General features: G+C 44.2%; 2 long non-coding RNA genes across 2 annotated transcripts; one reads left to right on the top strand and one right to left on the bottom strand.

The window, feature by feature from the left end:
* Positions 1–88,512: 88,512 nt before the first annotated feature.
* LOC149872674 (uncharacterized) lies at positions 88,513–428,389 on the bottom strand. The gene is made up of 4 exons (XR_016440235.1): positions 427,930–428,389; positions 427,200–427,317; positions 94,036–94,193; positions 88,513–91,936 (listed from the first exon to the last, which is right to left on the bottom strand). It is a non-coding gene; the product is annotated as an uncharacterized LOC149872674 (long non-coding RNA).
* LOC149872675 (uncharacterized) lies at positions 406,023–422,703 on the top strand. Its single transcript, XR_016440236.1, has 3 exons — positions 406,023–406,335; positions 421,028–421,196; positions 421,797–422,703. It is a non-coding gene; the product is annotated as an uncharacterized LOC149872675 (long non-coding RNA).
* Positions 428,390–534,086: the final 105,697 nt, after the last annotated feature.

Raw genomic sequence — 534,086 nt, 5'->3', positions numbered from 1 at the left:
CTTCCTTTGCCTCATAATTTTATAACCAGAAGGGCCACTTATACTTTGTATTCTTTCCATTGTGCATTCTCTTGTACTTGACCATACTGCATATGTCAGTCACTACCACACCATACTCCTATGACCCCTGGGTACTTCCTGTATTGGCTGCATGTTGCTCTGCTACACTAAGAGATATGGGGTTTAATTCATCCTTAGTTAACTCTATTTCTGTCAATAAAATTACATCAAATTAATTTGGTGCATATTGTACTTATCAACTGGTATAAAGTGTTACATAGAAAACATATGCCCCTTGAGAAAGGGAACAGCATCAAAACATAATGTATTCTAGAAGAATTAAACCATCTGAAGGTGAAGAGAGAGAAGTGCAACAAAGTGGGAAGAACTGAAGAATCTACACTGGCCAACAGTTATTCCAGGCATACAATATTCAAAGCTTAGGGGAAATCTGTGGTATTTTCAGATTGATAAATGCTGAAAATTTTAATTATTGCTACTACAGATATGTTTCCTAATGAATTATAATTAGTGGATACAAATAAAGAGAATATAGAGAACTATTTAATTTCATGGACTATATCTCAGCCAACTGGAAATGGATACCCAGATAAGTTTAGCTGTTTCTGATGAAAAATTGCAAGGAGAGAGACCATTATAACAATGGGTAGGGTGTATAGATGGGATGTGGGAAGAGTCAAGCCAAAGTCCCTGCCCTGATACATATTAATTGTACAAGTGGAACATCTCTAACAGGAAATACGCAAGCTAGCTCAGACAGACCTGCTGCACTGTGAAGCAGGGTAAATGAGCCTAGGCAGACTACTAGAACAATGCAACCATCCCTCTTTCAGTACCTGGCACCCGAGATGGTATTGCATATTGTGCAGTGTATACATACCCATTAAATGATCCATCCAGTCTGGTGGTTAAGATACTCTCCTGAGATGGTTCAAATCCCTCCTCCAAATCCAGTAGAGTGAAAATAGGACTCTTTTCTGAGGTGAGTTCCTTACCAACTGGGATACTGAGTATTGTGGAGGATTGTGGCAGGGCACTGTTTGTGCCTGCCATTTTTCCTGCCCTGCCAAGCAGCCAGCAGGTGCCTGATTGTGGCAGCCATTTTAGATTCAGGGCTACTTATATAAGCAGTTCATTTTGCTGCTGGCAGGCCAGACAGCAACATTGCCTGGTTGTAAGGCTGCTAATATTGTCCTGGAGGTAAGGGAGGAGCTGTAGAGGATGGATCAGAGGCTCCTGGTCCTGGGCATGACCTAAAACTGCACCCTGCTGGGATTGGGTGGCCCAGTGGGGCTCCCAGTGGGGCAGGAGCCCCCAGGAAATGCCAGGCCAGTTACCACCACGGTGAAAGGCCTTAACTCCAGCTCCCACAACTGGGTGGGTCACCCACTAGTAGGGCCAAGAGGGCAGACCCCAGGAGATAAAGTGGGGCTAGAGACTCAGAGACCTCATAGAGAGAGTATCCTTGACTGGTCAATGCTGGGGCCAGGACCAGGATGGTCAAAATGGCTAGGGGCCCACTGTGAAGGATGCCCAGAGCTAAGAGGGCCTGGGGTTTCTGACTGGCATTGGAGGTGAGGCCAGGGCCTGTATGGCCAAAGGTCCCAGGGGGGACCACACCTGAGAGGGAAAAATAGTTTCAGGGAGCTAGATAGCCTGAATGAAGGTGGGGTAGGCCACTGGAATGGAAGGATCTTGGAGGGGTCCTGATTGGAGGAGTCTGGGGTCCAGTGTGGGGCTGGCAAGATTAACATCAGTGGATGCCATCTGTGAGGCATGGGCTGTGGTGTAGGGGAGGTATGGAGCTGCAGATAGTGCCTCCTGGCATCAGGGCAAGAAAAGGGTAGCCTCCTGCCTAATTAAGATTGTTATTAATTAATAGCAAGGAATGGCCGGCGAGAAGGCAGATGGTTGTCCCAGAAACAGCTGGGTGAGCCAAAAGTAAATCGACCTTGAGAAGGCCCTCCTGTTACAGCGATGAATAGCTAAATGCTTTATTCTCAGCTATCTTGTACATGCAGTCTAATCTGGTAGGTCTACTTTGAAAACACCTACCAGTTTGAATCACTTCCAGATGAGCAAACGCACATTTTGGGCATGGACAGACATACAATGCTCCCCATTCTGACTTGTTGTGTGAATTACAGCGATCACCCAGGCCCAACAGACTTTTGTTGATGAGGGCTCAGATTGCAGATAGTTTTAAAAGGGCCCAATTCCATGACAGTCATGCACTTCTGTTAGGACATGGCTGTAGACCACTTCAGGGGGCTGATAGCACAACAAAATGTGACTTGGGTCAGCGCCCTTTAAGGATCTTGTCAGAACTTCCATGCTAAACTGCTCAGCACCAACTGGAGTTGTATGATTGTACATATCACTGGCAGAAACCTAGATGCCTGAGGACTTTAGGTGCCTTCAGGTTTAGACAACAGCTGACCAGAGATGTTGAGCACATTTAGTAGTGTTGGATATAGTCTCTTTGTGGATTTCACTGTAAGTGACCGGCTCAAAGTCATACGGAAAGGTTGTGGTACAGCAGGGAACTGAACCCACATTTACTCAAGGTCTCACCTAGTGCCCTATCCATTAGACATCCAGCCTCTCTAACCTTGGCAAATCAGATAAGTAAATTCTATGGATAGAATCATCACTAGGTTAAGATAACCTACTCCCACCTGAAATTTAGTGGGCAGTACAATTCTTCCTTCCAATTCATTTCAGGTATTTTCAGCTCAGCTCTAGGCTTTTATCTAATAGATAGTTAAAAATCAACTCTAAATATAGTGTAGTGTAACTGTGTAATGATATGTTTATGTTCAGCTAGGGGGAAAAAAGTAAGTGAAAAGAGTAACAGTTAACAGTGTCACCTCCTGTTGTGCCCAAACTGTGAGATGCAGAAACTAGAGACAGCCTGCATAAAATTAACAAATAGCTGATCCATGGAACCATATATTCAAACCTGCCTGCAAAAGATTTCATCCTCCCCCACCTCTAGTGAGCTGCATTTGAATTTCATATTATAAAAATATTTCCACAACACACAATAAATATATGAAATGATTAAAAACAGGTAATTGTTTAGGAATCATTCCCATTATAAATCATGTGCATTTTAACTACAATCATGGCATTAAAGAATAGCAACACGAGGATGAATAAAGCAGCTTGGGTGCAGCTGTGTTGGAAAAATCAGATACTCCATAGGGGTTAGCAATTGATTTTCCTCCAATCACACAGAAGGATTTTTATTTTCATGGGCTTATTATCATACATGTGCAGGTTTAATAACATGTTTTTTCCTCATTAGAAATTTCCCAGAACTGTGCATGGAACCAATTGAAAATCCAAAATAGGTTCAAACCATAACATTTTGGCCCTGGTTTTCAAGCACCCAAAGTTGAGAGCTGAGATTCTGGATTAACTTAAGGTACATAACAAGAAATTTCTAAATGGTTTCTATAATCATGGTTTAAACATGAAGCCCCACAATTCAGGAGTATTCAGATGATTTGACTTCATTGCAATGCTTAATGAGACAAGTCGGGTTAGTAGTTGGATATTAGAACTCTCTGTCACCATGGCAGGTAATATGACTCAGCAAGTGCCACTCCTGGAACTTCACAGGTGTCTCTGCAGGGCACTGTGTGATGTCACAAAAGATGCCAGGGAAGGTGATATTACAAAAGATATAAATAAAAATATCCCTCTGAACTCTTGTGGCTCTTTTCACAAAAGCCAAAGTATCTCCCAAGCAAGTGGTGCCATCCTTTTTGACAAGCATGCCACAAAGTGAGCTCTGCACCCTTCCTGAGTACCACTGTGATCATTTTCCCCTGCCCAATGCTCCCTGCCTAATCTCTTGCTCTGCTTTTTGCTCCCTGTCTGCCACTGTTTCCTGTTCCCTCACCAATCTGCAGCAAGTCACACAGTGGCTCCCCATGCCACTTGTGGCACATGTGTCACAGGTTGGTCATCCCTGTCCCAAGCTATCCTCAAGATATCATTATCCAGGTTACATTTTCCCTGCCTGCATCCCCCTGTGACATTAACTGGATACAGAATCCTCTACTCCTCTTGTGCAGCTTGCTATTGCTGTTGTGTGGCAGCCATATTTCACATCTGAGATAGACAGGTGGCTTCACTGTGTGAGGAAAAAGAAAATTAAGTGAGCATACTATACTCATATAAACATACTGGATTCATCTGTAAAGGATTATGAGTCAAAAGAACATCAAGAGAAAGCAATACTCTTAAAAACATACCTGCCTAAATCTGAGTTCCTGCACCAAGATTAATAATTAAGATTTAACTTTTTGACTAAATTAAAAAGCCTTGATGTGATAGGTTTGATGCAAGAGACTGCCTAGAATTAAAACCACCCAAATTCAATAAAAGACATCTTAAATTCACAGAAAAAGATCTGGTGAAAAAGAAAACCTTTGCAGCAAAACCAGATGGTAAAAAGACACTGACTCTAGCAGAACAATAGGAGAAGTGAACATAAATCTCTGTTCAGTGAGTTTTGTATCAAACCAGAGAGCTTTTATATTCAGATTCACTGTGGATCTCAGTTTCACAGGTGTTAAAATTTAGGATAGGTAAACTTAGAATTAGCCCAAATCAAAACTATTTGGAAAGTTACAAATACCTAAATCTTGAACTGCTAAATCAGGTACCTTGATATCTGTTTGATTGCATTTCCATGCACAGTTAAGTGACTCTTTCTTCCTAGAAGCAGCAGCTGGTCAGCACAGTAAAATAGAGAGCCTCCTTGTGGTGCTTCTTTCATGGTTAGGGAGCACATTGAAAGGAGTTGAATAGCTGGCTGAACCAGGTCAGAAAATAAGACTAGCCAAGCCTGTCAATCTGTTTTCAAAGTAAGGATAAGGTAAGGATTTTTAAATATTCACATTTTTCATTTTTACTCAGCTCTGACCAGAATCCAGGGCCAAATACCATGTGAAATAAGCTGTTCTTGGTGATACATTGTTTCTGGCTCAGACTGTAAGTGGAAATGAGAAATTCTATTCTCATGAGATTCCCAGTTAAGTTTTGCAGACATAAGGGCTTCAAGTGCTGTAGTTGATTTCCTAATAGCATCTGTACTCTTGGATGCCTAACTGGACAAAATTCCAGCACCACATTTTCAAATGGTCTGAGCCTTTACAACACCAGATACCTTGAACTTGGGAAGTCTGGATAAAGCAATTGCAGCGCTGGCCCCTCAGTGCTAATGATAAACAAGAGGCATAGTACTATCCTTACACAATACAAACTCCTGTATCATGTAGCTTAAATAAAACACCTCCTCTGGATAAAGATCAAATTCAGAGTGGCTACATTGCCTTCAAGAACAGGACTCATAGAAGGGAGAACTGGAGAATGAACTCCATGTGCCTTATGAATCATGACATGAAGATCCATGGTGGGTTACCAGAGGGAGGTTTGTGTGGGTGAGGAAGGCAATGTCTATTTGGCAAACTCAGAGTGTGGATAAACAAAAAGAGTTTTAACTGGGGTGAGCAGTTAGCTGCCTCTGCAATTACCCCCATATCCTGCAGTAGCAGCTGCAACCTGACTGCATGTTAGCTACTGAATGCTGCAGCTGAGGATTCCAGCAATCAATTCCTCTGCCTTTTCTATGCATTTTCCTGTCACTCAGTCCAATCCTAATTTTTAGGATTCAGCCACCCATTTTGAAGGGCAATAATAATATTTCAAAGCTGCAGTTTAAAAAAAGGCACAAGTCTACAGTTAGAACAGACTGATAAATAGCCTGGGATAATTGTGGCAAAAGCCTTGCCTGTTGTAGTATAGTTAGTTCAGTCACTGTCCTCGCTATGTTTTTACACTATATTTTAGCTAATAGAGTTCTTGACCTTGCAGCTATGATTTTTAATTAAGTAAAGTTAGTGAATGAGCTCCTCTCTTTCTAATGTTGAATTTCCTGTGTGTGGTGGCTGCTCAACTTGCTGCCCAGCCAACTTTGATATTTTAACTAAAAACTTGCTTTTAACATACTGTGGCACCTATAACAAGAAGGATATACACTGTATATTCATCATTTCCATCTAGATGAGGAGAAAACAAAGGGATAATTATAAACTGCTTCCCATATTGTTACTCTTACATTCGACATGTGCATCTATTTTTTTTTCCACAGTAAAGTGATTCTGCTGTGGAGATAGCACCAGGTGCATGAGGGTGACCTCACACACACACCAAATCGGGAGCTGACATCCATCACACTTTGAAATTTTGGATTTCATCATTTCCTGATCTTTCTAAAGGGATCACAGCACCTGGCCCTCACAGCTGTAGTTCATTTAGAAAGCAATTTAAAAACCGAGAAAAAAGCAAATGACATCTTGCTGCCTCAGCCTTGTCATTAAGTATAGCAGAATGGCCTTCATTTATGAGACACATGGCTAAGAATTAATATCTTTCAGTGCTTTTTCGAGTACAGATTACAAAAGGTTTGAAAGACCACTAAATAATTAGTAGTATGACTGAGGCAAGCAAAAAAAAAAATCCCTTTTCTTCATTATGAAGAATATTGAGAAGCACACTGACTTCAACATGTTCCAAATGCTGTGGGCTTTAAGTATTGTGTCTCCACTGCTGAGTAAACCTTCAGCTTGATTTTCCCCTTATTTTATCCTCTTTAGGATTTGAAAATGTGTACATATATATTACGTGATACGGCTCTGAATTGTGCAAAGCAGCTATACGCACAGACATTGTTTCTTTGCTTCTGCACAGCCTGGACCCAGACAATGAAGATGAAGCATTCGGAAGTTTTACAAATATTTCCTCTTTCCCCTTGCTGCTTGAGTCTAAAGTGATACATAGTTCTACTATATCATTTCTTTGTATTCTCATTTATAATTTTATGGGTCATTTTAGTACTTATGAAAATGAGTGGCTAATGGCACTGGCTGGAGACAGATGTAGTGTGGGCAGGTGTTTCACATGCTTTGCTCATGCAGGTCTGCCAATGTATCTCGTATCCCTGCCACTTTGATCCTATACCCCACAACCTTAGAGCTGAGATTGTCAATCAAATCAATTTCTGCCAAACCTTTTGGTGGCTTTTGAAGGGCAGTTCAAAAGTGCAAAGAAGAATCTGGACTTTCTGTTATAAAACCAAAGCAAATAGATGCTTCAGACTCTGGAAGTGTGCTCATCACTGCTGTGTGCACCACTCTAACCCGTACGCATCTAAGAAATTCTGCTGCAAATCCTAACATTTCAAATGACTCCTAATTGAAGGTTTCTCTCCCTCCTCTCTTTGTGGTAACCCCTTATTTTCTGTAAATGGTTATAAACATGGAACCATAGATCCCCTGCAACTGGGTGCCCATTAGCTGAATCTTTTAACCCTTTAAGGCAGAGAATTTGGACCCATTCATGTTTTGTGCATCATTGAGTGCACAGGTCACATTTTTCCTATGTGTCTGTCTATCATAGAGGAGGATGGAAAAGCTTCAGAGTCTCTTTGCCCTGGATTATGAATTTTTCCTTGTAGGCTCACTCTACTTATCTATTTCAAAAATTCCTGACACATCATTAGTACAACTGCAATCCAAATTATAATCTTTCCTCTTCTCTCATATTAACTCAGTGTCCCAGTATCTGCTATGAATAGTCCTGTTAGGGCTCAGTCATGTGCAGGTGGCATCTTGATTTTCTAAACAACTCTAAAAATCCTTTGCATTGTCTGAAATGATGTCATAGGACCTTCTTGGTCCTTGTATGAAAGACTGGGCCATGTTGTACAGACCTAAAGGATTCATCTGGCTAAAGAGAAAGAGAAACCTTGTTTGTACTTGGGTAGTGTATGCTGAAACAGATCTTTCTGAGACTTGTGGCTTGGGGAGTTGTAGTAGTTCACTGCTAAACTGCAGCCCCTTTAGTTATGATGTCTTAAATGAACTCATAGTCTACTGTCATAGTCACAGATAGTCTATTGATAATATCACCAGAGACCCAGTTCAGCTTTTTAACTTACTCTACACTAATACCAGATTAAACAAGTTCAGCTATACACTTAAAATTACTCCCACCATGAAGTATTTTAGCCTCTATCTAAAGCCCACTGAAATGAGAAGTTTTCTATTGACTTCAGTGTGATTTGGATCATTTGCTTTGTTGCCTCTTCCCCCATTTCTGCATTGTCAAGGAAAATCCTATGTACAGAAAAGGTTGTTCTGTAATTCTATTATCTTGAGACTTTTTCAAATAGAAATCCTATTTCTTCAGAGCCCGCCTGAGCTGCCCTTCCTTACTACCTAACCTTCTGACATAGTCAGGACATGAAAATCCCTCCCTTCAATGGTCACACATGTCATTTCAAGATGTATTTTCTCCTCACCTACCTTGGTTCCAAAAATGCCTTATCCATACCCTTTCAATCTATGCCCTTTCTTATGTAGCCATATCAAGCCAAGTCTGCTCATGTAAAGTTTTCACGAGTGAATGAGCTCAGGGAGTCTACTGATGTGTTCAGTTGGGGGTAGGGCTCTCTGAGGCTATTGGCAGCAATTCAGTTGACAACCAGCTGCAGAAAGCTTTAAAGGACAGTGCTGCACAGAAAAATGAAAATTGTTGATTGAGGACATATTGCCCTTGATTGAATAGTGAGGAACCTGCTGGCAGGAAAACAGAGATTTGAGAAATAAAAAAGGTTTTTCCACTTTCCCAGCTGTAGATCAGCCCCTAAATTGTCAGTCCTCAGTCACTGAAGACAGTCAGTGGTGTATGTGCTTGATTAGCCATGGGCTCACAAAAAACTACTGGCTTGTAGAGACATTTTTCACCATAAGGAAATGTTTGCCTTTGGCTCAATGAGTACAAAATGTCATGAGAAGAGTAACCTGGAAGCTCCCTCTGAAAGGCCAATTGCAGGAATCTCCATGAAAGGCTCTGTGGACTGACATATTTAGTACCTAGACTATGGAAGCCACATCCATGAGCTTGCTCAGATTGAGCCACCACTGAGATGATATCCATCCCCCCCATGCATTCAAAAATAGGAGCCTTGACTTTAATTTTTGTAGGACAAAATAGTCATGTGTGATTGTGCCACAGTGTGAGCTATTAGGAAGGCAGCTTCTACAAGACTATCATTTCTGCTTTCATTCAGCTCACTGACAGAAGTAGTATGGGGAATTCAAACATGCAAACCCTGAAAATGGCTGAAAATTTATGAGACGGAATGGACCCTTGACTCTGTCCCCAGTGCATGGGTTTATACAACTAAGCCAATGCAGAAAGCATATGAACTCCAGTTGCCATGGGCTAATCGTAGATTATTACCATCTCTGGGGAAAACTCGCAGAGCTACAAAATTGTTTTATAAGGTGAGCTTTAGAAGAGAAATAGAAATAAGAAATCATAAATAACGTAGAGAATGAAGTTGAATGTTATTTCCTGCTTTATGTTATTTACAATACAAGGGACTAAAGACTGGCTGATTTCTGATTTTGCTACTGGACATATGAAATATGTCATTGTTATGCTCTAAACTCCCATCCATGCTATTCAGGTAGTGAGAGAAAATTGTTCCTGTCAGGGCACACAATTATGTTAGTTTGTTTAGCACCTAGCTGAATATGGCCCCATCTCAGCTAGGATATATAGTCACACTATAATATAAATAACAACCCCACCATAACACATCACTACAGTTGTTGTGTGGATCCCCCTCACCCCCTTGCTGGCAGTGTGATGGGCCGAGGAAAAGGTCTTGAAGCCTGAGTCCCACCCGAAGACGAGATACGTTGACAAAGGAATTAAGATATCTTGTATGGAGGAAATGCTGAATTTCAGCACAGGCCCCAACTGTCAATCTGTCAACTTCCCTGAGCACTACAATTTGTTATTTTTAAATAGCTGTTAGTAACATATTGACATTTTGAATACTTCAGCCACACCGTGAAGTGTGTGCATTGTTTTTTTGCCTAATGCTGAACTGTTTTGAATTCTGAAATGCAAACCTTTCCCCTAAAAATCTTGCTCTGCAAGCTAGCTAAGTTCCCGTCAAAAAAGGAGAGTTTATTGTTGAGTAGGAATATAACACAGATATACATATACTCGTGAAATATCACATGCATTGTTTCTGCCTACCTATTAGAGAAAGCAGGGGTTTACATGTTTGAATCCCAATACTTTTTCTTTCACTGAACTGCAGATTACAGTGTTCTTAGAGTTCAATTCTACAATAGTTAAAAGATTTTTTTTTCCTGCCTCAAGAAAAAGAAGAAAAAACCCCCCCAACCAACAGAAAAAGGAATTTAACCTCACATCCTCACTCTGAAATTAGCTCTATTGTCAAAAGATGACAGCTGTATCCTGATTTCAAGAATTTCATGTTGGAATAAAACAGCATTTTTGAAACCATTGTGTTACTTCAAACAGATCCATAATGGTCCCTCAGCAAACCATTTTCAGAAGACTTGTGTAAGTAAGATAAAAAGACACCATTTCTGAAGAGATGCATTCATGTGCTAGGTCAGAGTGCTCTTTCCATGTTGTTCATTCCCAGTCGAATTTCCTAATAGCCTATCTCCTCAGCTAACAGATGCCCAGCCTCATGTCGGAACCAGATCGAGCCACCACTGAGATGATATCCAGCTCCTTTCTTATTGAGCCGTTTCCCTAGCAGATGGTGCAATGCTGCAGGCACACTCCTTCCTGTTAATTACCAGCCTTAGCTACAGATGGAAATGTCAGTCAGCCTCACAGGTCCTGGTTCCTGCCATTGCCTCAGTCCATAGCCCTCTACCTAGGCAAGATGCTGCCAACACACACCATGTGTTTTGTGACTGCTGACTAGGCAGGCAACAAAAAACAACTCACTTCATGAATATTCATGGAGGAATGTTTAGAGTTCTGTTCATCTGCAAAGCTTATAGATCTGCTTAAAGGAGATTGCACCTTCCTAAGAGCCCCATGCCCCTTGTTTTACTATAGTGTGGATATGTGAGTTATCAAAGTATGTTGCTATGGTAACATATAAAGGACCATTAAACGCCTGCCATTTGGAGACTTCTATAGGCGCATCAATTTCTGACTGACATTCTTCCTCTACCTTAAGTGCTGTTTAATTATTCTTGTCCTGCAATAACAGACCAATAGTCACCAAGCTGAACTGATTAGCTAATAACTGTTGATTTTCATTAAACCCTGATTATCTCATTAGCCTATAAGTAACAAATATGAATTCCTCAATCTTTCCTGGTATTTCAACATACTGCATCCAGATAAATACGTTTCAGCGTAACCATTTTATATTCATTAAGCTACTTTAGTTCCATGACTGTGGAAAGACTGTTAATAATCTAAACTGCAGGTTTTTTATTAGTATTTATGGATGCAAGTTTGAGCTGGAAGATTAGGGGGGAAACCCCACCATGCATTTTCACTGAAGGTAATTCATTCCCTATGTAAGCATACATATGCAATTATTAAAAATAGCAGTATGGTTCAGTGCATGACACTAATATTAATCATATCTTTTGACTCAAGGCCAATCATAGAGCTCCTGAGTTTAATGTGCTCTAAAACAGAAAATTAGAAATACAGTTCAGGCTAGGACCGTTTTCCTTAAAAAAAAAAACAAAAAAAAACTTCTGAGGAGTTTATTATATTTACAGAAGGCAAAACAAGCATGTGTACAATGTGCATAAAGTGGAGGATTTTTTTACAAAAAATATTTTTAATCCACGCTCAGCTGAGTGTTGACAATGTTGCTGTCACCACTGTGGTACTGTACCGTGACAAACACCTTAAAAATACCTGAGAAAATGAGTTCTAACTAGTGCTTCAAAACAATTGCGTGTGAAAAAGAAAAAAAGGTCATTTTCTTTTCCTTTGAAATAAAGCCTGTTTTAAGGGCATTGATTCGTTTCTGAAAAATCACTAGTTTTCTTTCTCTGTGGAGGACAGATTGTGGGCTAAATCTCATTTCACCTTTACATGTTTAAGTGACACTTCCGTAGCGGCTTAACTACTATTTGTGGCACCTTCTGGGCCATGTCCAGACGAACGCTGCTATGAGGTTTGTGGTGCCGCAAACACGACTGCAGTGCTACACACAGCACATTTAGATGTTCTCTGCATTGCAAGGGCACACTGCCCATTCGTGGACTGCTCTGCTTTTTTCCCCATGGGTTTTTTTGACCTCTGGATACCCAGGACACTTCCAGGATCCCAGGTAGCTGCTGGGGGGCAGCCCAGTACTGGCTCCAGCCTCCCTTATCCCTCCCAGGGTAACTTGCCACCCACCAAAGCATCTGCGGCACAAGCATTCCCTGGGGACAAGTAACAGCAGCTCAAGGTGTGCTGCCACTACTTGTCCCCAGGGAATCAAATATCTGCTGTCATCTGGATGCGGCTTTAGATTTTGTTTTCACCTGTGGTAGAATAGGTTAGCCCGGGTGCATGCATACCAGCTGGAAACAGAACAGAAGTGAATGAGAAGGAGTGTCTCCCCCCACCCGACTTTAGGCCAATACTTCGTGCTTTAGACCACCGTTACTCAGAGGAGGTTTTGACCTGTGTCTCCTGCCTGCAAAGTGCTCTAAACACCAGGCCCTGGGTAAATCATTATCCAAAGCAGGACTACACAACTTCTAAGTGGCCAGGGGCTGCACTCCACCCAGGGCAGTGCTAGCTGGGTCTCTGCACTTTTGGGCTACACATTATGCAGACTTCTACCCCACTGCACTCTAGGCCTACAGCAGTTTCCCCCTCCTCTTCCCTGCCCCCATCCCTTTTCCTGCACTGAGTGCCTACCCAATCCCAGGCTCACACTCAACTCCTCACGCCATCCCACTGGAGTGGGCACAGACAGGAGAAGCCAAAGAAGGGAGGTAGAGCAATAGCAGGCAGAGAAATATAGGGAGCAGCACATGGCTGGAAGCTTGGGTGCTGCAGCTTAATATCTTGCAGGCTGCATGCAGTCCATGGGAAGATAATTGGACAGCCCTGAACCAGATTATGCTTTAGCTCTACTCTTCCAGCTGGCCAAGTGCAGAGGGGACATACGTGGAACACAGAGTAGAACTCACCCAGGGTGTTTCAGCTCCTGTGCTGCAGGGAGGGTCCTTGGGTTTGGTCCCTGCTCACAGTTTGCAGTTGTGCAGAAGCTTTCCCATTCCCAGTTATCCAAAGAGTATTAAATGCAAAGTGCAGAAAAGCCATTGGGGAGCCAGGAACATGCTGTTTGTTTTCAACCATTTATTTTAATCCTAGAATCCTACAAAATCTAAACAAAATCACCCATAATATATCATCCAATAAACCATAACTTTGCATCTTATTTATTTTAATAAGGCATGTACTTATATCAGTACAAAGTTATCTAACATATATGATTCCCAAAAAACCGCAATCAGCAAAACTGGAACATTAGAACTGGATGACACTAAATGATTCCATTTTTGAGGTTCCTAAAATTACATCCCCTTGGCTGAACAACAGTCACAGAACAATGCACTGGTGTACTGAAATACTGTCTGACTTAATGGAAGCTGCCACACTGCCATTGTTTGAAATTGTTTATGTTGCAAACAAGTGAGACTGTGCCTTTGAGAACATCACAACGTGCTGCAGTCATATACCCTTTCAAAGCTTACACATTTATAAGAAACTGTGTGATGTGATCTCTTACAAAAATGTGGTAAAATTCTACTTGTACTGTTTAGTGTCTCTCTGGGCAGAACACTACAAAGACTTTGCAATGAGAGTTAGGGAACTTTAATATAGAATATGGCTATAATATTTAATATTATAATATTTAATTATCATAATGAGCTGTTCTCCATATGAGTATATTTAATAGTAAGTGTGAGAGCTTATACTGTTATTATGTCTTATAGACACTTCACTTGAACATCAACACCTGAAAAATCATGAAAGGAAGAGAAGTTAACAAGAAATTTACTAGTCAAATAAGGTATAGATTTTCCATCCATCCCGTATTTCTCAGGAGTGTCCTATATTCAGTAGCAAGTTATACTTAAAAAGTATTTATAGGACTATTGAGCCTAGCAACGTCAAAGATATGCTGCATGGGTTGGATATGACCCATGGAGCCCACCCATCTGACCTGTGGTGCTGCCTGTTGCTCTTGGACTGGCTGTCCACCCTGATTACGGCATGAACTAGCTCAGCTCTGTGAGGTGCATGAGGCTGGACATATCACATGTGCTTCATGTCACATGGGGCCAGTCCTGGATGTATTCTGCACATGGTGCTCATGCCAGGCTGGCCCTGTGTACTGGATGATCCAGTCCATAGACCATGAACCAGTGTGTGGGGCTAATCCAGTGTGGGTGCCACATGCAATATGTGCCCTGAACCAGTCCTGCAGCCCTCATACAATGCATATCCTGAGCCAGCCCCACAAGACTGGGACTGGCACATACTGCATGCAGTATGTGTAGTGCAGCCAGTACATGTGCTGCACACAACATACAAGACTTGCTCCCCCCCGTCTCCATTTAATACCCTTGCTTTATCAAAGTGCCATGCTTCTTCTGTGATATAACAAAATATCATATTCCAATATTGTCACATGGCATGAGAACATTCTGAGTTATCCTAAATCATGATGCTTTGTAATAGTAAAATGCTTTTTCTAAAATAACTCTTTTCTAATGCATAAGAAACATATCCTCTTGAGGGAATCAAAATACAACTTTGTATAATATGCCACTGTAGCATGGTATGCTAGTAGGAACTGCTGTATGAATCAGTTATTTGTACTGTTGATTATTTGATAGGGATAGACAGTGAAATATGACAAATCGCTGTCACAGTATCAATATAGCACACATACTGCAACACTTTACTATTTTAACTCAAATTGACCAATTAACACTGTTACAGAGTGACCCAAGTAAAAATGCTGAAAAATAATGAATGCACAAGAATAGGAGCACCCCCCAAGATGTCTCCAAGTCTCGCTCACATTTCATTTACTCACCTGACTAGTCCTTCGGAGTAAATGGACTACCTGCATGAATGAGTAATCACCAACACAGTCCGACTTCCTCCATGTTATGCTTTCTATTGCAACAATACAATAGAATTGGTGTAGTGCCTGAAGACTGGAAGAAGGCCAATGTGGTGCCTATCTTCAAGAAAGGGAGGAAAGTGGATCCCGCAAACTACAGGCCCATCAGCCTGACCTCTATCCCAGGGAAGGTCTTAGAAAAAATCATCAAAGAGGCCATCCTCAATGGACTGGCCAATGGCAACATCTTGAGGGATAGCCAGCATGGGTTTGTTGTGGGTAGGTCTTGCTTGACCAATCTCATTTCCTCTTACAAGCAGATGACCTATCACCTGGACAAGGGAGAGGAGATTAATGTTGTATATCTTGACTTCAACAAAGCCCTTGATCTGTTATCCCATGATCACCTCTTGGCAAAACTGGCCAACTGTGGCCTTGGGTCCACCATGATCTACTGGCTGGGGAATTGGTTCCGTGGTCAGACCCAGAGGGTGGTGGTTGACAGAAGTCAATCATCATGGTGCACTGTGACCAGTGGGGTCCCTCAAGGCTCTGTCCTTGGACCCATATTGTTCAACATCTTCATTAGTGATGTGGACATTGGAGTCAGAAGTGGACTGGCCAAGTTCGCCGATGACACCAACCTTTGGGTTAAAGCATCCACACCTGAGGACAGGAAGGTGATCCAGGCAGATCTTGACAGGCTCAGGAAATGGGCAGATGAGAACCTGATGGTGTTTAACACTGAAAAATGCAAGGTTCTCCACCTTGGGAGGAAAAACCTGCAGCATGCTTATAGGCTCGGCAGTGCTATGCTGTCTAGCACTACAGATGAAAGGGACTTGGGGGCAATAATGGACCATAAGATGAACATGAGCCTTTAATGTGATGCTGAGGCTAGTAAAGTGAGCAAAATGCTGGCTTGCATCCATAGATGCTTCTCAAGCAAATCCCGGGACATTATTCTCCCATTATACTTGGTCTCAGTGAGGCTGTAGCTGGAGTACAGTGTCCAGGTTTGGGCTCCACAATTCAAAAAAGGATGTGGAGAAGCTTGAGAGAGTTCAGAGGAGAGCCACGTGCATGATCAGGGGTCAGGAAAACAGACTTTATGATGACAGACTAAGAACCATGGGACTCCTCAGCCTGGAAAAGCGCAGGCTCGGGGTGATCTGGTGGCCACCTATAAGTTTATCAGGGGTGCTCATCAGGATCTGTGGGAATGTCTGTTCACCAGAGCACCGCAAGGGATGACAAGATCAAATGGTCACAAACTCTGCCATGACCAATTCAGGCTGGACATAAGGAAGAATTTCTTTACTGTCTGAACCCCCAAGGTCTGGAACAGTCTGCCGTCAGAGGTGGTTCAAGCACCTACTCTGAATGCCTTCATGAAAACATTAGATGTTAATCTTGCTGGGATCCTGTGACCAGCTGACTTCCTGCCCCTGAGCAGAGGGCTGAACTGAATGATCTTCTGAGGTCCCTTTCAGCTCTAATGTCTGTGCAATCTGTGAAATACCAGTTTGCATTTCTCAGTCTGTGTGTGTCTTTGTGTAACTTGACTTCATACTCCCTGGCATCCTGATGAGAATGAAGCTAGGATAACACTGCAAGGTCAGGGAAAATCAGACAAAGATACATACATGCTTAAGTATATGTGGGTGGTGATGACATCCTGGCCATTAAGATTGCTGTATTTTGCTCAAATCTGAGATAATCACCCCAATTACCATGGTGGGAATGGGGGAAGCCTCATCCTAGATTTGATTACCAGCCAGGGCAGGGAGTATCTCAATTCTGGTTTCAGCTCTAAACTTGAGGCTGAAGCCAGAATAGAGTCTCCTTCTGCCCCAGGAAGAAGTGACTGGTGCAGTGGGGGACAGGGCATTTAGTAGGGTGAGCATGCGGGAGACTACACAGCCTCCTCCCCTGATGCCTGCTTCCTCCTCTCCCTGGTCATTTGCCCCTCCTCCCCCCTGCCCTTCTGTTTGTCTTCAGTTTTGACCCAACTGTCCCAGAGCTGCCACTGCTGCATCTCCCTGGCTGGGCCAGGGCATGGGCTGCTGCCCCTGCTGCCTGTTCTGGATCCAGAGCCAGGGCTGCCCAGAAGGTAAGTTATGGGGAGGAGCAATGGGTGAGGAAGTAGGTGTAGGCAGTGGGAGAAGGGAGGGGTGGGGAGGTGAGGCGGGTGAGGGGTAGGGGCAGATACCAGTCACAGGTACAGGGGGCAAGGTGCAGGCAGGGGAGGCAAGGGGCAGGGGAGCAATAAAGAAATGTAGAATTTTCCATATATAGAATCTAAGTATTGGAGGTTATCTTAAATTCAAAGTCATTTTTGGGTTCAGATAAATGTGGTAGATTTCTTGAAACAGGTGGTGAAAACCTTCAAATGCCAGATCACTCACTCGGCTGCTCAGGAAAAGATCTCTATTTAGCTATTAAGATATGCATATGTTAACTTTTATTTTGTAATAATGAACTTGTCTCAGGCATTGTTTTGAGTCTTAATCTCTTCATATCTTTTACTGTTTCTTTGACTCTGCTCCATGACAAAGGACATGCTTGGTTGTTAGTGTTGATTAGATTGGGTTTTCGCTTGAATAAGAAATCAGGCTTCAGTCTACCACCATAGAGACCTCTGCGGGAAAACAAGAAGAGTTAATCATAACTGAAGAAGCCTGTTTGTTTGGTAGTTTATATATGTATATATTACAAATAAGAAGCAGAGAATGGAATCTACGATGGAAACTATGAATAACCTTTTTCTCCGTCTGGGTTTTTGCCAACATGGTTCAACCGACTCCTTTGTACAAAAGTAGAATAGAAACACCTTATTTCTATGTTCAATGTGATTCAGTGTGCATACAGGAGTATTCAGGTCAGACAGATTATTCTGAAACCATGAATGATTGTTAACCTGCAGTGGTCACTTTCTGCACCAATGATTTATGTAAGGCTGTACTGATCTTGTATTATTCAAGGAGTAACATGAAAGTCACTGCTAGTATCTTGTAGCATTGAATAATGCCCAGGATGAAAGAAAGCATGCTAAAGAAGGAAGATATTCAGTAGGTCATGTAAGTGAGTTGCGTTAAATTTATTATGAATAATCTCATGGTTAAAAACCTATTACCACCGATGCTGCACTGATAATTTTGGTTTTAATAGTTTCTTAACCAAGGTTCCTAGGTATTAGAATGATGGCTTAACCTCACTTACCCAACTGCAATTAAAAGGAGGCCTAGCTCTCTACAACTTGATATTTTTGTCTGTCTTTTACCACCTTTTCCACTAATGCCTTTTTCTTTCTAACTGCTGCCATGGCAACATACAACCTTCCTTGCTCCCAGCTGGAATGGCTAATACTAGATTTTTCTAATGTCAGTTAAGAGTTATTCCATGGGTCAACAGGCAGGAAAGCTGTACTCTCCTAAGAAATTATCAGTTTTTAGAATTGGTCCAAGACTGCTGTTTTGGGGGTAGTTTTTTGTTGGCTTGTACATTATGGATGATACCCCAACCAGAGCATTGGAATGTCCCATGTAATATGTCGGCTTGCCATGTCTTTCTCTTTTGACTATACTTATGTGGTACCCTAGCATTAGAGAGAAGCAAGAGACTGACACAATTGATTGGCATAGGATATATTCGACCAAAAAGTAACCAGAATCCCAAGACTTTTGCACAGATGGAAGGTCAAGTATTTGAAAGTTAGGAAAGGCCAAAAGTATGGTTGCCTGTGCAACTCTAATTCTGTCCTTTGTGTGTCCATTCTATGCATTTAATGAGACTAGGATCATGTTGAAAATACCTGTTATAGGACTATGAAAATAAAGAGTGTATATAATAATGTGCACAGAAGAGGGCCATATAAAGGTGGTGCAAACAACAGTAAATTTGGCAGTGCCTAAATTGTTCAATCTAATTGACATTCTTTTAAATGTATGCAAGAAGTAACGTTGTTTAGCGATCAAAATAAATAAAATTGAATTGACTTCAGCAATTTTCCTTTACTCTCCAAGTCCTTTCCAGGAGATGTCTTCCATGCTTTCAATTTCTTAAACAATACACCTTTCTTTTCTCTCTGATTTACATCCTTTTCTCAATGTCCCCCTTCTGCTTCACCCTATTACCAGAAAACTGAGACTCCATTCTATCATCTTTTCATGTATCTCCACTCAGCCTGCCTGCCCTTAATGACTGTGAACCCACTTTTTAAATCTGTTCCACCTTTAGCACTTCGTTATTTCATTCCACAGTGCTGCAAGCAGCAATACCTTGCAGTTTCACTTAGTTGCTACCTTAATAAAATGAGTCCAGTCCCTGGACTCTCTTTCCCTTTCTCCCTTTCTGCAGCTTCCTTAGAAACACAAAATTTGTTAGCTTAGTTACATTTCCCCTTCCTTCAGAGTATCAACAAGATGAGATTCAACATAATGTTCAACAGAACATTTTAAATAGCTCTACAAGCTTCACATCTATTTTACTCAAATTATAAGTAAATTGCAAAAAGGACTTATCTGACATTTACAAGGTCCCTAATACACATGCAGGAAACAGCAATTCTTCAAGACCTCTATCTGCAGAACCAGAGGGATGGGTTAGTCTTGCAGTCAGAATACCGGACTATGACTCAGGAGACAACGGTCTAATTTCAGCTTTGCTATTGACTTTGTTGATTTGGGCAAGAAGTATATCCCTGTGTACTTTTCTTGCCCCTCTGTAGAGTGGGACAAATACTGCCTTTCTTCCAGCCTTCATCTGTTTTGCTTCCTTAAAACATGAGCTCTTTGGGGGAAAGGATTCAACTTTTACCTGTTTGTATAGCACCAAGCCCATTGGGAGGCTATAGACAGCTTAGGACTGATTCCTTTTCTACATGGGCACATAAGCAGCCTTTAAACTGAGTTGAGATTGAATAATAAAGTTTCCTCAACAGAATGATTCATGAAAACATCTTGACACAAAAGAAAAATTTAAAAAAGAAAGAAAACAGAAAGAGAGAAAATGACTTACTGTGGCTGTTAAAATGCTTTTTCTGCTTGTGGTTAATTAGCAGGTGTCTTTTCCCTTAAGTAGTGTAAATTATTCCACTGTGGGGGCAAAACCTGAAAATAATGAAGTTATTCTACTTGTTTACATTCAGTGACAGACAAACTGACTTTGGCTAATCTGATTCTTGTCTATCAGAATAGGATTCTGTTCAGCCTTAAAATTTGCAGTCTTTCTGTCCTATTTAAGAGAGAACTGTGGAGCAGCAAAAAGGTTGATTGGAGGGGGATAGCTAAAGAGAAAAAAAGGGAGAAGAGAAGAAGCATAGAAATTAGAAGAGAAAGAAGGAGGACAAGAAAATATATGGAAAAAGCCCACAGAATGACTTCAGGCCTAGCTTGCTTTTGAGTGCTGTTCTAAATAAATCAATGTCCATTATTTTTTATTCTATTTGATTAAGTTAGTCTTTGTGCTAGTAGGTTCATAGGACCATTGGAAAGTCAGACTGGAAAGGACCTCACAAGGTCATTTATTTTGGCTCGCTGCTCGAGACAGGATCAACCCTGACTAAATCACCCAAGCCAAGTGTCTATGCAACCTGCTCTTGAAAAAGTCCAAGGATGGAGATTCCACAACTTCTTTTGGCAGCCTGTTCCAGTGGTTGATCACTCACATAGTCAGAACGTTCTTCTTAATTTCTAGCTTAAATTTCCTCTGATGAAGCTTGAAGCTATTGCTCCTAGTCCTGTCTTTTATGGCCCTAGAGAAAAGCCCATCTCCATCCAGAATTCCTTCTAGCTAGAATATCCTCCATGTAGAGGATGAGAGAATAATTCAGAAACCTACAAAGATTTTCCCTATTCAAGAGGTTTGGGAACACTCAAGTTCCATGCAGTTTACCCATTTTCCCCACTGGTTTCTCCTTACCTGCTGCATCATAACTATGTCTTCCTCTTGGCCTCACTGCCTTGCCTCCTCCATTGCCTACATCTCAGATTTTATTCTATGGATTACTCCAATCTAGCCCAGTTGCCCTCTTTGTATGGTATGGCCTCCTTCAACATTACATTAGCAGAAAAAATACTCTGTGTTCTAGGTCTGAGTTCAACTTATGATGAGGCTTACTTTATTAATATTTTAAAGTCTTTGTGGTCCTTAGAAGTCACATAGACTGATCACATTCCAAGTCTGTGATTATGAATAAATGCTAACATTGTTCTTTATTTCCTTAGAAGTTTTCTACAAACATTGGTTTGGCATGGTATGACCCTGAAGCCAAAGCTGAGACTGGGATTGCATTGTTCACAATCATTTACAGTGCAAGGGGACCCTGCCCTTAAGAGATCACTCTAAAAAGACAACACAGAGAAAGCGATTTGTCTGATGCAGTGGTTTTCAACCTTTTTAGACTTGAGGCACTCCTTGGAAAAAGCCAGCTCTTGCCCATTCTTTAACTACGGAGACATAATACAGCAACTCTTCTGTTGCAAAGAACTTAGAACCAGAGGGAGGGAATAGTCTTACAGTTAGAAAACTGGGCTATGACACCAGAGACCACAACTGGTCAGAATGTTTTTGAAACAATGGATCCCTATTTGATATCTCTGGATTTATCTTGTGAATCATTCTTCCTCAAGTGGAAGAATGTCTTGCATTTAAAATTTTGATTGACTTTATTCCAATGGCATAGTTGGTCCAATAGAAGATATCACCCTAAAAAGCCTCTCTCACAATTTCTGGGCCATCTTAGCTACAACATTACTCTTACACTACCATAGTTTGAAAGTATGCATCTATTTACTTCTAAACTATATGTCAAAGTAGTCACTCTATGAATTTAAATAGCATCCATTCCTGCAGTGCTATCTCAAGGCATGCACCACTTCCATGGAGGGGTAAACCACTTTGTATTTACCATAGTATGACACTCAATAACCATGGTATAACTGATGCACAGTAAATCCCCACTGCAGCTTACCTTGCTATAGCTTGCTTGTGTGTCCACACGTTCACTCAGGCAAATCTCATACTGAACTCACTGAAGCCAAACAGATCAAGTCAAAATCTCATGGACTCCACAAAGATCATTACTTCTCCCATTGCCTGCTCTTCCTTTAACAGACAGGAATGAAAAGCATGTTGGCCATATAAACAAAAAAACCTCCTCTTCATAGAACATTAGCTCCTTTTTGTACATTTTAAAAAAATGATAAGACCTTTGCATTAAAAAAAATTAGAGGAAAATTAGGAAGAGAATCCTCTTTATAGGGAAAAATCATTTGGAAACTACTCCTTAATAAAATAAACACCAAATTAATTTTGCAAGAGGCCCTTTCTGTGTAAAGCTGCCTCTTTCACTGTGGTGCTGGTGATAAGTATTCTTTTAACATGGAAATTACCACTGTGGAACTGCCAGTATGCGATCTCAGATCACTCTTTTGGCTTTGAAATTCAAACCTAATAGAAATCCTGCCAAGTTATTCAATGCTAGACTCCAAGAAAACTTAGCCCCACGTTAAGCTATTGCTAATCAGGAGTTGTCCCTCAATACCTGAATGGGTGGATTCTACAAAGGAAAGAAAGGAGAGGTGCCTTTGCTACTTTGCTCATTTTGCTGTCCAGCTGCAGCAATTTTGTGCTATAAGCAGTCCAAAAGAATAAAGTAGTGAAAGCAGCTGTATGGGAATATAGGCACATTTGCAAGATGCTCCATGTGAGGGTTTTTTTTATTCCTAAATGCAGTGTGAGTGCAGTGTGACTAATTATACCAGAGAGGAAAGAAGAAGCTCTCTAGTTAAAGTATTTGGGTAATCATGTTTACTGCAGGGAAAGTACGTCTGCATTAAATAAGTCAAAACACAGTGCGTAAAATTTGGAATGACTTCGTAAGCACTGCAAGAGAGAATAAGATGTAGAAATGATATAAGTATCATTTGTCCAACTAGAAGCACTACCAGAAAAGATAAACCATCTGCTTCAACTAACTCAGCTCCACTTGAAAATGCTAATTGTACGGGAAGAGAATGATTAAACTTTTTTTTTTACTTTGTCAGCTAGACTGTTGCTAAGTGGCTCCACATTGATGACACTACCTCCCAACTTGAAGAAAGGTGATAAGGAATAGATTTAGCCTCTCCATTTTTCTATCCTCATTTGTTTAAATGGGCTTCAGGTAGAAGCCCTGGGAGCTGAAATCCTGGCCAGAAACTGCTCAACCAGAATAGAAAATTAATTCAGCTCCTTCATTGTCCTCCTGCAAATCCCCTCTTAAAATTATCCTTTGCCATGATGTCTACAAAAAAAACCTTACAATGGTTAGGCAGCTGGTAAGCTGAGATCACAGTGTAGTGTACTAACCCGCATTGTCTCATTGTTTTTGTGTGTTATCCCTCTCTGTCTGTACTCACCTGTTGTTTCTTGCCTTACTCTTAGACTGTAACTTGTCTGGGACAGTGACCATCAATTTTGTACCATGTTTGTATAGCACCTGCCATATGGTGTCACCTCTGGGACAGGGACTTCTATGCACCAATGAAGTTCAACTAAAATGGAGTGGAACGTAGGGATGGAGGCGACATACTATGCTAGTGAGTTTCAGTCCTCTGCATTCACATACAAGCATACTATTCCCATTTATTACGTCACTGATCTAACAGATGCAGTTTAAAGTTGGCCAGTAGTTGTCTGAACCTACCCTTTGCTGCTTACTACTTGGATTACTACATGGTAGGCAGATGCCATGGCACTACTGGGCATCAAGGGGTTTTAATTGGGAAGAAGAATTCCAGAGGTGCTACCCTACACACCCAGACTGATACAGAACACTCTCATTCTGAGAGGTAGCACAGCACATCCCAATGGCCTTCATGCAAATAGTTATGACTGCAGAAGCACCTCCAGGTGGTCTCCAAACTTTTAATGGGATGGTGGGACCAAAACTCAAACTGTACAATAATCACAGAACCAGCGCATCTTCTAACAATGGATAACTGGACACTTCATGGGCTGAAACCAAAACAATTCTCCCCTTTTCATGAAATAGTCTGACAGAATACAATAGAAATAGGTATCTTACTATAGCTTGCTATGAAATAGAACAGCAAATTACATCTCTGCCATAGGATGATATGGGTGCAGGCTGCCCTGCTTAAGTACAGTTTATGAATTCTGTTTGGCACTAGGAACTGTCCATACATCTTAGGGCTGTTGTAAGATGCCACCATACAGTCTCCATACAGGGTCACCTTCCCTCTCTTCTTAAGACAGGTTCCCCATATAGTCTCTTTCTGGGGCACAGTTTCTTCTGGGAGTTTTTTCCCTTCTTTCAAGATGAGAGCAGAAAGCTTTCTTTCAGTATGTTGCCTAACTACTCTTCCTATGCGCTACACTTCTCTTTTATGCTCCCCCCCTCCATATGTAGCATTGATTGAAGGAATTACAGGGTGGACCCAGCTTGAGACAAAGATTTTCATCAATCCCTCCTTTACTAAGAAACATCCATTCTGCCACATTAGGCTGAAATGAAGGAGACTAATGTATGGGTGTCTGTTTCTGAATAAGCCTAATTCTAGCAGAAAAATGGGGTGGTGCAAGGGATACAAGGACATCAGAACGGTTTTCCTAAACTTCAGATATAGGTCAGAGCTCCATGACTCGAGATGCAGAAGTTGGCTGATAAAACTCCACTGGAATCAACATAGCATTGCATGGGATTACAGAGATTCTTGAATAATGAAGGCATCTTGGGAGACAGCTGAAGAAGAATATTCAGTAAATATTCTTGAATATCCTTCCAGTACTTAATTTAAAAGAAGGAAGTAAATACTGGGAATAATCACCAATTATAAAACTGGTGTGAACTGGTGTGAAGATTTTTTTTTTTAAGGTTAGACCACAATCTAATGGAAAATGTGGCTGCATGAACAGGATAGTTTGTTTCTCTCAAAATCTAAGGAGTCAGCATCAATTAGCAACTAACTGGAGCACCTGGATGAGAGTCAAATGAATGAGGCAAGGACCTGCTGCTATGGGGGCAGATGTGGTACAAGTTCAAGCTCAATATATCATGACCAAAATTGGACTGAGGTAACAATGAATGTAGAGAGGAAACACATTTCCGCTGCTTCTGCATGAATGCCAGGAGTCTACAGAATAAGCAAGAAGAAATGGGAATTTTAATTGATAAGAATAAATTTTGCATAGCTAGTATTATGAAACCCTGGTAGGATGATTTGTATGATTAAAATGTTAAACTCACTATTTATAATATACTTTGGAATAACAGAATGGGTAGAAGAAGCATGGGGGTGGGGCAGAGTAAAACTATACATTAAAGCTTCTGTAATCTATTACCAAGTAACAGAAATAGTATCATAGGCCTGCTGGATATTGAATACATGTGCAACAATGTGCTAGCTGAGAAAGCCAAGGAGGAGGTACTGGTCAGGGTCTGTTACAGACCACCAAATCAAAGTGGACAATAGAATGAGTAAAGACTCCTTAAACCTTTGCCTTAAAGCGTGCAAGGAAAAAATCTACTCTTATGGCAGACCACAGTTTGGAAGATATGCCCTGGAGGTGTCTTGCAGAAAATGTCATTAGAAGCCCTAGCATGCATAAACAATACTTTTATAACACAAAAGATATAGCACCCAAAGTGAAGTAAATCTATTTTGGACCCCACAATGGTGAAAAATAGATGAACTAGTCACTGAACTGAAAGTAGATGATCACATAGAGAACAGTGACTATGACCTGATAACATTTAGTATGGGTGAACAGAGGAAAATTCAAACCAATACTTTACACACTTTATCCTGATACTGACCAAGAGAAAAATTTTAAACAGAAAATAGTGAAAATGAATACTGGGCATCTTTAAGAAGTATTTCTTAGATAGCCAAAAGCCATGACATTACTTTCAAAAGATCATTCTGTTCAATGGAAAGGTAAAGGCAGCAATTGCAAATAAACTTGTCCCCAAGAGTTCAAAAAGTGTTGGCCAAGGAGATCTCTAAGCCAGTGCTGCTAATGTCTTTTAAATCTTGGAATACTAAGGACATTCCTGAAAACCAAAAAAATTCTAATGTTTTGTTAATATTCCAAAAAGGCAAATGAGATGCTCCAGGTAATTTTAAGCTGATCAGCCTACTATCAGTTGTGGGCAGTTAATGGAAAGCTGATATGTGAGTCCCCTGATAAAGAATTAAAGGGTGGGGATGAAATTGGTGGCAGTAAACATGACTTCATGGAAAAAATATCCTTTTAAACAATCTGAAATACGTTATTTGATGAGTTAGCTATACTGTTGGGCAATTATTTGGGCTAGCGGGCCACTTAGGGAGTTTGGATGAGTGGTCACAAGCTGTGTCAGCACCAACCCCTGCCACAAAACTCCCTAAGTAGCCATCTGGCACAAATAATTGCCCACGCCTGATCTAAAGACAGAAAGAGCAAAGGTTAGGACAAGGGCTCCCCGATCTTGTCCCTGCATCCCCTCTCCCACAATGAGTCCCCAGCATGCAGCCAGGCCAGTGCCACACTGTATTGCCACACACTGCCTCAGTCCACATGCATGCAGCTGGCATGGCTTTTGCCTGACCTGGCTGCATGCCAGGGACTCAGGGGTACAAGGAGAAGGGGGAAAACAGACTGCAGCATCAGCCTGGCTAGGCCCAGATGACCCACAGCACGCCCCTTCATTCTGAGTCCCCAGCATGCTGGGCAAAGCTGGAGTGACTCCTGTCTTACCCAGGTCCAGCTGTGCCCATTTGGTGCAGCCTGAAGTGTCACACAGGAATACAGTGTAGTACCATGTTAGTGGTGCCCACACCCATATCAGGCTTCAGCTCAGCAAAGCCCGAATAAGCCACCACTCCTGGCCTTTTTTCCCCTGCAACTCCTCCCCTGCCAGCAGAGAGAGCCTTACATGAGCTGCGACTTGGCAGGGACCAGGCTGTCTGGTCTGAAAATGGTTGTAGGGTCAGAGTGGTGCACAGACAGCCTTGATGGGCAGGAACCTGGCCAGGAACTCAGTGCCTCCTGCCTTGGAGGTACACTGGGGGTTGGGGGGTGGGACAGGGCAGACGGGCTTGGGAGGGGAGTGGCTGCTGCTACTACTGCCAGCTGGCATAGGGAAGGGAGAAGGGTGAGAGGCACTGAAATCCAGGGCAGCCATGGGCCAGATACAATTCTCCTCTAGGGGAGCAGCCGCAGGCCAGATAAAATCATTTGGCAGGCCAGACCTGGCACACAGAACATATTTTGCCTACCCCTGGTTTACAAGATAACTGTATACATTTAACAGACCTCTATTACCCATTGTACAAGTGTTAAATTTATTAAGAACTGACTAACTGATCTCAAACAGATCAACTGAACTCAACGATAAAATCATGAAATGGTTTTATTTTTGTGAAGTTTATCAGATATCAGTCTTAGATACCTTACTATTAGATTTTTTTTTTTAATCAATTTTCTGTTCATTAATTTTTCAGTTGCCACGGGGATTAGCAAAGCAGTGAATCTTAACAAGGATAGGGAAATCATACAGATCAATTCAGATACCTTGGAAAGCTCAAACAAAATATGCTCTAATATTGCAAAATGAAAGCTCTTACATCTAGGTTGAAAGAATTGAGTCATACCTACAGAGAGGGACACAGAATTTTGGAAAGCTGTGTTACTGAAAAGGAAAAAATGCAACATGCACTCCCACTGTGATGTTGTGGCAAAATAAGGCCAGTCCTTAAAAGTGTGCAAGGGGCTGAGTGAGTAAAATGAGGAAGCTTATTTTATTTCTGGATACAGCACTACTGAGACCAATGGGTACCCTAGTTCTGGTATCACTGGGTGCTTGTAGATGTGTTGGGAGACTGCTCTGACATGCTGTGATTACAGTGTATGAGAACAGACTCAGTTAATCGAATCTGGTGGAGTGTGCTAGTTTGCACACTCCAGCCAACCTCTGTGTCTCATGTATTAGCATTCCTGCACTTCAAAATGAATGGCAGAGGTGCTTTAACTAAAGCTCATTTGATAAGCTTTAGTTCAAGCACCCCTGCTGCCAGTTTTGAGGTGTGGAGATGCTGATACATGAGATTCTGTGTCACTTTAATTACAGCAGCTCTGGGAGCTGCTCTAATCAAAGTCCCCCCACCCCAGAGGATATGTAAAAATGCTCTGTTTTTAAATGTAAGTGGAAAACCTAGTGAGGGGGCACAGATGAATCAAAATGTACTGAGGTCCAGAGAAATGCACTGAAAATTACAAACTATTACCTGCACAAAAAGAAAACTAGGGTCACTTCTACATGCACAGGTAAATTTGCGATGGGATCTAGTGTGCAATTTACACACCACACCTCCTGCCGTGCTACATGTACATGACAAGAGGTACTATTGCAGGATTGGGCATTAGATCCTATTGTGCCTTACTGCTGGTGCAGGGGGAGCCTGATCCTGGGCTCCCCCTGCACTGGCAAGAAGCAAGTGTGTGTGGCTGGGAGCCTGATGCACCCCAGCTGAGGGGCTCCCAGCCACAGGGGCACCTCATGCAGCCCAGGGCTGAAGGATCCCTGCCACAGTGATCTCCATGCTCTGGGGGTGCAGGAAACCCCCAGGGCTGAAAGATTGCTGCAAGGTTTTCTGCACTCCTGTGGTGGGGGATCACCCTGCAGTGATCCTCCAGCCCCAGGAGTTTCCCTGCACCCAAGGTGGAGGAATTGCCCCTGCAGTGCTCTTCTGGACCCAAGGGTTTCTCTACAACTTGGAGTCCTGGCACAACTGTGATCCCCAGGGTCCAGGGACTTTCCTGCAATCTGCAGCTCTAGGTATTGTGGCAGCTGCAGTACCCAGAATCTGAAGGTTTCACATACCACTGGACCCTGGGGATTGCAGCTGCCATGATCTCTAGGGCTTGGGGGGGTTTCAATGAGCCTGGTGCATCCCTGCTGCGGGCAGCCCCATCAGCTGACAGGACTCCCAGCAGCAGGGGAGACCCTACTCCACATGAAAATAAAAGCTCAATAACAACCAACTATAAAGTTAGTACGCATTTTTGAGGTTCATTTCTATAGCTGGTTGGAGCTTTTTATTGTGTAATAGCAAGTTTGTATGTGTAGTTGGTCTCCAGGTAATTGTGCAATTAACCAGCTAATTGTGCAATACCTGTACATTTGTTACAGTGCCTGAGTATGCATGTGGGGAAAATACTGGATACTTAAGGATACTTCAACCTAGCAAAGAAATAATGAGAACCAATAGTTGGAAATTAAAACCAGGGAAAATCAATTAGAAATAAAGTATAACTTTTTAACATTGAAGATGTTGGAATAAGCTGCCAATTGAAATGTTAGATTTTCCATTTTTTAAGTCTTTAAATGAAAATTAGATGGAAGGTATTTTTTAGTCAAACACAATTTAGTAGGCTTAAAAGTTCCAAGCTTTACCCAAATTAGGCACAGCAATTCTTGTAACCAATGATACAAAATGAAGTGGTGTGATTAGTATCACATCTTTGACTCCCCAGCCAAACCAACCAAGCAGTCTCTTATATCTGGACTCACTACTTTTCACTAGTGGCCAGTAGTTCAGTGCAGAGGTAGCTAGATGAAATTCCATGGTCTGTTTATGTAGGAGGACAGATTGAGTTAACTAAATGGTGCCCAGTGGCATTAAAATCTACCAATCACTTCATATTTGTCCTTCACTGGAAAGAAAGATTTCATTTGAAAGCACCAAAACTACAAGGTGCAGGTATCTAGCCATTTAATTAATTTTATAGCAGGATTTCAAACAATTTCTATCAAACAGCCATTAATTTGGCAGCAGAGAGGAGAGTAGGGGGAGGGAGGGAGGAGTGAATCCTCCTTGGAAAAATAATATGCATGAAACTATTTTCTATAATGATATCCTGCAATAGTGAGTTCCAGAAAAAGGAAAGAGAAGGAATTCAGAGTAATAGGACAGTAATTTCAATTAGTAAAATAAAGCCAATATTATTAAAGCTGATGGTTTCCCAACCTGGATAGACTTCATCTATTTTATTAACAAAGGCTTTGCCCAGGTTTTCACAGGTATTTTGCTATATAAACGTATTGGCAAATCAGTAGAACTTTGTTTTAAACAACCTACATTTGAATAGCCTTGCAAGTACACAACCCTGTACATTTTACTTGAGATCAAGCTATTTCAGGCTTGAACTCTGTTACAATTCCCTTACAAAAAAAGAAAAACCTCCGTAATGGTTTTCACAGATTCCAAAAGAATCTGACCAGAATCCACAATCCTGACCAGCTGGACAAGGGACAATAAATAACCTATGTATGATCTTTAGAGGGTGGGGAAAGCACTGACAATCTGTCAGTCAAACACAATTAATCAATCCTAGTCATTGGTATGAAGCAGGTTGTATTTTTGAAGCTGTCTTTATGAGAAAAATAAACTTTTATAAGTAACTTAGAAAAAGTTAACCTATTGAAAACCTAGCTTCTAGGTATATATGGTTCATTAATATACTGCATCACTGTGTCACTTACATGCTGAAATTTAGCAGAATGCACACTCTTGTCTCCGGTGACTTATTTGCTTAAATGTGTCTTACAAAAACTTTAAAAAACCCAAGAAAGCCCTACCAATGCTGGCTCTATTCTCAACAAAAGCAGTTGGGCTTCACTTTTGCAGCAGGTTCACTGGAAGAGTTGTGAAGATCCACCCACTGAGTCCCTTTATAGTCTGGAATATTTTCTAAAAGAACCATTGATTAAATGGTTCACTGACCCTATTCATTGTGATATGATTATAGTGTAAAGAGGTCATTTAAGTTTTGAATGGAGCAGCACAAACTTATTTCACAGGGAAAAATGCTACAGTAGGCTTTGTGGATAAGTCACACAACACCATAATCATACATTACTGTTGCACTGTCATAATGGCATAACAGTAGAACTGGGGCATACTGCACAGCTGGAAAAGACACTATCATACTACATCTGGCACATGGATATTCATGAAAAGACATGGCCAAAAGGCATGCCAAGATTCTTAACAATACTGTCTACCTCCAAATGAGAAAGCAAGAATATATTCATTCTTGGATTGGCTTCCTTATAATCTCAAACACCACCAACAGTTTCCAATTCAATTCTCTAGAGGTTGGGGATGAAGTAACCCTCAGTTGGGAACATAAATCATAGAAAATTCCTCCTGAGTACAAACAGAACTTGCAAGGTCTGTGGGGTAAAAATTATATGCTGAAAACTGGAACTACATTCTGCAGCAAAGGTCTGGCTTCCTGAAGTGTGTGTTTTTGAATTCTGAGGCACAACAGAAATTCTGCGCTCATTTCAGGCAAATGAAATTGTTGAAGTTTTTTACTGAATTGTATATAAGCATAAACAACACAAGAAGCAGTCCACTCATATGCTGTCTCTTCTGAAATTAAATTATATTTATTTTATGCCATCTCTATTTTAAAAAATCACTCTAATCTAGATTATTTCACTGGCAAAATTTAGTTTCATAGTAGAAACAGTTGGCCAAAATTTGGGGTGCCTGTAGGTGTGCTGAAAGGCTACTCAATGGAACACACTGTGATTAACCAAGTCCACTGGAGTGTAACTGCCCTGCTCCAGCCAGCCTCTGAGTCTCATGTATCAGCATACCCACACTTCAAAGTGGTGGTGGCGGGGGATGTTAGACAAGCTTTAGTTATGTAGCAGGCTTACCTTTCAGAGCTGGGGTTGAGTCCCAGGCTTGAGATCCTGCTGTTTTGATTGGTGGAGCCCATCCACCAGTCAGGAGGCAGCAAGAGAAATAAGGGGAGGGGAGGGGGAGAAGAGCTCCCCCGGACCTGATTGAAGACTGTAAACTGTCAGGTCCGGAAGACTTCAGGGGCGGAGCCCTGGAGCATATAAAAGGAGCTGCATGCCCAGCACGAGGGGCAGATGTGGCGAGGACTGAGAAGAGAGAAGAGTGGGGCTTAGAAGAGCTGCTCAGCAGGGTGACGTAGGAGCCCAGGAAGAGCCCCTGAAGACTTCTGTCAGAGAGGAGTGGGGGACAGCTCCAGCAGTTAGGCTCTTGCTGTGCAGGACGGTGTACAGCGTCCAGACCCTGGAAACTGCGTGAGGCAGCTTGGGTCTGCTACCTCTGGTGTGCAGCCAGAGACATGGTACACAGGTGGGTGCATGGAGCAGGATCTTTGGAACCCCTGGGGTGGCTCAGGTACTCAACCCCTGGAACAAGGCTGGGAGCTCGATGCAGGAGGTGCTGCACAGAGGGACCCTGGGAGCCGCTTGAGATGGCTCGGGTCTATAGCTGCTGACATGAGGGTCCAGGAACAGACCGAGCCCTGGTGCTGCACAAGGCTGTCCAGGCCTCCAACCCCCAGCACAAGGCAAAGTGCCCACTACACACAGCGGTGCATGTGACCCTAAGCCAGGACAGTGCAGCAGAGTCAGGCAGCACAAAAACCCAGCGGGGACAGAGCTTGACCTGGAGAACATGAGGCAACCCTCCAGGACTGTGGAGTAGTAAGTTATCCTGGAGAGAGGGTCCCCACAGGGGAGGGGCTCCCCCTGCCCCCCAAGGGTTGCAAAGAGGCACCGCATGGGCCACTCCTGGGTGATAGCAGGGGAGCTTAGGAATCTTTGGGGTCTTCCTCTCCTTTTTCTTTTCCCCCACCTCCTTTCTTTTAGTGGTACCTTGGGAGTGGGGTCCATACTCTAGAGGGCACTCAGGCAGTCTAAGGACTGCTGATTATATTTGTGGACTGTGCCTTACAGTTTATGTGAATAATTTGAAGTAATAGTTTGTATATGAATAGAGTTATAGGGTTACTGAATCAATATCCTTTGATCTAGTTTGTTCTATTGTTCAGCTGTATTTTAAATGATAACTCTGTGTGTGTGTGTGTGTGTGTGTGTGTGTGTGTGTGTGTGTGTGTCCTTGCCCAATGGTTTTGGTGTAATAATAAATCTGTATATAGTTAAGTAATTGATTGACTGGACCTGACTCTAGGAAGGCGGAGGCGGCAGCTTTGCTGTTGTGTCCCTCTGCAGCACACTGTCAATAATTCCCTCACCTGGAGAGGGAAGTACAAACCTGTGTATATCCAGGCTACAGTTAAAACACCCCACTACCATTTTGAAATTGGGGATGCAGATACATAAGCTGCTGAGGTGGTTTAATTGGAGCAGCTCTTGGAGACACTCTAATTAAAGTCTACCCCTCCTCCACCCCCCTGCCCGCACTCCCAGAGCATGTGTAAAATTGCCCATAGAAATTAGTAGGGGAAACATGAGGGTACTTGGTGCCCAGGAAAACTGAATAATATTTGCTAAGGGTTTTGATCAAGAAATTCTTTCTTCTGGTGCAGCAGACCACAGAGCTGTATGTATGATGTTGGTCAAAAGCATAAGTTCATGAAAATACATTGATAGCACCTGTAAGGATAGTGACAAAACCTGAATTCCTATGTATAAAAATACTCTTAGGTTTTTAAACATGCTTTTACTCATTTTCTGGACAAAAGTAAGGGATTTTGAAATTATTTGTGAAAGAACATAAACAGGAAAAACATAATAGCCATAGTTTTGATAGATTTTTAGCTAGTCACATTTGAGTCTTTGTTTCATTAAAAGCAGGGACTTGAACCCATATTTTCTGGGCCACAGAACCAGTACTACTCTCTTGAGGTACATGTTTGTACAGACATGCATTTGTATGTGTGCAAACATGCATCTATATGTGCATATCCACAAATGCACAAACACACGACAGCACTCCTGAGCCATGAGGTGGTGCAGACATGTCTAATTGCCTGTCTCATACATTACATACCATTTAATTTTACTAATAAAAGAATCAGGGACATATAGATACCTGCTAAGGCCCAAGGTTTGGGTCTTCCCACAGAGGAGCGTGTGGAGCTATGAGGCTTTGGAGATGTTTTGACCTTGTGACAGCCGGGCAGCAGAATCAGGTGGTGACGGTGGCACTGTGGGGGAGATGACAAAGGCAGCTGTGGCTGTAGTGGCAGCAGCAGTGTGGCTGGTTTGGAAGAAGTCTGTGCTCAGAGCTAAAGTTGCTCCCCATTCCTAAATGTTGCCAGCATCTGCAACAAACTACACAACAACCTTTTGACTACAGTTTAATTTCCAGAGCAGACGTATCCTCCGCACTGAAGGAAGCGAGGTTCTAGGGAAAAAAAAAATTACTATCATGAAATTATGGCCATCTCAATAGGTGTGCACAAGGGAGAGAAGGGCAGGTACAATGGGGGCAACCTCAATTCTGATTTTTCCGAAATTTGGAGTGTTTGACTTTGCAACTGTAATAGCCTTATTTTAACATCATTTATACATGTAATAACTTAGGTTTTTAAAAAAAGGAAGCAAACAAAAAAAGAAACTTCATCATGTGACACATGATCACATAGATTTCATAGACACTAGGGCTGGAAGGGACCCCAGAGGATCATCGAGTCCAGCCCCCTGTCCCAGGGGCAGGATCATAGGATCCCAGCAAGATAAACATCCAAATGTCTCTTGAATGTCTACTTTGAATGGCATTCAAAGTAGGTTCTTGAACAACCTCCAGCAGCAGTCTATTCCAAACCTTGGGACTCAGACAATAAAGAAGTTCTTCTTTATGTCCAGCCTGAAACGGTCATGGAGGAGTTTGTGACCGTTCGGCCTTGTCATCCCTTGGGGTGCTCTCATGAACAAATGTTCTCCCAGATCCTGGTGAACACCCTTGATAAACTTGTAGATGGCCACCAGATCACCCCTGAGCCTGCGCTTTTCTAGGCTGAAGAGTCCCATCGTTCTCAGCCTCTCACCATAAGATCTGTTTTCGTGACGTCTGATCATGCACGTGGCTCTCCTCTGCACTCTCCCAAGTGTCTCCACATCCTTTTTTGAATTGTGGAGCCCAAAACTGGATGCAGTACTCCAGCTGTGGCCTCACCAAGGCCGAGTACAGTGGGAGAATGACGTCCTGGGATTGGCTTGAGAAGCATCTGTGGATGCAAACCAGCATTTTGCTCACTTTACTAGACACAGCATCACATTGAAGACTCATGTTCATGTTATGATCGATCATGACCCCCAAGTCCCTTTCGACTGTAGTGCTAATCAGCATAGCACTGCTGAGCCTATAAGCATGCTGCAAGTTTTTCCTCCCAAGTAGGAGAATCTTGCATTTTTTAGCGTTAAACATCAGGTTCTTGTCCGCCCATTTCCTGAGCCTGTCAAGATCTGCCTGGATTGCCTTCCTGGCCTCAGGTGTGGACCCAGAGTTTGGTGTCGTCAGTGAACTTGGCCAGTCTGCTTCTGAGACCAATGTCTACATCATTAATGACGATGTTAAATAGTACGGGCCCTAGGACAGAGCCTTGAGGGACCCCACTGGTCACAGTATACCATGACAATTGACTTCCATCAACCACCACCCTCTGGGTCCTAGAGAGCCAATTTCCCAGCCAACGGATCGTGGCGAGGCCAAGGCTGCTGTTAGCCAGTTTTGCCAAGAGGTGATCATGGGATACCAGATCGAAGGCTTTTTTTAAAGTCAAGACATACGACATCAATCTCTTCTCCCTTTTCCAGGTGATAGGTCACCTGGTTGTAAAAGGAAATGAGATTGGTCAAGCAAGACCTACCCGCAACAAACCCATGCTGGCTATCCCTCAGGATGTTGCCATCAGCCAGTCTGTTAAGGATGGCCTCTTTGATAATCTTTCCCAAGACCTTCCCCAGGATAGAGGTCAGGCTGAAGGGCCTGTAATTTGCTGGGTCCACTTTCCTCCCTTTCTTGACGATAGGCATCATATTGGCCTTCTTCCAGTCCTTGGGCACTTCACCAGAGCGCCAGGAGTTCTCAAAGATACGTGTCAGGGGCTGGGCTATGATGCTTGCCAGTTCCTTGAGTACCCTTGGGTGTAAACCATCAGGGCCAGCTGACTTGAAGGTATGTAGATTGTCAAGGTGTCCTTTCACGAGGTCAGCTTTGATGGAGGATAAGGAATCTCCCTCACTCAGGCCTCCCCGAGTGAGCAGTGGGCAGGGGCATCCCATGGGACTGGTGAAAAACTGACACAAAGTACCCATTTAGCAAGTTTGCTTTTTCCTGGGCATTGGTTGTCAGTTGTCCCATCTGGTTTAGCCCCACATGATTTAGTGTCCCACATGGTTGGAAGCTTTAGATCTGTTGAGCAGACCCCTGCCTTTGAACCCCCGGAGTATCTGATAGCTCTTGTGGGGTGTTATTCACTTGGTGAATCAACACTAGATGGGCTCAGACACAAATTTTCCCAATCTGTTCAATACATCTTTGTTGGCTGCAGAGAAATAGTGAGTTCACCAAATATTGGGATCCATTCTAGGTTTTTCAGGGAAAAGTTGCACTAGTCATCCTAGTGTGTTCCCTCCAATGTGTCACTGTCACAAACCTACATCTTCTACCTGGTCATTTCCTCCCCCTAGTCCTATCCTCATCACCTAGCCATGCCCAGTCTCCAGTCCACAGGCTTTTAAATTCCAGACACAGTTTAAGTATCCAATCATCGTTTTACTCATGAATGTACAGTCCCCTTCACAACACAATGCAAAAAACTTTGCCCAAATATTTGCACTTTCTCCCCCCTTACCCAAGCTCTCAGTCTCAGAATTCCAGTCTTCTCTCCACCCATGCCCTTTCTCCCAAACTACAGCTTCTCCTCTCCTTCAGTCTCCTTTACATCCCAGTGCCAACAGTTTTGCTCAACCATTCCCACACTCCCCCATCCCAAACCTAAGCCCCCCTTCCCCGTCCCAGAATTCCAGTCTTCTGCCACATATGCTCTTTCTCCCAATCTACTCCTCCTCCTTCAGTTCCTGTACACTTTGCTTTCCAGTAAGGCACTTTTTTCTACTGTATTTCTTAGGTGCCAGAAATTACAGGGAAAATTCTTCTGAGCTCTGGCAGCCCTGGGGTATACTCAGTCACTGGCCATGTCTACATGAGACACTGACTGCGCAGTTGTTACTGTACATTTATTTAGTACTTGCATACCCAAATAGTAAATGACTGCTCAGTAACCACTGTTACTGCATGGTAGCATCTCCACAGGGTTTCCTAGTAATGCTGACTGCACAGTAGCTCATTACTACTGCATGTGCCCTGTGACTGTACTGCACATTAGTAACACATGTTCTACAGGGTTTGTGTCCCATGAGGCTGCTGTGCAGTAGTAACAAGCTACTGTGCAGTAAGTGTCTCGTGTAGATGCGGCCTCTGTGAAGATGATGCATTGCATGCACAATTTGGTGAGCACACAAGTAAGGAGAGGTTAGAGCACATTAACTGTATATAGCAGGGGTTGGCAGTACTTTTCTGGCTAGAATAACAGCCAGAATAACTTAGTTCATGTCTGAGGTGGGCCAGAGCTCAAATCTAGCTGTTGTCACTACCACCGCTGCTTGTCCCCACCATCAGGGCCCACCACATCTGTGAGACCTAGGATATGAAATCTACAGAAGCTTTAGCTTTGGTGTAACAAACCTAGCACTGAGCATATATATCCTGAAAATTTTCAAAGACTTATAGCTTGGCAATACAGAGATCTGCATGACTTCAGAAAAAGGTACAACCCTGACAAAAAAGTCAGCTTCTCCTGCTAAATTTCAAGCCTCTGCTCTAAAACATGGCAACACCAGAGCTTCTCAATGAAACAGTTATAAGTATCTTTCTCCTTTTAAATTAGGAGAAGCAATTTACTTTTCCCCTTAACCTGCCCTCCTAAGTAGGTAATTATTTTGTCTGAAACTCCCCATAATGCATACACAGCCTGGGGTGGAGACACCCAGCATGGGAAATTTTAGCCCAAACGTCTGGAAAACATCAGGCAATTTTAATAGACAACATTGCCAGCTTTGCTCATAACAATATAACATGGGCTCTTCCATTTGAGGCTTACCCAGAAAACAACAACGTGCTGAATAATCAAGGCTGAGAGGAGAAAAACAAAAAAAAAAGTTTCCTTTTTAAAACAGAACTATTTTTATAATTTATTCTGTCTCTAGCACTGCATCCAGGGACATCAACTTTCTATTTGCCTCACACACCGCAGTTTGGCAAAATGCTGTGTTAAGTGAATCTAATTCAAATCCAAATGGCAAGACCAGGTGTTCAACTTAAGAGCAATGGGTTTAGAATTCTAGATTTTTTTTTGTGCGTCTGTGATGGCCTCTCATAACCATCTAATTATTAGTAGTATGGTTATTATTATCCAACAACATCTTCAGAGAAAAAACTTTAAATAAAGAGTGAAGCAAGGGGGAGGGAAGGGGGAATTGCTAAGCCTCCCACCCCCTTACATAACCCAAATCCCAGATGGCCTTGTGCTAAGTGGAGGAAGATACCATAATAGCATTCACTATTATCAATTGTGTTCAGTGACAGATGTTAAAATTATGAAAGTGCCAGTGCTCAGTCACAAAACTTCAGTAAATCTTTTAGTCTTATTCTGCACAAAATAAAAGCATAAGTGAAAAAGGTCATGTGCAATCAAACACTAATCTTTCTAGCATGTGTATAATTCATATATGCTAGTGCCTAGGGAAGAAGCATAATAGTCATTGTATTTGCAATACAGCCCCCTAGTCAAAGTAAATTACAAAAACAGTGGTACTGTCCCACAGATTTCTGTTCTATCGCCCACTGTAACTCTACATAATATAAATAAAAATGCAATGTTTATTATCAGCTGTTGCTGGAACTGAGTCCATCGCTTGCTGAATCTCAGATTTCTGGGACTACATTCATTTTTATGCATTTATTTTTACTCATTTTTATTCTGTCATCATGTCAACAGCTCTCTCCCTTCTGCAAATACAAGCTTCCTGCAAGGTGCAGCAGGCATTGGTAAGAATCTTGTTTGGGTGACAAACTGAATTCCTTAAGTCATCCTCCAGAGATTTTTTTTTCCATTTAAATAATGTGGTTCAAATGTCCATCAATTAGCACTCACTGAAAAATTCCCCCCAGAAAAATAAAACCAGTAAAAAGAACCTGGATTTCTGAACTGATTCATCCTAGTTCAGGATGTACGTTGAATCAGGCTGATCAAGATCAAGAAGCATCACCTGTTAGAATTAATTCATTTAAAATCAAGAAAAACTAGGGAATAAATAATATAGGCAACTTCTGATCAGTAAGTGATATTATTCACGCACAAATGTGAGGGAATATTCTGGTTGGACCAGGCACCCTTCTAGTTCCCTATATATCTAGGGATCTCAGCTCACCTTCAACACCCAGCTGTCAGAGCGTCTCTGGCTCTTTCCTTTCCACAGTTCACAGAGACTGCTATAATTTCAGTCCTTGCCATTACCAAGGTATAAGGGCTGCTAAAAATAGTTCCTTTTAGCTCTGCTAATCTCTCCAGGAGAGTCAAAGAGGAGGTATGGACATACCTTGTCAGAGGGTATTGTACACTGCGCCAAAGGGAATATTGAAGAAGATGTGCTTATTCAGGGAAGACCTGGGGTGAAGTTGGTGCTCCTGAAATCTTCCCTTGAGGAGTATCCCTTACATAGTAGGCTGTTCCTGTGCCTTATCACTCTGTCCCTCCAGGCAAGTTAAAATTAGGGCTGTAAGACCCTTGACCACACAAGTACAAATGAGATCATCTGTCCCATATTAGAGACCAAATTCCACATGGTAGCCACAGAACTGTAGCAATGTAAGTCTCCTGGTTACTTGCAGAGGCAGGACCATTGTCATTCATCCTCAGAACAAAGCAGTCCTTTGATGGCCCAGCTTTCCCCGGTTGGGTTTCCTCAACCAGTCTTTCACTAGGGGTGTGCGGAATGGGTCATATTTGATTAGGATTCAGCCTGAATTGGGGACAGTGATTCGATTTGTTGATTCAGATCACTGTCCCTGATTCGATTCGGCCGAATCTGAAAATTTGATGCTAATTCGGAGAATCAGCGATTCAGCCATAGACACAGTTTTAAATGTTTTTTCTCCATATCTTGAGGTACCAGGTGCGGCTCATGAATGCTGCAATGGTGGGACAGATGGAGCATCCCACAGGAGGGCGGTGGGGGCGGGGGTATGTGCTCAGCAGTGAACCTGAAAATGGACCGGAAGTACTTCTGATTCACTTCCAGGTCCACCGCTGAGCACGCGGGGGAGCCCTCCCATGCCGCCCCCCACCACTCAACAATTGGCCACAGGGGGATCCTGGGTGCCCCCCCAGACTCAGGCAGCACCAGTGGTTATGCTGGGGGGCCCCCTCTATATGCTCCCCAGTGAACCCGAAAGTGGACCCAGAAGTGCTTCTGGTCCACTTCTGGGTTTGCTGCCGAGGGTGCTGGGAAGCCTCCCACACTTCTGTGGGACACTCCATCCACCCCACCATCGCAGCATTCATGAGCTGCCTGGTACCTTGAGGTATGTAGAAAAAACATTTAAAGCTGTGTCTATGTCCAAATCATCAAATCTCTCGGAATCCATTCAGAGGATTCGATTCAGAGAGATTAAAGGGTTTCTTTATTCAATTTGGTTTTGGAGATTTGGCCACCAAATCAGACTGAATCTCTCCCAAATCGATTCAGGACCAAAGCTTCACACAGCCCTATCTTTTACTTGTGAGGAGCTCCCTGTAAGAGCTCTTCTCTAGCTCCTTTCATAGGACTGTCTGGCTGCCAAACCCCATATTGTCTGCTAGTCTGGTCTTTATTCTTCTCTTTCCATATCTGGCATTAGTTTTAGGTATCATGTGGCAGAGCTAGCCTGGCCCAAAGAATCTTTTCACTCTCTTCTTCACCAGGGGAAAGCTTCTGCTGCATCATAGGGAGAAACAGTAAGAAAGTACCAGGCCCAGTTCTCCTCAATTGATTTTAAACTGTGACACATATAACTAGATCAATTGAGTCCTTAGAGAGAAAAAGAATTTGGTAATCAACCAGCATCCAGCCACCCATGACCAGTAGGGACTACACTGTAGCAGTGAGGACAAAACTCATGTCCTACTGTTGCCAAAGGCACAGGCTACAATAACTTGAGTGGAAGAACTGCTTCAGTTTTGTCACTGTCAGAACAGAGAAGTCTAGGCTGAGCAATGTGGAGTCCATCCAATTCAAGGTGTATAAGCAGGCACATGTAAAACACCCAGAACATTATCTAGTATTATTTAATTTCTAACCAGTGAGTACCTGAAACAATGCATGAAACAAAGGCACCAATGCCACAGGATCCGTACAGCATAATGATTTCATCCAGAATTAATGGTGTTTTCTTGAAAGAGCTTTCTTTCTTGTACAACTCATTTCAAATGAGTTTAGTTCATAGGAATAAGAGCAGTAAGTTGCAATAACCTCAATGCTAGGAACAGCAGTTCAAAAGACTTGGTAACTTGATTTTGGTGACTCCAAAAGTCTTGATTTTTTCAAGAATGTATTTTCAGTGTAAGAAGAATAAGCCAGCTGCCCATGTGCTATATCCAAAATACATATTTCACATCACAGGTAAAAGTGGTAATTATCATGGAGTTATCTGTTGGTTAAGCACTTACATTGCCACCACCATTCTCTTGTCCAAGCTCCTCCCAATCTTTAATGCATTTATCCACACAACAGCCCTCTGAGGTAAGAATTATCCCCATTTGACAGATGGTAAACTGAGGCACAGAAAGACTTGCTCGCAGTTACACAGGAAATCTCTGGGGGAACTGTATCTGGCTCTCTCAGTTCCTAGGGGAGGACTCTAGACATCAATATACAAGAAAGGGAAAAATAAATCTGGGGAATAGTTTTAATTTTAATCTCATTTTATTGGATCCCATATATATAAAGACAAGAAGAGATCACACAGACTGTTTCTTTCATTATAATACTGTACACAGTATAAGGCAAGATTCAGCAAAGACAAAATTGCCATCCCAGCTGCAGCCAATGCACTTATATCTATGAGATTATCTTTGAGAAGCAGGGTGCTAGTTGGTATAAAATTGCTCAGCCACTCTCTTTTTGTTACAATCCCATCAAACTGTTTTCTGCTTAGCCACACTGCAAATTCTATTTGAGAGCAGGGATGATTGAACATTCAAATCAAATTTTAACTCTCTCCTCAAAGAGTTAACATATTATGAGAGATCATAAAAGAAAATGCCCATTTGTACTCAAATTATAGAGAAGTCTCTTGTCTTTATCAAGTCTCAAGTGTATTTGCACTTAAAAGCTTTTCCCCCCACTAGAAACAATAGTGCAGGTGCATTGCCCTTCAGTGTACAATGTATTTATCCTGGGAGGCAGGAAGTTGGTTTCACACCTGTTTCTTCTTTTTATTTGCTCTTGGCCTGGCTAATTCACTGAATGTCATGATTGGTACAGCTGAGGCTGTCAGGAAGAATTACCACTTTGTAACGTGACGGACTAATTCTGGCAGTTCAGATCTTACAACGATTTGCCTTTTGTTCTTGCTTTCAGTAACGGTCTGTTTTCTATATTGTATACAAAGTGAATCTGATCAGTAATAACAAAAAATGTAAATATGGGATAAGCTCAAACAGAAGGAAATTCTATTTTTCAGACAACTGAGAAACATTTTAATATTGTGCTGTAAAGGATGTAGAAAAGATGATATTAAGCCTTTGAAATGACAAATAACAGAATTGCTAAAGGCTAAACTAAGTATAATGTTTCATGAAAACATGATCCAGTCTTTCTTAATTTTTGTCATAACTTAATAATACATAAAACAGAGATGGAAAGAATGGCTCGGGAATTTAAAGATAAGAGACATATAATGTGTATTTGGATTTGCTGTTGTAAGCATATCATTCCCTCAGAGTTTCAACCTTATCACTTCCAAAATAAATATTCAGGAATGCTATTGACCAATGTTGACTATAGCTGGCTATTCCAAAAAGGATGGCAAACTCAGTCACAGAGTGCTAATACATTTGATTACATTTTATAATTGATTTTGGAAAGGAAAAAAAGAATTTTTTGACAGCATTTCAAGGAAAAGATAAACAAAAACAACAAATCTTTTTGGTCAGTATTGGAAGGTGGTAAAATATGTACATATTATTTGACAAACTTTCAGTATTTGCAAAAAGAGAAAAACATTATTAAACATGTCCTCAGTTTTAAACCTCCTCTACTGAGGTCACATACAGGCATTACATTTCTCCTGGGAGACTTGTAGCTCTCCCAGAAGAAAATGTAAGTGTACAGGCACTCATACACTTTCATCAAGAACAAAACTGGTAGGCGTAGGAGGAAAATAACCTATCTTCATCGTGGTGAAGGTCTTTACCAGGAGCTTTTCCCAGGAGAATGATCACCTGTAACATTCTCTACTACACGACTCCTCCCAGGGACCAGGAGGATTTGAGCAGTCCTAGAAAAAATCAACTGGAGGCAAAGTCTCGTGTGCCTTCCTGAGACTGGGGCCACCACTGACAAGGAGAGACGAGGAGGAACGTCAAGTGTGAGGACTTCCCAGTGTGAGGAGTGCTCAGGAAGTTTTGTCCCACTGCACCCCATGCTTTCCCCTGCCTGGAATCACCCTGGTCTGAGGAAAGAATGAGGACCGGGGGCAGTTGCAGGCTGAATGCCTATACTGGTCCCTCTCCCAGTAACATTTCTAGTGATGGAAATTTTTGTCTGTTCATGGCTTAAGTCATGCCCACTCTAGTGCAGATAAAAAGGGTTACAATATAGTCTTCAGAATGGGCCAGTGATTTTATAGTTTTGTCACTTTTAATGAAGATAAGTCTCAGAAGAAATAATAGGAATAGTTGCAATTTTCAGAGCTGTACTTTGTAAATATTTTGGGTTATATAACTTGTTAAGAGCTTTTTTAAATGGTTAATGCAATGATGTTTAAAATTGTTAACATACATTATTCTCATAACCGTTATTTATAAGTAATCACCTGCAATAATATTTTATTTGAATGTTAAATACCTAATTCTTTTGATAGAAACTTCCATCCCCAAACTACAAATATTTGCATACTGTATACCCCATGTATAAAATAAATTGTAGTCTTTAAGCATGTAAATCACGTACTACTACTAATACCTAATCCAAATGAACTGTATATGGATGTAAATAAATGCAACTAAGTATGATGTCAATCTTAATGATAACACTCAGCAGTCTTGAAAATTTTGTGTATCAAGCAAAATACAAGTATGTTACTTGTATTTATTACATTCTCCTTGGATTGTCTGGTGGTCTATGGTGCTCATATAGTTAATACATTTTACAAAGGACATTAGTAAGTTCCCCTTTCCTTGAGATTCTTTCTTTGGGTTGAGAATGAAACATAACAGATGAAAATTAAGGTTCAATAGCTATGCCTACCTAGAATGTACCCCTTGGTGGGACAAGGACTGTCTTTTTTATGTCCTGCACTGCACCTAGTGCAATGGGAATCTTTGTCCAGGATTGGAGTTGTCAAGTACCCCTGCAATACCTCAACAACAAGCATTTATATAGACTATGTAAGAAATATAACATTCGATTTTGGAGTAACTTCATTGAAAATCCAGAAAATTCTGCAATTCAAAGACGAAACTCATTATTTTGGGGGTGTGCAATCATCCATGTAGTGAATGTGCAAAATGGTTGGAATATGCATTTTATGGCTTGTAGTTACCAAGATGAGATGAGGCTTATAAAAAGTTGTGGTAATATATTATGGTGACCACTGCACATATATATCAGATTGTAAATTCTGTAGGATAGAAACTGTATTTACATGTCAAGCATAATGGGATCCCAAACCTAATTAAAGCTTTTGGACGTTACCACCATTCAAACAAGATGACAAGTCTTGTCCCTAACTGCAGCCATATACTGGGAAAGAACTGAGTCTGCGAGGCCTGGGCCAGATGAAATAGAGAGAGAAAGTATACTGATGACGCATCGTATCCCTGCGTGATTTTGCCCAGTGGCCTCACATACATGTTGAACTGGGTGGGTGACAGAACCCCATGGGAAAGGTTTCAGGGAGAAAAAAATATCACTCATCACCATTTTCTAGGAGCTGCCTCTCTCTTAAGAAAGAGTGGAATGAATGAAGAGTGGTCCTGTGAAACTGTAAAGAATTTATTAGCACCTGTTGGTCAATTTTATCAAAGGCTGCTGATCCAGTAAGATCAGTAGGGTCTCCCAGCCAAGATTGTCAACCAAAGTCATGAGCACCATTTCCATATAACCAGGACTGGTCCAGGACTGTGATAATATCCAGTTGTGCTTAGAGAACCAGGGATCCTTTTTTTTTCTGATTAAAAATCCCAACCTCTCTAATAAAAAAAATCCCAAAATCTCTGATAACCCCCCCATAATCCATTTTTTCCACAATTAAAATGAAATGTCACTATATATATAGAGAGAGAGAGAGAGAGAGAGAGAGCGGGAGAGCGAGAGGTATCAATTGAACATAAAGTGTTATTGATATGATATTTTAAAGCTATTTGGAAACCTGCCAGGGCCTAAATCATTATAATAAAATAATTTCTAAATACCTATATATTTGGCTTTTTATTTTGGTTTATATCATCTTGGAAAATCAGAGCTCCCTTTGCTCACCAGGACGTGGGGCCAGCTGCAGCTGTCTCCCCTGCTGCTTTATGGTGCTGAGTAGCCCTGATATACCAGTGCCCTTCCCCTCCTCATGCCATTGCCCCTAACTCACAAGCCACAAACCCCATAGCCCTGCCAGTGTCCCTCACTTTGGACCCACAGTCCCTTGCCCTCCTCAGCCATACTAGTGCCCCTCACTCCCAGCCCACAGCCCTCCATCCCCGCTGCTTTCCCGTGCTCCCAACACACAACCCCCTGTCCTTGCCAGTGGCCCTCACTGCTGACCCGCAGTCCCCTGCCCCTTATGTTCCTCACTCCCAACCCACAGCCCGCACAGTCCCTGCCGGTGGTCAGTGGAGACATGGCAGGGACAGCCTCCAGCATGAGCTGCAAGAAGCACACCTCATGGGGAAGCACAGGCAGTGGCTGGGGAACCACACGCTGGCCCACACCACCAGCTAAAGCTTGGGCTAGGGCTGCGGTGTGATGCAGCACAGTGGGGAGACCAGTGCTGCGGTCCCCAGCATCATCATGAAGCTGAGCGTGGCTCTGCCCCGGGCCATGCTGCAGACAACAAAAGGACGGCAAGGGACTCAGGTGGTATCCATCCCTCCCAGTCTGCAGCATGGCAGCTGTAGCTATGATAGCTATGGCTTGTGTGGTCAGCAGCAGAGCTAGTCCAGTCTTGGTATGGGCTGCAGAGAGGAGGAGGGGATGCCTGTGGCACTCCTCACCCTTGTCTTGGTCTCCCATACTGCATCAGGAGGCCTGGCCATGGCCTCCCCCACAGCAGCACCTCCTGGCCTCTTTACCCCTGTCCCTGAGAGCATGGGCACCAGTCCCTAGCACCGCTGGCCTGGCCATGCAGCTCCCTGACACCCCTGAAGGACCCCCCCACTCTTTTCCCCACTCTGCCACAGGAGGGGCAGGCAGCTCCAGATGGGCCCCACTGATAACAGCACAGAGCTGGGCTCACTGGTGGCACCAAGCATTGCCTCTGACCCCACTGCCATGCCACAGCCCTGGTACCCAGATACCTTCCCCCAGCACCGAAAAAGCACCCGCCCCATCCTCACCTCCTCCACAAACACATCCCCCCTCTACACATCCCTCACACACACACACACACACACACACACACTCCACACAGCCCCCTGCACAGTCCCCAAGTTCTGAACTTCTAACCCACCCCCAAAGACTTACCTGTATCCAGCAACTGGGGTTGCTCCCACCACCTGTCCTGACTATATGCTGGGGGGGGAGGGGGGGCACATGCATGCGGTACCACCTGCCTCTAATTGTCCACCTCTGCCCACCCATCCCCGAGCAGCTCCTTGCCAGCTGAACAGCTGCCAGTCTGCAAGGGGAAGCCTGCAGTTTCCCACATTTTTCTCCTTTAAAGGGAAAATCTGCATTTTTCCATGGGAAATAGAAAAAACCCTGATCCCTGGTGATCACCCATTCAGTGACCTTCCCTGAAACAGATTGAGTGAAGTTAGAGAAGGGGCAACTGGCTGAGGAGTCAACATCAAACAATGGTTTCTCGAGAAGGGGTCAATCACAGACTTAAAAATGTCTGGCACCCTGATTTCCCAGAGGGAGAAATCAACAAAGCCCACCAACAATTGCTCGCATCTTCTGTACAAGCCAGGATGGACACAGGTCACAACTAGTTGCTCACATCTCCCCCAAGCACTGGTTTCAACAGTACAATATAGTTGAAACCAATCCATGTGAACTGAGATGAGACAAGCCCAAATCTGACTCAAAAATGGAGGGATGTAGGATAATAATAGGAGTGCTGAATAATGTAGGAGTGCTGAAGAATGTACAGCAGGAAGTAGAAAAGAGCCCAGGCAATTGGCAGATAATTTCATAGGATTTTTTGAGCTCCTTGGTGGGCAACTTCCAACTGAAGGTGCAAAGAAACTCTGAGAGAAATACAAAAGGGAAGCTCTGAGCACTCAAAACTACTAGCTTTTCAAGGAAGCATTCCAAGCCATTCCCAGATTGCCAGAAGCTGTCAAGATAAACTGTCAAGCAGAATAGCCCTAAGCAAGCCAGATGTTAGCTGATTGAGGAAAAAGCACTGGCATTTTGGGAATGGAGTTCCTGCGAAAAGTATAAGAAGGCTGAGTCCGTGATTAGATGTGACCAATGAAGAAACTCAAGGAGTATGAAGTAGTGCTGATATCCTGGCAACCATCTCTGGCAACCATCCATTGACTTTTGCTGTTGGGGTGATCATCCAGTGCTGATGTCCTGGCAACCATCCATTGACTTTTGCTGTTGAGGTGATCATTTTGAAACAAATAAAATAGATTGATATTGAGGTTCAGATTGGGATGCCAGGGAAGAATCAGGAGGTAAAAAGTTGGCATAGCTTAGTCTATGCATTTTATATAAAATATAATTCTATTTTTCAGATGATCTTTGATTGAATCAACTCTAGCAGTGGACTGCACAGCAAAATAACTGTTTAAATTAATGATTGACACTTTTCTTACATTGTTTTCAAATTACCTTAAACTTAAGTCATTGCACAAAACTAAGGCAAAGACAAATGATGGATATCAAGGTCTTTATTTTCAGGAGAGAATTCTTCTTCGGATTAGATTTTCAGATGAGCAGAAACACCTGAAAAGTCAGTGTACATAATTATAAAAGGACAGTGATTCAAAGTCCGATTATTTGGAGATAACAAAGGAGGTTTCCTATTAATTTGGAAGAGTGAGCAAATTGCAAATTGCAGTCACCTTTCTGGAAATAACTGGAGTTTGTTAAATAAAATCTTGTGAGAGTGAAACAATTTAACTAATTGTAAATTATTAAAATATAAGGATTAGTTTAGGCTTTTTTTCTTGTATTATATGTAGTAGTGTTGAGGACAGCACAGATGGTAAATACTTAATATTTGTTTAATATAAAGGGCATTTGCAAATGATTGCAAAAAAAATCATAGAAATTAGGCCAGACGAGGACCATGGTGTTATTCTAGTGTAACTTGCATAACACAGGTCAGGGACTTTCACATTCTAGCTCCTTATAGTACCTGGTGGCTCAAAAGTGTTAATCTTGTGAGAGATTTCCTCCTTTCTGAAGAATTTTCAACTCACATAGTGTCCATGTATTTAAGTGCTTAGATCTATGTGGTAAGTAATAATTTAAACTGCACATATTTTCCATTAACTCAGCTCTAGCAAGTTTAGTAAGGACCCAACCCTGAAAGGTATTGAGCAACCTCTAACTTAAAACAAATTAAAAGGCACTCAGTAATATAATGCAGGATTAGATCCTAAAATCTGGACGTCTCTGTGCATAGTTACTTTCTGCTCAAAATAGGAAAAGATTTCAAAATTTCTGGGGTAATGAGCAGACATTTAGCTCCCCGGGGACAACTAGATGTGGGACACCTTGTATCACTGCTAGTTGTCCCAAAGGAACATCTGTGGCACATGCCCTGTGGCATGTGGCAGGTTATCCTGGGTAGGATAAGAGAGGCTAGGGCCAGCACAGCCTTACCTGAAGTCCTTGGGGCTGCGGAAGCTGCCCGTCACACCTGAGTGTGGAGCCTGGCTGGCAGCTGAAGTGTGGCTCTGGCTGGCCAAGCTCTGTTTCTGAGTACCTCATGCTGTCCCTGTGTATGCCGCTCTGCTTTTCTTCTGAGCGGATTTTTTTGACCCCTGGATCTCCAGGGATCCAAAAAACCCACTGCATGGCAAGGTAGCAGCGCAAGAAACACCTGAATGTGCAGTATGTGGCACTGCAGAGAGTTCTGGTCTGTCTGCAGAGCCACATACCACACAGCTGTGCTTGTCTGGATGTGGTCTGGGGGGCCAATCACAAGCACTATTAGGTTGAGCTGCTTTCTTCCCGAAATGCCAGCTAGCAAGGAAGGGTGACAATTTTTATTGTGTCAGATGTATTTTTCCACCTTCATTTACTATGAAATGTCAGCCATGCTGAAAGCAACAGTACTCAGGATGGGTTTTCTCCCATGGCCATCAGTTGGGTATGTTTCCTTTCCTTTCCAAATCTGGCAAACCTATTGGGCAGCGACTGCCTCAGCCTCTGGGCTAATGTGAAGGATGCAAAAAGTAGAAGTCAGGGAAATCAGTTGTGGTTTGCTGCCTGCTGCCTGTTACAGTTGTTTCACTGCCTATTCTATCACCTACATAAGCACTCCTGTAGAGTGATACAGGGGTTGCCAATGACTCATTTTTGGTTTGGTATCTCAGAGCAGTACATACCCTGTAAGGAAGCTCTGTTCCTAGCTAGCCATGCCTTAACTTCCTGTTCTTCTGATTAATTTCCTTTCTGAAAACTGGTTACAATGCTTAGGTTTAAGGCTGCATCTGCTATTATACTCTGACAAGTGACTGTTAACATGACATTCTAGGGGTTCGTATTTATTACCTAACAATGAATTTCTTATCAAATGTGCCCAGGTTACACTAGGTTACACATCTGCTTAGTATGATGCCCTGCCTGTGTTTTGTTGTCTAAACTGGATTTTATCAGTCTTTAACCTTATCACTACAGAGAAAGGCTCTACAGGTCACATAAGGCCCTTTGGGCTCCTATAGATGTGCAGGGAGCCCACTCCAACACGCTGGAAATCCAGCTGAAAATTAACTCACTCCAGCAGAATCTAGTGCCATGTGTATCAGTGTCTCTGTGCTGAAAAATAGGGGTGGGGCACTTTGAACTAAAGCTTGTTTGATGAGCCACCATTTTTCAGCACAGGGATGCTGATGCACATGACACTAGGGCACTTTTAATTAGCACGGCTCACTAATTAAAGTGCCCCTACACTTGTACGATATATTCTTTTAGGTGAAACCATGAAGGACTCCATTATTTCCATGGGTTTACCTAGAAATAACACGGAACTTTGTAACCAATTCTGTTGGTACTACTGCATGGGAATCTAGCTCTATTCTGCTTAGCTTTATTGGATTTCCAGGGTTAAGAGAGGTAAATACCTCTATTAAATTGCACTTATAACTAAAAACTGTGGGCCTGCTGCTGTAAATGGTGTAGCTTCATTGAAAGCCATGAGAGGATATTAATTTATGCTATCTGAAGATAGTATGTCCATCTGCACCAATACACAGGTAAAATACACACACATATGCCTCTAGGTAACAGGGGCTCATGAGTGCTGTGATGCTGGGGTACAGGGAGTCTCCCACAGAAGTGTGGGGGGCTCCCCAGCAGGCTCGGTAGCAAACCTGGAAGTGGATCAGAAGCACTTCTGGTCCACTTCCGGGTCCCCCCCCCATACCACGCCCGCTTGGTGACTGGTGCTTCTTGAGTCTGGGAGGGGGGTACCTGGGGTCCCCTGAGGCCGATAACCAAACCAGGGAGGTGCAGGGGGGGCCCTGAGTGAACTGCCTGGCAGACCTAGAAGTGGACTGGAAGTACCTCCAGTCCACTTCTGTGTTCGCCGCCAAGCACATGACAGGCCCCCTGCTCTCCTGTGTGATGCTCCATGCACCCCAGCATCACAGCAATCATGAGCTGCACCTGCTACCTCAAGGTATGTAGAAAAAACTTTTAAAGCTGTGTCTTTGTCCAAATCTCTGATTCTCCAAATCAGCATCGAATCTTCGGATTTGGCCAAATCGGATCAGGGACAGTGATCCTAACCAATTAACCAAATCAGTGTCCCTGGTTCAGGGCAAATCTGACTTGAATAGTGCCTGCTTCACACACCCCTAGTTATTAGTATCTTTGTTGGTATATATTGATCCTTATGGTCTTTTTTACCTCCCCTTTTCTCCCTATGTAAATAAGTTGTATATAGTTAAGTACTGAGTGTTGTCTGATCAAAGGTTTTGAGGCTTCGGGTGTCCTTCTGTAGGGAGACCCCCCCACACACACTCTAGGAAGTGGGGCTCCAAGGCAAAGACCCCAAGGAGTCATATTTAGCTGCATCTGGCAGGTAGCTCCGCCACCCGGGTTACACTAAATTGTTGGAATTAAGCCTTATTTCAGTAACATTTTAAGAAAGCTATATCTTGACTCAATGCAATTTTGGTCATTATGGTGGTAAGTGAAAAGCAGACCTTTTGTTGGAGTACAGAAGGTACTTGTATTTCACAGTGGAAACAACAATTAAAGATGCAAATGTAAACTATATTCAACATTTTGTTTAGTCTTTTGTGTGCTAAATGTTACCCACAAGATCATCATTTTCCAATTTTTTGAAAAACAGACTTAGTTTATAATGAAATAACCAATTATTTTCACTGACTCTAAGCCTGATCCAATTTATATCACTCTATAAAAGAATATTAAAGAAAATGAGCTAGTAACCAGGGTTTAAAAGACACTTCTTATTTAATTCTGGGTTTTGGGGATATGAAGCCAGAGAAGTAACACAGTGTTTCATACTGAGATAACCATCTAAATAGTACAGCGCAGTACTGAGAGAGGTAAACAATCTGAAAGCAGACAGGTGGTAAAAAACCATAGCAACAGAAGGACTGGGCAACGTAGTACAGACGCAAACTGAGCTCTCCATATGAATTGTTTTGCCCTCAGTCTAATGTAAAATTCTGTCTTACTTCCAACATACTTTAGATTTAAAAGTCCATTTCCCCACCCTCCCTTGCTCAGCTTTTCTTTTTTTTGTAACCTCTTTCCTTGTTTTCTTCAATTTTCAATCAACGTTAGGTACCCAAACCCCAGCAGGAAGTGTTCAGGCTCTCATGGCCTGACCAAAGCTGACCGTGTTTCTCTTTTGCTACCACATTATAAGTACATCTCTATCTTATTTTGTTCTCGTCACACTTCTCCACTCCCTCCAGTATTTTGTGGGTGTTTCTACATATGAAATTCATGCAAATGAATAAACTCCAGCACATATTGCACCAGAAATGATTGCTCCTGGGTGCTGTGTCTTTATGTGCACCTGGGACCATAGCACATTGAGCTGGGTAGGAGCAGCCCCGGCTGGCAAGAATGCTGTTGCGGGATAATATTTGTACTTACAAGTACTAACCTATAGTGGAGTTAATTAGTTTCCTGCAACCTAACAGAGCTGCACATGTAGATGCTTAGACATTATTATGGGGCTAATTGCCACACCAAGTTCCTGCTGCCTCACCCAGACTTTTTCCTGGGATGTCACACTTGCTGGACACAATGTTTTTCAGGAGAATTTGCTCTGTTTCATACAGTCAGCACTGACTCTGGAAATACCTGTCTTTCTACATTCTGCCCTCCAAAAATAAAATGCATGCCTTTATTTATTTATTTATTTGGGGGATGGGGGTAGAAGGGGGGCATGTGGTATGCAAGGAAAATTCAATACTTTTCTCCTTCCTATTCCACTTTATATTTTAGTTATTGTATCTCTAATCTCTATTTTTTCCGAATACATTTCCAGCTTGCTAACCAAATCCACTAATAATTAGCCCACACATCTTTGATCACTGGTACTTAAGAGTCATAGAGAAGTAAGGCTGGAAAGGGCCTCCAGAGGTCATCTAGTCCAACCCCCTGCCTGAGGCAGGATCATCACTTTCCAAACCATCTCATACAACCATAATCTAAACTCTGCGTGAGACTACCCTCGACCCTGATACGACACAGGCCTAACAACCTAACCTGCCACAGGCAAAGCAAGGGATCCATGGTAGCCAATATCCTACTTCTATAAAATGTTTTCAGTATTCACTCAAGGGGCCCTGGGTAAAGGGCCACACCCCCTGCGACAGAAGAAGGCAAAAACCCTCACAGTCTGTGCCAATCTGACCATTGAGTAAAATTCCTTTCTGAACCCAAATATGGTGATCAGACTGACCCTGAGTAGAGAGGAAGGACCCTGACCCGCTAACCAGGAACCTCCAGCTTTGATCCTAGCAGGAGCATTGGCAAACCTCAGTAAAAATCCCCAACCTTTGCTGTAGCCAACCCCCAATGCATCTGGGATGGCTTAAAAACACCCTGACACATATAGCAGATAAAAGAAGGTAGAGGGTGGCAGAAACCAGTGCAGCTCAGAAGCATAGAAAATACCCGTGGTAGGAAATAGGCATAGCTACACCTAGATTATCTCTGACCAGCGGCTGTCATACCTCTTCTTGAGGACCTCCAGTAATGGTGAGTTCACAACTCTAGTCTCAAGTCTAATTCCAATGCCTCACCATTTGCAGTGAAGAAGTTTTTTCTAGCTATTCAATCTAAATTTACTTCGTTGCAATTTCAAGCCATTCGTCCTCATTGCAGCAAGAGGGAAAAGGTGCTTTCTCTCTTCAAGTATTTGAAGACTGCTATCCTGTCCCCTCTTAAGCACTTTTTCCACAAGCTGAACATTCCTAGCTCCTTCAGCCTCTCCCTGTATGACTTGCTTTCAAAGCCCTTGATCATCTTTGTGTTAGACTCTCTGTGATTTCATCATGTCTTTTTTAAAATGTGGAGCCCAGAACCACATACAGTACTCCACATGAGGCCTAACCAGTGGCAAGTAGAAAGGCACTATCACTTCCTACTTAATGATTATATTAATGCAGTCTAAAATCACATTCGCCTGTTGTGCAGCTGCACCACACTGCAGACTCTCATTGAGTCTGTGGTCTAGCAAGATTTCCAAGTCCTTTTCCATAGAGATGCCATCCAGGCAGGTGTTTTCCATTTTCTAGCTGTGTTTTTGATTATTCTTCCTGAGCTGTAGCCCCTTGCATTTGTTCACATTGAACTTCATCCTGTTAGCTGTAGCCCAACATTTCAGTTTGTTGAGGTCCTTCTGAATTGTTCTCCAATATGTTCATAATCCTTCCCACTTTTGTGCTTTCCACAAAGCTTAAGAAGCTTTCTATGCCAGCATCCAAATCATGAATAAGCATATTGAACAGCATTGGGCCCAGGAAAGACCCCTGTGTGACTACACTCAAAACTTCCTGCCATTCTGACATGGACCCATTAATAATTACCCTTTGCTTGTGGCTACTGAGCAAGTTATCTATCCACCTAGTAGTAGTTTTATCTAGCTCACATTTCCTCATTTTGTTTGTGAGAAGGTCATGAGGGACCTTGTCAAAAGCCTTGCTGAAGCCCAGATACACTATATTCACTTCTCCTCTCACCTGTGTCTTTTATAATGTACATCGTGTTTCTAATTAGCACTTGAGCAACATTGGGGATGTTTAGAGTCAGAAAGAAAATAAATAAATCATTAGCCTCCAGAGAGCATCTTCCTGTATAACCCCACTAGTATGCTTGAACAGTGTTGTCTAAGACACAAAACAGACTCAATAACAAGTCAGTCTTTAGTCTGTCTTCTGAGGCTGTCTATAAGGCTGCTGACAGACATTCAGTTCAAAGTGTGATGGGATCTTATCCACAATCCCAGCAATCACGCCTCCTGCCATGCTGCATGTGTATGGCAGGACACATGAGTGTGGGATCAAGGATCAGATCCCAGTTGTGCCACATCACAAACATGGGCTCCTCTTGCATCAGCAAGTGGAGGTCTCATGGCTAGGAGCACCTGTCAGCTGACAGGTCCCATAGCCTCTCCTCATAAGGCCTTCCCTGCTGCTCCCTGATCATGTGAGTGGCCCTCCTCTGGACCCTCTCCATGTTGTCCACATCCCTCTTGACGTGTGGCACCCAGAACTGGACACAGTACTCCAGCTGCGGCCTGACCCATGCCACATAGGAGGAGAGTATCACCTCCTTGGATTTGCTTCAGGTGCATCTGTGCATGCATGACAAGGTAAGGTTGGTCTTCCTGATGCATCTCCACACTGCCAGCCCATGTTCATCTTGGCAACAATGATGACTCCAAGATCCTTTTCTGCCTCTGTACTGACAAGAAGGGAGTTCCCCAGCCTGTAGGTATGGTGCTGGTTCTTCCTCCCCAAGTGCATCACCTTCCACTTGTCTGTGTTGAATCCCATCCTATTCTCATCTGCCCACCCTTGTAACCTGTCTAGGTCTAATTGTATCCTATTCCTTCCTCCTAGCATGCCCACATACCCCTACATCTTAGTGTCATCAGCAAATTTGAACAGGGTGCTTTTTACCCCCTCATCCAAGTCACTGATGAAGATGTTGAACAGTGCGGGCCCGAGAACCGAGCCTTGCGGAACCCCATTGCCCACATCCCTCCAGGTCAAAAATGACCCATCCACCACCTCTCTCTGGGTGTGGCCCTCCAGCCAGTTGGCTACCCATTTGACTGTGTAGGTGTCGACACCACAGTCCCCCAGTTTCTTAATGAGAACGGGGTGAGGCACAGTGTCGAAGGCCTTCCGGAAGTCCAGAAGACTATGTCCACTGCTACCCCTGCATCTAATGATTTGGTGACCTGGTCATAGAAGACCACCAGGTTGGTCTGACAGGACCTGCCACTAATGAACCCGTGTTGGTTGCCCCTAAGCATAATCTCCTCTGCTGGTCCCTCATGGACATGTGCCAGAATAATTCTCTCAAAACGCTTGCCCAAGATTGAGGTAAGACTAACTAGCCTATAGTTTCCCGGGTCCTCCTTCCTCCCCTTTTTGAAGATGGGAACCACATTGGCCCTCTTCCAGTCCTCTGGCACCACACCAGAGCACCACGAGTGCTCGTAAAGCCATGCCAAGGGTCCCGCAATGACCTCAGCCAATTACCTCAGTACTCTAAGGTGGAGATCATCTGGACCAGCTGATTTGAATACATCCAGTCCTTCCAGAAGTTCCCTAAGTAGTTCCTCACTAACCCTTGGCCTAGGTGCGCCTCCCCTGGGGCCTAAGGGGGGCCCAGAGGGGGGTGGCTGTTCTGGTCCCTGCTCAGAAAGATGGAGGCAAAGAAATTGTTAAATAGGTTTGCTTTGTTGTCTGGTGTGACGATCAAATTTCCTAGCGTGTTTTGCAGGGGCCCCACATTACCCAGAACCTTCTATTTGCCCCCTATGTATTTAAAAAAGGATTTCTTGTTGTCCTTGATCCAGGAAGCTAGTCCCAGTTCCATCTCCGCCTTGGCCTTCCTGACTGCCCCCTGCATCCCCGAGCAACCACAATATAATCCTCCCTGGTGATGGCCCCTCCCTTCCATTGGGTGTGCGCCTCCCTTTTAGCTAGGAGACATTCCAGGATGCTTTTAGTGAGCCATGGGGGCTTTTGTGCCCCTTTGATCCGTGTTAAATTTACTTCCCTTTGGGCTTGGAGGATTGTCTCCTTAAGGAGCAACCACTCTTCTTGGACACCTGGCTCCCCTCCCCTCTGGAACCTCAGTGTTTCCCCAACTATTCTCCTTAGCTCATTAAAGTCCACCCTCCTGAAATCTAGAGCTGCTGCCTTGCTGTAGGCCTTTGCCACCTTGAGCTGGATGGTGAATTCCAGCAGGCGATGATCGCTGTTGCCCAGGTGGTCGAGTACCTGCAGCCCCCTCACCAGGTCGTCACTGGTGACCAACACCAGGTCCAACAAGACATCTCCCCAGGTGGGGCTGTGCACCTCCTGGGTTAGATGGAGGTCCTGCATTCTGGATAGGAACCTATGTGAGCGGTCAGACCTGGCTGACTGCTCTTCCTAGCAGATGTCTGGAAAGTTCAGGTCACTCATGATGACCACATCCTTTGACCTAACTACCTCCGTAAACTGACTTGAGAATTCCTGGTCTAGCTCTTCCCCTTGGTTGGGTGGTCTTTAGTAGACCCCCACCGTTAAATCTCTTTCCCCTCAACTGCCTTGTATTCTAACCCAGAGCACTTCAGCCCCTCCTCTGACTCTTTGCTAATTGATAAGGATGTGTATTCCTCCTTAATGTAGAGCACCACACCCCCACCTTTCCTCCCTGTCCTATCCCTCCTGTACAGCCTACAGTCCTTGATATTCACCACCCAGTCATGCGTTGGGTCCCACCACATTTCAGCGATCCCCACTATATCTGGGTTGGTGTCAGCTAGCAGGAGGGTAAGTTCCTCTTGCTTGTTTCCCATACTATGAATGTTTGTGTAGAGGCATTTGAGGCCTCCTGAGGATGTGTGCACTGGCCCCCTACTTTCAGCATTGCTCTGGCCCCTGTTGCTAACCTGTGTATATATTCCGCTCATCGGTCTAGGCTGGGCTGTACTTGTAGGTGTTGCTTGGTTTGGCAGTCCAAGGCTTCCCCTGCCCTGGTCTTCCCCTTCCCCCAATGAGCCTAGTTAAAAGCCCGCTGGAGGAGGTCCACCAACCTAGAAGAAAACACACGCTTACCTTTAGGGGAAATGTGGAGCCCATCCCATCCAAGCATGTCTCTTGTCGTGATGTTGTTGTTGTTGAGGAAGCCAAAGCCCGCCTTGAGACACCATTCCTGAAGACGCCAGTTGGTCTCTGCAATGCACGTTGCATGCCGTCTTCCACATCCACTCACTGGTAGGACAGGAGAGAAAACCACCTGTGCACCTACCTCCTTCAGCACACTCCCCAGAGCATGGTAGTCTGCCATCAGGTGTTCAGGGCTTCTCCTGGCTGCATCATTAGTACCCACATGGATTAGGACCATGGGGTAGTAATCGGTGGGCTGGATCATGGCCTGGATCATCTCCTTCACATCCTGAATCTTTGCTCTGGGTAGGCAGTAGACCTTCCATGTCAAGGGGTCCTGGCAACAGATGGGGCCCTCTGTACCTCTCAGGATGGAGTTGCCTATGACAATCACTCGATGCTTTCTCCTCCAGGACTGCTTAGCTCCTTCAGCCTGCTCGGATTGTGGACAGTGTGGAATTGCCTCCTTTCCGGTTGTCTCCTCTCCCTCCTTCTCCTCCAGAGTTGTCAGGGCCTCATACCTGTTCTCCAGCTGGACTGGAGGAAGTGGTACTGTTGTGTTGCGAGCATCCCTGGTTCTGGAGGTGACCGTCTGCCACTTTGCAGAGGACGGCACTTCCTGAGGTGTTTCTTCCTTGGGTGTGTGGCCCTACAGGGAAAGAAAATAGCTGTCAATTTCATCCTCCTCCTCCCTGATTCCCTAGCCTGCTAACCTCCTCCTAGACCTCCCTCACCTGCACCTCCAGGGCCCTAAGGTGGGCACCTACAGGACAGGTGTGGGGGTCCCCAATCCCTGCCCCCCAGGCCTTGCTGGGCAACTCACGCAGGCCAGGGGGTGGGGGGATGCCAGCCCCCCCATGAGCTCTGTCTGGGTGAAGGGCCGGGTAGGCTGCGTCCCCCCTGGCAGGGGCCCTCGCAGGACTCCATGTCGACACCATCGTAGGAGTTGCTGATTGTTTATGGCTTAGTGCAGCTCCTTAGCCCTGCCCTAGCAGGAGTCTTCCTCCATGGCCCTTCCTGCTCGCCCACTGGTGTGAATGACAATGCAAATGCTGGCATGATCTTACAGAGCACGCCTGTTTGCATGCTCTGTTCATGTGGCACGGCTCGGGAGTGTGGCTCCCTACTGGCTCAGCTAAGAGGGATCTGGGGGGCTTCCCCTCCAGATCTGGCTCAGCTGCGTCCGGTCCCTCTGCCCACTTAACTTAGGGGGATCAGCAGCTGCTGCCCCCGCTGCTGGCTTCGCTGCTGCTGCGTCTGCCTCCACCTCAGGTCAGGTAAGAGGGCACATGTGTGTGTGGGACACACGTGTGCCTGGATACCTCCTCTGCTCCCAGGTCCCAAGAGTTCAATGGTTCAATGGAATCTAGCCACAAAATTATTATACATTTTTGTGTAATAGCTTTGTGGATTATACCGTGCTTTATCATGCCATTAATTGATTGACTGTGTGACCAGGATACTACCTAAGGCATTATTAACTAGTTAATCACATCTTAAGCTGAACATGTGCCAGGGCCTTAATGCCACAGTTCGATGGTGGGTCATGCTGTATCCCAAAATATGGGCTGCCAACTAATATTTATGTGGAGCCTTGACTGGATATCAAATAAGAATGTCTTTGAACCATGAACAAGAGAACGCATAATCGGATTTAATTTAACCATTTCCATGCTGTGGTATTTGATTTCCTAATGGCCTGAGCCAACACAGACTTGTTGCATCTTCATTCATTAAGAGATAAATTCTGTATATGCTGACTCTGATGAAAATGGAATGATTCCAGATTCACCCTGAGGTAACTGCATGAAGATTTTGATTATAACTACTGTAGGTCCCTGTTCTATATTAAATATGTAACCATGGGGGGAAGAAAGGGCCTAATATATCTGCTATGTATTCACAAGACTTGTCAAGTACATAATGGCAGATTCATTCAATAGTTAATGCCCAGTAAAATGAGATTCCATTGCAAATATCAACCCCTTTGACATTAAAAGCAAATAATGTGATTATAAACAGTGTAACCATAATGATTAACTGATTAAATCCATGCTCCTCTCTGTGTCATACCTGCTTTAGAAGATGCCTTCTACAATTTGAAAAAAACAGGCTTGTACACAATGCTGCCTAGATAAGCCTGCTGAGCTTAAGTAAAATTTTTAATTAAAAATGTATGTTTCAAGATAAAACAGCTTCCTCTCATGTAGGATAATGAAGGGATAATATTCCAGATAGAGATGCACAGCTCACAATAAATGGCTTTTTGGGGTGAGTAAATGCAAAAGCAAAGCTGAAGCATTCAAAAATCACAAAAGACATTGACTGTAAATCTGTTCCAGTTCTGTAGACATCATTTTTGTCACACTACAAAACAAAAGAAATTCCACTAACTAGATTTTTAAATAAAATAAATAAATAAATAGGGCAGAAGTGCTAGATTTCAGAAAGGTTAACTTCACTGTGCTCAGGAGATTAGTTAGTGAGGCACTGAAGAACAGGAGCATTGGTGAGATGGGAGTCCAGGAAGGGTGGTCCCTAAAGGGAGCAATCCTTTGGGCACAGGAGACAATCCCATTGCACAGGAAAGGGGGCAAAGGGGCCAAGAAACCCTCTTGGCTGAACAGGGAAATCCAGGAAAGCCTAAGGTCAAAAACAGAGGCATATAGGCTGTGGAAGCAGGAGGTAGCTACCAAGGCAGAGTATAGCTACTTGGCCCACATTTGAAGGGAGGCAGTTAGAAAGGCCAAAGCAGAAATGGAACTTAGGCTGGCAACAAAAATAAAGACAACCAAAAGTCTTTTTCAGGTATACAGGGAGTAAAAAGAAGGTGCAGGGTAGCATCGGATCCCTACAGGACAAAGTAGGGCAATTAGTGACAGGTAGTAGGAACAAGACTGAGTTCTTCAATGAGTTTTTTGCTTCTCATTATTCCTGAAGACGAATCAAGACAAATCTCCCAATTGAATCATAGGCACAAAAGGGACACCAGCTCAACAACTGCTAATGCCAACTTGGTGAAGAGGCACTTGGACTGGAAAAATTTAAGTCAGCAGGCCTGGATGATCTTCATTCAAGGGTGCTCAAAGAATTGCCCAGTGTCATAGCAGAGTCACTGGCATGGCTGTTTGAGCACTCATGGTGCTCAGGTCAGGTCCCAGAGGACTGAAAAAGGGCCAACGTGGTCCTTTTTTCAAGAATGGGAGGAAGGAAGATCCAAGTAACTTTAGACTGCTTAGTCTCGCCTCTATCCTTGGGAAAACCTTTGAAAAAAATTATGTGATCCTGTAAGGATCATATTTGTGGGAGTCCAGAGGGAAAAATAATGTGAAGGGCAACCAGCACAGATTCATAGCCGGTAGATCCTGCCTGACTAACCTTGTTTCTTTTTATGACCGGGTCACAAAATACCTGGATGCAGGAGTCAAGGTAGATGTCACTTACTTGGATTTTAATAAGGCCTTCAATATGGTATCTCATCCTATTCTCATAAATAAACTGAGTGACTGTGATGTAGATAAGTACACATTTAGGTGAGTGTCAAATTGGCTTAGGGATCATACCCTGAGTGGTGGTGGATGGGTCAGTTATTGACATGGAAAGATGTAGGCAGTGGAGTCCCACAAGGCTTGGTCCTTGGACTTGTGCTATTCAATGTCTTTATCAGTGACTTGGATAAGGGTGTGGAAAGCACAATGTTCAAATTCACAGATGATACCAAATTATGGGGTAAAGTTAACACACTAGAGGGTAGGGAAAGGATCCAGGTGGATCTGGACAAGTTGGGAAAGTGGGCAGAACAGAATAGGATCCAATTCAACAAAGACAAGTAAAAAGTGCTGCACCTAGGGAGAAGGAATCATCAACACACTTACAGTCTAGGGAGGGACCTTCTCAGCAGCACAGCAGTGGAAAGGGATCTTGAAATCATTGTTGACACCAAGATGAACATGAGTTGTCTATATGACAAAGTGATCAGTAAAGCTAACCGCACTTTATCATGCATTAGCAAGTGCATGATGAACAGGTCCAAGGAAGTGATACTTCCCCTCTATGCAGCATTGGTCAGGCCACTGTTGGAATACTGTGTCCAGTTTTGAGTGCTGTACTTCAAGAAGGAACGTGGACAACCTCAAGAGGGTTCAGAGGAGGGCCACTCGTATGGTTAGGGGCCTGTAAGCAAAAACCTATGAGGCGAGATTGAGAGACCTGGATCTCTTCAACCTTCACATGAGAAGGCTGAGTGGTGATATTGTGGTAGCCTACAAATTCATCTGGGGGTGAGAAGGGGGAGGGAAGCAAGCAATAGGAGATGCACTGTTTACCAGGGCACCTCTTGGAGTAACTAGGAACAACAGCCACAAACTGACGGAGAGCAGAATTAGGTTAGACATCAGAAAGAACTTCTTTATAGTAAGAGTTGCCAGAATCTGGAATGGGCTTTCAAGGGAGGTGATGCACTCCCCTACCTTGGGGATCTTTAAGAGGAGGCTAGACATGCATCTGGCTGGGGTCATCTAATACCAGTGCTCTTTCTTTCCCAGGGCAGGGGGCTGGACTCAATGATCTACTGAGGTCCCTTCAGACCCAGACATCTATGAATCTAAATAAATATGACAAAAAGAACTATACGTTTTTGCTCCCCAGGAATTTGGAAGTTCTATGTTGGTCTTTCCTTTTTAGGTTTTTGACTCATGCCCTATTTGATATATTTGAAAGCCATGTGTTGGGAGGACCATTCAGCCAACTCCAGCAGGTCAGCCAACTTCTTGGCAACTATACAGGACCTGTTCTTGACTCAGGCAGTGGAAGGACCAATTAGGGGGGAAAACCACTCTGGACTTGGTGTTGACCAAAGGGCAAGGTACGGTAGGTGACCTGATGATTGGAGGTACTCTGGGTGACAGTGATCATGATCTTATCAGATTCACCATCCACCAAAAGGCTGGGAATTTCGCCAGCAGAACAGAAGTTCGGGATTTCAGATGGGCAGACTTTGGTAAACTCAGGAGTCTAGTTACAAGGCCCTTTGCAACCAACGATTGGATGATCTGGGAGTTCAGGAATGGTGGGGTTTTCTTAAGGAGGTAATTCTCACTGCTCAGAAAGAGGCCATCCCCATGTGGTCAAAAAGAGGGAAAGGGGCCAAGACACCTGCTTGGCTCAGCAGGGACATTAAGGAACTTCTCAAAAAGATCCAGAGAACTACTGGCCTATCAGCCTGACCTCTATCCAGGGGAAGATCTTGAAAAAAATTATCGAAGAGACCATTCTTGACAAACTGGCTGATGGCAACATCCTGAGGGATAGCCAGCACTGGTGTGTTGCTGATAGGTCTTGCCTGACCAATCTCATTTCCTTCTATGACCAGGTGACATATCACCTGGACAAGGGAGAAGGGATTGACATCATATATTTTGACTTTAAAAAAGCCTTCGATCTGGTGTTCCATGATCTCCTCATGAAAACATGTGGCCTCGGCTACATCAAGGCCACATGTCTGAGGAATTGGCTGAGGAATTGTCTCTGAGGTCAGACCCAGAGAATGGTAATAAATGGAAGTAAATCATTGTGGTGCACTGTGACCATTTGGGTCCCCAAGGCTCTGTCCTTGGGCCTATACTCTTTAACATCTTTATTAATGATGTAGACATTGATATCAGAAGTGGATTGGCCAACTTTGCTGATGGCAACAAACTTTGGGGGAAAACGTCCATACCTGAGGATAGGCTGATGATCCAGGCCAACCTCGATAGGCTCAGAAAATGGGCGGATGAAAATCTGGTGGTGTTCAACACTAAAAAATGCAAGGAACTCCACCTCGGGGAAAAAAGCCGGCAGCATGCTTATAGGCTCAGCAGTGCTACACTTGCTAGCAGCATGGCTGAAATGGACTTGGTAGTCATGATTGACCACAAGATGAATATAAACCACCAATGTGATGTTGCAGCTGGTAAAGTGAGGAAAACTCTGGCTTGCAACCATAGATGCTTCTCAAGCAAATCCCAGGATACCATCCTCCTGCTGTACTTGGCCTTAGTGAGGCCACAGCTGGAGTACTGCATCCAATTCTGGGCTCCACAATTTAAAAAGGATGTGGAAAATCTTGAGATAATCCAGAGGAGAGCCACACATAGGATCAGAAGGCAGGAGATCAGGCCCTATAATGAGATGCTGAGAGCCATAGGACACTTCAGCCTGGAAGAGCGCAGGCTTAGGGGAGGCCTGGTGGCTGCCTATAAGTATAGAAGGGGTGTACATCAGGATCTGAGGGAATGCCTGTTCATCAGAGCCCCCAAGGGATGACAAGGTCAAATGGTCACAAACTCCACTAAGTGTGCTTCAGACTGGACATAAGGAAAAACTTCTTTACTGCCTGAGCCCCCAAGGCCTGGAAAAGACTGCCTCCAGAGGTGGTGCAAGCACCTTCTCTGGATGCTTTTAAGAAACATTTGGACATCTATCTTGCTGGGATTCTTTGACCTTAGATGACTTCCTGCCCCTGGGGCTGGGGGCTGGACTTGATGACCTTCCAAGGTCTCTTCCAGCCCTAATGTCTGTGAAATCTATGAAAAAGGAAAAAAGCATACATGCAATGGAAAAATGGCTCAACATCCAGAAAGGAGTACACTCATATGGCCGGGATCTACAGGCATGAGACAGGGAAAGCAAAGGCATACATAGAGATCAAGATGGCTTCTGAAATAAAAGACAGCAAAAAGTTCTTCTATAGGTACATTGGGAACAAAAAGAAATCAAGCTCCACTGTAGGACCTCTACTGAACACAGAGGGGAAGCCCACAGTTGATCCCTGCAAAAAGGCTCAACTCCTAAATTCTTACTTTGTATTAGGATTCTTGAATCCATATGGGAACTCATCACCTGTCCAGAGGCCCAGAGAATACAGCAGCAACAGCAGTCCACATAAAATCAGTCCCAAATAGGTGAAGGCACTCTTAGATCATCTGGACGTTTTCAAGTTCGCTGGACCAAAGGACCTGCATCTGAGAGTCTTGAAAGAACTGGATGAACTCATAGTGGTGCCTCTGGCAAGGATGTTTGAAGAGTCATGGAACTCAGAAGTGGTCCTAAATGACTGGAAGAAGGCTAGTGTGGTGCGCATCTTTAAGAAAGGGAAAAGGGAGGACCCTGCTAAATACTGACAGGTCAGTCTGACTTCAATCCTGGGAAAATGTTTGAAAAAATTGTCAAGGAAGCTATCAACCGCAAGCTCATAACAGGTGGGGTATTGAGAAACAACCAACATGCCTTTGTCAAGGGGAGGTCATGCTTAATAAACCTCGTGTCTTTTTATGACCAGGTAACTAACCAGCTGGACATGAGGTTGATATCATCTACCTGGACTTCAGCAAGGCTTTTGATACTGTATCCCATGAGATCCTCTCAATTAAGTTGGAGGGTACTGGCCTGGACCAGTCAACAGTGAGATGGGTTAGCAACTGGCTCAGAGGCTGATCCCAGCAAGTAGTAGTAAATGGGGTGGCGTCATCCTGGAGGGCTGTCCCCAGTGGTGTCCCCCAGGGATCAGTGCTTGGGCCCATACTCTTTAACATCTTTATCAGTGACCTGAATGAGGGAGTGGAAAGCACAGTGATTAAGTTTGAGGATGACACCAAGTTGTGGGGAAATGTGGGACTGCTAGGACAAGGCAAGGTTCCAGGATGACCTTGACAAGCTGGTCCTACGGGCTGAACACAATCAGATGAGTTTCAATAGGGATAAATGCCAGGTCCTTCATCTGGGTAGGAAGAACCTTCATGACACCTATACGACGGGTGGTGGTTCACTGGCTGACACCACATCTGAAAGGGATCTGGGGGTGATAATCGACCAGAGGATGAATATAGGCCAACAGTATGATGAAGTCGCCAACAGGGCAAATAGAACTCTGTTGTGCATCAGCTGATATGCTGCCAATAAATCCAGAGAGTTGCTCCTCCCCCTTTACTCAGAGTTGGTAAGACCCCAGCTGAAGTACTGTGTCCAGTTCTGGGCACTGCACTTCAAGAAGGACATGGATAAGCTCAAAGGGTACAAAGAAGGCCCACCCACATGATCAAGGGCCTGGGGGATAGGCCCTACAAAGAGAGACTCCGGGAACTGGGTTTGTTCAGCCTGAGTAAGAGAAGACCAAGAGGTGACCTGATAGATGCCTGATAGAACACCAACATCTAAAGCAGAAACTCTTCAGAATGGCACCCCTTGGGAGGCTGAGGTCCAATGCTAGTTAGGGAAAAATTTAGGCTGGACATAAGGAAAAACTTTTTTTCTGTAAGGGTACCAAGAATCTGGAACACTCCCAGCAGAGGTGGTGCAGTCACCAGGCCTGGAGGTGTTCAAAAGGAAGCTGGACAAACACCTCATTGAGCCCATGATCACTGTCACCCATGGCAGGGGACTGGACTCGATGATCTTATAGATCCCTTCCAGTCCTTCTATTCTATGATTCTATGAAACTCTCTCTTGAGTAAGAAGTCAAAAAAGGTCTATGGTTAAATAGTGACAAAGGAGCCATATTCAACTAAAATGAAAGCAAGAGCTGGATGGACACACAAATGACACAGTCTTACAGTCCTTAGTGTTGCTGAAACCAATGATGTTTTTGGCTCTGTAGTATAGTAGTTAATTTCAAGACCCATAAAATAAAATTTCTATCTAATTTGAAAAAGGATAAATTTTTATCTTCCACATTTGTGAACAACTGAAATACGCAGGTCTAATAACACTATGAAATGCAATATGTAGCAGGGCTGTGTGAAACACCATTGTTTCATTTTGACATCTGTTCTGCCATTTTGAAGGGACAGTGTTTCATTTCATCATTTCATTTCATTTTGAAGCACTGTCCCATTTTGTTTCATTGTAACTGTTTAGCTGTTTTGACATTTTGCCCATAGGCTATCCTGGAGAATCATGAAAATACCTAAAATTTTGTCATGTCTTGCCTGATTCAGATGAAAACTGCAGGGAAGGGAGCCCCATCTGAGGGTGTGAAGCTTGCCAAGTTTCAAGGAGATAGGTGCAGAGATTGCTCAGAAACTGCACCTCAAATTGGAAGAAGCAAAACTTGTGACATTTACTGACAGCCATCTGGCGCACAGATTCAGGGGCCTGCACCCCTAGGAGAGCTGTGAAGCTGTGCTGGACTCCTCCTGGGGATGCGGACCCCCTGGATTTATGTGCCGGATGACAGCAGACTGCTGCTGCCACTTAGAACCAGCGCTGGGCACAGCCCACACTCAGTGCTGGGGAAGACTGATGCTGCTGCTGGCCCGCTAGGCTGAGCTCTGTGGGGGTGATGGAGCCAATCGGAGCACAACCCTGGGTCTCCCCACCAACCACTGTTGGGCTGCACTCCATAGGGCTGATGGAGCTGATTGGAGCACAGCCTGGCAGCAAGAGGTGGAGTGCTGCCCTGGCTCTGCCCACCTCCCACCACCGGGATGTGCTTTGTGGGACTGCGGAGCCCCATGGAGCTCAGCCTGGTGGCAAGAGGTAGAGCACAGCCCTGGCTCTGCCTGCCTCCCACCACTGGGATGCACTCCATGGAGCTGGTGGAGCCAATTGGAGTGCAGCCTGGTGGCAGGAGGTAGAGTGCAGCTCTGGTTCTGCCTGCCTCCCACCACTGGGCTGCACCTTGTGGGGCTGGGAAGCAGATCATAGTGCAGCCCAGAAGCAGGAGGTGGGCATGGACAGGGCTGCGCTTCACCTCCCATTGCCGGACTGTGCTCCTATTGGCTCTGCCAGTCCCATGGAGTGCAGCCTGGTGGCGGGAGGCAGGCAGAGTCAGGACTGCACTCCACCTCCTGCCACTGGGCTGACCTCCATGGGGCTCCACAGCCCCATGGACCACAGTCCAGTGGGAGATGGGTAGAGCCAAGGCAGCGCTCCACCTCTTGCCACCAGGCTGTGCTCCAATTGGCCACACCAGCCCCATGGAACGTAGCCCGGCAGTGGGAGATGGGCAGACCCAGGGTTGCGCTCCTCCTCTCACCACCAAGCTGCACACCGATTGGCTTCGCCAGCCCCATGGAGCACAGCCTGGTGGTAGGAGGCAGGCAGATCCAGGGCTGCCTCTGCTTTCCACCACCGAGCTGAGCTATGTGGAGCTGCAGAGCTGTTCAAAGCACAGCCTGGTGGTGGGAGGTGGGGAGAGCCAGGACTATGCTCTGATCAGCTCCACCAGCCCCACAGAGCTTAGCTCAGCTGTGGGAGGTGGGTAGAGTCTCTCCCCATCTCTTGCCACTGGGCTGCACTCTGATTGGCTCCAGCAGCCCCACCAAGCAGAACCTGGTGGTGGGAGGAGGGCAGAGCCAGGGCTGCGATCTTCCTCTCACCACCAGGCTGAGCTTTACAGAGCTGCAGAACTGTTGGGAGTGCAGCCTGACGGCGGGAGGTGGGGAGAACCAGAGCTGCACTCCAATCAGCTCTTCCAGCTGCACAGTGCTCAGTCCAGTCCCACCGCTGGGCTGATCGCCATGGGAGCTGCTTGGAGTGCAGCCCTGGCTCTCCTCTGCCTCCCACCACTGAGCTATTTCGAAATTCAAAATGTTTTGAAACTTTCAATCGCCCTCATTTTGTTTTGAAGCTGTTTCGAAGCTTTTTGTTTCATTTTAATTTCGCTGTTTCAAGCTCTAAATGCATTGAAACAGCTTTGAAACCAAACACAGTGAAATTTCACACAACCCTAATATGTAGTAGACAACCATCAATCCTCTGGATTATGGTATATGCATAAAAGGTCTAGTCAGGTGCCTGATGAATTGTTGTATGAAAACATGGAAATCAATTTGCAACACTTAAAGGTCATGATGTCCCACTTTCCAAGAATTCTGCTTATTGCTTACATTTTCCCAACACAATTTATGTGAGCAATCAAAAGATTTAGACCTGGTAATATAGAATATTGACTGTATACATATATATCACATTCACACTTTATCACGTCTTTACTTTTTTAATCTTTAAAGAACATGTTAGTTCAATGGTAAATGCAGACAATGGATATAACAGAAAACTCCAAAATGCTTTCTGAGTTAATACATAGGACTAAGAAACTAAGCAGCACATAGCTAACGAAGGATTGAGGCAGATACTGTACAGTGAATCAGAGGGCACATCTACACGTGAATTTAAGCAGGATTAAATTTAATGTGCATTAAGTTTGCACATTAAACATTTTTTTGGCAGGCATCTACACATGGTTTCTACACGTGGCAGCCATCTTGAAAGCACACTTTCCACATTGTGACCTCTGGGCTGATGCTTCTAGTGTCAGAGCAGCAGTATGGTAGAGACACAAGCAGCACATGCCTGCTCTGCTCCTGCTGCAGCTGTGCTTCCCAGCCCTGCCTGCCCTAGCTCCTGGCCCTGGCATCTAGGTACAGGGCCCCTTGCTCCTCAGGACTGCTGCAGTGGTCCTGCTTGCCTGCCGCCGTTCCAAGCACCTGCCACTCAGCGATCTTGCACTGCCTAACTCCCCCACCCATTCTGGCTGCCTGCTGGACAACTGGTAAATGGCCTTTCAGGGCCCCCGCTGTTGTGCTGCTACTACCACCAGCCACAGCAACCACAGCTCCAAGATACCTCCACCAGGACTGGTGCCTCTGGGCCCACCATATCAGCCAGCACTGGTGGCAGCACATTGTGCTGCAAGAATGGGACAACAATCAGTGTGCCAACATGTTCTGGTTGACCTGGGCCACCTCTGAAGACCTGCTCTACCAGCTCCATCCCCACATGGAGCACCAGGATATAGGGAAGCATCTGGTTGTCCCCACCAACACCCACATTCCTTGCCTCCCACAAACCCCCTACTTCCTCCCCATCCCCCAGCACCACTCCAGGACACACACATGTTTGCAATGAAAACCTTTATTCACCTCACAAGCCCCTCCCCCACTTCCCTTTCCCCGCTCAAGTAACACAGCTCCCTCCTCCTCCCTCCCCAACACAATTGAGAATGTGTAGAGGGTGCACACATGTGCATGTGCACTATCTGAGATTTGCGATGCAACCCTATGAAAAACACAGCCGACAATGCCTGTGGGCAGTTCCCACTCACCACCTCTCACCCTCAATGCCAGCAGCATATATGGGCAGTCCCTGATTGCCACTGGCCACCACCAATGCTGCTGGTGGCATCTGCGGGTGATCACTGACCACTGGTCAGTGACTGCCACCCACCGGTTGGCACGTGACACCCCCACCACGATCCCCTCCCCTGTCACTGACACCACTGCGGCTGCCTGAGGGATCTCCCTGCTTGCCACTGCCACACCTTCACGACTGACACCACTGCCTGCAAGTGGTCACTGTGCCCTCCCAGCCTCCAGGGGCACACAGCATTCATGCCCAACACTCAGAGACCCTCTACCACTCTCCCTACCTGGCAACAATAAAAAAACCCTCCTCCAAAACTGAAAACTATATACATCATTCTTTGTCTGAGTCCTAGAGTTGGGGGCTGTGGGGTGGGGGTGCCCAGGGTGCAGAGCCCAGTGGCAGGAAGGCAGGACCCTGGCTGCAGTTGTCCCATGGGTCTGGGGGCTACAGCAAATGCCAAGGGCTCCTGCAGACAGATGGCAGTGGAGGCCCTCCTCCAAGGCTCATGTTGGGGCCTGTTGCAGGTGGTGGGTGGGACCCAGAGGCCTGCATGGCCAGGTGCTAATGGAGCACCTCCATACGGTGCTGTTCCAGGGCCTCCAGCTAGGCCCAGTGCACCTGCTGTGCCTGATCCTGTGCCTCCTCCTGGGCAGTCTCCTGGGTGATGTCCTCTTCTCACCAGGCCAGCTCCCATGCCTCCTGCCACACCTGATCTTGTACTGCCCAGTTCTCAACTTCTGCCACTAGCCACTGGAGCAGAAAGATCCAGTTCCTGCTGCACTGCTGGCACAGCTGGCATGTCTGGGTAGCTTCAGCAGTAGGTGGCAGGAACCCTGAGGCAGCACTCCTGCAAGGTCCTGCAGCCTCTCCCCCATGTCCAGATGTTGGTCCTGCAAAGGCAAGGACGGACGGCTTTTGTGTGCATTTGGAACATTGCAGAGATAAGATGCTCTGCACCAGATGCCCTAAGCTGCCTGACTTGCCTCCTCTGCCCCCTTCCCAGGGTGAGCCAGGCCAAGCTGTTGCCAACACTTGCTGTCACAGATACAGACCTTGCCACCCATCTCCTTGCAGGCCAACTGCTCTACTGCACTGCTGGCCAGTCAATGGTGCCTGGGCTAAGGGCTTCCATAAAACTGGGGTGAGGGGATGGCCATGCCCCCATCCTCCCCACAGAGGTCCTTTCTGGGGACCCACCCCCGGGACAGACCACCCAGCACTACCACTGCACCCCAAGTGTGCCCCTGCTTTGTGTTCCCTGGGCAGTGTGCAATGAGCTGTTTGTGCAGGTAGAGGGCTGTCTGAGCCACTATGCCCTGCTGCTGATGATCCTGCTGGTGTCCCAAGCACACCTATGCTCCTGGTTCAGAACCCTGACCTATGACAGTATGGGGGACAATCCTGGACTGCCCCACAACCTCCACCACTTCCTGGATGGCTACCTGTTGCAGCACTACACATCCCTGCCCCCTACTACCAAGGAGGACATCACCACCAACATGATGCCTTCCTTAGCATGTGAGAGGCCTGTTTCTGCCCAGCTGTGGGGACATGGGGTGGTCAATAAAGTTTTGAACTCTGTATACTGTGGTGGGGGGGAACCTGGAGCCAGGGGAATGCAGGTGGGATGGGCTGGGAGAGGGGGCAGAGGCTGGGGGCAAAGACAGGGCTGGGAAGGCCCTCCCTGGTACAGGATTTACTACGTCTGGCAATGCTGGCAGCTCTGCACAGGGTTCCCCATCAGTGACAGCATCCACCTGTGCCCAGTGTCCACAGCCTGCAGTAAGCAGCAGACTGGTGCCCAGTCATGGGCTCCCTCCAGGGAGGAGTTGGCACTTCTTGCAACTGGCAGTGGTGTGGCTGTCTGCTTCTCAGGACAGGGTGTGGGGCTGGGCTGAAGGTGAGGCAGTCACTGGACAAGGCTCCCCAAGCTGCCAGTGGATACAGCAGTCAGGGAAATGGGAAGAGCACTGAGGGCCCAGGTCCTTCTCTCTGCTGATGCATTACCAGAAGCATCAGGGCAGGTTGCAGGCAAGGGCAGGCCACCCCTGCTGGTGGCATTTTCAGGGGTACAGCTTGGCTTCTGGGGCACCAAAATGTGGGTCAGCTCCCACATGAAGGGCATGGTCTTCTGGGCATGACCAGACTGACAACTGAAGTTGGCCACAGCCACCCATTGTGACTACAAGACATTGGCCTTCACACAGCACTGCTGTGCTGTCTGATAGTGGCTTCATGCAAGCATCCTAGCTGAAATTACCTCATAAATGTTGGCATTTGAGCACCCACCCAGAGCAAAATCATCCCCACCCCAAAGCGCCTTAATGTCATGCACCTCCTCCTGGGTCCAGATGGGGCCCCAGACACTCTGTGTGGGCATTGGCACATGGGCAGGGGCAGGGCTTGGTGAGGAGGATGTGCTGGACATGTTCCCTGCCCTGGCTGTCTGAGCCCCCAAATGGTTGTCCCTGCGATGCCAGCCCTTGATGGCTTCCAGAAGCACCTAGCACAGAGGCACAGAGAGAGACTGGGAGCTTCATGGCAGAGGTGCTTCACCAAAATGTCTGCAAAAGGTAGAGCTGGGAGTAAGCAGGACCAGGGAGCAGGTGCCGGCCCTGCTGCCACTGAGAGCAGAGCCAGCAGCTCTGGGAGAAATCTGAGGGTTGGGCAAGGGACACAGCAGGTTGCAGCTCTTTGCAACACTCACCTGTGGCCAAGGGGCAGCTCTGGCTAGGGAACAGGACAAGCAGAAGCTGCCTAGGTCCTGTCCCGGAGGGCACTCGGGACCTGGTGGCCTCCTGCACTCTGGAACAGGCTCCTTCAGGTGTGTGTGTGTCCCAAGGCACAAAATGGCTGGAGGCTTATATAGCCTGCAGCTTGGGGCTACCAGGGAGCAGCCCAGCCCTGGAGGAGGGGAGGGGAGGGGAGGTGACCAGCCTGGAGCCCTGGGGTGCTAGCCCCACTGAAGGCCCTGCATTAATGAGCATTAATGTGTGTTAATGCACTTTAACTAACTATGCCTAAATTTGGTACTTGCTTTATGTAGGCACATTTAACCTAACATTGCCATTTTTAAGGCGCATTAAGAGTGCGCACGTGTAGATTCACATCTTTAATGTGCCTTAAATCTGCTAATTTGCATTAAATGCCCACATGTAGACACACCCGGAGAGTGAAAAACTAGCTTTAGAGATCATGCTGTTTTTCAAGTGTGATAGTGTCCCCTTAAAAGAAAGTGACTTCTGTGATTGTGATCTATGGGGAATAGTGAAAGTGAGTATAGATACTGTATATTAAGGAATCGCTTATTCTAAAGATGAAAGAGCTGTTAAATTATCAAATCCATTTTCCTGACAATATAGGATTTTTACTGACATATTTTTCATTGGTTTCATCCACTCTGTTTTTGATGTTCCAAGCAGTTTTTCTTAAGGTTACCTCAGCTTGTAATACTAGACAATTAAAGTTAATAGCAAATTGTTTGAGAGGTCAGAAAAAAATAACAGGACATGTCAAATCTTATTAACTGATAAGTGTGGAAATCAGGTCCCAGTTCCTGCAAGGTGCAATAAATGGATTTTCAGAGTGGTGCCAAAGGAATGAATATACGTTGTGAAATGGGAAAGATTTAGCAAATTTCAGCTGAAGAGCTGTTAGTGTTATTTTCTGATAAGCTGTCTGAAAACAGCCTTAAATTTTGAGCCTGGATAGACCTAGTACTTTATTTACCAAGTCAAGCATCAGAAAACTTTGTTCTGTCAGCAACAGACTTACAGCGTGTCACTAAATTTTAAAATAAAGAGTTGGTGTGAACTCTGTTAACCATAACCTCAGGCTCTTCCTGGAACTGTGATACACCCACGCCATGCAGCCTTCACTGAATATCATGTTAACACTCCTCCCCCGTGCGTGGCTGCTATACTGTATGTGAACAGTAACCATCAAATATAAGACCAAGAACCAGCTGCATTCGAGTACTATAATAATTTGCTGAGCATCCCCTCAGCAAGAAATTAATAATAATAATAATGACGATGATGATGTTTGTTTTAAGATAAGACAGCTTTCTCTAATGCAGGATAATGAAGGGCTAGTATCCTGATGAATGAACACAGCTCACTACAACAGCAGCAGCAGTTGTGGTTCTTGCTGATATTTAAAGCAATATCATTTAGACACTTTAAAAGTAACACTTGTAGGAATTTTTTAATGAAAGAAGTTTTCCGTGAAAAATATTTACTGATTGAAAATGAAGTGATTCATAGATACTTCTTAGTTTCAGTTGTGATGGGCTGGCTGGCAGTGACCTGGCCCAGGGGTTTTGAAAGGGCAAAAGATGATTGGAGGACTTGGAATTCCCTTTCTGCACCAATCAGGCCCCAGAGACTCACCCCGTGTCCCCTGATTGGCCCCTTCGGTCATCTGGAGGGGGCTAAAAGGGGCAGCATGGGCTAATTTAGGAGAGACCAACAAGGGACAACAAGAAAGGAGCTTCACAGAGCTGGCAAGAGCTGAGCCAGTGGGGTAGGAGCAGTGCCCCAGAAGAGCTTGAAAGAGCAGGACCTGCAGGCAGCAGTGGGACCCTCAGCAGCGCGGAGTGCAGCTGGCAAGAGAGGCTCCCAGCTGGGATCCCCTGGGAGAGGCTGCAGCCAGCAGGAGAGGCTCCCCTCTGCTCCAGCAAGGATCTGAGCAGTGACCTGAGAGGTTCCCAGCTCTGATTCCAGCTCCTCCCATCAGAGGCCAGGAACCTCAACGTGAGGCCAGAGCGCTGAGAAGGTCAAGCCCCACTAGCAGGCTGGAGCAGTGCCACCAGTGGTGGCTGTGTGGCAGCATTCCACCCTACCACATGGGAGATCTGGCTTCAAGTGCCAGCTGAGGTGACTTGGGGTGAGGGAGCAGTGGAAAGGGGCCGTTGTGTTTTCTCCTCCTCCAGGTACCAAGGCCCTATATTTCCTTGTCATTTGACATTTTGCATTTTGTGCCTTTTTTATATTTCACCAACCTGTATGGTTTGTTCTGCTGTTTGTGTTTTATATTTTGTTAACCCTGTTTTTTTGTCAATGACTGTAAGTGTCTAACCTTTGTTGAATCCTTCCCTCTTGGGGCATTGTAGTATCCACGATACCCTCTGATTTGTGCCTGTTATGTTCCCAGTATTAAAAGGTATATGGTTAAGTTACCATTGGTGGTCTGGCTTTGCTCTATAGGGGGAGGAGAGTCCCTACACCTCCCACAGTGCTTGTGCACCTGCTTTGAGCCCTTCATTTGGAGAGGGGGTACCTCTTGGAGTACTGCCCGGGTTACACAATAAATTTGCACCAAAACATAGGGAAGTCCTTTCTGGTTTCATGCCAGCTCATCTGGCAGGCTGCTGGGAAGCCTCAGATTTTGGGCTCAAATCCATGTAGACTGACTTAGAGGTTGGGCACCAAGGCTTCCATGAAAGACGTAGTGTCACACACACCAAGTCTTTAAGCTCCCTCCTTCACAGCAAAGAATTTAGCAGCCCTGGAAGCCTTGTGGGACCCATTGCTACCCAGGCATCTTAAAGTCTTCTGCTTCTGAAGCAGAGCACCAGAGAGCCCTGAAAACCCCAGTTCATGGTGAAACTTTAAGAGGAATTTTCCAGTCCATGGGTTATTAAAACAAATCTACTTCTAATTCCAATATGGAAAAATGGAACTTTTTTTAAAAAGAATTTTGAGCTAACTGCAGCAGGAAAATTTTGATTTGTGACAAGCTGTTTTTCCAGAAAATAAAACATATAAGGTATCTTCCCTAACAGATTTACAATCTAAAAGGAAATTCTTGCTAAAATCCCTCAAAAAATGGTCCCCTGACATCTCTAATATTTCATTATAGCTTAATGCGCTTCCATCAAATTATTACTGTTTGCTAAATCTTAACTCCACTCGCTTGCAGTAACTGCCAGCTCCTATTCAAAATGAGGGCCTGCCCCACTAATGTCTACCCTCACTGTTAAGTGGGGAGAAAAATCTTGTCTTGTAATACAGTAAATATGGTAGGCTTGTAATTATAGCTCATGATTTTGCAAAGGCCGGCTCTAAGAAATTAAGGAAGCTGATTAATGAGGCTTAGTGAACTGAATAGTTTGAAGATTTGGAGAATGTGGAGAAAGCTTAGTGTTACTTAAAACTCAAACTATTTGGAACTTGGATCACAAGGACAAAGTAGAGGAAACTACTGGACATGACTAGATGAATAACTATGCTGAAAAGCATTTATCTGGGTGATATCATGGTTAAGATAGACTTAGACAAGCTTTCAGAAGAAGCAGAGCTCCTATATCAAAAAAAGTTTGATCTGAAAAAATGCTACATCTTGGATGTAGCTGTGAAGATAAAATTAGAATCACCAAGAATCAGATGAGTTAAAGATTAAAGATAATCTAGGTATGTCCAAAAATTAAGTGAATAATTTATCTGTCTCAAGAAATATAACAATGAAGGCAGGCAAAGGGAATAGGAATAAAGGTACAGAAATGCCAGATGAAGCAAATCCCAGATAAAGCAGAACTGAAAGAGATCAAATCAGGAAGGCAGATATTAAGCTCCATCCCATAATACTAGAAAAATTGTCACATGCAATTTCAAATCCAGTAGCAAACTCAAAATAGGAGTGGTATCAAATGACTGGAGAACAGCTTATACTGTACTTCTATTTAAGAAAGAGAAAAAAAAACTAAGCAAGTACAGGGCTATGAATCTGATATTAAAAGTATGCAAAATTATATAACAAATTTTGAGGGGAAAAAAGACATGGAGGTAAATGGAAAATAAGATAAAATGTAACATGTTTATCAAAAGGGAAAGTTTCACAGATTAATATTATATCTTTCTTTGATCTCTGATTTGTACACTCAGAAAATGTAGCTGGACTTCAAGTAAATATTTAACATAGGACCTCATGGGAAATTATTTCTTAACATGGAGGAGATGGGAATTTCTATGAGAATTACAAGCAGGGTATGGAACCAGGTAAAGATGAAATGATAAATGAAAGGCTGAAAGAGACATCCTTGGGCTGGAGTCCCTAAGGATTGGTTTTGGGACTGAGCTTATTCATTAGTGATTATGACACAAAAATTAGGAGTTTGCAGATGAAACACAGAGGAAGACTGGATTATCATACAGGAAGAACTGGTTGATCCTAGAAAGGAACAGATGGATAATTAGCTCCACATCCTTCCTCCTAGTTTTCTTTTTCTTCTCCACTTTTCTTCTTTATTCCTTTTTCATATTCTTTTTTCCTCTGTCCTTCTCTCTGTTTGGTCTGGCTGCAATTCAACCCATGCTAAAAATTATGCACATGTTAAGTGCCTGCAAATGCACTCACAAACATGCAGATGCACATGAACACACATATGCATGCACACACACACAAAGCTCCTCCACCAATCTGATAGCTATAGAAATCACTCAAGGATTCATTCTGGAGTTTGAATCAGAATTCAGGAATGCCATACACTTGGCATATGTAAAGAACAGCAGTCTGGGATTTGCCTGTGACTGTTGGGGACAAGCTTTCACTAATGAAGTCTGAAGTCGTGTCAGAGAGGGAGCTGGCTCCCCTAGTTTGTTTATCACCTCATTAGCAAAATTAATTAGCAAAAACACTTCACCTGTGACAATCACAAATGAATCTGCAGGATATCTACCTGCAGATTTTGAGCTTGAACCTTTTAAGAAAGATTGTTTCCCAGAGCAGTCTGGTTAATTCAAGTGCAATCTCTATTCAGGGTTTTCTTTTTCTATGTAGGCACATTCAAGGAAATAAATTAGTCCTGAATATAATTAGAAGAGAATTCATCCTCTGTGTAATGATTTTCCAAGTGTCCTTTGAAATGTATGGATTGTGCATAGGTATAACATTCAGCAATGTAAAATCCCCAGGAACAATCAACTGCTGCTTTTCCACTTCAGAAAATATTTATATTCCTCTGCTACACCAATAATAATATGATGCTTAAAAAACATATATTATGCTCTTCCTGACCAGCATTACAGAGCACAGCACAATTACATTAATACAACTAAAAGTAATCCTAAAAGTAAAGTCATGACTACCAAAGTAAAACAAAACAAGAGTGCTCTAATTAAATGGCAGATCAAACTGCTGCATTTTTAACAAGATTTTAGGTCTTGCAATGATTTGCTTATTCTCCTAGACAAAAGGGAAGGAGTTCTCACAGCGTGGGAGCAAAGAAGAGAAACACCCTAAAACCCACATCATCTATTTAACAAACCAAGCTGGGGAAAGAATTGTTATTCAGCTAATAAATAGGTATTGTTTTCTTTAACTGCTGGGAAACGTGCACCAAAAAGAAATCTAAAATATTCAGTGCCACTGTTTTATTCCCAGCCCCTTGCCATTCTGTTCTGTTCCAAACATGTTGGCAGCTGTTAAACAGCCAGAAAATGCAAGTGAGCGACGTTCCAGAGAACTGGATGACCTTGCCACCAGTAAATCCATGTGGACAGGTTGGAAGAAAGCTTGTGTCTACAGGGCAAGACAGACAGATGACAGTTTTTTCCCAGGGTAAGACAACTCACTTGGTGGACACAACAGACAATCTGGCTACTGCATCTGTAATCCAGATGGTCATTAGTAGTTTGAGAATGGCTCACTATTCCTGAGCCCAGTTTAGTTCATTTAATGTAGATGACCTTCTCTGCATCACCTCCAAGCCAGACAGTCACTTCTTACCAAAGGACTTCTGCTTTCAACACGATGAGCATTAAAAAATGCTACTGCATACAGACCCAGACATTCAATTTATGCCAGCATTTGTGCACAGTTTAAATAAACATATCAGTCATAGGCTATATAGAATCATAATGTACTGTGTGAGATATTCCTCATGTACATAATTTCCATACAATATCTAAGCCAGCTGATGTAAAAAAGTTATCAAATCACCAGTTTAGGATTTGTATCTCTGCATTCTATTTCCAAACAAGGTGCAAATAAAGGAGATATCAGTGAACTTAAAAAAAAAAAAGACTACAAGGCTGGATATGCATTATATAACTCAAAATATGTTCTGGACTTTGGATAATTATCATTTGCCATAAGCACCCATGGGAAGTTTTTTGTTAAAAAGTTTTTCTTTTTTTTCCCCAACCAGAATTCACATATGCTTGAGTTTGCTAAAGAACTTATGCCAGGGGTGGACAAAATGCAGCCTGTGGGCTCGATCCGATCCATCAGGCCATTCTTTCTGGCCCATGGGGGCCACCAAAATGTAGAAAACATTTATCTGCTCCTGGTGCATGTCAAAGATGACAGGAGCCAGGGGCAGTAGGATCCAGGGGAAGCTGTCAGCAGCCCATCCCACCCCACTGCCAGCCGTTTCCCTGTCTTCCTGCCTCCGCACTGCTCCAGTACCACATGGTTCCCGGATGCATTGCTAGATGAGGGAGCATGGGACCACGCCAGTACGGGGGGGGGGGGCGGTGTGTGAAGGGACTGTGTGAATGCAAGAAGGGACTCTATGCATGTGTGTGTGTGTTCGTAAGGTGAGTCCCACATGCACACCCTACCATACACATGCACCCACACACTCCTTTGTACTGCCATACACACAGACCCCCCACACCCATATTCCCTCATACACTCCAGCCACCCTCACCCCCCACACCACATACCCACATGCTCCCTTACCCCATACCCACACCCTTATCTATCCACCCCCACACACCCACACCCTCCCTCACACCCCACATACCCACACACCCACAGCCCCCCACAAATGTATACCTACCCCCCCACAATATACAAGAGTAAGACTTCATTTAAGCTATTATATACAATCACCTCTGTGTACACTACACAAACACATGTAAACCAGGACAAAAATAATTTTTGAAATCAAATGAATGAATGTTTTAGATCAGTGCTCCCAACCTTTTTTTTCTGCAGCCCTAAATCCGGGTCACGACCCCTGCCTCTGCCGCCACCCCTGCCACCAATTTACTCATGCTCAGCAGCACCAGCAGAGCCCGGGCCAGGCTGAGATCACAAGAGGCAGCAGTAGCAAGAGCTGTGTGGACTGTGTGCCAGCAGAGCCCTGCAGGTGGGAGGGGCAGAGCGAGGGGGCAGACCCCCTGTGACCGTGATTTGGGTCACAACCCAAGGTTGGGAGCCACTTTTTTAGATGTTCACTTTTTAGAATGTAATGTGTTATTTTTCTGGTTCCAAGATGGCAAAAGCCCTTACCGAAAGGAATATTTCCAGGGGCAAAGTTCAAGGGTTAGGGGGCAGGACATCTGTCAAAGAGTGGGGATACCCATTTGGCCCTCAACAGCTTGCCAAAACTTGGTAAGTGGCCCTCCACCCACCTTGGTAATTGCCCTCCCCTTACTTATACTATTTGTATATGATATAACTGCCCTAGGCACAAGTCCATTGTACAGAATAAAACAGTTTAATCTGTTCTGTAATTAGGTCTTCAAACTTTTTTATCCTTTATCCCAGGAGATATGAATGCCCAGAATGTTTCTCATGCATGTGTTTTTATCTATAATTGTAAATGGGGTACCCAAGATTTGTCAAAAGGACAAGTCATCTGGATTGATTCCATGTTCATGTAATCAATTAAAAAAATTGTAAGGGGCTGGAGGTATTTGCCAAATGTACTAAGCACCAGTTCCTGAAAATCATGCTTTCTCCAAGGTGCCTCCTTTGGATGTCCAAAATGACAGCATTTACACCCACTTGCCATTTTTTAAAACCTTGCTCAGCAAACATAAAACAGGAATGGTCTGTGGCTAAGACCATGCAGGATATCTGTTTTTCTATTCCTAGCTCTGCAAAGTTTCCCTGACTTAAATGCAGGCTTCCGGCAACTATCACCCATTGATTCCAATGGGATCTAGGTACCTAAACAACTTGAAAAAATGTGGCCCTAATCTCTTTGTGCCTCAGTTACTCAGCTAAACCAATACCATCTCCCATTCTTTGTCTGTCTTATCTATTTACAGTGGAAGTTCTTCAGCAAAGGGACTGTGCCTATTCTCAACTGAAAAACATCTTGGTAAAGCCACATAGCCATGGTTTTCAACATTTTATCAACAAATAATAATTAAACATACCCAGTGGAGGGCACTGTACATCTGAGAATACAATCTACTTCAAACCCTGATTTCTGCTTTGTCACAACCCAGACACTTCTGACCAGAACTATCCATCACTTGTATAGGCCCCATTTCTGAAAACAACCTACATATGTGTAACTTCAGATATCTGATTAGCGGTCCTATTAAGAATGTTATACTTATATTGACTTTGTGGACTGTCAGGGTAAAATCCTCTTTGACCTACCAAACAACCAAAGTGCAGTTAATTCAGTTACCTGACAGAAGTGTGGAAGTGATTCTATTACCCTTTCTGGACATGTAAGTGCCCTCATCATAGTAATAAGAATGTCTGAGGATTTCTGGAGGGTGATCCTTTTCCTATAATGGGGGGCACATATTCACTCAGACAGAGCAAGAGAACTCATACACAATAGTTGGTAACTCAGAGTTAATTTTAAGTCACACTTTGATCATCCACTGTGTCAAATAGATTTCTGCCCTCAGTGTTATACACCTAATGAAGTACCTAAAGTTACTTGAAAATTCAAAGGTAAATGAGACTATGGCTGCTGAATTCATTGTCCCACAGATACATTTTATTCCCAGGAGGTGCAGATGGTGTTTCTACCTCTCTACAGTTGGACAGATGTCCAATGGAGTCATAGAATCACAGAAAAATAGGACTCAGAAGGAGCCTTTGAAGGTCATCTAATCCAGGAGTGTCAAACGTAGGCATGGGCTGAATCTGGCCCACAAAACCCCATCATCCAGCTTCTGGTGCTGCCTCTGGGTCTGATCAGGCCCACGTGGGGCATGGCACATGCCCATGATATGGTGACTAGTCTGTAGGCCAGATTTGACCCAAGGACCCCTTCTTCTTCTCCTTCTCCTTCTTCTCCCCCAGCATACCTGATCTGACAGTTCTGGGCCTGGTACAGATCACAGAATGGCCAGAACAGGTGCTTCATGTGGCATATTTTGGTCAGAGCATGCTGCATACACTGGCTGCCTGGCTAGACTAAACCATATGCAGCACCAGCTTTAGGATGCACACATGTGGCACCCACTCCAGCTGGTCCAGGGCCTACACTGCATGTGGTGCTTGCAGACACCACATGCGACACAGGACCCAGACCAGCTAGAGCAGGCATTGCCTGCAGTGGAGTCCTGCAGTTGCTGGGGTGGATGTCAAGTGTGGCATAGTCCAGTTGGGGAAGACAGCACGTGAAGCACACTACAAGCAGACTGCGGCATATGTAGAACACAATTCAGTTGCTCCAGGATCTATGCAGGACTCAGACCAGCTTTAGTGGTCACCATATCAAGTCTTCTGGGGGAAGGGGAGGGGGTCAATGCACCCAATCAAGCTTGTGGACTGGCCCCATGCCACCAATCCAGCCAGATGAGTTTGACACCCTGATCTAGTCCAGTCCCCATCCCATACAAATCCTGGTCTAAACTACTACCAAAATTACAGTCAACCTGTCATGAGCATAGCACCATAACCTGTCACAGGTAAAGCAGGAGGACAATGGCACCCGCAAGTGTTGTTGAAATGCAAACTAGAGATCCAAGGAAGAGTGCCCCATACAATCCATGCCAATTTGACAATGGGGTAAAATTCCTTCCTGATCTATCCAGCCAGTTGTCCCCATTTTGATTATTCTTTCTGAGGTGCAGCACCTTGTATTTATCAGCACTGAAATTCATCCTGTTAGCTCCAGCCCAGCTTTCCAGTCTGACAAATCCCTGTGAATTGTGCTCCTGTCCTCCACTGCGTTTGCAATGCTTCTCCATTTTGTGTCATCCAGATATTTGCTCAAGAAGCTCTCTCTTCCAGCATCCAGATAATTAACTGAATAGCACTAGGCCCAGGACAGAACCCTGTGGGACTCCATTCAAACCCTCTTACCATTCTAACAAGGCTCTATGAATCTATCAGTACAGGCCTATAGTCCTATAGGGAAGTACTGGACCTGTCGCCCTTGCTCTGCTCTCTTCCTGTCCAGCGTCACACATTCTGAGGGCTTTGATGGGTCACTCTAACTCCCTTACTGAATGAAGGAAATTCTGCTGTGATCACATAGCCATGCCTGGCCTTCATCAGACATTAAAAAACCTTATACTTCTTAAATTTCCTCCTAAGGAGTTAGTTCAACAGTCAACATCATTATCAGCAAAAAGCTAAATCCCCAGCACTCAGTGTGCTTCACAAATGTTAAATGCAATGAAAAATGCAAGTATTACTTAAAATCACAGAACAAAATACTACAGTTAGCTTGATTTCCTCTCACCTCTCACTACAACTTATTATACAGTTTTATGTCAGCTTTTTTGAAGTTTCAAGAGGGGGAGCTAGTTAGCTGATAGATTTAAGTTGTTTCTAAAAACTTCTCTCCCAGTAACCCATAGCTTTAAGATTTTAGGTGAAGCAGAAGGAAATCAGAGTTCACAGCTACAAAGTCATCTCTGAGAATGCTTTTTATGGCATTTTTACTCCTGCCTTCCTCATAAACCTGACTATTCGAAGCTATCACATAGACACAGCATGAAAAATAATTATGTCTTGACTAGCAAAAACACACAAACAGAATTTTTAATCATGAAATTCTCACAAATGAGCTTGTGAAAACCTTGCGAATGAGTACAGTTAAGTCAGACATTTCGTCAAAACTGCAGGAATATAAGCTCACGTGCAGAATATCCATGTATCCCACTGATTAAAGTCCTTGCCCTAAAGACATCAAGTAGCAAAGGGTTACTTCATTGGAGCACCAGGAAAGTTAGGCTGCATGTATCTTTGTATGTGAGAAATCTTGTTTGTGGTTAAAAAGGTGAAATTTACACAATAGTGTTTAAGAAATTACTCTAGGATTAGGTGAAAAGCTGGACTGATTCTGTTTTAAATGGAACAGCAAGTAATTTTTCACAGCTCTTGCTCTCATTGAATTCTAGAACAAAGATCAAACCACCTTTGTGTGGTTTATCTGTTCATTCTCTATTCTTCCTTGATTATAAACTCCCCACCCACACACACACCTGTGTGCATGTCTGCCCTGGAGGTGTATGTAACAGTCATGACTCTGCTCCTCCCTAAGCAAACATTTGCTGAACTGTAGAGCAGTCTAAAAAGAAATTTTGTAACTCCAGTAAAAAATATCTTATGAAATGGTGCCAAAGGTTTCAGGTAAGATCATTGCTGCACTATGTAAATACAATATCTGCTATTTTATAGAATACTAAATAAAATGGCAATTTATTTGACAAAACCAACAGTTACTTCAGCAACTGGAGATATTTGGTGGGCTACAGCCATTGGGATTCTTTTGTACCATCTGGCTGTATCCAGTGAGGTAATACAAATTATTTCCACAAGCCCCGCTTCCCGCAAAACTCTCACCACAACAAATATGGCAAAATTGGAACTATTATATACCAAGCAATTTCCTATAGTACACATATGTGTCTCGTGCTCAAGATGCCTAAAATCAATCTGATTTTTCATTCTAAAGGTAAAGTGGATAAATTAGGTACCAGTACATGGTACCTGTTGCTAAATGCAGACTCAGCTCCCTGCTTTTTTCTTTTTGTTACCCTCTTCTATGTACCAAATAATTCTTAATGGAGAGCAGAACCTGTTAATCTGAAGCAAGCACCACATCACAGTACTATTGTAAATATCCCTCCGCTCTTCCATAGGTCAAATTTCTAGTCAATGGTTGAAAAGAGTAGGCATCACTTTAGGTGGTATTGATACTCACCAAGTTCCCAAACCATCTGTTAAAAGCCATACAATTTACAGGTTTTCTTTGAAGTAGATGAAATCTTGGTTCTACTGAAGTCAGTGGGATTTTCTCATTCAGGATATGCCTACTGTGATATTTAAAGGAAGCCTATACGATCCTTCTTAACCTGGCACACTCCTCCATGAGACCTAATGTACCATTTATGCCTTTTCATATACACCAAAGCCATCCACATTATAGTTCTTATTTCTGGAGTATAACACTAAGAAGTATCTCAAGTTCCCTTGTGAGCGCTACTAGGGATGAGTCTCTCACTCCTGCAGCCTTGTCTCTACTAAGGCAAGGAAAGCAGAAGTGGAGTGAAGAAGCACCAGAAGTCAACAACAGAAAATTATGGGATTGCTGCTAGTGGACTTCTGCTTCAGGCCTGCAATGTGAGGGTGAATTCCAGGAACATTTGAAAAAAGGAAGAAGTAGAAAGTCAACCTCAACTCGTAAGTTCAACAGAACTTCCAGGGTTAGGCTGGGGGTTGATTTCAGGAGACACAATTCATCCAGCTACTTCTTGACTCCAGTGTGAGTCATTGGGTTTTTCAGGGATTAGGACCATGCAAAATAGGAAAAGCCATCAAGTTTCAGGAGTTCCTGCTTCTATTATAAAACACTGCTGCATTTAGAGATTCGATACTTTGGAATGTAATTTGGAATGTTTTAAGAAAGATAGATATGCAGTTATCATGGTGTTGGTGTTGGGTAAATTAGACAAATGTAGATAAACTACTCAAATTAAGAAAGGAATCACTGAACCAACCTTCCACTGTAATTTGAGCTAATTCAGTTGTCTTTAACAACCATATATTTAAGCTATTCGATTTCATTAATATGCATTTAGGGTATTCTATTTAATATTTCAGAGATTTCATAGACATTAGGGCTGGAAGGGACCTCGGGAGATCATCGAGTCCAGCCCCCTGCCCAAAAGGCAGGAAGTCAGCTGAGGTCATAGGATCCCAGCAAGATAAGCATCCAATTTACTCTTGAAGGTGTTCAATGTAGGTGCTTGAACCACCTCCGCTGGCAGGCTGTTCCAGACCTTGGGGGCTCGAACAGTAAAGAAATTCTTCCTTATGTCCAGCCTGAAACGGTCTTGCAGGAGTTTGTGACCGTTCGACCTCGTCATCCCTTGGGGCGCTCTGGTGAACAAACGTTCCCCCAAATCCTGGTGGTCACCCTTCATAAACTTATAGGTGGCCATCAGATCACCCCTGAGCCTACGCTTTTCCAGGGTAAAGAGTCCCATGTCTCTCACCCTGTCATCGTAAGATCTGTTTTCCTGACCTCTGATCATGCACGTGGCTCTCCTCTGGACTCTCTCAAGCTTCTCCACATCCCTTTTGAATTGTGGAGCCCAAAACTGGATGCAGTACTCCAGCTGCAGCCTCACCAAGGCCGAGTACAAGGGGAGAATGACGTCCCGGGATTTGCTCGAGAAGCATCTATGGATGCACGCCAGCATTTTGGTCGCTTTACTAGCCGCAGCATTGCATTGGAGGCTCATGTTCATCTTGTGGTCAATGATGACCCCCAAGTCTTTTTCTTCTGTAGTGCTAACCAACGTAGCACTGCCGAGCCTATAAGGGTGCTGCAGGTTTTTCCTCCCAAGGTGGAGAACCTTGCATTTTTCGGTGTTAAACACCATCAGGTTCTTGTCTGCCCATTTGCTGAGCTTGTCCAGGTCAGCCTGGATCACCCACCTATCTTCTGGCGTGGATGCTTTGCCCCAAAGTTTGGTGTCATCGATGAACTTGGCCAGTCCACTCCTGACTTCCATGTCCACATCGTTAATGAAGATGTTGAACAGTATGGGTCCCAGGACAGAGCCTTGAGGGACCCCACTGGTCAAAGGGCACCACGATGAGTGAATGCCATCAATCACAACCCTCTGGGTCCGACCACGAAGCCAATTTCCCAGTCAGCGGATCGTGGTGGAGCCAAGGCCACAACTGGGCAGTTTGGCAAAGAGGTGATCATGGGATACCAGATCAAAAGCTTTTTTGAAGTCAAGATATATGACATCAATCTCTTCTCCCTTGTCCAGATGATAGGTCACCTGGTCATAGAAGGAAATGAGATTGGTCAAACAAGACCTACCCGCAACAAACCTGTGCTGGCTATCCCTTAGGATGTTAGCCTGGGCCAGTCCCTCAAGGATGGCCTCCTTAATAAACTTTTCTAAGATAATCCCCAGGATAGAAGTCGGGCTAATGGGCCTGTAGTTAGCCGGATCCACTCTCCTCCCTTTCTTGAAGATCGGCACCACATTGGCCTTCTTCCAGTCTTCGGGCACTACACCAGAGCGCCAGGAGTTTTCAAAGATCCGTGCCAGGGACTGGGCTATGACGCTCGCCAGCTCCTTGAGTACCCTGGGGTGCAGATTGTCAGGGCCAGCTGACTTGAAGGTATCCAGCTTCTCAAGGTGTTCCTTCACGAGGTCAGCATTGATGGAGGGTAGGGGATCCCCCTCACCCAGATTTCCCTGTCCCATAGCAGGCATGGGCATCCCGTGTGACTGATGAAAGACTGACGCAAAGTACCTATTTAATAGGTTGGCTTTTTCCTGGGCGTCAGTTGCCAGTTGCCCCATCGGGTTTAGCAGGGGTCCAATGTTGCCCTTGCTTTTCCTCCGGCTCCCCACATATCTGAAAAAGGACTTTTTGTTGTCCTTGATCCCTGAAGCTAGTTGGTGTTCAGTTGCAGCCTTGGCTTTCCTGGTTTGCTCCCTGCAGGACCGGACCAGCACGGAGTAATCCTCCTTGGAGGTGAATCCCGTCCTCCATCCTTTGTAGGCTTTCCTTTTAAGCCACAGGAGGTCCGCTAGGTCCCTGGAGAGCCAGGAGGGCTGCTGTGCCTTCTTGCTGCCTTTCCTCCGTGTTGGAATAGATTTAGCTTGTGCATTGAGGATCGCTTCCTTGAGGAGGAACCACTCTTCTTGAACTCCCATCACCCTGGGGTCATGGTCCCTGAGTACCTGACCGACTAGCCTCTTGAGTTTGTCAAAGCTGGCTTTTCTGAAGTCAAGGACTTCTGTGTTGCTGACTGACTTGCCAGCTTTACAGCGGATGGTGAAGGTGATCAGCTCGTGGTCGCCGTCACCCAGCTTCCCATCGATCACTAGGTTGCCGATTAGGTTGTCCCCCGTAGCCAGTACTAGGTCAAGCAGCGCTTTGCCTCTCGTTGGCCCATAGACTTCTTGAGTCAGGTAGAGGTCATCCACGCACGAGAGAAAGCTTTGCGACCGCTCAGATTTTGCTGAGTGATCTTCCCATGAGATGTCCGGGTAATTGAAGTCACCCATGACAACCAAGGTCCTGGAGCTAGCGGCCTCAGTCAATTCCCAGGCGAACTCCTGGTCAAGCTCAGGACTTTGAGTGGGAGGTCTGTAGTAGACTCGCACCATTGTGTCCCCTGTACTGTATTCCCCACGAATTTTATCCAGAGGGTCTCTAGCTGTCCATGCTGGTTGCCAACATCAGCTTGCAGGGACATGTAGCTTTCCTTGACATAGAGAGCTACACCCCCGCCCCTTTTGTCAACATGATCCCTCCTGTACAGGGTATAGCCCTCTATACCCGTGGTCCAGTAATGGGTGGAGTCCCACCAGGTCTCTGTTATCCCAATGACATCATATTTCTTTGCACTGAGCAGGAGGACGAGCTTGTCCTGCTTGTTGCCAGACTCCTGGCATTAGTGTACAGGCAGGCAAGTGTGCCCTTGGGGGCTCTTGCCTTGCCCACAGATTGTGCCAGGGCTGAGCCAGGGGTGGTGCCTTGGTCCGCTGGCTTTGCAAGGGTTGCTCCGTGGGCCAGCAGTGGCAGTAGTCCCCCCATCCCCCAGCGGGCTTAGTTTAAAGCCCGGTGGAGCAGGTCAGCCAGGCTGGCCGAGAAGAGCCTCCTCCCCAGGGGAGAGAGGTGGAGGTCATCTCTTCCCAGCAGCTCACTGCCTCTCTCGCCAAAGAGCGGGCGTGGTCATGGAAGCCAAAGCCTTCCTGATGACACCAGCTCCGCAGTCTTTGGTTCACTGCGTGGATCCTCCTCTCCCTCCTCAGCCCATAGCCGGAGACTGGGAGGATCGACGAAAACACCACCTGAGCTGCCAGATCCCTAAGCCCTGCTCCCAACTCCCTATAGCACCTCATGACCTGGCTGGGGGTGCTCTGAGCTGTGTCATTGGTGCCCACGCGAATAAGGAGCATGGGGTAGTGGTCTGTGGGCCGGAGGAGCTGTGGGATCCTCTCCGCAATGTCTCGGATGCGGGCCCCCGGGAAGCAGCAGACTTCCCAGGCTAAGGGATCGGGGCGGCAGATTGCCCCCTCAGTGCCCCGCAGGATGGAGTCTCCCACAACAAACACTTTTGCTTTGTCTTGGGGAAAGTGGGGGCGGTAGCTGTGGTTGAGCCTGGGTTGCCTGCAGGAGCTGGCAACTGAGTAGGCTCTGATGGGGCTTTAAGAGGTGTGAACCTGTTACTAAGCTCCGGTGAGGGAGGGGCCTTGGTGCAGCAAGCTTTCGGGCCCTTGACCACCTTGGTCCATGCCCCTGACTGAGCAGAGCAGGAGGTCCCAGAGTCCTCCTTAGTCCTGGAGGGAGACGGAGCTGTCCCCTGTGGCTCCTGGGGGAGAAGGGCCTGGCAGTTGGAGTCTATCTCCTGCTTGCAGTCCCTGATGGCACGCAGTCTCTGGACTGTGGCCTGGAGCTCCTCCAGCTGGTGCACCAGAGACCCCAGTAGGGAGCAGACCCCGCAAGGGCAGGTGGCCATGCTCCCAGGCCCCAGAGCCTGAAAAAGGGACAGGCAGCCCCCGCAGCCAAGAGCCAGGGGCTCCGTCTGCGTGGAGCCCGGAACCATGGGCTCCGTCTGGGTGGCTGTCTCTGAGGTGCCCAATGGGGGCGCCGCAGAGCCCAAGGGGACCCTCGGGGTGCGGCGCGTGCCCATGCGTGTCATGCCTCTGGTAGGCTGGCTACGGTTGGGGCTGGCTATGGCTGCGGGGGTCGCAGGCAGGGTCTCGTGCCCTCCCGCGCCCTCCCCCGTGCGAACTCTGCGCTAACTCGAGCACCTGTTTGTGCAGCCTGTTCACACGGCTCCGGTCGCGTGGCTCCCTGGAGGCTGGGCCAAGTAGGGGCCTGGGCGGGGGCTTGACCCGGCCCGGCACCAGGCAGTGGCCTCCTCCCAGCAAGCGAGGAGTTAACCCCTTCCCACCACGATCAGACAATATGGTCTAATCTTGTTATTAGAGGTCCAGTGGAGGTGCATATTTATCTGTTTAAATTATTTAAAATGTTCTACTTCAAAAATAAGCATATAAATATTGTTTATTACATTGCAGGAGCTGTGGCTCTTTGAGACGTGGTAAAAATGGATCCCATTCTTGGTGTATGTGTTCCTCACATGAACAAGATGAGATTATTTTGGCCACTAATGTTTATAAAAGTTCCTCAGTAACAAAGGTCATGAAGGGAAGAACCAATCAACTGTCATTCAGTTACTTCACCAAGACAAGCTCCTGGAGGAGAAGGATTCACTGGTAGTGGGAAAGATGAGTGGGCTGTGGAAACCACGTGGATAACACATTTTGGAGAACCACAGTTACTATAAGTAATTTTTCCTTTGTCTTTCAATTATTATCCACACACATTCCACTTTTGGATCTCATTTCTGATATTAGGAGTTCTGTTAAACAGGCAGATCATGTGTCACCATAGATATGCTGTTATAATTGCTAAACCCTTGATGAATATTCTTGAGGCTGAGAAAGACTGTTATCTCAAACCAGTAATGAGGTGCTCCTACAGGAATCTGGGATCTTTGATGTGGGCTGCAAGAAGAGCTTTGTGGAAATGTATGTTTTGCAAGTCAAGAATCACAAACCACTCTTGATGAGCATCTGATAAAGAAATTAAGGAAGGATAGAGTCACCATTCTGACTTCAGAATAGTAGAAGGTCCAAAACTCTTTCCTTTTTGGGAGAATAAAATTAAGAAAAAACTAATAGGAAAAACTCCCCCTGCTCCTATTCTCAAAAAAATAGAAGCGTTGAGTTGGGAGGAACCTCAACAGATCATCTAGTTAATCCACTACTCGAAGGTAGGATAATCCCTATCTAACCCATCCTATACAAGTGCTTGCCTAACCAAATCTTTAAAAACTCTGGGAATGACCCACACATACAATGATGAGGCAAAATGTCTAAAACATTAAACTATCCTTTTAGTTGCCATAGATGGGGGGAGGGAGGGAGAAGAGGGCATGAGGAAATTATCTATGTCCTGCTACTACAGGACATAGTAATTCGTCAATATACACTCAAGAGATTGAAGGAAGAGGACTGTGCTGTCTCCAGCTTCCTCTTCCCTGCTCTTCCTCTCCCAAATCATGATCAAAAAACTCCCCAAAAAACCTACAGCCCATACTAATCTGATTGTGGGGTAAAACTCTGTCCTGATCTCAAAAGTGTAAGCAGTCTAACCCTAAGGTGTACTAGCCGGGAACATCTAGGTTTTAAGTCCTATTAATGGCACCTCCATTCCTGATTCTAGTTGTGGAATGGAATCTACTTCTTGCTTTAAAAATATTTCATGAGAATGGTCCCCAGAAAGGAAAAATGAGGGAAAGAAATGAGAAAAATGTCCTGAAGCTTTGTTCAGAATCCACAGAACTCCTCTCGTATGAGGCAATCGCAGTCCATCCTCTCAAAAATTAAAGAGGTAAACTCTAAAGGAGCAGTGTGTAAAAAGGAAAAGATTCTTAGAGGATTCTGTCTTGACACTGGCTCTTTGAAATTCCAGATTAGAAAGCAGCAGATGAAGAGGTAGAGGGTTATGTCTGGAGGAATCTTTTTCTTCCTTAGAAGCTTTGAAGTCCTTTGAAGCTGCAGTCCTTCTGCCAACATCAGGCCTGCATCCTTCTCACCACTGGACAAGACAGGTAAATCCAAGGAATACAGAGCCCTTTAAGAAGCTGTGCATCTCATCTGTCTCACTGATGGGAGTTAGGCCATTCCATAGTCATTACTTTTTTCTGACGCATTTGGTACTGGTGACCTGCAGAGAGAAAGAAAGTAAAATGGTAGATGGATCACTATCTGGACATCTGATCCACAGTGCAATTCTCAAGTTCTTACTCAAGAATACATCCACTGGGGTTAAATATAAATCATATTAACCTTTTATCATTGTATTATTGTTTGTGTGATAAAAATATGTAAACTGTCTGTAGCATTTAAGTCTCTCTGACTGTATCTTTATTTCTCAATGTGAAGATATTTCAGTAGCATTTTGTACCGTTTTCTTTTTTTCCCATTTAGGTTCTGTGGCTCTTACAATTATATCAGAGTGAGGCCATCAGCTGAACAGCAGTAAGCTTGCTAACTAAAACCCACAAGCTTTATAGGACTTGTTTACCAGACTCGTGAATTCTGGCAAAAAGGCAGCTGTAGATTTTCGATTAAATTATCAGAATTGCACAAAGCCTTAATACCTGACCTGAACTCCAAGTTAGCAGGAAAATTACCATGTTCTGTTTTAATTACTTACCTCTCAGCTATTAGTACAATCAGGTAAGAGTAATTGCCCAAAATTCCTATGGGCCTTATTCCCTCCTTCTGTGGTAAAACTTTCACAAACAGGTTCAAAGTTTTCCCCCTTTCATTATATGATAGATAGGATTTGCCTACTCAAAGAAAAAGCCATGAGGCCTATCTAGAAAACCTTATAGATCTCCAGTTCTTGACACAGATCCCAGGAAATTATAAAGAACCAATACCTCTGGCACAGATCTGTGCCCCTGGCAGCCTCCTCCTGCTCCCTGGATCTGTCCCTGAGAGGGACTCTCTGGGCCACGGTCCTGGGGATCTTCCCATATAAAGGAAACACTAATCTGGAAATGGCTCTATATGTCTCAGGCATATTTTCTTTTCTTTATATTCTACATAGGTCCAGAGCAGGCATGATACTTGCCTTTGCCTATTCCCATACCTCTTCTTCTCCTATCTAGTTACCATACCAAGCCATCCCTTGACCTACAAGTAGGTCATTGAGGCTCCGAGGGACTGGTTATTGAAGAAGCATACTAGTTCATTTTCATGTTGAGATCCTCCCTAGTGGGAACATAGTACCTCTCTGTGTTATATTTATGATTCAAACTTGGTGACCTGGAAGAGCTAAGTGGAAAAGCAAGCCCTTGAATATACACCAGGCAATGCTGACATGGCTCTAACAGCCCTGAAAAGCAGTCATAAAATAACTTTTGTACACAAGAGTTTTAAAGGCAACTGGCAGTGCCTCCAAAATCATATTCTCAGGTACTGTACTAAAATTTCCAACTGCTTGGGTGGCATTGCTTTAATTGCCAGCTGGCATTAGAACTACATACACAAAATGTGTCTTATGATTGCCTGTCAGTGATGTCATAGCTATGTCAATAATGCCCAGTAAATACACAAGGTCTGACTTTTATCCTTATTCCTTTATAATTTCCATTATATAATAGCCAATAGAATCTCCAGGCCTTGCATTTCTAAGGGAATTAATGAACTTCTTGAGCAGCTAAAGTCAATCGGCTCCTGGCTTCATGCCCCGCAACACTCTGAGTCCTTTCATCCTCTGATAGGTGGAAACAGCTTCCACCCAAATTGCGCAGGTTGTTGTGTCTGTTGCCTAATTAAAGTTCAAGCTAAATGCCCTAAGTTAAATCCCCTTAGAGCAGCTCTACATTCAAGGAAATATTACAGAAAAGTAAAGCAAGGATTTTCCCCCTCTGAGTTTCCAATAAGGAAAATAGGAAATGTCCTTGAGAAAGTTAGTTTGTTGGAATCTTCGCATTTAAAATTTTAAGTGACCTCACTGTGACAAAAACCCACTTATTTTCATCAGTGAAGTGTGGGATTAAAACAGTCATGTTCACAATGCCTCCTTACAGACAGTATAACACAGACTAGAATCTGGAAAGGCAATAATAAAACCCCAGAATGAAATAATGCACTCACTAAATGAAGTGTTGAATGACTCTCTATGGTAGCAGAAAGCAACATATTCCGTTTCTTTTACTGCCAAAAATATGTACATAAAAGCAATGGGACTGGCATGCTGCTTCAGCACAGTTAAGGGGAAAAGATCTGTAATCCCTTCATTGTCAAGATTACCTTTTGTCCTGCGTCTCACGGCTTCAGGTAGAATCAGGAAGTGTTGTAGGTTCCCATACCAATACCATGGTGAGCTTATGGGGGTGAGAGGTTCAAGCTTGAAATTCACTCTGACTTACTTTTTAGGATGTAGAAAATCCCGTTGTCACTGGCAGCAACTGTAAAGCAGAGGAAAACATGAAGCATCATAACACCACAGGTCTTTCAGAAGCAGACTGAATGTATTATAATGCAAAAAGGCAGCTGGGAAATGTATTAACCATTATATCAGAAAACTGAGAATGCCAATTTTGGAAGGGGAGGGGTTGTTTGTTGGGTTGGGGGCTGATTGTTGTTTTGGGGTTTTTTTACAGAAAAGAAAGTTTGAAGCTAAGTGCTCACTGGCCGAATCTTTAGGAGGAATTAGCAGTGCTGTTCCACACGTTGAGAGATTTTGTTTATTTCCCTCCCAAACTCCTTCAAGCTCCTAAGAAATATAAAACTAGAGAATGCATGTATTTTAGATATGGTAATTCATTTCCACTGTGGAGCACTGGGCCAAGTAAGTAAGTACTAATACTGAAATAGATTCTTCTGCATTGTATGGTGTCTATTAAGTATGCTCCTTTTCCTATGTGGTCAATTTTCTAGTTCTGTAATTGGGATGATCTTTTATACTCTTTGTGGTTTATGTAGGTATTTAATGACCAGAATCTTGCTTTTAGTGTGCTAAAGCTTTACATTCTGCTATTAGCGGAAGCAGCTGCCATTTTGTGAGGCAGAAGTGAAGACAGCATGCATCCCCCTGTCTCAGGGAAATGTTATGTTAGTTCATTAAGAACATAAGCATTGCCATTAATTGGGTCAGACCATGGGTCCATGTTGCCCAGTATCCTGTGTCACATACTGGCAGAGGGTGGACGCTGAACAGGAGAGTGAACAGGGTATGAAGAGGGCAGGTTTCCTGTTCCTCTCTCATGTGCAGCCTTCAGGATTTAAGGTCTAGGATCTTGCTTCTCAGTTTTTAGTTTCTCTCAAAAATAAAAGTAATTGAGAGGGAAAGTATATGGTTGCTTTTAGCTTATAAGAAAAAAGAACATTTTCCAGAACTATACTTTCAGGGCTTGATTCAGCAAGCACCTACAGCTAAACACCATCGCGCCCTTTACTCCAGGGAATATTACTACCTTCAATGTATCCATGCATGGTAATAAGCTCAATACCAGTGGTGGCCAACTTTTGGGCAGGTGTGCCACAGGTTAAGCCCTACCCCCTTCCCAAGTATCCCCACCCTCCAGAAGCTGATGGAGTCTGTACCCCGGCATGCCAGAATGGCAGTGGGGAGGCTGGCTGCATGGAGTACATGCCACTGAAGGAGGTGTCATCACCAAGAGTCAGGTTAATCCTCCTCTGGCTCCATGACTGTTGCAGTTTTGTATGAGGAAGTAGAATCCGAAGTCCTGAATTCAGGCATGGCTGTGGGACCTGGGAGTGTTGAACCTGGCTCTTGGCAGTGGCAGACACATGCACCTTCTTGTCCCTGCAGCACTCTGTCCCAGCTCCGTGCCATATAGCTGCAGACTTGTGCCCCACTCCACCCATCCTTCCGCCTACATTTCTGAACCTCTGTTTACTGAGCACACGGGGCTCAGACACCACCCACAGAAGCTGCTCACTCCATTTGTGGCAGGCATGCTGTAAGCTGGCCGCCTTGCTCTATACCAAGTAGCAAAAGCACATAGGAGTTCAGATTTCAGTAGTCTAATGTACATCTTTGGGGATAATGGCGTCTGGTCAATCACAGTATAACAAATGTTCATTTATTTATTCTAGAATAAGCTAATTTAAGGTAATGAGAGTATATCTTCCTTTTGTTTAGCTCAACTTAATATATTCCACACATTTCTCTGACAGGTAGAATGCAATGCTGTAGGATGACAGCCGTTAACTTACAAAAGAAACTTGTGATTGTAAGAATCACAAGCACTTGCAGCAAAAATAGACTTGCTTTTCTAGCATTGCTAACATATTGTTCTGCTCATGCCCAGGCCTCTCCTTGAGATCTTTACCAGTGACATACAACCTGGAACGTATATGATGAATATTAAGATACACTGGTGAGTTTTTAACATTGTTGTTGCTCTCTGCTGAGTGTTGGGTTTTTTTGGTATGCTGCTGTCTTACCTGACACTTTACATTTCTGAGCAGATGTGGCATAACAATCACAGAGATATAATGACCTACCTGGTATGTTGACAAGCACATGAGAAAATATATCCATAAGCAAGTATGATAAACTTATTCTGCATACTAGGTAAACACGGGTATTTTTTTCAGGCTAATAAAAAAAGATGATTCCAATTTTATTGTAAACTACACCTGGACAGAAAAAAAATCTGATAAAGTTTTTTTCATCACAATTTACTAGTTTTCCAAAATTGAAATGTTTCATGGAAATGATTCAAAATGAATCTATTTGCCAGGCAGGTTTCAAACTCTACCTGAAACCTTCCTGATTTCCTGCCAAATTGCAGGCCCAGATCTTCCACAGACCATCTGGTGAGCTGTTGAGGAGCCCAGGCTTCCACAGATGATGGGGCTTATTACACATTAATTGTAGGTGGCTCCTGGAGATCTTAACCCCCAGATTGTTCATACATTAAAGCCTGAAATTAGTTTCAAGCACACCTGAGGCTGCTTAAAGTTACACCATTCCAAGGTAGGTTTATTTCTGATCTGTTTTACCCAGATTGTGTTCAGTCAGTGTGTGGCCCCTCCCTACAGATGAACTGCCAACTTGCAGTCCTCCAATAGCCCAGGATTCAGTGTCTCCTACTCTACCCTACTGTTCTGTGTCGACAAACTTTCTACTCCCTGAACTCTACTGCCCAGGGGGCAGCTTGAACACCAAGCCAACTCCCCCTCCTGCCCTTGGGGATGTGACCTTCCCACCCCTCAGGGGTGGAATCCCATACAACAATTTGCAGATCATATGCCAGCTAGCCAGGTCACAGAGTGCAGACAGGTCCAGGACTGGGGATAAGGAGTAAGGATAGGGAACACGGTAGAGGGCCAGACTGGGTCCCCATAAGCTGGGGTTTCCTTCCTGAGGCAGGGGCACTAGCTCCCCCAAATGCACCTTCTCTCACTACTCCCACCTCTCAGCCACTCCAGGAAGCAAGACCAGCATCCCCCACATCCCACCCCCAAATCCCAAATTATTAAAACTTGAGACCTTCTTTAATTTCACCAGTCCCATGGGACACCCCTGCCCATTATGGACAGGGAGGCCCAGGTGAGGGAGATTCCTTGCCCTCCATCAAAGCTGACCTTGTGAAGGAACACCTTGATAGCCTGGACACCTTCAAGTCAGCTGGCCCTGATAGTTTACTCCCCAGGGTACTCAAGAAGCTGGCAAGCATCATAGCTCAGCCCCTGGCATGGATCTTTGAGAACTCCCGGAGCTCTGGTGAAGTCCCTGAAGACTGGGAAAAGGCCAGTGTGGTGCCTATCTTCAAGAAAGGGAGGAAAGTAGATCCAGCAAACTACAGGCCTATCAGCTTGACCTCTATCCCAGGGAAGGTCTTAGAAAAGATTATCAAAGGGGCCATCCTTAATGGACTGGCTGATAGCAACATCCTAAGGGATAGCCAGCATGGGTTTGCTGTGGGTAGGTCTTGCTTGACCAATCTCATTTCCCTTTACGACCAGGTGACCTATCACCTTGACAAGTGGGAACATATTGACGTTGTATATCTTGCCTTTAAAAAAGTCTTCGATCTGGTATCCCATGGTCATCTCTTGGCAAAACTGGCTAACTATGGCCTCGGGTCCACCACGACCCACTGGCTGGGGAATTGGCTCCATGGTCAGACCCAGAGGGTGGTGGTTGATGGAAGTCAATTGTCGTGGTGCCCTGTGACCAGTGGGGTCCCTCAATGCTCTGTCCTTGGACCTATTCTGTTCAACATCTTTATTAACGATGTAGACACTGGTATTAGTAGCGGACTGGCCAAGTTCGCCGATGATACCAAACTTTGGGGTAAAGTGTCTACACCTGAGAACAGGAGGGTGATCCTGGCAGACCTTGACAGGCTCATGAAATGGGAGAACGAGAACCTGATGGTGTTTAACACCGAAAAAAGCAAGGTTCTCCAACTTGGGAGGAAAAACCTGCAGCATCCTTATAGGCTCGGCTGTGCTACGCTGACTAGCACTCTGGATGAAAGGGACTTTGGGGTCATATTTGACCACAAGATGAACATGAGCCTTCAAAGTGATGCTGCTATTAGTAAAGTGAGTAAAACACTGGCTTGCATCCACAGATGCTTCTCAAGCAAATCCGAGGATATCATTCTCCCGTTGTACTCGGCCTTGGTGAGGCCACACCTCGAGTACTGTGTCCAGTTTTGGCCTCCACAATTCAAAAAGGATGCAGAGAAGCTTGAGAGAGTGCAGAGGAGAGACACGCACATGATCAGAGGTCAGGAAAACAGACCTTATGATAAGAGGCTGAGAGCTATGGGACTCTTCAGCCTGGAAAAGCACAGACTCAGGGGTGATCTGGTGGCCACCTACAAGTTTATAAGGGTTGTTCACCAGGATCTGGTGGAACATTTGTTCACCAGAGCACCCCAAGGGATGACAAGATAAACTCCTCCAGGACCATTTTAGGCTGGACATAAGGAAGAACTTCTTTACTGTCCAAGCCCCCGAGGTCTGGAATAGCCTGCCATTGGAGATGGTTCAAGCACCTACATTGAACACCGTCAAGAGAAATTTGGATGTTCATCTTGCTAGGATCCTAGGACCCCTGATGACTTCCTGCCCCTGGGGTAGGGGGCTGGCCTTGATGATCTTCTGAGGTCCCTTCCAGCCCTAATGTCTATGAAATCTATTAAATTTGCTACTTATTTCTTTTTTTAAATTCTTTTTTTTTTTTACTTCTTTTTATTTTATCCTTCAGTGGCTGGCTGACTTCATTTCACCACCCTTCCCCCACCGCCATTTCCTTTCCACCTCCCATTTCATTACCTACCCCCTTCCCATTAACTCTCTGCCTCCCAGCTTCATATTACCCTCCTCCCTCACCACTAACCCATGTCTCATATACCTTCACCTAAAGTACGGATAAAAGCCTGTCCTGGATCACCAGCCCTGTAGTGGCAACTTACAGCTACAGATCCTAGCTAGGCTCTGACTCTCCAGCCCTATAGCAGCATCACAGCTGTGCAGATGGAACACAGTATGAGATGGTTTTTAGCCTTTAGATGTGCCTGCTCCAAACCTGAGCTAGCACTAACACCAATTAACATTTGAGCAGCTCAAAGCGCAACATGTAACAAGGCCTTGCATTCCCAGGAATGTAGATTTCTACCACTGTTAGAACTTCACATCCTGCAGCTCCAAGGTAAGAAGATAGGCAGACTACCTCAGATTTGCCTGAGAACTTCCAGACTCCTAAGTTAGCTAGTTACCTGTCTGACTCCTGCAGTACTGCAAACCCCACTGTGACAAAAATCATGAGACAAACTCTTAAAAATCAAGAGATTGGCATATAAATCATAAGATACTATTTTTGAAGTGTTTGTGTGTGGGAGGGGGCATTATTTGTGAAGGTGTTGGGGGCTGTGGATGTGTGTGGGGGGTTTGGAGCCCAGAGAAGGGGGTCCCTACGCACCTTGACAGGATGCAGGGTACTGTGGGTCAAGAAACAGCAGCAGACTTGGGCAGGCTGTTGGGGGCAGGCAGACACAGACACTGTGAGACAGGCAGGCTGTGGCATGGGAGACACTGAGACACACAGGCAGTTCTTATCAGTTGCTTGCCACTGACTTGTAACTGTAAAACTGACTGTGCTTGTTAATTTGATATAGGATAGAAGTTAGCCACAATGTTTAATGCACTATAGAAAAGTGCTTAGAAACAACAATCATGAGCATAGTATAAGAAGCTATAAAGAAGGGTCGGCAGGAGTTAAATTGACAAAAATCAAGCCCATTTCAGTCAGCTGCTGTTGCTGCTGCCAAGGTCTAGGCTCCTCTGCAGCTGCTAGGTGGGCAACAATATACGATCATGAGGCACATATTTCATTTTTTCGTAAGGAAATATGAGCTTTCAGTATTTCCAAAATATTGCAGTAGTTCAGTTACATGAATATTTTGGGTTTTTGCCTTTAACAATGACAGAATTAATTTTTCAAGGCTAAATGTTAACTTCTGCTGACATACCCTAAATTGAAAAGAATAGAGATGGAAGTGTGACACATATATGAAATGACTCTGGAAGAAACTGGTGGCCTGATTGTCATGAAAACATTCTCTATTATTAATTCAAAGATTTCACAGCAGTTTCTGATGGAACCTAAACTAATTCTATCTTTTAGACAATTTGTCATTCAGAAAAAAATTTACTTTCAGAATTTGACACACGTTTCCTGTTTGGAAATATATTATCTTAAAAGAGACCTTATAAAACTGCTCCAATAATAACTATGTGTACACTAAATGATTCATAGATAATAAGGGCTGGAAGGGACCTCACAAGATCATCAGGTCCAGACCCCCTGCCCTTGGGCAAGAAAGACTGCTGGGGTCAGATGACCCCAAGACTTATTTTATCATCAAGACTTTTTTAAAGATCTCCAGGATAGATGATTTTACCACCTCTGGAGGGGAACCTGTTCTAGACCCTAAGCACTTGAATCGTTACTCAGAATAACTTTTAAAAAGTTAACAAGAGGGGTGTCTACACATGCAATTAATGTAAAGCAATAAGCCCCAGCATTTATTGCTCCAAAGTTTATTGCTCCCAGGTGTGCTGTTTGAATGTGCGCCCAGGACCACAAGACATTGAATTGGGTCTGAGCACCCCCAGCTGGTAGGGGGCCTAGGGGATCAGCGTGCCAGCCTAGGGCTGCTCTGACCTGGCTCAGCATGCTGCAGAGGGGCTGGGCGGGGCATGAGAGTGCTCCATTGTGGGGCCAGCCAGCAGGTAGCCCCCCACACTGAAGCACCCTCATGCCTCACCCAGTCATGGCAACATCTATACTCTGTAGCAGGACAGTACTTGTAAAAAACTCTGCAGCAGGACAGTACTTGTATTTACATATACCATCCTCTTACAGAGTTAATTGATTTACTACAGCCTAATAGGAGTGCACATGTAGATGCTCAGTGTTTATTCTGGAGATAATTAATCTACTCTGTTAGTAAACGGTTTGTGTAGATGTGCCCAAGAAGTCTTTCCCATTTTTTAGCATCTCTACAGCTTTTAAAATATCTATGTTGTATTTATCCTTTGTAAAGTGATACATAGCCAGAATAATTTTATTTTCATGCACCAAGATTGCTTTTATGCTTTATCAATATGTATCTTAAAACCTTTAAAAATCCTCTGCATGCTAAAATTTGCTCTACAGTATTGACTACTGTAAATCACTCCCAAAACAAGTGGTGATAAAAGTTGGTCCACATAACTTTTGCCATGGTAATGAGATTTGGGTCTTGATCAGAACATCTAGCTTTGGGGTGAAAAAGAGCCACACTGGACTTGCAACATGAATGAATTATCAATTTCAGGTATATGGTCAAACCGTGAATGATTGCTAATGTCTTTTCAAAGTTACAAGTAAAGGAAATTTTAACAAATATTTGCTCCTGTGGGTTTTCTCCTTTTTAGGTAATAATTTAGATTGGAAGAGAAAATATAGAGAAGGAACACACTAGCAAACTTACTATTCTACAAGGGAGTTTTGATGGGTACTGTAAGACTTTCAGGCTTGATGGTGCTCAATCCACCACCACTTCCCACCACTCTAGATCACCTCTCCTGTTGCTCACCTGGCACACCTTGATGTTCAAAAAAAGGAGAACCAGTCTCAAGTTGCAGCAAGGGCAGTTTAGGTTAGAATATTCTCACTAGGAGGGTAGTCAAACACTGGAACAGGTTACCCAGAGATGTGGTGGAATCTCCATCCTTGGAGGTTTTCAAGACCTGGCCAGACAAAGCTTTGGCTGGGATGATTTATTTGGGGATGGTCCTGCTTTGGGCAGAGGGTTGGACTAGATGACCTCCCCAGATCCCTTCCAACCCCCATTTTCTATGATTCTATGATTCTGAGGAGGAGAATAAAAAGAGGTGAGATGTTTACCACTATGACTGAGTAAGGTGGTTTGTAAACTTCCTACACAGAACTCCTCCACCCCTACACCCTGTCCTTACCATGCCTGTATAGGCATGGGCCTTTGACCACCTCTCAGGAGTCCTCTATCAGTAATCTTTTGCCAGTAGGTCCAGGATGACCTTTAATACTGTGCAATCAATTTTCAACAATATAGCTAACTGTCTCATGTCCCTTATCAATTGAACTGTCTCGTCCTTATTTTGTTCCTTCAGTAATTTATATATCTTATGAGTACCCAAGTGATCATTTTCTCACTCACATCACGTGAAATAATCTGTCCCTCATTCATTCCATCCATCTATGTACTTCATCAAATTTCTTTTCTTTTCTTTTCTTTTTTTTGATGGAGAGATATCAAGTCTATTGAGGTCCAATTAATCCATTTTTAAATTGACCAATCCATTGACAGTCCTAGCTTTATTCAATTAATTTAGTCTTCTCAATCCACAATTCATTAAGCCCAGCTGAAGCAATATCTGGTTTAAGTCCACTGGGGGAAAACCCCCATTTCTTGTCAGCTTCCTTCCACCTAACCAGTCACAATATCCCTCTAAAGGAACCCTTTACAATTTCTCTTTTCAGTTTCTGGAGATCCTTCCTTTTCATCATACCTTTATAGTAATCCTGCCTGTGGGAAAACTCTGGCCTTTCTACCCCAGTACAACCTACCAGCTCAGCTTCTAACATCAGTTCTACACCTCTGAATAGCTTGATGAGCTCTCTCTCACTCATGTTCCCCTCTCCAGGTAAACTTTCCTAGAGCCAGCACAGCCTTATCTTCAAGCCACATCCCCTTTCAGCAATAGGAGCTGGCTCCAGGGTCCCATGACCCTGCTCCTCCAGGCAGCAGATGTGGAGGCTGCTCTGTCTGTCCTGGATGTTACCATCTTCACTTGATGCCCAGCTGCTGGTCTTTCACCTCCTGGTAGGTCCCCTGGCAGATTTAGGTCCAGTAAGGTTCTGTGGACTGTGACAAGGCCCAGGATTGGACATTAAACAATTGTCCTTTAAAGACTTAACATGCAAAACCTTACCAATATGAGTGTAGCTCAGTTGGGACTGCTCAGCAAGTTAAAATTACTTTCATGAGCAGCAAGGGCTGCCTCCTGATATCTAACCTAAACCTACGCTCTGCCAGCTTGCGACCGTTATTCCTGGTCACTCCTGGTGGTGCTTGGGAGAACAGGGACTCCCCCAGTGCCTGCTGATCCCCCCTGACTAGTTTATAACAGGCCACTAGATCCCCCCTCAGCCTTCTCTTTTGGAGGCTGAACAGGTTCAGGTCCCATAGCCTGTCCTCGTAGGGCCTGCCCTGCTGTCCCCTGATCATGCGAGTGGCCCTCCTCTGGACCCTCTCCATGCTGTTGACATCCCTCTTGAAGTGTGGTACCCAGAACTGGACGCAGTACTCCAACTGCGGCCTGACCAGTGCCGCATAGAGGGGGAGGATCACCTCTTTGGACCTGTTCATGAGGCATCTGCGGATGCATGACAAGGTGCGGTTGGCCTTCCTGACTGCTTCCCCACACTGCTGGCCCATGTTCACCTTGGAGTCAATGATGACCGCCAGATCCTTTTCCACCTCTGTGCTGACAAGAGGGGAGTTCCCTAACCTGTAGGTATGGTGCCAGTTGTTCCTCCCGAGGTGCATCACCTTGTACTTGTCTGTGTTGAAACCCATCCTATTCTCATCCGCCCACCCTTGTAACCTGTCTAGCTCTGATTGTAGCCTGTTGCATCCTTCCAGTGTGCCCACATCCTCCCACATCTTAGTGTCATCAGCAAATTTGAACAGGGTGCTTTTTACCCCCTTGTCCAAATCACTGATGAAGATATTGAACAGTGCGGGCCCGAAGACCAAGCCCTGCGGAACCCTGCTGCCCACGTCCTTCCAGGCTGAGAAGGACCCATCCACTACCACCCTCTGGATATGGCCCTCCTGCCAGTTCGTGACCCACTTGACTGCGTGGGTGTCTACACCACAGCCCCCCAGTTTCTTAATGAGAACGGGGTGAGAGACAGTGTCAAAAGCCTTCCGGAAGTCCAGGAAGACTATATCCACTGCTACCCCTGCATCTAATGATCTGGTGATCTGATCATAAAAGGCCACCAAGTTGGTCTGACAGGACCTGCCACTGATAAACCCGTGTTGGTTGCCCCTAAGCATGCAGTCCCCTGCTGGCCCCTCCTGGATGTGTGCCAGCATAATTTTCTCGAACAGCTTGCCAGGATCAAGGTAAGACTAACCGGCCTATAGTTTCCCGGGTCCTCCTTCCTGCCTTTTTTGAAGATAGGGACCACGCTGGCCCTCTTCCAGTCCTCCGGTACCTCACCACAGCACCACGAGTGCTCGTAAAGCTGTGCCAGGGGACTTGCAATGACCTCGGCCAGTTCCTTTAGAACGCTAGGGGGAGATCATCTGGACCGGCTGACTTGAATATGTCCAACCCCTCCAGAAGCTCCCTAACTAAATCCTCGCTAACCCGTGGCCCAGGTGTGCCTCCCCTGGGGCCCGAGGGGGGCCCAGCAGGGAGGTGGCTGTTCTGGTCCCTACTTAGGAAGACGGAGGCAAAGAAATCGTTGAACATGTTAGCTTTGCCATCTGGTGTGACGACCAAGTTTCCCATCGCGTCCTGCAAGGGCCCCACATTACCCAGGACCTTCTTTTTACCCCCTACGTATTTAAAAAAGGACTTCTTATTGTCCTTAATCTGGGAAGCTAGTTCCAGTTCCATCTCTGCCTTGGCCTTCCTAACTACCCTCCTACATCCCCGAGCAACTACAGAATAGTCCTCCCTGGTGATGACCCCTTCTTTCCATTGGGTGTAAGCCTCCTTTTTAGCAAGGAGACATTCCTGGATGCTTCTGATGAGCCACGGAGGCTTGTGTGCTCTCCTGCTCCCTTTGATCCTCATTGGGACTACCTTCCTTTGGGCTTGGTGGATCGTCTCCTTAAGGAGCGACCACTCTCCTTGGACACCTGGCTCCCCTCCCCTTCGGGACCTCAGTGCTTCTCCAACTATCCTCCTTAGCTCGTTGAAGTTTGCCCTCCTAAAATCTAGGGCCGCTGCCTTACTGCATGCCTTTGCCACCTTGCGCTGGATGATGAATTCCAGCAGGTGATGATCGCTGTCGCCCAGGTGGTCAAGCACCCGCAGCCCCCTCACCAGGTCATCAGCCATCTATAAAACCTCCCTACCACCTATCAATTATATCTTAATTGATATAAGAAGCCATTGAGTCTTAGGCTCATGAATCTCTAAAGCATTTTTGAAAATGGTACCCAAGAAAGATAAACCAAGAATTATTATCCTCAGTAACTAGAAGTGAATCAAAGAAAGATCAGTTCACTGTTCCAAGTTCATAAAGAATGCTTCTGGTGGAGCTGGGATTTCAACCCAAATTTCTTGGATCTTGGTCCTGGTCTCATGCAGAAAATCATCACTCCACTGTGTTTTAGTGATTTAAGGTATGAAAAGCTTCTTTGAAACAAAAGGTTTTGTTTGCTTTTAATTATATGACAGCACATTTAAGCTTTCTGCAAACATTAGTTAAATATTTAGAGTGGATAATTCTTTCACAGAACATAGGAAGTAATGTGATTTTTTTAGAAATGTAAAAGCTTTCATTCTGATAGTTACAGGCAATGTTTATTTCAAGATGTTTACATTAATGACTTGTCTAATACATATTATTGTGGTTCTGTATTAATATGTGTTCTACCATGTATGACGTAATGTCTAAAGATGGGCCAACCCACAAGCCAAAATGTGACAGTTTATTCCAAAGTTTGTTCTGTGGGTATGGGGAGAAAATGTGGCCTCATACACTACCATGTCTCCTAAATAAGCACACTCTGAACACTAAAATCACAGTAACACAATGGGGCTAGTATTGCCATATCTATGAAACTCTAATATTTCAGCAAAATAACAGGAAAAGGCCCAAATCCACAGATTAAGATTTGATTCATGTATGGAAATGTGTTGGGAATTTCCCATAATAGAACAAAAGACTAATTTCTTTTCTAGCCAGAACATTTTAACTAGTTGTTAAAAACTTTCAGATAATTTCAAGACTACCACAGATTTAACTCTTGAACAAAAAGGTAAATAATTCCCAGTTTATTGTCTCATATCTTTCTCACATAGATTTTATTTAGAAGTGAGCAAGAAGCACACACTGTACGCCTAAATCCCAGCTGTAAACTTAACACCCTTACACACACTTGGGTTGTATAGTGTGTGTGTATGGGGGCATGTTATGCGGGTAAGATGGCCCCTGTGTTTTGGCCATGTGCTGAGCACATGGCAAACTGGGGCCTGAATCTGGGAAAAATATATAAAACCCTCTGGTCTCGCTGGCCAGGGGAAGCAGAGGATTCTTCAGGCCAATTGGTTAGGAGAGGAACTGGAGTGTGGCACTCCTTTGACTGGACAAGACCAGGGTAATGTCATGCAGGAGGACATAAGGGGAGCTAGGCTGGTTTGGGGGAGAAGCTGCTAGGGGCTGCTAAAGAATAACATTTCCTTCAAGACAGAAAGAGTTGCAGATAGTGAAAAGGGAAGCGCAGGTAGAGCGGAGAGAGAGGAAGAATTGTCCCAGTGTCCTCTCTCCTCTTTTTCTTCCCCTTTTTTCTTTTGATGTTTTAAGGAATTAATACTGGGGAAAGAGTACTGGTTCTTGGTTTTGCTGGCCAGAAGTTAGGCCTGGCAGTTTTAAACAGGGTTGAAACCTAGGAGTTTCTAATCCTGCCAGTTTGGGCCAGGGTTGAGGTTTGTAATTTCCTACTCCCAGTGGAGCTGAGACCCAAACAACCTGCAGCCCAGGTCTAGGGGGTAGGTCTGGTCTTTCCTCTTTTCTGTTTTAATGGTCCTTTGCTCTGGTCAAGCTGTGTGATTAGGTCAGCTGTAGCCATTAATCAACCTGGCTCCTTTTTTGAGTGTTTTTCCCATAGTTTCATTTTAGCAGGCCATATAACCCAGCAGAGAAGTTTTGGGGGTGCATGCCTGCTGTATGGAGCCACAATCACCACCACCCCCCAACACACACAGACAGCCTCTCCAGGGGAGCAAAGTTTGGCACCCTACCATTCCTCCAAGAGCAACAAGGGGCCCCTTGCACTGCAGAAGGACCTATACTCTCTTGCAGCTTCCCCGCCGTACAGCATAACCTATAGACTATCTCTTGCAGTTAGTAGCGTTTTAAGTTGCATTTGGTGTTTTTCTGTTTTCTGTATTCTGGCTAGTGTTTATACTGCTTGCAAAAAGGAGGGCTTTTTTATGTAGAACACCCTAATAATTCCCTTAGTGTTTTCCTGGTTGTCTGGACAGGGGCTTGAGCCAAGGTAAAATATCTTTACTACCCCAAAATAGAACCTGGCCCTTATTGCTGCTGACTCGTGCCCAGCTGAAGAGTTTCATAAAGGTCAAACGCCAAATTTAAATTTATCTGTGCCTTTTAGAAGCAAATTTCTACCTCTTTTTAAACCAAGAACTGATGGATTCTTACAAAAATTGAACTGGCAGCATAACTAGGGTGGGACAACAGGGGTGGAAAAAAAATGTTTGCCACAGTCACTGTTGGCCCTGTGATGCCCTAAGTGCTCTGCCATGTTGTTATGCTGTTGACCTGAATATGCCACTGGATTTAAGTTTCGTATGTTCCTGTATTCCCCCCAAAATCAAATCATTACACTAAATACCTGTATACATTCCCACTATCTGGAGAATACATTCTCCACCTGAAAAGGATTTATTATATACAGTAGGACAAAGAGGTTGGAAGCGATAGCGATGCACAAAAATTTGGGCACCACATCTCTTTACAAATGGTGAGGCATATGGGTCTAATAAAAATGAATTCCAAATACTCATGACAACCAGCTCACAAACAAGCTGTATCAAAGTCAAAAGTCCACCTGAACCAAACAGCTGAGTGAGGCACACAAGGAAGTGATGTGGCTAGCATCACACATTGACTTTCTTTGATGGCTCAGCCTGAATGCCCAGATACTAAGAAATTTACATCTGGCTGAATTGGGCATGGCCTTTGGCATGATGCCAGAATAAGGCCCAAATTCAAACCTCAGAACCATACATTTTGACAGTTCTGCCATCACTGACACTGGGCAGTTTAACAAAGGTGAGAACCTGCCTGTATTGAATACAATGGTTGAGCCTCCATTGCTGACTAGTGTCAGCATTTCCTCCTTTAGGCTACTTACATTTTGTCAGTAAAGAATTTGAATTTATTTATTGTAATTTATTTCATATTCTTATCGCTACACCTTGAGCCAAGAGAAAAGCCAAAACATACACAAAACGCTTTTGACAAAGGGCCTAAAAAATAAGCCAGACACCTGAGAATCAAAGAACAACAGATCTCAGGGCATTTCTATTTATTAGAATTTGTCAGTAAATAGGAATATTTTCTGTAGAAAATGTCAAAGAAAGTGAAAAAAAATCAATGTGGGGATACTTGTCTTTTCAATGATAAACTGAAAATAGGCACTTAAAAATTGCTTAGTCAAAAAAACAAATTTTCTGATAAAAGCTATTTTGACAGAAAGTTTCTGACCAGCCCTGCTAGTCATAATACATGTCTAAACAACTTATTCATTTTCCTAAAAATAAATTAAAATTCCAAGTACCTTGTTTAAAAATACCAATACTACATAAGTTTGAAAAAAGATAGCATTAGACAGTATTTACCTTTCAGATACGTTATACATGTTAAAAATTGCATGCCTTATACATGTTATACTATGCAAATAAATAATCATCATCTAAGGCAGTGGTCTCCAAACTTTTTTGATCGCGCACCCCTATCAGTAAAAAATTTTTGAGCACACACCCCCAATATATGTATATTTATATAAATAGAAATAGAAGTTCTAATATTTTCTTCCCGCACCCTAGTGGATTGTCTTGCGCACCCTCTGGGGTGCATGCACCCCACTTCGGAGACCACTGATCTAAGGTAAAGAGCCTTACAGTTCATCAGAAACTTGATTCAAACCTGGGGAATGGTGGTAAATAGTTTTACTTATTATTTCTGTTTCAGTATGTAATATTTTCTTTTAAGGAAGACTGTTAATGGATGTTTCTTCAGAATAATTCTGCATAAGATAGTTGTTAATTAGACAATAAAAAAGTTTGAAAGAAAAGAAAATTGTTTGCTTTTCAGTAATAAGGATTATGATCACCTTTGTAATTAGAGAATATGCTTGCAATCTTGACTATGTAGCGTTTTTCCTCTCCCCCGCCCCCTGGCCCCGATAACAGCTGGGCCACTTAAAACAACATTAGAAATGCAGTGTTTTGATACTAAATCAGACCCCTACCTACTCTATAGAGAAGGATTGGAGAGTTGTCACCTCTACAGTGATCATTACAGAGGGCAGTTAGCCATGTTAGTCTGAAGTTAGGCAGAAGTCAAGGCAGGGTTGCTCCTAGAAAATAACTGGTTCAGAAAGGTGTAGGCAATGGCATCTTCATCAGATGCTCTTAGGTTATACCTAAGCTGCAACAAGGCAACAGAGGACAATATGCTCCCATGTAAAGGATGACATTCTGGTCCTCTTGAGCTCAATGCAAGTTTTTAAGCTGATTTTAATGGTGTTGGAATTTCACCTCCGGTGCTTAATTCTGTTTTTGCTGAGTGTCAGCCACACCCTCAGTGACGACCCTATTAGGTTCTAAATGAGCCACAACAAAAACATCCTATTTTCCTTAATTGCAGTAGGTGCCTGAGTTTTCAAGGAGACTTGGTCTATGTGGAAAGTCTGCAGTGCCAATAACAATCAATGCCTTGGCTGGTGCTCAGAGAATAACAATTTTGGATTAGCAAAAATGATCAAAGCATGAAAACCAGGCCTTGTTGATCTTCATGGAAAAACTCACATGGATTTTACCCAAAATTTCAAGTCAAAGTCATTTTTAATGATCTGTAACACAAGAACACTTTGCTGAATTTTTTTCAAACTTTTCAAAAATGTTCACCTTTGCCTGCAGAGGAAAACTGGCTACTGTAAGATTAAACATATTTTCCAAATCCAGATGAGGGGTGCGGGGATAATATGAATTTTTATAATGGGACTATACCATAACCTTAACTTTGAAGAGACTCCTGAATCTCTTTAATCATCTACACCAAAACCTCTACCAGACTGCTGTGAATTTGCATTGTCATATAACTCTGGTGTCATATAACCAGTATGATTTTGCTTTATAGGAAATGAACCTTACAATTCCATCCTTTGGATGCTGCTGCTATGTCACGTTCATTTTCAACGCAGCCTTTTCCAGAGGAGACAACCAGTAGGCTCTTTCTTAGGGACTTCTCTTTTACTGTTTCTTATTTTGTCATTTTTCAGTAAGACTTTTAGAGAGTATACAATTGTTTTTTTGCATCTGGAAGACATAAAATTACTGCTATTGACAACTAAAAAGTTATAAATCACAATCTACTAAAATAAGTTAGTTTCAATACCACAGTGAGCAGTGTAGTCCCATCATGTGCAGGAAGCACTGAAATTACTTTTCCCTTCAAATATCTAGTGTTCCCTCCATTCCCTCCCATTTGAACTAATTCATTATCACAGTCTTGGAATATAAAACAGTGTTTGTATAAGTAACAGGAACAGAAAATAAAATAAGAAGAAATATCTTGAATTGTTCCCTGCAAAATTCTGTACCGCTGTCTCTTTCCATGTCTTTGTGTTTCATAGGCCGCTCGCTCACTGTTTGCAGTCCAATCAAATAGGCAGAGGGGAAAACGTTCCACAGGTACAACACCTCAGGGCTCTTCTGCTCCCTCAAAGCCCATATGTTATCCTTGTAATGAGTTCACACAGTCATATTGATAGGAACATTTTAAACTCTGGTAGCTGTTGCTAGGCCCCACTACTGAGGATACCAAGCACCTGCAGTTCCCACTGGCTTCAGTGAGATGTGAAGCTCAGCAATCCTAAAAATCAGGCCAACTTACATTTATGCAGCAAGATATAGATTTAGGGGCCTAATTTTCAACACCTGGATGTGGAAAGTTGCCTTAGGACAAATATTATGGAAGTAGTACAAGGAAAGAAAGACATATGACTAAGGTATCATAATGCTAAGACATAGCAAACATGGAGCCATGCAGATTTTCTGCAACAAATTCTGATATACAAGCCCACAGTGAGTTATGGCCATTAAAGTGTTTACTGTGTCATCCTTTTCATCACTCCTCTCATACATTATTATAGGAGATGGACAAATACTGTGGAATCACAATTAAGCCAGCAGAAACAAGTTTTAGTGTTACAGAAATATCCCTTTGATAAATGTAACAAATCCAACATGGGCAGCAATTTACTTAAGGAATATTTGAGTTGAATACAATTTTCAGATTAAAACTTTTGGTTGCAAATTGCCTTTTTTTCCATTAACAAGGCATTTCATTAACATTTAGCAGCATTATCCACATTTTCCCTTGTTCACAATAGTTTTCTGCAGTATTTTTACTGAAATATTTCTCCCTGTGTAAAATAAATGATGTTTCAAAAGTGATAACGATTTTGATAGAAACAAGTTTTAAACATTGTGGGAAATAAAATAGCAATAACTGAAATGTCTCTTCATAATAGTTTTCCTAGTTTTTGATTAGCTGTAATGAAAATACTGCTAAAAGTTCTGCATGAAAAAAGATAATCAGTTTAAGATCCAATAGACTTTAGGCTTCAGCCTAGGCAGCATCTTAAAAGGTAGAATTACCTTGGCAAGAGAGGTTACCAAGAAGGTGTGATGATATTTGTTTTGTCTGCATGCCATTTGCAGGCCTGTACAGTGGAAACAGTTGTTCTGGTAACTCTCTGCCATCAATGGGCTTGACTGGTATTCCCATGGCAGTCTCAGAGACTGATTAGGGAAATGGTTAAAGGCTAAAACTAGGTATTCTGTTCTGAACATGGTGAATGATTCCAGCTGAATGTTTTAACAGAGAGTTACTGAGTGCTAAGCACTTTGTTTGTTTTGGCAATAAGTCAGTGGCTGAAAGTAAAATTGCACATACACACCCTTCTATTGTTCTGCTTGGAAATCTTCCATTGCTTAAGAATATTTTTCCACAAGAGGGGGAAAATGATGAAAACAGTAGCCCAATTTGAAGATGCGATAATCTTCACCATTTTAAGAAAAAACTCAGAAACATCCATCTACTTGCACAGACCTAGGTCAATATTTTGTATGCAAGATTCCTAATTTCGAGATCATCATCAGAATAGCAACAGATCACCTACCTGGGCTCCCAACATTTTGTAGCTCAAGTACCTTTCCTTGACACGATTATAACTTACATGTTAATGACCTAATTTGATAGAATTCTTCCATTCAGTAAGTCATTCTAAGGCTAACAGGCATATCAAAAGGGCAAACTTTCCTGTCTTTCATTATTCTGCAAAATCCTTAATCTCTTCCTGACAGGTTCACTGCAATTTTGCTTCTCCAGGGAAACCTTTATCTCCTGTACAAGTTCAGACTCCCCATTTTCATTATCTGTACAATGTGTTGACACACGATATAACTAGCAACCACACAGAATAGTAACACTTAATGGAGGGAAGAGTATCTCCCTGTTTATACTACATGAAGGTTGATTTGATGGGCTGCAGCAATTGCCTCTGAGAGCTGACATAAGAGCAGCCTGACTCTTTCAAGTTGACACTTTGCAAATACCATGCAAGGTCTGCCTTAGCTGCATGCTTTGCATCAACTGTGCCAGGAGATACAGTAAATGTCACTCTTTAATGCTGCACATTACCAAATTAGTCCTAGTGTCAATTGTTATCTGGCAGTGGTCAGTTGCCAAGCCAGAACTGTCTTTTCAAGGGCTTGTTGTTTTACAATGAAAAAGTACAGGCCTAGGTAAGAAGGTTGAAGAACTACAGACTCCAGAGGCTGGAATAAGTGAAGACTACTAAGCAGTACCCTTTCCTTTTGTTCTACCAAATAAGGCAACCTGTGTCGTTCCACTAGGACTTGCTTACAAACAAGGGGCCAAATTCTGCTTTGAGATCTAACCCTGGCTAAGCCCATTTGACTATAAATAATAGCAAAATCTGGTCCAGAGCATAAAAAATATGTGTAATCATACTATGCCATACCAAGCAGCCACAAAGCCAATTCTACAAAGCTCTATGCCCCTCTATTCAGTTCTTTGAAGGATAAGATTTATGAAGAGTAGGTGAACTTTATTTTTCTATTGCTGTAGAGCTAAAATATTTAAGAAAATAACATAGCCAGCAGAAAGGCTTGTGCGAAGCAAAATTTCATCCTATTTTGCAAATGTGACATTATTTTGAGAATCTCACTCTCACTTTTGTTCAATTTCACCCACAGTTTTGGCATATTGCTGTCCTTTTTATTAACATTTCTCTTTGGGCAGCCAGAATAATAAGGGGGAAAAAACCACTTGGAACAGTTTTTACTGGTAAAGAATATATGTTTTTTTTTTATATTTCAAAATAAATTAGAAGATATATTTTAACCATTTTTCATACACCAGAACATTTTTTGCACAACTTAACTCTTCCAGTATTTTTTCTACAGAATTTTCTATTCTTCCACAATATGGACAACCTAGAGACTTAACCTAGTTTAAATGGCTGAAGTTGAACAACTGGCTAACAGAGTACAAGCTTAGAGAGTACTTCAAGGAACAAAAGAATTGTCACATTGGTTTGGACCCACCTACTCCTCCAGTATCTCCTTCATTGACAGTAACCAGCACTAGATTTCTAAGGAAGGTGTAATAAACCTGCAGTAGGCAGATGTGCCTTCAACATCGGGCCTTATCCTAGTCTGTCATACTTAGAAATTAAAGCGCAAGGTGTATTTTCACATGTAACGTATATCATTAATTACAATAGCTTAGAATTTTTTTGCTTCCCATATTTATGTCCAATCTATTCCTGAATCTTGTCAAATGTCTCTTAGATAAGCCACTCAGCCAAAATAATCCCCCAAGATCTCAGAGTAGCAAACTCACACCTTGATTTAATGAGTAAATAATGGGTGTTTGAAATGGAGGCCTCTGTGCCAATACTGGAGCTCTTCCATTTCTTTTTTCCACTCATTTATGTCCCTAATGTCTGTTTATAGAGTAGAAATGTTATTAGGAACGTGCACAGATCTTGACATTCAGATTTGGCTTGTGTTCTGTTGTGGACATTTGATGGTGGGATGGAGCTGGGCTAATTCACATTCATTTTCTTATTAACAACCCCCAAAAAACAATTCTTAATTCCTGGAAGGCAAAAGCTAATACAAGCTAGAACACTTCTGATATATATCCTTCTAAGGACATAGCTGTGTGCTTGGCCATTCACAGATGCAAAAAGAATGAGGATATAGGGATCTCTTTACTCCACTGCCTGGGCAATATTGCAGTAGAATATTGCTACAATCTTGTTATCTGCACACATAGAGACTGGGAAGCTCATCTTGCTTCATGCTCCCTTCTCTCCTCAGTGACCAGGCAATCCAGAAAGAACATTAAGCTGAGCTATAGAGTTAATGCAGCACACTTCCTCATGGTGCAAAAGGGGAGTAAAGTCTGAACCAAAACCTTCAGAAATCACAGTTCGGTCTCGGCCCTAGCTCAGCCTCTCGTTCATGCTGGATCTCAGTGTTACATATCAACCCTAATTAAATATATGCATTGATGAAAGTCTTGCTCTCTTATTCATATAGTAAGTACATGCTTTGAAAGGTGCAGTAACCAGGTGTCTTGGTATGGCTCAAATCAACCTTCTTAAAAGATAGCTGTAGCCCTGTTGTGCTCAGCATTTTGGCTCAGCAGATCAGATAAGTGGCATGGCGTCAGTCTGTGACCTGGAGCCTGTGTGTGAGGTCAATTCCTGGGTCTGATCCAGCACAGAGTCAGCATGTGCCATTGGTCCAATGGTGTGATCCAGCTCACCAGCCTGGCTGTCCATGTCAGCCTCATCTTGCATAAGGCCTGATCATATACACCAAATCCAGTTATACACTGACCCGCCCCCACACAATGAATCTGGCTGGGGAGTGACCCTATGCACCAGCCTCACAACATTTCATAGATTTCATAGACGTTAGGGTTGGAAGGGACCTCGGAAGATCATCGAGTCCAGCCCCCTGCCCAAAGGGCAGGAAGGCAGCTGGGGTCATAGGATCCCAGCAAGATAAGCATCCAATTTACTCTTGAAGGTGTTCAATGTCGGTGCTTGAACCACCTCCCATAGCAGGATGTTCCAGACCTTGGGGGCTCGGACAGTAAAGAAATTCTTCCTTATGTACAGCCTGAAACGGTCTTGAAGTAGTTTATGACCATTCAACCTCATCATCCCTTGGGGCACCCTGGTGAACAAATGTTCCCCCAGATCCTGGTGGTCACCCCGATAAACTTATAGGTGGCCATCAGATCACCACTGAGCCTGCGCTCTTCCAGGCTAAAGAGCCCCATAGCGCTCAGTCTGTCATCATAAGGTCTGTTTTCCTGACCTCTGATAATGCGTGTGGCTCTTCTCTGGCCTCTTTTAAGCTTCTCCACATCCTTTTTGAATTGTGGAGCCCCAAACAGTACTCTAGCTGTGGCCTCATCAAGGCTGAGTACAAGAAGAGAATGATGTCCTGGGATCTGCTTGAGAAGCATCTATGGATGCAAACCAGCGTTTTGATCACTTTACTAGCCACACCATTGCATTGCAGGCTTATGTTCACCTTGTGGTCAATGATAACCCCCAAGTCTCTTTCTTCTGTAGTGCTAGCCAGTGTAGCACTGCCGAGCCTATAAGGATGCTGCAGGTTTTTCTTCCCAAGGTGGAGAACCTTGTATTTTTCAGTGTTAAACACCATCAGGTTCTCATCCGCTCATTTGCTGAGCCTGTCCAGGTCAGCCTGGATCACCCTCCTGTCTTCTGGTGTGGCTTTGCCCCAAAGTTTGATGTCATCAGCAAACTTGGCCAGTCTGCTTCTCACTCCAACGTCCACATCATTTATGAAGACGTTGAACAAAATGGGTCCAAGGACAGAGCTTTGGGGGACCCCACTGGTCACAGGACACCATGATGAGTGACTGCCATCAATTACTACCCTCTGGGTGCGACCACAGAGCCAATTTCCCAGCCAGTGGATCATGGTAGACCCAAGGCCACAACTGGCCAGTTTCACCAAGAGGTGATCATGGGACAGATCGAAGGCTTTTTTGAAGTCAAGATATATGACATCAATCTCCTCTCCCTTGTCCAGGTGATAGGTCACCTGATTGTAGAAGGAAATGAGATTGGTCAAGCAAGACCTACCCACAACAAACCCGTGCTGGCTATCCCTTAGGATGTTGGTGTTGGCCAGTCCATTAAGGATGGCCTCTTTAATAAACTTTTCTGATATCTTGCCCAGGATAGAAGTCAGGCTGATGAGCCTATAGTTAGCCGGATCCAGTTTCCTCCCTTTCTTGAAGATAGGCACCACATTGGCCTTCTTCCAGTCTTTGGGCAGTACACCAGAGTGCCAGGAGTTTTCAAAGATCTGTGCCAGAGGCTGGGCTATGATGCTTGCCAGCTCCCTGGGGTATAGATCTCCCTCACCCAGAACTCCCTGTCCTGTAGTGGGCATGGGCGTCCCATGGGACTGATGAAAGACTGATGCAAAGTACCCATTTAATAGGTTGGCTTTTTCCTGGCTGTCAGTTGTCAGTTGCCCCATCTTGTTCAGCAGGGGTCCAATGTTGCTCTCCCTTTTCCTCCAGCTCCCCACATATCTGAAAAAGGACTTTTTATTGTTCTTGATGCTCAAAGCTAGTTGGAGTTCAGTTGCAGCCTTGGCTTTCCTTCTTTGCCCCTGCAGGACCAGACCAGTGCAGAATAATCCCCCTTGGAGGTGAATAATCCTCCTTGGAGATGAATACAGAGCATTACCATGCTCACAGGGTCATATCATCGAGCCCATGGGGCTCCCCATGAGCCCAGAAATTTAGAAGAAGAGGTGTATCAATTAACACTGCTGCTGCTCCCTCACTGTCAAATTTCCAGACCCATGGGGAGACCCACAAGTTAGATGACATGGCCTCACAAGCCAGATCTGGCCTGCAGGCTGGAGGTTGTGCTTCACTGCTTTGATTGATCGAGTTATAAATGGACTTCAGTCATCTGTGTTGGGGAGTCAAAGGTGGCCAGAAACAATGATAATCACATTGCTCCTGTGTATGCTGCTAGCTCCAGAAACTAGTATAAGTACAGCAGGCTTGGGCAAACCTTTGACCTTTCTGAAGTGCAGGCTTTGCCGCCTTATCTTAATTTACCACCTGCTATTTCAATCTTGCCATGATGGGATTTTTTTTTCATGGCAATAGGTTATTTGGAAGTTCCATAAACAATGGCCACCAGGGAGTCGGTGAAAGCCCACTGGCTACCAACATTCCTATCCTGCCTAACCTCACTGCAAGCACCAGAATACATACCTATGAAGCTTCTAACCTCTATAATATGTTCAGCCTCCAACTAGACACTGAAGAACACTGCTCCAACTTGTAATTTTGCAGTGTAATTTTTTTGCTTTCAGTGGTGTTAATCTAACATGAAGCTGAAGTACCCTAGCAATGTATCAGTTCTGAATCTTTTTTAGCCTTTGATTTCATCATCTGACCTGGATAGGCTTGGACTGGACTGCTACTGCCACCATCACTGCTGCTAACAATCAACAAACCAAACTCACCTGTTTTGTACTTCCTGTTTCCATGAGTATAACAAGAAAGATGGGGAAGTGGCCAAAGTCCCAGACTGGCTGTCAGGAGATCTTGGTTCTTTTACCAGCTCTGCTACAAATCTTATTTCTGAGCTAATTTCATGAGTCTTTAAAACTCATTGGGTGTGTCTACACATGCAATTAATTTGAAGCAATAAACTCTAGTGTTTATTGCTCCCAGGTGCACCCAGGACCCCATACATTTAGCTAGGTTGGAGCAGTCCTAACTGGCAGGAGACCACAGGGGTCAGCCTGCCCACCTGGGGCTCTCTTGCCCAGCTCAGTGTGCTGTGGAGGAGCTAGCTGGGGCACAAGGGTACTTCTGTGTGGGGCTAGCCAGAAGGCAGCCTCATCACTGAAGCACCCTCATGCTCCTGTCAGCCCCATCAGCATTTACATATGCGTTGCTGCTCATTAAAAGCTCCACAACAAGGTAGTACTTGTAAATACTATCTGGGAGTACCTTAGGTAGATACCTGGGAGTACCTACTAAATACAAGTACTATCCTGTTGCAGAGTTTATTAGTTTACTGCAGTCTAATAGGGCTGCATGTGTAGATTCTGAGACATTTACTGGATAACTAATCAGGCATCTCTACAGTCTTATGTAGACATACCCACTAAGTCCCTTTTCTCTTCGCTGTAAAATAAGGGTGATACTATCTACCCATCTCAAAGGGATGGTGTGAATCTTGTTAATAGCTGCATACAGGTTGACCAAAGTAGGAAAAATATAAGATATCAGCTTTTATCCTATTTAGAGAAGAAGTCAACCAAAAATGTTAAGGAACTGTACAATGTTCAGTGAAATGACAGGATTTCATATGCTGTTTTCAGTCATGTCTGGGATCAGCACTGCTGAAATTCCACACCAAAGAATACTGTCATGGAATTTCATGTTGCAAGTGGAAGCAGGCATGTTGAAATCTTATAATAAAGCTTCTACTTGTGAGATTTCTAACCTAAGGTTGTAGGCTCAGGAGATTTAAATAATCTGGATAAGAGTCTAAACTGGTGATTTCTTATCCCATCTGAATTCTTGTATTGCCTTGTTTGAAGGAATCTGAGGGACTGATATGTTAAGTGATTTGCCTAATGCTATCCAGCAGCTTAATGCACCAGGAAGGAATAAAACCATAGATCCTGAATCCAATTCTATGTCCTATTAAGACAGGGGTGGACAAAGTCCACCCCACAGGTCGGACCGGCCCTGCAACACACTCCATTTCCCAGCAGCCCCTGTGGTTGCCTATCCTTCTGTCTTCTACCACTGGACCCAGCCCCACTGCCTGGGCACCCAGGGCCAGCCACCCTGCACCCACTGCTGGGGTGGGACTAAAGCAGGTAGGACACACAGCTGGGTGTCTGGGATAAGGCTGTGGCTGGGAGCTAACTGGATGAGTGGGGCCAGAGAGACCCCAGGATCTTGTGGGGGGTAAGCCCAGGGAACAGCTCTGGCCTGCTGCCTACACACCCCTGTGACAAGCATGGGTTCTGCAAACAGGGCCATGCAAGAGGTGTATCATGGCTCTGCTGTGGCCCCATGCTGTCCCCACCCAGGCCCACAGATCTCCCTGCCCATATGTGTGTCCTACCCACACGGCTCCTGCCCAGCCAGTCTCTATGGCCAGGAGCTGCATGGGCAGGGGCTGCTGGGAGATGGAGTCTGGCCATCAGCCAGATCCACCATTTTGCCTACCCCTGTATTAAGTGGAACCCCTCTCTTACAAGATTTCAGTGGGAAGGAACAGTATAGCGAATAAAATGCTTGTTAAAGCCAATAGCTAAAGCCAACTTTTCTTTTCTTAATGAGAGGCTCAGCGGTCTCTTCTACTGAGTAATGGACAAAAACGGTCTAATGCTACTAACAGTACAAAGGATCACTAAGCTGGTCTGCTGGGCAGGTGGAGGAGGTATCTGTTTCTGATACATTTCTTAAATTCAACATGGGCCGGCAATATTTGTCAAATGCTCTCAGGTAGCATATAAACTATTGTTGTACTGCTTCCTTCTCATCTGGGCCTTCGATGATATTGATGTAAATAGCTTGTTATGACTTGAACTCTTACTTGCTTTGGTACATGTTAATAGATTGTGAAAGTAACAACAGCTTTCTCAAAAAGTTAATAAACACAGAAATTTTGTCAAGGTTAAAAGACTTATTATTCATGATATGGTTCCTTTGGGTATCAGAATAATTTTGATGGTGTTAACCCTTTCAGTCCTGTACCTATTTCTCCTAAGGAAGGGATTTACAAAGTTTTGCTCCTCAAGGGCCTTTTCGAAGGGGCAGTCCTGTGTGGCAGGATGCATCAAAGGGTCTTGTGGGCTGCATTTGGCTTGTGAGCTACATTTCAGAAACCTGTGCCCTTAGTTTTGAGTAGGCTACAAGTTTTGATTTGAAAACAGCAAAAGTTCACATGCAAAAGTAAGTTTGCTTAAAATGCTGGCTTAGAAGCTTCTTTTAAGACATGCTGTTAGACAGCCAAGATTTTTTCAAATATGACTAGAGATTATGGAGGTTTCTATTTTCAGACTACTATGATTTGCCCACGTTAAAGAGTCCTTACATTAGGAAGTGCTCAAAACTGAACATGGAAATCAGGAACATTTTAAATATCTCAGGCTGGTCACTTGAGGTACTTAAAAATCACCTTCGGCCAAAATCACTACTACTTACCTTTTAAAGTCTTGTCTAGTTTCTGAAGGAGCCCGAGGAGATAAAGAAAAAGGCAAATATGCTCTAGTCTTTTTGTAGGTGCAAAGTTTATACCTACAAATTGAGAATCTTAGAATCAACCTTGGCTTGAGTTTCATTCTTTCTAAGAAATGTCTGAAGAGAGGTTAGAGACAAAATGGAAGGTATTCTAGTTTATCCCAATAGCTTGACCATCCTTGTTATCCATTCAAGCATCTCTAAATTCAACCCCCTGCTCAAAGCAGAACTGTCCCCAACTAGATTATCTCAGCCAGGGCTTTGTCTCGCCAGGTCTTTAAAACCTCCAAGGATGGCAAGTCCAAATCCTCTTTGGGTAATCTGTTCCAATGTTTTACTACCTCCTAGTGAGAAAATTCTTACTAATATCTAACCTAAACTTCCCTTGCTGCAACTTCAGTCTGTTGCTCCTTGTTCAGTCATCTGCCACCAGTATGTTCAGTATGTTTTTTTTCCCTTGCAGATTTCACAAGCATAGCCTGATTTCATGGGTAACGCCGGAGTTCACAATTTCCACAAAACCACAATATGAATAGTTCCCTAATCATATCTACTGTACCTCTGAGTTGTCTGAAACCACACTGGACTCAAGAAGAATCTCCTCCAAAATGAAAGTGAGTCCTCTCAAATTCATGTTTCTAGATAATGTTTAATGGATGAGAGAGCTTTTTACCACTTGGCTAATATATTTCAGCTGATACTCCATCAGGGCCACGTGCTTTATTGTTCTTCCTCTTCTTAATGGCTTTCAAGGTCTCTCGATAAGTTGTTGGATTTGCAGGCAGTCCTTAATGAGGTATTGTGGAATAGCTTCAATGTTATTGTCTTTGACATTAGAATTGCAGTTCAGAAGCTCTTGTGTGCTTCTTCCACCATGCGCTGATGGTGGAGCTGTCCTTAAAGACTTTTTTTCCACCCTTGGACCTTAAAGGAAAATCTTGGTATGCTGGCCCATAGATAGTTTTGTCTGCACTGAAGATACTACACATGTTGTGGTTATCATCAGATACCTGCATGTGTCTTCTTTTAAGATGGAGATGCCTTTGTGTATTTGCAATCATTTGATACCTTGTGGGAAGGAAACAATCTGATGGTAAGGAAAACCTAGATGACTGGAGGTTTCTATTCTGCTGCAAACTTTATCTGCCTTTGCAGCCAGTGTGAAGTATTCTTTCATCTGCCTGCTCCACCACTGAGAACTTTTACTTTTACTTTTGGACTGCTATTAGTCTGGAAAACCTCACTGTCAATCTTGCTGCTACGGGTGACCCTACCTGTAGTACAAAAGTCCAGACCACTTCTTTCAAGGTCACTGGTAGCATATAAGCCTCTCCACCATGTCAAGGCTATGATCATTGGGAGGAATTTGCTGATATAACAGTTTTTAAATGCATAAGGTTCTTTAATCTAGACACTCATATGCTAATGATAAAAAAGGAAAGGAACAGGAAAAAGGAAAAGGAAGGGAAGGAAAGGATTCTTTTTAAGTATTTGCTGTTGGGCTCTGACAGAGGGAGCATGTATGTTTCCCAAGTCCCACTGCTGGTCAAAACCAATTCTAACTCTTCCTTCTTGATGTTATGACATAGAAAAGCCCTCCTTATGGTTCAGGGAAGAGTGAGAGTGGTACACAGACACCCAAGATCCTCTTCCCAGTGAAGGAAAGGACAGCTACCTCTAGGAAAGTCTTACACATATGGATATAAAGGATTATGATCAGAGCCAATGCACTTGCATGAGTTACAGAACAGAAGTACAACATACCCTTACAACAGAGCTATCATCTCAGTAATATCAAGTAAAGCTTAAGTGAGCTCCAAAATCAGAAAAAAAGATTAGTTTCTTAGTGAAGATGGCAGGGTTAAAACTATACTTAGTGAGCCAGAAACTGTCTCATACCAGCTTGGACTGAGCCCTAACTTACCAGAGGGTAGCTGAGAACAGAATCAGGTTGGTACGTGTGAGAATGCTTTGGGTGGTCTTTTAAGAGACTCTTCATTAGCCAACCAGCTACCTTTAGTACAGACTGCCAGTGCATCATAGACAGTGGACTGAGGAAGATACGTTTCACTTTTGTTTTTGGCAAAACTTTAGACTTTGTTTTGTTTTTTCAGTGACACAACTTAAAACAACACCTGTTTTGGATTCCCAGATGATATATACTGTATAGTGATATAGAGCACTCTATGCTTTCCCAGTTTTCCTGCTGACTTGTGATATTATTAAGCTAACAAAATAATGTCTCTTTTCCCCTTTAAATTGTTCTTATCCTGTCTAGTGCTATGAAAGGAACAAAAACATGCAAACCCCAGGCTCAGCATTACAAATCTACATACTGTTTAGGAGCAGGCCCTAAATCAACATGCCAAAATACACATACAGTAGGAGCAGGGAGTAAACTAGCCTCTGAGCTGCCAAAGCATACATGGGATTATGCAGTTAGTAAGTTACTCATCATTGCCAACATACATATAGAAACATGCAGGAAACTAGCCCCCAGCATTTGTAACAATGCTTTCATTTCTCTTGGTTTTCTCAATGCACTGTTGGCAAAAATGCACAGAATGCAGGTAGAACCCTAACAGAGCAAGCTACATCCAAATTCTACAGATTGTGATACGTCCAAAGACTTGTGGTTCCACTTTTATAACCTTCCAAAAGTTTGGTTACTTATCCAAATTCTGCCAATCAATGAAATTGACAAGTGTGAAATTCAAGACTAACAAAAGGAAATACTTTTGCAAACAACACCTGGGCATCACTGAGATCAAGAATTAACAAGATACAAAGATTCCTATATTCCTATGCTCGATCTATAGAGGCTCCCAGCAGAGTACAATCTTGCTGTCTTCAACAAGCCTTTCTCCTCATTTTCTTGGAGGCCTGAATAAGAATGTAGTTAATCATGATCACATTCTATAACCTTTGTGGAAGGAGTACCTTGATCTACAAGCTTTCACACTGATATCAATGGGATGATTTGAAAAGTGAACCAGTAATCAACAGGAGCCAGTATATCAAAAATCAGTCTCAATACATGCAATCTAAATTAATTTACTATTGAAACCAAAACCCCTCAGAAAGTGACATGGGTCTGTCCACTGTCCTTGAATATTGACCACACTGAGAGAATTTGAAGGATGTGTACGCTGGATATTGCTAGACAGTTTGTAATTGACTGGGCACCAGCATAGACTGGACACCAAATTTGCAGTGTGTAGGCAAATTTTGCTACTGGGAAATCCTGGTATAGAAGTATGCACTGGCAGACACAGGGGCTTGGTCCTCCAGGGAGTCTGGCACCAGAGCACCTCCACTCTTTTAGTTGCACCATGGATCCTCTAGCACACCAGGACTCAGGAGGAGCAAGGAAAGGGCAGTTTGCTTGAAGCGGGGCAATTTGCTCCATACCAAAGCACATGTGCAAGGGCATACACTACAGCAAAGAAGTACTGGTAGAAATTTGTGCTGTTAGTATTTTTGCTGCTGCAAGCACATGTCCCTCCATGTCTTTTGGCAAGACTCCCATATATAAATAACCCCTTTGCAAAACAAGATTTTCCCACTTCTTGTGAAGTGATATTGAAGCACAAATACCTGTATATCTGACCATGCTTTTTGGAAGGCAGAAAGCTATATTTCAAGCAAAAGAATTGTTAGTTTCTCAAAATCATATTACATTATCTGGACCAATGATTCAATTTCTGACTCAAATATAATAAATACCTGTCAGTATACATGTAAGTGGATTTGGTTCTGCTCCACAAGAAAAATTTTGTTCTACAGTCTAAATTTTGCATTGTGTAAAAAATGTTATAGAAATGCCAGGGCAGTACTAATTATTTTTATTGATAACATCCTTACCAGTTGGGAAGTATCTATTCACTACTGAAATTATAGAATCTTACTTATAGATTGAAGCTCTACAAGGAAGAAGAGGAAAAACTACAGAACACTTGAGTCTGATCACCAGGGATCATGGTTTTCCATGATAAAAAAATCACAAATTCTCTGATGAAACTATGAAACTGTTTCATTCGCTCATGAAACTATGATTAAAATCCACAAATCTGAGGTTAAAATTAAATGTCCCCCACAACCCTCCCACAAACCTGTTCGTGTCCCTCACCCCCAGCCCTGCTTGTGCCCCCTGCCCGCACCCACAGCCCCTGTCCCCCAGCCCTGCTTCAGGGGGCCCTTAATGCTATGGGGCCAGGTCCACAACCTCCTGCCCTGAACAGAAGGCAGCAGCTGCTACAGCAGGAGTACGAACCGGCTCCCCCCCGCGCTGCTTCCTGCTGCAGGCTCCCAGTGGCAGTGTGCACTGCTGAGGGGCAGGGGGAACCCACGCCCCCTATATCTGTGTGGGGGGCATGGGTCCAGCCGGCATGCCAGTCACACACACTGTACACTGGAGAGCCTAATGGAGGGCAGCAGGGCAGGGAGCACAGTGTTTGCAACCCAGGGTTTGCAGCTGTCCAGGCACACCATCCAGGAGGGGGTTTACAGCCTGCCTACTCCTGGCCAGAGTGCTCACCCAGCTGCCAACCCCTGCCACACCTGGCCAAATGCAAACCCCACCCCTGGCCACAGTGCTCGGCTGGGGAGTTCCAAAACTGGCTGGGGGCTGAGGGAGTGGAGAGGTTTGCAGCCAGCCAGGCACTCCAGTTTGCAGCTGGATGGGAGTGGTGGGGGTTTGCAGCTGGCTGAGCACTCCAGCCAGAGTGCCTGGTTGCCTGCAAACCTCCCCGCTCCCTCAGTTGCTAGCTAGCTTCCCCGCAAGCCCTGCCCTGCAGCCCCCAAGTCTCACTTACCTCCAGCAAGAAGAGTGATCCTGAAACAGCCTCTGGTAAGTGTAACTGTCCGGCCCTACCCTTAGCCCTCTCCCTTTCCCTCCCAGCAGGGTTGAGGTTTCCCCACCCCTTTTGCAAACAGCTCTTGTAGGCTGGAGCTCTACCAGCCTGCAGAGCTCTTTGCAAAAAGGGGAAGTCTGCAGGTTTCTCTTCTAAAAGGGAAAATCCATGTTTTCTCTAATAAAAATGGGAAATCTGTAGGTTTTTTTGTTTTTCTGTGGGAAATGGAAAACGCAGTTCCCTGCTGATCACACTATGCTTTCTGACATTCCATTTTTAAGTATCATTTCTTATTTGGTAAACCATCCCCTCTTCCACAACATGAAGTCCCTTGCTCAAAACAAAACCAATGTTCAGAAAACTGGAAGAATTTGCTTTTCTCACAGATGTAAAATATATGAAAATCAAAAAACACTAAAGCTTGATTCTCAATTATACTTCCCATATAGTTAGAATCTATATTTTCCTATAGAATTCTATTCTTTCCTATAGGGCGTTATTTAAGGTATACCAATTTAACTAAACTCATAAAATATTTATGTGTAGACAAGGCCAAAGGACACTTTAAACTGTTGGTAGCTTTAAGGGAGTAAATATCATTTTAATCTATGTTTATTATAGATACCTTTTATATAGCAGTGTAAAAGGGCCTGAGTGTGTATATCAATGTCTGGATTCCTTAATTTCTGACTGCTTTAGCAAAATTGTTTGTTCTGTATGAAGTCAGATAATGTAAGTTTGCTGTTGCTTCAAAGGTCAGTCTGGGATGGTCCTTTGAGTATTAAGCACAGGGCAGTTTCACTAAAGAGATAATACACTCCAGACTGACACTGGGGAAGAGGGGGTTCTGATTCTATCAGTGTCACACTCTGTGCTAGCTAGGTTGAGAAAGGCATTGACAGAGATGACCATCTCAAGTTAGCCACGGGGGACAAACTTGTCTAGGCTTACAGACAGCCATCCAGCCTCAAGCAACAGGCTACCTAATTCCCATTCTCAGTGATGCACCAAACCTTGCAAAGGAACCAAGTGTCAGATGTGCCCCTTCATTAATACACACCGCATTACCACTTGACTGAACAGGTTCATTCATCTGCACCTCTACCAACGTTGCATCAACTATCACCTGCTTACAGTGGCATCTGCTGTCTATATTGGACAAACAGTGTGATCTCTACATGAATGAATACCAACCTGATTTAAGTTCCAGAAAATATAAAGGCCTGTGGCAGAACTTTAACCTCCCTACACTTTCCATCTCAGCTCAGAGTGACTGCTTTGAGGCCGCAAACATTTAAAAACCATTTAAATGGGAAATTGCAGGGGGGAAAATTATCCACAGACTAGATTGTGATAAATATGATTTAAACATGGACTGGGGATTTTTATCCCACTACCAAGATTAGCTTTTGTGATATTTGTTCCTATGGTCTTATGATCCTGCTCCTACGTGCAGCATCTACACATGTGCCTGGGATAGCAGCACCTTTAGATGGGGCAGAGTAGGCCTGGGCTGGCAGGGACACAGGGGGGTCAGCCCTAGGCTCCAGGTGGTGGTGTCAGGCAGCAGAGGGGCTGCCTGGGTCATGAGGTTGCTGAAAGTGCAGAGCTGTGCTGCTAAGTGGCAGGCAGAAGTCTGGCCCCTCCAGCTGGCTAGGCTGACGGGGCACAATTTAGGCCAGCAGTCTCCATGGGCACTTTACTGTGCAGTAGAGCTAATTACTACACAGTAAGCCTCGGTGTAAGAAGTTTACTATGCAGTAATTAGCTCTAATAATGAGTATATTTGCTACCTGCAAAAGCAAATAGCAAATTTACTCAAAATTAGTAAACTACACTTGATCTGAGCCTTCATGAGGCTGAGAAGCAATACTGCACATGTAGACCCCTGACCAGGAGCAAATGTGCTCCTGGTCAGCTGGGCAGCAGGGAGCAGGAGATTTCTCCCTACCCCTGAGAGCTGCCTGCTGCTGGTTTGTGAGGACAATGTTCTCTTCCTTGGCACATCCAGCCCCCACTCCATGATTGTAGGGCTGGGGCTGAGAGATCCTTATCATTAAATTATGGAATATTTGAGGACATGTCTAAAAATACATGATTCTACAAAATGGTTGGAAAAAAAGTTATGTTGGTAAAAAAATCATTTTAATTAAAATGAGATATGAAGGCAGTAATAAAACATAAAAAGCAATATATGATAAATGGGAAAAAGGAGCATAGCAGTGAATATGTCAGAAGCTAAAATGGTAGATGACTGAGAAGAGAAGCTAAAGGGATTAGTGAAATATCTATAGCTAATGGGAGACAAATAATAAGGCATTTTTAAACATATTGGGTGTGTCTACACATGCCAATTTAAGGTACTTTATCCTAATTTAAGGCACATTGAGGTCACACGTCTATAGGTACATGCCCTGAATGCACCTTAAAAATGGCGATTTTAGGCTATTCATGCCTAAATTGGATACCTTCAAAAGCAGATACCAAATTTAGGCATAAATAGCTAAAGTGCATTAATGCACATATAGATGTGTTAAGGTGCATTAACACTCTGCATGGACTGACTTGGGACTAACTTAGTCCCACATCAGTCCATGCACATGGCATTAATGCACTTTAGCATGTATAGATGTGACCCTACATTGCTTTAATGTGCATTAAATGAATGCACATTAAATGCAGGCACATCTAAATGAACATGTAGACAGGCTGTGACAGGGGGCCTTCCTGGGACTAGATCTTGAGTTAGCCCACCCACCTGCCTAGGGCAGGATGCCCTGACTTGCCTGCCATGACTAGAATGTTATCATGATGTATTAAGCGGGAGGCTGGCCATTCATTGCCGCGATGCCAGGGGACACTATTCATGGCTCCATACCTCCCCTATACCATGGCCCATGCCTCGCAGTTCACCTCGTAAGTTCTTAATGGTTTTGGCTCCACACTGGGCCCCATAACATTCTAGTCTGAACCCCAATTAGATCCCTCATTTAATCAAACAGCCCAATCATTCTGGTGCCAAGCTCCCTGCACTCTTCTCCCTCTCAGCAGTGGCCTCCTCTCTGGGACCTTTGGCCACACAGGCCATGGCCTCACCTCTAGACCAGTAAGAACCCCAGGCCCCCTGGCTCTGGGCATCCCCCATGGTGGGCACTCTGGCCCTTTTGACCCTTCTGGTCCTGGCCCCAACATTGATCAGTTGAGGGTGCCCTGAGTCATGCTTCTGAGCAGCTAGCCCACTCTCTTATATGGATCCACCTTCTCAGGCCCTACTATGGGGCTACCTACCTGGTTGTGGGGACTGGGGTTTTAAGCTGATATTTTAATGCATCTCTCCTCACCTTTCACCAGGGTGGTAACTGGCCAGGCATTTCTTGGGGGCTGTCCTGCCATGAACAGCTACACCTGGCCACCCAACCCTGGCGGGGTGCCGTTTCAGGTCATGCCCAGGACCAGGAGCATCCTACTATTCCTATAACTTCTGCCCCTCCAAGATGTTCCAGGAGCAGCTCAGCCAGATGTTACCTCTTTGACTACCAGCAACAGACTGCTGCACCAACCTGTGCATCTGGGCCCTAAAATGGCCACCCTAATCAGGCACCTGCTGGCTGCCTGCTCCCATGCCTACTGAGATGGAAAAGAATGCTAGATTAAGAATATGCCCATTGCTAATTGCAGATGATAAAATCACATATAGTAATATAGAAAAAGCAGGGAAAAAATCCATAGATATTTCTTAGAAAATTTACCATCTGCCACTAATACGAAGATATAACAGCTGATAAAAGTAAATATTTTCTGATAAAAAGCCCAGATAATTTACACCTATGAGTATTAAAGGAACTAAAGTAGGAACTCTCTGAAGCAATACAAACCTTCAGAAAAAATTGAAAAATGGAATTTGAGAAGGATTAGAGTACTGTCAAAGAAATTTAAGTAATTAGAAAAGATAAAAGGGATAACCCAGAGAATTAAAGACCAGTTAGCCCTGCCAGGTAAAAGAATGGGATAGTTAATTCAGGGGTATATTAACCAGGCATTTCAGGATAAAAATATAATTAACAGCAGTTAAAATGGTTTAGGGAAAGTAGATTGTAGATCTGTCAAACTACCCTGTTACTTTTCTTGAAAAGATTACAGGTCTGATATATAGTGTGCTTCAATTTCTCCAAGATAGATGATGTAGTTCAACATAACGCTAAGATACTTGCTTTATGTAGAACCAGCAGGGCACATACATTTAAAACTCACAGCTATGTAGTTGCTAACTAGGAGATGTCATTACTAACATAGTCCTGGAAGAATTTGCCCAATGCCAGTTGATATTTTATTAATGATCTACTTGAAAATAAAAACATCTCTGCTGAGACAGTCTGCAGGTGACAAAAAGATGGATTAGGTGTTAAGTTATGAGGACAAGTTTAGTATGACAGAGGGATCTGAATTTTATGGTTAAAACTCACAGATCAAAAAAATGAATTTTAGTACTTCCAAATCTAATACAGAGCACCTGGGGACAAAGTACCCAAGGAAAAGCAGTAAGAGTGGAGAGTCTGACTTGGAAAACAATAACTTGGTAAAAGAGCTAGAAGCCACTGTCTCAGCAAGAGCTCCCAGGGCCTTGCTGTGGCTAAAAGGTCTAGTGAGATCCTTGGATATAGAAAATGATTAATAATAAGAGGGAAAGTGATCTTATACACCATCACTAGAAAACTGGGCCCAGTTCTGGAGTCCTCACTTCAGTTAAGGATGTGGAAGAGAAAGGAGGGCCACAAAAATAATACAAGAGCAGGAAAACAAGACCTACAACATAAAGCTCACGGGACATGTCTACATGTACTCTTAATGCACTGTAAGCTTACTGCACAATAAAATGTTGCATAGTACGTTTTCCGTGCATATCTACATGCACGCCCCTTGGGAGCAAATTGGGGGCTACTCCTACTCTGTTTTGCCACTGTAAGGCCAAGGGGAGCTCTAGGCTGTCAGGGGAGGGTACAGTTCTCTCACCTCCTGCTGCCTGGGCTGACCTGGACTGTCTTTGTATATAGTACTGGACAGTAGCTAATGCACAGTTAATATACTATCTGTATTTACAGGTAGTAAAAAAGCACGCATTAACCTAATTTGCTGTGCAGTAGCTGCAGCACACAGTTACATGGTGACACGTTACTGTGCCATAGATTAGTCTACTGCATAGTAAAGCATCTCGTGCAGACACACCCAAGGTGTTCCAAACTACAGTCTATTGAAGAGAATGTTGAGAAGTGACTCGATTACTCCATAGAGTTACTTATACTTGTAAAAGATATCTCAGAAGGGAGGAAGGAGCTTTTTGAGCTTGCTGACAAAGGCTTAACAAAATACAATAGGTGGAAGGTGTATCAAGACAAATTCAACCTTGAAATAAGAAGCAATTTCCTAAAAGTGAGGGTAATTAAACATTGGAACATCTTATCAGAGGGGTGGTGGTCTCACTATTTCTTGAAATCTTTAAAACAAGATTAGCTATTATAAGACATTCTTTAAACCAGGTTCCATGAACAATGGTCTGGCAGGCATATGCAAGAGGGCAGCAGTTTAAATCAAACTTTTTCTTATTGTGTACCCCCTTCCAGATTTACCAGCTGCCTATGTACCCCTACCAGCATGAGTTTTATATTTTAACCTCTGAAATGCCAATTATTATTATAATGAAAATTAAATTTGCCATTACACAATTTCTCCCATGTACCCCCCAGAGATGTTTTGCATACCCCAAGGGTACACGTACCAAAGTTTGGGAACCCCTGGAATAGATTATCATAGTGAGTCCCCTTATAACTTTAGAACAGGGATGTGAAAAGATGTGGCCTGTAGGGCTCCTGGAGGAGCTGACAATTCAGGGGTAGGTCCAGTAGAGTCAGGGCCCACTGCCAAAGTGTGAAGTAGAGAACCATACTGGGGTTCTGTTTCGGCATTGGCAGGGCTAATGACGATTGCATAAATCCCTGGTATTCTCTGACGGAACTCACTGCACTGCCACAGGTATGTCTGGATCTGGTTTTTGAGGTTCCTCACAGTCCAGATCCACTCTATGAGGAGCCCCATCATCCAGCCTGCAAAGAGCCCCACAATTTAGATCTGGCTTAGGAAGCCAAGCACGTCTGACACCCCTGTTTTAGAGAATATGAATCCATGAGCCTGACAGGGAAGTTTGCCTTTCTATAGTTGCTTGGCCAAAGGGGTGGGGGGGATAGGACTCTGCTGCTGTCTCTTAGTTAGTTGATGAATTTGGTCTGTTAACTATAGATACTCACAGTTTTGATCTAGAGGTCCTGAGTTTAATCCCTATAAACAGCCCCACTAGGGGTATTGTTATATCAGTAACCTACCTGACTGGAGGCTGGTTTCCTGAGTTATTACCCCATCAAGTGGCAATATCTGACAGATTGTTTTACTGTCCCCAGTGAGTGGATTAAGAAGATTTAGGGCTAGAAATGGCAGTTGGAGAAGAAGCACAAGAACAGAATAATGCAGCGTTATGCAAGAAACTAATCTAATATACTGGAAGCAATTTAGCAGTAACATGAAACCCCCAGTCACTGGGAGATTTTTCACTACCCAGGGCTTTGGTTAATATAATTTTGGAAGATGTTCCTTTATAGAAAGTTCAAAACATATGAAAAATGTATAAAATTGACTTAGAGGGCTGATCTTATTTCCAGGAGATGCCATTTAAAAAACTTACATATGCTCCATTTTATTGTTTTAACTTGCAGAAAAGTGGAACTTGAACCGATGGAATTATAATTGCACTGAAAAAAAAATCTATTTGGAGCCCTGTTTCCGCAATGTATTAAACTTGTTTAGACACTTCAAAGCACTGAATGTTGTACATCCAAAACTTCCCAAAGATAAATTAAGATTATTCTTATTTCTCTTTATCTTTGGCCAGAACAATCTCAAGACCCACAAATCATTTACAGGGATTTGTGGAGTTAGAAGCAGTTATACAGGCAACAGTATCTCACCTTCATATGTAATGATTTAAAAAATGCAGAATTATTATACTTAAACTGCTTTCTTTTTCCATTAAAAAAAATCTTACTGATCTCCCTGAGTTTCCAAAGTTTAAGACTACCAAGTAACAATTTTCCATTCAGTGGAGGGAAGAAAGCATTTTGAATAGGCAACAAGAAATATATTCAAATTTGCAAGTGGGCTCTGTATGGGCCACAGTGTTCATCTCATTGTAAAACTGGGGCATAACACTACAAAACCATGTCAATTATTCATATAGTAGGATATCAGTATAAAAGTCTACAAAAGATTTTACTATCTATTGATGTTTAATTCCTACTTACTTTACGTATCTAGAATATTTTTATTGTAATAGAAAATTAAAACTTTCCAAAGCATGGACAAATGTTTTTTCTAAATATGTAATTCTATGAGGCTTGAGGGTCTCAACTGAAATCTGCTACAGAGAATGGAAAGACTTGCATTGATTTTAGCAAGACTTAGATCTGGCCCCAAATTTCTTATTTTTAATTTCATTTGTAAGTAAGGAATATGTGTGTATGTGTGTGTATGCCTGCATACACATATTATTACATATTAAAAAACTGTTAAATGAGTTGTTTCCTGTGCACAGTATTGTCATAAATTTGGGTTGTGCTTCAGCCAAGGACCACAATTCAGCTTTGGAGTTAAACACCTGCTGAGCTTTATCTAGGTGCAAAAGTCTCATTGAAGTCCTGGGACTTAAAACTTATGCTCAAATGCTTCTTTGAACTGAAGCCTTTCCAATATACCTGGAAGCCCTCCAGGAAATAACTTTACCACTTATTGAAATAAAGACAATAAAACAGACACAAAATCTGCTCTTTTCCTTGAAAGCTAATAAAGTTTTACAATGCATCATAGAAGCCACTTTGCTCATGGCCATAGTCCTGCTCATTTTGCTCATGAGAAAAGTCTCACTGGTGTCCAAGGAAATAATAACAGTGCATTGACTTAACACAATATAGAGCTAACATCGTATCAAAGATGATTGCTCTGAAGAACTATAATTTTATCCTGTCACCACCATTATGGCAGGCAAACTAGATCGCAATGTGCTCACTGAGAGGTCACTCTAATGATGAGACGTATAACCTTTTAACAGAAAGGAAACTAATGTGACAGCCTTGATTTGTGAACAGCTAAACCATACAAAGTCACTTAAGATGGTCATTACTGTGGGCAGGCCTGCAGTGCTTTAAATGGCTGCCTACCAGGCCAACAGTGAAGGGAACCTAGGACCATGTATGATAGAGGCATCTAATAGCAATTGAGAAAGGCAAGAGAAAACGAGCTCAAACAATGGAATACATTTTCTTCAAAATGTGAACACGTCACTACCATTAACATTAATAGGATTTACACTAGCATATTCAAAAGAGGATATTCAGTTAAAGGACAAGCTGTAAAAGGTGCAGGGCTAATTCTTCAATGCCTTTCATTTGTATTCATTGATGCCTCTCTATCATGAGTGGAATGTCTATACTACAGTCTATGCTAAACTTTAATTTTGATCACCAATCCTTCATGAAGTTGTTTTCTTTCCACTCCCCCACCCCTCCCCCCACTTTATTCATTCTAAAAAATAGGCAGTCTTTTTGTGCTCCACCATTCCAAATAAAAATTATCTTCATGGGGAGGAGAACTGTAATCTGAAAAGTGATCATTTCAGACTGTCCTGTGTGACTGAAAATAGGAATTTAGAATGAAAACTATTAAGCAAGGTCAGTAGTATAGGAAATAAGAATACAACAAACAGAGAGAGAGCCAGGAAAGAAAATAGAAAAGGGAAATAGAAAGGCAATAAATATTAGTCTACATCAGTGGAATCTAATCCCATCCCATGCAACACCACCTCTCTTTTCATATTCCCTAATTTGACCCCATTCCTGAAGAGAGACAAGCATGCCATAAACGTATCCCCATGAGCAATACCATTGAGTTCATGGGAAACATGTGGGAATAAATTTATGCATACACTACATTATGCAATACTTGGTAAAGTATTCTAGTGTATACCATACAGCACTTTTACCTGCATGTATTGTCCAGTCTTGTGTGTATTTCAGTGGACGCATCTACACGCAATGTTTACTGCTCAGTTGACTAATTAACTGTATAGCAAATATCTCGGTTTCTACACATGCACCCCATTAGGGTGCACAAAATGAATAAGCTCCGCAGCAGGATAATATTTGTAAAATACAAGTACTGCTGTGGAATTTTTTCATTGTAATTGATGGCAGGCACTCATCGTGGTGCCCTGTGACCAGTGGGGTCCCTCAAGGCTCTGTCCTTGGACCCATACTGTTCAACATCTTCATTAATGATGTGGACACTGGAGTCAGGAGTGGACTGGCCAAGTTTGCCGATGACACCAAGCTTTGGGGCAAAGCATCCATGCCAGAAGATAGGCGGGTGATCCAGGCTGACCTGGACAGGCTCAGCAAATGATCGGACAAGAACCTGATGGTGTTTAACACCGAAAAATGCAAGGTTCTCCACCTTGGGAGGAAAAACCTGCAGCATCCTTATAGGCTCGGCAGTGCTACGTTGGTTAGCACTACAGAAGAAAGAGACTTGGGGGTCATCATTGACCACAAGATGAACATGAGCCTCCAATGCGATGCTGCGGCTAGTAAAGTGACCAAAACGCTGGCTTGCATCCATAGATGCTTCTCGAGCAAATCCCAGGACGTCATTCTCCCCTTGTACTTGGCCTTGGTGAGGCCGCAGCTGGAGTACTGCGTCCAGTTTTGGGCTCCACAATTCAAAAAGGATGTGGAGAAGCTTGAGAGAGTCCAGAGGAGAGCCACGCGCATGATCAGAGGTCAGGAAAACAGATCTTACATTGATAGGCTGAGAGACATAGGACTCTTTAGCCTGGAAAAGCGCAGGCTCAGGGGTGATCTGATGGCCACCTATAAGTTTATCAGGGGTGACCACCAGGATCTGGGGGAACGTTTGTTCACCAGAGCACCCCAAGGGATGACGAGGTCGAACGGTCACAAACTCCTGCAAGACCGTTTCAGGCTGGACATACGAAGAATTTCTTTACTGTCCGAGCCCCCAAGGTCTGGAACAGTCTGCCATTGGAGGTTTCATAGATTTCATAGACATTAGGGCTGGAAGGGACCTCGGGAGATCATCAAGTCCAGCCCCCTGCCCAAAGGGCAGGAAGGCAGCTGGGGTCATAGGATCCCAGCAAGATAAGCATCCAATTTACTCTTGAAGGTGTTCAATGTAGGTGCTTGAACCACCTCCGCTGGCAGACTGTTCCAGACCTTGGGGGCTTGGACAGTAAAGAAATTCTTCCTTATGTCCAGCCTGAAACGGTCTTGCAGGAGTTTGTGACCGTTCGACCTCGTCATCCCTTGGGGCGCTCTGGTGAACAGATGTTCCCCCAGATCCTGGTGGTCACCCCGATAAACTTATAGGTGGCCATCAGATCACCCCTGAGCCTGCGCTTTTCCAGGCTAAAGAGTCCCGTGGCTCTCAGCCTGTCATCGTAAGATCTGTTTTCCTGACCTCTGATCATGCGCGTGGCTCTCCTCTGGACTCTCTCAAGCTTCTCCACATCCTTTTTGAATTGTGGAGCCCAAAACTGGACGCAGTACTCCAGCTGCGGCCTCACCAAGGCCGAGTACAAGGGGAGAATGACGTCCCGGGATTTGCTCGAGAAGCATCTATGGATGCACGCCAGCATTTTGGTTGCTTTACTAGCCGCAGCATCGCATTGGAGGCTCATGTTCATCTTGTGGTCAATGATGACCCCCAAGTCTTTTTCTTCTGTAGTGCTAACCAACGTAGCACTGCCGAGCCTATAAGGGTGCTGCAGGTTTTTCCTCCCAAGGTGGAGAACCTTGCATTTTTCAGTGTTAAACACCATCAGGTTCTCGTCTGCCCACTTGCTGAGCTTGTCCAGGTCAGCCTGCATCACCCGCCTATCTTCTGGTGTGGATGCTTTGCCCCAAAGTCTGGTGTCATCAGCGAACTTGGCCAGTCCACTCCTAACTCCAATGTCCACATCATTAATGAAGATGTTGAACAGTATGGGTCCCAGGACAGAGCCTTGAGGGACCCCACTGGTTACAGGGCACCATGATGATTGACTGCCATCAATCACAACCCTCTGGGTCCGACCACGAAGCCAATTTCCCAGCCAGCGGATCGTGGTGGAGCCAAGGCCACAACTGGGCAGTTTGGCAAAGAGGTGATCATGGGATAGCAGATCAAAAGCTTTTTTGAAGTCAAGATATATGACATCAATCTCTTCTCCCTTGTCCAGGTGATAGGTCACCTGGTCATAGAAGGAAATGAGATTGGTCAAACAAGACCTACCCGCAACAAACCCGTGCTGGCTGTCCCTTAGAATGTTAGCCTGGGCCAGTCCCTCAAGGATGGCCTCCTTAATAAACTTTTCTAAGATCTTCCCCAGGATAGAAGTCAGGCTAATGGGCTGTAGTTAGCCGGATCCACTCTCCTCCCTTTCTTAAAGATCGGCACCACATTGGTCTTCTTCCAGTCTTCGGGCACTACACCAGAGCGTCAGGAGTTTTTAAAGACCCGTGCCAGGGGCTGGGCTATGACGCTCGCCAGCTCCTTGAGTACCCTGGGGTGCAGGTTGTCAGGGCCAGCTGACTTGAAGGTATCCAGCTTCTCAAGGTGTTCCTTCACGAGGTCAGCATTGATGGAGGGTAGGGGATCCCCCTCACCCAGATTTCCCTGTCCCATAGCAGGCATGGGCATCCCGTGTGACTGATGAAAGACTGACGTAAAGTACCTATTTAATAGGTTGGCTTTTTCCTGGGCGTCAGTTGTCAGTTGCCCCATCTGGTTTAGCAGGGGTCCAACATTGCCCTTGCTTTTCCTCTGGCTCCCCACATATCTGAAAAAGGACTTTTTGTTGTCCTTGATGCCTGAAGCTAGTTGGAGTTCAGTTGCAGCCTTGGCTTTCCTGGTTTGCTCCCTTCAGGACCGGACCAGCGCGGAGTAATCCTCCTTGGAGGTGAATCCCGTCCTCCGTCCTTTGTAGGCTTTCCTTTTTAGCCACAGTAGGTCCGCTAGGTCTCTGGAGAGCCAGGGGGGCTGCTGTGCCTTCTTGCTGCCTTTCCTCCGTGTTGGAATAGATTTAGCTTGTGCACTGAGGATCGCTTCCTTGAGAAGCAACCACTCTTCTTGAACTCCCATCTCCCTGGGGTCATGGTCCCTGAGGGCCTGACCAAGGTGGTTCAAGCACCTACATTGAACACCTTCAAGAGTAAATTGGATGTGTAGGCACTGTCCCAACTGGCTGGGGTACAGAGTGCTTCAGTAAGGGGCTAGCTGGTAGACAGCCCCCACACTAAAGCACCCTTATATTGCAGCCAGCCACTCCACAGGACATGGAGCCCAGTTGGAGCAGCCCTGGACTAGCAAGCTGACCCCCTCCTCTGAGTCCCCTACCAGCCAGGGCTGCTCTAACTGGTCTCCACATGCTGCATACAAATAAACTCCAGAGCAATATGGTATGGAGTTTTTTACTCCCAGGTACAGGTTGAAATGGCTAGCCTGAGAGAAAAAACTCTGGGGCAATAAGTTCTGGAGTTTATTCATGCACATTAATCACACGTGTAGATGCTCCCACTGTGTTTTCAGTTTTTTGTTTAGGACCATCATGTCTACCTCTGTGTTGACGAAGAAAGGGAGATGATGCAGAACAAGCTTTGCTCCATCTTAAAACCCAAACACCCTTTGCATCACCAGGCCCATTTGCAGTTCTACAAAATACAAGGGATGGTTCTTGTAACTTCGTGGCCTCATCACCTATATGCTGATGAACAGAGCTGGCTAGTATGGCTGTGCTTCATTTTGCTGTTTCAAAGCACTGTTCCATTATGTTTCGTCAAAACTGTTTTGTTTGACGCTGTTTCGACACGTTTTGACGTTTCGCTCATAGACTATAATAGGGAATCATGAAAATGCCTATAACTTTGTCATTTATGGCCTAATCTGGATGAAAATCACTGAGATGATAGCCTCTTCTTAGGGCATGAAGCCCGCCAGGTTTCAAGGAGATAGGTGCAGGGGTTTTTGTAAACCTGCACCTCAAATTGTTCAAAGCAAAACTACTATCACTTGCTGGCAGTGGCAGCCTGCTGTCATCCTACTTGCAGATCCAGGAGCCCTGGGAGGAGTCTGGCACAGCCCCAGAGCCTTCCTGGGGGACGCGGCCCCTGGATCTGCACACGGGATGACAGCAGGCTGCTGCTGCCGGCTGGGGCCAGCTCCAGCACTAGGTTTTTCCCGGTGCTCAGCATGGGCTGTATGAGGCAGATTCAGGTGGCTGGCCTCAGCCAGCAGCAGCAGCAAGCTGTCATCTACATGCTACACAGCCAGTGAGTGTGGAGTTTAAAAAAAAAAGTCCCACATTCACTGTCTCCAGCAGTGGTAACTGGGGCCTTTGGGCACTCATGGCAGAACCCCCCCGTGCAGCATGGCGCAGCGGGAATCTCCACCCAGCACCTGCTACCTGCATGGCAGCTACACCATTGTGCAGTTACAGTGCGGCTCAGGAGGACACTGCGCACTGTCTGGGATCTGGGGCAGCTGCAGCATTCAGCCAGAGCTCCCAGTTCAATCCCAGCTCTCTGATCTTTCGCCCAGCTCTTCCAGGGTGGCGCAGCCCCTGAATCCGTATGTGGGGTTTCAGTAGGCTGCTGCTGCTGGCTGGGGAAATAGCCCAGAGCTATCACCATCCCCAGCTAGCAGTAGCAGCCTGCTATCATCCCACATCGTCTCGGGGCCTGCACCAGCTGGGAAGAGCTGGAGGAAGCAATAAGGGAGATGGGGAATCAAACTGGGAACTGGGGGAGCTGAACATTCTCCCTGTTCAATTCCCCAGCTCGATTCCCCAGCTCTCTGACCATCCCCCAGCTCTTCCTGGGGGGTGCGGCCCCTGATCTGCATGCCAGGTTTTAGCAGACTGCTGCTGCAGGCTGGGGCCAGTGACTGCACTGCAGGCTTCCTGGCACTCGCTGCAGGCTGTGCCAAGCAGCTGCCACTGGTCCTAGCCTGCAGCAGCAGCCTGCTGAAACCCTACGTGCAGACTGGGGGCCCATGCCCCCCAGGAAGAGCTGGGGAAATGATCAGAGAGCTGGGAAACTGAACCAGGAGCTAGATGTCAATATCAAAGCAGTCCTTCCCCGCTCTTCCCCCTCCCGTAGTTTCTGTTTAGCTGCAAGCAAGCCCAGCTTTGAAACTCGAAACGTTTCAAAAATTTGGAAACGTTTTGAGTGCCCTCATTTCATTTCGAAGCTGTTTCAGAGCCTTTCATTTCAATTTCACTGTTTCAAGCTCCAAACATGTTGAAACAGCTTCAAAAGGAAGCACCCGTTGAAATTTCGCACAGCCCTACTGGCTAGTGGCATAGAGACAAGTATAATGAATGGCAAAACTTTTGGGATCCCCATGCATAGCTGACAGATGGGGGTAGTTTTGAAGCTCTATCTGTCAGAACACCTCTTAGAAATGCCCTGGGCCATAGCGATGCTTCACAACACCTCAATGTAGGGTTCTGTTTCTCAGACAAGCAAATCTTCAGAGTCTCAAAAACCTGTACCATCTGATCAGAGATATGCACTAAATGAACCCCTGTTTTTGTCCATTGTCAGTAACTGAATTGGATTTACTTGTTCTGGTCAGGCACTTCATCTGATCCATAAGTCCCCTCCAATGCTGAAAAAAACAATATTGTTTAGCTTAAAAAAAGCTAAAGAGTGGTTTGGAATTTGCTAAAAACAGTCGTAATATTTCCAGTATACCTCATAGCTAATTTATACACGAGTTCCTGCTCCTTTTAGCAGTATACTATCACACAGAACCATCATATGTTGCAGCTCCAATTTGCTTAGAGAAAGTGTCATCTTGCTAGCAATATACATATTCTAGTGTCCTTCAACACTATCAGTGAATTGCCAGTGGAGATGATCTTCCTGTGGAAACTGAAATAATCAAATATATAAAGGTAGACTTGCACTTTTATTCTAAAATTAAGAGATCCCATCCTAGATGGGATACTGAAGCTCTGACAGTCTTTCACAAGTCACATCTCTCCCACATCCTCCTAAGCACACTATTTTTCACACCCACACAACTACGTCACATGAACCTACACTCACATACATTATCAGCTTGCAGCCTATCTTGTTACCTCATTGTATTCTACTTTTTAAACATATTTTACATCCTTGCAGAAGGGCTCAATTTTGCAGTAGATGGAAGTATTTTAATGAGAGAATTTAATATGTGTTTTCATCAGAATTTGAACACAATGCATGGCATGTAACTCACTTCCCTGACTTAGTTACACAAAAAAATATAATCAAAACCAAAAAAAGACAAGGAACTTTGGTTATGAATGAACATTATGTAAATTGGACTGACCTTTTTCCTAAAGAAAATCTTTCTGAGTTCATGATTCCCTTTCTTTTTGTCTTTTTGCCCATTTCTTAGTGTTGGTGTTTCTTCTCCAAGAAGCCTACTTGTTGGCTCTTTAGGATTTAAAGCTTTTGGGGTATAATCTAAGGCCCATGTTAGCCTATGAAAGTCTTTTCACTGCCTTCCTTTAGATCATACCTATAACACAGAAGGGCATGGAGGTATATCTGTCCATATGTGTAGCACATCTTCCTTGTTCCTTATCTCAGTCAACATCTGTGCTCATCATCCTAGACCCTTCATCTGGAGGTTTCACATCATAGCATTCATCAGGCAGACCCAAATCCTCAAAGGTACACAAGTGCTTAAAATCCACTGAAAGCAGTGTGGGTTAGGTTCCTAAATACCTTTCATGACCCGAGATAAAGTGATCAAGCACTTGCTACAGTGATTCCCAGGATGAGCATATCTACATCAGCTTGCGCATCTTGACATCTAAAGAAGTCCTCATGACAATGTCAAAATACTTCCTTCAACCATGGTCCATACTCCCTTTTTTGAAGAATACTGTTTTACTCTTGCTTCTCGGTATTTTGTTTGGCTCTGTATTATATGGAATATAGTAATTTTAGCCAGAAATAGGTGTTATTTAGCATTTTAATTTTAGCACTACAAAACTCAAACTATTTGGTGAGAAGGGTTAGAAAATGAGCTTATGCTCTGGCAGACACATTTGTTTATGTCGCTAAAAACAGAGCTGGTGGACTTATAAAACAGTTAAAGGTACATTTAAGAAAACCAAAAGCCTCTGGTCTCCTTTCATGACAATTAGACAGAAGTTTAGCTTCACTGACTTCTGTGTAGTTTCTTCAGGTATATTATAGTATAAGAAGTACATCAGGACCTCAACAGGTTCACTTGTCTGAGAGGAACAACCTACCATATTGGTCACCCACAAAGGACTAGATTTTGATTTCCTTATACAAGTAGGTTTTTGGAGCCTAGCTATGGCACTATAAAGGTCTCAAGCATCTTGTGAAATATCACTCCTGTCAATTCATAACATCCCAACAGTTTATACAGATGCCAGATAAGTATTCTGTGTATTTAAAAGTTAGTTACTTTCTCTACTTATATATATTATTATTGACAGCTTCACTAGGATATACTGCATATTTTGCATGCAGCTCTAATGGGTACTACATGAATGATATGTTATCAGGACACATTTAAAACACTGGCACTATTTAACTACTTTTTGCATATGCTGGAATCTATTATATTAGTCAGGGTCCCATGGTTAAACAAGTTGTGTTTATAACAAAGTAAGATTTCTGGGGTGTTTTGGCATCATTTTTATTGCATATACAGGATATTAAGGATGACTGCTTTGTCTGGAGGCAGTTTTCAGTTGTTGGCAACTTTTAAACTTTATTATTAGAATTTCATATGCTATCACAATGAGCATCTTGATGACATCCTGTTCAGGAAATATGTAACTATGTCAGAGGATGAACTGTGCACAATGCTATTCTACTTTAATGAGCTTTAATGAGTTTTTGAAGCATTGTGCCAAATTTGCTAAGTATTGTACCAACAGCCACCTTCTATTAGCCAGCCCAAAAAGAGGACCAGTGAGCCGGTGGGGAGAGAAGTATTGTTATTGTATATATCACAGATTGAGAGCTCTTCCATTTCTCTCTCAATTTCTACCTTGCAATGTGATCTTTGTTCTTTCTATGATCCTTTGAAAGCTGACGGACAAAGAAAGGTCTGCAGGGAAACCAAATACTGTGGTGTTTGCATCCTAACGGTTCAAGCCCTAATCAACTTGTATCCTCATTTCCTTACGTAGGCAACATGTATTCTGGGTTACAATGCTGGGATGAAAGCACCTGCTACCAAGTCTTCCTGTCTACCTGGATAAGGGAGAGAGAGATTTCATGGCTCTGCCTAGAATAGCAGAAGAAAAGTAAAGCAGGAACTGAAATTACTTTCTGAAACATAGTTTGCCCCCTGCTCTATCCCTGAGGTAGCACATCTTACTCAGGACAACTTACTAGATGTCAGTCTATTCCTGGGAAAAAAATCTTTTGAAAATATGAGTGGAGAAAGGACAAGCATGAACTTTTTCATGAACTTTTCAAAACATTTACAAGTACATTGTAAAAGTATATCCCTCCAATATTACAATTTTATATGAAAAGCATTCATTTTACTTTTTTGTAGATTTGTAACATATTTAAAGTTGTTCTTCCTATCAAATATTACATTGATACATAGCACAGACCTGGCAGGAGAAACACCTGACAGAATGACATTCCATGGGAAGATGTGCTTTCATCAAAGTGCTTCACAAAATGGAGTCAAACTCATCAGAATTTCATTTTGAAAAACAAAGGGGAAAAAAGTTTTCATCATGCCAAAACAATGCATATCAACACTTCTGGAAATGAGAGCTTCTGCTGAGATTAAAACTCAGAGGTTCCTGGCTTGAGAGTCTTCCTCTCCAGGTCAAACCAATTATAACATTTAGGGTCAAGAAGGAATTTTATTCCAAGGCTGTAGCTGGGGGACGATGGGGAGGGGGGGAGTGGAGAGAGGAAGAGAAGGAAGTGGCTTGGCTCTCTTTCTTAGTGTATTCTAACAACCGTTACCACAGCAGGACATTAGCCACCATTGTTCTCCTGCTCTACCTGTGGCCCATTAGGATGCGATGCCATGTGGCTGTGTGGAAGGGTTGCCTGTGTAGTTTTACTAATAAGCTAGACAAGGATTTATATGGGATGGTTCTGATAGAAATGATTCTGCTTTAGGCTGGGGATTGAACTAGATGACTTCCAGAGGTCCCTTCAGCCTTACTTTTCTATGATTGTTTGGTATGATACAAAGTAAAAAAAAAATAAAAAATGACATTTTGATTTTGTCAAAACTGTATGTTTTGAATGACCTGAAATATATATTTTTTTGTTTATTTGCCTTCATGGAGAATTTTGAAATGTTTACTTTTAAGCAGAACTTCTGTCCCCATACTGGTTCGGTATAGCATTTTAGCTTCTTCTGTCAGCAGCCTTTGTTGCTACTGACTGCATCGATACACTACTAATAGACTTCCAGTGCCAAGTCCAGGGACTTGGTAGTGGGGGTCTATTACAAGACCACCTCCCCAGGAGGGTGAGTTAGACCTGGAATTCTTGAGGCAGCTCTCAGAGGCCATATGCTCAAGGGACATGGGTGTCATGGGTGACCTAAACTACCCTGACATCTTCTGGGACGAGCAATCAGCTAGATCTGCCCGTTCACATAGGTTCCTAATCATCATATAGGACCTTCACCTAATGCAGGAGGTATATGGTCCCACTAGGGGAATGCCTTACTGCTTGCTACAGGGGATGACCTGGTGGGTGATTTCGAGATACAGGGTAACCTAGGGGATAGCGACCACCAACTGTTAGAATTCACTATCCAGTGAAAGGTGTGAAAGATAACTAGTAGGTCAGAAGTGCTAAACTTCAGAAAGGTTAGCTTTGATGAGCTCAGGAGATAAGTGAGGCACAACAGATCATAAACAGATCATAAACTAATGGAGAGCACATTTAGATTAGGCATTAGGAAACACTTCTTTATGGTGAGGGTTGCCAAAATACGGAATGGCCTTCCAAGGGAGGTGGTGTTCTCCCCAACCTTGGAGGTCTAAGAGGAAACTAAACAAGCACTCTTTCCTGCCAAGGGCAGGGGGTCAGACTTGATGATCTACAGAGGTCCCTTCCAACCCTAAACTATGAAATCTATGAACATTTAAATACTTTGACCTGCAACTAGATCCTTGAAAGGAAATCCCTGAACCCATGAACCAGTCAAAAATCTGAACCAAAGGCAAAATTATCTGGCTATGATGTCTCTGTCATCTGTTTGGCACACATGCTAGAGGCAGAGTGAAGATATCAGCATCTGCATACAATATAAAAGAGCTTTCTTTAGACTGAGTTTTATTGCATTTAGGTTTTTACACCATAGAAAGGACCACACTTTTGTAGGTATTAGAATAACACCATAAGCAGTGGAATCCCAATCCTGACTGGGGCTTCAAGGGGTAACTGTCAGATAACTTTTCAATGAATAACAAAAATACACTCTTTTGTTAGGTACCACACACCTGTTGATAGTAAATTTTCAATAAAACACTTTTAAAACCTGAATAATTAGAAAATAAGTAAGAACTAGCTTTATTCATTCTTGTTTAGACTTGATCATTCATTCCTGTTTGGGCAAGAGTTGAAGAGATGGTTACATTAATAATGCTTAATATATTAAAGCACTACCCAGGCTTATGTGCCAGTGATACTCCTTTGCCTTAGGTGACAGAATAGTCAAAGATTTGAGTCAAATTCTGCCCTTTATTACCTGGGTGTGGCCCCCTTTGCAAGAAGCGGGGAGAAATTGTCTTCCAGATCCTAGCCCTTGCTGCTTATCTCCTCCTTACAAGAACATAGTTTAATGAGCACTCTGATATCTGAGGGACGTGGAAGACTCTGTAAGTACTAGCATGCACAGAAAATTAAATGTACGGTACAGCCTCCTCATTCAAGCACCAAAATAACCAATAAAGCAGGCCAATTGGGGTCAGAGTGCTATGTGAAGGCAGGCTGTGTGTCTTATCAAGATTTCTGTAGGCTAGTTAATGAGTGTGAACTTTGTCAGAATTGTAACAAGAGTTGCTGTGTACTTCCATTCACAATCACTGTGCTGCCCTAGAAGTTATTATGTGCTGATGTAGGTTATGCTCAGATATTTACCTCAAACAAAAACATGGTGCTCAAACCTCTAATAAGAAGATTTGATTAAAGTGCCATAAACGCACAACATTGTAGTAAAACAGAGAGGCAGGAGCAGCAGGGGGTATTAGAAGCAGCAGCACAACAGGAGGTTGCAAAAGTGTTCTCTGAAGGTGAGAAGAAATCACTTTTCAGTGATTCCATTTTTCCATGTGTATGGGCTGAATATGGTTACTGTCATTCTTTTTTTCAACATTTTGGTTGGATACAACATGCTACAGGCAAAATACAACAAACAAAACAGCTTATTTCAGAAACGCAAACCAGTTTCCATTAATTTAAACAATTCTCTCACTCTCAGGATTGGAATCTCTGATACCTGAGATATCTGACAGCTCTCTTCTGGGGTTTGTCAGTGCTTTCCTTTCCAGTATGAAAACTTCAGCAGCAAAACAAAAGTCTCTCACAGCAAGTTTTCACAGCAACCCAACACCCTCGGGACTGAAGCAGCCTTCCTGATAGCAATATGTGTTTGGAGGTTTTTTTTCTGATCATTATTCTCATTCCCCTTTATTCTGCCTTATTCCAGCATTTCCTCCTTCAATATGTTGGTTGCTTCCTTAGGGATAGATTGTGCCATTTAAGCACTGATGCAAAGCAGCACCACCCTAGTAGGAATTGTACAATGGGATGGGGGGGGGTGGAGCATTCCTGCCCCTAAATTCATAGCATTTGGGATAAGCATACAAGTTTCTTCTCCCTGGCCAATTACATAGAAAGCATGTCTACAGGAGATGTTTACTGCAGAGTAGACTAATTAGCTCCACCGTAAACATCTTGGTGTCTACACATCGAGTAATCATCATAGGCGACTCCATCCTGAGAGGTACAGAGGGCCACATCTGTCGCCAGGACCCCTCAACATGCGAGGTCTACTGCCTGCCCAGGGCAAAGGTTCAGGACATGACAGGGATGATCCAGGCCATGATCCAGCCCACCGATTACTACCCCATGGTCTTAATCCATGTGGGTACTAATGATGAGGCCAGGAGAAGCTCTGAGCACCTGATGGCAGACTACCACGCTCTAGGGGGTGTGCTGAAGGAGATAGGTGTACAGGTGGTATTCTCTTCTGTCCTACCAGTGACCAGACATGGAAGGCAACATGAGACCTGCATCACAGAGACCAACTGGCGGCTTCGGGAATGGTGTCTCAAGGCGGGCTTTGGCTTCCTCAACAACAACCCGCACATCACAACAAGAGACATGCTTGGGTGGGATGGGCTTCACCTTTCACCCAAAGGTAAGTGTGTGTTCTCTTCTAGGTTGGCAGATCTCCTCCAGCAGGCTCTAAACAAGGCTTGTCAAGGGAAGGGGAAGATGAGGGCGGAGGAAGACTTGGACCACTAAACCCAGTGGCACCCACAAGTACAGCCCAGACTAGACTGACGAACAGAACAAATAATCAGGTAAGCAATAGGGGCCAGGGCAATGCTGAGATTAGGGGGTCAAGGCACACATCTTCAGGAGGCCTCAAATGCCTGTACACAAACGCTTGTAGTATGGGAAACAAGCAGGAGGAACTTCCCTTCCTGCTAGCTGACACCAACCCAGACATAGTGGGGCTCACAGAAACATGCTGGGACCTAATGCATGACTGGGCAGTGAATATCAAGGACTATAGGCTGTACAGGAGGGACAGGACAGGGAGGAAAGGTGGGGGTGTAGTGCTGTACATTAAGGAGGGATACACCTCCTCATCAGGTAGCACAGGGTCAAAGGAGGGGCACAATGAAGTGCTCTGGGTTAGAATATAAGGCAGTCAAGGGGAAAGGGATTTAATGGTGGGGGTCTACTACAGACCACCCAACCAAGGGAAAGAGCTAAACCGGAAATTCTTAAGTCAGCTCACGGAGGTAGTTAGGTCAAAAGATGTGGTCATCATGGGTGACCTGAACTTTCCAGACATCTGCTGGGAAGAGCAGTCAGCCATGTCTTACCATTCATGTAGGTTCCTAGCCAAAATGCAGGACATCCATCTAACCTATGAGGTACACAGCCCCACCAGGGGAGATGCCCTGTTTGACCTGGTGCTGGCCACAGGCAGCAACCTGGTGAGGGGCCTGCGGGTGCTCAACCACCTGGGCGACAGTGATCAACACCTGCTGGAATTCACCATCCAGCACAAGGTGGCAAAGGCCTGCAGCAAGGCAGCAGCCCTAGATTTCAGGAGGGCAGATTTCAATGAGCTAAGGAGAATAGTCGGGGAGGCACTGAGGTCCCAGAGGGGAGGGGAGTCAGGTGTCCAAGAAGAGTGGTTGCTCCTTAAGCCCAAAGGGAGGTAATCCCAACACAGATCAAAGGGGGCAGGAGGGCACAAAATCCCCCATGGCTCACCAAAAGCATCCGGGAATGTCTCCTAGCTAAAAGGGAGGCATACACCCAAAGGAAGGGAGGGGCCATCACCAGGGAGGACTATACTACGGTTGCTTGGGGCTCCAGGGGGGCGGTCAGGAAGGCCAAGGCGGAGGTGGAACTGGGACTATCTACCCAGATCAAGGACAACAAAAGACACCATGCTGGACCTAGTGCTGGCCGCGGGTGATGATCTGGTGAGGGAGCTGCGGGTGCTCGACCACCTGGGCGATAATGATCATTGCCTGCTGGAATTCACCATCCAGTGCCAGGTGGCAAAGGCCTGCAGTAAGGCAGCAGCCCTAGATTTCAGGAGGGCAAACTACAATGAGCTATGGAGGATAGTTGGGGAAGCACTGAGATCCCAGAGTGGAGGGGAGCCGGTCTCCTTTTTTAAGTACAGAGGGGGCAAATTGGAAAGAAGGGAACATCACCAGGGATAACTATACTGCAGTCGCTCGAGGATGTAGGAGGGCAGTCAGGAAGGCCAAGGCAGAGATGGAATTAGGGCTAGCTTCCCAGATTAAGGATATTAAGAAGTCCTTCTTCAAATACATAGGGGGCAAATAGAAGGTTCCAGGTAATGTGGCACCCCTGCAAGACACATTAGGAAATTTAATCGTCACACCAGACAACAAAGCAAACCTATTTAACAATTTCTTTCCCTCCATCTTTCTGAGCAGGGACCAGAACAGCCACCCCCAATCTGGACCCTCCTTAGGCCCCAGGGGAGGCACACCTAGGCCAAGGGTCAGTGAGGATCTAGTCAGGGAACTTCTGGAGGGACTGGACATATTTAAATCAGCTGGTCCAGATGATCTCCACCCCAGAGTGATGAGGGAATTAGTTGAGGTCATTGCGGGACACCTAGCACGGCTTTACGAGCACTCGTGGTGCTCTGGTGTGGTGCCAGAGGACTGGAAGAAGGCCAGCGTGGTTCCCATCTTCAAAAAGGGTAGGAAGGAGGACCCGGGAAACTATAGGCCAGTTAGTCTTACCTCAATCTTGGGCAAGCGTTTTGAGAGAATTATTCTGGCACATGTCCATGAGGGGCCAGCAGAGGAGATTATGCTTAGGGGCAACCAACATGGGTTCATTGGAGGCAGATCCTGTCAGACCAAACTGGTGGCCTTCTATGACCAGATCACCAAATCCTTAGATGCAGGGGTAGCAGTGGACATAGTCTTCCTGGACTTTCGGAAGACCTTCAACACTGTCTATCACCACGTTCTCATTAAAAAACTGGAGGACTGTGGTGTTGACACCTACACAGTCAAATGGGTCGCCAACTGGCTGGAGGGCTGCACCCAGAGAATGATGGTGGATGGGTCATTTTCAACCTGGAGGGATGTGGGCAGTGGGTTCCACAGGGCTCGGTCGTCAGGCCCGCACTGTTCAACATCTCTATCAGTGACTTGGACGAGGGGTTAAAAAGCACCCTGTCCAAATTTGCTGGTGACACTATGATGTGGGGGTATGTGGGCACACTAGAAGGAAGGAATAGGCTACAATCAGACCTAGACAGGTTACAGGGGCGGGCGGACGAGAATAGGACGGGATTCAACACTGACAAGTACAAGGTGATGCATGTGGGGAGGAAGAACCAGCACCATACCTACAGGCTGGGGAACTCCCTTCTCATTAGTGCAGTGGCAGAAAAGGATCTTGGAGTCCTCATTGTTGCCAAGATGAACATGGGCCAGCAGTGTGGGGATGAAGTCAGGAAGGCCAACTGCACCTTGTCATGCATCCACAGATGCATCTCAAGCAGATTCAAGGAGGTGATGCTTCCTCTCTATGCGGCACTGGTCAGGCCGCAGCTGGAGTACTGTATCCAGTTCTGGGAGCCACGGTTCAGGAGGGATGTGGACAACATGGAGAGGGTCCAGAGGAGGCCACTCGCAAGATCTGGGGGCAGCAGGGCAGGCCCTATGAGGAGAGGCTACGGGACCTGAGCCTATTCAGCCTCCACAAGAGAAGGCTGAGGGGGAATCTAGTGGCCTGTTACAAACTAGTTGGAGGCATTGGGGGAGTCCCTGTTCCCCCGAACAATACCAGGAGTGACTAGGAATAACGGTCACAAGACGCAGAGGGTAGATTTAGGCTAGATATCAGGAGCTGCCACTTCATGGTCAGGGCGGCTAGGATCTGGAACCAACTTCCAAGAGAAGTGGTCCTGGCTCCTATCTCGGGGGTTTTTAAGAGGAGGCTAGATGAACACCTTACTGGGGTCATTTGACCCCAGTACTCTTTCCTGCCATGGCAGGGGGTCAGACTCAATGATCTGCTCAGGTCCCTTCCGACCCTACTAACTAAGAAACTATGAAGCCGTAAACTGAATGTGTGGCCGACATCGGAGACTTGAAAGACTTCAATGCTTCCTGAGGCTGGAAATACCTGTCAGCTGACAGGTGCTCCTAGCCATGAGACCTCCACTTGCTGATGCAAGGGGAGCCCATGTTTGTGATGTGGCACAACTGGGATCTGATCCTTGATCCCACACTCATGTGTCCTGCCATACACATGCAGCATGGCAGGAGGCGTGATTGCTGGGATTGTGGATAAGATCCCATCACACTTTGAACTGAATGTCTGTCAGCAGCCTTATAGACAGCCTCAGAAGACAGACTAAAGACTGACTTGTTATTGAGTCTGTTTTGTGTCTTAGACAACACTGTTCAAGCATACTAGTGGGGTTATACAGGAAGATGCTCTCTGGAGGCTAATGATTTATTTTCTTTCTGACTCTAAACATCCCCAATGTTGCTCAAGTGCTAATTAGAAACAAGATGTACATTATAGAAGACACAGGTGAGAGGAGAAATGAATATAGTGTATCTGGGCTTCAGCAAGGCTTTTGACAAGGTCCCTCATGACCTTCTCACAAACAAAATGAGGAAATGTGAGCTAGATAAAACTACTACTAGGTGGATAGATAACTTGCTCAGTAGCCACAAGCAAAGGGTAATTATTAATGGGTCCATGTCAGAATGGCAGGAAGTTTTGAGTGGAGTCACACAGGGGTCTTTCCTGGGCCCAGTGCTGTTCAATATGCTTATTCATGATTTGGATGCTGGCATAGAAAGCTTCTTAAGCTTTATGGAAAGCACAAAAGTGGGAAGGATTATGAACATATTGGAGAACAATTCAGAAGGACCTCAACAAACTGAAATGTTGGGCTACAGCTAACAGGATGAAGTTCAATGTGGACAAATGCAAGGGGCTACAGCTCAGGAAGAATAATCAAAAACACAATTACAACATGGAAAACACCTGCCTGGATGGCATCTCTATGGAAAAGGACTTGGAAATCTTGCTAGACCACAGACTCAATGAGAGTCTGCAGTGTGGTGCAGCTGCATAACAGGCAAATGTGATTTTAGACTGCATTAATATAATCATTAAGTGGGAAGTGATAGTGCCTTTCTACTTGCCACTGGTTAGGCCTCATGTGGAGTACTGTATGTTCTGGGCTCCACATTTTAAAAAAGACATGAAGAAATCACAGAGAGTCTAACACAAAGATGATCAAGGACTTTGAAAGCAAATCATACAAGAAGAGGCTGAAGAAGCTAGGTATTTTTAGCTTGTGGAAAAAGTGCTTAAGCGGGGACATGATAGCAGTCTTCAAATACTTGAAGGACTGCCATAAAGAAGAGGGAAAGCACCTTTTCTCTCTTGCTGCAACGAGGACAAATGGCTTGAAATTGCAACAAAGTAAATTTGGCCCTATGAGGAGAGGGTACAGGACCTGAACCTGTTCAGCCTCCACAAGAGAAGGCTGAGGGGGGATCTAGTGGCCTGTTACAAACTAGTCAGAGGGGACCAGCAAGCATTGGGGGAATCCCTGGTCCCCCGAGCAATACCAGGAGTGACTAGAAATAATGGTCACAAGCTGCCAGAGGGTAGATTCAGATTAGACGTCAGGAGGCACTACTTCACTGTCAGGTCGGCTAGGATCTGGAACCAACTTCCAAGCGAGTGGTGCTGGCTGCTACCCTGGGGGTCTTTAGGACAAGGCTAGACGAACACCTTGCTGGGGTCGTTTGACCCCAGTACTTTTTCCTTCCAAGGGAGGGGGTCGGAGTTGAAGATCTGCTCAGGTCCCTTCCGACCCTGCAAACTAGAAACTATGAAACTACGTGCAGGACTATTAGGCTTGAGTAAACTAATTAACTTTGCAGCACGCTAGTACTTGTAAATACATGTGCTATCCTGCTGTGGAGTTTTTTACTCCACAGCTGTTCATATGTAGATGCTTACATGGCTAGCTAGAGCATAAGGGTGCTTCACTACACAGGGGCTGCCTGCTAGCTAGGCCCACACTGGAGAACTCTTATGCCCCAGCCAGCCTATCCACAGCACATTAAGCTGGATGGGAGCAGCCCCAGGCTGGCAGGTTGACCTCCCCTCTGACCCAGCCCAACATATTCCTGTCCCAGGCACACATGTTAATGTGGCACCCAGGAACAATAAACTCCAGTGAAAACCAACTCCCTTTGGTTCATTTTCCATCCCTCAGAGAACAACAGAAGGCTTCCTAGAAGACTAAATATTGTGACATTTGCATTCTAAGGGTCTGATTACAAACTATTAATGTAGTTACTCTCTTTCACATAACTGGGTGACAGCAATTCCTGTTAGGACACTCCACCCAATCCCTGCCTTTCCAATCCAATCCCCATGCACCTGGATGGATGAGAAGTATAGTAACAGTTCAGCTTATTTCTGTCAAGATTGTGTTCTGTGAATACCTAGTGAGAAATATGTAGGTGCCTGGAATTGGGGATGAGGGCAGGAACTTCCATTATGACTGGTTCTTGCTGGGATGCAGGGTGAGGACAGCTGGGTTCCCTATACACTCAGTGTCTGTGTTTCTCTTAGAAAGATGGGTTGCTGCTAGTGAAGTACAGATGCAAGAGGCACTTCTTCTTGCTTAGATGGAGAAGCCCCTCCTCCTTCTTCCAAAACAAGCTCTTTGTTCTCAGAATTTCTGAAGAGAAAGATCAGATAGAGCTTATCTGACGCAGCAGCTAGGTTCCATTTAAGCTTTCTAGATCAGTCTATTCTCCACCCATGACAGCAACATAAAGCATTAAATTTCACAAAACATCTTTTCAACTCTTCTATTACTTTTTGCATCCGAAAAGCCCAGGCAGTGTGCTCCCTGAGCATACTTCTCCAGTTAGCTGTCATTTAGCCAATTTAAAAATGAATATCATGTTTAATGGCAGGACCAGATCACCTGGTCAGGAAGTCCACACATTTGAGAGTGTTTAGAGCTAAATGATCCTGTTTTCTTTCTTGTGTTTTAGGTTTTTTATTGATGTAGGTAGCATGGCCCCATTGAAGGACATTGAACTGAGAACTGGATTGAAAACAGAACCAAAATAAAACTAACCTGCTATATCACCTTACACAAATCACTTTTCCTGTTTCCCCCTTCCATCCAGAGTCAGACACATATTGGGCATGTCTACATGTAAAATTAATTTGACTGAATAAACTATGGTGCAGTTTGCACCAGAGTTTATTGCTCCTAGACTTTGTTTACACGTGTGCCCAGAACCACAGCATGTTGAGCCAGGTCAGAGCAGCCCCAGCAGGCAGGGAACCAGAGAGCCAGCCTGCCAGCCTGGGGCTGCTCTGACCTGGTTTAATGTGCTGAGGAGGGACTGGTGGGGGCACAAGGGTGCTCCACTGTGGAGCTAGCCAGCAAGAAGCCCCCTGAAATGAACCACCATCATGCCCCGCCAGCCCCATCATTGTCTACCCATGCATTGTGGTGCACTAAATAACACCACCATAGGATAGTACTTGTGTTGATTTGTATGTAGTAGTTTACCGTGACATAACAAGGTTGCACATGTAGATGCTGGGCACATCTACATGTTCATTAATGCCCCTTTGTAGGTACTGCACATTTAGTTTAGTACTTGCTTAATGAAGTACTAACTAAATGCACAGTACCTAGAGTTACTGTGCAGTAGCACCAGCACATGGTTATTTAGTGACACTTACTGAGAATTAGCTTAATAATACTGAGCAGTAGGCTATTAGCACTGTTTGTCCTATGACACGCTACTACGCAGTGCTGTTAGGCTAATGCACAGTAAGCATCTCATGTAGACACGCCCGCTTATAAGTACTTAAGCTCTTTGAGATAGAGGCAGTCTCTTCTCTTACTGTATGTTTCTACAGTGCTTAGAAAATCAGAGAACAATGCCTAGAATCTGCAATGGACCTTAGAAGCTAGTGATGCAAATAAAACCTTATAAGGGAACTTTGGTTTGCATGCTAGAAAATATATTGCAATTTGCCCCTTATGACCTATCTCAAAGCAAGTGCTGATCAGACTCTGGAGACAGGGAGAACAGAAGACTTAAAGCTAGGGAATTTCCAGCAGGTGGGAAAAATTGCTGGAGAGTCAATGAACATAAACCAATTTTAACTGAATCATGGCTGGTTTAGGACTGGAGACTGAACAAAACCAAGGGCTAATTTTGTTTTGAGTTAGTTTTATGTCAGACTGAAATCTTCAGCACAGATTTGGCTAAATTTTCCCCATACATCCAAAGAGCACTTTAAACATCAAAAGAGAACATTGATCAATTCAAGAATTTGGTAATTCAGTGAGAAGACTAGAATAAATGGCCAGATCCTCAGGTTTCATGGGAGCTAACAGTGGTCAGCACCTCTCAGCAAGTGCACTGCAGCATTCAGGATTGAACCCAACAAGTAGAATAGTGTAGCAAGGAAGTCTAGGAGCTTTTGGACTAGTATTAACGTGAAGCTTATGTAAATTGCACATTAAGTAGGTTACAGTGCTTCCACTTGGCAGAAAAAGAACCAACCATCTGGACTGATGTGATTAGCAAGGTTCATTCTAATATTCTTTGACTAAAAAGAGGATAGTTTGCTGGAAAAGGATATACATGCGAAAAATGGAAGGTTTCTTTAAGCCTTATTAATAGTAGAAGTTGTGCTATGTAACATCAATTCATTTGGGTAATGAGGTGTGCTAATTTTTAGACTAAGTCCAGTTTAGATACACAGCATGCATATGCCCTGTAATAGAAGTGTTTATTAATTATATTTAATTGTCATCGTTTTTCCTAATGATAATAACACTCACCCCTGTTCATTTCATTTCCGCAATGGTGATTAGTGAGAACAGAGAGCATGGCTGAATAGGCAGCTGGAACTAGGGAACCACAGGCTGCTGCTGCAGACAAATAGGCCCTCAGCAAGCCAGCCATCAGTACAGTCATCCAGGCCATCATGCTCCAATAGCTAGGAAAAGGGAAACTTGTCCAATCTATCACTGTTTTCCAATGGCCAAGCATACAAGACAAACAGAGCACTCTTTCACATGTGGATGTCCACATCACTATACATATTTAAATATAATTTTCCAATTAGCTGATCTGTGCTGTTTTATAGGGCTAACTACTGGTAACCTGCAGATCATTCACACTAGTGACACTAGATTTATAGTTTCTTATAATTGCTTTCAGCAGGGGGAGAACTGGTGACATGAATAACACATACACATACTTTTCAGGTACAACTACAGCTTGTAAAATAACATTTAGTCACCAGGGGGTGACATGGTCTCACACACACACACATACACTTGAGCAAGTCACTTGGATACACACAAACACAGAGTCTATCAAAGTTTAGCCAAATACTTTTAAATTTTGAGCAGTAAAGTTCAATTTCAAAATGCTACAAAAGTGTTAAAAAACCCTGTCCAGGCTGGTGTTAAGAGATTCTCACGTCTGTATAATTCAGGACTGTTCAACTGGCAGCCTGCAGTCTACATACAGCATGTGATGGGTTAACCCACAGTCCATAGCTCCCACCAGCCACCAGTCCCCGCAGTGCTCCTGCTGCTGCACCATCTGGGATCTCTGGGGCAGGGCAGTATAGTGAGAGGGCATCTGGGGAGGCCAGTCTTTGTGCAGTAAAGGAAAGGGCCTGTGGCATGCAGCCCGTATGGTGTAAGTATGGTGTAAGACATTCATAGATTCATAGTTGGTAGGGTCGGAAGGGACCTCAACAGATCATCGAGTCCAACCCCTGCCTAGGCAGAAAAGAGTGCTGGGGTCAGATGACCCTAGTCAAATGCCTATCCAGCCTTCTCTTCAAGACCCCCAAGGTAGGGGAGAGCACCACCTCCCTCGGAAGCCCATTCCAAATTTTGGCCACCCTTACCATGAAGAAGTTTTTTCTGATAAAATAGAGGTCTGTGACCTGGAAACTGCATGTCAAGCAGCCCCTAGTCACTCAGGGCATGTCCAGACATACATGGATGTTTGGTTCCCCAAGGACAAATAGCAATGGTGCACCTTACACCACAACTACTTGTGCCCATGTAATACCCATGCCACATGCATTTTGGTGCGTGGCAAGTTGCCCCGGGTGGGGTAGGGGAGGCTGGGGCCAGCACTGCGCTGGCCCCATCAGCCTTACCTGGGGTCCTGGGAACATCCTAAGGCTGCAGCTGTGGCAATTCTACCGCATGGAGCCTGACTGGCAGTGGAGCACAGCTGCTAGCAGCCCAGCTGAACTTTTCAGCAGCATGTGCTGGCCAAGCATGCATTGCTCTGGATTTTTTTCTGCAGTTTCTTTTTACCCCTGGATATCCAGGGGGCAAAAAAACCCACGGAAAAAAAGCCTGACACAGTGCACGTTCGGGCAGTGCACCTTTACAGCACAGAGATCACTGGGTTGTGTGGTATGTGGTTTTGCAAACATGTTTGCACTGCCATATACCGCATGACTGTCCTTGTCTGGATGCACCCTCAGAGGCTGGACAGCTCTGGCAGAATTCAATAAAAGTGGTGGGTGTTCAATTAAACAGGATAGGTATGGGAATATTTTGTGTGTGTATGTGTGTGCGCGCACATGTGTGTATAAAAAATTGTCTTATTTATTAAAAATTAGAATTTTTATCAGCTCTCCTATTGAGCACCTCACAGGCCTCAACTCTAACATTCATAAAATTTCACACCATCTAAGGCATTAGTTTACTGATCTAATTTTCCAGGTGGAAAAAATAAGTTACCACTCCCTATCTATAGGTTATACTGACCAGACAGGCATAGAGCTGGAATTAAAAATCCCAAAGGTTTGGTTTAATAATACATGCCCAGAAAAAATAACTTAGTTTAACTAAAAATCATAAAAATGAAATGCAGACTACAGTAATTAATCCAGCTCCTACCTCTGTAGGTTGAAGAGGCAGGTAAACCAGTGTGTCCCTGCTAAGAAAATGGAAACAGGAGGACAGTTAAGCATTTCATATCTTGGTCAGCGAATAGCACAGCTCTCAGCAGAAAAATGAAAGGTGGCAAGGAAGGAAGGGGTGGAGGACCTGCTAGTCGAAGAGTCTTCCTGTGTTTCCTTTATTCATCAAAAAGAAATATAGTGGGATTCTCTGTAGCTGCTTAGGAGAGACTTGTGGTACCCAGTGACTAGTGTCTCTTATGTGGCTTGGGCCTGCAAAGAGTTTCTTTGTGATTACTGGTAGGGTCAGCAGCACTACCCAGGTCCAAGAGGTTCAGGGAGGAAGGGAGGAGATTGTTCTAGAAGTTCTCAATTTCACTTTTTGACATCAGGTTAATTAATTCTGGATGCGTGTAAATATAAACAAGAGCAATCTAAGTTTATGTAGCCTTCTATGAGACATTCTTTCCTCAACACTGGTATGGAAGACTTAAAAAAAAAAGTGTGGATAATCAAAAAGTAAAGCATCATTTCAACCTGCTGCTTTCCTTCACATTGTAGGATTATTTTCAAGAATAAAATCTTACTTTTGTTTTGAGAATAGGCAGAAACAATGCTTAATAAACCAATCTTCTTTGGATCTCTTCTATTTCTGAAAGTATACCTACATTTTCAGGTATTATTTCCTTTTGCTTTGTTCAAAACAAGTTTTGTGCAATTTCTGCAAAGCAGAAAAGAAAATGTTGTCACTGTAAGTTAAATTCATTTTGAGGAAGGGTATTACTGCTTCCACATTTTTCTTTCTGTTCCCTGTCCTTTTTGTTTTTTTTCCTTTTCACAGGCTGGCTTAAACATTAGAATAGTCAGCCTGAACAGCAAATTCCAGGTCAGGACAGAAAACAGTACAGTACCTTAATATATACAATGTCCTTCTTCTGGCCTGCAGAGAATAACAATCCTCTAATTGTTTCTCAGACTGAAAAATTTGCCACTTCTGTTCTGCAAGTTTGTGATCTGGCCCCATCGATTATGCTGTAGAGACTAACTTGTCTGTCACCCAAGCATATAACTTTTGACAGTCCCTTCTCCTTTGATCCACATACTCAGGCCATAACCAGTTCTTGCCACATCCCTTTCTATAAAATGTCTAAAATGCACTAATCTTTTTTTACCCACACCAAGAAAACACTTGCCCAGGTTCTTCTTATCCTAGTAAGATAATTGAAATTGTAACTACTCCTCCTTTCTTGCCCCTCGAATCCATACCAGTCCCCTCTAGTCTATTTAAAACAAAGTTTCTGGGAGTATCTTCCTTCTCCACTATTGGATTGTCTTGGAAATACTGCATTAGCACTCATATTTTGAACCACATAAATTCAAACTGCTTGCCTTCTTCCTTTAAAATCCTTCAGAGATAGGTTCTTGCTTTCTTAAGTATACTCATTGTAATTATTTGCCTTGCATTCCGATCAGAAAACACATTATCTTTAGTAAACACTTTGCTGGAGTCTGAGAGCATATCCCTTATCACATACAATTGAGAAGCTGTCACATATATCACCAGACAAAAGTGTGGTGGTCAGGGAGGGATACACTGTGCTACCAGAAGCCTCCAGCTCACTCCTAAAAGAGCAGCTACACATTTCAGGAAGTAACACATCACAGAATGATTCTCCTATTTAGATTTATGCCTGAAATAGAGGAGCCACAACCTCGGGCGTCAGTAGAGTTTTCATCAGCTGATTAAGCATGACAGATGAAGCCAGCTCCTGACCTTTATAAAGCTGGGGGTGGGGTGGAGGAGTAGAGAGAAATGGCTTCCCTTTCACCTCCTTATTCAATGGTACACTTCCTCAAACAAATAAAAAGACAGTTTTGCAGCTGAACAAGAGGCCATGCATTTAGCTCTGAGCCCTTCAAGTTGTTCAATCAAGGAGGAACATGAGATTTGATTTGCCTGTTCTTTGCTCCTAGTGTGAGCCATCCCTCTTAAGTGAAGAATAATAGCTGTCAGTTACCCAGGCCCTGGCATTCCTGTTTGGTATTCTGTTAATAAAATGTTAACTTTCTGCTGTCTGTGTTATTACTTTAGACACACACGTACCAGACTTACTTTAAATATACACACTGAAAATGGCAATAAATCTTTTCTAATACTAGGAACTCAATTTCTGAGTACAACCAAAACCCCAAGATTGGTTCAGAACCTTTTAAAGAATTTTTCTCATTTAAGGATTCTGCTTGGATAACAACATCTGCATTGAAATTACATACAGTAAAATCTGGCCTGCTGATCTGAACCCTCCTGGAAATATGTTTGATTTCTTTTGTAAGAGACTGGTGGGGGATGCATATTCTGTTCTCTTAGAGAAATACCAGGGGTGTAACAGGCAGCTAGCTGTTCCTGTTACATCAACAGAGTACAGCAGGCTCAGCTGGTTGTGTGGAGCTTCAGTAGAACACAAGTTGGCCCTTAAGCAAAGGGGAAATTCCTGTGTGTGGCTAGAGAACCACACACCAGGAAGGGATGGGACTTCAAAGTATATAAGCCAAGAACACAAGCCAGAAGGGGCAGTCTAGCCCTGCATGCTGCAGGGATAGGAGCCTGCCAGGGAAGTTGGCCGCAGAAAGCAGGCCCACAGACACCAAAGCTACCCAGGAGAGGAAAACCGAGACAGCTAAGGGGGAATGCCTGAGTATAGTTTGTGGTTGGGTATTGACCCATGGTAGAGGGCACCTTTTGTGGGAAGCAGTTTCCTAATATTTCCGTTATGCTTAAACTTAAGACTGGAGGACCAGGTTCTGGCTACAGAGAGGTATGGAAGCCATAGGGACACTAGAGAGGCACCCAGCATAGAGCTTCCTAGCCAGGGTCAGGGACCCCAGCGGCTGAGCAATGTGCCAGCTGCCTAGCCAGGGTCCCATAGACAGTATCCCCTTTTATATATATTTAATAGCAAGTTGTGGCAGGAAAGAGATAGGAGGGAAGGAGGTCAGGAAACACAGACAGGCCAGTCTGGCCACTAGTAGAGGTGCAAGACTCTGGCGAGAAGGGAATATTTAAAATATGTTAATTCAATTTTATTGATAGCATAATTTAAAGGGGCAGGATGGTGATATATTTGTCGTGTCAGATGCATCTCAGCTAGTAATTAAGGAACTGACTTTTGTTGGTTTGCATAATACAGTCTGTATTACAGTCCTATTTACTTTTTAAATCAAGATTGGATAATTTTCTGAAACAGGTGCTGTAGTTCAAACAAAACTTAGTTCAAGTAAATGATTATAAAGCCTGAGTTAGACAGTAGGTCTCCCAGGATGCATTGCAACCATTGGATTTCCACAATATATCATAGTGCTTCAAGGCTTAAAAGCATCATGGGAAATATAGTTCATCCTAGAAGGCTGGCCTAGAAAGGAGAATGGGGGGTTAAGGCACCTCAAGCACCTGTCCTGTAGGGCACCGAGACAGGCCAGAAGAACACAAATTGTACTGATCTAAAAGTGTTTCTAGTCAGTTTGATAAACCTAAGGTTTCAGTTCAGGTTAAGTTATCTCTTAATGAAATATTTTGGCATTGGTTCTGTGTCCAGTTTGAGTCCTCATACATCAGGAAAGACGTAGACAGATTAGAAAGAGTCCAGTACAGAGTGACAAAAATGATTAGAGGCCTGGAAAGCATAATAGGCTGAAAGAACTAGGTTTATTTAATATGAAGGGTGTTTATAAAAAAGACAGATAAACTTTTCTCTGGGACTGTAGCAGAGAGGACTTCTCCCTTAAACTACATCAGAAATATTTAGGTTGGAGACTACTAAGAACTTTCTGACTATGAGAGTGGCCAAGCATTGGACCAGGCTACCTAGAGAAGCTGTGGAATCTCTATCCCCAGAAATTTCAACAGCTGGTATAGGCGACTTACAAGTGCCACTACAGTGTATCCGCCTCTGGAGGCCTACTAGTGCCTACACCCTCTGATCTGTCCCCTATTCAGTATTCTTGTCCACCATGCCTTTGATGTTAGCATTAGTAGGGGAGGTTGCACAGAGAGTAAGCCACGCTTTTAAAGAAGCAGGCCCTATCTCGTCAGAGGCTCCCCCTTTCCATCATCCTAATTTTACTCTCATTGAGCCCTCTAGTTCAGGGTCCACTGTTTAGGGCTGCAAGCTCCTGGCTCAGCTCTGGTCATGCCCCATGACCTCAGGTTCCAGGACCCACAATCTGCTACGCAGACAGCTAGGGGCCTGGAGCTCTGTTCTTCCCCTGCCACCTCCTACATTATAATGCAGGCAAGCTTGGCCTCCTGTAGTCACCAAACATACCATCTGGCTTTACAGTCTGGGCAAACCGGGCCTCATTCAGCCACAGAACACACTCCAGTTCTTATATTCTGTCCACTGCATGTCCCGAAGGATGAGGAGGCATGGCAACCACCTGCAGGTGGCAGCGGTGGTGGGGGTGTGGTGGCGGCAAGCAGGGAGCTCCCACAGGTGGCCATGGCAGTGTCGGCGTGGGCAAGGTGGGTGGAGAGTGCCGACCAGCAGTCAGCGACTACCTGTAGACACTGCCAGTGGCAGCAGCCAGTGGCAATTGGTGAGTGCCCGCAAACATCAGCAACAGTGTCAGCAGTGACAGGGGGGTGGCAAGCAGTGACTGCCCGCAGGCACCACTGGCAGCATCAGCAGCGATGAATTGTAGGGGGTGTACCACCAACCCCAGGGGGTGCACGTGCACCCACGTGCATACCCTATGCATCGCCAATGATCCACTCAGTGCAATTTCAGGTTTGGGTTATCCTTTGGTCACCCCCTGCAACCCAACCAAAATGGGGGGAGGAGGGCAAGGAACGAAAACCAAAAAATGCAAACACCAGTCCTGGTTCAAAATAATGTCCTGCATGGGGTTTGCCACACCCCTTGGTGGCAGGTTCCAAGTAACTTGGGTTTATACTGGGTCATATGACCCCTCTACTTCCTCTCTGGGTCATCATCAGCAGGGATCTGTGGTTTCCGTTCACAATGGGAAAATGCAGTAAAAACTTTAAAGGAGAAAAATGTAGGCTAAGGCAGGTTTCCCCTTGTAGGCTGGCAGAGTTCAAGCCTGCAAGGGGCTGAGGGAATGGAAGGAGGGTGGTCAGGCAGGGGGTGCCATGTGCATGTGTGTACATACACATGCACATAGCCACCAGGCACCCTGGAGAGCAGCTCTCCCAGGTAAGTTTGGGTGGAAGGGGGGGAAATGTGGACCCCATAATGATGGAGGGAAGGTATTGGGCAGTGCATGGGGCTTGGAGCTCAGGGCCATGTGCAGCCACAAAGCCTAGGTAGGGAGTGAGACGGGAATGCGGGTAATTTGTCTGAGGGACAGAGGGGGAGCTGGCTCCCTGCCACCATGCGCAGTCTTAAGGGGGCATAGGGGCATGTGCCCCACAGAATTGTATGCAAGGAAGGTGCAAGCTACCTGTTGCAGGCTTGGGCTTCCCACCCTGCTGCATTCTCCCTGGGTCCTCCATAGCAGGTGGGACCCGGTGTGGCAGGGCAGAGCAGGACGGGGTAGGAAGCCCAAAGCTGCCACCATGAGCCCTATGCTGCCATGGTGAGGCGCCCCCTGCCCACCCAGCAGCAGCAGGGGGAACAACCCATCACCACCAACCCCACTGCTGCCAGGCAGGCAAGAGGCACCTCACTGAGCAATGGTCTCAAGGTGCAGCAAGAAAAGTTTAGGTTAGATATTAGGAAAAACTCTCTCATAGGGAGGGTAGTAAAGCACTGTAACAGGTTACCTGGAGAGGTTGTGGAATCTCCATCCTTGGAGGTTTTTAAGACCCAGCTAGACAAAGCCTTAGCTGATATAATATAGTTGGGGATGGTTCTGCTTTGAGCAGGGGGTTGGACTTGTACAGGCAGCATAGATGACCTCCTGAGGTGCCTTCCAACCCTAATTTTCTATTATTCTGCAACTGTTTTCTCTTTCAGGGTTAGTAGCAGATTCCCCTTTCTTAAGCAGATCTGTCTGTTTGTAGGGGTCTCACATGTTTTCTACACTTTTGCTATTCAGGAAGGGCAGAGGTCAGAGTCACAGCTGGGGGTTCTGACTGATGACAGTGCTTCTAACAATTTACAAATGGACTGGACTTCTGAAAGGAGGGTATTATGTCTCTAGTCCTGCTCTCAGCCTCTCTTTTTCCATTGGTATCCAAGCCCTCTCATATGTGTGTGAATAGCTCTGTGAAATAAGATAATAATTAATTGTAGGTGAAAATGCTGAATGGAGGCAGACTGGATTCATGTTGCTGTTTATGGTCTGGAAATGTTCTACAGGATATAACTTTGTTCCTCCTCATAGCAGCAACACCACAAAAGGAAGGGCACCCTACTATTCTCTGCCACTAGGGAACCAAAGAACACAGCTGCTGAAGCCTGAGGAGGAATTAAAAGACTCTGTGCAGGCCCTGCTGTTTAATTTCCCTCTCTCTTTCCCTCTAGCAACAGCAGCATAATGGGAAGGATGCACTCATCACAAACAAATAATATTGCAACTGGCAGACTCTTTAAAAATGTATAAGCTTTCTCAACCTAACAGAAGTTCCAAACAAAGGAGAAGCACCCACTTCCATCCCAGCAGGAGACAGCTCCTAGCTCAATGATGTAAATTGCTGGACTTGGGAACCATAAATTCCTGACCATGGGCATAGTATCTGTTTCTCCTTCCCCGCTTGATGGGACTCAAGTAAAGTCCTTATCAGTATATGAACTACCTCCACCTCTGAAAAATAATGTAATTTCTTCCACTTACAACACATAATCACCCACATTGGAGGTAGCATTAGCAGTTCCATGTGGCAACAGCATGGGAGTGTTGCATTCACATACACCTAGATTCCTGGTTCACCCTTTGTATTTTGATCCACAACTCCTCAAGGAGTCAGTTTTCTTACCACTCCCTATTTATCTGGCACATTGACAATGATAAAATATGAGAGACCTGCTTTTCATTTCCTGTTCCAACACAAACTTCCTTTGGGTATGACTTTACCTCTATTTTGGGGCAACTCTAAGGTTTTCCATCTGCTACCATGAGCCACACAAGCCTTCCTTCCTTGTTTATACGACCTTCCTCCTCTGCATGAATAAGCACAGAAGAAGAGAAAACAGAGGGCAATCTGAATAGGAAAGCCCAAACTGCTTTATAGGAATCACACCAATTACTTGTCTCGACTTCTGTGTTTGATGCTCAGATCTTCCAGGGGAAGCTGAACTGCGTGGGGTGGGGAAGGTAAGGAATGGGTTAATATAGGTGGTCAGTCCCTTTAGTTAGGGATGGAAAGCAGACCCAGCAGTAGACTGAAGAAGCCCCTATATAATATTGAGTGAGTCTTTTTGCCTCTCTCTGCCTCATTTTCCTCTCTGCCACCTAACTTGGATAAACAGATCACAATAACTATCACAATGAGTCCGGAAACTCAGCGCCACAATAGTAAAAGGAGGAAATAAAGAAACAGAGAAGTGAGTCCAGATCCCTAGGTATTGAATTGCTTGTCAGGCTTCTAATTCTCCATGATTTCAGTAGCACATTTAATAGGAGCAAGGCTACTAAAACTTAGGTGAATCTAGGCCTCCTGGCTGGAATTAAGATTGTTAGAGAGCTACTGTCCATTTATGTGACCTCGATCCTGGGTAAGCTTTTTGAGAGAATTATTCTAGCACATGTCCACAAGGGGCCAGCAGGGGAGATTATGCTTAGGGGCAACAAACACAGGTCATTAGAGGCAGGTCCTGTCAGACCAACCTGGTGGCCTTCTATGAACAGGTCACCAAATCCTTAGATTCATGGGTAGCAGTGGACATAGTCTTCCTGGACTTTCAGAAGGCCTTTGACACTGTCTCTCACCCCGTTCTCATTAAGAAACTAGGGGACTGTGGTGTCAACACCTACACAGTCAAATGGGTCGCCAACTGGCTGGAGGGCCGCACCCAGAGCGTGGTAGTGGATGGGTCATTTTCGACCTGGAGGGATATGGGCAGTGGGGTTCTGCAGGGCTCAGTCCTCGGGCCCACACTGTTCAACATCTCCATCAGTGACCTGGACAAGTGGGTAAAAAGCACCCTGTTCAAATTTGCTGATAACACAAAGATGTGGGGGGATGTGGGCATGCTCAAAGGAAGGAATAGACTACAATCAGACCTAGACAGGTTACAGGGGTGGGCGGATGAGAATAGGATGGGATTCAACACTGACATGTGCAAGGTGCTGCACCTGGGGAGGAAGAACCAGCAGCATACTACAGGCTGGGGAACTCCCCTCTCACCAGCACAGAGGCAGGAAAGGATCTTGGAGTCATCATTGATACCAAGATGAACATGGGCCGGCAGTGTGGGGACGTGGTCAGGAAGGCCAACCGCACCTTGTCGTGCATCCACAGATGCATCTCAAGCAAGTCCAAGGAGGTGATCCTCCCCCTCTATACGGCACTGGTCAGGCCGCAGCTGGAGTACTGTATCCAGTTCTAGGTGCTGCACTTCAGAAGGGATGTGGACAGCATCAAGAGGGTCCAGAGGAGGGCCACTTGCATGATCAGGGGCAGCAGGGCAGGCCGTATGAGGAGAACCTATGGGACCTGAACTTGTTCAGCCTCCACAAGAGAAGGCTGAGGGGGGATCTAGTGGCCTGTTACAAACTAGTCAGAGGGGACCAGCAGGCACTGGGGGAATCCCTGCTCCCCTGAGCACTACCAGGAGTAACTAGAAATAATGGTCACAAGCTGGCAGAGGGTAAATTCAAATAAGACATCAGGGGGTCCTACTTCACTGTCAGAGTGGCTAGGATCTGGAACCAACTTCCAAGTGAAGTGGTGCTGGTTCCTACCCTGGGGGTCTTTAAGACAAGGCTAGAAAACCACCTTGCTGGGGTCGTTTGACCCCAGTACTATGTCCTGCCATGGCAGGGGGTCAGATTTGATGATCTGCTCAGGTCCCTTCTGACCCTACTAACTATGAAACTATGAAACTACGAAAATGAGGAAATACAAGCTAACATCAGATCCATAGCTTCATCCAAATCAATGGAAGTTATCTAATCAATATGCCCATGATCTCATCACTAATGAGCCATCCAAAGTGAGGAGAAATGAACCAACAAAACCAAAGCTAGCTGACTGCATCCTTACAGAGTACTCTACCCAACACATATTCATTCTCAGGGAAGTTAAATCTGAAGTAAATTAGCCATTATATTCTATGCCAGACACAAATACAGAAAATCTTGCTTGCAACCAAGAGTGTTTGCTATCAATTATTTCCTAACAGCTATTTACTTTTCATTGTTATTCTTTTTCAAGAAAGATTCAGTCATCCATAAGGGAGCAGAAAAAAATACTCATTAAATTTCAATGGTCAATTCTATATAATGAATAAAAATCAAATAGTCAAAAGGAGTGGTCTGAATATCACTTGTGATGGAAATTTGCAGTGAAATCTGATTTCATCAATGTCAGTAGCAAACAGGTTGGCAGAAGTATATTGGCAGAAATCAGGATTGATTCACCAGTGGTCCAGTGGCAAAGAAAAAGGGTCCTATTCAGTGAATTTACAATGAATGTCTAAACATTCAAGAATGCAGTGTAAATGGGCTTCGATTTCAACCACACATTTAAAGAAGATATGCTACAGTTAGGACTTTCTTACTTGGTACTTCAGGAATAAATTGGAATTTGTTGTGCCTGGATCCTTAGCTGTGATTTCCATTTTCCTGCTATTAACAGGAAATATTAAATACTGCTCTGATGACTGATATAAAGTGTTCAGTCAGCACAATTACCTCTAGTGTGTGTGTTTTATTGACTTATTAAGCATTCAGAAAAGACAAATATTGCATTTCATTGAATTACATGTAAAATATATAGTTGGTTACGCCTGAAACAGACACTTGGAAGAATATATTAGTTGTAAAACATGAAACTGTGTGTGGTGTCCTTTTTTTTTTTAATAGGTGTTCTGGTTCTTTTTCTTCCTCCCTTTCAACACTTTCTCAAGCTTTCTTCAGATTAAATAGTATATTTTAGTTTACCAACCTTATTTAGAATCAGTGATTTTTTTTTTTTTTTGGCTAACCCATTCTGCATCTTTTCTTTCTAATGATAAACTTCTTGGTCAAACTATTTCCTGTAAGAAATGAATTTTCTTTCTCTTCTTCCATTGTACTTGCCATATTCAGCACAATCCATTTCCTAATCACTATTGCCATTTATCTCTTCGTTTTACCTTGTCACCTACTTAATTCCACTAGAGGCATTTCTAACATCTCTGTCTAATAATCTCCGCTAACAATGCAGAACACTATTAGCATAATAAGCATTTCCCATCTGCACAAATGAGACTCCATCTCATCAGTCTGAAAACTAACTACTGTACATAAAAATAGCTGGAAATCATTAGAATTAAAGAAAGAGCACGAGCACATTCTGCTGTAAACAGGCTTCTTGGGAAAACCATTTCTTTATTCTATTTGGTGTTGTAAATATAGGTTGTGATCCAAAGTTCACCGAAGTTAATGGGAGTCTTTCTACTGAATGTTACTGGGCTTCAAAGCAGGTTACAGGGGGGGAAAAATCAAGCTTTGCTATATGTGAATAGAAGGAAATTCTGTGGGTGTGTCTATATGTGTGCTTTAATGTATGGTAACCTATTTTACTTAGGTAAAATAGGTCATGTAAAAAATGTGCAATTACACTAATGTGGAGTAAAATAGTCTACTGCGCATTAAGCATCACTTAAAAAACAAACACTTTGGTATTGTGCATTAGGGCAGACTAATATGCATTTATTTAGTACCTCATATTGGAGGCTGTGAGTGGTACTGCAGGTATGACCTGTGTCAGAACAAACAAGAGCTTAGGTCCCTGAAATGCCAGCTCTTAGGGTTCAACAGCTTGACCCTCAGCATGTCCTGCTCATGGGAATGGACCCTCTTCTCTCCTGCCATGCCTTGTTTTTCTGTATTGCTGGGAGGGTTTCTGATCATTAATAGGAGTCTTGTTCTGGTTACATGCCAAGGCACTCTATGGGGCTTCACCTCCCCTCACACCCTGTCCACATGCCAACTGGATATAATGATGTGGGCCAACCCCCTCTCTGCAAAGAGATGTAACCATGGTGCTGGCTTGCTAAATGTTATTAGTAGGGTCTCAGAATGAATGTCATCAACTCAGATTGCCATTTGGCCTATTGATGTTTTTGCTTACTTAGTCAATTACAAATAATAAGGATCAAGGAAATCAAAGTTGGACACGGTTCACTAGTAACTAAGAAACTCGATCCATCCAATTAATTCCAATAGGCAATCACATGACTATATTGAATGAAATCAGAAAACTATCTGCAATTCATCAGGCTGCAAGAAAATCAATACATCAAATTAATTCTATCAGATGATCAATTAATGATAATCCATTACATAAAAGCTATTCGTAATTCATTAATCATTAAGAAAATCAGTTCATCCAATTAATTCCACTGATTCATCAGATCATTCTAAGTTCATCACAGACTCAGTCCTTTCACCAAGTAAAGTTCTCATTTTTCCAGAGGTGCAGGCTGCACCATGTAATTCAGTCTAAATGTTCACCAGCTGCTCCCATTCACCGGTCACTCCCTACTACTCTGGCTGCAAGTCTGCCCTACTGCTTGTCTGCTTTTTCTATGGTGAACACCTGCTTACTTCTTTATGCCCCAGTTAGGAATGAGAGATCCTCCCTCTCTCAGTCCAGCTCTGCAGGGGCTTCACAGAGCCTTCTCTTCCTGCCCCTATTCCCAGGGCCTGGTTACCTATTGCCAGGCTTTCCTCTGAACACCCACATCACAGAAACTCTCCCCTTGCCAATTCCAACAGCGTCTGCCAGACTCTTGTGCCTGTGCAACTCCTCCCATCTCTCTCTCTCCTCCTTCCGCCCAAGCTGGACATCTGGTTATATAGCCAGCTCCCAGGTGTCCTCCAATACAGAGGGAGCAGGAACTTATGAATTGGGTCCCCAGCTTCCCCTGCTGATCAGCCACTGCTGCTGTCTCCACATACACTGCTTTGCCCAGGTACCAACAGGGGGTTTCTCAGGGTCCCTACTCTCAGACTTCCCTTTGGGAAGTGCCTTTTGCTTCCACAGAGCTACCAAATTTAACATGCATTAGGAAAAGTGCACTAATGCACATGTAGATGTGCCAAGAGTGTCTGCATTTTAAGCCTTAAATCTTTTTATCTAAAAAGTACTTGCAGAAATATTCCACAGTATAGAACCTATGTTTTTGTGTCCAAATACTATAATTGCACATACGTATCAGTTCGGTTATGGCACTTGTCTGTAAATATAGGCATTTAATTAGACATATTTCCTCTTTTCCTATATGCAAATAGGTTTCTACTTCTAGAAGTGTGACCCCTGAATATAAATTTGTGGCTCTAATAAGTCTCTAAAAAATGGAAAAAGGATGAAAGTGTTTGAAAACAGGGGAGTGGCAGGGGGAGAAGAGGGAGAGGAGGGAATGGCAAGGGAAAGGGGGGAGCACTGGAAGGACAGGGGGTGAAAGGCAGAGTCCAGAGTGGCAGAGGAGGGAGAGTGGGGCAGAACCCAAAGCAACAGGGGGTGGGGGGGAAGCGGAGCCAAGAATGAAGCAGCAGAGGGGGGAGAGCGGGCCTGGGCCTGGTGCAGTGGGGACAGTGGGTGCAGGCATGATACAGTGGAGACAGTGGGCCCAGGCCCAGCGCAACAGGGGCAGCAGGCACAGACCTGGTGCAGCAGAGGCAGTGGGTACAGGCCCAGCATGCTGGGGGCAGCAGGCCCAGGCCCAGCATGGCGGTGGCAGTGGGCATAGGCACAGCATGGCGGGGGCAGCGGACATGGGCCCAGGCCTGGTGCAGTAGCAGCAGAAGGCCTGGGCCTGGTGCAGCACTGCAGAGGCAGCAGGCCCAGCATGGTGGGCAAGTGGGCCCAGACCAGGAACAGCCAGGGGAGTGGGGTGCAAGGCCAGACATGGGGCAACACGCCCCTTCCCCTCTCCCCCCTCCATCATTCTTGACAGGCAGTTTGCTAGTGTGAAATAATATCTTTCAATGTGTGTGAAGCATTCTACCATATCTCAGTTATTCCTTTGTTTTATATGTACTGAAGCTTGAAAAATCTAGGGGCTCTGCTTTATCTAAGGAGAGGCAACTGGTCTCTGCCATAACTGGTGAAGTGCTAGCTCCTCCTAGGTCATCTTTTTGCCCTTCTGAATGCAACCCCTCTCAGTTAGGCTTTGTGCCTTTACATTTCCTGGAGACTGAATTTGTTGAGTCCTCCACTCTTAGCCTCTTAGATAATGTTGGTGCTTGGTTATAGTAGCCAAGAGGCCTGATGGTGATTCTGCCTTTCGCAAGTCTGTGGGCACATCTACATGTGCAGTAGCATAGTTTATTGCACAGTAAATGCACTCATCTACACGTGTGCATACTTACTGTGCTGTAAAAACCTTTAATGGCAAGTAAAATTGGTACCTGCACATGCAGGTAGCAAATTTATGTGTGATTAGTTACAGCTCGGTAACACATGTGTAGATACGACCCAGGAGCAAATCTGCTCCCACATCAGGCCTGCCCCTAGTGGACTGGCCTCAGACTTTGGGCTGCAAGCCTCACTTGCCCCAGGGCTGGGCTATCTCTATGGCAGCCTCTACCTCTGGGTTTTTAAAGCCTGTGGGCATTTTGAGCCCTGGGGCACACCAGGGACCCTGAGGCCAATCCCCTGTATACTAGCTGGGCAGGCCACAGCCCACCTGCCCCAGTCTTCCTGCACTCCAGCATTGCTGCCTGGTATCACAGTGCTGTGTACCTGCCAGACCCAAACCATCCAGGCCTGCAGGTTTCCTATCCTAGCATTGTCTTTAACAGCCTTCAGATGTTTAGTAGAAGTGGTTTATCTTGACCTACTCTTCTTCCCATTTTGCTTGTTTTCCTTACCAGCATCTGTTTCCAATAAAACAAAACTAATATATTCACAAAATAATTGGGTCAATATGTAGTGTTAGCTAATTATCACGGAACAGCTTCATTTTATCACAGGCACTTCAGTGCTCTGACACAGAGGAGAGACACCCAAACTCTGGATATACATGGCAACTTTCATTTCATTTTTGTTGTTCTATTACGAAAAATAAAGGCCATTCTGACTGAAAGTAGCCATTCTTTCTAGGACCTAATAAAGAATCATCCAAAGTGTTTATTAAATAATAGTTAACTATATTTCACAGCTTTTCCATATTTAATAACATAATGGTAAAACTTACAAAAACAAATTGGAAAAGGTAATATTATAGTAATTCCTAATGTCCAGAAAGCCTTTTTTGATGGGTCATTACACATTGCACTATGCTCATTGGAGCCTAATGGTCTCCTCCATGTAAGAACACAAAGACATAGAACTGTATCTGAAAACCTCTGTAGTTCTGCTAATAATAGACACCATTACATGCAATCTGGGACTGTCTGGGGCTGGTGACCTTGCGAAAAGGGAGAGAGTCATGGCCTCCAGCTCACCTGTTGAACAGTGATTTTTCAGGAAAAGACAATGGTAATCCATCATATTCACTGTCTTAATTAGGAATACTTAAGGCCTTGGTGCCTCTCAGCAATAGTAGCACAGTGGCAAATTGATGTGCTGTCCTAGCATTCAGTTCATGGACATATCATGTGGTCTTTCTAGAGACAGAATTCATGTCAAGTGTCTTGTTTTTAAGGTAAGGATTTTACTTTGACATCGTGAAATGTATGGAGTTTGGTTTGGGGTTCTTTGGTTTTGGTTTTTTCTTTATTTTTTTCAGAAGAGCAAATTTTGTTTTCTTGTTGTATGTACAAGGTAAGCAGGAAAAAACCCAAAATATAAGCTTCCAAAACAGACGAAATGGTCTTCAGAATTCTACAGACTACCTAATACATATCTGTGATCTTCCGCTAATGTTTCAAGGAGTAAGTTGTGGTCAGGACCCTTCGATTTCCCTCCCCCAGAATATGGCAATCAGTGCAACTGATACCACACTTCATCCCATGATGAGAAATGTCACTACGTAGCAATCCACCGACTATTAAAGCACTATAAGACTGTACTGTTGCTAGACTGAAGGATTATGTCTTCCAATTTTCAGATTGGAAGAAAAAGTATTGACTGAAGAGACTCTTCAAACAGTAGATGAAAAACACAAGGATTTAAATCAGGAATTGGATAATGTTAAGCAGCTTTCATCTACCTTAATTAGAGATAATGTTGCTCTTAATCATGAAATTGATGTTGTAGAAATCAATTTAAAAGTATATGTTTTATTCTGAATAACAAAAGATTTCATACTGCTTTGCAAGGGTACAAGAATTAAAGTCTGACCTGTGACTAAATTTAGGAATCATGTATCCTACTCCTGGCAAAATAACCATATCAATTAGTTAACAAGGATTAATAAAGGGGTTTGGTATCTAGATTGCCAATTTCTAAACCTGTCATCACCAAAGAAAAAGACTGAAGTATTTCCAGATAATAGTTTAGCTCAGTACATGCTGAAGAATCATTGTTTTTTTGCTGAAAAAATGCAAGCATTGTCAAGATGGAATTAAATATGTCAGTGTATGACCAGGATAAGAGGTTACCTAGTTTTTTAAAATATTGAAGAAAATTTTAGGATTATAGGGAAAATAATATATAAGAGCATTGTTTGCCATATTTTTATATTTGAACCTGATATTTCTGTCTGCTTGCACTCAAATCATTCTCCTCATTTTTCTTGGTCCTCTACACTGAAGCCAGCAGGGTTAAACCTCAGTAACTAGCCTCTGGTGTGGGGTCAGATTTAGGCACTTCTGAAAGATGCCCCAAAGGATCAACACACTAAGTGGCTAACAGCCTAGAGCTAGCCAAGGGAGTTATCTCCCTTGCAGCCCTGGTTCAGGCACACAACCTTCAGGGACAGGCAGGAATTCAAATGCAACCTTATGTTTAGCATAAGAAAATGGAGGCCAAAGGGCCTTTTAAGTGCTATAAATTAAATAGAAGATGCACAGAATTTGCAGAAGCCAAATTTAGAATCCATGTACTGTATTCTCTCTCAGCATTACTGTGTCCACTGCAGTTATTTACTGCAAAGGTAGAACATATTTGTCTTCTTTACATAGTGCAACCCCCACTTGCATTTATTCAAATAGACACAGTGCTGTTGGATTTCAATGGGCTTCAGATCAGATCCTCAGAGAGCAATTGGATACTCAGTGGTTTGTGCAGGAAAGTTAGCTCTTTCAATGAAAGAGGAACTAGAGAGGATATGACCTAAATATGGATTATGAGGCTATTAGAAAAGCGAAGTTTGGCGGAGGTGGATTCTACATCCATTGTCATTCGTGAACAGTGCAATCATTTACATTTTTTTATGCATTGCTTTCTCTTCTGCTGTCTGTCAGAAAAAAGAGGTTCACACATGGTTTGTGGGGTACATAAGAGCCACACCTTTAACCCCTGAAATAACTATATATCCACTTGTGAATTAATAACAACCCATATTTAGGTTTTAAACTTTTGCAAAGTCCACATTTTCTGCATTACCAAAACTCTAATTTCAGATTTCACTATTTTAATTAACTGATCACAGATACTATTTTAATTAATTATGCCATTCAAAATTAAATTGGGTAGATGTGGGTGCTCTCTTTTCTGCTGAGCTCAGTTTGGATTAAATTATCAGTACAAATGCTCATTGAAGGAGGGGACCTGTACATTCTTACAAATTACAGGGTCATTTCTCAATGTGCTGAATGGGGGTTTAGTTCACTGATTCCTTTTGAACCTTGTGCAATGGCTGGGAAATTTACCCTTTGGAATTCCCTTGCTAAGCATCTAATTCTGGATCACTGAAATCAGTAGACACCTTATCATTATCACCAGATGATGCTCTCCCTGTAAGTAAGTGTAACTTCCTTAGCTAACAAAGGAAACCATTGCTTAATTTAAAATACCAATAATTCACCACAATCAGCAATATGAAATATTGTTAAGTAGTCTTACTTAGGCAAGTTCATTTACTGTATATTTTCCCTTGACAGCCTTACTTGTATGTTGTTCATTGTCCTATCAAACATGAGGACAAACATGCAAAACACTACTATGTGCTGCAATCTACTTCACACGTCCACGTGAGATGCTACGTCACTGTAGAGATGAGCTACAGTGATGTATCTCATTGCTACGGCAATGAAACATCTGCACACACTAATCATGACATCACTGCTACTAGCACAGTAGCAACGAGCTAAAGCAAGTACTAAATGACTGCACAGTACCAACTGTGCAGTCACAGACACATGCAGGTGTTGGAATTAGATCAACCTAATCAGGATAAGATTGATCTAAATGCCCAATGGTACAGGTGTGCAGAGGGCTTAAACCACACCAAAAATTGTGTGCTGGATTTAAATGAGTCCACCTAAGTAGCTGAACTAACTTAGATCAAGATCAGATTAACCTGATCTAAGAAAGGTTTAATCCAAGCTCACACACATGTACATGTTCACAATGCAGGTCCAGAGATGGGAAAGCCCAGCCACTTGCTTCATCTCTGGGGCTGCACTATTCCCTCCCCCCCCACCCCTTCCAGGCCCCCTGTCTCCCCACAAAGGGTAACTACCCTTTTGGATCCCTCCCATACAAACCTATCAGCCCCCCAATCCCACCAAAGCTCCTCCCACCCACTACAGACCTGTCAGCCTGCCCCCCAACACCAAGTTACTTATATTAGGCTCCCTGCATCACTCCCAGGAACATGAAATGGCAGCATGTGCTCCTCCAAGCAGTGGCAAACTGCTGCACACTCCACTCCTGGTCTAGGGTTAGGTGGTTTAAATTAAGCCACCTAGCTTTAGACTGTGTGCAGCAAATGTTTGTTCACACCCAGTAACTCTCCTTTTTTGAAGCATCTTTGAAGTCAGAATTTCCTCCTTACTCATTTCAATCTTCTCTAAATGCTCATTAGCCCAAACACTATGGGTGTTTACACACGTGCTCCAGGAGGCATGGGAAGGTGCTTTAATTAGTGAAGCACTGAAAGCTGTGCTAATTAAAAGTGCCCAAAGTATCATGTGTATCAGCATCCTTACACTGAAAAATGGTGGCAGGGTGCTTTGAACTAAATCTGGTCAAATGAGCTTCAGTTTAAAGCACCCACTCCCACCACCATTTTTCAGCCCAGGGAAGCTGATACATGTGACGCTGGAGGCTGCTGGAGCATGTTAATGTCCATGCGCCAGCAGACTCAATTAATTAAGTTTGCTCCAACACACTGGAATTACAGCACATCAGAGAAGGCTCCCTGCATGTGTATAGGAGCCCTTTATATGGTAACGGTCTAAGTGAATATGTCAGCCATAAAAACCATTTGGTTTTGTGACTTTTGGCTCAGATTCAGGGCAGCTCATATGTAGTTGTATAGAAACACTTGGGCTGCCTCTCAGTTCAGAGGGAAGCTCTGAATTTGAGGACAAGCACCTAGAGTCACTTTGCAGAAAATTCAGGCACATCAATTACACATGTAGACATGCCCAGCTTTATTATGCAGTAGAATTTATGCAGTACTTTAAGTAGACAAGAAACCAATCCAAACAATAAGAATGTAATGTACAAATCAATAGGAGAGAAAATGTTACATGTGGGAAAGGGACAAAAGGAAGAAAGAGTATTTTATAAAGTAAACAGAAACTTATTTACATTCCTTATCAGCACATCCCAAGCTATTTAACCTATTGTTCAGGATTCTGGTGTTTAAAAATAAGCATGCTGGCACAGCAAACTGTTCTGAAAGATCTGCTTTATTGTAGTTTTGTGGCTGGCATATCAGAGTTGGAAGGTTTCATCTAAGGAAAGCAGAAAGCTTCACATAGCAGGAACCCAAGCACAATGGGTAGCAGAAAGCTGAGCGCTTCTTAGGCCCTTGTTATGCCTTACACTGTCAGACATACAAATGCCGACGGGTGTTAGTGCTAACTCAAGTTTGGAGGAGCAGTCACATGTCCAAGCCATCAAGGGCCTGGAGGGTTGAAAAGTAATAATCCTTCCCTTCAATTCTGGGCTTCCCTCCTGCCCCTGCTCCACAGGGCTTCCCCAGTTTCCCTCATCCCTGGGATTCCCCCTCTGCCCCTTGAGGTTTTCCCCTGCCCCCCATTCTCCGCCCACATTTGGAGTTTCTCCCTGTTTCCCTCCCCTTCCCCCTGCTTACTTATGGCTGCCCATGTTGTCTGCCCCAGGGGAGCCGACAGGGAACAGTTAACCTTCCTGCCTGACCTCTGCTTCCACCGCAGAGAGCAGCAGTGGTGGCAGTTAATTCTCCCCTGCCTGCTTCCCCAGGACAGACGGCACAGGAAGCCACAAGTAGGCAGGGCAGGAGGGTGAGGAGGCATTGAGTAGGGATCTGGGGTGCTGGGGACGGTGGGGGAGGGGTCAGTAGGCCTAATCCAGGCTAGTGGGGAAACAGGTAGGAGGTGGAGTATTCACAGTAAGGAGTAGCCTAGAGTGGCTGTCCCTTAGGGTTACGTGAGCTAGGTAATGCAGATCAGAGGCAATCCTGCCCTGGAGTGCCATAACTTTGAGCTGCCTAATGAATGCTTAAAACTATTTTCAGGTGTTAATATGCAGACAATTCACATGTTAAGTGCAACAGGACCTGCCCAAAATTACTGTGTTAGAAGGCCCTTAGTTGTAACAAGGCCCTCAGCTGCAACACTTATATCCTATGCGAATATTTCATGGCTTTTGAATTTTTATAAAATAACAGGCTGCTCCTCAAGCTGTTTGCCTTTTGTAGGTCTTCTGAGTCTAAGGGATGGACAGCAGCATATGTAATATTCAGGAAAATATTCACCATGCAAGTATGCACTGTGTGAAGGAAAGTTTAACTTACCGCCCCAAATCAGTAAACAGGACAGCTGGGTTCATTTCTACCCTGGCAAGTGCACGATTTCAGGCATGTCACTCAATCTGTACCTCAATTTCCCATCTGTAAAATGGGAAAGATGATAATTCTTCTTTTAGGACTTTATAAGGATACATGTAGTGGTGTTAATTAAGGCAGGGAGGGGGATTATGAGTATATAGGACGTACAAGGGCACACTATTTAGACCACTGAAAATGGTCAGACTTCAAATTACTTCAAGAGTTATGAGAGTGCTTGATGGCTGAGCTGTTGATCCTTTTCTTAAAGTAGGCCAGGTATAAATTCCATAGTCTATAACAATGTATCAGATTAAGGGACAGCAGGTAAACTATTTTTGTAGAGCTTTCACAATCCTTGCCTGGTTGTAGGACCCATGCGATTAAGGAAAGGGATGCAAAGGGCTTTCTTTTAGTTCCCTTTTTCTCTCTCACGTCCATTAGATGCCCCTCTGCATCCCTCACACTCTTTATCCTAGCGAGGGAAGAGGAAAGAACAATGGATTCCCTTACAGCAGACATGCTAACCTGGTACACGAGATCTGATTCCTGAGTTAAACACTACCTGTGATCATGTTATTTATAGGGACAGTATCCAGCAAAAACTGTACTAATGCGTTAATGCTCAGTAGAATATATCTAGTGCACAGTAAGCATCACAAAAAAGCATTTACCTTTTCTACTCCACATTAGCATGAGCTACTGCACCTTTATATACTACCTCATATTAGAGGTACTAAACTTAATGAGCGGTAGCAAAGGCCCATTAATGAATGTGCAGAGGCACCCAGTGAGTTGTAGGATTACATAGTAGGTGATCCCAGAAGACTACTGGAAGAGCCCAAATGAAATAACCAAAGGGATAGAGGCATAGAAGAAATATTGTCCCTAATCTGAAGTAAAGTATTTCTGATTATATTAATCCTGTATTTCCATAAATACTCCTGAGCAGGCGTCTACTGTAAAGGAATCACAATCCTGGCAAGTACACATTAATACAAAACAGTGTGCCACAGATGGCAGGATTAAATTATAAATAAGAAAGAAATATAATGAAACAACTGAAAAGCTAGGCCAGAAACAGAACAAGCCCACATAAGAACTTGTTCGAGGTTTCCACTGATTCAAAATTCGATTTAAAAGGGATAAATGCCTTATAGTATCTGGAAACAATGACAGGGCTTTATTTTTTTTTCTTTACTTAGAACAGGCACAAAAACAGTAGTGGGTGAGGGCCCCATAAGCACTGACCTCACATTATTTAAGTTCCAATTCAACACCCACTGAAGTCATTCGAAAGAATCTCATTAGTAAGACAGGCTAACAGCACTAAGGAAAGACAGTGAGACAAAATAATGAAACCATGATCCTTGCTACTTATTACGGCTTTTATAATGTTGCTAAATAAAACTCAGCACACTTATAAGTCAGGGTATTAAGTGCATTCATCATCCCATGAAAGTTCTACCACGGTAGAATATGTGTGAAGGTATTTTACACATATCCATTCAGTAATCCATAAAGGAGAACAAGATCTAGCCTTTGATTATACTTTCCATAGAAATAGTTCTCAGTGGAAATAGATGTTGAAAGCATGACTTTACAGTACTGTTGTGCTTTTTAGTTTGCATTCACAGAGTAGCTTTGTATCACTGTGCTGAGTTAAATTTTTGCTTAAATAGCAAGAATGCTACAAAAAATGCTTTCCTAAGTTCTTAACTCTACAGCCACTAAACACACAGGACCTTGGAATTATGTTAAACTGATTTCAACCAGGACTTTGTGCTCAGTATGGTTGCAGAATCAGACCTTTAATAACTACATTTATTTGAACCAAAATGCTGTGTTTTCAGTAAGATGTTTTGTTGCTTAATACAGAATGTCATCATTTGATCATTGCTTTCTGTGTAGTTTTAAGCTCAAATGAACATTCAGGCACTATAGAGCACCAGTCAAAAGCCCACTGACTACTGTAATTCTGATGATTCAAAGGAAACTTGTTAAAATATATACCACTATGGAGTAAAGTATTATTAAAGAGAATATGGGTGGCAGAATGAAACCACATATTGAAAACAACTTTAATTTTACGTATGCAACATCCTGATATCAAATATATCAAGATAAAACATGTCAAGCTTCTTTTTTCTAGGTATGCCAGTTTACCCTTCATTACTTTACATTACCTTCACCTTCTTAGTTATTGATCCAAAGTTGTAAAGTATGACATAACATAAAGGTGCATTAGAAAAAAAATGAATTCAGAAGATCTAGAAACATGAAAAGTCTTACTATTTTTCAGTTATGACTGAAAGCTCTCAGTATGACTTATCCTAAGAGCAGATGCTTCACTATAGTTTTCAAAAAAATTCTGCCTTTAAATTCTGACTCAGAATGGCATTACCCTTTACTACTACACCCCCAATGTCCTAAAACTAGCCAACATAATTAGAAATGTATTAGTTTTAATTTATGACATCAGAACATCGTCCAAAAGTCCACTGTATTCACGCTGAAATCAAACAGATCAAATTAGAATTTAGAGTGAAATCCAGCCACTTAAGATTCTCTGGTTTACACTTCAGCATACCAAAGAATTAGGCACCTGACCTCAGAAGGTGATTCAGAGAAACGACTTTGGGCATCTAGACTTCCTCTACAGTTACCAATAGGAGTTGGGTGCCTCTGAAAAGTGATCCAGAGAGCCCAGATGCTGAGTGGGAGCCACCTAGGGACAGCCAATAAGCACAGTGATTGTCAACTAGGATGCTGTTGGCACCCTGGAGTGCCTTGAGATCCTTGCAAGGGTGGTGTAATGTTACCATTGTTAGGTGTGCAACCACAATTCACAAGATAAACCCAGAGATTTGAAGTAGGAATCCAGTGTTACAAACATTCAGGCCTTCTGTGATCTTTTTGGGTTCTTTGCAACAGAAGAATTACTCTGTTATATCCCCTTTGTCAAAAAATGGGTGAAAACTAAGACTTGGAATTTTCTGAGGGGTGCCTTGGCCTATCAAAGGGTGTGCTGGATCTAACAGAGGGTGTCTTTCATCTAGAAAAGTTAAGAACTGCTGCAGCAGGACATGTGAAGCAAAGCTGTATGTCTGAACTCCTGCACCTCTCTGGGAATTGTCTTCTTTTACTTAGGTTTCAGTATCCAGGGTCCTTTTCTAAGATTAGAAGAGCCTACACAATATCGACACACTGTTAAGAGATGGTGGTGTCACACACGTTTCCTGTAAGAGCTCAATGGTTAGAGAAGTCATACAGGAAATCAGAGACCTGCCTTCTAAATGTTCCTCAACCTGAGGAGATTCCAGCTCACGTACTCTACTTGTCAGAAGAATGCCCTAAACATCTAAGGGCTAAAATGGATGTCTCCACCTACTGTGTGTCCACCTGAAGATGAGCCATTCAGCATTTACCAGGGAGACTTTAATCACTAGATCACAACTACAAGGGATCTGGGACTTCTGACAGACAACTCTGGATCCATTTCTAAACACTTGGAAGAGAAAAAGGTGATTAGGAACAGTCAGCATGGATTCACCAAGGGCAAATAATGCCTGACTGTGATGGTTCTGCCAATGGCCTAGCATTTTCTTCTAACCCCTCCTTATTGATATTGCTCAGTATGAGACTCCCTGCAGTATATTCCAGCTCTTGCCTGCCACATCTTGATTTTTCTATGATGTTATTAGTTGCTAGGTGTTACTTGCTTTCTACCAGTTGGAACCCAGCAACCTACATGAGGATTTTCTTGGGGCACAACCTCCCTGTATCCCTTCCAAGCATCACCTAAAGGTTGTCATCAATTGAAATTACAGTCTTATTTGGATTAAACTATTTTCTTTATTAGCCTTTTCTCCATTTTTTTTCTTTGCAGGATTTCTTTTTTGATCTACAATCAGTCAGAGTTTGACAGACTGCTGTTACTTCACAGCATGTCAGGTAAGTCTTAATTTTAACTTCAAGAGGATTCAGCTTGCCCCAGTCTCACTGGGTGTATAGTTTGGGGTAATCCTATTTTAACAGTCCAAACAAAAAAAGGGAATTCCCACTTTGTGCAGTCTTAAGCCTTTTCTGACAGGTCCCATTGCCTCCTGGTGGGATCCTGCCTCAACAAAGTTTGCAAGGCACTCCTGCCTCTTTAAGAGTTCAAGAGAGTTACCATTGCTCAGGCTCTCTCATTCCTGAGTCTGTCTAGAGCCCAACTGGCTCAACTCAAAGTCCAAATGAAATAAAAAACCAACAAAACCAGCTTTCACTGTAACCTGAATGACAGCTGCTTTCCTCACAGTGTGGCTGTCTCAGCTGGAGCTCCTTCGCTGCTGGGGTTACTGTATATAAAAGAATCTGCTTTGCCAGTGACTCCCATCTTAACAGGACTCAGTCGAGCTCTCCTCTGTGTAAGAAGAGGAATTAGAAGGAACTTAGGGTTATTTATACACGTGCTCCAGGGGTTGTGGGGGGAGGAGGAGCTTTAACTAAAGCGGTTCTGAGAGATGCTCTAATTAAAGTGCCTGGACCGTCTCATATACCAGTATCCTCATGCTGAAAAATGGTGGTTCTGGCACTTTAACTAAAGCTCACTGAATGAGCTTTGGTGGTGGGGGTGCTATAACTATTTTTCAGCGTGGGGATGCTAATATACAAGGTGCTGGAGTCTGCTGGAGTATGGTAATTACCGTGGTCCAGTAAACTTGATTAATCAATTAATCAAGTCTGCTCCAATGCCCTGTAATTACAGAGCACTGGAACAACCTTGCTGCACGTTTATAGGCACTGTAAGTGCCTACATCACAAAAAATGGCCCAAAATATTGCTGCTTCAGTGGCCACAAAATTTAATGAGCCTAAATTAATTAGGTGCCTATACTTTACTTTGGATTGTGAAGGTCTCTAAGAGCATGTCAGCTGCTAGGTGCCTAATTCTTGATGAAGTTCCTCTGCAATCCAGAGCTGAGGTAGAGTGAACATGAGGAGCACTGTCTTCAGCACAAATGGGCACATACATACGTGCCCAATACCTGCTCCAATGTGTGCTAATGAGCACGTGTCAGAGCAAACTTCTGCTCCCAAGAGATCTGGATCAAAGAGGAACTTCATCAAGTATTAGGCACCTAATTGTTGACATACTTTTAGAGACCTCTGCAATCCTCAGAGTAGGAACCCAATTAACGTAGGCTCATTACATTTTGTGGTCACTGAAGCAGTGATGTTTTGGACCATTTTTTGTGACGCAGGTACCTAAGTTCCTCCTAACTCCTATTTAGCTTTCTAGTTGACTGTCACTGCTAAGTGTTGTAAGGCTTCAGTCCTTTTCTGGTCAGTGCCTTGTTCCCTAGCGACGTCAGGGTGAGACCGCACCCTCGGGCCACCTAGATGGTTTCAGGCGCTGCTCCTACTCTCCTGCCATGTCTTTGAGCTTGATTGATGGGGACGCAGTTCCCTGTGGGTGGCCCCAAAAGGGGTCTTGACCCTGGTCTTTCTTCGTGGGTCTCCAAACCTCCCCTTTACCCCACCCTTACCACATCCACAGCCTGGGAAGATACTGATCCCTGCAGTCTTCCTTGGAATGATCTCTTCTCATCCACATTACCCGCCTCAACCTGGGTCAGGTCCTTCCGGACAGCAATCTTTCCTGAATCTATCCTTGGTCTCTGGATCAACTTTCTGGCAAACTAAACCTGCCCCGGCCCGGGGTAACGGTAACTTAGGCTAATTCTTAATTGAAAAAGGTGTTCGGCGTCTGCCGATCGGCGCCCAGGATTCTGACTCCCAGGATTCCTCTGACTAGGAGCTAATCACTCCTGATCCCACCATCTGGTGGTACTTGCCGTTTCCCTGTAGGGCTCCAATGCAGCTGCCATGCAATGCAATGCTGTTCCTGCCTCTTTACCAGGCTACCCGTGGGGCTTAGCCGTTGCTCGTTGCCTCTCCCCACTGTAGTACGTGAGTCCTCTGCTGTAGTTGAGGCCACTCTTGGACTGGTAATGGAGAACCGCTTCTCCCTGCTCTGGCTCTCCAGTGATCCTTGGCTCCCAGAGCCCAGATTCTGGGCATCAGGCTTTTCCGGCTGATGCTAGGGCTTCCTAACCCACACTTGGGGCTGCCACTGCCTGGCTCTGCTGCCTGTTTCTCCTGGCAAGCGTGCTGCGCCTCTCCCTCCCGCCAGCTGATTTCTCTTCCAGCTGTTCTGTGAGCAGCCCGGGCTCCTCTGAGGCCCCACCCCCAGGCCTCGCCGATTCGCAGGCTCAGGCAGCTCTGGAACTGCTGAGGCTGATCAACATTTCCCCACAGCTTCTACTTGTCTCCTTCCCTGTGGCAAGTATAGGGGCTTGGGAGAGGTATTGGAACTGGTCTGCAGCCATGTTTGGGTGGCTTTTGCCTTCCCTCTCACATTGACATACCTGGATCTTCCCTTAAATGTCCAGCTAGGTGAAGATATGATGATCTCTTAGAAGAGTTAGCTGCACTAAAGAAAGCCTGTCTGTAGTACAAAGAGCTTCCAAAGCAACTGTGAGTAAAAAGGATCATGATGTATTACTATGATGAGGACAGGAAGGACGCCCTCCATTTATACCCCCGTTTGTGGGTGTTACCGGTCTAGTAACTAACATGTTCCTTTGAATAAAAGATGTCCTGGAATTAAAAATGAACCCAATTTTCTAACTCTCAAATTAATAAAAAATGAAATATCAAATAAAGACACATTTAAAAGAATACAACTCTAAGAGCAATGGAACCAGACGGAACCATAAAGGCCATGATCAAAGCTCTCACTTTTTCTATAAACATGTTGTATACTTTACCAAATTAATTGTGTCTGAGCAAGTTGGCAGTACTGAGGTTAAGAGAATCAATGCTAAGCATGGTTTTATCTGTAAGTGTAGAAAAGGATCAAACTTGTTCAATGTCACATCAGCTAATCATGTTTAAATCCACCTTATAGTGAAATTACAGTAATACCATTTTTGTACAGTTCTAACTTAACAAATAGATGACCCTGAGTCAGAGCTAGAAGAGACATAAAAGTGGCTAAAAGCCACCTTTTTACCCTTTGACTGACCTGAACTGTGCATTTTGTGGGCAAAACAGAGAATATATGGTTTAATGACTCAGGAATTCACGTCCTTTTCTGCTCTACCAGCATTTAAATCAGTTGATGTACAGATCATGGGGTTAGATGTGCCTGTTTATCCAGACCTCTGACTAAATAAGGTTTTGGATGGAAAGTGTCCAATGTTTAGAGGACTGTGAGATATAGTTCTTCCAATTTATGATAGCACTTAGTAGTAATTAATAGAGTTATCGTCTGTTTCCTGCCAGCTGCTGGCAGTTTGTTATGAACTTTTAGTATTAATATATGCTTTAACCATTGAAAAGTCACACAATAGGTGTATGTTTGATCAATGTTTAAATATACATCCAAAGGGAATGGAAAATTCTAAATCACTGGTTGGGCAAAAGAAACATGATTGGGGCAGACAAGACTTTTATTTCATTTCTACTTTCATTTCCTCCTCTTTTACTCCTTTCCCCTCCCTTATTTTGTCTTCCATATTTCATTCCTGAGCCATATCAATAAAAGCATGCCACATATGGGTATGTATGTTAAATGTAGGATTTATCGTTATTCTAGAAAAGCAAATACTAAAATTAATATACAATTGCTTGGAAGGCTCTCTTGTAAAGTTACTTTGAAACTTGATGGATATAAGTATAAAACATCAATCTACAGGAAACAGATTATATGTATTTATTTTAAGTAAATTCACATAGTTGAATGTTGACTTATCTATATGTATTATTGATAGTTCTACATACACTGCATTGCATATCTGTAACTTAAGGAGTAATACATACCTTTATATTTTGGGCAACATTCTGCTACTGTACTCAGACTGATTTTAATAAGAACACTCACTAATTTCAGTGGGACTACACAATATGAGATAGGGTGGCAGAATCATTTCCCATGAAAAACTGAAATTGGAATTAAAGGAAATGATCTGTGCATGGAAAATATCCCTAGCATGAGACCCAGCTACTTATGATCTAGCTTTGAGTAAAAAGCAGAAGACCAACAATAAAAACCCACCCCTTCCCCACCCCCCCGCAAGCTGCATGTATGTAAATCATACTCTACTATGTTCCACAGAAGTTCACCCTTAATACTCTTGGTTTGATCATCTACTTTTCTGCTATTAAACTATAGACAAATAAAAATTAATACAGTCTATCTGCAAACAGGACTTAACTATAAGATCACTTTCATATCTGGCCCTCCAGATTGGTAAAAAAAACTATACTTTTTAAGGGGAAATTAGTTCTTGAGGAAGAATACAATCTGTAACATATGGTAAAGAAGACTTATTCTTTTGATATAAGAAAGTAAAGTTCTAGGAGCTTTATTTTTCTGTGTGAATGCAATCTATGACAGGGATTGTCAACTGGGGGTATGTGTACCCCTGGGAGTACTTGAGAAGGGCCTAGGGGGGGATGTGTAAGCAGGCGAGGATGGAGCAGTGCCATGCACCATCCTGAGCTGCCGCATGGGTGCCACCCACCTGGCCGGATTTGGGGGGTGGGGGAAAGTCACACACAGAGGTTGCCACTGCTCCACTTCCAGCTGCAAGTCACCCCCCACTTGCATCTGGCCACCAGGGGATACACTGCTTTGTGTCTGGTTGCCAGGGGTACACTGATCCAAAAAGGTTGAAAACCCATGATCTATAGAATAATTACTAATAAGAATTTGCCATCATTTTGTTTGGGGTAGTATCTAATAAGAGTTGTAGAAAAGTATGTTTTAGTTATGCTACATATTCAAATAGAGTTATTATTGAGAATCCCTGTGTGGTAGCTTGGTCCAGCAAATGAGGACTAGCACTGAGAATCAAAAGACATGAGTTCTTTTCAGTTATGCTACTGATTCATTGCACAGCATGGGACAAGACTCTATGGGCTAATTCCAAATTGTTTCCATATGTGCCTAACCTGAAGTTGGATGGAATTTAGCTACACAAGTTAAAGTTAGCTGCATAAGTTAAAGTTATTCATATTGGTACACTCCATTGTTTATATGACTCCTTTTTGGCTTGAATAGATCCAGAAGTGCTAAAATTAGGTTTGTCTGTGTGCTCATAAGTGATGCAGATGAAGCACCAAAGTCCGTAAATGCCACATCACAACAATCCAGATTAGTGCTAATCAGACATTCTGGTTCTGGTAGCTATCTCCCCTCTGGACACTCTGAGTTATTCCCCTCTGTACTGCACTCTGGATCCCAAGATGACAGAGGAATGTAACTCAGATACAGGAGCTGAGAAAAACCTCCATTCCCAGCATTTCTTATTGCCTTTTTTAGGTACCTCCTTTAGTTAGTCTGGATCATTCCTTGGATCTCTTCATTGACTGTGCAGGGATTCCAGGTGCCAAATCCTATTCTCTTCCATATATTTCAGTTTCATCCTCCAAGAAATAAGAAGGAAGATGTTTACCTTTTGTGTAAAGAATTGGAAACTTAAGGATAAAAAAGGCAACAGAAAAATTGGTATTATTACTGAAAAGGTGTTATCCTTTGGTCATCTGCTGTCATTATCATATCCTATAAAACAACTTTGTTGAGTATATTTAGTATTATTCATACATGGCTCTTAGAGACTTTCACAAAGCTACATGGGCATTATCATCTTCTATTTCACACAATGGGAAACTGAGTTATGAAGAAGGTTACACGTTATGCCAATGACAGAGTCCATCAAGGAAATCCCGATTTCCTGCCACCTAACCTCAAGCTCCAGTCCATAAGATTATATATATCCCTATAAGGATAATGCGTTTCAGAGGCATAATGCAAAATGATGCAGAAATTGAGGGTAACTTCATAGCAGCGAAGCTCTCTTTCTTTTTAATAATTCAATTAACTGGATTATCAACTGGGTGCAACTGCAATATAATACCATATACACAATATAATGCCAGTGAAAAGCTCTGGAGAGGTAATGTGCTTGCAGAAAGCCATCTACAAGTTGTAGAACACGGTGTGCTACAGATTAAAATTTTGTACCATTTATTCTGGTAAATGTGGTGCTCCTAAGCACTGAAATGCGCAAGAGACTGTCATCCATAATATCCATTTTATTCAATGCAATCAGTTGAATTCATTTGTACTTTATGCCATTTGCTGTTATGCGTGCAAAATGCTGTTATACTTGTTGTTCACAGGAGTTACCCCAGAGTGAGGTAATACAGGTCTTTTCTGCTTTTTCCCTGCAGCCCATGAGGATTTATTATAACTCTAAATCTGCCTTCCCAAAGATTAGAAAGAGAGGTAAAAATATACATTCCTTTCAGGCATCCTTTGAAATAATACAGCCTATAAAATCACTAATTTTTCAGGTTTGAGGCATTTCTTCTGCCAGCTGGTCTGCAAATTCAGCTTTGGATTCAGAGAGTAATAATACTTAATGCCAGCAATGCTGTGCTAACTTCTGTTGAAAGGGGAATAGGCCCATAGAATTTTAGCACTATCAACATAAGATGCAGCCATGACAATTGGCATCTCAGTGGGTTTCAAAAAGAAAAATCCAACAATGATCACTGTGTTTACCATATTTCTTTCTGTAAAACCCAGTGGATGGACTATAATATTTTTTGCTTTAATAATATACCACTAATTTGATAGTGAGTAATTTTCTTGTGATTAAGCTGATTCTGCATATTACCCTCATGAATAAACACAAAGACATATCTTCTGTGATTCCTGAGAGGATTATTGCAATCCAGCCTTTATGTAGCTATACTTGAACACTCTGAAGTCTCAGTTAATGCAGCTGCTCACTTTGGGTGGGATTTTCTAATGCATTGACCTAAATTTGTTCCCATTAAGGTCAATGAGAGTTTTAACTTTGATTTTAATGGGAAAAGAGTTAGGCCAATGCTGAGTGTTTTTGAAGATCCCAGTAATATCTCCACATATATGCTTTTAACCACAAGACTAGAAATTACTTTGAAAATAATAGTTACAGTTAGACTGTTGGAAATCTTGCAATGAACCTTTTTCCAGCAGGAAGTATTGATTCATCAAAAAAAAGAATGGAAGTACATCAGTTTCAACCACATTTCTTTGCAGGAGCAGGGTGTGGGGGAGGGAGGAGACCTTATATTTTAAAAAAAGTATTTACTTGAGTAGAAGACAGCCCTGGTTAAAAAATGTCCCCTCCAATAATTACATTATATTTATTATATGGAAAATGAAGCAATTTGTTATAATTTTCCAGGTATAGACTCTAGTTATTGGAGGTCTGCCTTAAATATGTCCCCCTCCTGATGCTACAGCAGGGAAAATAATTCTGGAAGGTCAAGTCGCCCTTTGCTTTCTGCTTCCCCCAAACTTTTTTCCTTGACAGCCCCTTCCCCCTCTTCTTACTGTCATACACAGCTCTCCTTGAAGTGCAGAGCAAATTTATAAACAATAACCTTGAAATTAAACATGGCTGTAGCAAGTTGCGTATGCTAGTCATTCATTTAGTTTACCCAGAATTGATGCATGTTGCCTTTTTTTGAAACTGCTTCAAGTTTTAGCACAGGTCTCCATAAACACACGTTTAAGCAGTGCTTTGACAATTACCTATATACAGTAAAAACTATGCATGATATTATAGTTTCATAGTTTCTAGGGTCGGGAGGGACCTGAGCAGATCATCTAGTCCGACTCCCTGCCATGGGAGGAAAGAATACTGGGGTCAAATGACCCCAGCAAGATGTTCATCCAACCTCCTCTTAAAAACCCCCAGGGTAGGAGCCAGCACCACTTCTCTTGGAAGCTGGTTCCAGATCCTAGCCACCCTGACTGTGAAGTAGCGCCTCCTGATATCTAACCTAAACCTACCCTCTGCCAGCTTGTGACCGTTATTCCTGGTCACTCCTGGTGGTGCTCGGGGAAACAGTGACTTCCCCAATGCCTGCTGATCCCCCCTGACTAGTTTATAAGGTTAAGGGCCTGCAGGCCAAGCCCTACGAGGAGAGATTAGAGAAACTGGACCTTTTCAGCCTCCGCAAGAGAAGGTTGAGAGGCGACCTGGTGGCTGCCTATAAGTTCGTCAGGGGGGCACAGAAGGGAATTGGTGAGTATTTATTCACCAAGGCCCCCCCGGGGGTTACAAGAAATAATGGCCACAAGCTAGAAGAGAGCAGATTTAGATTGGATATTAGGAGGAACTTCTTCACAGTTCGAGTGGCCAAGGTCTGGAACGGGCTCCCAAGGGAGGTGGTGCTCTCCCCTACCCTGGGGGTATTCAAGAGAAGGTTGGATGTGTATCTAGCTGGGGTAATGTAGGCCCAGCACTCTTTCCTGCTTATGCAGGGGGTCAGACTTGATGATCTATTGAGGTCCCTTCCGACCCTGGCATCTATGAATCTATGAATATATAACAGGCCACAAGATCCCCCCTCAGCTTTCTCTTTTGGAGGCTGAACAGGTTCAGGTCCCGCAGCCTGTCCTCATAGGGCCTGCCCTGTTGTCCCCTGATCATATGAGTGGCCCTCCTCTGGACCCTCTCCATGCTGTTGACATCCCTCTTGAAGTGTGGCGCCCAGAACTGGATGCAATACTCCAGCTGCGGCCTGACCAGTGCCGCATAGAGGGGGAGGATCACCTCCTTGGACCTGTTCCAGATGCATCTGTGGATGCATGCCAAGGTGCGGTTGGCCTTCCTTACTGCCTCTCCATGTTCATCTTGGAGTCAATGATGATCCGCAGATCCCTTTCCGCCTCCGTGCTGACAAGAGGGGAGTTCCCTAACCTGTAGGTATGGTGCCGGTTGTTCCTCCCGAGGTGCATCACCTTGCACTTGTCTGTGTTGAAACCCATCCTATTCTCGTCCGCCCACCCTTGTAACCTGTCTAGGTCTGATTGTAGCCTGTTGCATCCTTCCAATGTGCCCATGTCCCCCCACATCTTAGTGTCATCAGCAAATTTGAACAGGGTGCTTTTTACCCCCTCATCCAAATCACTGATGAAGAAGTTGAACAGTGCAGACCCGAGGACCGAGCCCTGCGGAACCCCACTGCCCACGTCCTTCCAGGTTGAGAAGGACCCATCTACTACCACCCTCTAGGTGCGGCCCTCCAGCCAATTTAGTCCAAATTTACACCATAGTTCATTGGACTGGGCTGCACCCGATTCAACAGCATTTCAAGCCACAGTAACTCCAGAGGTCAGCACTGTTCAGTATGTGTGATACTCCAGGTACCTGCCAGAAAGGATCCATGTGCTAATTAGCCCCCACTTATGACTAGAACTAAATGTTCTTAAGTCACAAGTCCTCAGGTGCTCCAAAAATGTATACACAGGTGAAGCACAGGGCTGCCTGGTCTGACTTCACCTCGTGGAGTGCAGGGTCACTTTAAACATATGTGTCAGTCCGAGAGAAGGGCAAACTGTATCTAATGTTGTGGCTCACCATGACTAGAAAGAGAATTAGCAGTGAGGGTGACTGTGCTTAATGAGCACTACCATATGTCTTATTTAGATGGTCTACAATAACCTATTCATAGTTTCATAGTTTCTAGGGTCAGAAGGGACCTAAGCAGATCATCGAGTCTGACCCCCTGCCTTGGCAGGAAAGAGTACTGGGGTCAAACGACCCCAGCAAGATGTACATCTAGTCTCCTCTTAAAGACCCCCAGGGTAGGAGCCAGCACCACCTCTCTTGGAAGCTGGTTCCAGATCCTAGCCACCCTGACCATGAAGTAGCAGCTCCTGATATCTAGCCTAAATCTACCCTCTGCCAGCTTGTGACAGTTATTCCTGGTCACTTCTGGTAATGCACAGGGGAACAGGGACGTCCCCAGTGCCTGCTGGTCCCCTCTGACTAGTTTGTAACAAGGCACTAGATCCCCCCGCAGCCTTCTCTTCTGGAGGATGAACAGGTTCAGGTCCCGTAGCCTCTCCCCGTAGGGTCTGCCCTGCTGCCCCCTGATCATACGAGTGTCCCTTCTCTGGACCCTCTCCATGTTGTTCACATCCCTCTTGAAGTGTGGCACCCAGAAATAGGATGCAGTACTCCAGCTGCGGCCTAACCAGTGCCGCACAGAGAGGGAGTATTACCTCCTTGGACCTGCTTGAGATGCATCTGTGGATGCATGACAAGGTGCGGTTGGCCTTCCTGACCGCACCCCCACACTGCCGGCCCATGTTCATCTTGGCAACAATGATGATTCCAAGATCCTTTTCTGCCTCTGTACTGACAAGAAGGGAGTTCCCCAGCCTGTAGGTATGGTGCTGGTTCTTCCTCCCCAGGTGCTCTTGTTGGTGTTGAATCCCATCCTATTTGTATCTGCCCACCCCTATAACCTGTCTAGGTCTGAATGCAGCCTATTCCTCCCTTTTAACCTGCCCATATCCCACCACATCTTAGTGCCATCAGGAAATTTGAACAGGGTGCTATTTACCCCCTCGTCCAAGTCACTGATGAAGATGTTGAACAGTGCGGGCCTGAGGACCGAGCCCTGCGGAACCCCAGTGCCCACATCCCTCCAAGTTGAAAATGACCCATCCACCACCTCGCTCTGGGTGTGGCCCTCCAGCCAGTTGGCGACCCATTTGACTGTGTGGGTGTCGACACCACAGTCCTCCAGCTTCTTAATGAGAATGGGGTGAGAGACAGTGTCAAAGGCCTTCCAAATTCCAGGAAGACTATGTCCACTGCTACCCCTGCATCTGAGGATTTGGTGATCTGGTCATAGAAGGCCACCAGGTTGGTCTGACAGGACCTGCCGCTAATGAACCCGTTTTGATTGCCCCTAAGCATAATCCCCCCTGCTGGCCCATTGTGGATATGTGCCAGAATAATTCTTGCAAAAAGCTTGCCCAGGATTGAGGTAAGATTAACTGGCCTATAGTTTCCTGGGTCCTCTTTCCTCCCCTTTTTGAAGATGGGAGCCACATTGGCCCTCTTCCAGTCCTCTGGCACCACACCAGAGCACCACGAGTGCTCGTAAAACCGTGCCGGGGTCCCGCAATGACCTCAGCCAATTCCCTCAGTACTCAAGGGTGGAGATCATCCGGATCAGCTGATTTGAATACATCCAGTCCTTCCAGAAGTTCCCTAACTAGTTCCTCACTAACCTTTGGCCTAGGTGCACCTCACCTGAGGTCTAAGGGGGGCCCAGAGGGGAGGTAACTGTTTTGGTCCCTGCTCAGGAAAATGGAGGCAAAGAAATCATTAGGTACAAGGCCCTGGCAACTCTGGAGAAGGAAGGAGAGGAGGCAACCGAAGAGGAGGCAACTCCACGCTCTCCACATTCTGAGCAGGCCGAAGGAGCTGAGCAGGCCAGGAGGAAAAAGCATCGAATGATCATCATAGGCGACTCCATCCTGAGAGGTACAGAGGGCCACATCTGTTGCCAGGACCTCTCAACATGCAAGGTCTACTGCCTACCTAGAGCAAAGAATCAGGCCGTGATCCAGCCCACCAAATACTACCCCATGGTCCTAATCCATGTGGGTACTAATGATGAGGCCAGGAGAAGCCCTGAGCACCTCATGACAGACTACCATGCTCTGGGGGGGGTGCTGAAGGAGATAGGTGTACAGGTGGTATTCTCTTCTGTCCTACCAGTGACCAGACATGGAAGATGACATGAAACCTGCATCACAGAGACCAACTGGTGGCTTTGGTAATGGTGTCTTGAGGCAGGCTTCGGCTTCCTCAACAACAACCTGCACATCACAACAAGAGACATGCTCGGGTGGGATGGGCTTCACCTTCCACCCAAAGGTAAGTGTGTGTTCTCTTCTAGGCTGGCAGATCTCCTCTGGCAGGCTTTAAACAAGGCTTGTCGGGGGAAGGGGAAGATGAGGGCGGAGGAAGCCTTGGACCACTAAACCAAGCGGCACCCACAAGTACAGCCCAGCCTAGACTCACGAACAGAACAAATAATCAGGTAAGCAACAGGGGCTAGGGCAATGCTGAGATTAGGGGGCCAGGGCACACATCTTCAGGAGGCATCAAATGACTCTACACAAATGCTCATAGTATGGGAAACAAGCAAGAGGAACTTACCCTCCTGCTAGTTGACACCAACCCAGACATAGTGGGGATCATTGAAATGTGGTGGGACCCAACACATGACTGGGAGGTGAATATCAAGGTCTATAGGCTGTACAGGAGGGATAGGACAGGGAGGAAAGGTGGGGGTGTGGCGCTCTACATTAAGGAGGAATACACATCCTTGTCAATTAGCAAAGAATCAGAGGGGGGCACTCTGAAGTGCTCTGGGTTAGAATACAAGGCAGTCACGGGGAAAGAGACTTAATGGTGGGAGTCTACTACAGACCACCCAACCAAGGGGAAGAGCTAGACCAGGAATTTGTAAGGCAGCTCACAGAAGTAGTTAGGTCAAAGGATATGGTCATCATGGGGAACCCAAACTTTCCAGACATCTGCTGGAAAGAGCAGTCAGCCAGGTCAGACTGATCACATAGGTTCCTATCCAGAATGCAGGACCTCCATCTAACCCAGGAGATGCACAGCCCCACCAGGGGAGACATTTTGCTGGACCTGGTGCTGGCTATGGGTGACGACCTGGTGAGGGGGCTGAGGGTGCTCAACCATCTGGGCGACAGTGATCATCACCTGCTGGAATTCACCATCCAGCACAAGGTAACAAAGGCAAGGCAGCAGTCCTAGATTTCAGGAGGGCGGACTTGTGGTAGGTTCCTATCAGCATATTTGCCTAATGTTGGCCATGTGTTTTATAGTTACACTCAGTGTTGGCTGCATCCTATCAAGTTACAATCAGAGAATCATAAAAATTAGGGTTGGAATGGACCTTGGGTCACCTTCCACCCCCTGCTCAAAGCAAGACCATCCCCAACTAGATCATTCAAGCCAGGCCTTAAAAACGTCCAAGAATGGAGATTCCACCTCTCTAGGTAACTTGTTCCAGTGCTTTACCACCCTCCTAATGAGAAAGTTTTTCCTATTATACAACTAAAACCTCCTTTGCTGCAACTTGAGACCATTGTTCCTTGTTCTGTCATCTGTCACCACAGAGAACAGACTAGCTCCATCCTCTTGTTTTTTTAGATATATAGGGAGTAAAAGGAAGGCCCAGGGAGGAATAGGACCCCTGCTAAATGGGCAGAAACAATTGGTGACGGACAGAGGGAACAAGGCTGAACTCCTCAACGAGTTCTTCGCCTCAGTGTTCCTAAGCGAGAGGCATGACAAGTCTCTCACTGGGAGTGTAGGGAGGCAGCAGCAAGGCACCAGACCTCCATGCGTGGACCCTGAGGTGGTGCAGGGTCACTTGGAAGAACTGGATGCCTTTAAGTCGGCAGGCCCGGATGAGCTCCATCCGAGGGTACTGAAGGCACTGGCCGACATCATTGCAGAGCCACTGGCGGGAATATTTGAACGCTCGTGGCGCACGGGTCAAGTCCCGGAGGACTGGAAAAGGGCCAATGTGGTTCCCATTTTCAAGAAGGGGAGGAAGGAGGACCCGGGTAACTATAGGCCAGTCAGTCTCACCTCCATCCTTGGCAAAATCTTTGAGAAAATCATCAAGGCTCACATTTGTGAGAGCCCGGCAGGACAAATTATGCTGAGGGGAAACCAGCACGGGTTCGTGGCAGGTAGATCGTGCCTGACCAATCTAGTCTCTTTTTATGACCAGGTCACAAAACGCCTCGACGCAGGAGGAGGGGTGGATGTCGTATACTTGGACTTCAGGAAGGCCTTTGATACGGTATCCCACCCCATACTGGTGAACAAGTTAAGGGGCTGTGACTTGGATGACTGCACAGTCCGGTGGGTGGAGAATTGGCTGGAGGGTCGCACCCAGAGAGTTGTGGTGGATGGGTCGGTTTCGACCTGGAAGAGTGTGGGCAGTGGGGTCCCGCAGGGCTCGGTGCTTGGACCGATACTCTTTAATGTCTTCATCAGCGACTTGGACGAGGGGGTGAAATGTACTCTGTCCAAGTTTGCAGATGACACTAAGCTATGGGGTGAAGTGGACACGCCGGAGGGCAGGGAGCAGCTGCAAGCAGACCTGGACAGGTTAGACAAGTGGGCAGAAAACAACAGAATGCAGTTCAACAAGGAGAAATGCAAAGTGCTGCATCTAGGGAGGAAAAATGTCCAGCACACCTACAGCCTAGGAAATGACCTGCTGGGTGGCACGGAAGTGGAAAGGGATCTTGGAGTCCTAGTGGACTCCAAGATGAACATGAGTCGGCAGTGTGACGAAACCATCAGAAAAGCCAATGGCACTTTATCGTGCATCAGCAGATGCATGACAAATAGGTCCAAGGAGGTGATACTTCCCCTCTATCGGGCGCTGGTCAGACCGCAGCTGGAGTACTGCGTGCAATTCTGGGCGCCGCACTTCAAGAAGGATGCGGATAACCTGGAGAGGGTCCAGAGAAGGGCCACTCGTATGGTTAAGGGCCTGCAGGCCAAGCCCTACGAGGAGAGATTAGAGAAACTGGACCTTTTCAGCCTCCGCAAGAGAAGGTTGAGAGGCGACCTGGTGGCTGCCTATAAGTTCGTCAGGGGGGCACAGAAGGGAATTGGTGAGTATTTATTCACCAAGGCGCCCCTGGGGGTTACAAGAAATAATGGCCACAAGCTAGAAGAGAGCAGATTTAGATTGGATAATAGGAGGAACTTCTTCACAGTTCGAGTGGCCAAGGTCTGGAACGGGCTCCCAAGGGAGGTGGTGCTCTCCCCTACCCTGGGGGTATTCAAGAGAAGGTTGGATGTGTATCTAGCTGGGGTAATGTAGGCCCAGCACTCTTTCCTGCTTATGCAGGGGGTCGGACTCGATGATCTATTGAGGTCCCTTCCGACCCTGGCATCTATGAATCTATGAATCTTTAGAACCACCCTTCAGGTGGTTAAAGGATCCTATCAAATCCCCTCCCAGTCTTCTCTTCTCCAAATTAAATAAACCCAGTTCTCTCAGCCACTCCTCATAAGTCATATGCCCCAACCCCCAAACCATTTTCTTTGCTTTCTGCTGTACTGTCTCCAAGTTGTTCACATCCTTTCTGTAGTGAGGGGCCCAAAACTGGACACAGTACTCCAGATGTGGCCTCACTCATGCAGGATAGATCAGACTAATTACTTCCCTTGATCTGCTGTCAACACACCTACTAATGCAGCCCAGTATGCCATTAGCCTTCTTGGCAACAAGGGTACACTGCTGACTCATATCCAGCTTATTGTCCACTGTAACCCCCAGGTCTTTTTCTGGCTTCCACTGCTGAGTACATGCTGCTTTTGACAGCAGTTTAATGATAGACAATATAGTTAGAAAGATCTAATTGTATGTGACTATAAGATAAGGGAGCTTTTTTTCCCCATGCCAATGGGGGGGAGGGGGAGGCAGGAGTAGCTTCATCTTGTATTCGAGTAATATGGCTTTTTCTCAGTATCTAACTTCAGAATGATTTTAAAATAAATAGTAACTTTTAATATAAATATTTTGACAGCTCAGACCTGTTTTCCAAATGTCATATACTGAGAAATTCTGATTAAGTTCAGAGCTGAAACAAGTTTAAAATTACAGAAATTCCCATGACACAGAAGTCCAGTTCCCACCCAGCTATAGCTATAGTTTAGCTTCATAACACAAGTTACACTTAAAAGTAAGTTCAGGTAACACAATTACAAGTATGGTTCCATCTAGGTTTACAGATCCCTTAAAAATATAAAATGAGAGGCCAAGGGAAAAACCCAAATGGCATAATGGGTTATTCCAGATAACACTAAACAACCCAGGCAACCCAGGCTCAACCGCAGCTACTCCCCTGCTCTCCCCAAGACAAAGTGAAAGGTGTTTGTTGTGGGAAACTCCATCCTGCGGGGCACTGAGGGGGCAATCTGCCGCCCCGACCCCTTAGCCCAGAAAGTCTGCTGGGGGATGGGGGGAATACTGCCACTGCTGGCCCGTGGAGCAACCCTTGCAAAGCCAGCAGACCAAGGCACTTAAGGGAGCCCATCCCTGCCCCAGCCCTGGCACAATCTGTGGGCAAGGCAAGAGCCCCCAAGGGGACACTTGCCTGCCTGTACACTAATGCCAGGAGCCTGGGCAAAAAGCAGGAGGAGCTCATCCTCCTGCTCAGTGCAAAGAATTATGACGTCATTGGGATAACAGAGACCTGGTGGAACTCCACCCATGACTGGACCACAGGTATAGAGGGCTATACCCTGTACAGGAGGGATCGTGTTGACAAAAGGGGAGGGGGTGTAGCTCTCTATGTCAAGGAAAGCTACATGTCCCTGCAAGCTGATGTTGGCGACTGGCATGGACAGCTAGAGACCCTCTCGGTAAAAATTCGTGGGGAATACGGCACAGGGGACACAACGGTGGGAGTCTACTACAGACCTCCCACTCAAAGTCCTGAGCTTGACCAGGAGTTCACCCGGGAACTGACTGAGGCCGCTTGCTCCAGGACCTTGGTTGTCATGGGTGACTTCAATTACCCGGACATCTCATGGGAGGATCACTCAGCAAAATCCGAGCGGTCGCAAAGCTTTCTCTCATGCGTGGATGACCTCTACCTGACTCAAGAAGTCTATGGGCCAACGAGAGCCAAAGCGCTGCTCGACCTAGTACTGGCTACAGGGGACGACCTAATCGGTGACCTAGTGATCGATGGGAAGCTGGGTGACAGCGACCACGAGCTGATCACCTTCACCATCCGCCGTAAAGCTGGCAAGTCAGTCAGCAACACAGAAGTCCTTGACTTCAGAAACGCCGACTTTGACAAGCTCAAGAGGCTTGTCAGTCAGGCCCTTAGGGACCATGACCACAGGGAGATGGGAGTACAAGAAGAGTGGTTGCTTCTCAAGGAAGCGATCCTCAATGCACAAGCTAAATCTATTCCAACACGGAGGAAAGGCAGCAAGAAGGCACAGCAGCCCTCCTGGCTCTCTAGGGACCTAGCGGACCTCCTCCGCCTAAAAAGGAAAGCCGACAAAGGATGGAGGACGGGATTCACCTCCAAGGAGAATTATTCTGCGCTGCTCCGGTCCTGCAGGGAGCAAACCAGGAAAGCCAAGGCTGCAACTGAACTCCAACTAGCTTCAGGCATCAAGGACAACAAAAAGTCCTTTTTCAGATATGTGGGGAACTGGACGAAAAGCAAGGGCAACGTTGGACCCCTGCTAAACCAGATGGGGCAACTGACAACTGATGCCCAGGAAAAAGCCAACCTATTAAATAGGTACTTTGCATCAGTCTTTCATCAGTCCCATGGGATGCCCATGCCTGCTGTGGGACAGGGAGATCCAGGTGATGGGAATCCCCTACCCTCCATAAATGCTGACCTCGTGAAGGAACACCTTGAAAAGCTGGATACCTTCAAGTCAGCCGGCCCTGACAATCTGCACCCCAGGGTACTCAAGGAGCTGGCGAGCGTCATAGCCCAGCCCCTGGCACGGACCTTTGAAAACTCCTGGTGCTCTGGTGTAGTGCCCGAAGACTGGAAGAAGGCCAATGCGGTGCTTATCTTCAAGAAAGGGAGAAGAGTGGATCCGGCTAACTACAGGCCCATTAGCCTGACTTCTATCCTGGGGAAGATCTTAGAAAAGTTTATTAAGGAGGCCATCCTTGATGGACTGGCCCAGGCTAACATTCTAAGGGACAGCCAGCACGGGTTTGTTGCGGGTAGGTCTTGTTTGACCAATCTCATTTCCTTCTATGACCAGGTGACCTATCACCTGGACGAGGGAGAAGAGATTGAGGTCATATATCTTGACTTCGAAAAAGCTTTTGATCTGGTATCCCATGATCACCTCTTTGCCAAACTGGCCAGTTGTGGCCTTGGCTCCACCATGATCTGCTGGCTGGGAAATTGGCTCCGTGTTTGGACCCAGAGGGTTGTAATTGGTGGCAGTCACTCATCATGGTGCCCTGTGACCAGTGAGGTCCCTCAGGGCTCTGTCCTGGGACCCATCCTGTTCAACATCTTCATTAATGATGTGGACATTGGAGTCAGGAGTGGACTGGCCAAGTTCGCTGATGACACCAAACTTTGGGGCAAAGCATCCACGCCAGAAGACAGTTGGGTGATCCAGGCTGACCTGGACAGGCTCAGCAAATGGGCGAACGAGAACCTGATGGTGTTTAACACCGAAAAATGCAAGGTTCTCCACCTTGGGAGGAAAAACCTGCAGCATCCTTATAGGCTCGGCAGTGCTACTTTGGATAGCACTACAGAAGAAAGAGAATTGGGGGTCATCATTGACCACAACATGAACATGAGCCTGCAATGCGACTCATTAGCTGCGGCTAATAAAGCGTCCAAAATGCTGGCTTGCATCCATAGATGCTTCTCGAGGAAATCCTGGGACATCATTCTCCCTTTGTACTCGGCCTTGGTGAGGCCGCAGCTGGAGTACTGCATCCAGTTTTGGGCTCCACAATTCAAAAAGGATGTGGAGAAGCTTGAGAGAGTCCAGAGGAGAGCCACGTGCATGATCAGAGGTCAGGAAAACAGATCTTACGATGACAGGGTGAGAGCCATGGGACTCTTTAGCCTGGAAAAGCGCAGGCTCAGGGGTGATCTGATGGCCACCTATAAGTTTATCAGGAGTGACCACCAGGATCTGGGGGAACGTTTGTTCACCAGAGCGCCCCAAGGGATGACGAGGTCAAACGGTCACAAACTCCTGCAAGACCGTTTCAGGCTGGACATAAGGAAGAATTTCTTTACTGTCCGAGTCCCCAAGGTCTGGAACAGTCTGCCATTGGAGGTGGTTCAAGCACCTACATTGAACACCTTCAAGACTAAATTGGATGCTTATCTTGCTGGGATCCTATAACCCCAGCTGACTTCCTGCCCTTTGGGCAGGGGGCTGGACTTGATGATCTCCTGACGTCCCTTCCAGCCCTGATGTCTATGAAATCTATGAAAATGGCATGTATCATACAGTTCAAATCACACAGCCTGGTGTGTGTGATGGATTCCTTCTCATGCCTTATTTACTGCCACTCCAGTAGAGTTAGATTCCCAGTGCAGTCAGAGTAGCAACACTCTGTGGTGCAACACTGTTTATATTGGATATCATAAAGGAAGACCTAGCATATAGCAGAGATTTACTGTAAATCACCTATGTCTGGGATCTACAATTCCTGCTTTGTTATGTTATCAAACACATCATGCTTCAAGCAGTTAACTGAGAACCATGCATATTTTGTCAATACCAAATTATTTAAATTTAAGATCAATGAACTTATTCAATCTACACATCAATACTAACATTATTTACATTACAAATGCACATATAGAACAAAACATCAGTTCATTATCAAAAGTATGTTTGTCTGCTCTTCAGGCTCAGAGATGTTTGTTGTGCTTTTAAATTCCATGAGAATTCTAAGAGAAATCATTGCAATACACCTACAAGGAATACAAAACATGTAATGGAACAGACCACACATGGGACAAAGTATTCAGATATATACAAAGCTAACATATTTAACAATTTCTTTGCCTCTGTCCTCCTAAGTAGGGACCAATTCAGCCACCTCCCTGCTGGGCCCCCCTCGGGCCCCAGGAGAGACACGCCTGGGCCAGGGGTTAGCGAGGAGTTAGTTAGGGTACTTCTGGAGAGGCTGGATGTGTTCAAGTCCGCTGGTCCGGACGATCTTCACCGTAGGGTTCTACAGGAACTGGCCGAGGTCATTGCGGGACCCCTGGCACGGCTCTATGAGCACTCGTGGTGCTCTGGTGAGGTGCCGGAGGACTGGAAGAGGGCCAATGTGGTCCCTATCTTCAAAAAGTGAAAAAAAGAGGACCCAGGAAATTACAGGCCAGTTAGTCTTACCTCAATCCCGGGTAAGCTCTTTGAAAAAATTATCCTGGCACACATCCAGGAGGGCCTTGCAGGGGAATGCATGCTCAGGGGCAACCAACATGGGTTCATCAGTGGCAGGTCTTGTCAGACCAACCTGGTGGCCTTTTACGATCAGGTCACCAAATCATTAGACGCAGGGGTTGCTGTGGATGTATTCTTTCTAGACTTCCGGAAGGCTTTCGACACTGTCTCTCACCCTGTCCTCATCAAAGAGCTGGGAGACTGTGGTGTCGATGCCCACACGGTCAAATGGGTCGCCAACTGGTTGGAGGGCCGCACCCAGAGGGTGGTAGTGGATGGGTTCTTCTCGACCTGGAAGGACGTGGGCAGTGGGGTTCCGCAGGGCTCGGTCCTCAGGCCCGCACTGTTCAACATCTTCATCAGTGACTTGGATGAGGGGGTAGAAAGCACCCTGTTCAAGTTTGCTGATGACACTAAGATGTGGGGGGATGTGGGTGCACTAGAAGGGTGCAATAGGCTACAAGCTGACCTTGACAGGTTGCAACGGTGGGCGGATGAGAATAGGATGGGGTTTAACACTGATAAGTGCAAGGTGTTGCACATGGGGAGGAAGAACCGGCACCACACTTACAGGTTGGGGAACTCCCCTCTTGCCAGCACGGAGACGGAAAAGGATCTTGGAGTCGTCATTGACTCCACGATGAACATGGGCCGGCAGTGTGGGGAGGCAGTCAAGAAGGCCAACTGTACCCTGTCATGCATCCACAGATGCATCTCGAGCAGGTCCAGGGAGGTGATCCTCCCCCTCTATGCGGCACTGGTCAGGCCGCAGCTGGAGTACTGCATCCAGTTCTGGGCGCCACACTTCAAGAGGGACGTGGACGATATGGAAAGAGTCCAGAGGAGGGCCACTCGTATGATCAGGAGTCAGCAGGGCAGGCCTTATAAGGAGAGGCTACGGGACCTGAACCTGTTTAGCCTCCACAAGAGAAGGTTAAGGGGGGACCTTGTGGCCTGCTACAAACTGGTCAGGGGGGATCAGCAGGTACTGGGGGAGTCCCTGTTCCCCCGTGCACTGCCAGGAGTGACCAGAAATAACGGTCACAAGCTGGCGGATGGTAGATTTAGATTAGATATTAGGAGGCGCTACTGCACAGTCAGGGTGGCTAGGGCCTGGAACCGGCTTCCAGGGGAAGTGGTGCAGGCTCCTAGCCTAGGGATTTTTAAAAGGAAGTTAGATGAGCACCTTGCCGGGGTCATCTGACCCCGGTGCTCTTTCCTGCCAAGGCAGGGGGTCGGACTAGATGATCTTCCTAGGTCCCTTCCGAATCTAGCTACTATGAAACTATGAAACTATAATTATTCTTGCTGTTCTGTGATACCACCACCATCTATAGTTCAGAGAGCAACCAGATGTTTTTGCATTGAAAATAGTTTTCTGACAGAAAGTCAGTGGTCCCTGAACAATAGCATGTATACTACATATTAGGGCTGGGTGAATCTTCGGGTGCTGATTCAATTCAGAGGAGATTCAGCCCAATTTGGCAGCCAAATCTCTGAATCTGAATCGAATCAGGAGACCATTGAAAAGGTCCAAATTGATTCGAAGTTCTCCAAATTGATTCAGAAAAGATTTGGAGAGATCTTGGGATTTGGGCATTCTCCACTCACCACCCCAGGGAGCTGGACCCAGACTCGATACCAATAAGTAGGGGGTGGGGGCTGGAGGAGGGGACCATGGGGGGACTCCCACCAGGACCCATACCCTGTCTGCTCCTCCAGCCCCCCTGAGCACCCATCGACCCCCACCCGCTCTCCCAGCCCCATCAATGGCTGGCCCACCCAACTCCAGCATCCCGGCTCTTTAAAAAAAAAGCTCCGCACTCACCAGTTGCTGTAGCAGCCATCAGGGCTTCTGGGGGCTCATGATACAGCCCCCCACCATGCAGCACAGGGAAGCAGGAGGCAGCATGATAGAGCCCCCCCCACACACCTAGCAGCAGCCAGAGAGTGCGGGGCTTTAAAAAAAAAGTGCTAGGATGCTGGGGCCAAGTGGGGCAGCCATTGACAGAGCTGGAAGAGTGGGCAAGGGATGAGAGCTCATGGCAGAGCCCCTTCACACACTGTAGGGCAGTAGGGAGCAATGGGAATTGCCCCCCCCCATACACACACACCTGGCAGCAGCTGGTGAGTGGAGGGCTTTTTTTTTAAAAAAAAGCCAGGACACTGGAACCAGGTGGGGCAGCTATTGACAGGGCTGGTAGAGCAGGTGGGGGATTGGGGCCTGTTTGATTTGGAGATTCAGCCAAATCAATTTGATCTGAATCACCAAATCGAATCACTGTCCCCTGAATCAGCCAAATCTGAATCCAAAGGAAATACTAGCCACTTCACATAGGCCTATGTACAGAAGGCAGGGCAGGGTGTCACCTTAGGGACTAACTCATTCAGAAAGGCATAAACTTTCCTAGGCAACAGCTGTCTTCATTATAGCATCTAATGACATAAGCTGTTGCTTAGGGAAGCTTATGCCTCTCTGCATGACTTAGTTTCTAAGGTGCCTCCCTGCCCTGCCTTCAGCCTGACTTCAGATTAGCAACTCACTACTTCTCTCTCTAGCTATGTATAAAAATGCACACATGCACCCTGCCATCCAGACTTTCCCATTCTTTGTGCATTTAGGCCTTAATGCACAATCAACTTATCATTGGTCACATTCAGAAGATAACATTTTATGAATATTCTGATAGGATTTTGGGTTTATTGATCATTCTCTTAATTCAGGGCTGTCCAACTTGCAGCCCATGAGGGTTAACTTGAGGCCAGCAGGCTCCAGTCCAACCACCATTTGCCCCTATATTCCTGCTGTTGTCCAGTGTGGGATCCTGCCTCCATTGTCCAGTTTCTGCTTCTTAACCCCACCCCTGGGTAGGTGCAGCCCACAGAGAACCCAGGGAGTCTGCATACCTGGATCAGTAGGATTGGGGGGGAGGGTTGTCGCTGGGCAAGTCCATATGGCATGCAGGCTGAGGAACCTGGGGCCCTTTCTCAGAGAATTGAGTTAACATTAAATAAGCTTTAAATAACATTACAGAAGAGCACAATGAATTGGTTTTTTAAAAAAAAACACAAATGAAAATAACAATTCCTTGGCTGGCAGGTTTTTGGAAAGCTTGTCTGTGGGTGTTCACATCAAACAACACCTGCTTTTTCTTAACTCACATTCTCTTCAGCTGTGCAATCCACTCCCCGTACCTGTACCTATATGGCAGCACATAACCAATTTGCATGCTGCCATGCCTTTGTTAATGTGACTGAACAATGTGCAGCTTGACACCTGCACATAGCCAAGACATAACCGATTTTAGTGCATTTGGGCATTAAAACTTTAAGTGGAAGAACAGCTTGATTTCTATTCCATTTCATTATGCACTCCCCTGTCTAAAAGTAACAGTTACTGCTGTAAAATTAAATTCGAAAAAAATATTATTAGCTCACAGTTTGTTTATTTCCTTTCACATGTTTTGCTAATACACCATTGCTGCTTCCTGCTAGAGCACAAATAATTTACAAAGAAAAATAAAACATGAGTGTTAGGAACATGTTCATTTCCTATTTATTGTGCAAATTTTTGAGGTGTTTTGGAGCAACAGCCTGAAAACTGACTTACATCATTCTGCTTTTACCAGGACTAGAACTTTTCAGGTTGTGAACCTTCTCAGGTTATCATATCTACACTGAGACAGACAACTTTCTTGAAGTTTCTGCTGCAGAATGGTGACCCTGCTCTTGGACCTCAACCCAAGACATAGCTTTAATCCTGCTACTCCCTGCATTATCACCACACTTCTCTTCTCTTTGGTGCTGTCCAGTTCTCTCTGCCACCATGCCTCTCCCCAAAATGCTATGCTTATCTGGCATAAGGTCAAAAGCAATTGCAAGATAGACAGTATTTGCAAATAAATGCATCCATTTGGGTGCTCTGAGAAAAGCATTCCTAAATGGGCCATGGCTTGTGCCTGGCAGTATGAAAATACTACCTAAGCATTTGTCTCTTTTCAACCTAATGGCTGCCATGGGGAGGACTTGTCAATCAAACTGTTTCCAAGTTGTGTTTTTTAGTTAAACACAGCTTGCAAGCAAAGTATCTGCTTTTCATGGAAAATTTTATTTTTCATTAAAAAAAACTATATGTCAAAAAACTACACTAATTAAATTTAGTAAGAAACATAACAACAGCACTATTCATTAAAATGGCTGTACACACCTTCTGAGTAGGATTCATTACTATTCATGTGGCTCAGATGTTATCGTTGTCATTTCTGATTAAATATGTTTTGAAGTAAAAAAGCACTATTGTCAAGCTTTTCAACAGCTTACAGGACTGAAAATTCTTATGAACCGTCATCCACCTATATTCAGGGAAAAAAGCTGAACAGGGATTCTTGAGAAGGTAGAGAAAATCATCCCAATAGCTCTTGGGCATGCTTGGTTGCCTCTTATAAAATACCAAAGCATTCTACGCTAATGGCTGAACATACAATAGCTTACAATATCCTCAGCAATGCATTTGGCAATTACTCCAGAATTATTTTATAAAAGGTAACTGACAGGATGACTTACAATGAATGATCAAATTTGCATCCTGGCCTAATGGACTCTCTCTCCTTTAACAAGCAGCTTCTCAGCATCTTTGCAAACAGTAGAACTCGTCTTACTAAAGACCCTCAAGCCAGGAGGGCCCACACAAAGAGGATTCATCAGGAAACTTGCCAAAATACAGTAATGGGAAGAAAAAGCCTAATTGCCTCACAGGTGAATTCCTCAAGTACTGATCTGAGCTGTAATGTCTTTAAAGAACTCAAGCAGTTGTTTTAATGTCATTTCATTTAAAACTTTAAGTGCAGACACTTAAGGAAAAGAATTCCCCAGTTCTAGCCTGTCTAATAGCTCTTTATGTTTGAATGACTGACACCTGTTAGTGTAATTAGATAATTAGTTTACTTTGCATTATTAAGGAAAAGATCTGAAATGATAAAAGCCCTAACAGAGCTGGAGGGGGTTATTTTTTCACCTTCTTCTGTGGTTTAACTGAGAGGATAAAGAGATGAGGTACAGAAACATATGTTTCTAACCTTCTCAAAGATAGGCCCATTGTGGATTTTTTTTCGCGTGTGAAGCAGGGCCCTAGTGTGGTGTTATCCATTTTCAAACATTTATTTTCCCTTCTCTGCATTTCAAATTTTCACATATCTCTGCACTTCCTAATTTTGATAAGAAGCAGAAAGTGGTTTATAGAAATACTCTAATAAAAGACCCTTTGGTATTTTCAGCTTGGCAAAACCAAAATGATAGGAGAAATCTCATAAGACCTATTCTTAAAATATTTTCAACCTGATTTACATAATAAAAAAGTTACTGATAAACTTTTCTGTGCTCCTCTGAACCAAACCTTTTGCGAGTCACCCTCCTGTAGAGGCCTTTCATTTTTAACACATTCCCTGTCACATGTATAGTGCTGCCAATCTGCATGTACCAATACAATGCATTTAGAGAACTAATAAATAACTTCCTGAGCTTTGAAACACCTGGCATAACAACAGATGTGCTGATGGATGACCTAATATGTTACACTTTGTTATGCAGAAGAGGGGTATAGCCTATCAGCATTATCCTGGTGGACTCCAAGGAGCTCATTTTAAAAGGAAAACCAATTTTAACATTAGAACAAAAGCAATAGGGTGGAGCACTGTCAGAGAGATGTATTATTGTACTAGAGCTTCTGCTTCTAGGTAGAGCCACTGCATTTGGATGAGAGCATTGACCTTTTCTTAAAGAAAAGGATTTCAAATCTGAAATGGTGAGAGAAAGAGGAAAGAAGGTTAACATTTGAGGTGGTCTTCAAAACTGAATTACTAACTGAATTATCCCAAGCAACTGGTTGGTGGAAGAGTAATGTCTAGATGACTTGCTCTGTTCCTGTCACCCAATGTTTAAGAAATTTAAAAATGCCATAAGAGAAACATCACTCTCAGCCTATACATTTATAAAGATGTACCAGTGATAATGCAGCATAAATTGAGTGGTATTAATTGTATTCATTATGTTACTCAATGTGTAATATCTATGGATACCTCAAAAATAATGCAATAAGCACTCTAGATAGAAAGGTCCTAGGAGGCCATTTCTTATTTGTCTAAACATGTTGAACAAGTAGGAGTAGAAAATAAAGAGGCCCATACAGTGGGGGAATAGGTTGTCTACTAGCTCTATTCAGCTCTGACTGCCAAATGTTTGCTATGTGATATTGAGCAAATCATGTGACCTTCTCTCTGCCTTACTTATAAAACCTGTAAAAGAGATGATAATCTCTTAACTCACCAATGTATTCAGCGCCTCCACTAGTGCTTAGAAAGTATTTCTGAAATCCTCAGGGAAAGATGCCATGGGTGTATAAAGTACGGTTGTTATTAGTCTAACTAAAATGGCCTAGACATTGCTCCACACAATCATTTGACCTGAACTGTAATTATCATGCCGACAAAGTTTGACTATATCTGCATTAAAGAGCTGGGGGTTTATTAGGAACTTTTTTTAATGGTATAAATATGAAGATGGGATATTAGAAGGAAAGGTCTGAAATACTCTTAGTAATGCGAGTGTTGTGAGGCTCATGGAGTGGGTAGATAATTACATGCCTAGGAAACACCTAACTTCTCCCGTTTTCTTAAGTAATTCACTGCTCTAATTAGAAGCAACCAAAGAGAACTTATAACAAAGAACAGTCTTTATGATGTATGACAGTCATTTCAACTTGTCTCTGAGTCTGACAAAGGCAACATTAAGCCTCTGACATCAGGTGAATAAAACTACAAAGTCCTTCCTGAAGATGGTTATGTAAGAAAGAAGTTTGTGTGAGGTGGGGGAAGGGATCTTGTGGTAGTGGTGTGCTGGATGCAGGCAATGTTGAATATGTCACTGTCTTAAAAAGTGTCATTGTATACATCTCCCTCTAATTTGCACTTGAAAGACTTAGTGAGTACAAAAGAGGTCATGTATAAAACGGGTGTAAAATTTCATTTTGGACAGCAAGTGTAAGGGAGTTGGGTAGCACCTTCTCCCTTCTCTCTCAGCCTCAAAATAATGCACATCTACTTCTTGCAGTGATAAGTATGTTAAAAATATAGAGACAAATCAAACTGAGAGATTTAAGCAATTTAATAAACAAATAATGACAGACATAACTTTCTATTTACATGATGGACAGCAGCACAGAGACCCTCGTGAACCGTCTGGCAGTTTTAAGGTCCAGGTTCTCTGTTACAACTTCATTGCACAAGTCAGGTAGTGCATGTTAAGCAAAGAGAGCTAACAGGCACATCCAGATGAGCGGTAATGTGTGCTTTGCAGAACCTCAAAAGCTTTTGAGGTCCTGGAAAATGTACACGGTGCATGTGAAAAAGTTCTCCACACTGCAGAGACAAAATTACATACCAGGAAATCCCGGTACCTAAAAAACCTGTGTCAGAAAAAAGTGGGGCAGCGTGCACCACCCAAAACCAGCGCCTGGCCTGCCTCAGCCATACCCCAGCTGCTAGCCAGCTCGGCATGCCCAGATCACTGCCTGTGCCGTCTTGGGAAGCTCCCAGGACTCCAAGTAAGTAGTCTCCCCTATCCCACCCATCCTCCCCTAGCCCACCCAGGCAACTTGCCACATGCCAAAGTATGCTTGCAGGGGCATTCCCCAGGGAAAAGTTGCAGCAGCACAACTATATGCCACTACTATTTTTCCCTTGGTAAACACGTGCACACTCATGGGGACCTGCCCAGTGAAGCTATAATCAGGGTCAATAAGGGAACGAGTCAGAATATCAGGGCTGCTCAATTTATGGTAGCTGTCAACAGCCCCAAAAAACTGAAAATTCAGCCAAAGACTTATATGGCAAAGAAACAACCTGGCCATGCTGTCTGGCAGAAAAGAGGGGGAGCTATGGATGAGAGTCATGATTACTGTGGGGTTCAGTGACCCTCCCATTGACAGATATGTTAGCCTCAGCAACAGACTGAGGGATACTGCAGCCACATTCTGTGGGAGATTGTCACTCTATGTAGGGGGACACCTGAGAAAAGGCATTTTGGGCCCCAAAACTTGCCAAACATCTTTCCCAATTATACAGTTTGTCCAACAAAAGATATTTGCAAATACATCTTGCTTCTCACATGTTCTTTGTACTATTGCATCATGCTACAACACTCCCACAAGCATAACATTTCATTATAGGAATAAGATAAGACCGCATATTGTCAGGGCAAAGCATTCATTTAAATAAAGGTAAATATTTACAGTTTAGTTTCGTAAATGCAGCACATTATTTAGTGCTGGACTTATCACTCTTACTCATACCTGCCACATCTACATGAGCTGCTGACTGCGCAGTTGTCACTGCGCAGTCATTTAGTACTTGCTTATACTAAATGACTAAATGACTGCAGAGTAACCCACATTACTGCACAGTAGCACTGACGAGTGGCTTTTTATGATGCTGACTGTGCAGGAGCCTGCGACTACTGCACAGTAGCACTGCATCATAGTTTCTGCCACAAATGTGCAGTAGTCTTACGTTACTGCACAGTCAGCATCTGCTGTAGAAGCGGCCACTGAGAACTATCATAACACTCCAATCAAAATGAATTGAAATATTCAAGAAAGAATGTGATACCCAGAATTAGTACAAGAATAAACATCTAGCCCTTACCTATTTGAAAATATGTTTTCATGCATTCCAGTCTATAAACACCCTGGGAATGTTTATATTGCTGTTGTTCTTTTCCCTTGCCATTCAACAGAGAATTTACTCGATTTTTTCACTTTCTTGATCTCCTGCACATGATCAATAATTCCAGAGATACAGTTCTGAAACCAAATGATCAGCTATTGCATCAAGACATGGAATAGTTAAAATTCCAAGCACACTGAAAGTCTTAGCAAGAAAACACATCTTTAGAAAAAGCCTAATAGTTGGCCAGGTCTTTGACTGGGGATAATTTGATGACTTTTTTGCTTAGAGCTTGATATAAATGAGTATTCATTCAGAGAAAGAGCATGAAGAAAAGATTAGCTTCAAACCACTCAGCAAGAGTTTCTATAACTTTGTGTAGTTCAGCAGCAGTTTCACATTCATTTGGAGTTCACTGTGAATTTTCAAGAAAAAAACCACTTTGGTAGAGTCTTCTCACATGCTAATGTCACCTTTTAGTTTATCATTGCTCAGAATCAATCATTTCACAGTGAATGTACAGATTTCAGGTGGTTTTGCCTTTTAATTCCTCCCACTTCTTAATTTATTATTGCTTTAAATGCTCCTTGGCCACTTAGGGTGAGATTATTGCCTACAAGAAGGCCTAGATTTTCCAAAGACATCTGTTCACATTGAGACACTAAAGTAAAAAGATCAGTAGTACACTAAGGTCTATAGGCCAGACCCAAAAAAATCACTTAAGCAGCTCAAGTGCAACTGAGGGTTTATATACCTAAGTCCAAAAGTTCAATCCACAAAACCCTGCCTAATTTAGTCACGTGAGTAACTTTACTTAAGTACATAAACTTTTGATTCTTAACATGCACAGATGTACTGCCGTTTTGGCTGAACTGAGTGCTTGGGCACCAATCTTATGCTTGAATGTGTTTGGGATTCACAAACTATGCATCCCTTTCCTTAAGTCCCCTTAAGGGCCCAATCCAGCCAGTGAACTGAGAGCTCTCTTAACATACCACTGTGCTATTATACAAAAGATGTACAGTGAGGTTCTGGGCTATGAATCCCATTGTCCCATAGATGCCTAAGTTTATGAGATGAGCAGGATTTCAGAAACATTTTTCTCTTCAGCATTTCTGTATATTTCCATTCCGTGTACTAAATGGTATGAACTTTGAATCCTAATACGTAGGGACCTACCAAAATCAAGGAGGCAGGTGGCTAATTTCTCAAGCCAGTCATTGGGTCAGCCACTATTTTCACTGGCTAATCATGGTGGGGCTCTGCATACTTCTGATTGGTTGAAAAGCCCCAGTGGCCCCACCCTTCACTGCTAATTGGCTGAGAGGAATGTCCATCATGCAGCCCCACCCTCCACTGCTGATTGGCAGACAGCAGAAAGCCCACACACTGGGCAGCCCTCTCAGTCCAGTGAGCTATGAAAACTGACATTTTATGAAACTGACAGTGAACTAAATGCAATTATAGCATCAGCAAAGGGTTGTGGGGGGGAGGACACCATTTTGGCTGCTCCCCTTCACACCTGTGTCTCCTGGGGAGCCAGCATTTTATTTTTATTAAGGTTTTCTTTTTAATTGTCCTTATTTCACAGACAATGCCCAGTTTTGCAATTTCTACAGACTCTGCAAAATCACAAATTGAGTAGGTTCTTATTAATACCCCATTACAGGGACCTTAGGCACCTAACAGTGGTTCATGAATTTCATTCCTGGAGCCAGGCATTTAAGTCTCTTTGTAGATCTGAACCTGCTTTCTCCAGAAAAAAATGGCCACAAAAGTCTCATTGGGAGCAGCTGGTAGCTGCATATTAAATGCCTGAATAAGAGTAAAACACTTGAAATTTAACCCTGAGGACTCAGCCCATCTCAAGCCATTACTTCAACGAGAGCAGAATTAGGTCTTTATTTAGATTTAGTGATACTGATGACATTTAACAGTATGCTGGTAGTAGAATAAAACTAATAAATGACTAAATTATGCTGAGTTAACCTGTTGTTGCCCTCATACTTGTCTGAAGTGCACACTCTTGTAGCGACTGAGGTAAGTGTTAGGGGAGAAGGGAATGTGTATGTACTGTATGCGCAATCATACTCGTGTATTCTGTCAAATTGCCATGTCGTTCATAAATTGTCATAATATAACCACAGAGATGCCAGTTCCCAGTATACATGTCCTGGAATGATGCAAAATGGGGTACATAATTGCAAACACAAAAAACAAATTAAAAGAAAACAAAAACCAATACATAGCTCAGATCATTAAGGTGCCTGCAAAAAATGGATGCATATCGCACTTGTTCTGTTTAAATAAAATCACTCTAATCTGACAAATTTGCAAGTTCTCAAAGAAAATACCCAATGCTATGAAACGGACAGTGAAGTAAATGCAATTATAGCATACTATATTACCACAAATACATGCTGTCTTGTCAAATGATTCTGTTACCTAACAAAATCATAAACTCTCACCTACTTCCCTGTCTAAACTGCAATCCATTCGGTAGGTTACATGCATCTTAAATTACATTATCTTACCCATTAGAACCTCCTACTCGGTCATCATGCTTCCCTGTTTTAGCCCATCTGAAATGCTGCTGCCAAGATCATTTTCCTTTCTTTATGCTCATAGCCTACCCACCCTTCTGGAATAACCTTTCGTCTTTCCCTTAGATCAAATGTCACCTCATTACTCTCAGCACTGTTGGGAACTCCATCCCATTACATCTGTCTCCATTGCCTCCTCTGCACTGTCCCACTTGCTACCTTCTACCCAAGGCTCCTTTCTAACTTGTCTTTCTGTGTGTTTCACCCACCTCTAACATCATGTCTTCTACCCTATGCCTGGATAAAATATAGTATGCACGCTGTCTCTCTCTCTTTTCCCTTTTAAATCATATTTATTTCATGACCTAGAGTGATCACACATCATTCTGTTTGTTCTTTTGGTACCATGCTGTCTTGTGCCTTTAGGCATTAGAGGACAGCTTGTTTAGCTCAGTTCAACAATTCTACCATGCCTTACAGACTTAATATGATATAGAAATTAAAACTTCACAAAAGGGATTGGTAAATTGGAACATGGAAGTGTCGGTGCTACACCCATAGATTCATAGATTCATAGCAGTAGGGTCAGAAGGGACCTTGTAGACCCCCTGCCCTGGGCAGGAGAGAAAATACGGGCTCAAATGACCCCAGCCAGGTAGATGTTAAGCCTCCTCTTAAAGACCCCCAGGGCAGAAGCCAGCACCACTTCCCTTGGAAGCTGGTTCCAGATCCTAGCTGCCCTGACTGTGAAGTAGTGCCTTCAGATCTCTAGTCTAAACCTACTCTCTAACAACTTGTGGCCATCATTCTTTTTTACCCCAGGGGGCGCTAGGGGGAACAAGGTCTGTCCCAAACCCCGCTGGTCCCCGCTAGTGTGTTTATAGATGACCATCAGGTCCCCCCTCAGCCTTCTCTTGTGAAGGCTGAACAGACTAAGGTCCTGTAGCCTCTTTTCATAGGGTCTGCCCTGCTGCCCCTGGTCATGCGAGTGGCCCTCCTCTGGACCCTCTCCATGCTGTCCACATCCCTCCTGAAATGCGGCGCCCAGAACTGAACACAGTACTCCAGCTGTGGCCAGACCAGTGTCACATAGAGGGGAAGGATCACCTCCTTGGCCCTGCTTGAGATGCATCTGTGGATGCACAACAAGGTACGGTCTCACATTGTCTGCCCATGTTCATCTTGGAGTCAGTAATGACTCCAAGATCTCTTTCTGCCACCGTGCTCTCGAGAAGGGAGTTTCCCAGCTTGTAAGTGTGCTGCTGGGTCCTACTGCCCAAGTGCATCACCATGCATTTGTCAGTATTGAAACCCAGCCTTTTACCATTATGTGATAGTCTCCAAATAAACATTGGATCTTAACCACTAGGACATTCCAATGCTCAGGCTTCACAAGTGCCAACTTCAGACACAGTATAGACATCTTAACTTTTCGTTAACATGAATGAAAATATATATGTTTGTATATATACATTTACATACAGTGGGAAGACAAATTGATTACTTTGCTGAAATCTATGTTCTGTGAGCAATTTTAGGAACAAAGCTAATACGCATTGACAATCGAATGTTACATTTCCTTTAGTTGCTGACAGTTCTCAGTGTATTTGCTAAACTGTTCCCAAGGAAAGTTCATTCTCAGTATTTTTGTAACCTAGTGAATGTCAAGCACCATTGGAGAAACATATTACCTGACACTAATAGGGTTTTAAAAAGAAGCAGACAGTGTTACTAATATCCCTATTCTGGTCCCAGAGATAAGAAGCCTTTTTAATGCTCTGCTTTGTAGAAAGTGAAATTTCTCATCCTTATTTCAGATAAAATGTCAGTGGTTACTGAAAGTACATCTGAGTCTTCAGTCTAACAATTTATTAATGGGATAGGGTGCACTATATATGGCCCAGAAGCCCACCACATACTAAGAATTATTTGTATTTTTTTTATTTTTCAGCCAACAATCATGCTACATATTGTGTTCCTTCCCAGCCCAACTTTATACATAGCAAATATACCATGGTTGCTATGTTGTTTCATAGAAATTAGGAGCCATTCATTTTATGGCAATAATGGCTGCCGTAAGGAAAGCACAAAATTAAAAATAAGCCAAGGTTACCAAAATAATATTTTCAAATTATCTTTTGATAATACAGAAGTTCTGTCATGGCAAAACCAGTCTGTGTTTAAATGAACTGAGATAGATACAAATCACAGACTCGTCCAGTTTAACTGCAAACTGTGGTCTAACTTTAAATGAACACCCATTATAAGACATTGTAAAGGATCATGACAGTTTATACCAGTCACCAAGTTTTCTGAGGAACTGCAAAATCATATGACAGAAAACAAGAATCTTCTGTTTTCCAGTTCCATTCACATGTATTTCAGCTATTTACTGGCACTCCTTTTTTTGGTAATGCAAAAAATGGCCCCTGAAAGCCATTCCATCCTGCCTAGTTACATAGAAGAGTGTTGTGCAACTCTAAAGGTTTCATCACACTTAGAATTTTTTTTTAAACGGGACCTCAAGGAGTCCTAATTAATTGACCTAGATTCACTAGATCAACTGGAGGCTTCCTTTCCTGTGCTTGATTAACCAAAGTTAAAACTCAAGTATTGCCCCTAACCTGACTCCTATCTACAGCAGAAATCTGTAGCTCAAGTGTCATTATTTAAAGTCAAGGTACCTGGCTTATTTCTTGTGGTTGGAGTGCTCCTGATACTTATGCCACTGGACACTGTGCATACCCAAAGTACACTTGAATGCAGATAGTCACACACTACCTTTCCAAAATTATCCTAAGGATGTTTCTTTGTCCTCTTAACTAAACCTAATGGGAGTGTCCACACCAACCTTCACATCTGTATAAAATTCTTTGAACTATTCAGCAATCAATTAACTCAGGGTAAAAAAAAAAACAGAAAAAAGAAAGACAGAAATTGTGAGGGCAAGCCTTAAGCATTAGGACATATCACCTGAGAATATGACCCCTTATATCCTAGGAGACTGAGGCCCAATCAACAGTACAGGTTTCACTCGCTTTATGTGGGTTCTGTATATGCAAATTCACTTTTATGTGATGACCCTTTTTATACCCAAAATTCGTTATATGCTAGGCAAATTCACTCTTATGTGACTGGCCCTTTTCCCTCCCCCCTCCCCCACGCAGGTAAGTCTGTGGGGGGAGAGGAAAGGGCCATGGGGCCACTCACCTCAGTCCCTGCTGTAGCTGCTTTGGGAGCAGCTGATGCCAGCAGCCTGAAGCCACTGGGCTGCACTGCATGCTGAACCCCCAGGGGCTTCGCTTGTCCCCATTCACCACTTGTCTGCAGCCATGGCACTCCTCCCATGGGCTGTGCCATGGCACTCCTTCCCTAGCCCCAGCCTTACCCCCTCCCTACCTCACTGCTGTGGGAACATATCCCTATTTGTTACCTTATAAACTGGGTTCCCTTTAAGCAAATTCAATTTAAGCACTCCCACTACCATTTTGAAGTGCAGGAACACTGAATACATGAGATGCAGAGGATTTTGGAACACACTGTGTAGCACGCTCCGGCAGACTCAATTAATTGAGTCTACAATGCACTGTGATTACAGCACACCAGAGCAGCATCTCAGCACATCTGCAGGCACCTTAGTTGCCTGGCAGTAGCAGAGGCAAGTAAGTGGAGTGGAGTAGGCCAAATGTAGATGTTACGTTCAAGAGTGATTTGCCAATTAAACATTAGCAATTGGGGGAAAGTTGAAAATAAGTAAGCCTAAGTAAGCCTAAATAATGGCAAAAGTGGCCACAGAAAACCTAGCTACGGCCTTTGATAGATGTAACTAACATCTGAAGTGTTTTAGAGGGTAAACAGATGTATGCACTCTTTGCAGTACTCCAAAAATGGAAACAGTGTTCACTAACCCACTAGGAAACAACTCTACTGTTTACAGCTGCTTCAAAATGAAATGCTCCTTACATTTGCACACTCTGTGGAGAGTGATAAAGGAGGGTATGACCCTGCACTATCCCGCCATGCTCCACTCTCACCCTCTCTTCAGAGGGAAGTGCAAGAACAGGGTAGACTGTCAATGAGTGCTCGCTTTTGTGCTCCACCTCCTCTCCCTTGAAGCAACCCCTACTCTCCACTCTCTACCAGATCCATGAAACTGGAGGCCCCACTCCACCAACAACTCTTCTAGTTCCAGCAGGGGTGGGTGCATTCTAGGGGAATAAGAGTTGAGCACACAGTGTTCAATCAGCTTTGCTGCAGAGTGGGGGCTACAGAGGCTCACTGTCAATCTACTTCATTCCTTCATCCCCAAGCGAAAGGAAGCAGAGCTGCAGGACACAGCAACTCCTTTTCTTCCACCTCCCCCCCACCATCGCTACCCTGGCTGGAAAGCTCACTGCTGCAAGCAGCTGCAATAATATTGAAGTGCTCAAGCTGGAGGGCATATGAGGAGCTGCACATCTGTCTGCAGCTGAAGAACTCCATTTTTTTAAAGTGCAGGGGCCATAGCCCCTGGATGCTGGCCTGGGGGGTTGCCAGCCAGGCCCTTCAGAGTTCTTATCGTGCAACATGACTTTAAGTATTGCTATGAGAAGGATGGGGGAGGAGGATGCAAATGCAAGCATTGGCCCCTGGGTGCTGGAGACCCAGAGATTCTATATATGATAGGCATCCTTAAAAATAATTCTCATTATTAGTTCTTAGATATTAGGTACTGCTTCCTAAAGTAATTGTCATCTGTTCCTCCTCTGCTCAGGATATGGCAAGGAGATGAACAAGATGATAACTGTCACTATGCCACCAGTAAAGGGATATGAAGAAATTATGAGTTTCCATTCTTGCTGCATCCACTCAGAATTGTGAAGCAGATCTGAGTTCTTCTTCCTACAGCTGCTTCCCATTGAAAATGAAGATATGGATTCCCATAAAGGCTACCATTCTTACCATTCTGCCAGTATAACTACAGGGGAATGAAGGGACTTAATGCCAACGTGATCAGGGTGAAGTAGGTCAGGCACACCCTTCCTCTGATAAGGTTTACATAATTATTTTAAAACAAATACTTTAATATCAGAAGACTTCACAGTATTTTTAAGCCAGCCCTGTAAACCTGGTAATCATGACAATCTAGTATTTTATCTATAACTATAACATTCCAGATTTACTACTTGCTTAAGTTTTTTATTTTTGCTCCTTGGTTGCAGCGAATATGATTTTTTAAATAATTCTTGAAGTGAAAGCAGGAGTAGGCTACTACCAATTATTTCACATTATTTTTCAGGGGCAGAACAGTGGTGATGCAACAGGGGTGCATGCGGGTGCACGTGCACCCCCTGAGAGCACTGGTGCATGCCCTAACAAGCCACACTCTCGGCTTAGGTGATGGGAAGGGGGGGCAGGTGAGAGTGCTGGTGCCCCCCCCGTGAGCGCCGGCCAGGGAGTGAGAGCGCCAGATGATCGGCCGCTTCCAAGTTGGCACGATCGGCTGTGGGGGACTCCCCCGCCAGTTGGCGAGATTGGCTATGGGCCCCTCCTCCCCTGGTTGCTGACTGGTCACTGGGGGGGCATATGCCCCCCCGACTAAGGTGGCACCTTTTGCCCATGGGGCAGAAAATATTCACAAAGAGGTCAGGGTCAATCAGTGGAAGTACTGCTCCTAAATCACTTATGTACATTGAAAATCCAGCATTGAAATCCTAAAGTCAGGATCTCAAGATTCAGTGATTTCATAAGACTTCTGTGATTCATTTCCCCCATACAGACTTGTAAAAACTCTTTGGAAAATAAATGGGCCACAAACTACTACAATGTCTTCCTTACTCACCTTTTGCTTTTTCCCCTGGCTTTTTTACCTCCTCCCATCCCTGTTCTATCTTTTGTTTTCCTAATTTCTACCAATTTACATTCTCACTGACATCCTTTCACACTCCTAGCTTCTCTATTTCCTTGGAGTCTCAGAACAGTAGAGACTCCCTATGCATGAAGAAGGGTGATTGCACCCGCAAGCTAGCCAAGAGTCTTTTCCCAGTTAATCAGTTGATCTAATAAAAGATATCACATCTATTCAAAGAAACTTGCCTGCCAATGTGGGGTAAAAAATTGACAGACTGTGATTTGTTTGGGTGCTGAGCTTAACTAATTCAGCAAACATTATACATGTGTTTAACAGGCATATTCTCCTACCTGCATACACGCAGAAAGCAAAGGGAGAACTTGCTGGATATTGCTTTTAATTATTTTGTGCTTTATAATGATTTACAAAATTGTAGTGCAGGATGAAAATCATCTAGAATGTAGTGGGCACAGGAATCTGATGATTTTCTGTAAATAATTTACCAGAGAAAAAGGATATTTCCCAAGATTAATTGGAAAGATAGAACAAGTTACAACAAGAGTAATACATCAATCAGTATCCCTGAAGCTAGGATTTTTAGAAATCCAACAGAGAGCATCACCACCGGGGGAAGAAATCTAAGAAGGAAGTGTGCAGAATGGGAAGTTGAGAAAATCCCAAAATAAGTGGCTTTGTTCTGTCCGGGTACCATACCCACCCCATTATATCAGTTCACCTGCTGAGTTTTATACTTTGAGACCCCAGCTACAAAGCAGAGGGGCTCAGCTCTGTGTTGAAAATAATAATAGATGACCATTTGGTTCTGATCTGGACAAAAAATAAATGCAACTCTTCATCATTTTATCAGAAGGAATTCACCCATTTCTAATACAAAGCTGGCCGCCAGGTATTGACTGCAACATTAGAATCCTATTGCATAAGCATAGTGACTAAATGATAAATCTCTCTAATGGGAATGGATTAGTGTGCATGACCTATTGTAACCAACTCAGCTGAAACTGCTACTCATCATTCTAAACACTACTAACTTTATTTTTTAGAATAATGACAACAGGAACCACTCTTCCCCCCAAGCTGAAATATTATTCAAAGGAGTGTTGTCGAAAAGAAACAATGCCATGGCTGGGGCCATATTATCAGGGTAATCTGTCAATGGCCTACATTTCTCAAGCTAACTGTACCTTTTCCAGAGTTTATTGACTCTATGCAACTCTAAAATTTCCTGTCACTGAAAGAAAAAACAGCGCTGATCTTTGATTATTCAAATATTTTTCTTTTTTATTTAATGAATTACAATTAGCTTGGAATCTAACATCTATTCATAATGATAGTAGAGGGCAATGTACAGCAGAAAAAGGGCTGCAAGCTTTCCACTTACCAATTAATTCTATTATTAAATGCTAAGAAAAAAATAAGTGCCTGCCAGCTGTGGCTTTATTATGTTTTCCCAGAACAAATAATGGGAAAGCTGTAAAAGTATTTTTTTAATTTGTTTTTTTTTTTGTATTAGCCAACAACAACAACAAAAGCTATCACAAGCTTTTGTTTCCTGCAGAAATAAAATTATTTTCAGAAGGTACAGCTAATGACAGCATCAGTACTACTGAAATTAGTAACATCATTTCCAGGCTGAAAGTAGATGTTCCTTCCTGCAAAACCCCTCCAAGATACATAAAGCTTTTATTTTCCATACATTTATATCCAGACATGGAGCGAGCAGATTTGGAAAAGTCTGTGTGCAGCATCTTCAAAAGTGGACCTCCCCATCTACCTGGTAGTCTTTTTTTCCTATCTTGGCATCAAATAATACACAATAAGTTGCATTCACTGTTTCAGGTTTTCACTGAGCTGAACATAAATGAGTTAAGCTATTGTTAAAGCTTCTATTTGCCACCACAAGCCCTCTGTAATCCCTTTATAATTTTCAAGTTGTTTGCTGCTAAGAAACTTATCAATGCCACCATTTTTTTTTTTTTGGACAGAGATAGGCAACATCACAATCCCTGATTGGAATTCCTGCAAGATGAATAAAAATTTCATAAGTTATAAAGTTTTATCCTTGTTAATATACACGCAAAGGTAACTTTAAAATGGATCTCAACTACTAATTTCTAGGACAATCCTTTTATTTTTGACACATAACTGAAATAGAATTTTAATCAATTTAAGTTCTATAATGTTCTGCACAGCATAAATTTTCCTACATCTTCTAATCTGCTAATTTAATTCCATCAGAACCCCAAATTTAATTTTAGTAGGACCCTGGTCCAACAAAGTAAATGCTACTACTCACATGCTTTGTCAGATCAGGTCTTAGACTGAGAAAAAGAAAGATGGTTTGTTTGGCTCCTTTCATTACTAAGAGTTTCTTTCACTCATAAGTCATTGGAACTCAGTCACTGGATGCCATTGAGGCCAAGATATTTGCAAAAATCAAATAAAGATTAGACAAAAATATCCAAAGTTTTAACAATAGGTTCTAACAAAAAATTGAAAGGGTTATACAAAGTTGTGCTTCAGAGCTTGGTAACCAGCTGTTTACCCCTTGTGAGTTTTCTTGCACCATCCTCTGAACCATCTGATGCTGGCTACTCTTGAAGATAGGATACAAGAGATGATGACATAGCTCTCCTCCAGTATGGCAGCTTTTATGTGAAAAGGCCCTAGTATACCAGTACTTGGCTAAGAAAATTATGGCTAAAAACTTCAGGATATACCAGATACTACTTAATTTACTTTATTATGTTTAATCAGTAATCATTATTTTAAAATTTGTAATTATTTTATTATACATTGATCTTATTTCTATTATTAAAAAGTATTACCTTTCTAAACAATTTTCATTGAATACAGAATTATTTAAATTCTAGTCTAACCAGTGCTTACTGAAGTCTTGACAAGTTTCTAAAGTTGTTTATTTCTCTTTACTTCAGGAAACAACTTGGAATGCAGTTAAAGGACCCTGAATGTCATTGCCTGAATTCCATATTGTTTCCCAAAGTAAAGAGAAATAGGAAACTTTTGAGTTCTGGGTTTTGAGGTAAAGATGGGCATACATCAAGAGTTAGCATTGAACCCATACCTGTTTGCAATCATGGGACATGTGTAGATGAAACGGGGGCCCCAAATTGAAGCAGTGGGTTTTAAATAGCACTGCTTCAATTTAGGGCTGATTAAACTCTCATGTCATGCACACACCCCGCTGACTTACCTGCCTCTCTGGTGGGGATGGGAGGGCTAGCTGCCAGCGGGTGAAGCAGTCCCTGGGTTGCAAGGGGGTGCCCCCACCTCTCCCCAGGTGGCACCCACCCACAGGCACCTGGTTCAGGCAGTCCTGGGGGGCACCACAGCCATAGAAGGAAGCACTGGGGCCCTGTGCAGCTCAGGCAGGCAGGCTCCAAGGGGTGCGGGGGAAAGATCAGGCTAACCACTTTTCTTGGGCGGAGCCTGCTTTCCTAGGCTGCTGCCAGGCTGCCTGCAGGGCTTCCTGCAGAGCGGTGGAGCTGTATGGATCCCGGTGCTTCACTCCGCGGCTGTAGGGACAGCAAACTAAAACTGTCCAAAGTCATTTAAGGTGCATTACACCACCGAATTTCCTACAGCGGCTGGAATTAATGCACAGTATGCCACTGAGGCATGCAAACACAGACACCATTGAAGTGGTGCAAAAGCATTTAGTCCACTTTAAACTGTTGTGCATGCACGCCTCTCATTTCATCTACACAAGGCCATGACGGATGTGTTTACTGAACAAATAAGAAGGAAATCACCCTGAAATATGATGTATGTGGACAACATGTCATTTGCAGTGAGAGTCTAAAGGAACTGCAAGCTGGATTGGAGCAATGGACAGAAGCACTACAGGGAAGAGGAATGAAAATTAGTTGATCCAAAATGGAATGTATGCACTGTAATTTCTCTGAGGCACCTGATGTTGGAAATGTGATAATTGATGAGAAACATGTTCAAAAAGTTGAGAAGTTCAAATATTTGGGCTCAAATGTTCAGCAGAATGCAGAGTTAGATGAAGAGTTGAACCGCCAAATAACAGCAGGGTGGACAAACTGGAAATTGACAACAGGAATATTATGCAACAGGAAAGTATCAGTGAAGTTGAAGTGGAAAGTCTCCAAGATACATGTGTCCAGCTGTATTGTATGGAGCAGAGACATGGCCCCTGAAGAAAACTCAAGAATGTGACAGAGATGAGAATGCTCTGATGGATGTGTGGAGTGATGAAGATGGATAAATTGGGGAATACTTACCTCAGAGTATCAGTGAAGGTAATGGAGAAATCCAAAAAAGTACAAGAGAGAAGAGTGGCATGGTATGGGCATGTTCAAAGGAGTCTGGAAGAATACATGGGAAAAGAAGTTACCAGAATGGTGCTACCAGGGAGAAGGGAAAGAGGAAGACCAAAGGTGAGATGGAGAGATATAATGGAAAGGGACATGAGAGAGAAGGAGTTGGAAGAAAAATATATGTATGACTGAAGTGGGTGGAGAGCCAGGATCCACAAGAGCGACCCCATTTCTACAGGACAAACTAAGGAAGAAGAAGAATGTCATTGTCTGAAGAACCAACTGGCATACCTTAAAAAGTAAATACTTACAACACAACAAAAATAAATAGTGTAAAATGAATATTAAAAACATATGAGATGAAGCAACATGCCTCCAAGTTGAAGCAGCATGGGGCTAGGAACTAAAGGAGATGTTTGGGAACCATTCTGAGGAAACCATTTGAAATCTGAATCAAGTCTAAAATTTTTATTCATTAATACAAAAAGGCATGGAAGAAATATGAAATATTTTGGTGGCATTGTACCTCCAGAACCTACAGGACACCTTCCATAGCTCTGTACTAGGAATTATAGTGGAAATTATAAGATAAAGAGTAGACAGAGTGGAATAGGGCTGTGGGGAGATTCACATAGTCTCTCATCTGATTCAACTGAGGATCTACAAAAATAATATGGTTTTCCATTGTTAGTTTCCAAAACTATAGCCAGAAGCTGTGGATCGTCATTGAAGCTGTGTTTCTGGAGTAACAGATGGTGACAGTTGGGCTGAATAGAGCTTTAGTAAAGGTACAGAACTTTTCCATGAATTCCCAGGCCTTGAGTGGGCCTGCAGCTTTTTTCACATGTAGAAGTCATGTCTACCTCTGTGACAGACTGCTGTAGGGATGTCTTGACAATGGGATCTTCACACAGCTTTCCTGCCCCAAATGCATTCTCAGGAACTGTGATGCAGAAGGACAATATGGCTAGAGTTCAGTTCTTTTACTCTGACATGAAATAAGTTGATAAAAACGACAACAAAAAACAAACTGGATTTTACAAAGCTGTGAAAACTAAAAACAAAAATGAAAAAAAAGAATACTAATTGACCAATGGTATATGAGAAGAACTGAATGTAAGAGAAGAGCTATTGGAGGTAAAAACATGCATTGCAAATACTGTCAAAGATAATTTATTGAAAAATGAGATAAAAGCTATTATGAAATGCCCTCAAAATGCCTTTCAAGGTGGAGGGGAGTTTTGGTTGTTTTTTTTTAATTCACTTCCCCAGAGGTTAAAAAGTGTCTAAATCTTCCTTTCTGGCCAAACACCTGTCAAATTCCTATTTTAGTTTGATTTTAATTAGGAGCAGGAACTAATACCCTTCTAATTAATTGAGCATCTTCCTTTCCTAATTCCTTTGCTGCTTTTTCTTCTACTAATACCAAACAGGATTACTGCATAGCCATGAAATTCTCTAAAATAAGACCATGGAGATAATAACAGTAAAGATTCAAAAAAGTAATATATTCAAATGTATTCACATACTTTTAATTAATAATATTTTTAATTTTGCTAGACTGAATATCTTGAAAAACATGCAATTGAATGGCACTTTTTCATGAGTCTGATAATATACAGTAGTTGTTATCTAACTATATCTCCGTGTGCATGAATTGCTGAGAGTGAACATAGAGAAGGAGGTTCCTTTTTTCAGTGTTGATTATCTTTTATTTATCTGTGATTGTTATGCTGGTCTAGAGGCATAATTCCTATTTGAATTACTCTAAAAATACCTGTGTACAAAGTCATTGTTGCAATTCAGCTACCAATATGATAGAAATCTGTACTGCTTTCCTTAAAATTAGCTCTAGCAACCTCAACATTTGAGACAATGCAGATACACAATTTGTATAATTCTCCAAAGCCTGTTTAAACCAATCTGTCTTTTTGAGTCATAAAACTGGTCTGGTATTCCAAAAACTACAAAGATATGTGAAAGGAAATAATGAATTTAAGACCAGTGCAGAAGCTAAGAAGAAAACCACAATTCAAATTTGTTCCTCAAAATGAGCCCTGGTTCTGTGTGAGAGAGAAAGAACATTTGTTTTATGTTATCTAAATCAGTTCTCCCATGAGGAGGGCAGCTGGAGCTTCTTCTTGAACTAGTTAGGTTCAGACTTGGAATAATACCTTTGTGTATCCATAAACCAGATGGCGTGTAACCTCAGCCCCAGAAATATCACTTGGATTTCATAAATAATATTATAGTATCACACTAGCAAGTATGTGTTTCTGGTATCACTAACAGAAACTCCTTTGTGAAGTATCTCCACTTTCTGGAGATGATGCTGAGAAATATCCAACTAGCCCCATTTATAAGTCCCCATCAATCTATGTATAAAATTGGTCACAGTCACAGCTATAGAGACTTGTGTCAAAGCACATATGCTAGTGGCAGTTTTTTACAATACCCTCATTATTTATGACATTGAGGCAGACACAACATAGAGCTTTATCAGTGTTCTCTCTACACAGAATAGCGTATCTCTATTCTGAGCTGCTGAGACTTTACCACTGATGTCAGTGGCAGTAGGATCATGTGCACAAAAATGCAGTAGATGAAATATGTGCCTAAGTCTCTACACATAATAAGGGACCTCATTTCTACCCATGACTACATACTTATAATACTTATGAGCTTTTTTTCCCCAAGAGACTCCATAACTCTCAACTTGGGTGAAGACTACGTGATGTAGTGATACTGACAGTGAACAATAGAAAGCCCAATATTACTGTGAGAGGGGAGGCAAAAGCCCCCCTAGGTCACCTCAGACCCCCTCCTGATGCCCCCCAGTACTCACCGCAGGGGCAAAGATAAGCGGGAGATGCAGAGAGATGCCGATGCAGGCTCAGCAGTTCTGGAGCTGCCTGACCCTGTGAATAGGTAGGTGCCAGAGGCGTGGCCTCAGCAAAGCATGGGCTGCTCAAAAGGCAGCTGGAACACAGCTGGGGAAGCATCGGGGAGAACGGAGAGATACACTAGCAGGGAGACACCAGCTGCAGAGCCAGGGAGCAAGAGCCCCGGATGCAGGGGTAGGATGCTGAGCATCTGACGAAGAACGGTGGCAGGTGGGACAGGGAGCTCAAGCTCTGGGAGCAGGGAGATGCTAGGGAGCTCCCTGGAGGAGAGCAGTCCCCTGGCATGCCCAGGAGAAGGGCCACGATCCTGACAGGACACCCAGGTGCCATGCCAGGGAGGGGCAGCGAGGGGCTGCTGACACCCTCAGGCAACCCGGCCAGTAGGAAGGTGTGGGAGACCACAGAGTCCAGCGTGGGAGACCCAGGCAATGCCAGCTGGTGGGACCCAAGCAGCCTAGCCACAGGTCAGGCAGGCTCAAAGGGGGAAGGGATGTGGACCCAAGAGAGGGCTGCCTGAAAGGGCCAGCAGGGTCCTGAAACAGGGCAGCTGACCCTTCCAAACATCTCTTAGGCAGAGAGGGATGGTTGAGTCATCAGTGAGATCAAAGACCCCTGGGAGACAAGATCCCAGGAGCCCATCAGCAGACGCTGACCTCTTACGTTGAGCTTTCTTTTAAGTTACAATTAACCCGAGACCAGGGTGTGTTTAGTTGTCCAGGCCACAGTCTAAAGACGAAGGACAGCCTTGGGAAGAGTGATGGCCTAGACGACCCAACCCAGGGATGCAGGTGGCATGGATGAGACAGGAACATCCCAGCATAAGACCTACAGAGAACAAAGTCCACCCCTGGCTGTGGATGTGGTGAGGGTGGGATAAAGGGGAGCTTGGAGCCCCAGGAAGAAACCCAGGGTTGAGATCTTCTCAGGCCACCTACAGGGAACTGCCTCCCAAGAAAAAGAACAATGAATATCAAAGATGTGGCAGGAAAGTATGAGCAGCACCGGAACCATCTTGGTCGTGCTGAATCCAGATCTCACCCTAATGTCGCTGGGGGGCCAGGCACCAATCAAGAAGGGCCTGAAACCCTATAACACCTACCAGTGACAATTACATTCTGACATAAAGGAAAAATAGGTACAGCTATAGAATGATTGTGGCTATTGTTTTCCTTGTTGTTCAGTGGTGATCAATTCATCTAGCCGCTGCTCCTCCATCATCAAATTTCTGTAAACCTGGGGAGCCTCACATGATGGGCCGAATTTAGCCCATGAACCATATCGTAGTCATTCATAGTTTCATAGTTTCTAGGGTCGGAAGGGACCTGAGCAGATCATCTAGTCTGACCCCCTGCCATGGCAGGAAAGGATACTGGGGTCAAATGACCCCAGCTATTCATGACAAGTTCCAAACCCAACAATTGTCAAATCTTGAAAGGACTGTCAGATCAGACCCATATTAGTCTGATATTTCCTCCAGATAATTCATTTGTCAAACCAGCAAGGATTCACAGGTTTAAGTTTATGGGTTCTAAATTTATGTTGGTACAAACACTGAAGCAGCTGTGCAATGCCTGTGTCCCTCTCTGTAAAGTGATGCTTTTCTTCCACTGCCAATCCCCAAAGTACTGATACAGAACTTTTGTAAAATGCGCTGTCACTATTACTTAATGTTTTGTAATACTTTATAGTACTTTAATGGGATCCTGGACATGGACACCTGAACAATCACACTTTGCCCAGGGGAGAAAATGGTTTCTCCTGGGAAAAATGCAATGCCTATATGAAGCCTAAAAGAGTAATGAAAGCAGTGTTATTCCTAAAGCTGCTCTGCTTCTATATATGTACTGGGGCTGTGCAAAGCTTTGGTGGCCAATTCAATTTGGAGGAGATTCGGCCCTATTTGACGGCTGAATCTCTGACTCTGAATCGAATTGGGACACCCATTAAAAGGTCCAAATCAATTCGGAAGCCTCCAAACAGATTCAGAAAAGAATTGGAGATTCAGAAGGCAGACTTGCAGGAAACAGAAACTGAGAAGAAGGAGGGGGAGAGGGGCAGGGGGGAAGTCTGCTCTGATATTGGCATCTGTAACTGCCCAGTGACTGTCATCTTTCCCTGAGTTCCTTTCCAATCACAGTGCTCAGGAGGGGGGATGTAGAAACAACAGATAAGGCGGTGTGTGAAGTGATCTGTGACTTTTGTGAGCTGTGTCCCTCTTGGACCAGCAGCATCTGAAAGGCTATGGCTTGCTATCTAGTCTCTTGGTAGCTAGTCTCTCTTCTTCTGTGTTTTCCTTGAGTGCATGTTATCACTGTGCAGGAAAACACAATCTATATTCCAGACACACATACATTTTGCAGCACACCAATCACTATGAAGCATGCTGGAAAAACAGGTGCTAGGTCTTCTAGCAGGGGAGGGAGAGGGGGCAGAGAGAGAGTGCTATAAGCCCCCCCCCACCCACCCAAACATAGATGCGCCCTGTTTCCTGAGAGTGAGAAGTCTTCTGCTGCTAGTGGGAGCAAGGAGGTGGGAGCAGTGTCTGCACCTGCACCACTTCCACTAACACCAGTAATAACCACCAGCACCAGCATGACAGTCTGCACCACAATTTATGTTCCTAGTGTGTGCCTTCCAGTGCCAAAGGAGGAGCTGGATCTGGAAGCCAGGGAGCTGAGTGCTATAGCTAAGGAAATTCTGGGAAAGGAAGGGGAATCTGAGTTTGTGGTTCACACCCCTCAAAGTTACCCTACAGGCATGTCTCTTCTGGAAGACACTTGGGAAGAGGTTGTGGGGCAGGTGGCTCAGTTCCTCCTGTTGTTGTGCCTCTGCCTGCGGAAGAGGGGGATAAGGTAGTATCCCCACCCTCAACCCAGAAGTGGGTGGGTAGTGTAGTGTGGGATCATTGTGAGTTGAAAGATGATCCCAGGTATGCTACCTGCCAGCACTGCTGAAAGAAGATCAGCCGGGGCAATGAGATGAAACACTTGACCACCACAGTAATGGTGCTACATCCCAGGAGGCAGCACCCCCTTGTCCATGTTCTTCTGCAGTCTGGCACCAGTAGGAGCATGTCCAAAAAGAAGTCCCCCTCTCACTCCAAAGCCCCCGTCCCCAAGAAGCAGAGGCAGGCCACCCTCGACCAGTGTGGGAAAGGTGGAGACAAAGTGGGGTGCATTCCAAAGGTGAGTGAGGTCACCCAGAGCATTGGGGAAATGCTTGCTCTGGATGGCCAACCCTTCTCCTTTGTTGACTGTCCAGGGGGCTCATGGTGCTTGTGGCAGAATACCATCTCTGTCTCTCTCCAAAACTCTGCTACCGGACAATGTGGTTACCATGGTCACTCCTCTGCCCCATCTCTTCATGTGACTCTGAGTTGTAACCTGATCTGGATACATTCCTGAGGGAGGGGGGTAACATGCTCCTTCTGCATACATGACTGGCATCACATTCTTGGGTGAGGGGCTTGCACTTCCTATTGTTCTACGCAATGCCAGTCTACCCAGCAACCAGTGATGCATTTCAAATTGGTTGGTTGGCAGCCAACAGCTGATGGCCTCCATTGGACAAGGTAAATGAGGTCATAAGGGCTATATAAGTGAAGGACTGCCCAGGAGTAGGGGCAGTAGCCATGATGAAAACTCAGAGAGAGAAGCTGGACCATCTGAAACTTGCTGTCTCTTGAAACTCATGATCAATGAACTGCTTGTCTGCAGAGGGAAACCCCACCTGCCTCTGGATGATACTTGTGAATAATCTACCTGACATCAAACTAGATATATAGATTGCAGTAACTCAGATGCATGATCAAAGGCTACCCAGCCATCCAGTTTGCTCTATAGGATTTCTCTGATATTGCTCAACCCTGTACCCTATTCCAAACCTACTCCTTGTAACCAATAAAGTTCTCCTTGGTACCTAGCATGAGATATTTATTGGGAGTGGGTCTAAATTATGCCTTGGGGTCCTCTTGGTTTGGCTGACTAAGGAAGACCACTACTTGTGCTTCAGACTGAGGGAAGTACCACAAGTTCTTGGAGTGGGTCATGTACCCTCAAGGACTACTAGGCCTGTGTTTCCCAGAGGCACAGGGTCAGGAACAGTTTAGACCCTGGGTGGTAATGGCATTACCCCCAGGCTAGCAGGTGTGCTCCAGGAAGGGGGTCAGCCAGACATGAGGCACCTCCGGGAAGGCACTCAGAGCCTGGAAGGTGGTTGGATGCAGTGAGGTGGGTGGCTCTGTGGAGGAGCACCCACTACTGGCCCACCACCACGCTCACGGCCCCATCCTACCAAGTGCCCGCATGTACCACCTATAGCAGGACGGTAGTGCCCTCCCTCTATGAGGCATGCAGGGAGTATGTAAGGTAGATGCTGCAGAAGGCAGGGCTGCAGGTAGCTTTGCACTTCACCTCTGACATATAGAGCACCTGGGGTGCAGATCATGCCTACCTCTTCCACACAGGGCACTGGTGCATTCAGTCAGGACATTGGTGGGCTCTCCTTCAAGTGGAGGTGATGAATGAGTCCCACACAGCAAGGGAAATCATTGCACCACAACTTCCCACCACGGCTGGGTAAGTGACAGCAGGGCATAGCCCCCCCCTTCCTTGCACTGCCACACCTACATCCCATGCCCCCCCAACCCCCATCTCCAAGTCTCACGGCCCCCCACCCCAGCTGGGCAGCTTGTCCCAGCCCAGTCCCAATCCCTCCCTCTCTATGGGGGCATTGATATGCCCCCCAGCACACCCCTTTTCTCCCCACTCCACAACACACTTACCAGTTGGAGGCAGCTCTGTCCAGCATGGTGAGGACTGCTGCCTGTTTATTCTATGGCCAAATCTCCAATTGGGCTAAATCGAATTGGGACAGTGATTCAAATCTCTGAATTGAATTACTGTGCCTTGGAATCAGCCAAATATGAATCCAAAGTGAATACTTGCTGTTTTGCACAGGCCTACTATTAATTCCATCCAGGAAGACCACACACACCAACCGCAGATGCTTCCTCAGCCCGATGAAGAGTTTTTAAACCCAAAAGCTTGCTAAGATATATTTCTCCAACTATTCAGTTGGTATAATAAAATATATCATATTGAACCAAAGAACCTTGTCTGTCTATGTCCTTAGACCAACACATCTATAACCTACACCCCTTAATACACACAAGTGTTATGAGTTTTGCTTTCAACAGTTTGAGGGGCACTTTCACAACCCCCTCTACCTGTCTCCTTGAAACTTGGCAGGCTTCATGCCACTACATCCATCCAGGTTTATCTTAAGCTGATGCCCAGCCACTTTGGCAAAAAAATGACAAAGTTATAGGTATTTTAGTGATTCCCCATTATAGTCTATGACTGAATCTCCAAATTGGCAGCAAATCTCCAAATCCAAACTGGCTGAATCGAATCGGGACAGTGACTTGAATCACCAAATTGTATCACTGTCCCTCCAAATTGGCCAAATCCAAATTGAATACTTGCTGCTTTGCACAGACCTAATATGTACATCTTTGCCTGCTCTCTTAGGCTAAGTACAGACAGTCAAAAAGCCCGAGGTGGAATCGATTCAATATACACTGGTTTTTCTAAACTGCATAGATTGAACAAATACCAAACTGAACTAACGGTCAGTCTTCCCTTGCCCAAGACAGGCAAATAAATGCCTACACTGACCACTGTCAGAAGGATGGGGGTACTCATCTCAGCTCCCACAGCCTGGAAACATAAGGGCCCCCCCCCTCACCAGCACCCACACTGTCAGCCGCAGGGAGGTGGGAATGAAGGAATGACGCATCTCCAGCCCTGGCCCTGCTCTAAGAGGGGCCAGAGATCCATTCCCCACCCCGCCATCTACCCCTTTGTGGCTGACAGGCTGGGGACTGGCAAGGGGGCAGGGCCCTCACATTCCCAGCCAGCAAAGCCAGGCTGTGAGGGGAGGGATTAGGGAAAGCCTGTGCTTGGGGGCTTCCCCCCAACCACTTGTCAGACCCTGGCTGGGGAAGTCAAGGTTTGAGCTGGGGTCAATCCCCCTCACCTGCACCCCCATGCTGCCCACAGGCTTGATTGGGAAGTAGAGGCTTTAGTGCCACAGCTCTGTTACAGCTGGGGGGGCAGGCTGCCAAGCTCACTGAAGCTAACAGCTGGGGCCACAAAGCATGCTGATATGTTGGAGGACTATGACTAAACTTTATTTGCTATAGGATCTGGGACAGAAATGGGATAGAACAGTTTACCCTAAATCAATTAATTATGATACTACATCCATCCAGGTTTATCTTAAACTTGTTTCAGCTATTTTGGTTAGGCACAGAAGTTTAAGTGATCAGAAACTGGTTTAAACCTGTAACAGAACAGAAGCTCAATGCACATAAACCAGTTTCAAAATGTCTGAAACTGGTTTAAGATGAACCTGGTTGAACGTAGCATTAGACTTAACTGATTTGGGTCAAACTTCTATCCCAGACCCCTTCCTGGTTCAAGTTAAATCACAGTCCTCCATGCCCAGTAAGAAGAATATATATTTTTATTATATATTTATCTTTTATCTTATATACCGTGTATACATATGCATATACACAGACTAGATGCATATGCAATACTATGTTTGATCAAATAGTCCTTAACCTATATTTAAATATTTTTATTTGGGGTTAAATGTATATGATGTCCGCTCAGAATTAAATACATGTATCTTCTATTCCAGCTTTTAAAGCAGAAATAGAACATTATTAACATGCTGAGAAATGCATTTGCATTGTACTCAGCAAAGTAATGTCAGTCTCTGCTAGAGTAAGAAAAATCATTTAAAAGCTACTCTTTTATAAAATAGTTTTATATTCTATTAAAGTAATTACATATCTTTATTAGAAAGACAGAATTGCTCTTATACAAAATCTGAAGTATATTATATCTGTATTTCTTAACTAGGATACTTCTTCACCTCAATTATATCCTGCTTTAATGATCTTTTGCCTAATACTTGATTTGAAGCATTTCTGACAAAGCAATTAATATTGGCCATTTAACATATAGGACATTGGCATATATATTCTGTATACAGTATATATGAAAAAATGTTTCAACCATACTACACCTTTATGCAGCATTTTAAAACCACTTAATTGCTGCCATAAATCATCTAACTGAATCCTAGGTTGAGTAATTACTTTTGATTGGTTCACTGTGCTGTTTTACTTAACACATTGTGTTTTTCTAATTGGCTAAGATTTTAATAACAAATTACAAAGGGTTGTGGGGGAGGACGGATGGTACAGCTAGCAGTTTTAATATATGTGGTGTCCTGAACTCAGTTAATTAATCTAAACAGCAGTGTTTGAAATGGCATCTGGTTGATGCAACTAGAAGTGCTTTTATAATCCTGAAATGCTCTTTAACTAATCTGCTCAGGCTCCTCAAATCTGTATTTTTTAATTACTATTATCATTTGAAATAAAAACATGCTTGCTTAAAGAAAGTTATGTTGATGGGTATCTTCAGAACAAGCCTTTCTTTGAATTCCCATTAAAAGAAATAAAAAAGTAAGTTTAGGATTATTTTTCTTTCAAGGATTTGGAGCCTGATTGTGATTTAACAATCTGTCCTGAGTTGAGAGTAGCACATAACTACATCATCCCTGGAATGGAGCAGAGACCAAACCATCAGTATCATTAGGGAAATGGACCAGTACGCCTACTCTGATGTACACTATTCTGCTACAATTTTGCCCAAATAACTTGTGTTATGGATGCTTTGTTTCAAAATAAAAATGCCTTTATTCTGAAATAATTGTTTTGCTTTTGAAGTAAAGAGCCTGTCTACATAGGAGTAACTGACTGGCAGAGTTATTCAGCAGTGATTCCCCTGAGTGGAAAATCTTTTCTGAAACAAAAGTGATTTAATTCATTGTCCCATTTACCCCCTCTCATCCATTAGTAATATCACAATCTAAAATGAATTCAAATATATACATATTTATTTAGAATCATTTAAAGGAAAAATGAAAAGCTTCAGAAGATATTTCAAACACAACAGCTATCTAATAAAAATATTTCCCATTTTCCCCCAAGTGGAAATATGGTCGTTTTCCCAGCACTGGCCTATTACTTGTGATCCTAGCCAAACAGGGCCAGGCTTTTGAAATACCTAAGTATCTTTTAGGCCTTTCCAAGGTGATGCTACCAGTAAGGAAACTAATTTCTTTTAAAATGTTAACCTTTGTCCTCTCTGTCCCTCACTTACTTCTTCCATTTCTCACAGTGCTGCTACAATGTTCAATCCACTGAAGACTAACATAGACACAAATCCTGTATGAATGAGAGCCACACAAGTTCCTGAAACACCTAAATAATATTTAGAAGCAGGCCCAGTTTTCATGAGTTTGCCAACTTGAAGACTAGAGCATAGCAGGCCACGGCAGGCTTTTTATAGTGATCATCATTTTCCAGCTCAACATTCTTTCATATTCCATATCGCACCTTCACTTTTGCTTCTGCTAACTCTAACTATAGGGCAGATGTGAGCATCTTTAACGGTTGTGAGTGTGGAAGGTCTAATGGCCTGCTGACCTGCTATGTTCTTTATTTTTAAGCACAAAAGATTAACAGACAATAATGAAAGGACTTTTCATTCCACCCATAACATTCACTGGGTCAAGTGATTTGTAAGATACTCAGAAAAAGGCTGTGTTCTCATTTAACAGTGCTATCCCAAAGAGAGACATCAATCAGACAGGGAAATCTTGGCTCAGAATTTTCTTGCTTTTCTTAGTTTAAAGTCAGATGGATATTGTTACTTCACAGAGAGAAAGCGAGCAAGCGCGCATGCTTGTGTGTTTATACCAAAATCCTTTTCCTATTTTGTTGCTTGGTACAGTATTGTATTTTGTTTGTAATAATTACAGACTAATGTTGTAATTATAGACTTCTATTTAATTTTTATTATTTTTCTGCATGGCAACAGCTCTGGTGAATTTTAAAAAAACAGATACAGATTGCAATGAAAATAATGGGTTATTTGGGATAATATATGCAAATGTAAGATTGGTGAAATGCAAAATGAGTGGCACAGTAAAAAAAGCAAACAAAAATATTGGACAACATCTCCCAAAAGATACAAGTAAAACATAATCCCCTGTTATTGCCCAATGCTTGGACCTTGCAATGAGCTTCAGGTAGACACCTCTGCAGAACACCTATGAGGCAGCCTAATACCCAGTAAGTTTAAGACCTTTACTGAAATAAATACCTGACTTGGAAAGTCACAGAAATGGTTAATATCACCTTAAAAGCTCAATTGTCCCCTCTTAGTACCCCATCAAGTATAAATGGATCCTTGGGTCTCTCAAAGATATTCTAACAACCTTTGCAGCAGCAGGACCTTAATCACTGTGGTCCCCCTGCTTTACCTGTGGGGGGTTAAGGCGTTATGTCTTGCAGTTGTTTCAGGGTTGACTGTGTAGTTCTGCTAATAGGTTAGATAGGGCATTAGACTAGGTGACCCTCTGGAGGTCCCTTCCCCCCTACTTTTCTAAGATTCTGTTAAAGCATCTGTTATCATAACTGGTTACCCCAATTCTGTATTAAAGGAGGGTTGGATCCTGCACCATTTGCGTGCCTGAGAGTTTTGCCACTGACTTCAGTGGGAATAGGATCGCATACATAAAAATGCATAAAATTAAATTATCATTAACCATGGCCTCAGTTAGAATCATAGAAAAATAGGGATGCAAGGGATCTTGAAACATATCCTAGCTCATCCTAACAAATACTTGTACACCCTTCTCCTTCCATCATCTCCCTAGATATTCTATTCCAGTGCTTAACTATGCTCACACTTAGAAAGTTCTTCTTAATGTCTAATCTAAATCTCTTTATAATTTAAGCTCATAACTACTTGTCTTTCCTTCAGTGGACACTGAGAACACTTTATAACCTTCCTCTGCAGTAACTTTTTATATAATTGAAGACTATTATCCTATCTCCTCATCAGTCTTCTCTTTTCTAGACTAAGCAATCCCAATTATTTCCATCTTTCTTCATAAATCACATTTGCTATACTCTAATACTTCCTGTTGCTCTCCTCTAGACTCTCTGATTGGTCCTCATCTTTCTTGAAGTGTGATGCCCAGAACTAGACACGGTTCTCCAGATAAGGCCTTACCAGCCATTCCAGTTAATAAGGAGTTGAGGTAACCAATTAGGACAACAGATGCATGTACATTTGATGGGCTACTTGGGAAAGGACAGCTGAGGTACTGAGTTCAAGTGAGAGGATCACTAGCACTTGAATCAAGTTACACTACCTTCAGTCTCATAAACAGGCAAGAACTTAGGAACCAATAAAAACACATGGAGTTGAACAGTAAACAGAGAATTTAGGAAAATGGAATATTAATGGAAATAAGATAAGATAAAATCCCACCTTCGAGTTTTCCCCTTGAATATACACATTAGATGGATCCCCTATAAAAACTGCAGGCCCAGATTCCTTCCTGTACCCCAACACTTGCAAAGGGAAAAATAATCCAGTGGTGTGGAGGTTGTATGCTATATTTATTTGCATACCCTCTTACCTCCCAAATAAGACATGCACCTTGTTTTGGAATAGTGAAATGAAGAAAAAAAAAGATATTTCCAGGGTCTTTCTTGCTACAGTACCAGCTAGTCAGGGTAGACCCTCCAGCCTCATGAAGCATGAGTGGAGTCCCATCATGAGCTGCCCTCTCCCTGCTGTTCTACCAGCACTACTACTGCCAATTCAGCACCAACTGTGAAAGAGTTAAACCTGTAGCTCTGTTGGCCCTGCACCAGGTTGAGAGGGAATGATACTGACTACAGGGCTCTGCCTCTGCTCCATGCAGCCAGAGCATTTAGCTTTGGCTGAGTTGTTGCCAGCCACTATTCCCTTGCCTCCCTTACAACATATGAATCTCTTTTCTCACTTAAGATACCCCTGCCCAAATTTTTGATGACTAATTTCCAAGAAAATTGGCGAGTGTGTGCACCCACCTGGCCACATGTAGGTACTTTCTTGCTGCTTTGGAGCATGCACCAAGTGCCAGACACAGGGTGTGTTCCTTTGGCGTGGATGTTGGGTCACGTTCACCCTGAAGGAGATCCCAATACTCTCCTGCCACAACTTGATTTTTTTCTTACTGGTGGGGCTCCTTCTCATAGCTCCTTGTGGACCGGGCGCTGCCCTTAGCAAGCATTCTTGGGGCTCCACCTCCCCTATACCCCAGCCATGCGCCAGCTCTCAAGACGTCCAGATGATGGATCACTGGCTCATCCTCTGATGTCTTCACCTGTCCTCTCTTCACCCTGTTTGTCTCCCAGTCTCCTTCTACATGGGATGACCACGGGATGTTGGACAGTCCTTAACAAAGCGCTGGGTCTTCCCTCACTGTGTAGCCATCTGCTCCCCCTGACCTACCAGTTTGCTCATGACCCTTCTCCCTGCTTCAGGGCCCTGGGATAACTTAAAACAAATCAAGACAAAAAAGGAAAGGTTGGGGCATGGGGCCTCAGCCCACCCCACTCACAGGTCCAGTGACTGTAGCTCTAAGGTTCCTCAGTGCCATCCTCCCTGGCCCAGTTGCCCTGCCAGGCCAGCGTAGTGCTTTCTTCAATTGGTCCTGGACCCCTCCTTTGGGTCTTTGTCTGGGTTCTCTCCAGGCTGCCAATGCAGCCTGTGCATAGGTCGGGGAGCAGCCTTACCATCTGATTCTGCTCCCCTAGTTATTTTCCCACCACTGGCTTTTAAATCAGCCGGGTGGCATTTTCTGGTGATGTCATCTGCCTGTGCCATCCCCATAAAAGCAGATGATGAACCACATGGGCGATCCATCCCTGCATGGCTCGTCCAGCTCCACTTCTCCTAAAAGAGGTAAGTATGGCCTGCCCTCAGGGCTTTTCTTTTTCTTGTCAAGTTGGGTCCACTCTGCCTCAGGTCCTGCCACAGGAGAGGGTTCTGGGCCCTCTGCTTGTGTCCTCCTAGGAGAGTGTGATATGTGAATAAGTACAGTATTTGAAATAACCCCCCTACTGATAAGCTAAATCAAACTAAAATTGCATTTCCATCCCTGCTGTTTTTATCTGAATCTGCAAAAAAATGGGGTGGAAATCAGGTTCCTAACAAAATTTCATAGCCTAAGTCCTAGAACCTAATCAGTTCTGGAACCCAGAGAAGCAATTTGATCTTCCTGATGTGATTATTGCTAGTCTATTCTATAAAGTTTCCTTTATCCCTGTCTTCAATATATCACATTAGTACCTTCCAGTAGGTCATTAAAGATGCCTATACACATGCTGCTCTGATGCACTGTAATTACAGCTTGTCAGAGCTGACTCAATCGAGTCTGCTGCAGTGTAGTAATTACTGCGTTCCACTACATTCGAGCATCACGTGTATCACTGTTCCCATCCCCATATCAGCATCCCCACGTCAGAAAATGGTAGCAGGAGCACTTTAACTAAAGCTCATTCAGTGAGCTTTAGTTAAAGCACCCCTGCCGTTATTTTCCATTGTGGGGATGCTGATACTCATAACATTCTGGGTGCTTTATTTAGAGCTAACTGTTGTCAGGCAGAAGGCAGGGTAGGTTAACACCTTATAAACTAACTAGGTCAAAACTGTATAGTATAAGCTTTCATAATCAGTGGGCTTACTTCATCAGCAGTGATTTGAATACAGAGGGTAGGAAAAGAGAGAGGAAAAGAGGGGAACTGCGGCATTGCTTTCTATTTAGCAGCTGTTTCCTACAGTCTCCTCACAACATCTGATGAGCACACTACTTACAAAAGCTATACATCTCTGATTTAGCTAGACTATAAGTTCTAACTAACTAATCTACCCTGCCTTCTTCCTCAAAATGAACATTTTAAGAAAGCATGCCTATAGAAAAGTACAGTAGTCGCTATTTTAGTACCTTGCCCCTCTCTCCCACCTCTCCCGTGCCCTGTAACTGTATAAGATAAAAATAAGTCTGGAAGCAGTTTCACAGCTGAACACCGCTTCATATATTTAAAAAGTGTCAGCATTCATTATTCTTGTACATCACTTTATTAACTAAGACAAAGAGAATGTAAATGGTGCATTGTATCCATCCACACCAAAAGCAGAACATATTTTGTTCTAAAATGATCATTGCAAGGCAAAGCCTTGGTTTGCCTTCACATTTTCAAGTAGATTCCAAGGTGATCTTTCATTTAATCAAATGATCCCAAACTCTTTGCAGAGTTAAATTGATATACAAGCTATATGCAAAGATCATTTCCTCCTCTCTAATAATGCAACCACATCTAGGGTGTAACAGAGCAGCTGTTTTACAGCACATGGCAACACTACACAGCAGTTTAGGAAGGAAAGGAAAAATTATATCCAATTGAAACTGCAAGGGGAATTTAGGTAGGCAGAATGTAATTACCCAAGCTGGAATTTGGCCAAGACACTGGGGCTAACACTCCTTTTTTTTCTTAGAAAAGTGCCAGGAGATCTTTAATGAGAACAAGTGCCAAGGGATCTTTAATGAGAATAAGGTCAGGACCTTGGTTTGATATCTCAGCTGAAACACAGCAATCTCAGCAGCACAGTACTACCTGATACAAGGCGGGGGCATAGGTTCAGATCTGACTCAGAGGGAAGAGTGCCACCTAATGGATTGACATCATCACTTCCTGTCTGATATACCCTGTCCCTTGAAGTTTTCCAATTTGGACTACCCATGCTTTTTGTGATCTCTGTCAAGTACACAGCACAAGGTAGTATGGCTATAATCTCTTTTTAATTGTATTCAGCTCAGTCCTCATTGCTCCCACTTGGTCCTTTATGCTGGGATAAATGAGCGCTAGCTGGCTACTAATGCTGAGCTAACTAAAGATACAAAGTGGAGTCTACTTCTAACCTGAAAAGTGAACATAATTGTAACCAGAAACACAATAACAAAAACTGTACCATTCCAGTAATTTTAATCACTTGCATTTGTTTGCAACAGACCTTAAAATATTTTTGCAATGACAGTTTCTGGTTGTTAGAAGAAAGTCTTTTTACTTGAGTAAAATAGCCTAAAACATATTTTATCTGTCCAAATATTGTCTTTCTGACCTTTCCAATTCTTTGGATTATAAAGATGATGCTTTTGGCTATTTTTGTTACAGTTTGCATAGCTCTGCTATGACCTCTTTTAGTTTATTTGCATATTATGATCTAATCAGTTCCAAAGCAGCCCAAAAATCAAAGGAAAGGAAAATGTGAGCTAGAGACTACTTCTTGAAATGTTGTTGAATCAAGCTCATATATGAGCCCAATTTGAAATGCAGCCTCAGTTCCCACTGATTTTAGCTGCTTCATATTGCCTGCATGGACTCAGATTCTAAATGGCCTTTACAGGATTAGGTACTAAACCCATGCAAACTAATGTAAGCCATTTCAAAAGAACCTTCAAAGACTACAGATATAACTTTGTCTTGTGTCTTCCAGTATAGTCCTTAAGTTCAGATACTTTCAATACATTCAAGAAAGATGTTAGTAGTACAAACACTAGCAATGAACTGCAGTAATAAAAATACATGGCCCTCTTGCCATGACCATCTCAAACATTAAATTCAAGGTAAACAATCATTAAAAAACCTTTATCTTATCTACTAAAGCATACCTTTTTTAACTACTTTGTTATGGCTTACTTTATGGAGTTAAAGATGACACTTACCTATGGGCAGATAATTCTATACTTGTCTGCTGCAGATTCCTTGAATTTTTAATTTTGCAGGATAATGGATTAAGTTAGGGCTCCCCAACTGCTAAGCAGGTGCTTCACCAGTGGAGTTTGTGGGCTCCTGGGTTGCACATCACATGAATATACACCCCACCCCACCACATTCCCGCAATCCTCCCCGCAACCCACTGCAGCACCTGCACTGCAAACTGCATGGCCCCGCACCATGCTGTGTCATGCCACACCAACCTATGGGACAGGTGCAGAACACAGAAGCTGAAGGAGGAAAGATAAGCCCAGGGACCTGCAGCCCAGCAGGAGTCTGGGGACCACAACTTAACCCCTTGTGGGGTGTATATGGCCCACAGGCCACCAGCTGGTTGGCCCAGGACTAGATGAACTACTATTCTGATTCAGTGTGCAATTCTTCCCTTTCTGTACATCTGAAAGAGAGAGAGAGGTAGTGTGAGGTCAGAATACATCCTCCCTATTAATAACTTTCCTTGATGTTTGTGTTATGAAATGGGGTAAAACTTTCCCGTGTTTTCTTCCACAGAATCCATAAACAACATGGAGTCCAAACTCATCCCTGCAACCAGGCTTTATGCACAAAGAAATAAACAACAGACTAACAAAAAGTCCAGCTCTGACTATTTTTCCAGGCTTCATTGCTCCTAAGGATCCTCCCTTACAACTGGTAAGCACCACACCCTAGATTTGGGGTGGCCGACATGATGCATATACAGGCAGTCTTTGTGTGGCATGTGGGTGTGAGGGCAGGGAGTACAGTGGCAGTAGAGGACCAGAAAGTAAAGCAAAAGATCAGCCAGGGGAACAGGATCAGAATTCAGGGAGGGCATGGGGCTTAATTTGTAGCACACTAGTAAAAAAGGTTGCCCCTCCCACTGCCCTAGATTATTTTCCTTTCTACTGATTTGCACACAACTCCTTCATTGTCCGGTGGGGTGATGAACTGATTGAAAGTCAGCAGATCACATGTAGCATTCCCATATAAAATCACCATCTGCTAATGAAAAGGGGTATTTTTGGACAAACACTGCAAATGTAAAATGCCAGGACAAGTAGGTCAGCTGCCTTTTTTATTTCCCTGCAAAACATCATGAGATTTGAATTAACGTTTCTTAGCAATACAAGCTAATTTGTGTGCTTCCTACTGTACTATTGTAAAATTGTTGGGTTTGACACAGAAACCTAAGGGACACAGAATAATTTGCCTTTAAGGGTTCATTTGCTATGGTAACTTTGACATAACTCATATTACCCAGTAAATTAAAGAATGCTATTTCGAAAACTAACAGAAAATTCAGAGTCGTAATGGCTGCAACACACCACATTTCCAAATTAAGGTGCTAAAATTAGGACAAATTTTGGTGGTGGGGGGGAGGAGATCCATGCCATCTTCATCATAAAACATACAACCATAATCCATAAAACTCAGTATCACCAAACCCAACTGCTCAAAAATCTTGAGTTAAAACTTCCCAAATTATGATATTTTAAGTATGATTTATTTTTCAGCCTTTGGAATTTGTGTTGTCTAAAAATAACCATAAGGTCTAAAAATAGATTTATTTTAACAACACCTAAGTCTCATGCACTCAGAGGAATCAATGGACATGTGCTTTAATAAAACCATTAAATAGAAGACTTGTGACAAAATCAAGAAAGCAGGCAATGCTGACAATATAGTTCAAAATATCTAGAGCATAATGCTGCAAACAATGGAATGTGTAAACAAAGGCTAAATACCAGAATTACTGTGTGAGATGTTCAGTAATGCCTCTTGCCAGTATAATATGCCCAAGCTGAATTTTCCATGATATGCCTCTTACATTTAATTGGTAAGATCGTAAAACCATAGAATCATTAAAATGTAGGGCTGAAAAGGACGTCCAGAGACCATCTACTCCAACCCCCTGCCTGAAGCAGGACCATCCCTATCCAAGTTATCTTATACTAATCCATTGTCCTAGCTATTAACACAACTATACAGTCAACCCTGAGACAACCAGAAGACATAACACTCTAACCTTCCAGGGATTTCCAGAGGGTTCAACACCCTGTCTAACATATTAGCAGTATTGCACAGTCAACCCTGAAGCAGATACAAGACATACCAACCTAACCTACCACAGGTAACATATAGGGACCATGGTGGTCAACATCCAACTTCTGTGAAGGTTTTTAAAATACTCTCAAAAGATCCAAGGATGAAGGCCATGCCCCTGCTACAGAGGAAGGCAAAAACCCCCATAGTCCATAACAATCCAGCCATGGGGTAAAATACATTCCTTCCTGACTCCAAATATAGTGATCAGCTTGACCTCAAGCAGAGGGGCTAGAGTCTTTCCACAAGACTCGCTAGCTAGGAACGTCCAGGTTTAAAGTCCCCGCAAAAACATTAGCATACCCCAGTCAAAATCCCCAGGCTTAGCTATAGCCAGCATCAAATGCTTCTGAGCAATGCTTTAAAAAACAAAACAAAACAAAAACTTTGACACATGTAGCAGCTGGAGGGGAAGAAATTCCATCCTAGCACATACGGCAACCAGCAAAGCCCAGAAACATGGGAAATACCCATAGCAGAACATAGGCATAGCAGTGCATAGATCATCCCTGACCAATGCCTGTCCAATCTCTTCTTTCATAGTTTCATAGTTTCTAGGGTTGGAAGGGACCTGAGTAGATCATCTAGTCCGACCCCCTGCCATGGCAGGAAAGATTACTGGGGTCAAATGACCCCAGCAGGGTGTTCATCTAACCTCCACTTAAAGACCCCCAGGGTAGGGGCCAGCACCACTTCTCTTGGAAGTTGGTGCCAAAACCTAGCCGCCCTGACCGTGAAGTAGCGCCTCCTGATATCTAGCCTAAATCTACCCTCTGCCAGCTTGTGACCGTTATTCCTGGTCACTCCTGGCGGTGCTCGGGGGAACAGGGACTTCCCCAATGCCTGCTGATCCTCCCTGACTAGTTTGTAACAGGCCACTAGATCCCCCCTCAGCCTTCTCTTGTGGAGGCTGAACAGGTTCAGGTCCCATAGCCTCTCCTCATAAGAGCCTGCCCTGCTGCCCCCTGATCATATGAGTGGCCCTCTGGACCCTCTCCATGTTGTCCACATCCCTCCTGAAGTGCAGCGCCCAGAACTGGACGCAGTACTCCAGCAGCGGCCTGACCAGTGCCGCATAGAGGGGGAGGATCACCTCCTTGGACCTGCTCGAGATGCATCTGTGGATGCATGACAAGGTGCGGTTGGCCTTCCTGACTGCTTCCCCACACTGCCGACCCATGTTCATCTTGGAGTCAATGATGACTCCAAGATCCTTTTCTGCCTCTGTACTGACAAGAAGGGACCTCCAATGATGAAGAGTCTACAAATTCCCAGTCTATGCCACTGCCTCACAGTTTTAACAGTGTAATTTTTTTCCTGATATCCAGTCTACTCCTACTTTGCTGCAACTTCAGCCCGTGAAGCTATGAGCTGGAGCTGACTTCCTGGCCACGTCCACAAAAGTGTGGATATTCGTTTCTCCAGGGACAAGAAGCAGTAGCCACTGCTTCTTGTCCTTGGGGAACACCTGTGCCACATGCCCTCTGGCACACACCACGTTACCCCAGGTGGGGTAGGGAAGGTTGGGACCAGAACTCATCTGGCCCCAGAAGCCTTACATGGGGCTGCAGTTGCAGCAATCCTGATGCTTGGAGTCTGGCCAGCAGCCAGAGTGTGGCTCTGGCTGGCCAGGCACTGATTTTGGGCAGCACATGCTACCCCCCATGTGTACCGCCCTGCTTTTTTTTTTTCACCCTGGGATTTTCTGGGGTCAGAACCCCTCCAATCCACCCCCATGCACTGCTACGTTGCAGCACGGAAAACACCTGAATGTGCAGACAGACCTGTCTGCAGTGCCTTATATTGCATGGCCATGCTTGTCTGGACACAGCCCTAAGCCTGAACCTGCAAGGGACTATGGTTCTAAATGGCAATGAAAAATGGATTTATATCAGGACTTCACCACTAACCCCATTAGCAATAAAGTAACTTCTCTCTTTGCACTACAGCATCTCATACTTGCATTTATATGGTCCATGAATTTCCGTGTCCATCTAGACAGACAGATGCTATAAACAGATTAAAGATATTTGATTCTCCACATGTATGTGACAGATAAGTCTAAGAAGTTGATAGGTTTGGTTTGAGTAAGTAATAAAAATCTTGAGTGAGTATAGCAAGAAAGGAGAGGAATGAGGGAAAGGTAAAAGTGGGTCAGGAGTGAGAATTTTTTTAAGTGAAATTTTTACAAATCTGCAAAATAGAGGGGGAAAAAAGACCTGATTGACCCAAAAGGCATACTACACCCCCTGATGCTGACCTATGCAATTATGTCCCCCCCCAAATATTTTTGGAATGTGTCATGGCATAGGAAGGTGTTTGACATTCCACTTTTCTTGGTCTAACAAGAGAAGGTTCAATATCTGAACTTTCTGAGATGTCTTCTAATTATATTTACTGTGCCAGTAGTAAGAATTCTAAACATTTCTTATACATATATAGGCTGCATAACTCAGTGCATACAGAAGGCAGAGTGAGGATAGGGATGGATTGGAATATGAGTTATACATCCGTTCACATTAGCCATTAACCAACTGTAATGGTGAGAAATGAAGTCAACTGATACTGATTCATGTCGAGTGTCTTAACCTTTGGAACAGACCAGGTGACTGAAGCTAAGAATGAAATTCCATCTTTCACTGTCACTGCTCTGTGTCATAACTTTATTATGTTTAGTAGATCAAGATTAGAGATGGCTTAACCACAACAGGGTCAGAGTTCAGGTTTGCCAGACATAATTGCCCTGTTAGCATGCTTATCAGTAGTTTACTGAAACTGCTAGTCTCTTGGGCTGCAGAACTGGGTTTCACGGAAGCCCATATCCTCCTATTGTGTAACTTCTTTGCGATTCTATGATTCTTTGAAAACAATGGAACCCCTTTTATTTACACCATTTGAGAAGTTGGCCTATGTAGTGAAATTGCTAGTCATTCTTACATCTGATTAGCTTTGAGAATAATCTCAGGACATACGATGTATGCACCTGCATGCAGTTCTTATTCTGGTCCCAGGAGGAAGTAACAAAGTTGAACTGTGTGAAGATTAACAACTACAGAGTAACCAAACATTTCCGAGCCATCTAACATTTTTAGTTATAGAAATCTGCAAGGGACTAAAGGAAAAGAGAGCTCACATTTTATGTGAACTGCCCCACCCATTCTTAGACAAGATACTGACTAAGCCTCAATAGGATAGAAAGAAACCGAAGAGGCCTTTGCTTGGCAGCGGGTTGAGAACAGCTGTGAAAATAAATGATGACTAGAAAGATAGAGAAAAAATATATGAGGTACCAGTATGCCTTACTGTACTTTTAAATTTATGTTGCAGATGGCAGTGTATTTTAGAATCTCAGCATTCAGAAATTAACTAACCTGGCAGGTGCACATCTGGTAGACTTCTAAGGGGATAGATCCAGCCATCATTTTGTGTATTATTGCAAAAGATCCAGTTGCTATTGTAGAAGAGAACTGCATGGCCAAAAAGCTTTTTATTGCATGCTAAATCTACATATCAAGCCACAGGCAGAGATTGAAGGCTGTGTAAGTGTATATGCATGCGCACATACGCCCGTACTAACACTTATACGTATACGGGTGGTTGGGCATGTTATCTATATATGGAGTTATTTGGGGAATCAGAGTTCGGGGGGGTTGTTTTTTTGTTTTGTTTTGTTTTTGTTTGGGGGGGGGTTGCAATCTCCATATTATTGCTAGAAGAAACTGATAACAGGAAGGAGTCTCTACCTCCGGTTACACACAAAAAAAATATCCCTCAGCCCACGTGATTCTTTTCAACATCTGCTTCTTTTCTTTTCTTTCATAGAAAGCATGCATGAATAATCAGACCACAGTGCTGCTGTTAATTGTAAAAATCATTAGTAAACTTCCAGGTGCTGTTTACTATATAACCATTGTAATTTTCTATCCTAAAATCAGCATCTCACCAACATCATTGTCTGCCCTGGGGCATGGGGATTGTGCAGCTTTTACATTGTCAAAGGCAGTTGCAACCCCATTTGCTAGCAATGAAAGAAATGGATCCACACCTGCAGCGTTTGAGGCAATAATTCCTAATATTAGCCAGACCTCATGAGGAGAGGGCTTTTTTGCCAATCTTTTATGATTCAACACTTTACAATCCATTTGAAATCATTTAAATATTCTTTTCTTTTGTTACTCCTACCCCATGTTTATGATTCCTTTCATTCCCCCCTCCCTGAAAAAAAGTATGAAAAACAGATATAGCAACTATATTTTACTGCACCTATGAAGCTAAAGAAATAGATTAATTAAAATTCAACTTTATTTGCAGGATATTAATTATTTGTGCCATCCAAGGAGAACACAGACAGAGATTCTATAGTATGTTGTTACTAAACACAAAATAAATCTAAATTTGTCTCACAGAAGACACCCAATTTCTACTCAAGAAAGTTATCACAGAGTCTAAATTAAATGTTTGGGCCACTCCAGTTTCATTCTGTTCATCACCCAAAATATAGATACCCAGGACCTCACCTGATTCAAAACCAACCATTTGCATTGACTACAGTCAGGGATACACCAAATTAGCCCTTGAGATTTTGGCTCTCTGTGTTGACAATGGCTTCTTAATGCATATATATAGGTATCCACCCACAGCAAAAGTGCTCCACATTATCATCCTACTTAAAATCCATTTCGTGGAAACTGCATTCATACATCATCTTCATGTTTCCAAGAGAGTCAGTTCTGAGTAACTAATTAGAAGAGGTTGAGGCATCTAATTTGTTATGGATCCTGAAGCACTTCTTTTTCTTATATACACACATAAAATGTTCTTTGAAATTTCTGGTGTAGACCAGAGATTCTCAAACTGTGGTCTGCGGACCACCAGTGATCCACAAGCTCCATCCAGGTGGTCTGCAGAAAGGTGACCTAAGGCTAAAGCTGACAAACATTACACCCAACTTCCCAGAATGTTGCTAAAAAAAACCAGGCACACCCATAGCATTAGAAAGGTAAAACTACTGATATTATAATATGAGTTGTGTACTTCGATTTGTATAACAAAAAAAGTTTATTAAGTGGTCTGCCATGACCCTCAGCAATTTTCAAGTGGTCTGTGAAAATATAAGTCTGAGAACCACTGATGTAGACAATTCACTGCGAAACTAACTCCAGGTAACAGGTGATAAATATTAATTTGTGATTCTCAACATAGACAAGGAAGAAGAGTAATATGGATATATTTAATCACATTGCATATGATCTGGAAAACCATTGCTCATCTGAGTTATTCCAGTCAAGTGTGCCTGGTCTGTCCTATAATATGGACATAGGCCAACCCTGACATATGAAATTCCCCACCAGTCTCCAAACACAGTGTGGTTTATTAGAATTTTAAAGCAAATTAACAGTATGTATCAGCTTTTCTTTAAAGACTAAGAGCCACTTCACTCAGTGGACTCAGACATGTAAATGTAATCCTATTCTACCCTACTCAGGAGCCTGAAAAACAGTGCATGCAAAGGTGGATGGGTTCTCATCCTCTTCAGTGCTTTTTGTGATTTAGAATTAAAGCTCTACCAAAGCAGGCATGTTACTATTTCCACAGGGACTTGAGCAGAGTGGACTAGGATCATACTCAGGTGCTTCAGGTGAAGCAGGGTTTGCCCCTAAGGATCCTGTCCCCTCTGGAAGACAATAGCAAAACTCATAAATAGAAGTTAAGCTCTTTTTCTTTACATTGTTACAGAATTTTAAAGTAGGCTAACCAATTTGTGTACCTGAAATTGTCTTGTGTATCTTAACCTCTTTGTGAAGGCTGAAATTTTCAAACTACCAGTCCGGTCCAAAGTCCGGTGAAGTCAATGGAAGAATCTCATTGACTTCAACGGACTTCCAATCAGACCCTAGTTTCAGAGGGTCATAGATCTTCCATACATCTCTGGGAGTTAAATAGGCATTCTGTTCTTCAGCTGAAACTCATGCTGAATTTCTTTTGTGTGACTTGAAAACTCCTTAAAATTTGCTTCCTAAGTAATCTGGTATTTACAGTTAGCAATATACTATCTATCTATCTATCTATCTATCTATATATTTTTTCCTTCAGGAAATTTTCTGTGATAATTGTTCCAGATACTTAACTGAAAGTTTTTACCAGGTTTAATTTCCATAACTCTGTGAAGTTTGTTCCAAGATTTCCAGGTGTGTCTGATCACTGAGTTATTTGTCTTTAAATCTTTCAGGGTGAATTCTTGGTAGGTGCCAGCCTTGCATGTGTCTGTTAATTGATGCTCTGTTTTCACCCATGGCAATTGCACTTCATCAGCCTGCCAGCCTCTGCAAGCTTGAGCCAAATTAAAAGCCCACTGATAGAGCTTTACATTTGGTAATTTTAAACCTCCATATTTAAGGTTGGCTAAGTGTTTTACACTTCTTATCTTCAGCCTTTTGCTTTGCAACAAGAAAATTGATATGCCCTTTCTTTCCTGTGTGAGGAACACAGATAACCTGTGCAGAAGTAATATTTGAAATGCATAACTAATTGGTGGAGCTAAGATAATTTGGAATGTGCTTACTTTGCCCCATAGGCTGAAATTCAACACATCATAGTTCCTGGGATCTCCTTTTATAAGAGCGTTATTACTTTTAAGGGTGTTTTCCTAGCCTGACTATGTGTGTATAGCTTAATATTCTTTATTTGCCTTATTCCATGTATTCAAAAAGAGCTGAAGGGGAAATACATTGCTATTAAACAAATTTCCATTTCAGACCACTCTGCTTGGTAGCTTGACACATGGCTGAAATCAAATATCACTTTCTGAGTATCTGTTGTATTCTTAAAAAGTAGCGATGTATCATTTGTCTAAGCTAAAAGAGAAGATGCAGTCATTACTTGTAGTGCATCCCTTTTGTTATACTTTACTATGAAGACCTTTGTAAAGATAAATTAATAATGGGTCAAGAGTTTATTTCTCTTGATAAAAAAATCACTAACAAAACTAACAAAAAATAGCCAAAATTAATACTAAGTAGTAAAGGCATTTGGAAATAATTGATGCTTACTGGCAACAGCTATGATATTGTCTCACCCTTTGTATTTTGCTTGTCCTGCTACATGTAAGAGCATTTTGGGAAAGTGTGCATGAACTGCTACTGGGAATTTTCCCTATGTCACAAATTCAACTTACGTGTGATCTTATATTTCTGTGAGCAAAGATGAGAATAGATTTTGCAAGACTGGGCTTTGACTGCTTTATAATAATATGCATGTATGTATGTATGTAAATACACCATATTGCTTGCAAAACTTATTTTATCTCTAGTTATTTGAGGACAGACTGAGACCACATATGAAACAAGAAAAAGAAGAACAACAAGGTTTTTTTTTCTGCAGCCCATATATCTGTTATCACAAGCTGTTTCTTCATTTAACATCTCCACTGTGTATTTCCTCATAAAGCATTATGCTTTTGCTCTGGATTAAAACTGAACTATTTGCTGTATAATGCGTTTTTTTACAGATTGTTTAAAGGCACAATTTCTGTTTATGGTCCCAGGGTAAATTCTAATCACCTTTGTTTACCTCATATTCCTTTCTTAATTAACTGACAACCTATTAGCATACATATTTTTATCCCAGGAGTATTAATTATACATAATTTATATCATAAGCATTTATTCCTTATCAGTTGGATGAATAAAACATTTACCTGTTTATAGCTACTTGAGGTTAGCACTTTTATACAAAAAACTCACCTGAGACTTCCAATCAAATTATCAGATTTTTAATTTTCTGTTACATAATGATACTGTATTAGTCATTGTAGTATTTTATTCCACTCTAGGCTAAACAATCATTTAGTGGAGCACAGTGTTGGCAGCATTAATTAACCAATGATACATGCTTAGTTGCACAATAAGCTGCAAATAATAAAAATGCAAGATGAGCTGATGTATAGGCCTTTGCATTAATTTTATTTGCATATAGTAGTGCTAGCGCCTGCCCTCAAATATACATGAAACTCAGTGCTCATTGTATGCACATAATGAGAACAGAATCTGGCCACCAGGAAGGACACTGTCATCCAAAAAGTCCTTTCTGATAGGTTTGTCTCAGCCCATTTTAACACTTGTTTATATCTGAGTGCAAAATACAAAAGAACCACATTGGAATGCACCAGGTTCCTGGTTCTGGAAAATGAAACATTAAAGTACCGGGGTGACGAACATAGAATAAATGCCAAAGCTACTTGAAAATGCCAACAGTCTACAAGTGAAATGAGTCTGATTGTCTCAGCCAAGCAATCTTTTGGACTGAAGAGCTCGTGATATTCAATGCTAAATACCCTATTCAACCCCATGTTATTTCATGTTCTCCTGTGACTTGGTTACCCCATTGTATCTGTTTTTCGTTTTTTAACCTTCTCCCCTCTATTTTTCTCCCTGTTGTTTTTCCCTTCATGTCTTATTTTTCTTTCTGCTTTAGTTTTATGGTCTTTGCCTTTAAATGTTTATCCTTATTTTTTCCTTTACCATTTTTTCTTTCCCTTGTACCTTTCTCCATTTCTCTCTTTCCTCCTGGCTGCTTTCAGCCTTTAGTTCCTATTTCCACTCCATTCTTTTTCCATTTCCTTTACTGTCTGATTTCCCGTCCCCTTCCTCTTTGCCACCTCTCAAATCATGATCTGCTCATAGATTCATAGACGATAGGGTCAGAAGGGACCTCAACAGATCATCGAGTCCAACCCCCTGCCTGGGCAAGAAAGTGCTGGGGTCAGATGATCCCAGCCAGACACCTATGCAGCCTTCTCTTAAAGACCCCCAAGGTAGGGAAGAGCATCATCTCTCCCTTCCACGCACTTCTCTCTCCATTTTTCTGTTACTCTCCTTCCCACCATTACTATTAACTGTTACCATTTATTATTATTATTATTACTGTAGTGGAAATGAACCTCCCATGTATGAAGACTCAATTTTTCTATATGCTATAGAACACTATCAAAACACAGGACAAAAAGAGGGTACACAAGAAGCAAGAGTTGGATACATATGTTGGAAGAGAAAGGAAAACTCTCCCTCCTCCAAATGAATCATATTTTAGTGTGCAGAGGGGAATATAAAGGTGCTGTTGATAAAAGGATTGGAAATGTATCTCTAGAGTTAGGGAGGAGAATAAATGAGTGACACATAAGTAAACAGTGGGGAGTCAAAAAGGTTTCTGAGGAAGTGGGTTAGAGGTAGCCCTAGTAGGAAGACAAGGTTCCCTAAAACAAAAGAGTGCGTAACAGTGCAATGAAAAGCTAGACATGGACGATAGATAAAGCGATTATTGGCACATGGTGAACAAGCAAGGAGCTAATGTCTATCTTTTTTCAGACTGATACTTCTGAGAATACCATTAAAGAACTGATAAGTACTGTGAGATTACCCAATCCACAAAGAAACTTTACTAGCACCTGGAAGAATATGATTGCCAGGAATCCTAACAGAGCATGACCAAAACACACTTCACCCTCCTTTTGAACTCCTCACAGAGATCAAGTATCATTGGCTTGCCATGCTTTTCCTGACAGATCTACAAAACTTATCCTTTAACTCAGTATCCTATTAACAACGTTTCCAAAATTTACACTTTGTCTTTGATGGCACTGATTTTTTTCAATGCCCATAATATTTTCAAGATAGTAGCTGTGGATTTGTGAAGCTTTCTGTGGGCAGCTTTTTCAGAGGGAAAAACCAGTCCATAGCAATCGTGATCAGTCACACAAGTGTAACATTCATACATCTTCCTTGTGTATGAGGCACTCAGATCATTCAGATGAGTTGGAATTGACCTTAATAGTAACCTTGTCTGTTCACTGATATGGCATTGAATACAGTCTAATTGATTAGGAATAGTTTTATGTGGTGCCTTTCTCCACTACAAGTAAGTAGACACAAGAGGCTCCTTGTCCCAACAACTTTTATTATAGTTTTGCTTCCAGAAATCACTAGAGGTAAAATTGATCAGTTGAACTCTATGCAGTAAGAAATCCTTGACCCTAAGAACTGGTGCAAAATAATAGGATTTAAAGTTTATTGGAAGGGAACAGGGAGAAAAAAAATGAAGGGACAATAATCCGAACAAATTTTAATCTGATTAAAGAGCAAATACATCAAACCAATCACCCTGAACCCTCAGAATTCCAGGCACTTCCACATGTGACTTTCTCCCTTGGATCAGCTGATTGTGATTAGTAATCTGTGCCAAAAGGAAACTTTTCTCCTCCTCTCTGCCTTCCTTGTAGGAAAAAGATGGACTCAGTTTTCCTGACTTGCTGACGAATCTTCAAGCTCTTGCAGAGCTGTGTGTGAATAAGGTTCATATGGAAAAGAGATCTGAGGACTACCTTAAAATTCTTCTCCCCCTTCTTCCCTCCCCATGTCTTTTGACTCATCTCTCCTTCTCAGGAGCCCAAACATGAGACTTAGTGTTTGAAAAATTGCCTGAAACAAATTCTCCTTTCTGTATTCCTTATTGAGATGAGGGGAAAAAATATCCATCTCAAGAAGCGAACACAAACAGTGCTGTAATGATCCGCTATGCTACTTGCTGTGCATTGAAGTGTGCTGTAGGAACAGAATGCTGAGGCCACAGAGAGACAGCAAGAAAGCCTATCACCTCCAGCAGTCTGTCAAAACAACAACATGAAGTACAGAAACATGCTTCTGAAATGCTAAAAGACTTTTTAATTACTTTCCTCCTCCTCCCATCAAGCAACTAACAAGGATGAGAGAGAAACTTTCTGATGATGCACTGCCTTTTCCTTTGCACCTTTTAACCCTTTAAAAGTAAGGAAGATACTTTCTAAACTGGTAACTTACTACTCAAAACTTCTGCTGCCTGTGTCTATTTAGAACGGTCTCTGCTTTCTCCAGTTCCTAAATGAAGTTTCTACTGTCTTTTCCTCCTTCTGGTTCTTCAGAGTCTATTGGATTATTTCTTTCAGTGAGGCATCACCAACACTGCATACTATGATCTAGTCAATCTCACTCAAATCCAGTGAATTGAATGCACAGGTAGCACTGAACGTATGTACACAGGCAACTAATGCGTATGAAGCTAATGTGTCTGGAGCTTATTGCTCTGGAGTTTATTACTCCTGGGTGCTGCATCTTCCCATGTGCCCAGGACCACAGCATGTTGAGCCAGGTCAGAGCAGCCCCAGGTGGCACAGGGCTCAGGGGGTCACCCTGGCAGCCTGGGGCTGCTCCCCCCAGTTCAACACGCTGTGGAGGGGCTGGCTAGGCAGTGCTTCAGTATGGGGCTTCAATGTGGGGCTAGCAGGCAGCCCCACACAGAAGCCCCCTCATGCCCCGGCCAGCTGGGTCAGCTACACATGCACTGCCGCAGAGTAAAACATTCCACAATGGTATAGTACTTGTATTTACAAGTACTATTCTGCAGCAGAGTAAATTAGCTTACTCTAGCCTAACAGTCTACTGCACAGTAAAGATCTCGTATAAATGCACCCACTGAGAAAAAAATTTAGTCTTTAATCCAGCTGAGGATGAACCACAGGAAAGAATGAACCCAGCTTCTTGTTTGCATAAATGAGTTTGCAAAGCTGGCAGTTAGAAAAGTATTTTTTATTTGTCAACTTGATCAATTTGATTAAGTCTAAATGTATTAAATCATTTAGAGTTAGCTAATATGGGAGCCACCCCAAGAGCTATTCTCAGAGTGACTTTGTCAGGTTAGATCTATATTTTCCCACTAATTGTTGAGGGGCACAGATAACTCCTGTGAGCAGACTATGTCTTGAAATGCACAAAAACTACACATTCAGATAACAATCAAAGTGACATCTTCCATGACTGCATTGACAGTAACAAGCCAACTTTTTCAAGCTTGGCAGAAAAAGATACCCAGACAAAGGAGACTTGATTCTTACTTAGGTAATTCACTTAAGACAACCAGTCTTGAAAACATTTGGCCTAGCTCCCAGTAGTAAAGTCAGGCACTAGCAGGCACATGTTGTTTTCATAAATAACTATAGGTCCACATAATTCTGACAGAAAACCCCCAGCCTTGCCTATTTCTCAGCAAGCTATGAGCTTTGTAACAAACTTTGGATGCATTGTGCAGGATCCTTCTTTACTTCTATTGGCCCAAAGTCTTGCTCAGAAAGCTGGACAAGCATATTCCCTGGACACTAACATATCCAAGCCCCTAACTCCAAATAAATCCTGTGTCCTGGATCTGATGCTTGCGAGTTTCCCAGTTCAGAAGTTATCAAATGATTTTTAGCATTCCTAGAGTGCTGCAATGCTTTGATGCTACTCAGCCAGCTGGGAAGCAGCTCCTCCACCCACACTACTGTGCCCCCTGCAGGTTGGCACACATCTTCAGCCAGCTGGCGTGGCAGGCACACTGCCCAAGCTCTTCCCCTTGCTGGCCAGGAACAGCTGCAGCATGCCAAGACTGGCTGACAAGGCTTCCAATAGAGCCTCTTTTTCTGCCCAGCTTTGCTCGGGTTCTTTCACTCCTCGCTCTCAGTTTTCCTGACTGTAACTTCTTTCTCACTCACCCACCTGCCAGCAGCCTCTTCTGCTTCCACTGGGAACTTCTTGTCTCCTGCCTGACATCCCTTCCCTCTGCATTCCCTGTCCCTTTAGATCCCTTTACCCTAGCTCATAACAGACTGCCATGCCTTCTCATGCCTTGCCTACCTTGCTTTTTGCCTTCCTTCCCAGTGTCCACAGGAACTGTCCTTCCTATGCTTCCTGCCCTGACTTGACTGCACAGTGCCTTCTACAACAAGGCCATTCAACTTCTTCTCTCTGTGGCTTGCGTTCACTTCCATCCTCAACCCCATTTTATTTCCTCTGGAATCATTTAAGAATGAGCAGGTTTTACTAATACTGAAGCACTTGCTTTGGGGAACTGATCATTTTTTTAAAAGTTAAAAGACTGAGAAGGAAAAATAATTTTGGGCGGTTGATTTTGGGGTTTTTTTCTCTAGATGCTAACCAATATTTTAACACCTTGGTAACTTTAGGCACCCAAATGAAGATAATGTTAAGGCTGATTTTCAGAAAGTTCTGTGCCTCTACCCCCTTCAACACTGACGGTCAGGCTGTTTTAACATCTCTCAAGTTGAGCATCCAAAATCAGTAGTTGCTTCTGAAAATTTTGGCTAGTATTTCTTTAATAATTTGGCTAGTATCTCTTTAATAATCTCTTTAATAACTTGGCTAGTATTGCCTTAATAATCTCTTTAAACTCTCAGAATTTTTAATTAATGTTCAGCTACTGTTGCTTTTTCCAGAGTCAGAAGGCAAAGTTAAAATCGTTGCAGAATGTCACATAGAAATCAAAATGAAATGGCTCCTCTAACAAGTAAAAACATTGTGTAATTGAGTCTTCTTCCATGGAAAGATTATGCTTGGGGTGAGAATTCACCCATTTTCTTTGAACACAGCATTATCTAATAACTGGCCACTGATTCTGGCTTCTCTCAATTTTCAATAGAGCAAAACTTATAAAAATGTAAGATTTCAATAACATACAGTAGAGTCAACAGTAGTTCAGATTGTCAGAATATAAAGTACAGTATTCCAATCACCTTATCATATACTGTGTTGTGGAAATACTGACTGGTGCATTAACTGCACTGTTTTCAATAAGAAGGCCTTACCTGAGCAGTTAACTCACTTTGTCATAAAGAACATGTACTTCCAGTGCAATGTTAAAGGTATAACCATACAACAAAACCTGTCTTAAGTGATCAGTTCCTTAGCTGTGATCATTATCTAATAATGGGCCAAAGCCCAAGTTTGTAGTAACAACTATGCATAACTTCTAAAGCCAAGAGGTTTCCCCATTATGAATATTTCAATATTTGGAGTTTTTCTCTGAGTGCCAGCTCTTGGAGACACGTTGGTCATATGAGAATCTCAACTTACGTTTTTTATAAAAGTAAATTTCAAGACCCTATGGCTATGGAGAATAACTTTAAAATATGAACTGAATTAACCCTAAGGTCTCCAAAACCAAAACCAAATTAAAATCATTTAGCATTCATTACTTATTAAAATGTCATCATTTATCAGGCATGGTCCATGTTTTCTGAATGCTTCATTTGGCAATATTGCATAAAGCTAGGATCTTGCACAGGTATTTCAAGTATAGGTGAGTTAGAAGCAACCAAATATACTCACATGCAGCAAATGACCTGCTTTCATGATAAATAAAGCATTAAGTATATTTCTGAAAAAAAATCTTAAATGTCCAGGACATTTAAATAAACAGGGCAGAGGCCTGGCTGGCAACTAACTGAAGTCAGTGCAAAGATTCCATTCACATATACATGATTTAGATCTGGTCTGGTCTCATTTTTCCACCTAACCTCTGACTGTTAAACATGTTACAACACTTTTACTGGGCTACTCAAACTATGTATTTTACCAGTCAAGTGGATGATCAAAAGTAAAAGATGCTTAAAACCAGTAACTTTAGAAAGTGTCTAAAGTTAAATCTGTGATAGCCAAATTAAAATATTTTCTAGACCAGCTATTCATTTTCACCTCTTCACACACTTTTTCTCCTCCTATCTTCCTTCTTTTCCTGACTTCCCCTCCTTCTTTTTATCCTCTGTTTTCTTCCATTGTATTTTGTATGATTGCCAGTCCTCAGGAGGTTTGTATTGCAATTCACATAATCACCGTGAACTTTGAATACATTTTACCAAAGGCTGCTTCTAAGCCTTGCAACTCTCATCTCTCTCTCTCTTACTATCATGCATGAGCTGGCAATGGAGGAGACTAGATGAAACAATTGCTTTTCAAATATATTGAAGGCCATTTTGGATTCTGTTCATGTAAGAAGGAAATCCCAATAGCTACTCTGGAAACTCTATGGGCATGTTCCAACTCCCATTGAAATCTATAGAGAGATTCCTAAGCCTAATCCATCAGAAATTCATGTTAGCAGCTGCTGGACCACAAACGTTTGGCTGATCTGTGGGCCACATATGGTATCTGACGCTCTGATTATGAGGGAAAGATCTTCACTCCACAACAGACATCTAGCACATAATTACATTCAACCTTGCCTTGTTTCCTAAAAATGGAGTGTCTACATGGTATATGGGCTCTGAGTACAAATGCAATCTTCCTCCACTGGCTACATCATGAGAGAAAAGTATGTATGCACTGAATAAAGTATTAGAAATGCATTGCAAAATTTATTGATATATTATTAGATCAATATTATTTCCCAGTTCTATTACAGTATGCATGCCAGGAGCATTTATTGAATAAGGTAGAGTCCATTATGAGTAAAAGTGGCACCATCAGTCCCAGGGAAAACTGGTTTCTAATCAACAATTCTCTAAATTTTATTTTCTCTCTTGAAGGAGAATGGACAAAGACACATTTTGTCCCATTCCAATTTTCTGCAAAGCTTTTTGGAAAACCCAAATATACACATGATTTAAACAGCAAATGTATTTTCATACTTCTTAAAAAGTCACCCAGTTTGTCCAGGGAGTTTCTGCCTACCCTGATTTCTGTCCCAGAAGCTCTCTAATTTTGAGCAATCTGATCACATTCCTTTGTACAAATGTATATGAAGCTAAACTGGGATATTATGAAAAACAGTTCACAAAGCAAGTGGAAAGCTATATATAAAATGATATTCTCATTTCAGATGAAGCCAGAGACAAAAGGCATATAGGTAAACACAGCTGCAACATTTTTAGGCATATAATCAAACGCACAAAAAAATATTGGAAAACTATGTTAATTATTGTAATTAAATTGTGAACAGTATTGATAGAAAAATATCTTTAAAGCATATAAAATCAAAATGAATCTTATCACATATGGGAATTTATTCTAGAGACAAGATGTGCCAGGATAAAAGTACCAGTTACCCACCTCTGCTTGCTGTTAGTAGAAATGGAAGCATACTAGAAGGACTAGAAATGGCAGAAACGTTATTCATTTCTGGTTCATTACATCTCTTCCTGCATATGAATAAATGAAAAATTAGCATCAAAACTAGAACATATTTTATTTAATATTCTACATTAATCCCAGTATTTTATGGATTGTTGGTTCTTTTTTCATCTCCCATTCTCTGAGTTTTGTCTTCTTCTTGTTCTATTTTTACCTTTCCTCTTTTTTCCTTTCTTCATCAGCTTTCAAAATATACATTCCTTTTTTTCTCCTTCTCTGTCGCCAAATCACCACCATACTTAAGCAAGTGTTTAACTTTAAGCTGAGTTTGACTCCAGTAGAAGTTAAGCACAGGCTCAGAAATGATTTTCCCACATGGGGGTAGGCAAATTTCTGTCTAAACTTAGGTATGTGTCCAAGAGCTTTGTCCAAGACCTGTTTTCACCTGGTACCCATTTATTTTATGCTGAAATAATATCTGGAATAACTCCTGCTGTCTGGTCAAGACCCCCTACCACCACCCATTCCTGTCTATACATCATAAAGTTCAAGGTTTGAGTATCCATAATAAGTCTGTATAAATCAATCACATCATACATGATACAGAAAAAGAAAACAACCAGTGGATGAATACCAGTTGGTTGCTTAAATCCCTGTCTGACTGGAAGGCATAGCAGTGGACTACAAAGACGGGATAAGCTTTCACATGGAGGAAGTACATAACAAGAAAGGTGTTAAAGGATGGCATAGATTTTGATCCCAGCATCCAGCTGATAATCAGGCAGGGCATTGGGGAGATGTTTCAAAAAGGAAGCAAGAGGTATTCTCCCCCATGGGCCATACAGACTATTAATGTATGCCCCTTATGTAGCATTTCCATCCAAAGGAGGGAATCATCTGTTCACATCTCCCTCCTTTCCCCAGGCTTGCCCATAATCAGTCCCAAAGGCTCTGGGGACACTTGTACTTCCCCTATCCTGGCAATTCTGTTCCTTTTACTTTTCCCAACCCCACAGCCAAGTCATTTCTTTCATCCAGTCTAGTCTTAAATTCCTCTAGTTTACAGTAATCCATTGTAAAGTCTAAAACACAGTTGCTTTCCACTGGCTCCCCATTCAGGGCCCAAATGATTACACAGGGAACTGGTGAATCTCACTATACCAAAACTGGTGTCTAATGCACAAAGTAAGTTCAGCTGCAGGGTAGCAGGCAATGTTATTCTTCACGATGTCCTTCAATTGTAGTAAAGTTGATTATACCAATGTTTGTAACTGTAATTTTTAAATTGATATGCCCTGATGAAATATCTTAATATGAATAAACAAACATTTTCTCCCAGCTAGAAGCTTCTGTAGAACTTCATTCTAAAATCAATTCTAGAAAATGACATATAGAAGACTGTCAGTAGAAGAGTTAACTGAACTCATGATGGCCATAGGTGTAAATGAAAGTTAGGTTTTAGATGTTAAACCGACTGTTAGGGTGAAGTTACACTTTACACATAGACTGTACTAAAGACACTTAAAATACGAGCATCCACAGCTGAAAATCATTAACTCATGCTAAGTGCCCTCTGAACATCTCAAAGTTATGCCACTTCGTGTGAAGGTTAACTCTGGTCCATGTGACCCATGTCATGTTAGGGCGACTTATGCCTGCTCCATGGAGATCAAACTAGCAATTTTCAGCCCTCTAGCATCCCAGGATGCACCGTTCCCAGCCCCTTCCTCCCGCCTAACACGCCCAGAGTGGAGATAGGCCCAGATGTCCTGGCTTCTGCTCAGCAACCCTCTCGGGGCAAGTCAGAGCCATGCAGGCAAGAGACAGTATCAACTCTCAATGTGCAATCACTCACAGAGGGAGCACCTACATGTACATATTCACTGTGTAGTAACTGAAATTACTGTGCAGTAGTTGCAAATTACTGTGTAGTACGGGCACCATCTACATGTGCATGCCTGTACTGTGCAGTAAATATGACAACTTATGCTGAGTTGGGCAGAAGTTTGATACCTGCATTATGCCCAATTAGTTACTGCCCAGTAAGTCAAATTTAGGTGCCTTACTGCACAATAACACCCTGTGTGTGGATCGTCTTGGGACTAACTTTAGTCCCAACTCGGTTCACACACAGCATTACTGCACTTTAATGCCTGCACATGTAGACACAAGCCTAAACCCATTTACTGTACAGTAAATGCACCTTTAGACATGCCCAGAATATTCGAACTTTAATACCATTTAACACTCCTTAGATTTAGTATGGTCTAAGTGTAATGTGTAACTTCACACGTAAATGTTAGGTTGGCACTTTCTGTGGGAGCAGGTTATCCCACAAATGTATGGGGTTTTGCAACTTCACCTGAAACATCAGTTCCAACTCTACAACAGAGGCAGGATGCTATACTGCATGAACCAATATGCTTGTATTTTGTAAGTCTTGAAATGACCATGCGCTCGCTCGTGAGAGGATCTCTTTTTATACCTGCCTGTATCTGGGTGCATACTTTTATATTTCTCTTTGCCACATGTTTATTCCCAAAACCTTTTATGTGTATTTGTCATCCAATTCTGCAATTTGGTAAGCTAAGAGCTCTGGAGACAGTTTATAAACATGCTTTCAGAAGGGAACCCCATTTTCATGTCTGTGGTACAGTTCACGTTGTTTTTGCTTCCTGTAGCCCGTCTGTTTAATTAGCCCTTCTACCTGAATTGCAACAAACAAAAAAACTTCTCCTTAAGCAGTACACTGAAAGGTGTAATGACCCAACATTAATTTGGAGGGTGGCACCAGGAAGCTCAATATGATTGGAGAATTTTGCAATTTCTCCAAGCACACAATGCACCTCATGGCTGCTAGCAGCTGCAGTGAGCACACAGCACTTCAAATAAACATGTAACTTGCTGCAATCCAAATGTTATTCTTGCACAGAGCACTATGCATGAAACAGAAAGGTCATTTGCCTGCACAAAGGAACAAAACCCACTATATTACTTAACCGGCTTCAGGCACACTGAGTAAACATAGCAATAGGTCTGTTCCCCCTGCTCCTGAGAATGGGTGGGTGTCTCCTTGGTCCTGCCTTGATTACTTATTCCCCAGCTGAGCAGACATATGGGTTGTCATCATGCACGGCTGGATGCACTATCCATTTTACCTCATTCTCCTCCCTCATCAAAAGCAAACAGAAAGTGAGGAGTAACTGTGTTTCACAGAGGAATCCCATTGCCTCCTGTGGTCACTGTGGATGGTGGTGCAGTATATGTTCTGCCCCTTGCTCAAGATTATGCCTGAAGTCACTGCAGCTAGGTGTAATATGTGGCTAGAGTGAGTCATGTTGTTCTGGTGAACTTGGTGAGGCCATTATAAGGTGTCAGCTCCACAATCTGACTAAGTAAAAGGGGGTGGCTTGGAACAGTGTGCCTCTTCCCCCTGCCTCTTAATTTATTGTTTGGACAAAAAATTGACATCTTCCTGCTCCAGAAAAACATTTAATTTAAAAATAATAATTTGCATGAAATACTTTGCTTTTGCACTGCTCCAAACAGAACAATTTCCCATTAAGAGAAAGCAAGGATGAGCAGACTGTGGCCACTGAAAAGAGTGTGCTGGCAGAACTGAGCAGCAGTGTAATATTAAGGCTCAGGATTTTAAACGTTCAAGAATAAATCAAATTACAAGGGAAAAAAATCTCAGTTATTGTACAACAGCCGTTCGAAGGACTTTCCCAATCACAGAACAACTGGCTTCACCTAGAGCACTTACCTACTCCAGCTGGTCATTACCTGACCGGTAAATACCTTTGAGCCACTAATGCTTAAATAATCCACATCTGGACACACTCTTTTACATCTTCCTTGGAAGACTGCAGTGCAAGTGCAACATACAATTAATTAACAGTGGGACTAAAACCAGATTCTCTAGCTTCCAAACAAATGCTCAGCCACGTAGCCAAAAGCACAACTCCAATAGCATAGGCCAATTTACTTTCTATTTTATTAAACTTCCAGTATTTAGAATTAGTACGTTACAAGGGTATGGCTATTTTTATCAGTAACTTTAGTATAGATTTTCCCCTTTAAAAATAATTAAATGATTCTCATGATATAATTTTGCTTTGGTTTGGGGCATGAGATTGTATTTCTGTTTTACTGCAAATTCCTACTGGGTACCATAACATTTGGCAATATTACACAGCAAAACCTGGACCCTATTAAAGGACATGTATGCAGGCATTGAGTCTACATGTTGCAAGGATTTAATAGATTTCATAGATTTTTAGGGTTGGAAGGAACCTCAGTAGATCATTGAGTCTGGCCCCCTGGCCTGGGCAGGAAAGAGTGCTGGGGTCAGATGACCCCAGATAGGTGCTTGTCTAGTCTCCTCTTAAAGACCTCCAAGGTAGGGGAGAGCATCATCTCCCTTGAAAGCCCATTCCCATGGCTGTACTTGAAAGAATAGTCTGCTTACAGTCTAGTTGATAGTGATAGCCAATCCAGCCTCAGTAACAACTTGTCTACATCATGAAGACACGATGTGCTTTTGGGCTTTTCTACAACCAGCCCAGTTTGGAAAAAATGGGCTTTCCTACAACCTGCAGTGTAACAAAGGGGGGTGATCAGAAAACCAGCTGCAGGTATCAACCTGGGGCCCAAAAATATCAGCAGTTGCACTACCAGCCTGGCTGCCACCACTAGCAGCCTAACCCCTGATGCTGCCCCATGCATTGCTACCACCCACGATGCTCAAGCATCCATTTATGCTTCTGTCTTCAAGCCTGGTTATAGCACCTCTCCAAATCCATTAGGTAAGCCAGTAGTAATCCTCTTCCTTGACATAACTACATCTAGCCCATGGTTTGCCAGCACAGCTGTCTGCTATAAGGTGTGATCTTCTCGCACACCAAGACAACATAGGAAAGCCAGGAAAACATCGCACAGTAGACCAGAGCTAACATGCAGTCTCCCCTTCTGAATTACATGCCTCAGCATATATTTGTTCAAAACTTGAGTTACCCTGCCTCCCATGAACAGATGCAAAGTGAAGAGACCACTGCCAATTCTTTTGAATTCATCAAACAGCTGTTATTTTAACTGAAGGAAATCATATGTTGTGATTTAATTTCTACTTAGTCTTGTTCTCCATATAAGCTTTGAGGAAAAAATACAGGTAAATATTAGAGGTAGCAAAAAGATAATGTTTTGACATTTCAATTCAAATTCTTTATAAAATTGCATTACAACCAAGCAAGTTTAAGATGAAATGACATATTAATTCCATCAGGCTAGCACAGAAGAACATAAGAATACAAAAAGTGCCACATTGAGTCAGACCAATGGGCCATCCAGATCAGCATCCTGTTTCTGACAGTGGCAGGAGCACGTGCTTTAGAAGGAGACCATATGAACATGGTATATCCAGAGGGTTGTATCTCTGGTCATATCTTCCCTGACACCTACCATCACTGGTTTAAAGCAGGGCTGTCCAACTGGCAGGCTTGTCCCTGGCCATCACTCTCCCCATTACTTCAGCTGCATCAGCAACAGGAGCCCCGCCAGCTCTACCTCCCTCTTCTGGCTGCTACTTCCTGCCTTGTCTGAGGGGGCAGGGCAATGCAGTGCAGTGAGTCTGGGCCACATGTGGGGTTGGGGCAACACAGGTTGGGGGTGATAGTACTCCCACTGGGCGGTGGTTGTCGGTGGAAGCCCAGTAGAATAGGTGCCTGCAAGGGCACATTTTTCAGCAGGAGAGAGGGGAATCCATATGGTGCAGGCAGGGTTGGGGGGAGGGAGAAGTGGACCATTCAGTAGTAGAGGGTGTGCCAGGTGCAGCAGTGGAGAAGCTGCCCATGCAAGCCCATGGAGCAGCAGGGGATGGGGGGCAGTCCTCCTGTCCCATAGCTTGCCTAGTGCAGCCCATACATTGTGCAGTCTCTGCTGGTGTGGGTCCCAGGTGCTTAGAAGTTGGACAGCCCTGCCTTAGGGATACTTTCCTAATTATTCTGTTTACTAGCTAATAATGGATCTATCATCCATGAATTTGTCTAGTCCCGTTTTGAAGCTGGGTATTCCATCTGCATCTACAACCTCCTGTGTCAGTGAGTTCCACAGATTAGCTACACATTGCATAAGAAAGTACTTTCTGTTGATCATTTAAAACCTGTTTCCTACTCATTTCCATCAGTTTCCCCTAGTTCCAGTATTCTGGGACTCAATAAATAACAGTTTCCTATTCAATTTTTCTACACCCTTCATGATGTTATAGACATTTATCATATCCACCATCAGCCTTCTTCTTTCCAGACTGAAGATCCCTGGCTTTTTAATTTTTCCTGGTATGGCAGCTTCTCCATACCCTTGTTCATCTTGGCTGCCTTTCTTTGTACCTTATACTTCATAACTTACCAGTTTCTGAAACAAGAAGCAGCTATATTGCACAGCCCTTGGGGCAGCCTGGAATGCAATCATAATCTCCTTCTTGGGCTCCCAGTACTTACGCTGGCAAAACTAAGACATAAGGCATATTAGGGGTTACCTGCCATCTTCTTTTCTCTTTTCACTTGTCAAGGGCAAAGGGACATAATGGAAGTAACAGTTCTTCAGAGTCTGTCTCCCTCCCCAGCACAGACTGTATCGATGAGGGACAATTATTCAAGACTATGCAATGTCAACATGCAGAAATTAACCAGAATAGTTTTTGCAGAATAACTTTCCATGTGGACATGCTTATTCTGGAATCCCATGTTCTAACTAAGTTTAAACTATTTAGGGTTAATTCACTTCCTAAATGGATTAAATTAAACCAGAGAAGATTACATAATCATAAAATCATAGAAAAATAGGGTTGGAAGGGACCTCAGGAGGACATCTAGTCCAACCCCCCTGCTCAAAATAGGACCAGCCCCAACTAAATCATCCCAACCATGGTTTTGTCAAGCCTTAAAAAACTCCAAGGAAGGAGCTTCCATCACCTCTCTGGGTAACGTGTTCCAGGGTTTTACTACCCTCCTAGTGAGAAAATTGTTCCCAATATCTAACCTAAACTTCTCTTGCTGCAACTTGAGACCATTTCATCTTGTTCCGTCATCTGTTATCACTGAGAACAATCTAGCTCCATTTTCTTAGGAGCGATATAAGTGCCCCAGGGGTTGGCCCTGGGGCTGGTTTTGTTCAATATCTTCATCAATGACCTGAAAGATGGGATGGATTGCACCCTCAGCAAGTTCACAGATGACACAAAGTAAGTGGGGGGGGGGGGGGCTTGGGGGTGGGGAGGGAATACCAGATATGATGGAGGGTAGGGATAGAACTCAGAGTGATCTAGAAAAATTGGAGGATTGGGCCAAAAGAAACGTCTTGAGGTTCAGCAAGAACAAGTGCAAAGTCTTGCACTTAGGATGGAAGAATCCTAAGTACTGCTATAGGCTTAAAACCAACTGGCTAAGCAGCAGCTCTGCAGAAAAGGACCTGGGCATTACAGTGGACAATAAACTGTATATAAGTCAGCAGTGTGCCCTTTGGGTAGCGGAAGGCTGCTATTATGTCCTATATCTGTCTTCTCTTCTCCAGACTAAACAAGCCCAATTTCCTCATCCACTCCTAAGTCATGTGCCCCAACCCCCAGACAATTTTTGTTGCCCTCCAATGGACTCTCTCCAACTTGCCCACATCCTTTTTGCAGCAGGGGGGCCAAAACTGGACACAGTACTCCAAATCTGGCCTTACCAATGCGGAATAAAGGGGAATAATTACTTCCCTTAATCTGCTGGTAATGCTCCTACTAATGCAGCCCAGTATGCTATTAGCCTTCTTGACAACAAGGGCACACTGCTGACTTATATCCAATTTATGGTCCACTGTAATCCCCAGGTCCTTTTCTGCAGAGCTGCTGCTTTGACCTGGCTCAACATGCTGTGGAGGGGCTGGCCAGCGGGCATCCCTTCTATTGAAGTGTCCTCATGCCCCAGCTAGCCTCTTCAGTGTCTATGCATGCATTGGGGCACACTGAATAATGCTGCTGTTGAATTGTACTTGTGTTTGCAATTATTAACATACAGCAGTGTTTATTAGTTTACTGTGGTCTAATAAGGTTGCATATGTAGTTGCTCAGACTTTACTATGGACAGCTGCAATGCGTAGAGTGTGCATGGGGGTGCACATGCACCCCCTGATTGGCTGCACTTGCTGCTTAGGCCCCAGAAGCAGCCCAGAAGTGGCTGCACCCACTCCCAGAAGCAGCTGCAGGATTGTCCACAGGGGAACCCCCCACAACAGTTGGCAGGATTGATGTCGCAGGGAGGGCATGTGCCCCCTCCCCCGACTAAGGTGGCACCAGATGCCCATGACTATGGAGCTAATCAGGCAGCTCTGCAATAAACGTCTTGTGTAGACGCACCCTCAGGGAACTGGTATATAAGCCAGTACTTACTTGAAATTACATCTTGACAGTGGCTCTTTGCTGATAAAACTCTGCCGGCAAACCCTATGGAGGGTAGACAAGACCTCATTACCAACTGTAAATGTTTTATATAAAAATAATAGCTCATACACTGTAGGTTTGGCAGAAGTTATCCAGTCATAAAGTCTTTTGAATAATAATTATACAAAGTCAAAATACCTGCAATCTTTTACAGCTCTCTACAGGTAAACTATAAAGTACTCTTTTCTAGCTAGAGTCTACTATAGTGCCTACGAAGCCTGTAGCAGAGTCCAGATTTCTTGATTCACATGAGAACATGGGAAGCTTCTGGAGTGAGTGGAGGCCATTTGGCTCATCCTATCTCATTCTCTTTTCAGTCTACACCATGATGTCTTCTAATTGTTTCTTTAACGACCTCCGTGTTTTTGACTTAACTATCTTGCCTAGTAAGCCATTCTACACATTTATGATTCGCTGCTTGAAAAAATGCTTCTTGACATCTGTTCTGAATTTGTTTTTCTTTAATTTTCATTTATGCCCTCTCATTCTATCATCTGTGTTGGGCTGAAAATAGGAACCCATGTTGACATTTTCTAAGCCATTTAAATTTTATGTTCTTTAATTAAAATCTCCCTCTCAACTAGATGGGAGCCTAACCTGGTGGGTAGAGAATATACTATTGTATTTGAACCAAGACTGCTAGCAAATTGAATACAAATTTTCAGGTTTTCATGATTAAGTCTGAGCAAGAGAACGCCTGAACATGTTAAAACTGAAAGATCCAGAATCTGACAATCATACACAGAGTTTGGTTTGGAATTTTTTTAATTCAGCTTTTTTTTTTTAATTCTCATGTATTTGGAAAAGATTTTTACTTTTTGAGACTTCTTAGATGCACACTTACCCTAAATTGGCAAGAATGTTCACAGTATTCAAAAAAGGAGGTAGCAGGGAAGTTTGCTACCTATGTTTTAGACCTGTTGAACTTTAGGTGATAACTAAACATCCATGAGAAAGTGTCAGAGAGGAAAGTAAGGATTTTAGTCGGGACAGAAGAAAAAGGTCTGGAGTAAAGGGATACATCTGATGAGCATCAAGTGCAAAGACAAGACAGTGCCAGAATTTTTCACAGAAGAGACAACTCAGAGATAAGAGAAAGAGAAGAGCAGGCTATGATTACTGCATGGGTGTTGTGCCTAACACATCATTTTATCAGTTCTAAACTTTTCTAAGGATCAGGCTTTGCTTTCTGAGAATGATGTTCACACTGTACTCTCAATTTGAGGCAGGGCCACCCATTCATGGAAAGTTTAAATTGGAATTGTCAAACTTCACATTTCACTAACTTCAAAAAGGTGTGCAGATAGTTATTTGAGCAATGACAGTTCTTGGAGTCATTCTCCTTATGCAGGATAGAGACAGGCAGACTATACCAGGGCATGCTAGATCAAGAGCATGCAGAAACCCTCTGCTACAGCCACTAACAAGCTGTGGTATTTGCTGTCTGTCCCCAACTCCAGCTTGAATCTGCCAGGTAATATGCAACAGAGTCAGGACCCCACATTCAGTCTGTCACTTTTGATGATGAAACTCCTTCTCGCTGAGTGCAAGGTTGAGAATTCTGGGTCAGTACCCAAGATGGAGACAACTGTCTGCTCATTTCCCTGCTGTTCAGGCCAGAATATGGCCCAAAAATGAGATAGAGCTGTTAATTGCTTTAATCTGAATGGTTTAAGTGAAATGGGGGGGGGGATAGATTAAAAAAAAAATCACAACAAAATTAAGATTCAATATCTTTTTGCTTCTTAATAATTAAGCTGCTATCACCTCCTTTCTTTTTTAACTTTGCAATCTTGTTCTCATTCATTGTGGTGGGTTGCTGAGATAATCCATTGCCCAAAGCCAAGTTGTTATTATTTAGTAGGTAACTTAGAATAGGGGGTTTGGGGGTACAATTGCTTGACTGGCATCTACCTACTACAGTTTTGTGATGCCTATTAGTTTATTTGCTGTGTATTTTCATTTAGTTTTATCCCTCATTGCTTCTCATTTAATCAATGAATATATGGTACTTTCTGAAACTTAGACACAAAAAACCAACGAAACATAGAATGTGTTTAGCTAAAGTAGTAGCCATATAGACAGATATCCAAGGCAAATGGCTTGATGCTTGTGTCTAAAATTCATTTTGTTAGAGTGACTGATCTTCAGTAGAACTGTATAATAAATGGACAGCTAGGTTAATGTCAATGTGCTGTTACAGACAGAAGCCAAAAATTCTCTTTAATGTAGTCTCATTAGGAAGCCCTAGTGTAAGCATCTTTCCCGGAATACTGTGAGAATCTGTGCGCCAGAACTGGTGGGAGGGATTCTGCACCAGCTGCCAAACATGACATTTCTGGACAGGCTGCTGAACCCTCAGCAGGTGACATCTGTGAAGCAGCCTTTCATCTTCCTGTCTCTCAATGGCTGGATACCTGCATGGGGCAAGGATCCCAGAGAGGCTCTATGAATGCAGCCTGTCTCTTTCTCCCAGCTGGGCTTCCATATCCACAGGCTGAGGATCCCAGAATTCTAGCTTCCAGTGTCAACATCTGCTCTCAGAGCCTCTTTTGTCCATTTCTCTCTTTATGTGCTGACAGCTCAAGCCCAATCCAGCCAATATAAACTATCTGTAATCAACAGAACACAATCTAGTGCCTGTTTACAGCATACAAGCAATAGGTATTTTTCATATCCACAGTGTATTTAACTGAATATGAGAGTGATAAGCCAGCAAAATATGTTTTGGGTAGTTTATATATTTTAAAATTAGTTGTAAAAAACACAAAGGTTCCAAGTGAGATCTGAGCAAGCCTTATGTACTGGTAATAATAATCCCAGAAACTTTTAGCGCTTTAACATGACGCACATCTTCTTGTTCTGCAAGACAGAATGTGCTGGTGAAAACCTATTTTCCTTCTATGACAAAAGTAGCATAAGAATGAAAAATATGGAGAATGATTTATGTTTTTTTGAATAACCACTTACAAGCCAAGCATTTTTTTCCACACAGTTCTAAATAAAGCTCAATGTACTTTATTCATCAAGATTAATGTTATCACAGTGAATACCAAATGAACTGCTATTCATTGACCATCCTGTTTTTAAGTGTTACCTATCCATCTGTCTATTTTGCTACAGGTATGTCTCACAGCATATGTTTCTTCTGGCTCTTTGAGAGATACTAGCTAAGGTTTAATCACCATGAAAGGACATTAGAACAAATAAATAACCAATGGAGAGTTTTGTGGAGTATTTCTTTGTAAGAATAATTGTGCTGTTAAATAAAGGAGTGATGACTTCTCTCATTGGTAAATTAATAGAAGAAGGGAAACAGAGTATTATGTTTCTAACACTGGAATATTCTAAATTCTTCCACTGACATGCTTTGTGACTTTGGGCAAGGCATTTAGACTTGCATTTTTGAAGGAGCTTAAGAATATTAGATGTTTATATCCCCCTTAATTTCAGTGTGAATTGCCTATGAAACTTTATTCAATATTTTGGAAATCTGAGCAAGAACCTCTCTCTGCTTCTTGTTCTATAGCTATAGAATGAATACACTGATGCTTCCTTACCAGTAATGTTTAATTCATTAACTTTATTAAGACTTATACAGTACTTTGAGAGTCTCAGATACAAGAAACTCACATTCCCATAGACACATGAGTTGCAATTGCAAGAGATGAAGACTGAATGCATCTATCTACCTAACCACCTGCTTCTTCTAACCCCAACCAATTGAGTAAAGATCATTAACTTTTGTGGCCTGCCTGGTCAAAACAACCTGGGGCAAAAAAACTTCACACTTTAACAAACACCACTGAGCAAATAGCATTTAGGATCAGACTCAAAAAGGGAGGTTGGGGCTTTGAGAAAAAGAAGGAAAAAACAAGAATACACTCTGTGGAAGATAAACTAAGATCAAGCTAGTTCTCAAAGGGCTCCTAAACTCAATAAAAGAAGGTAGATTTAATCTGTTCTATTCCTGTAATTCACAAGGAAAATCAATCTAACAAGTCTTTGTAGTGAAGCATAGGATTAGATGAATAAATAGGCTTGTAGACTGTTGGCTTTTTGAAAATGTTCCCTACACTTTGTTCATTTGCTAATAAACCTGTTTGGTTTTACAAGGTCACTTTTTTTTGGACTGTGTGATCACAAAGTCCTGAATGGACGAAATACAAGTACCTGAACTTAAACAGAAATAAACTGTTAGGAAAGAGCGGGTAAACTACTTACATTTTAGTCTTAGAATAGGAGAATTGTGAAATTCCACTCAAGGTACTTATGAATGAAGCCAAGTATCTAAACTGATGTACTCAGAGACCAGTAAAGGGACAAGAGCTATGAATAGCCCTTTAACCATAAACATAATTTACATTTATGTTTCAGCATGAATAATCTCAAAGAAATTTACAGTAAAAAATATTATAGACATATGTGCACAAATACATAAACATTTCTTCAAGCAATACTAAATTGCCAGTACCTCTGGAGTAAAATTCTGCACCTGCTTGTCTATTTAGATTATGAGCAACTCAAAATAAGGACTGTGTCTTTGTAGGGACGGGGATATATCTGAGAAAAAACAAGAGAGAATGTGTGTGGTGCTTAGCATATTATGAATCCTACCAGAGTGTAATAAAGAAATAGGAAAATAATAATAATAATAATGCACACACAGCTGAAATTACAGGAGGTAACATCAGGGAACTAGAATGTCATCTCCCAAACAGGAATTTAGACAGAGGTTAGTGTTAGCTTTCTTTAGACATTTTCTATGGGTTTATCATAAGTAGAAGGCATTGGATATCTTAGACTTGCATCTGCTCAAAAAGATATCACCTCCAACAGCATGTTGACTCATCAGGCACATACAGCTGAGTGCATACAATCAATATGCAGTGTCACAGACCTGTCCAGGGTGCCACACACCACACAGGCCACATATTGACATCTCTGGCAAAAGGGGGATCAATATTAAAAGTTTGCCTGGGGCCACCAGGAGTCTAGGTATAGTGCTCCATATGTGTTGGCAGCAAGTGCTGTCTGAAACCAGAGCCTGGCCAGCCAGAGCCAAACTCTAGCTGTCGGCTGGGCTCCCTGCTGCCAGACTGCCATTGCTGGAGCCCTAGGTGGCCCCCAGGACGGCACCCAGAGAAACTTGCAGCACACCAGAGCACATGTGCATGGGTGTTCTCTAGGGACAAGCAGCAGTGGCACCACTGCTGTAGACAGGAAATTTGGTAAATAACATCATAATATGGTATTTCCTTTAGCAATTTTGCTATTCTGTGCAATTCTCTCTCTCTCTCTCACATGCACAGATACACAAAGTTTAACAAAGTGTTTTTGTTACGAGGCTTGCTAACTTATATTGATTTGCATTAGGTCCTACTCGCTGGTAAATGAATATGTTTTCACCACAACTATCTTTTGTACCTATATATGAACTGGAAACACAACTACCTGGTCACACATTCTTGGTAAACTTCCAGTTTGCAACTGGCAATTTGCAATCAGTTTCCTTCATGACCAAAGATGTTAGAGATCATTAACAAGCTTTAAGTTCTTCCTTGGATATTAACTAAGCCAGAACAACCACCTGTTTTCTTCCAACACCTAAAATCAAGGATTACAGCTTATAAAAAATCATCTTTCATGCTTAAAGATACTTGGAATCAAAATACTCTAATTTCTTGCAAATTTATTTTCCTAATGCCAGGTATGTAATTATTTTGTCACTGTGAAGTGAAAAACACTAGTGCAGCATTTTAAAAAACCCAACAACCTGTAGTAGGGGAAAAACAAATGAAGGACAAAATTATCAGGTGTCCAGGATATTAATAAAATGCTTGTTAAAAGTGTTGGTTAGTGAAAAAATGTTCTTTGGCCAAGGACAGCAGTACAATTAGAGACATTCAGCTTGGAAAAAAAGTTCTCCATTTCATTGAATTTACTGGCTGCATAGACATTTAAAAAAAGACTTTTTGGGGGGCGGGGGGGAACCAACATTTATTATAAAGGAATTAATTTGCATGATAATCTTTGTGGAAATAATGATACCTTCCATCTGATTCCAATTTACTGACAGAAAAATGTCAAGGAGGGAAAGGCAGGTTCTTATACTGTTTAGATCTGCTGCTTGAAAAAGGTCTAAAAAAGCACATTGAGTCTGGTGGGGGCTCTCTGATGGAAGTTTTTATGAAGTTAATGTTGCAGAGAGATGTTCAGAAGCCCTCAACATGTGGACTGTGGCGTGTCGAATGGTCAAACGATTCCATCTGTAGCAAAATCTGCTACTGGAAGCATTTATCAACCTCCCAGTTGTTTAATTTGGGATCCTGCTGCTTCCACACTCTATCTGGATTTTGTCATTTAGTAGGGCAGCACTCTTGATTTGGAAAGAAAAGCAAACCTATGCAAGTGTTTCAACTTTTTCAGAGTCTCTGTTCAGACACCAACAATGCTGAGGATATATGGTTTGCTCAAGGCTTTTTTCATTTACACAAATTATCTCTTTCTTGAATTTCTTTTATATTTAATTTTCACTACCTCTCTACAGATTTAAGAACCATTACCCCTTCATTCTAAATTCAGGCCCTATTCCTAGACAGGGGCCTGAAGCAGAACTCCAGGTAGGGACATCCACTTGGAAAAACTTGGAAAAAAACAAGTCTGAATTTTGTAGTAGAGCACTATCTCTAACAGCTTGGTACCAGGACCCCAAATCCAAACACTTTTTATTATAGAATAGGTCTCCACTCTGCCTTTATCACATAGGCACACCTCTACTTTTTCTCTTCCTGTTATTCATGTATCCACTCTTTCCCTGCCAGCTTCCACCATGACACCTACCATGTCCTTTCAAATGGGGAATGGAGTGAAGCAGTGCCCCAGCAGACCAGTGCCAGTATTTTCTCTTAACCAGATAGGCAGACAGAGATGCTAAACTCCAAAAGACAAACTGCAAATGAGGCAGACACTTTTTTTTTAATGAAGCAGGTGTTTGAGGGCTGCAAGACCATTTCACACACCCATTTCAACCATGGAAAGAAGCTGTTCACATTCAGTGTCATTTTTCCTTCCAGCCATGAGGATTGCTACAGGCTACTGCATACAAATTAGGAAAAGAAGGAGCACAGTGATATTTGGGTCAAGGGCTCACCTTTTTAATGGCCATGGCACTAGAATGAACAGAGAGTTTACGCTATGAAAGAATGGTACTCAGAGCTACTGGTCAGGCTAGCTACTGGTACAGCTAGCTAGATCTCAGCCTCATTACTGAAGCAGTAAAAACTGTTTGCTTGTTCATGCTCCTCACACGTCAACCTGAAAGAGACCCCAAAGACACTTTAGTGGGGCTCCCGGCACCACCCAGAAGACCTGTTTGCAAGTGTACTCAAGAATGTAGGATGGGGTGTGTCTTCCCTGCTTCATTTCCAAGTTTAAACCAGACAGAGCAGGAGTGGGTGAGCACAGCTTACTGATTCAGTGACAAGACTGAGCTCTCTGCCACTGTGGTAGAGACATAACCTTTGTGCCTCTCTGGTGTGCATTTCTGTAGTGTTCGTGGTTTTTGCTGCATCTACCAATTATACAACTGTAGATTTACAACTTCTATCTGACCCCAAGTCTGTAATAACATTGGTAAAATATTTACCCTGTGAAGAGGCTAGGTCAAAAAGGTTAAATATCCATCCCAAGCCTCACAGCCCATCAGGGTGGCACAGTTAGCCACACTAGTTTCTATAGCAAGTGACACCCAAGGGGGTGCTGTGGCATCATATCCAGCAACACCTGATCCCCCTGCCTACCAGCATCATTTAACACTAAACCAGAGTGAGAAAACTCATGCTTCTGAAGCTATGGTGAGATACCTTAAACACTCTGCCACTGTACTGCTAGGCAGGGATCAGAGTACGTACAGTTTTCATAGGTATTCAGATCACTGACTAATTACTCTGAGAAACATTATGCAAGCAACTGTACTGATATTTATGTGAAAATAAAATTTTGATATAAAGAAAGGATTACCTTCTCTTGAAACAACAAGTAAAGGACCAAATACATCCTAGATCAGTGGTTCTCAACCTTTTTTTTTTGTGGACCACTTGAAAATTGCTGAGGGTCTCGGCAGACCACTTAATGAACTTTTTTTTGTTCTAGAAATCAAAGCAAACAACTCATACTTTAATATCCATAGTCTTGCCTTTTCAAGTACAGATATTCTCGATTGTTCCACAACCTTTCTGCAGATCACCTGAACGGAGCTCGTGGACCAGTGGTGGTCTGTGGACCACAGTTTGAGAAATTCAATCCTAGATGTAACACCACTGAAATCACTGGAGGCAAGCAAGAGATAAAGCTAGCTGAGATGCAACTGGGTTAAATGTAGCTTAATGCAAACTCCACCCCATCACTGCTTGGTCATTTCTATTAATGCATCAACCATCCATTGACACAACTGCCAGACTGAAAACATTTTTCTCTTTTTCTTTCATATCTCAACCTTGTCTTCTCTTTATTCCCAGTCATGTATCCAGTTTAAAAATAGGCTAAGTCAGTGAGAGATTTTTCATTCCTATCAATGGATAGTGGATCAGGCCTTTAGTCATCCTGATTAACTTTATCTTCAGTAATTTGTGTAATGGAAAGTGGTAGTCTGTTTTAATGATGCAGATGATTGGCTAAGAATTGAAAAGTTGTTTTCAAATTATCCTCATTCCATTCATACTCAGTTTATTCAGGATAGCTGACCTATTTTTCTAAAACTATGAACATGGGTTAAGGTGTAAAACTGCCCTTGGTTCAAACCATGGTCAGGTATTCTGCTGAAGAAAAATACACATCAAAACCCATGTCCCAAAACCTCTTTTAAATGAAATCATTTACTTCTGTGTTCATGTACACTAATGCTTTTGCAAATAGAGATTATTACAGCTGTGGAACTGAAGAGAACAATATAATATAAAATCTAGATAACCAATCTATTAGGTGCCCCAAGACAGAAACAATAAGTGGTATAAATGTATCCTGTATGGCCTCTTGTAATTAGTAATGAAATGTCTGAAATAAATCCAAAAGCTTTGCAAGGAAAGTCAGCTTTCCCTAGAAAACCTGTTTGTAAATGGTATCGTACTTCTGCGTTCTTCAACTTTGTGAGTTCACAGCATCTGCTGCTTAAATATAACGGCACATATGGAAGCATCATTTTGGAAGGCAATGTAAAAAAGACTGAAGAAACTATTATGAGGACTGCTGTCATGCTCCTAGGGCTCAATTGCTATCTCGTGTTCACATACAGCATCACTGGAGAAAGAACATACATTTTTAGCTGGGAAACTAGGGTCAAATACTGTAAAATAAAACTGAATCCAAATGTTCCCTTTTTGAAAATTGATTTTATTACTTTGAAATGAAATACAATACAGTATTGCCCAGTGTATACTGTGCATCAAGGACAGCATGATGCCAAAGAGAAATTCAGGAAGTTACATCACTTACTTGCCTAAATGCCTGAACCCTTAACAGGTACTGGAGGATGACTGAAACCTTGGTACCATCTCTCCCCAGCCACTTGGAGACCAGGGATTCCTTTCACAAACACAGTGGCAGTGATTGTCTACAGGCAGTTGCTTCTAGTCCATTAGCAAATCCTCCCTCAGTCTTTTCTTCTCCAAGCTCAATAACCCTAGTTGTTTCAGCCTTTCCTCCCCAGACCCTAATCATTTGTGTTGCCTTGTGCTGGACTCTTCCAAACTCCTTGAAGTGTGGGGCCCAAAACTGGACACAGTACTCCAGATGAAACATCATCAGGGCTGAATAGAGTAGAAGAATCACTTCCCTTGATTTGTGTGTGACACTCCTGGGGGTGTGTAGATGAAACGGGGGCCCTAAATCGAAGCAGTGGGTTTTTAGAAACACCAGTTCAATTAAGGCAAAGTAAACCCCCATGTCATGTATACCCACGTGTTACCTGCCTCCCCGGTGGTGGGAAGGGGAGGACAAGCTGCTGGTGGGCAGGACAGTTCCTGGGAGCGAGGGGGGAGGTTGGTGCTTCACTCTGCACCAGTGGCAGGCCTCCCCCAGGCGGCACCTGCTTGCAGGCACCTGGCTCAGGAAGTCCCCGGGGGAACTGCAACCACAGAGGGAAGGACTGGGTCCCCACGCTGTTCATGCAGGTAGGCAGGCTCCAGGAAAAAACAAAAACAAAAAAGAAAGAAAAAGACCAGACTCGCTACTTTTTCTTTTTTCTTTGGTGGAGCCTGCCTTCCTGGGCTGCTGCCAGGCTGCCTGCATGGACTGCCTGCATGGACACTGAGCAGCATGGAGCCTGGTGCTTCACTCCACAGCTGTAGGGCGGCAAACAAACTCCTCAGAGGTATTTTAGTTTGCTGCACCCCAAAATCAATTAAAGCGCATTATGCCGCTGAATGTGCTACAGCAGCTGGAATTAATGCGCAATATGCTGCCGAAAACAGCAAACACCAGCACTATTAAAATGGTGTAAAAGCATTTAACCTGCTTTAAAGTGTCATGCACACATGCCCCTTATTTTGGCTACACACGCCCCCTGTCAATATAACTTGTTCTTGTTGAATCTCATCTTATATGGAACAAAAAATAAGAAAGAAGTATTTGCTTAACCATTCCTGTCCCATTCTCAATGGCCAGGGACACTATACATTTCTTTGATTTTTCTTAACAAGACCTGAAAAGGGCAAAACCTCTAAGCCAAGTGTCAAGGTAGCGGAAAGCTGAACACTTGAGTACAACAGAATCCAGATCATTCATATCCAGGTAGTTCCCAACCTACTTAATTTGCAGCACATTTCTGAATGAAGGACAAACCACACAGCTGTTTGCTGTGGCTTTAACTTCCAGGGCACCATTTCTCCACTCAGCTGATGCACTTCAGTAGTCCACCACAGTTACATAGATTTCATAGACATTAGGGCTGGAAGGGACCTCGGGAGATCATCGAGTCCAGCCCCCTGCCCAAAGGGCAGGAAGTCAGCTGGGGTCATAGGATCCCAGCAAGATAAGCATCCAATTTACTCCTGAAGGTGTTCAATGTAGGTGCTTGAACCACCTCTGCTGGCAGACTGTTCTAGACCTTGGGGGCTCAGACAGTAAAGAAATTCTTCCTTATGTCCAGCCTGAAACGGTCTTGCAGGAGTTTGTGACCGTTCGACCTCGTCATCCCTTGGGGCGCTCTGGTGAACAAACGTTCCCCCAGATCCTGGTGGTCACCCTTCATAAACTTATAGGTGGCCATCAGATCACCCCTGAGCCTACGCTTTTCCAGGCTAAAGCGTCCCGTGGCTCTCACCCTGTCATCGTAAGATCTGTTTTCCTGATCTCTGATCATGTGCGTGGCTCTCCTCTGGACTCTCTCCAGCTTCTCCACATCCTTTTTGAATTGTGGAGCCCAAAACTGGATGCAGTACTCCAGCTGCGGCCTCACCAAGGCCGAGTACAAGGGGAGAATGACGTCCCGGGATTTGCTCGAGAAGCATCTATGGATGCAAGCCAGCGTTTTGGTTGCTTTATTAGCCGCACCATCGCATTGCAGGCTCATGTTCATCTTGTGGTCAATAATGACCCCCAAGTCTCTTTCTTCTGTAGTGCTAACCAACGTAGCACTGCCGAGCCTATAAGGGTGCTGCAGATTTTTCCACCCAAGGTGGAGAACCTTGCATTTTTCGGTGTTAAACACCATCAGGTTCTCATCTGCCCATTTGCTGAGCTTGTCCAGGTCAGCCTGGATCACCTGCCTATCTTCTGGCGTGGATGCTTTGCCCCAAAGTCTGGTGTCATCAGCGAACTTGGCCAATCCACTCCTGACTTCAATGTCCACATCGTTAATGAAGATGTTGAACAGTATGGGTCCCAGGACAGAGCCTTGAGGGACCCCACTGGTCACAGGGCACCACGATGACTGACTGCCATCAATCACAACCCTCTGGGTCCGACCACAGAGCCAATTTCCCAGCCAGCGGATCGTGGTGGACCCAAAGCCACAACTGGCCAGTTTGGCCAAGAGGTGATCATGGGATACCAGATCAAAAGCTTTTTTGAAGTCAAGATATATGACATCAATCTCTTCTCCCTTGTCCAGGTGATAGGTCACCTGGCCGTAGAAGGAAATGAGATTGGCCAAACAAGACCTACCCGCAACAAACCCGTGCTGGCTATCCCTTAGAATGTTAGCCTGGGCCAGTCCCTCAAGGATGGCCTCCTTAATAAACTTTTCTAAGATCTTCCCCAGGATAGAAGTCAGGCTAATGGGCCTGTAGTTAGCCAGATCCACTCTCTTCCCTTTCTTGAAGATCGGCACCACATTGGCCTTCTTCCAGTCTTCAGGCACTACACCAGAGCGCCAGGAGTTTTCAAAGATCCGTGCCAGGGGCTGGGCTATGACGCTCACCAGCTCCTTGAGTACCCTGGGGTGCAGATTGTCAGGGCCGGCTGACTTGAAGGTATCCAGCTTCTCAAGGTGTTCCTTCATGAGGTCAGCATTTATGGAGGGTAGGGGATCCCCCTCACCCAGATTTCCCTGTCCCATAGCAGGCATGGGCATCCCATGTGACTGATGAAAGACTGACGCAAAGTACCTATTTAATAGGTTGGCTTTTTCCTGGGCGTCAGTTGTCAGTTGCCCCATCTGGTTTAGCAGGGGTCCAACGTTGCCCTTGCTTTTCCTCCAGCTCCCCACATATCTGAAAAAGGACTTTTTGTTGTCCTTGATGCATGAAGCTAGTTGGAGTTCAGTTGCAGCCTTGGCTTTCCTGGTTTGGTCCCTGCAGGACTGGACCAGCATGGAGTAATCCTCCTTGGAGGTGAATCCCATCCTCCATCTTTTGTAGGCTTTTCTTTTAAGCCACAGGAGGTCCGCTAGGTCCCTGGAGAGCCAGGGGGGCTGCTGTGCCTTCTTGCTGCCTTTCCTCCGTGTTGGAATAGATTTAGCTTGTGCATTGAGGATAGCTTCCTTGAGGAGCAACCACTCTTCTTGAACTCCCATCACCCTGGGGTCTTGGTCCCTAAGGGCCTGACCGACTAGCCTCTTGAGCTTGTCAAAGTCGGCTTTTCTGAAGTCAAGGACTTCTGTGTTGCTGACTGACTTGCCAGCTTTACGGCGGATGGTGAAGGTGATCAGCTCGTGGTCGCTGTCACCCAGCTTCCCATCGATCACTAGGTCACCGATTAGGTCATCCCCCGTAGCCAGTACCAGGTCAAGCAGCGCTTTGCCTCTCGTCGGCCCATAGACTTCTTGAGTCAGGTAGAGGTCATCCATGCACGAGAGAAAGCTTTGCGACCGCTCGGATTTTGCTGAGTGATCTTCCCACGAGATGTCCAGATAATTGAAGTCACCCATGACAACCAAGGTCCTGGAGCATGCGGCCTCAGTCAGTTCCCGGGTGAACTCCTGGTCAAGCTCAGGACTTTGAGTGGGAGGTCTGTAGTAGACTCCCACCGTTGTGTCCCCTGTGCCGTATTCCCCACGAATTTTTACCCAGAGGGTCTCTAACTGTCCATGCCAGTCGTCAACATCAGCTTGCAGGGACATGTAGCTTTCCTTGACATAGAGAGCTACACCCCCACCCCTTTTATCAACACGATCCCTCCTGTACAGGGTATAGCCCTCTATACCCGTGGTCCAGTCATGGGTGGAGTCCCACCAGGTCTCTGTTATCCCAATGACATCATATTTCTTTGCACTGAGCAGGAGGACGAGCTCATCCTGCTTGTTGCCCAGGCTCCTGGCATTAGTGTACAGGCAGGCAAGTGTCCCCTTGGGGGCTCTTGCCTTGCCCACAGATTGTGCCAGGGCTGGGGCAGGGGTGGGCTCCCTTAAGTGCCTTGGTCCGCTGGCTTTGCAAGGGTCGCTCAGCGGGCCAGCAGTGGCAGTGGTCCCCCCATCCCCCAGCGGGCTTAGTTTAAAGCCCAGTGGAGCAGGTCAGCCAGCCTGGCTGAGAAGAGCCTCCTCCCCAGGGGAGAGAGGTGGAGGCCATCTCTTGACAGTTGATTGACAAGTGTTGCCTGTGGAAGTAAAAGTCACAGCAATTAGCTTTGGAGCACTGCAGCAGTGTGCCTTGCAACTGTTTGCTGCAACAGTTGGGTACAAGCCTTTATCTAAAGGACCCTAAGCCTGCAAATGATCTGAATGATACTGTATTTCCCTTGGGATTTGTCCCTGCCTGGTCCCCCAGATGTTCCCTAACAGTGTGGTGGCAGATGTGAGGAGGGGAAGCCTGCATGCCACTGCAAGTAGCTGCAGCCAAGTCCAGATCCCTATACAGCCACTCCCCACAACCCCAGCTGGCACAGGGAAAAGGGGATGGAACAGCAGCAGCAGTGGGTGGGTCCACAGGTATAAGAGAGGGCAATGCAGAGAATGGGAGGAGAGGGGAGGTGCTGCTGAGCACGCAGGGTATACTAAGAGTGGGGGGCAGGGAAGGGATTGTTCTTACCTCATTCCGGGGCATAAAGAAAGTCCACAGGTACTCCTCCCACAGGATGATCTGCCCAGCTTGGAGTGGGCACCCACAGCCACCCCTACAGCAGCAGTTACTACTTCCACACCCCTCTTTTTAAAATCCTGGATCTTCCTATGCTTGTGCACTTCCCCTCCATAGAGCGGATAAAACTAATGAGTTCAGTTATTCATTAATCAACCCTATCCATTATGCAGTATGATGTTCAGTCCATTGCCACAAGGTACTGGTGAGGCCAGAACCTCAGCAAGATTTTCGTTAAAAATGTGGAATTGATGAACTACATTAACAATTATTTGTCACAAGTTTTGGAAGCAACAAATTCTTTCATATCTAGGCAATCAGTCAAGCTTTAACTCCCAGAGTTTACAAACTGAAGGCAAGATATTCCATAGTTAGCTATCTTAGAATAGCTTGCACTTCGCACAGGACATATCTACTTGTGCTGATTTAAGATGCGTTACCCATTTTTAAGGCACATATAGGGCATGGGTCTACATGTACATGTCCTTAATGCACCTTAAAAATGGTGATTTTAGGCTATTTGAGCCTAAATTTGATACCTACAAAAGCAGGTATCAAATTTAGGTGCAAATAGCTAAAGCGCCTTAATGCATGTGTAGACATGCTCAGGTGTATTAACGCTGTGTATGTCGACTGACTTGGGACTAACTTTAGTCCCAAGCTGGTCCATACACCACGTGAACATGCCTTAATGTACGCACATGTAGATGAGTGCCTACATCATCTAAATGCTCATTAGGTAAATGCACATTAAGTTTTGGTGCATGTAAAAGCACACACCCACAGATACATTTGGTAAGGGACACTATCAGGCATAGGCAACTGGATAAGACTAATATGAGCTTTAGAGCTTAGAGCCTTGTTACATGTCTATTATAAAAGAAGGGCTAAAAATAACCCAAATGTACTGTCTATTGTCTTCATTAGGAAATAACTTAAAGCAATGGTAGGACGATGCTGAAACTTTCTAATAGTTAAAGCCAAACATATCTCATTTGACATGTTCTCAGTATGTTTCTGACATAAATGCAAGATTTGGGAATATTTTTCTCTTCTTTGCTTTCTTACTATTTCACACCTCTTTCTTTCCTTTGATGCATGCAGTGTTTTTTATGAATACAAAAACAGGAATTTCATGCTGAGACCTAGATTTCTTCCCCCATCACATACATTCCCCTGTGCACCAAGTTTAAACAGAATAGAGGGTCCAACAAGTCTTCAACTTGGAAAAAAAATAACACTTCCAGGAAATAAGTCATTTTGGCATTTTGAGGAAAGAAAAAATAGTTTTCCAAAGAACAACTAGACAGAGAAAAATAGGAAGATTTCAAAGACAAGACTGTGTTACAGACAAGGAATGGCAGTTATCTGTATACCTAACATGGTCAGGAACTCCATGTCTCCTCAGTGCCAGGTTTGTTTATTTCCCACCTTATCATACTTAAGATAAATTTCTATTAAATGCAATGGGTGCTGAATCAGGATGAATGGAGCTTGTAGGATTGGTCTCAATAAGGCAAAAGATTTGAATAAATGTCAAGATGCAAGAGCCAATGAGTTAAGACAAAATGACAAGGATTACAGCAAGTGGAGACATCTTTCTCAGACTATCCTCTGCCATTATGTCTCTTTGCTATTTCCTTTCTCCTTTCCTCACTGACTTCACACCATGCTCCTGGAACAATTTCCCAAGTGACATATGTCTTCCTCTTCCTCATGTATCTTCTGAAAACCCCAACCCACCTTATGGATGTTTATGTCTTTGGTGACACTCTTTGTCTGTTAAGATGTTTTTGCTTTTAAATGACTGGCTCCCACTCACAGGAACTATGTTCTTTTTGCTGAGCATATTTCACCCTTTTAGCCAAGATTTTCAAAAGTAGGTGGCTGATGTTAGGCTCTCAAAATCATATTTGGAGGTCTAAGTAGATTTTCAGAAGGGATGCTGAGTGCCTAAATACTTAGGACCTTGTCTTTGGGCATCTTCTTAGGGTAAGCATATGTTTATTTGGTAAATTTATCCTCATGTGTAGATTGGTAGTTTTATATAAATAAGCAAAACGACTGAATTAAAAAGCAAACAGGTAGGTTATTCTTCAAGCCATGAAAGTCAGTCAGGTTGTTTTAGCCTATCAACAGTGCCAAAGTCTGTTTACCTCATTTAGTCTTCCAGTTTTTATCTCCTGCTATCTCTGTCTTGTTTTCTCCTTATGGTATTTTTGTGGATTCTTTAACAAAAATGAGCTTTCTGAGACTTAGAAATGAGACTGTCATAACCCATCTCTGTTCTCCTTTGCCACAATTGGTATAATTAAGAGGACTAATTAATATCTTTCAGAATTGGGAAGGAAAGAATGAAGCTAATAGCTCTTGGGCCCCGTTCCTAGGGTGCTGAGAAATTTCACCTCTCTGCTAACCTCAGAAATCTGTAAGAAAAGCTCAATGCCTTGATGGGTTGGGCCCGTCTATATTTACGTGCTTGCCAGATTTCAGCTCTCAACACAAACTGTGTACTGCAAAGCCTCTTGACTGACACCCTTCCAGTTTTTAACTTGGTCCATTGCTAATAATACTAATGCTGAATATTCCATGTTGCTTAATGTACTGCTTGGAAGGAGCTCAGACATTAAGGTGATGAGGACAGAATAAGAAATTATATCCAAGTGATTTGACTTTAAAATAGCCAGACTACGTACTCTTTAGAAAATGTTAAAAAATATGTTTGTTCCTGGACTGAAACTCTGTATTCACAATGTCCTTGCACAATGTACAAGTTTATTTATGTAGCACTGCAACAGCAGCATTCTGGTAGGAAAGAAATCTACATTCTGCTTGTTTGGTTAATAGTTCTTCCATTAGAAGCAATATTAGAAATTCAGCTTTTGATCTCTCCTTCTGGACCCTTTAAAATCCAAGCTGTGAAACAGCAGCTGATGCTTTACATACTATCATAACAGCCAGCAATATATGAAACCTGGAAACTGCATGCAAGGGAAATTAATGATGGGCTGTTAAGGGATATACAGTAACTCACATTTGCATTACCCAACGTACAGCAAATTTAACCCGCCTTTCCTTTGTTTTGCTGGTAATATAGCAAATAAACATCAAGCAGCAAAGTAGAATGGGAACATTTGAGTTGATCATTTTTAATTACTAGAAAGCCAAGAAAGAAAAAGATATTTTTATCATTAATGTAGAACAAGTACAGAAAGTTACATGGATACGGTAGATGGTAAATGAGCTCCACAACACCATTACTAATCAGCATTATAACATATGGTCCAGCAGATCTAGAGCAGCAAAAGCCTGAGTCAGATCCTGAAACATTCATTTGTCAAATTAACAATTGATAAAAGCACAAGAGACACTTTAAAGCATTTATTCTATTTTCCAAGCAATTTTATTTCATATTTGTAGATCAGTACCAATAACAGCTCTAAAATATTTTGCCTTTTCATATGAGTTACCTCTGCACCCAACATGAATACAAAACAGTCCATCAGATGATGCATCATTTTAAAATTTTAACCTCAGTACCAAAGATATACAGTTTGGATTTCAATATCTGACATACTTTTTGTTTAATTAATTATAAAACACATTTAATGAATTTAATATTTTGACTTGGTCCATATAAAAAATAACTTAATTATGAAACTGAGATAGCTGTGCCTCTTTTTGACCGAGAGCTAAACTGAGATTGATAAATGTCTAACTAGCAGATAGGCATAAATTTAGGCACCTATACCACCAAGGATGATGCAGAATAATCCCACTACACACAACCCATTAGTTGTCTAATTAAATTGGCACTAGCATTTTGGACTAAAAATTCTTCTAACCACCTAAAGTTAAGTTTCTGAATACACACAAAAGCCCCACGGTGCCTAATTAGGGATTGTACAAGTGTTATTTTATTATGAGTAGAATAACCGTTCCATTCATAGAAGCCCTGAAAAAGGGCTTCTACGAAAGAAAAACCTGCAGCATCCTTATAGGCTCGGCAGTGCTACGCTGGCTAGCACTACAGAAGAAAGAGACCTGGGGGTCATCACTGACTACAAAATGAACCTGCAATGCGATGCTGCGGCTAGTAAAGTGACCAAAACGCTGGCTTGCTTCCATAGATGCTTCTCAAGCAAATCCTGGGACGTCATTCTCCCCCTGTACTCGGCCTTGGTGAGGCCGCAGCTGGAGTATTGTGTCCAGTTTTGGGCTCCACAATTCAAAAAGGGTGTGGAGAAGCTTGAGAGAGTCCAGAGGAGAGCCACGCGCATGATCAGAGGTCAGGAAAAAAGATCTTATGACAACAGGCTGAGAGCCATGGGGTCTTTAGCCTGGAAAAAGCGCAGGCTCAGGGATGATCTGATGGCCACCTATAAGTTTATCGGGGTGACCACCAGGATCTGGGGGAACGTCTGTTCACCAGAGCGCCCCAAGGGATGACGAGGTCGAATGGTCATAAACTACTACAAGACTGTTTCAAGCTGGACATAAGGAAGAATTTCTTTACTGCCCAAGCCCCTAGGTCTGGAACAGCCTGCCATCGGGTGTGGTTCAAGCACCTACACTGAACACCTTCAAGAGCAAATTGGATGCTTATCTTGCTGGGATCCTATGACCCCAGCTGACTTCCTGCCCTTTGGGCAGGGGGCTGGGGCTGGACTCAATGATCTTCCGAGGTCCCTTCCAGCCCTAATGTCTATAAAATCTGTGAAATCTATGAAAGCCCTAAGTCTACAAGCATTCATAAAGCGTCTACCAAATCAGTAATAGTAGATCCAGTAGAAACTTGTAACTTGCCCAGTGAGGCAAAAGTCACTTTTAGTAGTTTCTACCAGTGGAATGAATGCTTGTACACTTACTGTACCAATAGAAGTTCCTGCGCTGTCCCCCAGCATCCCAGCATGCACTGCTCCAGCCCCTAAGTTCCCTCCAGAGAGAATCTGTGACTCAGGCAGCTTCCACTGCTCTGATCAAGTCAGCAATCAAACCTGTCCCCATCAGGTTTGTGGCTGGGAAAGTCCAGCCCTTCTTCACAGTGCTGGGCTATGCAGCTGACAACTCTCCCAACAAGCCCTTGGGCTATAAATGTTGCCCTTGCCTGCCACCCAGCTTGTTTAAAGAACAGAGGCCAGAAATAGGTGATGAAGCCATTTCTGCTCACTTCCAGACCACAGCCTTAGTGTGCCAAGTGAGCAGGGGACTGCATGTATCTGTTGATGATACAATCTCTCTCTCCCTGCTTCTTCATATTGTCTGCAAACCTGACAGGCGAGGGAGCCAGCAGAGAGCTGATAACGGCATTTATCAGCCCATCAACAAAAAAAAAGCTTCTTTCATTAGTTCAAGCACTTAAACAGCTTTTTCCAAGGAAGGAACAGAGGGACATTACCAGCTAACCTATTGATTAGCTCCAAAAAGTCCTACATGTTCTATCTCCCTGTCTCAGTGAAACTGGAGACACACATACCTCTCAGCATTAGCTAGCATATCACATGCCTAGGGTCCATGGGGCTGTGGTCCATGCTGTGGGAGATGGGGGTGGGGAGGGGATTGAGCAGCAAGCAGCAAGGAGGGGGTAGGACAGGGGGAAGCCAGGCACACCCTTCTGTGCCTGCAGTCTCCGCCAGAGCTCTGGCTAGGGAGCAGAGTGGTGGGGCCAGCCTTGTTATCTGGAACAGAGGGCTGAAAAGCATCTGGGATGCTGGGCGACTCTGGTTTAACTTAAACCAGAGAGACATTGCATAAACCAGTTTGACCCAAGTCAGCTAAGTCTGATACTACATTCAACCAAGTTTATCTTAAACCAGTTTCACTTCACTCATTTTGAAACTGGTTTATGTGCACTGAACATGTGTTCTGTTACAGGTTTAAACCAGTTTCTGATCACTTAAACTGGTTTATGTGTAATGTCTGTCCCTAGCCCAAGAGTCATAGGACCAGGAAGGGTACAAAAAAGAGAGAGAATTACTTCAGCCCAGTGACAATCACATCAAGGGGAAGAAATAGATTTGGGGCTCCTGAGGCAACTCTCAGAGACCATAAAAGCTAAAGAGGCGGTGGTCATGGGGGACCTAAACTACCCGGACATCTGCTGGGAGACACAGACAGCAAAGTCCCACCGCTCACGCAGGTTTCTAACCTGTGTACAGGACCTCCACCTGACGCAGGAGGTACATGGTCCCACTAGGGGGAATGCCTTACTGGATCTGGTATTGGCAACGGGGGATGACATAGTAGGGGACCTACAGATCGGTAGCCATCTGGGGGACAGTGATCACCTAAAAGTACAATTCAACATAAGGCGTCGAGTGGGTAAGGTAACCAGTAGGGTGAACGTGCTGGACTTTAGGAAAGCTGATTTCAGCAAACTCAGGCGATTAGTGAAGGATGCACTGCAGAGTAGTAGTTTTGAAACGATGGGAGCCCAAGAAGGGTGGCTGTGCCTTAAGGAAGCTATCCTTCTCGCACAAAGCGAGACGATCCCCGTGCGAGGTAAAAGAGGGAAAGGGGCCAGGAGGCTTCCCTGGCTGACCAGAGAAATCCTGGGCAGACTAAGGGCCAAAAGGGGAGCACATAAAAAGTGGAAACAGGGAGAGATCACCAAAGAGGAATATACCTCTTCTGCTCGTGCTTGTAGGGAGGCAGTTAGACAGGCCAAAGCTACCATGGAGCTGAGGATGGCAACCCAAGTAAAAGACAATAAGAAATTGTTTTTTAGATATATAGGGAGTAAAAGGAAGGCCCAGGGAGGAATAGGACCCCTGCTAAATGGGCAGAAACAATTGGTGACGGACAGAGGGGACAAGGCTGAACTCCTCAACGAGTTCTTCGCCTCAGTGTTCCTAAGCGAGAGGCATGACAAGTCTCTCACTGGGAGTGTAGGGAGGCAGCAGCAAGGCACCAGACTTCCATGCGTGGACCCTGAGGTGGTGCAGGGTCACTTGGAGGAACTGGATGCCTTTAAGTCGGCAGGCCCGGATGAGCTCCATCCGAGGGTACTGAAGGCACTGGCCGACATCATTGCAGAGCCACTGGCGGGAATATTTGAACGCTCGTGGCACACGGGTCAAGTCCCGGAGGACTGGAAAAGGGCCAATGTGGTTCCCATTTTCAAGAAGGGGAGGAAGGAGGACCCGGGTAACTATAGGCCAGTCAGTCTCACCTCCATCCTTGGCAAAATCTTTGAGAAAATCATCAAGGCTCACATTTGTGAGAGCCCGGCAGGACAAATTATGCTGAGGGGAAACCAGCACGGGTTCGTGGCAGGTAGATCGTGCCTGACCAATCTAGTCTCTTTTTATGACCAGGTCACAAAACGCCTCGACGCAGGAGGAGGGGTGGATGTCGTATACTTGGACTTCAGGAAGGCCTTTGACACGGTATCCCACCCCATACTGGTGAACAAGTTAAGGGGCTGTGACTTGGATGACTGCACAGTCTGGTGGGTGGAGAATTGGCTGGAGGGTCGCACCCAGAGAGTTGTGGTGGATGGGTCGGTTTCGACCTGGAAGAGTGTGGGCAGTGGGGTCCCGCAGGGCTCGGTCCTTGGACCGATACTCTTTAATGTCTTCATCAGCGACTTGGACGAGGGGGTGAAATGTACTCTGTCCAAGTTTGCAGATGACACTAAGCTATGGGGCGAAGTGGACACGCCGGAGGGCAGGGAACAGCTGCAAGCAGACCTGGACAGGTTAGACAAGTGGGCAGAAAACAACAGAATGCAGTTCAACAAGGAGAAATGCAAAGTGCTGCATCTAGGGAGGAAAAATGTCCAGCACACCTACAGCCTAGGAAATGACCTGCTGGGTGGCACGGAAGTGGAAAGGGATCTTGGAGTCCTAGTAGACTCCAAGATGAACATGAGTCGGCAGTGTGATGAAACCATCAGAAAAGCCAATGGCACTTTATCGTGCATCAGCAGATGCATGACAAATAAGTCCAAGGAGGTGATACTTCCCCTCTATCGGGCGCTGGTCAGACCGCAGCTGGAGTACTGCGTGCAATTCTGGGCGCCGCACTTCAAGAAAGATGCGGATAACCTGGAGAGGGTCCAGAGAAGGGCCACTCGTATGGTTAAGGGCCTGCAGGCCAAGCCCTATGAGGAGAGATTAGAGAAACTGGACCTTTTCAGCCTCCGCAAGAGAAGGTTGAGAGGCGACCTGGTGGCTGCCTATAAGTTCGTCAGGGGGGCACAGAAGGGAATTGGTGAGTATTTATTCACCAAGGCGCCCCCGGGGGTTACAAGAAATAATGGCCACAAGCTGGAGGAGAGCAGATTTAGATTAGATATTAGGAGGAACTTCTTCACAGTTCGAGTGGCCAAGGTCTGGAACGGGCTCCCAAGGGAGGTGGTGCTCTCCCCTACCCTGGGGGTATTCAAGAGAAGGTTGGATGTGTATCTAGCTGGGGTAATGTAGGCCCAGCACTCTTTCCTGCTTATGCAGGGGGTCGGACTCGATGATCTATTGAGGTCCCTTCCGACCCTAGCATCTATGAATCTATGAATCTATGACAAGGGTGCTCCCCAGAGAAAGAAGAGTCCTGGGTTCCAGTCACTGTTCCCTGACTATCTACTAGTAACTTCATAAATAGCTCTGGGACCAGAACCAATGAGTCTCCAAATCTGTGAGTGCCATTATTCTGGGCTACCATCAATCATTCTCCATCTTGTTTTCTCATCTTCTAACTCCATTACTTTCACATTCTTGGTTGTACAGTGACCCAGCTTTAATAAGAAGGCTTCTACCCTCTAGTCTATCCTGCAGCTTACATCCTGGAGTACTTACCTTGAAGGTGGGAGATATGGATTTGAATCCCCTCAGGGTGTATCCAACCTTTCACTTTCTGTGTGAATGCTCTAAATACTAGGCTATTTTGCAAAAGGAGAATAAAAGTACCACAAAATAAGTCCTGCTTGGTGAAATGCCCACTCTCAGAAGAATACTCAGGGCATGTCCACACATGTAGGCATGTGCACTTGCAGCAGCTCAAATAACAGCAGGACAGATTTGTGCAGGAGATTTGTGCCACAGCACATATGCCTGAACATGGAGTTCGATGTGGGAGAAATTGTGCCACTTGGGGCAAACTGACCCTGCCCAGCTCCTCCTGGATCTTCAGCCTGTGATAGCCCCAGCAGTATAAAAACTTGCTCTGGTGAGCAGCTAAGAGCTATGTGCCCTCAGGAACTTAGGAGGCCTCACCAGTTGGTATCTGGGGACATTAGCCCCTTGTGCCAGCTGGACTACGGAAGCAGCCCTAAACCGGGAGTGGCCCCTGCACCCTCTACCCACTGCAGAAATCTGGCTGTGGGGGATGCTGCCTGGCTCTGACTTGATGCAACCTGAGACAGCATGCAACCACATGGCTGCGCACCTGCCAAACCCAGACAGGAACTGCACAACAACCTGGGCTATGATATGAACACTGCAGCAGAGCCTCCTGCACTTCTGGGCCAGCTGCCAGTGGGCCGTATCAGCGCAGAACTGCTGTCATGTCTTCTGGTGCCCCTGCCCTGCCATCTGAGTAGCTATAAGGGGTGTGCAAAGCTTTGGTTGCCAATTCAATTCAGAGAAGATTCGGCACAATTTGCAGTCCAAATCACTGAATTCAAATCAAATCAGAAGACAAAAAAAATTCTGAATGGATTCAGAAAAGATTCAGAAAAAGATTTGGAGATTCAGAAGGCAGTCTTTCAGGGGAACAGAAACTGAGAAGAGGGAGGCAGTTGCAAGGGAGAAAAGACTGACATCTGTAGCTGGGCAGTGACTCTGATCTTTCCCTGAGTCCCCTTGCAATCACAGTGCTCTGGGGGAGGGACATAGAAGCAGCATATAAGCCTCTGCCTGCCACCTTTCTGTCTCTTTTGTGAGCTGTTTCTGCCTGAGCAACATGATCTAAAAGGTACTACTGGGCTGGCTTGGCTTCCTAGTCAGTCTCCTGCTAGTTTCTGTTCTTGGAAAGGATTGGATACAGCTTACTAATTACCCATGCCAAGAGTCCCTCTACTTATCTCTATCCAATCCATTTCTTTCAACTTATTCTTCCCCCAAAAACCTCTTATTTGTTCTTGTTATTTTTCCCCCAACACTTTAAAAGACAGCTGCGTTTTCCCTGGCAGTGTGTTCCATCACTGTGCAGGAAAGCACATACATTATACACACTCACACACATACACAGAGAAGATGAGATATTAAACACATATAGTAATCAGAGAAGAAGAGATATTAATATTATTAATTACACACACATACAGTAAACACAACAGAGAAGTAGTGAAACACATATAGTAATCAGAGAAGAAGAAGATATATTATTAGTTAGTTACACAGACAGAGAAGAAATATTACAGCTGTATACAGACACAGACACATTTTCCAGCACAGGAAAGATTCATATGAAGCGTGCTGCAAAGGCAGGTGACTCGTCTTCTGACACGGGAGGGAGAAGGGCTAGAGGGGGTAAGGGGAGAGCTGCAAGGTCCCCCCCCACCCACAAATATAGATGCAGCCTCTTTCCTGACAGCCATGAATCTTCTGCTGCCAGTGGGAGCAAGAAGGTGGAAGCAGTACTTGTCCTTGCACCTGAACCACCTCCCCTAATACCAGAAATAGCCACCAGAAGCAGAATGATAGTCTCCTCCACCCCAATTTCATCTCACAGTATGAGCCTCCTAATGCCAGAGGAAGAGCTGGGTCTGGAAGCAGGAGACCTAAATGCCCTACCAAAATAAATTCTGGGGATGAGGGGTAATCTGCGTTTGTACTCCACACCCCTCATAGTTCCCGTAGAGCCAGGTCTCCTTCTTTGAAAGCACCTTGGAGGAGGTTGACGTTGAGGTTGTGGAGGCAAGTGGCTCAGCTGAGTCAACTCCTCCTGTTGTGCCTCAGCCTGCTGAAGAGGGAGATAAGGCAGGATTCCCACTCTCAACCCACAAGTAGGGGGGTAGTGTAGTGTGGGATCATTTTGAGGTGGCAGATGATCCCAAGTATGCTATCTGCCAGCACTACTGAAGGCAGATCAGCTGGGGCAGGGAAGTGAAAAACTTCACCACCATGACAATGCTACAGCATCTCAGAAGACATCACCTCCTCAGCCTGGCACTAGTGAAAGCATGCCCAAAGGGAAGTCCTCTTCTCTCTCCAAAGCCCCCATCCCCACAAAGCAGAGGCAGGCCACCCTCTGTGGGGGAAAGCCACAGACAAAGGGGGGCACATTGCAAGGGTGAGCGAGGTCACCCAAAGCATTGGGGAGATGCTTGCTCTGGATGGCCAGGCCTTCTCTTTATTTCAGCAGCCAAGATTCAGGTGGCTCATGGCACACATGGCACCATTCTACCAAGTGTCTGCATGCACCACCTTTAGCAGGATGGCGGTATGCCCTCCCTGTATGAGGCATGCAGGGAGTAGTTGATGGAGGATCCGTGCAAGGCAGGTTCACAGGTGGCCTTGCACTTCACCTCGGACATCTGGAGCAACTGGTATGGAGATCATGCCTACCAGGGATGTACAAAGTGGGCCATATTTGATTCAGATTCAGATTCGGCCTGATTCAGGGGATAGTGATTCAATTAATTGATTCAGATCACTGTCCTGATTCAACTGGGCCAAATCCAAATCTGAAGATTTGACGCTGATTCAGAGAATCAGTGATTCAGCCATAGACACAGCTTTAAATGCTTTTTCTACATACCTCGAGGTACCAGGCATGGCTCATGAACGCTGAAATGGTGGGGAGGATGGAGCATCCCACAGGAGTGCGGGGGGGGGGGGGTCCCCCACATGCTCAGCAGTGAACCCAGAAGTGGATCAGAAGTACTTCCAACCCACTTCCAGGTCCACCGCCGAATGCCTGGGGGACTCCTCCACTTGCACCTCTCCAGCTCTGTGATTGGTCATGGGGGGACCCTGGGTGCCCCCCCACAGACCCAGGAAGCACCAGTTGCCAAGCCAGGGGGCGGGGGTTCCAATTTGATTAGGAGAGATTAAAGGGTCTCCTGATTCAATTCAAATTCAGATATTCAGATGCAGAGTCAGGCCAAATCCCTACCAAATTGAATCAGGGACCTAAGCTTCGCACAGCCCTAATGCCTACCTCTCCCTCACAGGGCACTTGTATGATCAGTCAGGCCATGGGTGGGCTCAACTTCAAGCTGAGGTGATGGATGAATCCCACATGGCAAGGAACATCATGGTGGCCATGAACCGCATAGTGAAGGGGTGGCTTGTTGGGCAGGGAGAGCTCACCCGCAGGTTCATGTGACAATGGAGTGAATATGGTTAAGGCGGTCCATGATACAAACTTTGTTGGCATCCGCTGTGTGGCACACAAGCTGCACCTCATAGTCAGAAATGCCTTGGAGGGGGACAGGGCTGCCGGTGATGGCACTGTCACTACCATCCAGCTGATTTCAAAATGAAGGAAGGTGGCTGGCTACTTCCACCAGAGCATCAAGGGGAACAAGATGCTGCAGGACAAACAGGCAGAGCTGAACATCCCACTGCACAAAATTGTGCAAGATGTGGAGACTCAGTGGAACTCCACATACTGGATGCTGGAAAGGCTGGTGGAGCAACAGAAGGCCATCCATGAGATGCCCTTGCTTGGGGAGATTGAGAATCAGTGGCCCCTTAAGAAAGTGGAGTGGGATACCATTTCCCAGATCTTGGTGGTCCTCAAGCCATTCCTCAAGGCCACCAAGTCCCTCACCACTGGTGATGCCCTCCTTAGCTAAGCGATTCCTGTAGTGAGAGAACTTCAGAACCAAATGGAGAAATTCCAGGGGATCAATGTTCTTGGCTGGGGCTGTTACCAGACACACAGGCACTGGTGAGACAGCTGAAAGAGGGCATCAGGAAATGACTGGATCCCTTGCATCCACATGCTGGTGGGCATGTGCGACCTGAGAGTGAAGGGAAGCATGTGTACTTGGCAGCAGCAAAACCCTCAATTACTGGATGGAGGTGCTGGTGAACAGAGACAGGGAGGCAGAAGGGCAAAGGTGAGGGGACATGGAAGAGGGGGATCCACTTTGCCTGGTGCTGGGAGTGCTGGCACAGGAGTCTCCTCCACACCAGCCACTTTCAATGTGGGATAAAGGCATAGCTTCAATGTTGGGGTCCAGACACACCAGACCCCAACCTTTGGCAGGCAGTGCCAAGGCTTCAATGGCTGCTTATCTCACCAAAGCCATGGAGCTGTTGGACTACTTGGTCAATTGGGCAACCCACATCCAATGTGGCAGGATCTGGCCACAGTTACCTGGGAACACCTGTTCTGTCCACTGACCAGTGTTCCAAGTGAGAGGGTGTTCAGCATTGCTGGGGATATTGTGACACCCCACTGCACCTCCTTGGATCCTGGTTTGGTAGAACAGCTGATGTTCCTCAAGGTGGACCTCCCACTGCTGGGGTTCCCCAAGATCCACCTACAGATGGAGTGAGTGCCACCCTCCTCAATTCATCTGCACCTATGTCCATTTTTTGTTTAAAACCATTTAATGCCCTGCTCTCTGAGCTGCAGATGGCACTCATTGGATTACCAGTCAGCAAGGGAAAAACTTATCTCTGCTGAGCTCCTGTGCTAGGATGAACTTGGAGGTATGAGCTGCAGCTATGGGGAAGGAGGATGCCCCAGGTCCTGGGCATGACCACTAAAACTGCATCTGGCCAGGGTTGGGAGGCCTGGTGGGACTGCCCATGCCTGGTGGGCATGGCAGCCCCAGGAAATGCCATGACCAAGGATCTTCCTGGTGAAAAATGGGTAAGAGGCACCTTTTAACCTCCAGCCACCACACACATGCACCATCCTGGCTGGGGAAAGCCCAGACCCCTAATATTTTTGAGAGGCCCAAGGTTTGTTGGTTGCAGTAGAGTTGTGAGGCTCCAGGTAAGCTCAATTTAGCTGCCTAAGATGCCATCTGTGAGGCATGGGCTCTCGGGTTTAAAACGCTTTGTCAGGCTGAGGAAGCATCTAATTGGTGTGTGTGCTCTTCTTGGATGGAAGGAATAGTAAAGAAGCCAGAGGCTGGCATGCAATGCAGGCTAGAAAGCCAGTCAGTGAAAAAGGAAAATGGAGGCATCAAGGGGAAAGGGACAGGATGGGATAGCGGGGAAGGGGGATGTAGCAGGTAAAAATGGAGAGTCAGATGTCAGATGTACCTGAGGAGTCAGATATCTGGCAGGTTGTAGTATGTCATAAATCAAATGTCTATATTGAGTCCATGAGTTTCTGTACCTAGGAGGTTAGATTTCATAGATTTCATAGACATTAGGGCTGGAAGGGACCTCGGGAGATCATCGAGTCCAGCCCCCTGCCCAAAGGGCAGGAAGTCAGCTGGGGTCATAGGATCCCAGCAAGATAAGCATCCAATTTACTCTTGAAGGTGTTCAATGTAGGTGCTTGAACCACCTCCGCTGGCAGACTGTTCCAGACCTTGGGGACTCGGACAGTAAAGAAATTCTGATGAAGTGTAGTTCATAGGCTCATCTGTGAAAAGTGGTTTGTAATTTCCCTTTGAGGATCAGGCCTGAGAGATTGGAGACAGGTAGTGTTCTGTTGTTGTCTTTGATAGATTTTCAGTGTGCTCTTATTCTGGTGCATAGTTGTTGCTTGGTGTCTCCAGGCATTTCCATCAGGTTACTTGGTGGAGATATGTACTGTATTGTAAAGATATCTCCATACTGGAGATATTGTTGGCTGGTTTTGCATTTCTTGATATGGCATGGTTTAGATACATTTGATGTATTTTGGGCTGTAGAAAGTTAGTTTCTGGTGATGACAGTGGTGAGGTTAGGTGCTTGTTTGAATTTACAAACCACTTGTCACAAATGGGCCTATGAACTTCACTTCATCAACCTCCTAGATACAGAAACTCATGGACTCAATATAAACATTGGATTTATGACACACTACAACTTACCTGACATCTGACTCCCTAGATAGCAGCAGGTACCTCTCCACTTTTACCTGCTACATTCCCCTCCCCCCCCCGACACCCCAGCCTGCATTTCGCACTCCCTGACTCCTCCATTTCCATTTTCACTGACTGGCTTCCTTGCCTGCATTGCATGCCAGCCTCTAACTTCCTTACTTTTTTTTCCATCAAGGAAGAGCACACACACCAACTAGATGCTTCCTCAGCCTGATGAAGGGTTTTAAACCTGAAAGCTTACAAAGAATTACTCCATCTATTTGGTTGGTCTAATAAAAGATATCAGATTGACCCTAAGAACCTTGTCTGGGCTATGTGCTTAGACCAATACAGTTACAACCTACACCCCTTAACACAGAGAAGTTTTGCTTTCAGCAGTTTGAGGTGCAGTTTCCTAGAAATCCCTGCACCTATCTCCTTGAAACTTAGCAGGCCTCATGCTCTCAGAAGGGGCTACCACCCCTTCTATTTTCATCCAAATCTGCCAAAAAATGACATGGTTATAGGTATTTCAGTGATTTCCCATTATAGTTTATGGCCGAATCTCCAAATCTATCCGAATCAGCACCAAATCTTCTGAAGCCAATTCAGCCGAATTGATTCAGGATAGTGATCCCAATCTCCGAATCAAATCACTGTCCTCTGAATTGGCCAAATCCAAATCTGAATTGAATACTTCCCTATTCACACAGGTCTAGCAGCTATCACCCAGAAGATATGCTTGTTGTGGCGGCCCACTTTGAACCGTCAAAGTGTGTTCTCATGCTGCCAAATGTCCAGGTCAGCCACCTGGTCTGCCCTCCAGCTGAATCCCCAGTGCTGCCCTGGGCAAGCTTCTCTGCCTGGGTCTCACCATTTGCCTCACTAGAAGGGATCCTGGTGTTCCCCATTTAAAAATTTAAAAATCTCTGATTAAAAAATCCCAAATTCACCCATTAAAAAAATACAAATATCCATGTACTTCCACAATTAAAATGAAATGCCACTAATACACACACACACACACACACACAAAAATATTGTTAATAGATAGACAGATAGATAGATAGATAGATAGATATACAAAGATGTGGGGGGGCAATGTTTTATTGATATATTTACTGATGTCACCAGCTGCAGGGCCTGTGCATCATGTAGTTGGGGAGCCCCACCCAGTCCCCCGCACAAGCCATCAGGATGGGGAGGTTCCATGGCTGCCCTTTAGTTTTTTTGCCCATTTGAAAATAGCTCTTGCAGGCCGAAACTCTGCAAGCCTGCAGAGAGCTGTTGACAAACAGCAAAACCTGTGGCTTCCCTTTTGAAAGGGAAAATTCACATTTTTCCATGTCCCTTCTTATGACCTGTGGTCTCTGCTATAGCCTCCAGGTCCTCCAAACTCTGCTGCTTCTGGGACATGGACACAACTGGCCCCTGTGCATGCCTGGCCCTGGTCTTGGCCCTAGTCCTGTGCCTGGACCCAGAGCAGACTCTGGGTGCCAGGCAGGCTCTAGAGCAACCCAGGACAAAGCCTGGATCCCAGCCAGCTCTAAACCACTTCTACCAGTCTTGCCCCACTTTTATTCCCTCCAGCATGCTGAGGAAGCATGGGTGGGCGCATGGGTGCGGGTGAGGAAGCATGCTGGAACAGCAGCGTCAAGCAGCAGGCATGGAGATATTCTTGCTGGATCCTAGAGCATCTCCTTGGAGGACCCAGCCTCCAGTTGCCTTTGGGCATGCTCCAGGAGCATGACCCGCACCACTTTTTTCTACCATGCTACAACAGGAATGTGCTTGCTTGTCTGGACGCATCCTCAGTGTTTTGGATCCTGAGAGGATTAACTTGACTCAGGCAGCTAAGAGCCAAAGAGGGCAGGAGTTCAGACCTTGTGCTTAGTGCCTTAAAATGGCTAGGGCTAGGCTGCTCTCCACACAGGCTCCAAAGCATGCTTTGTAGGTGTGTAACAGGGGGACTGTTCAGAGCTGTTCTCAGAGTGGCCCGCCCACCTGTTCCTGGGCCAACTGCCCGCGTTCTCACCCGCCACATCTTGTTGGTATAATTAATTAATGGATGTTAATTAAGTGGGAGGCTGCCCCTTTCCTGCCCTAATGCCGGGGGGCATGATCTGTGGCTCCTTTCCTCCCCTACACCACAGCCCAAGCCTCGCAGATGGCACCTAGCTGTTATCATAATTACCGGACTCCACACTGGGCCCCAGAATCCTCCCATTGAACCCCACCTGGATTCCCCCCTCAAGCAGACTCTTCCGCCATCATACCAAGCAACATAGCTCCCTGAGCTGCTTCCCCTTTGGGTGTGATCCCCCACTGGTACCTTTGGCTACTAGCCCTGGCTCACCTCCAGGCCAGTCGGAATCCCAGGCCCTCAGCTCCTGGGCATTCCTCGCAGTGGGACCCCAGCCCTTCAACCCTTCTGGTCCTGGCCCCAGCCTGGGCCAGTCAGGGGAAGTTCAGACAGGTCCTGAGTCAATGGCCCTTACTCTTCTTCATGGGGTCCACCTTCCCAACCCTTCAACAAGGGGTAACCCACCTGGTTCTGGGGGCTAGGGGTTAAGGCACCCTGACCCACTTTTCACTGGTGTGGTAACTGGCCTGGCATTTCCTGGGGGCTCCTGTGCCACTGGGAGCCCCACCAGGCCACCCACTCCCAGGAGGATGCAGTTTTAGGTCATGCCCAGGACCAGGAGCCTCCTTACCATCCCCTACAGCTCCTCCCTTACCTCTACATGATATCCACAGCCCTCCGGCCTGGCCCCTAGCAGCCAAACTGCCCTGTTTATATGGACAGACCCTGATTCCAAGTGGCCTCCCTCATCAGGCACCTGGCGGCTGCCAGCTCCAGGCCCTTAAAGTGGCAGGCACACACAGTGCCCTGCCACAAGGTGCCACACTTTTCCCCTTGACTATATAGGTTGCCCAAACCTATAACCTTAGTTTTGCATCATCCAAGGGCGGAGCACCTAATTTTTAGATGTTATGATACCAAATCAGAAACAGCCAAAGGATCAATGGGATTTTCTCCTCACTTTTAATAATTGTATTATTACTGAGCTTTTCAAAATTAAATAAAAATTACTGGCATGATTGACTCTCTCTTGGTAAGAATACTAAGGAGTACCTGCTTAAATTGTAAACTTAGATTGCAACATTGATATTTCATTTAATTTGGAATATAGTCTTGTAAATTTAATTAAGGAAAACCACACAAAAAAATTAAATTAAACCCTCCTCCCACAAAAAGTGACAGAATTTTCAATACCCGCCTTCCGCCACCCCATAGCATAGTTGTTACTGCACCATCATTAAATACCTTCTTTAGAAAGTACTAAATGATGACGCAGTAACAGCCATTACTGCGCCATCCTGGTGGTTCACTATAGCGAGGTAGCAATGCACTATAGGAAGCTCATCACTACGGTGACATAATATTGGTATCACAGTTTGTGCCTGCCAATGCTACATTGCCATAGTGATAAGCTATGTCACCGAAGCACATCAGTGCAGTGACATAGCACCACGTGTGGATGGGCTCGCTAAGTATGATACTCAGAGATGTTAATTGTTGATCTAACATTCCTTCATTTGACTTCAATAGAAGCAGAATTGGGATCATAGGAAAGGAACCTCACAAAGTCATCTAATCTAGCCTCCTGCCCAAAGCAGGATCTTCCCTGACTAAGCCATGCCTGCCAAGTGTTTGTCTAATCTGCTTTTGAAACTTTCCAGAGACAGAGATTCCACATCTTCTTTAAGTAGCCTGTTCCAAAGCTTGATAATCCTAATAGTCAGGAAGTTGCCTTTTTCCAATCAGGATCTCCAATTTAGATTTCCTCTGCTGCATCTTGAGGCCATTACTCATAATCCTGTTACAACCACAGAGAAAATCCCATCTCTATTTCCTCTATAATCACCCTACAGCTAGTTCGAGACTGTAATCAAATCCCCCCTCAGTCTTCCCTTCTCCAGACTAAATAAATCCAATTCATTTAGCCTGTCCTTATAAGTCTTGTCTCGCAGGCCCCTAACCATTTTTGTTGCTCTGTGATGAATTCTTTCCAATTTGTCCACATTTTCCTGAAATGAGTGATCCAAACCTGTAAACTCTGAAGAGAGCAAAAGAATCCCTTGACTTGATTTGCAAGTGACATTTCTGTTAATATAAGCCAGTTTGCTGTTGGACTTCGCATTTGTACTTGTGAAATCTCATTTGATTGGTTGCAGACCATTTCTCCAGTCTATCCAGGTAATTTTGGATCCTAACTTTGTCCTGCAGAGTGTCTGCCACTCCATCCAACTTGGTCTCATCCCCAAATCTCCAGAGTGTGCACTCAGTCCTATCATCAAAATCATGAATGAAGACATTGAATAATATCAGGTCTAGGACAGATGCCTGGGGACTCCCACTTGATATCCCCTCCCATCTAGACATTAAGCCACTCGAGGACATGATGATCCAACTAGTTATCTGTCTACCTTAAAGTACTTTCATCTAGTCTGTACTTCTTTAGCTTTTTAAAGAAAATATCATGGAAGATACTTAAAAGCCTTGCTAATATCAAGGCATTTCACATCCACTGCTCTCCCCCTATCCACACAGCCTGTCCTCTTAACACAGAAGGAAGTCAGGTAGGCCCAGCATGAGTTGCTCTTGTTGAATTCATGCTAGTCATTCATGGATCACCTAGAGAAGAACAAGGTGATCAAAACGGATTCCTTGAGGAATCCATGATCTTTCCAGGTATCAAGGTCAGGCTGACTAATCTGTAGTTCCCAAGATCCTCCTACTTCCCTTTCTTAAAGATGGTTTCTATATTTGCCTTTTTCCAATCATCCAGGACCTCACCCAACCTCCACACGTTCTCAAACAGGATACCCAATGGCTTTGACATTACCTCAGCAAATCCTTTCAGTATCCTAGGGTACATCTACTCCACCCTTGCTAATGTGAAAGCACCTAGCTTCTAAGTAAATCATAACCTATTCCAGCATAACTCTAAAGCTGCTTGACTCCTTTATTTTTGCTCTCAACAGCACTCATCATCTGGTAGCTTCCCCTATTTGTAAAGGCTGAAGTAAAAACGGCGTTACATAGTTCAGCCTTCTTGACACTGTATATTGCCTTCTGAATTCTGTAACAGACATATGGTTTCTCTGGTATTCCTCTTCCTCTTGATATACTTGTAGAATCCATTTTTATTGCCTTTTATGACCCTTTCCAGCTACATCTCAAATTATACCTTGGCCTTCCTAATTTTCTCCCTGTAGTCCTGTGTGATACTCATATACTCTTCCCTGGTAGTATAAACAACTGTCCATATTTTATAGGATTCTTTTTTGAGTTTCAACTCGTTAAAAAGATTGCTGTCTAGCCAGGCTGGCCTCCTGTTGCACTTCCCATTATTTAGTCACACCAGGATAGGTGGCTCATGTGAGCTTAAAAGGACCTCCATAAAGACCTGCTGGTCTCCTTTTCCCTGCAGAATTGCCTCCCAGGGGATCCTACCCACCAACTCTGCATTTGCTAGAGTCTACTTTTCTGAAGTCCAGTGTTTTTATTCTGCTGTTCTCCTTCCATCTCCCCTTTAGAATCTTTAACTCTATCAATTCTGTGGTCGCTGTTACCCATGTTGCCTTCCACCTTCATATTCTCAATCAATTCCTCCCTGTTTATAAATAAGTCTAGAAGTGCTTCCCCTTAGTTGGGCTATCTATGATCTGTATCCAAAAGTTATCCCCATACACTGCTGGCATTTTCTGGACTGCTTGGACACTGTTATTCCTTCCCAGATGTCTCAGTAATTAAAGTCCCCTATGAGAACCAGATCCTGTGATTTGGAAGCTTCCAGTTGTTTAAAGGACTCATTCACCTTCTCCTTCTGATTTGGTTGCCCATAGCAGATGACTACTGACCTCTCTCCAGAAGCTTTGAACAGGCCTACCTTCCACATCATACTGAACCTTCAAACACATATTTAGGGCAGTACCTCCTCCTTTCCCCCACCACCATCTAAGGGTTTAAGTTTTACAGTTAGGTATCTAAAGTGTAAGTTAGGTGCCTAAGCCTCTCTGTGGATGAGGACCTTAGAATTTAACCTTATTAATGCCAATAATTAGCTCTTGCTCATAACTGTGCTGGAAAAAAAATGTATACTCCTCGCAGTAAAATGGAGAAACCTGCACTACTGTTACGCAAAAGGGCATTTATGCTGTAACCTATCTGGTTGGGTAGCAGACTTTCCACACCTTAGGTTCCATACACAGCATATGTCTATTTCAGCTATGACTGAATATATATGTTTAAATTAGAAACACTTTTTCAATAAATCTGTCAATGTCAACACTTAATGCTACTGGCACTTCAAGAAATAAGGCTACCTTTACTCTAAATGATATTCAAACAGTTTAAATGATCCTTTTCCTGTTGCAGAGCAAAAATTCAAACCTTATTTGTACAGGATGTCAAATTGCTGGCAGAGTCCCTTGGGTTGGTGTGCACTAAATCCTATACTTATATTGAATTTGATACCTTTAAAATAAAAACTCATTCCCAGTTGTAAGTAATATATAAGCAAAATAAGACACACTAATGGCGTGTTACTTTAAAGGTGTCACTAGCCACAACATAAATGCAAAAAATCACAGTCAAATGATTTCAGCACAGTAATGTACTGACACTGGAAAAGGGTCTGCACATTATTTCAGAGTCCATTGTACCATACATATACCCATCTCCAAACATGTATTATATATATTAAGATATATTCACCTCACTGATTCATAGTATTATGCAATATTAACTTTTTTAGGCACAGATACTAACTACCCACTCTGGCTGCCCCCACCCATATATTTTATGGGCCATTCACAAACATACAGTGATGAATAGAAAACTGTTATAAATGTATTTTTAGATGCACAAAAGAAATTAGGTGAGATTTTTCAAAGTAAGGAATACACAAGTATTTAATGCTTAAATTGTGCACACAAATACCATACGTATGCATGCAACATCTGATAGCAGCATGTACACATTGATCAACTCTGCTCCTAGGCAGCCTTCTGTACATACAAATATCTGACCTGCAAGTGTACATTGTAACGGAGCACAACTTGTGCTCTGTTATTCGAAGGGGTGTGGCAAGCAGCAGAGCAGCCTGCAGGTGGCTGTGCTTCCAGTCAGGCACATGACCAGCAGGACACTGCCTGATTGGGAACAGGAAACAGCTGTTCCTGGTAAGAACAGGCCCTGAGTAGGAAAACCAGAAGCTTACTGCAAGCAGCCAGGAGAAGAACACCACCTGACTGGAACTGCTGTTCGAATAACAGCTTACAGGTACAGGGCAGGAGCTATGGGGTTGGTGGAGCCTCCTGGTCCTGGGTCTTGACCTAAAACCTGCTGAGGCTGTGCGGGAGGGATGCTGCCACGGACCAAGACCTACCTCTCAGCCGAGAGCGGAGAAATACACAGAGCCAGCAGGACACTGCAGAAAATCAAAGGTGCGGCGGGAGAGAGGCCACCTCAGGAAGACAAGCCACACTGAAACCGGAGGGAGGAAAGCCCAAGTGGCCACAGTGAGCCGCAGGAGAGCCAGCGCTTTTGGCTGCACCCGTGTGGGCACATTTTATGACTGCATGCTGACGCCAGTTTTCCAGCTGGCTCCCAGAAGGGGAAATAAAAACCCAACTGGCCAACATTCGACAAGAACTGAAAGTGAGTCCTCTGAAAAGTCCAGAGAGGCTGGGAGTGAATGACTACCCTGACAGGGCTGAGTGGTGGCAACCCCAGGAGCCAAGAATGCCTTGATAAAGCTGGATCAGCAGAGCCTGAATCCTTTCCTTTGATGAGACCGTGGATATTAAATACAGCTGGTATAGACTAGGACAGCAGTGAGCCTGGGAGGAAAGAAAGAAGAAAAGAGTTTGAGGCTGTGAGTAGACATTGGGAGGAAAGGGAGAATGCCTGGGAGTAAGGCATCCCAGGGTGAATAGGAAAGCAAACCAGGCTGGTGTGAGGCCTGAACCATGATGGTACGCTGTCCGAGCAGGCCTGTGACTAGATAAGGGCTAAACTCCTACTGTGGCAAGCAGACTTTGTTTCAGTCTCAGTCAAGAAGCAACAACTTTGGCTGGCATAAGGCAGGGTGTAGGGAAGGTGAAGCCCCAAAATAGCAGTCCAAGCAAGAGAGCCAAAGGAAGGTACCAAGAGAGACAGTATTAAAAAACATCCTCCCAACAATAACTGGTAACAACAAGGCATGGCAGGAGAGACTCCCTGGGGACCCTTTGAGGTATCTTACTAGAAGGCAAGCTGCCGACTCAAAAGGAAACATCTGTTGGGACCATCCACATGGCCAGAAAGGGTGAAGTGCTCAAGTGAACATCACAGGAGGTTACAGGTTGGGTGGTGTGGTGGGGCTGCCAGTGGTAAGGCAGTCTTTAGGAAATTCCACACCTGTGCCTCCCCAGTGAAGGGCAAGTATGGGGTGCCAGAAAGCCTCAGCCTCCATTGCCTTGTGGGTTACCAAATGGAGGAGGAAGCCTATGAGAGCACACCCTGAAGACAAAGCAAGGGCCCAGGTTTCAGGTGTGGAGCCTGAGGCAGGGTCCAGGTCATGTAAGGGGACCCGAGATGGAGCCCAGATTTACCGTGAGACCTGAGGTCCATAAAGGGAGCTGGGTGTAAGGCTCCAGTGGGGTGGGATTCTGAGCTCCAAGAAGGAGCTGGGTGTGATGCTCCAGGGAAAGCAGGGAAAAGACGATACGGTATAAGGGAAGGTTCAAAGCCATGTATAGGCCTTTGGCATCAGGGCAATTAAATGGGCAGCCTCCTGATTGGCTAACAACTTTACATTGATTCATCAAAAGCATGGCAGGCGTGTGGTTAGCCCTGAAACAAGTGGGCAAGCCAACAACTTGACCAGCCTTGGGATGCCCACTTGTTACAGCTATTCGTCCACAGGAACAGAATGGGTGCAAATGCAACTAGAGTCTGTCCTAGGCCCTGTGCTGTTCAATGTGCTTATTAATGATTTTGAAGCTAGCATAGAAAGCTTTCTGAGCAAGTTTGCAGATGACACAAAACTGGGGAGGATTGTTAATACACTGGAGAATGGGAGTGCAATTCAGAAGTATCTCAATAGGTTGGAAAGCTGGACTGAAGCTAACAGGATAAAGTTCAATACTGACAAATGCAAGGTGATACACCTCTGGAAGAATAATCAAAAATACAAATATAAAATGGGTGAAACCAAGCTGGATGGCAGCACTATGGACAAGGATCTGGGTGTCTTGGTAGTTCACAGGGTCTTGGTAGTTCAATATGAGTCTTCAGTGTGATGCAGCCAACAAAAGGCAAATGCAGTTTTGGAATGCACCAATAGAAGTATTAGGTGCAAGACACAGGAGGTTATAGTGACTCTCTACTCAGGCACTACTTAGGCATCTAGAGTATTATGTACTTTAAGAAGAAAATGGATAAATTAGAAAGGGTCCAAAAGCAGCTGTCAAAAATGATAAAGGGCTTACACATTGTACAAGGAGAGGCTAAAGGTAATAGGCACATTCAGCTTGCAGAAAAAGTGCTTAAAAGGAGACACGATAGCAGTCTTCAAATACTTGAAGGGCTGCCATAAAGAAGAGAGAAAGCCTTTTTTCTGTCTTCCTGAAGAGACCAAGATGCAAGCCAATAACCTACTTTGCTGCAATTTTAAGTTAAGAATGACTATTAGGAAACACTTCTTCACTGTTATGACAGTAAGACAGTAGAATGGACTGTCTAGGGAAGTTGTGGACTCTCCATCACTGGAGGTATTCAAGAACTATGCCTATTTTTTACTGTGGGTACTTTCCATGCTTCTGGGCTTTGCCACATGGGGCTGGAAGGGAATCCCACCCCTGCTGCTACATGTTGGGGGTGGAGAGCAGAGAAGCCATTTAAGCCTCTCTGAGGCATTGGATGATGGCTGTAGCCAAGGCTGGGGATTTTGAATGGGGCATGCAATGTTCCTGCTGGTACTTAAACCAAGAGGTTTCTGTTTGATAGTCTCACCCCTCCACCCAGGGTCAGACCAATTCTCTTAAGCACTGTGTTCCCTTATGTTTGGGATCAGGAAGGAATTGTACCCCATGGCAGATTGGCATAGACTGCAGGGGGTTTTGCCTTCCTCCATAGCATAGGGATCTCTTGAGCATGTTTTAACAACCAGAAGCATGATGTTGGCCACTATAGTCCCTATGCTTTACCTATTGTCATTAGCAATCCCAATTTGAGGATGATGTGTAGCTTGGTTCACTAATGAGTCTTCAAGTGACTTAAGAGTCCAATCCTTGAGCCACAGATCCGTCCACAGAAGTTGCAGGTCTTTCTGCAGAGAAGAGTAAGTTGTAGGCTAGGATTCCTCTTCTTTTCCTTCCTCTGCTCTCTCTTCTCTGCTGTCAGAGCAAGACACTTTACCTCAAAATGGGCTGCCACTTGGTTGAAGTTGTGGTGCGACTGAAGTCAGTTGTCAGCCAACTCCTCCCAGATCTTCATGCCAGCATCTGTTTTCTTAAGGTATGCCTTCAAAGTGTCCTTGTAGAGTTTCCTCTTGCCACCACAAGACCTCAGACTGTTATTAAGTCATGAGAAGAGCACTTGTTTTGGGAGTTGAGAGTCAGGCTGCACACAATGCAAAGTTGCTTGAGGATCACCAACTTGATGCTGGTAACATTGGCTTCAGCAAAGATGCTGGCATTTGTGCAGCAATCTTTCCATTCAATGTTGAGGATTTTTTGGAGGCATTGCTCATGGTACCTCTCCAGGCTCATGAGATGACAATACTAAATGGATCCTGTGCTGGATCTCCTTATTACAAGTGGCTACTGAGGTAGGGGAAGTACTTGACTGTCTCCAGGGTCTTTCCCTTGTTGGTTATTTAAGAGAGGTGGGGGTCACAATCATGGTCTGGGTTGAGCTAATAGAGGACTTTAGTTTTCTTGATGTTGAGAAAGAGGCCCGAAGTTTGGTACGCTTCTCCTCCAGCCTGGAGGTTTTCTTTAGCATGCACAAGGATGGTACAGTCATCAGCATATTGAAGGTCAAGAATGGTTGTTTTGAGTATTTTGATCCTAGACTGAAAAATCCCAGATTGAAGAGCCTTCCATCCATTCAGTATTGTATATCAATTTCAGAAGGAAGGCAGTCCTTAATGATGAATGGCAAAAAAAATGGAGAACAGAGTTGGGGCGATGACACATCCTTGCTTGACCTCAGTTCACATGACAGATATGTCTCTGATCTACTACATAGTAGAGCTGTGTGAAATTTCAGCAGCCATTTCATTTTAGAGATGTTCTGGGCCATTCCGGCACCCAAAACACCAAACCTGAATTGAAACGGAGGGCTCTGAAACATCTCTGAAATGAAATGAGGCATCTGAAACATTTCAGAAAATCAGAAATTTCGGAAAATTTCAGTTTCAGAGCTGGGCTTGCAGGGAAACAGCTGTACACCGCTGCCCTGCCACGGGGCTGCACAGGGTGGGTAGAGGCGGTGAGGATACCCCCAGCACAGATCTCTGCTCTCTGCAGATCCAGGTCGCACAGCAGGGCAGTACTGGTTCCTGCCATGTGACCTGGCTCTGCAGGGAGCAGAGATCTGCGGCAACGCAGGGCAGGCAGCAACAGTGAAGAGACCTTTGGCATTGATCTGTGCTCTCTGCAGAGCCAGGTCGTGTGGCAGGGCAGTGCTGGTCCCTGCTGCATGACCTGGCTCTACAGGCAGTAGAGATCCGGGGCAGTGCAGGGTGGGCAATGGTCCCAACAGCCTTACCTGGGCTGCTGGGGGCTTCCTGGTGCTGCAGCAGCAGGGATCCTCCTGCTTCGAGCCTGGCTGGCAGCTGGAGTATGGCTCCAGCTGGCCAGGCTCATGCTCTGAGTGGCACATGCTGCCCCCATGTGTGCCATTCCACTTTGTTTTTTGCATTGGCTTTTTTGATCCCTGGATATCTAGAAAGAGAGGATATTTTTCAACACAATTCTAGTACATGTTGGGAGGAGAAGCCTGTTAATTCTTAGCCACATCAGCTAACTTGTTCCTCCAACTGAACCAGGCTTATACCTCCTGCTCACTTCCTTCAGCTGTACCTCGGACTCTATGAACCTCCATGCTCAATTTTAGTATTGGATCCACTCAACTCATTACCCAACTTGAACATTACCCATCTCTGTTGTTTTCAATTCAAGTGCTTCCCTCAGCCCTTCCACTCAGGTATTCATCAGTTCTTCCACTATCTCATAACTCTGCCTCCAAGTCTCAATATATTCACTAAAACAAGCAAAAAGAAAAGTTGTTTGATAATAGAGCCTTTTATTCAGAAAATGTCCTTTTTCTTTATGAACCTAAAAACCATCTCACCTACCACTACTGCTACAATTATTCCTTTTTTTCATGTGCCACGCAAAGAGAAGCATCACTGGCTGATTAGGCCTTGTACTGATTTCTCTAAGAAATAAAATTTAGCCTTTGTAAAAGATTCCTCTGGTGTCAAAGAACAGAAGACATTTCTATGTATACCCACACACTGATAGTGGTGACTACAAATTTGCTGCACGCCCACTGACCATCTACACTGTAATTCTTCAGCTCAACCTATTTCTTCAGTGCAACCCAACTCTGGAAGCTCTGGTAAACTTTTCAGTATAAGATTAATTCTGTCCTGCCCCTTTTTGTCATGTGTTTCGAACTTACCCAGGCATTCAGGCCTCAAGAACAGAAAGTCTGCCAGTACCAATCCCACAATTAACCATTCCTGACTTCTAGCCCTTTTCTCTATTGTAGACACAATCCCAAATCTTAAGAGTGTTTCCAATTTACAGATAGGAAGCACAATATAGCTGGCTTTTATTTAGGTTACAAGATATGATATAGATGAAGGAGGGAGGCTCATGTGGATCAGCTGGGTTGAGCATGACCAAAAGTTGACCCCAGCTATCAGTGAAGGCATACCTTCTGTTCTCTGTCCATAGCATCGTGTTCCCTTATAAATAAACCCATATACAAGTAATGAAAGTGAGTTGCCAAGGCTTGCAATTTTATTGCAAGACAGACTATGTTTTTATGTCCCCACACTTCGAGTCACGTGAATGCATAAGAAATTTCAGCTTTCATACAAAAATGGCCTTCTTTCTTTGCCGCTGGTTGCAAAGAAAGCCATGACCATAACTTAGCTCTACCCTAAAGGCTCCATAATCAGAAGACAAGTAACAAGAACCCAAAATATACCATTTTTAATCCAATTTCATAATTTTTAAACCAATCTTATGCTTTTTACTGGTTTTGGTCAGCAATGCTGGAGATATCATTATAATTTCAAAGTCTAAAAAAAGAAAACAATATCCAAGATGTATCATTATCAAAATGATTGAGAACCTGAAATATATTAAAGTAACAGCAACATTTGGGCCAACATTTTCAAAAGGGGCCACTGATACGAGGCACCTCTCTTTTTGCATAGCCAAACTTATCCCCCTTGGACCTCTTTTCATAAGACTAGCTCTCAGCAAAGTCAGTGGGCTTAAAGTGGGACTTAGGTGATGCAAAGGGCTTGTGCTGGCCCACTGCCAGAGATGAATTTTACCCTGAGAGACATACAAAAGGAGAGGAAGATTGCTAACCTTAGTCAGACTGCATGTCTTGTGAGAGTGATTTGTAAAAGCCTGGACCAAGAAGATTTGTTTAAAAACATATGGAAACAATTTATGGATTATATTGAGAGTTTCTGGCACTGAAGCATGAAAATAAGAGCTACTACTGTATTTGTTATAAGAAAGGCTTTATAATGGATTGTTTCAATTTTACCAGGCATTCTATTTTTCTTCTCCTTGTCTCTTTTTTATATTTTAATGGGCTTGTTCTCTTTGTGGTGGTCTACAGTTTGGTTAACAACTGGGGTGTAAACATTTTGGAAGGATAATTCTACTATGTATCTATCCATAGACTAGATTATCTTCCACTTTTAATCATACTGACTAGTATTTTCTTCCAAGAACACTACCATTAAAGTCAAATGTGGTTACATGCGCAGTAAGGCACCTAGCACAAGATAGGTGTCAAGGCCTGGTGCTTTATTTAAATACTCTACCTGTTGTTTCTAAGGTAATAAAGAACCAGAATGTTAAAAAAAGAAACAAGGACAGACTGTAGGAAACTAAGTCAGAAGATATTTTAAAGGATGTGATGAGATGTACACCTGTCATGTTTGAGTGGGAATTTCACAGTTGCTCCATGGAGACTTAACTCCTTTATTAAGGTTGATACTAAAATTGCCATGGGCTTGAGTGGAAATAGATATACAGTAAAATCTCTGCTATCCAGCATTTAGCTAATCATAAATTCCATTAACCGGAATTTTTGGCTGGCCAGATGGATGCGGGGGTGGGGGCAGGGCACAGCTCGTACACGGCTGCTGCCACCACCACCCACCACACTGCACTGCCGCTGCTCTGCATGCGGCTGCCGCCAACCCCCCCCCCCATGTTATCTGAAAACCACTGCCAGAGCGTTTTCTGATAACCGGAATGTTAACATAACCAGCAATCCCCTTACCCTGGGGATGCTGGATAACAGATTTTACTGTATTACACTCAGCCTAAAACTTTAAGCACTGAATTGAACTTTTCCAACCTGCAGCACACTGGATTTTCACATTAATTTTAATTCTTATCTTAAGCCAAATTCTGCACTACAACCCAAAATTAGTATGGTATTAGAGAGCATGCCTAACTTTAAGTACACAAGCACATACTGAATGCAATGCAACCTCACTGAATTCACAGACAGTAAATCCAGAACTCAACCCTATTAATCAGCAAACTTAAACAGTTAACAATGTACACCCAAACTGGAAGCCTTGAAGGGTATGGGGCATTACAGCATATTATAACAGATACGATCCACTTCATGAACAATATAATTCTTGACTGTAACACCACTGTTACAGCTATTCATGAATTCTAGGGGTCAAAGATGTAACATCAGTTACTGATACCACATATGAAAAACACATTTGAGAGGGTCTCTCTAATGGGGATGCAGGGGGAAGAGGGAGGCATTCAGTAGGATGGCTAGCAGTAAGAAACCAACATTAATAAAAAGGATTTCATTTAAGATGCTGTCGTCCTGGTATTTGTTCTAGCTCTTTGAAACATTTTCCTTGGCAATCTTCAAAAGCAGTCACAATTTGCATTTTTAATACAAAAATGTAATATGCTGTTACCGTGAGACACCCCTGAGTGTTATTACTTATCACGGGGCCATTATAAACAATCATGAAAGATTACAGCTGATCTGCTCAACCAGATGCATTCTTAAAAACCAAAAAAGAGGGTTAAATGAAAACCAACATATGTAAAAGATTCACAATGCTATATTTCAAATAAGAAACATGTTGGGAGGGGGAAAAAAAGCCAAGGAGCATAGTGGTTAAAGAAAAACTGAAAGAAAAACACATAATTGCTTTTAGTCTGTCATTTCCCCCCACAGAGTAGTAAATAAGAGCTTTGATACATAAAAGCAGTTATCAAACAGTAACAAATTAGTTCTTCACCATCTGTGATCCATGTGAGAGGGGGATGACAGCTATAGGCAAAATTTTAAAATATGAAATCAACTACTTTTGAACTGGTTTCAGAGTCTCACTGTCTACTTTGCCTCTTAAAATGTGACCACAAGAAAGAGATGAGGTTTTCAAAGCTAACAAAAAACAGCAGTTGTGGTTCCACTCTTCAGTGATGCTAATTGCTGGCTGACATTTGTAAACAAGACATTTCCTTTCTTACACAGCCTACCATAGTTCATCCTCACTTTCAAAAACGATACCCCCTTTAATAAAAGAAATGGTGCCTATGACCTCAGGGAATCTTATTGCTTGAGTTGTTTTATGCTACAAATGATTAACCTATTACCTCATCCTGGATCCATTGATTTTGAAATGCTGCAACTTAAATATAATTCTCCCCCCACCATCCCACCAAACTACTTCTCTTGGTGTTTCCTGAGACTTTGTTCGATCGAGACACTCACTCTAGGATATAGCCGCATGGAAAAGGAGCATCAGGGTCTTGTGTTTTAATCATTACAAATTGTTTGCAAGCTACCCCATGTCATGAAAGAAAGAACAGATTCAAGGAAAGAGGAAAGAACAGATTAAAACACTTCATTCCTTCCTTCTTTGTAACTCTTTTTCATTTGTTTCATTCCTCTTTGTAATGGAAATTATTACAACTTTTGTTGTTGCCTTTCTAAGGTATTTAAGGTTCCTAAATATCATTATGGATAGTGGTGATTTGTCTTTGAAAAGTTTATACACTTTGAGAGATACTCTGAATTGATCCTAGAGTTACTATGTGCCTCTCCCTAAGATTACAACCCCAAAAAAGGCTCAGGAGATTCTATTAGTTAGAAAGTGCTGGACATGTGGAGGGGTTTTTAAAAAAACAGTATATTACTTCCAGTTTGAGCCAATATGCTAAGAAAAGCATGTGACATGCTTTCTTTCATGGGATAATCCAATTCTTCAAACTTTAAAATATAAAAGATTGTAATCCTAACAATATAAAAGTGAAGCAGTAAAACTGAATCACCAATTATATCCAAAATTCCACATCACTAGACATTAGCATTCAAGGCCACGGAAATATTCTTTGCATTATTTTACTAGATTAACTGACAACATTATGTTTCACAGGATTCATCACATTAATCCTCAGAAAATAAAATACTTCATGTCGTAAATCAAAATAATAGACAATTCAGAGAGAAATCTAAGAGCATAATTCCAAGGGCTTGAACAATTGTAGAGTGGATCCAATATTTAGTAAAAGAGTAAAAGTGCAGCACTTTAAAGAAAAATAACTTCATAGCTCTGCCCACCTTCTATAAAATACCTAGTACACACGATGCACAGATAGTTGACATAGGCATTAGCATAGTCACTTTAAGTGCCTGTACACAAGTGCGGAGCCTGCTCCGATGTGCTGTAATTACAGCCCTTCAAGTTGTTGGTATGGAATTGAGGATGACATATTAATATTAAAAGGACCTGTTTACACATGCTCTGGGGGTGGGGAGGGGTGGTGGTTTAATTAGAGTGGCTATGAGAGGCTTACAGCATTTTCTGTATCAACATCCCTTGACGAACATTACTTCAAGTACCCCCACTGCCATTTTGAAGTGCAGGGGTGTGCTGATACACAAAACAGGGGAGGTCACTGGAACTGAGTAATTACCACAGTCCAGCAGACTCAATTAATTATGGTAATTACTGAGTTCCAGCAGCCTCCCATTTCTTGTGCATCAGTGACCCTGCATTTCAAAATGGTGGTGGGGATACTTGAAGTAAAGCTCGTTCAATGAGCTTTAGTTTAAGTGCCCAGGCACCATTTTGAAGTGCAGGGACATAGATACACAACACATTGCAGCACTTTAATTAGAGTGCCTCTTTAATTAAAGCACCACCCCCACCCAACCCTGGGGGCACATGTAAACAGGACCTTTAATATTAATATGTCATCCTCACTTCCAACTTCCATGCCAACAACTTGATGGTATATATGATCCCATCTTTATATGATTCCATATCACACTTCACGTAAGAGAATACACATCTTTTAGATAACAAACTTGTGAAATGTTATGCTGCAATTTGGCTAGGTGAAGATGTGTCTTAGAAACTTTAGTGGTATTACTAATTATCAGGGATCCTGGTTTCTGATAATAATTTGCAAATTCTCTGATTAAAAAAAACATAATCTGCAATTACAATGAAACACCGCTATATATATGTGTGTGTGGTGTTTCATTTTAATGGCAGATCCTGTTTTGCAGATTATATATATATAGGTATCAATTGAACACAATGTTTTATTGATAGGTAGCAGCATTAAAATTTTACTTACCTGAAGGGATAGGGAGGGCTGCCCTGCAGAGCGACAGTGTGAAGAGGCAGAGTTTGTCCCAGCAGGGACACCATCTGACCTGGGGGCGAGTGAAGTGGCTCTGGAGGTAGCCCTCTTTGAAATGGGAGGAGTGATGTAACCCCAACAGGAGTTTGAATGAGGAATGTTAGCAAAAGCCGGACAAGAGCCCTCACCTGGGATGGCTGAGAGGCTTGTTTAAAAGGGGGGAGTTTTCCCCACGGGGGGGTGGGGAACAGAGAGGAAGAGACACAGACTGGAGGCCAGGGAAAGGACCTCACCATGGCTGTGCCTTAGAAAGCCCCCTTGGAGCCCTGCCAAGGCAGGCACAAGAGAGGAGCTGCCTGTGAGGAGACCCTGCTACAAACTCTGTGTGGCTGGGTGAGCACAGCAGGGGAGAGGGGCTCAGGACCGGGGGAGATGGCTGGAGATTGCTCTAGTGTTCCCCACATGAGAGAGAAGGCCCCAGGGAGGGGCAGGGGCAGGGGCAGGGTGCTGGGGGAGCCCTGGGCTAGAGGGACAGGTTCTCCTCCAGCCACCAGAAGCCCCTGGGCAGGCAGGGCCCAGGGAGGGGATACATTTGCCAGGTGCTGTGTGGCTGTCCTGGGCAGGGGAACTGCTCCATCCTGCAGCCCAGACACTGCTCCCTGCTGTGCCAGGGACAGGGGTCTGGGAAGGAATCAGCTGTCCTGCAGGGACCACAGGGCAGAAGCCACCGTGTGCTGCACAGAGACCCCAGGAGCTCAGAGAGGGACACCAGCAGGGACCATGCATGGCTCCTGTGCAGGGGCACAGATGCAGGCGTGCTCTTTGAGACACCCCACCAAAGGCAATGCACACAGTGACCTCATAGTTATCTGGAGTATACAAGTTATAGGCTGAGTGTATAAATAAGTTCTAGACGGTTTATTAGTTGATGTATCAATGTATTTATTAATTGGTTCCTTATATATGGTGGGTGATTTGTCTGCATTTCCCTGGCGTGAGGTGTATCAGAGAAGCATTAACCTTTAAGCCATGTTGTATTTGTGTAACATTATTGATTTTATTGTATGCATTATCTTGTAAATAATTAAGTTCTGTGGATAGTTTTATAACGGTCTGCAAGACTGATTGCTAGGGGAAGCTCTTCACTTGGGGACTCTGCAGCAGCTACCCAGGGAGCTGAGCAGGGCCCCCGGCTGCTGGGTACCCCAGAATTCCACTATTCAGGTGAGTGGGGGGATGGCGTCGTACCCAGGGTGACAGATATATTTACAATTTTAAAGTAATTTGGAAAGCCTACCAGTGCCTCAATCATTATAATAAAATGTAACCCAGGCAGTACTCCAAGAGGTACCCCCTCTCCAATTGAAGGGATCGAAGCAGGTGTACAAGCACTGTGGGAGGTATACAGCAGAGCCAGACCACCAATGGGGACTTAACCATACACCTTTTAATACTGGGAACATAACAGGCATAAATCAGAGGGTATAGTGGACACTACAGTGCCCCAAGGGGTCAGGATTCAAGGGTTAGACACTTACAATCATTGACAAAAAACAGGGTTAACAAAATATAAAACACAAACAGCAGAACAAACAATGCTGGTTGGTGAAATATAAAAAGGCACAAAATGCAAAATGAGAAGGAAACATAGGGCCCTGGTACCTGGAGGAGAAGAAAGGAGGGAAAACACAATGGCCTCTTTCCACTGCAAGAGGATTTGCTTCTTGATATCTCACTCACCCCAGCTGGAACTTGAACCCACATCTCCCATGGGGTAGGTAGGAACACTGCCATACAGCCACCACTGTGGCACTGTTCCAGCCTGCTAGGGGGTCTTGACAGTCCCAGAGCCCTGGCCTCACATCAAGCTGCCTGGCCTCTGATTGGAGGAGCTGGAAGCAGAGCTGGGAACCTCTCAGGTCACTGTTCAAATCCTTCCTGGAGCAGGGGAGCCTCTCCTGCTGGCTGCAGCCTCTTGTAGGGGATCCAGGAGAGGCTCTCCTGCCGGCCACACACTGCACTGCTGGGCGTCCCACTGCTGCCTGCAGGTCCTGCTCTTTCAGGCTCTTCCAGGGCACGACTCCTGCCCCACTGCCTCAGCTCTGTGAAGCTCCCTCCTTGCTGTCCCTCACTGCTCTCTCCCCTGAGTCAGCCCAGGCTGCCCCTTTTATCCTCCCCCAGGTGACCCAAGGGCCAATTGGGACACAGTCTCTGGGGCCTGATTTGTGCAGAAAGGGAATCCCAAGTCCTCCAATCATCTTTTGCCCTTTCAAAACCCCTGGGCCAGGTAGCTGCCAGCCAGCCCATCACAAAAATAAATTCTAAATACCTATAAATTTTATGATTTGATTTTGGGATTTTTATCATGAAAAATCAGAGCTCTCCCTGCCCCCTTTACTCTAGGCCCCTCTCTCCCAACTACAGCCCCCTGACCATGCTGGTGCCCCTTGTCTCCCTCAAAACCTCCTGCCCTCCTAGCCCTGCCAGAGGGGGCCCCCCAGCTGCCAGGGCTATGGAGCCAGGTACCCAGGTCCACAGCAGCAGTGCCCAAGCCCTGGCTACCACCTGTCGGAGGTGGTGGCTGCTGCAGTGAAGTAAAGCACAGAACCTGCCCCCCCCCACAGGCAGCACGGCAAAAGCAGAGCCTGTGGGGGGGGGTGAATACGAGCTGCCTGCTGCAGGCTCAGGCTCCCTGTCCTGTTGCCCTCTCTCCAAGGCCTCCACAGCCAAGTGGATTTGGCACACATAGCAGGGCTGGGTGAGCAAGCTCCTTGCTTCTGGGAGCTCTGAGTCATCACGGTGAGACACCCTGTCTCCACCTGGCTTCGGTGAGGGACGCAACTCTGCACCACTGCCCCCACTGTTGTCGGGTGGGCAGGGACACTTTGCCAGGGCAGTGTGGAGCTCCTGGCAGCAAGAAGCTTCCCCGCCCCACTCTGACCTGCTGCATTGGGTCTCACCCACTGGGTCACAGAAGCTCCAGGGGGAATGCAGCAGGGCAGGGAGCCTGAACCCACAGTGGGCAGCTTGTACCCACCCCTGCCCCTGCCCTGCACACATACCTGGGGCACATGCCCCCCATGCTTCCTCCTGGGAGTGCGTGGCAGGGAGACAGGCCCTTCTCACTGGCCCCCTGAATGAGCCACCCCCAGCTCTGTCCCATTCCCCACCTGGGTCTTCCAGCCATACATTCTGGCCCTAGGTCCCAAGCCCCACACACCACCTGGCTGGGCAGCAGCCCCAGCCTCAGCCCCAGTCCTGCCCAACTCCTTCCTTATGGAGGCCTCAAACCCCCTGCCACCAGACTTACCTGCAGGAGCTGATTTCTAGGCTGGCTGGGGCCATGTGCATATATATGTACATGGTGCCCCCTGCCTGATCTCCTTCTTCCCACTTCCCCCAACCCCTTGCAGGCCAGAATTCTACCAACCTGCAGAGAGCACTTTGCAAAAAAATGGGAAATCTGTGTGTTTCTCCATTAAAATGAAAAATCTGCATTTTTCTCAGTTAAAAGGGAAAATCTGTGGTTTTTTCCATTTTTCTTTGGGAATCACAAAACCCAAGATCCCTGCTAATTATGATGCTGGATAGGGTACAGTTTGTCTTTTCCCTTTCTGTCATTTAAAGAATCACATTTTCAGCTTCTTCCTTTATATCAAGAGGTTTTAGAGCTTTCTCCAAAATTACAAGTACATTCATTGATTTCTCTGGTACTGCTCACTCTCCATTATGTGATTGTAGCTGTGCTGTGGCTGTAATGTCTTTTGCTGGCTTCCAGCTGTTACTGTTTGGTCTCAGGTGGCCTGGCTACCAGCCTGGACAGAAGGATTGTATGTCTGTCATAACATTTCTGTTTCTTTTGCCTGTCAGCTGTATTTGTAAATTTGGTATTTGCTCAAGTTTGACACTTTTGCAAAGAACAGGCAATTAGCATCTGTGAAGGAGTAGCCTGTCCTTCTATTGGTACATTTTTACATGTACCAAGGCTAGATATAAGTCTTCATTGTTTTTATTTAGTTTTCCTCCAGAGTTTTTTTTAATCTTCTGAATGTTTCTCATTGTCAGAATAACTATTCATCACACCATTCCACTCTATTTTGCACTGGTGAGGCTTCACCTAGAGCACTTTGTCCAGTTTTGGGCTCTGCACTTCAAGTAACATGTGGACAGATTGGAAAGAGTCCAGCAGGGAGTGACAAAAATTATTAGAGGCCTGAAAAGCCGGACTTATGAGGAAAAGCCGAAAAAAATAGGGTTATTTAGTCTGAAGAAGAGAAGACTGAGGGCGGATTTGATGATTCAAATGATTATAGAGAGGATGAAGCTGGGATTTTCCTGTGGCAGTCTCAATATCAGGGGAAATTGAGACTGAATATTAGTAAGGACTTCCTGACTATGAGGATTGTCAAGCCACAGAAACTTGCTACCTAGAGAAGACGTGGGATCTCCATCCCTGGAAGTTTTCAAGAGCAGGTTAGACAGACACTTGGATGGGATGGTTTAGTCAGGGATGATCTTACCTTGAACAGGGAACTAGTTTAGATTACCATGTGAGGTCCCTTCCAGCCCTACTTACCTATTATCTGAAAAAACAATTCTTATAACTGATGCAGCAGTGTACTTAAGAATATATCAGACTTAAGCATGCAAAACCCACTAACACCAAAGCTCAGCTCAATGTTGCTTGACAAGGATTAGGCTATGACTACAACTTCTCACTGATTTTCTTGTGCCCTGCCATTATGGTTGGAACCCTATGTACTATGCCAGAGATGCCCAAATGTCTGGCCCTGCTGGATGGATGAGTGGTGTTGGACTGCAGGCCAGAATGCCATCTCAGTCTGTCCCCAAACTCTGCTATCAGGCTTATGACCTATCTGACAATTTGGTTACCATGGTCACTGCAGAGGGCAGAGACCCTTGCCCCATCTCCTCAGGTAAGCCTGAGTTGTAACCTGAGCTGGATACATTCCTGAGGGAGGGGGGAACCTTCTCCCTTTGCCTACGTTACTGGCCCCACACACCTGGGTGGGGGCTTCAACTCCCTATTGTTCTAAGCAATGACATCAGGAAAGGAAGGGCAACTAGAGACCCTGCCAGTCTACCTGGCAACCAGTGATGCATTTCAAATTGGTTGGTTGGCAGCCAATAGCTGTTGACCTTCATTGGATCAGGTAAATGAGGTCATCAGGTCTATATAACTTAAGGACTGCCCAGGAGGCAGAGCAGCAGCCATGATGAGAACTCTCAGACAAGCTGGACCATCTGAAACTTGCTTTGTCTCTTAAAACTCATGTTCATTTAACTGCTTACCTCCAGAGGGAATCTCCACCTGCCTTTGGATGATACTTGTAAGTAAGTTACTTGAGATTTAACTAAATATATAGCTTGCAGTAACTCAAATGTGTGATCAAAGGCTACCATGCCACTGTTTGCTCTAAGGGATTACTCAGATATTGCTCTACCCTGTACCCTAATCCAAACCTACTCCTTGTAACCAATAAAGTTCTCCTTGGTATACCTAGTATAGGAGATTTTTTTAAGAGGGTCTAGATTATGCCTAGGGGTCCCCTTGGTTTGGCTGATTAAGAGAGACCACTATTTTTACTTCAGACTGAGGGAAGCACCCCAAGTTCTTGCAGTGGATCAAGTGCCCTCAAGGACTACTAGGCCTGTGTTTCCCAGGGGGCACAGAGCCAAGATCAGTCTCCAGATCCTGAGTCGTGGCAGTGTTATCCCCTGGCTTGCAGGTGTACTCCAGGAAAGGGGTCGGCTGGATGTGAGACACCCCCAGGGAGGCATTCAGAGCCTGGAAGGATGTTGGGTGCAGTGAGACAGGTGGCTCAATGCAGGAGCATCCCATATTGGCCCAACACAGTCCCATACAAGGTCAGCATGTAGGACCCGTCTATGGGTGCAATCCAGATCACTGGCCTGACCCCGTGCACCCTGATCCAACCACATACTGCTGAGATTCCAAGCACCACTGCAACCTAGCACACAGAGGCAAATTATCTGGTCTCCAGGGCTCCCCTAGGTTCACAAATTTGGCAGCAGGGAAGCAGCCATTAACACTGCTATTGTTCTCCTGCCAGAAAATTTCTGGACTCATAGGAGGGACCATAGGCTGGATGACAGTTCCATAGGCTGGAGCCTGAACATCACTGTACTTTGCTAATATAGTAGTAGTAGTAGTAGTAAGTAGGGCTGTGTGAAATGGCACTGTTCCATTCTGACTTCAGTTTCGAGGTCTGGATGGAACAGTGTTTTGTATCAAATTTAATTTAGAGTCAAAACAGTGAGGTCCTTTTGATGCTGTTTTGACATTTCACCCAATCATCAGGCTGGGGAAACTCAGCCAAGCTGGGCTGCCTACCCATGCCCCACGCTAGATCACGCCGGGGTGGGGAGTAGGTCCACCTGGCTGCCTCCCCTTCCACCACACTAGATTGTGTTGTTTTTGAAATGTTTCTACTAGCCTCATTTTGTTTCAAGGCTATTTCAATGTCCTTTGTTTTGCTTCAGTTTTGCTGTTTTGACCTTGCAATGAGTTGAAACACTGTCAAAACATGGCCAGCAAAATTTCACACAGCCCTAGTAGTAAGGGACATCTAAAATACCTTGCTGAATCATGGAGCCAGATCCTATTTTATCTCACCTTCACCTTCACAAAAGTATAGCAGGCTTACCTTTTCAGAGCTTGGGTTGAGTCCCAGGATTGAGGGTCTACTGTTTGATTGGTAGAGCCCACCCACCAATCTAGAGGCAGCACAAGGGAAGCAGTGCCCTCCTTTTTCTGAAAGGAGGGGGCAAGGTGCAGCTGGGCCTGAATTGGAACTGCACCAGCTAGGTCTGGAGAACTTCAGGGGTGGAGCCCCTGAAGAGTATAAAAGGGGAGCATGCTCAGCAGGCTGCAGACACAAGGAGGGATGGTGAGAAGAGAGGAGCTCCAGAGACTGCCATCCTAGGGATGCTGCTTGAGCTTCAGAAGTGCACAAATCAGCGCATGGGGATCGTGCAAACCCAGCAAATGGCTGGACAGTCAGTGTCCAGATCAGCACACAGAGAGCTGGCCCTGAGAGCAGCTTGTGGCTGCTCGAGCCTCACCCGGTGCACAGGTTGGCACATGGAGAACCACCCTGGAACCAGCTCGTGGCTGCTCATGTTAGCCCCAGCCCTAGGTCGAGTGATCAGATGCCCTGCAGCGTGGCTCCACTTTTAACTGAAAGAGCCCTGGTGCCCAGAGCAGGGCCTGGGAAAGGGGAGAACCCCCAATGTGAGACTGGGGAGTTGGAGCCTGCAAAGGCTTGGCTCCCATGACAGAGAGAGCCCTAGGTGCCCAGTGCAGGGTGCTGGGCTATTGAGGAGAGTCGAAGGTGGCACTGGGGAGAGGCTCTTGCAAGATTGGCCACCAGGAGATGAGCCTTAACTTCTCCAGAGAGGAAGCATGAATTACTAGGGAAGCGGACCCCACAAGGGAGGCTGACATGGGTGAGGAAGGTCTGCTGCCTCCACCCTTCATTGTGGGAGGGGTGTGTCCACATCCCAGGGCCCTAAAGGTGAGGGGCTTCAGGGAAACTCCTCAGGGAGGTGCTGAGTACACTCCCTATTTTGAGGTTCTCCTGTTAAGGGCTATATAGCTAGGGATATGTTTTAAGGGGAGTTATGTGGTTTATGTGTTTTAATGTCTCACTGTGTATATTGGTATTGTTATCTGTGAAGGTTTAAAGAAATATTATATATAGTATTATATGTTAAGCCTTGTAAATATTCTCTGTTTTATATTAATCATCTGTATTTATTCTTGTAATAAATTGTACATAGTTAAGAATTTGGTTTTGGCCTAGCTCTATAGAGAGGAGGACCCCTTCCTCAGCACCCTGCCTGACCACCACCACTGTCATTGGAGGACAGGGCACACCCCCTGGGTATAGCGGGGTTACAATAGTCTTTAGATTTCAAGGACCTGCATCAGCTCTTTGGATGTACTCTTTAAAAGTAATTACTAGTCTGTTATTTCATCACCTAGTTCAAGCCAGCACAAAAATATAACTTGCCCTTTATCTATGCACTGTCTGATTAGATCTTCTGTGTGTTTTAATGCACAGGAATGCTACCTGTGGGGAATTTCTCTCAGGACTGCTTGAATAAAGGAGAACTAATTATCTCTAACCAGAGTTTTTTGGACTCAGTGTATACACATACAAAGATTGTGCCAACCAGTGCAATTCTGAAAAGTAGACCCTTCTCAGAGCACACACATACCCTTGCATCTGTATTCCTCAATGTTCCAAAGGAAAGATTAAAAAGTGAAGCATGACAACCATATCAGCTCCTTTAGCCACTCCTCAGAATGAAGATTTTATTAGGAATTGGAACAAGCAGAAAATGAGAATACACAAAGTCCACCTCAAAGATGCTAGTTACCAGAAAGTAAACTTCTGTCTTCTTCTGGTGTTCTCTACATATGTACTTCTGGAAAAGTTTGGTAAATAGTATCCCTATGAAAGTACAGTGGGATTCACATGTCCAACTGAATAAAGACTAAAGTTCTGACACACCAAACTGGGTATCTAATTTAGATCCTAGAACTAGGGAATAATGTTTCATAAAGGTATTATAGAGCTCCACGTAGCAGCCTTCCAGACTCGGCAAATAGGACAAGTTTGAAGTATGGAAAAGAGGTGGTCATTGTTCTTGTACAGTTTGTCTCTACAGGGCTAGGAATGTATGATATCCTATTATTCTGCTCTATACTTTATTTTATCCATCCAGCTAGTGACTGAGAAGAAATAGTGACACCTTTATGGTTGTATTCAGTAGAATAGTCTACCACCTAGACCACAGCTAATAAGACCATTTAGTCCAAGGAATCACTTTCAGGTTACATCAACAATCAAATTCTGTAAATGTAGTGTCTTTTACAGGGTGAGATGCAGAGGTATCCAGAGCAGACACTGATCCCTTTGCATTATGGTTGCATCTCAGATGTGTTAGATTCAAGACTGGATTGACCAACATTTCTTGAAGCAAAAGGGCTTGCTGACTATTGTAATGCTCCTTGCATACTTTTAGGTTACATAACTGTAATGCATGTAGAGCCCTCATTGGAAAATAGCTCTTGGTAACACACATCTAACATTTAGCATGAACATCTAGGTTGTTAACTACTAGAAAGACATACCTTTTAAACCTCTCTTCACCTTTGGATCTCCCCTGGAATCAGTAGCAAGAATCAAAGAACTACCACTTGTCAAGGCACCGGAGCTGGCGAGCCACGCTCACGGTCTTGGTCACGGTGTTGCGGCCGGGTGGTGACAATTGGAACGAACAGGGCGGAGTCTTGGCGGTGGAGTACGAGCTGTACAGGACACACGTGTAAGTTGAAACAAGGATGATTTATTTACTCATGCTTGGCAGCAGAGGCCCAGATGATTTCTTCAGTTACAGTTTTTAAACACAAACCAACAACGAAGGGGATCTGTCAGCTCACAAGGTTCACCAGCAGACCCTTGCTATCTAATCCCAGAGGGCTAGGGGCGGCTGCCTGCTGGCTAGTCCCAGAGCTGGTCGACAGCTTATATAGGGGTGAACAAATAACAACACAAGAACTGTAATGCGACGAAACGAAGCGATGTCAGAGTCGAGAGTGTGATGCCAGTCCGAAGGACAGTCCGTAATCAAGGAGAACAAAGAAGACGAAGCTGAGGTCGGTTGAAAGCCAGGTGAGTAGAACGATGTCGAAGTCAGAGTGCCGAAGGGATGATCAGAATCAAAGTCCAAGTCCAGGCCAAAACAATTCAATAACCGAAGATATCAACACAAGGTAAATGAAATCGAAGGGGTTTATCGCAGTGCGAAGCTATGAGAAGAGCCGGGGTTTTTAATCCCAACCTCGCTCTTTCACAGTCCTTGCAAAGAGCAGCCTCTTCTGGGAGATCGAGTAGCTCTCCTTCACAATCCTCACACTAACAACACCTCCAACTCCTATAATGCCCACACTCCAGAACAACCCACACCAACTCCTAATGCCCACACCATCACACCAACACCACACCGAGGTGGGGGGCTCACTGGCTTTTATAGCAACCCCTTGGCCAATCAGGGTGCTTTTCCAAAAGAACCTTCTAGTTAGATTAGGTCATGCTCTTGCTGACTGAGCATGCGTCTGGTTATGTTCTGTGTTGTAACTGAGCATGCGCAGAGCTGATAAGTAGGTCAGTGCTGATTGACAGCTCCTGAGGTCGCCCAGGGGGCACGTGCTGGGCACACTGTGGAAATTTCCATTCAGGAGCTGTTCTGCGCACGCCAGCTTCAATTCTCTCTTATTCTTTCTGCACTGGCAGCATCAGTTCAAGATTTTGTTGTCACACCACTATGAAGTACACTGAGAATAAAACTTTCCTTAACACCTAAATTCTCCTAAGACTAAGTATAAAATGGTATATGACTCTAAGGTAAGACAGTATAACCTTCTAAGTGAAAGATACAGATCTAAAGTGACTTATATCCATCTGTTGTAAACCATCTAAAGTAGTTTATATCAATCCGAGGGCTTGTGGCAGAGCCCCCCCCGCCTGGCACCCCCACAGCCACTGCCCTATGGGTGGGTGCAGTGTGGCACAACAGGGTGCTGCATGCTGTCTGGGATCTGGGGTGCCTCCTTGCATCAGCCAGAGCCTGGTACCACTCAGCCCCAGTGCCCTCAGCTCCCAGACAGTGTGCGACGCCCTGCCAAGCCATGCTGCCTGCACCATGAGGCAGCTGCTGCAAGGGTGTCAGGTTGGGGAGTGATCCCTGCTGCCCCGCTCTGTCTGCCATTAGTGCCCAGAGGCTCCAATCCCCGCTGCTGCAGCCAGCGAGTGTGGACTTTTTTTTAAGTGCTGGGACTAGGCTGGGAGCAGGCAGGGGATAGGCAGGGCAGCCATAGGGGCTTCTCCCACAGCTTCCCCCACCTGGAGAAAGGCAGGCACAGCCAGAGGAGCTGCCTGGATGTGCCTGCCTCTCCCCTGCCAATCCGAATCACCAAATATGTCAGAATCAGCGCCTAATCTTCTGAAGCTGATTTGGCCAAATCGATTGAGAACAGTGATCTGAATGGAATCACTGTCCTCTGAATTGGCTGAATCCAAATCCAAACCAAATACTTCCCTATTTGCACAGGCCTAATACTTATATGAACTCATTTTCCATTTTTTACATATTACAAGCTTTAAAAATGTAGCTTGTTTCTAAAAACTAATATTGGGCCTTACTCATCTTGGGACCAATGTATAGAGAAACCACAGAACAGATCTTCAGCTGGTACAAATCAACACTGATTTCAGCAGAGTTATGCTAACAGGGTTGACCCCACAAGTGGGAATTTCAAAAGAACACCAAGAGCTTTAAGCTCTTGCATTTGCAAATTTCAGGTGGAAATCTCATGTGTACCTAAATACATCCTGCTTCTAAATAAAGCTAGAAATATCTTGAGCACAGTCTTTCTTGTGGTATTTTGGCACTTAAGTCTCTGGTCTCAGACAGAAACCAGAAGCACAGAAGCATTCAAAATCTAGAAGCATGGAAAAAGGTTAACCAAACATAAACAGAACTTTCTAAAAGGTACTCAATTATAGAAATCAGTAAAGTTTCCAACGTGTCAGTATTTTTTCTATGAAGTTAATAGCCCTATTATCTGTTTCCTAACATAACACACTAAGGACTGAGGTAGATAGCCCAGAATATTAGTAATAGAATACAGTTTTATATGCCCAAATGAATTGCTCAGTTATCTATTCCATCTCAATAAGTTATCATCTGATAAGTATTACAAGATATACATTCAATAAATTGGGAGTCCACCTCAGTTTAGCTCATACTAGATATCTATCATCCACAGGGCACACTTACACATGTGTTTAAATGTACATCAGCCTATTTTAATGCACATTAAAGTGTCACAAAAAAACCCTGGTCTTTAGCTAATATGAATTACAATAGGCTAATGGGCCTTTTTCTAGCACCTCACGATGGAGGCTGCCTATACAAGTGCTTGAGGGTATGGGTAGGGGAGGTATTTTAATTAAAGCAGTTCCTGGACAGCAAGTCCAATTAAAACAACTCACTGTCATATATATTAAGCCCCTGCACATTTCAAAATGGCTGTGGGACACTTTATCTAAAGCTTATTTGATAAGGTTTAAATAAAGCACCCCTGCAGCCATTTTGAAATGCACAGTAGCTTAATACACATGACAGTGAGGCAATGCTGAAGAGTTCTAATTAGAACGTGGAGCAGGCTTGATTGAGTCTGCTCTCACTCATTCAAATTAGAATGCAAATAAGCACATCTGTAGGCACCCAGAGGTACTAAGTTAAATGTGCATTACCTAAAGCACATTAATGAACATACAGACACGCTCACAGTGTCATAAAGGATAAGGATTTTGTTGGCATGGAAAGAAAATAGCCCTCTCCCCTCCTAGAAATGGTTCTGATCAAACCTGACCTTGAGGTATATTGGATATTTATCACTGAACTTGAACAATTACCAAGTGTTCTGTCTCTGCTGAATTTCATGGCTAAACAAATCCAGATTCTAGTTCCATCATATTAACTAATCACTACTTGTCACAAGCAGAAAGAGTTGCTAACTAGATAGCTGAAAAGGACAGTAAGCTCAAAAGTTAATGAAGCAGAACTGTCTGTTACTTAAAGTAAGATGTGCTCAACAATAAATACACTAAAGATGGCATTATAGTTCTAGACCAGGGCTGTCCAACTGATGGGGTTGCATGCAGCCTATAAGGGATTAATTAATGCCCCACAGGCTCCTGCCTGGCCTACAGTCCACCCATTGCCTCTGTAGCAGCAGCAGCCAAGGTCTCCAGGTTCCTCATGCCTCCTCCAGCTTTTGGTTCCTGCCCCTGGTCCCAGGGGCAGGGCAGGACAGGGCAGTGTAGCAGGAGGCGGCCAGGCTTCCCATGCTGCATGTGCAGTAAAGGAGGGAGGCAGGTTGGTCGTGCTATATGCTGAAGGTAGAAGTGGACTGCTTCTGCAACATGCAGCTGGGAAGGGTTTGTGTGGTTTGTGTGTGCAGCAGGGCAAGCTGTCTTCATAGCACATATGGTACATGGCAAAGGGAAGCGGGCTGCACATGAGGCAAGGGGAAAGAGAAGCTAGTCTGTGCAAGGAAAGGGGAGTGACCCTCATGGGAGCACAGACATCACAGCCCCTGGTTGCTCAGAAGTTGGATAGCCCTATTGTAGACAGCAAGAATGACACTTAAAATGCAACACATCCCTTCCCCAGACATACCCCTTATGTTCTCTCTCAAAAATTAGAATTATTTAAATCAGACAAAAAGGAAAGAAAACAAAGGACTAAGTGCTCAAAGACAGAGGGGTTGCAGAAAGAATTTGCCACACAATAAAGGATGCAACAACTCATCTAAATGAGGTTACATATTAGCTAACAGAGAACGCCAAGAGAGTTCAAAGTGTTTGTGCCCTTTAATATTTTGGTAAAGTTTAATGAGTCTCTCTCTCCAGTGCAACATCATCACTTACTATGTTTTGTTATTCATTAAAAACCCCACATTTGTGATCAGAAGAATTTGTAAATAAGAAATGAAAGAGCTCACGTTAAACCTTCATCTGAGGTAGATCAAGCTAAGCTTCCAATGTACAAATCTAACTTTAAAGAAATACAAATATAACTTTAAAGAAGTGTAATTCATACTTATTCATGTAATTCATGCTTATTTTACCACACTGCCATAAAAAGCAACAGTTAATAAATATAGTAATACTAATACATTCTCCTTAGGTGTGAGAGTAAAAGCTCGCTCTCAACATGGGCACATCTACATGTTGCCCTATGGCAATGTTGTTACTGCACTGTGTGCATTGTGCACGGTTAGTTTTAGCCATAACTTCACTGTAGCAGTGTGCTAATATGGGAGAGCTACAGCAAAGTAGCTGCCAGTCACTTGTAGATTCACATGATCACTAGGTCACAATGGCCTGTCACATGGTGACGTAGCAAGTTGCTACAGTGAAGTAGGGTAACATGTAGACACTCCCTATATGCCATAGTTACAATCAGCTACATCTTTTCTTAAACTTTATTCAGTGTTCCTCAAGCTAAAGGATTGAACATTTATCCTGCTTACTTCTTCCCTTTTATCAGTTGTAGCAAACCACCTCACCCCCGTTTTTCTTCTTCTTTTTACTTAGAAATAGGACATCCGCTTTTCCCCATTGTTTCTGCCTTTTTCTCTCCCCTCCATTCCCTATGGATATATATATAAGCAGTTAAAAGTTGAGTTGAAATCCTGTGTACATAAGTCCCCTTTTTTAGTAACCATGAGCCTTTGTAATAGTGTTTTGCTGTGTGTGTTGGATTACTGTAATGTATTACACCATAGGGTTGTTGTGTCTTAAGTGTCTCTATGTTAACATTGTATGATTTAGACCTGCAAGGTTAGGCTGACATTACTTGGACATGCCTTCCCCAAAGGAGATCATAGGTAGTCTGCCCCATAAAAATGGGTAGTGAAGACTGATTCCTTGGGACACCATCTTCACCTCAACCAGACCTGCTCCACATCACACTGCCTATCAACCCAGAGGCCCTGCCGGTGACCCCCTCTGGACAACATCTGCTAGGGAAAGACCCTGACTGGCCATCGAGGACCCCCTTCCAGCCCAAATACATAGCTATCACCCCGCATCCTTCAGCCAAGGACTTGGACTCTGTTTCTCTTCCCTACCTGGACTTCAACCCCTCCACTGAGTCTTTTTCTCCTGCTACCATTGTGTGAGTGTGTGAGAGAATGCTTGTGTGTGTGGTGGGGGGAATCAAGCTGTACAGTACAGTGTTCATTAAATAAAACTGTTATTTGGAACCCTGAGTTGGGTTTTGCTTTACTACAGTTCGGTGCTGCTCCAATCTCTGCTCCTTGCCCCTCTAACTTCTGTCTCATTTCTCCCTCTCCTGCTTCTGGCTCACCACCACCTCCAAAACCTGTCCCATGTTCCTGTGGCTCCAGCTGTCCTGAGCTCCTCTCTGCCTGCAAACCTGTTTCTTTGCTATTGCCTTATCCCAACTGCCTTTTCTCCTGATGTCTGCCACTTGCTCTTTAGCTACAAGCACCCCAAGCATAGGTACTACAGGCACCAACACACACACATTGCCACCTGAGTCAGTGTTTAACCTGTGTATATGTGTATGTTTGTGTATTGTGTATGATTTCATGTCATTGTCATTAGAGCCTGTATGTGCTTGACTAGGTGATAGGTATACATGTGCCTAGGCTGGCAAATCTTGGATGTGCATGTACCTGAGTTAGTAGTGTGTGTGTGTGTGTGTGTGTGTGTGTGTGTGTGTATGTACCTAATTGATTTGTGTGTATGTATATGTGCAATTGTGTCACACCTTCCCAACTAACAGCACAATTTTGAGATCCTGAGAGTTGGCCTGACCCCACAGGGCAACACAGTGACCTTAATTCTCAGTTCTTCATATATATTGGCACCAGATGTAAATGTTATTTCCCCTCACTGCCCTTCCACAAATTCAGAGTCTTCCTTCTAAACCTATACAGGATGCAGACAGAGTCTGGAGCAGCAGTAAACCCTCTGTAAGTGATACAGAGAGGTTGAAAAACTAGAGGTCCATTGTCAGGGCCAAAAGTCTGTCCCAGCCAAAATAACACATTGGACTAGTGTGGTTAAAGCACACAAGGCTCTGTAGATAACAGTATGCAAGGTAGTAATCATATCCATCCACCTTCGACTTCCCAGCCTGAATAACCAGATACCCATTTACCACTGGGTTTGCAGGGGTCCTGCTCATCCCAGAACAAGGTTCAAACTCAAACTTCTCTGTATCAAGACAGTGTAACCACCTCTATGCCCCTCCCCGACAAGAGATTCACTGCTCCTCAAAAGGAAAAGTAATGGAAATACTATCTTATCAACCTTATGTGGACAGTGGTAGCAGGCTCTCCATGAGAAACTGGATATTCCAATTCTGAACAGTATGGGCCAGCAGTATCAGTATCTTTCAAGGTCTTACTCCACTGGGGAGATCCTACAAAACTATGGTGGGGAAGTAGTGTAGTACTAATATTGCTCTCTCACTGCTACATACATTAGGGAAGGAAAATGGGCAGTCATAGATTTGAGTGAATTGCATAAAGCTGAGATGCATAAAGCAACTCTAGAGATACCACTGAGAAAGAACCCTGTGTTCAAGATTCACTTAGCTCTCTATGGGTACAGAGCCCAGCTGGACCAATGCATGGTGAAAATTTGGTCATAGTACTAGAGAAAAATGTTAGTATATTGGATGGATCTGCAGGGAAAAAATTAGGAAGGCCAAGGAAAGATTTGAAATGCAAGGGACATAAAAAGTAATAAAAAGGGACTCTACAAGTATGTCAGCAGTAAGAGGAAGACCAGAGAAACCAAGGATCCCTTACAGAACTCATAAGGCAATCTAGTAATGGATAATGTAGAGTAGGATGAAGTATGTAATGCCTTTTTTTTAATTCAGTCTTCACAAATAGGGGCAGCTACCAGATGATGACTGCATTTGACAGCAAAAGTGAGGAAGGAGACAAACAGCCTAGAGTAATGGCAGAACAGGTTAGGGGTTACTTAGAGAAGCTAGATGCTTTCAAGTAAGCAGGGCTAGATGAGATGCACCCTGGGGTGCTGAAAGAATTGGCTGAGGTAATTTGAGAACTCTTTGAGAATTCATGGAGGTCACATGAAGTCCTGGATGACTAGAAAAGAGCAAATGGAATGCCCATCTTTAAGAAAGAGAAGACAGATGATCAAGGGAACTACAAACCAGTCAGCCTGACCACAATACCTGAAAGATCATGGGCCAGGTTCTCCAGCAGTGTACTTCAAGGCACTTAAGGGTAAACAAGATGATCATCAGGAACAGGCAGCCTGGATTCACCAAGGGCAAGTCATGTCTAACTAACCAACTCTTTCTTCTAAGATAAGGTAACAGGCTCTGTGGATGGGGGTGGAGAGAGCAGTGGATATGATCTACCTTAAAGTTTACAAGCCTTTTGACATTGTCTCACATGACATTCTTATTTTGCAGCTAAGGAAATACAGACTAAATGAAAACACTAAGGTGGTTCACCACCAGGGATCCTGGTTTTCTCTGACAAAAAAAGCCAACTTTCATATTAAAAAAGTAACCCAAAAGCCATATTTTTCTGTGATCAAAATGAAATACTATTAATATAGATATATATAGATATTAGGGTTGTGCGAAGCTTTGGTCCCTGATTCAATTCAGCAGAGTTTTGGCCTTATTCAATGCCCAAATCTCCAAATCTGTATCAAATCAGAGGGCCCTTTAATCTCTCTGAATTGAATCTGAACCCTCTGAATCAATTCAGAGAGATTCAGAAAGATTTGGACATAGACACAGCTTTAAATGTTTTTTCTACATACCTCTAGGTAGCGGGCAGCTTGTGACTGCTGCGATGCTGGGGTGCATGCAGCATTCCACAGGAGTGTGGGAGGGGTCCCCAGAATGCTTGGCAGCAGACTCAGAAGTGAACCAGAAGCACTTCCAGTCCACGTCTGGGTCCGCTGAAGAGTGCGCGGGGGGGGGGGGGGGGAGGCTGTATGCCACAGCTTGGCACTGGTGCCTTCTGGGTCTGGGGGGATACCTGGGGTCCCCCTGTGGCTGATCACTGATCTGGGGAAGTTCAGGGTCCCCCTCCTCCCCCCCCCCCCCCACTGTGAGCTCCCCAGAGAATCTGGAAGCAGACCAGAAGTACTTCCAGTCTACTTCAAGGTTCACTGCCATGCACATGGTGAGCCCTCCTCATGCTGTTGCGGGACACTCCATCCACCTCAACATCACAGCATTCACAAGCCACGTCTGGTACTTTGAGGTAAGTGGAAAAATATTTAAAGCTATGTCTATGTCCGAATCACTGATTCACTGAATCAACATTAAATCTTCAGATTCAGCTGAATTGAATCAGGGACAGTAATCTGAATCAACAAATCAAATAATTTAGCTAAATCCGCTTCCAAAATGAATAGGGCCCACTTCACACACCCTTAATAGATATATATCTATATTAGTGGTGTTTCATTTTAATCATGGAAAATGTGGATTTGGGATTACTTTTTTAATAAAAAAAATTGGGGATTTTTCTTTTTATCAGAGAAAATCAGGATCCCTGATCACCACACTCAATGAGTAGTCCTTAGTGTTTCAATGCTTAGTTGGGAAGAGGTAACAAGTCTGTCCTAAATCTGGTATTTTTTAATATCTTCATTAACAGTTCAGACAAATGGGATTGAGTACATGCTTAGTAAATTTGTGGAGGACATCAAGTTGGATGGAACTGCAGTTCTGCTGGAGGGACGGGCTAGGATCCAGAACGACTTGAATAGACTGGAGAAATGGTTCACAATCAATCAGATGAGATTCAGTAAGTGCAAAATACTGCACTTGGGATAGAATAATTGCTTGCACAAATACAGAATGGGAAGTGACTAGCTAGACCGTAGTACTGCAGAGAAGGACTGGAGGGTTACAGTAGACCATAAGCTACATAAGGTGGGGGGGAGTTCATAGGGGGGGCCCCTTTTTACAGCAGTGTGGGGGGAGCAGGGTCAGGGGGACAAGGCCAGCAGCCAGAGTCACCAGGATGCCTGCATCAGGGTAGTCAACCAGCGGCTCCAGGGATGGTGTCTTCAGGAGGGCTTCAGATTCTATAAACATGACCAGCACTTCTAGGGAGGAGACTTCCTGGGAAGGGTTGATCTTCATCTCTCTCCTAGAGGTAAGCATCTGTTTTCCTGCAGGTTGACTGATCTCCTCTGAAGAGCTTTAAATTAGGTTATACAGGGAATGGGGAACCGGTAGTCGACAAGAACCACGGGTTGGAAAGCCATAAACAAGGCACCAGACCTAACCAGGTAAGCACTAAGTGGAACTCAAATCATCCAGGCAAAGGAGCACCAAGAGCACCCATTGGGGGGCTAAAATGTCTTTACTCAAATGTCAGGAGTATGGGGAATAAGCAGGAGGAGCTCATATTCTTACTTACTAGTACACAGTATGACCATGATCAGTGACTGCCATCAGCTTAACTGAAACACAGTGGGATTCTACACATGACTGGGCAATAGGCATTGAGGGGTACAGGGAATCAGTTAGGCAGGCCAAGGCAGGACTGAAGCTTAGGCTGGCTCAAACAATTAAGGAAAATAAAAAGTCCTTCTGCAGATACATAGTGAGCAAAAGGAAAGTGCAGGGTAACACAGGGCCCCTGCAGGACAAGTCAGGACAGTTGGTGGTTGACACAAGGAAAAAGATGGAACTCTTCAATGAGTTCTTTGCTTCAGTACTCTTAAGTACTGACCAAGACAATTCCTCCACCTTGAGCATAGACAGATATCCAAAAGGCACCAGACCACCAAAGGTCAGTGCTGACTTAGTTAAGGAGCACTTGGAAGAGCTGGATGGGTACAAGTCAGCCGGCCCAAATGACCTCCATCCATGGGTGCTGAAGGAATGGGCCAGTGTCATAGCTGAGCCACTGGCACAACTGTTTGAGCACTTATGGTGCTCCAGCCAGGGCCCTAGGGACTGGAAAAGGGCCATTGTTGTACCCATTTTTAAGAAGGGGAAAAAGGAGGAGTCAGGTAACTTTAGGCCAGTCAGTCTTAGCTCTATCCCTGGGAAAATACTGGAAAAAATCATTAAAGAGCACATTGGTGAAGGCCCAGCAGGTGAAATGATGCTGAAAGGAAACCAGCACAGGTTTGTCACAGGTAGGTCCTGCCAGACAAATCTGATAGCTTTTTATGACCAGGTCACACACTGCCTTGACACAGGAACTGAGGCTGATGTCATCTACCTGGATTTTAGGAAGGCCTTCGACACAGTTTCGCATCCTATTCTCATAGGGAAGCTAGCAGGCTGTGGAGTGGATACCTACAGAGTCAGGTGGGTGGCCAACTGGCTTAGGGACCGCATCCAGAGAGTGGTGGTGGATGGGTCATTTTCAGCCTGGAAGGAGATGGGCAGTGGGGTTCCACAGGGTTTGGTCCTTGGACCGGTGTTATTTAATATCTTCATCAGCAATTTGGACAAGGGTGTGGAGACCACCCTCTCCAAGTTTGCAGATGATTCCGAGTTATGGGGCAAAGTCAACACACCGGAAGGCAGGGAGAAGATACAGATTGACCTGGACAGGTTGCATCAATGGGTAGAACAAAATAGTATGCAATTCAACAAAGATAAATGTAAGGTACTCCACCTAGGAAGGAGGAATCCCCAGTACACCTGCAGGTTCAGGGATAACTTCCTCAGCAGCTCAGTGGCTGAGGGGGATCTTGACTCCAAGATGAGCATGAACCAGCAGTGTAATGAGGCCATCAACAAGGCCAATCACACCTTGTCATGTATTAGCAGATGACCAACAGATCAAGGGAGGTGATGCTCCCGCTCTATGCGGGATTGGTCAGACCACAGTTGAAGTACTGTGTCCAGTTTTGAGCACCGCACTTCAAGAGGGACATGGAGAATCTGGAGAGGGTTCAGAGGAGGGCCACTCGCATGATTAGTGGCCTCCATGAAAGACCCTATGAGGGAAGGTTGAGAGATCTGGATCTCTTCAGGCTTCACAAGACATGTCTGAGGGAAAACTGTGTAGCCACCTATAAGTTTATCAAAGTAGGACAACACAGAATTGGAGATGCACTATTTACCAGAGCACCCCTGGTGAGTAACTAGGAATAATGGGTGCAAACCAGTGAACAGTAGATTTCGGTTAGACATTAGGAAGAAATTCTTTACAGTAAGGGTGGCCAGAATCTGGAATGGGCTTCCAAGAGTGGTGATGCTATCACCTAACTTCATAGATTTCATAGACATTAGGGCTGGAAGGGACCTCGGGAGATCATCGAGTCCAGCCCCCTGCCCAAAGGGCAGGAAGTCAGCTGGGGTCATAGGATCCAAGCAAAATAAGCATCCAATTTACTCTTGAAGGTGTTCAATGTAGGTGCTTGAACCACCTCCGCTGGCAGACTGTTCCAGACCTTGGGGGCTTGGACAGTAAAGAAATTCTTCCTTATGTCCAGCCTGAAACAGTCTTGCAGGAGTTTGTGACCATTCAACCTCATCATCCCTTGGGGCGCTCTGGTGAACAAACATTCCCCCAGATCCTGGTGGTCACCCCTGATAAACTTATAGGTGGCCATCAGATCACCCCTGAGCCTACGCTTTTCCAGGCTAAAGAGTCCCATGTCTTTCACCCTGTCATCGTAAGATCTGTTTTCCTGACCTCTGATCATGCGCGTGGCTCTCCTCTGGACTCTCTCAAGTTTCTCCACATCATTTTTGAATTGTGGAGCCCAAAACTGGACGCAGTACTCCAGCTGCGGCCTCACCAAGGCTGAGTACAAGGGGAGAATGACGTCCCAGGATTTGCTCGAGAGGCATCTATGGATGCAAGCCAGCATTTTGGTCACTTTACTAGCCGCAGCATCGCATTGGAGGCTCATGTTCATCTTGTGGTCAATGATGGCCCCCAAGTCTCTTTCTTCTGTAGTGCTATCCAACGTAGCACTGCCGAGCCTATAAGAATGCTGCAGATTTTTCCTCCCAAGGTGGAGAACCTTGCATTTTTCGGTGTTAAACACCATCAGGTTCTCGTCCGCCCATTTGCTGAGCTTGTCCAGGTCAGCCTGGATCACCCGCCTATCTTCTGGTGTGGATGCTTTGCCCCAAAGCTTGGTGTCATCGGCGAACTTGGCCAGTCCACTACTGACTCCAATGTCCACATCATTAACGAAGATGTTGAACACGATGGGTCCCAGGACAGAGCCTTGAAGGACCCCACTGGTCACAGGGCACCATGATGAGTGACTGCCATCGATTACAACCCTCTGGGTCCGAACACGGAGCCAGGTTCCCAGCCAGCAGATCGTGGTGGAGCCAAGGCCACAACCGGCCAGTTTGTCCAAGAGGTGATTGTGGGATACCAGATCAAAAGCTTTTTTGAAGTCAAGATATATGACATCAATCTCTTCTCCCTTGTCCAGGTGATAGGTCACCTGGCCGTAGAAGGAAATGAGATTGGCCAAACAAGACCTACCCGCAACAAACCCATGCTGGCTATCCCTTAGAATGTTAGCCTGGGCCAGTCCATCAAGGATGGCCTCCTTAATAAACTTTTCTAAGATCTTCCCCAGGATAGAAGTCAGGCTAATGGGCCTGTAGTTAGCCGGATCCACTCTCTTCCCTTTCTTGAAGATCGGCACCTCATTGGCCTTCTTCCAGTCTTCAGGCACTACACCAGAGCGCCAGGAGTTTTCAAAGATCCGTGCCAGGGGCTGGGCTATGACGCTCACCAGCTCCTTGAGTACCCTGGGGTACAGATTGTCAGGGCCGGCTGACTTGAAGGTATCCAGCTTCTCAAGGTGTTCCTTCACGAGGTCAGCATTGATGGAGGGTAGGGGATCACCATCTCCTGGATCTCCCTGTCCCATAGCAGGCATGGGCGTCCCACGGGACTGATGAAAGACTGACGCAAAGTACCTATTTAATAGGTTGGCTTTTTCCTGGGCGTCAGTTGTCAGTTGCCCCATCTGGTTTAGCAGGGGTCCAACATTGCCCTTGCTTTTCCTCCGGCTCCCCACATATCTGAAAAAGGACTTTTTGTTGTCCTTGATACTTGAAGCTAGTTGGAGTTCAGTTGCAGCCTTGGCTTTCCTGGTTTGCTCCCTGCAGGACCGAACCAGCGCAGAATAATCCTCCTTGGAGGTGAATCCCATCCTCCATCCTTTGTAGGCTTTCCTTTTTAGCCGCAGGAGGTCCGCTAGGTCCCTGGAGAGCCAGGAGGGCTGCTGTGCCTTCTTGCTGCCTTTCCTCCGTGTTGGAATAGATTTAGCTTGTGCCTTGAGGATCGCTTCCTTGAGGTGCTACCACTCTTCTTGAACTCCCATCTCCCTGGGGTCATGGTCCCTAAGGGCCTGACCGAAAAGCCTCTTGAGCTTGTCAAAGTCGGTTTTTCTGAAGTCAAGGACTTCTGTGTTGCTGACTGACTTTCCAGCTTTACGGCGGATGGTGAAGGTGATCAGCTCGTGGTCACTGTCACCCAGGTTCCCATCGATCACTAGATCGCCGATTAGGTTGTCCCCTGTAGCCAGTACCAGGTCGAGCAGCGCTTTGCCTCTCATTGGCCTATAGACTTCATGAGTCAGGTAGAGGTCATCCATGCACGAGAGAAAGCTTTGCAACCGCTCGGATTTTGCTGAGTGATCTTCCCACGAGATGTCCGGGTAATTGAAGTCACCCATGACAACCAAGGTCCTGGAGCAAGCGGCCTCAGTCAGTTCCCGGGTGAACTCCTGGTCAAGCTCAGGACTTTGAGTGGGAGGTCTGTAGTAGACTCCCACCGTTGTGTCCCCTGTGCCAAATTCCCCACGAATTTTTACCCAGAGGGTCTCTAGCTGTCCATGCCGGTCGCCAACATCAGCTTGCAGGGACATGTAGCTTTCCTTCACATAGAGAGCTACACCCCCTCCCCTTTTGTCAACACGATCCCTCCTGTACAGGGTATAGCCCTCTATACCCATGGTCCAGTCATGGGTGGAGTCCCACCAGGTCTCCGTTATCCCAATGACGTCATAATTCTTTGCACTGAGCAGGAGGACAAGCTCCTCCTGCTTGTTACCCAGGCTCCTGGCATTAGTATACAGGCAGGCAAGTGTGCCCTTAGGGGCTCTTGCCTTGCCCACAGATTGTGCCAGGGCTGGGGCAGGGGTGGGCTCCCTGAAGTGCCTTGGTCTGCTGGCTTTGCAAGGGTCGCTCAGCAGGCCAGCAGTGGCAGTAGTCCCCCCATCCCCCAGTGGGCTTAGTTTAAAGCCCGGTGGAGCAGGTCAGCCAGTCTGGCTGAGAAGAGCCTCCTCCCCAGGGGAGAGAGGTGGAGGCCATCTCTTCCCAGCAGCTCGCTGCCTCTCTCACCAAAGAGTGGGCTGTGGTCATGGAAGCCAAAGCCTTCCCGATGACACCAGCTCCACAGTCTTTGGTTCACTGCGTGGATCCTCCTCTCCCTCCTCAGCCCATAGCCCGAGACTTGGAGGTCTTCAAGAGGAGGCTGGATATTCACCTGGCTGGAGTCATCTGACCTCAGTCTTCTTTCCTGCCAGGGGCAGGGGGTCAGACTCGATGATCCATTATGGTCCCTTCTGACTCTACAATCTATGAATAAGCCACCACTGTGCTTTTGCTGCCAAAAAAAGCCAATAGTGTACCAGATTGTATTACCACCTGCAAGTCAAAGGAAGTGATTCTTCCACTCTATTAAGCACGGTGAGGCCCCACCTGGAAAACCATGTCCAGTTTTGGGCCCATGCTTCAAGAAGGGTGTGTACACAGTTTTAAAAGACTCCAGCACAGAGCAACAAAAATGATTAGAGGCCTGCAAGGCAAGACATAGATCCCTGCTTATATTAGGGTTGTTTTTCATTTTGATGCTGTTTTAACACATTTTGAGCTCAAAACAGAAAAATCAAAACAAACTGAAGGGCTTCAAAACATCCTCAATATGAAATAACGGCAGTAGAAATGTTTCACAAGTTTTGAAACATTTCGAGTTTTGAAGCTGGGCTCGCGTGCAGGGAAACAGAAAGTAAGGAGAGGGAGTGGGAAAGAGGGGACAAGAAGGAAGAAGGACTGCTCTCGTGTCGACTGTGTAGCTGGCCAGTGAGTGCAATCCTTCCCTGAGGTCCCTTCCAATCCCAGTGTTCTGGAGGAAGTGATGGAAAAAACAGCACAGAAGGCAGCATTGTTTGAACTGGCCTGCTTTCTGTCTTGGGGTCTACAGTTACTGAGTGGTGTCTTCCAGCAGCTCAGGAGCGTTAGACAGCGAAGGCTACTACTACCATTTATTTGAATGATTTCCTACTTGCTAGCCGAGCCTAGCAAGTGGGATTCCTGAATACTTTTTTCTTTCTTTCTTCTAGATCCTTTTATTTTATTATTATATTCATTGATTTATTTTTTTAATTTTATAGTAATATTGGATATTACACTATAGAATATAATTTATGTAGAAAGGGAGATGCATTTATATTTCAGTTTTATACATTTATACCTTGCAGCATAGACTACACACCTTACAGAATTTATATAGGAATGCAGATACATTTATACATTTGTAGAAAAGCAAGACACAATGAAACACACCATGAAGCTTGGTGGAAAGGCATATGGCAAGCCTTTAGGGAGGTGCAGAAGAGGTGGTAGAGGGAGTGGTGTAAGTTCCCCCCCAAAACTGAGTTACAGCCTCTTTTCTACAACTAGCAGGGATGGGGCTTCCACAAGCAGCAAGGAGAGAGGAGTAGTGCCAGTGCCTGAGACTGCATCTCCTCAAAGAGCACCAGTCATAACACCCCCTCATCACCACCACCATGACAACAAGCAGCAGCACCAGCCTGACAGTGTCCTCCCCTCCCATTTCACTTCCCATGCTGAGCCTTTCAGTGCCAGAGATAAAGCTGGAGCTGGATCTGGATCTGGATCTGAGTGCCCTAGCAAGGGAAATTCTGGGGAAAGGGGAAATCAGCTGACTTTGTGCTCTATACCCTTCAAGTTTCCCCTAGAGTCAGGTCTCCTTCCCCAGGAGGCACTTCAGAGGAGGCTGAGGTAGAGGTTGCAGAGGCAAGCGACTCAGCTGAGTCTGCTTCTCCTGATACTGTGCCTCTGCCTGTTGAGGAGGGGAAACTGCAGCATCCACACATACAACCAGACCCAAGAAGAAGGCCAGCAGTGTGGTCTGGGATCATTTTGAGCTGGCAGATGATCCCACGTATGCTATCTTCCTGCACTGTTGAGCCAAAACCAGCCAGGGTGAGGGAGCAAAACACATGAGCACCATGGAGATGTTGATGTATCTCCACAGGCACCACCCCCTTGCCCTTGCTTCTCTTCAGCCTGGCACCAGTGGGAGCCCTGTCTTGCTCCAAAGCCCCTATCCCCCTAAAGCAGAGGCAGGCTACCCTGGAACAGTGGGGAAAAGGTGGACAGAAAGGTGGGGGGGTGTTGCAAGGGCAAACAAGATCACACAGAACACTAGGGAGATGCTTGCTGTCTATGGCCAGCCCTTCTCCTTAGTTGAGTGGCCAAGAGTTCAGGCGGCTTATGGCGCTTGTGGCCCCATCAGACTAAGTGTCTGCATGCACCATCTTCAGCAGCATGGCAGTGCCCTCCCTGTATAAGGCATGCAGGGAGTACTTGAGGGAACAGCTGTGCAAGGCAGGTCCACACATGGCCTTACACTTCACCTCGGACATCTGGAGCAGATGGGGTGGAGATCACACCTACCTCTCCCTCATGGGGTACTGGTACAACCAGTCAGGCCATCAGTGGGCTCTCCTTCAAGCCGCGGTGAAGGATGAGGCCCACACAGCAACAGAGATTATGGGGGCCTTAAATCCCTTGGTGCAGGGGTATCTCATTGGGCAGGGTGAGCTCACCCGTGGATTCAAGGTCATTGACAATGGGGCCAATATGATCAAAGCTGTCCGTGGTGCCAACTTTGTTGGCATCCTCTGCGTGGCACACAAGTTCTACCTCATTGTCAGGGACACCTTGGAGGGGGACAGGGCTGCAAGTGACAGCACCAGCACCACGAACAAGCTCATTTCCAAATGCAGGAAGGTGGCAGGCTACTTTCACTGCAGCATCAAGGGGAGCAAGATGCTGCAGGACAAACAAGCAGAGTTGAACATTGCGCAGCACAATACCATGCAGGATGTGGAGACTCACTGGAACTCCACATACCTGATGCCCGAGAGGCTCATGCAGCAACAGAAGGCCATCCATGAGATGGCCTTGCTCGGGAAGATTGGGATCAGTGGCCCACTTAACAGAACTGAATGGGATAACATCTCCCAGATCTTGGTGGTCCTCAAGCTCTTCCCAATGCCATCAAGAGCCTCAGTGCTGCTGATGTCCTCCTTAGCCAGGTGATCCCCATAGTGAGGGAACTTCAGGGCCAAATGGAGAGCTTCCAGGGGATCAATTTTCCTGGCTGGAGCAAGCTGCTCTCACCAGAGGTGCAGGCACTGGTGAGGCGGCTAAAGGAGGGCATCAGGAAATGGCTTGCAGTCCAGTATGGTTCACGTGTTGGCCACCATGTGTGACTCAAGGGTGAAGGGCAGCATATGCAGCAGCTGAAGCCTGAATCCGTGAACGGAGGTGCTGGTGAAGAGAGTCAGGGAGGCAGGGGGACATGGAAGAGGGCGATCCACTGTCCCATGCTAGCACAACATCCAATAGCCAGTCTCCTCCTCCAGCACAGGCACTGCCAATGTGGGCCAAGGTCATGGCTTCCATGGTGGGATCCAGAGGCACCAGACCCCACCATCAGGCAGGTAGCACTCAGGCCTTGGTGGCTGCCTATCTGGCCAAGGACATGGAGTGATGTGTGACCCCTTGGTCTACTGGGCTAGCCACAGCCAGGTGTGGCTGGATCTGGCCACAGTTGCCCAAGAACACCTGTCCTGTCCACTGACCTGTGTTCCGAGTGAGAGGGTTTTCGGTATTACTAGGGATATAGTGATACCCCACCACATCTGCTTGGATTGTGGTTTGGTGGAGCAGCTGGTGTTCTTGAAGTTGAACCTCCCACTGCTGGAGTCCCCCAAGCTCCAGCTGCAGACGGAGTGAATGCCACCCTCCTTACTCTGTCCACACCCATTTCCTTTTTTAAAAGCCATTTAATTCCCCACTCTCAGAGCTAGAGGAGGCACTCACTGCATCACCAGCCAGCAGGGGAAGAACATATCCCTGCTGAGTTTCCGTGCCAGGATGAACTTGGAGGTATGGCCTAGGGTTACGGGGAAGGACCAGGTCCTGGGCATGATGGCTAAAACTGCACTCTGTCAGGGTTGGGGAGGCATGGTAGGACTGCGGGCAGTGCAGCAGCCCCAGGAAATGCCAGGACCGAGGATCTCCCTGGTGGAAGGCAGGTATGAGGTACCATAACCTCCAACTACCACACGCCTGTACATAGTCCCAACTGGGGAAAGCCCAGATCTGTCACATCTTTGACAGGCCTGAGGCTTGCTGGTTGCAGTAGAGTTGTGAGGCTCCAGGTGAGTTCAGCTTAGCTGCCTAGTGTGCCAGCTTTCGGATTGAAAAACTCTTTATCAGGCTGATGAAGCACCTGCAGTTGGTGTGTGTGCTGTTCCTGGATGGAAGGAATAGTAAAGAAGCTAGAGGATAGCATGCAATATGCAGGCAAGAAAGCCAGTCAATGAAAATGGAAATGGAGGCATCAGAGGGTGAGGGACAGGCTGGGGTCAGGGAGGGGAGAAGGATGTAGCAGTGCAGGTAAAGTGCTTAGGTACCTGGGGTGTCAGATGTCTGGCAAATTGCAGTGTGTCATAAATCATGTCTATATTGAGTCCATGACTTTCTGTACCTAGCCACCCAGGTCACAATTTTGCTTGTCAGCAGCCTGAGGTTAAGTTTCCCAGAAACTCCTGGACCTATATACTTGAAGCTTGGCAGGCTTCATGGCCTCAGAAGCAGCTACTGTTTCTGAAATGTCACCATATATATAATACATTAGTGGCATTTCATTTTAATCATAGAAAAATGTGGAATTTGGGTTACTTTTTTAAATCTGAAAACTGGGTATTTTGTTAGCAGAGAAAACCAAGATCTCTGCTTATAAGTCTTACCCCCCACACCAGCCCCCTAATCATTTATATATATTAGTGGTGTTTCACTTTGATCACAGAAAAATGGTGATTAGGGGTGGAGGAGGGTTTCATCTGAAAATTGAGGATTTTTGTTTTTTTTAAATCAGGGAAAACCAGAATCTGCACTTATAAGGAAAGGCTGAAAGAACCAGAGTTATTCAGTCTGCAGAAGAAAATACTGAGGTGGGGTTTGATACCAGTCTTCAAATACCTGAAGAGCAATTACAGAGAGGATGGAGATGGGCTTTTCTTCATCACTGTACAAGACAGGACTAGGAGCAATGACCTCAAGATTCAGTGGAAGATTTAGGTTGGAGCTGAGGAGAAACTTTATTACTATGAAAGTAGTCAAGCATTGGAACAGGCTACCTAGAGATATTGTGAAATTTCCATTTCTGGAGGTTTTCAATAGCAGGTTAGATAGATACTTGGTTGAGATGGTTTATCCAGGGATGATTCTGCCTTGAACAGGGGGAAGAACCTCATGAGGACCCTTCCAGCCCCACCAGATGGTCTTCCTGTCAGCTTGCAGCCAACAGCAGAATTTTGGCCAATGGGAGACTGTTACAAAAAGAATGGAGTAATAAGAAAAAGGTATTCCAGTTTAGTCTAATATGAATTCTAATTAACCTAACATGCCAGCCTTAAAGAAAACTACACTTCACTTAATAATCATTGGACTTTACATACATCTTTTTATTCCCAAAATAATAGAAATGTTTAAAGAAGAAAGGTGGTGTGAGAGTTGTAGCCATGATTGTCTAGGAATTATGCAACACCATTTGAATTATTTCAAATGTCTTGCATTCAAAAGCTTGTATAGTTTTACGCTAACCATATAATTGGTCCATTAAAAGATGTCACCTAAAGATGTTGCCTGTCACACAAAGAAAGAAAGAAATGTACAGCCATGTAGTTGGATTGCTATGTAGTTCCCCATTGTCAAACATGTTAATCACATTTATCAAAAAGGAATAAAATAAATATCACTGATTCTCATTTGTGCCAAAAATAGTTTCCAAACCAAATCTATACATTTGGTCCAATAAAAGTATATCACAAAAAAAATCCTTTCCTCCCTTTTCAAACCAAGACATTTTCTCCATTTTACTTACTCTCTTTCTGCATTTCTTTCTCCCTCATATGCATGAGATAATTTATACCTGTCTTTAGAGAACAGTACAAGGAAAGAATTCATCTCTTCACTTTTTGGGGCTCTCCTTTCTTCATGCCATCTGCACATTTTTTTTTGTCCAGGATAACTTGAGGTGTAAACATTTTTCCCTCATATGCATCCAAGAGACGTTCATATCCGATTCATCTCTGAGTAAAGCAGAGAACCATGAGGAGCTAATTGTGTTCAGTCTGTGCAGAGAGAATAACTGATAGGGTTTCAAACATAAAATTCCAGTAAGAGTTCAAATGTCAACATTGCCATAACATATGTCCTATATTATTGACTTGTGTTTTGCATCTATTGCAGAGCCAAAAGATTTCTTTAATAGTTTCAATTTTGTGGAAATAGCAAAATCTGTGGATCATGTAAATTGGGATGTTTTGTATTTAGTTGCTAAGGAAAGTCAAGACTGAACTGGATAATTGTGACCAGATCTTTTCTCTTACTTTGTTTTCACAATTGTTCTCCATGCCACATATTTGCTATCTTATTCAATTCAAAACCTTGACTGAACATGTTCTAGATGTTAATTCATAACAAAATGATTCTTATGGTATATAATAACAGCCATAACATTTCAAACAACTTGCCCAATACACGTCATTTTTAAATCTGAAAATTCACAGCATTCATTCCAAAAAGATGGGCCAAGAAAATTAATCCCATTATCTTTCCCTGTCATTGTTGCCAACAGGCTTTCAAGTGCTATAGGGTCATTTTGGCCCTCAGTTACAGGAACACATTTTTCATCAAGTTTAACATGAGCTGTTCCCATGCTTCAAATTTCTACTTGCTGAAGTCCACAGAAAAATTCTCCTGGCCTAGATCAGTTCATATGTTACTTAAGGAATTAATGTAGTTGGCAGCATTTTAGAGTTTCTAGCACTTGGTATAAAAGGTATCTCCCATTTAGTTGACACATTACTATTTTCTCTTTTGAATTATTTCTGTTCAGAAGAATAATTTAATTGGAGGGACACAGTGGACAGGGACCTTCCAACAGAAATATGATACTATAGCAAAAGCAATATTAAGGGAACTTTTTAAAGAGTCAAATGTGGGACTGATTACAATTACTTAGTGTTTTTGATTAAAATGTTCACCAGGTTCTCATTTTTTTCAACCAATCATTGTCAAATCTGCAAGCTAAAACTGATAAACAGGAAGCGCAACATGCTGGAGATAACAAATATTGACGGTACTCATTTTTGCAATAGGATTTACTGTTCTTGAGTAATATATCCCATGATTATATTTAACAGGATCAGTCAAGCCCTTGACTCTTTCAGTCCTTCTTTTATCCTTGAAAGCTACAACTTTTGCAAAATTCATTTTCCTACACAGGATTTCTTTAAAAACGCGAATCAGAAAGGTTTTCACCATCTATGTAGAGTCAACCCCATTTCTGTTCCACATGAACTTCCACATTGGTTTCTGTTCTTTCTATAATAGGTTTATATTGTTGACAACATCCAACCACCTTTATTACAGTTTATTGTATACATTTAGAATTTAAAGGCAAAAACATCACTAACATTGCCACCTCCCAAACACATGTTCAGAAGAGGTGATGGCACTCCCAGTTTCCCCACACAAGACCCAGGTCTACACAAGTGGCCGACTGTTCAGTTGTAACTGCACAGTCATTCAGTACATGCTTATGTATAAGGATGGTACTATGTAGTAACGCCAGTTACTGCGCAGTCATTCAGTACTTGCTTATACATAACTACTTCAACAATTAGTGTTACTGCACAGTACCATCCCCACACGTTTGTTTTTTTACAGATGCTACTGAGCAGTAGCGTCTCATGTAGATGTGCACTAAAAGTAGCAAACCCACCCTAATATCATTCTTTGCTCAAGCGTTAAGACCACCCAAAGGCCCAAGTACCATGAATCAGAGCAATTTTGTACATTATAACTGTCCATTAGAAACTTAACTAAGACATCAGGATTGTGTCAGTGAGACAGATTTCAAACAGAGGCCAAGAATAGACAGGTTTTATTATTCCTGTGTCTGTCAAATTACTGAGCCAACCAGTCCCCACGATTTAACATAATATTCCCAATCACTCTTGATTTCCATATGAGTAATGCCTTTAAAAATTAACAGGTTTCTTAATTATATATACTTTTATTTTTATTCAGCGTTTCCTTTTAATGACTTTTCCCCATGCAAAAGCAAGCAGATCGGGGGTCAGCAACCTATGGCTCATAGGCCAGCTCTGGCCTGCAGAACCTTTAGATCTGGCCTGCAGGGTTTTTTGGCAGCACTCTGCAGCAGGGGACACTTTCTGAAGGTGTTCTCCTCATGCTGTCACAGGGACAAGTGCCAACTGTGACAGAGTCCTAATAACCTGAGGTGGGTCATGCCAGCCCATAAACAGAAAAAGCTGCCTACCCCTAACGCATATTACTCAGCTTTCCTTATCACACCTGCCACTAATCTGTCCCTTGTTCATTGATTCTATGTATGATTCTGGTGTTGCCCATATCTTCTACTGATGGCAAAAGAATAATGCACGTGTAAAACTGGAACTATTAGAGCAACTTCAGTGATGATAATAGCGCTCTATCGATAGAAAGTTTGGCCCAAAATTAAATTTAAAAAAAGAAGATCAGTAAAGTTTCTACATCAGCAGTTCAAAAGAAAAGTTATTTTATTTTTTCCATATTTTAATATTATGCCACATCTGATGTACTAAAATATTTCCAAATCATTCTCTCCCCCCCCGCAATAAAATATCCTCGAAAAATCATAAGAAAAATAAAGCAAGTTTCATTTCTGTTCAAATGATCTAACCCATGATTTTTTACTGGATCATAAAAACCAGCTTTTTTTTTAAAATGCTCCTTTCCTGTCTATACTACACACCTTTAAAAAATGTCATTTTAGCCCTTAAAGTTTCTTTACCACCTTCTTGTCACACCACAGATGCCCTAAATTTGTGGCTGCAACACAGGTGGTATCAATCTGTGCTGCTTTATGAAGCAGGCATCTTTTAGGTTTATAGCAGGAGAGTGCAATCAGCCTGGAGTTGCCTGCACTCTCCAGCCACATCAGCTAGGTGCACCCAGAGCTTGTAAGGCTCAATTCTGTGCATTTGAGGAATTCACATGCAGGACTGGGCCCTCAATCCCCAGGAACACATGCCCAGTTTTTCCCTCTGACAGAGATGTCCCTCAAGCAATCTCCAAAGCACAACTCTGTAATCATGTAACCTGGCTTTTTTCTGCTTACAGAGATGCTCCCCAGGGGCATCTACAAGGTACATCTCTGTAAGTAGGGAGAGCTGAGGTTGCCCACTTAGAGATGCAACTTGGAGATTGCTCGGGGCGCCTCTCTGTAAGTGGAGAAAGCCAGGACTCCCCACATACAGAGACATGTCCTGGAGATTGCCTGTGCAAGAGAGAAGCTCCAAATCCCCCAGCCTACAAAGATATGCCCTGGAGATTGCCTGGGGCACATCTATGCAAGTGCAAAACTCCAGCTTTTCCCTTTTACAGAGACATGCCCCAGGGAAGCTCCAAGTTGTGTCTATGGCAGCAGAGAACACAGTACCTGCTGTCCTGCAGGATCAGATCTCTCCCTGCTGCAGGACAATGGGTGACATGTTTCAGCCAGTATTGGGGATCAGCTGAGTCAAAACACTTCCCACCACAGCTGTTCTGCTTCATTTTGAGATGTCTGTTTATATCCAGAGATCAGACCCACAGGTAGTGCACTTCAACTAATATAAATTCAGTTTTAAAGGTATTTATAATATAGCTAGAAAAGCCAACAGATATACATTTAAAAGAAAAGAGATGTAAAAAGACTGGTTTTGATTCTGGGGACTTCTCATACTTTCTATTAACATCAGGTATAAATGAGAAAAACAGGCAAAAATGAGTAGATTGACAGGTCTGTGTGAGGAGCACATTTCAGCTAAGATTCACTTCTACATCTCTTAGTGGTTAATCATATTTTATTAGTGGCACCTACGACTCACATACATGTTAGACAGACTACTAAGCACCGATAGTACTAATTCCACGGCCAAGCTTCCTTATATTTGGCAATGACCAAAGATTGCCTCAATGGAGCAGAAAATCTCTAAATTCAATACCCTAATAATATTCAAATTGTAATAGGAAGCGAGTCACTGTTACTGCTCAAAAACATTATAATCTCCATGTCATAGGAAAATTTTGTAGGCTGATTCACAATACTTTTGCCAGTCATATAATCACACCACATATTAGGTAAAAAACTACTGTGTATTAGTTTAAAAAAATAAATTCTACAGTATCTACTTCTACTTTCTGTAGATTTTTGCACGCCTACTTGTCATAGCAAACTGGAATGCCTGTTCATGGAAATATTGTACTGACTGTACGATAAAACTCTGTTCAAGTTATATCTGGGTATAATATTTTTGCAAAACAATCTCCTGTTTCATAATAAGAGAATTTTTGCCATTTTTTATTTTAGGAAAAGTTACAACCAAAAGCCATGATATATGATCTCAATTAAATTTTCTCTTCACCAGTGTATCCAACTAGCTTTCTTTAGCTGGTGACTATGAATTAATGTATTTTGAAAGGAAAAAATAAAAAAGAATACTTTGAGTTGATAGTTTTGGTCCTCAACCCTGAAATAGTTTCTTATAAAAATGTATTTTGAAATGGAATTTATTAAATACCTCACGGGATTTTCAGAAGCACTCAATGGGTGCATCTACACATTCATTAATGTGCAGTGCCTACTGCACATTAAATTTAGGTACTTACAAAAGGAAGTACTAAATAAATATGCAGTAAGGTGCCCTATTGTACACTAGGGTGATCACATGCTTTTTTCATGATGGTTAAGGCACAGTAGACTAATGCTACCGTGCATTAACCTAATAGCACACTTATTTCCGTGATACTGTAATGTGCAATCAATCTATCTATTGCACATTGTCTCATGTAGACGTGCCCAACATAAACCTAACTTTACTCCCTTTAAAGTAGATGAAAGATTTAACATTGCCTTCTATGACTGTGAAGTTAAAGCCAAGACTAAGCACCTGTCAACATTTTGCCCAAGGTTTGTTAAAATGAGCCACAAGATTCAGTTTACAAGTCAAATTATCCTTTTTTCTGTGTATATACTGCCGGCTCTGCAAAATCCCTCTGAGATCCAAAAGTCAAACTTGATTATTTTTAATTTTAACCAGCATCACAGCTGGTTTTGGAATATTCTGTAGTCTACATTCTTTGTTTATTCACACTTACCCATTTCTTTGGTCTCCAGTAAGATTGCATGAGCAAAGGTAATGACAACAGAACTAACCTTGCACTTACAACTTATTTTCCCATTTTGCTGATGATTAAAAGCTAGAATAGTGTCCAGGTTCTTCCTTATAGCAATGGTAGGTTTATAGGACAAACATAAGTAAAAAGTAGTAAAACACTTGTGTGCGCCAATTCAAACAGATTGGCTCCATATACATGCAAGTACTGAAACTGTTGTAAAAAAAATGGTGCCATTTTTTTAAACTAACTTTCCAAGGCAGTTTTGTTGAGAAATGTCAGTTTCAGATAAAGAAGGCTGTTTTCTTGCTGGGTAAAAATAATTTCTGGTGCCAATAATGGGACCTACGTGTGTTCATTGAAGGTGAATTATAGAGATGCTGAAATGTTGAACATATAAATATTCACTTGCCATTTGAAGAAGAATAGTGCACTACAGCGTCAGGCCACAGCTTTAAACCTGAGGCCTTGGCATAACAACCCAGCCATCCATGTCATCCTGACACCCCATAGCTAGTGATCTGGTTGGCTAAGCCTGACCTGAAGCAGGATCTAACCCTCCATGCTACCTGTCACCGGAGTGGCTGGCTGGGGCCAGCTGACCCTCCACTTCCAACCCTACGCTGGAACAGAGCTTAATGTGATCCAAGAGTTTTTTGCTATTCCCTCTGACTTGCTCCTTAACTGCACTCTCTGCTCTGTCTCCTGACTTCTTGAGTCAGATCAATCCTATACCGCTTTCAGATTGACCTCCTGGCTTCCTAACTTGGTTTGTGCTTGGATTCTGCTGCTCACCCATCCTGACCCTGATCAGTACCTCAATTCCCAGAGTGACCCCAGACCCTGCCACCCACATCCTGATGTGACATATTATAACTCACTGGTGACTGGACTGAGTGTTACAAGTTTCACTTTGTGCCGAACCACAGAAGATACAGATTATTACTGCCGTAATTACAGGCTTGCTTCTTTAACTTAATTTGTACATAGAAGCTCATGCTTTCTGCTCTGGAGGGTTCCACTTCAATTTTCTGTGCATCAATTATAGTCTTCCTGGACTTCTGGAAGGCTTTTGACATTGTCTCTCACCCCGTTCTCATTAAGAAACTGGGGGGCTGTGGTGTAGACACCCACACAGTCAAATGGGTCGCCAACTGGCTGGAGGGCCGCACCCAGAGGGTGGTAGTGGATGGGTCCTTCTCAACCTGGAAGGACGTGGGCAGCGGCGTTCTGCAGGGCTCGGGCCTCGGGCCCGCACTGTTCAACATCTTCATCAGTGATTTGGACGAGTGGGTAAAAAGCACCCTGTTCAAATTTGCTGATGACACTAAGATGTGGGGGGATGTGGGCACACTGGAAGGATGCAACAGACTACAATCAGACCTAGACAGGTTACAAGGGTGGGTGGACGAGAACAGGATGGGTTTCAACACAGACAAGTGCAAGGTGATGCACCTCGGGGGAACAACCGGCACCATACCAACAGGTTAGGGAACTCCCCTCTTGTCAGCACGGAGGCGGAAAGGGATCTGGGGGTCATCACTGACTCCAAGATGAACATGAGCTGGCAGTGTGGGGAGGCAGTCAGGAAGGCCAACTGCACCTTGCATCTCGATGCATCTCCAGCAGGTCCAAAGAGGTGATCCTCCCCCTCTATGTGGCACTGGTCAGGCTGCAGTTGGAGTACTGCGTCCAGTTCTGGGCGCCACACTTGAAGAGGGATATCAACAGCATGGAGAGGGTCCAGAGGAGGGCCACTCATATGATCAGGGGGCAGCAGGGCAGGCCCTATGAGGAGAGGCTACAGGACCTGAACCTGTTCAGCCTCCACAAGAGAAGGCTGGGGGGGGATCTTGTGGCCTGTTATAAACTAGTCAGGGGGGATCAGCAGGCATTGGGGGAGTCACTGTTCCCCTGAGCACCGCCAGGAGTGACCAGGAATAATGGTCACAAGCTGGCAGAGGGTAGGTTTAGGTTAGATATCAGGAGGCGCTACTTCACGGTCAGGGTGGCTAGGGTCTGGAACCAGCTTCCAAGAGAAGTGGTGCAGGCTCCTACCCTGGGGGTGTTTAAGAGGAGGCTAGATGAACACCTTGCTGGGGTCATTTGACCCCAGTATTCTTTCCTGCCATGGCAGGGGGTCGGACTAGATGATCTACTCAGGTCCCTTCCGATCCTAGAAACTATGAAACTATGAAACCATGAGGTGGTCATCACAATAGCATATAATCTTTTTTGTAATTTGCAGCTAATTCAGTGAAAAACAGTGTTTCAACTCCCTCATTGGTGAGACTGTTCTATAAAAAGTCACAAACAAAAACCCCTTGTACTAATGGAAGTGATTTTTATTATTTTGCATTCACTTAATACTTTTCCCAAAAGAGTCTAAACTATGTGGTGCTCACAGAAAGAACCTCTCTCACTCACCACCACCATTCAGATGCCTCTGTGTGAAACGCAAGAAACTCTTGTCATAACAACATTATATTTTACTTATGCATCATGTCAAGATCTACTCTGCATTCACTCATTAACATGCTAATGCAAGTATCTCTATTCAGAAAAAGCACTTAAGTACATGCTTAACTTTCAGTGGGATTTAAATACATTCAGGGCCAAATATTTGGATTAAAAATATATGAGTTTTTAAAGAATTTAAAAACTCTTTTCCATTTGCCAAGAGATTGTTCTACCACATATATATTTTAGGCAGGCTCAACTTTAGATCAGACCACGGTACTCATCAAAATTGAATCCAATAGTCTTAGACAACATAGCTTTGATGCACCGATAATGCCACAATTTATAGGTTTCAGGAGGTTTTTTTCCTCTCTTGTGTATATATGCCAGAGGTCCCTTGTTTCCTGTCTCCAGCTGATAATATTGGGATGGCGGCGGGTCAGTGAGAAGGGGAGGGGGCTGTTCCCTTGGTGGCTCTCCAGAATGAAGGGAGTGGGGGGAGGGCTAAATATGTCTGACAGCTGAAACAGATGATGCAGCACACCACCTATGTAAACAGAAATAGGCGCTGGGGCTGATGTAGCACAGAGATATGACCCTGCCCATAGAGCCGCTGAGTCTAGACTCCAGATGTGTTCTCACTGTTACCAGGCCAATTCAGATCCAACTGGTAAATATTTCTACCAGATGACAGTGGGCTCGGTTACAGAAATGAGGACAAAGAACAAAAATAGGAAGAAAATGAGTACTGGGCACTCCTGCTGCCTAGAAAAAATATATATTCTGCATAGTTTGAGAGATGTTAAGGGGTAATTATTTAAATAGATCGTATACATTCTCTTAGTTTCTTACCATGCTCAGTTGAAAAAGTTCCAAGGCAAATTGAAAGCTATTTAACTAAATTAGTCACTTAAAGTGAACTGAAACAGAGGTCTGTAAAGGATAAAACAATTTATGTTGTGATTTTAGTCTTTAGAAATAATGGAAGCGGGGAAAAAGGAAGGAGCAAAAAATCTTATTGCTGATTATTTCAGGCAGGTAAATTTCTATGTATTATGAGATGAGGATGACAATTTATTTATAGAAACACCGGAACCTAGAACAAGCTCATCCTAAAAACAGAAGTTAGGGAAAGGAATCCTGATCCTGCCAGGATTTTATCTCTTCACATGTCAGACTCCCTCTGCTACTCCAGGTGGTGTTAATAAAGTCATAAAGTATGTCAATTAAGCCACAGCCAAGAATGAATGGAATGCTGCAATCAGGTATAAAGCAAGTTTAAGGTGATTACTTTTTATGTCTGTCTGAAAGGGATTGAAGTAACAAAGATTTGCAATAACATGGGCAACAATATTGCTTTGTTTAATATATGGGCACGGCCACTGAACAGCAGGAAGAGGTTCTTTCTTTGTAGGGAAACTACAGCCCTAGATACTTTGTTAATGGATGTTGATTACAGATGTAATATTCCCTACCATCTTTAAGAAGGACATATCTTCTAAATATATGACTTGCTTCTTGCCTCCTTCTCCGCTCCCCTGCCATTTGATTTTTTTCTAGATGATTTCTAGGGTTGAATTCCAGCAGAAGATATGTAAAAGGGGGACAATAACTTCAGATTGTCACACTGACCCATGATTAATGGGGCAATGCAACTGTTATTTGAACTTTACTGTAAGCCTTGATGAGATGAGACCAAACTTGGTGACACTAACGAAAGGTCACTTGGAAGGGATGAAGCTTCAGGCAAGAAACTGAAACACCGAATTTTGGGGATTGATAAACATAGACTCAGAAGCACACAAAAGAAAAAAGGGTGGCTGTGAAGTCAACTAAACAACAAACCTCAGAAGTAGTTAGGATAAATGAAACCTGCCTAACTTGTAGGTGTGACAGGCAGACATTATTATAGACTGCTTATTGTATTAAAATCTAGTTTTTGTGTTGTATATTGTTCCAAATGATAATAGACAATACTTTGCTTTGAAATACCTGTTCCAGGTCATTGAACTCATATTGGTTACACATAACATATTGGGAAGTATGACTAGAGGCATTGTAACAGGAAGTGATTCTTTCACTCTATTCACAGCATGGTGAAGCCTCACTGTGTCTGGTTCTGAGTATTTCACTTCAAGAAAGCTGAAAAAAGTAACCCAAAATCCACATTTTAATCATGGGAAAATGTGGATTTTGGGTTATTTTTTCTAATCTGAAAATTGGAGATTTTTTTTAAATTAGAGAAAACTAGGATCCCTGCTTATATCCCTTCTAGTATTGATTTTCTATAATTCTGTAACAGTCTATCCACATAAGAAGCACTGGCTGCCTACACTCTTGCTATAACACTGCAGGGAGAAACATCAGTGCAGGTCCTAGCACCCACCTTTCATAGTTTATAGTTTCATAGTTAGTAGAGTCTGAAGGGAGAGTCTGAGCAGATCATCAAGTCCGACCCCCTGCCATGGGCAGGAAAGGATGCTGGGGTCAAACAACCCCAGCAAGGTGTCTATCCTCCACTTCCCTTGGAAGTTGGTTCCAGATCCTATCCACCCTGACAGTGAAGTAGTGCCTCCTGATATCCAGACTGAATCTGCTCTCTGTCAGCTTATAGCCATTGTTCCTTGTTACTTCCGGTAGTATTTGGGGGAACAGGGACTCTCCCATTGCCTGCTGGTCTCCCTTGGCCAGTTTATAGACAGCCACCAGATCCCCTCTCAGCCTCCTCTTGTGGAGGCTGAACAGGCCCAGGTCCCGTAGCCTCTCCTCGTAGGGCCTGCCCTGCTGCCCCCGATCATGTGAGTGGTTCTCCTCTGGACCCTCTCCATGTTGTCCACATCCTTCTTGAAGTGCGATTCCCAGAACTAAACACAATACTCCAGCTGCGGCCTGACCAGTGCCGCATAGAGGGGGAGGATCACCTCCCTGGACCTGCTCGTGATGTATCTGTGGATGCATGACAAGGTGCAGTTGGTCTTTCTGACTGAACCCCCACATTGGCGGCCCATGTTCATCTTTGATTCAATAGTGACTCAAAGAGCCTTTCCTGCCTCTGTGCTGGTGAGAGGGGAGTTCCCCAGCCTGTAGTATGCTGCTGGTTCTTCCTCCCCAGGTGCAGCACCTTGCACTTGTCAGTGTTGAAACCCATCCTGTTCTCATCCACCCACTCCTGTAACCTGTCCAGATCTGACTGCAGCTTGTCCCTCCCCTTTAGCATGCCCACCTCCCCCCACATCTTAGTGTCATCTGTGAATTTGAACAAGGTGCTATTCACCCCCTCATCGAAGTCACTGATGAAGATGTTGAACAGTGCGGCCCCGAGGACTGACCCCTGGGTGACCCCACTACCCACATCCCTCCAGGTCAAAAAAGACCCATCCACCACCACTCTCTGGGTATGGCCCTCCAGCCAACTGGCAACCCATCTGACCGTGTAGGGATCGACACCACAGTCACCTAACTTTTTAATGAGAATGGGGTGAGAGAACGTGTCGAAGGCTTTTCTAAAGTCCAGAAAGTCTACGTCCACCGCAACACCTGCATCCAAGGATTTAGTGACCTGATCGTAGGCCACCAGGTTGGTCTGACAGGACCTGCCTCTGATGAACCCCTGTTGGTTGCCCCGAAGCATACGCTCCCCGCCACCTCTAACCTAAGATGGGTTATCCTGGCCCATAGCTGAAAAAAGGTTGCCGGGCACCGGTCTAGGTTAATTATCAATGAATTTTCCCCTATGAACACCTGTTAAACTATTGCTTTTACTACCAGATGCTGATTGTATTTTTTATGATCAAGAGAGAGTATGGATTTGCTTGCTAATTGACTTTCCTTGCAGTGCTTCATTGCCCTTTCTGTCCTTTTCATCATTCCTTTGTATCTGAAGAGCTCTAGCCAAACGTTAAAGATTCCTAAGGAGAAGTGTGCTTTTTATATTTAAATCACCAGTGAAAGTATGAAACTGATTTGGCAGTCTATAGTGCGTGCATGTATATACTCTCCAGTGAGCAGTAGTGCATGGTTAAATCATTGCATTTAATTGAGCTACAGCTGGTGATCATTTTCTGTGGCTATATTGGGGGATTACTGACTGATTCACTGTCTTTATATTGTGTTTCTTTCTTAGCCCTTGTTAGCTTTTATACAGGTTAAAAGGCAGTGTGAGTCTGAGGAATTACAGATCTAGGAAAGGAGAAAGGTATTTGTGATCTGGAAGCAGTACAAAATGTAGTGCTTCTTTGATTCCATCTTTTCTAGAGAATACTTGTGCAGTCAGTGTTATTGGCTTAGCAGATTGATAGCACCCTTCATTATGTCAGACTATGCACCATGCAAAAAAAAAGTGGCATATGAAACATGTATACGTGGCATATGAAGTGAGACATGTAGGAAGTGATAAGAAGGACTTTCACTCCAATGGAGGAGTAGGATATTAAAGAGCCAAGCAATCAGAGAGAGAAAAACAGCTCCTGGTATTTCTGTACCTCTTATCTCTCTTACAACTTGGAAAGTCTGTAAACTACCTAGTTATAGCCACCAGATATTCTGAGCATTAGATCAATCCAGAAGCATACAGGAAGCCCCTATGCGATCACTTCAGAGATCTCACCTTTTTCTTACCAACAGTATTGAAGGGTTGATTTTCAGTGGTTTTGGAGAACCACAACTTCAGCTGAAGTCAATGAGAGCTACAGGTGTTCAGTATCTCAAAGCTATTTTGTAACTGGATACCTTAGTTACTCACCAGCACTCCAAAGTAAGATTTTTTTTCCTTCTTGAGGCCTTTCCAAAATAAGGTATGTGTTATACGTGCAGGCATGTATGTTATAGTTAAGCAAATATGGTAACTTGTTCCTCTGCTACAGGTTTCACTTACAGTTTATAGTCCCTAAGAGTGCAGCTCTTTGCCAGGAGCTCCTTGCTGTCCTCTTACCTGGGACAATCGGACTCTTCTCCTGTTCTGAAGGTGGAAATATGCCTCTTAGGCCCACCTCTTTCAGTCCCCATGCAAAACAGTCTGCCTTAAAGTGCCCATGCCTCTTTTCTTTAGTAATGGGATAGGGGCTTCTATTGCCAGGAGCTGCTGTGATACCCCACAGCAGCTGTTATAACTATTACATATGCATGAGCCTGTAGTTATATAAGTGGGTTTAATTGCCCCAGTTTGACTCTGCACAAAGCAGGGTTAAAGTCAGATTGGCTTTGTTACACTTTGAATCACTACAGGCTCAAGCACACTGAACAATTACAGTGTAATAGCAACTATACAGTCTAAGCAGCAGTTCCCTACTCCCTACTGAAGCTGTTCCAAATGTATGTTTGTCCAGAGCCCAATTCTGATAAAGGTACCTAAATCAAGGTTGCAATGAGGCACCTCAAACTGAAAGAAGCTAGATAAAATTCAGATATATTCCTTTCTTTAGTGTTACATTATCTGACCTCAACATTCTCCAGCCACTGCCAGCGTATTGCATATTCACAGAATCATACAAACACTACATTGAAAGGGACTTCAGGAAGTCATGTAGGCTTGACCCTACTTTAGGCAGCAACATCTCTATCAAAAACCACCCAGACAAATGTGTACATTGTCTTGTTGGATCACAATCAGAGATGCGTAACTCTAGAGACAATATGGGACAATGTAGTGCATGACTCAAAGAACTTAGTTTCTGGTACTTTATGATAAATCCCTTTTATTTTCAGTCTTGACTACTATAACTTCTGTTCAGGTCACTCTTTGCAGGATGAACTTGATCTCTGTTATGCTGCACATCTGTACTGACTATGGCATCTCAGGAGGATATTGTCAGTGTCCTTGGTTATAGCCTGCATGTGTCACAGATGCAGTATGCATTCTAATCCCAGGATCCAGCAATCCAAGCAATATACCACAGTGGACATAGGACATAAATGTTCCTGAAGTTAGCAGGTACCACCTCGTTATGCTGTAGTGCAGAAGGACCATGCATTGCATGTCACATTGCATAGGACATAACTTCAAGTGACTATGCCCCATTTTAGAGTTATTTAAATCTCTCATCCATCAAGGGGCCTAGGTGCCCAGCTCCAGAAATGAATATCCAAACCAGCCAGGTACCTAAATTCTCTAGAGTTACGTGAGTACAGTAGATGTTTGTGATATTCACACATCAAGAGAATTCTGCAGGAGGTCCCCTGAACCCCCCAGATTTTGATTTTGTGATTTCAATGTTCTATTCCCCTGTAAGCTTTAAATAAAACTCTGTGACCTTCTTTGTACAAATTAACTATGTTTTCATTTCTATAAAAGAATGAGTAACGACAGGTTAGTGAGGATTTAGTTAGGGAGCTTCTGGAGGGGTTGGACGTATTCAAGTCAGCCGGCCTGGATGATCTCCACCCTAGAGTTCTAAAGGAACTGGCCGAGGTCATTCCAAGTCCCCTGGTACAACTTTACGAGCACTCGTGGTGCTCTGGAGAGGTACCGGAGGACTGGAAGAGGGCCAACATGGTCCCCATCTTCAAAAAAGGAAGGAGGACACAGGAAACTATAGACCGGTTAGTCTTACCTCGATCCTAGGCAAGCTGTTTGAGAAAATTATGCTGGCACACATCCAGGAGGGGCCAGCAGGGGACTGCATGCTTAAGGGCAACCAACATGGGTTCATCAGTGGCAGGTCCTGTCAGACCAACCTGGTGGCCTTTTACAATCAGATCACCGGATCATTAGATGCAGAGGTAGCAGTGGATATAGTCTTCCTGGACTTCCGGAAGGCTTTTGACACTGTCTCTCACCCCGTTCTCATTAAGAAACTGGGGGGCTGTGGTATAGACACCCACACAGTAAAATGGGTCGCCAACTGGCTGGAGGGCTGCACCCAGAGGGTGGTAGTGGATGGGTCCTTCTCTGCCTGGAAGGACGTGGGCAGTGGGGTTCCCCAGGGCTCGGTCCTCAGGCCCGCACTGTTCAACATCTTCATCAGTGATTTGGATGAGGGGGTAAAAAGCACCCTGTTCAAATTTGCTGATGACACTAAGATGTGGGGGGATGTGGGCACATTGGAAGGATGCAACAGGCTACAATCAGACCTAGACAGGTTACAAGAGTGGGCGGATGAGAATAGGATGGGTTTCAACACAGACAAGTGCAAGGTGATGCACCTCGGGGGAACAACCGGCACCATACCAACAGGTTAGGGAACTCCCCTCTTGTCAGCACGGAGGTGGAAAGGGATCTGGGGGTCATCATTGACTCCAAGATGAACATAGGCTGGCAGCGGGGAGAGGCAGTAAGGAAGGCCAAGCACACCTTGTCCTGCATCCGCAGATGCATCTCAAGCAGGTCCAAGGTGGTGATCCTCCCCCTCTATGCGGCACTGGTTAGGCCGCAGCTGGAGTATTGCATCCAGTTCTGGGCGCCACACTTGAAGAGGGATATCGACAGCATGGAGAGGGTCCAGAGGAGGGCCACTCGTATGATCAGGGGACAACAGGGCAGGCCCTATGAGGAGAGGCTACGGGACCTGAACCTGTTCAGCCTCCACAAGAGAAGGCTGGGGGGGGATCTTGTGGCCTGTTATAAACTAGTCAGGGGGGATCAGCAGGCATTGGGGGAGTCACTGTTCCCCCGAGCACCGCCAGGAGTGACCAGGAATAACGGTCACAAGCTGGCAGAGGGTAGGTTTAGGTTAGATATCAGGAGGCGCTACTTCACGGTCAGGGTGGCTAGGGTCTGGAACCAGCTTCCAAGAGAAGTGGTGCAGGCTCCTACCCTGGGGGTGTTTAAGAGGAGGCTAGATGAACACCTTGCTGGGGTCATTTGACCCCAGTATTCTTTCCTGCCATGGCAGGGGTTCGGACTAGATGATCTGCTCAGGTCCCTTCCGACCCTAGAAACTATGAAACTATGTGCATATGGCACCTAACACAACTGGCCATGGTCCCAACTGAGGTCACTGTTAGCTATTGTGATACAAATAATCAATTATAAACTTCACAGATCTTTCAAAATGGCCCCCAAAATAATTATAATAGAATTAGGGTCATCTAATTTACAACTTTGTAAAAGCCATTTTATTCAGTGGCAGCTAAAGCTGTATAAATCCAACTAAAAGGTTTTGTTTGGTTTGGTTTTATTGTTAGGTTGGTTGGTTTTTTTACTTTTTCAGGAAATTTACTTTCTGCCTGTGAGCCTATTTCCCTTTTTCTTGTGAAAGCAAGGCAGTTACATGAGCTAGAGGTTCTTTAGCATTATTTCATCATGTATGTTAGCTTTGGAATGACCAACATCTTTTCAGTTGGAGAAAAACCAAAAAATAAAAAGGTACAATTTTCCATCTACCTAGTCCCACAAAATATACTGATATACTCCCTAGTAATTGTGTTTTAATTCATAGTTATAGATTTGTCTGTTTCAAGTGAGTATTTATTCTTTGGCGCTCTCTGGAAAATAAGTTGAAATCTTTCCAGGTAATATCTTCCTTTCTCATTGTTACTTGTCACTGACTAAACAGAGCTCCTTGAGTATTCCCCATTAACTTTTCTTCTGTATTGCTTAAATGTGTTCATGTCATACCTCCTCAGGCATAACTTCATTACCATGTCAATTGCAAGTCCACGCTACTCATTCTTTTATAGAAATGAAAACATAGTTCATTTGTACAAAGAAGGTCACAGAGTTTTATTTAAAGCTTACAGGGGAATAGAACATTGAAATCACAAAATCAAAATCTGGGGGGTTCAGGGGACCTCCTGCAGAATTCTCTTGATGTGTGAATATCACAAACATCTACTGTACTTAGCCTCCAATTGCCTCCTATCTTTTTTACTCACTACTTTAGTATCATGACAGCACAGAGAGAGCTCAACCAAGATCAGGGCTCCCTTGAGCTAGGCAGTTTACAGTCACATGAAAGAGCTAGTCTTGTGAGGGGTTTTCAGCTTTGAGAGACAAGACAAAGGGTGGGGGTGGAAAAAGAACAATTTCTTCAAGTTAATGAAGTAGGTCAGTGGCTCTAAACTTGTGTCTCCGGGTTCCCACTTTGGGGCTGTATCCATTGGACTATACTGCCTTCTGAATTATTAATAAAAATATTGTAAGCAGGGTCAGTGGGGGAACTATTACACTAACATATAATGTATTATCTGTGTTACACTGTTACACAATGCATACAACTGGGGCCCACTGCACTACAAGTTGTACAAACCAGGACAGAAAAGCCTGTCCCCATTGCCCCAAAGAGTTTACCATGTAAGTAATGCTGAATAATTTTACAACTTGAAGAAATGGACTTATTCATTTTCTGTTTGAGGAAAATTAGACTACCTAGGTAGGTTCTTTCTTTTCTGAACCAGTACTATTTAAAACCAAAAATTGCCAGCTCTATAAAGATAGCATTGCTTGGCTATTTAAAAATCATAATCAATATTTCTTCATTTTCAAATTAATCTAAAAGTGGATTGATAATTTATATGATATTAAGGGCAACTGATATGTCTTCTTAGTCATTCAAACTTTTGGATAAGGTGGGCTATAAATCTAACAAATAAATCTTTACACAATGAAACATCTATTGTAAATGTCAGATAAGCAGAGACCAGCCTGACATACATTATTCTTGTTGAATTTAATAGAAACACTTCTTTTTCCAACTAAGGCCATTATTTTTCATTTGATGTGATTAATTGAACTAGTTCCTACTGTCTTGTGTATTGAAAACTTGTATAAATCTAGAAAGTATCTACAAAAACCTGTAGCTTCCAACTCATTTACAGACTTAAAGATTGACTTTTCTAACCTGCAAAAGTTTTGGTCAAGGTTTGTGCACGTCATTAGCCAATCCACCATCTCAGTTTCCTAATCTGTCTCCTGTTACATTTCTGTAAGGGTTTTCACTTTAAAACTTACAGTTACATAAAGTGTAGTTTCCAGAAGTACAGAGGCAAGGATTCTATTCTTGTAGAGTTTTGCAGACAGAACATTTCCTGTTACATTAAGAAAATGTTGAATCCAACAGGGTGTGGTGTGCAATGAAAACACTGTTCTGTTAAAATAGTTAACAAGCTGTCTAATGCCCATCAAATTAAGAACCAGCTGAAATAGATCATTTCCTGAGTGGAATCAGTGGCTTTGACATTAATATATTTCATCACCACAACAGCTTAATAATTTGGGGGGGGAGGGGGGGTTCCCTTGGTAATCTGTCCATTTTCATTCCCTGCAACAAAATGCTATAATTGATTAATACACAATAACATTTGCTAGCTAGGTCTTGAAAACATGGATGTATCTTTATCTATATACACTTAGGCTGTATCTACATTACATATGGCACGTCTACATGTCATGCTACATCACCGTACAGCGCACTATGGGGAAATAGCGATTGTGTGCGTCTACAAGTGATTGTCAGCTACATCGCCATCACGGTGCAGTCCCTGGGTATAGCACACCTCTATGGCGATGTCACGGTGAATTCTACCCATGTGCTGCATGCATAGTGCAGTAACTGACCCAAGTGTATCATGCTTTAGTACTTCCAAAAGGCACTACAGCAATGTCACTATAGCAATATCACCATACAGCAATGTGTAGACATGCCCATGATGTCACATAAAGATAACTCAGTTACCTCTAAACAAGAAGGGTAAATTAGTCTATCCTGGACATGTCTGCACATGCCATTAGTGCACAGCAATAAACTATGGAGCTTATTGTTTCACAGTTTATTGCTCCTGGGCACGTGGCTTACACATTCACCCAGACCACAGCATATCGAGCTAGGTCAGAGTAGCCCCAGCTGGCAAGGGACCACAGGGGTCAGCCTGCCTGTGTAGGGCTGCTCCAACCAGGCTCAATGTACTGCAGAGGCACTGGCTGAGGCAGCATCTACACATGCACTGTGTGTGCAAAAAAACTTCACAGCAGGGTAGTACTTGTATTTACAAGTACTATCCTGCTGCATAGTTTATTAGTTTCCTAAAAAGGCAGCACGTGTAGATGCCAAGATATTGATTGTGCAGTTAATTAGTCAATTGTGCAGTAAACATCTCATGGAGATGCACCTGCTAACTTCTTCATTTCCACAGCTAGACTGCAGAAAGTAGACTCCAAACTTATGCAGAGCCAGTTAGCTCAGGTCTCTCTCCACACAGACCTATGGTACTGATGGGTATATGCCAGTAAGCATGCCCATGACAGAGTTTGTTGGTGAACACCCAATGCTGCTCTAAGGAGGCTAGTACCTGACATCTGTTTCAGGGTGTAGCATACACAGAGCTGGCATGACAGTCTTCACTGAGGTGCTTACTAGGACAGTCCAGAGACACTAGATGTGCCCCAAAAGTAAAATCCTGTCCTGACACAAATCAGTGGGAGCTCAGCTGTTGATTTTGATGGGGCCATGATTTTACCCTAAAAGTTTAGCATAACTGCAGATGGGGTTCCCTGGTGACTGGGCTCTTTTTTTTTCAAGTGTCTTCTTCTGCTTTACAACATCCTTCCACCATTAACCACTGCCCTAAAATGCTACCTCATGCTGCATTTCATCACACCTTGCAGAAGGTTTCATTTAGTCTTCAAAAGTTTTGCATCATTTCTGCCTTAGAGCTTTTTAAAGTAAGTGTAATCAGAGTCCAACTTTAGCTTCATTTCTACTTGCAACTACTGGTATTTCCCATTTATCCCCACAAAGCAACTGATGGCTGCTTGTGGTTTTAAGCAACTTGTTAATGCAATCAAGGCTGGGATATTACTGTTGAAAAAAACCACACCAACATGTATCAGATGTGAGGAGGATGGAGAGAAGGTGGAAGGAAAGAGGAAAGGAAAACAATGCTAAAGAGGTAAATGGAGGGAGAAGTATTGCCACCATCTCCCAGAGCAATTACCGAAAATGGAAACTGTATATAACCTGAGGTAAAATCCTAACCCTGTATTTAAGGCTGTAGGGCGTTAAGCCAGGAATCTGCATACAGAGCTGAGAAACAGACTCCTTTCTTGAGACTGCAGAGCACCTGCACAGCTGCACTGCCACCCTAGCCAGTGACCTGGGAAACCTGCTTAACCTGCTGCCCATGCAGGGATGCTGGAGCAGAGGTGTACAACCTGTAGCATGGGTGCCACCATTGGCATTGGCAGCCCTGGTATGTGACATGCAGCAGACTAGGGAGGAAACAGGCAGCACAGTACATATAAGTCAGGGAGCAGAAAGCCGAGGATGAGATCAGGCAGGGAGCAGCTAGCAGAGCAGACGGGAAGAGAAACAGACTGCCACTCAGGGAGGGTGCCAAGCTAATTTGTGGCACATCTGCCAAAAAAAGGTTGCTCCCCTGCTGAAAGCAAGAACTGGGAAGCACACAATCTATCACATACCCATCCCTCTGCAATGCTTTTTCTTCTCATATACCCATATGGTGAAGAGCACCATAACAGAGCAAACCGCCTCCCAGAGCATACCAGGATGCAGGATCTTTCTGCAAGTGTTGGGAAGATGCTTTTGTAGTCTACTTCCCTATGCCATAAAAAATGTAGGTCTTTCACTATGTTGAGGCAGTCCATGGTACAAAGGAGGTCAAGTGGGAGGGTGGCATTTGTCCCTCAATATCACATTACCAAACTGAAGGGAAAAGATCATTTTTGTGTTAAAAAACACACAAAAAAAACCCTACTGAAATTAAAATACTATTAAATGCTATGAAAAAATCTCATAGATATTAAAACTTCTTGTGGACACATATTGATACAATTAACAATGAGGTAAAAAAAATGATACTGCTGTGCCAAATATGTCTATGTAGCTACTGCTGTGACCAATGACAACAAAAGATCCCCAGCCCTAATGACTGCATATAATTTACCACAAGATATGACATATAGTTGGTCTGTGACCTGATTTTCTATCCAAGGTACTTTTCTGCCTGAAGCAAGAAAACTGCAGTTCAGCTGGTAATAAATATAACCCTGTATAATTAGTGGATTTTCAGAATTTCACTTTAGATGTGATTTATAAAAAGTGGAAGCTGTATATCATGGTTCATAGAAACAATGTAGAAAAGGCAATTATTAGAGCTAATTAAAAATTCACACATCTGGGACTATGAAAAAAACACTTAATGATAAATATTCACCCAAATTGATATCAGACACAATGAAAATACCAGAAGGGCAGATGTATGCTATATTTCTGGGAACAGTTACTTTCCTGGTTGATAAAATAGTAGAAGTGTCTTGCTCATTTCCATTTGTGGTCTGGCAAAACCACCACGAGGTTCAAATATACATTCTTTCCAAAGAATTGACAAAAATTATGGTTAATGTCAATATAGCATTTGCTGCTATTGAGAAAAACCCACAATTTGGTCAGTAGACTACAAAGAAACATCTGCAAACTGGTGTTACCTCAATCAGCCTGAGGGCTTCAGTTTGGTTAATTTAATAGAAACTGCCATATCAGATCAGACCAGTTGTGGAGCTAGTCCAGTAGACATCCCAGTTCTCTTCCAGGTTTTTTTATTTGCATCTATTTAGAACTGTTTAGTCATGTCTTGCACAGTTGGGGTGGCACAGGCACTAACACATGGCTGACAGTCCAGAGGTCACAAGTTTGAACCCAAAGCAAAAGCACTCATGGCATGGCCCTGTCAGCTTCCAACAGATGTGTGAATTCTGCTAGATACCTTGTCACAAGGACATGGGAAAGAAGGAAGTCATGTCTCTGGCTAATTACTTGACACTGAACCATACTTCTTCTCTTCTACCTCCATTTTGGTTCAGGGGTGTGCCTGCCTTTTGTGACTTATACGATATGCTTAAGAAGCCCCTGAGCAGAATGCAAATACTTTAAAAAAATACTGATATTGGATTTACAGTTTTTGATAACTGCTTCATTTTTAAAAATTCCTTTAAAAAATTAACGTTTTATAACGATTGCTTTTTTTCCCCAATACTTTCATCAGAATAGTTTCGTTACATTGTTGTCAAAATAACCTAATTCAAGAAGTAAATCTATTGTAGCTATTAACTCATGTTATTTAGAACTAAATCAAAAAGCATGTCCTCTTATTCTAAAACCAGCTAGCCTAAGAAGCAATATTTTAAGGTAATAATGCCTCATGTCACTATTATTTTTCTGAAGAGACGTTTCACTAACAAAGACATACACAGCTGAAAACCAAGCATCTTTACAACAGATCAAGTTGCCTAGTCAATCTTTTTCAACCTTTTTCACTTGCGCTTAATATTTGTTATTTGTTGTACCATAATACCTAGGAGTCAAAATCTTTCACTCCAGTATTGTCAATAAGGCAATATTATTCAGCCTGAAAGGCAGTGGTTTTAACACACCAGCAACCTAACTGTTGTCAAGCATCAGGGCAAAGGAACATTTAAGGAAGTATGATGAGACAGGTAATGAGAAGCTTTATGGATGTTTACAGAGAGCTTCTCCTAAGCATGAAGTCTAACTAGGGCGCAATGAATAATGACAGTACAGGCCAGTCAGAAAAAAACAGCATCTCAATAGTGAGAAATGATAAGGGGATAGGCTGTGAAAGACTTTGAAACTGAAACAGGTTATGTTTAATGCAACAGAAAAGGGAAAACTAGTGCTTATGCTTCCATCTGCATCCGGAGAGAAGCAGAAACAGGGGTACCATGGCCAAAGTAACTGACCAGGAGATAGGATGATGCTCCAAAGATCAGAGTAGAGGTGAGTAGGACAAGACTGCATTCGTCAGAGCCAGTGAAAAGCCTTGACATTAATTTTAGCTCTGTAAATAAAGACGATACGTCATGTCTCAGGTATGCTGTAAAGACAGAATCTGCAAGACCTAGCTACAAGGACTCAGCGCGCAAAGGTGACAGTGGTTCTCAGTTTAAGCACCTGAGTGACAGGCAGGGTGGTGATCAACTGACTGAGGAAGGAAATGTTGGAGCAGGCTGAGGAGGAAATGAAGAACTCTGTTTTAGCCATGTTGAGGTTAACGTTATATTTAAGTTGCAAAGCCTGATTGATCTTCCTGACACCACTGATTAAGCGGAAACGTTTCTCCTTCCCTCCTGTCTCCACTTCCTTAATCGATTATTTCATACTCTTCTGATGATTTTCCCTCCACCTGGTAGATATCATGAGTCTGACAACTTGTTGCAACTCTCAGCCTCCCTTCTCATGGCAGAGTTCTGACATAAGATAAGTCTCAACTATATCCCACTTACCTTTCTGTTAGCAGGACTTTGGCAGAGCTCATTAGGATTCTTTTAGCTGTGCTTTAGTTTCCTTGTTCCTAGAAGATTTTTAATCACAGAGACAATTAGCCCTCACTATTTTTCTCAACAAGAGAAGACAACTATTTCACCTCTTTGGCTCTTAAGTCTGGCCCTGGCAGGCTTGCTTCTGAATCATCTACTGTTAACTTGTTAGTCATAACAACAAATCAAAAGGAGTATCTCCCAGTATTCCACTGTCAGTGTCCCAGATGGTTTGTCAGACTCCATATTGACTTAATTACTGTTAGGGCAGTAGGGTTCATCATTTAGGACCTTTGCCCAAACCTTTTTGTCCTCCAGAAATGATCATAGATACAATCTCATGTTCTTCATTCTGGGCCCCACTAGATAACTGGAACCCTTCCTCCCTCCCCTCTGAATTAGCAAAGTCTGTCCTGGTCAGCAATCTTCTTACACTCTAGGCAAAGCTCATCTATCCAGATCTTTTGCTATTACATCTAACATAGTGAGTGTGTCTACACATGCTATTAATACAATTTAGGCTTACTGAACAAAATCACAAAATGCTTAGACACAGGTGTAGAGGTGGATGTCCTTCAATACAGTATTTTATCCTATTCTCATAAATAAATTAAGAGGCTGTGACATAGATGTTTATACAGTTCAGTGGGTGGCAATTTGGCCTAGCAGTCACACCCAGAGAGTACTAGTAGATGGGTCGGTATCAGCCTGGAAGGATGTAGGTAGTGGGGTCCCACACGGTTTGGTCCTTGGACCTATACTCTTCAATATCCTACCCTGGAGGCTTTCAAGTAGAGAATAGACAGTCACTTTGCTGGGGTTACCTGACCCCAGTTGTCTTCCTGCCTAGAGCAGGGGAGCTGGACCTGATGATCTGCAAGGTCCCTTCCAACCCCTAACAATGTATGAATCTATGAATCTTCATCAGTAACTTGGATACTAAATTGTGGTGTGAAGTGCACACTCCAGAGGATAGTAATCATTGAAGATAGACTTGGACAGGTTAGAAAAGTGGGCAGTACACAATAGGATGAAATACAACAAGGACAAGTGCAGAGTGCTGCTTCTAGGGTGCAAAAATATCCAGCATACCTACTGGCTGGGAAGTGACCCTCTCAGCAGCACAGAAGGGATGAGCATGAGTCAGTGTGATGAAATCATCAGCAAAGCAAACCAAACTTAATCATGCATCATCAGCAGATGCATGACAAATAGATCCAAGGAGGTGATACTTCCCCTCTATGCAGCACTGGTTAGACTGCAGTTGGAATACTGCATCCAGTTTTGGGCACTGTACTTCAAGAAGGATGTTGATAAACTCAAGAGGGTTCAGAGGAGGGCCACTCATATGGTTAGGAGCTTATAGGACAAGCCTTATGAGGAGAGACTGAGGAACCTGGACCTCTTCAGCTTCTGCAAGAGAAGGCTGAAAGGTGATCTTGTGGCCGCCTACAAATTCATTAGCGGGACCAGAGCAAGGGATTGGAGATGCTTTGTTCACTAAGGCACCTCTTGGGGTAACAACAATGGTCACACACTGACAGAGCAGATATCAGGGAAAACTTCATGGTAAGGGTGGCCAAAATTTGGAATGGGCTTCCAAGGGAGGTGGTGCTCTCCCCTAGCTTGGGGGTTTTTAAGAGAAGGCTGGATAGGCATCTGACTGGGATCATCTGACCCCAGCGCTCTTACCTGCCTAGGCAGGGGGTCAGACTCTATGGTCTGTTGAGGTCCCTTCTGACATCATCTATGAATCTATGAATCCATGCACAGAAAAATACTGCACAGTAAACCTTTCCCAGGAACACATCTATACGTGCAGCCTGTTGGGAGCAGATTTGCTCCTTATGGGAGTAGGCAGATCCAGGCCAGCTCCTGCCATGCTTTGTCTCCCTGCAACAGCTACAGGGAGCTGCAGGCTTCAGCCAGAGTTGCTCATGTGCTGGGGGGCTCCAAAAGAGCCAGAAGAGAGAGTCTCTTTCTGAGAATTTGCGACATTTAGAAATAGCATGCATCATACCGAGGAGATGTGTGCGCTACCCAGCTGCAGTTTGGGGATTGTGTGCATACAAGTGCCCAGGGACCATAGCAAATTGGCCAGGCGGGCCCTGCCAGAGGTGGCCAACAGCTAAGCCCTCTGTCCCTGCTCTCTCCACAGGGGCAAGTGGCCTGCTTGCCACTTGCCATAGTCAGCCTGCCTTCTTGGTGGTCAGGCATCAAGGACAACAAAAAGTCCTTTTTCAGATATCTGGGGAGCCAGAGGAAAAGCAAGGGCAATGTTGGACCCCTGCTAAACCAGATGGGGCAACTGACAACTGACGCCCAGGAAAAAGCCAACCTATTAAATAGGTACTTTGCATCAGTCTTTCATCAGTCACACGGGATGCCCATGCCTGCTATGGGACAAGGAAATCTGGGTGAGGGGAATCCCCTACCCGCCGTCAATGCTGACCTCGTGAAGGAACACCTTGAGAAGCTGGATACCTTCAAGTCAGCTGGCCCTGACAACCTGCACCCCAGGGTACTCAAGGAGCTGGGGAGTGTCATAGCCCAGCTTCTGGCAAGAATCTTTGAAAACTCCTGGCACTCTGGTGTAGTGCCTGAAGACTGGAAGAAGGCCAATGTGGTGCCGATCTTCAAGAAAGGGAGGAGAGTGGATCCGGCTAACTACAGGCCCATTAGCCTGACTTCTATCCTGGGGAAGATCTTAGAAAAGTTTATTAAGGAGGCCATCCTTGAGGGACTGGCCCAGGCTAACATCCTAAGGGACAGCCAGCACGGGTTTGTTGTGGGTAGGTCTTGTTTGACCAATCTCATTTCCTTCTATGACCAGGTGGCCTATCACCTGGACAAGGGAGAAGAGATTGATGCCATATATCTTGACTTCAAAAAAGCTTTTGATCTGGTATCCCATGATCACCTCTTGGCCAAACTGGCCAGTTGTGGCCTTGGCTCCACCACGATCCGCTGGCTGGGAAATTGGCTTCGTGGTCGGACCCAGAGGGTTGTGATTGATGGCAGTCACTCATCATGGTGCCCTGTGACCAGTGGGGTCCCTCAAGGCTCTATCCTGGGACCCATACTGTTCAACATCTTCATTAACGATGTGGACATTGGAGTCAGTAGTGGACTGGCCAAGTTCGCCAATGACACCAAACTTTGGGGCAAAGCATCCACGCCAGAAGATAGGCGAGTGATCCAGGCTGACCTGTACAAGCTCAGCAAATGGGCAGACGAGAACCTGATGGTGTTTAACACCAAAAAATGCAAGGTTCTCCACCTTGGGAGGAAAAACCTGCAGCACCCTTATAGGCTCGGCAGTGCTACGTTGGTTAGCACTACAGAAGAAAAAGACTTGGGGGTCGTCATTGACCACAAGATGAACATGAGCCTCCAATGCGATGCTGCGGCTAGTAAAGCGACCAAAATGCTGGCTTGCATCTATAGATGCTTCTCGAGCAAATCCCAGGACATCATTCTCCCCTTGTACTCGGCCTTGGTGAGGCCACAGCTGGAGTACTGCGTCCAGTTTTGGGCTCCACAATTCAAAAAGGATGTGGAGAAGCTTGAGAGAATCCAGAGGACAGCCACGCGTATGATCAGAGGTCAGGAAAACAGATCTTACGATGACAGGCTGAGAGCCATGGGACTCTTTAGCCTGGAAAAGCGCAGGCTCAGGGGTGATCTGATGGCCACCTATAAGTTTATCAGGGGTGACCACCAGGATCTGGGGGAACGTCTGTTCACCAGAGCGCCCCAAGGGATGACGAGGTCGAACGGTCACAAACTCCTGCAAGACCGTTTCAGGCTGGACATAAGGAAGAATTTCTTTACTGTCTGAGCCCCCAAGGTCTGGAACAGTCTGCCAGTGGAGGTGGTTCAAGCACCTACATTGAACACCTTCAAGTGTAAATTGGATGCTTATCTTGCTGGGATCCTATGACCCCAGCTGACTTCCTGCCCTTTGGGCAGGGGGCTCGACTCGATGATCTCTTCCAGCCCTAATGTCTATGAAATCTATGAAATACCCAGGCTAGCACAGGGCTGGCTCCTGCCAGCAGCTGTCACAGCAGTTCAAAACCAGCTCCCTCCTTTTCCTCCTGAAGGCCAGGCAGTTTGCTCCCCAGCTGGGATGAGGGGCTCCTGCCTGGCTAGGATGCAGAGCTGGTGGCACTCTGGCCCTCCTTCCAGTGACCATCTCCAGACAGATGGTCCAAGCCAGGGCCACTGCCACCATTGCTTCCGAAAATGTGCCTATGCTGAGAGTCCTTTGGGTACACTGTGACACATTGTTGGAGTAAACTGAAGGGTGCCCCATCCACTATACCCTGCTGCTGATCACCATGGTGGCCCAAGAGCAGCTGAGTATGCATGGGACCCTGAGCTTCAACGGTGCCCCAGGCAAGCCCACACTTCCCCAGAAAGTTCACCACTGCCTAGAGGGATCTCTGCCTAGGCTATGAGTCCCTGACCCTGCAGTCAAGGATGATATTGCTGCTGCAACCAATGAGTTTTTCTGCATGTGATAGGCCCCTCACTTCCTACCTGGGAGGGTGCTGGCTGCTCAGTAAAGTTCTGCACTGCCTCCTATCTCCCTGCATGTTGTGGGGTGAAACTCCAAGGGGCAGAGGGGAGGGTAAGGGAGAGCTCCCACCCCTCTAGTGGGGCCCTTGGCTCCAGACATGCAACCTAGGGGTGGGCAGGTGAACTGGCACAAGCACAGGTGGCTGTGCTGTCCCCTTTCCCCCCAGCCCTCCTCCCTGTGTGGGGCTTACCAGACAGGCATGGTAAGAGGTCCCAGTGGTTTAATTTGGTCCCTGCTGGTGGAGTGGTGGTGCAGCTGCAATAGTGTCTCAGTGCACAGAGGCATGGCACCTGGTTGCCCTGATAGTAGTCCTTCTGGAGAGGAGCTGGAGCTGGTCATGATGGGTGCCATCCCTGGTCTGTTCTCCCTGCTGGGTCTGTGTGCATAGATTCAGTGGGGCAGGTGCTAGCCCAGATGCCCTGAGCTGCCAGATGAGACCAGGCTTGTGCCTAGAAGGTCCCTCCCTTGTAGACTGCTCATTGCTGCTGGGCCCTGGGAGAAGCTCCAGCAGGCTTCTTGTGCTGGAGTAGACATAGCAACTGTGTCCAGGGCCCTTTGCAGCCAGGACATGATTCAGCTATTTCGTAAATGGCATGGTCCTGTGGGCTGCCCCAGACCACCAGGTGTGGTCCATGATATAGATGCATTGGGCCTGGACCTTTATGTAGCACTGGTGTCCAAACAGCTAGTAGCCACATTCCAACATGCGGACCACCATGGCCTCATAAGTGTGGGTGTTTGACCAGCTGCCCTAAGCAAACTTCCTCTGCTCCTTGGCATCACCCAACACTGCTGTGAGGTTGACAGTCTCTCACTCTGACCAGCTGCAGCCCCAGGATGCTGTCTGTGGCATTGGACAGGCTGCCATTGTGGCTACTTCCAGGGACCTCAGAGGCTGAGACAGAGACTCTGGGTGCCAGTGGGGCTTGGCACATGCTTGCAGTGGAGAAGCATGGTGCCCAGGAGGCAGGTGGTAGAACAGGCCCTGGGAGCCAGAGCCCAGGTCTTCAAGCTTGCTGTAGCTGGCATGTAGCCACACTCCTGGGACCCGATGCCCAGGGGCAGGCAACAGCTGGCACAGACCCCAGAGATTGGATCACAAGTCTAAAGGCCAGGCTGGGACAGCCAAAGTGCCATCCCTGCCATATGGCAGAAGAAACTCCTAGCTATGTGACTGGTCCATGCAGGAAGCTGGCTCCCTGCTGGTGTGGCTGACCAGGAGCAAATTTTCTCCTAGTCAGCATCTACATGGTGCACTTAATCTAGTACTTGCAACCACAGGTACTAGCTAACTATATAGTAGACTAATTTACTATGCAGTAAATCTGCATCTTGTGTAGATGAGCCAAGTATTTCCTATTCTAGATACTGCTGCTCTAAATCTCATAGATCTCTCATGAGAAAGACTATTTGTGGCAGTTTCCTTGATGCTTTTCATGCCTTTCAGGATGAGAAGGGTCTTTTTCTGACTCTCTTTCTAGAGGGGGCTTCACCCTGCCTCTAATCATGGCTTAACCTGGCTATCAACTGATTTGTATTCATCAAAAGCATCACTGTGCATGATTCATAGTTCCGGTATGCTGTCTGACATTATACCTGAAACTGACTGGTCTGCTCTTGGATGTTGCTGAGACAAACGAGGAGTGAAGGTAAAGAGTAGCATGGGTCAACAAAATGGAAGCTGAAGTCAATGAGCATAAGAAGAGAAGAATGTGAGAAGGAGAAGTTCAATGTGTTGAAGCCAGAAAGGTAGGTTGAGGGGGAGGATATGGGTGGACAGTAGACAACAACAAGATAATGGGGAAAAAGGAGGGAAGAATCAGATGCAAAGAAGAAAAGAGTAGGAAGCAAGAGGAGAGACAGTAGTTGTATAACCATGTTTGTGTTTACTACATTCTGATCAGGATAATTTATCTAGATGGATTCTAAAGCCATGATGATACACTCAACCCTAGAACTACAGCTGGCCCATCCATACAGTGCATATTACCATACTCTATTCATCTAATGGCATTTCACTGCATACCCACAAGACTTAAGTTGAAGCCGCCTTCTTTTGCCAGGCATTTTAGCTCACCTATTCTGATTTTTTGTTTTTAAGCTTCTTACCTTAAATATTTATAGTATATATATTTTTTCCATAGGCCTATTTTTATGGAAGCCCTTGGCTAATACTATTATTTTTCCAGAGTACCCCTGTGACAACCTGTCCATCCACTTGTTCAGCAATTATTTCTCTCTGCTTCATTGCATTTGAATATGACCAGGCCTAAACTAAACTGTTTTGATGGCTGTTCGGTGACCTATTCAAGATGAACTGTGGTCTCTATCCCATTCCTAGCAGACAGACACTGCTGTCATTGGCATTAATTGCCATCCTTGTTTTCAGGTTTAGGAGACAGTCTAAGAACTAAATGGCCATGTAGAATGAATTATTCTCCCACTTCTAGATGTAATTCATCTAGGTCAGAGTTGAAGCACAACTGAGAGGCAAAGAAGGAAAGACTTGCTGCTCCACCTGAACCTTTTATATGACTTCATTCTCCAGCGTTCTCTTGTCTTCAGCATTTGTGGTCACTTAAGAGAACATAAGAAAACTAACCTATAAAATGTCCTTGTAGAATTAACCAGCTCAACTCTACTTTTTTTATTCAACAATAACTAACACTCTACCAGAAAGTAAAAATAGTTAAAATAGTGGTGGGTTACAGACATAAATCCATTATATTCATTGTGTTAAATACCTTAAGAATAAATCATGAAAAAGGGGGGAAAAAAAACAGATCTCATCATCTCATGACATGACAATATGTGATTCTTAGACTTATTCAGATAGAAGTTGAGTACCACGAATGTCAGATGGTGGGTCCCCCAGGCTCCCTGGCAACCTTCATGCAACTAAGAAAGAGGCAACAGCTTGCTTCAAATATCCCTGGTAAAGATGACATAGTTAGATAAACCTAACAGGGAGTATAGCACATGGAGGGAGCAGTCTGGAAAGAGGCAGGCATTCCCTGTGGAACCAGCTCCATCCTGCCACATGTAATGTTCGAAACACTTTTATCCAGGGAAGTGGGATTTATTACTTAATGAGCAGAGACCCCAGAAAAGATCACTGACAACTGCAGTGTAAACATAGCCATTTAATTGGGTGGTACTGAATGCCAAGAGGAAATTTTAAAAAATCTGTCCTAAAAGCATCAATTTCTATTTTTCTATCTTACCATATAGAATACAACTGGAGTATAGAGAGAACACAGAAAGCAGCTGCAGAGGACAGATGAGTTACAGGATATGGTGGAAAGAACAGAAGAAGAGCTTGGGCATTTTTCAGACAGCTCAGAATATGAAAGCCTTGACAGGGAAACAGGGAAATAAAACAAATAAGCAGAACAGCAGCAGAGTGACAGAGGTAACAGTAAATGACACTGTGATGTTATTGAGAAGCTCCACAACACACTCAGCCTCCACCACAGTGTATATTTGCTTATGTTCTTTTGCACATATTTATGGTCAGTGATAATAGAATCAAAAATATTTCACAAATGGTCTGTCAACCTCAGATTTCAGTCATATAAAGAATATCCCATGATTATCAAAGGCACACTATATACAGGTTCCAGGTACATTGTATGGACTCAACTGGAATGCTGGGGTTTAAATTCATAATGAATAATTGTAACAAAAATTTCACCCTGCTCTAGGTTCAGTGTAGCTCTGATTTTGAAGGACTGATTTTCTGTGATATTATGGAACCAAACCAATAGACCATTCAACATATAAGTAGTAATTTTGCAGTCACCTTTTTTAGAAAGAATGCTGCCGCTGAAGTTTTTCCATAGTCAAAACACTAAGTAATTAGCTCTTTGCATTATAAATGCCAAAAGGAGAACATACAACTTCCACCACAACAGACTATACACTTACACAAAAATCATCTAGCTCATTATCTCTTTAGCAAAAACAGTGATAGGCATATCTCAGAACGTTCATTAATTCAGGCAATCATTGAAGCATTCATAGATAAGCATGTGTACAAACACAGGAGCTAAGTTTCTTCTCTATTTCACCACTTCCAATACCCCTTGACCACCAGCATCATAAAGTATAGAGGTATGGAAGACTACATTTATAACCAATATTTTTTCAAGCCTGTGACAAAATCTAGTTCTGTTTAAGTTTTTTGGGGCAGGTTGGAACAGATTCTTATCCTATGCCTTTGGGATTTTAAGTACACTACGGTAAAAATTGAAAAAGGTCCCACCAGCTGCAAAAGTTACATTTTATCATAGCCTAGAGTGAAGGAGGCTAGAGAATGTAGTGATACTTATCTACTATTTGAGAGAGGCAAATAAACAGGAAAATACAATGAATAAATAATATTTTCAATTCAGCACTTAGAACCTCTTCCTAACATGTACTTTTTAACTCTGTCCATACTCAACCACTGAAGCATCATGTGTTATTCCCTCCTAAAACTGCTAAGCATTAAATGTTTTTTAAATATTAGGTGCAAAACAAAGCCCCTATATTGTTAGTATTTTTTTCTTGTGTGAAGACAGTACACCAGCAAAGTGTCTGTGTGAAAGGGGGGAATCAGGATGGGGCTATAAAGGGAGAAGGACTGCATATATTTACCCTGCATAAAAGTAACAGCTAGTAGGTTAAATATTTGCCAGGGATGCCTTGACAGACTCCTAGAAGCAGCAAAAATCCTAGCTAAACATCTATCCTTTTGTCAAAGCAACTCCTTTTTAGCTATGCTGAGCATCATCATTAAGCACTGCTTCTCGGAACTGCTGCATCTCAGTAGAACCACTACACTACCGAAGACTGGAAAATACTGTATACTGTACCCTTAAAGGTATGAGAATCTGAGAGGAAGTACAAACCATGTAGAGCCTGTAAGAAAAAAAAAAATGGCATTATTTTGTAGGCACACAAATCAAAGCCAAAGTATTTGAGTTCTGTTCACAACTTCTCCTTAGATGTCTTGTGTGACCTCTGTATAATGGCTCCAGTGGCATAACAAGGGAGGGAGCATGGGTTCTGTGTAGTAAAGTCCTTCATTAATTAAAATTCAGTGCCTGTATTTGAATGACCAAAGGGACCCTGTTTCTCAGTTAAATCTAAGATTGTTCACTTCATCCACACCCTCCCCCATTCAAGTAGTTAAATCAGTCTGAGCCTGTATAGGTCAGAGAGCGGGGTTGATTTGTTAGGCCCCAAGGCTTGGCCTGAGGTACAAGCCTGTACAGTCTTAGTGCTTCATTCTCATCCTCAGTGCACATAAAATTTCCATTAATGTTAATAGAACTGTGCTGGGGTACCGTCATACACTCTCCCCGCGTCAGGGCCGCTTACCGGTTGCCAAGGGTCTGCTCACCTTTGGTTGGGCATGTCACATGTGCCCACCTCGCCTGCCATGACTTTGATGTTAATGGAGTTGGTTCCAGTGTCCGGCACATGCCGTCCAATTATGAGACTCTCCGGCATTCTGAGGGTCCCGCGTCTTTGAGGGCTCCGCCACCCCTACACCCTCGCCTGTTCCACCAGGTGGTGATCGCCTATCTGGTCCGGCCACGTATCCATAGGTCACACAAATAATCCACAAAAGAAATATGACAATCAACACAAGCACTATGTCAAAGGGGCTCCCTTGATCGGGCCGGCTGCTTCCGCCTTCTGCAGTCGTCCTCCAAGGCCCACTTGTCCTCTGTGGGGTCGAACCCCCTTTTTTGGCTCTTGAAGGGTCCCTTCTGGGGCTTGAGTAATTCCCCTTTTACAGTTAAAGCTCACTGTTGCTGTTGCGCCCCCATCACAGGAGCTACGGTATCCACAGTCAATTAGTGCCCTTCTATCAGGGTCTTTATGATACCTGCTCCTGCCGTGTTTCACCTGCTCCTGGCCGGTAAACAAAACAGTCCTATGCCCCACAAGGGCCTGCAGACTAGGCTCACAAACCCTGCTGGGGCTTAGCCCTTTTCCAGAGGTTTCTACTGGCACTCAGCGCTGCTCACATCCTCTGCAATGTCCGCCGGCCTGCTCCATCACCTCCAAGTCCTCCTTCCGGTTCCGCATTGCCCTCGCTTGTCAGCCCCGGCCTCTCTTTTATATCGGCAATGGAAGTACCGACCCCTCCCTTTCCCCCACACCTGGGTACGGGGAATTTCTGCCTGTCTCCCTGAGGTTGCGGGCCTGTGGCCATGGGCCCTCCACTCAGGTGGGGAGCCAAGGAGCCTGCTGGCTCTCTCCCTCACAGACTGATACACATGAACTGAAAGAACAGCAGATTCCTTTGTTTCTTCATTAAAAATAATATATTTACAAAGTTAAATTAAATTATCTGGCAGACAAATCAGAAACTCCATTATTCACCTTGAAATTAGAAGCAAACTGTGCTCTGGTCTCTAAAGTCAGGACTGTTTATATTTTTTATGTAAGAGTAATTGTTTAAAAAAACAAAGTAACTCTGGCAACAGAGGGGCCAGCACCCTAGAGCCTCCTCTAGCAGAGGTGTTCTAATCACTAACATGTAAATTTAGGTAGGTTCCCTTTTGCTTGTTCTCCTTTCAACTCCATGAAACTGGCCACAGCAGCCCAATTTCAGCAACAGAGGCCAAAGATACCTTCCTGTCCAGATAAGTCTATAACTTGTGGTTAGGGCACTTTCCTTGGAAGTAGGAGATGTGGGTTAAAATCGCTAAGTTAAGTGGGCACTTGCTGTAAGCACCAGGTTACTCTGAATGCTACCACCACTGCCACTGAATCTGAGCTGACTTCAAGGCTGTGTGGTGCTAGGGAGACCCTGGCTAGGGACAGAAGTTACTCATAAACCAGTTTAAGTGATCAGAAATTGGTTTAAACCTGTAATAGAACAGATGTTCAGTACACATAAACCAGCTTCAAAATGTCTGAGACCAGTCTGAGATAAATTCACTTGAATGTAGTATCAGACTTAACTGATTAAGTTCAAATCAGTTTATACAATTTGTGTCCCAGACCCCTTCCTGATTTAAGTTAAATCAGAGTCCCCTAGCATCCCAGCATGCTCTGCAGCCCTGAGTTGGGCTGTGCTCTCTGCTCCAGTGGAGTAGGGCTGACCCGACCCCTCTGCTCACTAGCCAGAGTAGGGGTGGGCAGGGGCAGGCCATGGCCAGACACAAGCCCCCCCTAAGGTGAAGGAGGTGGGGAAGAGGTTTAATTCCTGCCTCCCTCCCCTGTCCCACCACCACAAACCTCAGTGGGATCTGACAGGCAGGGGCAGAGCAGCCCCTCCCAGGCATTTTTCCACTCACTGCTCCAGCAGTGGGAGCATGGCCAGCACCAGCAGTAGCCTCAAGTGAACTGGCCAGGGAGAGGGTTTAATTTGCCCCTCCCTGTCCCACCAGCACAAACCTGGGCCAGGGTCCACCTGTGGCAGGGGCAGGGGCATGGCTAGGGCTAAATGCTGGCCTGCACAGCCCCCTGCAGCAGAGGGGACAGGTAGGGGCTTTATTCTCCCCTCTGCCCCTGAAGGACTGCAGCTGGGGTCTACCTGCCCTGACCGCCACCACTGCCAATCACTCCCCATGCAGGGTAAGCAGTGAAATAAGCCTCTTCCTTGCCCCCTCTGCCAGATGTTGGAGGGAGGGTGAAAATAAAGATAACTCCCCTCCCTCCCCCTTCACCTAAGGAGGCCATGCCAGCCAGCCTTGCAGAAGCAGCAAGGGGGCAGGGACCATAACAGGGGCAGCAGCTGCTTTCATGGTTTCCCAGAGAATGAAACTCTCTTCTCAGCTGGGAGCTGTGCTGCAGGACAGTCATAGCTGCCTCAGGTTGAGCAGAGGCAGTACTAGGAAGGATTCAGGGGGCTATGGCCCCCCCTCTACACCTCACTGCCACTGCTTTCCCTGCACAGTTTGTAGCAGCTCTGCCTGCCCCACTCCATCTGCCCTTACCTGCAGCATAGCCCCCAACTTGGAAGAGGCTTGAGCTCATGGAAAACTATGAAAGGGGTGCTGTCCTCATCAGGGTTGCTCACCACTCCAGTGGCAGGGGAAGGTGTACAGCCAGAGGCTGGTTAGCATTGCCCCCTTATGCAAGGGACAGGGAGGGAGGTTAGTTCCCCGCTCCCTTCAGTATCAGGCAGAGGGGGGAGGGAAGGATCTTATCCCACTTCTTGCCCTATGCAGGGAGAGATCAGCAGCAGTCGGGGTGGGTAGACCCCAGCTGCAGTCCTCCAGGAGCAGAATAAACCCCCTTTCTGCCTGTTCTGCTTCACGAGCCATGCTTTCCAGCACCTGGCTGTGCCCCCACCCCTGACACTGCGGCAATGAGGGAAGAGCACCACACAGACCCAAGCTGAGATCTGTTCAGGTGGGACTGGGAGGGGGGAAATTAAACCCCCTCCCTGGCCAGTTCACCTGAGGCTACCACCAGGGTTGGCCACATCCATCCCATCCCCACCCCACACAGGTTTCCTGCACCAAGGGTTGCTCTAGCACCAGACAGCTCCAGGCCTGAGCCACTGCAGACAATTGCCTGCATTCCCTGAATGTCTATTCATTTGCAAATTGGTTCAATCCTGGCAAGTTAGACTAACCTGCAAAGACTGAATTAATTCAGGCTCCATCTTTTTGAACATCTGTCTGTTCCTAGCTCCTATCTACAAAGTAGGATTAAACAGGATTTAAGTAAACCTTAGACAACTAGCGGATCTAACTAGTTTACTTCTGATCATGCACAGGAACCCAACCCAAGACTAGCACCAATTGCTAAGTTTTGAATGTTTTTGAATAATAGGTACAAAGCAAAAACCCCCACGCTCTTCAACAGTATGCAAACAACTTTTCCTGAATTTAGGCCCCTATCCAGTTTTGTGGCTGCTGGGAGAAAGATAATCTAGATTATTCTTTGGAATTCAGGCACCTAAATTACTAACGTTCTTTTTTTAGGCACTTTTCCAACCAAACCAGATCTGGCTCTTAAATAATACAGTAGTGATAAAGATGTGCTCAGACATCTTAATCAGTGACACCAGGATGTTCTCAAGGTAACAGCAGGCTGCAAGTTACCCAAAGCTCCATTTAGGATCTGATCCAAGGCCCTTAAGTCAACTGCAAGGTTCCCTTCTACTTCAACAGGATTTGCATTAGGTCCCTAATGGTTTGTGGTAGGCCTGTGCAAATATTTGATTCAGATTTGGCTGATTCTGAGAAGAATGATTCAATTTGGATCGCTGTCCCAAATCGATTTGGCTGAATCAGCTTCAGAAGATTCAGCACTGATTCAGAGAGATTCAGAGTTTCTGCCATAGACTATAAAAGTGAATCACTGAAATACCTATAACTTTATCAGATTTTGGATAAAATTGGACAAATAACTTCGTCATCTTTCAGATAAAATTTGCAGGGATGGTAGCCCCTTCTTTGGGTATGAATCATGCCAAGTTTCAAGGAGATAGGTACAGGGGTTTCACTGCCAAGGAAAACACAGCTTTCTTTTTAAGAAGTGGGGGGAGGAGGGGAGGGGACACAAACAAATATAAACTGAAAGAAATGGATTGGATAGGGGTAAGTAGAAGGATTTCAGTTAGTAAGCTATATCCAATCCTTTCCAAGAACAGAAAGTAGCAGGAGACTGACTAGGTAGAAGCCAAGCCAGTCTAGTACTTTTCAGATGCTGTTGCTCAAGGAGAAACAGCTCGCAAAAGGGACAGAAAGGCTGCAGACAGAGGCTTATGTGCTGTTTCTATGTCCCTCACCAAGAGCCCAGTGATTAGAAGGGGACTCAGGGAAAAATCAGTCACTGGCCAGCTACTGATGTCAGTCTTCCCCCAGTTTCTGTTCCCCTGAAAGACTGCCTTCCAAATCTCCAAATTGATTCAGAGGCTCCAAATCAATTTGGAGGTTTTTTCCTTCTCCTGATTCAGTGATTCAGCCTCCGAATCAGGCCAAATCTTCTCCAAATCAAATCACGGACAGAAACTTCACACACCCCCAGTTTGTGGTCCTTATATTCTACTTAAACAAGTCCATATGATGAGCAATGTTTTTGTTTACAAAAATGTTTTCAAGTGTGTTACAAACAAACACTCTTTCCAGCAAATACATGCATTCATGAATTTCCACTTTGAGACTTAAAAGCTGGATGGGGGAGTTTTCTACTGAAGGGGAGAAAGTAATAACGCATAACCTTCTGTTCAGCGGGGGGGGAAATTAAATATCTAATATCCAAAGGAATAAGTAAGATGCATTTAGCTCACAGAATCCATAGGCTAAAATGATTTGTATTAACCATTCACTGAATACATCCAACCTGAATAAAACATTATTAAAATTAAGTCTCCATGATTATTATGTATAGCTTATTACTTTTGCTCAAAGTTCTTATTGACTTTACACTGGAAGCAGTCTCACTAGACTACAAACTTCTGATTTGAAAAAGAAAGAAACACTGGCAATGTTAGGGATAATATTAGAAATATTAGCAAATATTCTAATAGAGCTGAATTTTGACATTTTGTACTTAAATTAGTTTGAGGAGATTTTCATGCTGGACTCAAACTGGTTGAGCCTATTTTATAAAAGAAGTATGTTCCTCCAGGCTGGCAGATCCGGGTCACATTCTGATGGGGCGATTGTGGTTATGGGTGGATCAGCTGCTCTATTAAATTATTAAAGATTGCATAAGCAGAAGACAATCAGCATCAGTAAGCCTAGTGAAGTTAATGAGCATTTTCCATTAGTGAGGACTGCAGGCTTTGAAACAGCCATAGCAGCACCAATAACTGGGGCCTAGAAAAAAAAAAAATTCACACAATTCCTACATTTTGGTTGAAGATCTTTTGGTAGAACTGTTCATCCAAAATCAAAAATGTAAATTAACTGTAATAACACTGTAGTTAAGATGTTTTGTAGTTCGTAAATTAAGTTCCTATAAACCAAATATATGTATGTTTGCATGTGTCTGTGTAAATATATAATTTGTGAGAATAACATGCAATGTTTCATTTAGAGAATTTAAGTGATAATTAGAGGACAAAACAAAGATGTTCCTACACTATATGGTCATAAACTTTGTGGAAATTCAAAGCTAGGTCTCTCTCTGTTATGAGCTAAATCAAAAGCCTTATATTCAGATGCCCATACAGTGAAAAATTCATCTAAATCTCTAGTTCGTGTATTAGGTTGATGACTATCATTGTACATTTCAGAAGAAAAATACAGCATTTTCTGCTAACTAATCCATAGAGTTGAGTGAAAAATGTGTCCTGCAGGAAGTTACTGATCTGGCCCTCAAAGCTGCAGGAAGAAATACACTGAAAGAGAGTAGTTCTGTATGGCTAGAGGAAGAAGATACAATGGCAGTTTCCCCCAAAATTAAGATCTCCCATCACATTTGGCTGCCAGCCTTAGCCCCACCATTTAGCAAAAACCTTTCTCCTTTGTATATTCAGAACAAGTTTTATGCGAAGTATCTCACAAACATCTGCCTTCATTATAATTATATTTCTATTTCAGCTGCACCAAGCTATTTACAGATGAGCCTGTTCATAAAGAGCTTTATAATTAAGCAAACAGAAATATCTTTTTATAGGATGCAGATCTAGGGGTGATAATCACACACAAAATACACAGCAACAGTTGCAAATAGAGTGTTTAACGCTAGTTATATAGTTAGTGATGTGCTCAATAAAGCCTGACATGTCTTTGTTCCTAAATATAAGAAAATACGGTCTTTGCCACACAAGAGTGTAAACTGTCTTTTTTATATACAAAAGGCCATATATTTTGCGGGTGGGAAGGGTACTGCTTTAAAACCACAGGGTAAAAACAACCCATATTTCTCCAACTTAACATGGTTTGTAAACTGCTGGGTGCAAAAAAATGAGCTGATAATATATATCAACAGTGTCTTTCAAAATAAAGTATAACCCATTAAACTGATAAACTGATAGATATTTTTAGATATTATGTAATGGTTTACAGAAGGAAACTGATGGACAGACATGTCGGTGAAAAGGCTAAGACAGATAAAGATCCTGTATATTACTGCAAAGTTACAGTACAAGGCCTGCTTGCACTTTAACTGTATCTATAGATCCTCAAGACATACAGGCTAATCTGTTCAAGAAAATTCTGTCACTGACTTACATCTGGCACTGCAAACTTTGAATTTTCTGGATGTTTCTCACAATTTTTTATAAACACTGTTAGCCAAACACGCAGCTTTGTAACCTATCTACTCTGAATATACCAAATGAAAGGCAAGCTTGGTTAATATACCAAAGAAAACTGTACAGAAATTAAAACTGAATGGTATACAACACTTCACTTCTTCAGAAATGAACACTTAGTTAGGAGTATTTCTGTTTCTTTCTTGCTTATCTGCATATTACTGAAAGGTGTGCTAGAATCCTTAAAGTAAGATTTTATAATTTCATAGACATTAGGGCTGGAAGGGACCTCTTAAGATCATCAGGTCCAGCCCCCTGCCCAAGGGTCAGGAAGTCAGCTAGGGTCAAAGGATCCCAGCAAGATAAACATCCAAATGCTTCTTAAAAGTGTCCAAAGTAGGTGCTTGCACCAACTCTGGGGGGAGTCTGTTCCAGGCCTTGGGGGCTCAGATAGTAAAGAAGATTTTCATTATGTCCAGCCTAAAATAGTCTTGTGGGAGTTTGTGACTGTTGGATGTTGTCATCCCTTTGGGTGGTCTGGTGAAGAGGAATTCCCCCAGATCCCGATGCACACCCCTTATGTACTTATAGGTTGCCACCAAGTCACCCCTGACCCTACATTTCTGCAGGCTGAAAAGTCCCATAGCTTGCAGCCTCTCTTCATAAGCCCTGTTCTCTTGCCCTCTGATCATGCGCATGGCTCACCTCTTGACTCTTTCAAGCTTCTCCATGTCCTACTGAACTGTGGAACCCAGAATTGGAGGCAGTACTCCAGCTGTGGCCTCACCAAGGCCAAGTACAGCAGGAGGATGAAAAAGCATCGGTAGATGCAAGCCAGAGTTTTGTTTGCTTTGCCAGCTACAGTATCACATTGATGGCTCATATTCATCTTGTGGTCAATCATGACTCCCGAAACTCTTTCGGTCATGGTGCTAGTGAGTGTAGCATTGCTGAGCCTATAAGTGTGATGCAGGGTTTTTTTTCCTTGAGGTGGAGCACCTTGCATTTCTCCTAATTGCATGCCATCAGGTTTTCATCCGCCCACCTTGCAAGCCTATTGAGGTCAGCCTGGATCATCAGCCTATCCTCAAGTGGGGATGCTCTTCCCCAAAGTTGGGTGTCATCAGTGAACTTAGCCAGTCCACTTTTGATACCAGTATCCAGCTTGTTTATAAAGACATTAAAGAGTACAGGTCCAAGAACAGAGCCTTGGGGGACACTAGCCACCGAGTCCCACGTTGATGCGATTCCGTCAACTACCACTCTGGGTCTGACCTCAGAGCCAGTTCCCCAGCCATCGGACTGTGGAGTAGTAGAGGTTGCAGTTGCCCGATTTTTCCATGCGGACATCATGGGACACCAGGTCAAAGGCTTTTTTAAAGTCCAAATATATGATATCAACCTCTTCCCTTTTGTGCAGGTGATACATCACCTGGTCATAGAAGGAAATGAGATTGGTCAGACAAGACCTACGCGCAACAAATCCATGCTGGCTATCCCTCAGAAAGTTGCCTTCTGTTAACTTGACAAGAATGGTTTCTTTGGTGATTTTTTCCAAGATCTTCCCAGGGCTTGAGGTCAAACTGATTGGCCTGTAGCTTCCTGGGTCTTCTTTCCTCCCTTCCTTGAAGATAGGCACTACATTGCCCCTCTTCCAATCTGCAGGTACTTCACCTCAGCACCGTGAATTTTCAAATATCCTTGCCAGTGGCTGCGCTATGATGTCTGCCAATTCCTTAAGCACTCTTGGATGCAGTCTATCTAGACCAGCTGATTTGTGGGGGTCCAGCCTCTCAAGATTCTCCCTGACAAGATCCACACCAATGGTGAGCATATATTCATCCCTACCCTAGTCATCCCACATCATGTTAGGCAGGGTGGTCCCTTTGGGCTGGTGAAAAACTGACACACAGTAATCATTAAGCAGATTGGCTTTTTCCTGGGTGTTAATAGTCAGCTGCCCCAACTGGTTTAGCAGGGGCCCAGTGTTGCCCTTCTTTTTCTTTCAACTCACCACATATCTGAAGAAGGACTTTTTATGGTCCTTGATTCGTGTAGCTAGCTGGAGTTCAGTTGCAACCTTGGCTTTCCTAGCTCACTCCCTGCAGGTGCAGACCAGTACAAAATATTCTTCCTTAATGGTGTTTCCTGTATCCCATCCTTTATAAGCCTCTCTTTTTAGATATAGAAGAAAAGGGAACAGATGTTTCTATGATTTATACTTAATGGCATACATATAAATTGTACTAACTGAATACATAAAAATGGGTGGCTGAAAGTACGGGCAAAACTACATTGTAGTGTAGAGGTATATTCACATCAATAGTTTAACTTGGTTTAAAATTTTTTAAAATTTTTTCATACATTTATGCTAGTCATAACAAGTTGCTGTTTTAAGAAAAATTTTAAAGCGATAGTTTGGAGAATGTTCTTCGGGTCCTGTCAAAGTCCTTTAAAATAAACTCTTATCTACAATTTTACTGAAATATGTATTTTTTTTCTTCTTGGCTATACCATACATCTCAAACAGGGTTAAACAATCATTGTATGTTCACAATCATTAAAGCTTAAAGATGAAAGATAAAAAATGAGTTTCTGATAGCAAGTAAATGTTTCCTTAATAAACCTTGTCAATTGTTCTAAGTTTCTAAAAAAGTAATTTTTTTCTATGTTACTCAGCTACCTACTAAAGCACAAGTGATAAGCATAAACAGGCAATATAAAAAACTGTTGAGGATAAATGAAACCATTTAGCCTAATTCTGATACTGTGCTAACACTGTTGTATCTTTTCAACATCTTTTCTAGAGTGAAGCTCCTCAGGAGAGAGACTGATTTGATTTTTATATCTTGTACATTAGTGATCACATAGATGGCACTTTACATATAACAATAATAATAAAGCAATGTATTAGACACTGTAACCAAGCTTTTTTTCTTATATATTTTACCAGCAATAGTGTAGTACAGAAACTTTATAGAACTTTGTGAATAGTACCTGTAACTTGAAGTGTAGTATGCTGGTTTGAAGTTCATGAACTTGAATTTGTTTTGTTAGACTTCTAGAACTTAGCTTCTAGTTCCAGATACATGCAAAACTTTTATCTTTACTGTGTTTGCCAATCCTGAAGTGAGTTAAATATGGGTTTGGAGCTAAAGATGCAGTGTTAAAATGACTTATGACCAGAATCTGAAGAAGTCAGTAATAATGTACTGTCTAGTTTTGTGGCATGCATTCTTGTGTTACTCTACAGAAAAATGAAATTCCAGGGCTCATGTCTCTACAATCTATTTTTTTTTCTATAATCTAATTATAATCATATTTTGGAGGGAAAACTGATACACATATATAGCTATTTGTATTAAGTCTGCATTTAAAAATGCAGCAAGTATTTAAAAATACAAAACCATTTCCTCTCCCAGCTCTGTTCCTTATTTGGTTTGCAGACTTCCTCTCCTTCACCACATTCTGCTTTTCTGTTGTCCATAAAAAATAAAGAAAGTGTTTCTCAGCAGTCATAGAGGCTCTAATATAGCTTGTGTGACATGGCAATGCCGTATTCATTCACCATCATCTCACACAAGTTGCAATATCATCTGATGAATCATGGAAACCAGCTGGCATTAGAGGAAGCACTAAGAGCTTTTGTTAAAAAACAGTAGGTGTGTCTACATGTGCCTATTTTAATGCACATTAAACCATCAGTAAAAAAAGTGCTTTTTAGTTAATGCTCATTAGGACAGGCTACTGTGTATTTTCCTAGTACCTCACAATGGCGGGTGCCTGTAGACATGCCAAGAAGCTTCTCTGACATGCAGCAATTACAGCTTGGTTAATCGACTCTGCTGGAGCACAGTAATTACTGCGCTCCAGCTAGCCTCTGAGCCTTGTATATCAATATCCCTGCACTTCAAACTTAAAGCTCATTAAACAAGCTGTAGTTCGAGTGCCTCCACCACCATTTTGAAGTGCAGGGATGCTGATACACAAGATGCTATGGCACTTTAATTACAGTGGCACTCAGAGCCATTCTAGTTAAATCATCCCTCAGACTCCTGCAGCACATGTAAAAGTGCCTGGAGGTACTAGATTTAATGAGCTTTAACTCAAGCATGTTAAAGTACATTTAGACACACCAGGTATCTCTGCTTTACAGAGTTGAATCATTAATCTGCAAATAATATTGTATCTACTTTGTACTGATTCTTATTGTTGGAAGGATCTCCCATTAAACACCTGAAAAGCTACTTGATTATCCTCTTTAAAACATTCCTTTACCTTGATGTCCCAACAGAAAAATTAGCAGTAATTAGACAGCTGCTATGCTGTGGTTATGCCACTGTCACTGCTGGGCTTCGAATAATTGCTCTTGGGCCACCTTTGCCCAGTTAGCGGATGTTACGCGACTTCTGGGTCTGTATTGTTTCCGGGGTAGTTCACTTTTCCCCGCGCTACCCGCCCCGATCTCTCTGCCACGACTTGGTATTCCTCAGTTGGCGGGGCAGGTTAGCAGGACCCTCAGTGGCCCGGGTCCTGTCTGGTGGTTTCTGATGGGTCTCCACCATCCCTACACCCCAGCCTCACGCCACCTTTGGTGAGTTGCCCAGTCATTCTCTATGGCTTCTCCCATGGGGTCACTCTCCCCGTAGTTACTTTATGGCTATCCTCGCCTTCGAGCCCGGCCTGCCCGCGTGGGCCCCCCTGGCTACTTTCTGAACTCTTGTCCCTCACTTCCTGGGTGCTGACTTCCCTACTGCCATGTCCCAGGGTACTTATCTCAACTCCCTATGCCCCTATAGCTCATGGAACCAGGAACACACATAAAAAAGAGGACTGTAACCACCAAACTGGCTAGTAACTTTATCCCTACCCTGCTAATACCCCACACCAGGGCCCGATGGGGGAAGCGGGGGGTAAACGTGCTTCTCTTGCCTCTTCACCTCTGGACCCATCTCCCATCTGTTCCTTAGTATGGAAGACCCCGGCGGTGATACCTGCCCTGACTACAAACCCCTCAAGGGTTTTTCCAGGAGCTTCACACACTGTGGGGCCTGCTCTCAAGCCCCGTCGTCATGGCACTCCCACCTGAGTTCTGACGTGTTCCCTAGGACTGCCTCAATCCTCCTTCCAGCTGGCACGTCCATCTTCTCACTCTTGCCCAACGTGTATCTCTGTCAGGTAACCCCTCTCTCCCTGGCCAAAGTCAGCTCCAGCTCGTTCAGCTCCTGGGGTCCAGCGTGCAGGGTCTTTTCCGCTCCCTGTGCTGGCTGCAGCTCTGCTTCCCAGCTATCCATCCCCTCCACCATTGCAGCCACCATTTTTATCCCTGCCAGCCGGCATCCGACGCTGATGTCACCGGCTGGCTGTAACTGCACAAAAAGGCGGCTAACAAGCCACACGGGTTCCTTCTCCTGACCCATGTGAGTCTCGTCCCAAGCTGCCAGTAAGTGATATTCATTACCCTGCCTCCAGGGACAGCCATGTTGGCCAGTATGGTCTTATTGTGTCCTCAAGATTACTCATCTGTACTTACCTATTATCCTGCATCTTACACTCAGAACATAAATTCTTGTGTCAGGAGCTTTTTGTTCTGTCTGCACAGTAGGATTGCAGTCAAGAACTGGGACTCCAAAAGGCTACCATAATAACTATCATTATTAATAATTGTCCCTCACTGTAACAGGTTACCAACCCCAGTGGCATTCTAGTGGCCTGTGAAGGGCACCCTTGAGGTCCTTTAATACTTCATTCCTGTGTTTTGTCCTACGTCCCACACTTACTCACCTGTCACATCGTGATGTAATTATTGATTAGTTGTTCTTACAAGCAGGAGATTGCCTATTGCTCGCCCTGATGACTAGGGCTGAACTTGCACACTCTGACCATCCCTATATGTGCCCCAAACCTTGCAGATATTGTTTGTACTTCTGTGCCAGGGTTCTCACCCACCATGGGCTTCTCATCCCCATCTTTCTCTAGCTAGGCCTATCAGCCTAAACCCACCAGATAGGGTTTGACTCTGAGGCTCTAGCTCCTTAATACTCTCTGGGCCCATGGCCCTCCTTTTCTGCTCACTATGGCACCAGGCTTTCTTCCCCACCGGCCCCTCCACTTTCACACTGCACCTCTGGGTGCTGAGTTGTTGGATCTTTTGCTTCCTCAGGCTTGGTCCTTTTTTATAGCTTGGGCTACTAGCCTACATCTGCCTACTAGGACCCAGCTTCAAAGTCCTATTTTCCTGCAGCCAGGTCTGGGCCTCTGCCCTTGTACAGCTGCACCCACTAGTGCACTGGGCCCTTTGGCCTTTTATGACTGTGCCCCAAGGTGCTAGTGAGGTCTCCTCCTCCCCTACAAACTCAACCACAAACCACCAGATTACCAATCAAACACAAACAGTAAGCCCATGGGCAATAACCAAAATAAAGTTAAGGAAGGCAGTCTGCCAGCTTACATTTTCCATGACTCTGTGCTTCTGCTTCCCACCATCTGCTGTGTTCCTTCTTGTGGGGCTGCTACAGCTTCTCTGGGAGCCATCTGGAATCTACTCCCTCTGCCACCAAAAACCCCTTAGCCTGCTCAGCCCAGGGTTTTTATAGATCTGGCTGGCCCCTTCCAGTCACCTGACTAGCCAGTAAGGCTCAGCTTTTAACCCCTACCCTGCCAGCTGGCTGTGTGCAGAAAGTTCTCGTCTTAAAGGGGCCAGCCTGCTTTCTGGTAACATGCCTAGTGTTCCCTTATTACACTCACCCACAGAATTGCTATTAGTCCTGGACATAATAAAGTTGCTAGTTGAACCATGAATGTTAGGTCTTTATATGTTTCTGTATACTTAAATTAAAACACAATCTTTTAATAAAAAAAAGAGATCCATTTTAGATTAAGGAAGACCAGTAATGAAAATAATGAGCACTTTTGCATTTGCTCCAGGAGTGGGGGAGGGCACACTTTAATTAGAGCAGTACAAGTAGCCACTCTAATTAAAGCACTACAGCATCTCGTGTATCAGCAACACTGTACTTCAAAATGGCAGTGGGGGCACTTGAACTAAAACTCATTCAATGAGCTTTAGTTCAAGCACCCCCACCACAATTTTGATCGGGATGCTGATACACAAGGTGTGGAGGGCTGCTGGAGCACAGTAATTACCATGCTTCAGCAGACTCGATTAATCATAATTACAGAACTTTGGAGCAGCCTCTGTACTCATTTACAGGCACCCAATATTTCTAAAAGAAGATATAATGTGTATCGTTCTTCTACAAACTGGCAGAAAAGTAAAACTCTGAGAGAAAACCTGTATAGTTTAGTGTTCTTAAAAATGTCATGGTTACCAAGTTTTGTTCTGTTCCAGGTATGGTATTTTGTGTGACTACATAATAGAAACATTTGCATATTACTAAGTTATTTACAAGTGGGCGTATACTTCATTTTATATCATGGAAGTGGAGACAATTTGCACAGGTGGATGGAGCAGGCAGGATAGATGAATGCATATCTGAATAGGATACTTTATGATGCTAGGCTGTCCAGGGAAAGATACAGGCTGGAAGGACTCTGGAATTACTAAAGGTAAGGTAGGTCTGATGGGTGAGGTTACTAGTGGAAACAATAAGCTACAGGGATGCCCATTAGGAAGCTCGGGGGCTCTTTGTGGCTAGAGTAGGCTAACTGGGGTAAAGTGGAGGTTGTGCTTCTGTTGTTTCCTGTGGGACTGGGGCAGGCCAGTGTCAATACTGAACCATTCATGTTTTTTTCCATGCTCTACCTCCTAACAAGACCTTCTCCACAGTGATCCAATAGGATTAGAGGCAAAGCAGTTGCATGTCTGCTGACTAAGCAGGTATCACAGCAGGCTCTAATACTCAACATCAGGAGTTTCTGCAGCCCACCACAACGTGTGACATCTCAGCTGGGCTGAGAGAATGTGTGAAACTTGACAGCTCTGAAATTTCAGACGTATAGTACACAGAAAAAAAAAATCACTTTTGCACAGCCCAAGTTCACCACTTTATAACTGATGAGAGCTATTCCCAGCCAGACAGACAGACCACATGTGAACCTACATTTCTAAAATTAGAGCTGCTTTAAGTGCAGGTTATAAGCTCTCACCTGCTTTTTGGAGGACTGAAAAGACAGTGCAGGGTTTTAGATGGTGTTCCCAATTGGCTAAGGTGTGGAAAAAGAAATTTTGGAGAACAGAATTCAAACTGAATTTATTGATGTTTTCCATCCCCAAAGTGACTGCTTCATCATACACTTGGAAGCAGTGTAAATGTATAACATCTGATACATGAAGCCTTTACTCCCAAGAGGCATCGATTCTAGGTTAAGCACTAGCTTTCTGGCTTGCTACCAGTCTACTATCAACTAACATGAATGCATTATTCCAGACTAAATTACAGCTCCACAGAGGAGTGTTAAAAGTAAGGAAGGAGAGAATTATGATGGAGCATCTTTCTATCAATTGCCTCTGACTGCAGCTGACAGCTGAATTAAAGTAACTGCACATGAACATTACTGATGACTACTGAATGGTCTTTCCAGCTAAACAAGCAATACAGATGAGCTTGTGTGTATGAGTGAGTTAAACCAGGGTTTTCTCCATAACCACATAGTTAAGAAGCAACACTTCTCTGCTGTGCTATGATTTAAATGCTGGTAGCACATGTAGGATGAAAGATGTTTATCACACCTACCTTTAGTAGGTTTCAGGTTTGAAAATGCAACAGAAAGTTTTAAGAGTTGTTGCATACACAGGTATGAGATCAGCCACTTCATGCTGCCAGTGAGATGTAGTCAGCGGACTATTATGTAACCACATGATGCAATTTAATATTGGCAGGAAAATAGCATATTTTCTTGCATACCACATACCCCCAAATAAGATGTACAGCTTGTTTTGGGAAGACTGAATGAAGGACAAAATATTTTTCCAGAGTAATGGCCGAGCATTTTTCCAGAGTTTCTGCTCTGCCAAAAGCTGCTAGTAATTTGGTAGCAGTTGTAAATAGGTTAAAGCTCTTGCTCTGATGCTGAAGAGTATACTCTACCCCTCCTCTGTGGCTGAAACAGAAGCAGCGTACCCAGAACCCATGTAAGTGTCTCTATGCTTTCATTCCAGAACAGAAATCATTTGGTCATTTAAGATGCACACTCCAGTTTTGAAGGGCTGAGTTTTGGGGAAAAGTATGTATGGGATGCAAATAAATGCAGTCCATAGAATAAGAAGCTCCCTGGGTAATGTTCAACGTCTCCTATATGGTGTATATTTAACAGCATAGTGCCTGGGCTTGTGTGGGTACAGGTCAAGCACAGTTTGATTGTCACTTTATGAAACTGCTAAGTTTTCACAAGGATCTACCATCCTTTGATTACTCTAGTCCTGTTTATCAGGAGGGATGAATCTGCATGAAAAGACTTTTCACAGAATAGCTGTCAGGATCACAGCAACTGAGATGTCCACAAAATTGACAAGGCTAAGCATTAAGAGACTGTAAAGACTCCACCCATTTTCTCAGATAAGTAATATTTATCTGAAACTGGTGCACAGCACTGCCTCTTGCCCATAAATGCTATCATTTATTGACAACAATACATCTGAAGGGGATCTCCACCTGCCCCATAATGCCAGTTAGTAGAGAGGAGTACTTTTCACTTGTCATAAGGCTAGTGAAGATTAATTGTACCATGGAGCAAGAGGGCATTAAAGAAAAATTGTGACTGAATCACAATTGTTCCAAAGCTTGCACCTGGGGCAATAATACATAAGCAGTTTCTTGCCCAGGCCCCTAGGAAGAATTTACCCCTGGCCCTGAATAAGGACATAATGCTGCAATCCTTCCTCTCTCAGAAAGAGTACCACTTGGGAGTAGACTTGATGGTCCAAAAGTCTCCTTCCAGGATATGTAGGGAGTAAATACCTTATTCACCATTAATAAAAGATGGCAAACAGAGATGAAACTAGCAGGATATGCCTCCTGGGCAAAACCTTGCTGGAGAGTAGATGGGGGTGCAGCTGAGTTCCAGAGGGGAGGGAAGGGGTTTCCTTCGGAGTCTTGCCTGCTCTAGGGGCTCAGAAATATCCCTGGCTGGTGCTGCTGTAGCGTGGTCTGCCTGCCCCAGCTGTTGCCACTACAGCAGCCACACAGTGTCCCTGCAGCTAGTTCCTGTTGTTGCCATGGCATGGACTGCCCAGAGGGCTGCTGTTCTGATGGCCCCACTAAGTTGGCACCCAGGGCTGGTGCCCAACTTGCCCACCTCAAGTTATGCTACTTGTAGCAACTTCAGGCCCTGAGCCTTTTGTGCACAAGGTTTGTTTTTTTCCAGAAGTATATTTGCATCCAACTGATCCCATGATCATTAACAAGAACTCTCGGTTTGGCAGGAATCATGGAGTTCCCAGAGCTGCTGCTTTTACAATAACAGCTTTTCTTTTCGTTCAGTTTTGTCCTTATTCTGGGTTACAGTCTTGGCTCTCAAAAATAACATTCACTAAGTTTCCAAATTAATTAAATCTTCTCTTTTTTTCATACTTCATTTTACTTTATTTATGTCATTGCTCTGATTAGCACAGTTCTTATCTTGATAGAAAGAGAGTTTTCCTCTTAAGCATATTGCTTCTGCAGATGCACGGAGACAACAGCAGCGGCAAAGGGTTTGGCAGAACTAGTCTAGAGGCAGCAACAGAGATCCATACCCAGGAACTTCCAGCGACCCCTAACCTTCCATAGCCTAGCAGGCCAGATTGAGAGGCTCCATAGGCCAGATCCAGCCCATGGGTCCTACATTTGACACCCCTCACATTAAAGGATAGAAATATCAGGATTTTATGTTCCACACTGTTCCAGTATGCTGTTATCCATCTTCACAAGGGCAAGCTGTTGGCTCATATTCAGCTTATTGTCCATTGCACAGGGCCTTTTCTGCAGAGCTCCTCCTTATCCAGTCAGTCCCCAGCCTGTACTGATGCATGGGATTGTTCTGTCCTAAGTGCAGGACTTGGCACTTCTCTTTATTGAACCTACTGGAATTTACCATCCAGCGCAGGGTGTCAAAGGCCTGAAGGAAGGCAGCAGCCCTGGACTTCAGGAGGGTGGATTTCAATGAGGTAAGGAGACTAGTCAGGGAGGCACTGAGGTCCCAGAGGGAAGGGGAGTTGGGAGTCCAAGAGGAGTGGTTGTTCCTTAAAGAGATGATCCTCCAAGCCCAAAGGGTGACAATCCCCATGTGTATCAAAGGGGGCAAAAGCACTCAAAAGCCCCCATGGCTCACCACAAGTATCCAGGAATGTCTCAAAGCCAAAAAGGAGGCATACACCCAATAGAAGGTTGGAGCCCTCACCAAGGAGGAGTACACCTCCAATGCTTGAGATTGTAGGGAGGCGGTTAGGAAGGCTAAGGCACAGATGAAACTGGGATTAGCGACCCAGATCAAGGATAACAAGAAGTCCTTTTTTAAATACATAGCGGGTAAAAAGAAGGTACCAAGTAACGTGGGGCCTCTGCAAGACATGCTTGGTAAAGTGGTAGCACCAGGTGACAAAGCTAAACTCTTTAACAGTTTCTTTTCTTCCATTTTTCTGATCAGGGACAGGGATTCCCCACTGGGAATCTGGACGGACACAATGGAGGTCCAGCCAGGCCCAGGGTCAGTGAGGACCTAGTCAGGGAACTTCTGGAGGGACTAGACTTGTTCAAATCAGCAGGTCCCAATGATCTCCACCCCAGAGTGCTGAGGGAACTGGCACAGGTCATTGCGAGACCCCTGGCACAGCTTTACGAACACTCATGGTGCTTTGGCGAGGTGCCAGGTGACTGGAAAAGGGCCAATGTGGTCCCCATTTTCAAAAAAGGGAGGAAAGAGGACCCAGGAAATTATAGACCTGTTAGTCTTACCTCAGACCCGGGGAAGCCCTTTGAGAAAATTATCCAGAAGCACATCTGCAAGGGACCAACTGGGAGTTACAAGGAATAACAGCCATAAACTGACTGAGGGTAGGTTCAGGCTAGACATCAGGAGGCGCTACTTCACAATCAGGGTGGCTAGGAGCTGGAACTAATTTCCTAGGGAAGTGGTACTCACCCCTACCCTGGGGATCTTCAAAAGAAGGATAGATAATCACCTAGCCAGGGTCATTTGACACCAGTACTCTTTCCTGCCATGGCAGGGGGTCGAACTTGATGACCTGTGTGAGGGAGCGGCAACTAGGGGCGGCCGTGAACCCCCTAGCGCCGCCTACCGTCACTTTAGGGTGACGTAGCACCCTCAGAACCTCGCCCGCCACGACTTTGATGGTAAGAGATATGATGTGGAGGCTGCCAGTTTCCCTAATGGACGGTCTAGTTGTTCGTCCCTATTCCAGACTGGGGATTTTAATAAGCGTCCTGCCTTAAGGGCAATGCGTGCCTCCAAGCCTCCCCCTTAGCACGCCCCAAGCCTCGCAGCTATTCCGGGGGACGCTTGTATGGTCCCTCGCCCCTCGGGTGCCCTTGTTCTCACTCTCGGGCACCGGGGCTCTTCGCCCACCTAGCGCCTCCTTGGGTCGGGCCCCAATCTCTGGCCCGTTCCCCACGCCCTGGGCCTATCACGCTGGCGTGGCTCCTGTGTCGGCTCCACCAGCGCCGCTCACTACCGGCCCCCCCTGGGCCGGGTTCTAGCCGGCGCCTGGCTAATCGCCGGCTCGGTCTGAGTCTGGAGCACTCTCGCCGCCCTAGCCTCGGCGCCCTTGGGCCGGCACGCTCCCGCCGCCCTAGCCTCGGCGCCCTTGGGCCGGCACGCTCCCGCCGCCCTAGCCTCGGCGCCCTTGGGCCGGCACGCTCCCTCTCCCGGATCTCGGCTCTATCGCCGCCCTAGCCTCGGCGCCTTCGGGCCGGCTCGCTCTCGCCGCCCTAGCCTCGGCGCCTTCGGGCCGGCTCGCTCTCGCCGCCCTAGCCTCGGCGCCTTCGGGCCGGCTCGCTCTCGCCGCCCTAGCCTCGGCGCCTTCGGGCCGGCTCGCTCTCGCCGCCCTAGCCTCGGCACTCTCGGGCCGGCTCTCTCTCGCCTGGCGCACTAGCCTTAGCTCTATCGCCGCCCTAGCCTCGGCGCCCTTGGGCCAGCGTTATCGCCGCCCTAGTCTCGGCGCCCTCGGGTGGCTAGCTAGGCCTGGCTATTCGGCCCCTCTCTGGGGCCTTGCCCCTCAGGGCCGCTACCGCGCTCCCTGCGCGTTGCCCCTTTGGGCTTCCCCCCTCCGGGGCCGACACGCCACGCGCCCTATCTCTGCCCCGCTCTCGGGCCTTGCCCTCTCGGGGCTGACTCCGCGCCCCCGGCGCCCTGTCTCTGCCCCGCTCCGGGGCTAAACACCGCCCTTATGGGCTGGGGTCTATAACCCCGCACACTGCACCTCCCTGGCGCAATGTAATGCCCAGCCGCACCGACACTAGTGCCCCTGGCACTGTGCCTCAACTGGGCATTGGGAACCCCCAAGCTGTGGGGGAGCTCCCGTGAGGCCTCCTCGCTCCCCTACAGCCTCACCCGGTCCTCCGGAAGTAAACTATAACTTAACACTCAAGCCATCTGGCTATAACATAAGCAGAGGCTCCACACGCCTAATAACTCCACGCCCCACCAGGGCTCTCAATCCTACCTCCAGTTAGGGCGATCCTGTTCCCTGCATCATTGCAGCCGGTTAGCGCGATGAAGTAGTAGCCACTAACCCCGGCCGCTCAGCTCAGCCGCAGAGCTCCTGCTCCTGCGGCAGCCAAAAGGGAACTGTGTTTCAGGCTCTGGCCTGAGCTGGTTTTAAAGGCCTGGCCCTGCCCCCTTCCGGTCATGTGACCGCCTGGTTGCCCTGGTAACCCGGTACCTGAGCTGCCTGGGTGATTGGCCGCCCTGCCAATCAGCCTCAGAATCACGGGGCACCTCTGTGACTCCGTGACAACCTGCTTAGGTCCCTTCTGACCCTACCAACTCCGAAACTATGAAACCTTACAAGATTTCTTTTGGTCCAATCGTCCAATTTGTCTAAGCCTCTTTGCATCCTAACACTACCCACCAGTGTATCTACTACTCTCCCCAGCATGGTGTCATCTGCAAACTTCCTGAGGGTGTAATCCATCTCATCTTCCAAGTTGTTGATGAAGACACTGAACAAAACTGGTCCCAGGACTGACCCCTGAGGCACGCCACTTGATACCAATTGCCAACCAAACATCGAGTCATTGATTACTACCCTTTGAGCCCAATGATGTAGCTGGTTTTCTTTCCAGCTTACAGTCCATTCATCCAACCCACACTTCCTTAGGTTGCCTGCAAGAAGGTTGTGGGAGACCATATCAAAAGCCTTGCTAAGTTCAAGGTATATCACGTCTGCTGCTCTCCCTGCACCCACAAACCCAGAAGGCAATCACCTTGGCCAGGCATGACTTGCCCTTGGTGAATCAATGTTGACTATTCCTAATTGCCTTCTTCAAGTGCTTAGAAATGGATTCCTTGAAGACCTGCTCCATGATTCATCCAGGTACTGAGGTGAGATTGACCTGTCTCTGCTTTCCCCAGATCCTCCTTCTTCACTTTCTTTAAGACAGGCACTATATTTGGCCTTTTACAATCATGCAGAACCTCTCCCAATCACCAAAAGTTTTCTAAGATAATGGCCAGCAGCTCTGCAATCACACATCAGCCAACTCCCTCAGTACCCTTGGGTGTAGCACGTCTGGTCCCATGGACTTGTACATATTATTCCAGGAAGCTGTCTCCAGCACTCTCCAAAAACTTCCTGGACTGCCTGCACACTGCTGTATTGCCCTCCCAGAAGATGTCAGGGTGACTGAAGTCCCCCATGAGAACTAGGGCATGTGATTGGGAAACATCTGCTAGGTGCCTGAAGAAAGCCTCATCCACCCCTGGCAGTATCATTTGTGCCTACTTGGATGAACAGTATGAAGTAGTATTCTTGGTAATCCTCATGTGAGATTTCAAATCCAGGCTCTGAGCAAGCAGTAGACTTCCTAAGACAACAGGTCAGGCCAGCAGATGAATGCCTCCATCCCCTCCAGAAGGGAGTTTCCAAACACCACCACTTGTAGCTTCCTTTTGGTGGCAGTAGTCTCAATCTTCCCAGCATTGGGGATGCTTGGCCTGGCCTCCTCCTCTGTTGTTAGGGCTCCATAACTGTTTTCCTGACAACTGCTGCAGGTGGAGATGAAGACTTCTACATCTACCTTCCTGGGAGTCCATGTCCTCTTCCTTCTCTAGTGCTGCCTCTGACAGCCTTAGAAGTCTCCTCCAGCACTGACCTGATGAAGTGCTCATGATGGAGGATGCTTCAGAACCTTGCCACCTCCTCCTGTAGCCCTCTTGCCTGATCTCTGAGGGACACCACCAGGAGGTACTGCTCACGTTATAGGCACTCCTCTATCTGGCTGTCACTGGAAGGAACCTGCCAGCCACAGTCTCCACATGACAAACCAGGACAAGAATGAAAGCCTTGATGGTGAGCAGTCCTGCCTGGACAGACATCTCACAGGCACAAGCAGAGAAAGAGCTGGCAGTGGCAGTGGCTCTGGCATTGTGACATCCTCCAGCCATTTTTCTGAGTCTCTTTATCTGCCGCCTCTCTTCCTGCCCCTCTTTCCAAGAAGATCTTCCATAGCAAACTCCCCTATAAGCTGGCCTTATTACTGCTCCTTGGTCCTGAAAATTAAAGAAAGAACTTACATTAAAGGCTTCTAGTCAAAGAAAGGCGGCGGGGGCGGGGGTGGAACTGGCCTGCAAACTGGCTTGCAAATTGCTCTGTTTGCTGTCCCTGTTTGCTCACTCCACGATCACTTGGGGAGTCTCCTTTTATACCCTGCTGGGCCTGGACTGGCTCCACCCCTTGGTTAGAGCTTTTGTCAGACACATGCAGCAATCACCCAGCAATCACTCAGGGCATCTGTACACATGGATACATCGCAGTGCCGGGTGCTTTTTAAAAGTGCCCAACTCTGTGGCACTTGCACTTGTATAAATGCAAAATATGCATCAGCCTGAGAAAATGGCGGCGGTGCGCTTCTGAACTAAAACACATCAAAGGTGTTTTAGTTCAAAAACGCACCGCCGCCATTTTCTCAGCGTGGATGCACCATTTATACAAATGCATGTGACACACAAATGCATGACGCACAACACATGTGATGTACAAATGCATGAGACATACAAATGCATGCGACACAACACCATGCACATCAGTTTGTTTGCTCCACAGACTCAATTAATTGACTCTGCTCTGATGCAGTGGATTTCCAATGCATTAGAGCAGACAAAATATGTGTATAAATGCCCTCAGCTAGCAGCACTCCTTGCTGCTGAGACCATACACCCAAACACAGAACCCACAAACAACCCACTCAACAAGCCAAACATGGTGAGCAGTGATCTGGGGTGCTGGAGAGGCCAGGGGCCAAATCCAGACCAGCAGGTGGCAGGTAGGGTATTTACACTCAGGTGTACCCACTCTAGGCTTAGTGTAACATGAGCTGTGGAAAACAGATCATAGATAATCCTTCCCTGGAGTGGCCTAACTTTGGGCTGCCTAACAAGCGCTTAAAATTAGTTTAAGGTGTTAATGTACAGACAATCCAGGTGTTAAGAGTTCCAGGAGCTGCCATGTAACAAGGTTTTCAGGCTCCTAGGAGCCATGGTAATACAACTAATAAGCACACCTGTATTAGAGTTAAATCAACAACCAGGACAGAAAAAGCTTCAGGGTTGTTAGTTAGCTTGAGAGGTATGAAGACCCTAGTGCCAGGGATCCAGTGGTGCTCTTTTGATTTATAGCAGATGGGAACCTGGACCTCTGCAGGTGCATTTTCACTTGTTGTTTACATTTTTTAAACAAGCTAAATGTGAATTTTCTTGTTAGCCATTATGATTCTAGCTAGCCAAGTAGAATGGAAAAGCAGCACTGCTCACTTCTGTGTTTTCCCTATCAAAAGTGGTAAGGTTGTTTCTTAAAGTGCTCCTTCTGTTGGTCAGCATATAAAGCCTCCTAGTGGATTCATGACTTCCCTTCCAGCCAGGACACAAAAATCAGGTCAAAAGTAGAGTGATCAAAATCACAGAGACCTCAAATGAAGGCCAAACCAAGGCACTGAGTCATTGGCAACAGCACTTCTGCCCTACTCTGTAATAAAGGAATTGCTATTATGATGAGGAAGTCTCAGGATGCATGTGGGGGGGGACACACAAAACAAAACCAAAAAAGCAAGTTTTCTAGCAGCAGTCTAGCATCTTTTAAGTAGGTAACTGTCGTGCCCGTCCAGCTCACTACAACAGCCCACCCAGCCCATTACAACAAAAACCTTTTTCCAGAGAGGAGTCATTCTGGAGTCCCTGTGACCAGGGAGCCAGTAAACAGGGACTGTAAACAGGGGAAGCAGTTTGCAGGCAGTTCACAGGCCAGTTCCTGGGTAGTAGCATAGCCTATTACCATACAATTGTGGGGACGCACTGTACCCCATGGCTTCCTGCCTCAGCCCCAACTGGTACTCCTTTGCACCACTGAGGCCTTCACCCAGACAGAACCCTTGGTTCTGGCCTCCACCCAGATGTAGCCCAGGGCACGGGGTTGTGGGGGCTGCCTGCCATGGAATGGGAATTCTGCCACAGAAACTGGGAATGGGAGCAATGTCACCCCCACCTGTGGTGTATGTTCCATAGTGAGGTCCTTGGAATCTCAGATGACTGAGGTCCAAGCCCAAGTAGGCAGACTTCATGTCATCAGGGCCCACAATCAGAAGATTGATAACTACTACAGTCAGGCTCTTCTTCATTCTTTGGGAGAAGAGAAGAAGATAGAGAAGAAGGTGGCCAACAAGAAGGCTGGCCAAAAACACCCACCCTGAGCTACCTAGAAGATGGTCATCTCAGGCTGCAGGACATGCAGAACTAGAGCTGCTCCTCATCTATCACTGCACAACAGGTATTCTCCCCTCACCATACATAAGGAGGCTCCAATGGAGATATCAGAGGAGGAGGCGGGTAGTCAGCAAACTGGCAACCCCAAGAGGAGACCCAGGGTGGTGGTGGTGAGGAACATCCTCCTGTAGGGCACCAAAAGACCCATCTGCCATCCAGACCCCCTAGCCCATGAGGGCCCGGATCCAGGATGTTGCAGAGAGGACCCCTAGGCTCATCCAGATGTCTGACCATTACGTCATGCTCCTTATCCATGTGGGCACAAATGACACTGCCAGAAGTATTCCAGACCAATACATGAGTGACCACAGGCCTCTGGGGGCTGGGTCAGGGGCACAGGTAGTCTTTTCCTCTGTGATCCCAGTTACAGGCCACAGACCTAGGAGGGAAGGATGCATAGAAAAAGTGAACCAATGACTCTAGTGGTGGTACTACCAAAAAATCAAGGGTGTCAATTGGAGGACTCAGGTACTTGTACACTAATGGCAGAAGCATGGGAAACAAGCAGGAGGAGCTAGCCCTCCTACACTCCAGTGGGCATTATGATCTAGTAGGGATTACAGAGACCTGGTGGGACTCCTCACATGATTGGAACATAGCCATGGAGGGCTACACCCTGCACAGAAGGGACTGAGTAGGGAAAAAAGGTGATGGTGTAGCTCTGTATGTGTAGGAGCAGTATACCTCCTTGGAGGTCAACATAGGCTCCAATGAAGAGCAGCTTGAAAAACTCTTGGTCAAACTACAGGGGGGGCATAGTGAGAGAGACCTAACTGTAGGTGTATACTACAGACCACCAAACCAGGGGGAAGAGCTCAATCTGGAGATCTTTTGAGAACTGGCAGAGACCATGTGCACACAGGACATGGTTGTTATGAGTGACTTCAATTAACCAGACATCTCTTGGGAGGAATACTTAGCTAAGTCAGAGCAGTTGCATTGCTTCCTGACCTGTATCAAAGAGGTCAACCTGACTCAGGAAGTGCACAGGCCAACCAGAGGTAATGCTTTCCTAAACTTGTTCTTGGCCAAAAGAGATGATCTGGTGATCAACTTGAATATAGAGGGTAGCCTGGGCAACAGTGACCACGAAACCATCATGTTCACTGTCCAATGTAAGGCAGGAAAATCATCCAGAAGAGCTGAAATTTTGGACTTCAAAAAAACCATTTTCAACAGGCTCAATAGTAGGGGAAGCGCTGCAGGACCAGAGACCAAAGTTGAAAGGAGTGCATGAAGAAAGGTCATTCTTCAAGGAAGCGATCCTTGAAGCACGAAAAAAGTCCATTCCCATGAGAAGGAAAGATAGCAAAAGGCTTGGCTTAATGGAGATACCATGATCCTCTTGAAAAAGAAGATAGAGGCATATAAACAATGGAAGCTTAGGAGAGTCCCCAAGGAGGACTATACAATAACAGCCCACACTTGTACGGAGCAGATTAGGAAGGCTAAGGCGGCAACTGAATTTAAATCAGCAACGAGAGGTAAAGCGCTGCTCGACCTGGTACTGGGTACTGGGGATGACCTAATCGGCGACCTAGTGATCTATGGGAAGCTGGGTGACAGCGACCCTTGCCACCCTTGCCCCCCACCACCCTCCAATCTCATTGGTCAAAATACCATTTCTGCTTTCCCCACATAAATTCTAAGAACTTTTAAACCCACTCTGTGGAGGCCAAGGTGAAAGAGCCTATGAAAAGTGACTCTGCATCTTTCCTTTCCTTCCTTCCCTCTTCCTCAGTCACAACAAAGCCACCTGGCATCACAAGGACACAGGGCTGTCCAACTTTGGGAAGCTGTGGGGCACACATCCTGCAGCCCCACCACAGCAAGCCACAGGCCCCCTGGCTGGACAAGTATGCCACCACAACCACCAATGTACCATGCACTCATGTGACCCCTCTTAGATGTAGGGGTAGCAGTGGACATAGTCTTTCTGGACTTTAGGAAAGCCTTCAACACTGTCTCTCACCCCATTCTTATTAAAAAACTAGGGGACTGTCGACACCTACACAGTCAAATGGGTCACTAGCTGGCTGGAGGGCCATACCCAGAGAGTGGTGGTGGACAGGTCATTTTTGACCTGGAGGGATGTGGGCAGTGGGGTCCCCCAGGGCTCGGTCCTCGGGCCCGCACTGTTCAACATATTCATCAGCGACTTGGATGAGGGGGTAAAAAGCACCCTGTTCAAATTCACAGACAACCCTAAGATGTGGGGGGGAAGTGGACATGCTAGAAGGGAGCAATAGGCTGCAATTGGACCTAGACAGGTTACAGGGGTGGGCAGATGAGAATATGATGGGATTCAACACAGACAAGTGCAAGGTGATGCACCTGGGGAGGAAGAACCAGCAGCATACCTACAGGCTGGGGAACTCCCTTCTCATCAGTACAGAGGCAGAAAATGATTTTGGAGTCATTATTGATGCCAAAATGAACATGGGCCACCAATGTGGGGACGCAGCAGGAAGGCTAACCACAACTTGTAATGCATCCACAGATGCATCACGAGTAGGTCCAAGGAGGTGATCCTCCCCCTCTATGAGACACTGGTCAGGCCCCAGTTGGAGTACTGCATCCAGTTCTGAGCACCGCACTTCAAGAGGGATGTGGACAACATGGAGAGGGTCCAGAGGAGGGCCACCCGCATGATCGGGGGGCAGCAGGGCAGTCCCTACAAGGAAAGACTATGGAACCTGAACCTGTTCAGCCTCCACAAGAGAAGGCTGAGGGGGGATCTAGTGGCCATTTACAAACTAGTCAGGGAGGACCAGGAGGCACTGGGAGAGTCCCGGTTCCCCCGAGCACTACCAGGAGTGACTAGAAATAACGGTCACAAGCTGGCAGAGGGCAGATTCAGACTAGATATCAAGAGGTTTTACTTCACAATCAGGGTGGCTAGGATCTGGAACCAACTTCCAAGAGAAGTGGTGCTGGCTCCTACCCTGGGGGCCTTTAAGAGGAGGCTGGATGAACACCTTGCCGGGGTCGTGTGACCCCAGTACTCTTTCCTGCCATGGCAGGGGGCTGGACATGATGATCTGCTCAGGTCCCTTCTGATCCTACCAAATATGACCCCAGACTCACTTTCTGCTCTGTACTTCCCCAAACTCTGGAAAAAGGAGGAAGAGTGAGCCCCAACCCCCTGGCTGCTCTTGCAGCCAGAATAATAAGGAAAGTAGCAACTGAGCAAGAGTCTAGGGGCCACACCTTAACCCCTTGCAAGATACATGTAGCCCATGGACAATCCTGCCATACCCATTGACTGGAGCAGCAATTGTAAAGCACCTACCCTATATACGTGTGCCCCCTTACCTGACCCTGAGCGGAGGCGAGAGTAGCAGAAGGAAGTGGAGCAGCAGCGGGGGCAGCAGCAGCTGATCCCCCTAAGGTAAGTGGGGCAAAGGGACCGACGCAGCTGAGCCGGATCTGGAGGGGAAGCCCCCCAGATCCCTCTTAGCTGAGCCGGTAGGGAGCCTGGGGGGGCAGGGACTGGAGACCCCCACACCTGTCCTGCAGGTGCCCGCCTTAGGGCCCTGGAGGCGCGGGTGAGGGAGCTCCAGGAGGAGATTAGCAGGCTGAGGGGAATCAGGGAGGCAAAGGAGGAAATTGACAGATATTTTCTTTCCCTGCAGGGTTGTACGACCAAGGAGGATGCACCTCAAGATGAGCCCTCCACTGCTAAATGGCAGACGGTCACCTCCCATGCCAGGGCTGCTCAAGACATGGCAGCACCAGTTCCTCCAGTCCAGCTGGAGAACAGGTACGAAGTCCTGGCAGCCCTGGAGGAGGAGGAGGAGAGGATGAAACCAGGGAGGAAGCAACTTCATGCTCACCGTGTCCCATGCAAGCTGAAGGAGGCAAGAAGGCCAGGAGGAAGAAGAGTCGTGTGATCGTCATTGATGACTCCATCCTGAGGGGTACGGAGGGCCCCATCTGTCGCCGGGACCCCTTGGCACGCGAGGTATACTGCCTACTTGGAGCGAGGATTCAGGATGTGAAAGGGATGCTCCAGACCATAATCCAGCCCACCAATTATTACCCCATGGTCCTAGTCCATGTGGGCACTAACGATGCAGCCAGGAGCCCTGATCGCCTGATGGAGGATTACCATGCTCTGGGGTGCGTGCTGAAGGAGATGGGCGCACAGGTGGTTTTTTCTTCTATCCTGTCAGTGAGTGGTCGAGGCAGACGGCATGAAACGTGCATCGCGGAGACCAACTGGCGGCTACAGGAATAGTGCTTCGAGGAGGGCTTTGGTTTCCTCAGCCATGACCAGCACATCATGACGAGAGACATGCTGGGATGGGACAGGCTCCATCTTTCCCCTAAAGGTAAGCGTGTGTTCTCTTCTAGGTTGGCGGACCTCCTCCGGTGGGCTTTAAACTAGGCTCGTCAGGGGAAGGGGAAGATGAGGGCGGAGGAAACATCAGACTGCCAGACCAAACAGCACCCACAACTACAGCCCAGCCCAGACCGACGAGCAAAGCAAATAAACAGGTAAGAGATAGGGGCCAGGGTAACACTGGGACTAGGGGGTCAGTACACACACCCACAGGAGGCCTCAAATGCCTCTACACAAACACTCATAGTATGGGTAACAAGCAGGAGGAACTCATCCTCCTGCTGGCTGACACCAGCCCGGACATAGTGGGGATTACGGAAATGTGGTGGGACGCAACGCATGATTGGGTGGTGAATGTCAAGGGCTATAGGCTGTACAGGAGAGACAGGATAGGAAAGAGAGGTGGGGGCGTGGCACTCTATATTAAGGAGGAATACACATCCTCGTTAATTAGCAAGGAGTCAGGGGAGGGGCACTCTGAAGTGCTTTGGGTTAGAGTACAAGGCAGTCGAGGGGAAAGAGACTTAACGGTGGGGGTCTACTACAGACCTCCCAACCAGGGAGAAGAGCTTGACCAGGAATTCTTGGGTCAGCTCACAGAGGTAGTGAAGACTAAGGATGTGGTAGTCATGGGGGACCTGAACTTCCCAGACATCTGCTGGGAGGAGCAGTCAGCCAGGTCTGAACGCTCACGTAGGTTCTTGGCCAGGGTGCAGGACCTCCATCTAACCCAGGAGGTGCACAGCCCCACCAGGGGGATGCCTTGTTGGACCTCGTGCTGGCCACGGGTGACGACCTGGTGAGGGGGCTGCGGGTGCTCGACCACCTGGGCGACAGCTATCATCGCCTGCTGGAATTCACCATCCAGCACAAGGTAGCAAAGGCATGCAGTAAGGCAGTGGCCCTAGATTTTAGGAGGGCAGACTTCAATGAGCTAAGGAGGATAGTTGGAGAAGCGCTGAGGTCCCGGAGGGGAGGGGAGCCAGGTGTCCAAGGAGAGTGGTCACTCCTTAAGGAGACGATCCTCCAAGCCCAAAGGAAGGTAATCCCAAGGAGGATCAAAGGGAGCAGGATCAAAGGGAGTAAGCCTCCGTGGCTCACCAAAAGCATCCAGGAATGTCTCCTTGCTAAAAAGGAGGCTTACACCCAATGGAAAGAAGGGGTCATCACCAGGGAGGACTATTTTGTAGTTGCTCGGGGATGTAGCGGGGCAGTTAGGAAGGCCAAGGCAGAGATGGAACTGGGATTAGCTTCCCAGATTAAGGACAATAAGAAGTCCTTTTTTAAATACATAGGGGGTAAAAAGAAGGTCCTGGGTAATGTGGGGCCCTTGCAGGACACAATGGGAAACTTGGTCGTCACACCAGACGGCAAAGCTAACAACTGGCTGGAGGGCCGCACCCAAGGGTGGTAATGGATGGGTCCTTACCTGGAAGGACGTGGGCAGTGGGGTTCCGCAGGGCTCGGGCCTTGGGCCGGCACTGTTCAACATCTTCATCAGTGATTTGGATGAGGGGGTAAAAAGCACCCTGTTCAAATTTGCTGATGACACTAAGATGTGGGGGGATGTGGGCACATCAGAAGGAAGCATCAGGCTACAATCGGACCTAGACAGGTTACATGGGTGGGCGGATGAGAATAGGATGGATTTCAACACAGACAAGTGCAACGTGATGCACCTCGGGAGGAACAACCGGCACCATACCTACAGGTTAGGGAACTCCCCTCTTGTCAGCACGGAGGCGGAAAGGGATCTGGGGGTCATCATTGACTCCAAGATGAACATGGGCCGGCAGTGGGGGGAGGCAGTTAGGAAGGCCGACCGCACCTTGGCATGCATCCACAGATGCATCTCGAGCAGGTTCAAGGAGGTGATCCTCCCCCTCTATGCGGCACTGGTCAGGCCGCAGTTGGAGTTCTGCGTCCAGTTCTGGGTGCTGCACTTCAAGAAGGATGTGGACAGCATGGAGAGGGTCCAGAGGAGGGCCACATGCATGATCAGGGGATCTGAACCTGTTCAGCCTCCAGAAGAGAAGGCTGAGGGGGGATCTTGTGGCCTGTTATAAACTAGTCAGGGGGAGATCAGCAGGCATTGGGGGAGTCACTGTTACCCAAGCACCGCCAGGAGTGACCAGGAATAACGGTCACAAGCTGGCAGAGGGTAGGTTTAGGTTAGATATCAGGAGGCGCTACTTCACGGTCAGGGCGGCTAGGGTCTGGAACACACTTCCAAGAGAAGTGGTGCAGGCTTCTACCCTGGGGGTCTTTAAGAGGAGGCTAGATGAACATTTTGCTGGGGTCATTTGACCCCAGTATTCTTTCCTGCCATGGCAGGGGGTCGGACTAGATGATCTGCTCAGGTCCCTTCCGACCCTAAAAACTATGAAACTATGAAACTATATGGATTTCAGAAGCAGTTTCCTTGAACCAAATTTCTTGATTATCTCAATTTCACTCATGCAAACCCTATGAACATTTTTTGCCCATAAACAGGAGGCAGCATCCTCCCCATTGACTTCAAAACAGAACTGGGTTCAAAAATGGGAAAGAGGAAAGAAGGTGACACAAGTTGGACAGCATAGTTGTTAGTGGAGTATATTAGTTAATACCCTTTGTGAAAGAAAGGCTATGATTAGTAGCAGCTGCAATACAGTACTGTACTGCACTGTACTGTAGAAAATAAAGTCCTATCTTATCTATATGTTTTGTGAAGTCTTTTCAAAGTTGAGTCAATAGGCACATTACTGGAACTCATTTGGAAAGGACAATGTTTGGCCTATTGTGTTAAATTCCTAAGGGTTTGCCTATTTTTGTATCAGATTACAGCTTTATTAGGTACAACTGTTTTTACATTGCATTTTTGTGATTAATGATGCTAAAAGGATTTTGGCATTGCAAATGGTGTACACAAACCTAATGGGCAAAATCTGTAAACTTCTTCTAAGCTCTTGGCAAACTTTCCTCAGGAGCAAATATTAACTCCAGATAGTGTTTATTAGCTTTTATAAAATAATCACTGTAATAGTGGCATGTAATTGCTGGAGGTAAAAGCACATTCAGGCCAAGATTAATCCAGTTTGAGCTCCTTTAGAGAAGCAGGTCAGGAACAATTTATTTCTTGTCCAGTTTGTATTAAAATAATATAATTTTCTTTGGTTTTTGATGCATATTCCAAGAGTGATTTCATACAGAACAATCCCTGAATAAAGTATGTTACTAACTAAGGACAGGCCTGAACTGTAAACTCAGGCCCAGATATGCAATCCCACAAAGAATGGGAAAATTTGGATATAGAGTCTTGATTTGGCTTATACAGAAGAGGTCCAAGCAAACACTAAGAACTGAATTAACTTTACCAAGGTTTGGGTCTTTTCACATACAAAGTTTGGTACCCAGATTTAGTATTAACATCAGATAGCTGGGGATTAACTACTGAGCACCAAGGCAGAGCAGAACAAGCAGTGCTAGATTTGTTGAGCATTTACCTGTAATAACCATTGACTTGCAAGTAGGCAAAGACTCCACCCTGAGGTTCTTGGCCACCTCATGGGGGACCAAAACCCCCAGGGATTCCAGGTCCCTGAGCTCACCCACAGCCAGGCAGGTGCTTTTGCTTACATTGAGCTTGGCCCCCACTGCCACTTTGTAGGCCTGTGTGTGCCACAGGGTTCTTTCTCCTGCACACTTATTCTGGTACAGGATGCTCAGGTCATCCATGTTGGCCAAGACCTTGGATTCCTCCTTGTTTCCTCTGGGAACCTGGACTCTGTACATCCCAGGGTCCTACCTGATGTGCTAGGGTCCTGACAGTACTAAGACTCAAAACAGCCCTTTCTGCTTTTACACAGCACCTTTCAAATAATATGCATTAAGGTGCTTCATAACTCTTCTCTTAAAAAAAAAGAGTCCCTTGCTTTGCCATTCTGTCACCCTATGCCATGCAATGCCATCAAGCCTCATAAGTAGCAGCAAGTCCCAGAAAATAATTGGACAGGAGACATTCAAAGACTACTTAGATGCTGCTGAAGGTAGTGTTAGCTATTCATTACTGACCCTACCAGTGCTGGAAGTATGGGGTGAGCATCAGGAGCTACGCAGCTGGAAATACCAAAATATAAAACCCATGGTCAAAGATCTCTTGGAATTTTTTGTCAGACTCATCCCATATTCACTGATGTCCCAGAAAAGCTCTGGCTTGTTCTACACGTTCCATGATGTTCAACTGAACCCCTTTTCTCTTCACCACTTGTTTCAAGAAATAAAGATTCCACTAACTACTATGTCTAATCATAGAAAATTAGGGTTGGGAGGGACCTCAGGAGTTCATCTAGTCCAAACCCCTGCAAAAGCAGGACCATCTCCAACTAGGTCTTCTGGATAATATTGGAGTTTTCCTTCTATCCCTTTTGTAGGGAGGACAAGAGATTTTTAATAAAGTTCATTATTAAACCACTAGACAGGAGTGTCACTCAACACCATAAATGATGTACTACAATAAGAGCTGTTATAAAAATGCAATATCCCAGCTATATAAATCCAAGCCAGAATCTGGTAATAGTAAATCCATATTTCTTATAAAACCTATTCATAAAGGTTAGTCCATATTCTGACTTTATAAACTGTTAAGCACCATCAATCAAACTTACATTTATGAAACCATTTTGTACCATCTTGGGATATCTGAAATCAAATAAAAATCAGTTAATACAATTTGGAAACCCCTTTTAATGGCAAAACAAAAATGTGAGTGTGAAGATTCATCTTAAACACAGTCCAAATCTATTTCATATGGACATGTTAACTTTTTCCCTACCCTTCTCATGTGCATAGTGTGTACAAAAGGAATGATCATTTGTACTGCAGATGTGAACAGCATAGATGCCTAATATTTCAAAGATCATGTAAATCAGTGTCACTGTATTACCTCAGAGGGCCTCACAATCACTAATTTATTCCAGGGCTGGTCACAATGGAATGAGAGAGATATATAAAAAATAGTTAATTCTACTGTATCATTTTAGCAAAAGCTGTAAATAAACTACTACTACTACTACTATCATTTGAATTTTGCCTTCTCCAGAAGGCAGCTTTAATGCCTTGGCAGTAGAAAAAAGCAAAACTTGTGCATCACACAAAAGAGGAAAGGAGCAGAAGTGGGTTGCTTCTTCCCCATTGCATCTACATGAGATTCTGACTGCACAGTAGTTCATTACTACTGCACAGAAGCATCACATGACACAAAGCGTGATGCGATGCTACTGTGCAATAGGAACAAGCTACTGCACAGTCAATGTCACCAAAAAGCCATTCGGAGATGCTACTGCGCAGTAATGCCAGTTACTATGCAGTTATTTAGTACTTGCATACACAAGTACTAAATAACTTTAGCAATAACTGCACAGTTAGCAATGACTCATATGGTGAGAGATACTGAGAATTATCTGACAAAAAGTGTCAAAGACGTAGGTGGAGTAATACATGGGCCAGCTAGGCCTGGGCCCAAAGACTCAAGGACCCCAGCCAAACTACTAAGGTTCCCTGATTTTATTTATATATACACACACGTGCGCACACGCGCACACATACACACACACATCATCTAGCATAAACTTTCCATCACACACTTTAAACCACATTAAGAAACCCATTACAATAAATGCGCCCGCTCCCCTGCACCCTCACGCACCTACCCATTGCCCTTCCCTAACCCAATCACAGTCCCTTAGTCCAAGCCCCGATTTGGTGTTCACATGCTTGGTTCATTCACTGTCCTTGTCAAAGTCACTGTCAATTCCACTGCTGCTGATTCGGTTGCTGTCTTCCTCGCTGTCTCTGTGTCCAGTTGTGCTGTTGTCCTTTTCGTTCTCCCTGTCCTCTTCCTCTCCCTGGGAGCCTTTGAACAGCCTGTGTCAAGTGTCCCTTTTCCAGATGGAGTTAGCTGCATCTTCTCCATCCTCTCCCAGGGAGAGAGCCCTAGCCCGCTCAACTCTGGGTCGAACTCCACCCCGAGGTTCTTGGCCACCTCATGGGGGACCAAAACCCCCAGGGATTCCAGGTCCCTGAGCTCACCCACAGTCAGGCAGGTGCTTTTGCTTACATTGAGCTTGGCCCCCACTGCCACTTTGTAGGCCTGTGCGTGCCACAGGGTTCTTTCTCCTGCACACTTATTCTGGTACAGGATGCAGGACAGGATGCAGGAGAGGGGCTTTCTGGTAGTAGGACTGAAATTTTCTCAGAAACATTTTAATGCAGTCTGTTTCCTTGAGCTCCATTTGTCTATATATCAGAAGGTTCCTGAATTGTCACAGAGCATTTCTGATGCAGAATACTGTTGCAGAGCACACAAGTGCCCTGCTCCTTAAAGCAGGAACAGCCAGGGAGAGAGCCCTAGCAATGAGTGGGGAGCCCAGCTGCGAGTTACCAGGGTCACAGGTGCTGGTTGCTAGGGCAACCGCTGGGGAGTCAGCTGACAGGAAGGGGCAGAGCCTGGCACATATAAACCCCAGGACTGAGGCCAGGAGGGCAGTGTTCCACTGGCAGCCATGGGAGGAGGAGCTCTGCTGGGGCAAGCGAAGTGGAGAAACCTGACGGACTAAGCAGCTCCTGTCTGCTGTTACGGGTGGCAAATTGCCTGGTAGGGGTTGAATGAAGCTTTTTCATTATAGCCCAGGGGCTTGAGTTTTTGTTGTAGTTTCATAAGACCGGAGGACCAGGTGAGGCTATTAGGGATTGAAGGAGGCCTCAAAGCACGGGGGCCCTGGTGCCAGAGAGGGTGTGGCATTTTTGGGGTGCACTGGCCCCAGATCCAGAGAGAGGGCCATGAGGAGTGAGAAGCCCTGGAGTGTGGGGGCAGTGAGAAGCCCCAGAGAGAGAAGGCTGCGAGGAGCCCCAGAGCAAGGAGGCAGCAAAGTGCCAGGAAGGCACGGGACAAGACAGGGTGGTAGAAGCCCAGGGAAGTCAAGGAGAGGGCCAAAATACAGCAGGGCCCAGGTCAAAACCATGTCAGTACCATCTGCAAGGCTTGGGCTGCGGTGTAGAGGAGGAAAAAGGAGTTGCAGATAGCGCCCCCTGGCACCAGGGCAAAAACAATGGGCAGCCTCCCGCTAACTACATCTATTAATTAATCAGTTAAGATCAAGGTGTGGCAGAAGAGTAGGCAGGCAGTTGGCCCATAACAGGAGGATGGAGTCACCGATAGAAAGACTCTAGTACAGGAACTTCTGTCACAGACACAAACTGGTCAAAACAGGTTGTCGAGGATCCCTGCTCTTTAGTCAGGTGTCTGTACAGTGCTGCCTCCCTTGTCAAAAGCTTGACCTCTGTCACTTCTTCACAGAGCTGGCTTACCTTTTTCCTCACTTTCTTGGCATAGAGGCAGTGCCACAGGAGGTGGCCAGTGGTCTCGCTTTCAACTCGGCAGCTTTCCCTGAGGCAGTTAGGGCTAGTCCCTTGCCCCTCTTTGTATCTCCACATCCTCACTGGGAGCACACAATGAGCTATTAGCTAGTTCAAGTCTCTGTGGTCCTTTCATAGGTCCTTGTGGAAGTTCTGGTCACAGACAGTCATCGCTGGGGAGCAGCTCTCTATCTGTCTCTAACCCTGACTGCCTTCTGTATCTTTCTGTGGTTGGTCATAGTCACCAGGCTTTCCTTCTGTAGCCTGTACTTGTCCATAACTCATTCAGTACACTGTAGAGCCAGGGGTATTCCATGGTACATGGTCTCCCTCTGGCTGGTGCGTATACCCCCCACCCCACCCCAGGGGCTCAGGAGGTGACCTGCAAAATACTTGATAAGACAGACTGTTTTGGTGGCTGGCCCAGTTGCCAGGTTGCAGATCTGGCTCATGTACCATGCCCTCAGGAACAGGTGGATGTCTGGCATCACTTTGTCCCCAGTCCATTTCTTTTTGTATAGGTTCTTCCTTGCCACCTTCTCCATTCCCCAGAAAAAATGCAAATTGCTCTCTGGATTCTGTGGATGATATGCTGTGGAGGGGGGAAGACCAGTGCGGTGTGCAGAAGCACTCATAGCAACACGGCCTTCATGAGTGCCACGCTCATGGAGAGATGGGACACATGCCACTGATTCAACCTCTGCTTCACCTTGGCCTCCTTCTTCTCCCAGGCCCTCTTTCCGCTCAACTCTGGGTCGAACTCCACCCCGAGGTTCTTGGCCACCTCATGGGGGACCAAAACCTCCAGGGATTCCAGGTCCCTGAGCTCACCCACAGCCAGGCAGGTGCTTTTGCTTACATTGAGCTTGGCCCCCACTGCCACTTTGTAGGCCTGTGTGTGCCACAGGGTTCTTTCTCCTACACACTTATTCTGGTATAGGATGCTCAGGTCATCCATGTAGGCCAAGACCTTGGATTCCTCCTTGTTTCCTCTGGGAACCTGGACTCTGCACATCCCAGGGTCCTGCCTGATGTGCTAGGCCAGGGGTTCAAAGGCACAGATGAACAGGATCAGGAAGAGCAGGCAGCTCTTGTGGCCCCAAACTCTATCATGATCCATGAGCTCAAACCTGGGTTTTGGGGGGTTTTTTTCTTTTTTTTTTTTAATAACGTTTTATTAGAAAACAAGCTATATCAAACAGATTTAAAAAGGACCCTACCTGAGACCTCACAAAGGAAATGCAAATACAATTTCAAAAAATTACAAAATACTCACATGATAAACAACATCTCATTCACTTTGCTTAAAACTCCAGTGTTATTCAATAAACATCTTACCTGTGCTTCTTATATAACTACTGGTTCACGCATCAATACTTAATAGAAAGGTACTGACGAGGCCTGGGTTTTCCCCTGGACGCCTGGGTTCAGTATTGGCAAATATGCAATAATTAGTCTTCAGTTTTGACCCAGTTCTCACTCACTCACTATTCCAGTTAGGGTGAGCAATATAAAGCAAATAAGAAGAAGATTTATTTGCATACTTATTTCCATATCGTACACTGGAAAAATATGCAAATAAGTATACAAATAAGGCCTCTTCTTTTTTTACTTTATGTTGTTCATTCTAACTAGCCAGTGAGTGAATGAGAACTGGATCTCACACTTCTGCAGCACCAGAGGACTTCTACCTTTTGTTGTGGGGAATGCTAATCCTCTTTATGCCCAGGACCCCAAAAAGTCTTAATCAGCCTCTAGTCAAAAGTGTTGCACATAGACCTAAGTAATCAGCTCTGCCCCCACCAGTTATCCTTAGCACAATATAGTCACCCTTGATGATAAGGAGTGACAACAATGACAACAGTAACACTAGCTACGGCATATGAGAAATGAAAGCAATGCTCTGTCTACTTCCTATCCACCTGTGCTGAGGACATATCAGGATCTAGAAGAGCTGTATATGTTTTATTCTAGAAGCATCATGAACCACTGAGGACACACCACCTTCTGGAAACTACAATTTAGTATTTTTAGAAGTATCCAAACAGTACTTAAGAAGTCTTGAAGAAGACACATAGCACTTCAAAATATCGTTGGCATTTCTTTTCACACTGCTCCCTTTCTTTCCACAGAACAACTGCTTGAAGAATGGACTCCAAAAAGCATAAGTCAGACAGTAAATTCTGGTGCTGTTCACACAGATCCCTCTACTCAGAAACCTATATAACCAAACTAACAACAGTTCAAACTGTCTTCCCAACACTAAACATTTGCTCAAACACAAAAAAGGGAAGACAATGTAGAACAGCACCACCTAGTGACTCCTGACATAATATTTACTCAAATAAATTTAATTTTAAAGTAAACTTATTTGTAGAGGGAAACATTTTAACATGTTTAAACATGCCCTTATACATGAAGACTTTTCAGCATGAGGTAGCATCTTATTTGGAATAGATTGCTGCTTAAAGTATCTCTTGCTGTGATTTATAGGGTGGTTTCAATTAGACACTTTCAAAAAAGAACAAAAAAGCTAGAAACCTGAGTTTTCTTGTATTGTATTGTGAAACAGAAATTTCCTTTTTCATTAAAGAGTGCCAAGCATCTATGAATGTTCCAGCTGAAAAATAATTGTTTTAATTTAAAATTGACTCATATGGCAAGGCAAAAATGATGCAATTTTACCCAGGAAGTATAGATCTCAGAGTGAAATTAAACCTGCTTCTGAAAAAAACATGAAAAAATCCTCCTTTAATTCAAAAATATTGGAGACTTCATATAAAAATACAATTCCCAAATTTCAAAAATTGCCATTGTACAATTTAATCAAAAAAAAATCTCAGGGAGGAAAAAGCATAGTTTCCCTGTCTAAAGTATTATAACAAACAAAACAGGCAGGCACTTAAGATATAATTTTAGCTAGCAGCTTCTACTTGATCCAGGAGTAAGTCTGCATATATCCCTGCCAGCATGTACAAGGGATGCACAAACACTTGTACATAGATGTTCAACAATAAAACCTTCTCGTTCCACATTTGTATTTGTGTGCACAAGTGCTAGAATCTCTTGATGTATCCAAGGCCCATTCTAACACCCACTAAAGTCAATGGGTGTATTTGTAATAGTATGCACACATGCATGATGAGGACAAGGTTGAAATCTTAGTGAAAAATTGGTCCCTTCATTTAACGTTTTTAAGTAAACATTAAGTGTTTTGTGCCAATTACAATTCACCTGGTTTCTTTGTCCCCCAAATATTTGCATATTTCATAGTGAATTAAAAGGGGGGGGGGAACAGTTTAAAGTTATCCAAAAAAAAACCTCCCCTAAAAACTACTTCTCTCTGACATTGCAGACAGAAGCTACAACCATCATTAGGGGATAAATCAATTTGCAGCAGCTGTGGACAGCTATTTAAGGCCAGGGCATGGGGCCAAAGTCATGTTAAGCATAAGACTTTTGTTTTGTTTTGTTCTGTTCTGTTCTGGTTGCATCCCTGAGCCCTGCATGTGAACCCTGAGGAGTTAATCTGATCAAACTATTTGTTATGAACAACATACTCATCAGTTTGGCTCTTGCTCTGTTCAGAAATTCTGTGAACAGGTCTTGTTTTGTTTTCCACATTCATTCATTATTTACAAAAGTTTGCATAGAGAAAGGTAGTTGGCTGCACTAGTCTGAAATAAAGCAGCAGGCAGGGCAAGGCAGCACCTTAGGTAATGTCCAAACACAGTATGGACGTTTGGCTCCCTGGAGAGAACTTGCAATGACACACCTTGTGCCACCGCTAGATCTTCCCAGGGAACACCTGTGCTACGGGTGCTCTGGTGCATAGCAAGTTACCCCAGAAGTAGTATGGGAGACTAGGGACCATAGGTCACTGGTAGGGGGTACATGGGGGTGCACATGCCCCCCTGACAGGGCCAGTGCCCCCCCAACAGCCAACATTGATCGTGTCAGAACTGGTGCCCCCAGATTCTGCGGGTGCCCCCCCCCCCCCCGGTTCAGAAGGAACCAGTCACTCATGCTAGGGAGAGAATTGGGCTGGCCCCAGTAGTCCTGGGGGGCTCCTGGGGCTACAGCAGCAGAGATTCTGCCACATGGAGCCTGGCTGGCAGCCACAGCATGACTCCAGGTGGCCCAGCTCTGGTTTTGAGTGACACACGCTGCCCGTGCATGCACCGCACCACTTTTTTTTCTCCATGGGTTTATTTGACCCCTGGAAATCAAAAGAGATAAAAAAGGATAAACAGCAGGATAAGCAAGCCCATGCTGATGGGGACTATCTGGGGGAAGGTCCCTCAGGGCACCAGCAGCTGGATCTAGCACATTCATAGTTTCATAGTTAGTAGGGTCGGAAGGGACCTGAGCAGATTGTCAAGTCCAACCCCCTGCCATGGCAGGAAAGACCCCAGCAAGGTGATTGTCAAGCCTTGTCTTAAAGACCCCCAGGGTAGGAGCCAGCACCACTTCTCTTGAAAGTTGTTTCCAGATCCTAGCCGCCCTGACAGTGAAGTAGCACCTCCTGATGTCTAATCTGAATTTACCCTCTGCCAGCTTGTGACCATTATTCCTGGTCACTCCTGGCAGTGCTCAGGGAAACAGGGACTCCCCAAACGCTTGCTGGTCCCCTCTGACTAGTTTGTAACAGACCACTAGATCCCCCCTCAGCCTTCTCTTACGGAGGCAGAACAGGTTCAGGTCCCGTAGCCTGTCCTCGTAGGGCCTGCCTTGCTCTCCCCTGATCATGCAAGTGGCCCTCCTCTGGACCTTCCCCATGTTGTCCACATCCCTCTTGAAGTACGGTGTCCAGAACTGGATGCAGTACTCCAGCTGTGGCCTGACCAGTGTTGCATAGAGGGGGAGGATCACCTTCCTGGACCTGCTTGAGATGCATCTGTGGATGCATGACAAGGTGTGGTTGGCCTTCCTGACTGCCTCCCCACACTGCCTCCCCATATTCATCTTGGTATCAATGATGACTCCAAGATCCTTTTCTGTCTCTGCACTGATGAGAAGGGAGTTCCCCAGCCTGTAGGTATGCTGCTGGTTCTTCCTCCCCAGGTGCATCACCTTGCACTTGTCAGTGTTGAATCCCATCCTATTCTCATCCGCCCACCCCTGTAACCTGCCTAGGTCTGATTGTAGCCTATTCCTTCCTTCTAGTGTGCCTACATCCCCCCACATCTTAGTGTCATCAGCAAATTTGAACAGGGTGCTTTTTACCCCCTCATCCAAGTCACTGATGAAGATGTTGAACAGTGCGGGCCCGAGGACCGAGCCCTGGGGGACCCCACTGCCCACATCCCTCCATGTCGAAAATGGCCCATCCACTCCCATTCTCTGGGTGTGGCCCTCCAGCCAGTTGGTGAACCATTTGACTGTCTATGTGTTGACATCACAGTCCCCCAGTTTCCTAATGAGAACGGGGTGAGACACAGTGTCAAAGCAGTCCAGAAAGACTTTGGGCTCAGATGGCAGTGCAGGCCCCCTGTGCACCCCAAGTGGGAAGGCTAGGCCAGGGATGGTCCATGACAAACAGCTCTAGCTCCTTCCTCGAGGGGTCCACTGCCTGAGCAGCCAGGTACCATGCTGCTGTGCACTAGGACCAAAGCAGCTGCACCACTTTATCACCACCAGAGACTGAGCTGGACCGCCGGGACTGCCTGCTACATTCATCCAGTAAACCCCACACAGGGAGAAGGTGTAAGAGGGGAAGGGGACACTGTGGCCACCCATGCCCATGCCAGCTCACCCTGTTGCCTCAAGGCTGCACCCTGGACCCAGGAGCCCCACACAGGGGATGGTATTCCCTCCCAGTCCTCTCTCCCTACCCTGCCTGGTTGAGTTCCCCCCTGGCCACCAGCATTGCCCCACTCCCCAGCATGCAGGGAGGTGGTAGGTAGCTCAGGACTTTATTGAGTAGCCAGCATCCTCACACCTATGCAGCCAGGGGCCAGTCATGTGTGAAGAAACTCACTGATGGTAATGGCAATCTCCTCCTCAGCCATGGGGGCCAGGGACTCATAGCATTGGCAGAGCTAGCTTTCCAGGTGGTGGTGCATGTTGTGAGGAAGCACAGGCTTACCTGGGGTGCTGTTAAGCCACTCAGGACTCCAGAACCTGCCCCCAGAGCCCCCTGTCACCTGGGCATCTGTTGCTGGAGTCTGCAGCTCCCCCTCACTGCTGCAGGACAAAAGATCAGGGCAGGAGCAGGCCAGGACCTGCCTACTCCCATAAGGAGCAAATCTGCTTCCAACAGGGTGCACATGTAGATGCATTCCTGGGGAAGACTTACTGCACAGTATTTTACTAAGACTAAATTGCATTAATAGCACATGTAGATGCACCCAAAGAGATTACTTCACCGAAGACAGGCTGATGTTCTGGCATGATAGTCATTGCTGCTTATGTTCCAGTGCTATTTGGTAGGGGAAAAAAGAGATGTGCTGAAGTTCACCATGCCTTAAGAACCTTTGTCATATTCTTTAGTGATGAAACATGGACATGTTACTTTTAACACATCAGAGAGCTGGGAAAAGTTAATCAGTAACACCTTCAAGTCATTGCATGTATCAGATAGTAGGATAAAAATATCCAAAGTTCTCTAAAAGGATTCTGACACCCTCCCTGATGTGTTGCTTATAACTCAAAACTTCATTGCAGATGGCAGGTCTGTAGCAATGAAGATACTGGTATCCTGAAGAAAATTTTCTAAACAGCTAATCATTAATGGGGGGAAATTATCAAAAAGCAGGAAAAAATGAGAGTACTCCCAAAGAACATACCAATTTTGCATCAGAGCCTGGACCTGCTGATTGGCAGACCCCATAAAGAAAGCGAAGAGGGATATGTAAACTCCTGCCCTATGTTGTTTCCAGCTATCCTCTTTGGCTGCATCCACATGAATGTGAACATTTGGATCTCCAGAGACAACCAGCAATGAAACACCTTGTTGGCCACTGCTAGTTGTCCCTGGGGAATACCTGAGTCAAATGCCCTCTGGCATGCAGCAGGTTACCCCAGGTGGGGTCCTGGGGGCCTCGTGGAGCTGCAGCATGAAGTTCATACATGAAGTTACGTTGGAAATATAATAGATAGCACTCCTCAAGCCAGCACAATGGTTTATATTCATGTTAGAAGCTCCTTTGCTGGCTGGGGGTGATATAGTCTTTGCTAGAATATACAACTGAAGCTTGTCATTATGTATAAGTGTTAAACAGTCTAGGATCCAGCTGTTTCAGAGACAGCCTTTCTCCAGATGTCCCAATGTGACCCATTCTCTTCTACTTTCAATCATGGCAGTTGTGATCAAATGCAATCAGTTGTGATCGAGTTAAACAGTCAAATAAGTTATTATTATATTTTTATTTATAGATAGAAAATTAAAGAAAGTTAACTAGTTGTCCATGCCAGCTGAACTAATTCAGTTCTGTCTCCTGATTCCTGTAGCTTTTCCTACATTTACTATGCCAGCCCACATCATCACTTGGTTAAGCCACTCACTCACCCACTGCAGAAGAGATTTGTCCACATCTATGTCATCTTCCATCTCTAAGGAGGAGGGACAAATGTTCAAAGAAAAGAGAAGTGAAATGAAAAATAATCTCAAGAATGAAAGGTAAGAAGATCTAGAAAAGAAAGAAGTTTTGGAACAGATATTAGAATTTTCTATTGGAAATTATCATCACTAACCGGCTGTCTGGGAACTACTCCAACCTGATGTTGGGTTCCCTTTGATAAAGTGGTGTTTCTAAGCAACATTTCTAGGCAGCCTATGCATATGAGTGGTCAGTCACCACTCTGTGACTTCAAAAAATGAATTTCTTTTGTTAGATGCAGATCCAATTTGTTGTTTGGTTTCTTGTACAAGAAAATACAGCAGTCTTTTTAAGATACAGTTGAAAAAAGAAAATCAGTACTAAGTATTATAACACATTTTACCACATATAGCAGAAACACTAATTTATTCAACACTATATATTAATGAATCCCCCATTTTTGTTCTTCAGCTAAACAGATGGGTTTTTGGGTGACGCGTGCTGCAGTTGTCAGATATTTATGTCTAATTCCATATGAATCATCAGATGAAGGCACCTCTTACTTAGGGATGACACCGGTCTAATTCACTTTATGGGTTTGGGCTAAAGCCTCAGGTGAAATATTCTTCAGAGTCAAGACTTGTTCCACCAAACTTTCTAAATTTCAATCTCTCTTTCAGATCTCTCAGAAAACCACAGAAGAACTGGCCCCAAAACAGTTTAAATTCCCTGCTGGTATCTCAGTTTTGCAGGTGATCAGATCAATCATCTGTCCAGATAGCACGTATTTTCAGGACTTACATAAAGCCAGGCACCTAAAGCACATGAAATCATTCTGTTTCCCAGGAATAATATCTGATTTTATTCAGGCATCCAAAGAACCAATAGTTAATGAACAGAATAGATATTCTTCATTGAAACAAAAGGTTGTCCAGCTCTAGCAGTCTATATGACCTATTGAGCAGGCTAAATGATCTAATGACACCCATAGAACATATGCCTGGGACAAAGAAGTGTAAAGTGTGTGTAAAGCCTCATCTAGGAAAAGCTGAATGGCACTGACAACACATGACTCCCAAAGTCAGATTGGCAAAAGACAGGAATTTTGATACTGGTGGGAGAAAGACTCAGGCCTATTCTTGGCTTTTCCATATCAGGATAGATAGAACCTATATATTGCTGGATTGTTGGTTTGGATTTTTTTTTTCACTTTCCGCACAATAACCAGATCTTCTAGGTCAAGCTTGCATCAAAAAATGTTAATGAGAGGAAATCTCCAGAACACTGGCAGGGACAGTCACTTTCCAAGGTCAGGAAGATGTTTCAGATTTCCATAAAAGCTCCCCATCAAAGTGGCTGTTTTCTCAGCTCTAACACGGAATGTTTATATTTCATCTATGTGAACTATGAATTATATTTTTTGGCTAAGTTATATATAATTATATTTTTTGGCTAATTGTTTCAAATTGTGATGATTTGGGAAACCCATCTCTAAATTCTGTTTGATACTGGAATCTTTCTATGCATATCTGGGTAAGACTGCAGAACCTGCTTAAAAATGTTAAAACTGTTTTGCCTTCTTGCTGTTGAAATAAAACCCACAGTATGTTTCAGAGGAAATTTTTGCATCTGGCACATGGCTAATAATAGAAGGCTAATAATAAACATTGATGATCATCTATTCAAATGGAGCCCCCATGGACAAAGACATGGAAACCACCTAGAGCAAGCCAGTTTTCTAACATGAACCAAGGAAAACAGTAAATAAACAACAGATCATATGGTTGAGGACTCTGATTGCATGATGAGTTTGATCCAAGGTTCATCTGATTAATGAGACTGAAGACTATAGAATAATTCAGAGGCTATTTGAGACAAAGCAGGAGGAGAATCGGAAGGGAAAGCTGGTTGCAGGAGTGAGAGAGATTCTGTGATTCACAGGAGAACCTGAAGTGCAGGAGGTCGATCCTGGCTACTCCAGTAGCCTTTGGCCTAAGCCTAAAACATGTTCTAGAACAGGAATGAAAATGATGCATGGGATTGCTTGTAGGTATTTATTATTTTATCCAACGCTCTGTGTGTGTGCGTGTGTGCGTGTATTTGGAACGTGACTCTGTGTGTGTGTCTTTCTTATGCTAGCTGAAGTAGAGTGATGGCTAATTTAAAACTCTTAAATGCCCGCATATGTTTGCTCCAACTATCATGTGAGCCTGAAGAGATGAATTGTAAACAAAAAGTTGAAGGAAAGGGTCTCAAGCCACTGGGTTCAGCACTTGTAGAGGGCAGTTAAGCTACAGGGTCCCAGGGTAGACAGTATCTTCACAGGGAGACTGGAATCAGACATGGAATCTGGAGCTTACTAAGACTTAGGAAAGCTTTAAAAAAACCCAAACAAAAACACCACACATATGGGTCCAGCATGCTGGGATGCAAACAGCACTGTATCTAGACTTCTGGCAGACCCAGGCAAATGTTTAGTATCAAGCCCCCCCTTTGCCAGAGCTAATGATAGCACTAATCATTATTTTCACCATTTTGGGCCCCCCTTTCTATCCAGGCCCCAGGCGGCCACCCGGTTCACCCATGCTTGTATCTGGCCCTAGATGCAAATGTAGCAGTTTGGAAATGGTTCAGTAGCAGGAGCCTTACTACAGATGTCTGAGACAGTTCTGACAAATAAATCCAAATAGATACTCTAAGGCTGCATCCAGACAAGTTCACCCATGCGCTGTGAGGTACCATAGACACTGCCTGCAGCACCACACACCACATATTTAGGCATTCACTGCTCTGCTACCTTGTAGCGCAGGGAGGGTTTTGGACCCCAGGATATCCCAGGGTCAAAAAAACCCATGCGGAAAAAAGCAGAGTGGCTCATGGGGCAGCAGCTCGTGTCACCCAAAACCAGAGCCTAGCCAGCTGGAGCCAACTCTGGCTGCTGGCCAGGCTCCCAGCTACAAGAGTGCCATGGCTACAGCTTCCCCAGCCCCCAGGACCCCAGACAAGGCTGCTGGGACCAGCACTGTTGCCTGCCTCAGCCTTCCCTACCCTACCCAAAGTAACTTGCCACATGCCAGAGTGTGCATGGCACAGGCATTGCACTAGGACAAGTAGCAGTGGCACAAAGTGGGCTGCTACTTCTTGTCCCTGGGGAAAAAATCTATGCTCATCTGGACACAGCCTAAGAGTGTAAACAGATGTCATATTTCTCGCAGGAGAAAGCCTTTTGCACTGGGTTATCTTGCAGAGGTATCAGTCCATTGCCCTGCTTTAATTATCAGCAAAGTATGAGAGAGAAATTGTGCTAACAATTTTTGTCTGTTACAGCAGTGCTGTGCCCATCTGTAAGTTAATTGTGGGTCATTCAAAATCCCTGCCAATCATTCCAGGAATAAGCCTGGCAGGCAATGTGCTCTCACTGGCCACCTACTGGCAGGGGGGCAGCATTGGAGCTTAGAAGGGCTACACATAATTGGTAGGGCTGTGCAAAGCTTTGGTAGCTAATTCAATTTGAAGGAGCTTTGGCCTGATTCAGAGACCAAATCTCCAAATCCAAATCAAATTGGGAGACCAATTAAAAGCTCCAAATTGATTTGAAGCATCCGAATCGATTCGGAAAAGCTTCAGAAAGGCTTTGGCCGATTCAGCGATTCAGCCATAGATTAAATAGGTACCTAACAGGTGCCTCCAGCTGGTAAGTCTGTTGGGGCTGGGGGAGGGGGGAGGGAAGGGGCATGGGGGAAGGAGAGATTGAGGCTGGGATTAGGACAAGCTGCCCAGCCAGGGTGGTGGGGCACGTTACTCAGAAAGTCGGCCAGGGAGGTGCAGGATGTGGGTGCAGCAGCGCTGGTAGTAGAGGCTCTGCCCTGCTGCCACGTGCCCAGCTGAGGCAGGTGGGTGGGATGTGGGCATGGCTCACTGCAGGCAGAAGGGGGCGAGTGGCAACAAGGCATAGGCCCCACTCCCAGCGCTGCTGCACCCACATCCTATGCCTTCTGTGCCAGTGGGCAAGCAGCAGCAGAGCAGAGCCCCCACTCCCAGCACTGATGTGGGCACAGTAGCACTGAGAGCAGGGGCTCTGCCCTGCTGCTGCTGAGAGTGAGACATGCCTGCATCACACACCCCCTCCCCTGCACCAGCTGGACAGCAGCAGCAGGGTATAGCCCCTACTCCGAGCACTGCCACACCCGCATCTCATGCCCCCTGTGCCGGTTGGGCAAGTGGCAGCAAGGCATAGCCCCCCACAGCTCCCTCCATTGGGGCAGAGACAGGTACAGCCGGAGTACCCACAGGAGAAGCTCCCATGGCTGCCCTGCCCAGCCCCAGCCCTGGCCCAGCCCCAGCATCCCAGCACTTAAACAGAACAAGAACAATGCCCCACACTCACCGGCTACAGGAGCAGTAACTGGGGCCTCTGGCTGCTTGTGACAGAGCCCCCCCATGCAGTTTGGGTGCAATGCAGCTCAGCAGGGTGCCACATGCTGTCTAGGAGTTGGGGTGGCTCCACCTGTCAGCCAGAGCTTAGCACTGCCGATCCGAATCACTGAATCTCTCCAAATCAGCACCGAATCTCCCGAAGTGGATTCAGGCAAATCAATTCAGGACAGTGATCCAAATCTCCGAATTGAATCTAAATCAAATACCTCCCTATTCACATAGGCCTAATGATTGACTGTGCCACTCATGTTTTGATCATGGTTTAAACCCAATACAATCCATACTGCTTCAAATGAGACAGCAGCTTACAGCCTAAGGCAGTGATTCCCAACACTTTTAGACTCACGACACCCCTCATTAAGCTCAAGTCCTTGGAAAATGCCAGCCCTTCATTCTTTTCAGCAATTTTTCTGTTGCAAAGAACTTAAAAGATTGCAACAGGCCAGAATTTTTTTAACGCTGGATTCTTATTTGAAATCATTAGCTTTATCGTGTCAACCATGTTTACACACCTAGCACTGATAAAACAGGTATCACAGCTTCCCAGTTAAGACTCACTAGCCCAAGGCCACAACTACATACTATATGAAGAACACCTTTTGCAGTTCTGCTATATGGAATAGGCTTTGGCAAAAGGCATTGCTCAGTTGTGGCTGAAGGTTGTCTGTTTTTGAAGTATTTATTCTGTAGGGATAAAGGGGATGCAGGAGCTTTTTCCCCTCTAAAACATCAGATGGGACACAAGCAAAACATGATATCCCTGAGTCACAGTTGGGAATTTAGCTACAATACCTTGTGGCATTCCCCAGCCACCAAGAAGCACAGCTAAATGGTTAGGACAGAGAAATTGCACCTTAGAGTCTGGCTTCACACCCTTGGCATCAGTGGAACAATGGAGGTGGTGTAGTATATACACTATTGCTAAGAACCCAATCCTGCAAGCTGCTGAACACTTCCAAGGAGATACTTGAAGCCTCCACATGCATTAAAATCAACTGGAGCAGGCCAGAAGGGCACTTAGCACCCACAGACTTTCTACATAATAATTAGCAGCACATGCTCTAACAGTGCTTATGTACATTGTATTATTTCCCTGCCCAGCATGTGAAAAAAGTTCCACTTCAGGCCCAATCTTGCATTGTGCTGAGCATTCTGACTCTGATCCAGCCATACACTTAGCCACACACTCAACCATAAGCACACAAGTACTCTAATTGACATACATGAAAGGTAACCCTTGTGTGCTTAATCTTACATAGGCAGTGGAATATTTTGATCAGGCCCAAGAGTGTGCAGCACCTTTGTGAACTGAGCTTTCAAAGAAGGTATTAAAAGGATAGTTGAAAAAATGACACAAAATACCGCTCCTGTTAATCTGTCTAAGACTAAATCAGATTCAGGGCTAAATTCATCCCTGGCATAAATCAAGCAAAGAAAGGCCAGTGATAAATTTGGACCTTGGTGTGTGGCTTTTTTCTTCCTTCCTATAAAACCAATTTTGTAATTGCTTTGGTAAAATTTCATGAGTCTAATTTTATTAGCTATAGTCTCATTCAGACAAATTGCTAAAAGATTCCACATGATGATTTATGGTACTGACAATATGCAAAATCTTTCCAAATATTTGGATTTCTATTTTTACCTACCAGATTACCTCTGTGAAGGATGGTGTTTGTACTGCTGTCCATTGGAGCTGGGCAAAGAACGTCAGAACATTATGCTTTCCTAAGGTTACCGTATTTCCAGTTTCAAAGAAGAGTACACCTGTGGGGGTATAATATGATTGAGGGGGGCAGTGATATGCCTGTACCCTGCATCTCATGCCTGTACCCTGCCCCTGCACCTCACTCCCAAGACACAGATCCCCCAGCCCTGCTGCTACCCTTCACTCCTGACCCACAGTACCCCACCCCCAGATCATGCTGGTGCCCCTTATGGTGCCCCTTACTCCTAACTTACAGCCCCCCCATCCCTGCTGATACCCCTCATTCCTGAACCCCAGCCCCCTGGCCCTGCCCCACACTCCCACCCCACAGTCCCCCACCCCCATGGTGTCCATCACTCCCAAGCCACAGGCCCCCTCCGGCCCTGCCAGTCCCCCTCACTTGTGACTCACAGACCCCTGCCACCCCTGCCACCCCAGCCCTGCTCGTGCCCCTCCCTCCCAACCCACACCCCCCTGCCTCCCCCAGCCCTGCTGCCTATGCAGCTCCTTACTGCCCCCAAAGAACCCTCCCTACCCCCTTCCCCCGCTGGAGGGGCAGGCAGCTCCCCTGCTTCCCCTACCCTGCTGCAGCCCCAGCACTAGCAGGCATCTGCCCCCATCACATGCACACACACACACATCCCCCCACAATCCCCAGGCCCTGGCTTTACCTGCCTGCAGCTGCTGGGACTTGCAAGAAGACACATATGATGTCCCCCCTCCACTCCCCACAGCTTCTTGCTGGGGCAAGCCAGGAAGTGCCAGGAAAAACTTCAATGCTGAGTGGAAGCAAAGCAAAATCCCAAAGATTTGTTGATATTTTAAAAAGCCATCGAGACAGAGATGGGAGGACCCAAAAAGAGGACATGTCTGGGAAAACCCAAACCTATGGTAACCCTATCCTTTCCTACCCCTGCAAGTAATGAACATTATTCCACTCTGTAAAACATTTGAATGTTGTGGTTTCCTGGAAGCAAGATAGTTTGCTAACAGAGCCTGACTCCACTGTACAGAACAGTAGAACTGACAGTTGTGTCAGAGTTTTAAATACCAAGCCCTACTTGGAACTATAAGAGCAATTATTTCTTAATTTTTATTTTGTTTTATCACGAGGTTGTAAAATGAAAGCAATAATTGCGTCACAGTAAACAACGTCCAAGTTCTCTATCCTCAACTGCAGATGATCTGCTAGTCACCATTACATCTACTGGGGCAAACAATCATTTTCTTAATGGTGAACACAAATAGGAATAAATCAGCCATTTATTCATTCTATACACTTTATATTTTTATCTTGACCTTTTTCAACTTTATGTAAGTGTAATTATTTTAATAGCTTCTATGAATTTTCTTAAAACTCACTAGCACTTCCTTCTTTGCTGCTAGTTCTATTTTTAAAAATACTGTGGTCCACCTAAAACGAGATTAAATTAGTCCTTCAATATGTTTTCTTTGGCCAGTTATTTGTTCTTCAAAAAGTCTCCATGAGAAACAAACTTCCATTGATACCAATAAATTTAAATAAACAGGACTGTTCATGAAGGTTAAGCAAACTTAAAAAATAGGAGTGACTGTTTAGTTTTTGTAAATGGCCTAACAAATAGCTCAACTCCTGAAGTGTTCATTTCCCCTCAATATGCGGAAAATACAGATGCAGAAAACCCACTATACCAATGCAAAGTTGTGTTTGTGGCTAAGACAAAAGAATGCCTTCTGATCCCCTGCTTATTAAAGCCTTCTTTTGTTTTTACCCTATCCGACCCAACTGCTCACTGCATGTTTTACTGGCAGCTTTAACAGCACCAATACATTTCAGACTAGAAAAGTGTCTAGTTTAATATCTTATGACTAGCTCAATATGTACTGACCTCAAACCCAGGATAGTAGTAACTTGATATAGCAACTCATTATTGTTACTCCCAGCAAATTTCCCCTTGAAAGTGCCTGATGCTTTCCCCAAGCCTTACCCTCCCACCATCCATTCAGAATTTGTTTTTAATTGTTCAGGAGAAAAAATTCAAACTGTGAGCCAACACTATATTTCCAGGGGGTACAAGATATTAATAGAGCTACATTGTGGTCCTGTATATTGTAATAAACTGTGCTGTAATTTGTTTACCCATCGTAGACAGTAACTAACATTCAGATAAATGGAGTTGGCGCCTGCAAGATTTATGATATACTTCTGTGCTTAGCAATGTTTAATCAGGGAGTTAAAATATTACAGTGTAAAATCCTTTACAAGCATGCACAAACAGAGAACTACCATTAGAGGCTTGGCAGACGTACTTGGTGTCAAATAGTACCTCCAGACACTCTCAAAACACAAAAAGGAATATTCAAAGGACCTACTAGCTGACTAACATTATATGAGAACAACGTCAGAGCTCATTTTTTTATGGGCTCTTGCTTTTGAAGTGACAGAATGATAGGCAGGGACAAGTGGACTTGTCTGCAGGACCCATCAGGCTGAGAAGAGTGTGGGTGGGGGGGAGGTGAGTTTTGGTCAAAAAGGTGGTGGATGCCTGTCACAGAGCTTAGTGTGTTTGGATAAGACAGGCTAGCATGTGGGGGGATCAGCATGAAGCATCACACCTGGAGGAAAAGACAACTAGCTCCAGCCCCAGTGCCATAAGCCTGGCTCCACAAAGTCTAGCCAACATCTGGAATGGATATCAAGAGACACAGTGCAGCCCTGACTGGCGCTCCACTCTACCTTTGTACTTTTCACTGCAAATTGAAAAGCAAAACAGACATCAAGGATATATTTATATAACTGTCTTCGAGCTGCATTTTCTACTCCCATCTGCTGCACATGATAAGTTTCAAGTGTTTTCTAATAAAAAGGGAATTTTTTTTTCTCGTTGCTCGGTATACAAACTGACCTTTTTATTCACAGTTTTAAAAGAATATTAAATATTTTACAGCCAAAGGAAGTGTCAGTAGTATAACATTTTTCTGTTATTGAAACTATTGGCATTATTAACCCCATGAGCCGCTGCTCCGAGTATGCGTGTGTGCATGTGTGTGTGTGTGTGTGTGTGTGCAAGCATCCTTCTGTCTGCATGTGCGTGCCCATGTGTCTGCGGTTTTTAAGAACAAGAGAGACATTCTTTTGAGGTTATCGCTTTGTTTTCACATCAAGTTGTTGTTACATCTTTCAAGAGGGGGAGGGCAGTACTGTATGCAAAAACAGGAGATTGTGTGGTGAGCCACTCTGTGGGAGGGATATGGAGAAGGAATGCAGCCACCAAATCAGAAAAAATCTGTTTTCTCTCTCCACTTTTTAGCTATAAAAATGATGAGTGCAGATCACAGTGCTAGTTCGGTAGATTAATCATGAGGAAAGTAGCCAGCATGTGAGCTTGTTACGTTTGACTCCAGAGCTGACAAATTCCCCTTCCCACCACAGATAAGGCATTCAAAATGTGCCTCACGTACTCACTGTTCTATGAAGACACGAGGAGCAGGACATCCTAAAACTAAGAATGCAAAAGTAAAATGGGATTATATATATAAAAATGCAACTACTAGCTAAATTGTGAAATGTACATTAGTGAGCCAGGAAAATAGTGGACTCGTTCATGTAAGTGAACACTCCCAGTGAGAATGGAGCCCTTGCTTAGCCATTCCTGAGTAAGGCACTATTCTTCTCTTCCATAGTGGTGTAAATCAGAAGAAACTAAGCTGAGGTCAATGGAGTTACATTTATGTGAGTGAGATCAGAATAATGATCTCAGCTCAGTAATGAAGAGTTCATTCCCAAGATATAACAGAGACAACCATGCTGTAAGTATTAGCCAGATTTACAAAACTACAGTTCATTATTATTTGTTTCCATACTGGGAAGAAATGATCAGTAACTTATTCCATGTCCTAAAACAGACACTCTTCCTCAGACACTTGTGTGATATTCTCAGCTGTCTCAATGATAACCAGTAATATGAATTAGAGATTATATTTAGTGTAGGTGGAGCAGAGGACCTGGAAGGAATACTCCTAGATTCTGGTTTTGACTGCGGCTGTTTCATTCTATAACTTTACAGCCTTTATGTACGTAGGTTTATTGAGTTATACAAAGGATATAATACCTGCATCACATAGAGACTATGAGGCTTATAAAATAATTGTAATTAGTGCTGCTAGCTAATTTTATGCAGAAATCTTTTATGAATGTAAAATGGATTTTCATGACAAAAATGGTTTAACTGAAAATCCTGTTTTCCAAACTAAAAACCAGTGAAATAAAAAGTTTACTGGGGGGGGATAGGGGAGTCGTTTTTAATGCAATATAATACAAAAAATAAAAATGCTGATATTGATAAAAAAATATGGAGGAAACATTGCATTTGCTAACCATTTTTTCAGGGAAAAAAAGCCATCACTCCTCAGCCAAACTGCTTGTAACATGTTTTGATTTCCTTCAATCCCAGCACTAGTTTAAATATTATAATTAGATGTGATAGTATAAAAAGAATTCTACGCTCTCCGTTGTGGAACCCAGCTGATTTCAAGAGAGGACTAAATTTGGTTCAAAGTATATTCTTAGCTGAACCTTGCTATGACAAAGTACTATCAGATTAGCTGCAATCTGAAAACTGTGACCATTTCATAATATGCCTTGAAAACGTTTCTGTATTACAAAATAAGGAATATTTGCTTTGTTTCAAAATAAATAAATGCGCCTGTTCTTCGTTTGCTGATATCTTCTTGGGTGTTTTTTTTTTTTTCTCGTTCAGTTAGAAAGCTCAGACTTCATTAAACCTCCAAGTGATGAAATTTTATTTTGGGAAAGAGTGATAGTGAATCTGTGAAAAGAAATTCACAGTGTCAATGAAGCTGGTGAGATGCCGCAAAAAAGAGAAGAATCAACAAAAATAAACAGTTTTGATTTGGTTAAAAACCGTTCACTGTTTGGGTGAATCAAGCACATTTCAAAAGTGAAACAAATGCCCTTTCTCCCAGATACAAGAAAATGGTCTCTCTGAAATCTCTGTTCACTGTCAAACTTAATATGCATGCCCTATTTGCTTCTAAAACTTGACAATTTTGCAAAATTGTCCCACATGTAAAGTTATCAAAATGTAGTTTCATTTACATCTAGAAATGGTGAAATATCACTATCCATACAATCTGTAGATTCTTACTATTGAAAAAATGCTGTGGACATGAATGAGATGCCAGTACATAAAAAGCAAGCATTTCTTCATTTTCACATCTACATTTCTAAACAGTTTCATGCCAAACTATACTACATGTTTTCACATTATGTTGCATAACCATTCAAAATAAAAAAATCAATGTGTTTACCTTCTTAATAATAAGAAACTTTCCTGATTGTCTTTAAATAACACAGTCAATAGATAAAAGAAAAGCATTCCTGTGTCAATAGAAAATACTCCAGCATGTTAATGTATTAACTTACTGAAAAAACATGGAAGAGCTGTAAAATGGAAGAACAAAAGTTGACTAAAAGAGAAAAGAAATACATTTAACTTCTTTGTGTCTTTCTATATCCTGTAATAGAATCAATTTTGTACTAATTAATATTCAGTGATTGAGAAAATGTAAAGTACTATATATGCGTTGCCCTTTTGCATTAATATCTCTTGTTTGTTCTTGCTTTTACGGGGAATGGTTCTCTGAAGAACACATAAGGAAGCCAAGTAGTAATTTTTTGTGGGTCTGCTGTGAGAGAGTCTGGCTGAAGTAGCCCATGCTACATGGCTATATAGTGTAATGCAGAATGTGATGAAATTAGCATGCAATGGAGGAGTTAGATTTCCAATGCTGAAAGGCACTGTCTGCAGATTCTGTACTGAGATTACATTAAACACCTAAAATGTGCTGGATTGGGTTCAGAATCTAACCTGCCCTCCCTCATATTTAATGCAGTCTACAGTTTGTACATTCTGTCTCTTTACCAGTATCTGTCTGATAAAACCGAATTGACAATGCTATATATACTGTAACCCTGAAAAACTTCTAACTACAGAACAATTGTTTGCTACAGAAATAAAGTAATGCCATTCCTATGAAATCTATGAACTCAAACCGGGGATACAGAACTAGTGGTTGCCAATAACTTTAACTTCATTTATCTATATTTGGCAAAAATTGTGCTGCAGCTGGAGATGAAATGCTGAGCTAAATAACTGCAGAGACGTGAGCTCCAAAACAGCAATTACTGAGCTGTGCTGCCTTGTATAAGATTTTACTTTTATTTATTGTATTTAAAGCAACTCTCTAGCTATGTACTGTACAAGGAGTGTTGTCTATTCAAATAATGCCTGATTGCAAGGCATCTCCACTTCACTATCAAGATATTAAAGTGTCTAGCAAGGCAATATGTCTTTCATGCAGTCAGACTAAAGTGGTGTACATGCGTGCTTTACCACTCTGTGTACCTTTTTATTGTCTTTAATTGCAAGGAATGACTCAGTTTAAATCTAAACTGGGTGTATCACAAACTGGGCATGCATTTGATTTAATTTTTCTTCTTACCAGCACAGCTATTGATAATTATAACAGGCTAAAGGGAAAGAAGGCTCTCTCTTCCCTATTCGCCACTACAGCAAAGACCTCCATCACTGCAGGCTAGATTGTGCAGTCTTTAGTCATGGTTACAAGCACATATTCGCATGAGCAGTCCCTATGAAGACATAACTTGTTTGAGTAATAGCCAACTGACATAAGACAAGGTTTAATCATCTACGAGGGTAATGGGGAAGAGTGCTTTATATAAAGGTTCTTCTAAGAGGAGGTGTCTATTTTCTAGTGTAATAATGAATATTTATTCACATACCTACCTAGTTAATACACTTTGTCTAAAGTACACAACTAAAAACCTTGCAAAACAATACAGCATATTCACTATGGATGTACAAACTTCTTCAAGAGAAATGCTGATGTTTCCATATGAAAAGAAGGAGCAAAGAATGATGATCTGTTAGGAGTTTGCTACCTGTAGCTGTCTGGAAAACAGAGGTTGCTGCGATAATTTTATTTTATTTCTCAAAACGGTGACAATTGGTACCACTGGGACAATGATACAAAAGTGATATCAGTATTAACAACTATTGAAAAGCTGACTGCATAAATTCCAGAAAATATGTCCAAGATTACACAGCTTCCTTCATATACTGTACAGGGACCATAATAGGCAGCCCAACCTACACTAGTTTTCTGCTTGGCCACACTTGCCTGGGGGCTCTGACTGGCAGCCCAACCCCAACTAATGAACCAGTTGGCCATTGTCTGGGCCTCCTGATTGGCTACAGGGAACAGCAGCCTCTCCGTTTAGATCCCCCTGTGGCAGCAGACTGAAGGTCAGTCAACTGTTCTTCCGAAGGTCTGTTGTGGGAAGCTGCTCTGATCTGTTCTCTGGTTTCCTGGTTCCTGACCCTGCTTGGTAGGGCTGTGCAAAACTTCTGTCGCTGATTTGATTCAGTGGAGATTTGGCTCGGTTCGGGAGCTGAATCTCCAAATTCAAATCGAACCAGGAGACCCTTTAATCTCTCTGAATCAAATTGGAACCCTCCAAATGGATTTGGAAAGATTTGGAGAGATCTGATGATTCGAACATAGACACAGTTTAAATGTTTTTTCTACATACCTCAAGGTACCAGGTGGCCTGTGAACACTGAGATGCTGGGGCAGATGGAGCGTCCCACAGGAGTGGGAGGAGGTCCCCAGCGCACTCAGCAGTGGACCCGGAAGTGGACCAGAAGCACTTCCAGTCCACTTCCGGGTCTGCTGGGGAGTGCGTGGGGGACCCTCCCACCACCCCCTGGCTCAGTGACTGGTGCCTCCTGGGTCTGGGGCTGCACCCAGGGTCCCTCCAAGGCTGATCTCTGAGCCGGGGGTGCAGGGGGGTGGGTCCCCCATGCACTCAGCAGTGGACCCGGAAGTGGACCAGAAGTACTTCCAGTTCACTTCTGGATCCGCTGCCAAGGGTGCAGGGGTCCCCCCCATGCTCCTGTGAGACACTCTATCTGCCCCACCATTGTAGCATTCACGAGCCACACCTGGTACCTCAAGATATGTAGAAAAAACATTTCAAGCTGTGTCTATGGCTGAATCACTGATTCTCTGAATCAGCATTGAATCTTCAGATTTGGATTTGGCCAAATCAAATTGGGACAATGATCCAAATCAATGAATCAGATCACTGTCCCCTGATTTGGGCCAAATCCAAATCTGAATTGAATATGGCCCATTTTGCACACCCCTACTGCTTGGCTCTGTTCCTAAACAATGGCTTTTTGGACAGTCCCCTTGGATCTGGTAGCTTAGGCTGCTTACAGACATTAAAAAAAACCAAAAATGGTGCTTTACTTTAAACTCAGCAGAGGCATTTCGTTAGTTGCACCCGGCTCACCCAATATCTGTATAAATCAGAGGATTTAGTGGGGCTTTTTTGGTACTTTTTTCAAATAGCTGATTGAATCTTTCAGATAAAAGTGCCAAAAAGCCACAGTGAAGCATCTGATTTATACAGACACTGCAGAGCCAGGTCAAACTAATGTACTGCTTCTTCTGGTAAAGCATTTTTTTTCCACATCTGTCAGCAGCCTAAGTCTCTGACTCCTGAACCCTGGCTAGTGACTCAGACTGCAACTGAATTTCCTTTCTGAACTGGTGCTTGGTCCCTGATTCCCGCCCCCGCCCCCTTGGCCTGTGTTTTGAACTCTACCACTGTCTCTGGCCCTCCTCTGGTGGCCTATTCCCTAGGCTAGATTGCATATTCCCTGGTCCTTATACCCTGATCTTACTTCTTAACAAAAATGCTTTGTCATGTTTCTGGCTACCTCCCTTCCTTCTAGCTTTACCCAAAATCCAAAATTCAATCCTGAGATTTCTTCTTCCTGCTATTTCTCTGCCACATGAAAAGCTACCTAACCCAAGCCAAGAGAATTACGGAAAAATTCTTATTTGTACATGAATCATTTTGTCTACCACATTACTCCTTTTGAAATCCCTTGGACCTCATAGATGTGGACCTCATCTCTTCAACCTCATAAGAAGGTGTGATATGTATACCATCCTCTACTTCCAGGAGATAACCGTATTTGAGAAGACATTCAAATCACAGGAGGATGGGTATTATTGCTAGCATTGCCTAACCTTCTACAGAACTCTCACCTTCCCAGATTACAGCTTCTATTTTATTTTTATTTCAGAAAAGTTCCTTTCCACATGAATCTCCTACTCAGAGAAAGATACTCTAAACACTCTGTGAGCATAATCCAGCTTGTGTCAGATATGTTGTTGAATATTAATTAGTTGGGGGTTTAGTGATGCTGGAATGTCTGCTTCCACCTTAAAAATTACATTCACTGTACATGTTAAATTTTGTTTGGGCTGTTATCCCTCAGCATAACATAGAGCAGCAATGGCAGAGACATGTAATTTACAGTCCAGTGTCTACATTTCATTCTTATATAAAGAACTCAGTTATGCTTCTTTCTTTAAAGTAAATCTTTCCTATCCTTTATCATACACCACTAATCATGCATCTTACAGAAAACTGTCCACATTCCAGAATTTTTTATATGACAAATGGCTAAAGTTTAACATGTGTGGACATGCAAATTTTGAGGTAGCTGCAGAAAAAGAGGTCTGAACAAAAATCAAAATAGTCTTACCATATGTCTAAGAGTAGAATCATTGCCATTAATTATCTTTTTACCAGTTTCATACCCCTTTACATTTCCATAAAGCTTCTGTAGCCCACGTGTACATGAGTTTGTACTTCCCTCTCCAAATGAGGGAATTATTGGCAGGGCACTGTGTTGTGGAGGGACACAACAGGCCAGTGGCCACCTCCATCCCCTATAGGGTCAGGTCCAGTCAATCAATTACTTAACTATATACAGATTTATTATCACAACAAAACCATTAAAGGGTAAAGACATATATATATAATCTATGTACAAGTTTACAAAACAATAAACCCTATTATATATATATATATATATATATATATATACACACACAGATATACTACACCCAGTTTGCGGGGGGGCCCCCTGTGGGGACCCTCTCTCCAGGGTATCTTGCCACTACTCCGCAGTCCCAGAGGGTTGCCTCTTGTTCTCCAGGTCAAGCTCTGTCCCTGCCGGGTTTTTCTGCCGCTTGACTCTGCTGCCACTGTCCTGGCTTAGGGCCACAGGCACCGCTGTGTGTAGTGGATGTTTTGCCTTATGCTGGGGGTTGGAGGCCTGGACAGCCTTGTGCAGCACTGGGGCTTGGTCTGTTCCCAGACCCTTTGGGCTGTGTTGGCTGCCCTGTGTCAGCAGCTGTAGACCCGAGCCACCTCAAGCAGCTCCCAGGGTCTCTCACACTCCATGCAGCGCCTCCTGCACCGAGCTCCCAACCTCGTTCCGGGGGTTGAGGACCTGAGCCACCCCAAGGGTTCCAGAGATCCTGCTTCATGCACCCACCTGTGTACTGTGTCTCTGGCTGCACACCAGAGGTTGCAGACCCAAGCCACCTCACGCAGCTCCCAGGGTCTGGACACCATACACCGTGCTGCACACTGAGAACCTAACCGCTGGAGCTGTCCCCCACTCTCCACTGACAGAAGTCTTCAGGGGCTCTTCCTGGGCTCTTGCTTTGCACTGCTGAAAAGCTCTCCTCAGCTCTTCTAAACCCAGCTCTTCTCTCTTCTCTGTCCTTGATGCATCTGCCCCTTGTGCTGGGCATGAAGCTCCTTTTATACGCTCCAGGGCTCCGCCCCTGAAGTGTTCCGGACCTGACAATTTGCAGTCTTCAATCAGATCCGGGGAAGCTCTTCTCCCCCTCCCCTCAGAAAAGGGGCATGATGTTATTTCTCTTGCTGCCTCCTGATTGTTGGATGGGCTCCACCAATCAAAAGAGCAGGTTCTCAAGCCTGGGATTCAACCCAAGCTCTGAAAGGTAAGGCTGCTACACGTCAGTCAGTCATTCCTGATTGATTCTGAGGCTAGAATAATGGACCTATATTTTTTCATGCATTGGCAAGATCAATGTTAGAGTAAGAGATTGATTTACCCAAGCATCAAACAAAATAATGATATTCACAGTCTTCTACCCTGTATTTGTACAATCAAAATCTACATTGTCTTGAGGAAGTGTTACCTGTTTCTAGACTCCTATTCTTATTTGATTTTAGTGAATATATTCTTATCATTAGGATCCATTCTCCATCATCCAATCTATCACCCTCAGGACTTTGATTCCATTCTTAGCTACTTAACAAAGCAGAGTGAGGCTTTGGAATGTATGCTACACTGATATAATTTATTAACTGAGGCAATGAGAGCAGCCAGTATCTTGCTCATCAAATGAAGAACTTGTGCTGACTGCCAGTTGTCTTGTGCTCTGTTCTTTTCTTATATGCCATTTTTTCAACTTACAGGCAGTCCTTGGACTTATGACACAATTGGTTCCTGAAAACTGCCTCTTAAGTCAAAACATTGAACTTGGAACCAATTTTCCCATAGGAACAATATCATAAATGGGGGATTGGTTCCTGAACCAAAGCCCAATACCCTGTTTTCACCAAAAAGAACCCAGAATTTTGTACTCAATCAATTATAGATGAGTAATATAGCTACATTAATGTATTTATATTGTAAATAGCAATCGTATTGATTTAGAAGGACTTCTTTGAGGTGACTTTCTTGGACTTTTTGAATGGAGTCTTCTCAGGACTCTTGGCTGCAGGTTTTTCTGGAGTCTTGTCTACTTTCTTAAAGAAAGTGTCCAAGGAAGCTTGGACAGATGTTCTCCAGGGAGATGGGTGAAACAGCAGACTTGTTCTCTGGCATGGCGTCATGTCAGATCAAGCATGATATAGTCGAAACTGACTTCAGAAAGTCAAAACAGGGTGTCAATTTATAAATGTCATAAGTGCTGTTCATTGTAACTTGAAACATCTTAAGTCAAGGACTGCCTGTATTTGCATTGGTTCCTCTATACTAGGTCAATTATAAAATTCAATGTTAAACCCACATGTGGGATTTCCAGAGGTGTGAAGGAGACCAGAGAAAATGGTTGGTGGTCCCTTGGGTTCAATCCACTACAGACTGAACAAGGACGGGTAAAAATTAAGTGTCACATGTTCCTCCTATTACACTTCCATATCAAAAGGACAGCCCACAAGGCACAAAGCTCCCCTCATGGTAATCATTTAACTTCAGCAGGGCAAACCAAAATAGAGCTAGACAAACACAGAAGGAGAGACTGGAGGTTGATTGCACAATATGTGTCTGACAAAGAGCACAACCAATACACCATATGAACCTGAGTCATCTTGAACATGGTACTTGTTATAGGCAGAGGAAGGAAGACTGTGCACATCCATGAAAAACAGAATGGTGATATTGCCAGTAACTTGTCCCATGGCAACCATCAGCTTTCCTGAAAATTTCCAGAAACTTGCATCTTACTTTATTTATTAATGCCTACCCAAAGCAGGTGTACAATGTTGCCATTCTTATCTGGCACTTGTATAAATGGCTACACAAGATACTATGCAGTTGAGAACCTGGTGCAACATATGCCAGATAAGAAACTAAACTATGTATAGCTTCTCATACCGAGAAAAAAACATAGACCTTTGTAAGAGATATGTCTTAATGATGGTTTGCTTCCCACAACCATCAGGAAGTTACTATTTATCAACAGTCAGAACAAACTGGTTTCTGGTACCAATTTGATCCTATACTTAGAAGAAGTAATAGCTATAAAAGCTACATGATTTTTCTTGGCAAGCATTTGACTTTTGACTGGAGACCATTACGCCAAGATCCACAGTAAACTTCTAAAAAAGCTGGAGGCATGAATAGCAACGTATAATACCTACAAATACAAAGAAAATGTGCTAAGACAGGAGGTGAAAAAGGAATGATGGCATCAAGTTGTACCACTTCTGTGTGGTTTGGCATTAGCTTAAGCTTTTCAGGATTTGAGGTTTTGGTTTGCTTTTAGCTTAAACAAATTGCAAAACTAGGATTAAAAAAGAAGATTCATTGCTGTTAAAACTGGTCTGAATATCATTTAGTCAGGGTTAGTTATTAGATTGGAAACAAAGTATACCTTATGATTAAATCCATATTCTGTCATAACTACTTTGTCAATAAGGCACTGAGTTTCTTCTTAAGGCAGATAAGAACTGAAGGGAGGCAATGGTGAAGAGTGATATCAGTGGAATTTCCTTTACCCTGAGACATTTCTTATAGGTAATTTTGTAGTTCTCTGTTACATTATTGAACTCCTTTCCTTTAAATTCCTAAGACCAGCCAGGTGAGGCAAGAAGCAATGGGAACAAAGATTAAATAGCTTTCCCTTTCTATATTTCCATTCAGGTGAAAAAGAGGAATTCCTAAAAACAGCTATTTAAGAATTGGGCTTCTCTCTCTCTCTCTCTTGCTCTCTCTGGTTCTCTCTCTCAAAGAAAGAATAAAACCTGGAGAGTGTCTAATTTGCAGTTATTAGAGTATTGCACTCTGTTGTAGAGCTGTGTCATGTACATGGAAAATAGTCTGGTGATAGTTTTCCAAAAATTACTGGAAAGATCATGATACAGCAACAGTTTATAAAATGGGAAAGAAAAATAGAAGACAATGAAATAAAAATATGGACTCAGATCTTCAGTTGGTGTAAACCAGCATATTCCACTGAAGTCAAAGAAACAAGGTCAATTTGCATCAGCAAAGGATTTGCTTCTAGTAGTGAATAATTTCCATTTTTTATATATATACTTTTTACATACTGTCTGCTAAAACATAACATGGACACTGACAAACTGGGTAGATGTTCTGTTTAATTTAGTGGAACAAGTTAGGACAAGAGCTTGGTTAATTATTTTTGCAGGGGAGAGTTTGGCCAATACTAAGTTCACTTAAACTCTGGGTTGAATTCATGAATTTAGGTTGGATTTGCAGGCAACATGAAACTTGGCTAAAAAAAAAAATCAGTACTAGATCCATGGCACTACTAACACAGCCCTGCTTATCTCTCAGTTCACTGGTTGGGACTGGGCAAGACCTGGATTAATTTCCCTCCTCTAGCTGAGATTATGTGAATCCACCTCTCCCACCTGAGAGGACATTGCTTTAATCACCAGGCTCCAGTGATTCAATACCAGTCCCTCTCATTCATTCTGGCTCAGTTTGTAAAAATCATTTTATGATTCATTTGATCAGCAAGAAATGACTCTCTAGCTGAGCTGGTTAGACCCCTCAGTAATAGGTAGGCTACTTTTGTTTCAGTGCTGCTCCAGACCAGGCAGGAGCAAATTGGAATCTGAGTCTCTCACTTCCCATACGAATGTCATAACCTGCATCCTCCAGGGATTCTAAGCACATCCTCCAGCACATCCAACTCCAGCAAATATTTAGCCATCTTTGCTAAGTGGAACAGCAGGGATTGAGTGTACCACTGAGTTTTTTTATGCTGGTGGGTGGTTAGTGCTGTCCCCTAGAAAGTCAGAGATATGAGTCCAAATTTCTTCAGGAAAAGAAAGAAATTGAATCTGGGTTGTTTACAACTCTGGAGACTGCTATAACCATTGGGATATTGGCTAATGAGATCTAGTGAAGACAGTTTCTCATTCAGTTTTGTGAATACAACTCATCCTCGCCTTTGCTTTTCTTACAGGTATCCAAGTTGAGACTAAATGGAAATGTTTTTACATTTAGTTAAGACAAACCAGACCTTTTGGCTCAGATCAAACCTTTCTCGTTGGGGAGGGAACCAAAACCTCACTATTCATATAGCCTTAGTTAGGATTTCTGTTGTTCTTTACATTTTAGTAGTAACATTAAGGATCTAGACTGCTTGGTACTAAATATAGAGTGAGAGGCATCCCCTACCCTAAATAATTAACAAATCAGCAATAGACAAAACAGACACAGTGTGGAAGGAGGAACAAAGGTGTCAAGATTGGAAGATTACCAAACAGCAGTCACCGGTAGATGGGGATCAGAACCCAAATCTCCTGAAGCCCATAGCACAGCTCTAGACACCAGGTGATACTGTCTCCCCTACCTCTCCTGCTGCATTCTCCTACTTAAGGCACTTCACCAAGGAATCACAATAACTTCCCTGTAACTTGGTTTCCCTGTAAGTGTAATAACTCTGACCTCATAGTTAACAGAGTAACCATAACACTCCCATAATATTTATAATGTGTTTGAAATCTTCAGAGAAAAAGATGATAAATACAAACAATTACTATGTTTATGATCTGTCTCATTCAAATATTCCAATGCATATCTAATGTGCAGTGTTCTCCATTAGAAAATCAGCATTTACCAGTGGTTACTGATCTTCCAAGTTTTATCAGCTTATCTTAAATAAGGATCTTACTTTAAGTTTAGAGAAATAAAGCCATATTCAAGATACCACTAAAAACTAACCTTTTCTAACAGCTGGCTTCTTTAATGGCAAACAGTGTAGACAGTAAGACACATTTCAAAGACATAGGCCATAAAAATGTGCCATCTCTTCATGAATAAGAGAAAAGCATAACTAACACTCACCAGCTGGAGGAGAAGGAGATTGAGCAATTAGGTGCAAAATAGCTACTTGAGGGCTGCAGCTGTTTGTATCTTCTCTTATATTTAAAGAGACATATACTGGGAAAGCATTATGGGAAATAAAGCAAATGCAGACTGAAGTTCAAATGGTGGCTTAGCCATCTCAAATATTTTCACAAGACAAGGTCTAAATGACCATCTTTCTAAGTATCAGGCCTTTGGTTGGAGCCACTGTTTTCCTTGGATTTTTATTTTCTTTTAATATTATATTTCTACAACAAACATTTAAATACTTTTTTAAGATATCTGCAGCTTTCTGGGCTTAAAGTTTGCTACATGTGTATCAAGTCCAGGTCATAGATTCTAAGCATATAAAATCAACAAAAGTATAAAATAACAAAATTCAGAGAAGGCTAGACCCTCAGCTGACATCCATCAGTATACCTCCATTGAGTGAAACAGAACTATATTGATTTTCACCAGATAAGAATCATACTTGATATAGCTATTTAGTATTTCCTATTAGCAGAGATAATTGACTATTACAATGTACTTATCTATGGTACATATACCTTTGTTGCTTATACAGGTCTATGATATGTATCTAGTATGGTAGTAGTAACTTTAAGGACCTAGACTGTTTGGAATTAAAAACAGAGTGAGAAGCAGAGGTGCTGAGTCTCTGCAGTTGTCTACACAGTCAATAAGAGCTGTGGATATTCAGCACCTCTGAAAATGAATTTCAACCTGCATATATTTTTTCTAACATAACCTTTCAGACACTTTGGGCGTGTGTACACATTGACCTAGAAATTGTAGTAGTGCGCCATACAGCAACATAGCATGTTGCCATGTTGCCATACAGCACGCTACAGCAATGTAGCAATCACATGGTTTTACATGTGGTTGGCAACTACACAGTCATAGCAACATGCTCCCCCATTTTAGTGCACCACTACAGTGAGTCACCATTGGTAACATAGCAGTGAAATCCAACCATGCACATGGCACAGTACAGGCAGTTACTGCACCGTGCTTTAATATTTCCAAAAGAAAGTACTAACTAAAACATGGTGGTGTAGCAACATTGCCATATGATGATGTGTAGACACACTCTTTAGTATCCAGAGCAAGATTCCCAGAAACACTAACTAGCCTCTGCCCATCTTTGCTATATAAGAGTATTCTCTGACTCGGTGGTTCTCAGGGAATGCCTTTCCTTCACAAGGAACCAACTACTCCAGAGTGACTACAAAACTAGAAATCTGTTGTTACCATGGTTAATATTTCTGACTTGATTGGCACCACCAGTAATTGAACTGCAGTCTCTTGAGTGCAGCAAGCTCTATTCATTAGCCCCTATTGTGTTAGGACACTGCATCAACCCACATTATTTTTCTGTGTAAAAAAAAAAATCAGCCATGAATACAAAGTTATGTTACCATACAAGATTTTACAGTTTTGCTGTTATAGTGATTTTTCTTTAATTAAATACCTTACATAATTTTTTATCCTATGGAAAATTGCACAACATGGGTTGAGAAATCCTCATTTTAATGCTATAGCTACCCAGATTATTATCATGCATATATGAATACTGGAATAGTCTCAGCATCTATGTTATAAAAAGATTTGCTTGTTCATTTTATGTGCTGGCTAGATTCTAACACACACTTTATCTTTCTCTCCACTGAGTCAACTCATATTATACACAAATCAAAATAATTACAAAAATATTTTATGAACCTTAGTCATTTTGAGCTGATGAAATTTTAAGAAGGTGTGAAGATGTATTAAATGTTTGTGTATTGATCTGTAGGGCATTACACACATGAATAGTCCTTGACAACAGTACAATGAACCATATCTATCAGGGCATACAGGACTGGACTGTGGGCTCAGCCTATTAAATTTTTACTTAAAAATTTACCCTCTCAATTACATCTTTTCAAACAGTTTTTTAATCCTATTCTCTTTTTTCTTATTTCAGAGAAATATGTATGTTGGCAATTTTTCCTAAGCAGGTGGAAAAATAAGAAGGAAAGAAAAGAGAAGACTTGATATAAAGACACACTGTTGAATATCAATAAATTCCACAATTTATTGATAAACTCAGACTCCCTGTGTGAGTCCTGAAGAACATGGAGTATAAAAATGTGTGTTAATGAGAGGATAGGAGAGAGAGGTACAGTGAGATATGGAAAAACCAACAAAACTGTTCTCATCAGAGCTTGATATTAAGCAGCTTGAGCTATTCTACATGCTCTCTTAAGTGCAATGCCGAAATTCTCACTTTTAGACAATAACCACCATGTATTGAAAATATAATAATGTATTCTCCATGTCTTTCATCCCCATACCATTTCAGTCCATTGCATTCTGTCAAGTCAAGTGGGCTTACAAGGAGTGAGATCACATCACACAACAGGACACATACTATGCAATGTTATGACCCATGCAACATCGCAGTGCACAAAGCTGCATTGTAAAATGCACACCTCATTGAGTGCACAAGATGGATGGCATGCTGTGAACAAGGTTTGGTTACATAATAACAAATGAGGCTGTTGACTGAAGATTCCCTGTCTCATTTACTGCAGGCATTAAAAACCATGTAGTGAAAGAGGAAGGCAGCTACAGAGAGAGAAAGATTAAGTATATTGGCATATGACTCAGAATATCTAGATTCTACCTCTGATTCTTTCACAAGTATCTTATTGTCCAATTAAGTGGGGCCTTTTGCCATCCCTCTCCCCAACATATTTCACAGATAGTTATTATCATTTCATGGGTCCCAACCTGAGACAGGTAAAGCTTATTTTTGTGAAATGCCGAGAGTTCAGCATAAAAGGGATTTGAAAAATCTGGCTATTCATACCTCATTTTAGGCATTCCATTATTGTAGCTTCAAAACAAGTGGACACCTAATAAAACTTCTGGCCTAACTCTCCCTGTCCCATACTTGGAGAGAATGATACCTACCTGTCTCACAGGACTGTTGTCAAGATTAATCCATTAATACATGTGAGGTGCTCAACTGCAATAATACTAAGTGTCATAGGAAAACCCATGAGGTAACCATAAATGCAGTGCAGGTTTTATTTATGTGTCTGGCAGTTGGTGGGTTTGCTGCTCCTGCTTGCTTAGTTTGTATTTTAATTTAAAGCATGTGACTATATTATGAATAATAAAGAAGGAAAAGAAATATTGAACAGCTGCCTCATTTGAGCACTGTCCATGCTCTACATTCAACAATGCAATGGCCCATGAGAAAAAAATAGCCTGTAAAGCTCTCAAAATGCACATATTCAGGAGGACAAATTAAAATATGGGCTACCATATTTACAGCATTTACAAACTTTCGAATGCTTCATTTCGCAAGGTTGATAATATTCCTTTAATGCAGCTTTGATTTCTACAGTGGGTATGTGTAATTATGTACAAACACTTTCAAAATAGGTACATAGCGTGTTGATAAACTTCCACATAAACTTCTTGGCTTGAGTACAGACAGTCAAAAAGACAAAGACTGAATTGATTTAATCTCGACACATTAACCTATGCTTCATAGATTGAACTGATAAGCAAGTGAATACATATTCACTTTTGATTCCAAAAATACAGCCATATGCCTGCAGTGGCCCAGACCAGAAGCCAGGGGATTCCTAAACTTGCCTCCCTGCTCCACTGGAACAGATAGTGTGGGCCAAGGCTAGCTCACCCACCCTGCAAGAAAGGATTTATGAAGGAGTTACAAAGTATCCTGGGATGCTGGGGGACTGTGAGTTAACTTGAATCTGGAAGGTATCTGAGACAGAAGTTCAATAAACAAGTTTAACCTAAATCAGTTAAGTCTGATACTACATCATCCAGGTTTATCTTAAACTGGTTTCAGCTATTTTGAAAGTGGTTTATGCGCACTGAACTTCGGTTGTGTTACAGATTTGAACCAGTTTCTGATCACTTATACCATAATTTCTGTCCCTAGCCTTTATGTCACATGCATAAGTTTTAGGTCACATCACTAATTATAATAGTATATATAAGAATATGCGTGTACATGTGGCTGAACCATGAGTATGCGTACACATGAAGCTCCATATCTGTCATTTCACAACAGCACCACCAGGTGGGATTTGATGCGTTTAACAGCTCCATAACTGGTCATCCCTGATGTGTGCTGACTGTATCCTTTGTTTCACAATTTACACAGTCCTCCTCAAGCTCCTGCTGGGATCACTGCAAGCAAAACTCAAACACCAGCAGCCTGGCTATTTTCATGCCAGTTAGCTTTCATTTTTTTCATTGGCCAACTTGCCTGTTACATAAATAATAGTGGTTGAAGAATACAGCTAGATTCTGTTCCTGTGTTTGACACACTGAACTAACTGCAAATATTCTCAGGTCAGCTTTTAAAGAAGTCTGTAAACAGCACAGAGACCAGATGTGCTTCAGAAAAGACAGACTCATGTAAATAAGAATGGCATAATTTAAAGTACAATTTTAAAGCTCAATAATTCACATCTGTTTGAACTTCATACCTGTTAGGAGTTCTAGATGGCAACAAATTTGACCTGAAAATGCTAATGTGTCAATACTTTTCAGGACCTTAAAAGTAATAGACACATTATAATAATAGTAAAGCACCTAAGGCCAGGGAGCAGAGAGTCATTGAAGGTTAGGCTTTCTATTTCTAATTCTTCTAGCTATTTTGGAAAATCTCTCCCAGAATTACTACAATGATATATAAAGCACTATTTAAAATTAGTAAGACAACAAACCTTTTTCTATGCTTGCCTGAGAGAGAATAAGAATTGAAATTTTTCCACATTGTATTAGATTCTGAATGGCATCTTACTCTAAAGTTGTCCTAAGTGAATGAAGGCATCAGAATTGGGCTCATACTGCTTATTTCAATTATTTTTACCTTTTTTGGTTGTGGGGGAGGTTGCCTTTTGTGTTCAGCTTCTCCCAGTAACAATCAAATTTCCTTGTTGTTTATTTTTATAACATCACAAGCTTTTTTTGTATTGGCCTCATGCTCATCACTGTTTGTATAACCAGTTTACATTCAGGGTAGCTGCCTCCTTTTCCACCCTGTAATTGTGGTGACACAAGTACATGTATTAACTCTTCTTTGTTTATTCCTAGAATACATGCATACAATTGCATTGGTCAACCAGACTCAGTTGAACTTTGCCATGTGCCATTTTCAGTGGCAATATTTTCACCCCTATTTTCCACACAGCAGTCCAGAAAGGCGGTGGAGAGCGATGGACTCTGGGAGCTGATCTGTGGCAACCTAGTGTAGACAGTGGAGTCCTGATGTGAATACACACAGAGGATGACTTGAGGTTGCAACTCTCTGGAACATCTGAACTTCTAACCTAAATAATGTCATGACCTACTTTTAAAGCTGAGCATGCGCAGAGAGTGTTTGTTTGAGACCAAGTTGTTTGTTTTGGTAACCAATGGAATAGGACAGTTGGGACCATTATGATAATGAGCTGTTGTCATAGTTTGATATGTATGGTCCTTATTATGATTAACTTTGATTGATGGAAGTAGAAGAGGAATGATTGGACCTCCATTTGATGGACAGATGGTGTGATTTAGTCCTTATAAAACCTGTCCTGGGTCAGTGTGTTGGGGGCTTCTTTCTCTAGGATAAAAGGGGTTCTTTCATTTTGGAGCTTGACACCTTAGAGCAAGAGCTTGGCTTAGGGAGAAGTTCGCATGACTGAGCATGCAAGTGTAATTAATATAGAACTGATCTAGTGCTTGTTTGCAGTCATCTTTAACCCAGAGTTTCTAGGTGAGGCTGTTGAGCAATTGAGAACAGGTTATATTGCAACAATGTTTGGGAGCAACCCACAACAGATGGTCCGAATCATCTGGGCACTTGCCGGCCACTCACCTGCTTCCTTGTGTTGCTTCAGTTGGATAAAGTATCACCTACCCTTCGTTGAGATGCTTACTACCCACCTAGAGTGAGGGAACAGCATAGAAATCCCCAGGGGTGTGAGACACTTCACAGCAGGACTTCCATGCCTGTCAGCCCTCTAGGGTACGATAGTCTGCCACCTACGGTACAATAGTCTGCCACCAAAGAGATGCCCCACATAGCAGGGGCTGGCAGGTATGGCCAGCTTAAGCAGGGCAAAGGCCAGCTGCATGTGTTCATGTGGGGGATAGCCATATGACAGTGTCCTACTACTGCAGGTGTGGCTAGAGCTGCTCCAGAAGGTACCAGAAGGTCACCCAGGTCATCTGGAACGCCTTCAGCCACTCTTCATCATCCCAGGTCTACTGGACAATGTGCAGCCACCAGACCTGGCTGGCACTAAAGGTCCAGAGGCAGCAAGCCTGGAAGCCCAGGAAGACAAAGGTGGCCCCAGCAGTGTCATCCTGCAGTACATCATTGGCCAGGGTCTGGCCAGCCAGATGGTGTCCATGAGGGAGCTGCATGGTCATGGCAGACCTGGGATGGCGAGCTGCAGGCAGGCAGGTGGTCACTGCACACGGGGGAGCCAGGAGGGTCCAGACAACCACAGGCCAACTGGAAGTCGGTGCAGTGGGATGGCAGGGACAGCACAGTAGGAGCCCAGGGTACTGATTGTCACTGGCAGGGGCAGAGGCAGGGTCAGGACTTGGAGCAGCCATAGTGTAGGAAGGCAGAGGCCATAAGGAGAGAGCTGCCACATGCTGCCCCTGCACTGTGCATGCTGCTCCTGGCCAGGGAAGTGGCGGGCCAGGGAGCAGAGAGTGGAGATGACCTTTCAAGAGGGCCACTGGTTGCTGACAGCTGCAGCCAGAGCCTGGAGCTTCCCCTGGAGGCAGTAGAGGCAGTAGAGGCCCATTGCAAGGCTGCAAGAGTGGCAGCAGTTTGGTGCTCATCAAATCTTCTACCAAGTCCCTGCACAGGTAGACGACTTCCCAGGAGCATGTACTCACAAGTAATTTACTTGCAAGTAAATTGATCTCGGATCAAATACATGTGTAGATGCACCCAGTAAGGTGTTGTTCATAGAATCATAGAAGTAGGGTCAGAAGGGACCTTGTAGGTCTTCAAGTCCGACCCCCCTCCTGGGTGGGAGAAAAGACTGGACTCAAATGAGTCCAGCCAGGTAGTCATCAAGCCTCTTCTTAAAGATCCCCAAGGTAAGAGCCAGCACCACTTCCCTATGAAGTTGGTTCCAGCTCCTAGCTGCCCTAACTGTGAAGTAGTTCTTGTGGATGTCTAATCTAAATCTACTCTCTAATAATTTGTGTCCATTGTTCTTTGTCATGACAGGGGGCGCTAGGGGAAACAGTGTCTCCCCTAAACCCTTCTGGTCCCCCCTACTGAGTTTATAGACAGTCACCAGGTCCCCCCTCAGCCTTCTCTTGTGAAGGCTGAACAGGTTTAGGTCCCGCAGTCTTTCAATGTAGGGTCTGCCCTGTAGTCCCTGGATCATGCAGGTGGCCCTCCTCTGGACCCTTTCAATGTTGTCTACATCCTTCCTGAAATGTGGCGCCCAGAACTGGATGCAGTACTCCAGGTGTGGCCTGACCAGTGTCGCATAGAGGGGAAGGATCACCTCCCTGGCTCTATTTGAGATGCACCTGTGGATGCATGACAAGGTCCGTTTAGCCCTACCAACCGTGACCTCACATTTTTGACCCATGTTCATCTTGGAGTCAATAATGACTCCAAGATCCCTTTCTGCCTCTGTGCTCTCAAGAAGGGAGTTTCCCATTCTATAAATGTCCTGCTGGTTTCTACTGCCTAAGTGCAGCACCCTGCACTTGTCAGTATTCAAACGCATCCTGTTTATGTCAGCCCACTCCTGTAACCTATACAGATCTTGCTGCAATCTTCCCCTTCCTACTAGCGTGCTCACCTCACCCCAAATTTTGGTATCATCAGCAAATTTAAACAGGTTGCATTTCACCCCATCGTCCAAATCGCTGATGAAGAAATTGAACAGTGCAGGCCCAAGGACCGAGCCCTGGGGGACTCCGCTGCCCACTTCCCCCCAGGTTAAATATGACCCGTCCACCACCACCCTCTGAGTATGACCCTTGAGCCAATCTGCAATCCATCTGACTGTGTAGGCATCAATGCCACAGTTGCCTAGTTTTTTAATGAGGATGGGGTGGGAGGTCTAGAAAGACTACGTCCACAGCGACACCTGCATCCATTGCCTTTGTGACCTGATCATAAAAGGCAATCAGGTTGGTCTGACATGACCTCCCCCTAATGAAACCTTGCTGGTTGCCCTTGAGCATCATCCCTGAAGCCAGCCCATCATAGATGTGCTCCTTGAGGATCTTCTCAAAGAGTTTCCCAAGGACAGAGGTAAGACTGATGGGCCTATAGTTGCCCGGGTCCTCTCTCTTCCCTTTTTTGAAGATGGGGACCACGTTAGCTATCTTCCAATCATCTGGAACCTGGCCCGAGCAACATGAGTGCTCCTAAAGCCGTGCCAGGGGCCCTGCAGTAACCCCAGCTAGCTCCCTCAACACCCAGGGGTGGAGAGCATCTGGACCCGCTGACTTGAATATGTCCAGCCCCTCCAGAAGCTCTCTAACCCAGTCCTCCCCAACCTGAGGTCTGGAGGCATTCCCCTCAAGTCTGTCTGGCATCACAGCTGGGAAGTCCTGGTCTCTGCACAAGAAAACAGAGGTGAAGAATTGGTTAAAGAGTTCCGCTTTCTCCTCTGGCGCAACCACCAGATTGCCCAGCGTACTTTGCAGGGACCCCACATTACCCAGTGGCTTCTTCATCCTCCCTATATATCTAAAAAAGGACTTTTTATTATCCTTGATCTTGGATGCTAGTCCTAGCTCTATGTCTGCCTTAGCTTTCCTGACAGCCCCCCTACAGGCCCGAACAAAGGAGTTATACTCTTTGGAGATAGCACCCCCCCTCCACTGGGTGTACACCACCTTTTTGGTAAGCAGGCATTCCCGGTTGTTAAATGTTAGCACACTTAACTTTGTAAAAGTGTTATTTTGTGCCTGATAGCCTTTCTTGTGTTGCAAAAACCCAGCTGAGTTGGGGGAACTGCTATTTGCAATGCTTAACTGCCAAATTCTGAAGAGCTGTTTTTTTTCCCTAAAAGCAACGCCCTATATACATGTTAATTAATACAGCTTGAATTGCCTACTTCAAACTGCCCTAGTCTGCATTAACTTTAATCCTCATTCAATGAGGATTAGCTAATTTGGACTGGAGCCAATTTAACTAGAGACATCCATGTGTATATAGTATACGACCATCCAGTTTTAGTTCAGATTAAAATTAGAAGAACCTAATGTCTTTCTCTAGATGGGAATGAACAGCCAGACTCCCAGACTCCAGACTCCCAAAGCAAGTTTTATTCTCCCAACTCAGTCACAGCATATGCTCAAGGGGAGGGCAGAGAAAGTACTTCAAAGATCTCCTCATGGCAAACTTGAAAAAAGGCAACATCAACATCAGCTCATGGGAGGCTATCACCCAGGACCGCTCCAAATGGAGGAAGAGTTTGCTGTGAGGATTGTAGTACTTTGAAAGCTCAGAACAACAACAGGAGATGGAAAAGCAGGAGTGGAAGAAACGCATGTTGTGGGCCAAATCAGGAATCAAGAGCCATCAATTCCACAAGGAAACAAGTGCCTGACTTGCAATAGAACCTGTCAACCTGGCCTTGTCAGCCATCTTCAGATCCACAGATAAGACAGTCATGGAAGTCAAATGGATTGCAGATTGGCTCAAGGGTCGTACTCAGAGGGTGGTGGTAGACGGGTCATATCCCTGACTACAATGGATTACCAATGATGATTCAACAATTAAGTGTCTCACAAAACAAAAACTAAAAGACCATTAGTGAACACTTTTTCCCTAATCACTTAGTTCTAGATCCTTAACTGAATTTATATACTTAAGGTATGTGAACAACAAAATACTTACACTGGTTTCAAATGAAACTGCTTTACTGCAGGTCATGCAGAATCAATGCAACTATTTCATTTATCCACTTCTCTTTCTGTTACAATAGTTTTATCCAAATATCAAATTAGCTCCACTTACACCACTGGATGAGCAGAGAAAATAATTACATTGGTGATAAATCCCCTCCTCCCCTCTTTTAAAATGGTATATTGTTGCCTCTGCACACAGCCCAGCTCCCACTGATGGGAAGATCTGAACCTTTCTCCTTCTATTTATAATAACACTTTTACCACAGGAGTATAGTAAAGATTCCTTTTTTCCAGCTATAAGATGTATACAGGTGCTTTTAGGAAAGCTATAACAGCACTGCAAAGTACAATATTATTCTTCATCTGCTTTTATTCTCCTTTTTATACAAAATAACAAAACCAGTACTAATTATTAATACTCATTTGCACTGCAGTAATGTCTACTGCAATCAAGGCCAAATAACAAAAAAAACCTTGCTAACCAGGCAAAAAGGGACTCTTTCCTTTCCCCTAGAACCCAGACAGATATCAGGTCCTATGCAACTTCAGCAGAACCAGGATCGGGCTTGCAGTGAATGATAAATATACTACCTTAAGTGTCTGTCTGGAGAGTGAACAAAGGGGATGTGTTCCTATGACACACAGAGGGATCCTTGATTTTTGTATCCTGGGAGAATGATTACATGGCCTCTGTGTGTGGTAGGTCATTTTGAACTATGTCTGGGCAAAATTCTGAAGCTGAGTCACAGGTTACCCAACAAATAAAGCCATGGGGGTAAATTGTTGCTCAGAGGAAGGGTATCAGAATCTAGCCCACTGTGACTCCTGACAGTTGCCTCATTAAAGCAATTCATAACTCTCTGCTTGCTTGAGATTTTGTGCTGTTTTTCTGTCTAGGCAGGAGGTGATGAAGACTAGGCTCCCAGACAGTGGATGTAAAAGTGACTCTGACTCTGCTCCTCCTTCCTCCCACCAAACTGATTGCTGTGGCTGTTTGAGTCCACCTCCTTCACTGCATCCCTTCTAATTCAACATCAGACGTGAGAGCGGCAATTGGCACAAGGAAAGGGAACAGCTAATACACTGTAATTTTTAAAATACATTAACAGTAATATTGTGACAAACAATTCAGAACCAATTCGGTGCCTCCAATCATAGAATGACAGTAGTGTACTCACTAACATACAGCTAGGGAACTATTTCTGAACACAGCACCGCCAAATTAATGTCTTAGGCTGAGAATCTGAAAGGCACAAAGCCCCCAAAGCCCACTGACTGTTCAGTGAAAGTCAGGCACCTCAGTGCACACAGCCTTTGAAAAATCTCCTTCTTCAAATGTAGCAGATGATAGGACTGATACTGAATCTATCTATCTATCTATCTATGAACTGTGTGTGTATTTATATATATGACTGTATTACTGCTGAAACTCTTGTGTAGGTAAAAATAGCAATCTTGTAATAATGCCTTTTCAAATAGCCTGTTCTCCTAATGCCATTGATATAGCATCATGTGCTCAGATTCATTGTAAAACACTGATGTTGAGCTCAAGTGTCACATAACTGGGTTACATATGCTGGGATGGGGGGCGGGGTTCAGAAATGCAATTATAAAAGCTGCCTTTACAACATATGCAGTATAACAGGGCACTGGCCACAGGCCCTGTTACAGTCCAGAGAGTCCCACAGGACCTGGACACATAGAAGAACTTACAGGAGAAAAAAAGGCAGATAGAGCAGTGGAGAGGGCTGCAGTGATGGTGTCTGGAATGAATACCACAGCACACCTGCCCAGCATGGGGTGGGACATGGAATTTTGGAGCCAGCCCCTATTGGCCAGAAGAGGTCTGGCCAGAAATTAAAGCAAGGCTGGTTGAAAGTAGGGTTCCCTGGAGAGGGGAAGCACAAGCAGGATGCAACTTGTGAGCCACACAGAGATGTAGACATGATCGTAGAAGCCAGACTGACAGACTGGAAATGACACGAACAGGAGTAAGGCATTGAAGACCTGCACTCACCCACCAGTGAGAAGGCACTTAAAGCCACAGTGAAAGGAAAGGCCACCTGGACCGATAAAGTAAAAAATAAAGGGGTTTATGCCCTGGGATAGGGGGATGGCTGGCAGATAAGAGCTGGCAAGTAACGGTCTTTGGGTCTATTAGACTTAAATAAGAAACTGGCTCTCATGCGACTTGATGACTTAATGAACTTAACTAATTATGGCTGGTAAGCTGGTCCATTGATCAGATATATAGAAAATTGATTAATGGGAGGCTGATAGACTTTAGAGCCAAGTATCATGGGGATGTTTACAATACAAAATGGATTGATGAACTGAATGTGATACATGGATGGGACATTTGTTAATTGATACAGCTCAGGTAAGAATCAATGATGTGACAGAGGGCATGTACCCAGTTGGGGGGGACAAGGAAGGGGGAAGGCATGAAGGAAATCATTTGTCTATCCACATCACTCAGTCACCTGCAGCGTTCAATGCTTCCCCTCCCTTCTGGTTCCTAGGAGTAATTTCATGCTGGGAAAAGGGTCCCTCTTTACTCACACACCATCACCTGATTGAGAAAAAAAAAATGCTTGGAGGAGGGAGGCTCTAATGATGGAATCTACCCTTCCCTTCAGGAGATTCTCCTTGGCATATTTCTTGGGGCTCCATCTCCCCTACACCCAGGGCTCAGTCCTTGGGCCCACACTGTTCAATTTCTTTATCAGTGACTTGGACTAATAAAGGGGTGAGAAGCAGCCTGTTTAAATTTGCTGATGATACCAAGATTTGGGGTGAGGTGGGCACACTAGTAGGGAAGGACAGATTACAGCAGGGCCTGGACAGGTTACTGGGCAGTAAGAACCAGCAGCACACTTATAAGCTAGAAAACTCCCTTTTCAAGAGCACGGTGGCAGAAAGAGATCTGGGAGCCATTGTTGACTCCAAGATGAATATGGGCCGACAATGCGAGGTCACGGTCAGTAGGGCTAACTGTACCTTGTCATGCATCCACAGATGCGTCTCAAGCAGGGACAAGGAGGTGATTCTCCCCCTCTATGCAGCACTCATCAGGCTGCAGCTGGACTACTGTATTCAGTTCTGGGCACCGCACTTCAGGAGGGGTGTGGACAGCATTGAGAGGATCCAGAGGAGGGCCACCCACATGATCCAGAGGCAGCAGGGAAGAGCCTACAAAGAGAGACTACGGAACCTTAACATGTTCAGCTTTCACAAGAGAAGGCTGAGGGGCAACCTGGTGGCCATCTATAAACTCACTAGGGGGGACCAGCAGGGATTGGGAGAGACCTTGTTCCCCCTAGAGCCCCCCGGGGTAACAAGGAATAACAGGCACAAGTTGTTAGAGAGTAGATTTAGACTAGACATCTGAAGGCACTACTTCACAGTCAGGGCAGCTAGGATCTGGAACCAACTTCCAAGGGAAGTGGTGCTGGCTTCTGCCCTGGGGGTCTTTAAGAGGAGGCTTGACATCTACCTGGCTGGGGACATTTGAGCCCAGTTTTCTCTCCTGCCCAGGGCAGAGGGTCAGACTTGATGATCTGCAACGTCCCTTCCGACCCTACTTCTATGAAACCCCCTGCCATAAGCCAAACATGATCTTAAATAAATGGTACTTCACAACCCAGGATTAGTTGTGGAACCTTTGGCCATCAGACACAGAACTCAAAATATACTGTCACAATAATTTATAAATACCAGAGTCCTAGGTGGTCCCTCTCAAGCAACTAAATCAGTCTCACCAATCCCTTCTCAACAACAGTATCAGGGTTATTTCAGACTCCATTCTTAATATAAATAATACAAAACTTCACATTTCCTTCACTGGGACAGGGCCAAACACATGTCCTCCTTATTGAACTCTCTGCTGCTTACTGGCATGGGCACCGTAGGTGTCCAGGCTTCAAAGAATTAAGCCTTCGTGTAATAAGAAAACACAAACAAGAATAAAAAAAAGGAATCAAAGCAAATGTCCCGCAGCACTCTCCATTCAGTGCTATGTGGGGTTCACACTCACACATACCTTTTCATAGATTTCATAGATTTCATAGACATTAGAGCTGGAAGGGACCTCGGGAGATCATCGAGTCCAGCCCCCTGCCCAAAGGGCAGGAAGTCAGCTGGGGTGCTCCTTCCTGGTGCAAAGTTCCCCTGCTGTCCTAGTTCTTCAGTTACACCAGCTTTGTAGGAGAGAACTCCTCTGAGTTCTCTATTTCCAGGCTCCCCTATCGGTCCACAGTGTCCCATGCTTCTGAGCTCACCAGAACCAGGGACCTTTCCCTGTTGCCTTCACCCAGCTGAGCGGTGCAGACTCTTGCCCATGCATGAGGAAGGGAGCCCTCCTGGCTGCCTCCATCCATCTCTGCCTCCCAGCTCCTCAGCTCTTCCAGGCATGTCTTTTGCATGTCACTCCCTGCACACCCTCCTATGTGCAGAGAGCACATACTTTTAAAGCGGCACAGCAGCACCACACACCATTCTAGTGTTCCAGCTCCAGTGCCTGCAGGTAAATTTCACCCATCACCAGCCCTTCCCAGGCTATTCTCTCTCATGGACCAGTGCCATTTCGGGTGGTGCTCACCCCTCCCCAGGGAAATACAGTTCCTTTAGTGCATTGTGTGGCAACAGGGTGTCAAAGGAAAGTGTAAAACTCAGTCAACTGAAGTCAGAATAACCTGGGTGATCATAAGAATAAACTGATTGGGTGCTCAGCTTCAATCCTCTGCTGTAGGAGAGACCCCAAGGAGGGTCACATGGCAATGCCTACAGAGGTGAGCAGGGTGTAGGGGAGACTGAACCCTGTAAAGAAAGATCACAAAGCACCCTACTCACTAAAGTAAGCAAACACTTTTCCTCTCCTTATTTCTCTTTCTTCCTTTAACATCAAGGCATGGTGGGAAAGCATTTAGGGGAGGCGATCTAGAGTGAAGGAGAGTGGCAGCTGATCAGGCACCTTCAAGCACAATACTTTCATGTGCAATTATTGGAAATAGTGTATGTGTGTGTGTGTTTGTGTATCTGTCAAACAATATTATTGGGAAGGGAGTCAGTGAAGGCATTACACATCAGATTTAATCTAATGCAATGTAATCTAACCCCTAATGAAATCAATAGAAGGTTTCCCAGGGAATGAATCCCAATATAAGGACAATAGACACTGAAGCAGGCTACTGTGCTAATGACATAGAAAGCATCATCCTCCCCCCTGCCCTGTGCTCCAAAAAAGCCAAATTCCCAAGCTAGCCTCCTAACCTGCACTCTTCAGAAATTGAATATGCAACCGGTATGTGCACAAAACCATAGTGCATACACAAGGAGATAAATGTATATATGTCCCTATGTATGCAGTGTTTGTAATACATGCATGCAGAAAATCTGTAGACGTATTTAGGTCACATTTTGAAAACCAGAGTTAGAGATACAGTCAAAGCCAAGTTTGTGCATCCTGGTACATTTCTACCAATAAAAAAATACTAAATAAAAAATAATTAATTGCACCAGCAATACTATGAGTTTTAGAGGGCTATTCTAATTGTACTTATTCCTTGTTTTACACCACTGAAACTCCAACTGTTTCACTGGAGATATCCCAGTTTACATCTGCATAACAAGGTCAGAGTCAAACCCAAATTGCCTTAGAAAAATATTGTTGAATGAAGTACCTTTCAAATAAAATGCAATCAACATGAAATTTCAGATCCTTATTGCAGTTTAGAAAATGGCTGTTGAGGGTACAGCTTGACTTCCAGCTTTGTCTTGCCTCTCAGGTTCATTAGGAGTTGCTATATAATATTTTCTACATATCAGAATATTGGGACATATTTACTTTTTCTCTATTGTTATTTTTTTCCCTTTATAAATCTTTGTCAACAATGAATTACTAGCTCACCTGAGAGAGGCAGTTAAAGTCAGATACTCTCCCATAATTAGGAAACTTGGAATCTTTGACAGTGAACACCTGGCTTCTCATTACTACCTGAATTTTATACTTCCAAGTGTTAATCTGTCCTCAGGGCTTACCTTCAAGCTTTGCTCCAGTATTCAATGAAACCACCAGGTTTACCAGGCACTGACACTTTGGAAATGTTTTCCACATGGGAACCAATATGAAACATGTGTGATTATTACCAATTTCTCTGTGTTGATTTCTATTAAGCTTGTGCCCTAGGAAAAAAACCCATACAGGCAGAAATAAAAGCTCTCGTTAAGTAGTTCTATATAGTGAGATGAGTTCTGTTGAAAATGAGCTGTTTTATAAAGAAGGGGTTGTTATGATGAATGTTATTATCATAATTATAGCTTGGTTTAAAAGGACAGAAGACCTTCTTACACATTTTGCAACCTTGAGCATTTTCATCTCTTAAACTATTCTTCTCCTAAAAACTACCACATCTGCCATTCTTCAGAACTTTAGATAAAATCTGTAGGGCAGATGGAAGTACAGAATTGATCATGCTAAAATTCACAACTGTTTCTTATAGAAGATTAATAGAATTTAATCAGTGTACAGGTAATTCCCACTTAACGCTGTCTCATTTAGCACTATTTCACTACAACACTCATTTGAAATTGATACCTGATTTCACTTAGCGCTCAATGAGTTTCATTATAATGCTTGTGGGTGCCATCTTGGGTCATTAAAAACAACTGCAGTTGCCATCTTGGGTCATCAGATACTTTTGGTTCCGCTTAACACTTGTTTCACTTAGGGCTCGGTTGTTCAGGAACCAATTAAGAGCGCTAAGCAGGGGTTGTCTATACAGTAATTTACTATACACCTTTAATGAGCTATTAAGGAAAATATTTTTAAACTGCATATTGCTGATGTGTATCATAAAGATTGTCCCAAATCACAGCCCAAGATGCAAACACCAGCAGCTCTTTCTTTTGAGAAGTTCAAATGCCTTTCGGGATTAGGGTAACTTCTAATTTATATATTTCTGATAGTCTATCCTGGTACTGACATTACTGTTAAAGGGATATTGATATTTTAGCCTACAAGTGAACCTTTCACAATGGGAAATGGGCATTGTGTCACTGACTTCAAAAGGAACATGTTCTGGAGTGACTGTTATTTGCAGCCATCTGTTGGCAGCTGTATGAACCCTCAGTTCCCAAGAAGGGACTGTGGAAAGGACAATCCTTTCTAATGGGAGGTTAGTGGGACACACTGAACCAGATCCTCAGTTGTCATCAATCACAGGTGCTCTATTGGGTTCGGTAGATCATTTCATACTCTGATCCACTGTGCCTCCTATGGCACCACGCTGTTCATGCTGCTTCTTGTATTCCAGAAATGCAGCACATACTCTGCTGGCTGATAAAGAGGGGAGACAGATTCATAGTTCAGCCTTCTCTACCATGGCATGGCCTGTAAGTCCATTTAATTTCCTGAGCATAAGAACTAGCTGTTCCTCATCTTTCTTGTCTCTCTCTTTCAATGCATTGACTTTGTGGCTAGTTATTTAATGGGCAAATTCTTTGGGTCTTAGGAGCAATTTATGATATCAGGAGTTTTAACTTCAAAAGGTTCAGCTCCCTGGGAAATCTCAGAGAGAAACACTGTTGAAGCACACATTCTGTTAGGCAGAAGTAGTTGCAACACTAAGGCCTAATAAAAAATAATTTCTTTAAACTGCCTTTTAATATAATAGCCTGAATGGGATAGTAGAGGAGCTAAAAGAGCCACCATTGCTGAAACTGTAGAAACATAGAAGAGTCTTAAACAACACTTCACTGTTGCAAGTTAGTGGAAGTTAAACTCACAGTGTTAAACTTATCCTTTACTCCAGGGGTATGCCAACTGGACACACAAGTAAATAACAAAAATGAACTCAATAATTTGTAAGATGATCAGGGGAAAGAGCACCAATTATATGGTTAAAATTGTGCCAGACTTTTGTTTTCATCATCTATAGAGAAACAGGGGATCAAAACAATCGAGGAAGAGTTTGATGACATCTTTCAGAGGGATGGAAACTCTCAGAACAGCTGAAAGAGCCTGACCACTCCATAATTGATACTCCTGGGAAAGATTTATTTTGCCCTACAACAGAAACTAAAAAAGGAGCTAGATGATATCTTTGCTTTGGGATTTTCAGAGCAAGTAGAGACACCAACACAGTGAGTACACTCTACTCATTTTATGATAAAAAAATAGGACTCCTTGCTTATAAATAAACCTAAATATGTAACGAAATCTGAAAAAAAGAAAAATGTTTCACTACCTAAAACTGGAGAGATTTGGAGGATATGGCCATTACTACCAGTTGGGTGGTAAAGTATATGGTTTTGGCTATTCCGTATTGTGGTTTTTATGTGGGCAAGATGGCTCCTGTTTTCCTAGCTACGTGCTCAGCACATGGAAAGCTGGGGCCTGTATCTGGAAAAAGTATATAAAACCCTCGGGACTCATTGGCCAGAGGAAGCAGAAGATCCTCCAGGCAAATTGTTGGGAAAAAGTTTGGACTGTGGCACTGCCTGACTGGACAAGACCATGGTGGTATCATGCAGGGGGAAACAAGGTGAACTAGGCTGGTTTGGGGAAGAAGAGAAGCTGCTAGGGGCTGCTGAAGAGTGAAGTCTCCTCTGAGGGAAAAGGAATTTGCAGATAGTGAAAAGGGAAACTCAGCAGGCCATATAATCCAGCCCAGATGTTTTGGGGTGTGTGCATGCTAGCTGGAGCCACAGTCACTCCCCCGCCCAACCCCCCCCTCCACACACACACACACACACACACACACACACACACACACACACACACACACACTCAGCCTCTCTGTGCGAGCAACGATCAGCAGTCTACCCCTTCTCCAGGAGCAATGAGGGACCCTTTGCAACGCAGAAGGACCCACAATCTCAAGCAGCTCCCTACAGCTCAGTGAACACAAGGAGCAACTCAGGACTCTCCGGTGTGGGCCCCCCTCTCCAGCCCACTGCTGAAGGGCAGGTATAGGGGTGCAGGCCCCCAGAGTTACCCGCTGAGGCACCCCAAATCCCAGACTGCCTTGGTATGGGTGAAGCCTTCCCAAGAGGGTGCCACCTATAGACTTTGCTCTGTATTTGATAGTGTTTTAAAATTATATTTAAATGTTTTCTTTTGTTTTGTTCTATTCTTTGTAATAAACTTGGGTTTTTGTGTTTATACTGATGGCAAGAAAGGCGGTTTTGTTTACACAGGATGCCCCAGGAGATATAGTGTTTCCAGATTTTCTGGGTGGGGGCTCAAGCCACAGGTATAATTTATGAGGTACCCCAAAATTTGAACTTAGCCCTTATTGCTGCCAACTGGTGCCCTGGCAGAAGGGTTACATACAGATGTTTTCCACACTGGGTATATCAGTCAGGTTCTGAGAAGTGCCCCAAAGGCTCCAGAGGTGATACTGGGAACTATAGACCGGTGGGCACATCTACATGTGACACTATGGCAATGTAGCATCAACAGGCAAAAACCATGACATCACAGCTACATTACCATAGCAACACACTTACTCATTACAGCGCACTGCTATGGCAACATAGCAGCTAAAAATAACCATGTGCAGCCAGCACAGCGCAATACGGGCTGTTACTACATCATCATTTAGTACTTCCAAAGGGAAGTACTAAATGACAGTGCAGTAACCACAGCACCATACAGCCATATGCAGACACTCCCAGTGAGTCTCATTTCCATCTCTAGCAAGTTGATAGAGTCTATAATGAAAAATAAAATCAGCAGTCACATGGACAAACCACTTGGGGAAGAACCAACATGGTTTTTGTAAAGGGAAATTCTGCCTCACTACACTGCTAGAGTCCTTTGAGGGTGTTAAAAAGCACATAGACAAGGGGGATCCAAATGACTTACAATATCTGGACTTTGAGAAACCACTTTTTAAAGAAAACTTTGGTGCCAGAGTATTGGGGGTAAAGATTTTTTGTGGACTGAGAGCTGTTTAAAAGATAGGAAGAAAAGGGTAGGGCTAAATGGTCACTTTTCAGGATGGAGGTAGGGTAAAAGTGGGATTCAACAGGGATCTGAGCTGGGCCCTATTTTGTTTAATATTTCCATCAATGACCTGGAAATGGGAGTGCACAGTGAAATCTCCAAGTTTGCAAATGAAATCAAATTATTCCGAGTAGTCAAGTTCCAAGCTGATGGAGAGGAGTTGTAGAAAAATCTCACCAAGCTAAGTGAATGGGCAAAAAAAAAAAGTGAATGAACTTCAGTGTTGACAAATGCAAAGTAATGCACCTAGGGAAAAATAATCTAAACTGTATGCACACAGTGCTGGGTTCTGAACTAACTGTTATGACTCAGGAAAGAGGCTTTGGAGTCACTATAGAATCTTGAAGAATATCAGCTCAGTGTATAGCAGCGACCATAAAAGCCAGTAACATATTGGGCATCATTAAGAAGGGAATTAAAAACAAAACAGAGCATCATTGTGCCATTATATACAAACCCATGCTATATTCATATATTGAATGCTGTGTGCAGTTCTGATCCCCACATCTCAAAAAGGATGTAGTAGACTCAGAAAGGGTACAGAGAAGAGCAACTCAAATTATCAGGAGCATGGAATAGTTGCCATACCAGGAGAGACTAAAATGGCTAGGAGAACAACGGGGGGGGTGTCAGCCTTTGACACTGTCTCTCACCCCATCCTCATCAATAAATTAAGTGACTGTGGCATTGATACCTACACAGATGGATGGGTAAAAAATTGGCTGATGGGGCGCACCCAGAGAGTAGTGGTGGATGGGTTGTACTCAACTTGGCTCGGTCCTTGGGCCCACACTGTTTAACATTTTCATCAGCGACTTGGACGAAGGGGTGGAAAGCACGCTGTCCAAGTTTGCTGATGACGCTAAGATGTGGGGGGAGGTAGACATACTTGAAGGGAGAGAGAGGCTGCAAATAGATTTAGACAGACTACAAAAGTAGGCAGATGAGAATAGGATGGGGTTCAACGTAGACAAAGACAGGGTGCTGCACCTTGGGAGAAGGAATCCACAGCATACATACAGGCTGGGCAGTTCCCCTCTTGAAACCAGAGGCAGAGGCAGAACGGGATCTTGGAGTCATTATTGACTCCAAAATTCCTAGTCCCAATCCCAGCTCTGCTGGGAAACTACAAAAGAGCTCAGAAGAAAGGTCAGCCTTATCTTGGCTTGGGCCTGAACTGGGCAGCAAAAACTATACTGCACTGAGGCCTAGATCAACAATGAGGAATGCCAGGTCTCACCCTGGCTTAAACCATGCCAGACTTTACTCTGGACCAAATCTGCCAACCAACCATATGGCTAGGGGTTCAGCCACACAGCTTGGCTAACAAGCAATAGCTGTGAAACAGCAAAAAGGGCCCAGGCTGTAACCTGAACATCCAGTCTCAACTATACCATAATGCTGAGACACTCCAATTCCCAAACACAGGAACCACTAACTGCCAGGACCTATTCCTGAGCTGTTTGCTGCAGGGATTAATACCAGAGGTGCACCAGTACATTGGTCTGATATAGGATTGGCACCTACATAAAGAAAATTGACTATATCAGAAATTGGCCTCACGTGGCTGATAATTTGACTGATGAATGCCCTGTGCATGTGCGCAGCCACAGCACAGCACGTAGGCAGTGATGAGCACTGTCAGACAGCTTGGAGACAGGTCCAGCTCATCATATCCTGCAAAACCTGTGGCTACAGGGGGCACCGCAGCCAAGGGGCCCCCTGCATCCAGCCACTCACCCCCGCCCACCACTGCCACCACCAGGTTCATGTCCAGCTGCTTGCCACACGCCCCTGCCACCACCACCAGCTTCTTCACAGCAGAGGGCCCCAAAACTATTTTTTGCAGGGGGCCCCAAAAAATTGTGGGCTGGCCCTGCTTCGAAAGCTGTGTAAAGCTGGTAAGTCTGCTGTAGCAGAAAGGGAGAGGGGAGGAAAGGGGCATGGGGGGCAGATCAAGGCCCCTGTGGTGAGGGAGGGAGTGCGGCTGGGGCTGCCCGGCTGGGGTGGAATGGGGGGGGGCATGGGACAAAGCTGCAGCTCATCTGGTCGGCACGAGGGGGCGGGGGCAGCTCCTGCCACTGTGCGCACCCCAGGAGGGCACAGGGAGGCATGTTCCTCCAGATCTGCACATGGGGTGGGGCAGCTGCCACTGCAGGCTGGGACCACAGCTACATGGGCTCTTCCCAATGGGAGCTGAGCTGGGCTGTGCCCAGGGCAAGGCAGGCAGCAACACTGGGAGAGGAGCTACAGGAGGGCCATGGTGAATTTGGGGTCGCTGCAGCCCCCCTGTAGCCCCTCTCCCAGCATTGCCACCTCCTGCCCCAACTGCAGCCCGGCCCAGCCCCTTCCAGGAAGAGCCTGGTGCAGCCCTGGTCACAGCCCGAAGCTATAGCCTGCCCCACCCTGCACACAAATCTAGAGGCACACACCCTCCCTGTGCCATCCCAAGGTGCACACAGTGATGGGTGCTTCCCCCCCTCTCCCCACAACTTCTGGATGAGCCGCAGCTCCATTCTGTGCCCACCCTGCCCCGGCTGGCAAGAACCTGTCCCAGCCCCTGCCCCAGCCCCACTCCTTCATGCTCCTTCCTTCCTTCCTCTCCTTCCACCACAACAGACTTAACAGCTGGATGTAGCTCTTCAAGCTGCAGGGCTGTGTATCAGAAATTAGATCAGTATTGGCCAATAAGCCTCCTTAAAAATCAGCTATCGGTATCAGCCTCCAAAATCTCTAGCAGTATACCCCTAATTAATACCCTCATGGCATTAACCCACTTAAGAAAAAAAGGGGAAAGAGGGAGGAAATAGGAGTCTCAAACTCTAATACAATCTTTCACTCCCTGTACCTGAGGCTTTCCCATCCCATATCTTTTGCTTGCCTCTGCAGTGAAGGTAAGGGGGAGAGCTCCCCATAGGGAGCAGGTTTTCTGGATCCCAGTTCAGCTGTGCAGTCATCAGCAGCCCCAGGAGAAAAAGATAGAAACTTTAGTTAAGTTGTTCTTATATACCTGGTGTGACAGCACCAAACCTTGTCCAATTAGGAAGTCCCATGCTCCAGCCTTCCTCTTACTCAATTTGTCTGGAGGACCTTCTGCTTCCTCTGGCCAATGAGGCCAGAGGGTTTTACAAATTTTGCCCAGATACAGGCCCCAGCTTGCCATGTGCTGAGCAACAGGGGCTATATTGCACATGTGCACACACACACAACACAGTGTGTGTGTGGGTGTTGCATATAAATGTATTGGCTGGAAAAGTGTTCTTACATATTTGTTTACCTTTCTGTGATTTAGCTTCCCAGACACAGGAAACCTGGGAAACAGGCATGTTAAAAACACAGGTTACATTATGCAAAAGCTTGAAACTTTTTTGATTTAATGAAGGGGTATCTTTCAATTTTTCCTCTTCAACTTCCCATAAGTAATCCACCAATTCACAGAAAAATGAAAAGAAAGAACTAAGAAGCAAATTAACAAACATGGCACTTCATAGTTTCATAGTTTCATAGTTTCTAGGGTCGGGAGGGACCTGAGTAGATCATCTAGTCCGACCCCCTGCCATGGCAGGAAAGAATACTGGGGTCAAAAGACCCCAACAAGATGTTCATCTAACTTCCTCTTAAAAACCCCCAAGGTAGGAGCCTGCACCACTTCTCTTGGAAATTGGTTCCAGACCCTAGTTGCCCTGACCGTGAAGTAGCGCCTCCTGATGTCTAACCTAAACCTACCCTCTGCCAGCTTGTGACCGTTATTCCTGGTCACTCCTGGCAGTGCTCGGGGGAACAGTGACTCCCCCAATGCCTGCTGATCCCCCCTGACTAGTTTATAACAGGCCACAAGATCCCCCCTCAGCCTTCTCTTTTGGAGGCTGAACAGGTTCAGGTCCCGTAGCCTCTCCTCATAGGGTCTGCCCTGCTGTCCCCTGGTCATACGAGTGGCCCTCCTCTGGACCCTCTCCATGCTGTTGACATCCCTCTTGAAGTGTGGCGCCCAGAACTGGACGCACTACTCCAGCTGCAGCCTGACCAGTGCCGCATAAAGGGGGAGGATCACCTCTTTGGACCTGCTCCAGATGCATCTGTGGATTCATGCCAAGGTGCGGTTGGCCTTCCTAACTGCCTCCCCACACTGCCGGCCCATGTTCATCTTGGAGTCAATGATGACCCCCAGATCCTTTTCCACCTCCATGCTGACAAGAGGGGAGTTCCCTAACCGGTAGGTATGGTGCCAGTTGTTCCTCCCAAAGTGCATCACCTTACACTTGTCTGTGTTGAAACCCATCCTATTCTCATCCATCCACCCTTGTAACCTGTCTAGGTCTGATTGTAGCCTGTTGCATCCTTCCAGTGTGCCCACATCCCCACACATCTTAGTGTCATCAGCAAATTTGAACAGGGTGCTTTTTACCCCCTCGTCCAAATCACTGATGAAGATGGTGAACAGTGCAGGCCTGAGGACCGAGCCCTGGGGAACCCCACTGCCCACGTCGTTCCAGGTTGAGAAGGACCCATCCACTACCACCCCCTGGGTGCAGCCCTCCAGCCAGTTGGCGACCCATTTGACTGTGTGGGTGTCTACACCACAGCCCCCCAGTTTCTTAATGAGAACGGGGTGAGAGACAGTGTCAAAAGCCTTCCGGAAGTCCAGGAAGACTATATCCACTGCTACCCCTGCATCTAATGTTCTGGTGATATGATCGTAAAAGGCCACCAGGTTGGTCTGACAGGACCTGCCACTGACGAACCCGTGTTGGTTGCCCCTAAGCATGCAGTCCCCTGCTGGCCCCTCCTAGATGTGCGCCAGCATAATTTTCTCAAACAGCTTGCCTAGGATCGAGGTAAGACTAACCGGCCTATAGTTTCCTGGGTCCTCCTTCCTGCCTTTTTCAAAGATGGGAACCATATTGGCCCAGTTTTGGGCTCCAGAATTCAAAAGAGATGTGGAGAAGTTTGAGATAGTCCAGAGAAGAGCCACGCACATGATCAGAGATCAGGAAAACAGACCTTACGATGACAGGCTGAGAGCCATGGGGCTCTTTAGCCTGGAAAAGCGCAGGCTCAGTGGTGATCTGATGGCCACCTATAAGTTTATCAGGGGTGACCACCAGGATCTGGGGGAATGTTTGTTCACCAGAGCATCCCAAGGGATGACAAGGTTTAATGATCATAAACTACCATGAGACCATTTCAGGCTGTCCAAGCCCCCAAGGTCTGGAACAGCCTACCATCGGAGGTGGTTCAAGCACCTACATTGAACACCTTCAAGAGCAAATTGGATGCTTGCTTTACTGGGATCCTATGACACCAGCTGGCTTCCTGCCCTTTGGGCAGGGGGCTGGACTGGATGATCTTCCAAGATCCCTTCCAGGCCAAATGTCTATGAAATCTATGAAAGGTGCTGCATCTAGGGAGAAGGAGCCAGCAACACACCTATAAGCTGGGAAACATCCTTCTTGTCAACACAGTGGCAGAAAGAGATCGTGGAGTCATTATTGACTCCAGGATGAACATGAGCCACCAATGAGAGCAAGCAGTCAGTAAGGCTAACCGCACCTTCAGGAGGTGCTACTTCACTGTCAGGGTGGCTAGGATCTGGAACCAGCTTCCAAGCGAAGTGGTGCTGGCTCCTACCCTGGGGGTCTTTAAGACAAGGCTAGACAATCACTTTGCCGGGGTTGTTTGACCCCAGTACTCTTTTCTGCCATGGCAGGGGGTCAGACTTGATGATCTGCTCAGGTCCCTTCTGACCCTACTAACTATGAAACTATTCAACTATGGAAGGGACCTAAACAGATCATCAGGTCTGACCCCCTGCCCTGGGCTGGAATGGGTGGCCGGGTTATATCACCCCAGCCAAATATCTGTCCAGCTTCCTTTTGAAGACCCCCAAGGTAAGAGAGAGTACCACCTCACTTGGGAGCCCATTCCAGAGCCTGGCAGCCCTAACTGTAAAGTAATGTCTCCTGATGTCCAGCCTGAACCTTCTGTCTAACAATTTGAGGCCATTATTCTTAGTAACCCCAATTCCCGCTGGTCCCCCCAGTGAGTTTGTAAACAGCAACCAGATCCCCTCTCAGACTTCTCTTGTGGAGGCTGAATAGGTTCAGGCTCTTTAGCCTTTCTTTGTATAGCCTCCACTGCCCCTTGACCATGTGAGTGTCCCTCCTCTGGACCCTCTCAATTCTAGCCACATCCCTCTTGACGTGCGGTACCCAGAATTGGACACAGTACTCCAACTGTGGCCTGACCAGTGCCACATAGAGGGGGAGGATCACCTCCCTGGACCTGCTTGAGATGCATCTGTGGATGCCTGACAAGGTGCGGTTGGCCTTCCTGACTGCATCCCCACACTGCCTGCCCATATTCATCTGGGCATCAATGATGACTCCAAGATCCTTTTCTGCCTCTGCACTGATGAGAAGGGAGTTCTCCAGACTGTAAGTATGGTGCTGGTTCTTCCTCCCCAGGTGCAGCACCTTGCACTTGTCAGTGTTGAATCCCATCCTATTCTCATCCACCCACCCTTGCAACCTGTCTAGGTCTGATTGCAGCCTATTCCTTCCTTCTAACATGCCCACATCCCCCCACATCTTAGTGTCATCAGCAAATTTGAACAGGGTGCTTTTTACCCCCTCATCCAAGTAACTGATGAAGATGTTGAAGAGTGTGGGCCTGAGGACCAAGCCCTGCAGAACCCCACTGCCCACATCCCTCCATGTCAAAAATGACCCATCCACCACCACTCTCTGGGTACGGCCCTCCAGCCAGTTGGCGACCCATTTGACTGTGTGGGTGTCAACACCACAGCCCCCCAGTTTCTTAATGAGAACAGGGTGAGAGACAGTGTTGAAGGCCTTCCGAAAGTCCAGGAAAACTATGTCCACTGCTACCCCTGCATCTAAGGATTTGGGGACCTGGTCGTAGAAGGCTACCAGGTTGGTCTGACAGGACCTGCCTCTAATGAACTCATGCTGGTTGCCCCTAAGCATAATCTCCCCTGCTGGCCCCTCATGGATATTTGCCAGAATAATTCTCTCAAAAAGCTTACCCAGGATTGCAGTAAGACTAACTGGCCTATAGTTCCCCAGGTCCTCCTTCCTCCCTTTTTTGAAGATGGGAACCACATCGGCCCTCTTCCAGTCCTCTGGCACCACACCAGAGCACCACGAGTGCTCGTAAAGCCATGCCAGGGGTCCTGCAATGACCTCAGCTCCCTCAGCACTCTGGAGTGGAGATCATCCAGACCAGCTGATCATCCAGTCCCTCCAAAAGTTCTCTGACTAGATCCTCCCTAATCCTTGGCCTAGGTGCGCCTCCCCAGGGCCTGAGGGGGTGGTGCTGATCTGGTCCCTGTTCAGGAAAATGGAGGCAAAGAAGTCATTAAATAGGTTAGCTTTGTTTTCTGGTGTGACAACCAAATTTCCTAGCGTGTCTTGCAGGGTCCCCACATTACCCAGTACCTTCTTTTTGCCCCCTACGTATTTAAAAACGGACTTCTTGTTATCCTTGATCCAGGAAGCTAGTCCCCATTCCATCTCTGCCTTGGCCTTCCTGACTGCCCCCCTGCATCCCTGAGTAACCGCAGTATAATCCTCCCTGGTGATGGTCCCTCCCTTCCATTGGCTGTATGCCTCCCTTTTAGCTGGAAGACATTCCCATATGCTTTTGGTGAGCCATGGGGGCTTTTGTTCCCTCCTGCTCCCTTTGATCCGTGTTGGGATTACCTCCCTTTGGGCTTGGAGGATGGTCTCCTTAAGGAGCAACTACTCTTTTTAGACACCTGGCTCCCCTCCCCTCTGGGACCTCAGTGCTTCCCCAACTATTCTCCTTAACTCATTGACATCCGCCCTTCTGAAATCTAGGGCTGCTGCCTTGCTGCAGGCCTTTGCCACCTTGTGCTGGATGGTGAATCCAGCAGGCAATGATCACTGTTGCCCAGGTGGTCGAGCACCCGCAGCCCCCTCACCAGGTCGTCACCCGTGGCCAGCACGAGGTCCAACAAGGCGTCCCCCTGGTGGGGCTGTGCACCTCCTGGGTTAGATGGAGGTCCTGCACCCTGGCCAAGAACCTACGTGAGCGTTCAGACCTGGCTGACTGCTCCTCCCAGCAGATGTCTGGAAAGTTCAGGTCACCCATAATGACCACGTCCTTTGACCTAACTACCTCTGTGAGCTGATTGAAGAGTTCCTGGTCTAGCTCATCCCCTTGGCTGGGTGGTCCCACCATTAAGTCTCTTTCCCCTCGACTGCCTTGTATTCTAACCCAGAGCACTTCTGTGTGCCTTTCCTCTGACTCTGTGCTACCTGATGAGGATGTGTATTCCACTTTAATGTACAGTGCCACACGCCCGCCTTTCCTCCCTGTCCTGTCCCTCCTGTACAATCTATAGCCCTTGATATTCACTGCCCAGTCATGCGTTGGGTCCCACCATGTTTCAGTGAGCCCCACTATGTCAGGGTTGGTGTCCGTGAGCAGGAGGGTAAGTTCCTCCTGCTTGTTTCCCATACTACGAGCATTTGTGTACAGGCATTTGAGGCCTCCTAATCACAGCATTGCCCTGGCCCCTGATGCTTACCTGTGTATATGTTCCACTCGTTGGTCTAGGCTGGGCTGTACTTGTGAGTGCTGCTTGGTTTAGTGGTCCAAGTCTTCCTCCTCCCTCGTCTTCTCCTTCCAACCCTAAGCACTATGATACTATGAAGATCAAATTTGTCCTTTTTTTTAATTTAAAAAATGTTTGAGTTGAATGAAATGTCTTCTGTTTTCCATTTCATCAAGAAAACCCAAACATACTGTCCCAAGACAAGTCCAAATTAATTTTTTTAAATTTTTTAATTTAGTCAGGAACCCAAGAAATAGAGTTGCCCAACTCTTCCCACCACTATAATGAAGACAAGTAGAAAGGCAAGGAGTGAACAAAACAGATCCCTTTTGTTCTGTGTTGCATTAGACAAATCCAAGGGGAAAATAAGATACAGAGGGAGAAATAATTATATTTAACAGGCAATTACAAAATATGAAAGTAAATAACAGTAACTAAAAAAATGAAATTTAATCATGTCCCTATAAAGGTCTACTGGCGTTTCTTTTATAAAGCCCACTTCAAAGATAGCTATTCAAAAGATGCAGATTTTCTGTTTTATGACAGAATTTAAATGCACATTAGTGTTCTATGTAATTGACTATATGCACAGTATTTTTATTATGTGAAATACCATTAATTTCAATGGGAGATTGTATTGTATGGTAATGATGTAATTAACCAGGAATTTTAAACTCATTCAGCTATATACCATCCCAGATTATACCCACACAACCCTCTGAAAGAAGCATGTTGTCTTTTACACATATGTACAAGTCACATCCACAACATTCCTCCTGTGCCTGAGAGAAGTCAAAGACTGCTGTACTAATTCCTCCTGTGACTAATGGCTAGGGTATTTGAAAATACTGGTTATATATTGTGTCCTTTTTCTATACATATACAGGATTTGTTTTGAGACTGCTTACAAAGCTATCTTTACTTTAGGAGGACAATGTTATATCTGTGAGAGAGTTAGGAAAGGCCTTGCTTATTTTCATCATTTTGTTTGAGTACTTATTTGTTTTCATCATTCTATCTGGGGTATCCCAGAAATATTACAGAGTTTATTCTCACATCATCCCTGCAAAGTAGGGATGCATACAAATTTTACAAATAAGGAAGTAAGAAATACAGAGATTAAGGAAGACCCAAAAAACACTTAGGCATCTAAATGGCAGCTCATTTGGTGTTCAAGCACCTGGTCCAAAACACATGCCTAACTATTTAGACATCAAAGTTTATAGATACCTGTTTTTTTGCAGCCTGTTTATGTAGGTACCTAACATTGTTCCTGAGCTTGCCTGCAGCCGCTGACATCTTGACTGACCCAAGCATCTCAGCACCTCATTCATGCCTAGTGCCATTTGAGACACTCTCCTAAGAAGTAGGAGATGCAGTTTTGAACATCCTCAAGCACAAAACAGAATGAAATGGGGTCTCCACTCCCTGACCAGCTGTTCTTACCACTAAGCTATTATTTAAAAGGTGAGTCAGAGCGGCAGTACCACTGGTTGTGATCCCTATCTAGACAGATGTCTAGAGTGCCTAGTGAAAAGGAATCCCAGTTTCACTAAGGTGCATAACTACAGGCTTTGCTGTAGATTTCAGTCAGCATGCTGGCCATTGTGGATCCCAAGCCAAGATACTTAACTGTATCATCCTCAGAGTAGGTTTAGAAAGTACTAAAGTTTGAAACACCGCTCTGAAGCACAGTTCCCTCCAGCTTTTCCCTAGCTCTGAGCAGGGGTTCTGAGTAGTTGCTAGCAGCCACACTGATTCCCACATAGAGGAAAGAAGAAACCAAGGCTCCACCTATTTCCACCACCCAACCATAACCCCTGCATCACAGAAACCAAGCTCTGGGCACCATATGCAGGGCTGCAAAGGGAATACTTACACCCTGCATTCTTCTAAGCACACATGTAATCATAGTCACCCTCCGCCCTCAAATGCCATCATTTATTTTAATTCCAGTCCATTTTCTTCCCCCCCCTTTAAGAACAAGCTGCCCAGTTCATAGTTACATTTCCTATTTTAGGGTTTGTTCCTCTTCCACTAAATCAAGGGGAGTTTATTCCACTGACTTAAACAGGAGCAGGATCAAGCCCTTTTCTATACCTAATTTGGATTTCACTAACACTGATTGACAAATACACTACAATTGCACTGAATTGCTGTCCAAATCTGTAATATACTTTGGTGTCTTAATTAACTAGAGTTATATTTGAATTGAATTGGTTTCTTAGAGATCTTTTTGGTTGGCTGTCAATCCAAAGGTAAAGACTTTTACAGAAATGCTGCCGCTTTTTATTTCGTACTATTGCGTTAGATAAAGATAATTTGCTTCATCTCCTACCTCCCAGTTCTTACATTTTCTTATTTAATATTCACTCCTATTCCTTTTCTCATTTTTAATATATTCTTTTCTCCCCTCTTATTTTTTAATTAGCCTTCTATTTGAATTTAATTATTTTCTTCTCTTTCAGCTAACTCCTGTCTTACACAGCACACTATCTCACCACCCCCTTCAATAAAGCTCCCTCTCTTAGCTTTACCTGCTCTTTTAAGTCTTTTCTCTCTAATTTTGTTTTCATTTCTATTATTTTTTTAATAATTCCTTCCTTTAACTCATTCAGTGCTTTTATATCCCAAGGACCTGATTTTCCCACTTTTACTGGCTTTAATGTAATTCCATTGATTTCAGGGGTGCCACATGGGCTTAAAGCCAGAGAAGAATGTGGTCCATAGGACAAATGTAGCAATGAGAATTGGACTGTTCCAACAGTTAACTGCTGAGCAGTGTTTCATTACCCTCTATAAATAAAGAGACAGGAGAAGGGGGTTACAGTAAGTGGCTAACAGGTATACTCTCTCTGTATACTTTATCCTGCCACCTTTTTCTTCCCACCTATAAAAACATATATAACCCATCTACCACTGGGCTCGATGCTGACCTCATTTACAGTGGTGGCACTCTTTCATCATTTGTGCATTTGCTCCTGATTTACACTAGTGTAAGGAAGAGTAGACTCAAGCCTTCTCTTAACTGTCTTGGGTTTGGAGGGATTTTTTTTTTGGTTACTTTTTAAATTAGATGTCCCAGCTGATTCTAAGCAGCTGGCTTATTTCATTTCAGTAGTAGCTTAAGCCTGCACTCTACAGCAGCAGACTGCAGTTATCAGTTAATGAGGTGACTTCTACCATTGTCCACACTTGCATCGCTAAGGCTGCTTAAATCAGCTGATGTGCTACAGCTGAGGATTAGAATCTCCATTTCAATGCTTGCATGCACTGTAGCACAAGCACCTCATTCCAGAAGGCATGATGCTAAAAACCAATATGCTTCTTCTATTTTAGAGGTAAGGCAGCACAGTCAATGTGAAAAGGAAAAGAGGAATGCAGTGATCTAATGGCTATCCCCGTTCCAAGGAGGGAACTCCTTCCTTGAATTTGCTGAACAAGATGGTTTAAGATCAGAAAATTCTGTATCTCTGGAGATGGATTGGAATAGATGGAGTAAGGTCCCTGCCAGCCTATGACTGCATAGCATTCAGATGTTCCTGTCATTTTTTTTAAAAGTTTATTTTTGGAAAACACTGTATGCACACACAAAGGGCAGAAAGAACATTTTCTTGGCTACTCTTGTCTCGGGGCCTATTGATTCCACAGGGAATCCCAGAGAGCAGAGAATGTGCAAGCAACAGCCAGACACAGCTGGTTCATACGGAAAGGAATCCATTGTTTTGGGTCTCTGTGTTTTGGGGGTCAAATCCTGAATTTGATCCAGTAGAATTAGGGAAAAGGCTATTTCAGGCAGCAACATCTCTTTCCATCCATAAGGATTCTTTCCATTGGGAATCCCTTCGACAAAACTGCAGCCATCTTGCAGTAAGTTTACAATGGGGAACAGACTACATATACTTTGATAAACAAACCTTAATAACAACAACAGATTTGTATATCACTGAAATCAACACCATACGTGAAGTTTATCAGTGATATCCATCCTGCTTACATAGAGGCAGAATTTGCATGTTAGTAGTAGTCATACATGGTAAACCAAAGTAAAAGTTCCAGCCACTAAATATTCTTGTCAATAACAAGCGTCAGATTCAACAATACTACCTGGCTTTTTATAACTCTGTCAATACAAAGAAGCAATACTTAGCCAACTATCCAGATTTAAAGGCTTTCTTGAATCACTGGTGTGGACCAGTAAATCTGTTTTTATAGCTGTATCCATATTGTACAGAAAGATGCCAAAGGACCTGGATTCCGTTGCGTCAAATGTCGCATAAACATGTCTCAAGACATGAAAACACACAGACTTTGGCCTGAGCCTTTCTGAGCAATTTATGCCAAAGCAAAGTCAAATGTATAACGAACTTATTTGGATCTGACAGTGTTATCTCCCTTTGATTTGCACAGCTAAAAATGACTGCAAACAGTGCTATGCAACGGTGAATGGAAACCACAATGCCTATTCCAAAAAACTTACAAACTAACTTTGTGACTCTTCCATGACACAATCACATGAGTTCCACAAACAGGCAGCTGGATTCATAGACTAAAAAGAGACTCTAAAAAAACCCATTGTGTGCTATTTGATTAATTTTTTACTGCACCTGAAGCAATTATGTGAGTGGTAATGATATTCTTCACAGAACCTGTCCCTTAACATGCACTATAATTAGAGGAAACTTGCATCCCAACAGACAAAGTCTCTACAGACTGGTGGGGGAGAGGGGAGTGGGAAGGGAAAGCCATTAAGTGTAGCCAAAGCACCTCTGACTATCACTCCCTGCGTAGAACGATGCAAATGTGCACTCTGAAAATTAACACAGCTAGAAAGGAAACATCCCACAGGGCAAATCAATACCCAGCAAAGGATAATGGGAACCCTGTTCAAGCAGCTGTGTCCTGCCCTCTGAACATTAGCACCTGTCGGTAGAAGCAATCAATGCTGGTCAATGGGCAGCTCTCCTTACAGCTCAATTCACACAACGATCATTAGCTGGAACCAACATGGTGGCACCCCATCCTGCCAAATGGTGTCCTTTTCTTCCTAAATGCAGGCAAACAATGACTTTCACAAATAGCTGGCACTGCTCTTTTTAATCTTTCTTCTTTCTCCCCTGTTTTGCCCTCTTCACAGTATGCAAGGAGTGATCTACTAGAAGCTAGAAATTAGGTTATTCAGCTTAATTTCAGTATGTGTGCCACTACTGGGTTTATGATCAGTCTTGATTGGCGCATGTCTCTTGCATTCAATCAAGGCAAGAAAATAACAATTAATCCATCATATCTGTTAGTAAATTATCTATATTTATCTGTCTGGTACTTATTCAACTATTATCAGCAAGGACACTAATTTATCACTGTTTCAAGGATGGCTGGAGGATAGTAGAAGGACATTACTCTAGAATGTGATGGCAGCCTGGAATTTGAATTACTCTCCATGCGATTGAAAAATCTTGCATGCATGTCCCTTATATTCATACATAACTGAATGGAATGTCCCGTATCAGGCAATATTACTTTTATAGAATCTTTTATCCAAACCGTATAATTCTGAGGTATGGAGTTACTATTATATGAAGTAACAGCAAAAAGAGAAATTATTGTTATATTGCTGGGAGAAATGACATTTTCAAGTGAGATCTGAAATAATATGATTAATCATCAGGAAAGAACAATAGAGAATGAGTCCTGTTTCAGTTGGCAGGAGTTTCATAGGAGAAAGCTCTCTCATCAACAATGTCAATACTGGGCAGAGGCTTGTGTTGGGTAGTAAGAGAGGTCAAAAGATTTCAAATCTTTTCAGAATTAAAGGGTGGAAATTAAAGTTCACCACCTTGAGGCAGTCAATGTATCCCTAAGGTATGGGCTCCCAAGTCCATAGTACTGAGATGTACCTGTATGTAGTTACATACAAACAGGAAGCTGATGCAGAGGGAGATCAAAATCCCACTTCAGTATGCTTCATAAAATTACTTACATGCTCAAAATTAAGCATGCAGGGGTCCATGGGTCTGCTCCAAATACCAGTAAAGTCAACAAAAGCCTTTCCCAAAGTCCACAGACATTTGTAGCAAGAGCTAGGAAATCAATCTCCTGCGTCCAAATTCAGTGCCCTAACCACAATAACAACCTGATGACATTGCCAGACATAGATTTAGAGGCTGTGTTTACTAAGATGCCAGCTAGGGCTTTCAAAAGTAAACAGGTGATCAGTGTACTGGAAAACTACCGGATATATTTAAACTGACATATTTAAACTAGCAAGAACCAGATCACTACATCCTGAACACATGCCGAAGTACCTGGGTATTACAGACCACTGCTTATACAACACCGTATATTTCTGACACCTACTCACAGTCCAGAGCGCAGCTGAGTGGATAAGGGGTGGGAAATACACTGGACCATTCATTCAAATCTGAAATCAAGTTTTGATATTACCATGTTCTCTCCACATGTGTTTGTTTTCTATGAATATTCAAGCAATTGAAGCCTTACTATTGCCAATGCTTATGAAAAGTGCATATTTAGCTCAAAGAGTCCCCAGATGTGAATTTCAAAATTACACAGTGTTGATTAGCTGTAGAAGGCATCCAGTCAGTGAACAGAAACAATACCATGCGACTTGGCAACCCCTGCCAGCCAGAAAATAGTCACTCATTTAATTTTCTGTGGATTTTCCAAAATCTGAGAATATAGTGAAAATTAAATATATGAATGAAAGTTCCCATTTCAGTAGTAAGCAACAAACAACTTAAAATGTTAACATTAGTAATGTTGTAGTTTCCGTTGTTGAGGAGGGGATCTCCAGAACTCCAATATGCCCATTGGGAATTGGTAGCTGGGACTTATCTGTTCCCTCCAAAGAGAAACCTGAGGCTCTCTCTGCCCCACCTCAGAAAAAAAAATTAAAATAATATTACAGTGAGATGCATTTACTTTCCCCTAATATTATGCACCCTACAGAGCTGATAATTTATCATTGTAGTTTTTCCATATGAATGATTCATGAGGGGACAGCTGCTCCAGGGCCTTAGATCCAGGAATGAGCATTCCACGGGTGTTACAGGCCTGACTGTCAGAGGGCTAAGCACCTGCAAGGTGCAGGGGTCCCTTCACCCGCTTATAAAATTAATGCAATGCTAAAATGTAGTGTAATTCCCAGGTAGCACGGGTACAGAAGCAAATGGCTTGCATGTAGAATCGACATTTATGGGTGTCAGCTGTTCTTAGGAACATAGGATTTCCTATATTGCATCCTCTTACTAGTCCACAAAGCACACACTCAGCTAATATAACATTGAATTGTTTTGGTGGTATCATTTGGTTTGCTTCCTATGTTTCAAATGGCCTATAATGAAAGCACAAGTCATATAAAAGGACAGTGAAATCAGTCTTTGTGTGCTTTTTTTTTTTTTTGGATACTTCAGTTCCTTGTCTAGCTTTGTATAATACACTCTGTCTCACATTTTGGTGTGCTGCAGAGTGCTTTTTCCTGCAGGCAGTATCTAAGGTGTTCTAATGAGGCTTCCTAGCTTTAAATTAGCAGTAATGCAAAAATAATATCCTCCGTCTTTCTTCACTATTACCTTGGCCAAAGAAGTAGACATTAAAGAGAATTTAAAAGTCTGATTGAGAAAGTATAGCTGGCAAGAACACAGTGATTATTACTACAAATTGGCTACTTTTTCAAATGTAATGATCATTTTGTCTTTGAAAACGAAGCTCCAGGAAAGTGACTGTGGAACTGAATTGGCAAACGACTTATGCATTTGTGAGCTTTTACTACCATAAGCATAAATCACCAGTTATGTGTCTCTGAATATGTTGCAAGATGTAACAGTGAACAACTCAGGAACAATTGTTCCCTATACACCTTAAAACAAATAAAAGATAAATGACTTCCAGATTAGTCTGATACCCTATAGTAGGGGGGTTTATAAATTCCAAGACCCTTTGGTTGTACTGGGAGGGTGGGGGAAGGGAGGGAGCATGGTGGTACTCTTCCAAGACCCACACACAAAATCTGACTGAGTTGCAAAAATGAAACAGCAGTCCCAGCAGACTGTGCAGATGTTTCAGATAGGACTGAAAATGCAACAAGGAATCAGAGCCATTAACTCTCTCAAAACTCTCTGATCCAAAAAATGCATCATAGAATGTGACACGTCAGAAAACAAATTCTAATCAGAAAGCATCTAATTCCTCAATCTCTGTTTAGAATTCACAGGTTGCATTACAGCCACATATTTTCAACAAGATAGGACAATTCACATTTAGTGAGTAATAGGATTTTGAAACACACATAATAGTTTTAGTGGTAGATGTACTCTCCCTATTTGGGCACTGAATATCTATCAGTCTGTTCCTGACCTTGCACTTATTCTACTATAGACTTAGCCTATGACATATTTGAGACTATTTAATACCACAATCTTTGTAGTCACACAACTTGATTGTTAAGTAAGAAACTATATGGATGAAATAAAGTTCAGCTAAATTCTGGGTAGCCTGTACCATGTATCCATACAAAACATACAACCTGCATAGTCAGAAGAGACCAGGGAATAAGCCACATACCATACGCACACTGGAATTACATAGTTTGTGGTAGATCTTTCCTGGGTAAGGGTCAAATTCTGTCCTTGTCCCCTGGAAACACTAGGGTGACACTGGTGTAAAGTATCAGAATTTGGCCTCAAGTCAGATGAACATATACCAGGACAAAACCAAAAGGTTTCTACAGGCACACACCAGTAGGAAGATAATATCTGCACGTGGAAATCATTTCTATTAATTGAGGAAAGCTTTTAATTGTCCCTAGAATGATAGATGACATATATTTGCTGCTGCAAATTAAACCAAACCATAGACAAAGTAATCGCTACCATTGGCCTACACCTCCAAAGTAGCAACAAGTGTGGACGTAGAACAGAATGAAGTATTCTTGTATGATTCATCGGTCTCTCCCAACTTGCTCAGGGGTGCAATAAAAATCCAAAAGGAGGGACACAAATGATTACTCTTGAGTGTCCTTTCAGCAATTAGCTCTTTTTCTACCCCTTGCTTCATATTTTCTTTTTTCTGATGCAAGTGATTTCCAATAATAAAAGTGTGATGTGTGTTGAATGCAATGCACTCTGGCACAAAAATGAGTGACATTCCATGACTGATTGAGATTTATAGACCCTTCTATTCTCAGCATCATTCAGGTCTTTCTGTGTGCACAAAAGAAGGAAAAAACAAAAAGAGTCAAGCTGGTGGTTTGTATGGAACAAGTCTGTTCCCTTACTGGTGAACGACAGTTGAGCTCAGAGTCATTAAAACTTTTGAAGCTTGAAGAGGAGAGGGGGTGGGTAATTGTTACTTGTCACTACCTGGGAAATATATGCTTCTCACTTGTGATTCTATTCACTAATTTAAACCCTACAGTCAAGTACTGAAGTCCTAAATCGCAATGAACCGCTATGGCTCAAATTTACTGTTTTCTGAGTACCTGGTCTCATAACTATAAAGTAGCATCGGTTCTAATGATTTAACATTTTGAGGCTTTATAAGAATAATGCCTTGCTCTTACATAATACTGAAGTATTTTATTAAAATAATGTTAAAATTGAGGCAACAAGAGGTGAAAGGATGAATCCTACTTCACTGCTAAGACAAGTGACTCTTCCGAGTTTTTAGGCATTGAAGTCACACCGTGATATTCTACTTGGTGTAATGGCCCCAATTGTTCTAAGATGTCTAAATCTGTATGTAGATACATATTTGCCCTACACAACTATGTTAATCCTACTGGGTCTGCTCAAAAGCAATTTAATACTGCCCCATAGGTATAAAACTCCACTTATACTCTGTTGCATTACAGCTTTGCACTTGATGCAAAAATGCTGCACAAGCCCCCTGAACTATAGAAAATAAAAAGCCACCATTAGCTTTTGACACTGAATTTCACACCGAGATGAGGAAGCTGGGGTTGCCCACCTTTTGTCCTGTAGTTTAGGCATGTGCACCGGACATGGGCGATTCAGGTTCTAGGGCCATGTCCTCCTAGAGGCATTTGAAGTCTGATCTCCCACACCACAAGGCAAAGCTCTACTTACAAAACAGGACTGAAAGCACCTTCCTGGTGAATCTGGGCCACCAAGAAGAAAAGTATCATGGGGACAGAGGAAAACCAATCAAGAAGAAACCGGACACTATGGCTCAAGGAAGCAGATACTCTCCTGACAGGGCAGGAGCAAGCCCTAACTCCCATTGCTGTTCAGGATTTTGCATTACAAAGTTATGGATATAACTGAATAAAGAACACTAGAGAGAGAGGACAGGCTTCTTCATATAGTGCTCCACCTACTTCACATTCCCCACCCATGGGGCTGGAATAGATGCCAAAGCTGCACTATTTGGAAAGCCTTTGAGTGGCAGCCCTCATTACAGGATTTCTTTGTGCAGAAGAGGCCTTCTGGAAGATCTGACCCAGACTCCTTAGCAGAAAGAAGTACAAATCTATTTTTAAACTGAAGAGAAGAAAGCCTTGTTAGTAGAAGCAAATCTCACAGCCTCTGATTTTCCTTTCATAAAAAAGCCCACCATCTAGTCAATCTTCTTTAGCCCTCTGTAACGAGCCCACCCTGCTGAGTCTTTTTCTGTCAACACTCACCTGAAATCACACTTGTGCTGTGACATCTTTCATTATACAGAAGGGTGAAGGGGACATACTATGGATTGGTGATCCATCTGTTTTGAGATCACTCTGCACAATAGGCCACAAGTCCTGTCTCCTTGCTCTCATAGTTTCATAGTTGGTAGGGTCAGAAGGGGCCTGAGCAGATCATCAAGTCCGACCCCCCGCCATGGCAGGAAAGAGTACTGGGGTCAAACAACCCCGGCAAGGTGTTCATTTAGTCTTCACTTAAAGGCCCCCAGGCTAGGATCCAGCACCATAGATTTCATAAGCATTAGGGCTGGAAGGGACCTTGGAAGATCCAGTCCAAAGGGCAGGAAGTCAGCTGGGGTCAAAGGATCCCAGCAAGATAAGCATCCAATTTGCTCTTGAAGGTGTTCAGAGTAGGTGCTTGAACCACCTCTGATGGCAGGCTGTTCCAGACCTTGGGGGCTCAGACAGTAAAGAAATTCTTCCTTATGTCCAGCCTGAAATGGTGTCGCAGCAGTTTTTGACCGTTTGACCTCGTCATCCCTTGGGGCGCTCTGGTGAACAAACTTTCCCCCAGATACTGGTGGTCACGCCTGATAAACTTCTGGGGGCCATCAGATCACCCCGAGCCTACGCTTTTCCAGGCTAAAGAGCCCCATGGTTCTCAGCCTGTCATCGTAAGGTCTGTTTTCCTGACCTCTGATCATGCGTGTAGCTCTTCTCTGGACTCTCTCAAGCTTCTCTACATCCTTTTTGAATTGGAGCCCAAAACTGGACGCAGTACTCCAGCTGCGGCCTCACCAAGGCCGAGTACAAGGGAAGAATGACGTCCCGGGATTTGCTCGAGAAGCATCTATGGATGCAAGCCAGCGTTTTGGTTGCTTCAGTAGCCGCAGCGTCGCATTGCAGGCTCATGTTCATCTTGTGATCAGTGATGACCCCCAAGTCTCTTTCTTCCGTAGTGCTAGCCAGTGTAGCACTGCCGAGCCTATAAGGATGTTGCAGGTTTTTCTTCCCAAGGTGGAGAACCTTGCATTTTTCGGTGTTAAACACCATCAGGTTCTCGTCTGCCCATCTGCTGAGCCTGTTCATGTCAGCCTGGATCACCCGCCTATCTTCTGGTGTGGATGCTTTGCCCCAAAGTTTGGTGTCATCGACAAACTTGGCCAGTCCGCTTCTGACTCCAATGTCCTCATCATTAATGAAGATGTTGAACAATATGGGTCCAAGGACAGAGCCTTGAGGGACCCCACTGGTCACAGGGCACCACGATGAGTGATTGCCATCAATTACAACCCTCTGGGTCTGACCACAGAGCCGATTTCCCAGCCAGCAGATTGTAGTGGACCCAAGGCCACAATTGGCCAGTTTCACCAAGAGGTGATCATGGGATACCAGATCAAAGGCTTTTTTTGAAGTCAAGATATATGACATCAACATCTTCTCCCTTGTCCAGGTGATAGGTCACCTGGTCATAGAAGGAAACGAGATTGGTCAAGCAAGACCTACCCGCAACAAACCCGTGCTGGCTATCCCTTAGGATGTTGGCATCGGCCAGTCCATTAAGGATGGCCTCTTTAATAAACTTTTCTAAGATCTTCCCTGGGATAGAAGTCAGGCTGATGGGCCTATAGTTAGCTGGATCCACTTTCCTCCCTTTCTCGGAGATCGGCACCGCATTGGCCTTCTTCCAGTCTTCTGGCACTACACCAGAGCAACAGGAGTTTTCAAAGATCTGTGCCAGGGGCTGGGCTATGATGCTCGCCAGCTTCTTGAGTACCCTGGGATGTAGATTGTCAGGGCCGGCTGACTTGAAGGTATCCAGCTTCTCAAGATGTTCCTTCACGAGGTCAGCATGAATGGAGGGCAGGGGATCTCCCTCACCCGGACCTCCCTGTCCCATAGGACTGATGAAAGACCAATGCAAAGTACCCATTTCATAGGTTGGCTTTTCCCTGGGCATCAGTTGTCATTTGCCCCATCTGGTTCAGCAAGGCCCCAGTGTTGCCCTTGCTTTTCCTCCTGCTCCCCACATATCTGAAAAAGGACTTTTTTATTGTCCTTAATGCTCGAAGCTAGTTGGAGTTCAGTTGCAGCCTTGGCTTTCCTGGTTTGCTCCCTGTAGGACCAGACCAGTGCACCTTGGAGGTGAATCCCATCCTCCATCCTTTGTAGGCCTTTCTTTTTAGCCTCAGGAGGTCTGCTAGGTCCCAGGAGAGCCAGAGGGGCTGCTGTGCCCTCTTGCTGCCTTTCCTCCAAGATGGAATAGACTGAGCATTGAGGATTGCTCCCTTGAGGAGCAACCACTCTTCTTGAACCTTCTGAGCTTGTCAAAGTTGGCTTTTCTGAAGTCAAGGACTTCTGTATTGCTGACTGACTTGCCAGCCTTATGGCAGATGGTGAAGGTGATCAGCTCATGGTCGCTGTCACCCAGCTTCCCATCGATCACTAGGTCACCAATTAGGTCATCTCCAGTAGCCAGTACCAGGTCGAGCAGCGCTTTGCCTCTTGTTGGCCCATTGACTTCTTGAGTCAGGTAGAGGTCATCCATGCATGAGAGGAAGCTTTGTGACTGCTCGGATTTTGCTGAGTGATCCTCCCACAAGATGTCTGGGTAATTGAAGTCACCCATGACAACCATGGGCCTGGAGCATGTGGCCTCAGCCAGTTCCCGTGGAAACTCCTGGTCAAGCTCAGGACTTTGGGTGGGAGATTTGTAGTAGACTCCCACCATTGTGTCCCCTGTGCTGTGTTCCCCACGGATTTTAACCCAGAGGGTCTCCAGTCATTTACCCTGGTCCCCAACATCAGCTTGCAGGGACATGTAGCTTTCCTTAACACAGAGAGCTACACCCCTGCCCCTTTTATCTACATGATCCCTCCTATACAGGGTATAGCCATCTATACCTGAGGTCCAGTCATGGGTGGAGTCCCACCAGGTCTCGGTTATCCCTATGACATTATAATTATTTGCATTGAGCAGCAGGACGAGCTCCTCCTGCGTATTCCTCAAGCTCCTGGCATTTGTGTACAGGCAGATTGTACCAGGGCTGAGGCAAAGGTGGGCTCCCTTAACCGCCTTGGCCCACTGGCTTTGCAAGGGTTGCTCAGTGGGCCAGCAGTGGTGGTAGTTTAAAGCCCGGTGGAGCAGGTCAGCCAGTCTGGCTGAGAAGAGCCTCCTCCCCAGGGGAGAGAGGTGGAGGCCATCTCTTCCCAGCAGCTCACTGCTTCTCTTGCCAAAGAGAGGGCTGTGGTCATGGAAGCCAAAGCCTTCCCGATGGCACCAGCGCCACAGTCTTTGGTTGACTATGTGGATCCTCCTCTCCCTCCTCAGCCCATAGCCAGAGACTGGGAGGATCGATGAGAACACCACCTGTGCCCCCAGACCCTTTGGCCCCACTCCCAAATCCCTGTAGCGCCTCATGACCTGGCTGGGAGCGCTCTGAGCCGTGTCTTTGGTGCACACATGAATAAGGAGCATAGGATAGTGGCAAGTAGGGGCCTAGGCGGAGCTTGATCTGGTCTGGCTCCATGCAGCCACCTCCTCCCACTCAGTGAGGGCTTAACCCCTTCCTGCCACAGGCCCTGCTTGCCTCCAGCTGTGCTGGGGGTCGGTGGGGGGCTCCACAGCTGCTGGGGGGTGTCTGGGGGGCTTCGGGGGAGTGGAGGCGCAGCAGGCTTTCACCCACATGTCTCTCGCCACTCTGGAGCTTAACCACTTCACTTGGAAGTTGGTTCCAGATCCTAGTCATCCTGACAGTGAAGTAGTGCCTCCTCATATCTAGCCTGAATTTACCTTCTGCCAGCTTGTGACCATTATTTCTTGTCTCTCCTGGTAGTGCTCGGGGGAACAGGGATTCCCCCAATGCCTGCTGGTCCCCTCTGACTAGTTTGTACACTGCCACTAGATCCCCCCTCAGCCTTCTCTTGTGGAGGCTGAACAGGTTCAGGTCCTGTAGCCTCTCCTTGTAGGCCCTCCGCTGCTGCCCCCTGATCATGTGAGTGGCTCTCCTCTGGACCCTCTCCATGTTGTCCACATCCCTCCTGAAGTGCGGCACCCAGAACTGGATGCAGTACTCCAGCTGCAGCCTAACCAGTGCCGCATAGGGGGAGAGGATCACCTCCTTGGACGTACTTGAGATATATGTGTGGATGCATGGCAAGGCATGGTTGGCCTTCCTGACTGCATCCCCATACTGCCAGCCCATGTTCATCTTGGCATCAATAGTAATTCCAAGATACTTTTCTGCCTCTGCACTGATGAAAAGGGAATTCCCCAGCCTGTAGGTATGCTGCTGGTTCTTCCCCCCAGGTGCAGCACCTTGCATTTGTCAGTGTTGAATCCCATCGTATTCTCATCCGCCCACCCCTGTAACCTGTCTTGGTCTGATTGTAGTCTATTCCTCCCTTCTAGCATCCCCACATCCCCCCACATCTTAGTGTCATCTGAGAATTTGAACAGGGTGCTTTTTACCCCCTCATCCAAGTCACTCATGAAGATGTTGAACAGTGCGGGCCCTAGGACCGAGCTCCCACTGCCCACATCCCTCCATGTCAAAAGTGACCCATCCACCACCACTCTCTCGGTGTGGCCCATCCAGTTAGCAACCCATTTGACTGTGTAGGTGTCAACACCACAGTCCCCTAGTTTTCTAATGAGAATGGGGTGAGAGACAGTGTCGAAAGCCTTCCTAAAGTCCAGAAAGACTACATCCACTGCTACCCCTGCATCTAAGGATTTTGTGACCTGGTCATAGAAGGCCACCAGGTTGGTCTGACAGGACCTGCCTCTAATGAACCCGTGTTGGTTGCCCCTAAGCATAACCTCCCCCGCTGGCCCCTCGTGGACATGTTTGATTCAGCTGTCTTGGGTTGAACCTTGTCCCTGTTATTGAAGTGTAATCCAAAGCAGTGCCATGACTTAAAATGGCATGACTCTGAAGTAAATTATGCATTTGACAATAAAAAGTTGTTAGGTAAAATTCATTAACAGCTTTGGGACTAGGAGCCACAATCCAGTTTCTTCTCTGCAAGGCCAATGTCCCCCTCACTGAACTGCAGAGTGAGGCTCCATCTTCCCTCTCCCCATGACTCTTCCCTGTCTAGGCTCCCTGGAAGATAAGCTTCAAAAAGAGATGGGTGGTAGGTGCTTGTACATCTGTCCCATTGCTTGGGAGTTAAAACACCATCCTGGGACTGAACACCATAAGCATGTCTATGCAGGAAATTAATGCGTCTGAATAAACACCAGCACAGTTTGCACCAAAGTTTATTGTTCCCAGCCACTGCATTTGCATGTGTGCCTGGGGCTGCAGCACATTCAGTCGGGGTGGAACAGCCCTGGCTGGGAGGAGGTCCCAGGGGTCAGCCTGCCAGCTCAAGGTGCTCCACCCTGGCTCAACATACTACTGGGGCAAGAAGGCACTGTAGTGTGGGGCTAGCCAGCAGGCAACCCCCATGCTGAAGCACCTCTATGCCCCAGCCAGCCCCATCAGCATCTACACGTGCATTGGGATCATCTACACATGATACTACATCACCACAGCAACGTTACAGCAATGTAGTGTTGGCAGTCACAAACTATGTAGTCACAGCTACATCACCAAAGCAATGTGCTTCCTTGTTATAGCACATTGCTACAGTGATACAGTGGCACAGTACAGACTGTTACTGCGCCGTCATTTAGTACATCCAAAAGAAAGTACTAAATGACGGTGCAGTAACAATGGCATAGGTACACATGTAGGCATGCCCACTGTGAGCTAATTAGTCAACTCCACAGTAAACATCTCACGTAGAAGTGCTCCTTGAGTGTGAATGGAGGATCCAGAATCAAAGGTTGCACATGTTCTGGTCCAGTGCTCTAACCACCAGACTATGTGTCATTCTTTAATCTCTTTCCTTGAACCATCCTCCAGTTGTCTTTCACTATGCAGTACCATGCTGCTGAGCCACATTAGCCAGTGTTTTCCTATGAATTTCAGATATTCCCAAAGCATGTTGTAGGATTATTGTATTTCTTTTGAGGCTCACTCGGATGCAGTGTAATGGCAGGTAAAGAAAATCCTCAAATAATTCAGCACTTCAATGGTAGGTGCCAGTGTGGCATACAAGACTCTAGCCTTTTTACCTACCACATAATTTTGGTATTTCCATTCTCCGCATTGCACAGTTATTGTGATAATCCTGCATTTCTATATGCAGTCTTACAGACCCTGAAAATGTAGAGGTATCTGCTTTCTATATTACACTTAAATCAATAACTTAAATGTAATGGCAAAGCCTCAAGTATCTTTTCCTGGTTTCTAGTGCAATCAGAGTTGTACAATGATGAGTGATGGACTCCTCATATTTCAGCAGCTACATTGTATTGAGCTAGATCAGTATTTGCACTGGAAAACTCCAAGAAAAATACAGGTGGCATTTGTGCTCCTCCTAGTAAATGCTCAACAAGTATGTAACCTGAGTACACCCAAGGGTGTGCCCTATTCTCAGCTGAATGGGATGTATAGGCAGGAGTGGGTGCTGTGGGAGGGATGCCAGAATTTCAAGCAGCTCCCTCTTTCCTCTATAGAGTTAGCCCAAGTCCAAACTTCTTAACTATATACAATTTATTAAGTTATAATATACATAAACATAAAACTGAATATCATATGAATATATTTACACAGTGAACACTAACCAGTAACCAAGGTCAAACCCTAAATAACACTATTTACAACATCACAATACAACTTTTCAATTACAAAATATAAGGTGCAAACATGAACAATCTTACAGCATCTATTCCTTAATATAGTCCCTGATCCATGGCAAGAGATAGTCCTCCTTCCAATGGGGTCCCTTGGGGGGTTTCCAGGAAGCACCAGGGGTCCGTCCCCTTAGGGCCTTGACTAGACGGGGAGGGGCTGCTCACCCAGCCCCTTCTCTGGGTTAGCCGGCCCCAAATGTCTTTCCCCTGTGGGACCCAAGGGCCCAATGATTCACGCTCCCTCAGGTGATGGTGGTCAGGGTGCAGCTTAATGCAGTCTCCTGTGCTGGAGCACCTCTCCAGCCCTCTCCCGTGCTGCTTGGTTCCTCCCCACCCTGTGCCCCACTCTGGGGCTCAGCTCCTCTCAGCTGCTAGCTCCTGGGTGCTGGGCCTCACACTGCATCACTACCATTTCCCTGTGTCCTGGCTCAGCACTGAGGGCTCTCTTAGTACAGACTGAGCCCTCCAGGCTCCGGCCAGCTGTTCTCATGCTGGGTGGTTAACCCAAGCAGCCTCCATTGCTCTGTGGCTCCCAAAGCTCAGGCCCGTGTGCCGCTCTGTGCACTGCGGGACCTGGCCACTTGCCAGGAGATGGGGCCTGAGCTGCCCCACTGCAGCCCCAAGGCCTTTGCCCTGTGTGCTGCCCCACACACCGTGTGGCCCACTGGCCCTGCCGGAGTTTCAGGCTCCTTGCGGCTCCCAAAGCTTGGGCTTCATGCACTGAACCATGCACCATGATGGGCCCAAGCAGTCTCACACTGCTCCCAGGGCCAGATCTCTGTGCACCGTCCCTGAGCGTCGTCAACAGCTCAAGCAGTCTCACACCACTCCCAAGGCTGCTCCTTCAGTGGCAGCTTCAGGAGCCTTGGGCCTATTGACCGCTGGGGGAGTGCTCCCCAGCTGTTCTTGGCTCCACTCTTCCTGAGTCCCTCGCTGCATCTGCCCCTTGTGCCGGGCACTCAGCTCCTTTTATACGCTCCACGGCTCCGCCCTTGAAGTCACCCCAACCTGACAGTTTACAGTCTTCAATCAGGTCTGGGGGAGCTCTTCTCCCCCTCCCCTCAGGAAAGGGCATGACTTTATTTCTCTTGCTGCCTCCTGGTTGGTGAATGGGCTCCACCAATGAAAACAGCAAGATCTCAAGCCTGGGACTCAACCCAAGCTCTGAAAGGTGAGCCTGCTACAAGTTCTACATAGCATGTTGGAGGGTCTTGATCTGTGATTGCCATTAAAGATCTCAGTGCACCTTTTGCAAGAGTAGAGATGTTAACTCCAGTGTTCTGACCAAACTACCAGAAACCAATTCTTGGTGCTTCGTATCTTTCAATCCCTGACTGAAGCCATTATACACTGCTACAGAGCACTGCTCAGCAGTTGCCTCAGTTCACTAACGGTGACAAAAGTCATTCCTACATTTACAGAAATGCATATAGTGCTGTAAATATAAGCTTATTGCAACTGCCCACAGCCAAAAAATAATGCTATTTAGTATCTACTTGGTGTTTTCCATGGTCAAAGGGATATTCCGATGTTATCTAATTCAGATTTGTCTCAAAAAATGTCAAGAAGCAAATGGCATCTAACCCACTATAGGGCCTAATCCAAAGCATATTAACATCAGTGAGAACAGAGGGCTTTAGGTCAGACTTCTAGTGTAGCTGCACGACTGTTATTTTTTTAAATGACTACAATGGCAGAAAAGACTCTCCTTTTAATATTCAAGAGCGACATCTGCAATGTCACTGGTGTTGTGTTCAAAGGTGCTCCTCAACTGCAACCCAAGTAAAAATTTCAATAACACTTTGAAAATATGTCGAGTGCACTTTATTTTAAAGACAATTTAGTCTGAGTGCACTGTCTGTCCAGCCAGAAAAAAAGTTAGAATTAGTGAGCCAAATTCTGCCCCGTTTTGTGCCAGATAAAACTACAATAAATCCAATGGAGCTATGCTGCATATAAACAAGACAGAATTTGACTGGATTACTTTACACCAATATATTTAGATAATAGTCTTTACCCCAAAGGATCTCCAAGTACTCTGAAACTTAACACGCTATTCTGTGCTTCACTTTATCCACATGTGAAATGCAGTATTTCTAACCCAGCAGTTTAGGAAAGTCTGTAATTGAAGCTGCAGGAAGAATTTAGGGAAACAGACTGTAATTACCTACACTGGAATTTGGCCAGAACACAGGAGCTACACCTCTATTCTTGGTAAAAGTATCAAAGGAGTCTTTAATGACCATAATTGATCAGAGCTTCATCTTGTCATCTAATCCACAAGACAGCTCCTCCAACATAATGTCTCATGATTGACTATTGGTTTATTACCAACTCAAAGAGCAGAGTTCTACTTTCCAAGTTACCCATTAGTTATGATAATTATTACTTATTTATTAAGCACTACAATGTGTTTTGTGCTGAACAAGACATAAAATAAGACAATTTCTTGCCTAAAAATTTATTATCTGAACACCACAGCTAGGAGGGACAAGGGAGATCATAAGAGGAAACAGCCAAAATAGTATAAGATATTGCTTCTGGCAAGAAGTAGTGAGTCTAGAAAGACAGGGTGGCAGTTTCACAGACCAGAATTTGGTCAGTTTAATGCAGGTATGTTACATATAGACAAGTGGACCAGCGCTGATTCCAGTATCTCCTGGAGCATTCTCAAAGGTGGTGTCTCCAAATACTGTGCTTAACTCATCAAGACCAAGCATGCCAGTATGGTCTGAGACCATACCCCTGGTAGACTGGTAGCCAAGTAGGCTGCCTAGCCTGCTGACTTCTGCAGATGGGCTTTACCTGCTGAAAATCTCCTAAGTCAGTCCTCCAAAATAAAGCACAGCAATTATATGGGCTAGACCACCACTTAGAAAGTTTTGGTGAGCTATCATGGGTTGGATCAGCGCCCCTTCCCCACCCTCCCACTCCATCCCCATCAGCCTGCAACAGTTTATAAAAACTCTCTAAATGGCTCTGCCCTGCGCTCGGCCAGGCGGAAGGGGTAGGGCTGTGGACAGGTAGGAAGTAGCTTACAACAGTGGGTCAGGTGTGCGGGGTTGAGGCCGGGGCTGGGACCAGAGCCGAAGCGGTGGCAGCAAAGGGCCAGGGCCCAGGGCACAACTCCCCGCACACCCCTGCAATGGGCATCAGTTCCACAGGCAGGGGCAAGTAGGGAGGGAATCGTGGCTCTGCCCTGGGCTTCAGCCCAGCACTGTCACTGGCCAGTGATCCTGGGGTCTCCATGGAGACCACATGGACAAGTCTGCTTGGCCAGGTGGATGGGATGGAGCTGCAGACAGGTGGGGAGCAGCATCTGGGAGTGAAACAGGCAGGTGAGGCCAGGGCCAGAGCTGGGATCAGGATCATGGGGCAGTGACAGTGTGAGGCCATGAGCCACTCCCTGCATTCCCCTGCCCATGGAACCAGTGCCTGTCGCAGCGATGTACAGGCAGCAGATCATGGCTCTGTCCCAGGCCTTGGCCCCACACTGTCACCACCCTGCAAAACCAATCCCAGCCCCAGCTCCAGCTCCAACCCCACCTGCCCATCCTGCTGCCAGATGCCACTCTCTGTCCGCCCACAACCCCATCCCATTCCCCCAACTGAGCTCATTCTGCCTGGGTGGGTCCCAGGCCAGTTCCCACAGAGACCCTGCCCACCTACTCCATCTAGTGCCTCCCATGGTGGGTGAGGGGCAGATAGGCCAGGGTACCCAGATAGTGAGGCTGGGTCTGGCAGCAGCAGCTGGAAGGAGATGCCACTGCAGGGGCTACTGGGAAGTTAGTCCAGGCACTGTGCCATCCTCACTCTGCTGTGCACTTGTGGGCAGCAAAACCAGCTGCATGCACCATGGCCCAAGCTGTCCCCTGTGCCTGGGTCAGGTGCGGCCAAAGGACCTGCCGTGGGCCAAATAAAATCCCTTGATGGACCAGATCCAGCCTGCAGGCTATATTTTGCCCACTCCTGTCCTAGCAAGACACGCCCTGCCTATTCAAATGCCCCACAGCTAGGCTCTCACAAAAGGGCTGTCTATTCCCTCTTAAAAGGACAGACCACCTCATTACATAGAAATTTACCTTCTTGTATTCTCCTTGAAAAGGTCAGAATGTGCAATGCATTTATACAGAAATACAAGACAATACTTGTCCTGAGTGCTACCGGTCTCAGACCATTTATGCTATATGTTCATTATTTCTTACAAAAAACCTGCATCTGAATTATTTTATTTTAAAAATACGCTTTATATTGTTTTTGGAATCAGTGCCTTATTCCATAAAGCCAGGAGAGCATTAATGACTGAGGTACCTAATGAACAATGCCACTTGTCAGCGTTCTGCAGAGCTAGAGGTCAAACACTTGCACATACTAATAGGTTCATTAAAGCCTGGAGAATACTTACGTTTGTAGACATACACCCTTCTGGCCATTCTCTTATTTTTACCTGGGAAAAAGCAATTGTCCACTCTCACTTCTCAGTGACAATGTCTGTAATTAAAATTTGAATTTAGGGGGGCAAAGGGACGGAGGTTAATGTTAAAGCTTTGTGAAACTTTAAGAGGCCTCAGCTGCTCATTAGGCAAAATCTACACAGCCAACAGTATATAGGTGAGTAGGAAAGACATAGCTTAGGGACAAGCAACAAATCAAGTGTGACATTCAGGCTTATTGGATGCAGAGAAGGCCTCTGGGAATTGTCTGACAGCATAGCCCTTGATAGTAAAGTGACTTCAATGAAAGCCTCTAGAAGACAGCTATGATTATGGCATCTGAATACATATTATTCTTTTAAGGCTGTAACTCTAGCAATAGCATGAGGTTATGGTGGACTGCAGCATGTGTGCTTATCACACAGTAAAGATTTCTGTCTTGTGGACACCTATCAGAATTAATTTGTCTGATTGACTACAGCAAGTGACTGACAGTGCAACATACAACCCTGAGAAAGCAGAGGCTCTGGCATATTAATATAAGAATGTAGCTGATTACTATATAAGCCACTGAAAGTGAGCTGACTATAGCACAAGACTGTAAGAATGTGGCTGTCTGCAGTCTCACCGTGAGTATGCATCTATCTATACCTATAAGCGTGCTTCTGAATACAGCCAGCTGTCATGCAATCGGAGAGGACTAGAGGCATTGTCACTTATCAAACCATTGCACATGTGGTTATCATGGATTAAAATATACCTTCAATCCACCTCCTGGTAGCTAACTAGCTTTTGTCTCCATGTGAGTGGGAGGGTGAGAGGGGTCATACTGCGCATTTGATTAAAAGATTGTAAACCTCCAATTTGAAAGACTTAAACCAGCAGATGCAGGTTAATTACTTTAAATGGATGCTAGCAATACAAGAATCATGTTTATTTGCAATAACCCTTCTCCCATATATATGCATTGGATTTTATAAAACTAAAATAATTCCAAAAAGATAATTCCCTTTTGCACATTTATACTGTCTGAGGTTGGTTTGACCACTGGAAAGTAACCAGATAAGTTTCATTTTCTCTTCCTGAAGCGCTACAAGAACATTGCAGCATACTTTTCAAACATATATGGTATCTGTTTACTTTTTAAAGGTTAAACAAAAACAGTTGCTTTAAAAAAGTCTTGATGAAGGGCCCAATCCTTCATTTACATTCAGCTAAGCAGAGCTTTCTTCTCAGTGCACACCAAAATATCCATCAGAAATAATCTAACTACAGGATCAGGACTCAATTTCTGTGTGTACTGGGTTTTGCAGTGCTCTTTCCTCACTGATTTATGTTGGTGGCACTTAAAAGCTGCACTATGTCAAGAAGAACTCTGGGGAGAAGTGTGCTGCAAGGCAGGACACTTTTCTCTGCAGATAGTGTAGAATGCCACTGCTCTGCACCCAGCCATTTCTGCCTGCTAGGGCCTCCCTTCTCCTGACCTGACCCTGCTCAGTTGGGGAGATTTGCCTCCTGAACTGCAAAGAGACAGCAGCCTACAATCTGAGTTTAAGTTTCAGGTTCTGCTCAGGAGTTTTAATGTGTAAAGGATTTCAGCTCTACTTGTCTCTCTTTAATAGTGCACCTTTGTTCGTTATGTAATGCATCCCTGCCCTGTGCTTCTGATGCCATTGCACTTTCACTCCTATCAGGTTCTGCTCCCAGCTCCAATGTCATGAAACAAACTGACCTTTTCCCACCTGGGCTATACCAAATGAGTGCTATTTTGGTGCTTTATCTTCTTTTTCCCTTATTCCTCCTTTATCCTCATCCAACAGACCTCCTGGAGTAGGCAACACATAACAAGAAAGCAAGCTGTTTTAAAGATGTTGTGCCCCTCTGATTCAGAGAGGGACACGTTCTGCAGCTCCCCTGCCATGTGCAGATCCATATGCTAGCACTTTTGCAAAAGCCGAGTGTGATTAAAGCCTGAAGCTTCTACTAAATGCACCACTCTTTTTGTCACATGCAACATCTTTAGATCGAGCCCTAAATGTTCACTGAATCATGAATATTTTTGAGCCAACTCTATTCACTGTGATAAATCATGCTGCTCGTGTGCTGATTTAGTGACAGATAGCTACCTGAAAACTTCAAATGTAAAATGTTCTATAACCATCTGAGAAAAGAAAATGTGTGATCCTTGCCTGAGTGCTGGAACAATATGACAAGAAGAAACATACTGTATTCAAGCCCCAGAGCATGCCAGCTTTCTCTCTTTCTTCTAGAAATGGACAGAGCTGAAAGGAAAAAGACTGCTGGCACATTGTTAAAGTGCTTCCAAGTTTGTAAGAACTTCAGTGATAGATGCAAACAAAAATGAAACCCTTCACAGTGAACAGAACTTTTGCAAAGAAAGCTAAGAAATACTCTCTGAAGAAAATATAACTAGGAGTCAGTTCTTCCCACCAAAGAATGGGATAATGCATAGGTCTCTGTTCCAAAATTAGGTTTAGTTTAAGTAATAAAGCCTGAATAGATTATTATAACGTTGCCATGTTAAAAAGTTATATGTATAGTCACGTCCTTCAGAAAAGAACGTAAGTTTGGTTGGAAAAGTCTTCCTTGTTACTCAATAGCATTGCCCTGGCATGAGACAGGCTTCTACATTTGTGCTAAAAAAAAAAATACGTACTTGTAATTAGGTACAGTTATTCTTGTTTTTTTTATTAAAAGCCAGCTGTGTGATTGATACATTTTCACAAGACCAAAACCACTACAATGTTATTTCCAATATGATCTACATTCAGACACTACAGTGATGACCTCTAGGTAAGAAACAAGACAGATTTGACCAAGGTGGTGAGGTTAAGTGCTTTGGCTAATTCAAGGTTCAAAGACAGCAAATTTAGGATGCAATATTCAAAGGAGGACAACTAAGTGTCACTGAAGTCCCTCTACATTTCAGTGGAATTTGAGCATCTATTTCCCACAGGGTCTTTTGAAACGCCCAGCCTTAAGGGCTGCCAAGTGTGCCATTCTGCTTGTTAGAGCCCTGCAATGCAAATAAAGCCATGTAACCTAAACAGGTACACATAAATGAAAATGCAGTCCCAAGAATCAAATTCAGCCTTGTAAATGGTCATGAGTGTCACTGAAGTCAGCAGGTCTGAACATTAAGGCACTTTTATTTATATGCTCACAGACAGTTGTAAGAGTTTTATCTTGTATGAACACTTTGACCCAAGTGACTTACCAAGGTTGCAGAGTATATCACAACAGGGCTGTGAATAGCACCAGGACCATCCCACGCTAATAAACTGTGCCATGCCTCTTCCTAAACTAAAAATATTAGAAGTTCTTCAGTTTAAGCACCCATATAAATACTTTTGCATTCTTTATAATTATACAGCATCAACCTTGGACTCACCATAATTAACACAATTATGCTAATCTCAGACTGCTTGTTTAGGTTACATATATATAAATATAGATATAGATAGATATAAATGTATTAAATGCATTCTTCTCTAATACAATAGCTTAATCCTATTCCTTTTACTTGAATCTGATCATTAGAATATTAAAATACTACATCTGTTAGCAAATGACTATTAACAGCACACGAACAGCACAGAACAAAAATCTAGTATCACCTGATATTATCTGTGAGCAACTGTAGCTAGAAAAGAACTCACAGGTCCTGCAATGCTGCAATTATTGCAATTTTATCAGTTTACTTCAGAACCCAAGGTTTCTAGCCATTTCTATTGTGAAGCCAGCCAGTCACATGCATAGTTGCTCTGTACTGTCAGAAAGCTGCCCAGACAAACACAGACACCATAGCAATTCCTCATATCTACAGTCCTTACTCAAGGAAAAACAACTCTTGTTGGGTTAACTGAATAGGAAACAAGAGGATCAGATCTTTAAAAAAAGGATATCCTTTCTTATCACAGCTATGATAAATTATGCTTGGAATGTTGCTGGGACTAGGTTTGTATTGCTTTACTACACGAGAAATCAAAAGAAAAAAAATCAGATGTAACCAAAGGACTTTCCTTGAAAGACAAAGATGGTGAGATGGTGGTTAGTACCTCACTGGCTGTTTAGCAAAGTGGGATCCAACAGCTGAGGTGGTTGGGGCTATTCCATCTATTAGGCACATAAGTGGACTTAGGTGCCTAAGTGCAATTTTATTTCACTTTGCTTGGGTTCCTGAAAAACTGCTATTATAAAAGGCAGCCATGTCCGCCTCCTCCTCCTTGCTGCTTTTTTGTAATTCAATCTTAAGTGTAAGATGGCAGTATATTACAAAAGTAGATGCATTAAGAGATTTTAGGTGCTCAAGCAGTGTGGAAGGGATTGCATTTAGGCACCTAAATCCACTTAGACATCTAATGGACAGAACAGAATCTATCCTCTAATGGAGGGGCAGAGCTAGAAAATCTAAAGGGAACATGGCAGGGGCACCAACATTTATTGCTGGCCCTTTCCCGTGCTCATTGATGTTCAGACAATGATATTAGTGGAAGCACACTCAGCACACCTAAATAAAAATGATGGCACTATTCCTGAGAGGGTTCTCCTGAGCACCCAATCTCTACAGTTGGTATAGTACACCTTTCCTACACCTTCTGCTGGAGACAGCTTTGGCTGCTAAAATCACAAATATAGGTAATCTGTTTCTGGTTATGCATGTCTAAATCCTCCTCTTTATAAGCACGTCACTTGGAGAACATAACTAGACACCTAGAACATGTTACTATACTTGTAACTGTAGCATTTGAATGTCTTTTGGAAAAATTAGCTGGAGACTGTCAAACTAAGAAACAAAGTAAGTAAGCACAGAGTCTCTGTATGACACACACCTTTAATGAGGAGCTTAAATTAAGTCTCTTTGTACTATATAAAACAAAGCCCAAGATCCACAACACTTTGGACATTTAGTAATCCCAAACCACACTTTTCTGTCTCACCCCTATCTCTATTTTAAAGCTACCTCTCAATTCACGTGACCCTGCCAATTTCTGGCAGCTCCAAAACCAGTCATCAAAGTTATTTTACCTATCACCCCTTCACAAAATGCTGTGCTTACCTCCCTCTGGCAACCTTAGCTCTGTACTCTCACTGTTCTTCCTTCCTAGTCCTGGGTTAATGCATTGATTTTAAAAAATTAATTACTTTCTTTAGAATCTCCTAATTAAATAACTTCCCTGCAGTAGTTAATTGTCCTTATGCTACACTTTTACTTTCCTATTTCACCTTGGTTGGTTACTTTCTAACCATGTTTCCTATCCATCTCCAAGACAATACATTCTACTAATAAAAACAATATCAGTTTTCTTAGAGAGGCAAAAAAGTCTTGGAGCTACTCCCGAATGAATTGTATGAGACTGAAATTCAAAGCATGACCACATTATTCCTTATTCTTATTTTACTAGCCATTTGGAAAAGGGATTTTGCCTAAACATATTTTCATCATTTCTTTATGACGATCTTCAACTATCTCCTACGTGCTTGGGTGGAAAAATTCTGAAAAATAATTGGCAGCTCATTCCCAGAATGGCAAAATGGAAAAGTCTCATGAGTTATAGCCACCCACCAACATCCTTAGCCAGCAAGGGCCTATTTGACAGTGTAGCAGGTTTTCCTTGAAGGCTGTCAAAGGTTTCCCAAACAACAGAATCTGGTGCCATTCCTCAGGCTCCTAATACGTATGCTGAAGCCATGCCACGAGTGGGAAACAGAACATCCCACTTTTCATGAGGTGTAATCCCAAAAAAGTAAAACAGGGAAAAGTTCTTTAAAGGTGTTATTTTCAGTGAGCCAATGACTATCTTCTTACCACTAAAGACAAGCATTTAAGGTTGGGATTGAGGATTTTAGGAGAGCAATATGCAGAAGTTTACATCATCATGTTTTATATTGTGTATTTTCTGTGAATTCCCATCTGCCTGATTCCCAAGACAGCAACTTTCAAGTTCACTATATTTAACTTACACACACACACACACACACACACACACACACACACTGTATATGTATATCTCTCTATATAAAGGGCTTAGTCCATCTGTTTGTCTGTCTGTCTGTAATGCTCTTGGGGGGGTGGCTCCCAGGGGGGCGTGGCTCCAGCCAGTGCTGTGGATGGGATGAATTGCCTGTCAAGAATGATGGCAGGAACAGAGGGGACAGAGTGGGGGAGGGGGGCATGGCGCCAGGCTGGATCCACAATACAGCTAAGTCTAGCGCTGCCATTTTAACTTGTACTAATTTCCCTTTTCCTTTTCCAATTCTTCAGACACCATGCAACATGGGCTATGTTGTTCTATCCAAAATCATTTTTATTACCCAGAAGTAAGAAGATCCATCCCAACTGTTTGGATCTCACCTCATTTCTCAAAGCAAGCTAGTCAGACTAGCAACGATTACATTAAAATATACACTAAATCTGACTGGGGGCGGGGCTTGACTTGATGATGTCATGAGGTCTCTTCCATCCCTAAACTTCTGTGTGAATCTGTGTGATCAAGATCAAGTCAAAAGTATGAAAATCATATTTAGAAAGAAAAAAAATCTCATGCCCACATGAAAAAGAACAGGGAGTTAGAAATACTAAAAAATTTCCACTGATATTTAGGAACACATTTGTCAGTGTTTGCTGATTTCTGACCAGTTTCTGGGAAATGCAAAAGAATGCCAGTGGGGTTAAATCTTTCACTGTGGGCTGAATTTTAAGAACTTATGAAACCAAAAAGTAGATATTTCTGTAAAACAGTTTTTTAATCCCTCAAAAGTTCATTCCTGTGAAATCAATCAAAAGCAATATATCTAGCTAATAATTACTCAGACTGGCTTGCTCCATATTTGTGGAGTGTACAGGTGCATAGCTTCCTGTTCTGTTGCACCTAGTCAAATACAAATGACTCACTCATTCAGCATCTACTGCAGTTTGTACTAACCAGACTGAAAATGGCAGTACTGTTTCTGAACCTCAAGCAAACAATGTGAATGGAATGCTTTATAAAATATTTTTCCCCTTTTCAGGACAATGCCTTCCATACTGTATAAAGAACAGGTGTACATGTGGGTCAACTTGTCTCTATTGTTTTCAAATAAGCCCTTCTCATTTTCTGTCCTGCAGCCCCATGTCCATTAAATGCAATTTAGTAGGATCATCAGAGCTTGAAAGGGCAGATCAAACAGTACTGCGAATCCCAGCTGTGCAGGACCCAATTCAAGGTGAACATTAACCACAGTGCTCAGTGATAATTTATTCTATTTGAGAGAAGAAGACAGTGTTTGTTCCTCCGTTTTGAGCTGGCCTTGTTGTTTTTCTCCTACCTCACAATCAGTTAAAGATTTACTTAATGTATAATTTTAAAAAAATCTGTTCCACAATTTAGTTTAGATTTATTTCTGATTAAATTGGCATCTCATAACCCATCCACAATGTGGCACAGGGAGCAGACTGGAAATAGACAAATTAATTTCCATAATTTCTGACCTTTTAATTTTGCCATGGCTGGATTTAGACACGTAACTAAAAGAATTTAGATGACTGCAGTAATTCAAGAAGCTCCTATTTGCATCTTTGTGGTAGTCCAAATGTAACCTCATGGCTAAAGCTTGAGAACTGTGCTGAAGGAATCTATTTTAGGAAGATGATGATCAATGATTGCACTTTAAAGGTAACCAAGAAAATGGCTTTTTTTTTTTTGTTTTTTGCCTCATATTAGCTGAGGACACTCAGAACTTTGCTGATTTCTAGTGTCTGAGTTTCAGAGATATGTACAGAGTGATTTGCCTCCCAGTCAAATACGCTGCATCTCAGTTGATATGACTATGCATGTGGTATCTTCCCATTTCACATGTACTTCTTCATAATATTTGTAAAAGATATTTAAGAAATGTGTGATGGCACAAAGATCAGAGTCTAGTCTATACTGTGAGCCTGTAATTAGACATCTAAACAGAAGAGCTCACATGAAAAGTGCTTATTATACAAATACTTAGGTTGTATACAAGCATCCGAATGAACTGGTCTAAGCTGCACAGTTTTTTCTGAGAGGTCTAAACTCATAGCGATAGAGCACCATGCAAGCATTCAGGGGAAGAGGGACACAGGCAGACTGCACTTGTGACAGCCCACAGACAGGGCTGAACATATCCACTCATATTGTGCAGAGATTCCCAAGAGCAGCCAGGCACAGAGAGCAGTCTGCCTGGCTGTCTGGCCACCACTTGGAACTGCCCCTCAAGGGGAACTCCTAGCCACAGTAACCCCCACACACATACCCACCCCTCCCCGTCCCTGCTCCAAAGCTCCAAGGGAGATACCCTGTGCATGGCCCTTCTGTCGTTATTTGCAAACACATCAGTTTCTCTGCACCCACCCCATTGTGGATCTCCACCCCTCAGATACAAGTCAACAAACCCAGAAGCAGCAGCATGTCCTTCTTGTCACTCTGAAAGACTCTTACCAGAGGCTGTGGGACATTACACATGCCCATGGCAGAAGATACTTGTGCTGGTATGCACCTTCCACCTTAGGATCCAGGCACCTGACCTCCCATAGGGAGCCACATGCCATACTCCACCAAGCATCCTGGAATCAGCTTACTACTTCTGCCTGGCCAATGAAGCCAAAGTCCCCCTGAATGCCCCAATGCCACTGACCCTGAGGTGCTCTGGGGGCACCTCCAGACCATCTGATGGTTTGAGGTATGCAAGAGGAGCAACTACTGGTGGGACAATATTGTCCTGCACACCTGGGATGACAACTGACGGCTGCAGAACTTCCACATGTTTCAGGCACGTGGAACATTCATGGACATCATCGCTCCACTGGCCCCCCACACTAAATGGCAGGACATAAGCCAACCCCCGACTTTGGAAAAGTGCATCTCCATCACCGTGTGAAAGCTAGCCATCCCCAACAGCCTCTGCTCTATCACCAACCAGCTTGGCATGAGCAAGGCCACAGCTAGTGCAGGCAAGAAAGAGATGCACAGGATCATCCAGGAGATGTTGGTAAACCATTACATCTATCTTATCAACCTGCAGGAAGTCATCACAAACTTCTGCCAGAAAAGCTTCCCCAATGGCACAAGGGCCACTGATGGTACCCATATCCTCTTCCTGCCCCAAGGTACCATGGAGTTCATCAGTAACAAGGGCTTCTTCTTCATCATCATGCTGCAAGGCATCACCAACCGTCATTGCCACTTCCCCCACATCTTTGCCAGTTGGACAGACAGTGCCCACAATGCTGTTGCCCTGAGGGGTCAGGCCAATGCTCAGGATCTCAATATAGTGCTGTTAGACAGGAGGGTGTGGTGTACAATTGCACATGCACACATAAAAGTCAATTAAGCACACATACACTCACTATGTGCATACACCCCTACTAGGCATACACACTCACGCTACCAGCTCAGGCACATACACATCCAAACCAGCCTAGGCACATGCATACCTATTACCAATTTAAGCCCATACACGCTACACACGCCAAATTTATACAGAATCAGTTACCTCTTACCAACACCTGCACATCCAATATACATATGTGGATTACTAATTTATATACCACACACATACAATGATATATATATGTATTCACTAATTTACATACATACCACCCACCTACACATACACACAGGTGAGTTCCTAAGTTGGGTGTTGTGATGTGTATGTATGTATGTGCTTGATGTACTTGGGATACCTGGGGAAAGGTTAAGGTAAGAAAGTAGAAGTGTAGGGAGTTAAAGTTACCAGGACCAGGATTAGAACTGGTAGACTACAGGGGCCTGGGCTGAAAAACTGAGGCTCAGGGGTAACTTTAGGTTAATTGATCCTAATTGATTAAAAGACAATGCCCAAAGCCTGCAGAACAGGGAAGCCTGCCCGCACAGAGTCTGGGACTAGAGCCAGAGCTACGGGGGAGCTGAAAATGTAGATGGGGAGGGGGAAAAATGGGACTAAGGGAAAGTGTGAGTGTTAAAGAGGGGCTCTGGCTGTGGGAAGCCAGAGGACGGCTCTGGGGCAGCTAGAGAAGTTGCAGGGAGCTACAGTAGGTGCTAGGAGCTGGAGAAAACTGAAGGACAGCCACAGGGAGCTGGAAAGCTGCGGGGGGCAGGGATGACTATAGAAGGTGCCGGGGAAGCCTGAAAACAGCAGAAAATCACAGGAAAAGCAGCAGGCAGCAGGGCAGCAGGAAAGCAGAGAAAGGTAGCAGAAAGTCACAGGGAAAAGGCAGTAGGAGCAGGGGAGGCTGAGAGGGCAGAAAAGGGGAGATGGAATTGGGAGGAGATCAGGAAACTAGCAGAGAGGGTGGGGACTAGAGCTGAGAGAGAGAGAGAGAGAGAACGAGGCCGGAATTTAAGATAGGAAAGGGACTGGGATTTAGTAAAACATGACCCAACTCGGGGCTGCAAATGACAGTGGTTTTATTGAACAGGGGAGATGGTGACACAATGTCTTACTGGTTCCCTTGCACCCACACACACACACACATACACACACACAATGGCAGCAGGGGTTAGAGAGCCTTGGTGCAGGGGCTGAAGTCCACTGAAGTCCAGGAGGAGAGAGACAGACAGATAGACAGAGAGAGTACAAATTGTAGGAGGAGGTGTGCAGGTAATATCTACTTATCCAGGCTGGAAAGGGGTCCTTGTCCAGTAGATATTGTCCAGAGGGGGGTCGCCGGCAGGGCCTCTGGGTGGATAGGTGGAGTGGCATAGTGCTGGTCCAGATGGAGAGGGCATCCCACTAGGTCTGTCTTGTGTGACCCTAGTGACAAGAGGCGTGCCCAGGCAAGGGTCAGCCCCAGGCATACTGAGCATGTGTGCTCCATACAGGGATGTGCAGTTTTGGGTGTCTGTAATGGTGAGAGTTGCTGGTTCTGCAGGGTCTTTTGTCTTTCAAATGCTGGTCTTGTCTCTGTTCCTGGGTGAGGTGTATAGTTCCTGGATGAATCAATGCAAGGTGATGGCCCAGTCATTACAGGCCATTCAGTAGAGGCCTGCTACCATTGTATGTCAGTCATTCCCAATCATACTCATTCATTGGGGAACCAATTTACATGGGAGGGATATGTGACTCATACAGTTGTGACACACAGGGGATGCCTGGGCACAGTACACAAGATGGAGACTTGACATATAAAATAGAAACCTGACATGACTTTGGTTCACTTACAAACACAGGCCTAAACCATACAATATCTATATGAAACAATAAAAATCAATACAAAAATGATAATAATACAATGTACAACAGTAAAAATCAATACAAACCTAATAATAATACAATATAAAACAGTGGATACAAAACCAAAAACTTGCTACCAAAATAAAAATGTTTAAAGCTTATCCTACATCTGAGCTTACTTACACTTATCTCTAGGGAATAGAGAGGGAGAGAAAAAGTCAGAAATGGTTGGGGAAGGGGAGCGAATGCAATAAAAGAGAAAAACTGGGGGTTTTGCTACAATGCCAGAATCTTCTGTAGCTCCACCCTGCTCCAAATGATGCAGAACAGAAACTGTGCCCCAGGGTCTCCAGCGTCAAGGTCCAAGGACTCATTGTCCCACTCCTCATAATTAAGGACCCAACCTATCCTCTCCTCCCCTGGCTCATGAAGCCCCACTTGAGGTACCTGAACAGCAGGTGCTGCATAACCGTCAAATACACTTTGACTACCTCAAGGCATGCTGGGGGGCTCTGAGCATGCACTTTGACATAGCTGAAGAGTACTTGCTATTCCTCATCACTGCCATCTGCACCCTGTAAATGCAGGGAAGAAGTGTGGCACTGAGGCTCCGCAGCACTTAGAGGCAAACCACACTGTGCTCTTACCATGTGCAGAACCAGGGATGTTCCACTCAGCCCAGAATGGGGTCACTATGGTGAGCAGAGCTAGAAGGAAGCCTCTCTCACCATATGAGACCCAGGGACACAGCATTGGCACCAGTCAGGAGTGTCACAGGTCACTGGAAAGTGATCCAAGACCCTGTCCATGAACTCCCTCCTCTGCCACTGGGATTCTGCCAGTTCTGCAGAATGAGTAGTGTCCATAAACTAAAATCACTGAGTAACCATATCAAGCCCCAATTCCTGAACCTCAGCAGAATGGGTATAGGCATCCCCCTAGGCATCCCCCAGCCTCATGATGTCTGCCCTCAACATCTTCAGTCACTCCTCATGATGGTGCTGAAGCTCACAGCTACCAGTTCCTAGCATCTCCTCCTTGCTTTGTCACGATCTCCACCGGAGATCTCTCAGCAGCTGTGCAGAAGCCTGTACATGAGCCAGTGTGTTGTCCTCCACTTACAGATGTTGTCCCAGAGAATGGAGACAAGTAACACCAAAACTTTGTAAAATGCTTGGGGCACAGAATACCAATGTCTGTCATCACTTCATACTCTTTTCCTTTTTTGTCATTTTTTGCAGGCTGCAGTGGGAGAACGCAGAGCCCATCAGTCACCTGCTTGCTACAAGGTTGCTTGGAACAGCCTAGTAATTAAGATCCAACCAGTAAGCTACTGGCAGCAGGTTGCACAGGAAGTCAGAGAAAATAAGGGTGGTGGGGTTGTTTACAAACATTGATGAAGTATTGGGTGGGAGGGAAAACACAGTTCCTGCCATAGTAGATGGGGAGGCAGTTTGGATGGGGTGTTGTTCCAGCATTTGGGGGAGGGATTAGCCAGCTCTTCTTAGCCACTATGTCCTTGAGGGAAAGTCAGGATGGTATGACAATGCCAGATCTATTTTCAAGCTTGTTGACTGATAAGGTGTGAAACACTCAAGGATATGGGCTGGGTGCCTCAAGTCCATGTTGGAGAAAATGGGGGTGAGTGGTGGTGTAATCTGATCAGTGTTAAATGAATGATCCAGGACTTAGCTCCCTGGGCCATATGCTTTGTCTAGCCAGACTGGAAGCATAATACTGCTGCCAATCCACCTCTTTCTATGAACAGGGACATTCCCTTTGGGGGTTTGCATCACAGTGGGCTGGTTGTTTTGGATGGTGAGCTATGGGCAGTGGAGTCCCAATGCCCTACTAATTTCCCACCTTATCTAGGAATGTAGACCATGCTCATTCACCACCCCATGGGGTGTATGATTCCCTCTGCATACAGGTCCCCATCACATCCACAGTGCAGGGTTGACCCGTACCGTTCCATGCAGTGGGCTTTGCCTTAACAGGGTCTTAGCATTGGGACCAGGAGAATGGGCACTATTTGGGTCCCTGGGCTGGGACTGAGTGGGAGTGTGTGCTCTCCAGTTCCCCAGGCTAGAATCAGATGGAGGAACTGGTGTTCCTTGCCTCCCTATGCTGGGACCAGGGGGACTGGCAGGAGGCCTGTGTACCAGTGGTAGGGCCCCTGAGGAGCTGTCAGAGGAAAGGGACTGGAACACTATGGGCCCTGCTAAAAGAAATGGTGTCTCCAGGTACCTGGTGTTCCTCAGATTCAGAGGAGTCAAGGTTGAGCAGCTCTAGACACAAAATAGTAAAAGTGGCTCAGAGAATATTGGAAGGACTAAAAATCTCTGTAAAACAGAAAAATAGCAACATGATTAGGAAAGGTGATTGACCCTTTGAAAAATTTACAGTTGCATTAGGGTTCTAATAACTATTAAGAGCTCAATTTCTGCTGAAGTGAAAAGAAGTATAAAAAAGGAAAATAATTTATGCAACATATTCAAAATCCAAGAGTACAAAACAACCATTTGTTCATGCTTCCATATTAATGTTCTTCAGACAACCTAAAAACACTGAGAGATGCACCAGATAACACAATCTGAGATACATGTCATCTGCAGAGGTAAATATTGAGACATTGTTTCTTTCCTCCTCCTACCCCTGTCTTCCTTTAGAAAAAATTCAGCATGTAAATATGTTCTGCACGTACGTTTCAAAATAGACAGTGGACAGATCCCAGGATCCAGCTCATTTACACAGAGTGCAAGTCAGGAAAATATAGAAAGAAAGCATTAATTGCATAGCTATATAGTGATTTAGGAGACTACGTTCCAGTTTCAAAAGTGAGTCAGATAACTTAATAAGCTGAAATCTCACTGAAAGTCACTGGGACTTAATGCCATAAGTCCCTAGGTCACTTTTAACTTGGCCATCTAGATCTCTGGCCCCGGGCCTGAACCACTCTAGCTTATATCCCATTGTCTGACTGCACTGGCATGCCAATGATGCTGCTGCAGCTCCGTGCAAGACTATTTGCCTTACAACGGATCAGAAAAGCCCACAGAGAATGAATATTAAAGCCAATGGTCAACGCTGAGAAACTGCCACCCAGTGATGACTGGGAAACTGCTACCTTCCCCTCAGGGGAAGGCAAGGTTGATTTGCACTTCTATAGACTAAGATGTATAGCATAACCTTTCATAAGCAGAGAACTTTATCAGATGCGGTGAAGGGACTGTAGGAAACAGAGCTGATAAATAGAAGACAGTGATTTGAATGCAAAGGATATATGGGCCTGGGGGGAAGAGAAAGAAATGTTCACTGCTGAGAGATGCACGGCTAACTCAACTGCTTCACCTTCCCCTTGGCCACAGTCTCTGTTCCATGTTCTGTGAGCAAAAAGGAGAGGTAGCTCAGAGCCCCGTGACTGCTCTCCACCACAGGAAGGTCAGTGGAGCTATTGCTATCTATTTAGGAGCTACTTTATGCTGATAATTCAGACAAAAGCAGTTGTCCAGCAATGAAAAGTCCTATCCTACACATCTACCTCTACCTTCAGACCATTTATTAAAATAGAAGTTGAATGGTGTTAATGATTTTGTTTGCCACTAATATTCATAGTTGTGCTTTATTCATTTAAACAGTTGCACAAATACTCAGAGATTTCACAGGTACCTGTACTTGTTTGTTCATGTTGCTTGTTTGCACTAGCATTTTGAAATTTCTCCTATTCCCCCTTTATTGCTCACTAATCTGTCAGCCAGCTGACTAGACCAACTGGTTCAGCCAGCCAAATAGGAAACTGACACAATGGCATGTGACATATCTGACCAACCTCACACACAAGTAATGGACTACAAAAAGGCAAAAACATAGATGCAAATAGTATATGAACATCCCACCCATTTGTGCAAATTTGTGGCAAGTGCATGAACAGAAAAGAGGGCTAAATCTACGAAAGATGAGATTGTGCTACCTTGACCCATCTTAATGAGCACTTGCTCTGAGAAGTAGCCCTGTTGACTTCAGTGCGACTCCTCATCAGAACATATTGCTGTTGTTACTCTTATTTATCTGTATTCCAATTGCAACTAGAGGCAGCAAACAAAACTGGGGACTCCTTTTCTGTGCTACACAAACAGACAAGCAAACACATAGGGCAAGATACAGTCCTTGGCCCCAAAGAGTTAGACACTAAAACAGAAAAAGCAGGCAAATGGTGAAAAGGATAAGAGGAATGAAACAATTTTTCCCACAAGGCTCATTGCCAAGCTGGGAGTTGAACTCCAGCCTCCTAATTCCCAATCCAGTGCTCTGTCCTCTAAAACACGCTCTCAAAAGGTATTCATTAATATTAGGCTCATACACTGTTGTGCTATGTAAGTTATCTTCCATTAATAGGTCTAGCAAAATCTTTCCATTCTCTGGGAAAATAATCTAGTTTTGAAAATAATGTTCCCTAGTGACTTGGGAGTTTTGCTTTGTTTTGTTTTGTTTTGTTTTACTTCAATGTTTCCAATATATTTGACAGGAAAGTTCAGTGTCAAAGCTCCAGATCACACTATCAGACATTAATGAGGCAAGTGCAAGCCAGCTGCTCATTACTGGCCTGGGTTTTCACCACTGATTAATACAAAATTTTATGCAGAGTATGCTGACTCCAAATGAGCTTGTCCAATTTTAATCTAACTCAACAAGAAACCTTTTAGGAATGGTACAGGCATGAGAAGATGCTATTGGTGCAAAAAAAGTAAAAAAAAAATAAACATGGTAAAGATACATCAGATAAAATAAGGACCTTATATTGTTTTCTTTTCCGAGCCCCATATTCCATGCTGCCTACCGGGTTGTTGATTGTAGCTATGTTGGTCTAAGGATATAGGCAGACACGGTTCTTTGGGTAGATGTGATATCTTTTATTGGACCAACTGAATAGTTGGTAAAAATGTTCTTTGCAAGCTTTTGGGAACAAACCCCCTTCTTCAGACATAAGACTACTCTGCTGCCTACCATCTTTTAAAGGTCAGGTATGTAAACTTAAGAATGTGCGGGTGTGTATTAGTTGCAAAGCTCATTTTTTGTGAGTTCTATGAAGCAATAACCCATGAAATATAGTTGATATCTCATGGGCACAGTTCTGCATGCCTGAAAACATTTAAAATTGCACTTGTGGTACATAAAAGATTTATAATGATCTCACCCACAAATATAAATTTTATCCCACATAGGAGAAAAAGACCTAGAAGCAGCAGCAGTGAACAGCTGAATGTGAGCACAGTGTCATAAATTCATAACACTTACAGCTTTTTAACAACCAGTCATAAATATGACTGATTTCAATTTAATTTATGAGACTTTGTGATAGAACCAGAAATATCTCTTTAAAACTGAATTTTTAGAAACAATAGGCATAAATATGGCCTTCTTAGTGTAGGGTCAGGAGAAGTGGGATGGGATAGCTGAATAGAAGGTGCCAGAGCCCTCCTGTATGTTTGGGAGAAAGTGTGGAAAACAATCTATAGACGGCTTAACTGCTGCTCCAAAATGAAGCAGCATACTTTCTCCACTAGCACCAGCAGCTGCTGCCATTACTAGCTTGCTAAGTGGGGAATATACATATAGCTGTGCCCCTGCTCTGGATGACCCCCTTTGGGACCACGGCATAGCCAGACATGCTGTTACCTAGACGGTCCGTGAGTCACCAGAGAAATGCCAGAAGACATACACTGCGTTCCTGCCACATGCACATTTTTTCATTTTTCCTGTACTATTTCATTCAGATTTCAGAGTCCCAAGTGGTTGGATTTTGAGAGCAGGGATTTGATGAGCAGGGATAGTAAGCATGGGGATAGGAAAACAGAAATGAGAGGAGGAAAGTGGAGGATAGAGAGATCGGGGTATGAGGACAGGGGAAGAAGTGAGTTTCTTAGATCATTGATGAAATGATTAATATCAAAATAAGTCCTGAGCACTTGTTTTCAGAACCTGTTGTTTTTTAATCATGGTGCTCTATGATAACAGTGTTCAGCTTTCAAGCAATATAAAATCTGATTTTGAGATACTTGTATTTCAAACAACAACTGCAAGCTGAGCCTAAGGAAGCCAGCAAGTCAAGAGCCCTGTTTATTTTCTTGGACATTGAGGTTGAAATTTATTTGGAGCCTGGCAAAAGGAAAACCTGTGAAGTACCCTGGAGAATCAGAGTTTGCTTTTGAGCCCACTGTCTGCACCTGTCAGGAGTTTGATTTTTTTTTCCTCTTACTGTACACACATTGGCAGCTTGGAAAGTTCACAAACAGCCTGTGTATTTTTCCTGCAAATGACATGGAAGGAGGAATAAAATGTTTCTTCTCAGATTTTTTTTCAATCTTACTTCTCCACAGCTCTTTAAATGACAAACATGATAATATTTGGTTGTATTACATTGCTCATGTGCATGAAATATTGTACCATTAGCAAAAATAGTTCAATATATTAAAAGGAACATGCTGGGTCAAGTTGTATCCAGAAAGATACTGCAGATGTTGTTTCTTTTGGTCGTAATGATTTTTAAATCTTTGCCAATGACTATGAATTTCATTTGTCCAGTGCTGATGGAAATTACTTCTACTACTACTAAATGAAAAATCCACATGTATATTATGTATGCAGGGCCCTGAATGATAGGCTTTATTTACTTTCAGAAGTTAAAATTATTATAAATTAGGAGAATATAGATAATTAATTAAGGAAAGTTATTTTTTAAGGAATGAAGGGTTTAGGTTAATGAGAAACAGGTTTGCATTCTGGTTCATTGGTTCATATCTCAGCTGGGCCAACTATAAACAAATGGTATTGTATTCCTCTTAGAAGGCTGATGGGTGGCCTGTATGAAATGGTACCGTAGTCTGAGTCTACTTCTTCACCATTTTGTCCATACCATCCAACCGTGGATGTTGTTCACAAGGTAAAGAACAAGTAAGTTAGGAAAGACTAGCTAGTTTGAAGAATTAGCACAGTGGTTCTCAACCCTTTTAGATTTGAGAAGCATCTTGTTTGACTTGAGACACCCCTCCATAACTTTTGTGAATTAAGCAGCACCACATTTAAAAAATTAATTGATTTATGACAGAGCTTACCTTCTTGGAGAGAGGCCAGGCAGGCACCAGCCTGAGTCCATATTTATTTCTTCATACCTGCTTATCTTCTCACACCTTGCTCAACCCTTCAAAAGCTCTTATGGCACCCTGGTTGAGAATCACTAAATTAGCAGTTCCTCCATATTCTACCAGTTTGAATCAATACTTCTTCTATAACTGAAATATATTATCATTGGATGATATGAAATAAATTGGTGTTCGATCCAGTGACTGGTGGGCAAGTGATTACAAACAATGTCACAAATGGCAATCTCAGCAGTGAAGCAAAAAGAATATGAACTACCTATGACTCCTAGGGATGCAACATAAAAGATGGTGAAGCATACTGGTATAAAACAGTGTAAAGAAGCTTGCACTGCCACTAACCTGAGCATAATATATTTGCTGAAAGCCAGCATTTTTCATAAGTATTGCCCTTTCCATACCCAACTGAAGTCAATACAGTATTCCAACTGACTTGAATAGACACTGGATCTTTATCTCTCTATCCATGGTCCTGTGGTAATGCTAAGAAAGCCCATTCACAGTTTTAAGCACTATGCAAAAACAGAACACAAAGATGGCCCCTGCCCCAAAGAGGATCACGACATATATTCACTCATAGACTTAAGCAAGAAGCTTTTAAAATACAGAATGGGATTAATTCACTTAAAAATAATTCTTAATATTATTACTAGATTGTTTTACTTCCCAAAAATTAAGAATACCATGTTCGTTCCAAAAAAGTCAACAAGAATCTAAAAGGAAGCAATACGCAAAATATATCCCTTCCTTTTCCAGCCACACAAGTGACTTGTTTCATGTGAATTCACACAAGGGAAACATTTTTTCTAAAAGATCATGCTTCAAAAGGTCGTGCCTTTGTCCTTTAGACAAGGACTTGTACGGGATAGTTTAGATAGAGATGATCCTGCCTCAAGCCAGGGGTTGCACTAGATCATCTCTGAAGCCCCTTCCAGCCCTACATTTCTATGATTCTATGAATATTTGGTGAAGAAAAAGACACTGTGGGCATGTCCAGACAAGCTGGTGTTGCAGACCCATCTGTGGCACCCCATGTTGCACACGACGCCCATGCAGGCATTCCCCACGCTGCTAATTTGCAACCTGGGAGGGTTTTTTGACACCGAGAGATCCCAGTATGAAAAAACCCCATGGCAGGGCAGTGCACATGGCGGCAGTGTTCACTCCCTGAAACCGAAGCCTGGTCAGCCAGAGCCACCCTCTGATTGCCTGCCAGGCTCCCTGCTGCCAAATTGCCACTACTGGGGCCCCAGGAGGCCGTCAGGACCCAGGTAAGGCTGCTGGTGCCAGCCTGGCTGCTGGTCCCAACCTCCTCTACCCTACCTGGAGCAACCAGCTGTGCACCAGAACACATATGCACAGGTGTTCCCAGGGACAAGTAGCACAGGCACATATTGTGCTGCTGCTGTTTGTCCCTGGGGAAATGCACATGCCTGCACGCCTAGATCCAACCTGTGTCAGTATTGTCTGCCCCACAAACAGATCATCCCATTGACTTCAATAGGACCATTCATAAGAACAAGGTTTAGTTCAGAATGCTATTTAATCACCTGACTACACCATAGATTTTGAAGGTCTTCACATTTGTTTGTGAATATTTTATGTTACAGTTTTTCCCTCTGGTTAAAATAAAGCTATTATCAGCTGTGCCCTTAATACCTATGCTAATCTTGGTATAGAAAAGCTTCACAAATTAGAAAGGAGAAGTTTAGCAAGAGATGAATCTTATTGTTTGTGTAATCAACACATCTAATTGAGCTATAATATGCTCAGCCATGCTTGTGTTCAGACTGCAGAGATGCAATTTTTCTTTCATTTTCAGTTTTATCAAAAAATTAACCTTCATTTAAAATGCGACTTCTCAGAACATTTTTTACACTATACTTCCTCTGCTCCTCACAAAATCTGAATTTTAAATTTGCTGTCAAGTCTTTATAAATTGAGTGACCTACAGGATAGGGAGAAAAGGGGGTATTTATATTCTAGCTGATATAAGGATATAACCATACTTCTACTATTCCTTTGTTAGCAACTACACAAATACAGGTTCAAGGGAGGATGATGTATTTAATGATTTTTTTTTATTTGTTTTTAAAATGCACTTATTAAAGAGAAGTATGGTTAGAGGTTGTATAACTTCACTTCCTCAGGGGAAAATATAACATATTATTGATGTTATATTCTTTTAAAAAGAGTTCTCTAAAAAAACTCCAGCCTCATCCTGAAATTGTGATGCAGTCTAATTTACCTGCAGTCCAGATTTTCAGTGGGAGTTTGACATATGTAAGTATAACAGGACTAGATCCCTTCTGGACCCTAGCTTTTAAAATAATGTTTTAGAGATAGACCATTAATTTCTGATTCAACCTATATGAGCAGTCCTAGTGTAACAGTGACTGCAAAATTCACTCTTCTTTGCAATAATGCAAACTTGTCATAAAAATTTACCATCTCTGATAAAAAAAACCATTCAATTTAGCATGATCATTATAGATAATAAAACAGCCATGGACATTTTACTTCAACAAAAGAATTCCCAATCTGGGGTAAGTAGCCAAGCAGAGTTTTGCAAAACAAATCCCATGTCAGTCTTTCCCCTTTTTCCAGTTCTCAGCTATTGAATATCGGTGATAGTGCAGCATTAGCCATAGGTCAAACTGGTCATTGTTTTGGCTGTGACAGAACACTTTGCAATTTGAAAAAAGATATCTTGCCAGCATGGGCACTAAACCCTCTAGTCAAAAATGGAGGAGAATGTTTGATGTGCAGAGAACTTTAGCTTTTCCTACCTTAGCTGGAAAATAACATGAGCTGCAAATATCTTCTTCCTAGCTACCATGTGTTCACATTTTCTTATTAGTTCCCCATTTTGCTGCACAAAAGAAAGCAAGTAGGGGTAAAAATAGGGTTAAAGGCATAAAGAAGAGTTATGCGATCAATTTTCATTGACCTTGTAGCAGGCTGCACACCTCAGGGGCTGCAGCCCATCTGAAAGCAGGCAGAGAGCAATTACAAGCCTGTCTCAACAGACTGGGCCAGCTGACAATGATAATTGGCTGGCCCCATGGGAGTTAAAAAGCTCCCACAGAGATACAGGGGGAGAGACAGGAAGGCTGTGAGCTGGAGGTGGAAGCCTGAACTGTCCCTGGGTCAGGGAGAAGTGTGAAGCTGAGAGTGCATGTAGCTGAAAGAGAGGGAGAGTAGGTAGGTAAGCACCTGGACAACCCGTGAACACCACACCAGGGTGCTTCTTTCCTTAGTTTTATAGAGAAAAGCATGAGTAAAGGAGAGAAACCATGAGATTTCTGGAGGGATCTAAGAGAGGGAGGAGGGTAGGCTAGCAGCTGCAATACCAAACCCCAGTCACTCTCCTGGGGTCTGGGAAAAGACCCCATGCTGCTGGTGTGTTTGTCTGGCTAATTGTTTACATTGATTCCTGAGGAGGGAGTTTGCCCTGAAGAAAAAAAGACTATTTGAGCAAGCAATCCCCAACCTGCTACAGACCTCTAGAGACAGCTGTGCCTTTGAAATTCTCCCACATAGGCACTTTGTCAACCTGCACATGCATACCACCCTCTCAAACACCAATTCCCAGCCAATCCACAGTCTAGCCAAATATGGGCAGACATGCCTGCCTTGCCCTGGAGTATCACAACAACAGATACCTTCCCACCACTGCTCTTTGTTGAGCTTCCAGCTCTTAGCTGCTGCTATTCTTTTCTATCCTCCAGAAACCTCAGGTCTATCCTCCAGTAACCTTCTTACATCTCACTGGAGAAAAAGCTTTCAAAGTTGTCAGGGGAGCATACTGCTGTGAGTACACCATTGCACGAGCAATTACAAATTCTGCTTTTCATGAATATCTCTTACCAGATATTCACAAACAGCCAATAAAAGGTGTTGGAAATACCCAGAACATCTGCCAGTTCTAGTCACAAAATTATTCACAAATACTATTTTTGAAGTACAACCCTAGTTAAGGCCACACTATTACGCTTGTTATCTTGCAAGTGAATAGCAGCATCAGAAGCATACAATTTCTTCTGCCCCAAAATGAACATAGAGTATCACTTACATTGGATAGACCTTGGCTAATGTAGACCAGGAGATCATAAAGTTCATGCAATTTACTGCTGGTTTAATGAAACATATTCATAGTGAAAAAGTTTTCTCCTTTTTTCTTGCAAACTCCACTAACTCTATTACACAATCTGTCGTGCTTATGCCGTAAAATCCACCAAGTTTCTAGACCATAGCCTCTACAGACTTCTTCTACTCAGCTAATGAATCTCTCTCAGACAACACTCATTTTATTGGCAACCATAAAAGTCCTAGTTTATTTGCCTTGCAAAAGTTTAATTTTATTGGCTGTGTATGCTTCATTTAGTTAATTAAGAAGTACCAAGCACAGCCTTGGATTTTCCTTATTTTGCTACTGAGCTTAGCGTGAGTCCAATTTGACTTGTTTTAGCATGTCAGTCTGACATGAGTTTTTCTATATTTTCAGTCAGTATAAGCTAATGCCTAGCAACAAGTGAACAACAATCAGCTATTATTATTTAGTCTTAGTAATATTTACAATTCCAATCAAGGCTGGGGACCTACTGTACTAAGCATGGGACAAAGAAATGAAAAACAAAGAAAAGGTCCCTTTCCCAGAAAGATGGTAACACAAATAGACAAGACAGATGAAAAGTGGAAGACAAGAGGTTATACTGTTGCCATTTTACAAGTGATGCACTGACAGACTCAGTGATTTACTCAAGGTCAGATATGTATGCATATCCAGTAAAGGAATCCAGGCCTACTGAACCCTTGCTGTATTAGCACAGCCTTCAACTAAATTGTTTTGATGCTCATTGCTATTAAACAGCAACTATAAATGCTTTAAATTCTGTAAATAAACTTCCTGTCCTTAGAAGAGTAGAGCATCTTTCAGTCATTAAAAGTTTCCTTTTTTCTTTATTACATTTGTGTGTGTGTTTGAGGAAGTTCCATCAAAGTACTTTCATCTTATTCTGCTGTTGATATTCAGACAAATCTGATAAGTGCCTAGCTGACTGGACTATGATGCATCTTCATGGAAGCCGACCAGTGGCAAGTCACAGAGAAACAATCTGATTGAACTAACCAGACACTTCTGAGCACACTGGAACTCTTCCACAAGACAAACTTGGAATGACATTATAGACCCTTGCCTCTTGTGAAGTTTCATTCTCTGCTTCATACGGGTGAGCATGGCACTCTCATGAGTCGCATGAAACAGCATGTTCAGATCAAGCGTGGGATCCCAGGAGGCATTTATTGGTCTGTAATAAGCAATTCTAACATGCAAATCTGGTGTCAGATACAGTGAAGAGTACGTTGTTTGATCCACATCTTCTTCAGTTTTCTATAGAGCAGCAGTGAATATGCTGATTGTCTCTGAAATTTGTAGACACCTCTAACTTTCTATTTTAATGTGGCCTGTACAGATAAGATGCCAATATCTTCTCCACCTTGGAATCAGCAGTAAAAGAGATGAAGGGGTAATCTCTGTTTCCACAGATTACATATTCCACAGATTTCATCTGTCTAGAAGCCAGATCCAACTGGCTTTACTACACATTCCTGCTAATTGATTGAATAAAGCAAGATTGCACTTTTAGGGCTGAATCCTGCAGTCTGAGCATCATCAGTGTATGGAGGTTTTGTGCAGGAAAAATTTCCAGGGAACTACGATAGAATGTACCTTATCCCTAAGAGCATACATAAAGCCCAACTCCCTCCCACTTTGATGTTGGGTGTCTATAACCTACTATACAGTCCCTACACATGGTGTTGAGCAAATGGATCCACACAGCCACAGGACACAGCTTTGTCTTTACCAGTAAATGCCTTCTGGAATTTTGCAATAAAAATGGAATCTATAGACATCCTATATTGTCTCTCTGCATCCTGCTCCCTCCAAAAAACAGGAACAGCACTAGTCCCACTGTGTTCAAAAACTTCTGTGGTTTTTACATAAGCTGTTGATAGTGCATCCTGAGAAAATGTGGGAGGGAGAATTCAAAGTTTCAGCTGGGAAAAAAATAAGTTGAAAATGGATTCTTCTGCCTGATTACCTTGCTTTATTCCAATTTAGAAGAATTATCTTAAATGCTGCAATAAGGTTCTCTGTAAAACATGTATCCCATGTGAAAAGCATTCTCTCTGAAACCAAGGTTATTTTCAATACACTGGTTTAGCAATAAACAAGGATTTTTGTCCCATATGGATTGTAGCTTCAAAAGTAATCATAGTCCTATAACTGTTTATAGCCACAATGCTTTGAGGAAACATTCTGCAGCCCATCTGATGATTGCTGTGACCTGTCTCAATCAGTAGAGTAAGATCATGGAACATGTGCATAGCCCCTGGATCAACCACCTGAAGCTCTTGGTTTCTTGTGGAAAGCTATACCTAGCGATCATATTTCTGTAACCAGATTGCTTTCTGGTGCAAGATGTCGTGCAAGAGGACAGAGCTATACTAGCCACATCCTGCAAAATCAATACTACTATGCTGGATCAGATTAAAATATCAATATTCTATTCTGATAAGTGCACCTTATATAAACATTGTGAAATGTATACTGGCAATTACTAATACTTCTTCCAGTATTCATCAGTACCAGGCTCCTGACTTTAAAGGAAAAGAGAAAAGACCCAGTAAACAATTATTAGGGAATGAAGGGTGTTTAAAGGTTAAAGGCCCAGGGCTAAACACCAGAAGGTCTGGATTTGACTCATTGCTCTGCCCAACTTTCTGTGACCCAGGTCTAGTCATATGAGCTCCCTGTGCCCCGCTTTCTCCATACGTCCCTTCATTATAAGGAAGGGTGTAAGGAGCATGACAGTAAGTGCTAACATCACTGTTGACTTATGAGAGTTCATTTGTTATTATGCATATGACACAGTCATCTGATGGAAGGCACTAAAAAGTTCAAAAAATGTTTTAAATATGCTCAGGTGACACACAGCTCCTGTGTCATTGGATACCGTTCAGGGAGAGGACTGCCTGAGTGACAGTCCAGAAAAACAATAAAAGCAGTTAGCACATCTTGAAGTGCTGAAAATAAATAAGCAATAATATTAGTCACCTGGAAATCCCCCTTCACTCATCCACCAAGCTTTAACTATGTCCTGTTGAAGTACTACAGAGGTCCGGATGAGATGACACTGCTCAGGCATTTTAAAACCCCCACAGACAAACAGAAAGCAAAACTGCCAGTGCAAAGGTAATGCCAACAGCACAGGGAACAAAATAGGCTACTAAGAGTTGAGCCTGACACCTTTTCTCCTGCAAGTACCCTCAGTGAAATCAGGAGAGTGGCTTGCACAAAGCCTGAGGCCACAGTTCAAGAATGCATTTAAAAATATGCTTTTCATTTCAATGGGACCTACCTACAAGCTTAAAGACAAGTACGATTTGATGAAATGGGGCTTGAGTAGGGGTTGCAGGCCTTTAAATTGTTCCAATTGAAGCACATTTTTGTGACTCTTGACTTTGGGTGTATTGCACTGATGTACTTTAGAAACATCACAATTCAATTTAACCTTGCTTATCTTCTTGTACAACCACAGCATATCTTAAAATCCTGAAATAAATTAGTTATTAATTATTATTCTGTACAAAACACTTGTTGACATGAGGAACATAATAAACAGTGACTGGGTCAGGTAAATAACGAAGAATTTATTTGACCCAAAAGCCTTTATTATAATTAGGCTATACTCACTCCTACATAAGAGACTCAGTCCTATAATCCACTACACATAAAACATTCAATCAGAAACAGAGGTATAGCAAGCTCCCTTGTCACCCTGGACAAAGTTGGGGGTACACCTGAGGCTCTGGGTGATGTCTTTTACCCAGGAAACTAAGTAAGGGTGCCTATACACGTGCCGAGAGGCCACTTCAACATGTTATAATAACAACACATCAGAGTAGACTCAATTAACTAAGTCTGCTGGAGCGTGGTAATTACTGTGCTCCAGCAGACTCTGCCTCATGTGCATCAGCTTCCCCATGCTGAAAAATGGCAGCGGGGGCGCTGTAACTAAAGCTGGTTCAATGAGCTTTAAAGCATCCCCACTGCCATTTTTCAGCGCAGGGATGCTAATACACGACTCTCCAGGCACTTTTATTAAAATGGGACTCAGAGCCACTCTAATTAAAGCAGCCCCTCACCACCCGCCGCTGCCTCCTAGACCACATCTATAAATGCCCAAAGACACAGGACACTCAGGTTCCAACAGCTACAGCACTGCAGAGAGAGAAAGGAGACCAGAGTACAGCCAGGCCAGCTCTAGATCTAGACAGCTGCAAGGGAAAGTGTTTCCCAGATAAGTAGTTAAACTCTTGGCCTGCCTGCCCTCCCCACCCCCCGCCCCGCAAAGTTGATGACTAAATGCCATGCTGAATTTTAAAAAAGCAACTCCTAATTCAGTGTTGAGGGTTGCCTCTCATCTTCACCCCCTGCTTCTTTCCCACACTGCACCTATCTGCGGATCCAAGAGCCTCTTTGACATCAGCACCCAATTCCCAGCCCATCTCCATATAGCCCAAAGCCCATAGCTGTTGGACTAGCAGCTGAGTTGCTTCAATTCCAAGTGCCCTCTGGCCTCAGTTCCAGCACCTCCTCCCTGCCTTAATCAGCATCCATTTAATCAGAAAGTAACTGATTTTCTATACAAGGGAAATGTAGTAAATCTCCTCTATTTAGAGTGTGATAAAGATTTGATATTGTACCACGTGGATGATTATTACTCTAGCGATACAAGATTGGGATTAGTTAAGGGACTATAAATCACGGATGGAGATGGCCAAATGAGAGATTACAACTGACAAGGAAAAGAGGACCTATGAAGCTGGACTGAAGTTATTCCTGTAGTTCCTCAAGGACTATTCTTACGTATTACTATCATTAATGATCCTAAAACAAAAAGCATAAGCATATTAATGAAATTTGCCAATGACACAAAGTTGGAAGAAGTCATCAACTTCAAGGAGGATTAGAATAGAACTGGATGGTTTTGAGGACTGGAGGCATGGGGTGATATTTACCAGTAGTAAATCATCTGCTATAATTTCAGATCTCATCAAGTGGAAACATGGGTCTGGAGAACAAAAACAGGGCTGTTATGTGATGCAGTCCTAAAAAAATAGAAAATGCCTTAGGACCTATTAAGTCTTAGGTTGTATTAAGAGAAATATTTCCAAAAGAAATTGGACAGGAGATGTCCTGCCCATTAGTGGCCCTGTGCAATGACTGGTAAGACCTCTTCTGGAATACCGCATAAAATTCTGGGCCCACCGTTCAGGAAAATAAACTGAAACTGCAAAAGGTGGATAAAGGTATATTAAGATGATCAAAGAAAATGGCAATACTGTCTCAAGAGATAAAACTAGAAGAGCTTGCCTTGTTAGTCCAGAAAAACAAAGGCTAAGAGGGGATATGGTTTCTGTCATTTAATACAAGACAGTATTAAATACTATCCAGGGAACAGAACAATCTAAGTCAGAGATGTCAAACTCACTTTGTGCCCTGGGCTGGCTCCAGATTTCAGGGCTCCTTGTGACCAGGTCAAAGCCAGGGCATGAGGAAGCTGCAGTGGAGGCAGCAGCTCAGACTCTGACCTAACGCATGTAGTGGCAACAGTAGCTCCAGCTCCAACCACAACCATATGCCCCATGTCAGACCTGGAGCTGCAATGCTTCATACTCTGGGCTACAGTGGCAGCTCAACCGGCAGCTCCACCTCCAGCATGGGACATGCAGTGGGGGCCAGCAGCCAATGTGGCTGGGCCATGACAGAGCAAATGGGTAACATGGACAGAGAGCAACCGGGGCTGTGTCAGCCTTCACTTACCCTCCTGCCACTGATATACGTGTCTCCCAGGGCCCAAGAGCCTGGATTCTGCAGCAGGCCACTCTCAGTCAAGTGAGCCTGATAAATGAACTCCATGAGCTGGATCTGACCCACAGACCACATGTTTGACACCCCTTATCTAAGCTAAAGTTATTGCTGGCACAAGAACAAATGGATAAAAACTGGCCAGGAAGAACACTGAATGTGGAAATTAGAAGAAAGTTCCTAACAAATGGAAGAACCAGGTATTGGAAAACTTCCAGCTAGAGCAGTAGAGGCAAAAAACCTAAATGCTTTTAAGACGGAGCTTGATAAATTTACAAACAGGATTATGTGACATGGTGCTTGTGACAGCAGGGGATTGAACTCAGCACCCCATGTGGTCCATTCCAACTCTCGCATTCCTATCACTGCAGCCTGTTCGAAAAGATTCAAATCCTTTACAGTTTCAAATGTAGATTGGCCATCTCAAACCCCAAATGCATGTCAAGCTTAGTGCCCCGTGCCATCTTTTCTGAGTTACTGATAGTAACACAGATGAGAAGAGCATTTGACTGAGATACTATTTTCAGCAGTTCTGAGTTTTTTAGTCAAATGCTGGCTCTTTCCAGTTTTCGCTATACAAGGCAAACATGTTATTTTTATAATATGAGGGGTTTTTTCAAACAAAGGAACACATGATGTCATGGACAAACAAATATTGTGTTAGTTTGTTTCTAATAACAGACTTTTTTAAAAGTTAGACTAACAGGAAAAAAAACAAGATAAAAGGAAAAAGATGAAGTTAGTGTTGAATGAATTAATAGCAGGCAGGTGGCTGGGTGGGTGTCATGGCAGATAAACACTGAGATGAAGCCAAGGTAATTATAATTATAATCTGGCTAGTAATGCTTTCAGCTGAGGATGTATAAACCTCTGTAAGTTAATACCGAGATGTTCTGATTTTCCTTCTCCTTGCCTGCTCCCAAAAAATCCCAAAATACCTTACAGCCAAATTCACGTCATCTTTTCTTTAAGCATTATACATTTGTGTCATTTTTAGAGGGCTGTGTCATTGTAATCAGAGTTCAACCAACTTTCCACCCCTCTCCGCCAAGCCCAGGAAAACATGAGCTTATAATAATTTGAGTCTTTTTCTCGACCTCCAGGTTTTGCTGGACAGAATTCACCTCTTTCTCTCCACTCTGCTATTCACAGGGGTATAAAATGCTCAGGCAAACAGAAGTCAATGGCAGATGTGTCGGCAGCACTTCTTTCTGTAATTTTACTAAATGGATGTAGCCCATAAAAGCAGCCTTAATTAATGAAAACATTTTAAAGGCACTTATAATAAACAGGGAAAACAACAGTTGCCAAAAGCAAACTTTATTAACAAAATACATTTAAAATGACCTTCCTCAAGGTGACAAAAGAAGGGACTCATACACATAGTTATTACAACTGATATACGTTGTTCAGTTTTCCTGTAAACTCTAAAGAGCTTGGGTTTAGGGAGGTTTTGGGAAGTAGGATTATTTTATTTTATTTCTTGATGAAAGCGAGACAGGAACGTTTCTTTGGTTGGCCATTTCCCTGGCGGCTGACAAAAATGTTTTTAGTCTGATTCAAGAATCTTTTATGTTTTAAAGGTCTGAACCTGAAAGGCAGAGCATGCTCAGCTCTAGTCAAATTCGATGTCAGCCAGCCTCGGCTTCAGCGCGGTATGTGGGCACTCGGCATCTCACAGAGCTTGTCTACACGTGATGCTACGTGACTGTAGCAACGCACTACGGGAGATGTAGCGTCAGCAGGCACAAAGCATGATGCCGCAGCTACTGTGACATAGCAAAGCACTCCCTCACTATAGGCCATTCCTACAGCGATGCAGCAGCTAAAAATAATGGTGAGCCACTGGCACAGCACAGTACTGGCTGTTACTTAATGGTGGCGCAGTAACAACAATGCTGCAGGGGAATGTGTAGATGTGGCTGTTCATCACCTTAGGGAATCATCTCATCTTGAAACTTGCTCAAGCCCCATTTAAGCAAAGTACCTGCTTAAATTCCTCCTATTAAGGAAAGCACTTTTATAAGCACACGCTTGAAATTAAGCATGTGCTAAATAGAAATGGTATTCCTGAATCACTGCTGATCATAAGCACAAGACACAATCAATACTGTGATGGTTGCTGAAACTGTACTACATAGGGCAGGTGGCACAGTGTGATCCTGTGCTACTCTTTCCTTTCTGGTGCCCTGCTTAGATCACAGATAACAGTGAGTCTGGTGATTTTCACCTAACTCCTGGTGGATGTTTAAGCATACAGAGTCCATTAAAAATGTTTCAGTAGAAAGGGCCTAAATGCAGGCCTAATGTTGGCATAAATTTTCCACAAAGTTACTCCAAATTTATCCTGCTCCAACTGCAATTTGAATTTAAGCTGATATGTCCTGCAACAGCTCCTGATTAAACCAGCAGCATTACAGCCATTAAATAAAAGTATTTATTTAACAAAATCACAAGCAGGAAATCCTGGCATTAATCACACCATTAATAATGTGGACTTATTCAGTTAAAGTTTTTCCAGGTTTGCATCCACTGAGTGAGGGAACATTTCTGTATAGTAAATAAATTCATTTAATGATTAGACAGTAATATTGGACCTTTCATGAGATGATCCATATTTTGTTTGTACAAAATGTGCATTTAAAGAACGGGCCTTAAGAAGACAAGAAAAAATAAAAAAGGAAAGTGAGGTAATATCCATATTCTCTTCTCCTACTAGACAAGTCCAAAAGAATTTGTTTGAACACTCATTTTCTACAATATTTATTTTACAAAAAGGAAGAAAATATTTCTTCAGTCTCATTCATGCCCCTGTATTCTTTGTAATAACAGTTCATCTATACACGTCTGCCAGACTCACTTCAATTTGTCCACATCTTTCTGGGGTGCAAAATTGAACACAGTACTCCAGATGTGGCTTCACCAGTGCTGAATAGCAAGAAATAATCTCTTCCCTTGATCTGACAGCAACACTCCTATCAATGCAGCCCAGTATGCCATTAGCCTTCTTGGCAACAGGGCACACTGTTGGCTCATATTCAGCTTATTGTCCACCATTACCCCCAGGTCCTTTCTGCAAAGCTGCTGCCCAGCCAGTCAGTCTCCAGCCTATACCAGTGCGCAGTAGCCCTTTGCATTGAAAGCTGCACTTTAGCACATGCCAGGGGCACAGCCGCCTTGGCAGAGCTAAACTTCTCAGCATTCAGGTCACCTCTAAAGCCATTTGGGGTCCACCAACTGGGTATTCCCTTAACTAAATCTCTTGAGGAACCTGATCTTGCAGGTATGTCTGCCACATGAGCAGCAGTGGCAAGTAGATCTGGGAAAATATAGGCCAATCAGTTTGACCTCAATCAGGGGAAAGATTTTGGAAAAATTATCAAAGAAACCATTCTTGACAAACTGGCTGATGGCAATATCCTGAGGGACAGCCAGCACAGGTTTGTTGCGGGTAGGTCTTGCCTGACCAAACTCATTTCTTTCTATGACCAGGTGACATATCACCTGGACAAGGGAGAAGAGATCAATGTCACATATCTGGACTTTAAAAAAGCCTTTGATCTGATGCCCCATGATCTCCTCATGGAAAAACTGCCCAACAATGGCCTCGGCTATATCACAGTCCAATAGCTGGGGAATTGGCTCCAAGGTCAGACCCAGAGAGTAGTGGTTGATGAAACTGAATCATCATGGCACTCCATGACCAGTGGTGTCCCCAGAGGCTCCATCCTTGGACCTGTATTCTTTAACATCTTTATTAACGATGTGGACATTGGTGTCCGAAGCAGACTGGCCAAGTTCATTGATGACACCAAACTTTGGGGTAGAGCATTCACACCCAAGGATAGGCTAGTGATCCAGGCTGACCTTGATAGGATTAGAAAGTGGGTAGATAAAATTCTGATGACATTCAATATGGATAAATACAAGGTAGTCCACCTCAGGAAAAAAAACCTGCATCACGCTTATAGGCTCGGCAGTGCTACACTCGCTAGCTCCACAACCAAAAGGGACTTGGGGGTCATGATTGACCGCAAGGTGAACATGAGCCAGCAATGCAAAGCCACAGCTGGTAAAGCAAACAAAACTCTGGCTTTCATCCATAGATGCTTCTCAACCAAATCTCAGGATGTCATCCTCTCGCTGTACTCAGCCTTGGTGAGGCTGCACCTGGAGTACTGCATCCAGTGCTGGGCTCCACAATTCAAAAAGGATGTGGAGAAGCTTGAGAGGGTCCAGAGGAGAGCCACGCGCATGATCAGAGGGAAAGAGAACAGGCCTTATGAAGAGAGGCTGAGAGCAATGGTACTCTTCAGCCTGGAAAAGTGCAGGCTCAGGGATGACCTGGTGGCAGCCTATAAGTATATAAGAGGTGTGCATCAAGATCTGGGGGAATGCCTGTTCACCAGAGCACCTCAAGGGATGATACGGTCCAATGGTTATAAACTCCTCCAAGACCATTTTAGGCTGGACATAAGGAAAAACTTCTTTACTGTCCGAGCCCCCAAGGCATGGAACAGACTCCCTCCAAAGGTGATACAAGCACCTACTCTGGACTCTTTTAACAAATGTTTGCACGCTTATCTGGCTGGGATCCTTTGACCCTAGCTGACTTCCTGCCCCTGGGGCAGAGGGCTGGACTCAATGATCCTCTGGGGTCCCATCCAGCCCTAATGTCTACAAACTCTATGAAATCTATGAATCCAGCCTCTAGCCTGGTTGTGAAGACACTCTTCTCTGCGGGAGATGTGGATTTGAACCCTGTCAGGCTCCAGACAGCTTCAGACCTAGGGGCCAGTGGCAATGCATAAGGGGTGCACAGGTGTGCACATGCACCCCCTGAGAGTGCCTCCTGACTGGCCACGCTCACCAATCAGGTGATGGGCAAGGGGGTAGGTGGAAGCACTGGTGGGAGCACCGTGGCACTCCTGGAAGCGGTGGCCATGGCACTCCCAGAAGCGGCCACAGCCATTTCTGGGAGCACCACAGCCATTTCACGATCAACCATGCAATGATGCCACCCCCATTGGTGAGACTGGCCATGAGGGGACCCCCCCCCCAGTCAGTGAGATTGGCCATGAGGGGACCCCCCCACCAGTCAGTGAGATTGGCCATGAGGAGACCCCCCAGTCAGTGAGATTGGCCATGGAGGACCCCTCCCTGGTCAGCAAGACTGTGGGGGCACATGACCCCCCAACTAAGGTGGCACCAGCCCCCCATGCCAGGGGCTCCACATTCTAGGCAAACATTCTAACCAGTAGACAATCATATAAAAGATTGTTGGTAGTATAACTGCTACCAAGTATATTTTACAAAGAAAAAGAATGAGACAGTTGCCTGTACTCAAAGGAACAACTTAGGCACCCAGTTGTAGGAGGATTTGGGGCTGTGAATGTGAATAATCCATGCTGGCTGTTAAGAATCCCATTCTGAGGTCTGTAATTCTCACTATTCATAGCAAAAGCAACTTGGGTGCCTAATGACTTTGTAAATTCCACTTCCAGAGCCAGGTTTGCTCCTAATAATTAGGCATAAAGATGGTCAGTATGGCCATGCCCAACTTTCTTTGTAGATCTGAGCCTTATAGTCCAAATAAAATTGACTGTGTTCTTTAAATGATAATCTTTTAAAATAGTAGAATACATGAGAAGCTGCCAAAAGTGAATCTGCATTAATCCTCCTAGATTTTAAAAGTTGACTTTGGAGACAGCTTTCATTTTTACAATGAATAGAACCACAGGTTCCACAGGTTCTGTCCTGAGCAGTGAAACTGTAAAGTTTCTCTTTTGCTGCAGCAAGTTTTCCTCCTTATTTCCCACAATAATGTAGTGGGCATTCACAATTACCATAATTCATAAATTGGTGACAGATTGCCATGTTGATTAAAAATATAAAGAAGGGCTATTGGTTTGACCCTGATTTATGTATTGAGTAGGACATGAAATCTGTTGTGTTAATCTAGCTCCAAGCAGATTACAATTAAAAAAAAAAAGAACAGTTTCAGGGTTGAACATAAAAGAAGAGTGTTAACTCTCTCTTTGCACAGTACCTATTAATATGAAAATGAGTATAATATGATTAGCTGTTCCTCTTAACACCAAAGAGAGAGAGCCATAAGAGATTATTTTGCAGAATGATAATGCTTCCCTATCCATTCTATAACCCTAGGGAAAACTGAAAAAGTATGGATTTTGATTTGAACAATAATGAAATAGTAAGTGATATAGCTTGCTCTCTTATAATAACTATTAATTTGCAAGCTGTACTGTTAAACCAGAATAGAGGTGCTTGAAGATATATGCCTGTTATCTATTCTAGGCAACAGTTAATATGATGAAAATACTATTTAGAAACAGCCTCATGTTGCTATCATAAATATAACTTTAATTCCTTCAGAATTTCCATAAAGTCCCACTAAAATGTAATAAATGTAATATCACCTGAAAGAGAAGGTTGTCATTTATATATAGCCTTCACTCGCAATATAAGTTAGAGATCTTTTAAACTTTAAAAACACTTTCTGAAAGAGAAGCTATCCCTGTATATTTCATCATGTTACTTCCCCTGTTTAGAAAAATGACTTTGTTGTGATAAAGAGATTGAATTTTTACCTTTCACTTGGTTTTGCATTAGCAAAGGAAGTCTTATCTATTAATTTGCCAGTGAGAAGCTCTCTCCAATAGTGCTTTTTCCCCGCAAAGTGAGAAAGTCCTTTTAATTTTAATTTTAATGCTGGAAAAAAGTACTCCACAAGCAAATGACAAAATGAAACTTTCTGCAGACTGAGGTTTTATCACCGGACTGAAAACCTCAAAGCTTCTGTGTATGCAATGCTCTTGCAATTGTTAGTATTTCATGTAAATGATGATAAATATACATGACTAGACTGAAAGCCTTCTTATTGACTACTGAGATTCCAGCCATGACAACCTACAGATTTTATATCTGGTTTATTACATTTCCAATATAATTGGGCAAAAAGAGTAATAAACAGTGGCCGATTTTTTTCTATACTAATAGCCTGACTTGAAAGGCACAGACAAAAGTGACAATTTTCAGTCAAACTGGCCCCTGAAAGCACTTTACAGCTGTGACCAAACACAAGTGCACAGCTGCAGAGGACCTGATCCTGTAACAGTCTGAATCCTCATTAACTTCTGTCTGCATGCACCAGAAGCAGGGCATGGCTGATTCAGGCCAGCACTGCTCCCAGCTCTGTTTGAGAGGGGGTGAAGGGAGTGGAGAAAGCTCATTCTTGGGGGTTGCCTAGCTAGTGCTGTAGGGTGGGACAGGTGGGGCAGATCCCCCCCAAGCCTGAGGTGGAGGGCTCCGATCTATTCCCCCCACACACACACATACACACTCCAGCACAGCTGGGGTAACCCCAGAACAGACCTTCCTCCCCCACCTTCTTCCCCTCCCATTCTGAGACAGAATAGGAGCTGGGAAAGGGGGCAGGAGGGTGGAGCTAAGGAAAGGGGCTGCAAAAACACAGCCTGTCTCCCTATATCAGCTGCAGACTGGAGCTTGATCTCTCACCCTCCCAACCCAACAGCTAATGTCTGTTGGGTCAAGAGGATCAGTCTAACTCATGCCTGTGAAGCAACATGGATTAGACCTGAGAGCTGCACTTTGGTCTATGCCTGAACTTCCTTTTCTTGAAAATTTTGGTCTGTATGTTTAAGGTTCCTGTGGAGGAGGTCAGACACAGGCATGGGTGAACCAAGCAGCTGCCCGGGGCTCAGACAGAAAAAAGGCCCAAAAATGGTGAAAATGATGATTATTATTATCATTGTCTCTGGTGAAGGGGGGCCTGATACTAAAGTTCAGCCAGGGCCACTAGGAGTCTAGGTACAGTGCTATTTGGGAGTAAGTCTGTAAGCTAAACCAAATCACTAAAAACAAATGTTCCCAAACTTTGAGGGACTTCAGATCCAGATCATTCCTTTTCAGTTTATACACTCTCTTTATTCTATATGTGAAAGAATGAACTCATCAGGTTTTTGCCTGTTTGCTCCAGTAGCACACAATGTTAGCACAGAAAGGAGTCTTCTCTCCCCTGGTACCCAGCTTCACAATCTTTGATCCATGCCTTCCAGCCATCTTGGGAAGAAAGTACCCTCCAAAGGAGGCATGGAGAAGGTAGGCACTGTGGCCCCAAAACCTCTACAGCACATCAGTATAGCTAAGGAGTGTGCTCCTTTCTCTCTCTACATTCAAGTCCTACTACTACACTGGAGGTTAAAATGAACAAACAAGGCTGACTGGTGAGGTGAAGTGGTACTTCAGGAGTATCTAGACATTCTTCCTTCTTGTTTCAGTCTGTATTAACAGTGCATCTCCAACCACCACCTCCTTGCTTATTTCATGTGTTGTGTCCTTTTCTACTGCTTGCCATCAGATTCCAAAAATCATTACTGACTTGTCAGTTGGGCAGCCAAATTGAACAACCCCTAAAAATATTCAGGTCAGGTTGCCAAAACATCTTAACTACACTGAGCTAAATTTGGGCTCAAATATCTTTCATTTAAAAAGAAACCCAAATGAAACTGAGATTTTTTTCTATTGAAATTAGTCTCTGGATTCTACATGGATTTACAAATGGTTCTTGTTCACCCAAAGCTGCAGTTTTGCTAAACAAACTATTCACCTGAAAAACGTCTTGCTGCTCTCCTCTATGAGCTCTGTGTTTTCCTGGTATTAACTATTAACTGTCTGTAACTATCATAGAATTTAGCCAACAGCTAATTTTTAAACACTGAAGCAGAATTATGAGTGGGGGGGGGAAGTAATACCTTATGGTTACATATGGCTTCAGGAATAGCATCAGTTGTGTATTTCAGTAGCAGCCTGGACAAAAGTTACAGTACTCAGTTTAAGAAATTGTCCTGTCTTCTATACCTTCCTACCCTGATTTTTCAGTAATTCATCACAAACTCTTGCATTATTCTACAAGAGATATTCTGCAATCCTCCCCTGAGGACAATGACTGCATGAAGTGTGCATAAGGAGAAGAAAGAGGAACTTGAAAGATAGTATTTTCATATTGGTCATCTTCTCCTTTAATGGCTCCCTTCCTGGTTCAGGGTAGGTACAAAGGGCCTATATTCAAGGGGTTCAATTTTGGCGTGAATGTATTTTTAGTTTGTATGCATATTACAGCAGGCTGTTTTATTGACTGTGTCAACATTATCTGTATTCTAAAATCCTGTAGCTCTGCGCAGGTAGCAGCCTGTTTGTAGCTGTGTGATAAGGCTGCATCTGCTATAAATATAATAACATCATCCACAAAAATGTACAGATGGCTACAAACTAGTGATGAGACATCCTGTCATGCCTAATATAGAATCCACTGAAAATATCATGGATTTTAGATTTTAACCCTAGTGATTTAATCTCTGAACTTTTGAGTGTCAGGTTCCCTTGGGCCCTGACACAGTATAAGTTTGAGGTTAATGTGTTTTATGATGTTACTGTGTTCACTCAAACATACGACAACCCTGAATATAAGGCAACTCCTCAATAATTAGATTCCATATCTGTAGAATTTATACATTTGTTAATATTTTCAAGGTATAGAATCTAATTGTGTTGGGTTTCATAGATTTCATAGACATTAGGGCTGGAAAGGACCTTGGGACATCATCGAGACCAGCCACCTGCCCAAAGGGCAGGAAGTCAGCTGGGGTCATAGGATCCCAGCAAGATAAGCATCCAATTTACTCTTGAAGGTGTTCAATGTAGGTGCTTGAACCACCTCCGCTGGCAGACTGTTCCAGACCTTGGGGGCTCGGACAGTAAAGAAATTCTTCCTTATGAAACGGTCTTGCAGGAGTTTGTGACCATTCGACCTTGTCATCCCTTGGGGCGCTCTGGTGAACAGACTTTCCCCCAGATCCTGGTGGTCACCCCAATAAACTTATAGGTGGCTATCAGATCACCCCTGAGCCTACGCTTTTCCAGGCTAAAGAGTCCCGTGGCTCTCAGCCTGTCATCGTAAGATCTGTTTTCCTGACCTCTGATCATGCGCGTGGCTCTCCTCTGGACTCTCTCAAGCTTCTCTACATCCTTTTTGAATTGTGGGGCCCAAAACTGGACGCAGTACTCCAGCTGCGGCCTCACCAAGGCTGAGTACAAGGGGAGAATGACGTCCCGGGATTTGCTCGAGAAGCATCTATGGATGCAAGCCAGCATTTTGGTCACTTTACTAGCCACAGCATTGCATTGCAGGCTCATGTTCATCTTGTGGTCAATGATGACCCCCAAGTCTCTTTCTTCTGTAGTGCTATCCAACGTAGCACTGCCGAGCCTATAAGGAAGCTACAGGTTTTTTCTCCCAAGGTGGAGAACCTTGCATTTTTCGGTGTTAAACACCATCAGGTTCTCATCCGCCCATTTGCTGAGCTTGTCCAGCTCAGCCTGGATCACCCGCTTATCTTCTGGTGTGGATGCTTTGCCCCAAAGTTTGGTGTCATCGGCGAACTTGGCCAGTCCACTCCTGACTCCAATGTCCACATCATTAATGAAGATGTTGAACAGGATGGGTCCCAGGACAGAGCCTTGAGGGACCCCACTGGTCACAGGGCACCACAATGAGTGACTGCCATCAATCACAACCCTCTGGGTCTGACCACGGAGCCAATTTCCCAGCCAGCGGATCGTGGCGGAGCCAAGGCCACAACTGGCCAGTTTGGCCAAGAGGTGATCATGGGATACCGATCAAAAGCTTTTTTGAAGTCAAGATATATGACATCAATCTCTTCTCCCTTGTCCAGGTGATAGGTCACCTGGTCGTAGAAGGAAATGAGATTGGTCAAACAAGACCTACCTGCAACAAACCCGTGCTGGCTATCCCTTAGAATGTTATCCTGGGCCAGTCCCTCAAGGATGGCCTCCTTAATAAACTTTTCTAAGATCTTCCCCAGGATAGAAGTCAGGCTAATGTGCCTGTAGTTAGTCGGATCCACTCTCCTCCCTTTCTTGAAGATCAGCACCACATTGGCCTTCTTCCAGTCTTCGGGCACTACACCAGAGCACCAGGAGTTTTCAAAGATCCGTGCCAGGGGCTGGGCTATGACGCTCGCCAGCTCCTTGAGTACCCTGGGGTGCAGATTGTCAGGGCCGGCTGACTTGAAGGTATCCAGCTTCTCAGGGTGTTCCTTCATGAGGTCAGCATTTATGGAGGGTAGGGGATCCTCATCACCCGAATCTCCCTGTCCCATAGCAGGCATGGGCGTACCAGGTGACTGATGAAAGACTGACGCAAAGTACCTATTTAATAGGTTGGCTTTTTCCTCGGCGTCAGTTGTCAGTTGCCCCATCTGGTTTAGCAGGGGTCCAACATTGCCCTTGCTTTTCCTCCGGCTCCCCACATATCTGAAAAAGGACTTTTTGTTGTCCTTGATGCCTGAAGCTAGTTGGAGTTCAGTTGCAGTCTTGGCTTTCCTGGTTTGCTCCCTGCAGGACCGGACCAGCACAGAATAATCCTCCTTGGAGGTGAATCCCGTCCTCCATCCTTTGTAGGCTTTCCTTTTTAGCCGCAGGAGGTCCGCTAGGTCCCTGGAGAGCCAGGAGGGCTGCTGTGCCTTCTTGCTGCCTTTCCTCCGTGTTGGAATAGATTTAGCTTGTGCATTGAGGATCGCTTCCTTGAGAAGCAACCACTGTTCTTGAACTCCCATCTCCCTGGGGTCACGGTCCCTAAGGGCCTGACCGACAAGCCTCTTGAGCTTGTCAAAGTCGGCTTTTCTGAAGTCAAGAACTTCTGTGTTGCTGACTGACTTGCCAGCTTTACGGCAGATGGTGAAGGTGATCAGCTCGTGGTCGCTGTCACCCAGCTTCCCATCAATCACTAGGTCGCTGATTAGGTCATCCCCCGTAGCCAGTACCAGGTTGAGCAGTGCTTTGCCTCTCGTTGGCCCATAGACTTCTTGAGTCAGGTAGAGGTCATCCACACACAAGAGAAAGCTTTGCGACCGCTTGGATTTTGCTGAGTGATCTTCCCACGAGATGTCTGGGTAATTGAAATCACCCATGACAACCAAGGTCCTGGAGCAAGCGGCCTCAGTCAGTTCCCGGGCGAACTCCTGGTCAAGCTCAGGACTTTGAGTGGGAGGTCTGTAGTAGACTTCAAGGTTTGCCTTGAATTTGTCCCCCTCTGACTGCTGCAACAAGAAAAATATATATGGTGGTGTCAGGCCCCTCTGCTCACCCACCTTCTTCCCCCCAGCAGTCCCTTCCTCCACCCTTACTGTCAGAGCCTGCTCTCCCTTAGCACATGGAAGTGAAAAGCAAATTTGAAAACGCTGGGCTCATCTACATGAGTTGCTTTAGTGCAACAGGCTAATTTTCTGTGCAGTGAAGTGTCACCATCTACATGTGCATGTCAATTAGGGCACACTATACTAATTTACTATGCTGCTGGATAGTCTCATCAGATACAAGTGGTATCCAGTACCACACTTAAATGCACATGTAGACAGTGATGTCAGGATTAGTCTACTCTGGCTCAATTTGAATTAAGCCTAGATTCAATGTGAATTAAATGCACATGTAGACAGTGATGTTGGGATTAGTTTACTCCAGCTCAATTTGAGTCACATTAATTGCAC

The sequence above is a fragment of the Crocodylus siamensis genome, chromosome 1 (assembly GCF_052110815.1).
Source record: "Crocodylus siamensis isolate JL-2025a chromosome 1, ASM5211081v1, whole genome shotgun sequence".
NCBI lineage: Eukaryota > Metazoa > Chordata > Crocodylia > Crocodylidae > Crocodylus > Crocodylus siamensis.
Note: the sequence above shows the minus strand (reverse complement) of the source record. Positions and strands in the feature narration are given on the sequence as shown.